Source organism: Ambystoma mexicanum, chromosome 9, assembly GCF_040938575.1.
Source record: "Ambystoma mexicanum isolate Mex_15411 chromosome 9, UKY_AmexF1_1, whole genome shotgun sequence".
NCBI classification, from domain to species: domain Eukaryota; kingdom Metazoa; phylum Chordata; class Amphibia; order Caudata; family Ambystomatidae; genus Ambystoma; species Ambystoma mexicanum.
Genome location: NC_090931.1, coordinates 812,060,878 through 812,573,578, shown reverse-complemented (window position 1 = coordinate 812,573,578; position 512,701 = coordinate 812,060,878). Strand labels below are relative to the sequence as shown.

Genomic DNA, 512,701 nt, shown 5'->3' with positions numbered 1-512,701 from the left:
CCGGCATAGTCAGTGGTGAGGGAACATAAAGGACACAGTCCAAAACATCCAAGGAGCTACAGGTTGCAGACCCCTGAATTAAGAGAACACAAGAAGTTTGTAAGTAGCAACGTACAGTCGGAATGTTGACAACGGGGCAGCCAATGTGGTTACTCAGAATACTCCGGAATACAATGTTTTGTCTGCAGCGTTCTCAATCACAGACGACTGCTTGCTGGGGGTCAGACCATGGGGAAGGGGGGAGTGTGACAGGAGCCCCACATTCATATGCTCACAGAATTATTTACCAGGGAGCCATCCAATAACATTAGTCATTCTCTTGCCCTCAGTCTGTGCCAAGGCCTATGACTCAGACCAAGAATGAACATGGCTGCATTATGGACCAATTCTATGTTCAATAAAAAGAGATACACAGGCCACCAAACGAAAAAGACATTCGGAAAGAAAGAGGCAAGAAGGCATTATCATACATGGGCGACATGTTTATTCACATGTATGATACATCCTAGTAACTGCACCTGATCTTCCTGCATGCAAACAGTCTACACCCCACCAGAGCAGCCTCTTTTGAAAACCTCCTGTGTGAACACATCCAATCAACCCCAGTCACTGCACTGGCAGTTGTGGAAGTGAAAGGCATTGTGCTGTGCCCGTGTCACTTGTGGTATGATCCACAACCACCATTTGGCTGAAGTGTGGAGGGGGCGTGGGACAATGTCATCCCTACACATTTTACGGGGGCTTGCACAATTGCCAATGATTCTAAAGTGGCTGGCCTGTTTAATACGTTTTGCCTCTTACCCAGCCAAACACAAAGCTGTGAGAACATCCCTTCTCGTCTCTCTCCCTATCTGAGGCCAAAAGTCAGAAGGCATAGTCACCTGGGTCTGCTCGCTTCCTGTGTGTCCATATAAGAGACCACACACAGAGACAACACAGACAATTTTGTGGCTTCTTCCTGAAAGTCATTGGCCTCACTGTAGAGTAACCAAAAACGTGTTGGGTGGAAGGTTTCAAATGAATCTGAACCACGGGCATTGCTCTGGGCAACCTTTCACGCCACTGTTTATTAGCCTGTCTGCGCCATTGCAAAAGGTGTCCAGCCATATGCAAATCAGACAGGTACTACCACCAATGGGAGCAGCCCAGCCCAAACTGTTAGGCCAGGTCCCCTCTGCACAGAAACACAAGCAACCCCAGACATGTTTTGGCCTTGTTTGGCCTTCTCAGTAAGGTGGAGCTTGGATTCATATTGCACAGCCAGCAGGGGACCCACGTCTGGGCATACCCTCTCTCACATAGGGAGACAAACTAAAACGAAAAAACTGATGTGTGGAAGGATTCAAATTAATCTGAACCACTGGCATTGCTCTGGGTAACCATCCACACCACTGTTTTTTAGCCCGTCTGTGCCGTTGCAAAAGGACTCCAGCCATATGCAAATCAGTCAGGTTCTGTCACCAATGGGATCCGCCCCCCACAAACTGCTAGGTCAGGTCCCCGCTGCACGGAAACACAAGCAACCCCACACATTTTTCGGTCTTGTAAGCCATCCACTGAGTGAGCCTAAAATGGCACAGACCTCCTCCCCTTTTCCTAGAGACATCTAATTTCTATGGCGTTCCTTCAGTCTTAAACTTTAGCACATGCTGTAAGCAAGAATGCGGGCCACCTCCCCCGTATCTGGCACCTCCCATGTAGGGATGACCATCTCTGGGGTCTGTGGAGTTTCACTCTCATCATTACAGCTATTTTGTTTTATGAATGTTTTATTATGGGATAAGTTCTGCTGCCTGTCCCGGTAAGTCGCCCCTTTTTTATAATCCTTACTAGAAGCATGTGATTTTGACAAGGCTAGTAGCACCTCAAAATGTTGACCGTCATTACTGAAAATGAATCCATTATTAAATTCTGGTCTTAAGACCAGCATGAACCCCTCCACTCCTTTCCAATGTAGAGATGCCCCGTCCATCAGGAACAGCAAATCCCTGAAAAGTCTAGCTTGAACCACACACACACACACACACACACACAAAAGAGGTACGACACATCAAATTATTGAAAAATAGGAACTCAAACGTGGATCTATCTTGAACACAAAAGGAAAGTGTTGCAATATATTTGAAAATGTTACATCAAATCCTGACCAACACATGCTCTTAAATGAAAAAAGTTTTATTTGCACAAAGTTGATATGCAACATTTATTTACATAATACATTTAATAGAACAAATACAAGGAAGAGAGATAAATACACTAACACACTGTTTTCAAAATAGTATAAGACAAAATCAATGCATCACCGAGGCACAGATACACAAACATAATGTCTAAATAAAATCTGATCACACCACTGTGCCCACCTCCAAACAACACACCACCTTAAAGTGCTCACAAATGTGCAGACAGAACTAAACTAAAACACAACATCCTGCTGTGGTGTCAAGCAAGAGTGTAAAACACATGCTCATTATATACACTTGGACATGCCATTTTTTTTTTAGCTCAACACCATTGACTTTAACTTGTGCCGACTTCACTCTAAAGATAGGTAGGTATGGTCATCAATGTCCATCTATCCCAACAAGGAGTATTCAGTATGGATGACCAATCTGGGTGTTGCCTACTTGAGTTTCGGCTGGAATAGGCCTGTGCACTTTACACGGTGTGATGCCGGAAATGCATCTGAGGGACAGGGCCTCTGAATCCTTGTCCTTTTTCTGTTTTTACCGTGTGTTCTGTCATGTTTTCTGCCCAGGAGTCCATGAGGGACTCCTGGCAGTGCAGCTCTCTTTTGGTTTGGTGAACAGACCCATGGGATACCCTTATGGCACCCATGGGTAGGGGTACAACCCTGTGCCCCTAGTGTATGTTTTTGGGCACCTGTGGGTGGCCCACAGAGCAGGGTATGGGCTGGTGGCAGCTCCATGCTGAATTTGACAGGTGCTCTGGGTGTCCTCCATTTTGGGATACCCAGGCCCTGCCATTGGAATCAGTTGATTCCTGATAGGAAACAAGATGGCCCCTGTGGCCTCTTGCTTTCTATTGCCTGTTATCTTGTTTTTCCCAAAGTCCTGGGAAGCCCTGACTCTGTCCCTTCCCCCTGACTGGCTGTTGGGTGGAAGTTCCATATATGGTGTTGTTGTGAAGGCCCAGCTAGACTGACTGGAGCCTTCCCAGTGACTGTATGTTGTGGGTACCTCCTGTGGGTGGGACCTGGGTGAATGGAGTGTGTGACCAATATACACTCCTTGTTGTGGTTGTCTGGTTTCTGGCATGAGAGACAAAGACTGAGACAGCCCTGCCCGAAACTGGCCTGAATGCAGTGTGTAGTGTTGAATGGCTGGGTACTTGTCCCAATCCACATTCCTTGTTGTGAGTGTCTGAAAGGGAGGAGTGTGGCCTGAATGCACTGTGTGCCTGATTGGCTGACTGACTGCATGAATGCCCTTCTGTGTGATTGGCTGCTGTGTGTGTGCCAGCAGTGTGGATGAGAGACAGAATAGTATATCTGGGGACCTCTCACCACTGGAAATTGTTCAGAAGCATTCAGAAGCTGAGTCTCCACTCAAGAGTAACTGGATTTGCTGACCCTCGACGTCCAGCTGGAAGAAGAAGACTTGCTGTGGCATTTGCTTCGACGGAACTGAAGGTTGTCGAAATCGTCGAGGACTGACCCGAGAGAGGACCTGGTAAGGCGCCCTCTTCCCGTGCTCCGAGGGACCATCGAGCACCGCTGAATCTTCGCCGAAGCGCCCTGGAAGTCAGACCCTCGAAAGGCTGCCGACCCGAGACGGGACCGCCGAGGAGATCGAAGGGAAGCACCCGGACCTCGACGCTGTCGAAGTCCATTGCCGTCGACCAGGGTTCGCAGGTCTGTGTAACCGCTGGAGGCCCGTCGAAGTTGTGTTGCCCAGCCGTGGGAACCACTTGACGCCGTGCCGCCGACGACCGGAGCCGTCCGCTCCATTGCCTAAGAACATTCAATCGAAGGACTCTCTCGACCGCATCGTCGACCGCTTATCCTGCCGGAGAAAGTCGAGGACGACCAACGCGCCGAGGAGAAACCTGCCGGTGGGTTTCCCGCCACCCGACGACCCCAAAGACTCGGACGACTCGACGCCCTTGCTGGGCTCCCGTCTCTACAATCTTTGCGGTCCAGAACTATTGTCATCGAGGTGCCCCGCACACCTCCGCCTTGCAGGACGCCGACGCCCCGACGCCGACGAGCACCGCTCGGACGGAGCTGCCGCCTCTTCGACAACGTTCGGCCTCGTTTGTCGACGGACGTTCGACGCCCCGTGCCTCCCGCCTGAAAAGGAAGGCATTCAAGAAGGGCCGTCGATTCCCCGTCGCCGAACAGCGAGTCCCTCGACGCTTGTCGACGCCTTTTCGAGGAACTCGGCTCCACCAGGTACATTGGGGGGGTAAAAACATTATAGGAGAGAAATAGACTATTGAACAATATCTGGACTGGGCTGGTGTTATATCTCTTTATTTTGCAGGTTGCCCAGGTGGGGGGATCTCCACACAGAACTGTGTCCAGTAGCAAGGGCCAGTATTCTGCCTATTGTTTCAACCCTCTGTTATCTCTCCTCTCTCTATTGCTGGTTTCCTTCTTATTGATCTGTGTGCCATTTCTACAGTATTGTGAATGCACTTTAATGAGGTCTAATATTAGTGGTACCACTTTAGAATTGTAGATATTTACCATTGCTGATTTTCCTGAGCACAAAGTGCGTTATTGTGATAAGTGTACATAACCCTTGAATATTAATTATATAAAGACTGTGTTTTCAGTAATACAGTGTGTGGACATTCCTTTGTGGGGGCTTGGGGATACCCTGTACTTAAGAACCAGCCTGCATCACCTCCTGAGAAGCTAGGCCTTGATTGCTCGCCCATCGCTACCGTATTAGAGAATCTTGGCTGGGGTCCTCTGTGCCTCCCCTCTACCATATAGAGAGCAGAAGTACAGACCCCCCCACCGGTCTTCTTTACAAAGCTGGTGGCAGCGGTGGGATGCTTATGGTTTTAAGACTCAGTGTATAACCGAGCCACTTACAAAATATCCGCACTTTATTAGATTAAGGTTTGGGTGTGTACCAAATAACTGCATTACAGGCAATGGAGCCCATTGCAAATGGTAAATTGACTCGGATGAGCTTAGAGGCTCTCCAGAGTGCTTGTGAAGCCAGGGAGTTGGACTTTGTGGATAAGTCTAGGGCTGAGCTGATAGCTGCCCTGGTGGATTACCAGACTGATGGTGAAACTCTTGATGAAGGGGGGGATGCAACCAGTGAGGACTCTGCCCCTGGGGTTGTCGCTGAATCTGTTTCTGGGAATGCCACCATTCCTGCTGCCTCTGTTCCAAACCCCAGCAATTCCATGGAACTTGAGTTATTAAGGATGAAATTGGCCTTTGAATATCGCAAGTTGGAAATAGAAGCTGAGCTTAAGAAAGAGGAGCTGGCACAGCAAGTGGAACTCAAGAATAGGGATCTTGCGCTCAAAGACAAGGACACTGAATGTCAGAGAATCCAGCTAGAGAGAGCTAGAGTGGAGACTTCAGCTAGACCAATTGAGAGTGGCAGGTCCCCAGCCACCAAGTTTATGAAAGATTTGGTTGGTGTGTTTGTGGAGGGTTCAGATATCCTCCAATGGATTGAAGCGTTTGAAATGGCTTGTGCAATTCATGATGTAGATAAAAGAGATTGGGCTAAGTGTTTGTTAAGCAGAGTGCCTCAAACTGGATATGACTGTATTCTGAAGCTGAGTGTGGAGGAAAGGGGTCAGTATGAGTGTATGAAGTCTGCTTTGATTGCCAAGTTTGGCAAGACACCTACCCAATACCTTAAAAGGTTCAGGGATTTTAAGAAAAGAGAGAATGTGTCTTGGGTTGACTGGGTGAGTACTGCGCACATGAACATGATGGGGTGGATTGATGGATACAAGGTGAAAACTTTTGTTGAGTTGTCCCACCTCTTGTTTTTTGAGCATTTTTCTGAAGCCTGTTCACCAGAGCTGCGTCAGTATGTGGCTGACCAGAACATTTTGGACCCCTTTAAGCTGGCTAGGTTGGCTGACAAGTGGGTCTCCCACCGGGTGTCCCCTAAGGACTCCAGTGGGAAGGACAAGGACAAAGAAAAGGGGGCCTCTCAGAAAGCTGAGGAGTCCCAAAAGCAGTCACAGTCGGGTAAACCAAAACCTTCCTCTCCTAAGACCCAAAAATCTAGTGGGGATAAGTCCTCTGTGGGTGGGAATAAGAGTAGTGGTCCACCTGCTGCAAAGCAGGCTCCCAGTGGTTCCAGTACCGTACCCCGCACTCCTGGCACTTGTTGGGATTGTGGGGCTCTGGATCACAAAAGGGGTGACCCCAAGTGTAAAGGTAAGGCACTTGGAGTACAGGCTGTCAGCCTGACCTACCCTTACCCCGTGTCTGAGGTGGAGGCCACTGTCCTCCCCTCCTCTACAGGAATCACATTTGGTGCTCCAGTAGAGATTTCCTTAGTGTCCCTTGGGGCCTGGGACCAGTACGCAGAAGTACTGGCGACTATCCCACAGAACACCCGTAGATTTTTGAGAAGTGTCCTCTTGAATGGCCAGCCTTCTACTGGTTTGAGAGACACTGGGGCAAGCATGACAGTGGTGGACAGGACCCTGCTCAAGCCAGAGGACTATGTAGGTGCTCCTCTGAGAACCACCAGGTTAGCTGGTGGGCCTCCCAAATTATCGCCTGTAGCCCTAGTCACACTCATGATTGGAGACAAGACAGCAAAGCTTCCTGTCCTGGTTCAGGACAATGTCCCTGCTAACATTCTGTTAGGAAATGATCTAGTAGAGTTGGGGTTGATCTCGGATGGTCTTCCCATGACTGCTGCTGCAGTCACTAGGTCACAGGTGACACCGGGTCTGGCTGTGAGTCGGGTATCCGAGCCAAAGGCGAGGCCTAAGGCAAGAAGAAGGAAGACCAAGAAGGCCACCTCTGTGGAGGGAACACCTTCTCTTCCTGCTGTTCCGACAGCACCCAATGGGATCCATGCTCCGGACGGGCTGGGTCCAGCGGAAAACCCAAACTCAACTCCTGTGGGAGAAGAGACAGAAGACTCTCCTGTGGGAGAGGTTCTCAACCCGGAGGATCATCCCGACCTTCAATGCTTGTTAGCTGAAGGGGGACCCTCCCGGGCAGACTTCTGTAAGGGACAGAGAGAGTGCCACTCTCTCGAGGGCCTGAGGAAACAGGCCCTGTCCCAGGCACAAGGTGAAGTGCCTAGGACATTCAAGATTTATTGGGAGGGTGAGCTCCTTGTTAGTGAGCCCACTAAGCCCGAACCTGGTGGCCGCAAGAGGTTGGTGGTACCCCAGGTTTACAGGCCCTTCCTACTGCAGTTGGCGCATGAGGTGCCCTTGGCTGGTCATCTTGGGACCAAGAAGACTAAGCAGAGGCTCTCTGCCCATTTCTACTGGCCACGGATGGGAGTAGAGGTGGAGTCCCACTGCAGGACCTGCCCAACTTGTCAGTTGTCTGGCAAGACTGGAGGCAGGGTCATTGCCCCACTGCAGCCATTACCAGTGGTTGGCACACCATTTGAGAGGGTGGGCATCGACATCGTCGGTCCCCTTGACCCTCCCACTTCAGGTGGACATCGGTTCATCCTGGTCTTGGTAGATCATGCCACCAGGTACCCTGAGGCAATACCCCTTCGGACTGTTACTGCCAAGGTGGTTGCCAGGGCTCTCCTGGGCATTTTCACCCGTGTTGGATTCCCCAAGGAGGTTGTCTCTGACCGAGGATCCAACTTCATGTCTAGTTACATGAAAACCATGTGGAAAGAGTGCGGGGTAACCTACAAGTTCTCCACCTCTTACCACCCCCAGACCAATGGTCTGGTTGAGAGATTTAACAAAACTCTCAAGGGCATGCTAGGTGCTTTGGAAGAGCCCCTAAGGAGGAAATGGGATCTCCTCCTGCCATGCCTGCTGTTTGCTTACAGAGAGGTACCTCAAGAGGGTGTTGGTTTCAGCCCCTTTGAGTTACTCTTTGGACATCCCGTGAGGGGGCCCCTCGCCTTGATCCGAGAAGGCTTGGAAGCCACCCCTCCAGGTCCCGCCAAGCAAGTGGGGGACTATGTGTTAGGCCTCAGGCGGAGGATGACACAAATGATGGGTCAGGCAACAGCAAATCTCAAGGCCAGCCAGGAATTGAATAAGTACTGGCATGACCTGAAAGCTTCGCAAGTGGATTGGACTCCGGGACAGGAAATCCTTGTGATGGAGCCTACCAAGCCTAGAGCTTTGGCAGACAAGTGGACTGGACCCTTCAGGATCATCTCCAAGATGGGCGAAGTCAATTATCTGGTGGACATGGGAGCCTCTGGGGTAGCCCCCCAGGTATTCCATGTCAACAGGCTCAAGCCTTTCCACAGGCGAGCAGAGGTCTCATGTCTCTTGCTAGCTTCAGGGCAAGAAGAGGATGAGAGTGAGCCCCTTCCTGATTTGCTGCATAGCAACCCTCAGGATGGCTCAGTGGAGGGAGTACAACTCTCTCCCGATTTGACAACAGAGCAGCAGAGGGCCTGCCGGGCTTTGCTCCAGCAGTATGCCCCTCTGTTTTCACTGACACCGGGCCTTACACCGTGGTGTAAGCACGAAATTGACACTGGTGACAGTGTGCCTGTCAAAAGCAGGAGCTATCGTATGTCAGATACCGTCAAAAACCACATCCAGGCTGAGGTCGCCAAGATGTTGGATCTGGGTGTTATTGAACCCTCCACCAGTCCCTGGTCCAGTCCAGTGGTCCTTGTCCCCAAGGCAAGTTCCCCGGCGGGTACCAAGGATTGGAGGTTCTGTGTGGACTACCGAGGAGTCAATGCCGTCACCAAAACTGACGCGCACCCATTGCCCAGGGCTGATGAGCTCGTGGACACTATAGGTGCTGCCAAATTTGTGAGCACCTTTGACCTTACCTCAGGCTATTGGCAAATAGCTCTGACGGACCATGCCAAGGAAAAGACGGCATTCTCCACACCTGAGGGACTCTACCAGTTTAGGGTCATGCCCTTTGGGTTGAAGAATGCCCCTGCCACCTTCCAGAGATTGGTCAACCATGCGCTCAGTGGGCTGGAAGCCTTTTGTGTGGCTTACTTAGACGACATTGCCGTCTACAGTTCCACCTGGGAAGAGCATTTGACACATCTGGATAAGGTGTTGCAGGCCTTGAAAAGGGCTAACCTCACTATCAAGGCCACCAAGTGCCAGATAGCTCAGGGGAAAGTTACCTATCTTGGTCATGAGGTAGGAGGGGGTCAAATCCAACCTCTCTCCAGTAAAGTACAGGACGTACAGAACTGGGAGACTCCCACTACTCAAACCCAGGTGAGAGCCTTTTTGGGCCTCACTGGGTACTATCGCAATTTCATGGCAGACTATGGAACCATAGCTGCACCCCTGACAGCTCTAACTTCACCCAAACAGCCTAGGAAGGTTAATTGGACTGAAGACTGTCAGAGGGCCTTTGATGGCTTGAAAGAAAGTCTGTGTAGGGCACCTGTGTTGAGTGCGCCTGACTACAGCCGACCCTTTATCGTCCAGACGGATGCCTGCGACACCGGAATTGGAGCTGTCTTGTCCCAGTTAGATGACAAAGGGAGAGAACATCCTATCATATTCATCAGTAGACAACTCAAGGGTAGAGAACTTAGGTGGGCTACTGTTGAAAAGGAATGTTTTAGTATAGTTTGGAGCCTTAGGCGTTTTAGGCCCTACCTTACGGGGTCCACCTTCAAGGTCCAAACAGATCATAAGCCCCTGAAGTGGCTTATGCAGATGAAGGGTGAGAATCCGAAATTGCTCAGGTGGTCGATTAGCCTACAAGGGCTAGACTTCACCATAGAGCACAGACCAGGGAAGAGTCACGATAATGCAGATGGCCTTTCCAGAAGGTATGTTGACCGTCTGGATGAGGGTGTCTATCCCGTGGGAGATTAGGCACCCTCCACCTCAGTCTGGGGGGGGCGACTGTGATGCCGGAAATGCATCTGAGGGACAGGGCCTCTGAATCCTTGTCCTTTTTCTGTTTTTACCGTGTGTTCTGTCATGTTTTCTGCCCAGGAGTCCATGAGGGACTCCTGGCAGTGCAGCTCTCTTTTGGTTTGGTGAACAGACCCATGGGATACCCTTATGGCACCCATGGGTAGGGGTACAACCCTGTGCCCCTAGTGTATGTTTTTGGGCACCTGTGGGTGGCCCACAGAGCAGGGTATGGGCTGGTGGCAGCTCCATGCTGAATTTGACAGGTGCTCTGGGTGTCCTCCATTTTGGGATACCCAGGCCCTGCCATTGGAATCAGTTGATTCCTGATAGGAAACAAGATGGCCCCTGTGGCCTCTTGCTTTCTATTGCCTGTTATCTTGTTTTTCCCAAAGTCCTGGGAAGCCCTGACTCTGTCCCTTCCCCCTGACTGGCTGTTGGGTGGAAGTTCCATATATGGTGTTGTTGTGAAGGCCCAGCTAGACTGACTGGAGCCTTCCCAGTGACTGTATGTTGTGGGTACCTCCTGTGGGTGGGACCTGGGTGAATGGAGTGTGTGACCAATATACACTCCTTGTTGTGGTTGTCTGGTTTCTGGCATGAGAGACAAAGACTGAGACAGCCCTGCCCGAAACTGGCCTGAATGCAGTGTGTAGTGTTGAATGGCTGGGTACTTGTCCCAATCCACATTCCTTGTTGTGAGTGTCTGAAAGGGAGGAGTGTGGCCTGAATGCACTGTGTGCCTGATTGGCTGACTGACTGCATGAATGCCCTTCTGTGTGATTGGCTGCTGTGTGTGTGCCAGCAGTGTGGATGAGAGACAGAATAGTATATCTGGGGACCTCTCACCACTGGAAATTGTTCAGAAGCATTCAGAAGCTGAGTCTCCACTCAAGAGTAACTGGATTTGCTGACCCTCGACGTCCAGCTGGAAGAAGAAGACTTGCTGTGGCATTTGCTTCGACGGAACTGAAGGTTGTCGAAATCGTCGAGGACTGACCCGAGAGAGGACCTGGTAAGGCGCCCTCTTCCCGTGCTCCGAGGGACCATCGAGCACCGCTGAATCTTCGCCGAAGCGCCCTGGAAGTCAGACCCTCGAAAGGCTGCCGACCCGAGACGGGACCGCCGAGGAGATCGAAGGGAAGCACCCGGACCTCGACGCTGTCGAAGTCCATTGCCGTCGACCAGGGTTCGCAGGTCTGTGTAACCGCTGGAGGCCCGTCGAAGTTGTGTTGCCCAGCCGTGGGAACCACTTGACGCCGTGCCGCCGACGACCGGAGCCGTCCGCTCCATTGCCTAAGAACATTCAATCGAAGGACTCTCTCGACCGCATCGTCGACCGCTTATCCTGCCGGAGAAAGTCGAGGACGACCAACGCGCCGAGGAGAAACCTGCCGGTGGGTTTCCCGCCACCCGACGACCCCAAAGACTCGGACGACTCGACGCCCTTGCTGGGCTCCCGTCTCTACAATCTTTGCGGTCCAGAACTATTGTCATCGAGGTGCCCCGCACACCTCCGCCTTGCAGGACGCCGACGCCCCGACGCCGACGAGCACCGCTCGGACGGAGCTGCCGCCTCTTCGACAACGTTCGGCCTCGTTTGTCGACGGACGTTCGACGCCCCGTGCCTCCCGCCTGAAAAGGAAGGCATTCAAGAAGGGCCGTCGATTCCCCGTCGCCGAACAGCGAGTCCCTCGACGCTTGTCGACGCCTTTTCGAGGAACTCGGCTCCACCAGGTACATTGGGGGGGTAAAAACATTATAGGAGAGAAATAGACTATTGAACAATATCTGGACTGGGCTGGTGTTATATCTCTTTATTTTGCAGGTTGCCCAGGTGGGGGGATCTCCACACAGAACTGTGTCCAGTAGCAAGGGCCAGTATTCTGCCTATTGTTTCAACCCTCTGTTATCTCTCCTCTCTCTATTGCTGGTTTCCTTCTTATTGATCTGTGTGCCATTTCTACAGTATTGTGAATGCACTTTAATGAGGTCTAATATTAGTGGTACCACTTTAGAATTGTAGATATTTACCATTGCTGATTTTCCTGAGCACAAAGTGCGTTATTGTGATAAGTGTACATAACCCTTGAATATTAATTATATAAAGACTGTGTTTTCAGTAATACAGTGTGTGGACATTCCTTTGTGGGGGCTTGGGGATACCCTGTACTTAAGAACCAGCCTGCATCACCTCCTGAGAAGCTAGGCCTTGATTGCTCGCCCATCGCTACCGTATTAGAGAATCTTGGCTGGGGTCCTCTGTGCCTCCCCTCTACCATATAGAGAGCAGAAGTACAGACCCCCCCACCGGTCTTCTTTACACACGGCTCAGTCTTCTTCAGGCAAGAAAAAAGCTTCATAGGAGATGTCAAAATTGTATAGATGTCATAATGGTATCTGTCAAGACAAGCATAACTAAAATACGGAAAAAGAAACGAAATACAGAATTAGGAAAAAATAAGAAAAATTTGAAAATATTAAGAAAAAATTTGAAAAAGACTGAATTAGAAGACCTACTAAATTGAGCACATGCCAGAGGCAATCTTGCAAAACTTCACTTATTCTGTGTAGTACAGGGAGCTTCCCCCAACCATTCCATATCCCAACAAATTGGTAGGAGTCTGCAAAAAAGAATCGAACAGTTCCCAATCACAATTTTCGATAACACAAATCCGACCTAAGTTCCGCTGTACTATCAATGATGCCCTGAGGAACCAGTTATCACAGGTCCAGCAGGACAAATACAAACAAAACCACTGACTGACTTTACTGCTTTGGGTTGCTCATTGTAGTAAAATTGTCGCTCCAACGCGGAATGCTGTAACCATCTGAAAAGCCAAGATGGAATAGTCATCAGTAATCCATGCTCAACCGTAGTACAAGGAAGGGGGCTCAGAGAAGCACGGCACAGTGTAGTTGCAGAACTACCTTTACCTTTACCTTCAAGAGGGACGCATTTACACTACACCTGGGAGTGGAAGAGAAACCTGTGCGGGGATTGAGTTCAACCCGAACGGACAAGCAGCCATCTTTTACATGAAGATATGGCATGTGACCAGACCGGCAACGTGCTGGACAGTGACATGGGGCCATTTTGGGATGTGAAAGAAACCATCTTGCATTGTCCTGAATAACACGGTAGCCATCTTACAGTGGTACAGAGACCACTAATACAAAATAAGTGCCGTTTGAAAACAAAGAACTCGAAGGTGCGAATTGACCCGTGGAGCACCAGGGTGTATTTATCAAATTCTGACCACTGTAACTCTTTGTTTAAATCGGTTTCATGGGTTTTGAGTCGAAGAAAGAATCCATTGTTGTTCAAGCCGAAACAGCCGATTCGACATGATTTAATGACATCAATGACAATCCATTGCAAGTTGAACTAGCAGGTTTTAAAATAGGGTGTCACTGGCGTCAAAATCCCTAAGGGCAATAACCTGAGTCCCTATCGCTGTGATTCATGGCTATTGGAGACACTGGAGCAAATAATGTTGATATTGTAATGGGCGCCACACACTCAGAAAGGATAACAGTCGACATTAAGCACACCCATACCCTATTGCCAAAATGACTGACAGTCATGCTGCTACATGCTGGTACATTGTTTTTTAGCCCGAATTGTGATATTTGAAACTAGATTGACCCTATTGCCACAATTGCTGCTACATGCTGGTACATTGTATTTTAGCCTGAATTGTGATATTTGAAACTAGATTGACCCTGTTGCCATAATTGCTACTACACGCTGGTACATTGTATTTTATCCCGAATTGTGATATTTGAAACTAGATTGACCCTGTTGCCACAATTGCTATTACATGCTGGTACATTGTATTCTAGCCCGAATTGTGATTTGGCATTCAGGCAAACCTTTTGCTGCTAAATTGCTTACAGATGCTTGCCACGCCATCCCTGCCTGCACTATAGCGTTGTGATTACCGCGCTGCCATTTGTCTGCCTACCCTAATAGAGGCAGAAGTGCCCCCCCTGAGCTGACCTTATATACCTGGGCCCCCCACCACTAGTCAGCCCACCAATACATAAATTATGTATTTGCCAGAAACCTATACAGTCCTACTGAGGACTATCCTACACTTTCTCATCTCAATAGATGTTAACATGCCTCACACGCTGCCCTCCGTGGCGTTTGTGACACCCCCAAACATTCCTAAAAACATAAAGATTGCCAGACATGAAATCTTTCTCAAAGAAACCTCAAACTTCACGCCAGACTCCCTAAAATTTACGAACCCACAGCTAAGTCTTTACACCTCTGCTCTAATAACCTGACTAGAAACCTAAGTGCCCAGCCCAACACCAAAACTTCTTCGCACAACTCTACTTATACTCAGCACCCACTCCAGCTCAACAGCCAACTCTTTTGATACTCTACCACTCTACCTCCTAGGAGTATGTCAGTCAGGTTTTAGACCATAACACTAGACGGAAACCACACTGATTGACCTTAAAGCACAAATAGACACCATAAGAGACAACGGTAACACAGCACTACTCCTGCTGCTCAACCTCTCAGCGGCGTTTGACCTGGTTGATCACAAGTCTCTCTGCCACCACTTAGACTCTGCCACCCACTTCTCACAAAAAGCTATAGGCTGGATTCAGTCCTTCTTAGATAATAGAACTATGTGGGTCTTCGCACCTACAGCGGCCGCAGACCCTATTCCCATCACGTGTGGTGTACCTGAGGGTTCATGTGTTTCGCCCACTCTGTAAAACATATTCACGAAGCCCCTTTTCGATTATCTTGATGGCCTGGATATCACCTACACTAACTATGCAGATGATACACAGATCCTCATCCCGTTGACGGGAGATTATGACAAAGATTTGGCCTTTGTGAACAGAGTATATCTCATCATCCAGGCATGGATGGCCTCTCATGGACTATGCCTGAATGATGACAAAACGGAACTCCTCATCTTGGGCACCACAGCGAACCTCAATAAATTAGGCCACCTCTACTCCAACTTCACTGTAGACAACAACAACATCACAGTAGTCAAGGAAGTGAAAACTCTTGGTTTTTACCTAGACTCCACTCTCACATTCAAAAAACAAGTAAACTCCATGGCCTCGGCCACTGCCTACACTTGTAAGCTAGAGCAGCTAACACATTACTCACTCCCAACAACTGCATTACCTTAGCAAGGGGCTTGGTCTTATCCAAACTGGATTATTGCAATGTCCTTTACATAGGTTGCAACAAATACATTACCAACAAGATCCAGATCCTACAAAACAATGCCTTGAGAGCAGCCCTTAACATTCCCAAGAAAGCCCACATATCTGACTTTAGAAGAGCCAACAACTGGCTCTCCACTAAAGATAAAATTCTCCTCAAATCAGCTTCCTTAACCCATAAATGTTTACATATGGCCGCCCCCGAATACCTCACATCCAAATTACGGAGACAATCCACCAATCGCCCCTCCAGAACAGCCAATACCAATTTACTTCAAGTGCCCAGATTCAAACGTATGAAGACTGGTGGCAGTAGCTTCCCGGTCAAAGCCGCCCAAAACTGGAACTCACTCCCACCATCTCTAAGAGGAGACATGCCCTACCCACGCTTCAGATACAACCTTATCCAATGGATTAAGGAGCATGACACTTGACCCTCTACCTCACTGCCTTACTACTGCCCTCTTCTGCTCATAATTGTTTATATTGTATATAACAGTTGATTGATGTTCTCTGCTCCAACTTGCTCATTTGTATGACATAGACCAGCATTGTTTATTGTTTATTATCTTTCTGTATTGTAACGCACAGCAATGTAACCTAAGATGAACAGTCCTCTTTTCCTTCCTCTGCACCCTAATACCCTTGGGTCTGGTGCGCATTAGAAATAAAACAAACCGTTTTAAGATGGTGTCTTAATACTGTGATCACACTGTCCGTGAGATTGCTACGTTTCAGATACTGGTTTCGCAGAACCCCAGTTAGCTGCAATAAAGCAATGCAGAATGCTCACTACGCGCTATCTGGCCACACCTGGAGCAATGGAACACTTTACAAATGCTAACACATCAAATAAGTGCCCCTGGTGAGTGTGCACGCAATGCCTGCCCGTGCCAGTACTCTGTGAAAAAGGGAAACTTTCAGAGGAAAAGGGAGTCCAATCAGCGACATGTAAACGGCTGGCAGAGCTGGCAGGATGCAGAATATCTCCAGATGCCCATGGGGAGAAGGTGATGTTAAGCAACAAGGTGCACCCCCAGCAAGCGGGGTACTGAGCGCATAGTCACCCCAGCACCGACCGGCACAGGGGAAAGTGCAGTGCAGACCCTGCCTGCCTTGCCGTGCTCTAAACCCAAGTACTCGTGCCCACCCTTGAAATAGGGGCAGACATGTAAACCATGCACTGTAAGTGACTAGACCCGCCCCCTCCATGCCCTCCCCATGCAGGTGGCCAATGCCTATCTGGAGATGGGCATGCACTGGACACTTGCCTGGCCAGCCTGGAGTCCACGGGCTGCAACACGCCTCTTCCCCGTCGCACACTGGGGCTACTACAGTTTGCGAATGGGGGCTTTGTGTAGTGACTTTATCCCTTGCAGTCATTGAATCTTTGCTTAATCTGATACTTTTTTTTTCTGTAGTTTTAACAATCGTGGAACAAGCCCAATGGGGTGTCCTTTTGCTGTACATAGGAAAACAAGAGTATGCACACCACGTGTAAACAAACAAAGAGGTGTCGCGATAACATAGCATACTAGTGGGGGACAGTAGAACGAAAACATTCATTGTATATTTGCTCATGAAGCACATATTGAGTGACATAAAAACCATACAAAAGAATGTCATCATTAAATGAGATAATGACGTTCTTCCTGGTGTGTTCATTCTTGGTCACAGTCCTCTGGTGGATACTGGGCATTGTGGTCCTCTCCCGTTACTCACAGGCTGCACTTCGCTGTCCTGCACAGTGGAAGATGGCATCTATGTACATGCTCCTAAATGCTCTCCTTGTATGTTGGGGCATGTGGAGGCGAAACTCAGGAAGGGTTCTGTCATCCGCTCATGGTGAATGCATGATATAGGCTTGAGGACCAGGCTCTGGACAAGGCAGTAAAAAGGGAAGCGCCATACGAACTGTTGGGGTGTGCATGTCTGTGTGTGTGCATGAATGTATGTCTTTGTGTATGCGCATGGGGGGCAGGCGAGGCACCATCACGGTATGTTTTTTTCAATGACATTCCTGACATATATGAGTCTCTGGCTATAGTGCTATATCTTGTACACAGACGGCATGAAATGTCAGACTTACAGTGGCATTGGGGTATATGTTGGATATAGCCAGCATGAAAAGGGTTTACAGTGGCAACGCTGGCATATAACATACTTTACAGAGGTAGTGGTGGAATCTTTTCTGGGCACAGGGATAGTGAAAATGCATTGAAAGATCCTCTTGTGTACTGTTAGTGATGTTGCATCTACTGGGTTTGTTCATGTATTACCCTACAGAACCGACAGCACATCATATGTCTTTTTACCCTTTTGTTTGCAAATTGTGCATGGTAAAAATCACATTTTCAATGCACTATGTTAAAACTATTGTCAGGGAGAACCCCAAAAATGACCCTAGTTTAGGCTCTCTCACTACACTCAGTCATTGGCGTTACTTCAGGGGAATATGTTCACACCTCCCCAGGGAAATAATTCACCAGCTATCACTGTCCTTGGTATCCAGAGTAAGAAACAATGATGGGAAGATCAGATCCCCAATAGCATCTAGTAGCTCACTCGGAAATGCAAACAGGGTGTAAACTAAACAATTTCAAAAGGAGGAATGGGATCGAGGTAGACCAGATAAGCTAACGGAGATCGGGGACAAAAGGAGAAAAAAGTGGGCAACAGGAAGGGGAAGGAACAACAGGAAGGGATTGGGGTGATAGGAGGACCTGTGACAATGCAGGCATTGAGTTACAGGAAGAAGGGTTGAGGAATGGGAGAGGGAGGTGTGGGAGAAGACATTATCTCAGGAAGCAGGAATGTCTGGGGAAGAGGAGGTGGAGTCACAGGTGAAGGAGTTGGCAGTCTGGCGGAAACTAGCACCAAAATCACAATGTGTTCTTGGTAGGAGTGTGTTCAGCAGAGACAGCACATTGGCTTAGGAAGGAAAGGGGGGACCGAGGAATACCTGTTTCACGAAAAGAAAAGATTTCAGTTCTTCGGGGGTCTAATGAAGGACAGAGTGCAGCGTAATTCTGGAGGAACAGATTTTCGATTCTCCGCCCACTTGCTTCAGTGTTTCCCAACTCTGGAAGATCAGGATTTCCAGGCGTAGTTCTATTCCGCCTTGCCAAGCTCCACCAAGCTCCACGGCCCCTGAAATAGAGAACTTCTGGGGCAGTCAGGGTGAATGGCGCTAAGGATTAGGCCCTCTTAAATATGAATTGGGCTTCAATGAGAGGACAGTTCAGAGACTAGGACCTGGGAAATATGGTCCCAGTGACAGCACATGAGATCTGATATGCTGGTATGGCTTGGACTGCCGTCAGGTTGGTCAATCTGTTTTCTGGGATTTCCACCCGTAGGGAATTTACATAGTCAAGTCTCAATAGAACCAGTTCTTGCACAATAGAACGTATTATCGGGTGCTGAGTTGAGGTATTTTATGTTGCTCCGAGTGCTTAGTTCCTGACATCGCTGATGTAGAGATTGAGATGCAATTTAGGGTATACAACAAATATAACGGACCAGGTGTTGGGAGATCACTGCCGTAGCGGGCCCGACATCCAGATTTTAATGGGGCGGTTGGAGGAGGGTCTGAAGTGATGCAGCAGGTCCATCATGTGGGTTTCAGAGTCAGATAATCTTGATAGATCCAGCTGTGGATTCTGCTAGATACTCAAGATGGACAGGGGCCTCGTCACGCAATGGGTTGGAGGGGGAACCCTGCATCAGAGGTAACTGTGCCCACAGCTGATGCCCTAGGAGTCCATATGAGGAGCAGGCCTGATCCTGGGAGGATGGCACACATCAAGAGTAACGGGGAAAACGTAGAACCAGACATCTTCACCAGTTGGCCACACTCATGTGCACAGGAGAAGCATCCGTGAGGGACTTGGAATTAACTATGTTTCGGGGAGTCGTACAGGCCCCCGACTTGAATGAGGAGTAGAGGTCTACGAGGAGGAACAGACGTTTCTCCAGATAATCTCCACCCGTGGAATAGCACCGTAGCTGCCCGTCCTACCACCATTGTCCTTGACTGCTCACTACTTAAATATAGCTGCACATGTTCTTGCTGTCCCTGCCCGCTAATACCTACTGCACACAGCTGATTCATAAGGTCACGTGTCCCTTACTGTGTATGACCTCATGCTGATTTAGGATTGTGTGCATATGCTCACGGTTTACGCTCTTGGTCACCATTAATGGCTCGCCCCCCTTCGATGCTCCCACTTCCTCCTCATCGTAGGTCTTATGCTTCCCTCCAATCACAATAACCCCTATGGTATGGCTATAGAAGGGCCCCAGACTTTTACACGAGGGGGAGGGAGCAGGAAAGGGTGATTTCATTGGTTTCACCCCACTGATGGTTTTATGGACTGCCACAGATATATAAGGGCAGGCACATCATTTGTTTAGTGATAAAACAAAACACAACCAGTTGATATTTTAGGTTTTCAGAGCATATCACATTTTCTGCATTCCCAGAGAGAGAGGATGAGAAAAAGATAGGGGCAGAGAGTGAAAGTCCAACAGATACATGACAGAGAGAGGGAGAGAGAGAGGGGGGGGAGAAAGAGAGAGAGAGGGGGAGAGAGAGAGAGAGAGAGAGAGAGAGAGAGAGAGAGAGAGAGAGAGAGAGAGAAGTTGTAGCATTAGCATTTTTATTTTCTTGACTCTATAAGTATTGAAATTCGCGCCATGGACTGCTGTGGCAGCCAATCACTAAGCTCAGAGTGTGGGCTTTCTCTGTTATTTCAAGCCCGCTTTCTGGACTGGGGGGAGGGGCGGCTGTGACCCCCTGCTCTCTGCTTCTACCTGTCTCGCCCGCCCTCTGCTCCCAAAACGTAAAACGCACCTGTCATTACGATCCTTCACACGTGCCTCCACCTTCAACTTAACTGCCAGCGTGGAAATAGAAAGGGGACTTGTCTTTTGAAAAAGCTCCCTTTGTTGTTTCCGTGGCAGCCCGCTGAGTCTTTTCTTTTTTATCTTTTTAATGGCGTGTTTGTGCTCCTTGCGAAAAGAAATTACCAAAAATAAAAGCAATCACACTTGAGTGGCGTAGACACCAGGTTATATGGACATGTGGGGTCCAAACCCCAGCAATGATATATGGGCTGGTTCTTGGGGTGCTGAGGAAGCAGGAAAGGTGCACCCTGCACTGCTCAGGTAGGCTCATTTGAGGGATCTATAAGAATTTGCTGTTTTTTTTCTTTCCAAATAGCAACCTCATCGATTTTTTTCGCTGTTACCTCTTTTTTCAATACCCCCCTCTCCATATACCTTACCCATACTTAACATTTGTGGTAAAAAAAAAATAATAATATTAATAAAGGGGTTAAAAAGTCTGTGAACATGCATTCCGTTAAGTTGCCATTCGGTAAAAGTTTGAGCCGGCGGGCCCGAGAATAACCAAGGATGTGGGTCCTGGGAGAACATTATTGCATTGCAATGATTGGACGGGCACTGGAAGGGCACTGCACATGCGCCCCCAGTGCCTTCCACGACATTACTTCCAATATTGACCAGTTCCATGGGGGCCCACAGGTAGCAATGAGGGCCTCCGCTCCACCAATCATTGTCTACACCCAGGCACGTGGCATAGTGGTAATACGTGCCTCAGTGGCCCGTCCAGCCACCAGCTGTGCTGCCCTGGACTGCATCCTCTTACCTCGGCTGCCAGGCCGTTACTGGGTGCAAGGGCCCGCCGAGACATGCACCATTGCCTCAATATCAACAGTATTATTTTGTATAATGAATTGACTTGACGGAGAGAACCTGCATTTAGCTGGACCGAACGGTGATGGCGGGAATGCTAAGCTCTGGCGGCGAGCCAGACTTGCGTGTGGTCTTTCCGCTTCTGAAATAGCTTGGCAGGCTGAAACCCCATGGGCTGGAGGGAGTCACTCTTTTGTTTTGCAGAGAACCTACATTTGTCACAGTATTTTATAATGTTATAATCACTGTGGCGTCAGAACAACGAGTGGCGTTCATTGTCCATCCACAGGTGGGGTGGTGGGGGGCAGGGGTAGGGGTATTTAAAGCATCTCACCCCTGCAGGACCCAAGGAAATCATTGCAGAACGTCAGCAAACAATAGAACACCGGGTTTAGGGCACAAGGGCCATGGCAATGCCCAACTTGTAATATAAAGAAGGGCAGGGAGAAAGCGAGAGGGGAGAAAGAGGAGAAAGAGAAAGAGGGGGAGTGTGAAAGCACGACAATGAAAGAGAGAGAATAAGAAAAGAGAGAAAGTGGAAAGAGAAAAAAAGGTGAGCGTGAGCGGCAAAGAAACTGAAACACAGGAATAGAGACTGCACACGAAACTGATAGAGAGAAAGACAGAACGAGAGAGACAGCCGCGAATGACAGCGTAGAGGGGAGAAAACCAAGAGACGGGAGAAATAAAAGAGTGTGAGGGGAAAACACGGGCAGGGAGACCAGGGGAGAAAAGGGAGACAGTAAGAAAGTGAGAGACAGGGGAAGAGATCACAGAAGAACAGGGCTCTGCACCCTTTGGTAAAACGTCTGGAGTGCCAACGGGTGCAGAGCCCTGTCTCCTGCCAGACTTATCCTTAACCAGCCTAGCCATTGGTGAGGGGTCATGGGAGTCCTGGGCCGTAAAATCTGGCGAGCCACAATGCGAAAGACCCACCCCCAACCCGGCAAAATGCAGATGCACACCCTTTATGATCAGACCCGTTTATGAGAATTACAATGCAAGATTTTGCCACACGATGGAGCCATTTCGATGCAAACACTGAAAGGGCCTGATTTCCTACAGTTTAAAGGAACAACAACAAAAACATACATCCTGTCAGTCATTGCTCAAAAAAGCCACGCTTAGCGGACAGGGAGGCTGCCGGTGGGGGACGCCGCGGGTTCCAGGGAATGCAACGGAAGTGTTGGAGAGTGGCTCCTACTTTGCTCTACTCTCGCATGCTATGCACTCTCTGGTGTCGGGCCGGGTACAAAAGAAGTTCCGCTGTTTTGCGATTGCCTCAGACCGGAGGGCTCCAGCACAAAATACACGTAGGTTTTGGGAAAGAGCAAAGCTGTTCGAAATCCACCCTGCTACCTGTTTCGAAGCAACAACCCTGTGTCCACAAGAGCCTCCGTGATCGACTAGCCAACCTTTCCCTCAGTAGCAGAATCCGCCAAATGTCCTTGCGCACTCTCTGCAAAGCTGATTATAGGAAATGGGAGGCGATCGGCCCCAAAGATCCCATTCCTGCTCTTTAAGGTGTGTGTGTATTCCACAGGACAGGTCCTCCGACCGGCCCCGAATCCCAACTCGACGCCGACTCCGCCCACAGTGCCGCAATCTGGTGGTCGCGCCGCCGCTTCCCGGCGGAGGTAAACAGGCCGAGGGGCCGCCCTGTGCAGCCGGGCGTGGGTTTGCTGCCACTCATTCGCCTGCACGGGGAGGGCAGCTTCCAGGGCGCCGAATTTTGGGGGATTCCTCCGCTTTTTCTGTGTGCATTCCGAGGGAACCAGCGGGCCGCGTGACCAAGTTGGAGGGTTGAGGTCTCCCCTGCTTTCTTCAGCCCGATGAAGCGCCCTTTTTACAAGAAGTTCCTCGAGGCAAGACACCATTTCCGTGGGCGCACGGTCTCGCCACGCTTTTCCCTTAACGCAGCCAAAGCTCCCCCGCGAGCCCCTGTAAAGCGTCGCGGGTTCTGGGCGCTTTAGGACCGGGCAACTCGATTCAACTACTCCTTGAACGATCTATGCCTCTCGCCTTACAACGATAATACCGATAGTATTAATACTAGGTACTGCCATAATACTGCTGAGAAAAATAGCATTAATAACACATACCCGAGCGCGCGCACACACACACACAATTCTAGAAATAGAGCATTAGACATTCGTCAACTGTAATATAAATTACTCTTTCGTTATTAAAAAACACATACACACGCACATATATATTTATACTCTTATTTCCAATTGTAGAAACATATATAAATAATTCAAGAGGCAGGTTTTACAATTGTTAATAGGATACATATATTTGCGAGGCTCACTGGGAGCTGGAAGCGGGTTCAGAGTGGGTCACACTAGTTTCAAGGAAAATCGTACCCAATACAATGGCTTTGGTGGGCAGTAGACTGTAGGCACCATACGCCATGACATTGGGTGAGAGGGGGGGCCGTACAGCGGTGTCTTTTTCCAGAAATGGCATTAAACTGCGGGGCCGTGGCAGCTCGGGTGCTGCTGTGGAGGTCGGGCGGCGCGGATCCGCGGAGTCTTCCGAGCGGAGTCTTCCGAGCGGAAGGTGATGCCGTTCCGGGGGTCTGGAAAAGGGCCACGGCAGTGGGGGCCGGTCTGCCTTTTCTCGGGGACCAGGGGGCGTAGATACATTAGAGGCCAAGAGCACAAATCCTGGAGCGTCCCGGACCAGCAGCACAGAGCCTACAAGGGGAGGCTGTGCAGGCGAAAGAGCGATCAAAACCCCCACAAAATCACGAAAAAGCGGCGCAGGAAAACGCGGCGGCGTGCTCCCGATTCAGACTAAACAACCGGCCAGCGAGCTACGCGCGCTCAATTCTTGCAAGGGTTCGTACTTTTTTTTTTTTTAAATATATTATTGCAGACGAGAACACGCTAAGTTAGTGATCCGGGAAAAATATTACCATCGACCCATCAAAGCACAAAAAGTTGAAATGCTGTACTCCCCTGAGGCGACAGTTTTCAATACACTTGCCCAAAAAGAAAATTAACTTCAACATAAACAAACATATATATATATATATATATATGTTCTTCTTAAGCGAAATTGCACGGCTAGTGTTAACGTTGTGATACAACCCGTTCCTTCCATGCGAGTAATATATAACATTACATTTTTCTATGTAAAGTTCGACATACATGTATATAATATTATTCAATGCAATATTACATATATATATATATTTATATTTATATATATTTATATTTATATTTATATATGTAATATATATATATAATATGCAATTGCATTATATATGTATCGGTACTTGTATAATTTAATGTAAAAGTTCCTCTGGTGAATGTATCCAGATGTGCGGAAGTTCCGCCACGTGTGTTTACTTGCCATCCACGCATATACGCCGCTTTGGGAAGGGTCCAGTGAGAGCGAGCACTGTGAGAGAATACCCTCGCCGAGTGAACGCGGCTCCAGGATTTGTGGGGCTCCCATTGTCCGCCCGCCCGCGTAATTTAAGCCCCGGTCTCCGGTCGGAAAGCCTTATCCTGGGCCGCGCAGGGACGGCCGGAAGAAGGCCTGCGGCCTCGGAGGTTTTGTCACACGCAAACACCGAGCACAAGGAGAATTCAGACGTGTCTCGGGTCGCAAGAGCGAGCCCCAGGGACTCAAAGGAAAACGCTGCACAACCAGCGAAAGAATACTAGTGCCCCGATCGAGGGCCGTCACACGAGGAGCTATGATGCGCTCGCACTTACCTCGCAAAAGCCTGTCTGACACGTGTAAATTGAGAGAGCAAATCGCACACATCTGGGAGCTTCTGCCAAGAGACTTCAATAATTCACGCTCAATAGTTTCTTTAGAAGAGGACATCAAATATTCATGTCCATCAAATATTAAGCGCTGAACACTTCCTTGTTGTTTTGGTGTCCTCCTGGTGTGCTGGCAAAGAGTGCCGTGTTTGTGGGAGTTGCCTTTTACGGGGTTCTGTTGATAAATGACAGAATCACACCGATATGTTCGTATTTGTCTGTCTGTCGTCCTCGGCCCTGTCTCGCCCACTTCTCGCTGTCTCGGGCGGTCGCTCCCAGCAGCAGTCATGTACTCGAGGGGGTGCAGCCCGGACATGGACCCCCCGAGGCGCCGTACCGGCCCACACACACAGGGGGGGAACAGGTTCTGGCAACCGCGACCTGTTGACCTCACCTAACCCGCGCGACGTCGGAATTCGACGCTGTTTTACAGCGCCTCTCGTGTTCTATTCGGCTGCTTGGAAACCGAAGCGCTGAACTGGAGCTTCGATCCGCTCACGCGTGTACTGCTGCCCTGTGCCGCAATCTACACCCCACCTTTTTTTTAGCAAGTTCGCGTGACCTCTGCGACAATGCTTTTCTTTTTTGTTAATAAAAAAGCTGTGAGAGAGATCTTTTCGCATTCGGCACAGGGAAGGGTTTAGCGGGGACTCCGCACTCGGGTTGAGTCCACGCTTGGCGAAGGTCCTGGAAGCCTTGTTGGTGTAAATCCGCGCCCCACTCTGCTGCATGCCCTTCATTCCCGGGTGCCAGGTGCCCGCTCCGCTGGTCCGGCGTGGGCGATGAGGGCGCGCTGTGAAGACCGGCCTCGCAGAGGGGGGCTGGGCCGCCCTACCGTGCACACGCGGGGCTTCTCTCGCCAAACGGGCCGCCCCGCCGCCTGCCCCTCTTCAATGCCACGCAGGGGCGATCCATGTAAGGTTCGGACGCCCCACCACCGCCCTCGGTGTGATGTGCACGCCAGGTCCGCATTAACACCCTCCTGGCACGCACCGGACGGCATAACAGACCAGCCGGGGACATTCCAAAAGCCGGGGGCCCTCCCCCACCCAGCAACATTGCCCGGCCTGCACCTCAAGCACCGCCGACGGGCGATGGAGCACCCCCGCCATCCAGGGGCCACATCTTGGGGCTTCGGTTGTGGCCAGACACTGGCTGAGATGGTGGCTCGCTAAGAGGAGCCTCGTGGGGCCATTGCATTGCTGCTGCTGCTGTTATTATTATTATTATTTTTATTATTATTATTAACATTCTGATTGTTTTCATTGTGTCACTGTTATTATTATAATATTCTGCTGAATAAAAATAATGACAGTGACAAACAATAATACTAGTGACACAATGAAAATAATCAGAATTATTAAAATTGTATTGTTAGGAACAATGACAGGTAACATCATCAAACGATCGCAGGCTTGCAATCCTCCACATTTCGTTGTGTGGTGGCGGCAGGCAGGTCAGTAGAATTTGCACACACTTATCACTGACTTACAGACTCCACGCTCACCTGCGCAGGTAGACGGCTACGGCCAATCCCTCGGGCGGCCTGCTGGGGCTATTCCCCCAACCCCCCAAAGGAGCCGGAGGCAGCTTTATCCTGTAAAAGTATTCCTCTGAAGCCTTTCTCTGCAGCAGCAATATACTGCTAGAAGACCCTACACCGCCCATCCCGTGCACAGGATCCTGTGCCAATGTACCCACTAGAGGAGTTTGGTGGGTCCATCCCCTCCACATGAAGCCTGCTGTGACAATTCCCTGCTCACGGAGGCTGCGCCAGCCCCCGCCTCTACAGGGAGCCTGAGCCTCGGGCCTGATTTATGGAATTGTTTGTGTGCTGAAAAGTGACTGCGCACATTTCAGTCCAAAAAATCCTTTTCCCGGTTCTTGGATCATAGCTTGCTTGTATTTCCGGAACTTTGCGCAGGTCCGTCATGTCTTTGCGCGACACTCCACGCAAAGTATGGGACGGGCCTACGCAAAGAAATGACTAGGGGGCGGAACATGCATATTCCCCATTCTCCCGGCAGAATGAGGAAGAACAAGGAATAACGTGGGCGAGTTGAGACACGGGCCACGCAAAGAAATCACACGCCCAGTGAAGCGCAAACCCAACTGAATTCATGGATCCCAACACGCAACTTCACAACAGGAAAAGTCACACGCAACCCTTGTGAATTCAGTGCCACATGAAAGTAGGTGCAAAACACTAAGCACATAGGATCCAGCACGCAAAAGTAATGTTTACATATCAATTTAGTGGTGACCACAAATAGATGAGGTGCCGTGGAGTTAGGGGTGAACACATGCAGATAAGTGGGGTGCTCCCTTGATTGTGGGGGGTTTATACGCAGATTAACCGGGCACTGCCTTGAGTTATGAGAAAGGGTACACAGATTATTGGGATGCAATTTTGGGCTACGAGGGTTCATACACAGTGTTGCCAGCATACTGCCTTGATTGCAGGGGGATGGCCCGCAGTATTGCCGGGGAGCTTGATGGTGGGGGTAAAGTAGGCTCAAAAGTTGGTATATGTCGCAGGTCTTGGTTTTCACGGGGAGGTGTCATGGTAGCTACTGGCGCTACTCTGATTTCTTTGCGCATAGCGTTACTTTGCGGTTAGAATTCCATCAGCACGCAGATCGTGCGAAACATAACTTTGCATGCAGGTAGGCGCAAAGTTGTTTTAATCGCAAAGTGCTGTGCAGGAACTTTGCACTTTTTCTTTGAATCTTGTAAAAGAATCCTCCTGTGACCATTGCCCTCCAAAAGGAGCCTGCTGCTGCCATTCCCCCAAAAGGAAACTCCCTTGGCAATGACTAGCAAAAAGATCATACTGGGCCCTTCCCTGCAAAAGATCCCGGCACCATGCACATGGAGCGTGCCGCTGCCACTCCTTGCAAAAGGAGACTGGTACAGGTAGTAGTGGAAGTGGGCGGGAACTGCTGGGAGCGGTGTTCCTATACTTTAGAAAAAGTTTTACTGTTCCTATCATTTGATTTTAAAACGAAACTGTCCGGAATGGTTCGATTTTAAAATAAAAGTGCAGGATGAAGAGGAAACTGCGCGTCAGTGCACTGCAAGGAACATTCCCTTAAACAGCAGGTGTGTTTGTTTGGGGGTTCAGATTGCGTGTTGAAGGGGGAGGGGTGATCGGGTTTGTGGGGAGCGGAATGCCTTGCAAAAAGATCCTACTGCATCCATCCCCTACACAGGATCCTGCTGCCAATTGTACGCACTAAAGAACCTTTGTGGGTCCCTTCCCTGCATAGGAAGCCTGTAGTGAGCATTCCCTGCACAAGGAGACTGCTACGGCAATGCTTTGCAAACAGTTCACAGTGCATCCACCGCCTGCACAGGGTCCTGCAGCGGCCTTCGCATGTACGTGGAGCCTGCTGACAATCGTACGTACTGAAGGAGCTTTGACAAGTGCCTGCACAAAGAGAGTGCTGAATCGAGCGCCTGTACAAGGAGTCTGCAGTTGCTATGCCTTGCACAAGAATCCTCCAACAAGCATTCACCCCTAAAGGAGCCCTGGTGCCATACCTTGAACAAAGAGGTTGCTTTGGCCATGCTTAGCACCATGCCACGTTCTACCCTGTGCAATGAGCTTGCTTTGGACAGTCATTGCATAAGGAGGCTGCTGAACTTCCTACCTGTACAAGAAGCCAGCTCTCAATATGCCTTGTGCAAGCATTCCGCTAGACATCCATTCCCTCCAAAGGGATTCTGCTGCTGCCATTTCCCTGCACAAGGCACCTGCTATGGCCATTCCATGCATAAGAAATCTGCGGGGGCCATTACTGCACTAGAAGCATGCTGTGGCCATTCCCTGCATAAGAAATCTGCGGGGGCCATTACTGCACTAGAAGCATGCTGTGGCCATTCCCTGCATTGGAAGTGCTTTAGGCCCTTTGCCTGCATTGGAAATCTGGTGTAGCCATTCCCTGTGCAAGGAACTTGCTTAGGCAATTCCCTGCTGAAGGACAGTGATCGAAGTGAGCGGGAACGGTCGGGACCACTGTTCCACTACTTTTTTTTTTAATGCTTACCATTCCTGTACTTTTTACATCCATATTCACCATTACATACAGAGGATTTGTCAATTCTTGTCCCTGTGCAAAGGTAAAGTTGTAATAGGAGCCTTAGTTGGTAGTCACTTGGACTATTGCAATGCAGCAGCTTGTCACATGCTGCACTATGCCTCCACCTACCCTCTCCCCTGCCGAGACCATAGTTCCACTACTTTTTTTGGTACACTTTGACCACTGCTGAAGGAGCCTACTTTGGCCATTCCCTACACAAGGTACCTGCTATGGACATTCTGTGCATAAGAAGCTTGGTGTAGTCATTCCCTGTGCAAGGAGCTTGCTTAGACCGGTCCCTGCTCAAGGAGTATCTTGCAGCCTTTCCCTACACAAGGCGCCCACTGCAGTAGTCATTCCGTGCATTAGAAGTCTGCTGTCACTATGCTCTGCACAAGAATTTTGCCAAATCCATTCCCTGCTAAAGGATTCTGCTGCTGCCATGTCCATGCGCAAGGCGCCTGCTATGGACATTCCATGCATAAGAAATCTATGCTGGCCATTACTGCACTTGAAGCACAGGTCATTCCCTGTATTAGAAGCCCACTAGGCCCATTCCCTGCATTGGAAGTCTGGTGTAGCCATTCCCTGTGCAAGGAACTTGCTTAGGCCATTCCCTGCTGGAGGAGCCTGCTGCGGCCATTCCCTACCCAAGGCGCCTGCTCTAGACATTCCGTGCATAAGAAGCCTACTGCGGCCACCAGGGGTGTTGCTAGGTCTGGAAAAGATCTGGGACTATGTTAATGTCAGGATTGTCGGGACTCAGGGCAAGTCAGCCTTTTGGTTGTAGCCCCTGAGCTTCTATCCAAGGCTGCAGCTCCCCCAAAGCCCCCCCAGGCGATGCCTCTGGTGGTCACTCCCTGAGGATGGAGTTTGCTGACGCTATTCCCGGCTCAAGGAGCCTGTTACAGCCATTGCCTGCAGAAGGCGCCGTGCCGTGGCCTTCCTGTGAGCAAGTAACCGTAGCGCCTGCCGCTGCCATTCCTGCGCCATCCTGGGAGAAGAGCAGGGGGCACCCCTTCAAGGGCGTGTCTTCTAAGCCACTAAGCTGAAGACCTCAACCTGCACATCCTCCACTCCTTCTGCATTTGTGTGTAACCGTAGCGCCTGCCGCTGCCATTCCTGCGCCATCCTGGGAGAAGAGCAGGGGGTGGCGCATTAAGGGGACACACCACGTCACCCCAGGGCGCGCGCCCCGCTTTCCCCCAGCAGCAGTCCACCCACCACCTGAACTGCCAGCCCCAGGCACGCCCACGGAGCCCCGCCCCCCCCTGGGAACAGCAGATCACGAGCATGAAACATTGAACACGGCAGCTTTCCTTGGACATGTTTAACCGGCGCATGCATTATTGAGAGGCCGCGGCGGCAGCTGCCTGCCAAGGGCCGCTGAACACCGCACGCCGATGCGAGCACCTCCGGACACCGTGCACCTCCTACCCCCACAAGGCAGAGGCGGCGAGCAGGCCCACGCGTCGATAGACAGGTGGCCAGCTGGACAGCCAGGTAGAGCGGCAGATATCGAAGACTACATAAATAAATAAACTAGACACACGTGGATAGAGAGACAGACAGACCTAAATAGAGAGAGGGGTAGGAGTCTAGTAAGCTAGATAGACAGACAGATACATGCAATGCAAGCTTTTCGGTTACCATTTAGGACAGCACCGGCTGGCTCTCAATTAAGCACGCCCCCCTGCCCTCACCGCGACGCCCCCCTCATTTCTGTACGCACACCACCCTGCAGAAGAGGCCGAGTCGTCACTGCGAGCGGCGGTGCCGTTACCTGCCGCGTAGCGCCCTCCGAGCGTCTCCCCGAGGCAGCCGGGCAGCGGGTGCAGGGGGCAGGCAGGCTGGGAGAGCGACCCTCCGCCGTCTTCTCTGGGCGCACACATCCTCTTTGGTGTAAAACCACTTCACACTCGTCCCATTTCGCCCCTCTCCCACCCCCAAGACGAGAACCCCTCCCCACAGACGCGCGCGCCCTCTGCCAGCCTCCAGGCGCGGGCTTTCGTCCTTTGGCCCCCAGCTTGGCGCTCCTGTCGCATGCCCTGGCAGTTTACTGGGCCAAGACGTTTCCTGTATTTTCCTAAAGGAGAAAAAACGCACATATATAAGTATATAAGAGCGACGAGAGGTAGAAAAAAGGGTGAGGGGGAAACGGAAATAAAGGGAAACTAGCGAGAGAAAGTGTGTGTGTGTGAGAGGGACCAAAAAGAGAGCGTGGGATGAACTGCGCGAAAGAGAGAAAAGAGGGAAGGAAAAGAAGAAAGTGGAGAGAGAAAGAGTGTGATGAAGACCAAAAAGAGAAAGCGAAAGAAAGTTTCTGAGGAAGAGAAGAGAGGGAGAGAGAAATACAGAGGAAGCGGAGAGAGAGAGTGTGTTTGCGAGACCACACAAAGGAAAGCGTAAGAGAGAAAGTGTGCGAGGGGGCGAGAGCGAGAGCTCAGCTGCCCGAGCGCTGGCACGAGGTTCCCCCCACCTCGGGCAGCCCCTCCGGATGTTCTGTTCTTCTGGGTATGTGGTGGCTCTATGCTGTTTTATATCCATATTTTCAAAATGTTGTGTTTTGTTTTTGTGTGTCAGCGCCTGGACACGAAATGATACTTAGCCGATACTTGCTTAAAACATACAAAGAATTCATACTAAACCCGCAACGCCTACTCGTTACTAGTGCCACCTCAAGCTACTACAGCTCACCTCTGTGGACGTGGCTCACACTACAGCCCCCTGGGCCCCCCTTAACTACGTACCTCTATGTTCACGTGCCACTCTGCGCCTCTATTGTTCTGCCTGACCCTGCACATCGGTGTCACTCTCCACGACTCTGGCCCTGTGCCACTCTGCACATTCTCGCTCTATCTACAAGCGTAGAGCCCGTGGCACTTTTTCCCTCCCCTTTTCTGGCTGACTCTAAACACCTGTAGCCTTGTGGCACTCTGCACCTCTCTAGCCCTGTGTCACTCTGCACCTCTCCAGTCATGTGTCACTCTGCACCGCTCTAGTCATGTGTTACTCTGCACCTCTCAAGCCCTGTGTCACTCTGCACCCCTTGTGCCTGTGTCACTCTGTGCCACTCCAGCCCTCTGTCACTCTGCACCTCTGCAGTCATGTGTCGCTCTGTACCACTCTAGCCCTGTGTCACTCTGCACCTCTGCAGTCATGTGTCGCTCTGTACCGCTCTAGCCCCTTGTCACTGCACCTCTACAGTCATGTGTCACTCTGTACCGCTCTAGCCCCATGTCACTCTGCACCTTTCTAGCCCTGTCACTCTGCACCTCTTTAGTCTGGGTCACTCTGTACCACTCTAGCCCTGTGTCACTCTGCACCTTTCTAGCCCTGTGTCACTCTGTACCTTTCTAGCTCTATGTCACTCTGCACCTCTACAGTCACGTGTCAAGCTGTACTGCTCTAGCCTCATGTCACTCTGCACCTCTCCAGCCCCGTGTCACTCTGCACCTCTGAAGCCCTGTGTCACTCTGCACCTTTCTAGCTCTATGTCACTCTGTACCTCTCCAGCCCCGTATCACTCTGCACCTCTGAAGCCCTGTGTCACTCTGCACCTCTATAGCCTGGGTCACTTTGTACCACTCTAGCCCCGTTTCACTCTGCACCTTTCAAGCCTTGTGTAACTCTGCACCTTTCTAGCTCTATGTCACTCTGCACCTCTCCAGTCAGGTGTCACTCTGTACCGCTCTAGCCCCTTGTCACTCTGCACCTCTACAGTCACGTGTCAAGCTGTACCGCTCTAGCCCCATGTCACTCTGCACCTCTCCAGCCCCGTGTCATTCTGCACCTCTGAAGCCGTGTCACTCTGCACCTTTCTAGCTCTATGTCACTCTGCACCTCTCCAGCGCTGTGTCACTCTGCACCTCTGAAGCCCTGTGTCACTCTGCACCTCTTTAGCCTGGGTCACTCTGTACCACTGTAGTCATGTGTTACTCTGCATCTGTCTTACCCTGGGTCACCCTGTGGCCCTCTAGCCCTTCACTATGTCACTCTGTCTCTGTGTCCCTCTGACCCTGTGCCACTCTATTTTTAATGTGTTCTTTCCCACATAGCACCACCATCGGCCATCTCATTCCCCCTCTCTGGTCCTGTGTCACTCTGCAGCGATCGTGTTGTATCCCGCGCTGCACATCTCTGCGTCTGTTGCCTTCTTCGTGTCCTTTTTTTGTGTCCCTCGCCGCATGTCTTGGCCTGCCGCACTCTGCACCTCCCGTGTTCTTTCTCCGTCTCACTCTGCATCTTCGTGGTCCTGCGTCACTGCACATCTCGTAATCACTCTGCTAGTCTGAGGTCCTGTGCCACTCGGGGCTCTATGGTCCTCTGCCACTCAGCAGCATTTCCGGCCCCGTGTCACTCTGAGCATCTCCAGTCCTTATTCACTCGGCGACTTTGCGACCCCGTGTCACTTTGGACCTCTCTGGCTCTGTGGCACTCTGTGTTTATCGTGTCCTGAGTCACTCTGCACCACTGCGGTCAGTCGTCACTCCGCGTGTGTCACTCTACACCTCTCTGGTCTTGTGTCACACTGTACCTCTCTGGTAGCGAGTCTCTATTCACCCACCCCGCTGCCTGTCTCATTCTAACACTTCCCTGTATCCCTCTGCACATTTCTAGTCCTGCATCACGCTGGGCCTCTGTGGTCCTGCGTTACGCTGCAGCACCCTGGCCCTGTGTCACTATGTACCCTTTGTCCTTGTGCCACTTTGCCCCTCTCCAGACCTATTTTACTCTACCTCTCTGACCACCTGTCACTCTGCACATTCCTGGTCATGCAGCACGCTGCATCTTTCTGGTCCTTTGTCACTCTACGCCTCTGTGGTCCTTTGTCACCCTGCACATCTCTGGTCCTGTGTCACCCTGCGCCTTTCTGGTAATGTGTCTTTTTGCACCTTTCTGGTCCTGTGTCACTCTGGACCTCTCTGGTCCTTGCTCACTCTGCACATATCTAGCCGTGTGCCACTCTACACCTTTCTGGCCCTGTGCCACTCTACACATGTATGGTCCTGTGTCACGCCACACCTCTCAGGTGCTGTGTCACTCCGCACCTCTATCTACACATGTATGGTCCTGTGTCACTCTGCAAATCTCTAGCCCTGTATCACTCTGCACTTTTCTGGTCACTGGTCGTTCTACACATATCTAGCCGTGTGCCACTCTCCACCTCTCTGTTCCAGTGCCACTCTCCACCTCTCTGTTCAAGTGCCACTCTCCACCTCTCTGTTCCAGTATCACTCTACGCCTCAATGGCCCTGTGTCACTGTATGCCTCCATGGCCCTATCTCACTCTAAACTGCAGGTCTTGTATTGCCTCACTCTGCACTCCCCATGGTGTGACGCCTCTGCACCCATGACTCCCTGTGGTTTGCCGCCTCTGCACCATGACTCCCTGTGGCCTGCCGCCTCTGCACCCATGACCCCCCATGGCCTGCCGTCCTCTGCACCCATGACTCCCTGTGGCCTGCCGCCTCTGCACCATGACTCCCCGTGGCCTGCCGCCTCTGCACCGATGACTCCCCATGGCCTGCCGCCTCTGCACCCATGACCCCCCGTGGCCTGCCGCCTCTGCACCCATGACTTCCTGTGGCCTGCCACCTGTGCACCCATGACTCCCCGTGGCCTGCCGCCTCTGCACCCATGACCCCCTGTGGCCTGCCGCCTGTGCACCCATGACTCCCTGTGGCCTGCTGCCTCTGCACCCATGACTCCCTGTGGCCTGCCGCCTCTGCACCCATGACTCCCCGTGGCCTGCCGCCTCTGCGACCATGACTCCCCGTGGCCTGCTGCCTCTGCACCATGACTCCCCGTGGCCTGCCGCCTTTGCACCCATGAATTCCTGTGGCCTGCTGCCTGTGCACCCATGACTCACCGTGGCCTGCCGCCTCTGCACCCATGACTCCCTGTGGCCTGCTTCCTCTGCACCCATGACTCCCTGTGGCCTGCCGCCTCTGCACCCATGACTCCCCGTGGCCTGCACCTCTGCACCATGACTCTCCGTGGTCTGCCACCTCTGCACCCATGACTCCCTGTGGCCTGCCGCCTGTGCACCCATGACCCCCTGTGCCCTGCCGCCTCTACACCATGACTCCCCGTGGCCTGCCTCCTCTGCACCATAACTCCCTGTGGCCTGCTGCCTCTGCACCATGACTCCCTGTGGCCTACCACCTCTGCACCCATGGCTCCCCGTGGCCTGCCGCCTCTGCACTCATGACTCCCCGTGGCCTGCCGCCTCTGCACCATAACTCCCCGTGGCCTGCCGCCTGTGCACCCATGACTCCCTGTGGCCTCCCGCCTCTGCACCCATGACTCCCCGTGGCTTGCTGCCTCTGCACCCATTACTCCCCGTGGCCTTCCGCCTGTGCACCCATGACTCCCCGTGGCCTGCCGCCTCTGCACCCATGACTCCCTGTGGCCTGGCGCCTCTGCACCGATGACTCCCTGTGGCCTGCCGCCTCTGCACCATGACTCCCCATGGCCTGCCCCTCTGCACCCATGACTCCCTGTGGCCTTCCACCTGTGCACCCATGACTCCTCGTGGCCTGCCGCCTCTGCACCCATGACCCCCTGTGGCCTGCCGCCTCTGCACCATGACTCCCCGTGGCCTTCCGCCTCTGCACCCATGACTCCCCGTGGCCTGGCGCCTCTGCACCCATGACTCCCTGTGGCCTGCCGCCTCTTCACCCATGACTCCCTGTGGCTTGCCGCCTCTGCACCCAAGACTCCCTGTGGCCTTCCACCTGTGCACCCATGACTCCTCGTGGCCTGCCACCTCTGCACCCATGACCCCCTGTGGCCTGCCGCCTCTGCACCCATGGCTCATTCGCTGGACATCCCACTTCCTCTGCCACGGATGTCGTGTCCACTCTACTGCGGTCTCGCCGGATCCGGACTTAGGCACTGTCTCTTTCAGTCTCTCTTGAGCCCAACTCCACCCCCTCGCCCGTGTCACAGCCTCTCGTGCCTCCCTCCCTGTACACGTTGCTATGGTACCTCCCACCTGTCTGCATCCAACCACCTGCCTCGCCTGTCCCTCATCTGTCACCTCCTGTCCCCTCTCAGACTACCCTACGGGGTATGGTCTATATTGCTTCATTTATGGGCCCCTCAGTTTGGGGCTCTGCTGAGACCGTCTCGGCCTTAGTCCTATTGCTGTCCTCCCCGTATCAGTGTGAGGTTACTCGTATGTGGTGCAGTCTCTCACCTGTCAGTCTCTCTGGTGCAGTCTCTCCCGTGCCAGTCTCAGACCCCGCCGCTCTGTTGCAGGTTCCCGCATGGCTGCCTCAGGCTTGTTCCGCGAGCTGCAGTCTCTTCTCGTGTAGTCTCTTATCTGCTTGTCTCAGCCCCCCGTTCGGTAGCATCACCCCGCGCCTGGCCCTGCCCTGTTTCGCTGTCGCAGTTTTGTACCCACCAGCCCACGTGAACGTGTTCTCCTCTGGTCTCTCGCTCTCTGGTACTTCCTGTGCCCCCCTCTCCGCTGTTGCTGTCCCCCCATAGAGGCACTTTCATCCCTCGGCACTCACTTCCATCACGACCTTACGGCCTGATTCTGTCTCTCTTCTCAGTCCGGTTTCCCATCAAGTTCCCCCGCGTTGCACCCGTCCGAGCCCCTCCTCTCCTCTTTCGCTTTCTCTCTGTCCCACAACCTGTCCGCGCTCTCTCGCCCGTCACTTTCCTCGCCAGCCCTCTTCCCATGCCCCGCCCCCCACTCTCCTCTCACTGCCTCTCCCAATCTACTGCCCCCGGTCCCTGTCCAGTCCCCGCCCGTTTCCCCTGGTCCCCTTGCCTGTCTCTCCTCCGCGTCTCTCGCCTCCCTCTCTTCTAGCCTCGCTACCCACCTTGTCTCGTCCTGCTTGCCGTCCCATCTCGCTCCTCTCCGCGCTTCTGCCTTTCGCAGGCTGCCCCCTTCGGCTCGGTCCCTCCCTCTCTCCCCTCCCTCCCTCCTCGCGGCACTCGGCTCTCCTCCTCTTTCCCTTCTCTCTCTCCCTCGCCCTGTCTTCTCCTGCTCGCCCTCCCCTCCCGCCTGCCCCTCTCTCCCCTCCTGCCCGTCTCCCTCACTCACTCGTGTCAGGTCCTCCTGCTGCTGGCACGCACAGGGCGTCATTGTGAGGGACTGGCACGGGCCTAGCGCTCCCTATGCTCCGAGAGGGATCGCGGTACCCCAGGCCCCCTCCTTCCCGGCAGTAGGTGCTGACCTGGATCCCTCCTGACCCCGCCCTCATTTTCTTGCCAGGCTGGGTAGCCGCCGTCCTCGCCCATCATCTTCTTCCTGCCAGGAAGGAAGCACCAGGACCCCGCGGGCACGCCGAGCACCGGGAGCATCCCTGGAGGGCGGCAGCTCCGAAGCCCGGACCGGGAGCAGAGGTGGACGAGCAGAGGGGAAGGAGCCAGCCCCCAGCCCCCGGCGCTGCAAGGGACCCCGCAACGCCTAGCCCTGGATTCGATACTCCTGCCCCCTCATGGGCAGAACATCCCCCCCTCGCACCCAGGCTACCGGCAGCCCGTGAGCAGTAAGTAGGCAGAGTGGCAGCCCAACTTTAGCTCCTCGTGAGCCTACTTCTCTGCGCTGCAGCACGCTCGCCTTTTTGGGACTTGTCAGATTCAGCGCCAACCCATCTCCTTGTGCGTTAAGACACACATCGCGCTATACAAAGACACATCAAATAGTTTCGGTTTAAAATGCTTTAGGACAGGGCATTGTAAGCGTCAACGTTTTGCACAGAAGCCTCGGTTTTGAAGCTTCCGCTGTTTCAAGCCACTCCTAATTCTTGACAACACCTGGGAACGCTGTCACAGTTAGATACGATCACTTGCCCAGGGTCACACACGACGGTCATGTGAGGAAGCCTGGATTAGAAATCAGATCTGTGTGATGACAGCCACGCCGCTAGACTACTTGTACCCCAGTGCAGTGAGGCACGGGTGGCATTCACGAGCATTTGAAGTAAGGGGCGGTTCATGGACTGCACTTCAGACTGAGGCGCGGGGGAGATCATGTATTTAATACTTAATCTGTTTTGTGTGTGCTAGCGCTGCGTGAACGACTGATGCGCTTTATCGCAACATGGCATCAGACTACCCGCATTGCCCATTAGTGCATGCTAAAGTAATACTGCTACCATTGTTACTAGCAATGGCTATGATGATGGTAATACGAATTATGACAGTAATATTGATGATAATAATTATTAATAATATTTCTGCAGAGGTGTCTGTAAAAGCAGGGGTTTGGCATAGTGAATACAGACGTGCCATTCACTTTCTTTTGATAAATAATTCGCCTCAACGCTATAAAGCCGCTTTTCACGCGGGGAGGGTGAGGCAGCGCCATTTATTAGTGCTCTTCTGCCAAAGTGCGGGCAGGTGTGGGTGGGGTGAAAGGTTACTCATTAACAGCGCGGCGCTGCGCCGGGCATGCCTTCTGCATGTGGCGAGAGGCAGGTGACTTCCCGGGGTGCTACCCTCGCTTTTCTGGGGCGCGGGTGGTGGGGGGTGGGTCACCGGCTCCTCAATGAACACCTCAAGCGCTGCCACTGCCGGGCATTGGCCAGGCCCGCGCGCGCAGTGGCAAGAACCCAACACTTGGCTGCCATTAAACTCGGGGAACTTTGGGGGCCCGCGGCGACCCCGTGGGCTGGTGGGTCCATGGGGCAGGCAAAGGTCTCACAACAGAGGCCACTTTTGCCAGGAGCGCATCAGATGCACGTTCAACCCATAATGTAGACCAGTGAGTCAATGCCCCAACTGCAGCGGTCTGTGTGCCACCTGTAGACCACAGGTGCTTTTCTCCAGGGGTAGATATAAGAAGGAGCGATCCGGGCGTATAATCGCAGCGTATTATTTACCGCGTGCAACGCAATCATATCATTACTGTCACCGTATTACTGTTACGTGTCATTATTATTCGCGCTGTTGTGGCCGGTCACATCGCGCGCCCATGGGTGAGTGTGTGGGTGCTGACTTCCCGTCTCTTCCTCCTCCTCCACCGCAGGTCCCTGCTCCTTCTACTGTGACCTGCCGGCGGCGAAGGCGCCTCCCCGGAGAAGCCCCAACATGGAGCGGCGGAGCGACAGCCAGAGCCCGTGCCTGAGGGAGAGCCCGGAGCGGCGGGGCAGCAGCAGCCCGGAGGCCCGGGGGCCGCCCCCGCTGAAGGCGCCCAGGCTGGAGCAGAACGGCAGCCCCACCGGAGCCCGGGGCCGGCCCAACGGCACCCTCAGCAAGCCCCTGGCAGGTAAGCATCTCAAGGGAGGCGCGCAGAGGCCTAGTGCGCCGGCACCGCACCACAACACAACAGACACACCCGCCGTGCAGGGGGAGGGGGACAGGGTTCAGGAGGCCGCGCACTGCAGGAAGAGCCTCCCAGTAATGCTAACCGCCCGCTGCTCGAGCAGTGGTTGGCACTTTGTGGGCACCCTGCCAGTCTCCAGCCGAGGTGTTGGCAGGCTGGTGCCACGGCTAGCTTTTCCTAGAGAGCTTTGCCACGGGTTAACCCCTCGACTTTCTGTGTGTTGACCGACAGGGTTCCAAACGTCCAAGGATTGCACGTTCAATGCACGCTCACATAGTGCCTAAGCTGCCTCGGTGCCACTTCCAAGAACTCTCCAAGGGCACGTGTTTTTTTTTCTTCTGGCAAACGGCCGCTTTGGGTGCAAAGCAGTTTTTCAAAAATAATGTCCGGCCTGACTAAGAGTCATATGCAATATAAACACGCCGAATGCAGGGGTTTCTCTCATTTCCAAGCACTCCACATTTTAGCAGATAAGAGAACGGGGGTGCCCCCACCTCGACATTGTTTATTTCAACACATGCGAGAAGCGCCGGCTCCCCGGATGGAAAGTGCAAGATTTCTTTTCTATAATTGCCAGCAAGCTGGGGCGATCTTGGAAATATCCATATTAGGTCAATGCTGGCCCATTGGGGGGGCGGGGGGGGTCACGATTAGATCTCGGCGCAGCCGCCAGGTCTGGCGCCTGAACCCCAAAGCTCGCCCTCAAGAAGCAGGGGCGCTAGGCAACATGCGTGATACTCGCCTCTCCGCCGCTGCCAAACAGCCGGGCGGAAACGCGGGTCCAGACGCCACGCAGGCGGGCACGGCGGCCTCGCTGTCCTCTTTTCCGGGGCCCTGGGCACTGGCGGGTCAGACTTTGCAGTATAGAGTGTCTTGGAACGACAGCGACTGCGGTTTGAAACGCGAACCAGCCGAACCGACTCAGAACAATTACACCCCTTGCTTTCTGGACCCAGTAATTGGGGGTGCTGCTTTAAATGGGTTTTATTTGTCCCCTTCCGTGCAGGAAAACCTGCCTTTATGCTCGATGTACATTAATCCCGAGGGATGCTGTACACAGAACACTTTTGCAAACTTGCAATTCTGGATCAGTTTCCAGACTTTGCAACCTGGTATTTTTTTTTATAAGCCGAACAATGCTGTTTAAAACGTAATCCTCGCCCAGAGTTTTATATTGTAGGCACACAAAAAACAGCCCTTCTCTATTCTCTGCTGCACAATGATTGTGAGAATGTTGTGTTGTGTTATGTTACGTGGCATTTGCAGAGCTGTCATCTGCCATTGGTATGGTCTTGCACTGCCGCAAATCACTCCGTGCCCTCATTGCACCCGCTGAAAGAACATTTCATGCCAAAAATAGATTTGACCAAAATCCCAGCAATCGGCACTGCACCGTGGTGTGAAAGAGAAGTGATTGGTGTGCTGTGGGTGTCCTCGAAATCATGATATGGGGGGATTGTGCCATTTTCCGCCTTGCGTGACCGTAGAAGGGAACTGTTGAGCTTGATATATCATGGCTATGTTCTCCATCAGGGTCTGCTATATAAGCCAACTGAGCGTGCCGCGGCGCAGAGAGCGACAGCGCTACAACCACCCATGACGCGTGGTAACCAAAGGTCAAGTCCTAAAAAAAAAAAGTGTGGGGACTCATTAACATACTGATTGAATGTGGCATCACCAGAAATTAGCATATCAAGGTGCTCTCTGAAAAAAGCGGGGCTGGGGGCCTCTTGGCTTGAGACCTGCTGGTAACGGTCACTGACGAAGCGATTGTGTTTTGTTATCGACTCTTAATTTGAACAGCGTATGGTGACTCTGAGCCTGTGGGTGGACTTATTCTAAAGTGATCCAGAAGTGGGAATCTGCCATGAATCGGTGTGTAAAAAAGTCATACTGTGATAATATCAGGCCAGTTTGTATTGCATACAGTTCACGGCCCGAGCTATGGCGGGGCTAATTCAGCGTTGCATCATTACGATGGCGATCACATTAGTTCCGTTGATCTGATGAATGTAAACATCTGTTACCTAAAGTCATGAGACCGCGGCAGCAAGAACTATGTTATTATTTATGTATTTGGTTGTTTTGTTGAGCGTTACATGTCGCCTTATGGCCAGTTCCAAGCGCTTGTTCCCATGCGGACAGTGTAAAGGTGGGATTTTGGATATCATGTCAATAAGTCATTGTGATTGTCTGACCGGTCAATGGCTTCTGTTGTCTTGATTTTGAAAGGAGAGTGACCGGTGGAGTGTTTTCAATTAATTGTGGCGGGGCACCTCAGCTGGGGGAGGGGCGCAATTGCACCCGGATCAGCTATATTTTTAGAACGCATTGTGAAGTCATTGGCTAGTCAACAATAGCGAAGCCTATGAATTATAACGCACATACACATGCGCTCACCTAGGCCCGATGATTTGCCGTTATCAAAGGCAGCAACGTTCTTATGCCCAGCGGCCCTGGTTTCTTTCCTCATTTCCACTGCCGAATCCCTGTGCCTTATTACAATTGTCTACATTCCTTTGCAACTTAACATTCCCCAGGGCATGGCTCACAACTCCGCTCGCCTGAATATTTGGTGGGCGTAGATTGAGGGAGGTGGCAAAGAGACAGGGAAAATTTAAGATAGTTGAGACGGGTCACAAGACAGACAGTGGAAGAGAGGTAGAAAGGGCATCAGAGAGGGAGAGCGAGGCAGCAAAATGCACATCACTAAGAATTGAGGTCAGCCCCCACGAGCAGTAATAGCCCCCGTGCATGTTCCATTTAGAACATATATGTTGGAATATTAAAAAACAAATCCTGCAGTTAGCAAAAATGAATACAAATACCCAATTACACTCTACATAAAAAACAAACAAAACAAAGAGCAGAAAGTTACCGAGAGCTTGAGGAATGCCAATGTTTGCAAACAATCTCCCACTAGGCCTGGTATTCAAACAATGGAGGGATATCATATTTGAGGGTTTTTAGCCTTACATTTTTTTGGAATATATGTGTCTCTTGGCTTAGCTGGTGGCCATTTGCTGATAGTCAGCCAACCCCTAGTCATTATTATTTTAACTTCGCTTGAATACTGGAGGTTGTCATTTTTCTAGGAGACCTATTATTTGAGAGGTAAGAGAAGCATGGAACCAGGAGATCAAGTGCTTTTCCCAGGTCCACAGATTTGAGCCAAGCATTGAAAGGGAAAAGTTAATCCTGGCCTGCAGGTTCCGCAGCCGACAGCTTAGCTACTTGACACAATCTCATTTCTATTGACAAGGCTAATTTGTGGCATGCTGTGTCACACGGCCAAGATGAGCCCAGCCCCATTTCCCTAAATTTAACATACGCTGTGTTTAAATCTTTGGGGCCTCTTGCGACTGGCATTAATATACACCTGTGAGATCCTTAAAATCGGTCACCAGCAACCACCTCATGCACCGTACGTAGATCCTGACATCCACTCGCAGTGTCTGACCTTCTCGCTCCATCGTTTTCAGTCCCTAGACCATTCGTACCACCAGCACCCACCTGGAGGCAACCTATACGAAGTTCTGTGCTGCTTAGGGGGCTTTGTGCTTCACTCTAGTGAAATAGACCTTCATGCTGTCAATGTCCGCAGTTAGAAGTCAGCGCCTAGAGGACGTGCTGCATTGAGCTGCGAATAAGTGCCTTCCACCATTGATACACATGTCTGTTGATCATCCAAGCACCCGTCCGTCCGTCCGTCCGTCCATCCATTCACCAATTGTTTTTGCCGCTAGACTGAGCTGCGTTTTTCTGTTGTGGCTGCATTTTTTTTTAACTTTCTTCAATTGCACAAAGTCCCCATGTGAGGGAAGAAGAGAAAGAGGGGGTGGATATTGAAATACCAAAATATTTATTTATTAGAAAAAATATGTTTGTAGCCAACAAAGGCTTTACAATAAACACACCACAAGAAACATAGTATGTGTATCATTCTATAAATAGATACACCATCCTACTTAAATAATATCTAAATAACCTACAACACATCACATCTGACATGTGTGTTTGTAGAGCCCACATAGAGCCAAATCTTATACTCCCAACAGTAACCCCCCAAGCCGGCCAGGCCGCATATTGGACGTTACTTTGCCTGCCTTGCCTCTCTGCCTTTGACTTTACTAGACACATTCCATTTGCCACTTGGAATGCCTCAAGGTGTGGAATGATCTGCCTCTTCTTTAAGACCCCCAGGCCGACACCGCCCCTGTTCTGGGCTCCTGCAAGACCCACTTCTTCAGTGTGGCTTCGTAATGTTTATGCCTGAATGGCACAGTCTCATTTTTCGCTGTTGTTATTTTTTTTTCCAAACATAAAAGGTAAAGTGAGCAGTGGACTGGAGTTTTGGAATAAAATGTCAGCACTGTGTATTAATGCAATAGTCGTTCCTGGTGTAATGGTTTTCTGTCCCCTGCTAAGGCCGCACTCAGTGGGTTAACTTTGTTGAAAATGTTGGGGGGCGGGCATGACTTCTAAAGGAAAAGGGGCCCTACTAAATGAGGGGGACAAAATGGTGTGCCACAACCCTTTAGATGACATTTCGCCAATGGCTGCAGCACAGTTTTTTTTTTTTTATTGAAAGGCAGAAACATCTCTCTGTGTGTCTGGATGCAACCTTTAAAGTCATGTCAGAAAACATTCAAACATTCCCAAAGACTCTAAATCGTTTGCTCGGTGCTCCTCTACTGCCTAAAGAAAGAGCAGTTGGATCTCGCAGAGCGGGGCTCGGTGGGCCATGTGTCTTGGGGGCAGCTGCATTGTTACACCTTCCCCACATCCCATGTGCACCCGACAGAGCCAGGCCTTGCAGGTCTGTCCCCCAGTGCAAGGTGACTTTCTCAGGTGCCCACTGATACATACATAAATAAATCATCAAGATTTTTATTTGGGGGCCACGAACTAGTGGGGTGCATGCTTACCACGTCTGTGGCTTTCCTATAACGACAGCAGGAAGGATCCCACTCGCTTAGCCAAGGTCACCCCTCAGGGGGAAAGTGAGCCACTCAGATAATCAGAAAACACATTGTAAAAGTGAAGTGTTACAAGTTTCACCAACGTGAATACTGTGAATTCATGAGAGACGAGGAGTGCGCGTTTCCGGCCCTGGGTTGCAAATGCACAGAGCAATATTATTAATGTTGTTATCAAATGTATTTAGCGTTGAGTCTTCAGGCAAACATACAGTACACACTAATCAGCAATATAGGAAAGCCAAATATAAAATATAATAATATTATTAAATGACATGATAGTGAAAAAGTACTCACAAAGGTTTGTACCTAATTATCAAATATCAACTAGGAATGTTTAGTGTAAAACCAGAAACTTAACCTGTTAGTTGTGTTATATTGTGTTGAATATTTGTATGGATGAGTTTTGTACGGTGGAATTGGAAGTAAGCAGATAATCCCTGCGCCCCCAGTTGGTAGATGTGCAATACCGCACAGTGGTAAAAAAAAGAAAAATGCTCAAGACCTGGAAAACGAAATGAGAGCACTTTATGAATCACGAGACCACTTACATTTAGTCTAAGGAAAGTCAGGAAAGCAGCGCATGTGATTTCCCACAGAGCAGGAAACCAGATTTCCCCTCGTTCTCGGTTGACGGTGCAAACATGGTCTTCTGGGGTTCTCCAACGGTGGTCTCCGGCCTCTTGCACATATTTTTCTGGCAGATGTCTTTCTTTGTGCCTCTTCTGCTTTGAGCCCCACACTCATCACATCAGTAGTATGTGTGCTAAACGTTACGTTCTGTGAATAGGAATGAGGGTAAGAACCCGCTGACGCGCACAGTGCATAGCGACTGTGCAGTACACTTCATGCATGAACATAGTTGGCCATATCACTGCAGTTTCCGGGAGGGGGGGTAGTTGCTGCTTCATTAAAACAAAGCTCCAACAAAGTAACGACAGATGGGCCTTAACAGACGATGGGAGTTTAACAATACAGCGTCCATCCAATCAAGTCGCCCCATGGTGGCTCAAGCAGGCACTAGGCTATGATAGCAATGGTCCACAGTAGGCCGGAGACGTCGTTACATGGATTTAGCCTTTTTTGGAGAATTATAAACCATATATGTACTTTTTTAAAAACACAAGATCCTTTCACAGTATGTTCTCGGTCCATGAGAAACAGATCTGCTGTTGTTTTACGTGAGCATGTGAAATTCTTCCTCACCGCACGTGACTTGAGTCATTCCTGGTCTCATACAACATTTGTTTCTGGGCACATCAATAAACCAGGCAGCATTTGTTAAAATAAAGCTTATTTGTTGAGCGCCAATCATTCTGACATTGGATCCTGCAGGGCTCGCCCATGTCATTTGTGTGACCTTCGACCCTTCCGTAGGAAACTGTGGTTGAGCGGGAACAACTCTCAAATCACTATCAACTTGTCGCGCAGATTCATGCCTACCCGATACATACAAAAGGCTCGCTCTCCACTGGTGGTTGCCGTTGATCTCCAACCATGCGCGAGTTCTCCGGCATCAAGCATTTGGCTCCGGGCTTCGTCTTCCTGAGTGCGCTCATGGGCCCTTCAAGCAGAAGGATTGTATTTTACGATAAACTAAACAAAGAGTTTATATTTCCCATCGACAGTAGAAATGAAATAAACCTATAAGGTCGCTCACATACCACACACACACTTTCTCAGCAGTCTCTCATGAGGAGTTCTTTCCCGGCATCAAGGCAAACACAGTTTCCTATTGCGTGGAGCGTAGCGCGCCGCGCGTTATTTGCACATACGCTCTATGCACCCTGGAAAAGGACGCTCTATCTTTTTGCTTAAGGAAAAAGATGACATTTCATTAGTCGAGAAAAATAGGTGGTAACTTTATCACATATTTGATTTTAGTTTTAGTTCTTTTACACAGAGATTTCTTTACACCTTTTTTAAAACATATGTAAGGTTTATAGATACCCAAACAAGGCTCAATATTAGTTGTTTCAAAAGTTTATTCTTTCTGCATTAAACTGCGGTACAACCGGAAACATGATTTTTTCTAAGTACAGTTTTAATCTTTTGCCACACATTTGCCATTGACCTATCATGCATTATTAGACAAAGGAACACAATTTATGTGGGTTGAACCCTCGATAGTGTGTACCTCTTCTGTCATTTGCCATTGTACACTTAAACAGCGGCCCTTCTTGCTATTAACACAACCACAGGCAAAACAGGGATGGTGATGTTCAGAGTAGCCTAGGCAGTCAAAGCTGGCAAGTGGGGATGAGTAGGACATACGTGACCCCACACCACAAGTGTATGTACGAAAGAAGGGAACATGAAGTAATACGTACGGTCTGATTTACAACGTGTTTTAGGCCTGGAATGCATTCGAGGATAGAAAAATGCACAATTGCTTTTGGACCAATTTTCATTGTGATCACCATGCATGTGAAATTAATGTCTGGTCCAAAGTGCAAACTGTGTCTACTTTACTTTGCAACAGCAAATGTATATATTTGTGAAGCTGACCCTGTAATTGCAACAGCTTCGATTTCTCTGGGAATCCTGAAAAAGTCTGATCAAGGGGTACATGGTAAAGGGTAGTCAGACTGGGAGAAAGAAATGCAGATCTAGGAAATGAATGGTGCAGGGTAGTCAGCCTGCGAGAAACAAATGCAGATCTGGGGAATGAATGGTGCAGGGTAGTCAGTCTCAGAGAAAGAAACGCAGATCTGGGGAATGAATTGTGCAGGGTAGTCAGCCTGCGAGAAACAAATGCAGATCTGGGGAATGAATGGTGCAGGGTAGTCAGCCTGGGAGAACGAAACGCAGATCTGGGGAATGAATGGTGCAGGGTAGTCAGCCTGAGAGAAACAAACGCAGATCTGGGGAATGAATGGTGCAAGGTCGTCAGCCTGAGAGAAACAAACGCAGATCTGGGGAATGAATGGTGCAGGGTAGTCAGCCTGGGAGAACGAAACGCAGATCTGGGGAATGAATGGTGCAGGGTAGTCAGCCTGGGAGAACGAAACGCAGATCTGGGGAATGAATGGTGCAGGGTAGTCAGCCTGGGAGAAACAAACGCAGATCTGGGGAATGAATGGTGCAAGGTCGTCAGCCTGAGAGAAACAAACGCAGATCTGGGGAATGAATGGTGCAGGGTAGTCAGCCTGGGAGAACGAAACGCAGATCTGGGGAATGAATGGTGCAGGGTAGTCAGCCTGAGAGAAACAAACGCAGATCTGGGGAATGAATGGTGCAGGGTAGTCAGCCTGGGAGAACGAAACGCAGATCTGGGGAATGAATGGTGCAGGGTAGTCAGCCTGGGAGAAACAAACGCAGATCTGGGGAATGAATGGTGCAAGGTCGTCAGCCTGAGAGAAACAAACGCAGATCTGGGGAATGAATGGTGCAGGGTAGTCAGCCTGGGAGAACGAAACGCAGATCTAGGAAATGAATGGTGCAAGGTAGTCAGCCTGAGAGAAACAAACGCAGATCTGGGGAATGAATGGTGCAGGGTAGTCAGCCTGGGAGAACGAAACGCAGATCTGGGGAATGAATGGTGCAGGGTAGTCAGCCTGGGAGAAACAAACGCAGATCTGGGGAATGAATGGTGCGGGGTAGTCAGGTTGGGAGAAAGAAACGCAGATCTGGGGAATGAATGGTGCAAGGTCGTCAGCCTGAGAGAAACAAACGCAGATCTGGGGAATGAATGGTGCAGGGTAGTCAGCCTGAGAGAAACAAACGCAGATCTGGAGAATGAATGGTGCAGGGTAGTCAGCCTGCGAGAAACAAATGCAGATCTGGGGAATGAATGGTGCAGGGTAGTCAGCCTGGGAGAAACAAACGCAGATCTGGGGAATGAATGGTGCGGGGTAGTCAGGTTGGGAGAAAGAAACGCAGATCTGGGGAATGAATGGTGCAAGGTCGTCAGCCTGAGAGAAACAAACGCAGATCTGGGGAATGAATGGTGCAGGGTAGTCAGCCTGAGAGAAACAAACGCAGATCTGGAGAATGAATGGTGCAGGGTAGTCAGCCTGGGAGAACGAAACGCAGATCAGGACAATTAATGGTGGAGGGTAGTAACCCTAGGAGAAAGAAACACAGATCAGAAAAATGGTTGGTGGAGGGTTGTTAGCCTGGGAGAAACAAACACAGATCCGGGAAATAAATGGTGCAGGGTAGTCAGCCCGGGAGAAAGAAATGCAGATCAGGGGGATAAACGGTGGAGGGTAGTCAGTCTCAGAGAAAGAAACGCAGATCAGGGAACTGAATGGTGGAGGGTAGTTAGCCTGGAAGAAAGAAACACAGAGCAGGGAAATGAATGGTGGAGGGTAGTCAGCCTGGAAGAAAGAAACGCAGAGCAGGGAAATGAATGGTGGAGGGTAGTCAGCCTGGGAGAAAGAAACATAGATCCGGGAAATGAATGGTGCGGGGTAGTCAGCCTGGGAGAAAGAAACGCAGATCCGGGAAATGAATGGTGCGGGGTAGTCAGCCTGGGAGAAAGAAACGCAGATCAGGGAAATGATTGGTGATGGGTTGTCAGCCTGGCAGAAAAAACAAAGATCAGGAAAATCGTTGCTAAAGGGTGGTCAGCCTGGGAGAAAGAAACACTGATCAGGGAAATGAATGGTGCGGGGTAGTCAGGTTGGGAGAAAGAAACGCAGATCAGGGAAATTAATGGCGGAGGGTAGTCAGGCTGGGAGAAAGAAACGCAGATCCAGTAAAAATGACTGGTGGATGGTAGTCATGCTGGGAGAGAGAAGTGCAGATTCGGGAAATTAATGGTGCAGGGTAGTAAGCCTGGGAGAAAGAAACGCCTTTGCTTGTAAGGACGCAAACGTAAACACAAAAAGCTTTCGTCTCAATGGACTGTTGGGATTTTGTTTCTAAAAGCTCCAATTCCCCTGCTCCACAATTTAGAAAATAAATTGGAACCATAAATGTGTGTCCGCCCCTTGAAAGGCTGGAGATTCACTGCAATTAGGTTCTTGGGGATGTGGCCTGCATCTAGTCTGAGGACAGAGGCGGCAACAGCTAATCGGGTTCCCCCTTCGTTTCAACAATTCAATGTGTGTGGACGTTTACGATGACTCAATGTTAGCGTTAACTCACTGTTAGGAAAGCAAACTCATGCATTTCTCTGATATAATGTACAATTGGGAAATAGAGTTCCTATGCTGACTATTTCCTTAACTAAAACCAATTGACTGAGCATGATGAGTGATTTCGAAGCTAGTTTACGACAAGTCTCTGCCTAATGTGACCCTTCTGAGCCGAGGACCCGGGCTTTTTGCAGCTTGTTGGCCAGTTCCTAAGAGGATGGCTTTTGTTGTAAGCTTTCGGCCTTGTACGCCGGTGGTGATTGCTTTTTGCTGGTTATCGTCACCGAGAGCTTCTTCCATTGCATGACATATGATCACTGGAGTCAATCCCCGTGTGTGTGATTCTTATGGTAGTCCTACACACCGTAAGAAACAGATGACAGAAGCAAAAGCACGCACCAGCTTAGGTGAAAAGGTATTTTGAATGAATACAAAGAAATCTAAACCTCCTTTTTTTTAAAAATAAGGACCTCAATACCACTCTTTAGCATGTACCCCCGCTCTCCCTGCACTGTAGCTAAAAGAATCGAAAGCACGCGGAGAGAAATGCAGTTGCCTGCAATCACGCAAGTCACACACATTTGAATACCAAAATAAGGACCCGGGTAATTTGGTTTCACGGCCAGTAGAAGAAAGAGAAAACATTTGAAAGTTTTGCTTGGGGAACAATGGGCCTGATTCACAAAGCCTTTTTGAATGTGTAAACCCCATTGTAAAATGCGTTATACATTTATTTATTTTATTTAGTTGTTCATTTCTAACGCGCCTAATACCAGCGAGTATGCCCTATACCTTTTCAGAGCATAAACTATGACACAAAAGGCGCTAATATGCTATTATCTAGCACATGTGTTTATTTGTCTACCTATGGTCAGTTTTCTCTGTTGAAACACTAATACAGGAGAAGATAATGCATACATGCATAATCAGTGTCCATGTGCACGTATGCACGCTGTCTAATCAAGAAGTTTGGTCATCTAAGATAAGTGGGCCTTTGACCAGGGCGGATGGCCTGGTGTGGTATGGGTAGCAGGCGGGCCATTAGAAACATTCCCAAGCATTTCTAATCAGTCTGGAAGCAGACCCAGAATTATTAATCATTTTCTCTTTCCAATGTGAAAAGATCTGCAAATGCTCAATGCTAAAGCTGTTAAGGTGGATTCCGTCAGACCGCGTAATGACATTATTTCAGATTGATTTTCATTTTTGTTATCACCAAAATGAAAGCTTTCTGTGTAATGAGCCCAACGTGATCATTTCCAGGGGAAATTGCTTCACATTTGTGTTTAGATTTCCACGAGAAGCACTTTTGAGCCAAGACCTCTGGCCGCCAAGTGTGCGCCGTGGTTTTCGAGTCGCGTCGCATGAACATTTAGCACGGCGCGCAGTTGGCGAACTCCACGCTAGGTGAAAGGGGTTCCCTGCCAAAGCTACTGTACGTGTTCCGCCCCAATCCATCCAGAAGACTAACGTTCACAGAGGGGCCTAGGATTTGGTGCATGGATGCCAAATGCAGGCTATGTGATTTCCGCCCACAGATCCAATGCCGGTGCATGTCCATAGTGAGACCATGCTAAAAAGGGATCACTACCTTATGTACACCATGTATTCATCCTAGATTCCACCTTAATGACGAACTGGAGTTTACCCATATTCTCCAATGAAAACTCAGTGGGGTTAAGGGGCTGCTACTGAGGTCTGTGCTAGAAGGGCTTCACTCCTAAGGACTCCCCTTTTCCTTTTATTCCTCTGAAGGCCTATTGAGTTGGATTGGTAATAATCACCCTCATTACAGCGCTTCAAAGCTGCAAGCACGTATCATTAAACACTATGTTGCATTTCGGCAGATCTCCCACAGTATTGCCATTTTAGTTTCAATAATAAAATGTGAACGATTTCAAGCAGATTTGCGGTCAGTGCCCGGATCAGCGTTTGCTGGGCAAATGAATGGACTAGAACATGTTCAGAGCTGCTTGGGTATCCATGTGCCACTGGGCACATACTGGCAAAGGAATCAGTCCACAGAGTCAAAAGACAACATAAAAAGCTTTTCACAGTCAGGACATTTAAATTTTTTTGTGTGTAGCAATCCTATTGCAGCATGCAGTTTTTGGAGTGGGCGCAAGTCTCTTCTGGCCTACCTGTCAGTCACGTCACGCTCATAGAATTTTTACTCCCCTTGAAAGACACAGCTTTGGTTTTGATGGAAGCAGTTGGGATCTCACACATTTTTCAGCATAGCGTGCCAGTTCCACGTTCATTTACATCTTCCCAAACTGACTGAGCAGAGGGTCTTCCTTACAAAGTGGGGTATTGTGAGAAGCAGCTTACAAAGTTCTTCTGCTAACATCCTGGTACATCCTCGAGCATTAAATATCAGACCCAGCCCTCAAAACGACCGCTGGCATAAAACAACCTGGATGGCGGGAGAGCTCAGGCAGACCAGAAGTCTGCAGGTCACGGGTTCAAATAGAGCAAAGAACCCGCCATCGGCCGAATGGCAATAGACAGAGGACTATAGAGTTGGGTGAAAATGTAACCCATGGAAGCGTCAGGTGCTATGCAAGGGTGAGGGCGCCGGTGGCTTTTGCGCTTCTGATGCTTCCTTGTCTCTTTCCTCATTGTTGCCTTCACCGAGGCAGTGAAGTCTGATTTCTGAATATATATACGATGAGCAGACTGGAAAAATCAGCGCAGAGTGGGCAACAGACTTCCCAGTGCACAAATGCCCATATGCATCTATTCTGATATCAAGTAGCTAGTGTGATGTGTTATTTATATAGCGCTTTCACCAAAGTGCTTTACATAGAACGTATTTACATACAATTTCACCCAACCAAAATTGCTATTCATTCGGATGGATGAAAAGCCTTGATTCGAACCTGCAGATCACACACACAGACCACAGCAGTAAGTGCTCAACCCACTGAGCTAGCTTACCGGCTGTATGGTGCGGTGAGTGGGGCTGATGGTGCACACAGACCGAGAGTTATAATTGCTCCTCACAATAAAAGTGCGGAGCCCGCCCAAGCGGTTCAATGAATGGCCATTTCAGGGAGATGGAGGGGTTAATGTCAGAGTCAGCCTCCCTGCCAGCAAAATAGGTTACATTGCACGAGGCGGTAGAATTTAGCACGAGCAGGAGAAGAATTTGAGGGGGCTTCAGGGTCTGCAGACAGGATAGTATGGAACAGTCTCCCTTCTCACGCCTGGGGCCTGGTATGTGCCTGTTGCCCTCATTAACTTGAACTAAAGGCTTTGAGGTAAGGGGCACAATCACAGCAAACCCCAAAAAACAACAACTGAAAACATGTACACAAGAAAAGTGCCAACGGGCACTAACGTGGGGTAATATTCCGTGGGGCAACGCTGATAAGTTCGAACGCTTGAGCCGTCTGTGCCGTCCCCCCTGCTCCGTCCCTCCGATCTGGAACCCTGAATTGCGCTTTATAGCCATGTTAATAGCACAGCGCCTAGAAGATGTCTTCCGGGCCATCTGGGCAATACCCGCATCAAAAGGCAAATGTTGGCACACCTGCAGACTGCTAGCTTTGGCCGGGAAAGTTCGCCGAGCAGCAGCAGTGTAATATTCCTCCTCGGTAAGCCGCAGCAGACAGGCCCAGCTCGGGATCTCTCCTGGCTCTGGCCGCGAAGGTGCCACGCTGTTGACAGGTTTATATCCCTGTTGGGTAACACTCGCTCGCCGGCGCTGGCCAAGGCTTCGCTGTAATGCGCGCCGCCGCCGGAAGAAGAAGTCGGGAAGAAACGCGCGCGAAAGGCCAGGTTCAGGGCTAGAGAAAGGCCCGCAGAGCGGCGAGCGGCCACCGCTGCTGGCCGTGAATTTACAGTTGGCCCAGGCCCCGAAAGCAGCCAGTGGCCACGTCATGGGGTCCACCTTGAATCACTCTGCTTCGGGGCGCATTTGTTTTTTACACCATGCAGCAATGCATTTACAAAGTCCCACTCGCCGTTTGGTGCAACAGTGGTGCAAAGTCACTTTGTGCTGCAAAAATGGCCTACTCTGTGAATCAGGGTGTTTGTTGGCAAACATTCCATGAATCCGGATCACAATTAGTCATTTTTAAATGTGCTACACCATTTTCAAAATGCTGCTAAAAAGGAAAACGTGATGCAGTTTTACACATCTTACTATAATTAGTCTGATCAATAATCCATGTCAGTTCCTGATTTCTAGGGCATACTAGTGGCTTCTAGCTCCACTCATCACCTATAGAAATGAAGTCTGGTTCTGAGAGATTCTTTTCAAACTGGAGGCACTATAAGGTCATTATATATGGAATCCTGTCAGTTCAGCGGCCTGTAAAACTATTTTATCGAACCATAAATGTTTGTGCCACAATGTTTCATTTTTCTTGCTGCAAAATTGCAAAACCAATGACACTGATTCAGGGTTTATTTAAAATGTTATTGTGTTTTGTAAAGCACAGAAATACAAACACGTTCTTACATAGCACATTAGAAACTGTATTTTCTGCTCATGGGTGTTGTGCGAAAGTAAATTAATGTGAAAATAGTGAATCGTTGTTGTAGTCTTAATTACGCGAACAGTTTTTGAATGGCGCACCACACATTTTAAAAACAAAATGGCCACCATAATTGAAGCTCGTGGTTTGCTGCCCACTTTTGTAGCCAAAAAAATAAAAAAAACTGCAATTTAATTTTGTATGGCTTTTCTATAACAGACTTAATACCTGAGTTCAGTTTCTAACGCGGATCCAGGATTCAAACCTTTATTGCTCTGTGTGGTCCTGCTTCCAAGCATGGGTGTAATTTTAGGGGGGGGACAGGGGTGCTTGTCCCCCGCAACTTTCATGGCAAATAATTTTTCCCCATTCATTTGGCAAGGGCCACCTTTTCTTCAGATGTCATGCCCCCCCCAATTATTTTCAGCAAAGTTACTCCACTGCTTCCAAAACCAACACGTTGCCCCTGTGCTATCCTCCGTGCACAACACTAAACAAATGGAAAAAGTACCACTTCAGCATTCGTAACAGAAAAACATGGCAATCTCTACTGACCAGTTAGGCCTAAATGTGCCAAAATATGGCTTTGGATTATTTGTGTTCAGAAACATGCAAATGTTCATGGAGCTTCAAATACCGGTTCAATGCACATCACCAGGGACATACCTAGATACTAATGTATCATGTCATGATCAGGTGAAGCCCCCAGACAAGTCCAGTCCTCACGCGCCCCAGGGCTGGTCCCATTAAATAAACATTAGTCACCAACATGAACCATGTATACGTACATAGAAAGTGAAACACAGATTTATCAGGAGAGAGGACCAGGAAAAGGGGATTAGTGAACTGGCCTACCGTGTTTGTCAATGTTGTCAATCAGTCCGAATATTGAAGTGCCAATATGTACATTTTGCGGCATTTATGCTTAGTAAAAAACAGCTATATCTATAAATCCGGCCCTAGCCTGTGTTGTTGGGATGAAGATATTTGGGCAAGTTTGTCCAATGGGTTTTTGGTAATTTTTTGGCTGTTCATTCAGCAGGTTAGAACTCTGGTTCTGCCACCCACACTTGATGCAACGGTGTTATTCTTCCAATTCACTGTACCATCCCATGTCACCGTTCCCTGGTCTGCAAACATCGGTAGTGCTTAGAAACAGGCGTAACAATTGTATCAGGCACTATCTGAAAAGCTTTACATTACACTTGCAGTGCTGAGCAGTTTCAAAGCATGCAGCTGCGAGTAAGAGATCAAGAGATGCACCCCCCTCACAGATCCGGACAAGTTATGCGGGCGCGAGAGCGTTGTGGGTCGAGTGACGTCCTGCCTGTTACACTCTTCCATAAACTTTCCAGAAAATCTCAGGGGATGGGGAGCTGGAAAATAGGAGGATTTATGGGTGCTTTAGAATTCCTGATCTGTGGTTCAAAGATAGCCCGGATTACCAGATCATCACCACCACACCACTGATCAGACCATCACCACCTCACCACTGTTCAGATCATCACCACCACACCACTGATCAGACCATCACCACCACACCACGGTTCAGATCATCACCACCACACCACTGATCAAACCATCACCACCACACCACTGTTCAGATCATCACCACCACATCACTGATCAAACCATCACCACCACACCACTGATCAGACCACCATCACTGCACCACTGTTCAGATCACCACCACACCACTGATCAGACCCTCACCACCACACCACTGATCAGACCATCACCACCACACCACTGTTCAGACCATCACCGTCACACCACTGATCAGACCATCACCACCTCACCACTGATCAAAACATCACCACCACACCACTGTTCAGATCATAACCACCTCACCACTGATCCGACCATCACCACCACACCACTGTTAAGATCACCACCACACCACTGATCACACCCTCACCACCACACCACTGATGAGACCATCACCACCACACCACTGATCAGACCATCACCACCACACCACTGGTCATACCATCACTGCCACACCACTGATCAGACCATCACCACCACACCACTGGTCATACCATCACCACCACACCACTGATCAGACCCTCACCACCACATCACTGATCAGACCCTCACCACCACACCACTGATCAGACCATCACCACCTCACCACTGTTGAGTAGCCTGTTAAACATTTGATGGAATCAATCAATTTCTCTGGATTTGGCTCCAGCACTATTCCGCTTCCTATCGACTGCACTCCCTGGGTGGTAGTCTCTTGAGAGAGATACCAATGCTTGAGTGGAGCCGGATCAGGGAGTCTTAGTGAAACACTGCACTCGTTTTGATGTAATTCCTGGACAGTGTTGAGGTGCGTTCTGAATGTTGAATTAAATGAAGCAAGGGGCGTTCTTGGTGGCCTTTTGATTTGTCAAATATGCTGGACTCAATGGACACGATGCTGTGGCCTCAGAATGGCAGCTGTGAAGTGCCTCATGTGAAGCGATCGCAGCCTCAAGCACTGAGGACTCCTGATTCACGGAGGCATCTTGAGTCCGGGGGGAGGGAATGACTGTGGTCACAAGGGATCCTCAGCCACCCCCCGTGCATACGCATACCTATGGGTCAGGCGTGTATACAACACCCACACATGCATTGACACCCAGCTCCCAGATGGTCCAATAACTCACCGGCCATCTACCTGCAGGAGGCCTCGGCACGCCTCAGCCGTTTCGTCCCTTAAAGGGCCGGTTACTGACAATGCTAGTTTTGCGTTTCTATCTGTGGGTGGTGGTGCAAAGCCACTTTGCACCGCGCTAAAAGTTCCTTGAATCGGGCCTCTCTAAAAAGGCTGCTATGGCTCCTTTTGCTTTCCCACGCACCTGGCCTCCTACAGGGGCGAGCGGGCCTATGGGAAATGAGTGCAGCGGCCCCGGGTTGCACATTGGGATGAGGCAGCATCTCCTGCACCATGCCCTCAAACCCTGTGAGGCGTCCCGCCTGCAGAATTGTGGATTATGGCTCATTTGGAGGTGCATCTGCCCCTCTCACGGGGAACTGGCCGAGCGTGTTTGTCAGCGTTGTCGATCTGTCCCTCTTTAAATTCACCCTTGATATTGTGGCATTGATTTCTAAATTTTGCAGCAAGAAAAAGGAAAGGTTGCTGCCCAAATATGTACATTTTGCGGCATTTACGTTTAATTGAAACAGTTAAAGGAATTAAACTCAACTTTAAGGAATCCATGTCCATTGTCCTTCTTGTGTCCTGGATTGAACACAATCGCTCAGAAATGGAATACCTTCCGGTGAGCGCTGTGTGAGGCTTGGGGCCACTCATGTGAGCACTGGACATCAGAAATTGACGTGGATTTGTCGAACTTACAAATTACAATTAGTAGTAGGTGGGGGGAATACTACATTTGTCGCCTATTTAGCTGTTTCACATATTTTGTGGCCCATTTAAAATGTGCAAATCTTGTGCTTTTTTGTTGGGGGCGCAAAATAGCAATAAGCTTGATGGTCTGCTTAAAGGCACCAAATACGCACACACTTGTAGAGCAGAGCTAACATTTAATAAGCTTGTTTCACAAAAATCTAACCACAAAAGGCATTCTCCACTGCACTAGCGCGATCTCAATGTCACTGGGCCTAGTAAGATCGGTGTCTTGTCCTCTCTTTGTTTCCCCTCCCTTGCCTCGTCGCGCTTGGAAACACTTGTGTATAGGCGCGGTATAAAAGTAATATCATATCATATCATAAGACAAGTGACTAGTACGTACATGTCGAGGGTTCTAAGTACGTAACAGCACCAGGTAGGAAATCCCACCGGATCGACGGTCCCTGTCATCTGTCATTCTTGTTGACATTTCTTGTCATTGCAGGTCTATTGGCATTTTCCCGGGTTCCTGCAAGAACAAAGCCCTATGTCCCTCATGCAAAATGCACAGTATCCATACACACCCTCACACCGTACCTGTAGCGCCTTGTATGCACTCCCTATGTACAGTGCTCCATGGCTTCCAAGCTAGGTTCACACTTTACAAGGCCCTTACATGCCTACAGTCATTTAGACAAAACGGAACAACATTTGACTAAATACCAGTTTAGGAAATAGAGGCAATCTGAACATGACCGTCTAATGCCAGAGCCCTGTCAGCACATGATGCACAGAATGGCATTACCTCTATTGGTAGCGAGCGGTTAAGGGTGCTTTTTTGGCCTGTTAATAGGGTTACATGTGTCCTGTTTTCATGTAAAAAATATTTAAGATTCCAAGCATGCCACTGCCATGTCTCTGACGGTAATACATACAGCTGAACTCTGTTCACCTTGCTGGTGTTCTCTTCTGCAATTCACACCTTCTCCAGGTCATTATTCTTCCTATCTGAAATAGAGTGTATAAAGTCTACTCTGTTAGCAAAATTAAATGTGTTCAGTGGAGCTATTCAGCAAAGTTGTTGTAAAACACAACTGCCCATATGTATGTAAAGGCATCGCCTAGCAGTGTTCAGCCCTGTCGATGGAATGACATTCCGAAATTCATTGGAACACCACTGAACACCGACAAGATTGTTGTTGCCTTTTCACAAAATTAATCTACAATATTATGAAAGTTGTTTTGAAATGCATGACAAAAGTTGCAGTTTATGTATAGAGCACATCGCGAGCACCCAGCCAACTGAGAGGCAGCGCTCAGTTTCTTTTTACATGATAGATGTTACGCCATATGTTTATCATGTACATTAATGAAATTAGTGTAGATTGTTTCTTTCATGGTCCTATCATGATCACGAGACATGAAGACCTTTCACCCAATATGCCTAGGCATAAGGGCATCATCTCTCCCATGACAAAACCAAAAATATCATACAAAATTAGCAACATGTTGTGCTAGACACATCAACTGTTCACTGTTCTGAAATGCTTGAATGTATCTTACATAGAAAATCTTACATGTATATATATATATATATCTTCCAATTAATATAAAAGGCCAGATGTATGTTTGTCTGATGACGTCATGCGCAGTGGAGGCTGCCCGAACGCACAGAATGCTCTGCTAGACGGAGCGATTGCCTTGGGGTATACAGTGGTTCAAGTTGCATAGCTTTGCCTTTTGTCACCGCTAGAGGGAGCTGTAGGGTTAGGATATATAGTGGTCCTAATGTGTTGATGAAAACCTGCACTTTGGCCTGTGTACATGGGCCGTAAACCAGTATGTATATGTTAGCAAGAGAGAGAGAGTGTGTCCTGCCAGCGTATTTTTGCAGTGCAAAGTCGGTGCAAGTGGTCATTTCTGCAGTACAAAATTACTTTGCACTGCAAAAATACACTTTGCACAGTGCCATGAATCAGGGGTTGCGTCGCCAATGCAAATTCACTTTCCAGCAGTGCTAATTCACTGAACCGTGCAAAAAAGTTCATGAATCGGGTTCTGTGTCGTGCTATGTACCGAGAGCATCCAGCAATTCTGCGGTAGGCCTTGGCTCGATGGTGAAAGGCAGAGTGTAAGAGAATTGTTTTCAGTTCTATTTGGGAATTTTCAAGGGGTCCCCTTGAGATCATGGTCATGGGTTATTACGGATTTCATGCCTTTCCTTTGAAAGAGCATGCCTGAGACGTTGGCCGCATTTTCATATAGAGACTGCAGTTGCAATGTTCGGTCTGGGCTTTTACTTGACGGTGTACCGTGGTTAACTATCCTCCTAAAACAACCAAAGTTCAATCTTAAAATCAAAGTAAAAAATATCAACGAACCAAAACATGTATGAACTATTCTGTGTTCCCTAGAGTTGTCAGATCAAATTCTCTTCCAAGTTCTCAACTGCGGACGCCTCCGGAAAAGCTAGAGTTTAGCCACTTCAACAGTTCTATATTTAAACACCGCAAAGGTATGTTGTGAAATTGGTCTCCAGTTTAGAACATTCAACTTTCACCACAAACCACAACAGGAGAGAGACACTGGTAAAACAGATGTATGAAGGTTTGCAGCGGGGAGAAACCCCTCACCACGATTAACCGTGCAGCGTGAGGGTACACAAATAGCCCAATCCATCCACTTTAACAAACGCGCCCCGAGTCTTATGAAATCAAGACATTCCTCCTATGATTTCAAGGCCACGAAGACATGGCTGCCAGCGTACCCCTCAACTGGAAGGTCCAAAATCATGGGGGGCCCAGATTTTAATACAAAATGTACTTTTATTTTCCGTGACACTCTTAAAACTTTAACTTGTCCTACGCATTGCTTTGGAAAATTGAGATTTGATCCACATTTTATTGACATAATATTTACCTCCTCACACCTTTTGAAAACTTGGCATCTATACAAAAAAAGATATTTGAGAAAACTGAAACCGAAATGAGTGAACTGTGATGTGTAACCAAATCCTAAGAAGTTACTAAGAAGCTACTAAGATATAAGAAATAGCTGAAAACTAAGAAACTAGACGTCAGACATGACTAGAATTAAAAAAGCAAATCGCTTACAGGTTACTAAGAACTACCTTAGATGTGAGGCATTACTTCAATCTAAGACGTTACTAGGACGTAAGGAATGTGTAAGACTCATGACGATCAAAGAAATTCTATTGATCAATTGTTCTTGGGAGGTCGATGCACTTTAATAATTTTTTTGATAATATCTTTGCCATTATCTAGAGGCTAATGATTGGATCACACATTTTTATAATAGCTATCTTATCCCAAAAGTAACATATTTAAATAATCGTTCACATGTCCATTTTTGCAGAAAGAAATGAAGAGGAGAATGAAACAGTGACCAGGTGTTTAGATTCCCCGGGTACACATTTTCAACTTAGTATTGGTGAGGCTGCTGTACAAATATATTTTTTATACAGTGCCATCCTTTCGCAGTGTTGCCGGGGTGAAGAGTATAACATGGTACAATACAATATGAAACAAATTATTTTTTTATTCCGACCAGGCTTTAAATCACTCCCTTTTAGTTCCAGATAGGGACCGTAAATATTCGAACAGTTTCAGGTGCACGCGCCCATGCCAAAATTCAAATTAAGTGCACGGATGGTATGCTGTGTTATTCACAGTTTTTACATGGAATGAAAGTATGTACTAAGTTTCTCCGTAAAGGCTTGAAAAGAAATGTGCATTTACATTTTATTTAGTAGTACGTGTAACTACCAACAATGTTTTCACTTAAGAATCCAATCAGCAAATCCTATACCAAACCAGAGGTAAGCCAGGCATAGCTGCTGTAATAAAGAACATGTTATTTTGTGTTTAAATCTTGCTAGACTGGACCCTTTGCAGTGTGCGCAGTGGTAATCCCTCTGATTGCATTGGCCACACTAAGATGAAAGGGTGGCTAGGCCCTGGTGCGATCGGCTGACTGCGTGCAGTATTATGCAGCTGCGGGTCTGCACCCTGAGCTGACAACAGAACCGACTCATGTGGCAAGTAACAACATGACAGGACTTTGTGCTTGTCTTTTTGTCCGTTGTTTTAGGGGTATTCTTGCTGTTCACAGAAATAGCCTCTTCTGTGTAAATCTCACACTGCTGGTGGAAAAAAAGGGTGTTTTGTGGGCTTTTTTTGGTGAAATGCCCAAAAGCAAATGGTGCGGTTAAACTACTCATGCATCTCCCCAAACTAAACATGAGTGCACCCCCATTTTAACAGGGAGACATCAGCAGTACTGACAGTAACACTTGCAGGCCTTTTTACTGCACAGTGCTGCGCATGCGCTAGTGCATTAGAGCAGTAAATGCACAGGAGATATAGCAGTGAGGCTAGCAAGATGTTCCCAGGGTTACTCTGGACAGTGCCACATCGGTCCTCTAGGTGGCACTACATATGAGACCTTTTCAGAAAAGAAATCTCTGAGGAAGAGTCGCCCGGGGCGATGGATGTCACCACAGGGATGGTAGGCTGGGGGTAAATCCCCTACCCAAGTGGGCTCAGTGGGCACCTTTGCAGTAATGGTCTATGAACGGCCGGTCTCTGCACATTATATTTTGTAGTACCCCCCTCCTTTTGGGAGCCAAGAATGTAGAGAGTAAATAGAAACGCTCATGCCAAGCATTCAATTCCAACCCTTTTTGTCAGGAGGAGAAAAGTGCTGGCAATGGTCTAAGACGATGCCTGGCAGCATTGGGCACTCCCCTGTGCTTGCCTTGCAACAGAGAAGACTAGAAGATGGTTGCTGCCTCCCCCCACACCCCCCGCCCCCCACACACCTCGAAGGATAAGGTGGCCATTTAATGGATGCATCCAGGAATTCATAATAAAGCTCCCGGCTGCCATACGAAAGGAAGAACATTCTTTGGAACAGCACACAGTGACGTGGAGTGCTGCCTCGGTGTGATGTTTAGGCCAAAGGCAAGGGACGCTGGGCCTGCGCTGATTGACGCCAAGCGGTCTGTGAATTAGGGATTCGTGCTTATCTGAGCCAGATCCTCTGCCACCAGGCCCACCAGACCACTTACCCACATTCCGCGCGTGCACGGCTTGCACATCTGTGAAAACACACGCGCACGCGCACGTACGCATGCATGCGCGCACACATTCTCTTTTCCCCAATCCGGCCCTTATATTATTTGGTCCATGTTAACACATGTGTACCAGTCATATATCTGTAGCCCTGAAAGTAACCCTTTCCAAATGATCTTAGTCAATTATTGAATTTCCGTTTGCACTCATTAGTGTAATCTCAAAATTGACCAGAAATGCAGAACCCCCCGCCCCCCGTTTTTTAAAAATTTTAGAGCTGTGCATACACAACAACAATCTTCAAAACACACTCCACTGCAGAATATATACTATTTGGGAGGGAAAGTGGGAATTAAATGGCAAATACCACCGTCCTGCTACTACAATTAAAATGGACTCCACCGCCCCTTAGAGACGGATAGTCATGGGGGAAAGTCTGAAATGAGGCCAGAGACGGGATCATTCTGGGGCCAGCTACTGTATGAACTGCATTTCTGCTGCAGCAGCAAAATACCCCTTCACTGTGTAGTCTGTTATTAAGATAAAGACATACTCGGCCGAACAAGTATAAAAATATAAGCCATTGAACATATGCATTAAGCGAAATATAGAGCACCCACCCACGTATTGGCCGAGCCGCGGGAGACTGTGGGGTGTCATTTTGAACTTCTTAAATTCTGTGCGGGGAGAGCCCAATACATATTTAGTGCTTTGAAGGCAGCCCTTACATTTCTTTTTAGTGCTTTAAAGAGAGGGCCTGCTCCGCAGGACAGAGAAAGTGCCCATTTGCGGTCATCCCTATTTCCAGCAGTGCTCCAGATTGGGGGTTCCTCTTTTGCATTCGGAGTCCCGTCTATTTAAAGTCCAAGGTTACGAGGGGGCCATTAATAATTGTGCATACAATAGCGTGCACCTTGGGGGAAACATGGTAGTGTCGCTCAGGCTAGTAGCGTCATTTTAAGTGGCATTGTAGTGCCTCTCAGTTGCCTCATGTGGTGAAATTAAAGTGCTTAGAAACAGGAAAGTCCACATATATAAACATAAAACTGAACATTTACTTTCACGATTCAGGAAATGTAATTGTTAATCTTATTGTGTCTATTGTCCAAATCAAAACATCAATTCGATGTATTAGGCTTGAATCACTGTACAGTATTCTCCACTTGCGGGCATGCAGGGTGCATGCAAGTGGTGACATGCCCACAATCTGCTCACTAAGGGCAAAAGTTGCAAAGAAGTTGCTCAGAATAATTCTGATTTACCCATGGAGAGGGCTATGCTATTCACAGAAGAAGTTATACAAAGTAACTTTAACGTACACGCGACTTAATTTGAGTAACTCACAAGTAACTCAACGTTATTCTCTTGTATTTGGAGGAAGAACGGCCACCTTTGCCAGTGGATGCTGGATTTACAAAGAGAGGACCATGCGAATGTGCCTGTCCCGGAGCATATTCCCATAAGCCTCATCTTCCCTCGTGCAGACTGTTAGGGGAGTTTTCCTAAAGTCCTACTGGTAGTAAGACTTTAGTAAGCTACCCCAGTGGTTTGTAGATCCGAACTCTCAGTATCAGTCTGTACTAGCTCAGGACCTTGGTAGAGTGGCAGAGCAGTCAGGCTTATCTTAAGAGGAAGATGTGAGCTGTAGGTAAGTACACTCAAACTTAGCTAGACAGGCGCAACAAAGAAGCATTTACACTTCTAATTATGTAAAAAGTATATATTTATTATATTTACACCAGAATCACTTTAAATACTTCAGATGTTTACGTCAGAACAAGTAGTATTACTTGATAATACACTTAAACGGGCACTTTCGTGTTTGTTCACAGTTACATTTGTAGCAACGTTAGAAAGGGAAAAGACAATGTTTTCGTATTATCGGTTACTGGGCACTCATGCAGTTTTCAACGGATCATGCGGTAGTACATTTACTCTGCAAACACATATATTTTAGTCACTTAAAGGGAGGAAAATGGTAAGTTAGTGTAGCATGAGTTTAGTTCAATGTTCTAGAGATGGATTCCTCGCCTAGTAAGTCCTTTAAGTCCAAAAATGCAACTCTAGCTAAAGGCAGTTCATAGAGGGCTTGAAGTCTTGACAAGCAGCGAATAAGGAAGAGTTTCTGTGGATTTCTTCCAGTGTCTAGAGTTACTGAAGCAGCAAGTTAACAATTAACAAGGGGGACCTTAAAATTGACTTGAAAAGGGGCCACAAGTAGCGGGTGGGTCAGAGGCAAGAGGGGGTTGCCCTGGGCACCTCTATGTGACCAATGCTCTGGGAAAACCTCTTGGAATCAGGTCAGCAATAACCATTTCCCCACAGTAATTTAGGTCAGACGAAAATGTTCGTGATGGATGCTCTGCGATGTTGCAGCTCTGGACCGACCTCCAGGATAACACGGTCTGGTGACTGAAGGCAGGACAATGGATGGGATCTCTCAGCAGCAGTCTCGAGGGAGGTCCTGTAGCATGACTTTCAGCAAATTCTTGGTTCACTCTGCAGTTTTGGCGTCTTTTCTGCAGCACCAACAAAGGACACAGATCACCCGGTCAATCTTCTTCATTTCCTGCAGTCCCACACTCTGGTGATGGGGTCTGGGTGAGTTAGATTGGATCTCTGGAGTGTCCTTATGGGTTCAGAAAAGATTTGGATGGACTCAGCCTTTCCACGACGATGCACTCGAAATGGGCAGCAGGTCTCCTGCTATTGGGGTTCCTCAGCTCACGCAGCTCCTAGGACATCGGGAGATTACTCATTTCAAAGTTTGTCTTGAGACAGGTTGTTCCCACCAGCCAAAGGGAAGGAGTTGTCCTCTTCGAAGCTCCTCTCTCGCATAGAAAACAGGGTTAGGACAGCAGTGGTCGCTTCATGGTGTTGCAAAGGGTCTGCAGGCATTGCTGGTTGTCTTCTTCTTCGGTTACTTTTGTTTCCAGTGGTCGACTTGCTTTTCCCTCCAGAAGCCTCACCATTTATACAATTCCAACACACACTCTTCTGCAATCTCTCTCAGCATTTTACAGAAAAGGGGTGTTTGGCTCTCCAATCAGGATAGCCAGACCCCCTGTGGGAGCTGGGCCTATTCTGGCACTCCTCCTCTACTTCCTGCCTGCCCAAACACTCTGGATCCTAGGCATTCATACCAAGGGTTCCCGCCAAAGGCAAAACACACACACTGACTTCCCCGTCCGAGAATGGTAGAAGAAGAGTTAACAAATAACAACCACACTAGTATTGGCAAAAAAAGAAGGTAGGCCCAAAGTTGTTACTTGCGTGCCCCTATTGTGCACTCCCGAGGCTTTGGACATAGTCTGCGGTACAAAAAATACACAATAGCTGGTAGAACATGTCCACTGCCACCAGCCATAACTAGGTGATTGTTTATGTGACTAAAAAGTCACAGGGCCAGGGAAAAGGTAGATACAACGTATCCCTTTGGCACTCCACTGAAAGTGGTTTGGGCCAATCTCTCAGACTATAGAGTTTTGGGAGAGATACTCCTTAAGGACTGTAGTTACTTGAAGATACAGAAAACATATCTTAAAAGAGGACCATAAGGGTCCCCAGCAACACTACCCATGAGGAGCTGTGCATTGCAGTAGCAAAACAGATGCCTTTAAGAGCTATGGAGCAGACAGACCCCATAGTACAGGTAGAGTACAAAGAATAGAGTTCCAAAAGACAGAGCCCACAAGAATGAATGAGTGGAAAATGCTCCACTCACTCAGGGTTGAAAGAAAAAGGTCCAGAAGTCCAGCAAGAAGTGCTGGGGCTCTCACTAGGAGAGGGGAGGAAGCATACACACGATACATCTCCCTACCAGAGACGAGGCACAGGGGAATGTGCAGAGCTGCCAGGGATTGCCCTGCACAGGACAGAAATGCTTGCTTTATACACTGGGCTCTATGTCATTTCACTCTTCCTCCTCCTAAAACATGCAGGAACCGTTTAATGGTCATGACTGCACATGCACGGGCCGGACCCCTCATTGGTCCTCATGATGGGTCATTGAATCATTGCATAGTCAAGTGCTGGGCATGTGCCTGACACTTGAATATGGATAGAGGGTCTGACTGCTTGTCTCACGGATGCCCCCTGCATCAACATGCCAATCAACTTTTTGAATTTGGGACTTAGAAAAAGTGTATAATCGATGGGAATGAAAAATAAAATAGTGCCGTGGTAGGCCCCCCGCCCCCTCCACCCACCCCGATCTGATGGTAAGTAATATTAAGTAAGATTAAGTAAGATTAAGAAAGATTAAGAGTAAAAAAAAGATCTATATCAGCCTTAACAAAAACTCCAACAGTCATTTATTTTAACATATTTGTATTGACGTTTGTATGAATACAACCATGCATTTCAATACTCCGCTTTCCATTCGCGTCATGCATTTATATCAGTGCACGTAATAACCACAATTAACAACAAACAAAAAACTTCCTACACGTGTCTTGCATTTTACTTCTATTGTCTGTTGGAGTGACCGCCTCATTGTCTGGGGCTAAGTTTCTATTTCCCACTCAGTGTCTTATGGATGGGCATTATCAGCTAAGTGCGTTAGGGTGATTGTTCGGTTAAGGGGTGCGTGAAAATACTCCAACAGTCATTGGCTGTTAAGTACCCAAGTATTCCTGGATGATTGCAGAACTAACAATGTAAATCATCCCAGGAATTTTGTATTTTGTTGCACTCACCTCAGCATTTGATTTGTGGCCTCTTGCACAAGAGACAGATTTTTGGATGTTATGTTAATATGCTTGGATACTGCGCCAAACCACCATGATAGTAGTTTCAGCGCATCGAGGCGTGTCCGTGGAGTGGCGTACTATACCCCCGTCAGAGGCGTCCGGACCTTAGGAAGGATAAAGAAAAGTAGCAAGGGGGAGGTAAGAGGGTGGGAAAGGGGCAAATGTTTGCTTGAAACCCAAGGAGGGAGCAATGCAGCGGGGGAGGGATGTTTTGTGATAGCATAAGTGTGCTGTTCCTGTTAGGTGGGCCATAGCTCTGTGAAAGTGAGGAGGCAGATACGTCCTAAAGTCATTTGATAGTTCCAAGGCAGACCTGGAGAACTGTAAGTTAGCAGAAAACGGTATGTCAGATGCGTGAGAGGCTCCAGGGTGTGCACGTCTGACAGTAGCCCATGTGGGGATGGGACTGTCTGTTTATTTATGGATGAAATGGTCTTTGTACAAGACCACCCTAGACCAGAAACCACCTTACTAAATAGGCCAATGTTAGCCATCAGACACCCCAAGAAAACAAATTGTTCATGGATACATTGTAACTTAATGCATATGTGTAATATGTTACTGTGACTCTGGGGATGGACACATGTATGCATTTGTTTTTAAAATCTCAACATTTGCAGAAAGTGGCACTGCTGACCTTGAGTAGCTGCACCTGCCAAGACTCTTCCGAAAGTTTATTTCACTTGGATGGATGGCGGATTAACACTGCACCACAGGGACTGAATGAGGCTGAGAAATGAATAAGGGACAATAGAAGAGCCAGCCTAAGCGTGCAGGGAGATGAAAGCCGATGCACTGCCCCAGACACGCCATCTTCATTCCACTCCGCGAGCCTATCGACGGAGCGGAAGACATTTTATTGATAATGGCCCTAATGCTTGAGGTTGTCAATTCAAGGGGCGGGATGGAGAATGAAATCTTCATCTGCAGCAATTATTTTATTGAGTTTAGAAATACAATTATGCATTGACAAGCTTGCATCCATAAAGCCCATTCAGTAATCGTTTGACATCTGAAAAGATTAAAAAATGTACGTAAACTGCGCGTGCCTGTTTCTGGCGCATGTACTACAGGGCTTGCATGCAAAACAGCCCTAGGAGAAGTCTTTTACCACAATTCCTACATATGCCCTTGTGTTCCATTACATGCACCAACTCGGATCGTATATTCCAATAAAATATCGGGGCCTGACTCACCACGCGTTTTTCAATGGGATTTTCCCATTCAAAAATGATTGGTGAATCAGGTCCCTTGAGTTTTAATGAAATTTATCAATCGACATCTATATAAAAAGTAATACCATTCTAATATACCATTTTTGATATAAATTACTTTTGCTTTTTTTTTTAAAGAATATAGAAACAGTATTTGATATAGCACACCATTCCAGATTTCTCTCCCTTCTAAGCACTGTGATAATAAGTGTAGTTATTGCCCAGTTTAATGGCACTCAATTTGTCAACCCTGGAAGGATGTACGGCTGTGTCGGCCTTGCCAGGGATTCAAATTTGCAAAGAAGAGGTTGGCCTCCTGTCAGAGTTGTGTGCCTAACCCATGAGCTGTTCACCCAACCAGGCTGGTGCATAAGGGGGGCCGGCGTGCTCAGAATATAACTGTTTGGGGAAGTGGGGAAGCCGTGGTGAGACTCCAGTTGACTTTTAGCCATTGATGAAAATACTAGGCCGGGCCTTCACCCGACAGCAGACCACCACATTTACATTTTTCTCATCAAATATTAATTTAATTATTGATAAAGTACTACATATATGCAATGTATTACTGCCGCTATACATTGCCACGCCCTCTCTATTTCTTACCCATAGTACCTTGAAATTCCCCGAAGGCTGTGTTAAGCGCTTTACAAGAGACCAACATACATACAGGCTGTTTATTAATTTGACAATGGGCTATTGTCATTATTAAGTCAGTGAATACATTGCACTTTGCCCAAATCGTTAACATTTTAATTTTTTGTATTCCTTCACTGTATCTAACTCTCCACCCATTTCCCTTACTCTTTTCAGCAAACATGTTACTTTTCTTCCCCCTCATCCTTTTGTGTACAGAATGGCTCCTAAACTAGGCAGAAGGCGTTGGAATGCGTGTAGATGTTCATGTTCTTACTTTCTGTGTGGCAGATGCATTATAAGCTCATTACAAGCATCAGAGGTATTTGCAGCTATATCCGCTTTTTTAGTAGGAGGTTAATACTCTGACCAACACTCATGTCATCGTTGAAAATATTGTTTTTCAGCAATATGCATTCATGCTTCAAAATCCTTGGGGTTTGCGGCAGGACTTGGCCAATTAAAAAAACGATAAAAAAAACGAAGGGGCAATTTCAGATCGCTATTGATTGATGCATAAACATGTTTTCACTGATACATTGAAGTGAAATGTTCAAGAAAAATATCAATATAAGACTAATAAAAAAGCATGTTCTTCGGATCTCTATTGATCTACACCAGTGATGTCCAACTCCACGCCTTGCGTGCCGGAAACATGGTGCATTTTCAGGGTACCCCTCATTAATATTCATGATAGACATTTGCATACTCTTAATGTATGCAAATGCTTTCTCATTAATATTAATGAAGATATCCTGAAAACCCGCCAGGATTCCTGCCTTCCACGACTGGAATTGGACAACCCGGATCTTCATCAGGTTATTGGGAATCCATTGATATGAGGGCACCGTGTAAGCACTCCCTGCTTAATTATGGTGAATTAATAATCCACGGATGATGCTATTTCCAAAGAATAGCCTGTGTTGGCCCAGCTCACTCGGGTTGGGAAGTCTGCAAAATGAGTATTAGTGACAAAATGGATTGCAGAAAGGGCTTGTTGTCCATGTACATTAATCTTTTTGTTAATCGACCACAACAAAGTTGTGCCTATACCAATTGCACACTTGTTATCTTTCGCAGAAGAGAAACTTACCACTTACGTGGTTTGCGAATGGAAAGGCATTTATTGCCAACAATGAGTTGGCTCACCAAAAAAGAGCACAACATTTATATGCATTTTGTTGTGTCAAAGCCTTACTTACATACCTGTAAATTGATGGCCATGGAAAATGGTTATCCGAGTAGCCTTACGGTTCTCTAGCCAGACGAACATAGAGGACATTAGCTTCATCATTTACAGTGTTTTGAAAAATGTGTTGGTGTTCTACACACCAACTTCTAGAAGGCTTTGTGTAGTGAGGTTTTTGATGTTCTAGGATTACAAAACAAAGAAGACCCAACGGTTCCATGCAAAAATGTCCCCTGCCTAAAAAGACACTGTTTATTTCAGTGACATTATTACATTGACCATATGAGGGATAACCCTGCAAGCCCCGATTTTTTTTTTTTTTTTTTTAACATGCAAGCAGGGGATATTTCCGCAACCCGTCCCCATGCATAGCATCACCATTTATTATGTTGCCAATGGCTTTTCCCAGCGACATTATGTATGGGGACATTATTACCTGATACCAACGTTTCATGTGCCCAGTCCTTCACACACTGGCAGATGCGGTCTGCTAGGGTGCACTCACCGCCTGGTGTATAGCAGAACTAAGGAGCATGAGGTGGAACACAGGCCCCTGTGGCGGATGCATGAGTCCACTGAGCCCCAGGCCCGGCTTGCACATGTGAAGGGTGACACCAGCAGGCAGCTCGGGTGCTCCGTCAAGAGAAAGAAGGCACTTCCTCAAGGCAGTCATGACGTCTGATTTAGTGAGGATGGATTTCATGTCAGGCTGTGGAGGGCGGCCGCGGTGGTGTAAAAGAGCAACAATGCGAGTAAGCACCGCAAGGATAGGGATTAGGCAGCGTGAGGATGGCTTGGAACCCCAGGGGGCAAGAGGGTGAGACCTGAAGGATGACACGAGCCACAGAGAGGGTGGGGTAGCCATGCATGGCTTTGTGGACAAGGAGGAATTGATGGAGGCAGTGATTGCACATGGACAGCCTTCCCACATGCAAGCGGTGGGAGGATACAGGGAGGTGAGGGGTGAAGAGAGTGCAGGAAGGAATGCATTCTATGAGGCTGGGTACAGGAGCAGAGTGACAGTCCCATACGCGGGGAGGAGCAGAAGCCCAGCCTGCACTTGGTGGTGTGAAGCAAGTGAGAGGAAAATTATAAAAGACAAAGTACCCTGACAGAAAAGCAGGTGGTTTCTAGAAGCCCTGAACATGGTTGCGGAATAAAAGACTCATTTTGTGTGTGTCAGTTAAAAAAGCATAGTAAAAATAAAAATAATTATAATTATAATACATAACAATATCTTGCTTTTGATATAGCTCTTGCTATCCGCGTTTTTGCTGTTTCGCTGCAATGTAAGTAGCAGATGTTGCTATTAGCTACCGCAACACTACTCAATGTCCAGAGCACAGGAGAATGGAATGTTCTGTCATCTTGGCCGGGGTTCCACATGCCACCTGCAGGGGGCAGTGCACCTTGAAAGCAATGGGCTGCTCACTGAGTCAAAAAGTGCAGTGGCTAGCGATGCCGACAGTGCGCGCTGCAAAGAAATACTAGATGACGAAAAGACCCCTCAATATATGTGCACGACGAGTTTGGCTCACAGTGACGTGCCTCTGCTGGAGGAATATTATGGGTCGTGAGTTCAGTCGCTTGGCTCAGGAAGACGTGGGGGCAACGCATTTACTCAGTGTGTTCCACTACCGTCCATTCCTGCATCCTTCTGTCTACTCCAGGCCAGGTTTTGGAAAAGCTGGAACAAACCACTAGTTTTGGAGATTAGGACAAGGACAATTATATATACAATCCATGTCTCCTGCTTTTTGAGGCGATTGCGCTCCTTATCCAACGAAAGCTTGAATTAAACAGGCTTATCCTCTAAATGTGAAGCAACTAGTTAGCTTTAGGGCCCAGCTTGACAAGAAGGTTGCGGAAAGTTTCATTTATCAATGTTTTTTTATTTTAAATATGTATTTAAAATGTTCAGAAAAAACACATAGCAAATGTAAATCAAATGAAATAAATTGTACAAGAGCAATACATCCTTTAGGAAAACAGTGCAAACTATATACATAAACCTAAGTATATACAATTCACAACCCCACCCCCTCCCGCCACCCACCCTATATAAATGTTACAGGAGGGAATGTGCGATATGGTTATTTTATGTAGCGCTTTGTAGTTGATTGATATCTTTGTAGTGAGTGTTGAGGAAACACTTTAACTGATAAAGTCAATATATATATGATTGATCGATGCATGCTTTTAAAGGATTAGGTGACACATGCAATGGGCGGATTCACAGTGACGTGTAGGCATGTCTGACTTATCTTTGACCTAAACATAGAGAGGACTATTTGACCCACAAAGAAGTCACTTTGGGTAGCAATGACTTACTCCTGATGAGTAGGCCAGGAGTAAGTTAAAGTTACTCATAATACCTTCTTTGTCCATCAAATATTCCTTTCCATGTGTAAGTCAAGGAGGAGCTGGAGTAACTTCTGTTGAAAGGCCTACCCTAGGGAAGGGAAAGATGGACACGCATGGTTTCATTGAAGGTTATGTTATCTTACCTTGCATTTGCATAGCACTTCCTGCCATAGGTAATTGAAACACTCGTGTATAGGCGCGTTATAAATGCCATATCATATCATATCATCGGAGCACTTCAAGGCACTTGAAGACGAAAAGATTTAAAATCGATATTCATTTAATAGATCTTCAATGTATTGATGCAACATGTCAAATGTTTGCATGACCCTGAGCTGGAGATGTCCACAACATTTTCAACATTAACCAGAGCAAAACAAAAGGCACGCTAGCAAACAAGTATGCATTAAATCATAATACGTTTGTGGTTCGCCTTCTTTTAAGACATGCACACTTTGTTAGTCACCTTTGGTCGAACTGCACCAATTACATGGACATATTCGCTTCTGTGTATCTGTGTATGTAGGGAAAGGGGGGCGCTGGTGTGGGCTGGGCCATGGCTGGAATCCCAACATTATAAACATAAATAGTCGAATTCCCATCGACAAAAAGTGCACAAAGTGCATTCGATCAAAAGGTGGCTATGGACAAACGTAGAACCCGTTCCGTATCCAGATAGTTTTGTAACTGAATGTTATCAGCAATGCAAAGGTGTGTCCAGGATCTTGGGGTTCAGAAGATACGTCAATGCCTGGAGAGGAGCATATCTGAAAGCAGAGCTTCCTTCTGACTGAGTCTCTTGGGGATTGGTCCCCCCTTTGCTGTCCACTCTTGATCATCAGGGTCTGCGGTCGCGGCTCCGCCCCTTCCCATAGCACGAGCGCTATGTCAGATCCATACAGCGCGGTCGCCATCAGCAGCCGCTCTGCTCGAGGATCTTTTGCCGAATAGCATTTTGCCACATCTCTTTCTTGCCGATTTCTCCACTTTTTTGTTTCTGCAAATAGTGGGGGGAAGAGGGGAGACCGCCTTACTCCACCTTGCACCCCCACTCCATCCCCTTAATATACCATACCCAAACTTACCACACATAGATTTGCGATAAAAAGGGTAGAAACACAATCTGCTAAAAACAATTGTGCAAGAGTGCCATTTGGCACAAGTGAGGAATAGCTTAGAGTAATGGGCACATGTGATGAGCGCCCTCTGTTTGGCAGTGGAATAATTCTGCCAAATATCAAGCAACACGTGCAGGAACTGGCATAATTACACTGTCTCCCCAGAGGCAGATTGAATATGTGGTGCCTAGAAAAAAAACAGCAGCAATCCAGGCACATGTTTAAAAGCCTCCGCGTATGGAGCTGGCGGCATCCTTGGCAGTGCCATTCTTTAAAGTGAATTCAAAAGGCGGATGCACCCACTGATGGGATGCGGGTGTAACCTGCGCGCCACACGTGGAACCTGCACAGCACTCTCTGAACCCCTCCCCCTTCTGGAGTTCATTACAAAAGAAGAGATAAGGTGAACAACTTGGAATATTGCAGAGTCCACTCCCTCGTGTTCTCTCTCTTTGCCTCTCTCGCTCTCTGTCTCTCTCTCTCTGTCTTTATCACTCTCTCACACACTCTTCTTCACCCTCTCTCTCACCTATCTCCACTCACTCGCCTCTTTCGAAATCTCTCTCCCTCCTCTCTCTATCCCTCTATTTCCTTCTCTCTCTATCTCTCTCTCTCCCTCTCCCCCCTCTCTCGATGTCTCTCTCTCCTCTATTTCTCTCTCCCTTCTTCTCTCTCTCCTCTCTCTCTCCCCTGTCTATCTTTCTCTTTCTCCTCCCCTCTCTCTCTCTTTCTCTCTCTTTCCTCTCTCTGTCTCTTGCTCTCGTCTTTCCTTCCTTTCTCTCTCTTTCCTCTCTCTCTCTCTCTCTCTCTCTCTCTCTCTCTCTCTCTCTATTTCTCTCTCTCTCTCCCTCCCCCCTCTCTCTCCTGTATTTCTCTCTCCCTTCTTCTCCCCCCTCTCTCTCCCCTGTCTATCTTTCTCTTTGTCTCTCTCCTCCCCTCTCTCTCTCTTTCTCTTCTCTCTCTTTCCTCTCTCTCTGTCTCTTGCTCTCGTCTTTCCTTCCTTTCTCTCTCTCTCTCTCTCTCTCTCTCTCTCTCTCTCTCTCTCTCTTTCTCTCTCTCCCTCCCTCCCTCCTCTCCCCCTCTCTCTCCTCTATTTCTCTCACTCCTTCTCTCTCTCCTCTCTCTCGCCTGTCTATCTTTCTCTCTCTCCTCCCCCCTCTCTCCCTCCTCTCTCCCTCTTTCTCTCCTCTCTCTCTGTCTCTTGCTCTCGTCTTTCCTTCCTTTCTCTCTCTCTCTCTCTCTCTCTCTCTCTCTCCCTCTCTCTTTCACCTCTCTCTGTCTCTTTCTCTCGTCTCTCCTTCCATCTCTCTCTCCCTCCCTCCTCTCCCCCTCTCTATCATTGCTCTAGTTATGGGTACAGGTCATCTTCCCCCTATATAAAAAAGCTCTGTGTTTGAGTATAAACTAATGTGTTCCATTGCATTTACTTTGTTATCTTGCACAACACGAACATTGAGTTGAAGTACACAACTAGGCGTATGTTAACAAATCATGTTTACATCCGAACATCTCAAAAGCAATGGTAGCAAAGGTTCGCAAATGCCAAACGCTTGCTTTGCGCATCGCAGGCCCAACGCCTGACACACTCTGCAGCTATTACTTCGCTCAGAATTCACTTTTAGTTAAAAAAAAATTCAAAAAAGAACAAAGCTTTATTCTTAGCCATTTCTTTTGGGACCCCCTAAAACTTTCTAAATGCTCATCCAATCTTCATCAGATTTTGAAACTGAAGCAGGTTAGCAGGACTCTCCAGACTGCCAAATTAAGTCCAGACTGGCGGGTCACTGCTATAGGGCTCTGGAATGAAAAAGTGTGCTTATTATCGAATCTCGGCGTCAGCTTTGCAGCTCCATGTGAGTGAAGAATTGGTTTTAAAAAGTGGCTTATTCGTGAGACAATGTAATGCGAAATCAGTCGTTTGATTTCCACTACATCTGTGATATTTTGTCCGTCAGATTCTATGTTTGTGACATTAGTAGAAACAGTGGTTCTCTAAAGAAATCCGTGTACAGAGTACACACACGTGCCCCAAGTGTGTGCCTCCTGCAGCCAGGGCTCGGTGGCATGGAACTTTGTTCAGCTTTGGAGCTGTACACTCGTCAGCTTTGGAGCTGTAAACCCTTCCGCTTTGGAGCTGTACACTCATCAGCTTAGGAGATGTACCCTCGTCAGCTTTGGAGCTGTACACTCATCAGCTTAGGAGCTGTACACACTTCAGCTTTGGAGCTGCACAATCATCAATTTAGGAGCTGTACACGCTTCAGCTTTGGGGCTGTACACTCTTCAGTTTTGGAGCTATACACTCTTCAGCTCCTTGCTGACCACAGGGCAATGTTGGTCGGGCACTGATTCGATGAGCTGTGACAAAGGCTCGAGACAAGGCTCTCCCTAACCTTTCCAGTAGGCGTCTCGCGAGGTTCTAACAGAGGCAGCAGCCTCTGGGCGGATAACCCACAGATTGTGCGGCTCCCTCTGACATGAGGCACGTCATCAGTTCGAATCCCAGCGGGGGCCGAGTGAGCCCCTCATTCTTTTGAGGTTGATCAAGTGGGCACCTTTACTTTAAATCTGGAAATCACAACAGCTATTGTTAAGCGCCTTGGTTGTTTAATCAAATCTCTCTTTCCCCCTATTCTGTTCCTCGATTTCCCTCACTTGTATTCTTCCCCTTTCCTTTATGGGGGCACCCCGTGCTACCCTGAAGTACCCCACCCTATTTATACCTTTCCCCTCTCATCAATATCTCTTTCAGATCCCCAAAGTTGAATTAAGTGTTTAAGTTACGTTGTTTCTCCATAAACCAGATTGTGTCAAGCAGCCTGATCTGGAAGTGGGAGGAATCTAGTATGAAGCACTACATAGGAACTGCTGTTACTCGTCTGCCTTTTCATTGGCTGGCCAAAACAAACTATAACCTGCCCACACTAAAGTTACAGTGCCTCTAAACAACATCTAGTGCCCGAGGACCTGATCTACCACTAAACAACATCTAGTGCCTGAGGGCCTGATCTACCTCTAAACAACATCTAGTGCCCGAGGGCCTGATCTACCACTTAACAACATCTAGTGCCTGAGGGCCTGATCTACCACTAAACAACATCTAGTGCCCAAGGACCTGATCTACCACTAAACAACATCTAGTGCCCGAGGGCCTGATCTACCACTAAACAACATCTAGTGCCTGAGGGCCTGATCTACCTCTAAACAACATCTAGTGCCTGAGGGCCTGATCTACCTCTAAACAACATCTAGTGCCTGAGCGACTGATCTACCACTAAACAACATCTAGTGCCAGAGGGCCTGATCTACCTCTAAACAACATCTAGTGCCCGAGGGCCTGATCTACCACTGAACAACATCTAGTGCCCGAGGGCTTGATCTACCTCTAAACAACATCTAGTGCCCGAGGGCCTGATCTACCACTGAACAACATCTAGTGCCTGAGGGCCTGATCTACCTCTAAACAACATCTAGTGCCCGAGGGCCTGATCTACCTCTAAACAACATCTAGTGCCTGAGGGCCTGATCTACCTCTAAACAACATTTAGTGCCCGAGGGACTGATCTACCTCTAAACAACATCTAGTGCCTGAGGGCCTGATCTACCTCTAAACAACATCTAGTGCCGCAGTGCCTGATCAACAGAAGAGTTTTGAAATGGTGCAAGCCCATTGAAAAATGTTTTACAAATCAGGCCCGAGTCTCATCTCTGACACCTCTGTTTACTGAAACTAAAACATAGCGGTGCAATCTTTTTGGAAGAAAATTGAATGAAAGGGAGAAAAGATAAAACACAAATTCCACGAGGCTAAGTGATATGCTTGGGCTAAGTGGTAAGCTTGGGCTAAGTGATAGACTTGGGCTAAGTGGTACGCTTGGGCTAAGTGGTACGCTTGGGCTAGGTGGTACGCTTGGGCTAAGTGGCAAGCTAGGGCTAAGTGATAGACTTGGGCTAAGTGGTACGCTTGGGCTAAGTGGTACGCTTGGGCTAAGTGATGGACTTGGGCTAAGTGGTACGCTTGCGCTAGGTGGTACGCTTGGGCTAAGTGGTATGCTTGGGCTAGGTGGTACGCTTGGGCTAAGTGATAGGCTTGGGCTAAGTGGTACGCTTGGGCAAAGTTATAGACTTGGGCTAAGTGGTACACTTGGGCTAAGCGGTATGCTTGGGTTAGATGGTACACTTGGGCTAGGTGGTACATTTGGGCTAAGTGGTACACTAGGGCTAGGTGGTACGCTTGGGCTAAGTGGTATGCTTGGGCTGGGTGGTATGCTTGGGCTAAGTAATAGGCTTGGGCTAAGTGGTATGCTTGGACTAAGTGGTAAGCTTGGGTTAGGTGGTACGCTTGAGCTGATTGGTACGCTTGGGCTAGATGATACGCTTGGGCTAAGTGATAGACTTGGGCTAGGTGGTACTCTTGGGCTAAGTGGTACGCTTGGGCTAAGTGATAGACTTGGGCTAGGTGTTACGCTAGGGCTAAGTGGTATGCTTAAAAAAGGCACTGCCTCCCTGTTATCCATGTGGGGCATTCATTGGCTTTATTGACTGATGCCCCCCTTAGCAGGTAACTGGGGCAGGCTTCATGTTTGCCCCGTGTACATTTCATGAATATTTGCATTATAACCGCTTGCTGGTTTACCGTGATTTTATAAGGCGGCTATTTCATATTGTTCTTGGAATATATGTAAGGCTTACTTTGTTTAGCCAATTCATAATAAAATAAAATTAAACAAAAATGATAACCGCTTCACGTAACATTTTGGATTTTTTGTGTGCTACTCTGGTTAATGTCGGGTCAGCACTCCGTACTGTAACCGGGACCTCCGGTAACCAGTCGCCACCCGGCGCACGTCGCTGCGTGGGTATAATCAGGCAGAGACGGAGCTGGTAATCTCCACGTCTTTATTCCATACAGGCATACAAGTAACTGACTCCTCCTGTTCCCCCACGTCACTTCCTGCCCCACACCCTTTTCCCATCCCCGCCCGCCAAGACTACAACTCCAGACATTACAGTTAACATCATAACAAATGAGTGTTTGCTAGTGAAACCTTTTTTTTCTGGCATTGTGATATTTTCATTTAGTAAAGGTTGACAATTCAATAAAGACATTGTTGTAAAGGTAAAGTTAAAACGAGAAATGAGATCACAGGTATGTGTTAGGTGAATCCGGAATGCCACCTTTCTGCACATACGTTGCTGGACACGGCGGAAACACGGAGTGGTCGCTTGTACAGGGGTCTGGCACCATTCTGTAGGGAAAAAATGTCTAATAAAAGCAATAAAAACACTCAGGTGCAAGATGTCCATCACTCTGCTGAAATGGAACCAGCAGCCCTGGTGCACCAACACTATTCCAGAACGTTCAGGGGCACTCCTTGCCCCCCCCCCTCCTCAGTACTCCCCCACCCATTATCAGGTCATAGCTACCAACCTTTTGGGTTCCTAGGGCGGGTGAACGAACCCAATTTTGCAAGAGCCCATTGACAAATATAGGAGTGTAAGGGGCTTGGCGGTGAGGTGAGCTAATAGGTGCAATGGGAGGGGGTGCACAAATTGTCAGAGCACCGCCCGTAGGCCGTCTTTGGCTTCTCACCCATGCCCCTCAGACACACTGCGATGCTAGCATTCCACCACGCGTGGCCGTGGATGCCTCGGTGCGAAGCCTGAGCAGTGGCAAGGGGTAAGACTCCTGTCGGCATGGCAGGGAGCCCACCTGTGGCTATGTGAAGGGGCTGCGGGCTCGTGGTCCAGTAAGATGGCAGATGCCCAGAGGACCCTCAGAGGCAACCACCGGGGACACCGGGGTGCTGTGTTACTCTTGAAAACAGTCACACTCTCGACCAGTGATATTCAAACTTTTTTATGCCAGGCCCCCCTTGAGTAAAAATATTGCTGCTGGCCCCCCTAGATGCCATTCTGCTCATATTTTCTCTTAAAATCAGTCATCATTCTCCCTTTTGGAAGTGCCTTGAGCCCCTCCTGGACACACTTCGGGCCCTCCCCCCAGGGGAGTCATCCCCACAGTTTGGAGACCACTGCCCTAGACCCATGCACAGGTGGGACAAGATGTACAAAGCAAGCCGCAACCGAAAACGGACACTGGCTTTTGCATAGGTTAGGACCGCATGTCTAAATTAGTGTTCACTCTTCCAAACGGCGTGCCAGGCAGGAGCCAGCAGAGAGCAATGCGCTTTTTAGTGACTGTTGTTCACCACGTTGTAACTTTGAAGCATTTGCTAACGCGTGTCCTACGCGTGCCAACGCAGCTCACTGCACCTTACTCGGTTACGCGTCATTTCTGAAAAGCTCACAGATGCAATGCACCAGCAATGCACAAGCAATGCACCAGCATGGGAGATATAGAAAGGTTCTTTGGGACTAGGAGTTCTGTGGAATTATTTCAAAACCACAGCGCGCTTTGTGCAACCCCCGGCCCATCGGTTCTATGCAATGTGAGTTGAATTTAAGCAACTTTTTCTTCATGGGAAAAAGAAATGGAGTAGGCAAAAAAAAAATATATTTCTTTTGTATTCTTTATAACTTTTGAACAGGTTATCACCTTTTCCCCATAATTTGCAGCTTGGTGCTGCCCGTGACAGCCATATGTTTTGGAGAATTCCATGCAACTCCACCCAAAAAGCCAAATGTCAAAGCAAACGGTTTTTATCTTCACTATAGGGTGGTTTCCAACCCATACGTACTTTTTCAGCCTGCCCCACCCCTTACCATTAAAAATATTTCTTCTAGAAAAGACCGATGCTAGAGAATTCCTTTGACATCTCAATAACTAAGGACAACTCGCAGCACAAGGGCCTTTCTATTCTGGCACGGCAATGCTTGGAGTGGCTCTGAAAGTCCCCCTCTCTGCATCTGGCCTGTGAAAGGCCCAGTCATGCGCATTGGTGAACTGGAGGCTTCCAGCCCTTTAAGATGAGTAGCAATACCCTGGAGATGGATGGGGATGCAGATTATACTCATACATCAATAATCAAGATGACACAACTAGTTTGGCAAAGTTTGTCTGTTTTAATGCAAGTCTTAAAACAGGGAGTACAACGAACATCAGCAATCGTTCGATACTCTGACTCTTAACTCCTTCATAAAAAAGTTGGGTTCTTATACCCATAATTGGTCATAGCTGACGTGTTGACCTGCGTCATTACCAACCTCATCCTACATGGCAAACTACTAAACCTTATCGGGAAGCGGGATTGGGTCTAAGTGAATATAGGTACTATATCTGTATGGAGTAACAGAGAAAGGTAATAGGATAGCTAACATCAGGTGAGGCAACTAAGCCCTCCCTCCAAAATAGCCACTATGAACGTCACTAAATGTACAACGCCCCATTGGCTACACAAACTATAGGACCCTTACTGCGTGGTCCCCTACAATTGGTTGGCTTCTAACCCCCATCAGTAATTTCCACCTACGCGAGCAGCACGCAGACTGAACAACCAGGTGCGGATAAGCTCTTCTGTGCATCAGCTTCCCACCAATTAAACTATCATCCTTCGTCACCTCAATGGTCCAGTGTCAACTAGTACTTTGAAGTTGGCCTTGAGTTTGTACTGTTCGCTGAGAATTTTTAAGGAGTATGGGCACTATCCGGATTCCGTGAGTAGGTGTGACCATCTCATCCGTACAACTTTCTTCCATTACGTGACTGGACACCATGAATTGAGCCTTTTTGTGTATTTGTTTTTATTCTTCAAAAGTCCTCTGAAGTCTTTTGTTTTTGCTTGACCTTCTTGAACAGGAGCTTCTGTTCTTTCACGTTAATTGTATCCAATGTCAGCCAACTCCTAGTTTGATGAGACCTTAGCTTTTTTGGCTCAGTAAACTCATTAGCTGAAATGGATTCTGTTTAATTGCTTTTTGTAACTGCGACACGGAAATGAGGCCTTCTCGCGTTGTTCAGTACTGCTTCATACGTAGTGTAAACATTCATTTTTCATTTAATCCAAATGTATCTATGAGGTATATACGTATATATTGACGCTTGCCGCGGTCTAATCCATTTAAGCATGTGTCTAGCTTCATGATTGCTTTGCTGCTTGCTTTTCATTGCATCTGTACACGTTTAAACTAACTAAATATCTTCATCACGTTTGTGGCATATATTTCTTCATCTTGGTCCCAAGATGTCACTTATCCTTGGTACTTCTTTGTTCTTTATACATCGTCTGCCTCTCTGGCCTGGTTTTCTTTCTATCTGGGTGTTGATTCAACTTTGTATGACATCACCATTCATCCTGGTCATTCACTTTCTTTGTTTCATCAGGAATCTCGTTCAAATGGCCATCATATTTTCTTGGATGCAAGTATGGTTTCCTCAATGGGTACTTTACTTCCCATTTCTCTTAGGTATACATATTCTTATGGGTACTGCACAGAGCCCTCTCTCTTCTCTTTGTTGGTTTAACTGCTCAGTATAAGTCACATATTTTGGTTCATACATTTCAGGTAATGTAGGCGGGGCAGTTGGAATGGGGGTACTTGACTCCTCCTCTACATTGGGAAGAGCCACCCACACAAGATATGCATCCCAGAATGCAGTGCTCCGGGATAAGGATGGTCCTCCCGTGTAATGCTGAGAAGTTTGGCAGATGGGCAAAGCTAATGGATAATGGGGTGTAAGCATATAGTTTGGGGTGTGAAGTGGCCCACCTACAGATGGTGGACATTCATAGCTGTGTGTGTGCATGCCCACTTGACACATGCGAACGGATTACATATGTAGATGTATGGGCAGCCCTATTTCAAATTTTTTTGCGTTACCTAGCGTATGCAACAATAGAACCAGAGGATCAATTCTATGTACTTTCGAGTGCCTCTGCCTCCTATGTTCTGAGACTGTCACATGATCCTAACTGCCAACCCATGGGAATCCCGTTGTTGTCTCTCGTCCTTGGGTACGGATACTGAAGTCTCCAAATGTTCCAATGGTCAGTAGGTGACAAGAGTGCCTCCTCGTTTTCATTGGGATCATCTGTTTTGCTTGGTGGGCTGGACCCTAAGGGGCACATAGTGTATCTGGGATAGGGGGGGACAGAGCTCTTTAAAAAGTGATTACAGCGACTGCTTTTAATAGAAAATATAGGCAATTACAGCTTACAGCTAAACGCTGACTAAGCCACCACCTCACCAAATGTGAGACGGTAAGCTTCATATAGATACTAATTGATGTAGGGCCCACACACTATTGTGACCTTTGCTATACTGGCCAATTCCAATATATGCCAACAGAATTTTTCCTTTGGTTGAATCAACCCTATTCTGTCCTGCAGCGTCACAGAGACTCAAATGGCCATATAAAGGGTCTCAATCATGGAGATGCCACCAGTTGTAGGTAATTCAACATGCATATTGAGATGCATACCTTGCACATTCCAGAGCGTTATCGCCATGATTTTCTTTGCTGTCATGTTATTTTTGTTCTCTTCCAAATGCCTTTTTCTAGACTCACAGTCACACTCTGGACCATCAGTGCATTATTTTATCTCCTTAAACCTGAATGATCAAGTTGGAGCCCTGCTATAAAAAACACTTCTCATGAAATTCTGTCACCACAATGTTACTCAGATCAGGATCTACTTGTGTTCCCTAGGTTGCTAGTCTGTTAGGCTCGTGAGGCTGGTAGTGCCCCTCTCTGCATGCTGTCCGGGCGTCTCCACTGCTATTACACATTGATCACCCTAAATATGAGAATTCCCTCTCAAACAACAAGTGACTGTGTTAAAAAAAAGTCCACACACTTAGACATATCTCTTTGCCAAGAAGTGCTGCATGTGAGAACAATTAGCACACCCCTGATACTTAATTATGTTGTGGAACGTGCACGCGTGCTGGCGTTCTCAACGAACTATATGGGAAAACACGTGCCACAGTCCTAATATCAGGATACCGTTCACTAATCTTGTGTGCCCCATCTAGGGCGTTCTGGCTATACTCAAAGGAACCCAATATATTCAAATCACTGAAGAGGGTGAATTCAAACATCATCCGCTGCATATTCGTGAAAACCAGACAAGATCACCCGCCTAAGGCCATATTTACTCCTGTCCTCGACAAATAGACTGGTCACATGGACAATTGCAACTGTCTGTGGGGATGGATTTTTACTGGTGATTCAAAACAAGACTTGTATTTAAATATGCCACTGTGTTTCCGACCGTTACACGCACTCAAAAGATGGCCATTATGTATCCTCGACAGAGCAGGATGCCTAGAGAAACCTTCCGCTATGGCACAGAGTGTCACAATCCAATATTGTTCCTTCTGATTTAGGGCCATCCCCAACTGTCCCTTTCTACAGGATGGACTAATGTTGACAATGATCAGCCATTTCATGCCATGATAAGTGTGAATTAAATAATGCCACAGAGATGGTCCAGAGTGTGAATACGAAACTGGAAAATGGACTTCGGAACCGAATGTGACAGCAAAGAAAGTCATGCCGATAACGCTCTTCGAATGTATGATGTGCGCATTGCAATGCACATGTTAAGGAAGAGTCCAATTGGCAGGTATTGGAAAGAGTAATAATAAGTAAGTTCCACATGGTGTACGAACCCTATATGATTTTGTCTATATGGGAAGATTATCGGCCCATCGTTGGGGAGGTGGTGGCTTCCTCAGGGTTTAGTGTGCATGATCTCCGGTTCCCTTGCTGGTGTTTGACTCTGAGGGTATAAAATATCACACATCTTTGTGGCTCACAAATGCGCATCATGAGGTTCACGAAAGAGTGGATACAGGTGTCTTTTGTCACCGTTGGGTCTTTGGTGGAGGAAAGGTTTATGATTTTGGTGAGTTGGTGTAAAGGATGATTCAGGGCTTGGAGCATTTAAACTGGCCCCCGATGGGGGCAAATTTGATGAGTTACTTCACTATGCGGATAGTAGTTTTGACCAAAATGTTGCTGAATAAATATTCTTTAAATTAAATTGCACAATGTGCATCACATTTTATCAAAACACTCCCCCGGGTACGATTCAGACTGTCCTAAAAGGAATGAATTGCCATTTGCAACTGTGGGCCACTTTTACATTGGTGCCCGAGACAATGTCATGCCCCTGTCCGACCCTGACTGCAACTGTGATGGAGGAACTTGTAGCCCCCTGGCTCCCCTCCCTGCGTGCATCATATTGAGTGTTGAGTTAAGTTGCTTCATGGGGCTTTTGGTCTGCGTCTGTGAGCTGCAGAACATGATTTGGTGTGTCCTCAGGAAGAGTGTCTTAAGCCACTAATCAACCTCTCATTTGGCTAAACCCAGTTTCAAATTCTCCTTAACCCTTTAAGTGCACTTCCAAACTGATATAATTCATGCTGAAGTGTTTAAAGTAGGGCTTGGCGACCTGGTTTGAATCAGATTCAAACCATTCGAAACAATGGGAGGTTGAATTAGCTGGAAGAATTCAAAACATTTGCAGCTGAAACTCGAAATGATTTGAAAGATGTTAACACTGGTTAGAGAAAGCTTGTTGGCTCGACCATCGCAAACATTTGGCAACCTTTCTTTGTTTTTACTTAATATATTTTGATTTTGTTTTGGTTTTATGTTGGTTTGATTTCAATGAGTTTAATTGTATTCATATTTTAAGCCCTGATTCGGAGGCGAATGTATTTCACTTAGTGCCTATGGGCCAAACAATTTTCTACCGATTTAAGCTAAAGACCAGGTAAATTGGGCATTTTTAGGATTTGGGGCCCGATTCATGGAACTTTTAGCATGGTTGCACAGCCAACAAACACACTGATTCATAGAGCGATGCAAAGTGTAATTTTGCAGTGCAATGTGACTTTGCACCAGTGCAGTCAGTTCAACGTCACTTTGCACTGCAAAAGTACACTTTGCACCGCTCTGTGAATCAGGGTGTTTGTTGGCAGTGCAAGGTCACTGTGCTAAAAGTTGCATGCATCAGGTCTTTGGTCTGAACCGCTGCACGTATCAGGGCTGCAGGGTTTTGACATATTCCAACTGATTCAACCCGTTTCTTTCATTGCTTTCCATCTCGATTGGAGTCTAACACTTTAAGACTCACCCATCCCTTAATTAAAGTAGGGCTGGGCTCATCAGATTCCTGGCCAATAACATCCAGCCCTGTTTTCCGGATATGACCAGAATGCATAGCCCTCATTAGTCTCACACACATCATTTAGGACCCAGCTATGTTGACATATCACGTGATCACATGTCCTCCCTTCTCTTCTCCACTTTCAGCCCAATGTTCTCCTTTCACATTCGCCTTTCCCACAGCCTACCCTTGACCCCACGACTCTCAGTAGCCAGCCTGGGCCTTACCATGAAATGTCCGATTTCCAGGGCCTTTACATTGACCAGTAGCGGTATGCCTATGTACATTGTAGCCTTTCTCTTTAGGAATGACCACTTGAGCACAGTTCATTCTTCCTCTGGATAGACATGCAGCCAATGAAACACAGCCAATTTCCCCTCTCTCTACCCAGAATGCATCTTTCCAAAGCTTTTCTCTCTGCTTGGAAACCATTGGCGGGGGACATGGGCCTCCTCTGAGACAACATTGGGTGCTGTGAACCACTGTGTTCTTGATTTTGAACAGTTCAAAAGTAACATAAAATAGCACAGGGTTGTCCAACCATGGGCATGGTGGACCGGAACCATGTCGGATTTTCAGGATATCCCTCAGTAATATTCATGAGATAAATTTGCATACAATGATTCTAAATGTAGGCACATTTTTCCTCATGAACAATAAAGAGGAATAATGTAGTACAGCAGATATTATGTCAACCATTTTGGGTCTGTCTGGAAAGCAGGCTACTTTTTGCTCTAGTTTAGAAGGGTCACGTGGTTGGGGTCTGCACCAGTGAAATACTTTACTGCCAAAACCCAGACAGGATATACCCACAGCAGCAAATGTTTAATTCCTTCTGCATCTTATGCACATAAAACATATGAAAACAAATAAACCCCTAAGGATTGATGCAAATCAATGTAAGAATGATAATGTATAACGATAACTCACGAAATGTGAGACCTTACTCCAAAAATCAACATCTAAAAATAGCAGAGGATGCACTTCTTTAGATGCCCCACTTTAAGAGCTCTGCAGTTCACCTTATTCTCAAAGGTGACCTGCACATCTGCAAGGGGCTGTGCACTAGTGCAAATGACGCGCCAAGGAGCCCCTTTGCAGACATTAGTGTCGGAGTCCCTCAACTATAATGTAAAAAAGGGTCCAAGCACCATTGTGGGGGTTGGGTGATCATTTCACTGTGAAAGGCACTAAAAGTGCCCATCATTGTGTAAACTAACTACAGAGAACTAACCACTGGCAAAGAAAACAGTTGTGGCTTTTGTATAGGTATGGGTTGGAATTTGCCAAGCACTACCATAGGTATACTACCTGGTGATAAGATGGCCACAGCTAGAAATGGTGTGATCAGCTGGGTTTATGATACCAATGCTTGGCAAATACCCATCTAATACCTATGCCTGATCCAACACTGTTGGCTTTCCTGCTTGTTTTTAAGAAATGTTCAGTGCAAGTAAGAAATGCAAGGAGACACATACTGCTTATGAATCAAGAAGCTAAAGGCACACTTGTCAAAACATGTTTTTTATAGCAGCAATACATTTACAGCTACAGTTAAGACATTAAGGGCCTAATTCACAGAAGCGTTTTATAATGGCAAAACCCCATTGGAAAACGTTCTGTTTATTAGGCCCTAACTCTCAGAAGACAGTTTAAAAATAACACTGGCAGGTTCTTTAGGGCAAAATGTTTGATGTGGCTGCCTGAAAGAGCCAGTAGAATGAGATCCCAGGAAAAACTGTTTTGGGTGGGGAGGAGCAGGTAGTGGGTAGGAATGGTCATTGGGATTAGCATGGCTATGGGTTGTAAATGGGTTGGAAAATACCCAAACAGTACGCACAAGCTGTGTAATGCTCTTCATATCCCAACTCCACCCTATCTGTACTCTAACAAACGCTGTGTTATATAGGTAGTGCTTAAACGCCCATAGTATCCAAAAATAAAAACAACATTTCTATCCCACTTTTAGGGATAGAAATGCAAGTGGGACAATAACGATTAACACATTCCTGAAAGCCTCGGATATTACCCTCTCATGCATTGTGCATCCTGCTACACTTATACCAAACATTTGCGGGGAATGTGTGTTGTTGTTTGCCATTGTGAAGCACATCCAGTTTCTGAATTCAGGTTGTGCTTTGAAGTGTGCAAAAAATCACTCGGATTTGCTCAATTGCACAGTAGAAGGAAATGGTATCTGAAAATGCACAAATGTGATGCCGACGTTTAAATCCCTTTGTGAAATGACAACATTTTTTGGCGTGGTAGTGAAGGCGATGAGCTGTGCGCTGGGGCATCCCATTCATTACTTGTTTCAACATCGTTTTGCAAATCGTGCCCTATACTTCATGGACATGAAGTCAAAGCTTTAAGCAACCTGTTTTTACTGAAGTTGATATGGCTTATTGTTAGTCAACGTATTTTAGCAATTATTTTTCATCAATTATTTTTCTTGTGATGTGATCTATCAATAGGATAAAAAGCAATTTCGTTATTTTGTTTTATACACGTGAAGATGCTTAGAAATAAGTATCTGTAATTAAAATATTGAAAAGCTGTATGCAGATAGGAATAGTACAACAAATACGTTAAAAGGAGAGGAAGTGCCAATCATTGAAACAGAAATAAGAACATAAATAAAAAAGGATAACAGTATTTTAAAAAAATGTAATCTAAAATACATTTTATTCAGTTGTTTTGTCTCAATTGTGTATTTAGTTTTTTAGTTGTGAAGGTAGTTTATAAGGTGTAATTTAAAAGATTCCTCGTGTAATTGATTATATTTGCATTTATGTATTGTTTAGGTTATTACAGGGTTGGCATTTTTTCATTTTTCTCTAAATGTGGGTTGTAAGATTTCTACACAATTCCTAGATAATGTGTATGTTTGATGTTTCAGAAAATGTATACTCAACCTATTTATATGTGCATCATTTTTATAGTCGTAAGGGACTGGTGTTGTTGTCATTTTTCAAAAATGAGCTTTTACATGGTTAACTTAAAATACATTTGCCTATGTGAATCTCTTAAAGAGAGATACTGGAACACATCTGTGAGTTAAATGCCTGCCGAAGACATATGTGTCTAACCTGTGGGACAAAGGGTTTGACCCCTGTAGGAGCAATTCTGCACCTGACACCTGGCTATGCATAAAGCGCCAGTCTGTTGTGGAAGCCCCTGTCTCAAATTCACACAATACTTGTGCACAGAATGGGGGCACTGCAGGCAGAGTATATAGTTCTATGTAAATGTATAATTAATAAAATGCATTAAACAAATGGATAGGAGTCATTATTCTGGTTATTCTTCAGTGCACAGTGCCATGACACACTTTATTGGAGATGCAATGTAACATTAGTCTCCTCTTACAAACCTGGCTGTCATATTGAAAATAATTATCTGTGACAGGGGTCTCACTCTATGGCACTCTGGATGTTTTGTACTACAACTCCCATCATCCATAGCCAGCATAGTCAATTGTGAGGGATCACAGGTGCCGTAGTCCAAAACATCCGGGTAGTCACAGGTTGCAGACTCCAGATCTGATACCAAAAAGCACCAGGAGCTGAGTTGATATGATATAGCATGTATAACGCGCCTGTTCACAAGTGTTTGTAGGCGCAACAAGACAAGGAGGGGGAAATAGAGGGAAGACAAAACAATGATCTTGCTAGGCCTTGTGTCATCCAGATCGCGCAAGTGCAGGGAAGGGGAAAAGTGCAAGGGGGAGTGCAGGTAACTCAAAGGTGCAGCCAGCAGGTGGCTCAGTGCAGGTAAATCAGAAAGTGCAGCCAACGGGTGGATCATAAGTGTAGAGAGAAGGAACTGTAGGGTTATAGATACAGACCACAAGTGCTGGGGGAGCCAAGAGGCAGTGCAAGGTGCAACTGGACATGCAGGGACCTGGGCCAAAGTTCAGACGGTGGCCAGGTGACCAGTGCATGAAGCAGTCCGGACGTCAGCAAGGGAGAGCAAGAGAGAAAGCGGAAGCAAAGGGGAAGGTCTTGAGTTGCTCCGGAACCGGAGGTGGTTCTGCTCAAGTTTGAGAGAGGCGGGAGGCTGTTCCAGAGGAAGGCCCTGGACGAAGATAAAGATCTGCCCCAACTCTCTGCTTGGAAAAGTGGCTGACCCTTAGAGAGTTGAAGGTGGATGAGCAGTGAGCTCGAGAAGGGAGATGTTTAGAAAGAGAGATTTGGAGGAAGTGAGATCCCAGGCCCCAGAAAGCATTGTGGACAATGAAGAGGGTCTAGAACTTGATCCCTGTTGCCACTTGGAGTCAATGAAGAGATTTCAGAGCTGGGGAGATACGATCCTTGGGCTTGAGGCCAAGGAAAAGTCTTGCTGTCCTGTTCTGGATAAGTTGTAGAGGATGTACAGTAGAGGCACAAAGATTTAGAAAGAGGCTGTTGCAATAGTCCAGCCTAGAGAGGACAAGAGCTCTGGAGACAGCGAGCTTCTGGGGGAAAGTGAGGAAAGTAAAAATACCTCTGAGGAGGTGCGGCTGATAGTTTGACTTCTTAGAGACGTTGGAGATGTGAGGAGAGAAGGAGAGGATGGAGTCGAAGATGACCCCAAGGTGCTTAGCCTCACAGGTAGGTGCAGGAAGAGGGCCCAGAGTGGGCGGCCAGAGAGAGAGAGGAAAGGAGGGTGCTGGTGTTTTCCGATGAGAAGGATCTCCGTCTTAATGGCATTGAGGCAGAGATCATTGGCGGCACACCATTCCTGAATTGTGGACAGTCTGGAATGAGAGAAGGAGATGAGGCAGCCGAGGGGAGCCTGAAAGAGAGATGGGTGTCATCCGCATAACACTGAAAGTTGGAGCAGAGAGCAGCGATGCAGTGGGCAAGAGGTGCCAGGTATTGGTTTAGCAGCCAGGGAGAAAGGTTAGACACCACAGGTAGAGAGAGAGATAGAAGAGAGGAAGGACACCAGTTGGACCGGAGAGGGTCGATCAGTGAGAAAGGAGGTCAGCCGGGCCAGGGCCTTATCAGTGATACCCAGATAATCACGGAGGTGATTGAGCAGGATGATATGGTTGACGGTATCAAAAGCAGCAAAAAGATTGAGAAGAATGAGGACAGAAGGAAGGTTAGAGTCAAGGTTAGAGAGCAGATCTTCACAAACATTCAAGGGAGCATTGTCCCCGCTTCTGGCAGCTCTGAAGCCAGACTGGTGGTCAAGGAGACACAGAAACAGATTCCGTGTGCAGATTAAGCTGGGAGATGGCAAGCTTTTCCAGGAGTTTGCCCAGAAAAGGAGTGATGGAGATCGGGCAATAGTTACCCAGAGCAGAAGGATCAGCAGAGGGCTTCTTCAAGAGGGGGTGCACAAGGTAGTTCTTAAGGGGAGAGGGGAAGGTTCCAGTGGAAAACTAGTGATTGCCGAAATCAGCAAAGGCTGGAGCAAGGGTGTCAATGTGGTCCTTGATAGTACTGGATGAACAGGGAAGAACCTGTTTTGAAAAGGCTTTCATAGATGTCTGGAAACATCATCTGGGGTGAAAAAGGGAAAGGGAGAGAAGGGAGTAGGAGAGGCGGTCACAGGCAGGCCAGGAGTGGAGTAGGAAGAGGAGGAGGAAGAGGAAGAGAGGGTGGACAGGATGTCCTGAGTTTCAGTGATGAAATGAGAAGCCAAGGCTGTGCATAGGGCCTGGGAGGGAACAGGAGAGGTAGACACTGCAACCAGGTTGGCCAGCTCCTTACAGATTTGGAAGAGTTTTGACAAGCTCTTAGATCCAACTGAGATGCGGGCTTGGATGTGTGCTCTCTTCTTGGTAAGGACAGAGAGGCTGTACTGCCTTTGGAGCAGGTGGCAGGCCAGTTTGTCGGAGGGTGCACCTGTTGACCTCCACTTCCTCTCAGCCACCTTGCACTTGCATTTGAGGGTGACGAGGATGGAGTTGTACCAGGAGCTGCACTTGGATTTGGGCTTCAAGCGCTTCCTCATGACAGGGACAAGTACATCAAGAGTGTCAGAGATAGAAAGATGAAGGCTAGATAGGGCTGTCTCGGGATGAGAGTCAGCCAAAGGTGCAGAAGGAGGAGAGAAAGACATGTGCAAGGCCAATGTCTTTGAGAGGCTCACAAGACTCCCCTGAGCCTTGAATTGGATGCTTATTTTCAACATCCCAGCCTTTCCAGTTCCCGTCTAGAGGCAAGTGCCGGTGATAAAACACATAACTTAAGTGAGAAATCCTAACATTGCAGTCTGTGCATCGCAGACTGTTACGTAAAGGGCAAGGACCCTGGATAGTACGACCCTTCAGTCTTTTTGGGTCACATACACCTTAACGGAGAGACTTTCTACTTTTCGAAACTGTTCAGACACATATTTTTAATCAGGATTTTTTTTATCATCTAGGTACAAGTACTTTTGAAATGTTTTTCGGCTGATTCTGTTGTTTCTGTAAGCAATGCTCTATCCTCAGCAGATAGTGTGTTCCAAATTCTGGGCTTCGTGCCAATCAAAATAGGCAATTCTCCATCCATTGCCCTATTGCGATTGTCCAGGCCCACGCACATTGCAGACCCAGGGACCCAACAAGGCGGTGCTGGGTTTCTCACTTTTGCAAGCAGTGTTTTAATTGAGCTGGGGCTTGCCAGGCATCAGCCCTGGCAGAGTCCAAAAGTGCACCCCAATCTGCTATCCGCATGCTTTCCATGTGGTACTATTTTCCCTTGCTAATATTCAGTCAAAAGAAAAAGAGTGAAAATACTGCTCTTCACCAGTAGATGTCATCATTAGCCATATTTAGAATCACATCATCAGTTTCAGACATTTGGAGTTAGATTGCCTGTTTTGTAATTTTCTGAAGATTAAATATAATATAGAGAATGCATTGTTTGATATCTGCAATTTGTTATATCAACGTTTTGTCATTAGAATGATTTAATAAAACGATGCACATTATTATTCTGGGATTTCCACCAAAGCAACAGATTTCATTTTTATATTTGAATATTTTAATTTGTAATAATGTTTTTGGTTACGCTTTAATAACATAATATTTAACAAACCTTTTTAAAAGATTTTATTCGCTTTCACATCATGTTTGGAAAACTCAAAATTATCTGCTCGGCCACTCTATACTTGCACATGTCACACATTCTGAGGCCACGTCAGACACTTTTGCGGCTCTGCTCCCACCTGCTGTTTATGAGTCATTGGGCCACCCTCACCACCCAGCGTTCCTACCCCACTTAATAAGGGCGCGTGAGTGAGACTTGTAATGAGTTCCTATGCCATTTACTGTGACGAAGGGGCATGCGCAGTGGCGCAGTGGCGCGGCCTGTGGTGTGTGAGAGGCCAGAGAGCCAGCTATTTGGCAGAATGGAACATTCCCCTCCAAAGTGCCTTTAATGGCTGATATTGTTCCCCCTGCAAAGCCCAGGAATGAGAATAATAAACCTGCAACAGGCACCAGGGTCTATGGGGGATTACATCCAGCATGTATGATTAGTAGATGACAGTCAACGTGTGATTATAGTCTTATAATAGTGCTGTTTTGAAGTCTTCTCTGTATAATCAGAGCATATTTATGCCACGGTTCTAAAATACTATGTAATTGTTCGCTTCAAAGACCCCACAGCTCTTTAAGCGCCACGCAAACAGACACAAAAATGCTGCCGGCTTCTCTTCCAGGACTCCAGCCCTCTCAGCTCCCCCTGCCGCTGCCACCGGGGATCCACACCAGGAGCACGGCCTTAAAGAAGACCTGCGCAGTGTGGGCACAGGCAGGGGATTGGACCAGACATCTCACTCCTCAATTCCTATGGGATCCACCTAAGAGATCTAGTTGGGGATTTAGCCAGACTCTTTCACTGCCATGCTTTGTGAGCATTTTCTCACTTCCTTCATTTCTCCCTAATCCTTCCTCTCCATCTTAATGCTTTCCTCTATTATTCTGCTGCCTAAGGTTCTACCGTTCTCCCTCCTTCCCTTCCTTCTTTCCTCCCTCCCTCCCTCCCTTCCTTCCTTCCTTCCTTCCTTCCTTCCTTCCTTCCTTCCTTCCTTCCTTCCTTCCTTCCTTCCTTCCTTCCTTCCTTCCTTCCTTCCTTCCTTCCTTTCTTCCCTTCCTTCCTTCCTTCCTTCCTTCCTTCCTTCCTTCCTTCCTTCCTTCCTTCCTTCCTTCCTTCCTTCCTTCCTTCCTCCCTCCCTCCCTCTGTCCCTTCCTCCCTCCCTCCCTCCCTCCCTCCTTCCTTCCTTCCTTCCTTCCTTCCTTCCTTCCTTCCTTCCTTCCCACTTTCCTTCCCTCCCCTCCTTCCTGTCTCCCCTCTTTCCTTCCCTGCCTTCCTTCCTTCCTGCCTCCCCTCCCTCAACCCCTCCCTGCCTCCCCTCCCTCCCCTCTCCCCTTCCTTCATCACAATATGTTTATTTCAGATTAAAATATCCATAAAACTATACAATACAACCTTTATGAAATATGAAAACACAACTAACTTCCTTCCTTCCTTCCTTCCTTCCTTCCTTCCTTCCTTCCTTCCTTCCTTCCTTCCTTCCTTCCTTCCTTCCTTCCTTCCTTCCTTCCTTCCTTCCTTCCTTCCTTCCTTCCTTCCTTCCTTCCTTCCTTCCTTCCTTCCTTCCTTCCTTCCTTCCTTCCTTCCTTCCTTCCTTCCTTCCTTCCTTCCTTCCTTCCTTCCTTCCTTCCTTCCTTCCTTCCTTCCTTCCTTCCTTCCTTCCTTCCTTCCTTCCTCGGTGTTGTGCTCCAGTACTAAGTGAACTGTTAACCTTTATTTCACTCTTGGGGCAGAGCACATTGCAGCTATGACGGTCAGATTAGCACCAATCTTGCCATTTTTCCACTGGTACGTTTGTGCAGATGTCAGTGCAATAGTGTGATAGGCTAGGCAGAAAGGGATAGGCAGGTCTCTATTAGGCAAGCCCTGGTCCATTATCTCTCTATTGGGCCATGGCTGTTCTTTTCATTTCAAGTGCTCTGAATTTCCTGACTGTTATATTTCATTGGCCTGCATGCCAAGGATGATAAGGAGATGGTAGTGGAAGGTAAGTGTCCTTTATTGGCATGAGTAGGCAGGTTGGGGACAGAGCTACTGGGCATCCACATTGTAGGGAAAGTCAGCTCACTCTCACCAACCAACACTTATGGAACTCTCAGGGAGTAACACTCAGGGAACATGCCAACAGGCCATATAGCAGGCAGGCACCCAAGATTTAATTCTCTTTTGTCTCGGGAGGATAGCTCTGGGGCAACGTGCTCGCATTGGAAGCAAGAGGACACGGAGCAACACAGGTTCGATCCCCGTGTCCGTGCTTAGAAACCCCTTGGGTATTAAGCGTGTTATAAATAACCTATCATATCATATCACACACAAAGAAGGAAGACAGGATATAACACTGACCTTCCCATAAGCACGGTTTCTGCTCGGCCAAGGTTGGTAAGGCCCATTGGTAAGGCTCAGAGTAGGGTAGGGGGCACTGCTATACTCATGACACCAGCCCTAAAGTCCTGGAATACCCACAGTGACTCAGGTAAGCAGATGGGTGTAAGGAGATGGAGCTGGGTAAGGGTTTCCAAGCACTAAAAAGGGGTGCGTGAGTGGTCGTAAGATAGCAGTAAATGACGGAGCCTTGTCTCCACCCATAGCCGGTTATCCAGGCACCCCGATAGAACATCAGGCAGAGATAGTGTAAGTCCCTCAATTGTGCACGGAGGATAGCGCAGGGGCAACACGCTGCGCTTAGAAACCGAACTCAGGTATGCCATTAGGCGCGTTAAAAATTGGCACGCCATCCCCTTCCACAAAAAGCATAATTTCCAAAAATGACATTCGATCTGACGCACTGAACAAAAGTCTCAATTTTCCCAGAACTGTCTCCGAATGTGACCCACTGCCCCAATGATTTAAGAAAAAAAAAAAAAAATACCCATAACATTTCTGGCACCTAGGGCTGTACTCGAACCTCCAGCCTGCCACTTAACAACCAGACATGCTAACTGATCGTGCTACAGAGACTGCTTGAAATAAGACCTCTTAGCTAAGCCTGGTGTAAGCAGCTTTGTTAACATGCTTACAGTAACAGCAACATCTTCAGTGTCTATCATGGGAAATGTGTGCAGTCCCCAGCCACCCAGCTTTTCCGCCATTTCGTCCTACTTTTATGTTGGTGGTCTGTCCTGTTTTTTGTGTGTGATAATCTAGTTACTTTACCCAAGTGAGCCATTTTAGAAACGTGACCGAGTGCCAATGGCCCATTGGGAACGCGAAGCGTTGCCCCCTAGTCTCCCTCACACACATACACATTCCAGTAATCATTCCTGCGGCAACACTAAATGACAACATTGTGCCGCGAGGCCCTTGCCGGAGAGCGTGCCTTCCCATTGGTCCTGGCACATTCAAGCTGTAACAAGTCGCTCATTGCCAGTAAAACAGCTGACTCCGGGAGCACGCAGTTTAATCCCAGATTTCCTGACGGCAGTTCCCAAACTGCAATTACAGGGGACCCAAAAGAAACCGAAAAGCCGTGCTTCCGGGTATATCCTGGAACCGAGCTGCGTCTGAACACATCACGTTCCTTCTATCCAATCCAAGGTGGTGTTGCTCTTTATTAATGTCATGTTCATGGTCTCCATTTATTTTTCTTCTGCTTGGTCTTTCTTTGAAATAATCAGTTTTTAACAAATGGAATCAAGATTTGGCCGAGACCCTGTATATCCACAACAACTTTAATTTACAGAGTTAGAAAAAAATAGCAAACAACAAAACGGTTTACTGTTTGTTATTTTTTTTTCTTGAAAAAGTAAATGTTCGCCTTTTTTTAAAGCCGCCCGCTTATAATAAGCTGAGCCATTGCAAAAATAGATGGAAGAGATCCAGTATTTTTTTCAAAAACCAAGTAACAATTAAAGCTTAAAAGTACATTTTTCCTCACCCCAAAAATGAAAATGCACGTCGCGCATTAACAGGACGTCCAGACGCGCTCCTCGAGCCCTGTTGTACGTTACATATATGCACAAGTGCTTCAAAAAAATCAAAACGTTATTCTTGCACCAGCTCCTCATTGTCGAATGAGGAGGAGCCCCGGAATAATCTGTAGAGTGAAAGAGAAGACACAAAGGAACATATTATTTTTTTGGGATGAACGTTTGAAAGTAAGTTTTGAGAAACTGTGCAAAGCTTCGTAAGAATTATTCAGGTGTAACCGTGTTGTGGCCCCAGCCTAGGCTGTCCTCGATGCCTCCCCCTTCCATGGTGTTTTCAAAAAAGGGTTCCCAGGTGGAGAATGTTATTTGCAGGCAGCCGGCAAGCCGCCCACGGCCCATGTTTGTGAGGATAACGCAGTAAAGCGCTGGCCTCTGATATGAGGGCAGCCTGCACTTTGCAAGTTCGAATCCCACAGCAGGACTGACTTAACCTTTCATCTTTCTACTGGCGCTAAATCAAGCACCATAATATAGGACACAATAGTACCTGTTGTTACAGTGTTTTGAAATGGATGAATCTGGCATGAAGCGCTATATAAGCACACTAAGGGCCTACTTCGCAGAAGTATTTTATTATGATAACACCCCATTGGAAATGCACTGTGAATTAGACACTATATATATTTTTTTGTTTGGTGTACAGTACTCCAGTGTGTTGTACATTTACCCCAAAAATTCTACATTGCTATTGTGTCCAGTTCCAAGAGTTTTGTGGCAACGAAGCTACTGAATGGCTCCCTCGGTCCCTTGTACTTGGGACTTGGAAAACAGATATATCTGGCTTGCAATAAAGGCACAGTTTTTGCTCTGGATTCATTTTTAGACAGTTTCTCCCTGTACTCAAACTAGATATCCACTGTGGATAAGTCAACCGGCAGCAGCACACATTTTGGCAAACGCCCTGTCATTGAATTGCTTTCTCATTGTGAATGGGAGGCACAGCACACATTAACGTTGGGCTCAGCTCAGAATATTTCCCTCCCTTTACTGTTGGATTTGCTATTATGCGTTTGATACAGTGCTTCAAGCCAGACTAATCCAGCTTCTAAGTGCTGTGATAAAAGTGTCACTGTCCTGTTTTTTTAACAGTACTTGATTTATTAAGCTCAGATGGCTGAAAGGATACGCCAGACCAGCTGCGGAACTCGAACTTACGAAGTGCAGGCTGCCCTTTTTTCAGAAACCTGCACTTTACCCGTGTAGCTCTCCACCCATGGCATGTGTGCACCTTTGTATTCTATGATCATTTAGGAATTCGACCATCTGCACAGGCAGTGTGTGCTCGCATGGACTTGACATTTTGTAAGAAATGGAACCTCGGAAAATGGTTGGGGCTTATCCGCACACATTTTCATATGCTTGTCGCACACAAGCACACAGTCATGTGTACTCTGGGGGGACAAAGCCTACAGGCACAGTCCTCCCTGTCAGATTTAGCTGAAATGTGACAGCCAGAAGTACATTAAAGCATCTCAGTAAGGGGGAAGGCAACACCTTCTTCCTGCCATAGGTAGCCTAATTAAATATCCAAGGCTCCATGGATCCACCCTGCCCATTGTAGTTCTTTGGCGTGGCAGCACATACAGATGAGAGTTAATGGTAGCAGGCTTGCAAAGAGGCCTGGTCACAGAACTAAAAAAGGGCAGGAAACCCCAGGTTAGCTCCAAACCCTCTGTATAAAAGACAGTGAATGTTATGTCTGGGACAACTGTTTACAGTAGGCACCCCTTGCAAGGGGACCCCTTTCAGAGAGAAGAAGTATGTGATTTAATGGAGATAGAAAGTCTGTTCTTGCCACAAACTTGAAAGGAGACCTGCACTTTGATCAGGAGCCACAGATAGCTCAATTAACCATAGAGACACTTTGATCCACAACAGACAGGAAGATGGGTGGGACTTAGTACATGTTGTCACTGCTTACCTTTCCTGTTGCAAAGTACTCTGGTTATGACCTCACGCATAACAGAAGATTGTTGGTGGGGACCCAGGATTGGTTCATTAAGGTAGGCTTAGCCTGCACCAATCACTGGGTTCCGTTTGGCTTTAAAAGAAGGGTGAGTCCCTCTTTTGGCTTATCATCCGATGGCTTTGAAAGGAGTAAGAAGAAGGACTCATTAGGACCCTGGCTGAAGGTACAGTCTGCCTTAAATCTTCCGTCAGTGAAGGAAGGCCACGATTTCCAAGAGGGAAGCAGGATCCCTTCCCTAAACATCTCCCAGGGAACAGAGCGGGATACCGACCTCAGGAAACCCGTCCAGCAGCTCCAGAGCCAGTAACCAGACAACATGCAGCGTGCCCTGCTAGGTTCTGCCAGCAAGCTTCCTAGATGGGAAGTGCCAAAGAGTCTATGACCAAAGGACTAGGCTGTTGCCTGAAAATACTCTCCTCAGCGTTGCGCCGTCTGCCTTAAAGGACAATACGATCCCAGCAAAGATGCTAGGAGGAGTGACACCACAAACACCAACAAGTGTCCACATTTAAGGAATTTTTCGAGGCAATCGAGCCCTTAAACCACGAACAGCTGTACCACTGACTATTGTCAGCATTCCAGATCTGACAACCAGCACAGAGACGATTCTTGACCCTGAGCTGCCGTGTAGGCCATCCTGCAGCAATCTGTACAGCCTTGCTTGCCGAACTGCTTGCCGCCTGATACCCACAGCTGTCTCCCATCTTGAACTCTGTAGCAGGAGCTGCAAAGCATCCTGGAACCAACTCGATGCTTTCGAGCATCAAGATCATCACAAGCACCAGGTACATTGTGGTTCTTTCCCCGTGGTCCCCCTGCGAAGGCCCCTAGTGTCATTTATAACCCATTGCTTCCTGAGTGCAATGTACCTTGTGCCTGTAGAAATTCTTGGTGCTCGACAATGTAGAGTTTCAGGGCACATTGTAGCTCCTGCGACAGAGTTGAAGACGGCAGTCAGCCGCAGATATCAAGCTGCATGTAGTTTGGCGAGTGTGGCTGGACAGACAGCTGCAGGCTGGCCTACAAGGTGGCTTGGGGCCAGGAATCATTGTCTCAGTGCTAGTTGGCAGGTCTGAAGCAGTGGCCGAGGTGTCTCGGATGGCATTAGTGACTGCGGTGTAACAACAGTCAGTGGTGCAGTCAGTTGCAGCTCGAGAGGCTCGACTGGCTCGAAAATGTCCTTTAAGGCAGACACTGGTCAATGCTTGTCGATGTACTCCTCCTAGCTTCCCCACTGGGCTTGTATCGTCCTTTAAGGTGGTCGGCCCAAAGCTGAGGAGAGTGTTGCAGTCAAAGGCCTTGCCTTTGGTTTGGTAACCAAATTGGTAACTAAAATACTTCCAATTCCAAATCTTATCTGGAACACTGAGTATGGTTCCCTGGGAGATGTTTAGTACATTTAACTGCTTGCTCCATATTTGCCCAGGTGAAAACAGTTTTAGATCATACAGATGGGGGCTAAACCTGTTTGCTCCATTCCGTATTATCTAAGCAGCAACATTGGGGCTAAATTAATTTGCTCTGCTTTTTTGCACAAGGGCAACGCTTTGATAATCTGGCACCTGATTCATTTTTGCACCAGTGCAAACATTTGTAGATAATATGGTTTGTGACAAAACTCCTTTGCTCTGTTCTGAATTTTCAAAGCATTTAATCAATGTTTAGCACTGGTGCAAATGTTAGATAATCCCGCTCCAGGAAGCTAGCCCAGAAGCAGACCAAAGAACAATAATACGGTGGTACCAAAATAAAAGAATGTCCAACAGCGGTTCTATAACAATAGTGTATGTACTTAACTAAACCAAGAACGCAAACAAACTAATCAAAAACACTGTAACACCGACCTATATATCAAAAGTCAGAAAATGCAGGCTTTGAAATAAAGGGGGCACTCTGGTTTGCACAGGCAATGATTTTGGCAGCAATTGTCAAAGTTATTGAAGATGTCTTTAAAATATTAGTGAGCCAAGTCTCACAAGTCACTACTGCCATTTATGGCAGTCGGGGAACCAGGACCATTTCCAATACCATGGAATGCCAGTCTTTGGGCCTCATCCGAGTCGAGCAAGGCTTTGAGCTGCTTTAAATGGGCAAGAGATTTTGAGTTGGTGATTCCCACTTGGTCACGGGTGGCAAGATGGTTGGGTTGGCATGAGACTGTCTAATGATGTGCTGGAGTTCAGTAATGGTGATCGACCCAAAATCGAATGATTAAACCAGCCATCAATGGTTTAAATTGCCATCTAAAATCGGTCGAATTGGCTCAAAAGCCTCCCACCATGTAATGCAATTCTTCAATGAAGATTGACTTTTACATTCTGGTATGGTGGCAGGCGAAGGATCGAATCAGCATCTTGATGGCTGAACATCAGTAAAAAAAAGCAGCAGTTGTCAAAGGCAGCTTCGGGTGCTTGGAGCGTATCAGAAAGCACCTGGAAGCCGTTCAGGTGCTTTGAACATTTAAAAAATCTAGAAAACAGGTTCCAGAGCTGGTCCGTAACTTCTGGGTCCTGGGAGACCATGCCCAGAGTCACAAAGACAAAGCAAGCTCTTTCAAACCGGAAAGGTATGTAGAGAGCCTTTTCAGGGTTCTGTCACCGAGAGTGAGCAGGTCCTGCAAACCGGTGGTCTCAGCTGCAGTAGGTTTTGTGCAGCCAGCAGTCACCTGACATATTCTGTTGGGATGGTTAGGGGGAAGAGCTTGCTTCTTCCTCAGTGATCTTGGCATTCTACCTCTATGGAAGAGGGTTTCTGAGCAGAAGACACTCTCAGCCAGGCTCCATATGAATCCTCTTCTTCTAGTGTCCAAATATGAACCAACTAAGGGGAGGGCTCCCTCCCACCTTACGTAGGCAAAGTACCCCAGTAGATGTTTCCCTTCCAGCCTTCTGTAAGAGGTGCACCCCTGACTTCTGCTTCAGAGACTTCATGGCAGGTGGTTTCATACCAGAGGGCTTTGTCTGTGGGAAATGTGGAGGGGCACAGGACATCCAGGAGCCCTAGGAAAATCTGACAAGGTGGGACCCCTCTCTAGCTGAAAAGTCCTCTCCTGGGCTACTCTACATGTCCCCGTCCTCTGCATGCCTTCCTCAAAAGACCTCCGTTAATTAGCACCATGGAGTGGTTTTCTTTGGGTTGTTAGGTCCATCCACTTGAAGAACCGGAACTCTCCCAGCCCCGTGATGGCAGTTCATGCATTCCTGGGAGCAGACTACGCTTTTCCTGGGAAGGCAAAAGCTTTTGGGAGAGCCAGGCCTAAATGGTTTGTTTTGGGCAAATCTCAGCCCCGGGCAGTAACACTCAGCAGCCCCTTACCAGGAAGGACACAAGTAATCAAGCAGATATTAAAATTAAATGTTTTGGCCATTAAATATGGGAGTGCCACAGATCACCATGTCATAACTAGACGTGGCTTATATTTATTTTTGTCATCTGCCTCCAGATCCTAAGGATCACAATTATACATTTTACTCTCGTAAAAAGGCAGATCCTGACATGCAGGCCCTTTGGTTTCAACAGTTGCTGGCAGTAATGTCACAGCACTTTGTGTCTAACCCTGTTCTAAAACTCAAGGCAGCTACTGAGACGTTTCAGTAGACAGCTTAGCAAAGTCACATGTGTTAACTATACATTTCTAGTAAAGAGCATTATGAAAGAGGGGTCTGATTACAAGACCTCAATTTCAGAAACAGAGCAACCCGGATGACATCCTTAATAAAAATCAGAAATGCTCTCGGTCCCACTTTGTGAACCTCATTTCATGCTACGTACTCGTTAAGAGAAAGGGTCAGGAATTATGAATACCACATACTGCAATCTGCGGGGGCTGAGGACAATGACCTCACACATGACTCTTTCATGAAGCTGTGTGGGCTTTGTGCAACAAGCCTCAAATAACTTACATATCGTATGTAGTACAACTACCTATAAGGTGGCCTGGTTGCTCCACCCTGTTTGGTGTCATGGGAGGGTGGATCACTACTTCATTAATTCACCCCGAGAAGAAGAAACTAAGGGCCTCATTATGCGTTCACACTATAATGCTGTTGCTGCATATGGTAAGGATGTGCTGATGGGCAGTACCTGCCTGATTTAGAATCATGTAGACTTTTCAGTTATTCCACATTTCGGAATCCCATGGGAACCTGTTGTCAACCTGATGCGCTACTGCATGCAATAACACCACACGGGTACAACTGTATGCAGTAACACCACATGGGTAATACTGCATGCAGTAACACCAAATGGATAATACTCCATGCAATAACACCACATGGGCAATACTGCATGCAGTAACACCACATGAGTAATACTGCATGCAATAACAAGACATGGGTAATACTGCATGCAATAACACCACACGGGTACAATTGCATGCAGTAACACCACATGGGTAATACTGCATGCAGTAACACCAAATGGATAATACTGCATGCAATAACACCACATGGGCAATACTGCATGCAGTAACACCACATGAGTAATACTGCATGCAATAACAAGACATGGGTAATACTGCATGCAGTAACACATTTGACTGTAGCTTATTAACCCCACCCCACGCCCCCTGACAAAAGGCAGCGGCTTGCAAGAGTTTCAGCATCAAACTGTGTAATTTGGCAGAGCAGTACATCACAGGGTATTTCCAATTACTCCCCTTTTTTTTATCCCTACCGGCAAACTTGCATTGAGGCCCTAAGACTCGCAATGAAACACGCGGGTGCATTGCAACACCCCACCCACACAGGGATGTACAGATTGGTAGGGATGCTTGAGTACAGTCGCCTCAGCTGACCTCAGGCCATGGAGTGCTCCCTCAATAAATAGTAGATTCATGAGGTCAAGACCTAGGTCAGACATGTTAAATCTGTTTCCCACTTACAAATCGATTTTTCCAGTTGATTTTAGAGGGGCATGGAAACCCAACCCTTATACACTTCCCTATTGAAGGAGCTATCCTTATGTTACATCATTTTGTTTAATCAAATGCACAATGTTGTGGCATTCGTGAAAAGGGAGAGTGTAAGAAGAATTACAATAGTTAAAAGAAAAAGCAGCACACAAGGGGGCTGAGGGGGCGTTAGAGGAAAAACCTATTGTGAAATTGGAGCAAATGAGAGATTGAAAGGATCTGTCAACCAGTTCAATATTTCACAAGAAACCACACAATGCAGCGCAGAGGGTAGAGCTAGGGGTGGGCGCAGAGGGCAGAGCGAGGGGCGGGCGCAGAGGGCCGAGCGAGGGGCGTGCCCATGGCGAGTGGCAGGACAGGCTGAAAGGGAGCTTTGTGCTTAGTGCTCTGCCGCCCGCCCATGGCGATGTCTGTTCGGTGCAGCAGAGGGGAATTTACAAGCACATACAGATTGGGACGAGGGAGCACACCCGCAGGTCCATGCAGGCTGCGTAGGACACCTGATCCCTGCACACTTCCCACGTCCCCTGTAAGTGGCATCCCCTCTGGCAAAACGTATTTAAAGACATATACAGATCTCCCGGCTTCATCTGCATGAGGCAAAGACACACATTCTGATAGAACATGCTGGGGTGCGCACATTAACATTATGGGCCATTATATGTATACACTCGTATGTGATGTATACATGTGTTTGTTTGGTTTAAACCGCTATCAAGAGGGAGGACTATCCTAAACCCCGAATTTAGGGATTCCGGAGAGAGCCTATTGAACTGTATGGCTCAAACACATTCATTGCCCCCCTCAAATATCTACTTAATACCCTCATTTCTTCTGGTGTCATATAGGCACAGACAATTTTGTTTAGCCCAATTTATTGAAATTGTCCGATACATTTGGCCAATTTCAAGAAATGGGGTACATTTTGTGTAATAAAACATACAATCAGTACATTTATGAAAAATATAGCCAGCAAACATGGCTTTAACAGTTTTATATGTGGGTAACATTACTATAAACAATTCAGGAAAGGCAATGGGTATTTGAATTTGTTTCATCGGAAAACCAGCATCAAAAGTTAATCTGCTGTTTTTGTCTCCAGCAAAGTCAGTTGAAAACCCAGGTGAGTAGTTAGAAACTATTGACTTGCGCTTTCCATTAATTTGCTGGAGATCTCGGGAAATATTTTACCATCTTGCCACCCAGCTCACGAGGCTTCCTGCCACTGCATACTTATATGGCTCTTTGCCTTGTGTTATTTCACTCAGGTACATGTCTGAAGTTCCACCACCAAAAGTCAACCTCCTTATTGGAGACGGCTAAAGTCCCGCCTGCCCAGAAGGCAACATTCTATTGATCTTGTTATTCTTTCGGTAATGCTGGTCTCAGAAAGTCGCCGCCCTGCAGGGACCAACAAAGCAAACAGAAAGAGCCAAATTCATAAGAAGTTACACGGAGTAACATTAGCTTCCACCTTGAGAGGCCTAGAATAGTCACAGAGGAAGTTACGCTGAGCAACTCTGACCTAGACTCAACTTACCTGGAGTAAGACAGGTGTGAGTCAGGGTTACGCCAAGTCCCTTCTTTGTAAATTTGGCCTCCAGTTTGTGTGTGCTTTTATTACCATTTTATAGCTTGCTTCGGCATATGCACTTTGTAACCTATTGTCAGAATTCTAGTGAGTTTTGTAATCATTGTACGAGACTAAACGAACTGGTTACATGTAACCTATGGCAACATAAATAAACCTACCTGGAATTTTGCAGCAGTGTTTTTATGTTATGTTCAAAGGTTTTTTAGTCCTTTTTTAATAAAACCCTACTTATAATAGATAGTCATGGTTTTTATAGTACATTAGAACTGTTTGGGAGAATTAAAGAATACAAAAAGTCCCAAACTTGTATTTGATCCACTTTTTTCACGCTAACATTGTCTTTTCATTATTGAAAAACTGTGGTTGATGGCCTTTCCTATTTGACAAACCTTGACTACTTTTAGACATTTCCTTTCCCTGCAGTGGACATTTGGACCGGAAACCACATCACTCTTTCTTGCAATTGCATATATGGTGATTTTCTTTTAATGCCTAATTTAAAATGTGTTTTACACCTGCTATAGGATTTCATAAGTGATTGATATTGCAGTGTTCAATACTCTCTTAAACATATAGGTCATGCCACCTCAGTGCATTAGAATGTCAAGCACCATATGCTGTTGCTTGCTTCGCTCTTATCTCTCTACCCCCCTACAAATAGCTTTACACTGTTATCGGAATTGACCGGTAGGATTTCTTTATTACAAATATTGTATTTGTTTTTATTTTGTTGGCGTTCAATGTACACCTTTTCCAACTACAACTACAAAAACTACAACCACCCCTCTTTATTGGTTATGAAAGCACTTGTTCTTGTCCTCCTCCAGATATAAAAACAGAAAGAAATAATCTCAGTGTAAGAGGATGATTTCCTTTGGGGCCTCCTCCACAGTTCAGTTGAAAGTTTTTAATAATTTTGACCGGCTGGTCTCCTGTGCGGCCTACCCGACCCGCTAGAGATCAGCCGAGCTGCAGATTCCTGTCTTTTTTGTAGCTGGGCTCTCTATCGTTATATTAGTTTGCACCGTGAATCTTACGAGTTGCCATCTGGTTATTTCACAGATCCAATTACAGAGCACCCAAGAAAGTTTGGCGACTCAATGAGAAATTATAAGCCTTTCAAGGATATAGGGTGGGTTCTGAGAGCATTTGATATGAGGCATTTATCCTTTTCTAAAACAAAAATAAGTAAGGAAGAAAAAAACATTACTGGATTGGAATGGCAAGCAAGGGTTTTGGTGCCTGCATGGGTTGTTTTGTGAGAAATGGGCTTGAAGGCCCAATGCCTGCAGTGCATTGGAAAGTTAACGAACCTCCAAATAAGCCAACATTTTAATTTCGAAGCTAGTGGTTGACAGTGCAACCTGTGTAGGTTTGACCCAAATTGGCCGGTTCTCACAAGCCTGGTTTGTTTGAGGGATTATTCCACCCCCATCAAAGTGCCAATGTGAGGGCCAATATTGCATTCCCTGGTGCTGTTGGATAAAGTTCCTCTAGAAATCCGCCCTGTTCACATATTGTGCATTGAAGAGGTGGAAGACATCTGGTCAATGGGAGAATCTTCAGCATGGACTTTGCATCTAGAAATATCGTTTAATTTTGTAATAGTTTTTAAAATGTTACATTTTTCATTCTTTAATACATATTTTTAATTGAGAAGGTACTATGTACAGATTAGAAGACCTTTGCTCAGATGAAACGGAACACCTGTCGCTTCAGTATCTGACTAGTGCAGTTTTCCACAGCAGTGGCCGTCCAGATATCAAACCATTTATGCTTTCCGGATGCCCACTGCTTATGCACTTGCCGTCCTGAAACCTGGCCTATTGACGGCCCTCGAGGACTGGAGTTTTCTCCCCTGCTCAGGTGTTCCTGTCTGGATGAAGCCTTGCTCAGGTGTGAAGCTATTTTTGGCTCTACAGAACTCTTCGTTGTGCACATGTATAATGGGGGCTTTGCTCACATAAGGGAGAATTAATTCACCCATCGGATCTATACTGTATTCCTGATGGAGCAGCCTTTATTCAGGTGAGGGGGGCCCCTTCTCTATAGGGACCTGTGGCATGTTAAGGTCTGTAGGCGGCTTTCATTTTATCAGAGAGAATGCCTTCCCCATAGGGACCTGTGGTTTGCTAAAGTATGTAGGTGGCTTTGTTTGATTAGAGGTAACGCGTTCCTCATAGGGACCTGTGCTATGTTAACGCCTGTAGGCTGCTTTCTTTTTTTGTCAGAGAACGCCTTCCCAACAGCAGCTTGTGGCCTGTTAATGCCTGTAGGCAGTTTTCTTTGTATCTTAGAGAACGCCTTCCCCGCCAATACAGACCTGTGATATGTTGAGGGCCATAGACAGTTTTCTTTGTGTTTTAGAGAATGTCTTTCCCAAGGGCACATGTGATATGTTAAGACTTGTAGGTGGCTTTCTTTGTGTGTCAAATAAGGCCATCCCCACCCACAAAGACCTGTGTTTGTTAAGACATGCAGGCAGTTTTCTTTTTATCTTAGAGAACACTTTCTCCACCCATGGGTAGCTATGATGGTTCTATAGAAGTACATCGAAAACAATTCGAATGTGATTTTGTTGTATATTTTATTATTTAATTCCATTTGGCCACAAATATTTGTGGGGGGAGACCTCTGCCCCCACCCCTACTTCCCCCTATTTTAATAATCACAATTACCCTCCCCACATACATTTACAGCCAAATTCGATTCAAGAAATTCGTTGAATTTGTATTTGACGAATTCTTCTGCAATGTAACCTCCCAATCCCACCTGTGTGATATGTTAAGTCCTGTAAGTGACTTTCTTTGTTTCTTATAGAATGCATTCCCCATCGATAGGGCCTCTATGCTTAACTGAAGACAGCATTTCGCAGGTGGGTTAGGGTTAAGGATGGGAGTACCGATCCCCCAGAGGATCCTATATTTTGTTCAGACATGTAGAGATATTTTTTCCTTGACTGAGAGTGAAGACTTTCCCCCCCACAAGTATACAGCGTCTTAGTCTCTGAAACAAAATCTCAGTACAGCGTGAGATTTGGTTACCATCTGAGAAGTATGTGTAAGGCCCATTCCGGCTTTGTCTACATCCTCATACGATAGCAGGTCTCCCGCAACGAGTGAGCGCCATCATGCCCCCTTTCCATTCAAACCTTTTGGAATCCCCTCAAAGTCACTCTCCATTAGCTGCACCCTGCTTGGCAGCCCTCCTGCTGCCGGCCTGATGAGAGGTCAGCCAAGTACTTCCCTCGGCCCCTGTGATTGGCTAATGATGACAGACTGCGCAGTCGATAGGCCGAGACCAGACAGCTGTTACTCCCTTCATGGCGATCTGTGAACTGTAAGCACAGGATAAATGTAACATGATTAATCATTCTTATTATTAGTGCCGTACAATTCTCTCAGCAATTGCACAGACAGTCCTCGAGGAAGCCGCTATGGAGATGCTATATTTGTAGTACGGTTTCTTGTACTGAGACGTCACCGAATAAATACTGCGCCGCGTTCACATCAAGCTTTGCAATGGTCTTTGGAAAATGTCCTCTCATTTCTTGCCGTAATCTAGCCCACCACATAAGCCACAATCACAATCTATTTTGCATTTCTTTGTGTAAAATAATTGTCTTTTTTGTCAGCTTGTAAGTGCATGATACAGTGCTTGACAGCATCTGCACGCGGCCTCGTTACAAGTTCGGCGGTGCTGGAAAAAGTGGTGGTAATTCCGCTACAGACACATTTTTTGGTGGTAACGGAATTACCACTGTTTTTCCTAGTCTGCCGAATTATACATTTGGAGGTAAAGTGGAGAATTATGCTCTAGCAACAAGCTCCAAATCCACCACTCTACCACAACATGCGGTAAATACGCCAGCTGCAAATCTGCCAAAAATACCCATGGAGTCCTATGCACCCTTAAAATTGGGAATTACTCGGCCTTGTCACCACTTGCAATCCAGTGGTAAATCAACGGGACCAAGCGGCAGTTATGCTGATTGATTTTGGTGGTAATTTGCAGATTTACCACCAAATTACCACCAAATTTATAACGAGGCCCAATCTTTTCTATGTGTTAGGATGAATATTTGACATGAAATGTGTGTAATTTGCAATTTGCAAGGAATGCAAATTATGAACCAAATATGGTCAACACACTTTTGCGCACAATACGCTAGAAACCCTCAGATATTTAACTGTTGTTTGTAATCTAACACTAAACGTTTCCCGCGCTTGAAAAATGATGGGAGAACCAAAGGTATTTTATACCGCAATGCCTGCCTTTATGCCTCTGCGGTGATACTTTGTGCAATGACCATTTCTTTCTGCAGGAATGTCTCCTGTTTAGAGATGTTAGACTTCTGGGGTTTTATTTGCTGCTGAAACCACAGTATCAACTAAACTGTGAATGAACCCTATAGAGAATCGAATAGTATTCAAGTGTACATTCCATTTATTTTATTTTATGGAGTTTGTATAAGGCGCTAAATTACAAGCTCCACCTCACTGATGATGCACAACAAGGCTGAAACACGTGTATGGGGTTGCTGTTGGTGCTCTTGTTCAGAGAGGAATTGCCAGGCATTTCGGTGCTGGACTGCTCAGGTGGGCGGGACAAAGACTGATATGCAGGGACATTTCTCCTCTGAAAGGGACAGTGAGCTAAAGACTTGGTTGAGACTTTCCCAGTGGCCATCCACCCAAGAACAGGTCAATGGGCTGTGTTTGTGCCGGTAGAGAGACTCCTAGAACTCCTTTGTTTTGCTAAATTACACAATGCATTGTTTCACTGTTCCTGCAAGAGAGAAAACAGGCGCTGCAAGTCAAACAAGCACAGTATGTCACAAGTCAGGACATTCCAAATAGAAAATCATGATTATAGAAAAACACATCAGAATGTGGGCAAGCGCGCACCACCTAGGTTACGTAACACTGGGATGAAATTTAGATCATTCAAAAGAGGATATCTGGTCCAGAAAAGCAAAAAGCACAACGAGCCAAGTAGGTACGTACACAATAAACACAGAACGTGTGCTGCCACACTAGAGGGAGAAAAGCAATGGGTATGAATTCGTTTTGTCATTTACCAAAATGGGATTGCGACTGATTCACAAATGCCACCTATGCATTCTGTGTGCCTGTGCAGTGGCGTGGCACACGATGTTTGGGGTGGTAGCGAAACATACAGGACTTGAGCCAACCTGGCGGCCCCTGTGCAGTGGGCAATGCCCTGTCCCCAGATGGTGCAGGAGCATCCGCTAGGCCCTCGTGCCTGTGCACTATTTGGACTGCACACTTTGAGATGCTGGAGCTGGGCACGCACCCATCCAGATCTTTTGGGCAGCACTGAGTGTGGCTCACCTTTAAAGATAATTTACAGAAAATAAATAGTAAACATATAAACCATTCAAATCTTTATACAAACGTAAACGGAAAAGTGATTGCACAAAATAACATTGAAATAGGTGATAAAATAATCTGGCGCTGCTTGTGATAGTTCCCCTTCTGGTGAATGGCACCAAAGGCTCATGTAATGGCTGCCAGTCTACACTGTGGCCGGTGTCCACCGGGCAGGGCACCCGGCAGGGCAAGGATAGGACAGCCTTTACTTTACTGAGGGACAGAATGCAGACGCCTCCCAGCAGCCCCGCACACACCCTCACACCTCACCTCTCCCTCTGAGTTCCACGGGGCAGAGGAATACTGCAGAGCAGGAGGTTACCTTCGAATCTGAGCAATGCAGGGGCTGCAAACAAGAGTGGGCCCTCAATCCTGAAGCTGCGATCACGTGGGAGTTCCCCAACGTCAATAGGTGAATGGTAAATGGGCAAGGGTGAAACATGTGAGGCAACTGTTCTGCTGCTACCTTGGCCTGTCCAGGTACCCACCCTTCTCCCCTGACTGCTTCAGGGCGTCCATGTGTGCCCTCACCCACCCCACGCACTCCTTCTGGTTCTGGGTCTCCTCCTTATTCTACCCTGGCTTATTTCGCACTCCCTCCTAGCTTTCTTTGGGTGGTTTTAGACAACCCCTTACCCGCACTACACTGGTTGGTTCTTGCTGTCCCCTTCTCGCATTCCCTAAATGGTTATTGGGGTGTCCTGCTCTGGGCCATTCTGAAATGCCACCCCTGCTTTTTAGGCAGGTTCTCCACTCCTCCACCCCAGGCCGATTCTGGATGTCCTCCACCTTCAGGAACATCCAAGCCATTTCCTTGCTAGTTCTGTATTTCTGCAATGCGTTCACCTTTACACCAGATTGTCGTTTCTCGGTTACAGGCATCGCTTCGTCGAAGTGGAAGATACAACCAAGGAACTTACCTCTGTCATTCTCAGTCCTCTGGGGAGGGTTTCTGTCCAAATCACTCATGGCAGCGCTCTCTGATCTATACACACATGCATATGACTGATAACCAAATGAGGCCCATCATATGATGCGCAATTGCAAAGCAGAAAAACTCAAGCATGGAATCAATTGTTGAAGAAGAACTGGATGGCAGTTATTTCTCACAGGATGGTGATACCAGCCATCATGAAACACCCGAGAACACAAACCCGCTTTATCATGATGTGGCACAAGTTAGGGGTAGGCAAGCTTTCATTTTCTTGACTCCAACCATGGTTCAAATCCTTCAAAGGAAGGGTTTGAATCTTTTTTTCATCAGTCACAACATCAAAGAGATGACCCAGTTGGGAATTTGAACTGAGTATTAAAATACCTTATTCGACTCTAGCGGTTCGGATTGGAGGAATCTAGCTCAAACCATGGTCAACTATTAGTTGCTATTAGTACGCATCAGATTCAACCTGATTCAACCTGAACAAGGGCTGTTAACCAAATAACATCATTTATAATGAAATAACACAATAGCAAAACCAAAAGGAATTCAAATGAAATGACGGAAAAACAGAAAACTGTGGATGGGTCGTATTCAGTTTGGAATTATTTTGAGTTTGAAATCCACATGCTGATTCAACCCACCCTTGTTTAGATTGGCTTGAATTAGGTTCAAGCTGGTTGTCCAATTCTTGAAATCAATCACCAGAAATTGTGCTTAAAGTACCAGGTGAACAAAGACTCATAAAGATAGGTTTCTAATCACACTCCGATAGGCACATCGTAGAAACTCCGAAAGTAACCCCCTTGATTTCATGTAGGTTCTAATACATGAATTCTCTGCTAGCTTGAGAGGACACTTCAAGAACACTTGTGAGATCAGTAGAGGAAACTATGGACCCACTAACCCCCAACTAAAGAATGAGATTGATTCTTGTCTCGGCAGGTGTGCAAAACCACAGAGGGATGGAGTAACACGTCAAGGCTAGGCATATAGAGAAAAGATTTACAGTACATCATCTACAAGGAAGAGTGTTACAAGATGCCACCTTGCTATGTCAGGAAGAGTGTTACAGGGCAACAAACATATTGCTATGTCAGGAAGAGTGTTACAGGACAACATATTGCTATGAAAGGAAGTGTATTACAGGGTAACATATTGCTATGCAAGGAATAGTGTTACAGGACAACATATTCTATGTCAGGAAGAGTGTTACAGGACAACATATTGCTATGCAAGGAATAGTGTTATAGGGCAACATATGGTTCACCCCTGCTCCTCCAAAACTATCAAGGACCACATCGACTCGCTGGCTCCTGCCCTGGCTCCTGCCCTGGCTGATTTCTGCAACCACTCCTTCGCCACTGGAGTCTTCCCTTCCCCCCTGAAGCACTCCCTTGTGCACCCTCCTCTAAAGAAACCCTCTGCATACCCCTGCTGCCCGGCTAACTATCGCCCAATCTCCATCATTCCCTTCCTGGGCAAGCTCCTGGAGAAACTGGCCATCTCACAGCTCAATCTCCACACTGAATCTGTTGGTTGTCTTCATGACCATCAGTCTGGCTTCAGAGCTGCCAGAAGCATGGAAACTGCTCTCCTGAACATCCGTGAAGTCCTGCTCACCAACCTTGACTCTAATACCCCATGCGTTCTCATCTTGCTTGACCTCTCTTCTGCCTTTGACACCATCAAACATGCCACCCTGCTCAACCGTCTCTGTGATAACCTGGGTATCACTGGCCAGTCTCTGGCGTGTCTGACTTCTTTCCTCTCCAATCGACCCTCCCAGGTCCAACTGGGGTCCTTCCTCTCTGACATCTTTTTCTCTACCTGTGGTGTCCCCCAGGGCTCTAACCTCTCTATCTGGTTTTTCAACCAATACCTGGCACTCCTTGCCCACCGCATCGCAGCTCTCTGTCCCAACTTTCAGTGCTACGCGGATCATACCCAGCTCATTTTCAGGCTACCCTCAGCCTCCTCCTCTCCTTCCCTCCTCTCTGACTGTCTGTCTGCCATCCAGGAGTGGTGTGCCACCAATGACCTGTGCCATAATGCCAGTAAGACTGAGATTCTACTCATCGGCACACCCATTCCCTCCTTCCCTGCAGCTCTCTGGCTGGCCTCTCTTGGCCCTCTTCCTTCTCCCATCGGTAAGGCTAAAAACCTCAGGGTCATCTTCGACTCTGCTCTCTCCTTCTCCCCTCACATCTCTGACATCTCTAGGAAGTCACACTACCAGCTGCACCTCCTTAGAGGTATTCTTCCTTTCCTCTCCTTCCCCCAGAAGCTCACTGTCTCCAGAGCCCTTGTCCTCTCTAGCCTGGACTATTGTAACAGCCTCTATCCAAATCTGCCTGCCTCTACTCTCCGCCCTCTGCAACCTATCCAGAACAGGACTGCGAGACTTGTCCTTGGCCTCAAGCCTAGGGATCGTATTTCTCCAGGACTGAAATCCCTGCACTGGCTTCCACTGGCTGCGAGGATTAAGTTCAAAACCCTCTGAATTGTACACAAGGCCTTCTGGGGTCTGGGGCAGATATACCTTCAACACTCTTCCTAAATATCTTCCTTCTCGAGCTCTTCGCTCATCCGCCTCCAACTCTCTCAGTGTCAGTCGCTTCTCCAAGCAACGAGTTGGTGGCAGATTACTATCTTCGGCTTGGGCCTCTCTCTGGAACAGCCTTCCTGTCTCCCTGAAACTCGAGGAGAACCATCTCCGGATCCGGAAGCACCTCAAAACCTTCCTCTTTGCCTCTGCTTTCTCTCCCCCTCTCCCCTGCTGATATCCTGACTGAAACGGCCTGGGTTACCTGGCCACCCTTTCTGATCGCTGGCCCAGGCCCCGTCAATTGCCCACGTGTACTGCCTCCCTGGCAACCCCTGCACCTAGGGAACGTTGTTCTGTATCCCTACAGTCCCCCTACCAGCACATTTGTCTGCACTTCCTTGCACTTGCCACCAGCTGGCCGTTTATTTATTTTCTTATTGTTCCACATTTTCCAATGTACTGCACTTTCCCCTCGCCCTTCCCCCGCGCACTTTTCCTTTTCCCCCTTCCCATGCACTTGCATGATCTGAATCTGACACTTGGCCTAGTAGGATCGCTGTCTGTCCTCCCTTTGTTCCCCCCCCTTGCCTCGTCGCACCTTGAAACACTTGTGTATAGGCGTGTTATAGATGCCATATCATATCATATCATATCATATCATATCATATCATAGCTATGTAAGGAAGTGTGCTACAGGACACCATATTGCTATGTAAGGGAGAGTGTTACCGGATGCAATTATACTATGTGAGGGACAGTGTTACAGGGCAATATATTGTATGTCAGAAATAGTGTTACAGGACAACATATTGTATGTCAGGAAGAGTGTTACAGGACAACATATTTCTATGCAAGGAATAGTGTTATAGGACAACATATCGCTATGTCAGGAAGAGTGTTACAGGACACCATATTGCTATGCAAGGTAGAGTATTACAGGACAACATATTACCATGCAAGGAAGAGTATTACAGGACAACATATTGCCATGCAAGGAATAGTGTTACAGGACAACATATTGTATGCAAGGAAGATTGTTACAGGGCAAAATATTGCTATGCAAGGAAGAGTGTTACAGGACAACATATTGCTATGTAAGGAAGTGTGTTACAGGACACCATATTGCTATGTAAGGGAGAGTGTTACCGGATGCAGTTATGCTATGTGAGGGACAGTGTTAGAGGGCAACATATTGCTATGTAGGGAAGAATGTTACACAATACCATCTTGCTATGTAAGAAAGAGCATTAGACGGGGAACAATATTCCTATGTAAGGAAGAATTTTACAGGATGCCATATTGCTATGTCAGGGAGAGTGTTATAGGGCACCATATTGCTATGTAGTGAAGAATGTTACAGGACACCATCTTGCTATGCAAGAAGGAGTGTTACAGTGCACTATACTGCAATGTAAGTAAGAGTATAACAGCATGTCATAGTTCTATGTAAGGAAGGAAGCGTGTTAAAGGGCACCATCTTGCTATGCAAAGACCAGTCTTACAGGGCATCATATTGCTATGCAAGGAAGAGTCTCACAGGACACCATTTTACTATGTAAGGAGACGTTTTCCGGGTACCGTGTTGCTATGTAACAAAGTGGGTTACAGGACACCATCTTACTATGTAAGGAAGAGTCTTAAAGGATGCAATCTTGCGATGTAAGGAATAGTGTTACAGTGCACCATATTGCTGTGTAAGGGAGAAGGTTACAGGGAGCCATATTGTTATGTCCGAATGAGTGTTACAGGACACCATCTTGCTACATAAGTAAGAGAGTCACAGGGCACCATATTGGTATGTAAGGAGAGTGTTACAGGATGCCCTCTTGCTATGTAACGAGCTGTGTTACAGGACTTAATATTGCTATGTAAGGAACAGTGTTACAGGCCATTATATTGCTATGCGTTGAACAGTGCTACAGGATGTAATCTTGCTATGCAAGAATGAGAGTTATATGGCACCATTTTGCTATGCAATGAAGAGTGTTACAGCAAACCATATTGCTATGTAAGGAAGAGTCTTACAGGACACCCTATTGCTATGTAAGGAAGAGTACAACAGGATGACATCTTGCTATGTAAAGAAGGAAAAGCTTTACATGACACCATCTTGCTATGCAAAGAACAGTGTTGCCGTCCGCCATATTTCTATGTAAGGAAGAGTGCTACAGGGCGTCATCCTGCGATATAAGAAAGAGTGAGTGTTACAGGACACCATCTTACTTTGTAAGGAAGAGTGTGACAGGGTGCCATCTTACTATGTAAGGAAGAGTGTGACAGGGTGCCATTTTACTATGTAAGGAAGGGTGTTACAGGGTGCCATTTTACTATGTAAGGAAGGGTGTTACAGAACTCCATCTTGCTCTGGAAGGAAATGTGTTACAGGGCACTATATAACTATATAAAGAAGAGTGGCACAGGAAGCCACTTTACCATATATTTAATAGATATGAGAGAAATTGTAGCAATTGCGTTACATCTACACATCTGATATATATCTTGCACTGGTTCTCCTGGGATGTTTCTTAATTTCGTGTGTTTTTGTAATTCAGTTCTTATTCACTTTTTACATATTTCTCTGACATCTTAATAGGATATCTACAACCTAATACGTAGGTGCCTAATTTATCCTTAAACATACTACACACTATTTCGGCGTCAGGATATTTATTGACATTCAGCCACCTTGCTTTTGCATACAAACCCGACAGTGACAATGTTCTATGCCTTTTAAAACACTCCTCTAAGGGATAGGATTAGGTGGGGGGAGAAGGGAAATGTGGGAATGGGGTGGGGGGACATTCAAGAGAATACCCTAAGAATGGGTCTGGAAGGGACAACAGGCTACATACTTGATAAAGGCAACTAGTGGAATTAATGGCGGGAAACATGTCTCTGCAGGACCCCCCTCCCAGACTATAATGGTCAATAAATCTGAAACGGTCAGAATAGCGACCCCATCTCCTTAAGTCCCTTCTATAGTTCTGTGGGGCTGCCCAAACACCACCCAGTCCTCCCGGCTTCCTTCCAGCTCCTTTGTCACTCCGCTAGTCTGCCCCATGGGGCACACCACCTTATCCTTGTGCTCCCGTAATCAATGTGTTTTCTGAAAAACATGAAATATGCTGTAGTTGCACAATATTGCACTACATGTTTGGTGCCACTGGTCTGATTTGTTGGGCGGTGGCTCGTTCCAGGAGCCCATTTGGGTATTAGGAAGGTACATTTCATATATCCCTTGATGATATGAAGTAGGCCAGGTGCAAATAGCAGGTTGTTTTATCCTTGGATTCTGGGATTTGTAATACCTAATTTCTAATGGGGAAAACACTAATACAAGGACAAGAAGTCAAAGAGGAAACTAGAACTGGGCTAGCCCCGTGCATAATTTCTGATCTATTAGGCACCCTTCAGAATTTCAGCAGAAATTGCTGTTTTTTCTCTTTCTGGGACGGATGTCTCTTGCAATTCTTATATAGAGCTATAGACAATGGAGCTGTACCAAAAGCAACACATACAATAAATACTCAATTCATTCAATCGATAACAATAAAATGCAATTAAAAGGGAACATTAAAAATGCAAATGACCTCCCATATATCAACTCAGAAGGCAAGGGTCTAAGCGTGATTGCTATTCAGTTTAGGACAAGGAGGTTCAGCTGTCCATGTAAAGGCCCGGTGCATACATAATGGCTCAAAGTAATGCTTGGCATGTTTCTAAGCATGGAATAAGAGTACAATATGATGAAGTTATTTGCCCAGGATCACACTATTCGATCAAGGGGGGAAACTGTGATTGGAACTCCAGTCTTTTGGTTTCACAGCTGACAATTTAGCCACTTGTTCCAGCTCATCTTTCTCTGAACCTGTGCACCATTTGAAAAATGGCAGCCTGTGTACCTCAGCTTAAAACTGTAGATATTTACGCCAACATTCAGTGTGATTGTGTGTCTTCTTGCCTGGACACAGTGTCTGATATAGATGACAAGATTGCCAGCATAGCAGGGTTTTTATATTTGTCAAAATAGATGCATCGTTTTCCTTGGGTTGCACCGCGTGCCAGTAGAATGCACTTTCAATTGTCTTTGTGTGAACACTTGCATCAATTCAAAGCTCTCTTTCATTCCAGGAAAACTCTAAACTGGTAAAGTAGCTCAGTGACTCAATGCAACAGTATCAAACATTTATGAATAGTAAAGGTTTCAATTATTGGGATTAGCTCATCTTTCAAAGGCCAAACAAATGAGTGTCATTGAGTTGGATCGTACTACCACCATTTAGATAGCACACAACGAAAACAGAGTCATCCCTTGTTGCCAAGAGATGAGTGCACTTCTAGATGTTGCTACAAAAAGCATCAGCATCTCCCAACTGGGTCTCCATGGTGTTCCATGCATACATTTTCTGGCTTGTGCGCGGCCTCCTTCTGGGCCGCTGTCGCTCGCTTCTCCCTTCTCCCTTTTATTCGCTTCTTTATGGGAATTTTTTGTTTCTCCTGTTTTGATTTGGAACCAGGGTTGATGATCCCAATCTTCTGTGTGGTGGAGCAGATGGACACGTCGCTGGACTACGACGGGCGAGAGGAGCACGCAGAGTTTGTGCTGGTGAGGCGGGACGTCCTCTTCAATCAGCTGGTGGAGACGGCGCTTCTGGCCCTCGGGTACTCGCACAGTTCTGCAGCTCAGGCGCAAGGTAGGCTTGGCCACCCCTTTGACCCCTTTTCCCAAGACCTGTCTAGGTTCTCTTGCAGATTTGGGTTCAGGGATAAACCTGGAAGCCCAGAAGAAGCTGCCAGCTCTGCAGACTTTGCTGTTGGGCGCATCTACCTTCTCCACCCATTCCTTCAGAAATATGTTTTTTTTTCCATCCTGGCACAAGTATTCGTTAGCATTTCGAATGGCAGCTAATGTGGGCACTCTTTCCGCTGCGTTGTAAAATTCCTTTTTATTGCTGTTGTTTCTTCTTTTTCCCCATAAATGTTATCCAACTTTTATCCTGATAGCAACACAAGAAGTTTAGGGTTTCCCCCTCACAGAATGCAATGCCTGCAGTTTTAAGTTGGTCATGCTCTCAAGATTACCCTTGCTCCGCCAGGAAATGGTTTAAAAAGTAATTGCCTTTGACAAGGTAACCTGTGAAAATGCGGATCGTCACAGGGATGCGCTCCTCACTTCTTCTGTGCATCTTCGGGTGGCTCGGATGTATATTTTTGGAATGCTTAAATCTGAACCAGTTGCCTTTTTTTGGGATGGAAACATCTCCAGCGTTAATGCTGTTTATTTGTGTGATATTTCGAAGTTTCAGAAATATAAAATAGTTATTTTTCCTCAGTGGTGTTAGTGAACTTCGAATTTAACAGTGCTTTTCCCAAAACATATTCTGGCAAGATAATATAATAAAAGCGTTGTTCTTTTTTTTTTGTGTTACAACTTTATTTATTTAAAGGTTCACATCATACATCGATAGTATTACCAAGCATGCATTCTGATTTGAATGGAGCAGTGTCCTTGCAAAGCCATTTTATGTAAAGTCTGAAAACAATATAAGAGTTTCTTGGGTACATACAGCCGGAGGGAGCATACAATAGACACTGATCGCCACGACAATCCAATAGACAGACCCCTCCCCTCTTAGCCCCCCCCCTCTAAGATGCACAGTTTAGCAAGGCCACACAAGTCTGGAGTCATACTCCTGGATTCTTCTAAAACGGGTCCCAAATGTTGTGGGGTCATACAAGTGTTCTCTAACAAGTGCATCATTGTATTGTTATGAGGAGAAAAAAAGACGAACACACTGTTTCTTGTAAGGTGAAGTAGAAAACATACCTTCCAGATAATAACCTTCACGCCGCCCGGCCCCATGAGGCCCTTTTTGGCCAAGTGGTTTCGCCTCAGAATTGCAGTTAAAGCTAAATATGTGGACACACACATTGTTGCCGGGGTCCCCCCACCCCACTTTCTTTAGAGCTATAAAGACGCCAATTAAAAGATCCTAACATGATATGGCCTAAAACTCTTTCTGCTTATAGGGCGACAGCGATACACATTTCTTAGCCAGGCCCAATGATCCCAGATGTGAGTTTCCTGAGTAAGGCTCATCACCATAATGCAGGGGTTTCAGTGTAAGACCCTTTGAACTCGTGGAATGGGCAATAATCGATGGAAAGAGGTAATATTCAGGTAGCACCAATGACTCGGTCGATTAAGGGCAGGAACACACTCTTTCCAGGAGTAACAGTGGGAGAAGGTGTGGCTTCACTAAACCTACTTCTTGGAAAATGTGTGATGTGGAAGGTCTACTATGCAGGGTTTCATTGGCTGTAGGTCTGCAGTTTTTTGCATAGAGAAATGCATGATGCGATTGCAGGCTGTGTGTTCAGGTATTTTTGAGGTAGCTGCTGACTTGGGGCAGGGGCTAGGAGCTCATAAATTACATAATCTCCTCGAATGTGGGCGTTGCCATGGCGAGGGTCCTCTGGGTCCGGTTGTCTTAGGAAAAATGGGTGATCATTTATATTAGCAATTAATACTGGGATTTAACCTTTAGCTCAGTGTCCACAAATTGTGCAAATACGACGAATGAAACTCTGGGGGATTTTGCGAGTTTTCCCAAAACTGGGCTAAGTGAGGAAACTAACATTTCAAGTGAGGTCACCATGGCAGCGGGTAAGCAAGCTGACACATCTTCTGCACACGTGGTGCAGAGAGCTGATTTTGTGTTTTCATAATTCAAGCGAGGCCTGTTCACTTGCAGAGCAGTCTAGGTACAAAGCTCAGCCACCGTCTGGGCTCTAGGGCAGCAGGAATGGGTCATGGCCAAGCTTCTGTGCCGGGTTATAGGATTATGGATAACATCAACAGGTACCCCCAGCCCTGGCCCCCTCACAAAATGCTGAAGATCCCTTGAAGACTAGAGAGGCCTCGAATGTAAAGAGCATCAGGATCAAAGATCTGGGCTAGTCCTAGGAATGTCGCCGGGAATACTGTCTCTGGTGGAAGCGGTCTTCCCTATTTAAGGATGTCCAAATTATGGCGAGCATTTCCTGAAGGTGGAGAGCCGGACGCTTTTGAAAGACTCCCAGCTGGCTATGCCAACACCAGCTAGTGTATGTACCAGGCTTCCCGGGACATGGCAGCCAAGAGTAGGAGTCGCGGGGCAGCCGGGCTCTCTAGCTGATTGTGGCCCTCCGGTCAGCGAAATAGACCAATTTGGAGTTCGTCGCACATATCCTTCGTTTTGCTGGCGCATCCCAGCCTTTGGGAATTTAACTGTACTCGTGACGTCGGCTTTCCCAAATCCTATCCATATGGGCCATGCCTGTGCTCCGCTGGACAGCGCCTCCCTATTATTAACCAAAGAGCTTCATTATGAAGTAACATGTTCCTTCCATTCACAGTGTGTCATATGAATATGGTTAGGAGTTTATATTAGCAGTGAGTCACTAGAGCGCGCCGCGAATGGCTCCATTGTATTATTGAATTGCGCAGGAAAATAAATCTAATTGTGTTTACGGTGGCTCTTCCCAGTCCCAGCCGTTTAATCTGGTAATAACACGGCGTCTTCGTGTTGCTGCCTGCCTTGCAAAATGCACTTAGTTAGGTTTCATGGTGGTTTGTCAGACAATGTCTCCGTGCTGCTGGAAGCGGAACATAAAGGAGCTTTGTCTGAATCATTTTGTTTCCAGTTCCGCTAATGATGGCGTTTTGTGGTGGTTACGGCATGGATACCCACTCTGATAAATAAATTGGCTGTGTGAGCCAGCTATTGTTTTGCAAAGGGTGTCGGCCTAGTTCCCGCACCCCCAAACACTGAAACTGGATGAGAGGACGTGTGCACGGGACAAAGTATGTGTGAGGTAGACCGGGCCTCACCAAACTGCATGGAGTAGCCAGTGCATGCCAAACTGCCCGCGAGCATCCGGTCTATACCAAACGGTATGATAGCACCCAGCTTTCAACAAACGGTGTGATTGTATCCAGATTACAACAAGCGGTGTGATAGCACCCAGCTTACAACAAGCGGTGTGATAGTATCCAGCTTACACCAAGTGGTGTGATAGTATCCAGCTTACAACAAGCGGTGTGATAGTAGCCAGCTTGCAACAACTGGTGTGATAGTATCTAGTTTACAACAAGCGGTGTGATAGTGTCCAGCTTTCAACAAGCGGTGTGATAGTATCCAGCTTAAAACAAGCGGTGTGATAGTATCCAGCTTACAACAAGCAGTGTGATAGTATCCAGCTTACACCAAGCGGTATGATGGCACCCAGCTTACAACAAGCCGTGTGATAGTACCCAGCTTAGACCAAGCAGTGAGATAGTATCCAGCTTACAACAAGCTGTGTGATAGTATCCAGCATATAACAAGCGATGTGATAGTATCCAGCTTGCAAGAAGTGATGTGATAGTATCCAGCTTACAAGAAGCGGTGTGATAGTATCCAGCTTCCAACTAGCGGTGTGATAGTATCCAGCTTACAACAAGCGGTGTGATAGTATGCAGCTTGCAAGAAGCGGTGTGATAGTATCCAGCTTGCAAGAAGCGGTGTGATAGCATCCAGCTTACAACAAGCGGTGTGATAGTATCCAGCTTGCAACAAGCGGTGTGATAGTATACAGCTTACAACAAGCGGTGTGATAGAATCCAGCTTACAACAAGTGGTGTGATAGCATGCAGCTTTCAACATGCGGTGTGATAGCATCCAGCTTACAACAAGCGGTGTGATAGCGTCCAGTTCAACCCATATTGCGTGAGAGCTCTCAGCCCAACACTCACTGTGAGATGTCATCCATCCATTGGAACTTTGAAAAATCATCCAAGCCACAAGAAAAAGAACCTAGTAGATATTTCAGGCCTAACTGTGTGAGACTACCAAGCTCGGGGATCTGCAGTTTTTGGCACACCAAATGTTTAGAACTACAACACCCATAAGCCCTTTTCCTCCTAGTCAATGCTGAGGGATACTGCGAGTTGTGGTAGCTTATGCCACGCTGTGCGAGAGTCAAGGCAATTTCCAACTAAGAAAACATTAAGTGCATATCAAAGTGCATGGCAGTGGCCAGTTGCATGGCACATTACTTAAGCATAGCGAGAATATGAAAAGGGTTTCAAAACGAGTGAAAACATGCTTTACATTTAATTTAAAACATTAAATATGCATGGATGGCAGCACTGGAGAATAGCATGAGACCACATGTAAATATGCGAAACAGCCCCCAAATTGAATCCCCAAACTGAACCCTACGAGGGCATTGGGGAGGCCATTTTCAAATGGATCTTTGAAACTCAGCAGCAACTTTTACAAAATAACAAGAATATGTTGAATGCTTGAAGTATGGCATTGTTCCGCCAAGGCTGCTTTTTGTCTGACCTGCATACAGGGCCACATTGTATCTATCACTCCACTAAACACAGTAGAGATGCATAGAAAGGTCAATTTCACTTCTATTTCCCATTCTATGATGAAGTGATCAAATGTAGCCCTGTATTTATTTTTAGTCAGGAATTAACCTCAGTTGAACAATGTCAGGCTTCCAATCTTCAGTGAATTTCTGTCACTCATTAAGCATATCTGCAGAGCGGCAACGATTCATTCTAAAATGTCTGCCCAGTGGAGTACATTTGAGGGTATGTGGGCTCATAATATTCTTCAAAGTACCACCCGTGATTACATCAACAATTTAAAAGAAATATGATATGATATTTATAACACGCTTAATACCCAGAGGTTTCTGAGCGCAGACGCAGGGATCGAACCTGTGTTGCTCTGTGTCGTCTTACTTTCAAGGCGAGCACATTGCTGCTGAGCTATCCTCCCAAGACTATATGATGCATTATGCCACTCCTATAAGCTAGACTTCATAGCAACTTGCCTTTTTGAAAACATTATGAAATCGAGTGTTCCAGCTGTGGAGTTAGTGTAGTGTAGGCAGTGTAGGGCCTTTCTCAATGTATGCTCTATGAGCAAAAGGCGGCAGAAAGGCCTAATTGGATCATACCATGTGGGAGGGATGGGGGGCAGGGGATGGTGAAGTAATATGACAGAACTCCAGAGCAGAAAACCAGGGGACATTCAACAAAGTTTTGTGGCGCCATACTGATCTCTGATTTAAAAAATGTGATGGTTCGTCACTGGCTTCCATCAACTTAATTTCCTCACACATCCTTTTGCCAGTCACGCCCATATTTGTACAAACTAGAGCTAAGGGGATGGGGATATTTGATAAAGTTCTTAATTTTCGGACTGGGCTAACATCCCCGATTCATCACTTAACCAACATGTGTGATCCTGGGTAAATCATTTAAACTCAGTATTTTAGCTGCCAAAAATGTGCAGTATATGGTATTAAAAAGGCCTCACTTACGGTTTACTAGTCTGTAATCTTCTGCCAATAATATATAACAATGCTTATTCTTATATTGCCCACCACAAAGTGGTTTGCCCAGGAATTACGTATGGCAACCTCTTGTAGGTCACGTTATTGTTCACACACTTGGGCGCTTGGAGGTACGGTGGCCCACATGGATATAATAGGACTGTGGGGGTCACTGGTCTTTGAATGAGGGGCATGCGCATTGCTGTAAGAGCAGCTTTGGGCTAGTGTGCAGATGGTTGGAACCTCAATTGTACAGTGATACCAGGGCACTGGAGCTGGGTGGTGGAGCTGTGGATGGGGCATGGGTGAGAAGATGGAAACAGGGATGGGTTGCAGCTGGTTGGTGGAGCCGGGTGTGATTGGCAGAAGGGCTGGAGGAGAGAATCAGAGTTTGTGCCCTTGGACTGGGGCTGGCTGGCAGAGCTGGAACAGACCGCAGGGGAGGTGGAAGACTGTCCAAATCATTACCCCAATGATCGCAAGACACCAGCCCGCTCCACACCACTCCAGCCCAGGTCTCATTGTTGACTCCCTGTCCTGGAAGGGTGGTGGGACAGGAAGTCAGGCGGGAGGCACTCCTGAATGCATGTTTTGGCCACGTCAGATGGCATCCTTTCACTTTTGTTTCTTTTATAACTTTTCACAATTACTTTATGTCACTGTTAAAGGTATTTGTACCACGTACCGTCACCACTGAAGTGGTCCCCAGGTTCCCTTGAGGATCTGAAAAGGAGAGTGTGGAAAAAAGGGGGTTTGGTGGAGGGTTATTAGGGTGTAGTTGGGAATAGGAAAGTTATATTTGTGATGTTGTGTTGGCAGCTTCAGTTCTGTTTGCACCGTTCGCTGAGCTTAATCGTGATTAACAGGTCTGTGTGAACTCCCATGTGCTTTTGGGACGGGTTATGTGTTGTTATTCTGTTGTTGCAATGTGTCGAAATGTGTGTGGATTGCTGTGCAGAGAGTTGGATGTCTGGTTTTCTGTATGAGAGTTGTATGAGGAAAGTTGAGAGTTGGGTTAACAGGTTTTTTATTTGTGTTATATTTCTATTTTATATTTCTGTCTCTCTCCATCTCTTATCTCTTTGTCTTTGCTTTTCTGCACTCCCTCATCCTGGGTCGGTGATGTTTAGGTTAGATGACTCTGGTCCCTCCCTACCCATCCTGTGTGGGGATCTTACCTACCTAGGTTTCTCCTGTGGGTTATCAATATGGGGCAAGGGTGGTCGGGGCGTCCCCTCTGCCTTATGTTTCAGTGAGGAGTTTATTTATGGGTTATGGTTTTCTCCCTGGGAATTTTGTTTCCCCATGGGTCTTTGTTTCCTAGTCGTTTCCTCTTGTTTCCGGAGCAAAGCGCCAGGTCTTGATTTGTTTTCTGTATTCCAGGTGAACCTTTGTGTTGCAAATGTTTTTTGGTACGTGATTCCAGGATTTTGCTGCCAGGTGAGAGAACGATGATCCTCCAAATGTTCTTTTGTTGTATGGTTTTGGTTCTAAGCTAATGTTGATTGATCTGAATGGTCTTGTCGGATGGGAGACGGTTATTTTCTCCTTTAGGAACTCTGCTCCTTGGCTGTGGATTACCCTGTGTGTTATGCACATCGTTTTGAACATTATTCGCTGTTTTATTGGTAGCAGTGTAGCAGTTTCAGCGCTGGGGTAATGTGCTCTCTTTGAAGTAGTTTGAGCAGCATTCTGGCCGCAGCATTTTGGATGCGCTGGAGTTTTTGATGAGTGTGATGATGGTGAGTGTTTTGTGGGTGAAAGAGAGGAATGGTAGGATCCTTTTTACTGCGTGTAGGAGGAAGACACATTTCTTGATTATAGCGTTTACTTGTGGCTCCAGTGTTAGTTCGCTGTCCATTAACACTCTTGTCGTTGAAGGAGTTGGTGCTGTTTATGGGGACAGCCTGGTGGGGCTTGTGAGTTGGCCCATGGTTTGGGCCAAACAAAGGTTGGGCTAGAGCCCCCACTTTGACCAGGAATGTCCAGAACCTCACCAGCTCATCCAGCTATTGTGTGTGTGTGTGTGCGCGCGCGTGCGTGCGTGCGTGCGCGCGCGCATATGTCTGTGTGTTTGGGCCTGCAGATATTTCTGTCTTTTGCGGTATGTTTGTTGTTCTGATTTGGCCCAAAAGGCCTACTGCACATGCGCAGTTGCCCTTCTGCATGTGGGGTGAGGCCGATATTGTATTACATTTCACAGAATCATTTTAATTGTATACTGTGTTCTATAATCCTTTCATCGCTCTGTGCCTGTCCAGCAGCCCAATTATGTTTTGTCTACGGTAGATAATTGTGTGTCTCATGTGGAATATTTTTCATTTCGCAGTACATGTTTCACCCCATTGTGCATAAGTGCATAGGGGTGGGCGTGCACCTGTTGAGGCGTGCAGATGTTTTTGTGCTTAGTGGCGGATATTTGTTATTTCGTGCGGCCCTCCATGCCTACTGCGCAGGTACAGAAATATCATGTTTTTTGCCATTAAAAAAAGGAAAATCTTCTGTTTGACGGATCCCATTTTTTAAACGATTCTGCACGCACTACTCAGTCTGTGCCAAAAATCACAAAAATCGGAGTAGGCCATTTTGAGATATAATTATATGCAAAAGTGTCCCCGAGTTTCCTGCAAACTATCCTGGGTGTACATTAGAGAGAAGGACTTCTGTATATCGTTTCACAGGGATGCTTTTCCTGTTGCTAAGCTCTCCTGCGCATGACAGAAAAGGGAACAGAGGTCATGCCGGCTGCCAAGGAGGACATGATTGGTACCAGGGGTGGGGGAGCTTAGATTGAAACAAGGGTCTCCTACGGTCGGTCAACCAGAAAGACGCCACAAACCATGTCTTCTTCTTGGTATACCTGAACGACTTTGAATTGCAATTACAACTAATAGATGGTGGATAGAAAGTTCAGTGGGTTAGTGACCAACCCTGGCAGATTGACCAGACATTTGTCAGCTGTGAAATGGAGGTCACACAATTGAAATGAGGATTGTGGTGCACCTGCACTTTTGTGAAGGCCAAAGGCACTGTTGTGGTGATTGAGTGCAACCGGTCTCCAAAAGAGCGCCCCATCGGCCTGTAGGACACCTACAGAAGCTTTCCTTTGTGAAGCAGCACAACCCTTTGCCTATACATAAATTGTTGTTGTTTTTGTGATACCAATTTTTCATACACAACGAACAGTCTTGTAGTCTTGTTGAAACTAACACATTCTGTACGGCTTCTTCCTTAAGCACAGCTTGAGGTGTCCATTACTTGCCCGTTAATTTGTTTTATTTTTATTTATTTATTGTGCGTTACAGTACAAATATGCACTTTCCACACACATTGCCCGTTAATGCCCTCCCACCAGCCAGCAAGACTGATGTTGAAGTACAAAATGGAAGCACATGGAAGTACATTGTTTCTCATCGTCCAGTGCGTTCCACGTCTTATGTGGAGGCCTTTGCCAGCTTACTGTCTGTTATTTTGCCAGCCCTATCCATCTCGTTTGACAACGTTGCTCAGTGCGTAGCGTGGTAACATGTGGCACGCAGCCACAGTGAGCGGCCAAAGACCTAGTATTTGGCGCAGTCTGGGACCCCAGGTCATTTCCGGTGCCTCAGAACCCACTTCCCTTACTGTGCAGCAGCACAAGCCAGCCAGGCTTTGTTCCCAAGCACGACGGTGCCTGGGAAGAGTGTCAGCCTGTAGACCTGCCGCATAGCTGGGCAATCCTCCCATAACATACAGGCCAACACCCTACAGGCGGCCCTTCAGCCGCGAGTGACGTCTTCATATTCTGCAAGAGCTCCAGCTGATCCGGAGTGGGAGGAGCGACTAGAGCATTGCCAGTGGTAACCGGCCAATGATATAATACCATAGCACTGTATCTTCGTCCTGTCACTGTAGGCTAATGTCCTGCTTTCCTAAATGTCATGCAGGTTGTGCATTATGTTGTGTTATGTTATGTTATTGTGCTTTTGTACAGGGCCAAATCACCACTGGGATAGTTTCAAAGCATCCCACCCTAGCCCAAGGCATGTTGTACCTGCCCTGGGGAAGAGAGACTGTCGTCTGCTGGGAAGAATAACACGAGCAACTGTAAAGCAAGAGGGAGGAAAGGTGGGAAAGGAAGTTGCAGGCACAGAGCCGAAGCTAGGCTGGGCTAGATGCACGTATGGATGCGTAGTCTTCCATTATATATGGACTTTCGACTAAAGAGAGGCAGCAGCGAACAGCACGTGTTGAGCTAATATTTGCAGTGGGATTCCAAGGCAGTTTTAGAGCATTGTAAAATAGGGATCGGGAAGTGTTGGGTGAATGAGGGGGCATGAGAGTGTGCCTGGGCAAGACTGGTGAATATGTAGGATTAACATACCTGCAGCGTCTATTTATGGTACCACAGGTACATTGCTGTTTACTGAATCTGGGGCTGCCAAGACAGCTCAGCAAACCACCTAATTAAAGAGTAGGGCACGTGAGAGGTGACAGCTGTTGGTAATCAAAGGCAAAAGGATAACATGACATGATTAAGTAACTATGTTATGTCTGGCAATAGATGAGCCGTAGGCGATGTGATCTGTATAGCGCTTCATGCCCCAGTAAAGCCATCTCACACCACTGAGGAGTGGGCAGGATACTCTTCAGACTGCAAGCCAATAATGTAAGCACAAGTGTACCCCAAATAATACGACTGAAAGGCCCCTGACCCCCAAAATGGCCCCACACAGCTATTTGCATAGTACGGAGAAGTGGATTATATTGGATTCACTTTCAGGTTAGGGAGGCTTTCAGTGTGTAGATTCCCTGCTGAGGATACAGCCCTGTCCCTGGATTATAATGAATTATATGTGCTTAATACCAACAAGTGGTTTCTAAGCATCGGGATTCAAACCTGTGTTGCTCTGTTGTCTTGCTTCCAAGACATGTGTGTTACCCCTGAGCTACACCCCCAATACGTTCCATAGTCTGTTTCTGAGTGTTGAAGGGAAATAATAGGTCCAACGAGCATAGTTCCCTTTTATGTATATCTGTGATATGGATGCAGCATATCTTGGATGGATGGATGATATCCAGGTTCATAAGCATATTACTAGGCTCAGGTTTGATCAATTACCATTAGCAGCAAATAGGGCATCTTGGGAGAAACAATTGTGGTTGTAGCTGTTTATGTGAAAATCATTCAAGAGAAAACAATATGTATTTTATTTTGTCTAATTTATCGTGTTCCTCGACTTATGTTTTTAATACCACTGTTAGTATTATTGGGTTTTAATCATGGTTGGTCTGCTTATATCTACTGGAGGCATTACAGTTTGTCGTGGCTTTAAAAGATTTTGATTGGCTGGTATGAGGATTAGGAATATAATGAGGCCTAAATAGTATGTTGCTGGTGTGTAAGCATCATGATTTGTTTTTTAAATGAACAGTTATTACCATGACTGTGTGGTTATGTTTACTATTTATAGACACATTGCTTTTGTATTTTGTAAATATTGTATCCGAATATATAGTTATATTTGGAAAGGAATGGAACTCAAAATTGACATGATATTTCGTGAAATACTATTTTATCTGATTGTTCTATTCCCTCTACCTTAGCATATTTCCTCCCTAGAACAGGGGTCTACAGTGTGCAGCAATCCACATGTTTTGGACTACGAATCTCATGATCCCTCACTGCCTGAGGCTGATGGCAGTTGTAGTCCAAAACATCTGGAAAGCCAAACGTTGCAGGCCTCTGCTTTAGAACATCAGCTTGCTCTGACTGGACCACTCCTCTTCCCAAAAAGGTCAAACATCTTTCCATTCGAAAACCTGTTCCTGTTAGAGCACGCCCTCTCCCTCTCTAATTGGTTATTTATAACACGCTTAATACCCAGAGGTTTCTAAGCACGGACCCGGGGATCGAACCTGTGTTCCTTTGCCATCTTCTTGCTTCTAAGGTGAGCACGTTGCCCATGAGCTATCCTCCCGTGTCCCTACAAGTGTTTTAAGTGTAAGTGTGCAGCAAGTGTGCTCTAATCTCCTCTAGGTAGAGCCCATAAGACACTTCTCTTCTCTATTACACGACACAAAGATCCGGTGATGTCACTTTTCCTTCTGCTATACCACCCATCTGTTAGAACACTCATCTCTTTATGAAGCCGTGATTTATAACTCGATGAAACCTCTTTCCACAAGTTCTTCATACCTCCCTGTTGGACCACACATCTACCTCGAGCATACGTATCACCCACAGCATGATGCCGTCCCGCAACCACCAATGCCTGCTCCTGACTAGATGACAGCTCACACCTCATAGACAACAGCTCATTAACAGCTCATTAACAGTAATAATAATAGTAATAATCATCATCATCATCATCATCATCATCATCATCATCATCATCATCATCATCGTGCTGCAGGCTGGATTCCTCCTGCTTTAGTAGATTAAACAATAGTTAATAGTAATAGCCTACCAAATGGTAATCATTTATTGACCTCAGAAAGGTTTAAGGGTAGAGTTGGCCTGCAAGGTACAAAAACTGCAGGCTTGCACCAAAAGAAGGGTGAGCACATAACACATGAGCTATCCACCCGGATGATGCCACCCAGAATGAAGCAGTAGGAAGCTATTTTTGTGTTACTAAGCAAACCCTAACAACCTAGAGTAACATGGAGAAGCCTTTAACCAATGGCCGCTAATATCGAAGGATAAGCCCATGAACACGTCGATAATGTTCTCTCCACTCTTGATATCGCTTGAATCCTATCGACCATGTCTCCCCACCACAGGTGACATATCCTTTGTAAGACTATTGGACCAAATTCACTGTTTTCCTGGCCTTCCAGCTTAGCTATCTGACTGCTCAGAGAATCTGAATTCACAATGAAATCATCTTTGTGGGATGTTCATCAAGGGTGCTGTTTTCTGGCAGCAGGTGTCTCGTTTAGGCGCCACCTTTTCCTGGATGTACTCATCTTCTAGCTAATGATGCATTTCTCTCTGGACTTCTTGATGATGATTCTAGAAGCTTCTTTTGTCTTTTTTTGATCCACTTCCTTTAGACTATGTTTAGGGATCTTCCTTGTTTTCTTAAACACAAAACTCTTATTTTTGCAGGTGCTGTACTTCTTAGTTTGGGCACACAGGCAGCTTCTTGGTTTGGGCACACAGGCAGCTTCTTGGTTTGGGCACACAGGCAGCTTCTTGGTTTGGGCACACAGGCAGCTTCTTAGTTTGGGCACACAGGCAGCTTCTTAGTTTGGGCACACAGGCAGCTTCTTAGTTTGGGCACACAGGCAGCTTCTTAGTTTTGGCACACAGGCAGCTTCTTGCAGCACCTCTCCAGTAGCCAACACAATATGCTAGAGGCTGCGGAGAGGGAAGGACTGCATTTTCAGATGGCTACCCACTAGCAGTGCTTCGGCCTTGTCCCCTCTCCGCACCCATCCCACCTGATTGTCATGTGAGACAAGAGGTGTCGCTGGCGTCTATTTCCCTGGGTCCTCTGTAATTCTGGGTGCATCATACGACACGCTGCTACTTGAGGCCACAGAACAAAGCCGCAATGCTGTGGTCTCCCTATACAACTTGAGAAGAGCTGGGTCTTAGCTAAGCTGCATCCTAAAGCTACTTTCCCAAGCCTTACACACAGAGATACGATTCACTGTGACGTCCAAAATGGTTTAATCTCCTGCAGGTACAGGGCCCCTTCAGATGATGCTGAATCTGCATCAATTGTGAGCACGTGGGCATCACCAGGAGAAAGACTAATGAGAGGAGGCCAGTGGTTATGTTTCCGCGGTTTGCAGGATGCTTGCTATATTTACTCAGCTGCCATTTATTTCTTCTCATAGAGGATGCTGGGACTGCCACAATCTATCATTGCAGTTCTAACATGGACCAGAATTATAAAGCAATAGGTCTGTGCGACTTCCTTAAAAGAGGGCATTTAAAACTGCAGGTGTTCTGTATACTGTGGGTCAAAGTGTTACACATGGTCAAATGGTGTCAGGAAACAATTTTATGAAAGTATACAATCAAGTTTAAACCCTATCACCATTGTTTTCGAATTGTCTATCTCCGCCACAGGATCTTTTCTGGCCTTCTGCAAAGACATTGGGCCTCATTACATGGTAGGCGGTAAGGGTTTACCGGTACCGGTATTTTACCGGTACCGGTAAATCCTTACCGCCTTACTACGAGGTCCTTTTGCGGGTTGGGGAATTTAACGCCTGCTTTTTGCAGGCGTTAAAAACCAACCCGCAAAGGGACCAGTGGAGCTAATTACGGTACCGCAATTTGCGGTACCGTAATTAGCGCCTTCCCCATTCCCATAGAGCCCTATGGGGCAAAAATTGGGAATGGGGAAGGGCAATGGTGGAAGGGGGAATTACCGCCCGCCAACCTTGGAATGGGGCGGTAATTCCCCTTTCCACCAAGGCGGTGCCGGTATTTTACCAACATGAACCATGGCGCTAATAGCGCCATGGTTCTCCGCCTACCGTGTAATGAGGCCCATTGATTATCTTTTGTCTCTTGTTCTGCCATCTGGTTCCTTGCATCTCACCTGTACTCACTCTTCTTGCTGTTTTCTGTCTATTATTGACACCTTTCACTTGTACTCTTTACCTTCTCCTCCTCCTTCTATCCCTAGCTAGTGGGCTAACCCCACTGCAGCACCCTCTAACACTCTCCCTTCCACTCTTATTTGTTAACTTCACCCCTTCTTTCTTCCTTACTTGATTTCTCTTTTCAACTATCCTTTATCCACTGATGTCTTCCCTTCTTCTTTCAAACAGGCCGCTACGATCTTACTCATTCTTATCAAGTCTTCTTGTGACCCTTCTCTACCTTATTTTGCTGTAGATCTCTTCTTCCCTTTCTGTCCAAATCTCTGGAAAGAGCTGTTTACTCTCTGCTATTTGGATTCTTCTTCAATGTGTCTTCTGTTCTAGTGCTCATTCTATCTGAACTGTTCTTTTACATGTCACTAACTTTCTTAGTTCTCTTCACACACAACAATCTCTCCTCATACTTCTTGATCTATCTGCTGTTTGTGACTCGATGGAGCGCTCTACCCTTAGTTCTTCTCTCGGTATATCTGGCGATTTTTGTCTTGGTTCAATTCTTATTTCTCTAATCAGACATTTTCTGTATCATGGGCCGGGAAGATGCCCTCATCTCTCCCTCTGCAATCTGCAAAGTTTGGTCCTCTCTGCTTTACATCTTTGCTGTATATCATTCCTGTTCATTCTGTTATTTTGTTGTTTCGCTTCTCGTGTTATTTTTGTAGTGATGACTCTCAGATCTTCCTTCTGTTTTCTTCGTTCTCTGATTCTCTGCAGTATTACATTTCTAATTATCTTTCAGCTACTCAGACTTGGATTCTTGTTCACACTGTTCATCTCAACCTTTCTATAACTGAGATTCTCTTTTTCCCTGCTCCTTTGCCTTATGATTGCTCCCCTCCTGCATCCAGTTCCTTCTATCCTGATTCTCTCCCCCTGTCGTCATTTGCTCCCAATCTAGGAGTCGTCCCTGATTCTTCTCTTTCTTACTTTTCCCACAGCTCTATCCCATCAAGTCCTGTCACTATCAGCTTTACAATATTCATGAAGTTTGCCTGTGTCTCAATGTTTTCACTTCTTCCGGCTGCCTACGGTGTTCTCTCATCTTGATTAATGCTCTGCTCTTTTTTTTAGGCTTTCCTTCCACACCCTGGATATCCTCCAGCCTCTTGCTCATTCTCTGCTTCTTCCCTGCCCCTGCATTGCTCCGTCCCTAGCAGCAGTACTTTGGCTCCCTTTACCTGCCTGTCTTGAGTCTGGCTGTTTGTGCATTGTCTTCCAGGCCTTCCAGTGTATCCATGGTCTTGTCCCTCTTTCTCTTCTGCTGCTATTTATGCAGCCACTCACATTATTTGGTCTTCTTAGTCGCAAATCCCGAACGTTCCTTTTCCTCATTATGCTCAGTTTTCCTTCTTTTCTTTTTGGCTCCTAGAGTCAGGAATAATCTTCCGCTTTTTGTTTTGTTACTCTCCTGCGCTCTCTATTTTTCACACTTCCCTCAAGGAATATTTCTTGATATAAATATGACCTCATATTTGATCATTTTGTATTTTCTAATTTTTTTTTACAATTTGTTTTCAATTTGTGCAGTGCGTTGGTGAAAGCATTTGATAAGTCCAAATAAATTAAATAAACAAAATCACTACTTTGCTTCATTTGTGAAAAAACTACAATAATAATGATAACAATTATTATTATCATAATGATGATAATTATAATGAACAAAATAAGGTAGAAATATGATATAATGTATCAAATCTAATGTATCCTGAATGCAAGAAGGTTGCAAGTATATGAAGTTATATGAAGTTACTCTAGTTTTCCCCCAATTTTCTGAACATGGTGTGCGCAAAGTTCAATGGTTTCAAACGTTAGTGACATTATGATCCACTTGCCTTGATCAACGCAACACATTTCCAGCCTACAAATGGGGGGCCTCTTAGCAGAGCAAATTGCTACAAGGCTGCACTGCTGGAGACGTTTGCTATACAAAACCCAAGCAGCTTGCCATAAGTAGACACTGAATCAATGGATTGGCATTCCATCTACGGTAGCCAACCTATGGGCAACATCCATCAAGCAGAAATTCAAAACACTGGTGACCAAGCACCCCTTAGGTATCAGTCACTTGGGGGATTTTATAGATTTTATTTTATTAGGTATTCATAATGTCCCTATACACAGTGTGTTTCAAGGCATTACAAGACAAGAGGCAGGGGCACAGGGATGACAAAACCAAAAATGGTCCTCCTAGGCCTTGTGACATTTGGATTGTGCAACTGCAGTAACAGATGTGCAGGGGAGAGGGGAGGAGGGGTGTGCCAGTCAGGGCAGAGTGGTACTACTAGGCCTTGTGACATTCGGATCGTGCAAGTGCAGTAACAGAAGTGCGGGGGAGAGGGGAGGAGGAAAGTGCTGGTCAGGACAGAGCGGTCCTACTAGGCCTTGTGACATCTCGATCGGGCCCTAGGGATAAGCGAGTGCCAGGGGAGGCCAGGTGGACACAGCCAGGAGAATGCAGACAGTGCAGGTGAAGGAAGGTCCAACTGCTAAGTGTGAGGTACGGGACTAGGCAGCCCAGCCATGCTAGTGCAGGGGGAGGGGACCCAGAAGGGCAAGTGCATGTTGAAGGGGTGGGAGGGATCTGGGGAGACCAAGCGCAGGGGTCGACTGGACGAGGAGAGCCTGGTGCCCTGTAAGAATCTGAAGGAACCAGGCAGCCAGTCAAGAGGCAGACAGGGACATTAGAAAAGGAGGGGGAGAGGGAAGGAGGAAGAGAAAAGGAAGGTCTTGAGAAGCTTCTGCAACATAAGGAGATCCGGCTCAAGTCTGAGAGGGCCAGGGAGGCCATTCCAGAGGGAGGCACCTGTAGAGGAGAGAGATCTACCCCCCAATCTCTGCTTGGAAAAGCATCTGATCTGCAGAGAGTTGAAGCTAGAAGACCGAAGAGCTCTAGCCCTGAGGTATTGGGGAGAGATAGTTGGATGTAGTGGGATCCCAGGCCCTAGAAAGCCTTTTGGGTGATTCAGAGGGTCTTCAACTTGATCCTCGCAGCAACCGGGAGCCAGTGGACAGATTTTAGGGCTGAGAGATGTGGACCCTGGTCTTGAGGCCAAAGTTATGTCTCACAGTTTGCTACTGGAGGAGATGAAGGGGGCGAAGGGAGGAGTTAGGAAGGTTGAGGAAGAGGCTGTTGCTGTAGTGCAGTCTGGAGAAGACCAGAGCTCTGTAGACATTGAGTTTCTGGCGGAAAGTGAGGAAAGGGAGAATGCCTCTGTGGCGGTGCAGCTGAAAGTGGGCCTTCTTGGCAAGGTCCGTGATGTGAGGACAGAGAGGAGTCAAAGATGACACCAAGGTTTTTTGCATCACAAGAGGGTAAGGGGAGGGGGCCCAGAGAGGGCGGCCAGTGTGTGGGAGACAAGGAGGGAGCAGGGGTCCCAATGAGAAGGATCTCTCTCTTACTGGAATTAAGGAAATGATTGTTAGCTGTGCACCATGCTTGAAGAGAAGGCAGGCAGTCTGTAATGAGAGAGGAAGAGGAGGACGCAGAGGAGGGAAGCTTGAAGGAGAGCTGCGTGTCATCGGTTGGGGAAGCTGTTTGAAACTGTTGCACTGTATTTGTGTTGCCAGTATACAGTAACTGGATTTGTGAGTAACGGTTAGGTGCAGGGTTATTTAATGGCATGACGACATGGTGGCATCTGTTGGGAATACTTTAATGCCCAAACCTCTGTGAATGTCAAGGCACCGCACCTCCAGTGCTCACCGATCTGCATTTATTCATATTTTGTGATTCTTGGATATTGCGTAGGCTTGACCAGAAGCCAAATGTGTTCTAAGCCAGGTTTCTGTGAGGTACGTGAAGGGAAGTGAGATGAATTCACCAATTCACGAACTTCCGGAATATGTTGAGCAGCAGAGCCGCCTTCATAAGTGCCCCTTTTAATGAGGGGCTTTGTGAGGATTTCTACCCGTGCATCTGCGCGCCCGCCATTTTACTGCGAGGGACCTCACCAGTAGGTGCAAAGTCATGCAACAGGGAGCCTTTGTTCTGGCGGGTCTAATCCATTAACTACTTTAAATAAGTATTTTGGTTTGAGGCACACTGACTTTTCTGAGAATTTAGCAGGTGCAGTAGAATATCAAAAAGCAAAATACCGATTTAGGTGACGCAGTTCCTGCCAAGTAGGAGACACATTCCGACAAGTGGGAAGCAAGTCGCAGGCCCAACGTTCTATTGGGATGGAGTGGGGGACTCTGGGGAAAGTTATCAGGGCCCACAAACAGATGAGAAGGAAACCCTGCTGCAGCCTATCACAAGAGAGGATCGGTGGAAAGCTGGAATTCGCATGATGACAGGTCCCATGGCTGTTAGATGACACATTGTATGTACATTCAGTTCCTGTAACAAAAACACTATTCTTTCACGACGTTAATTTACCGACAGTCATTGTTTCGATGGGGTTTTCATCTAATTTATTTTTTAAATTCATCGAAAAACATAGGGTGTGTGTGGAAGGGCATATAAAGAGCGGGAGGGGTAGAGAATAGTGTTAAATTAACAGGGACCAGAGTTTTTGGAGGGTGCAAACACCCCCAAAAAGAAAAATCTAAGATTTCCTTCGGGGAAAACAATGACTGTCGATAAATGAACATAGCATCATTCTTTCATTCGATTTAGATTCAAGGCGAGTGATTTGGTGCCTGGCTTTTTATGATAGGTTTGGGGCTCTGATGATAGCTGGTAGTGTTACCATTCATGTCAAATGTGGGATTAGAGTTTCTGTGAGGTCTATGGGTTGGGCCTATGGTAGACTTTGCTCAGGCTTCCATTGGGGTTGAGTTGAGGTTATCCATGAAGTTATGGCCTCGGTTTTGTTAAGAGTTCAGTTCAGAATTATTTCTTGGGTTAGTTTCAAATTTAAAGTAAGAAGGGCAGGGGGTGGGAAAGGGGTGAGGGCTATGCTAAGCTGTAAGTTTAGTGTTTTGTTTAGGGTTGGTGCTTGGGCTAGTGTTATTGGTTAAGGTTAGCCTTACGGTCAGTGTGGCGATTATTGTTAGGGTAAGGTTTAATGTCAAAAGGTTAGGTCTAGAGTTGGTGTTAGGGTTTGTTGTTAGTGTTAGGATTAGTTTTAAGGGTGGGTTTAGGGTTAAGGTTAGTCTGAGTGTTGGGGTGAGATAACATCCCCTTTAAATCAGAAACCTTTTCTCCACTCCGGCACGTGGTGTGTGATTACATTGCAGTTCACTGGTATGCTTGCTATAAAAAATAAGGTCTAAGGGTCCACAAGTTCTGGACAGCGATAGCAGCAAATCGCTCAGTTCACCCTTGTTCATTGTATCCTTTGCCCAGAGCCCTGATGAAAAATGTCCAGCATCGCCATATGCGCTCTATGGATCCGCTGGGCTACTTTGATTCATACAGCAACCATGCCAAAGGCCGTGCTACAGGACTGAATATATACCCCAAAGGAGCATGGTTCGCCCTTCACTTGCTAGACGAGAAAGCCAAAGAGCGCTGACGAGAACCCAAATGGCAGGATAGACAGTAGAAAACCAAAATCTGGTTCAGAAACATCACCCTACCATTGGGCCCTTAACATCTCCTGGCGAAGTTACTGCCGGCAAAACGCGTTCCTCGAGGGTTATGCCAAAGGCGTATCCTCGACTGTGGATGCCAAAGGCATATCCTCAGCTGCTCGCCAGCTTTCCATCCTCACTCAATGTCATAACAAAAGTCCATACACAATATAGCAGCAACTCGTATGCAAACGTATCCCTTCGCAAAATGTACAACATAAAGAAGCCCACCTAAATGACAACCCTGGCTGCCAAAGAAAGATATCTTACTTCTGGGGGGTTAAACCTACCTGAAACATCATAGGCACCAACCCTCTTGAGTGCTATAAGAACTAGCTGATGTGTTCTCTCAGTTATATGCACGTCATTATAAAAGGGGTTTCATCAAATGAATAACGTTAATGGTCAGGCCCCAAACAAGCTATTGCCAAAGCACCGAGAAGGTAAACATGAACCCCCTTATTGATACTCTACCGGTGGTGGTAGAAGACATTAGTTAGGAAAGAACCTCAGTCTGTGCTCATGGCCGCGCCATCTTGGCTATTCACCAACTTGGATGTGTTTCTCGCTGCGGGTCGGACAAGCTCGTCTTTTCATTTGGTGCAACCGATAGGCACAGAACCCTACTTTTCCTGGCGATGAAACACATTAAACATCTGGATGGGAGCCGGGAGCCAGATTGATCCCTCTGAATTCCTGAGCCCTGAACAATGGAGGTCATCTTGTAAGCAACCGAAATGTGGTTGTGTGACCGATATGTGCTCCTACAGTAATTGATCGCTGGATACACACTGCAACATTGCGGTCACTAATCCATTGTGGACAGCCCAAACTAAACAACAGCCCAACTGTGTCCCCTTACCCTCATTTCCAGAGAACAGCACTCAGCGTAACTCCTCACTAAGGAATTTTCATAAGATTCGCGATAAAAACCTTTTGGTGTAAATCATTCCATAGTTACACATTTCGCCAAACGGATTATCCCATTACGGACACCCTTAGGAAAATCGTAGAGGGCACACCTGTCAACTCAAAGCTTGATATGATTCATTCCTGTGTGCGACTCTCACAAGGAACAGATAATCGAAGTCACCCGAAGTGTTGGTGCCTATCCCATTCTCGGATAAATGAAAATGAACTCATGCCCCACAGTGTATGAAGTGTGCAATGACATCAGCACTGCCTGCAAAGATGTGCATGCGGTTCCTAAGCACAGAGGATGGCAAACATGTGCTGCCCATGTGAACAGTGCTCAGAAAGATGCCCCCGAGAAGAAGGCGCTTCTGTCTGATTGGACCCAATTTCTGACTCCATACCGAAGGGGGGTTATGGTCCGCAGTCACATTCCCAGAGATTGAAATCATACACTACACTACATCAGCTAGAACCCAACACCACCATTTTATGGGCATTCGTTTGTTTTCCTTTCAGAACGCCGATGGTATCTCCCTTGCGTGGGCTCAACAGCACTTTTCACAAATTGTTCACTTTATATGATTCGCCATCATTTCAAATATCACCTCCCCCTCCCGCTGACCCTCCCCCCCCCGCATGCTCCTCTCCACCGGCACCTACTATTGGGGGAATCGAAGGTTCAGTGGAAAAAGATGACTCGTTTTGTTTCCTTTGGCAGGCCTGCTTCCTTGGAATCACAGAAAACATCTCCTAACAGCACCATTGTTGCTTAATTGACTGCACGATTTCTTTTAAACAGGAACATAAGTTTATCATAAAACACGGATGCTGCACCTGCCCTCTACCCTCGCGGAGTACATCACTTCTGCATGACCACACCTTCTCCTTGCCAAACTACCTATCAAAATTACAGGGCACAGACACTGTAACTAACCAAAAACCATCCGATTAGAACACACCACAGAACTAGACGTTGACATCTCTCCATTAGACTGTGCCCCATCCCAGAAAATGCCACTTCCTTTCCCATGAGCAATCCCGTGTACCCTCATTAAAAGGACAATTATTTCTACTTGATTGGTCCTCCTCCCAATCATTCTGGACTGTGCCGCTGCTCAACAAGACCGCCCCTATGCAGGGACATCATGTAGGGGTCGCCAGGGGTCGCATTTGTGACCCCTGAGGTCTCCCTTGCTACCCCTAAAAAAACAAAAAAAATGTGTTTTTTTTGTTTTTTGTTTACAAATTAAAGTTCCCGGGCTGTGGCCAGTGCCATGTGGCTCTTTGTTTCTGGAGTGGCTGGCTTTCTTATTCAGGCTTCTTAAAAAAACAGGGGGTTCAACAAGTGTAACAATTTGAGTAGTGACCCTAAATAAGAAAGAATAGGAATAACAAATAATTTGTCTTTCTGGAATTCTATACAATAATTGCTAGACTCATTAAAGGTTTATTTCAAGCACACTTCAGGGGGTGAGTCCCTGATTGAGTCTGTTCTTAAACACCCCAAATTCACAATGCAGACCAAATCCACCAAAAAGCATTTAGAATAGAATAAGCATCCATTTCGGAATATGTATTTTGCTTTTCGCAATTTGCAGTTCTAGCATATATTTTTTCTGCCAATAAATATGGTGATCCATTCTTGTATGAAATGTATATCACGTTACAGTGATATTGTAACCATATTTTTCATAGTGTACTTACAAACAATGCTATGTGATGCCACTTCCTGTTTTGCCAAGGGGTAAAAGGTCTGGTTCCATCGCTTCCCCTGATATTACATCGGGGTGCAGTCAAATGACATCCCTTACTGTGACGTCATCAGAGGTGAAGGGTCATGTGATGTCACTTCCACCACCCCTGGCATTTTGGTGAAATTACGTCCCTGCCCCTGCATCTACTTGGTCGTTACCATCCCAACTAGGGCACATGCACTTCTAATGTTTTAAGCGTCCAGATGCCTTTGGGCCAGGCGCTATATAAAGAAATATAAATACAAATGTATTACATGTCAACATCTCTATGTGGGACCACATTTCATCTTCTTGGCCTCTTTATCACCTAGAATATTTAAGCTGCCTCCTTAAAACATATGACAATTCTTGAGGATTGTTTTTTACATAATATAACTTGACTAATGGTCCCTTTCTGCCAAGAAGACTACAACTTGTTTATATTAAAACCTAGCCCGTCATTATCATATTTCCCACTGTCAACAACCGGGCGCGCTGACTTGAAACATATTCCCATTGTCCTTCCAGCTGTATCCAGGGGAAATGTTGCCCACTAACATGTAGTCACTGAAATAAAAATGGTAAAAATATCTTTCCAGTGGCAAAAGTCGGCAAGCAAAATGTAAAAAAAAAAATGCAGATGAAAAGGAGCCAGAAATGTAGTGCTGTTAGGGTATGTGTTAGGCTTTAGGACGGTGTGGAGGGCCTGTGATTGCCTGGTTTAGGGGTAGAATAAGGCTAGAGGTTGGGGTTGGAGTAAAGCTTTGTTTAGAATTGGGGTAAAGGTCAGGGTCGGGTGGCTTTGAAGGGCTGGTGATGTTGGGATTTGGTTTGGCCAGGGTAGAGTAAGGAGCAGAGTACGTTTTAGGGTACAGATGATGGTAAGGCTATGGTTAACAAAGTAAAGGGTTGGACTGCAGTCAAAGGGGTGCCGAGGTCGGGGAGGGCTAACGGTATGAGTGGGGTAGGGGATAGGCACCAGTGAGGGTTAGTGTAAGGTCTAGAGTGCTGGTCATTGGAAGGCTAGTGCTCGTTCTGGAGCAGCTGCTGCTGTCACGGGAAGGCCTATGGAAGTCTATGTGGCTATGGGTTGTGATCAGGTTCATGTTCTGTTCATTCATTTGGTGTTTGGTAGCACTTCACATGCAAGTAATATACTGTAGAGCGCTGAAGGGTTAATGACATCCTACGGGGCAGGGGTAGAAGAAGCCAGCAGTTAGGGAGAGGGCAACGGATAGGGTGAGGGCGAGGGCTGGTGATTGCCTGTCTTTATAAGGGGGGTTTGGACATTTTTAGGGATACAGGCTTGTACATTTGAGTGTTTAAAAGTAGGCTGTTCTGGTGGCCTTTTCACTGGCAACATGTTCACGCTTTGCATTGCATGACCACATTTTGAAAACAACTTTTTTGCGGACTACTTTTTCGCATGATAATATTTTCCTGGCAACATTTTCACCTGGAGCTCTTTCAGCTGTATTATTCAAGGTACTGTGGCTGAGTGGATTAAGCTCATAATATCTCTCTGGATTTATCAATAAGCAGAGCCCTGTTAATAAGGTTCAAGAAACATAGAAGCTGATGCATCAGCCAAAAAGCCAGAGATGACCTTCCACCAGGGTATTGGCAGAGAGGGAAATGGGGTGCTGTCTGTAAGGCAGTTTCTGGGGGGAAAGAAAGAGTGCATTACGAATTAGGTCTAAGGCAAACAACAGGTATAGACACCTCCTGGCATTCCCAGGTCCTGGCCTTGAACCTGCAAAGTAACACACACATCAAAACCCTCATTAGGCATTGCAAGGCAAAGAACCCCCTTCTTTCTCATTTTAATGTGGGATTGAGGCGGGAAGTACCATTGGTTAATGTGTATCGCCAAGTCAGGTGCAGGGTGCTACCTATAGTGCTGAACCCTTTATTATCTTAAGAATACTTCCTTGAACACATCTAAAGAGGTGAGCTCCATTTTGTCTGTGCTTCATTCATAAAGTGTGTGGCTGCTGTGCAGTGCAATAGCCCTCGGGACTAATGGACTTCTTCATAGGGTGCTTTTAACTGGCAGCCACCTCAGCTGACCCTAATTAGAAAGAGACCCCTTTAACAAGTGCAGCGGCTATGCACAAAGGCCATGGCTAGGGGGGCCCAAAGAAACTATAGCAGAATCATACCCTTGAAATTCAGTTAAGAGAGAGTTAAGGTGATCAGATTCAATGTGAAAAATACATAACCAAAAAAACCTTGGAAATTAATTTTAAAAAACGTTTAGTTTGAAAACAATTAAGATGAACAATACATTGCAACATAACCTTTCAAGTTCAGTGAGTCATGCATGGCCCAGCAGATTAGAAATGAAGTCATGTAAAGTTTACCTGCGTTCTATTAGGGAAGATACACGCTCATCAGAAGGACCATTGGCTAATATATATTGTTAAGGCAGATGCAGGTAGCTGCCCACAGTGCTGAAGACACCATTATTTTAAGAATACTTCCTTGAACAAATGGAACACATGTGCTCTGTTCCCAATGCGCATGAGCTCGCGTGTGCTGCTCCCGGCCCAGTTCTGCCTTGCCTCATATTCCCCATGCAAGCTGTCAATCTAGCACAGCGTGAACATCAGGTGTAGCAAAGGCATGGTCTATGGCCCAGAGCTTCCTGTGCTCTGGGCACATGCACACCGTGAACATCAGGTGTAGCAAAGGCATGGTCTATGGTCCAAGTGAACACATGCACAGCGTGAACATCAGGTGTAGCAAAGGCATGGTCTATGGCCCAGAGGTTCCTGTACTCTGGACACATGCACAACGTGAACCTCGGGTGTAGCAAAGGCATGGTCTATGGCCCAGAGGTTCCTGTACTCTGGACACATGCACAGCGTGAACATCAGGTGTAGCAAAGGCATGGTCTATGGCCCAGAGGTTCCTTTACTATGGAGACATGGACAACGTGAACCTCAGGTGAAGCAAAGGCATGGTCTATGGCCCAGAGTGAACACATGCACAGCGTGAACATCAGGTGTAGCAAAGGCATGGTCTATGGCCCAGAGGTTCCTGTACTCTGGGCACATGCACAGCGTGAACATCAGGTGTAGCAAAGGCATGGTCTATGGCCCAGAGGTTCCTGTACTCTGGACACTTGCACAGCGTGAGCATCAGGTGTAGCAAAGGCATGGTCTATGGCCCAGAGGTTCCTGTACTCTGGACACTTGCACAGCGTGAGCATCAGGTGTAGCAAAGGCATGGTCTATGGCCCAGAGGTTCCCGTACTCTGGGCACATGCACAGCGTGAACATCAGGTGTAGCAAGGGCATGGTCTATGGCCCAGAGCTTCCTGTGCTCTGGACACATGCACAGCGTGAACATCAGGTGTAGCAAAGGCATGGTCTATGGCCCAGAGGTTCCTGTACTCTGGACACATGCACAACGTGAACATCAGGTGTAGCAAAGGCATGGTCTATGGCCCAGAGGTTCCCGTACTCTGGACACATGCACAGCGTGAACATCAGGTGTAGCAAGGGCATGGTCTATGGCCCAGAGCTTCCTGTGCTCTGGACACATGCACAGCGTGAACATCAGGTGTAGCAAAGGCATGGTCTATGGCCCAAGTGAACACATGCACAGCGTGAACATCAGGTGTAGCACAGGCATGGTCTATGGCCCAGAGGTTCCTGTACTCTGGACACATGCACAACGTGAACCTCAGGTGTAGCAAAGGCATGGACTATGGCCCAGAGTGAACACATGCACAGCGTGAACATCAGGTGTAGCAAAGGCATGGTCTATGGCCCAGAGGTTCCTGTACTCTGGGCACATGCACAGCGTGAACATCAGGTGTAGCAAAGGCATGGTCTATGGCCCAGAGGTTCCCGTACTCTGGGCACATGCACAGCGTGAACATCAGGTGTAGCAAAGGCATGGTCTATGGCCCAGAGGTTCCTGTACTCTGGACGCATGCACAGCGTGAACATCAGGTGTGGCAAAGGCATGGTCTATGGCCCAAGTGAACACATGCACAGCATGAACATCAGGTGTAGCAAAGGCATGGTCTATGGCCCAGAGGTTCTTGTACTCTGGACACATGGTGTGTGCCACACTTCTGACACGCTCTCTTGTCATGTGCATGTTTAAATGTACATTGTTCTTTACTTGGCTAGAAAATCCAGCTGCCTCTTGCTGTTGGCTTCAGGCCTAATAGCCTTGGTGACAGGATCCTCCTAACTGGCAACCACCGCAGCTGATCCTAACCAGACAAGGGACCCTTAAGAATTTCGTGAGGAATGAAGTCTTTATTGTGTATTTTCCGGGGACAAAAGAATTCCATTGCAGGCTTTTCCATGGAGGGAGACCTCAGCGTCTCAATGTTTGCAGACAATCAGAGCAAGCCACACAGATCTGAGAGCCAAGGTGTCCTCCTTTCCAGTCAGGCAGTGTAACCACCAGGCACCAACGCCCCCCTCAGTAGTAGGAAACCGTCTTCATTGAACCAGATATATTGGCGAAGGCGCCTGAAATCCTCTTGCTTTGCTGAGCTGCACTTGGTACTGGTGTGACTGCTTCAATTCTCTCAAGATCATCAGACAGACCCCATCTGGTCGCACCTCTTGGATTTCAGACATTTGTCATGGATGGGGAGTTGTTAATGCTTCCAAAACTTTCATGGACAATTTGTGCGAAACCTTAATTTGCCATTTCCCCTAATCCATAGCATGAATATTTTTATAACAGGTTTTTCTTACGCATAGAGCTCAGGGATGTCATTTTGGGGTTGCCAGGAGTTGCAGCTGTGACCCCTCTGGTCTCCCATGCTAACCCTAAAAATAAATAAAAGGGAAGCTCCTGGGCTGTGGCCAGCGCCATGTAGCACTTTGTTTCTAGAGCAGTTTGCTTTCTTGTTCAGGCCTCTTTAAAAAAAACAGAAGGTTCCCCAAGTGTAACACTTTGAGCAGTGACCCTAAATGAGAACGAGTGCCCAGAGTACGGGATACCGTGCAAGGGCACTGCTTTCTCTGCGCTACTCTAAATGATTTAATACACAGTTATGAACCCTCCCAATGGTATGTGTTTTGCCATCCTCTAAAGCCTGAAAAGTAGGTCCATGCAGGCTTGACATGTGGCCAACTTTGCACCGGACCTGCAGATGAACTGTCCTGCTGTTAAATCTCAATTACCATTTTAATGGTATCCAGTACAGTGTGTATTTTGCTTTCTGACTTTGAGAACATTCAGGCATGCTCATTTTACTATAGTAAGATAAGTAAGATAGCTGTAGCTGATAAGATAGCTCAGTGGGTTGAGCGCTTGCTGCTGCGATGTGTGTCAGATCTGCATGTTCCAGTTCGAAACCCAGCAAAACCAACTCAGCCTTTCATCCGTCTGAGGTCGATAAATGAGTACCAACACAGGTTGGGTGATATTGTATGTATATTTATTCTATATAGAGCACTTAAGCGTAAGTGCTATTTAATAACATAACATTATCATTTGGCCTTGGACATCTGCTTGCATTCACAGTAATTTGGTAATATGGGCCTATACACACTTATATTAATGATACATGTGGTGATACATTCTTGTATGAAATGTATATCACATTACAGTGATATCGTAGCCATATTTCTCATAGGGCCTCATTCCGACCCAGGCGGTAAGGGGTTTACGGCAGCGTAAACAGCGCCGACCCTTACCGCCTGATTCCGAGGTCCCTTAGCGCCATGGAGGATTTAACACCTGCTTTTAGCAGGTGTTAAAATCCATGGCGGTAAGGGACCTTGTTGTTAATTACGCCACCGTAATTTACGGTGGCGTAATTAACGCCTTCCCCACTCCCATTATGCCCTATGGGGCAAAAATGGGAATGGGGAAGGGTAAATGGGGATTGGGGACTTACCGCCCCGCCAACCTCGGAATGGGGCGGTAACTCCGCCAACCACCATGGCGTAAACGTAGTTTACGCCATGGTGGTAAAGGTACGACCAAGGCGGTAACTTACCGCCTGGGTCGGAATGAGGCCCATAGTGTACTTAGGAACAATGCTATGTGATGCCACTTCCTGTTTTGTCAAGCAGTGAAAGGTCGTGTGCTATTGCTTCCCATGATGTCACTTCGGGGTGAGGTCAAATGTCATCACTTCCTGTGGTCGTGTGATGCCTCTTCCGCTGCCCCAGGCATTTTGGTGAAATGACGTTCGTGATAGAGCTTGCACTCAGGTGCAGCGTAGTAGCACTGCAATTAACAGATGTAAATATCATTTTATCAACCTCAAAATAAGAGCCTGAATCACCTCTTTTTCTCAAAGACTATTGTTATCCACAGGTTAACCCAAACTGACAGCAGGTGACTGCATGCGACATATCCGAACTCCGTTGGCCCACAGCAATGGGATTGTGCCATGAGATAAAAAATACAAAGTCGCACCATGGGAGACAAGACCACAGACATGTTCTGAGGAAATGGTAGCCTATAGTGCCCCAAGCTTCCCAACTGGCCCTGATATTTGGCAGTAGCCAAAAAATAAATAGTAGTACCCGATCGCAATGATGCCGGTCCACAGATTTCTCAGGTGCAAGCCTTTTTTCATGATGGAATAAAAGTAAACTTTAGAGTACTCACATTTATGAGTTCTCCAGTGACTATGGAGTGCTTGTCAGTAGAGGTGTTTTTCCAGGAGCAGCTTTTAGAAATATTATGTTCCTTAGGGAGGCGATTCCTATGTTTATGGCTCCTTTTAAGGTATAATCGTATTTACGATTTTCGTAATGCTAGTTTGGAAAACTTGACGCACAGTCCAATGGTTGCCAACTGCTTGCAACAGAGTCATTTGCAATGCATGTGATAGAAGTCTACTGCTGAAGTTGAACTATATCTCAGTAGACTGAGTGCCTGCTGCAGAGACTCATGCAAATTAAACTTTGTGATACCTACTTGGCCTTTGGTAGGGAGTTTTGTACAAGTTACTGTGTGTGACAGAACTTGGAAAAGCTCACCTTAGGTGACAGTGTTATACTGCTTAGGCTTTGCCTGAACTACCCAAAGGTTTGGTATCAATGGCTGAGCAGCCAGGCTTAGTCTAGGAGGGAGAAGGGCTGTAGTGAGGCACGCAGTAGTTAGAGTTTACAGTCAGTTCAAGGAAACAGCGACACACTAGCAGTTATATAAAAATAGTCTTTTATTTATTATTTATTATAATATATTTATTTTATATTTTATTTAGGCCCTTATTCACAGAGCATTTTCCAGTTGGGTTTTGCCATTAAAAAACGGTTCTATCAATTAGGCCCTTAGACTTTAGAGATAAGCCATATAAGTACTATTCACACAGTAATATCACAGTAGAAATACATGTTAGCACATTTTAAATCACTATAAAGCCATACAAAGTGAGAGATGCTACTGAAATGACTAATCAAAATTTAAATAAACTTTTGCAACTTCAATTAATCCCTGCTTAACCAATCTTTAAAAGTCCAACCCTATACTACATGAGTCTCACAGAGTCAAGGGGGGCACTGGGGTTCCAGTGACCAGGGGCTAAGGAGGAAAGAGGAAGGTAACCAACAGACAGAGTAGAGTATAGTAAGGTTTTCTTCAGTTTGCAGGTAAGTAACAGTTAGTTTGGCAGTTTGGAGCCCAATGGGTTGTTCACCCCAGTGGGACTCAGGGTGCCCTGGCGGTTAGTGCAAGTAACAGCTTAACTGCAGTCCTCCAAGAACACAAGAACAACACAGCAAGACCAAGGCAAGTACCTAGGCTCGATACAGTTCCTTTTCAATGAAGAATTTGGTGCAGAGGTTGGTCCCCAAGGTGATGCGACAGTTGTCCTGGGTTCAGGTTTCTTGGCCTGGGCAGCTAAAGAAGAAACTGAAGAAGTTCTGGAGGGAACAGATGGATGCACTCAAGCAGTGGGTTGCCAAGCAGTGGATCTTCGTGGCACTGGTGCATTGGAGCCCTTCGCAGGCTTCAGGTCAGCGAAGGCTATTGTTCAGTAGACTTCTCTTTGCTTCTCGGTCCATGACTTAGATGGGTGGACGTCTAGGAGTGGGAAAGTATCACTGTAGGCCCAGAAGGATGCCCACAAGGTTTCAGTCAGAACTGTGCTTCACAAGACGTTGCACCGCAAAATGGCACAGGTCCCAGGGTATTGGGAGTTTGCATCCCGGGAGGATCACAGCTCTAGATGGGATGGCGTAAACTGCAGGCATTCTTGAGAGTGGTTAGGCACACCAGTCCAGGGGAGGAAATAGTCTTCAAGAGATCTTCCCTGTTGCCCGGAATTTGGTGTCAGGTCTTCAGTGGTCACTCAACTACTCTGACGGTCGCTTGGAAGTTGCTGGGAGATCCTTCTATTAATTCCACCTTCGATCTTCAGTCCAATGGTCGACTCTGAGGTTCATCTACAGGACCCTTGCCTTTTATGCAGGAAAATTTGGCTGAGCTCACCGATCACAATTCAAGCCTTTCATGCAAATCTGGGGGGTGGCTGTCCCTACAGCCAACCTCCCAGTTCAAACTGGTTCCAGGCAGGCACACTGCAGGATACATTGCAGGGGAGTTCTGGCTACCTCCCCACTTAGTGTCCTTTCAGGCACTCAGAGAGCCTTGGCGGACTTTCCAAGGGAAGCCTGCCAAGGACAAAAGACCCATCAAGACCTCCCCCACCCAGGAAGGTAGAAAAAGGCTCAAGTACGGACAAATCATCATGCACAATGCTTAGAAAAGTACATCCACCATTTTAGATAAATGGTGGTACCCCTGTGTCCCCTACCGCAGCTGCGAAGACAGCGGCTTTGGGTCAGGAATAGTTGTCTCAGTGTTGGTTGGTGGGTCTGAAGCACTGGTCGAGGCTTCTCAGACAGCGTGACGGACTGCCGCGTGACAACAATCAGCAGTGCAGTTGGGTGCAGCTCGAGGGGCTCCACTGATTTGATAATGTCATTAAAAGTGATGCTTGTTGGTGCACTTTTCCTAGCTTCTTCGCTGGGCCCATTAAGGCGGACGGCTCAAAACTGAGGATAGTGTTATAGGCAACGGGCTTGTCCTTCTTTCAGTTCAGAGACTCTTTGGCACTTCCCACCTAGGAACCTTGCTTGCATAGCCTAGCAGGGCACGCTGTGTTTTGGCTGTGTACCAGTTCTGGAGCCTCTAGAGGGTCCACTGGATTCAGTATCTCCCTCTGTTCCCAGGGAGATGTTTAGGGGAACGATCGTGCTCCCCTCTTAGAAATCCTGGCCTTCCTTCACTGGCAGAACCTTTACGGCAGACTGTACCTTCAGCCAGAGTCCAAATGAGTCCTTCTTGTTACTCCTTACAAAGTCTTCAGATGATCTGCTAAGAGAGGGGCTCAGCCCTCTTTTAAAGCCAAATGGGCACCAGTGATTGGTGCAGGCTAAGCCTACCTTAATTAACCAATCCTGGGTGCCCACCAGCAATCTTCTCTTATGCATGAGGTCATAACCAGAGTGCTCTGCAACAGGAAAGGTAAGGGGGTGAAAACATGTACCATTTAGTGCCACCTATCTTCCTGTTTGTTTTGTATCAAAGTGTCTCTCTGGATAATTGAGCTCTCTGTGGTCCCTGATCAAAGCGCAGGTCTCCTTTGAAGTTATGGCAAGAACAGACTTTCAGTTTCCATCAAATCACATACTTCTTCCCTCTGAAAGGGGGTCCCCCTGCAGGGGTTGCCTACTGTATACAGTTGTCTTAGACATGACATTCACTGCCCTTCTTACTAAGTGGTGGGAGTTGACTTCAAATTGACACAGATGCATATTAAAAAGGTTTTGGGTTTCCTGACCCCTTTGTCAGCTCTGCGACAAGGCCTCTTGCAGGCCTGCTACAATTAACTGTCATCAGTATGCGCTGCCACCAGCAGATTGACAATGGTCAGGGTGAATCTATGGAGCCTTTCATAGTTAATTAGGCTGGCCATGGCCGGAAGAAGGTGTTGCCGACCTCCTCTTCAGATGCTTTCATGTACTCCTGGCTGTCACATTCCAACTAAATGTGACAGGGTGGACTGCGGCTGTAGGCTGTGTCCCCCCAGAGTACAAAGGCCAATGGGTTTGTCGTGCAGTGAGCATAGGAAAATGTGTGCGGATTAGCCCGGCACATTTTCTGAGGTTGATCTTCCATCATTCATTTTCATTACAAAAGCCCAGGTGAACGCACACTCCCCGTGCAGGTGGTCGAATTCCTCAAAATGTCTTCTGTTGTGTTGTCATGTGGTAGCAAAAGTGTGAGTTCAGGAAAAGAGCGGATCCAGCGGAGACCTCAGACAAGATGCACTGTGAGGCTGAATTATTCATTGGCGTTTGATAATGTGGGGATGTGGGTATAAAAGATCAGATGACTCCCAATACACCTTCCTGCATGGAGACAGAAGCCTGTTGAGAAGAAGTAGCACATGGTGAGTCCATTGCGGGGAGATTTAAATAATGAACTTGCTTTGCCCTTGTGTAGAACAGTGTAGCGGAAATGTTCAATATCTCGAATAATTATAAGTTGTTTATGCTTCGTACGTTTGCCTTGGTCAAACATCACTAGAGGAAAAGACAAGCTTAAAATGTTGCGCGGCAATGATGTGGTTGCATTTACAACAAACATTACTAATGGAAATTGGAAAATAAATCTGTTAAGTGAAGCTGTATTTGAAAAAACATGAAATAAACATGCACACATTGAAAATGAAACTGACACTCACATCCCAGTAACTGAGCGCGAGGCATGACATTCACCGTCCAGTACACGATTACTCATATTTTTTGAGGCCCCACTTCATGGGCTGCATACCACAACACCTCCAGATCACACCACATGCAACTCAACAGTTCCAAAAATTCACACAAGTGTATTTCTCATTCCAAGTGTAGCCTAGGACGGCTCTGGACTCCTTGCCACTCTGCTCGACTGAAGTCCCCATTCAGATGGAGAGAAATCGACTCAACTGGCTCTAGCCAAGGCAGAATTAATGGTAGTCCAGAAGGAAAGGCTGCTTGAGTTACCTCATAGAGCGAGTAGGACCTGCCATGAGTTAGTGCATGCTTTTCTTGTGTGCACTGTTGGTTGCCCATCCATTCCGTGTCTTTCATATTTGTCCTCATAAGCAGCACATATAGTTCGGGCACATGTCCTCAGCCTTGGGCAGCCTATGTAGCTAGGCTTTTTAAAACACACAGTCCATCTCCTTGGATGACCCTGTCCAACCTTGTCCACAACATACTTAGGATAGCCCAAGCACATCCCGATCCCCTCACGCGACTAGTCGTTGCATATGTATTTACCTTACAGCAAGTTCCACCTCTCACCCTCTTACACACCTTGTAATGCCCCCCACAGGATTTTACTTAAATCACACCTTTCTCTGTTCAATGCATCCTAAGCAGACTAAGGTTCTGCTGTCCCTGAGGGGGGCTTAATGCACCTTAAGTCCGATAAGGTTTACCCGCTTTGAGGCTGCTACAGTGGTGAGCTGGCACAATAATAATACAGAGTATACCCTCAGTATTGGCATACACGTCGGTGCCGTTTTTGTGGCTAAGTATTTGGATCTCAGGACAATCCTAGGTGAGTGCCTCCACACTAAGCCATAGTGTCTGGACTAATTATCTCTATGCCTTGGTCACTGTGTGTCAAGTATGGAAGCTTGAGCTCGTGCGCAGTGCTACCGGAGCGCCTCGCTCTTGCAGGACATCTCCCGCCTTTTGCCGGATCTTCTCTGGTCACTGATTGGTGCCCTGCATGGCCTTATGCTTTAAAGGAAAAAGAGCCACCGTATCTGCAGCCCTGTGGCTGCATGCCAGAGGTACCAAGAGGGGATGCCACTGGTCCTGCCAACTTTGCTTTTCCCGCTCCGGGAGGTCTTGCTTTCTCCACTGATGCTCCAGGTATTTGGAATGCTCGGTCTCCTTGTTTAAAAAACACACCATTGCCCCTCCTTCGATGCCCACATGCTTTGTTTGCCTTTCCCCTCTGACTGCTCTATGAATCTGTCCTTTTGCTCGCATGCTACCGTTGTGCAGTGTCATGTTATTTTCCTTAGTCGGGGTTTCCTAACACTTTAACATAAGACTGTATAACGTAATAACACTTCAATGAATGCAGTGGAGTTTGGTACTTACGTTTCTCTTTATTCGCTAAGAAGCCATTCTATTCGCGGCGACTAGAGCGCATTATCTGACTAGTCGCCTGGTGCTGTACGCACACACACATCCAGGCGGGAACCTGCACGGTTATGGGCTGTGCACTTTTCCCCGGGCCGCCCTTCTAAAAAGCTTGCATTTACACCTGATAAATAGTTGTAGCAGAGGAGGGTTTGCAATATTTGGTTTGTCGGAATAGTAGATGTTGTATATTGAAATAATCGGCCACGATTATGGCATTGACAGTGGCCACAAGGTGGTGTGCATCGGTGTCATGTGTGCTGGTCCTAGTGTTGGTGTCTGCAGCATAGGATGCTTCCCAGCAGCGTGGTGCTTTGTACTTTGTGTCATGCTTAGGGTTTGCGTGTCCTTGGAGTCTAGGTGTATGGGCCTGGTGCATCGACTGGCTCTTTAGTCCATTCTAAGATGTCCGGCAGTATTTCGAGCTTTGCTTCCTTCCCAGGTACTTATATTGGGAGTTTCCCAAGCCAACATGGCAGCCACATACCTTCTTCCCATCATATTTGTTTTTAGTTGGTATATAAGGATTTGTGGTGTGGGAAAAAGATCTGTCTTCAAAGTTCTTGTTAATTGGCTGTTGCTCATCAAGACCGAGTCTGACGGGTGATGATGAGCTGGTGCGGTGTTGTGCATGGAGCGTATTCCCACAGAGAGGTCGCTTGCCACTGGTCCATGCATCGTACCTCTGGGTTCTACGCAAAGGCTAAGCAGGGGGTCCCCAAGAAAGGACTCTTGCCACTGGTCCATGCATCGTACCTCTGGGTTCTATGCAAAGGCTAAGCAGGGGGTCCCCAAGAAAGGACTCTTGCCACTGGTCCATGCATCGTACCTCTGGGTTCTATGCAAAGACAATCCAGAGGCCCCAGGACAGGGCTATCTTCACGTCAATAATGATGGGGTGGAGGGGTTCACATCATCTGTCATGCCCCATTTATTTAGAACGGCCAGGAGATGTTGTGAAAACTGACAATGGACTCAGTCTAACAATGAGGAAAAAGTAGCTTGTAATGTCCCCACCTTGTGTTTTATAGTTGCTTTCATCCCTACGGATCAGCACACATTCTCTGGATCTTTTTTTGTAATATAATGTGTGTATGCTGAGGGCTTCTTGGTTCTGCAAGCAAAGGTTGTATAATTTCCCACCAGTCCAATCGTCTGCCTTACCAAGGGCATTAGTCCACAGATTTGTTTACAATCCTATCTCTACTCTGACGTGGTAGTTTTGAGTATGTGCTCAAAATGTAAGTGCATTAGGGGCTCAAATGCCAGACTGTGGCCTCATTACACGGTAGGCGGTGAACCATGGCGCTATTAGCGCCATGGTTCATGCCGGTAATTTACCGGTACCGCCTTGGAGGAAAGGGGAATTACCGCCCTACTCCAAGGTTGGGAAGGCGGTAATTCCTCCTTCCTCCATTGCCCTTCCCCATTCCCATTTTTGCCCCATAGGGCATAATGGGAATGGGGAAGGTGCTAATTACGGTACCGCAAATTGCGGTACCGTAATTAGCACCAAGGTCCCTTTGCGGGTTCGTTTTTTAATGCCTGCTAAAAGCAGGCGTTAATGTACCAACCCACAAAGGGACCTCGTAGTAAGGGGGTAAGGGTTTACCGGTACCGGTAAAATACCGGTACCGATAAACCTTTACCGCCTACCGTGTAATGAGGCCCTATCTGGGTACAGATTCGGAATATAAAACTAAAGTGTCATTAATAAAGCAGCTGAGAATGCTCTAAGAGGCTAAAGGTTTGGGGATATAGGGTGGGCTGTAAGTTCGAACAAGGGAGCCATGGTCAGCCGAGGAAGCGCGCTAAGCTATGCTATTTGCTTGATGTGCAGCCAAGATTAAGCTCACCTCTCAGATTTCTCTATGTGTGGATGTTTTAAGGGGATTTGTCCCAATCTTAGGACCCTGAATACATGTGCTTCTTTTGCCCCCTTTATGTTCGGTGGTGAGATTAGGAAACGGAAGAACAACGTAACCTGTGATACTGGGGAGAATTGAAGTCGTGTACAGGTGGACCATTGAAGACTCCTGTTGACTTCAGAATGTGTTCCGGCCAATTCTACCCTAGGCACTTCCTCTGGGCACGAGCTGCTCCAGCTAGGCTGGGATCTGATGAATGCAGCCGAGATCTCTGCTTCCCCGCTGCTCAGTACCCAGCTGCCCTCATTAACAGGCAGGTCGTTTCTGCATTTATGGAGTGTGTGGTTACGGCTGGAAAACTGATGGTGGCTTTCCAGGCTCCTGAACATTTCCACAAGGCACGATGAGGTCAGATGATGTCAGGGCCCGCACGAGCGGTCTTAAAACATCAAGCGAGGGACCGGAGCCCGGAACGCGTGGGTCACCCAGGTGAGGGCATAAAGCGGCGATTCATGCTGTAGCCATTCGAGGCAGCTATCAAAGTCCCCCTCTGGCTGCAGGAGCTGGCATGCTTGCAAAGCCAGTGGCGGGGGAGGGGAGGCAGACTCACCTACAGGGAGATCCAGAAATGCTGGGAGGTGTGGAATTTACACGGACTATAGGCATGGTTCCGCTTCTCCGGACTCCAGTACTGCCTGCGTCTCGGGAAATGTGGAAAGGACGTCATCGCAGGATGAGCGTGAAGTGGCCAGGACCTGAAAGTGTAGCTAGAGTTCTGTACTGAGGGGATGGGGTGGAGAGAGGACTGCTTTACAAGCCATTGTAGATGCAACCGAAAGAAGCCCTATACCACAAGTAAATGCAGCCTAAAAGCGAAAAGGTGTGAAACCTGGCACTGACAAACCAGAGTCTTACCACTGAGTGGAATAAAAGTAGCACTTGCATTAGTGCTTCCACACTTCTGTATCTTGGCGCTATACAATATATCAAGTAATAATGCCAGCTCACACAACAAATTCCCCCAAACCATGTCTTTGGGGATCCCTAGAGCGAGTGGGGAAAATGCCTGCCCAGTGAGAGCGGAACCTTGCCCTCCTCTCATCCTTTCCTCCTGTCGGGGGATTTGTCGGTCCTCAGCCATCGCTCTTGACCGCCGCACAGCGTTGAAGATGTGTAGGTGGAGGAGTTTATGGATTACCCTGAATTGGGGTGGCGACAGGTCTCCGGGGAGGCTGGCTATTCCAGCCCCGGGAGGCAGTCACAGTCAGGGAAAATACCCGCTGCATTTCCAGCAGCAGCTATATCTGAATTACACAATAAAGGGGAGCATTGATCTGAAGTGACATCTCATCCACTTTCCTTTTTAATTGCAAATTGAAAAATGCACCAACAAGGTGTTTCCTTGAGGATTTTGGGAGTTGGTGCAACATACTATTTGGGAATAACAGCAAGGTTTTATAGCAGGAAAAGATACCACAGAACACAAACATTTACGGAATATTTGAATTCAGGTACCGCCGGGCGGGCTCATATGTCTCCTGCATATTCAGATGCAAATAAACACTTTACAGTTGCTGAGCTGGAGCCTTCTCTGTGCGGCAGTGGAACCGTTTGGAATCCTGGGAAAATGTGTCCAAAAGAAAACACCATCACGGTATTTGATCTTACTTACCGTGTGTATTTTTGGGGGAAGGAGGGGTCAGAGTATTTCTTAATCCCTTGGGGCACTGGAGAGGGGTGCCAGTTGTCCCAGCTAATATTGCCATTCGATATCACACCCTCTATGCAGGCAAGTGGACAAGAGGCCAGGATTGCCCAGGTGCTCGCTGGGAAGGGGGTACTTTCCTGCAACACAATCTTAGCTCTTGGCCATCTCCCCTCCTCCCTCGCCCCACCTACTGAACAGCCCAGTATGTCCAGAAGTTTGGTATCGTTTCTGGTAAATCTCTCCAAAACACGGAATATAAATGAAACAAACTTTATTCTGAGAGGCCAAAAGGCCAATGGTAGAGGAGGTCACTTATGTGGAACGAGCATTAGCGAAAGGTGCAACATCCACCATGTCACATAATTTAGAGAGGCTGATGGGGGTACATATCGATATCTCCAGCAATGGCGCAATCTGCCAATTTCTTGCATTGGCTGAGTTTTGCGTGCCGCCACCTGTTCAGATGTGCAACATCTGCAGAAACCCGACTTATGCTTTTCAATTGTGCACGGCTGTGTAAACATGCCGGACACTTCGGCAGAGTCTTTGCTGTGATTGGTCAGAGGGAGGGGCCTGTTACTGACAGATTTGTGCTATTGTAATTGGGAAGCTGATCCCAGCTGAGGACTCTGTACAATGATACGGGGAGAGGCTGCCACGAAATTCTTTTTCCGCTTTAAAGCCGATTCCTGTTTGGTGAATATAACCTTTTAGATCTCAAATATTTAAACCGGAAAGCTTTAACATGTCTGCAGATACATATGGAGCTGTGGTCCAAGATCCAGAAACATTTCAAACTCCCTGGTTTTCATAAATATTCTTTACTTAATAAGAACACAGATCTCCCATAAATTACCCAGGCTAGGTGAGTACTGAAATGGGGTATTTCATAAATTGACATATTTGGGACAGCCTGTCTGAGGGGAAAATGTGGTATTATTATTTCAATTTACAGAGGATATGCGGGGTCCCTCATTGTGCTTTCAGTGCTCTGAAGATTAAGGATGGTTTAAACAAACGTGTTGATCTTCATCTGTATTCAGTCGCAAGTAAATCTTTTTTTTTTTTTTTTTTAAATCCTTTAATGATAAGGAAACAATCTGATACTATTATAAACATGTATTGGTGAAGAGCTGGATACCAATTTGCACCAACAGAAGGAAATAGTCCAGAATTCAAAAAATGTAGTTGTTACAGATTTATTACAAGGTGATTCAACATTGCTGATTGTATCATACATTTTCAGAAATATCTTCGACACGTGTTTCTCCACTACATCTATAGTGTTTCATCAGGAGGATTACGCAAACCAATCATTGATTTTGTATGTATTCCAAGCTCAAAAGAGCTTGGAATAGGATAGTCACAAAATTTGCGACTATCCTATTCCAAGCTCTTTTGATCCATTCAAATTAGAACTATTGTGGATCTTAACAAGGATTCGAAATACTTTCCAGAAATAGTGTCCAAGAAATTGATCAGGGGAACCTCTCACCATGAACTAACGACAACACATAACAAATCAATGATTGGTTTGCATAATCCTTCTGATGAAACACGATAGATGTAGTGGAGAAACACGTGTCGAGGATATTTCTGAAACTGTATGATACAATCTGCAATTTTGAATCACCTTGTAATAAATCTGTTACAACTAAGGGGCTGATTCATGGAATTATTTGTGCCGAAAAACAGGGATTTGGCCACCATTCTGCCTGCAAATCCCCAGTTGTTAAACAGGGATTTGCAGGCAGAATGGCACACAAAACCGCGTTTTCGGCGCAAATAATTCCATGAATCAGCCTCTAAATCTTTAGAATTCTGGACTATTTCCTTATGCTGGCGCAAATTGGTATCCAGCTCTTCACCAATACAAATGTTCAAGTATTGGGCAGTCTCAATACTAGGATATCTTTGCAGACAACTAGACTACAGCTAACCCAATTACTATCAGGGCTCGCCAGCCATTGTTTTAAGACTGCAATCTTCTTATTTCAACTATTAATGACATGTTAATAAAGATACCCACCTTACTAATACTAAAGTTTCAACATCAACACCTTGGATGGGTAAGTGGTGAACTTACCTTCAGGAGGATGATGTGGTGTGAGTAATCAGCCTATTTGTGTGCATGTCACGGAAATCCTGCATTGCGGTGCACCTCGTAAAAGTGTTTTGCTGGTGACATTGACTCCATATGATGTTGAATAGGTGGAGAAATGCTAGCAGAACACCTTCCCCAATGTATACACTTCTTTCTTTTTTAAATAAAGAAAGAGACCTGGACAAAGCATTAATAAACTGCTTATAGCATCTCAATTCTTTGGTGCTTTTGACAAACAAAATAACATGCCCAGTTTCTAAAGCCTCTTTTTGCATTCTTATTGATCCAGGTCGTGCTTGGTGGTTTATGGTGTTGGTCCGATTAAATAGAGCATTAGCTCTCTCACAGACCTCACACAAAAACATTCTTATGCAGGATCTACAGTCAATTAGATGCACTGTGCAGGAGATTGGTTAACTGTGTTTCTTGAGAAGCAGGAGGGCCTATCACACCCTCACAGCACCTTCCAAAGCCTCCCTAAGGAGCCAACATTTAGGTGCCCATGGGATAGTCTAGAGTTGTAACCCTGGAGTTGCTGCTGGAGTATGGGGGAGTCGGTTGGCAATGGGTTTGTAAGCTGGAAGGTGCAGTTGCCCATGTGTGTTTCTTGAAACCATGGGGTGGGGACCCATGTCACCCAGGGATTGCTCCAATGGTGATATGATGGCATAGTGAGTGTGGTAGCTGTGGCACGTTCAGTCTTTCAGAATACCTCCCCATGCCATGCCAAGTGTAGTTGATGCATAATGGGCAGTGAGTGGCATATGCACCCTGGTATTCCCTAATATAAGAAGGCAAAGAAGAAAGGGATAACAGAAAAAGTACAAATAGCTCAAGCCGTTCCCTTATGCAATTAAACAATCAAATGGTTTGCAACCCGCCCAGTCAAGTTAGAAAAAAAGTCTGCAGTCCATCACTCCTGCTCTAATCTCAGCTGCAGTATTATGTACTAGACCCTTCGGTATGGACTTAATGCAAACCCAGAGCCTCATAAGGTGGTATATGTGTGTAGATATATATATATATATATATATATATATATATATATATATATATATATATATATCTATCTTCTGGGCACTGATGAACATCAGGCAGGGTGAGTAGCACTCTTCACATCCCCAAAATAGCGAATCCCGGACAGCAAAGTTATGGTAAAATAACCTTCTTTATTAATGCCTTGCTAAATTGCACAAAATTTCAAATGCCATCAAACTTTGGCACTCCCAAAGTGCATAATGTAAGTGCGCGTAGGAAACGTTAACGCGTTTCACGGCTTGCCTCGCCGCTTGATCACAACATCGAGTCCCATGAAACCAGTGAGTTTTGAAACATGGTGCAGAGCAAACGACAACCATTTTAGCCGAGATAGAAGATGGGCTCCATTGGTGAACACACTACCTTTGCGGCAAACCCATGGCAGACATCTTTGCCTATTTGCCACAGCAGTGGTAAACATCCAAAACGTGGCAAAACAGTCTGTTCCAACTTTCAGCCCCGTCAACTGTCCATATTGGGGATCTGATATAATTTGTAACGTATGTGTTTATAGCACTGTTTGTCCACCATGCCTTGCCGCGTACAGTCAGCATGTGTCAATGAAGCCCTGCACTGCCGGATACATACTTAAATGCATATACATTTTAAACACCATGGTCTGCTCGAATGACAGTCACAGAAAGCGTACAATGAACATTAGCATAATGCCCAAATCGAAAGAATGAAATTGGTCATTTTGCTTTTTCGGGTGCCAAGTATAATGGCTTCAATGCTTGATAAGACCTTTACGTGATCCTCCTGAACCAGAATTGATCAAATGTTCGATGAAAAGGGTCCTGCACATGCATAACAATTACATACCTGGTCAGATCATCCAGTGCATCATTCGACCTGGAATACATTATATATGCTAACATCGACGTTGAGCTTTGTAGAATTCTTACAATATGAATGTATGTTAACTCAAGACCTATTTTATGCTAAGTAGCAAGGGTGTCCCGAGTTAACTACCTATTAGCAAAGTGCCAATACATAGCTGCACAGCTGAAAACACAAATATTGTGTACCGTCAGGGCATACATTTCCATTATCCTTCCCGAAACCCTACACATAATGTACTTTTGGGGATGGAATCAGACACTTAAGTGCAAGGGTCACTATAAAGTGCGTAGTGCAAAAAAGTATAATGGAATACGTCAACCGCTTTAAGGTGCATCGGTTGCTGTAAAGTGCATAGTGCAGGAGAATTATGGTCAAATACATCGATCACTATAAAGGGCAACATAAGCAGTTCATCAAACTAAAACATTTCTCTCTTAATCATAGTGCCTGCCATATCGTCTCCAAGGCAATCTCCCTCAGCGACTATCTCGAATGCTCTGCATTACATATTCAAAATCGAGCTTTGATTCAAGAACAGAATCAAATATCACACACATATAAACATATTACTAAAAAGACAACCACCTAGTGAGTAAAAATTGTGCAATCAAACAAGTTAAAACTAATATTAAAATTAGGGTTAAAAAAGGGCAAATGATTGCTATCCTCCTCTTAATCGTATTGCATAGTTAAGAAATGAGCATCTTGCAATATTTACGGACTAGACATTAACAGATCAATGGATTCTTCTGTCATGATGTGAATATTATCTGAAAACATTAGAACAAAGAAGAAAGAAGAGAAAAGAGGAAGAAAAGAGAGAAAATAGTCAACTGTCAATCACTGGCCTAAAAATCACTGGCCTAAAAATGTATAGAGTTCCTCGTCTATATTGTGTCCATTTGGAAACTTGCTTTCAAAATCCAATATACAACAAGTCTCTTTCTGCCTCAGGACTTTTTCTATATCACCTCTGGGTCCTGTCTCAATTTTGTGGATACCAAAGAACCCAAAACTTCCCATATTCTTATCGTGACAGTCTGCAAAATGTTGGACCATCGGGTAATTAACATCACTGTTGATGATTGCCCGTACATGTTGTTGGATACGTGTCTTTAATGTACATGTGGTATTTCCTATGTACCACTTGTCACATGCACAAGTCAGCACATAGACAATGTATTCCATTTCACGGGTGATTTTGCCTGATATGGAAACCATTTGGCCAGTGTTGGGATGTTTAAAAGAGCCCCGGGTTTTGGCATATTTGCAGATGTTGCAGCGAGTCCATTTGAAAAAGCACTCTTTCTTGTTGTTAGATAACCAACTCACCTTGTTACCATCCTCTTCTTGGGTCATGTAGCTCTGAACCAAGACATCCCTTATCGATCGATTTCTTCTGAAGGTTATCTGTCGGCTGCTCCAGAGGTTCCTACTGAGATCGTGAACCGCCATAAGAATTCTCCAGTGATTGGTTAAAATACATCTGATCTTTGGTGCCTGAGTATCAAAAGTTAAAATTAGCTGAGTGCTATCTTTCTCTATATTTCTCCTCTCATTGTGCTTAGTTCCTGGTATGAGACTAGAATGTTTCTTGGCTCTGGCTTTGAGATATGCTCTCTCGACGAGTCTCCTGGGATATTGTTGTCTAGAGAACCCTTCAGCTGTAATCCTGCTCTCCGTGTCATAGGATTTCAAGGTGCTGTTATTTCTCCGTAGTCTGATGAATTCTCCGTAGGGGACGCTCCATATCAGATTTTTCAGGTGTCCACTATGTGCGTGGAGTGGTGTGTTCGTCCCTGTCGCTTTTCTGTGCAGTTCACTGGTTAACTTATTGTTTACTCACATTTACGTCAAGAAAAGTAATCAAAGTGCGACTGTGCGTTTCTGTGAACGGGAGATTGTTGTCATTAAGATTGAGCCGATTGACAAACTCCATCCATCCCTGTTCGGTTCCTTTCCACACTATGAAGAGATTGTCAATATATCTCAACCAGAGAATGATATTTTCTGTATACTCATGGTTCATGTCCGTCCAGACCTCCCGTTCTTCCCATGCGCCCATTGTCAGATTAGCATAGAGTGGTGCAAAAGTGGTGCCCATAGCGGTTCCCTGTAACTGTTTAAATACTCATTGTTGAAGAGGAAAATGTTGTTAGTCAGACAAAGGTCTATCATTGGCAGTACCATTTCAGTGTGTTATAGGTAATTGAGGGATCGGGTCTGTAAGAAGTGTTAACACGCCTGCTTCCCATATCCATGGCCTATAGACGTATACAGCGAAACCACATCCATGCTCGCTAGTAGATATTCTTTCTCCCAGGGAATATCTTCAAATCTTGATAAGAAGTCTGTTGTGTCTCTTAAGTAAGATGGTAGTACCGAGACAAATGGAAATAGGACTTCATCGATGTATTTGGACATGTTTTCCAATGCTGAACCTATCAAGCAGACAATAGATCTTCCTGGTTTTTTTCATGTTTTTGTGTACTTTGGGGAGAAAATAAATAGTCGGCATAATGGAGTTAGTGATTGTTAAGAATTTGCGACTCTCTTCGGACAGGAGGCCTTTTGATTCCCATTCTGTAAGTAGTGTACTGATTTTGCTTTCAAGTTCTTTGATCGGGATGTAAGCAATATTTATGTAACATTTGTTGTCATTAAGTTGTTTGTAAGCTTCTCTCACCCAATATCCTTTCTGTTCTGTAGGACTATATTCTGCCCCTTACCAGAGGGTTTAATGATGCAATTTTTAAGTTCATGCAACTATTGTAATGCTTGCCTGTCTGTAAATGATAAATTGTCATTCCAAATTCTTTTCTGTTCCTTTCTTCTTAGTTTTATATCCAAAATCGTTGCCATCCATAAATGCGTTCGACAAGGTTTCAGAATCCCCTGACCTATTCCTCTTTGTCTGTATTTGCACTTCACTTTCTGTCCTGTACCAAAGTACTCCAAAGTCCCTTTTAAGGCACAATGTGGTATTCCTATACTAATATTACAAAGTGAACATTCAAATAGCCTAATTTAGGGAAACCTTAAAGTCAGTACTTCATTTAATAAATATATTCATCCCAAAATGCAATAGAACAATGCTCACTATCAATGATCTGATTTATTTTAAGATTATTTGGAGGCAGTCACTTCCTACTCTGATAAGGAGACTGCCTGCAATGTTGGGACGATGAGGCTTCCTGAGTGATGATGTCTTATGCCTGAGTCTTATGCGTCAGCCCTCTCTCCTAATCTTCCTCGAACCACCCAGAAAAGGAAAGAAGATGAAAAGGGGAAGCGAGCCAAGGGGGAATCCCTGAAGCGGCATGCAATTGAAAGAGCAAATGCAACAGACAGGCATGGAGAGAAGAGTTCAGGTAGGCGTCATAGCAGCAAGAGAGAATCGAACATGAAAGAAAGTCACCTGGTTTTGGGGATCGAAATTAAGATTGGATGAGCAGCATCTAAAAGCAAGTGACTCAGAGCTACCACTGGGGAACCAGGAGCTACTAGCAGCATTCCATAAATCTTACTTCGACATAATATGCACACATATCATTGTGTCCATTAATTATGATCACGTATGCTTTACATGTCATATTTCTGTGTCCTAGTGCTTATTTATAGATCATCCCAAATGCACACAAAGTTGCAAGGTGTGTTTGTTCGACATCTGTTGGCCTGGGGAGCCAAAAGTAGCTCCTGGCAGCTGTTAGTATCAAGCTAACCAGGTCTTCTAGGTTAAAAGCAGGAGCTAAGTAGCGCCTGGCTCCCCTCACTTTCAACCCCTAAGATTCTAACAGAGAAGAGTGGGATTGTCACGGCAGGGAGTGGGATGGGACAGCTGCTAAATGCACAACTCTCCACCATTCAGCAGTGTGGCAAGGGTCCTCTGACCACGAGATGGTGCTCCACTTCAGCTTCCTGTAGACTGGCATCAAGGGTTCCTGGCTCTCAGTGGTCTGCTGATGGTGGACATATGGGCTTTGGGATTTCTGAAGTATTAGCCCACATTATGTAAAATGAGAACGCCAGCTCTATCCTTGAAGTAAGGAAACAACATTTCTGTGAATGAAAATGCCCGATAAAGCTTCATCATGGAAACTGTTGAAGCTGTTGATGCCATAGAGAAACTGGAAGAACTATAATGAACTTATACTTAGCTAAGGGTGACATGTCCTATGCTGTGCCAAGGCCCTCTGCGATGGTAAACAGATCCCAAGTTAAATAGGCAATCACAATGAATTTAAAATGACAAACCACCTTCAGCAGACTTAAAAGATGCCTGCTCCAGTCATGACCCTAAATGCCCAATTGTGGGAGACAACCCTCCCGGGCTTGAAATGAAGCTGGAATGAAAGTGGGGGTCCCACACCATTTCTCAGCCCCTCCCCCGACTGTTGCATCATTCAACTTCCCTTAGGTTTGCAGTCATTCTCATTTTTATACTGGCCACATGCCTATGATCTGTTGGAAATTATTATTTCATTTGTTTGAATGAAGAAAAATAAGGAATATGCTTTAACACTGGTAATGAGAACATGATCTACCTTAAAGTTGTTCTTAGTGTGTAATCTATATATGTTTATACTTCTGACAATTCTATCTATAGGCAATACAACTATTGGTGCTTGAAGTGCTGAGGAGAGTCACTGAAGGGGCAGGTGTATTGCTCGGTGTAGACACAGGGTATAACAGGCTATATGGACCCCCTAAAGCTGTTTCACGTGCAACCAGTAAAGTGGCCTAGCGGCTGCTGTGTAGGAAAAGGGCATTTTAATTGCTGGCACAGGCGTGGGCTTGGAAAGGTAAAGCCTCTCTCTCTTTAGATGTAAGTTCCTTGGTTTTTCTATCAATGTCCTCCTCTCCGTTTCCAAGGTGCGGGTCCATGGCCACTGACATGGACCCCATCCCATGAGAGGGATTTCCATCATGTTCTGCCCCATGGAATGACTGCTGGTCCTCGTGCCCTTAGCGACTCGAAGGGAAACGTGAACTGTGATGGGCCTCACCTATGCACATGGGCGCATGCCAGCGATATGTCATGGGGGGGCCACCACATGCCACCATTACACAGGTGCGGAAGGATCAGGCCGCCTTTTCTGCGGTGTAAAATAGCTTGAGGAAGCCATAGACATCTGAGCCTCCATGGCTGCATCCATATGTGCTGAGGGGCAGGCTTTGTTGGTTTCCCCGCATTTAGATGCGCAAGATGAGCAGAAGGTGCCCAGCTCCATGCCACCCCCTTCCAGGAAAGGCCACACAAAATATCCCAGAGGTGGGGAAACATTTGACGGACGTGATTGAGACACAGAGCGTGTAGATACATGGGGTGCATGGGCAGACAGTATGGGGACCTTGGGGGACATGGCTCACACAATATGGGGAGCTTGTGGTACATGGGCAGACAGTATGGGGACCTTGGGGGACATGGCTCACACAATATGGGGAGCTTGTGGTACATGGGCAGACAGTATGGGGACCTTGGGGGACATGGCTCACACAATATGGGGAGCTTGTGGTTCATGGGCAGACAGTATGGGGACCTTGGGGGACATGGCTCACACAATATGGGGAGCTTGTGGTTCATGGGTGGACAGTATGGGGACCTTGGGGGACATGGCTCACACAATATGGGGAGCTTGTGGTTCATGGGCAGACAGTATGGGGACCTTGGGGGACATGGCTCACACAATATGGGGAGCTTGTGGTTCATGGGTGGACAGTATGGGGACCTTGGGGGACATGGCTCACACAATATGGGGAGCTTGTGGTTCATGGGTGGACAGTATGGGGACCTTGGGGGACATGGCTCACACAATATGGGGAGCTTGTGGTTCATGGGTGGACAGTATGGGGACCTTGGGGGACATGGCTCACACAATATGGGGAGCTTGTGGTTCATGGGTGGACAGTATGGGGACCTTGGGGGACATGGCTCACACAATATGGGGAGCTTGTGGTTCATGGGTGGACAGTATGGGGACCTTGGGGGACATGGCTCACACAATATGGGGAGCTTGTGGTTCATGGGTGGACAGTATGGGGGGCTTGGGGTGCATGGGCAGACAGTATGGGGACCTTGGGGGACATGGCTCACACAATATGGGGAGCTTGTGGTTCATGGGTGGACAGTATGGGGAGCTTGGGGTGCATGGGCAGACAGTATGGGGACCTTGGGGGACATGGCTCACACAATATGGGGAGCTTGTGGTTCATGGGCAGACAGTATGGGGACCTTGGGGGACATGGCTCACACAAAATGGGGAGCTTGTGGTTCATGGGTGGACAGTATGGGGACCTTGGGGGACATGGCTCACACAATATGGGGAGCTTGTGGTTCATGGGTGGACAGTATGGGGACCTTGGGGGACATGGCTCACACAATATGGGGAGCTTGTGGTTCATGGGTGGACAGTATGGGGACCTTGGGGGACATGGCTCACACAATATGGGGAGCTTGTGGTTCATGGGTGGACAGTATGGGGACCTTGGGGGACATGGCTCACACAATATGGGGAGCTTGTGGTTCATGGGTGGACAGTATGGGGACCTTGGGGGACATGGCTCACACAATATGGGGAGCTTGTGGTTCATGGGTGGACAGTATGGGGGGCTTGGGGTGCATGGGCAGACAGTATGGGGACCTTGGGGGACATGGCTCACACAATATGGGGAGCTTGTGGTTCATGGGTGGACAGTATGGGGAGCTTGGGGTGCATGGGCAGACAGTATGGGGACCTTGGGGGACATGGCTCACACAATATGGGGAGCTTGTGGTTCATGGGCAGACAGTATGGGGACCTTGGGGGACATGGCTCACACAAAATGGGGAGCTTGTGGTTCATGGGTGGACAGTATGGGGACCTTGGGGGACATGGCTCACACAAAATGGGGAGCTTGTGGTTCATGGGTGGACAGTATGGGGAGCTTGGGGTGCATGGGCAGACAGTATGGGGACCTTGGGGGACATGGCTCACACAATATGGGGAGCTTGTGGTTCATGGGTGGACAGTATGGGGAGCTTGGGGTGCATGGGCAGACAGTATGGGGACCTTGGGGGACATGGCTCACACAATATGGGGAGCTTGTGGTTCATGGGTGGACAGTATGGGGAGCTTGGGGTGCATGGGCAGACAGTATGGGGACCTTGGGGGACATGGCTCACACAATATGGGGAGCTTGTGGTTCATGGGTGGACAGTATGGGGAGCTTAGGGTGCATGGGCGGTCAGTGTGGGGTTCCACACAGAGTTTAGATACATGGACAGACCGTATTGGGACCTTGGGGTACACGGGCACACAGTATGTGCCTCTTGGGGGGCATGGAGACAAAGTATGAGGAGATTGGGGTACATAAACGGACAGTGTGAGGACCCAAACACAGTGTGTAGAAGTATGGGGAGCTTGTGGTTCATGGGCAGACAATATGGGGAGCTTGGGGTGCATGGGCAGTTAGTGTGGGGTTCCACAAAGAGAGTGTAGATACATGGGGTACATGGGCAGACAGTATTGGGACCTTGGGGGACAAAAGAGCACAGTATGCGATTCTTGGGGGACATGGGGCCACAATATGGGGAAATTGGGGTACATAAGCGGATAGTGTGGGGACCCACTCATAGTGCGTAGAGGTATGGGGAGCTAGGGGTACACTGGCAGACATTGTGGGGAAATTGAGCTATACAGAACGGGTGGGGGAATGGAGCACATTGCCACACCGTGAGAGGACCTGAGGGCACCAAGACCGAGAGTGGGGAGACAGATGGACATGCAATGTGGGAGCTTGGGGTACATGCACAGACAGGCCAGTCACCATGGCACATATGGACAGACAGTGTGGGTGTGTGTGGACAAGGAGCTCCCGGTGTCATGAATCAATATAGCCCTGTGCCTCTTCAGGCCATGACTGTCCACAGCACTGAATCCGAGGGCGCTCACTCTGTTCCATACCGAGAGGAGAATCTGTCATCTGATGCACCTACACCCTGTCAACCATAACAATCCAGTAGCCGGCACAGTTTGCCTCTCAGTCTGAACGCCCCCCACATCACACTACTGGCAGTGTCAGGCCTCTTTGGGTCTCTGGATTCAACTGTTTTGGTCAGTCACTATTTTTAGAATTCTGTGTCTCGGGTGGGTATGTGGTGAGCATTGCTTGTGGTTTCTTTTTCTCGTCATAGTGAGGCATTCTTATTCTGCAAGCTTTGGGGTTTCATGCAACAAATCTGTAGCATTCTAGCTTGTTATGCTGCCCTATCTGCCCCTGCCCTCCACCTCCATGCCAGGAGCGGTGGCACAGAACAAGAGTCTAAGCAGTGTGGGCACTGACTTGCCTTTAGTTGCATGTCATCAATGGCCATTGCATTATTGCCGGTCACATGGAACCCGACCCTGAATTCTCGACCACAGAAAGTCAACCCTTTTTACGAAACCCTGCTCTAAGCCCCCTGTCCATGTTAGGCCTCTCTATTCCTTTCCTCATCATCCCCACGTTGCTGCCTGCCTGAAATCCTACCTAAAAAAGTTGACGTAACATTTGATGGTCAACATTTTGTTGAGATCCGATTTTGAAAATGGGTCACATGTACTGTAATGTACTGAATGTGTACAGCGCACACTATGGCCCAAGGGCATCCAGGCTCTTAAGAGTAACACTTAATGGCCTAGTCCCTCCCCTATGCCACCCCACCTCTACCATCCACTTTGTATCTGTAGAACTCACACTTATTCGTGGCCTGGTTGTTTGGAATTCTGGGAATTTTCCCCCGTAGTCTGTTGGGTTGGGGACTGATTTGGGCTGTTTGCTGCTTTGGAATTCTGATTGATGGGGGTGGAGGCAAGAATCAGGGTGGCATCATCAGGGCCTCTAAGTGGAAGGCCGGGTGCTGCAGGAGAGCTATGGGCTACATGAAAGTGTGGGGGGGGTGGAATCGGGGGGCATCCAGGAGCAAACAGGGGCTGCAGGAGAGAAGAACACAGCGGGGAACAGGAGTCAGGAACCCACAGAGAAGACAGAGACAGCGGGAGATGCAGGACATGTGGAATGAAGGGAGGCAGGCTGCTGAAGGACAGGCAGGAGGAAAGCAGGACACAGTGACTTGAGGCAGGGATATCGCTGCATAGATGGGGGACGTAGGGAGGCGTGGAGGGTGCATAAAGGAGCACAAAGGGTCATCGTGGGGAGGGAGACAAGTATGCCACTGGAGAGGACACATGGCTTTCCTTTGGAGGAAAGTACACTCGGTAGGACCCTGCCAGTGAGACAGTCCCTAGCAGTGTCCATGGTGCTTTATATGCGGGATGATTTGTCAGTTACTGGTAGAGGTGATGGTGCATTGGGAAAATATGGTGATTTACATGCCTCAGGGGCCTCTCGGATACTGGCAAAGATGCTTTACATGCCACTGGGGCTTCTCGAATACGGGTAATGACGCTTTACATGCCGTAGTGGCTTCTTGGATACTGGCAATGATGCCTTGCATGCCATAGGGGCTTCTCGAATACTGGCAATGGCGCTTTACATGCCATAGGGGCTTCTTGGATACTGGCAATGATGCCTTGCATGCCATAGGGGCTTCTCGAATACTGGCAATGGCGCTTTACATGCCATAGGGGCTTCTTGGATACTGGCAATGATGCCTTGCATGCCATAGGGGCTTCTCGAATACTGGCAATGGTGCTTTACATGCCACAGGGGCTTCTCGAATACTGGCAATGATGCTTTACATACTGCAGGGTCTTCTCGGATACTGGCAATTATAATTATGGGCTGGGAGGCTAGCTCATGGGCTGCCTTTTCTTCCTGGCCAGCCTGCCTATTTCGACCTGACCCACCTTCTTTCCTCCACCCCAAAATGTGTGATGAATGCTTGCAGACACACTACATGACCTGAAGCTTGTAGTCCATCTCAGGGGAGGACTTGGGCTGGAACAAGACCAAACTGCACTCTGGCAAAAAGTGTCTTGCCCGATCACCGTTCCATGGAGACCCGATGCTCAAACCCTCCATGTTGAGGAATCTCTCTGTCGATGTCTGCATTTCCTCCTGTGGGCTAGTTTAAAGCTTGAATGTGCAGTCTAGGGGACGTGTGGTATGCCACGATATACAATTGATTTTCAATCTGTATTAAAAAGTTGTAATTTGCTCACAAGTTCAACTGCTACAGTGTTCCAAAGGAGCATTTATGGCTCATAGTTTGCAGACATTTTACTTTTAGGATGAGTATTGTGGCAGATGACATGAGGCCCACACCCAGTGGGCATTACATGCGCTGCAGGATTCCATGCTTGAACTACTACCACAGACATATTTGTCAATTCAGTTCCATGTCATTTCAACAAATAAAATTACTTTGTTGTGATTTACTTTGTGGGTATTATTTCTAAATGTTACTTCAGATTTTGTTTTGGGGGGTCCCCCCATTTACCCCTGTCCCTTCAGTACCACCCTCACCACCAAACCCCTACCCAGCCCCCTTTTAGCTCTTACCCTACAAATATATATAAATATTTGAAGTATTTCGAAGCGGAAACAATAGGTGACCGTCAAATCAGTGGTAATTCCTATGTTCCCACAATGCCCTTTGATTTTATGAAAGCAGCAAGCATCTGACAGTCAGGGTATCCCACATTAATGTATGCGTTCTCAGCCCCGCCCACATAAATCTAGCCAATCTCGCTCCCCGAGGGGAGGCGTGGGACGGGGCAGGTGGGAGGGAGAGTTCCCACAGTACATTTAGCGCATGTTTAGCATTGGCCCCTGTTCAAGAAGAGTGACAGACAGAAATACAGAGGGACAGGAAGTGAAAGACAACCAACCGGATCAACTGATTGGGTGCCTGCATGCAGACAGGCAGGCAGACAGCGCTCTCCTGCTCAGCGACCTTGGGATAATTCTATACCTAGATAATCCCTGAAGAGTTAGGACTGTTTGAGCACCAGTTACACCACTATTTGATCAGGTCAATGGACTACAGGTGCAATTGCTTTTCTACCTATCAAATAGCCTGCAAATCCCTTCTTACCACTGTGTCTCAAGAATTACACGTCCAGTCTTGAAAATAATCTAAGAATTCCAGATTGCCACAGTTTGTTACACTTAGATTTGTTTTGACTAGCTCACATGGGACAGGATTATGTGAACACTTTTAAACACTGCAAAGTGATTAGCAGGCGGTAATTATCAGGTATGTTTTTATGCCCATATTTTGCCGAGGCTAAGTTTTTTGAAGGCATAATCTCGGAGACTTCATAATTTCTAATAAAGAAAGCGGCCGTGCTCTGTAAAAGGTCCCTGCGCAAAACCGAGCCTGAGCAAGTAAGTGCTCAAGAACAGATGTACAGTGCAAATATACGCAAAGCAGACGTTTTGCACTGGGCAAAATCATTAATATATCTGGCTTCGAGCCTCCTTCAAGAAAGACCCATCATTTCTCATGCAAAACAAAAGAGGTGATGCCTGGAAAATGTGGAATTGATCTGAACCTCTGGCATTGCTCTGGGCAACACTCCGGACCATCGTTCTTCGCCTGCCAAGCCATCACAAAAGGAAAAAGACCATATGCAAATCATGATTGGTCCCACCCCAAAAGGGGCGGTCCATCCCAAACTGCTCGATCGCATCCCTTCTGCACGAGACCACAAGCATCCTCAAACATGTTTCGGCCGTGTTGGGCCTCATTTCTCATGGGCAGTCTAAAGCGATAGATCATAGACAGACCCCTCGTGCCATCCAGCGCTGTTCTAAAGTTCCATAAGGGCTCCTTTGCTGGCTTTCGCTCTCCTGCTTTGGTAGCCTCCATGTGGACATTCCGGCCCCTCAGACTGCGCTCTACAGAGAATCGAGTAATGCCCGGGGAGAGCCTGTGGACATTGTTCTTTCTTCTCCAGACATTTAACTACTGTTACCTTTTGGCTCCAATCTGTTACACTGCGGTTAAGAATGCATACTATTGCGTACTTCTGCTCTTCAAATAATTCAAACGTAACATACATGGTATACAACTATATAACATAATACTACATAACAAATGACAAAACAACCCAACCTGATAGTAAAAGCATTAACAATCCATGCAATGTCATTCTGTAACATAATATACTATCACCAGGCACACCCTAAGCTAACATAGCCACGACATAACAATAGTTATATTGAGGCCTATGGGCATATAGCGGCTATACATCATAAACTAATCTAAACTAATGACGCAGATGATACATTACATTGTAACTGTACCTGCATTACTTTCAGCAGTGTCTTCCACTGATAACGTAAGGGGTGTCATAACTTGTGAACTGTGATCTAATTGGCGGCATGTGACACCGGTGTGGACTGCTTCCTGGTGGCAATCCACTGGAGCTCCCCCACAAGAAGTGATAGCAATGCTAAGCTCCCCTCCCTCTGATCACTACCAGGCCATGACTGTGCGTTGTTGTTAATAGTTACCTGACATCCGCCTACCTCTGGGCCCAGGCGTAATGTCTCCAGCCTGATGCATCTTGGCAGGGTTCAAAACAAGGCCGTGCAGCTGACTTCAGATGCAACACTTGAAACCAACTACCTCTAGGACCTATCGGCGCCCTCCCATCACCACGTGGAACTGCGAAATGACTAGAGAGGTGAAGGTTAGTAGAGAGGATTTACTGGAGAGAGCATCTACAGCTGCCCTGCACAAGAGTCAACTGACCACACTTGCCATTACTCGAATGGGCACACTCACGACTCGAGGATGAAGTGGCATCACAGATAACCCCATTGCCCTGGATGTCCAGTGGCCCCTAAGAGCCATCCTGAGTGACATCCACACTGAACTCTTACACGCAAAACACTGCCAGGCAGAACTCTCTCTCCTGGGCATGAAAGGTGAGCATGCAACCGTTTGTTCTCCCATCCAGCAAAATATGAATAGCTGGCACTGCTGAAATCTGAGGTTTTCTGATTGGGTTCTAGATCAGACACGAAATGCGATAGTTTTTCCAGCAGTTGAATTCAACTCTGTGTGCTACAATGACACTTTTCTGGTCAATTCGGGCGGGGTCTGGGGGTGGGCACTCTCAAACAACCACAACGTGTTAGCTACTCTCAAAATAACAAGACAGTAAACAACCAAGGCATCCGAAAAGCCAACATAGAAGTCACTCGCAAATGAAGTCATTTTTCTGTTTATACCTGATGTTTATTGGGGTGCTGCCCCATCACTGCTATGCCCACTAAAATGCCTGCCGGCTTTCTGTAAAACTGCAGCTGCACTGCCCGCACTGTGTGGTTCATGTACTGTTAGGCATGTTCAATTCTAGCCATAAGCGGTGTTCCAGACACTGTTACCCTCTTCACAACGAAAAAGATAGGGATAAAAAATACTCCCAACAAAAAATAGGAAACAAGAGACACATAGAAGCCTGCCTCATGCTTCCGCCCACCCGTTTCCATGGCGATGTTCAGTTGGCCTTTGGGTTATGGTTCTCATTTCTTCACTAGGTGGGTGTGCTGTTTTCAGATTGTGCTCCTACACTAACCATGCACTCTATTATGCATATTGCACTTTATTGATATCTTTCAGTACTTTAAGTACACTTGCACTTTGTATAACGTTTTAAAATGTTGATAAAATGTCTATATTTGTATACTTGTGACAACATTTCTTATGGATAAATCAATTTGTATGTGTATCATTGTTATATTTTTGATAATGTGTTGATGAATAAAATGCTAATATGACCATGGCTATGGGATGGGTGCTATATAATTGAATGTGTGAGGGATTGTGTCCGCGATATAGACACATTAGGCTTTAACTGTGCACCATTCATGTATGTTTGTTAGCCACATGGCTTAGATTGCGTAGGCTCTGTGTTCTTCCAAAAGGTTTCCTGATCTCCCTAATGTTCAGGGTCCCTGGTGTATGCATGTATGTTCAGATCAATAGCACTTCCAAGGAGGTGCCACAGGAAGGTGCTCTGATAACATTTCAATCTTATCTAAGATTACTTTAAAGTGCACGTCCTTAAATGTGTATGATTTACGAGGTGCAAAAGGTGCATGTTTTTAGTTCAATTATATCGTTACTCACCTACAAATTCCCCCACTGGCAATGGGAATGGCTGTCTTACTCCATAGGAATCATTGTACACCCAACTTCAAAAACAGGGAGTCAAATAGTTCCACTTGAAAATCCTATCTGGATCCCTGGCCAGATTGCTGAGGAAGCAGCAGAACCAGCACCCCCTCAGAAGTCCTGCCTTTACTGGCTGGAATAGCCTCCAGAAAAGAGCAGGCTCAAGTTGATGGACAGCCGGTCATCGCGCTGTTCTGCTTTGCATGAAGCGCCTCAGCAGAACTGTCCCAAGGCATGTACTGAACAGATTTCATCTGTAATGGGGACAACCATAAAATCACATGCTCAATTTCCATACCTTGGTTTGAGGAAGGAGACTGCCATGTTAGGGTAGCTCATGGCCTACGCCGCCAAGCCGTCCTATCTTCCAAGATCCACAAGTTGAGCGCCATTAAATTGGGCAATATTAAAAGCTATAATTATAGTGCTTAGAAGAGGGGAAAACGGTATCAAGCATTAAATAAGCACCTGATCTTAATAGTATTGTTATTATAATGCAAAGGAGAGCAAGAAAAAGAGGGAAAGATAGAATGAGAAGGCTAGAGGAAGTAAAAGGTGAAATGGGTAGGATCAGCAACAATTGGTCTGTACCAAAGATGCTTTGCAGACCTTTAATTAAGGTCAGACTAGCTGTAGACACACTGTTGTCACAGTTGAAAGATGGGCGTGAACTTCATTGGAAGTTAAATGTCGCACGGTCACTAACCCCAGCAGCTGTGCTCCTGTCGTGAAGTGGAAAGAATGCAGGACGTTCTATCACGCTGCAGTTGTTTTACAGCTGCCTTTATAACCATCTCACGTGGAGAATTCTATCAACATTTGACACAATTAAGAAGTTTGTATATATGATATTCAGAACTATAATTTTGCAACTTGCTTAGGTGGACTTTCAAATCCTATTGGTATCGTGCATCTGAGGATTTGGGTTATTGACGGATCATGCAGAATACAAACTCATTTAAGAAGAGTGACTATTCTGCTGTTCGTAGAGAAGAGGATGTGCACGCGAGAGGCGGTCAATGGTACCGGGCAATCTCACCGGGCAATCTTCGCAAACTCTTGTAACTGCTGCGCCCTGTTACCTCAGGGTATTCTGGCGCATTACAAATAATAAACAAACAAATAAACAAACAAATCTCACCGGTCGCGCTATTGTACAGTATACATTTACGGGGACAGTGTTACCCATGGTTGGTGTCTCCTGGGCCAGTGGGCAAACAAAGTGAGAAGGCCAGGCCAGAAGGGCGGAAAAGGGGCTCTTCTTGCTTTCCTTCAGCGTGCAAATTAGAACTTAATAACAAGGGAGGGTCACAGAGTTTCCCCCCTAGTTTAGGGGCAACAGCAAACAGTAAAAAGGAAATGAAGACTGAACAGGGAATTCCCTGTCTTAACTGAGCAAGTGGTAGCACCCGCAACACAGCACCTTGCTCTCAATAAACGAATCCCCAACCCAAAACAAAGACAAGACAGAATGTGGCAGAGGATTGAAAGAAACACCTAAAAACCAGCGAAAATAATACCACACACACTAGTGGCCCTTGCACGGTAAGAAGGATGTACCTTTGTGAAATGGATGGCCCTTGTTTTCATTAATTGGGTATTGGAAATAATATAAAAGCCTCTGGGTGCCCAGTTTTGCAATTTCTGCCCCTAGTGGCCTCAGCCAAATGAAAAAGGCCATGCCTGTCTTCCTGAGCGGCTGCAGCCTTTGTCGAGCTCAGAAGAGCGGCGAGTGGTAGGAGATTGCTGACGAGAATGATTTGGAACATAGCATTGTCTAGGACCCCCACTTTCTGTACTGTATCTTATCATGTGTTTGTCAGATTGGTTCTCCAAACCGGAGCAGTGGACTCCTGTCTCATGCACGTGCACGGGTTCTCGAACTGCCCCTAATTATTCCAAATGTAGGTCAGTGGGCACTTCCTCAAGGGCACCTTTATGGTCCCAATCAGTCAAAGGGACTTACGTTCAATGGCGGCGTATCGTAAATTCACAGCGTAAAAGCCTTCGTAAGGCTGTTGCACCTTCCATTGGCGTTACCCCCATTTTCAATGGAGTTCATGGCAGAGAGGAGGGGCGTACCGCAACTTGCCTTTACGCCACCTCGTTCCTCTCAGCCATACTGCCGGCATGAACTCTCATGGATTTTCATTTCAGCGCAAATGCTGGAGATCCCTATGCGTTCGCCGGTTTTATGCACCAGCATAAAGCAAACTGTCCCCATAGGGGTCCATTGAAAAACGGCGCCTGCCGTGGCATGGCAGGCGACATTTACAATTACAAATAAATGCTGTCCGACATGCTTGGATATTTTGAAAATTGTGAACATAGTTTACCATAAGCAGTGTTCACAACTAAAAATGATACGATGTTTAATTGTAATTGTGACCGCCGCTTGCCATGCGAGCATGGCAAACAGGGCTCACAATCAAAAGTAACAGTAAATGCTGCCAGGCAGCGTTTGCTCACGTTACACTGTGGAGTACACATGTGTCGATTATCGTGGCTAGTGCATGTATTTATGACTCTCAAGTTGAAGCACAATTGTGATGCTTCTTTCTCTTACAATCAGGCCATATTTGATCCTTTGATGGCCAAATTGGCAACCGTCGGTGCCACTGTGCTTGGTGGTGCCCAATGCTGTTGCCCCGAATTGCCTTAAAGGGCCACCTTGTCCTACTGGGTAAAGAGGTCTTGTTTGAAACGCTGAAAAGTGCCAACAAACTCTGAAGTCAGTGTTGTGTGCTACCTTAATAAAGCTGTTAGTATAGGGGCGCTACGTGATTTCATAGACATACATTATGCATCGTCATTTACATCGGCAACATTATTTTGTGTAATTTTCCCATGTTTCTGTTTTCCTTTAATGGGGGATCCCCACTACCTCTTTACCCACCCCAGACACCCCTACTCCTCAACATATACTTACCTAGTTTTCTGCGATGTAGTACTTCCGGCGATGTAAATTAACACTCAGTAATTTCATTCTATGAAAAAACAGCACATAATGACTTTGTCCAATACCTTGCAAAACATATTTTCCAAAGTAGCTGTTGCTGTCCAATTACCCCTTCTAAAAAGTTTCTCTACTCAGCTGGAGAGAATTTGGGCATTTTTCGCATCTTGCCGAGCCTCGTAAACAAGCCCCCTAATGATATAAATAACCCATAGGCGGCCATTTTCTTTTCGCATCCATGTTTTCAAACATTTTGAAAGACATAATTAAAGGGTTCTAAAACATTCAGTCAAAAAGTTTTATTAAATTAGCAGAATGATGTCGGTTTTGCGTTCTTGGTTTCAATTGAGCTCTTCGTAATTGAGACTGTTTACTTAATGCCTTTATTAAATAATCTAATTAGTGCTGAAACATAACGTTTCCCAAATGTCTTCCAGCCGCTATTAAATGAAACAGAGTTTCCGCGTCTGTGAATCTCGTGACTGGTGGTCGCCCTCTGAGACACTGATTATTATCTCGTGCCCCCCCTGCCCTTCCCATGGTCTGAAGGGGTTGGCACAGCTCACCACTGCCATTTCCACATTTTCTTGGCAGCATTTTGCTTTTTTAGATTGTTATACCAGGTTGTGCCTGGGTGGTCTACTTTCCGTAGTCATGTAAGCCGAGTTTTAGGGCCTAAACTCCAAGGAAAGCCTGGTCTAGTGTGGTGCGAGTGGCCTATCGCCCGGCTCGTGGCAGATACCAGGGTCGGACGGGGGCATACAATTGTCTCGGGGCACCAACAAAAGAGTGGCCCTCAGTTGCAAATGGCTGTTCATTCCTTTTGTGACACTGTTTGAATAGTACCAAGGGGGAGTTTCTTTGATAAAATGTGATGCAAATTGTGCAATTTAAAGAATAATTGTTCAGCAACACTGGTCAAAACTGCTACCCGCATAGTGAAGTAACTCATCAAACTGGCCCACATTAGCCAAAAAGCTGCCACTTTTACCAAAAAAACTGGCCCACATTAACAGTTTACGTTTTTGGTTCGGGCATTGCCCTATTGGCCAGTCAGTGCCTGGCAGACACTTTGTATGATCTCCGACAAGAGGTTCGCCTGTACCTTTCTCTGTTAACTCTAGGAGGATATTTTAAATTTCTATTGGCCATTGTGTGTCGCTAAAGCCGCGATAGTGCCCGGCATGGTGAGAAGAATTGACTTTGCTGCGTCTTGTTTTTTTTGGGGGGGGTTTTCTGTTAAAGGTTTGAGCCGTCTTTTATTCCAAATCTGATTGTGTTTACTACCTTCACGAAAGGGAAGCCAGAGCCGTGCACTATGCGTACAGGTTATCCTACACATTTCGGTGAAAACAGAAAAACTGCTGGTCCTTTGAAAAGTCAAATTGACATATTAAATCTGTGCTTTGACGATGCAGTAAGACGCGAACATGAAACCAGTCATTAAAAAACAACAGAGAGATACCACAGAATGAAGCCGCAAAGGGAAAAATACGTTTCTAAAAAAAAACGCGTCTATTGCGCAACCAGAACTGAATATTTTGGCGGGAATTATAGCAGCATTTCGTCAGGAAGGCCACCTTCTCGACGAGTGTGCGAGATGGCTCGTAACGAAGTGCAAATTATATATGTAGGGCTCACTTGATCAATTTGTATTTACAAGTTATGTGGTCTAAGATGTAAAACACAGCTGAAAATTAAATTTTAAAGAGGCAAACCAGATTTGGCAACATACCTTAACGCAGAATCTGCCCTTGATGGAACTGGAACGGTGGCCAGAAAGGAATCTCCTAGAACCTCACAGTCCAACCAAATACTCAAGGTCTCCGTTCCATGATAATTGTTGCGCCATCTGAGGGGTCTTCCTTTATAGTCTATGGCATTAATGGTGCAAGGCACCATCCACACCACGGCACACACGTGGTGCTGTGGGGTGTCCAGGATGGTATATTGCTGGAACTTTGAGAATGGGTGGCCCGCCGGATAGAATGGTGGCAGGCTCTGCATATATCAGCTTCGATCATCATCCCAGGGGCGAGAGATGGAGAGGCGTGCTAACATCATCAGTCCCGGAAGGAGGCATCAACATACTTTACTTTGAACATCACTATGGATATTTAATCAAAAGTGGAAGATGCATAAAGGTCACGGCAACCTGGAAAAGGACAAGAGCCTGGGAAAACCACACATAAGAGATACCACCTGCACAGGTTACAGACCTTTTTCAGATGTGTTGTGTTCCTGGTGCCTGGGGGTAGGGAGTTCAAGATCCCAGGCCCTGAACTTCAGAAGTCTGGTTCAAGCAGAGTTGGGTAATGAATCCTAGCCTTAAACTGTGGAAGCGGTCTTGAAATTATTTTTTTTTATTTTTAATTTATTTAAACATCTACATCTTGTTGGCCCTACCCAGAGGATATCCGATTGCTTTGCCAAGTCCGAAGGAAGGAGGTGAAAACGAAGTTCCAAAATCTTTGGGCAAACCCACACCCAACAGGGGAAGCAATCAGGAAAGCAGAGTCAAGACCATGGTTAGCTGAGCTTTACAGATGTTCACAGCCTGACTGAGCAAAGGGTCGTCCTAATCTTGGTTGCACTGATATGCGAATGGCTCCTTGTACTGCTTCCTGTCTTCATGAAGCTGTGCCTATTCATTAAAAGCCCAGTCCATGACTATTTACAGAATTCTTCCCAAGTTGGGTAGACTTTGTATTGACTAACTCCCCGCGTCCGATGGAAAAGCACAGCTCTCGTTACTCTTCGTGGACTACTTTCCTTTGGATTCGAACAGCCCAGCCAATGGCTTTTGCTGAGCTACCTTTGTCTGTGTATGGGGCAGCCCAAAGCCTTGCTCTGATTGGCTACTTCCGTTTACATCTGGTAGAGTGCAGATAGTCATAATACAGGCCAGTTCCTACATACTGAGGAACTACTGCCTGCTGCACATTGGACAGCACAGGCCATTACTAGTAAAACATGCTAGGTTTATATATAATGCTTCATGCAAGATTCCTCCTGCTTCTAAGCACTCGAATGATAGTTTTTCTTATTACTTGCCCATTGAAGTTCAGGCTTTTTAGAGTTAGAGGTCAGTGCCAGTGGTCAAGTCCTAAAAGTGGGGGAACTTATTAACATACCAACTGAACGTGGTGTGACCAGAAATTAGCATATCAAGGTGCCCTCCGAAAAAAAATGGGAGGACTTCTGAATAAAGAGCAGGGACTCCGTCCAAGCGCGTGCACCCTCGGCTTGAACCCTGGGACTCAGTGCTTAGCGTGAGCTCCCCGCCAGAGAGATGGCAACGGTCAGTCTCGACCTGCGCACAGTACAGGTCATCTCATTAATTGTGCGTGGACCACCGCTCTTGGCACATGGTCCAGACTGGCTCATTGGCATTGATGAGCTGGCAGCAGCTGCTCATGGAACTCACTGCCATTGGCGGGCTACACCTACGCGCTTTCCTTTGCGGCTCATTGCTATCCAGGCAGGCAGCCCCTGATTGCACACACGGCGTCTGACTGTCCATCTCACCAGCAGACACCTACAGCTGCTCCGACCCGAAGACCAGGTGGCGCAGGATGTTGAATTCCTTTGCGCTGGGATCGCCGGGTCTACCCCCACCCCCTTTCTCCCAGCACTCGAAAAATTAAATCACTAGCGTTCACAGCCATATATCAGCACAGAACTCATTCCAGAAAGTGCTGTAAAAGTCTCTAATTTAGCTTTATTTACACCATTAATGACCTTTTCCTTCGACCACCCCATCACGCAGATATATAACGCCGACATTTCAAAGTTATCGCTGATAAAAAAACAAACAAGCAACTATGTATTAAATCACGGGAGCTGAGAGAGAAATATGGCAGCTGAAGTCCCGCTTCTCGGAAGAGCTGGCGCGCGGCTGCCTCGCGTGAACTTGCCTCCCCCTGCTGAGGAAAGTAGCCGTTTTTGAAACACGTGATGCAAAGGATATGGCTATCTAAACGTGTGTTGTTTTTAATGCTTATACTAAGTTGAGCTTTGAGCAGGGACTGTTGCTAGGAATCTGAAATGCCTCATGCATGCTTCAAAAAGTAACAACTAATAGCCTGACTGCGCATAGCAATCTACACTACACAGCGCCTCACATCCCTCCTCACAGTACTAACACGTGACACGTCCATCCTCGCTCCCGTAGAAATACTCACTTCTGTTGCGCCTGCATTGGTAGTTTCCAGGAAGTCCAGCTTCCTATCCCTGGGTGTCATGGGTAAGGTGGGCGGAGCCACAAGCAGGAGCAGAGGCGAGGAGGGAGCCAGAAAGAGACTTCATTTAGTGAAATTGTGATGAGGCGGCGAGACGTAGGGTCAGTGCTTTAAGTGGGACGGGGCCTGACGGGGCTGGGCCTCGGCAGTCTCACAAAAGTGGGGTTGAGCTGGGGCCCTGCCAGGGCCCCTGTCCCACCACAACATTGGCGGGATACATTTGCGATGGGAGATGCGCCCGCCATTAGGTCAGGTAAGCTGACAGAGGTGCCCGCCAGCCACAGCGTTGCTGTATCTGGCTGGCACTTCTGTAAGTCACTGTAACTTCCTCTGGTGACCTCTCATGCGAGGGTCACCAGAGGAAGTTACTGTGCCTTTGTTTCCCCAGGTCGCCAAGGTGTCTTTAACCCTCGGCGAACCTGGGGACTCCTCAACATATTTGTAGGTTTATAAAAGATGGCTTTAAAAGTGCACAATTCAAGCCATCTTTTATAAAGCTTGGCCAACGAACAAAGACGTCTCAGGCTTTGTCCGTCGAGAAAGCTTTATAAAAGATGAATTGAATTGTGCACTTTTCAAGTCATCATTTATCAACATAGAAATGTTTAACAAAGATGGCTTGGATAGTACACAAACCATAAGGTATGCCCACACATAAATAAATGCTATATATTTGTGTGCGCACCATACTATGGTTTATGTACTGTCACGTACAGTGATAGAACATTTATTTGTGGCTGTGAGGAGGGATCAGCCTTACTGCTCATCCGACTCCTGGCCTCTCTGTCCGTAGACACCGCCTACTCTTACTGTAGCAATGCAATGTGAAATGACTCCATTTAACCCCTTAAATGCTGAGCTCTATGCAAGTCTATGCAAATAGGACGAGCATACTCGTACTTGGCACTTAAGGGGCAGCGATGCAGGTCTAAGGTTCGGTAGATTCCTAGCTCTTGGCGTTTGGCTGACTGTGCCCGGCTCCCTCCCAGGCAAATCTCCAGCTCTCCCAATAGGTCCCCCTCGCCTCAGACACAAACCTCAGCAACACATGGCCACGCCCCCAGAGAAGGGCTTCCTGCTTCACGCGTCATTTCGATGCAAGCACACCCCACCATGTCATTTCAAAAGGTGCCCTTGATCTTCAGCGTGTTTGTTGCATGCCATAAAATACAGCCTCCGTAAATTAAGAAGCGATGCTGCCAGAGCGGGAGATGCTTTTATTGTCTGGCATGAGGGACATGATAAAGGAGACCCGCTAACCCCCATCCCTCCAATCTAAGGGTACACATAGTGTTCATTTTCCCATTTAGAATCACACAAGAACTGAACACATAATACCCCCTCAGCCCCTTTAAACCCATCTTGCCACTCTCTTAATATGCACGCTTGCATCTGGGTGAGAGAGGGGATACAGTTTGGACAAGTACTTAAATGATATGATATATGATATGATAAGCCATTTATAACGCGCCTGTAGTGTTTCTAGGCACAATGATCAGTCATGTGTCCTAGAAACCCGACTTAGAATCCCGGCTTCCCCTACCTGGCCAAAGCCTGTTCTCTTGAACAAATGCCTTTATCTGCCTCCGCTCTCAATCTCTTATGGCGTTTTTGGGGCAACTTCCGGTCTTTTGCTCTTAAGTGGTTGGTCTTCTCTCTCCTGTATAAGACCTGGCACTCTTTTGAAAATGTGAGCCAGAATTATTCCCAAGTCACTAGCACTAGTGCCTCACACAGGCGTAGTCCCTGTGCCATTGATGCAAGCCTGGGTTATAGTTGAAGGTGCGCTGCCCCCGCCAGCGCGGCAAATAATATGAACACGGTGACTCCTTCAGATCGTATTGGACATCCTTTTTTTTGCGTGGTGGTCACTTGACTCATCAGCCCAGGTTTCCTGAAGCAAAACGATTGTAACTGAGGTAAAAATGCCCGTCTCTAACTACCAGTTTGGTAGCAATGACCTGCCCTGAGTCTTTCAGACCATCGTTGGCCTTCTCCCCATTCCTGACCAAGGTAGCCAGACAGCGAGATAGGAGCCCTCTCGGGCCACCAGCGCAGTAGTGCTCAAAGTCCCTACGCCCACTGCTTGCCACACCCCATATCAGATCTTCCATGCTCCCGGCTCACTTCCGCCTTTTCTACAGGGTGTTCCCCCCCACTGCTCCTTCTCACATCTCCTCCCCTCACTGTATACACCTATGCCCGTCACTCCTTCCGCATTGCAAGGGGAGTGAACGGCAATAATGCCCTGGCCTTCCCACGCCAGCACTATGGCCTACTGAGGCTCAGTGACGTCGCAGCTGCATCATCTCTGATTGGACGATGGGACTTTCAATCTTCAAATGGACAAAGTCTCTTTCTCAAGCATGTCCTAGCAATCCTTCTTCTCCTCTGCGATTGGTTGATGTCCCCACCTACTGCATTGCTCCTTTCAGCCGCAAGCGGCACATTCTACATTCCTAGTCCACGAGCCCACGGGCACAAATCAGACTAGATGAAAGCCCCCAGACCACCCCCTCTCCTCTCTCCCCCCTGCCGAGTCCATGCTTCCCACCTGCAGGCCTGCAATCCAGGGGCCACCATCGTCCACTTGCAACTTCAAAACACAATGAAAATAAACCAATCCATGCATGCAGCAGGACCATTTCCGGTTACAGAAGCCCAGCCTTCCGGTCTAGGGTGTCTGTGGGCATGATGAGCGTTACTTCTCCTCTAGGCATGATGCCACTTATACCACCAATTGGGTCCGGAGCAGACCCAAGCCACTGGGCGTCCATCCTGATCGTGCGCAGGAAAAGCCAATGACTAGCAGAGATGCTGCTGCGGGAAACCCCGCCAGTCTCTGTCTTGTGTGGCACCACTGCAGGGAATAAGAACAATGCAGGAGGTAGCCAGCAGTGAACGAAATAATGTATTTATTTATTTAGTATTTATTATAATACAACCAATATGGCTTTAAAAAAAATTAAAAGATGTTCATATTTCCTATGCATCAACAATTCATTTCAACTATGAAGACTATACAACTCGCATGCGTATATATTACACTAGCACTCATTGTTTTGCTATCTGCACCCAGAGTTTCGTTACAGGATCAATAAACATCATGGCATTCCCCCCTATCAGTATTTCCCGCAGCCTGTCGGGCGTGTCATTAGGTTGCCGTCCATGCCAACAGCCCTCAATGCATAAATGCCCTCCTTCTCAGGTGTTTAGCGGCCTCACAATTAGCAACGCCGCAATATCTGCATCTGCGGACGTCTCTCCATGGGCCCCGCCAGGGCGCAGTCTCTCCAGGGCTCCTAGGCCCCGCTCTCCACAGGACCCGCCAGGCGGACGTCTCTCCACAGGCCCCGCCAGGGCGCAGTCTCTCCAGGGTGCCTAGGCCCCGCTCTCCACATGACCCGCCAGGCGGACGTCTCTCCACAGGCCCCGCCAGGGCGCAGTCTCTCCAGGGCGCCTAGGCCCCGCTCTCCACAGGACCCGCCAGGCGGACGTCTCTCCACAGGCCCCGCCAGGGCGCAGTCTCTCCAGGGCGCCTAGGCCCCGCTCTCCACATGACCCGCCAGGCGGACGTCTCTCCACAGGCCCTGCCAGGGTACACTCTCTCCAGGTCTCCTAGGCGCCGCTCTCCACAGGCCCCGCTCTCCACAGGCCCCACCAGGGCACAGTCTCTCCAGGGCGCCTAGGCCCCGCTCTCCACATGACCCGCCAGGCGGACGTCTCTCCACAGGCCCTGCCAGGGTACACTCTCTCCAGGTCTCCTAGGCGCCGCTCTCCACAGGCCCCGCTCTCCACAGGCCCCACCAGGGCACAGTCTCTCCAGGGCGCCTAGGCCCCGCTCTCCACATGACCCGCCAGGCGGACGTCTCTCCACAGGCCCTGCCAGGGTACACTCTCTCCAGGTCTCCTAGGCGCCGCTCTCCACAGGCCCCGCTCTCCACAGGCCCCACCAGGGCACAGTCTCTCCAGGGCTCCTAGGCCCCGCTCTCCACATGACCCGCCAGGCGGACGTCTCTCCACAGGCCCTGCCAGGGTACACTCTCTCCAGGTCTCCTAGGCGCCGCTCTCCACAGGCCCCGCTCTCCACAGGCCCCACCAGGGCACAGTCTCTCCAGGGCTCCTAGGCCCTGCTCTCCACGGGCCCCGCCAGGGCGCAGTCTCTCCAGGGCACCTGCCAGGTGAAACCTCAGCCTCGGGTATGCCACACAGAAGAATGCACTTGTGAAGGCATGTATCTACCAGCCAGGTGGGCTATAATACTGCCCCCTAATCTCTGCTCTTCTGAAATTAAAGATCATGCTCCAGACTACATGTACCTCTGTACAGTGCTCCGTTGCTTCTCAGAGCTAGGTCCGCACTCAAGAAATACAATAATAAAAATAATAATACATATATTCCAACAATGATGGGTGATTTAGCACCAATGCTGAGCACATTTGCAGCAATGTCGGGCAATGTTGCAACACTACAGGGCACCTCCACAACATCTTTTGGATGGCTGCCTCTCCAGTGCTTTGAAGGGGCACACGTGCTATGCAAGAAACCCCTGGGCATACATCCTCAAGTTAGGACACTTGCACCAGGTGTCCAGTACAAGGATGACACTTTGCATCAGATGGTCTGTGAAAATTGGACTGCAAAATGTCCCGGCACGGGTGCAGATTTCCCAGCTCTGCAGTCATGTATGTACTCTGGTCCCAGTGGGGTCCAGGCAGATCCAAGATGGTGGTATGAGGAGCAAAAGCAGCGTGGGAACCCGCAGCGATGCCAGGGCTTCCTAGCGCAGTAGGCGATTAGTGCCGGAAATGTCACAAAGTTCTTTGGTACCCGGCAACGAGTTGCCAGTTCCATGCTCTCTTGCAGCTGTGAAAAGAACTTCTGCAATAATGAGCCCAGCACTGGTTAAAAACTGCCCAGCAGTGACGCAATTCATGTTCTCGGCTCGTGGTTTAAACCCCAACGAGATTGGTTACTATAATGGCGGGAAATGTGGTTCTGGAGAAGGAAGATACACTATGAGCAATGGCGGCGCTATGGGGAAAGGTGATGTCACAGCAGCCAAAGCAGCTTCCTGGCATTCTTGGAAACATGGGATTTTTGTGCCTGCCGAGGGGCCCTTTCTGGGTACAGGTTTTTCCCAAGGTACTTCCTCTTGCACGGGGTTTTATTTAACTAATATTGGTAGAATCAGAGGTGTGGTGGCAGCACAGCCCAAGGCCAGGTGAAAGGTCAGTGCCTCGAAGCAGTGCTTCTGGTAGCCTAGTTGTCAGTTACAAGTTTCAGTATGACTTTAAGCAGACCTCACCATCACCACTGCCAGCTCTCCCCTTAGGAGGTTCCGCTTGCTCTGTCTCACTGCCCGTCTTCATCTCCCCCTTTCACGTGTCCAGGCCTCCTTTCCATGTCTTTCTCCTCAGCTGTACTTACTCCAGCATTTGCCCCTAGCCTCGGCAAGCCTTCCCTTCTTGCCTCATGACTTTCCCAATATCTCCAGTGTCAGTTTTCCGAAGCCTAACTCATTTAGTGAACAGTGGTCAGACTGCCACGTCACCCACCCTCGTTTCTCCAGGTGCCTCTCTGAGACGTTGGCTGATGGCGCGTCTGCGTCTATAGCGAATCTGAAGTACTGCAAAGTCTAGGAAATGAGAGAAGGGCATAGTATGCATTCTGTGCCCAAGGACTGGCCTGCCCGCTGTGCCAACAGAGCACTGAATTGTTAAGGGCTTTAGGAATTGAAATAGCTGGACACTATTTGGCTTCTGATTGTACCCTAGAAGAGCCTGGTTAGCTTGGCAGTGGCCGCTACCCGGAGATGCAGTTGAACCAAAATGGTACCCTGCCAATATGCCTGTGTGCCATTAACTCTCGGTATTTGGGAATGAAATGATATGGTATTATAGTTTATTTATATAGCGCCTATACACAATGTGTTTCCAAGCGCTTCAAGGCAAGGAGGGAACAAGGGAAAATACAGTGACATTCTTACAGGCCATGAACAGTAAGGATGTGAAATTAACTATCGTACACGGCCTGACAACATTTCAGATAGTGCAAGAGCTAAGACATGGATAAGGAAGGGTGGGGGAGAGTGGGAAGGAAATGGAAACAGACAGGCGACTATCGTACTAGGCTTGACGACATTTCAGATAGTGCAGGAGGGAGGGGGGGCAAGTAAGCGGAGGGGGAGGAGACAGACGAGGTTGCTATCATACTAGGTTCAGGGACAATTCTAATAGTGTAAGTGCATAGAAGAAAGTAAGGGGAGGAGATAGGAAAAGGGAGAAAGGGAGAGGAGGAGAGAACAGAGAGTAAGCAGTCCACAAGACGGTGATGGTGAAACCAGAATGTATCAGGACAGACTCCTGCAGAAATAGGCTGGAGGGGCAGGGAGAGGGAGCAGGGTAGAAGCAAAACAGGCAACACTTGTGTTCAAGAAGAGGGCGGGCACAAGGGAACATCACAGGGGGACCAGAGGGGATGTCCTATGGGGACAGAAGGAGTAACACATGTTGGTTCATGCTTACCTGATGTCTGTGCAGGGGGTCGGGCCCTTGGTGCTCCTGGTCCGAACAGATTCAAACAGGAATTGCCCTTTTCTCCATCTGCCCTTTGCTTTGGATACCCAGGCGAGAGACGCCCTTGATCTAAGAGTTAACAGCAGGAAGGAAGAGGCAGCGCTAAGAAGGTGGGCAGGTCTTAGGCCAGGTGACCTAGACCCATTTGCACCTGCTCCCCAGCTGCAAAGGAAAAGAGGCTGGAGGGCTACTTAAGTGGGAAAAAAGGAGAGGCAACCTGGAAGGCACCAGGTGGGCGGGGCTTAGGCCAGGTGACCTAGACCCACTTGCACCTGCTCCCCATCTGCAAAAAGAAGAAGAGGCTGGAGGGCTCCTTAAGTAGGGAAAAAGAGCGGCAACCAGGAAGTCACCAGGTGGGTGGGGGTTGCTAAGTGGGGAAACTACGAGGGGGGTATACAACTGATCATTAGTACCCGCGGCAAACTGTTACAGTTTGTTTGGGATATGGGGGGTAGACTTGCACCCTGCTATATGCTTGCGCCTCACTCCCCAGCAGTTGCTCCGGCTTTCTGGGTGATGCTTGATGCCCAAGAGCAGCTTTTAAGCTCCTCATCACAGCAATGGGCCTCATTACAACCCTGCTGGTCTGGTAACAACAATACTGGTAAGCTTACTGGCACCGTTATGATATGATATGATATGTCATTTGTAACGCGCCTATACACAAGTGTTTCAAGGCGCGACAAGGCTGGGAGGGGGGGACAAAGGGAGACAGACAACGATCCTACTAGGCCAGGTGTCATTCAGGTTGCGCAAGTGCAAGGTTAAGGGGACGGGAAAAGTGCAAGGGGGAAAGGGAGAGGGGAAAGTGCAGTACACGGTTAGTAACGAACAAGATAAATAATAAGGGCCAGCGGGTGGCAAGTGCAAGATAAGTGCAGACAAGTGCTGGGAAGAGGGGCTGTAGGGATACAGAGACAGTCCCGCAGTGCAGGGGTTGCCGGGAAGGCAGTGCAGGGGAGAGTGGCTGGGCCAAGGACCGAGATTGGTGAGTGGCCCAGTTGCTGATTTAGTACAATTTCAGTGATTTAGCAGTGGGGAGGGGGAGAGAAAGCAGAAGCAAAGAGGAGGGTTTTGAGGCGCTTCCGGAACCGGAGATGGTTCTCCTCAAGTTTTAGGGAGGCAGGAAGGCTGTTCCAGAGGGAGGCCCCTGCAGCGGAGAGAGATCTCCCACCAACTCATTGCTTAGAGAAGCGGCTGACCCTGAGGGAGTTGGAGGCGGATGAGCGAAGTGCTCGAGAAGGAAGATATTTAGGAAGGGAGAGTTGAAGGTATTTTGGCCCCAGACCCCAGAAGGCCTTGTGGACAATGCAGAGGGTTTTGAACTTAATCCTCGCAGCCACAGGGAGCCAGTGTAGCGATTTCAGTCCTGGAGAGATACGGTCCCGGGGCTTGAGGCCAAAGACAAGTCTCGCAGTCCTGTTCTGGATGAGTTGCAGAGGGCGGAGAGTAGAGGCAGGCAGATTTAGGTAGAGGCTGTTACAGTAGTCCAGTTTCGAGAGAACCAGGGCTCTGGAGACAGTGAGCTTCTGGGGGAAGGAGAGGAAAGGAAGGATACCTCTGAGGAGGTGCAGCTGGTAGTGTGACTTCTTAGAAACATCAGAAATGTGAGGCGAGATGGAGAGTGTGGAGTCGAAGATGACCCCAAGGTTTTTAGCCTTGCAGGTGGGAGCAGGAAGAGGGCCAAGAGAGGCCGGCCAGAGAGCTGCAGGGAAGGAGGGAGTGGGTGTGCCGATGAGTAGAATCTCGGTCTTACTGGCATTAAGGCAGAGGTCGTTGGCGGCACACCATTCCTGGATAGCAGAAAGACAGTCAGAGATGAGGGAAGGAGAAGAGTTGTTCCGTTGTTACCGGACCGGCAGAGTACAAGTTTGCGGGTCGGGTGCCTTTCTGCCGCTAGGTCTGAGGCACCTGCTCGTAGACTTTGACGGTAGCACCGGCACCATTATGAATGGTGCAGATGCTACCGTCGTCCCCATTCCCATTGAGTCCTATGGGACTTGAATGGGAATGGGGAGTAACTTTTTCCGACGCCTGGCTTCAGGTGAATCCCCATTGCCAGACACCGGAACAAAAACCCAACTCCGGCGGCCGCCTGCCGTTTTTACCGACACGGCTACCGCCAGGGTTATAATGAGGCCGAATATATAAAATCCTGGGCTGTAAAGAATCCAGGGCCTCGTCTTCCTTTTTTGGCACTTCCTGCAGTGTCCTAGACAAAGCTCCATCTTCCCACAGGGGTTAGTCCACCTCTGCCTCTGTTACAATCCCCACTGTGGCCCTATCAGAGACAGGGACAGCAGAGCAAGCCTTTTTATTATTTTTTTCCCAGGCTATCGTTGATCACATGCCAACTCTCGCTTGTCCTCTCACATAAGCTATTGCATAACAGAAAAAAAACGCATTATACTTAACAGTTGTTGAAAAATACAAGTAAATTGATGGTAGAGGAAGTGCCAACTTCCCCAAAAACCTTGTCTTGTTCTTCAGATCCAGGTCGGTCGCTCAGGCCTGTAACTATGGGCCCCAGGGCATTACCTGAAGTGGTAACGCCCCCTCTGCTCTGGACCTACTGCTTAATTGGAAGGCTGTTCATGTTGAAAAGAAAGCACGTGCAGCCTTCTCGTGCTGCATTTATTACCTGAGCCGTGCTCCGAAAATGGCTGCATCCCCACCCCTACTACGGAGGTGCAACCCCCGTTGCACTGAGCATGTGCGGCTGTGGCCATATTGGATTGGGCTGCTGCTCGCTAGTTGCTGAAGCAGCGGTTTGATTTTTTTTTTGTTGCTGTTGACCTTTTCAGACTGTGGATGCACAACCCTTTGGATGTGAGGCCGCGCCCTCCCAGCGGCTGTGCCACACAGTTTGAATAACGGTGCCATACAGTATGTTGCCAGGTTTAAACGTGTACTACTTTAGATCCGTATTAATACAAAGGATGAAATAAAGTATGATACATTTTATTAAAGAAGATTGCTAAAAAGCCTGAGAGCACATAATGGAAGTGGATTACTTTTAGGAAACTCAGTTTTATCTGATCTTAATTTTCTGTATTTGTAGAATGAGCATTTTAATTATTCAACTATAATCATTTTTAAAAATGGTGGTTGTTTTTGAAGGATGGCCTGTAACAGAATTGTTATCTAGGATCACTATAGGTACGCAAGCCTGGCATTACCTTTGCTTTAAACCCCTTTTAGGATGGGAGCAAAGTTGAGGTGGACTTTATATAATATTCAGGTGTAACCTTTTACCACTTGCCAGGACAGTGGAAAAGTGGTAACCAATATGATCCAAGTATTTGCACTGTCTGTGCGTAAGCTGCAGAGACAAGTATAACTTTTTTATTTGTTTGCCCAATTTATCGCAAATATAGTAAAAAGTTTCTTATACATTTCTATGACAAAGATTTTATTTTGCATTTTTGAAAGCGCTCACACAGCCATTGAGGCGCTGTTACAGGAATTGTTTCTTTTTTAGTTGCGTAATTGTTTTTTTTCCCTTAGTTGCGTATTTATAACGTGCTTTGACCTAGAGATGAAATACCCAGAGCTTTCTAAGCGCTGACTTGGGGATCGAACCTGTGTTGCTTCGTTTTCTTGCATCCAAGGCGAGCACGTTGCCGCTGAGCTATCCTCCAAAGATAACCTCGAGATGCACTTTTCTTTTTTTAAATGTCAATAGATCCAGGGGGGGGGACTATTGCTTTCCGCGGGATACATATGCAGTTGGCCTTGCAAGAGGATATGAACATGAACTTGACCTAGCGCTGTCAATGTATTTTTTATCCGAATATAGCTTTATTTATTATTTAAAAAAAAATAAAAAATAAAAAACATGGTATGTGTTGGCAGTACCCTGGCATATAATAGCGCATCTAGTTGCATGTTCTTTTCCGGTCATTATTTTTTATCATCCACCTATGTCTTGGAAGAGCAGTGAAGACTGTTTTAACTAGCACTCGGGGCACCATATTGAAAGCTGGTGATAGCTCTGCCAGCATGTCACGCCACAACTGCATGTACAGAGCAGGGGGCACCACCGCACTGATACAGGTTGTTAATTTGTTACCCAGGTCAATGGCGCTCACTTTATTGACCACGGAAGGATAAAGGGGTGGGTGAGTGGTCCTGCCAGGATTTGAACCTGTGGCCAGGAAGACTAGTACAGGTCTTTGGAATGGATGCAAGATCCCACTGGGCCACAGACCTGTGTTCGTGTTTGCGTTTTCTTACCAGAGGCCTAGTGGCAGGACTGTGAGAAGCTTTTCTCACCCTGTGCAACGGTGTGGAGTTTCCACTACCCAGCCTGCAGTTGTCATTGAGTCCAACATTCTTTTCAAACATGGATGTACTGATAATTAAATATGCCTAAATCCAGATGTGGATTTTTGTTGGCTAAATTAGATTAGATTAATCAAAATGAGCATTTGTGTGCCACCACCCACCAACCCCCCTGCCCCCCAAAAGTCAAACAGATCACCAAAATCAAAGCACCGCTTTTAGCATAAACAACATGTGAGGCACACACACAGCTGGACAACATTGTGTCCAAAAGGTTATCTGTCACAAGGATTTGCTTTTCAATAGAACTACGCCGCGAGAGAAGCACAGGACAGGAATGTGGCTATGGGGGCTTCTAGGGGGGGGGCGAGGCAGTGCACAGAGGCAGACTGGTCTGAGGGAAACTCAAAGAGTGAGTGTGACTTCCAGAAGCAAGACATCCCCAGTGAGATCTGTGGAGACGCTGAAAGGCTACCTCTGGCCTCCATGTTGGCGCACGCTCTAGAACATTGGAGGGCATCATAAACTCCATTGAAAACGCTCAGATCACAAGGTGTGCCCATGTGGTACTAGAGGCCCGCGTGGGTGAATTTGGTTGGGAACTATGACATTGATGACCCCGGGGGAGGACGAATGAAGTGTTTCATCCTCCCAGCCCTGGGTCAGCCCCATTTGAAGGTGGGCTTGTTGGGGCAGTTTATGTAATATGCAGCTCACCCTACTCGGATCCATCACAGAATCTGCAGATTAGTCTAGTCTAGGCTCAGGACACACCAGTGTGCCTACACCTGATTGCGCCAGAGGCATTTTGAGAGAGCGGATGTCTTTGTTGTTTCTTTCTCAAGGTTTTCCAGTTTGCTCTAACCTCCGTCCTGTAGGAAGGCACGCGTCTCCCTACCCGGTGGAGCGCATACCTCAATCACCTTCACTGTGTGGTTGTCCTTGAACATGTGGTCATCCTACGTGAAGCTCCACTAGATCCCCTTTGCCAATGGCAAGATGCGCCCTCACCTTTCTCGCCACTCTGGTGCCGCGAGCTCCCCTTTGCCACGCGGAGTACCACCCTGACAAGAAGCAGGGCCAGCGCATCCTGTATCACTAAGCGGACATGTACTTGCATCACGATGGAATATCAACACCTGTAGGATGCTGGCAATTTTGTTGCAAATGCAGCATGTGCGCTCCCAGTGTATTTTGCTTGATTTGCCCCCAGATTGCTGACAACCTTTAGTACATTTATGTTTCACTTTTTGTATTTGCTAACTTACTTACTTTCCGTTTCTTTTTTTCTGATCACTTTTTTCATACAATATATTGTGTCCCCCCTTTTGGTATATATTTTTTGCTTTTTAAACATGCTGTACTTTATTGTTTATTTAGTTGTGCACAATGTTGTTATATTAGTATTTCCTTTGTTGTCATTTCATTGGTGTTTCTTTGCTTTGTTGCTTGTTACATGCTATTTTATGTTTAGTTGTTTGTGGTGTCATGTTGTTGGGATTTGCACCACAGAATGCTCCCATATGCAGAGTCTCCAGGCGCTCACGAGGATCTGAAACAGAAAAGACAGAAGGTTAGGGGAGGAAGAGTTGTGCTTGACCGTTGCTGTGTGTAGCACCTCAAGCAGGTGGCATCTCTATGTGTGTGTGTTGTATAGGCGGATCGTGGTTTGGACAACTGAGACATTTTGTTTCCAGGTGGGAGACCTCAAGTGTTTGCCTTATCAGGGTGCTTTGACCAGTGGACGGGTTTGGAAGTTGATTTGAAAGGTGTGGAATTGTGATTTTTTTGTGAGTTGGTGAGCATATATCGAGTGGGGGGGGGGTGGATTGTTAGTGACTCATGCTCTTTATTGGGGCTTGTTTGTCAGGCTACTGTCTTCCTCGCTGGTCTTGGCTATGAAGATTGAAAGATGCATATTTTGGTTGGCATTGTGAAGAATGTTCAATTAATTGTTCCTTGTTTAGTGGTGATGTCTTTTGTTTTTTTTTAGTGTTGTGTTTTGTTTTTAAATATTTATCTGGTTAGTGCATGATATGATATGTTATTTATAACAGGGGATCGAACCTGTGGTGCCTGTGTCATCTTGCTTCCAAGGCGAGCACGTTGCCCCTGAGCTATCCGCCCAAGACCATGCTTAGTAATGTTATGCTTACTATATATCTGTATTCTGTATTTTTTGTATTTACTGTTATTTTTTAGGTTATGTTTAGTTTTGTTAAGATTGTTTACTTATATTAGGTTTAACTTTATGTTTTCATGGCTTTTATTGTGTTTTTGTTAACTTTGGTACAATTAGGTTTGTTTTGATTTGTGTCGAATTTTGCTAAAGTGGGATATTTACCCATGTTTCGTTTTACAATTAACCATAATATATTTAGTTGGTATTCATTTTAGTGCTATATGTGGATATGTTTTGATGTGCTTTTAGGGTGATTTTTTAATGTAATTGATTATGTTTTGTTTACTGATATGTCAAGATTTTTCAAGTTAATAACTACCGGTCTCGTGTTTAGTGTTGTTTGTGCTATGGTACGTTTGTTTGCGCTGAGTTTTACATACTAGGTTGTTAAATAACTGCATACAATTTTTGTTTTCATAAAATGTGTTTAAACATACTTGTTTGCACTTTGCCCTTACTTGGTGTTGAAATTCCATGTTACGTGCCTCACCTCAAAGGCCATTTTGAATCCATCACTGTCATGTTGCAAGAGACTCGCTTCTCATAGGTGGAAATAAGACATCCGGGCTGTGAAGGTCTGTTGTGATTGGGCAGGATAGGCAGAGCATCCTGTGACTGCAGGTCCACTCAGACGACTGCCCAGTCTTTGGGACTGATTGCTGGGAGGGTGGCGAGAAGCCGGAGCCGGGATCAGTTACAATGGCAGGGCAGGGGGTGCCTAACCTCCCTAAGCATGTGCTTAGGGATGTAAAGAGACCGGGCAAAGAAGCGGACCCAAGGAGAAATAAAGGAAGGCATGAGGCAAAAGGCGGAACAATGCTATGATCTATGGAATATAAGAAGGGAGAAGGAATGAAGGATGGAAACAAGAAAGTGGGGGCAGCCTAGGACTCTGGCATGAACTTGATCTGGGCGCCAATAAAAACCTGGCCTACAGACGTAAGTTGCTTTTCATGACGTTTTGTCACAGGAAGGGAGACAGGGGCGGAATGAAGGAGGGGTGGGAGCAAGGAAGTAAGGAAGTAAACCACAAATAAGGGAACGGGAGAAGGAGGGGCGGAATGAGGGAGGGCGGGAGGAAGGAGGGAATGGAGAAGGAGGGCCTGGAGCGGGAATCAAACCACAAAGGACGGAAGAGAGAAAGAGGGTGGAATAAAGAAGACTGGGAGGGGGGAAGAATGTGGGAAGGGGAGGGAGTAGGGAGCAGATTAAAGGAGGTTGGGAGGGAGTAAGGAAGGGGGCAAGGGAGCCAGAGGGGTGGAATAAAAAAGGAAGGGAGGAAGGGAAGGGAAGCATGAGGAAGGAATGACTGGATGGAGTGGAGTAGAATGTAGAACGTGAAGGAGAGGAAAGAGAGAGTGAGGAATGGGGAAAAGGAAGAAGGTGTGAAGCGATTGAGTGAAGAAGAGAGAGGGAGGCTGGAATCCTCCAAAACAAAGCAGCATGGCTGATCTCTTGTCTCTGGTGTCAGCCCCGAGCATTTGCAAACGCCTTTCTCGCCATTGGCTTACAGGGCAGGACAGCGGTAAGCTATTTAGTATGTGTGTTTTAGCTCACACAGCATCGTCGCCGAGCGCTGTGCATATCTGTGCAAAACGTATTAAATGATGTACAAATGTCACAAAGAGACGAGTTTATATGTGATTCTTTATTCCGGAAAGTGGCTGTGACAGCCACGATACAGAACGCCATGTTTCTGCTAAAATATGATACCTGTGGGAGTAGTGAGCACAGGAGGGGGGGGGGGGGGCGATTACAATAAGTAACAGAAAGCGAGAAGTGGACTAGGGACCCAGACGCACCCCCGACCCCACCGTCCACCCGCCATGAGCCGGAAACACGTCAGTGGGGAGAAAACAGGGGGTCTGGGCATCGGCGTGTGTAGGTTTGAAGACGCACACATAAAGGACAGGAAAGAAGGTGTGTGTGGATAAAGTAGTCTGTAAAGTGATAACAAGCCGGGAATCATGGCACGTGACAGGCAGGCAAAAGGGGGGTGAATACGAAAAGCTGAGCATCAGTGGTGTGAGCACGCGGGGGGGGGGGGGGGAGGGCTGACGTCACGCCAGGACTGAGGCGAGATTCAGCAGATGGCTGGTTCTGAAGCTGAGGAGGCAACACATGTTCTGGAGAGTGAACCCCTGACACTGACAGACATGTGAGGCTAGAACCAGGGTGACAGGTTTAAAAGTGTGCATGGATGAATAGCATGCAGTGGCATTGTGTGGGGTTTACATTAGCGAATAGCAGGGGCAGGTGAAGGGATTAAGATGGGGCGAGGATAGAAACCGGGTTTAAAAGTGTGCATAGAGTAATAAAAGCACAGGGGAAATAAGGGGGGGTGTGCACTCGCGGATAGCAGGGGCAGGTGGAGTGATTAAGAGGAGGGCGGTACATCATGTCAGTTTCATGAGGTTGCAAATGGACAGTAGAAGATGTCATCCAGGGGTGAATGAGGGATAGTTTTGCGGAACCAGAGTTGAGAAGTGTCAGGGAAGAGGAGATGACGTTCGCATAGACATGGGGGCAGGGGGAAGCCTGATGAAAGACCTAATAGCTGTTAAGGGCATAATGGCGTAAATTATATGATATGATAATGATATGATAGGTTATTTCTAACGTGCTTAATAACCAGAGGTTTCTAAGCGTGGACCCAGGGATCGAGCCTGTGTTGCCCGTGTCGTATTGCTTCCAAGGCGAGCCAGTTGCCCCTGAACTGTCCTCTCGAGACAAATGACGACCAGTGGGTCCCAGAATGCAAGAGGGGCGGGCAGTTATTACCTGATGAAGAACTATCAGGAACACCAAGAATGAGAAGTGCCAAAGATGGCGGGGCAAAACAGATCGACTCATTAAGGGGTCCACCTTGCCAACAGAGCGACAATGTGCCCATAAAGTGGCATGCTGGCACTGCGCGTATGTAAGTAAATAAAAGGGGCTAGCTGATCACCAAGGATAAGCCCAGTGAACTCTGCGGAGTCCCAGGCAGAGAGGGGATTGCTCGTAACAGTGGGCCGAGCCGTTTCAGTGCATTGAGAAAGAGGAAACCCCAACTAAAAGGGGTAGGGGCTCAAACAATCACCTGAAGACTCTAGCCATTATCTCCAGATCAGGGTATGGAGCACACTCTTCCGGCATCACCACCTGTGAATCTAGAAGCCCACTCCATCTGCTGGAGCGAGATGGTTAGTCGGATCCAGGGCCCATCCGCCACTTATGAGGGCTGTGTGTTCTCCATAGTGGTGGACCAGAGCAGTAGAGCCTCTGGCAGCACACTTCCTAATGCACTTTCACAATGGCAATATGCAGAGTCTGTGCGTCTCCATAGTCCTGGTCTGATCCCAGTAGCCCCGCCCGCTGAAGTGCACGCCTTTGCAGCCCTGATGCTTATGGCGGCTCTTGGCCCAGAAGCTGTGCTGGCTTCCCACCCAGTACGATCCCAATGTGTCCTGCTAACTAAAAGTACACTGTGACACCCATACACTCAGACACACAGACAATCGCACAAATAAATCCCATTGAAAACGCTTTCTAATTCAGGCCCAATGGACTTAGAGGAAGTATTTTGCCCATTTCTGAAAGAATGGGTACACTGCATTAAACGTGGATCCCTTCCTTCCTCCCTGACAGCTCACAGATGGGACTCCCCTGAGAGATCCCCCAATCTTTGCCCCCATAGGGATCTTCGCCATGTCCCTCAGGAACGCCACCTGCCTATGACTTCTGCTTTGGCTCCGGGGGGAACCAAGGCCTTTGCTTTGGGTCCATTGCCAATGGCAGCCGGATCGCCATTAAGTTCCTTGGCAGTAGCTGCTAATTTGCCCATCTGATTGCCCGCCTCACCTGGAATGAAATTCCGAGAGCTGGTGCCACTTTAATCCTGGGAAGGCAGAAGTCAGGTTTACAGCTGTTTAAAAGGGGAAAAGGCGCACACGACAAACTGATTCCTAAATTCCTCAGTCAGGAAGATCCTCACGCTAATAATGGAAGATGTCAGTGTCTTCCTTTATTAAACTTGCTATTTGACGGACACCAAACAACATGGCGTGAAAAACATTCTTTCCCAGCTAAAGAACATTCCACATGCCAGTGGACATTGGGGCACATACTATAGGGGGGTCTGCTGTGAAATGCCAGTTAGGGTGGGTATTCCAATGACAAGTATTAAAAGTTCAATACAAATCTCTCTCAAACACTTCAAAGAGCCCAAAGGCTGGGGTGCAGCTGGCTGCTGCCACTAGGAGAGAGCATGTGTTGGCCACTCAGATTCCTTTACTAGCCCGCAATGTGCAGGAGTCAAATGTTTGGGCCTAATTTCCAAACTAATAGGAGTTCCTGGTTACCTTGCAACAAGAAAGAGTCATTGGATCTCGTGACTGCAAAGATGTACACGCTGAATGCAGTGAGTGGAGATGCGTTTCTGTAATATACATAAAGTAGACGCATGGTCTAAAAAGTGGTCAGCCGACACGTGTTTCTAACCCGTAGGTTCCTTCTCAAGGGAGGTTAAGTAATGTAGATCGGGGGTTAAAGATTAAGGTTTAGTTCAGAAAACGCTGTGTGGCAGAGTGTTGAAGGTTTTTCTCGATAGGTTTCATGGATATTGCCAAACGTTTGTCAGAAATACTGCAAACGAGTGAGAGAACTAAACTTAATCCTTAACCCCCCCACCCCCGATCTACATTACTTAACCTGCCTTGAGAAGGAAACTTTGGGTTCGAAACACATGTCGACTGACCACTTTTTAGACCATGTGTTTACTTTATGTATATTAAAGAAACGCATCTTCACACACTGCATTCAGCGTGTACATTTTTGTAGTCACGAGATCCAATGAAATGTTTTTGCTGCATGGTGACCAGGAACTCCTACTATTTCCTTAGCAGCGGTGTTGGGTTCACCTCTTCCCGCCTGTGACCTTCCACAGAACAATAAAGACCATCAGATCAAATGCCAAGCTCAGCACAGGAGTGTTCTATCCTAGAGCCCACATTTCTCCTAATTTCCAAACTACTTGCCACAGGCAGCCCCACCGACTCTACCTATAGTGATCCAATTTGGCTGCACTCCACCAAAAGAAGATTTAGGTCTAGAGGGAAACCCCTCTCGCCTCTGCAATTTCCCCCTCTTAGAAAAATGGGAGGATCTCTTTTACAGGTAAAGGGCCCTAGTCTCCAGCACAATGTCTGACTTACTAATGGCTCCTGAACCTCATGCCCGGAATTCAGGCTCATTTTCAATTGCGTCACATTGGGTGCTGGCAGTCCTTTATGGATAATCAGTAGGTAGCAGAGTGCCTAGGAAGAGTTCCACTTGCACAGTGTTCTGCCTTGAAAGGAAGGTAGGGAAAATGGAGCGGAGACTGCCGCCATTAATGCATGCCGCCATTGCACGTAATTGACATTGCTCAGCCGCTGACTCCACCCACAGGTGACGTCATCTTTTCATTTCTGCACAGGGATCATCAAGGTCGGCCGGTGGAACCCAATGCCTCTCAGCTACGTGACGGACGCCGCCGATGCCACGGTGGCTGACATGCTGCAGGACGTCTACCACGTGGTAACCTTGAAAATCCAATTACAGAGGTGGGTGTCCTCCAGCGTCCCTCCCACTGCCAGAGAAGGTGTGCTACTCACAACTTCCATGTTATGAGCAAGGAATTGGTATTGCGTGCTCAGCGCAACAGTGATACTGGGCACACGGGAGGTCTACTCCCAGCTTCCCTACCTGACCATATTTAGAGGTACTGGAAAATGTGATTTATCTCGCTGTGCCCCAGTTTCCCTGTGCTCTATAATTGGGACCTTAATTGCCAACATTAAATGATAAACACTGAATATATATTTATTTTTTATGTGTAGTTAGTGTAGTGATAATTTGGATAGAGATTTTCAGTCTATGTGCACTGGGACAGAACTGTATTAAACGCATAGCTTGGGGAATGCACCATCTTTCATTGACTCGATGGGGTCCTATGAAGTAATGAGATATCCACTCCTTCACCAATTATGGTTTGGCCGCTAGAGAAATAGGCGATAACCCACAAAGGTTGCTACACGGTACTTCACATGCCACTCTCACACCCCTCTCGGTTAACCTCTTCTCTCGCTGCCCTTATCTGTATTGCATAAACCGTTTAAGCTCCACCGCCTTTCTCTTTTGAAGCATCCTAGTATGGTGGTAGTCAGAGAGGCCGTAGAGAAGTTGTACGGGAGATAGTTAGATTTACAAAATATCTGCGGCTGTGTTATTCTGTTTTTTTCTTTTTTATAGTTGTTCCAAATTGGAGGACCTGCCAGCGGAGCAGTGGAACCATGCCACGGTCCGCAACGCCTTAAGGGAGCTCCTCAAAGAGATGAACCAGAGCACACTCGCCAAAGAATGCCCACTGTCCCAGGTCAGTATCCACCCCGTGGCGAGAACCTCCGTGCACATAGTACCCATCCAATGATGCATGGGCTCGTTCACTCCCTGATCCAAAGACCTCCAGCTTCTGTGAAGCCTACTCACTGATAGATGCAGGCTTCTTCACGCCACTCTCCAAGGAATGCCCACTGCCCCAGGTCAGTATCCTGCCCCTGGTGAGAACCTCCGTGCAAATACTACCCACCCAATGATGCATGGGCTTCTTCACTCCCCGATCCAAAGACCTCCAGCTTCTGTGAAGCCTACTCACTGATAGATGCAGGCTTCTTCACGCCACTCTCAGAGGAATGCCCATTGTCCCAGGTCAATATCCAACCCCGGGCAAGAACCTCCGTGCACATACTACCCACCCAATGATGCATGGGCTCCTTCACTCCCTGATCCAAAGACCTCCAGCTTCTGTGAAGCCTACTCACTGATAGATGCAGGCTTCTTCACGCCACTCTCAGAGGAATGCCCATTGTCACAGCTCAATATCCAGCCCCGGGCAAGAACCTCCGTGCACATACTACCCACCCAATGATGCATGGGCTCCTTCACTCCCTGATCCAAAGACCTCCAGCTTCTGTGAAGCCTACTCACTGATAGATGCAGGCTTCTTCACGCCACTCTCAGAGGAATGCCCATCATCCCAGGTCAATATCCAGCCCCGGGCAAGAACCTCCGTGCACATACTATCCACCCAATGATGCATGGGCTCCTTCACTCCCTGATCCAAAGACCTCCAGCTTCTGTGAAGCCTACTCACTGATAGATGCAGGCTTATTCACGCCACTCTCAGAGGAATGCCCATTGTCCCAGGTCAATATCCAGCCCGGGGCAAGAACCTCCGTGCACATACTACCCACCCAATGATGCATGGGCTCCTTCACTCCCTGATCCAAAGACCTCCAGCTTCTGTGAAGCCTACTCACTGATAGATGCAGGCTTCTTCACGCCACTCTCAGAGGAATGCCCATTGTCCCAGGTCAATATCCAGCCCCGGGCAAGAACCTCCGTACACATACTACCCACCCAATGATGCATGGGCTCCTTCACTCCCTGATCCAAAGACCTCCAGCTTCTGTGAAGCCTACTCACTGATAGATGCAGGCTTTTTCACGCCACTCTCAGAGGAATGCCCATTGTCCCAGGTCAATATCCAGCCCCGGGCAAGAACCTCCGTGCACATACTACCCACCCAATGATGCATGGGCTCCTTCACTCCCTGATCCAAAGACCTCCAGCTTCTGTGAAGCCTACTCACTGATAGATGCAGGCTTCTTCACGCCACTCTCAGAGGAATGCCCATTGTCCCAGGTCAATATCCAGCCCCGGCAAGAACCTCCGTGCACATACTACCCACCCAATGATGCATGGGCTCCTTCACTCCCTGATCCAAAGACCTCCAGCTTCTGTGAAGCCTACTCACTGATAGATACAAGCTTCTTCATGCCACTCTCCAAGGAATGCCCACTGCCCCAGGTCAGTATCCAGCCCCTGGTGAGAACCTCCGTGCAAATACTACCCACCCAATGATGCATGGGCTTCTTCACTCCCCGATCCAAAGACCTCCAGCTTCTGTGAATCCTACTCACAGATAGATACAAGCTTCTTCACGCCACTCTCAGAGGAATGCCCCCTGTCCCAGGTCAGTATCCACCCAGTGGCGAGAACCTCCGTGAACATACTACCCATCCAATGATGCATGGGCTCCTTCACTCCCTGATCCAAAGACCTCCAGCTTCTGTGAAGCCTACTCACTGATAGATGCAAGCTTCTTCACGCCACTCTCCAAGGAATGCCCACTGCCCCGGGTCAGTATCCAGCCCCTGATGAGAACCTCTGTGCGCATACTACCCAACTAATGATGCATGGGCTCCTTCACTCCCTGATCCAAAGACCTCCAGCTTCTGTGAAGCCTACTCACTGATAGATACACTGGTGGATACTGATCTGTCCCAGGTCAGTATCCACCCCCTGGCGAGAACCTCCGTGCACATACTACCCACCCAATGATGCATGGGATCCTTCACTCCCTGATCCAAAGACCTCCAGCTTCTGTGAATCCTACTCACTGATAGATGCAGGCTTCTTCACGCCACTCTCTGGGGAATGACCAATGGCCCTCGTGTCCAGTTACACACACTCTCTGGAGCATGCTTAGAGAGGAGTGCTTGTTCGCGGTGCGCAGCCTATGAAGGCAACTGGAAACAGGACTCTTTCACGTCCCTGTTCAATCTATTACGATCATGAAAAAACATCTCACTGAATTTTGCTGTGAAGTATTGAAGTGTTAAATGATAAGCACAGAGCAGATCATACATATAACACTCCTCACTGTTACATATACTGTTTGCCAAAATGCTTTATGTATGCATGTAACTAACTTTTATTGACTCCAAAAAGCGTCACTGACGCACACTGTAACTAAGCCTGTCGCATGTAACAGCGTCTCGATGCCCTTGGGCTGTTTGTGCGCTATATAAATCTAAATAAATAAATATATATAGGGAAAGCTACCTGAAACTATACAAAAAACGACAGTGGAGCAACTTTGCTGAAAATGTAGGGGGGGGGCATAACATCTAAAGGAAAGGGGGTCCTGCCAAATGAGGGGGACAATGTGGTGTGCCACGAAAGTTGGAGGGACAAACACTCTTGCCCCCACGCCCCTCTAAAATGACACCCATGCAAAACCACACTACATCCAGCGGCCGAGGAGCGGGGGCATCACAGAATTCTAAGACTCGGGCTGATTTTGAAGGACTAAGGTAAAGTGATGCCGCCAGATAATAATGAGCTATCCCACTCCCCATATACAAAACTATAAGTAATAGTTCTCACATTCAATCTTTCTACGGTTGACATGTTTTTTGTTTTTCTGTGAATGCACATTCATTTTAATGAACCCTGGCCCCCTCCTATTGCAGTTCCCTGGGAAGTAGGCCTACCAAACCTACAATTTAAAAAAAATACAGAAAAAAAACAGTTTAGCGTTGGGATACACCCCGTGATCACAACCATCACCGCAGCTCCAGCGACCAACAGGGGAGTATGGGATGCTTTGAGAAGATCTGCAGGACTGACGCCTCTACACCTTGTCTTCATTCCTTGAGAACCGCTTTGGATACCCAACCACATGGCCTCTCTCTGGAGCTATTCATAGAGTGCTCCGGGCTTTTACTATGACCCCTTGATTGCCAAGGATCGCAAGAGCAACCACGTTGAAGGCAACAGTTACTATATTTTATTTCCAAATCTTAACAACCTATCAACTTATCCACAAATGTTCACCTTGGTGGTGAGCACGATTGGGCGGGCAGATCTCTCTGAATTTACATTTCATCGGAGAATTGGTCTATGACATGGACCTGTGAACAGCGGCTCTCCAGATGTGTTGGACTAGGACTCCCATAATCCCTCACCATTGACTATGATGTGAGGGCTGACTGGGTTGGTAAAACAAAACACCCAGAGAGGCGAAGATGGCAGACCCCCTGCTCTACGATAATTGTAATACTCTGGTGTTATAATGCTGAGACCAATAGAGTTGTGATGTCATGACTGCACTGTTGCCAGATACACTGGTATATCAATACTTCTGGTGTGATATCAATAATAGATAGGTAAAAGCACATCTCAGTGTAATACATAGAGCAATGATTAAATTGACTAAATAATGCAAAGAATGATCCCTGCCACCATGTTCACATCACATAGCTCCTCTGGAGGCCATCATTGAAGGGTTCAAGCCCCAGCCGTCGAACAAAGACACAATCAGAAGCAAATGTGATGCACATATTCACTTAGATGCTTCTGAACAAACTCTCAAAACAATATCATAATCTAAGGCCATTGGGAGGAATTGGACTATCCACATGATGGGCATGGGCTCGCCTAGGATTTTTTGACATTTTTAATTAAATGGATGATGTAACACCTGCCTCAGGAACATGTGTGGGGCTAATCCACAAACATTCTCCTAAGCTTGCACCACAACAAACACAAATACCTGTGTACTCTGGCATGGATACAGCCTCCAGGTACAGTCTGCCCCAGTCATATTTAGTTGGAATGTGACAGAACAGGAGAGCATAAAGCCAACCCAAGGAGGGGGAACAACGTGGATGGACTGATTAACTGACACAGGCTACATGGAACTGCCCTGCTCCTTTGTTAGCCCTGTGGATGGTGGCAGTGATTAACAAAACAATAGATGGTACTTCAACAGTACCCCATGGGGTCTGGCTGTAGAGCAGGGGTACACAACTGATTTTGACAGAGGGCTGAAAGTACCTTACATGATGGCTATAGTGGGCTGAAAAGTAAATGTGGGTGGGGCGGTAGGCGCGGCGGGGCTTGGCATGACAGGAGGCTTTTTCAACCCCCAATTTTTATTAAACACATGGGAAAAGAATTGGTTTTTGAGGTGCAACAATTTTTATTTGTATTTCAAACTTACATTTTGTACTACACATTTTCTATTGTTATAATTTCTTTCTATTTAGTTATTGCATATCGTCTGTTGAATTATATATATTTTATTGACCCTTGATGGGACCTTCCGTTATTTTGGACTGCTTTACTTTGCTGTTTGGGTTGCCCAAAAGGAGTATGGCCTTTGTGGAGTCAGGTTTCCACAAAAAGCAAAGGATGTACATCTCCTAACTGTGCCTGTTTTAGCTTTATTATTGGGTTCTCGCTTGGGGTCTGACACTATGCCCCATGGCCCCACCCACTAACCGAACACTATGCCCCATGGCCCCCACCCCTCAAGCAAACACTATGCCCCATGGCTCCCACTGCCCCATGGCTCCCACCCACCAACCAAACACTATGCCCCATGGCCCCCACCCCTCAAGCAAACACTATGCCTCATGGCTCCCACCCCCAACCAAACACTATGCCCCATGGCCCCCACCCGTCAAGCAAACACTATGCCCCATGGCCCCCACCCCTCAAGCAAACACTATGCCCCATGGCTCCCACTCCCAACCAAAGACTATGCCCCATGGCCCCCACCCCTCAAGCAAACACTATGCCCCATGGCTCCCACCCCCAACCAAACACTATGCCCCATGGCCCTCACCCACCAACCAAACACTATGCCCATGGCCCCCACCCCTCAAGCAAACACTATGCCCCATGGCTCCCACCCTCAACCAAACATTATGCCCCATGGCCCCCACCCACCAACCAAACACTATGCCCCATGGCCCCCACCCCTCAAGCAAACACTATGCCCCATGGCACCCCCCTCAACCAAACACTACCCCCCATAGCCCCCACACACCAACCAAACACTATCCCCCATGGCCCCCACTCACCAACCAACACTATGCCCCATGACCCCAACCCTCAAGCAAACACTATGCCCCATGACCCCCACCCCTCAACCAAACACTATGCCCCATGGCCCCCACAGCCCAAACAAACACTATGCCCCTTGGCCCCCAACCAAACACTATGCCCTATGGCCCCCACTCCCCAACCAAACACTATGCCCCATTCCCCCCAACCAAACACTATGGCCCATGGCCCCCACTCCTCAACCAAACACTATGCCCCATTGCCCCCACCCTCAACCAAACACTTTGCCTCATCGCCCCCACACCCCAACCAAACACTATGCCCCCTGGCCCCCAACCAAACACTATGCCTTATGGCCCCCACTCCACAACCAAACACTATGCCCCATGGCCCCCAACCAAACACTATACTCCATGGCCCCCAACCAAACACTATGCCCCATTGTCCCCACTCCTCAACCATACACTATGCCCCATGGCCCCCACTCACCAACCAAACACTATGCTCCATGACCCCCACCCCTCAAGCAAACACTATGCCCCATGGCTCACACTCCCAACCAAACACTATGCCCCATGGCCCCCACCCCATGCACCCATACAGACCCAAACCCCCAACCCCCAACTCAGCACACAAACTCACAAGCATACACCAATACACTATGCACCCATACCGACCCGAACCCCCATCCCCAAACTCAGCACACAAACTCACAAGCATACACCAATAGACTATGCACCCATACCGACCCAAACCCCCTATCCCCCAACTCAGCACACCAACTCACAAGCATATACCAATACACTATGCACCCATTCCGACCTGAACCCCATCACCCAACTCAGCACACAAACTCACAAGCATACACCAATACACTATGCACCCATACCGACACGAACCCCCATCCCGCAACTCAGCACACAAACTCACAAGCATACACCAATAGACTATGCACCCATACAGACACAAACCCCTCCACCACAGCATCTCAACCTACACTGCACAGACATACAAATACAAAAACCCATACAGACCTGATACACCCCCCACCCCCGCATCTCAACATGCACTGCACAGACATACGAATACAAACACCCATACAGACCCGACACCCCTTCCCCCCGCATGGCAAAAAACAAAACATAAACATATAAAAACAAACATTCATGCACACCCGACACCCCCCACCCCGCATCTCAACATACACAACACAAACATACAGAAACAAACATTCATGCACACCCGACAACCCCCCACCCCTGCATCGCAACAAACACAACACAAACATACAAAAACAAACATTCATGCACACCCGACACCCCTGCATCGCAACAAACATAACACAAACAATCAAAAACAAACATTCATGCACACCCGACACCCCCTCACCCCCGCATCGCAACAAACACAACACAAACATACAAAAACAAACATTCATGCACACCTGACACCCCCCAAACACAGCACAAACATACAGCATAACAGACCCGACACACAAACACAAACAAACAGACCACTTACCGGACGTGCTGGAAGGTAGGCTAGCTGGAACGCTGGCGAGGTAAGTGGAGCGGTACTACGGCTGGCGTGGCAAGCAAGGCTGAAATGCCTTCCAGCATCAAGCCTTACTGGCCATGCCAGCCGTAGTGCTGGCCCTCCGTTGGTGCAGCACACATGCACTACGTGGCTCGTAGGAGCTGCATGGTGCGTGTGTGCTTAGCCAATGAGGGCCAGTGTTTTGTCCGGCCCGGAAGACAACAAAGACTTTCCTAATGGAGGGCGGCCGATGCTGCTTGCGGGCCTCACTCCATTAGGAAAGTCTTTGTGCCTCGCGGGCCGGACAAAATGGCATGGCGGGCCGTATGTTGTGCACCCATGCTGTAGAGGATAGCAAAGGAGAGAGGAAACCTAACAAACCTTTCATATATAACTGTGTAAACCTGAAGCCAGCCCCCGCCCCTGAGTATCAATGACACTGAACTGACATGTCTGAGTCTATTGTTGCAGTAGACAATCCCTGCTAAGGGACCCCATTCTTAAGATGTAAGAATGTGGTTTGCAGAAGCCAGAGAGTCTGGTCATTCAGAATCTTCACGAGAGATCTGCTGCTTTAAAAAGAAACCACACAGGGAGAACCATTAACCAGGAAGACTATTTGATTACAGCAGACAAGAAGATGGGTGGGGCATAATATCACAAGGGAGTGAGCCCCAAACTCTTTCTGTTGAGAGAATGGTTCAGCCATATTGGTTCTGGGACACCCCTTGTTCCTATAGGAACCTCTTACCTTTTTCTGTTGCAAATCACCCTGGCTATGACCTCCCACAAACAGAATATTGTTGGTAGAGACCTCAAGATTAATCCACTAAGGTAGGCTTAGCCTGTCCCAATCACTATGGCCCACTTGGCTTTAAGAGAGGGGAGGAGCTCCTCTTTCAAGCAGATCACCTCCAGGTGTCACTTGAAACACGGAGAAGAACTCATCCTTGGACACTGGCTGAAGGTACAGTCTGCCTTACATCTTCTGCCAATGAAAAAAGGCCAGGGACATCCAACGAGGGAAGCAATATTCCTCTGCTTAACTTCTCTATGGGAACAGAGGGTAGAAGATAACTCAGAGTACACTTCAGCCGCTCCAGAACCGGTACCCAGCAGTCACACAGCATGCCTTTCTAGGCTCTGCAGCAAGTTCCCTGGACAGGGAGTGCCGGAAGGTCTCTGAACCCAAAACCAAGGACAAGGCAGCCGCCTGCAACACACTCCCTAGCTCTGGGTCGTCTGCCTTAAAGGACAACTCAAGCCAATTGAAGATGCAGGCAGAAATGCAACAACAAGAACCTGCTGCCATCAGCTTTAAAGGACATTCTTGAGCCAGTCAAGTTCTTTGGTCCGCAACTGCCCACAGCGTTGACTGCCATGAAGCCTTGAGCGAACGCTGTCAAGCCGCAGTCACTGAATGAACCCGAGACTTTTCGACCAGTGCTTCATAACAATTGATCAGCACTGAGAGAACGATCCCTGACCTGAATCGCCGTGAGAGGCAGCCGTCAGCCGTTCGCCAAGCTTTGTTCGACAAAAACAACTTGTTGCTGGCACGCACCGCTGACTTCCGTCTTGAGCGCTGTTGCAGAAAACTGAAAAGCACCCTGACACCGACTCGACGACGTTGAGCACCAAGAACTATATCAGGCAGTACATTGTGGTTCTGTCCCCCTGGTCTTTCCCAGAAGGCCCCTAGAGACATTTTAAGACCCTTTCTCTCTTTTTGCTGAAGCCTAGAAGCCTTTTCAAACTATGATGGTTATTAGCGATACTGACTACCCTCCTGTCAGTGTCCAGAGTGCCTCCCTTTTCCCTCTTAGAAACTGCCTGGTCTCTGCATTCCTTTACAGGGTGGGTTGTATTTAGAAGTGGTATTAGACTGCCTGTTGTGATCATAATAAAGTAGATATTTGTATACAACCTTAACTGGACACTCCTTATCACTGGGTAATTATTGTATTTTCGCTGTGTTGCAAATGACCTACGATCCAGGACCTTTAGAAGAGATAAGCCTGTCGTTCTGTCCGTGTCACCAAAATTGGACAAGGAGGTTTATCATTTAAACTGTATGCTTGTTTAATCCAATCTGTTCGGATCCATCCTGATGTATTAGAAGTGTGGGGCTGATTGATGGGTTAGAAACCGATATTCACCCCTAGACCACTGGTACCCCGGAATTTGATTTGTCACAGCCATTGTATGCACAATGGTTATCTTTTAAACTGAACTCCAAGCAAGAAAGGGAATGAGTGGGAAAGGAAGGGAAGACGTGTGGGTTCTGTGGGACCCCGATACTGGTATGCAGGTCCAGCCTAACCCAAAGTACTTGATTTTAACCTCAGCTATCTGAAAACTAAAAAGCAGCACAAAATGGGCACTGCAAACAGTGGCAGGGAATCAAGCGTCTGTGCTAGGTAATGCCTGCAGTCAGACTATTCCCCGGGCTGCCTCCTTACAGTCTTGACTTTGACTCTAATACAATTCCTCGCTCGCAAATCCGTTTTAAAAATACCCTGCCATATGTGAAATGTCATTATAACCCTCAAGTGGTTAATATACTATTGACAGACGCAAATTGCAGCACCGTCTCTGAGGACGCAAAGCGCCGGGTAGAGTCGGCCTGTTTATTAATGCGCTGGCAACGCGGCCGGTGCCAGCAGCCCCGTTACCACCTGCACCCCACTACCACCTCCCGTCCCCCTAGGAGTCTCCCTCCAGCACCCCGGTGGCATGCAGGGGCCCGGGCAGAGCGCACGGTGGGGATTCTGATTGCCACTAATGGGACAGGGCAATCAATCCCCCATTAGCTCGGAAATTGTTCTGTTTTCCTGGCACGCGGCTGCGTAAGGTGTGTGCTTCTGCTACGCGTTGCCCCACAGCGGGAAGCATCGAAAATATATATATCCCAGGGGGACCCTCGGGAGAAATAATCACGGCTCTGCTCTTTTTACCTCTGGCTTATGACCAAAGTCCTAGGTGTACTGTACACAAGATGTCAACATTAGTGATTCGAACAAAATATGTTATTTCTTGTAGACTGTTGCCCACAATGTTTCCCACTTGGCCAACGCTGGAAAGAGGTTCAGCTGTGGCTTCTAGATACAGCATGGGTAGCTGGCCATTGAGATCTGGGCCAGGGGGCAGACTTCAGGATTATGGGACATTGCTTCGAATCCCGTGTCCATCATTTGAACGCGCTGTGTGACCTTGGACACAACTCTATAGCACCCAGTGCAACAGGTACAATAAGGAGTGTGTAACTGACTAAGCTCATGCTTTTAGTAAGCCTTGGGGCTGCGGTTTAGAATAAGAAGTCCTCTTGGTCTGGCTTCCCTGATCCCCAATTGTCATTCCTTTGATTTCAGGCAGGTTGCTTTATTCCTACCATGCCATCGTGCAATCAGCTATGGCCGACTATGATAACTTAGTTTAGAGAGAACTCTGTGTCTTCTGGAGATGGTTTATCAGTCCATGCTCATTTTGTATTGAGTCTTTGTAAAACCACGCAGTGTTGACAGACAAGGCAATTGACGTGAAGTGGTTTGGCCAGGGTCACACATTGTCAAGTCGAGCCAAGATTACGACACAGGTCTACTGATTCACTCTGACTGTCTTGACCAGAACTCCACACTTCCTCCCATCTCCTTCACCTCACAACTGCAGCAGGGATGGCCCCCATTTTGATGTGTCGGTTGCTTGAGCTGGTTGAAGGCTTATATGCCACAACAAATTATTCAGCGTCAAGCCCTGCAGTACCCAAGCAACTATGCACCTGTGGAAAGAAATGAACTCTTTCGAGTGAGCAACACAGACTTTTTTTGTGAGCAAACAAGTAGTCAATTGCAAAAAACGTGTTGTTATAAAGTGGCTTGTACCAATGGAGCGTCCACTTTTTTGGTTAAAAGAAAAATTCGTAGGGGTGTTTATATAGCGTTTGACAACTAACCAAAAATGTTCTTAGCGCCATATGTACTGCCTGCGGAATGGAGCAAACAAGGGTTGGCCCTGTCCATAATGCATAAAGATGTTTGCATTCGAGTCAAAGGGTTTTTGCCCCTGTTTCCGCCAGCCTGATGGGGGAAATAGAGCAACTGGTGCTTGCCCCAAATACTCTTAGACACATAACATTTGGAACCAAGGGAAGTAAGTTGAGGACAAAAAGTGATTTTTCTCATTTTTTTTCTCTTGTCTCGGGAAGATAGCTCAGCAGCAACGTGCTCGCCTTGGAAGCAAGACAATGCTGAACAACACAGGTTCGACCTCCGGGTACGTGCTTAGAAACCTCTGGGTATTAAGCGTGTTATAAATAACCCCTTACACTAAAAAACCCATTACATAAGCATTAAGGGCCAGAAAGTATTTTGCTCAGCCTTTGCAATGTGAAAGATGTGTCAAAGCAAACATAGTCCACGCATCAGGCTTCAGTTTTGACCCTGTTTCAGGTTGTGCCTCCCCCGCCCGGTTCCATTTCTCTGTTATGGATCAGGCCAAAACCTTTTAGCTCAAGTGCATCTTAAACAAGCAAAACATTGTCGTGATCAGTGCAGGTGCTCAAGTTTTAGCACCAGTGCAAACATTAGATAATCTGACCCCTGGTTCACAGTTTTTTTTAGCAGGTTTGCACAGTAGGAGGGATCCTTCGTTTGTTTGATGCAAAACATCCTTGGGTCTTCAGAGGTGTGTTGCATCCATTGATATATACGATTGGTTATTTATAACACTCTTAATACCCAGAGGTTTCTAAGCGTGGACCCAGGGCTCGAACATGTGTTGCTCCATGTTGTCTTACTTCCAAGGCGAGCACGTTGCCCCTGCCCATTTTCGTTGAGCAGCGCACACAAACCATTGACTCCAAACCAGGTGCTTCTGTGAACTTATGTCTTGTGGTAGGCGATGGACTGAAAGTGCCGGGCACCACAGGTACCCCAGGCTAGTCCTCGCTTCCCCTCGATGCCCACCAATACACGTTTAAGATTCCTCATGCACGTGAAAAGGTATTGCAGACACAGTGTGCGTTTACCTCACTGCTGAGACTGCTGGCATGGATGCCCGTCTGTGGTCATTTTGATTGGTTTTATTTGTATGAAGTTGGCACCTTCCTACTGGAAACTGCAATGGGACCACACATTTATTTCACAGTGTTTCAAATAATTCAGCAGATCTGCACTAGGGCTGATGTTGCCCATTGTACTGGTGGAATCCATGCTTCACTACTTCACCAGCACCGTGTGATCTTGGGCAATCATGATATCTCCCTATGTCTCAGTAAAATGTTCTGTCCACACATGGAGCACTAAGGCCATGCAGACACCCTAGGCTTTTCTAGTTAATGAGATGAGATCTGATCTGCATTTGGGGGTTGGGAGGAACGCTCTGTAACCCTACGCCAAAAACACTGAGCCGCTGATGTCCTTAGATTCCTGGTGTGCCGGACAGCTGGGGACACAGGAGCCAGAGACTTTTAGCAGAAGGGGGTTGGTAGTGTGCCCAGTTGAATTGCCTTGTTTTGCCTTATTAGCCTAACTAGTGTACTGTGGCGAGCGGCACGCGTGTCCCCGTCAGATTTGGCTGCGTGAGCTGGTTGGGTCTGGACGCCCCTTGGCAGCCTTTAAAAGGCCTTGCTGCCCGGAGGCCAGATGCAGGATTTGCTTTCATCCCTGGAATCTGCTTCAGCATTGCTTAACCTGGTAAATGCCATGGCGGTGGTGTTAATACTCTACATGGTAGTGGAGCTGTTGCTATGTTAACTATTGTTTAATATGTATACATATTAATAGAATCGCGTGCATGTGTGTTTATGCGCTGGAGATTTTCTCTGCCTCTCAGTGGATATTGGTCCAGTCATGGTCATGTGACATGAGGATTTCCCAAGCTATGTCCTTTGAGAGATTAGTTTCATCACCACTATTTAAAATAATTTCAATAAAACAAGCACTTTGTTGGGGTAGGTGTTACAGTATTAACATTGGAACATGTGTTCCTACAGTAGGTCAAATGTCAATGCCTTGTACTGCTTAACTCTATCTTACATAGATATTAAAGGATACTTTATCTTAGGCCAACAAGGAAAGTGATGTCATACTATTCATGCAGACTGCCCTTGATGCACACACCTGACGTCTGTGCATCTCTCGGCAAGGGGCATGGTGACAGTATAGCCTTCAGCATCTCGCAGCCTTAGGCATGACTGCATGCTAATCTTTATGGGTGCAGAGGGTAGTGTTGAAATGCTTGGGAAGTGGCTGCAGATCGTGGGCCAGGGTGCAGTGGTCCCTGGCCAAAGCCTGGTTCCACAGGGCATAGGCTGGTGCTGTGACCTCTGGAGGCTGAGGCACGGAGCATGGACCAGCCTCGCGTCTTGCCATATGCGCCGTTCCAAAAAGGCATGGTCTGTGGCCATACGCTGTGGGGACTTTGATCTGGAGCATGGTGCCTTGAGCCATGGCAACACGGGCCATGCCTTGTGTGTGTAGTACCAACAGTGTATGGCGGGCACTGTGAGCTGAGCATCTATGCTCAGGGAATGGCTGCAGACTAAGACCCATTTGCAGTACCCACAAGGCATGGCAGCCACAGGCTTTGACCCATATTTATAATGGTCAGGGGCACAGCGCATGGCCATGGCTGATAGCAAGGGGAAGGCTGAGCTGAACTTTGAGAGAACGGTGTCCGCACACAGAGGATACTGTTGGCTGAAAGGGATTACTTCATGGCTGTCCTGCTTAAAAAGTCAGTAGTTGTGTCAAACCCTCCATCTCTCCAAGTGTTCCTGCTATTTAAAACGGAACTGCAACATTTGCAGTCTAAGGACCAACCCAATTCTTGTTAAGAATCATTGATGCATTTGTATTTACCGATGCACCATTTTTCTTTATTTGTCTATTGGGATTTCATGGGTGCTCATGCTGGCAAGGTTCACTTCGCAGTGTAAAATAATAAGACAAGATGGATGATCAGTGGCGGGGACAAGAGAGGGGGAAGGGTAAAGCGGAGATTTGAAAGAATTTCAACTCTGAGCAAACGAGCCCTCAGAAGTCTTTGGAAGAGCAGGAGGCGCTATGCAGTTTGAAGATTCATAAATCAGGGTTTCCAGAGCTTTGGCCTTTGGGTCACAAGGCTGCGATGTCCCATCCTAAGATTCTGACTGTGAGTACTTGGAGAAGGAGGAATCTGAATTACCAAGGTTCCTAGTTGGCCTCTATTTCTTAATGCCATCTTGGAAATATAAGGGTCCTTGACCATTGATTGCTTTTTTTGGAGGATGATTGTATTTAAAACATGAGGTGAAGGGGAAGCCAAATGAGCTGATTGGAGCCTTTTTGGATACTTGAGAGCTTGTATGTGAAATTTTGGGGGTGGCAAATATATAGAGAGTTGGCCTGATCGAGATTGATATCCGATTCCTGGCTCTGATTAAGGATGCTTGGTGGTGTTTCAGTAAGTAGGGCATGAGGCTTGAGTTGTCAGATATGGCAAAAAGGTTTCTCCCTGATTTTGTAGGGATTGGTGTGGATCCTGTTATGCTAGGCTGCTGGAAAAAGCAGGGCCGGGGATTCTGGAGCACTGACTTGCCAATTTGAGATTTTTCACCTTTAAAGGTTAGTTTACTGTTTTTCATCATTCCAAGAATAGCTTTGAGGGAGTCCTGGATCATACCTGAAAGTGACGTAGTAGAGTCGTGTTGGGGTGCAGCAGGGGTGTTGCTACGTCTGGGAAAAAAACGTGGCTATCGGGACTGTCGAGACTGTCGGGACTCGGGGCTAGCTGGCCTTTTGGTTGTAGCCCCTGAGCTTCTATCCGGGACTAAAGCCAAAAGACCTGGGGCTTTAGCCCCCGCAAACCCTTCCCAGAGATGCCTCTGGGGTACAGATTAGGAGGCATAAGGGGGCAACCAAGTGCATGTCGACTATTGCATATGTTTGAATCTTCAAGCAGAAACTCCTAATGAGGTCACAGTGCACTCACAAGCTTTGAAGAGTAAAACTAAGAGGGACCCTGCCCTCTAGGAGGCCTGATTCGACACGTTGAAATCTGTTTTCGGAGAAGGGTGTGACATATTCAAGCACAATGCCTGATACCTTGCACCAAGCTTTTTATGCTCAGTGAGGATGTGGTGATCAATAGTGCCAAATGCTGCTGACAAATTTAGCAAGAGCAGGTGGACCATTTGTGATGCATCTGGATTGTCTTGTACGTGCACCCTGATGTCCAGGAGTGAGGACTCATTGCTGTGCGTAGGTCTGATCCCTGATTCATATATATTCAGGAGGGAGTTTAACTCAACGTGAGTTTGGAATTGTTTAATTCACAGTTTTTCCACAACTTTGCCCTGTCAAGGAAGGTTTGAGCTGCATTGCGAATTCTTTATTTGCTCTGATTTCTGTATTAGAGGGATAATGGTGGTAACAGGGTAACGTGATAACACCTGACATTAGACAAGTCCGATCTATGAAAGCGTCGTCCAAACAGGTGCTCCCCTGCTCCTCCAGACCAATCAAGGACCACTGTGAAACACTTGCTCCAGCCTTGGCTGATTTCTGCAATCACTCCTTCGCCACTGGAGCTTTCCCCTCTCTCCTCAAACACTCCCTTGGGCATCCCCTCCTTAAAAAGCCACCTGCAGATCTTACCTGCCCGCCTAACTATCGCCTGATCTCTATTACTCCTTTCCTGGGCAAACTTCCGTAAAAGCTGGCCATCTCCCAGCTTACTCTTCACACTGAAACTGTTGGCTGTCTCTATGACCACCAGCCTGGCTTCAGAGCAGCCAGAGGAACTGAAACTGCTCTCTTGAACACCTGTGAAGACCTGCCCTCCAATCTCAATTCCAGTACCCCTCTGTCCTCGTCCTTCTTGATCTTTCCTCTGCTTTTGGCATGGTCATTCCTACCTCTTGGGAGGATAGCTCAGAGGCAATGTGCTCACCTTGGAAGCAAGACAACACGGAGCCACACAGGTTCGATCCCCGGGTTCGTGCTTAGAAACCTCTGGGTATTAAGCACGTTATAAATAACCTATCATATCATATCCTGATCAATCGACTCCGTGGGAACCTGGGCATCACAGATCAGGCCCTGGAGTAGCTTACCTCTTTACTCCTGGACCGACCGTCCCAGGTCCAATTGGGTCCCTACTCTCCACCACCTCCCTCTCCACATGTGGTGTTCCCCAGGGCTCTAACCTCTCACCTCTCTACTTGGCCCCGTTGGCCCACCTGATCTCCTCTACCTTCTGCTCCAACTTTAAGTGTTATGCGGATGACACACAGCTCTCTTTCAGGCTCCCTACAGCCTTCTCCCCTCTCTTGTTCATTCCTGACTGTCTATCGGTGATTCAGGGTTGGTGCACCTCCAACGATCTCTGCCCAAATGCCAGTAAGACAGAGATCCTTCTCATCAGGATCCCTGCTCCCGCTTTCCCTCTCTCACTATTGCCACCTTACTTGGGCCCTCTTCCTTCGCCTTCCAGTGAGGCAAAAAAACCTTGGTGTAATCTTTGACTCCACTCTCCCCTTCTCTCCTCACATCACTGACCTTTTTAAGAAGGCCCATTACCAGATCCAACCACTCAGTGGTACTCTTCCTTTTGTCACTTTCCACCAGAATCGCATTGTCTCCAAGCCCTGGTTCTCTGTAGGTTGGACTATTGCAACATCTTGTTCTCAATCTGCCTGCATCTGCTCTCTGCCCTCTGCAACTAATCCAGAACAGGACTGCAAGACTTATCCTTGGCCTCAAGCTCAGGGACCGTATCTCTCCAGCCCTGAAATCTCTCCACTGTCTCCCGGTGGCTGCAAGGATCAAGTTCAAGACCCTATGCACCATCCAAAAGGCTTTCTGGAGCCTGGCCCTGCACTACATTCAACACTCTCTTCCTAACTACCTTCCTTCTCGAGCCCTTCGCTCTGCTGCCACTAACTCTCTGAGGGTCAGATGCTTCTCCTTGCAGAGAGTAGGGGGTAGATCACTTTCCTCTGCAGGTGCCTCCCTCTGGAATGGCCTCCCTGCCCCGCTCAAACCTGTGCCGGACCACCTGAAGTTCTAGACACAGCTCAAGACCTTCCTTTTCTCCTCTGCTTTCTCGCATTCCCTCCCCCGCTGACCTACCTATCTGCTGTGCTGACTGGCTGCTTGGTTACACTCTGAGTCTACCTCCTTGCACTTACCCAGAGCCGCGCTGCCCTGGCTGCACTTACTCAGAGCAATGCTGTCCTGACCGCACTTCCCCTTTCCCTCCCCCTTGCACTTCCCGCGTCCCCTCCCCTTGAACTTTGCAGTCCGCACTTGCACGGTCTGAATGACATGAGGCCTAGTAAGATTGTTTGTCTTGTCCTCCCTCTGCACCCTCCCTTGGCTTGTCGCACCTTGAAACACATGTGCACAGGTGGGTTTTAAATGACTTATCACATCATATCATATCATATCCTATCATATTATATATGCTTTGACTCAGAAGGAGAACAGCATAAAGATTGTTTGATAAATAGGGAATCGTTGTGAATGAGGAACTCTGCTAAATTGAATGGGATATGCATGGTGGGCAGAGTTGCTTGGTGATTTAGGATCAAGAGTGTCTTTTAGTGCCCATGAGGATGTCAGTGCGAAAGTGAGGACCAAGAAGGGAGAGTGTAGAAGAAGTATGCAGAGAGGGCGAGGGACACATTGGAAATGGGGTGAGTTTGAAATCTTTTCCTTTGAGGAGATGTAGATGGCTCAGAGTTGTTACACCGTTCTTGCATCGGCTTCTAGGGATTAGTCGTGAAAGAAGATCTTGAACTTGAGTTTTGCATTTAGAGCAGTCCTTTTGTTTTGTTATATGTCTAAATGATCTTTTGAGTGCATATCCCTTGCTTAGCAATTATACTGGCTTTTTGAAATCTTGTTGTATTATGCACAAGCCTTCACTCGCTTGGAGACTCTTTTTTCTCTCCAGTGATATCCCAGGTTAGAGCAGAATCTTTTGATTAAGGCCCTTTATCTGAGCAGGAATGTTTATGTTGATCGTTAGGCGGTTTGGAAAGTTTGGTTTGTGGGGCAGACATGTCATCAAAGTTCACATCGATGTGTGATTTTAATAAGTGGTCAGAGTTAGCCTCGAGATTGATGTTGTTCGTTTGGTTGCTGGGCTCGTTGGCCAATGCCTGTCTGACCTCCGGCACAGAGGGGTCATATATACAATACATGGAAGCCTAAAGAACAAAAATATGTTGATGTTGATGGGGCAGACGACGTGATCAAAGACATCAGGCGTAATTTTGTACCAAGGTCTGTGGGTTGTTGAGATATAGCCAATTTTTGTGAGTGATAGGACGGGAGGTTGAATGACATAAGGAACGGGTCTGACAAGGAGATAGGTGTCCTGTTTATGTGATCATCCTCGATGCTGCATGTCAAAATGAAGTCATGGAGGATGATTTGATTTAAATGTAGTGTGACGAGAACATCTGAAACTTGTCGTTTTTTCAGGATCTTCGGTGCAGATGTTGAAGTCACCTATTCAAGCCTTGCTTCCAAGATTTGAAAGCTCATCCCGGTGAAAGGATGGGCCTGAAAGGAAGGGTGGGTGTGTGGTCTGAAGAGGATATCTAGAATTAGGCATGTATTTTGGGTGGGCATGTTCTTGGATTGCTTTCATGGAACAAGGAGTAATGGCCGTCAGATGCTCGTGGTACTTCTCCATGAAGGAGGTTTCGGTGATGCCCAGTGTCAGGTCAGAAATGAGATCATGGAGCAGGCAGATTTAGTTTCCCATGTCATCATGAGTTAATAAGGCCAAAGATAGTGGGAGGCAATTTTTGGGATTGCCTAGAATACACAGTGCGTGATGGCCCTGGATGGGATGGTCACATATATCAGGAAAGGTTCCTTAATGGTTTGAGTCTGAATAGTAACAGAAGCATCTCCCTAATGGGACACTAGCTGGGGTGTCCACATTGCCAGGGAAAGTCACAAGGAATTTCAATATGGAGGGATTTTAGGTCGTCAGGTGAGGATTAAAGACTAATATCAGAGGCGCCACAAAGGCGAATATGTTTAATGAGTTGGCATTTGGAATAAGGTACACTGTCATTAGATTAAGTGTGGATTATAGTTCAGCATGATTTATCAGACTAGAGCGGATTAGAGGTTATGACAATAGTCCCTGAGAACCATTTAATCAGTGCGGTTCTGCAGGTGTTCAGCTAAACAAGGATGGCATCTTCATGGCATCAGTAAACAAAACTCAGAGTTTACATCCCAGGTTTACAGTTGATGAAAGATGTCAACTTGGGCCCACACCATCGATGCTACGTGCAAAGATGTCAAGCCTGGATCAGCCAGAGAGCATCCTTCTCTATCTGCATGACTGGATGTGTGATATCTAGTTTGTCACCTGAACCATCCCAGTGGGACATCTCTAATCTATGTCCTCTCTTCTCTCACGCAGAGTATGATCTCGTCCATTGTAAACAGCACCTACTACGCCAACGTGTCAGCGACAAAATGCCAGGAGTTTGGAAGATGGTATAAGAAGTACAAGAAGATGAAAGGTAAATGGGTCCTCGATGGCATCAAGTCTGGTTAATAAGGGTGTCATAACAGAAATGCAAGCACTATCACTGCATAAAGAGGTGCGGAGCACATAGCGCTCTCTGCCTGAATGGGCGGAGCTAGTACGGGTGCCTGATCGGGGTGAAGATAACAAGATGGCAGGGCCAGGCAGAAGACCAGCTTTTCAGCTTTGTATTGATGAGTCTTAGGAGCATTGCGGGGGTGCACGTGAAAGAGCCGTAAAGGGAATGTGTATGCGCAAAACTAGCAAGGATTCCACCCACCTGGCGAGAGCCATACCCAGCCCGACCCTCTTACAAGAGCTGTCGCTAAGGTAGACCTGGGGGTTGAGCGCCCACCGTTGAGATCTGCCCGTTGAAGCCTAGCAAGGTCAGCTCAGCCTTTCTTCCTTCCCAGAGTGATGACTTGAGTAGCGTACCCGTGGGGCGATAATGCCATCTGCGCTACTATGCGTAGATACTACAGGAATCTTGTGCAGGGTGCAATACACACAAATGAGGAAATAACTCATAACAGGGATCCAAACCATTCTCTACATGGAGAAAGACCTTTCATCATGTTATGGAGTGGTCACTGGGGATCCTGGATGGGAAGATGCAGGGTGGATGTGATAACAAACAGCATCACTTGTTTTCGGTGTCGCGGCCACCAATGCAATGCGTATTTCCTTGGGTGGTGAAGTGTTTGTATTCAGGTTTTGCACTGTGCTATTTCTAAAGGCATAGAGGATGGGTAGCCATTGGTCAGCACAAATAGGATAAATAAAAAAGTGGCGCATTTTAGTCTAGGGTGATTTACCCCAGTAGTCAGGCATCATTGCTCCCCACCCCCGACCATCATTCTCTGTCCCATTGTTAAATTGCCTCTTCCCCCCAACTCGCACAGGATTCTGGGTCACTTTCGCATCGGATGAGGGGGAATGGCCTCGCTCTGGAACCCAGAATGACGATCGGGAATGGGTGGGAGCAAGACGGAGCCCCAAACAGGACATGCCAGGTACGTTCCTGAAACATTCTTGTTGATGTGACAATGGGCTCGCTCGGCTCGAGAGCGGGTGATATTAGTGGGCACAAAAGTGATTTCTGTTTTTTTATTGTATGTATGTGGCACTGGTAGGCTAGATGGCTGGGTCTGGTATCAGGGGACCTTTACAGAAAGCAAGTAGCGCCACATAAAGGATAGGCACAGATGGTTCCATGGGTCCTGGTCCTCGAGTCTAATATAAATGATTACAGATATAGAGGTAACGTTAGGCCTGTTCCTAGAGGTTAACACAAGTGACGCGCTGATAAAAACGGGGCAATGGCATACCTTCTTAGTCTCTGGGTTTATCTTGGAGACTCTGGGTTTTTACGATCTTCTCCAGGTCCCCGGGGAAGAACGTGGAGTCTCCGGGATTTCCTGCCATTCCAGTAACTCTGCCCACACCTCAATGTGATTGGCTACAAACATACCGAAAGTAGCCAATCACATCGAGGTATGGGTATAGGAGCGTAAATCTCGCTCAGATTGGCATCATTTGAAGTTGATTTCTTTTAATGTAGGCGGCTCAGGTGGGTGGAGTCCCGGGAGAAAGGGGGTGGATCACCATTTGGGTTTTTCTTTAGCAAATGTAGGTAAGTATGGCGCAATGCTGCCTGCACTTACGGTTTTATACGAGTGAGTCATGTGTATAAAGTGTTCAATGCTGCCCGCTTTGACTGGTTGATAGGAGATACAATCTGACGGTTCAAGGACTCCTATGCACAGGACCGGCCTTAGCAGTGCAGCGCCCTGGGCGAATTGCCAGCCCCCCTCTCTGCATGCCACTGGTCAACAGGGGAAAGGTGTGGGGGGGCAGGATGCGCCACTTTTGTTTTCTACCTCCTCACTCCAGCGCCTTAGCAGGGAGGTAATCACTGGAATAGGCCGCGCATGCTAATGCATGAGCGCCCTATTCCAATGCAAACCGTCTCGCTCCCGCGTCGGAGCAGGGAGGTAATCATCTGAATAGGGTGCTGATGCAAAAGATCAGCAACCTACTGTTATCAAATGCGCCCCACCGCTATGGACACATTTAATAACAAAAGGGCACCTGCCCCACCACGCCAGCTCAGGGAGCCCTTGAAAGACTCCCCTGAACTGGCGTGGCAGTGGGCTAATGGCACCCTGGGGGGGCATGGCGCTCTGGGCAATCGTCCAGCCCGCCCTGCCCTAAGGCCGGCCCTGCCTATGCACATAGCAGGCACAATGAGTTTAAAGATGACTGCTGAAGGGGTGTATCTACTGCACGACAAAAGGTACTTATAAGCAATTACGTCAGCCTTGCAGCCTTCTGCCAAACTTTCACACATCCAATAGCAACTGACATGCGAGACCTGGCAGGACTTCACCAGGAGGAAAGGGCCAGTTCAGCTGAACAAAATGTTTACATTCCAAAGGCACTAGACTGCTGGGCCCATGTCTTTATTAAGGTGTCCAGCAGGAAGTGTGCCAAACTGCCGTGTGCAGGGAGCTGTCCATGGTTCTGCTCATGCTTCATAGAGTGCCACTACTCCATCACACATGCTCACATCCAATGTCAATAAATGGGCCGCCTTTGGGGCAAAACACTGGACTATTGACTCCAGTGTAGGCCATAGGATCTTCACATTCTCCATTACTCTCACCTCTGCTCTCTTGCACATTGCAATGTCATGCATTCTATTGCCAGCACTGTCACCCCATTCCTAGACAAGCAGCACTTCTATTGCAAGCTCTCCATCTCTAGAGAGAGTGTTGATATGTCAGGTAGTCATGATCAAAATACTGCTTTCCTCGATGTACGGCTGCACGTATAGGCTCTACGTGGGCCGAACCTAGCTAGAAAGCAACAGAACACCGTGCCAAAACAAGGCGAGAATACAGAGGGGAGGACCGGGTGATAGAGGGGGAGCTCCCTATAGAATGACACATTTTAGTCCTAGTACTCAGGAAGCCGAAGTGGCGATGATGACATGGTGCGTTCGATTCTTCAGGAAGGGTGGAGTCCAAGAAGGTGGTCCATTTAACATCATCGAATGATCTTACAAGTTCCGCTTTGATTACAGCCATTATGATATGTTAGGTTATTTATACGCGCTTAATAGCCAGAGGTTTCTAAGCGTAGACCCGGGGATCGAACCTGTGTTGCTGCGTGTCGTCTTGCTTCCAAGACGAGCACATTGCCCGTGAGCTAGCCTCCTGAGATTATGGATGCAGAACCTGACCGTGGCAGAGTGATCTTTGAACTTCTTTAATGCAATACATGCGTCACAGATGTATGTCTGTATGAATGTATGTTTGTATGTATGCATGTCTGTCTCTATGATTTATCAAGCTCAAGACTAGCTGGAGTGCAATGACACGCTGTACATAAGGGTCACTGGGGGATGCAAGAAAGGGTGCCTGGGTAGCAGAGGAACTGGGATGAATGGGGGGAACCCCAAAGGGAAAGCCCCATTTTTTTTCACAATCCTGTATATACAGTGGTTGTAGTAAAAACACCTCTATCAAATCATGTCACCTCAGGAGTAGGGCACCAAGCAAGACGGATTCCTGCAGCATCTATCCACAGAGTTAAATGTACGAGAGGTGGCAGCTAAGGTTGGTGAGATGGGTTTCCTTAGTAATGCACTTTGCTTCCCTGGAATCCAGTAGACATTTTGCACTTCCTCATCCTGCTTTGGTTCGAATGGAGCCCTTTTAATGCTCATTTCAAGCGTTAAGGACCAGTTCAGTTAGATATGGGTACACATTTGTGATCAGTGTGCGATTGTATAATCATAGAGCGCCTTCTTATAAGAATGGGGCAAGATGAGCTATGGTCGCCTGCTTTCTTATGTTCCTACTGGTCCAAATGCAGCCCTCCTTAAGTCCCCCGATGTCCTGGCAATGCACACACAACCTGTAGCTAAGGTCCTATGAGGGGGTTTGCAAGGTCACATGGCTGACCTTTTGGTTGTAGGACTAGACTGTACTCAGCAGAAGGTGGGTGGGTCGCCAGGCATCATGGCATAGCACATGGTTCAGGCCATTGCAGGTTATCATGACATTGCACTGAAGAGTAATGGATGGATGGAAGCTTTTGAATCAATCATAACTATTGGCATTGTACCAGGCAAACCTCCAACCCAATGTTTATGGCCTGTTGTGCCATTACAGAAAGGGGGAAACCATACGCGGATCAGGACATCCGGATCGGTGCCACCAGAAAATGTGCCGCTAACCCCAAACGGTTTGGTCAAGTCCCTTCTGCAATAGACCACTGTAAAACACAGAAAAATAATCACACAAGTTTACATTATCATAATTATATCTATAGCAAAAGACATCAGAACAGAAGTGCTGTAATGAAAATGGTAAGGGGGCAGGCGGCCCACAAGTCTGTATAGTTCTACGCAGGGCATGAACAGTTCTCAGAGCTGTAGACGGTCATATGAAATATAGTATGTGGCAGCACTCATGCTTTAGGAAAGGCTGTGACACACAAGAGGGTCTTCTGAGCTGCTAGGAGTGGCCCAGTCACAATGTTGCTCCAACGCATCCCCTGCTGGCCAGCGTCCAGGCAACAGGGTCTTTGCACCAACGGAAGAGCTAGCAGAAGTGGAGGGTTCCTGCAAGACTGGGGTTTAGGACACTTGCCACTCTGCAGGACCATCTTCTGCACAGTGGGGAGTTGTGAAGGCTCACCATATTCAGGGCCCACCAATGGACACCACTTCAAGGAGGTGCTACACACCACTTCTTTTCCAAACGTCTCAGGGTCAGGAAGATTGCTACAAACAAGGAAGCAGTCATTGATAGGAGGAATTGGTAAGAACTCCACTGCATACACAGACTGCACAGTCTCCTCAAGCATAGATCACCATAAGCAGAAGCCTATTGCAACTTTCACATTTAAATCCAAATCCTCGGTGGTCCCAACACAGGAAGATTAAAGGGTCCCCTATTCTAAAGAAGCACAGTCACGCAGACCCAAACTACTTCAGAAGTCAACAATGTCGAGGTAAAAGCAGCGCCTATGTGCAATGCAAAGGAGGCACATCCTACATCTAGACATCCTATGTCTTCCTGGTGTCTCAGACAATGAATATTGCATCATACACAGGATTTTCCCACACATCTGTCAATCAGCCAGTCACTGCGGCTTCATTAGGGTGCTGTTGATAAGTGAGAACAGTTCTGTCATAGCTGTGGCCGGGGATTCTCCTCTGGCACGCCCACACACAACTGACGCGCAGCCTTTTGTTTTCATCATTTAGTAGATCAGAATGAAGAGGTTAAGGTAGGAAGCATCCTGCAAAGATGAAGTAGTGATGGCCAGGGAGAAGGGCTCAAGTCGAGGGTACACACGTGTGGACGCAGTCCACCCCCTTTTTCAGAGAGTGGACTCAGTCCCCCCCACCCAGCTAAAACGAGAAACAATGGATGTCCTCTTTTAATGTATAAATTCAAGCCGACTTCGGGGATCGAACCGCAGTTCCGACACTTCACCTCTGCACTATATTACCTGATGAAAAACAATAAACAACTAAGGGTGAAATGTCCCATTTCGGAGCTGTAAGTTCAAGGGAAAACATTTGTGTTGGTTCTTGGAGTTTAAAACATGCACACCTTACAAAGTTTTCAAAAACACTATTAGAAAAAAATATCCTCTCTTGGTTTTGTGTGTGTGTTGATTTTATGAAAGGCAAATGCCATTCGTCCTGTGCAATTTGGGTGGTTATGCAAAGCCAATTTAATGAAATGTGCATATTTCACCTTGATATGCTAATTTCTGGCGATGACACATCCCATTGCCTTTGAAGATGCCCCCCGCCCACTTTATTTTTTAGGACTTCAGGTAAAGACTTCTCACTACAGTGACCCCTAGCCAGTTGCCTTTAGCAGGGGCTGCCAGGGGGCGGGCCCTTCTTTTGTGTATTTAGGTACAATTCAATTATGAAAAACGGATTTTTTGGAGGGCTTTTCTTTTTTCTTTGCGGGAATTACACAATATGGAAGAAGTCCATTTCAAACATCAGCCAAGAAGAATTAATTAGCATTACATGGACCTCTGCGTTTGCTCATAATTCATCTCTTAGAATACAGTGTAATAACGAAAAATAAGATGGCAGACTGCATAGGATGTCTGCAGGCATTTGCGGGTTTATTTTCCGTTGCACGTTGCAGCGGATTGCGTCTTCGTGCCTGTTCCTCTGCACCCCTCCCTTTTTTGTGGGAAATTAGTGCTGGATCCCCTTTTGAACCTCAATACTGAAAAAAAGATTGTCAACAGCTTCAGAGCGGAGAGCCCTAAACAGGACAAAATACACTTGCAAATGTTGGGAAAAATATTGAGAGAGGTGTCCAAAGAGATGCTGCTTCTAGTTATGGCGGTGTTTTCAGCGTCTGCCTAGAATTGCCGGGAACGTTGAATAAGAATAGCTGCGTGGGTGGGGGGTAAACACTCGCGGACTGTCCTGTGGTCACGCGTGTGTTCTGCGCATGCCCAGGGTAATCGCGTCTTGTCTATCTCACATTGCATCGGATGGCTTCCTTTCCATTGTCCTGTGCCCGCCATAACACGGAAGTCGTTTGACCCAAGCCAGCAGCTGAAAACCTTCACCTCTATTTCGAGGCCTTATCAGCAGGCGCATTCTTCTAAATTGGGGTGGGGGTTCAGCGGCCTTCTTTGAAGCGCTCACGCCTCCAAGTGGTGTGATTGTGTGCACGCGCGGCCATTAAGTCTAAGTGCCCTAAAGCCGGTGCCGAGGCCTTGGGTTCAGTGGTGAGGTCCGGCGTGGCCAGACTCTGTGCACACACACACACACAATGCGCCACCAAGGACACGGCGCCCCTCTGGGGCTGTGGCAGGGCAGAGCAGGCCCTGCGCCAGACAACGCAAGCCATCCCATGGTTAAAGTGGTGTTCATTTGGTGGTCAGGTGAGGGGAGGGCATGTCACTATTTTATCAGCCATGTTTGCTGGTATTAAGGTAGGAAACGGGGTCCCTGTGAAGTTTTATCTATTCTGCAGAGCGAATAAATACATCTCGGCCGCTTGGGAGGCAGACTGTGCCATAAAGCCCATTATTCAGGGTAAGGGGGAAAGCAGTGAGGAGCCTGGCTCATGTATTGCTGGAGAAATCACCTGTTTAGTACAGAACGTGATCAGGAGTCAAGTCCTAAAATAAAAAGTGTGTGGGGGTGGACCTCATTAACATACCAATTGAATGTGGCATCACCAGAAATAAGCATATCAAGGTGCCCTGTGAAAAAAGCGGGGACTGCGTCCACCTACGTGTACCCTCGACTTCAGCCCTGATTTACCCGATTGATGTCATGTTAGAGAAGTCACATGTTCAGGAATGATTCTCCACAGGGTAAGCCGGGGCAAATACCCTCCAATGTAGCGCCTTCAGATGCACGCGCTGTGGGTGTTCCACGCTGCGAAAGCTGCATTCGACGCTGGATAATGCAGAATTCCGCGCACTGTTTTAAGAGACAACGGGACTGATTCCCAGAGGGTTTTCCAATGGGATTGCACCTTTATAAACTGCTTCTGTGAATCCGGCCGTGCATGCCTTTAAGTCAGTATGCAGAATTAAAAAATGGCGCTTGCTATGCACAGGGCACTTTGTTTTAACAGACTTTGGGCCTCATTATGAGTGTTGCGGTAAGGCAACAATGGACTGGTAGCGCTACCGGCGCCGTTATTACCTCGCCGCAACATTCCTAGTTCTGCTCACGGGCCGCTCTGCATGCCTGGTCAGACCAGACGTGCAGAGCGGCACCCGCTAGCAGAACAGGATGGTAGCAAAGGTCCCATTATTAACAGGACCGTTGTTACCATCCTCCCCATTCCCGTTGAGCCCTATGGGGGCTCAATGGGAATGGGGACGTACCGGGTCCGGGTCCCGCGAATGGGAATTACCGGGCCCGCAAAGGTTGGAATGGCCCGATAATTCCCATTTTGCGGGACTCGGACCCGAGTTTGGGGGTAGCCATGCCGGTAAAAACGGCATGGCTACCTCCAAACTCATAATGAGGCCCATTGACCGGGACCATTTACCTCGTGAAGTTTCTAAATAGGTGTGCAAAGTACTTTAATTAATGGAAGCCTGCAGAAAATATTTCATTAAGTTGAAAAATTATCAAAAACTATCAAGCATTCTTTGACAGGGTCAGAGGCGTAGACAGCGTAGGGCCTGAGCGGGCAAGGCCCACCCAAACTCTGTGGAAGCCCGCTCAGCAGTGCTGTGTGGGTATTTACAGATGTTAATGTCACTGAGGTGGGCCCAAGTACCTCTGCTTCAGGCCCCACTTGTTAGACAATCCTGGCTAGGCCTCTGAACAGGGTGATGGCAAATCTGTAGGCAAGTAGGCCCAATTCTTCTAAAAATGGCGTGCTAAACTGTTTTTAAAAATGCAGAGATCTGTAAGGTGAGCACAATTCTCACAAGATACAAGCTGTCCATATGTACATCATTCCGGAGGCTTCTTTAAGCATCCTGACACATTCCCTGGTAGGTGAATTATTATATGACATTACTGCGTTTTTTTAACTTAATGTGGGTTTTGAGTTCTTAGGGAAGGAGGAGTAATTCCATAGGAGTGTCTTGAGGTTGCTGACAGGCACATGCAGGCGGTCCGGGGGGTGTGAGGCGGTGGTGTGGGAGGACATGTACACTGCATGAAAGCTCCTAGGGCTGCAATGGTCCCTACTGCTGGTTAAAGGCCAATATAAGGGGTCGTCCAATCCAAGCTTTTAGATATTAAGTATAATTATTTTACTTCAGTGCAGTTAGCACAAAAACAACACCTTCATCGCAATGAGCCTCATTACGAGGCTGGCGGTAATACAGCCACGGCTGCCGCCGGTATTCATTTTTTTCCGGTACCCAGAAATGGGCAATTACCGGGTCAATACGGCCTTGCCAGACCTGGTATTCGCCCCTTGCTGGGCGCTGGAAAACATTCTTCCCCATTCCCATGTGAGCCCCATAGGTATCAAATGGGAATGGGGAGGTTGGATACAACAGCACCGTTTATAACGGTGCCGGTGCATCCGACATGCTGTGCTCGTGGGTGCCTTTCATTCCGCCAGGTCAAACCTGGTGGAATGAAAGGCACCCACAAGCACAACTCAGAGTTTGCCGGTCCCGATACACTGGTACCAGGAATCTTAGTAGTAACGTTGTATCCGGACCGGCAAGCTCATAATGAGGCCCAACGTGTCTATCAAAAGAAGCCCACCTTGCCACCCAGCGTGGTGCTCATGAAAAGGTGCTTTGGGGGCAGGGATTGAAACAACCAGCCAGGCCCCCGAGGGAGGATGGAGGGACACCACTGGGAACCCAAAGCCAACTGCAACTGCGGTGGGCTAACAGTGGCAGGCGCACAGGACCACTGGCAGGGTGCAGCATCACTCAGCAGTGGGCAGGAACAGTGACTGCAGAGGTGGGGGCAAAGTGGCGGGAAGCGGTCTCCCTGCTTGCATATCATATGAAGGCAAACGTCCTCAAAGCGCTTGGTCTGGCAAGAGTGCATTCTGCATTCTTTGAGTGAAAATTAACGAGGCCTATTACTCTAAGCACTGACGAGTAGCTCAGAATCACTTGGGACGTGTTGAGCCTCTTTCCCCAAAAAGAAACGGTTACTTTCAGCACAGTTGCCATCATGTATTAATGTGCAGTGCACTTGGTGTGAGAGAGAACCCCTTTGATGTCCCTGCAAAAAAACACCCACCCTTTGCATCATGAATGCTTTAAATATGACCATTTTCCTGTGTAGTTTCTAGCCCAGTTGCTTTATGCTGCAGTTATTCATGCATTGCTGCCACGGGTAAGTGAAGTAATAGTAACAAAGTCTGTATATGTCTCGGGAGGATAGCTCAGGGGCAATGCGCTCGCCTTGGAAGCAAGACGACGCAGAGCAACACAAGTTTAATCCCCGAGTCCGCGCTAAGAAACCTCTGGGTATTAAGCGCGTAATAAATGATCAATCATATAGCTCTTTAGACCACCTTCATTAAGCTTCTAAGCACTGTCAATATTCCCCAAGTCAACAGCACTCGATTTAGTGACCGTAGAAGTGTAAAGTCGGTTCTGCCCTGACGTGAACGTTTGTTTGTGTAGCTCACCGGACGAGTTCTCGCTTTGCTCAGCTATGTGACCAGTTGTTGAGAAACACCACGAATTTCCAAAAACGACACAATTTGGAAAATTGAGGAATACGGCCTTAGAAGCCGCCTTGTTGGACAATCTTAACCATTTTACATCCAGTTTGCATTTCCGTAACAAATATGACGTCACATAAGTTAGCCCTATGTGTTCCAAAAGCTCAGGGGAGGTTCATCTGACGTGCGACTGACTCTGCCTCCGCTCTACCGGCCTTTCAGTATCTTCAGTGTGTCAAGAAATCCGGCAAATCATAGGCTGCTCTCCTCTGTTGGAGTCGCAATCCGCACTCAGGCTCGGAGTGCTTAATATGGTCTCCATTTTCTGCTAATGTCTCCTTTGATAAACCAGCGAGAACTAAATGCCTGAATCTTAATCAAAAGCAGGGTTTCGCAAACATAAGCGATGGGCTAGGGTTTCAGGTTGCCGCAAATAGAGATCGTCCCCGGTCAAGCCTTTCCCCCCTTTCTCGTGGAAATAAATAAACAGTAAAATAATTATACACTCCACGCGATCAAAGCAAACGCGCCCTAACCATCACAAATAAGAACCACTTCAAGACAAAAAGGGACCAGAAGGCATCGCGTTGCAGAGCGTGGGGGTTAATGTTTAAATAAATAGGGGAAAGTGAATAATCAATAATTTGATATCATTAGGAGCAGATGTCCAAACTGTATACAAAGGGGGCTGACTGGAAATTGGGACTAAACATTCGGCGAACTTCCCCCTGCCAATCCCCCTGGAAGCATGGGAACAGAGCCACACTGGCAGCACTAGAACTTTGTATGATATTTTTGGTTTTCCCACATCCACCCTAACTGGACCACCCTAATCGGAAACACACTAATTCATCCCATTTATTTCCTAGTCATTGAGTATTCAAACTTGTCCCTGCTGTTCTCAGTTTGATATATGCGTTAGATATTGACATCAGTTAAGTGCAAACTGGTCTGCTCATCTCTCGGTCTGCCATATATGTGTTTTGGACTACGACTCCCATAATAACTCATCATTGACTAAGTAGGCGAGGGCTGATGGGAGTTTTAGTTTAAACATTTGGAGAGCCAAAGGTTGCAGATCATAACAAGCTCTATGCAGACCACAGCTCTCTCTATGCTTCAACAAAATGATGACTTCTCTGCTCCCGGTCTTCTTGAATTTTTTTACCGATTTCTTCCAGCACTCTTGCCAAAAGGTGGTACCATGCATTTACCAGCTTTCCTCTGAATGTTCCTTCCCCTCACAGTTAGTTCACCCCCAATCACAGCACATTTCTTCCCTCAAAGCTCTTGGATCTTTCTTCCAGACACACACCATCCTGAAATATTCCCATCTCCTCTATGTAAGGCCCTGAGACATGTAATTACCCTTCTCAAAGTCTATTGTAGTAATGCATGCAGGAGAATGGCAAAGCACTGGCTGGAAACCTGTTGTTCCCCATAAGCCCAGTATTGTAAATCTGTTCCAGATCAAAGGTCACTGCTGCCTTTACTTGCTCCAATCTACTGGCACTAAGACCTGTCAGATCGGACTTTAAACCCTGCCTCCCTCTTCCCCCTACTTTACCAGATTATAAAGACTTGATACGCATGGACAGATCCACAGGAAGTTACTATGAGTGACTCTGGCTTACTCCTGACTTAAACCTGGAGCAGACTTTTAGATTCATAAACACGCTACTGTGAGTAATTCCAACTTGCGCATGACTTACGTGAGGTCGGTCAGGTGTAAGTTAGAGTGCGACCTGGAGTAAGTTACAGTTACTCAGAGTAACTTCTTTCTGATGTGAATAGCCCTCCCCAGGTTTAAGATATGATACATCATAGTAACCTCTCGGCGATTCGGCCCCATGATTTCAGGACCAGTCCTTAGACCGTCTTGGTAGAGTACCTGTCATCAACATGTGTGATCTTGGGTGAGAAGCCATGCACCCCTTGCCACAACACCATCGGCTGAATAATGCTTGCTCCACACTCACTTTCCTGTTTGTCTTCTACCCTGCTCTGCCTAAAACAGAAGTAAAAACAACTTGCCTAGCAGTGGTGCCATTTTAGGATGGGGATTCCAGCCACTGTTTTGTACAGCATATGCTTAAGTGATCACCATATCCATTAATTAATTACGCGACAATATGATGTGCATATGCTGATGCTATATGCCTCCGTAGCTGATTTTATTTAATGTTTATGTGTGAACGTATTTACGTTTAAATGACGTCTGATTGTTTAGCTTTGTTTGAAAAAGCAGCACCCTCTTTCAGTATGTACAGTGTGCTATGGTACTTATGTTGCTAATGAGCATGTGAATGTGCGCTGACCTTATTCACAAATGGTCTCTCTTCGTTTATGAATGACCGCAGGACAGCAGGCGTGGGATTCAGAAATGTAGGGAGCAGGGGTGTTGCAAGGTCTGGAAAAGATCCGGGGCTACGCTAATGTCGGGACTGTCGGGATTAGGGGCTAGCTAGCCTTTTGGTTGTAGCTGTTAAGCTGCTATCTGGGTCTCGGGAGGATAGCTCAGGGTTAACGCGCTCGTCTTGGAAACAAGACGACGTTGCGCAACACCGGTTCGAACCCTGGGTCCGTGTTTACAAACTCTGGGTATTAAGTGCGTTATAAATAACCAATTACAATACAACCAAAAGACCTGGGGATATAGCTCCCCTAGCAAGCCGATGTTAGAGTGCCGTTGTTTTGTTTTCTAATTGTTCTGTGCTTGCTATTTGGATGGCTGCCATCTTGATGAGGGGAAATACACACCTGCAGTGCTTTGCTTGGTCAAGGAAGCCATTTTTGAAAGGGATTTACTCTCCTATAATTGCTCACTGACAAGAGTATTTCCAGTGAGAAAAAAGAACAATATGCTCTAATGCTGCTCTGAAGTACTTGTGGCCTCCAGAACTGGCTGCATTGTTCGAGTAGAAGCATCACTAATGATTTCTGGTAGCAGTGCTTCCATTTTCCTTTGGTTTATACTTCTCTCAGTGCATTCCACAGTTCACGTGATGCGCCACATTGCATTGTCACAACCGATGGAACCTTCCAAGGTTTCTCCCTTAGGTTAGGGCCTCCGACTCCCCTAGCTTGCAAGGGGCCTATTTTCTTTTCACATAAGCCCAACTTTGTACTACACAAATGCAGCAATTGGCATCAAAGTGCTTAGTGACAGAATCCGGGCTTCACAGCACTTGCAAAACCCAGAAGTAGACGCCAAGAAGTCCATGATCTAGCTGGGTAGAATGTCAGACTGAAGAATAGTTTGCCCTTGTTATCCCCTGTTATATATTCAACACTTGTGCACCTATCACTGTCAAGAGTGACTGCATAATTCCTTGACCCCAAATTGAAGTCTGCAGGCCAGGGGTTGCAGGTCATGGAACTGTGAGGCGACTTTAGGGAATTGCTTGGATTCCCCATTGGACTTACTTGGACACCCAGGATTCTTGGAATTGACTACAGCTCTCATCAAGAATGTTTATTTTATTGTAGTGATCTCAGGATTCCTGTTCAAGGTGTTCATTTCATAAGGTTGATTGTTATAGAAGCTAAGGATCCCCCTGAATGGTTTGCACTCACCTGAAAGGGGTCTAGGAGCAAAAAAGAATGAACATATGCTGCATCAGTGCAGCAGACAGAGCTCATCTGAGGAAATTGAGGACCCAGAACAAGTTCTGCAATGCTTTCCTGTGGGCTCTTCCACAGGTCCTGCCACTGTGGGGGTCTCCTTCCTGGTGCTAATTCTAATAATAATAACATCAGCTTTTATATAGCTCCTCGTGCCAGATTCCTCCTGCTTCTAAGCTATGTATTAGTGTCTGTTAATATTACCCTATGTCATAGTTCCCAATTTATCAACCTCAGAAGTATGAAAGGCTGAGTCACGCCTGCCAGGGATTTGAACTTGCTAAGTGTGTCTGGGCCCATGTTAGAAGTAAGCACTTAGCCCGCAAGCTATCCCTCCAGCTTGGCGAACAAGAAGTAGGGCTGGAAGTGACCTGAGAGACAGACCTCATCTCATCACATACTGCATGGCATGTTTATGGGATCCCCCAACTCTCTTGACATGGCATGAAACGGCTATAGTGACCCTGAGCCTAGTGCAGATCAGTCTCAGGGGTCACATGGCATCAACAATTAACATAATGTTATGTGGAAAAGCATGCACAATCCGACATATCAACATAGCCAGTAGCACAAGAGCAAAACAAGCTCTTTGTGTGAGTGAAAAGCCACATCACAGACCCGATCATGTTTATTTGTTGTTTTGCCAAAGTAAATTACTAGTGGTAATTTACTTAGACAAAATTACTTCGATTTCTTTAACAGGAGGGTCTCTCCATAGCAACCACTACCACCGACACCCTCCCCATCCCACCTATACAACCTAACCCTTAATAATCATAAATAACCCTCACCCCCTGAAAGTAAGTTTGCCAAAGTAAATTACCATGTAGTAATTGACTTGGGCAAAACAACGGTCAACACCAAGAATGACTTGACCAGACCATTGTGATTTGACTCTTAGTTGGTCATGTGGCAAAGGCACTTTGAGGGATGTGTTGGGAGGAGGGTCAGCATCCTTTAAGGCACATACCGCCCAGTGCCACGATACCCATTGCCACATACCACATAAAGGCAGCATGTGTCCTCCATGAGGCTGATGGGCAGAATAGGGTTAGCGGACACATAGTCTCCACATGGGAATTGTCTGTGCAGACCCACTCGTGTGCACATAGAACCGTGTGCCCTGTCTGTCACAACTATTGGAGCGGCAGGATGTTTCTGTACATGGCCACCAAAACAGCATAGCCAATATTGGTGTTTTTAAGTTGGTTGCACCATGACATGTATGTGCATGAGGGGAGGTGTGGCGGTTACAGCTGCAGTTGATATATTTGGGGATGGCACATACCAAACTGAAAGCTTGGCCGTAGCATTGCATACATCATAGGACATGAAACACGGTAAGGCTTGTATCTGATGCTATGCTACTCCGTACACCCATTGACTCTGTTGTCACACTTAGGTGCTGGCTGATGTTCCGTCTTGCTTTGCATGATAATGCGGCTTTCATGCCCGCTGTGGGGGGTGGAGATGGCCTTGAACAGCCTCCCAGCCCGAGTCATGGCTGTTGGCCATTAAAGGCCATGTCTGCCCCCCACAGCTGGAATGAACGCCATTCGGAACCTGAGGTTCATCCAGGTGAGAATGGCTTTGTTCTTTTCCCCCGGAGATTCGCGCTGCTTGCGCACACCATCAAGATGGCCACCGACATATGGAAAAGGGACTAAGGGCCTCATCACGAGTTTGGACTGAGCCCTTAAATGCGGTGGTAACGGCATTACCACCGCATTTAAGGTCTGGCCAAATCACGAGTTGGGCGGAAGATGGCAGGTTTTTGCTGGAGGGGAAAATGACAATTTTCGGGCTGTGTTTGGCCATTTTTGGCTCTATTACCGGCGGTGGTTATTGCGCCGGCGGTAATAGCACCAAAACACTCAAAAATGGGGTGCTGGGGAATGGGGGATACCGCCCCCCGCCACATCTCGTGATCCTGTGCAAATTGTGCTGGATCAAGTTGCAGTAGCGCTAATAGCTTTGGGCGATTCCACTGATGAGGCCCTAAGTCCCTTTTCCCTTTACATGGCGGCGGCTACACGGGTGGAGCCTGGGAGGGGAGCACAAAAATCCAGTCCCCAACAGGTAAGTGGGGAGAGAGGGACAGGGTGGGGAATGTGTTGGATTGTTTTGAGGGGGGGAGAGGTGGGGACGTTAAAAAAAACTGCACCACCCGGCGAAGGGCCTCGGTGTAGAGGCGTAGCCATGATTGTTTAAAAAGTAGAGCCAGAAGCTAATGTAGTTGGGCCCAGCACAGTGACATTAACACCTGTAAATACTCACACATCGCTGCTGAATGGGCATTTACAGATTTTGGATGGGCCTTGGCTGCTCAGGCCCTAACTTGTCTACACCTCTGCTCCGGTGGCTGGAACCAGATTCTGTATTCTCTTTGCTGTTCCAGACTCCTGATTGGCTGATGGTGCTTTCACCAGTGCAAACGACATGGTTTCTTGAAAACGTTAGGAATATTACTTCTTGCTTCAAGGATGGATGAAATTTGTCTTAACCGTTCTGTCATTCATGACAGCGTTGTCGGTAGCGGTTGGCATCGACTCTTTGCTGACAACACACCACACGGCTTTAGATCAAGTCACTGCTTCTTACGGTTCCCTGCGGTCCGAGGTTCACATCATCTGTGTTGTTCTGCTAGATGTTGTTTGTCATTGGAGTCATTGAGGTTATCATCAATGGCACTTCAAGTGCGCCGCTCCTGCCAATGTGGAGACGTGGCCAGTGCTTAATGAAATCGGCACGGGCTCCGAGTCAAGCATTCAAAGACAATATGACCAGGGTCGCTCTGCCAAGTCGCCACTGGCCCGCACCTGTGTTCACAGGTTACTCTAGAGTGGCTCTCCTTGTAGACTGTGAAATACTGCATCAGACATCACCAAGCGAGCCCCGTGGCCAGGGGTGTTGCTAGGTCTGGAAAAGATCCGGGGCTACGCTCATTTTGGGACTGCTGGGACTGGGGGCTAGCTAGCCTTTTTGGTTATAAGCCTTGTGCGCATTCAATAGCAAATAATGGCAGTTTGTGTTAGCTATTTAATGTGGCATAGCTCAATTACGAAGACAACACACGAGCACTGGCACATGGAAGGAAGAGCCATGGGCCCAACTCGTGCCCAAAGCATGGAGTCAAAGGTGCTGTAAAAGAGCAAAGGTCCACAGAAGTCAAAGGGGCTAAGGGTCAGTTCAGAGGGTCCAGCGAGATCAGTCCCCAGTTAAAAGTACAGTGGGGGAGGAAGGGATTGCACAGCTGGGGTGGTTACGGAGAGCATTATAGCAGGAGCCAGCAGGAATCAGCAGGTGAACTGCATTGGCGAAGGAGGCACCCCGTAAACAGGTGCAGAGCTGCTAACTGTAATGTAGCTCATTTTTAGTTTGAGCTGTTAGGTGGTGCCAGCTATGAGCTGAAACTATTGCATGTAGTGCAGATAGGATTTAAATGGGTTGTGAGGACGGACACAAAGCTGGGGGGTGTTGTCCCATCATTTACCTAGCTATTGACAGCCCATCAGCATGCTAAACCCTGTGGCCATTCCCATCCACTCCTTACACCTCCCTGCACCAAACACACCCTCTTGGGATCTCTTTGAGCTAGCTCTATCAAGCAGTAGCATAACTGTCTTGTATATGTCCTGCCAGTGTTTTGAACCATCTTGAGAGAGCTAATGGCTTAATTGATGCTTTAAATAAAGCGTATTAAACATGTCTTAACCAAGTGTGCCTTCAACCACTTGATTTATGAGGCATACGTTTGCTCTCAAATCCGTTCCTTGCACTGATGTCCTGTTAAAAACAAGCACTGGTAAATCCAATTGGTTTGGCTTGTGTTTTCATATAAGACAGTAATTTCGCAGGCAGCCATCATGTGCACGGGTACTCACACAATTTCCCATATGTTGCCTTTTTTTATGGCCAGGTAGTACCTGTATGGCAGTGTCAGGCAAATGCCTTTCCAATTCCGTCACAAAAGCCTGAACGGTTGACTCTGCCAATGCTTGTTTAAGTGTTTGACGGCCACAGATGGGCCTTAGAGCGGTGCATTGCTTACTGGATCATGCACATTGAGTGAGGGAGGGTGCAGATACAGAATGGCGTTCTATGTGTTGTTCCTATATTTACTGTCTGCCTTTTCAGAGGATTGAGGGGAAACCCTCCACTGGTGTCAGACATGTCCGCCACAACCTTTCGTGTGGTAGGTCTGTTCTTGATGGTGAGTCCCTCTAGCATGCTCTGATATTATTGGGCCTTGCAGTTTTGGGGGATTTGGTTGTATCTTTCTACAAGGTTGTAGACCTGGCCGCAGTTTGGTATGGATCCATTTGTCCTGATAGCCGCACACCAGCACTGTGACATACATTCAGGTGCAATTTTCTCATGGTGTGCAATGTACAACTGGGTGAGGTCTTGTGTCACTCTGCAGATCTCTGACATCGGTGGGTATTCTATGCCAGCAGGCTCTGGCTCTTTGTGTGCTGTGGTTTGTAGTTCTGTCTTACTAGGCTGCACTGTGGCATGTGTAAATTGGCTCTAGTGAATTATTTTACTTTCACATTCCAGCTGGAAGTTTTTTTTTCCAAGCCTTTTTAAACCCACGATCACTGCTGATCTCTATTTTTAGTGCCCACAGGACCCCTATTGGCTGATCTCTGTGCTCTAGGAACTGGTATAGGCAACAGTCGTTGTCTTGCCCCAGAGATGTGCCTCCATGCCAGTCTGCCTTATTCCACTGCCTTTGCTTGCCATGCAATTCTGCCATGTGCTCTAGCACCTTGAAGCCTCTCATGTGCTAAATGTTATTACCAATAATGATCTCAAATACAAATAACCAGACTCAAACAGTAGGGCAAAGTACTACTTTATTATCAGCATAAAATAAAGTAGGGCAATCTGGTGAATAACAGGCAGTAATTTACACACACAACCCCAAATGCGATTATGCAAAGGTTTTATACCTCGAAGTGCATCATTAATGATGTTATCCTATTTGGCAAACTGAAGCCCATTGAAGGGAGGGATTGGTTAGGGGAACATATGTACCTATAGTATACATGACTGTTAATAACTTAATTGGCTGCCCCTTATCTGGTGGGCATGCCTCAAACTACCTCTAAATACGTATAATATTGATTATAGTGGAAAAAAAATGGCAGCGGGTTATGATATGATTGGTTATTTATAATGCGCTTAATACCCAGAAGTTTCTAAGCGCGGACCCAGGGATCGAACCTGTGTTGCTTCATGTCGTCTTGCTTCAAAGGCGAGCACGTTGCCCCTGATCTGAGGGTTGATCTCTTCAACATTGTATAGCATGTTGCTACATAGAACCTCTGATTGGTTGGCATGCTTTCCCAACCTTGGACTTTCGGTTCGTTTCAGCACATAAGCAAAACAAAACTTAGGTGCCGGAAGCAATGTCAGACTACTCCCCACTTTCCCAATTAGTCCATTGTCTCTCATCTGTCAGGCCCTAAGGTAAGGCTTCTCCTTTGTAGTTTACCTGGAAGCCTGCTCTCTGTTCTGGGACATTCAAGGGTGCGTGGGCACAATACTATCTTCGTTTGGGCTTAATGAATAGCCATTGTTTTCAACTTCTGAATCACATGTGAGGGGACCACAAATTTGACCATCTTGAACTTCTATTTACTGCTATTTCATTCAATTGTGCTGGGTGTCATTACACTTCTCGGCCTCTGGACACTTGCTCACTCCATCTTACATAGGTTTTCTGCATCTTTAATTGTCTAATACTTTGCTCTCGCAGATGTTTTCTCCTACGCTTAATGCAAGAGAAATATGTCTTACGCACATGGCTTATCATTTTGACACCCCTTGTGCCTTGCAATTATTCCTTGGAATAGCATCCTTGATCCCAAGCCAATAGACTCCTCTTTATTCCTCACACAAAGCTGTTTTTCCAGCGTCTCCTGACTCTGTAGCCCTGGTCGGCCTCTCAGGTAGCTTGAAAGGTTTGAATACGAGTTAGATGTTCATCTTCCCATCATGGCCGCTCTAACCATGTTATGCTTTCGTTGAAAGACCTTTCCACACTTCATAAAACGCACCACACTGGGTATTGGTGAAAGGTAGGTTGGTTTATTATATTGAATTGGAAATGCCCTTTACGGATGACACGTGTCTCGACACACCAGTGTCTTTATCAAATCAGGGCTGGTAACAATGCTAAATCTCAAATCAAAAGGTTTCAATTAGGTGAAACACACAGTCATGGGTTGAATCCCCCTCCTGGTCCGCTGAAGTCTCGGCGAGAGGGGGAGAGGGAGAAAGACGGAAGGGTAGAGAGGGAGGGGGAGAGAGGGAGGGAGAGAGAGGGGTGAGGGAGGGGGAGATGGTGAAAGGGAGAGGGAGGGGGTAGAGGGAGAGGAAGGAGGAAGTGGAGGGGAGAGGGATGAGGAGAAAGGGGTGAGGTAAGAGGGAGAGGAAAGAGGGGGAGAGGAACAGGAAGGGGGAAAAGGAGGGGAAGGGGAGAGGGAGAGGGAGGAAGAGGGGAGAGGGCAAGGGAGAGGGAAGGGGAGAGAGGGAACAGGTTAGAGGGGCGAGGGAGGGGGAGATGGAGAGAGGGAGAGGGAGGGGGTAGAGGGAGAGGAAGGAGGAAGTGGAGAGCGAGAAAGAGAGGGAGGGGGAGAGGGATGAGGAGAAAGGGGAGAGGGAAGAGGGAGAGGGGAAGAGGGAGAGGGGGAGAGGAAAAGGAAGGGGGAAAGGGAGCGGGAGGGTGAGGGAAAGGGAGGTGGGAGGGAGAGGGGGAGGGTAGGGAGAGGGTGAGGGAGAGGGAAGGGGAGATGGAGAGAGGGAGAGAGAAATGAAGAGGGGGAGAGAGAGACTCGCATGGCGCGGCTTGACCTGCTTCTAGGCATACCTCCATGACCTTTGTGGTGCTGGGCACAGGCTGCTGTCCAGTCTGTTGTTTGGCACAGGGAGTTGTTCAGTCTGTTACTGGGCAAAATGTTGCTCAGTCTGGTTCTGGCAGAAGGTGTTGTTATACCAAGTAATGGCACAGGGTGTTTCCAGCATGGAGTTGGCCACAGTGAGTTGGCCAATCTCCTGTTGGGCCCAGGGCGTGGCTCAGTTTGGAACTAGGTCAGGGTGACGGCCAATCTAATTCTGCAAACATTTGGGCCTTTACCAAAGCTCCCAAGTGCAAAGGTAAGGTGTAAAAGCCAGGTGTGTTTACTTTCACCCTCCTGGGCATTTTACAGCCATTTGGAGGCCGAGAAAGAGCATGAAACGGAATTAACATTTGTGCTGAGCATTCCCCGTCCACCCTTCAAGGGCACATGCTGAGCAGGGTGGTTTATATTACTCGTGGATGAGAGAGATATAAGTGTAATACTCATCTATGAATAATATCAAAGTTATGTCACTTTAATAGAATGTCCTTTGCTTGTGGAGTTCTGGAAAGTCTTGCCTGCTGCTGGCCAGCTGCCTCTCTATGTAGCGTCTTCATACGAGTTCATTGCAATCTTTTGCACACCTGCGAAGTGGTGGGGGCCTGGCAGGGTATGATTAAGATGAAAAGAATATGTATATCAGGTCTATGAAGTAAGTCCTTTGAAATGTTAAGGCACCTATGCATAGAGTCTGTTTAAGATATTAAATGAGTCCTAGGAAATTAAATGTATTTGTGTTTGTATTATCTTTCATGTATTGTAGATATGGATTTAAATGTAATGTGTTCTTTTAATTTATTTTTCAAATGGGTGCAAGCCTGTGGTGCTTGTCAGTCCTGTTAGGTGGGCCATGGTTAGGGGGTGGGTGGGAATGTTTTCTGATAGCATGGGTGCAGGCCCGGGGTGCATTCCAGTCCTTTTAGGTGGGCCATGGTTAGGGGGTGGGCGGGAATGTTTTCTGATAGCATGGGTGCAAGCCCGGGGTGCATGCCAGTCCTGTGAGGTGGGCCATGGTTAGGGGGTGGGCGGGAATGTTTTCTGATAGCATGGGTGCAAGCCCGGGGTGCATGCCAGTCCTGTTAGGTGGGCCATGGTTAGGGGGTGGGCGGGAATGTTTTCTGATAGCATGGGTGCAAGCCCGGGGTGCATGCCAGTCCTGTGAGGTGGGCCATGGTTAGGGGGTGGGCAGGAATGTTTTCTGATAGCATGGGTGCAAGCCGGGGGTGCATGCCAGTCCTGTGAGGTGGCCCATGGTTAGCCATGGTAAGGGGGTGGGCGGGAATGTTTGGCGATAGCATGGGTGCAAGCCCGAGGTGGAGTAGGGGCAGTGATGGCTTACCGGAATGCAATTTGAAGGCTTAAATCTCCTTCTTACTTGACTTTAGTATATGCAGTACATGCTAGCCAATGTTTGCACTGTTCTGCTCTGCGCGCGTCCCCACCCCCGCGCGCCATTGCATCAAGTTGGCGACTACATGCAAATTTGCGGTCATATAACTGTCAGTGATGTCACTTCCTGCATTTGGGCCCCCCGCCCCGGGAAATTCATAAGTCGGCTCCCCTGGTTCAAGTGTTACTGTTCAAAGAAACACATATTATAATTATATTATCATTAATTTATCACAAACTAAGACTCTCTTAGGTTGTAAAATGAAGCTTTTCCTCTGTCTGAGATTGTGCATTCCTGCCTGCCAGCCACAAAAAACCAGGACCACTGCAGTTTCCAATGGGAACATACTCTTGAGAAAGGGGGATAGAGCACCAAATACTGTGACAGTCCCAGCAAAACCGGGATGTCTGGTCACCCTAACTCTTAATAGCCGTGGATGCTCGGCCCTGCAGTCACACCCTCTTGCACAAGAGGGCACCAGACGTCACTGGTGTATTCTAGTATCAGTTTAATAAGATGACAGGCCCACGCTAGCCTTCGTTTTATGGGGCTGCCATTTCTTGGAGGACCTTTTCTTTAAAAACACAAGCAGCCCACGTGCCTAATAGCGCAGACGTCTCCGTGGTATATTGTGTGTACATTGCATGTATCGGGTCTAACATCCATGCCAACGTTATCCATTCGGGAGACACTAGTTCAGTCCTGGTTTTATCTTTGTTTTCTGGGACTTGTAGTCCTGGATTCCCCATTATAAACCGAGGACTACAAGTCCCAGCATGCAAAGTTAAAACCATGACTGGGCTAGTGTTTCTGGATTTGAATGGAAAATGTTAGCATGTATGGGGGAGTTTCCTATTATTGTCAAGTGGTGTTTCTTGGTTGCGCCTTCTGAAACTCATCTAGAACTAGTATTGCTTAGTCCAGTCTCTTGTTTTCTATGTGGAGAAACATTACTTTAGTGTTTGTGTTTATTTTTAGGCAACATGAATACAATACGGTTTTCAGTTTGTTTAGAATTGGCAACACCCGCCTTCTTTTGGGATCACGTGGACCAGAGTTGGTGTTACAGAATGCTTTCTATAGACATAAAACTATGCACACATCACATCACGCATGCGCCCCGCTGCGCCAGTCATTCTGCATGGCTGCTGTTAATGTGCTTGCTCACAGCTTGCCAGACACTTATAAAACTTCAAGTGCTTCCAAAACATAGAGTTGTGGTTTTGGAAAAGACCCGTAACAAATTTGCAGAGTTCTACAAGAATCGTTACCTGTCAAATGTCCTAAGGTTATTTCCCACTTACCTGTTTTTTCTTTGTGAAAAACCGTTCTTCCACGCAGTCTCTTTCCGACTTCTGATAGAAATAGTCACGAAGAGAGGACAGGCACGGGTACAAGGATCGCCAGTAGTGATCCTCTGGTTGGTAGAGAGGTGCTGAATGGCATTTGTATGTGGGAGTTCCATATGCAGATGAGGCCATCTCCCGTTACCCTAACACAGGGACTGCCACCAATGGCCCTCCAGATGTTTTGGACTACAACTCCCATCATCCCTAACCACCACAGTTAATAGCCAGATATCATGGGAATTGTCGTCCGAAACATCTGGAGAGCCAAAGGTTGCAGACCCCTACCCCTAGCACTTATCCCATTCCCATTCCCGTTCCTCATGCAACACAATCCTGAGATGGTATTTGACACAAAGTTACCATTTCACAAGCCAGGGGCCTAACATATAACTGGTTGTGTATCCCATCTTTCGGCCTTCTAGAGGCACAAGCCTGATATGTTGATGATTGTGCTACCGCTGACCTTGCAACGGGACTGGCCTGACATGCCAAGGCTCAGCTGGACTGCACCTACTATGACCGACACTAACCCATTTGCCTCCAGCCTTCCTGAGAGCACTAAAAGGGTGGGCTGTTTCTTTCCCTGCTCTTCTGTTCCACTGACCCCTGCCACACTTAACACAGTGGACGATCTAGACCTTGAAGATTGCAATGGGGTGGGAGTTCCACATCTAATACATGCTTCTCTGAGCAAAACTAGAAATCAGGTACCCAGACAGGCAGAGGGGCTATGTAAGCTGTAATGCTGTCATGTTTTTCTAAGGATTCATTCCATCACTCCCTGAGGAAGTGGACGAATTCCATGAAAGCTCGCAAATATGCAAAATAAATGACTTTGTTGGCCTTATTAAGGTATCAACTTGTTTCCTTTTGGATCAACATTCTATTCAACCCTGGACTGACAAAGTACAAGCAAACAGAACCTATATATACTGCACTGATGATCTCTAATGAGGGTGAACCCTGGTATGTGGTTGTCCTGGCAGCCTTGCACATGTCTGTCTTGCGTTGATTATGCTATGTTTAAAGTAGCACTGCCCTCTTAGACAAAGTCAATTTCCTGGAGAAAAGGTTGGCATTTGAGCTAATTTGCATACCCACAATGCCTTGCTGTTGTGGCTCAGAACTGGAGGTGAACTTCCAGCGATGGCTACTAGGTGGCGTTGTGGAATGTCTGACTTGACTCAAATGGACTATACCGCTAACGTTCTCTATCACTCACATTTCCTCATCCCTATCTTGCTGTCTTTTTTTGGCTTCTTGTCCTTTATATCTCTCTTTTGCAATCATGTATATATTTCTCTAGGTGTGCTTCTTTCTTTTGAGCTTTCTCTTGGTTTTAAATGTACTTTTCTTTTTTGCCCGCATCTCTTTTTCACCCCTATTCTCCTTATTTGCCATTCATAGCTCATGTTTAACCTTAGCTAATAAATAAAAGAAATGATGACACTTTTCCAACCAGATTTTGTTTGGGTAACTGGTGGCAGGGGGTGCAAAGATAATGGACGGGGTGTGTCAGACATGCTTGCGGTGCCTGACCTCTTGTACCAATGAGTTTACTTTCAAATCAAGATGTACTTGTCTTATCCAGTAAGTCCTTCACGGTGAAGCTCCCCTGCTAGGCCAGACTCAAAGGAAGCCCACATAGTGGTTCAGTGAACAGCAGGATGAACCCTTGGATGGAGAGTAGATGTTCCCAACCTGCGCTGCGCAGCGAAGTGGTCGCATGAGTCATGCTTGAAATGAATGTGTCTTCTTATGATTGCGCACCTGCTGTGAAGCTGCCACGCTTAGAGATTGGACGATTCCTTGTCACTCGGCCCCCATTTCCTAATTTACTCTGCTGGTGGCAGCCTTTCAGCATCAGCACCCCCACCAAGCGCCCGGTTGCCTAGCAGCACAGCGTCCTATGCCAGTCGTGAGATTGTGCCTGAGCTTCTGAGTCCTTCCGAGGAGACTGCCGAGTAGCCAAGTTCTGCAATGCAAGTTTAACCAGAGTTCTGGAAGCTACAGACCATCATGCCAGTGACAGTAAAAAAAAAGTCACGCCACTCATCTGTCTGATGATAATGTGTTGACATTCCAAAAGTAAACAGACTATTCTCTTGAGTGTGTAGAATACTGTTGTACTTTTTATTAGTGAATATGCATTCAATTATTCATAGGGAGCATGTAGTGGCGAGTGTCATCGAATAGGGTGTGGAACCTGTTAAGTTACTTATACTGAGCACCTGAGTTGGTCCAGGGAAACTCAGGTGCTCTTATTTTCCTAGACATAAACAGTAAATGCGTTCCAGTAAGTCATGGACACATGCAGGGAGCAGCATTGCCTGGGAAGCCACGGCGAAGCTGTGGGACATGTCTTGTCTGAGTTTATGGGTTGGCATGTACACAGGGAGATTGCATGGGTCTGCTGAGCGTTCCCTGCCATGGCAAGCCGTCTCCTTGCTTGTCCTGATCCTTCATCCAGTTCATTGTTCTAACAGAAGTGTCTCTCCTCCCCAACAGTTGAAAGGGAAAGCATTGCGGACTACTGCGTCCTTGGTCAGCGGCCTGCACACTTGCCAAATATGACTCAATTGGGCAACCTGAAGACAAGCGAGCAGTCTCCCCACAGCCCGCTGCACCACAGCGCCCCCATCAGGAGCCAAGTACCAACATTGCAGCCCCTCATGAGCCCGGGGCTGCTGTCCCCCCAGCTGAACCCGCAGCTCGTCCGGCAGCAGATCGCCATGGCTCACCTCATCAACCAGCAGATTGCCGTGAGTCGTCTCCTGGCTCACCAGCACCCGCAGTCTCTGAACCAGCAGTTTCTGAACCACCCGCCCATTCCCCGACCAGTTAAACCAGTAGAACCAACAAACTCATCTGTGGAGGTTTCGCCGGATATCTACCAGCAAGTGCGGGATGAGCTTAAACGAGCCAGTGTGTCGCAGGCTGTCTTTGCACGCGTGGCCTTCAACCGGACGCAGGTAAATTACCTCTGGCTTCTGATTTTTTCACAGCTTCTCATGATCCCTTTTTAGACAATACACAGGTAAAATACTGGTCGTCTATGTACTCGCTCTAACTGTACAGGGGTGTTGGGGAGCAACCAGCCAGATGTAAACCTCTTTACCCCTTCACCGCTCTCCAAACACTAGCAAATGCGACAGACCATCTAGTCGCTGAATAGTTGACAGCTTTTCCTCCCAATAGTTATGCTAGTTATAAAGTGCAACACATAACCCTGATCTGGAGTTAGGTGCTGAAAAGCGAGAACCCGGCACTACATCTGTCTGGTTGCTCCCCGACACCACTGGAAAGTCCATTGGTAAAATGCCATTTTTCAGACCTTTTCTGAATTTGGCTGCAAGATGAAACTGGAAGGGAATGGCAGAATTGAAGACTGTTTTGATGCCTCGAATGAGACCCTCTGGCCTCCACACCACACATGGCTGGATCTGAGCAATGTGCAGGGGGTGGATGAACACAGCAAGGGAGCAGGACCAGCTTAAGGAACACATTTCCTTAAATGCTGGCCCAGAGAGATAGCAGCAGCTTCTGCACCTTGTCCATGTTGCCCTGTAAACTCTTCCCCTTTGGCCCTAGTAGCCAATGGAGTTTGGGGCAGCTGGATGATGTGCAAAGATGGCGCCGTCAATAGCCCGCCCCTGGCACTCAGGAGACTGAAGGCTCTCGGTTGTGTTGGCAGGCCAAGTAGTCAGATTTTAAAGAATCGATTCCGGTTTGGAGCAAAGAGAGCAAGAAGAACGTGGTTGAGACGTTCTGGTGGTCAGGGAGACAAGGGAAGCGTGTCTTATGATCTTCAAGGTGGAACATGACAGATTTCAAAAGGTATCCAATTTTAAGAGTACAAACCAAATCAATATTCCAGACGTTCAGGCAGTAGCACTGAAAGAGTATTCACATTGTTACGGATTGGTTTTCCCTGGGGGTGCATGGGTACTGGAGCCACATACCTGGCGCCCCTGGTAAATTCATCCCTTTGCTTGTTGCGCTAAGAAATGAGAAGGAATCTTGAATCGACATTAACGTTCCGCCACTTTTCAAATGTTCTGGAGTGCAATGATGGTCAAGTCCATCTTCTGGCCACCTATCAAAACTAATGCACAATCAGGGGCTGAAATGCTCTGGTCTCTGGGTCCCCTCACTTACCGCGTGCAAGGTAGTCTGCCTGCGTGTCCTCCATCTTTTACTGAGACTGATTTAATCCTCTGCAGCGCCCCACACGTGTCCCATTGGCTATTTCTTTTGTCCTTCATATACATCAGTAACCTGCCAGCCAAGAGCTCCCCTCAGATCTCAGAGATCTGCCTTTCCAGGCTGAACCCCGCTCTATGTAGATCAAAGCGTGAGCACACATTGCCTTTATAATTGGACATGTACCCCTCATGCCCCCATGTTCCGTTCTATGTCTCTGTAATCCTTTGCCTATACATCGATTCCTCTAAAACCAAACAACCCTGGCCCAGCAGGATATCTCAGGGTCCACAGGTTCAAATCCTGCTCCCACGCCTAGACTAGAGATTGTTTGCCGGCTTAAGTGTGTTATAAAAGATTAATTACATTTAGGAGCTCAATGCATTATCATCTTCTCACTATATGCAGCCTGGCTTCTGGCTACAGATCTAATGGCCATTTCCCTATAGTCTTAACATCTTTAGGTTCTCCTGTGTCTATCCCAATCTTGCAAAGTCTAGATGTAGAGTCCTCATGTATGTGTTCCTTCTGTAATTGCTTTATTTGGGTTATTGTCATACACATCAGGGTCAATGTGAATCCAACTATAATAAACACCTGTGCTCTCCTACACGGGATCTTAGTTATTTTTTGATGTAATAATTCTGTACAGAGATTGCCATGTAACCTTCTTCTTCCTTGGTTAACTATGTCTCTAACCCACCTCATTTTCAGGATATATTTTACTGTTGTGTTTAATCCAGAAGCAAATGCGTGGGAGGGTGGAGGGTGGGGGAACGAGTTACCCCTAAGTAGTGTATAGAGTCACTGAAGTGCCCATTTCCAGCTAGGTCCATGATAACCCTAATGAAACCCTTAGTGTTTTCATTGGGCAGGCCAGTGTCCCCCAATTGCAATTCTAATTAAGTGATTGGTGCATCAGGGGAAATGATCGCCTCATGCAGCGTACGCAGCTGCGCTCCATCTGAGGGATCCTCATTGTATCCAAGGATCTGGGCCCGGCTGCTTTACAATAATCCATCACATTTGGAAGATCCAGCCCCATCCCCTTCCTGTAATTTTGTTAGAATCTTATAGGAGCTTTGTCATCCCAGATGAAATTATTAGTTAACGACTGTAGCTTTAAAAAATATGGGGAGACAAAGCAGAAAAGAGTAGAGCAACTACAGATTTTGAGGAAGGATGACATTTTTGCTAATCTGCTTATTCCCAACAGTGACAGACCAGTTTCAGCCAATTATTATAATTTTTCTGTATCTTATCCATCCTTGAGAGACACTTTTTTCTTTTTTTATAATATACCCCTAGTCCCCAATCCTTTCAAAAAATTATGTCCAACTATATGATACTAAGAGCTTCTATTGGCAAATATAATCGTTTGTTCCAATGTATATACAGACTTTTACCCAGATTAAGGGAGTTGTCCGAAGCTCCCCAAAAGGCTGCACTAATCGGGTGTAAATGATGAGGGTCATCCTCATATGTCCGCAATAGCAAAACCAAATCATCCGCATGAAGAATACATTTGGCTCAAAATTCCCATCGATATCGAAACCCAGTTGTAATTGGTTATTCATAACGTGCTTAATACCCAGAGGTTTCGAAGCATGGATACGGGTATCAAACCTGTGTTGCTCCGCGTCCTTTTTCTTCCAAGGTGAGCACGTTGCCCCTGAGCTATCCTCCCAAGAGTCATTTTTCCCAGTCACTGTCATTTCCACCAATGGGTCTATGCAGCCCTACAATGTCCTTCCTCTGATCCCATAGTGTGTCTGGACTTTCTAATTAACAACCATTCTCGCGGATTGTTGGTTATATATTCTCTTCCGTGTGCCAAACATGCAGTGCCTACCCCATTCTGACCATAGCAGTCCATAAGAGATGACCCTGCTTTTTTTATATTCTATCGAGGAAAACCATGGGGTTTCAAGGAGACAGGGTCTACCTGTACAATTTCCAAAGGAACCAGACCAAAGAGCAGAAGTTCCTCCCCTCTTGGCGCAGTCCTCCCATTTCTCCTACTCATTAAAGGGGGGGGAGGGGAGGTGCGCCTAACTATTCCCGCAGTTCCTGTGCCAATGGTTGGAAATTGATGTGAGTGATGTTTGTGTGCTGAAATATGAATCCCTATTTGTGGGTTTGTGTGGGATCACTGGGGAAGCTTGTCTCTCAGACATGCGGTTGCAGTTCTGGTTGCGAAGGAAGCTTGCACAGCTGCTTCCTTTCTTGCACATATACTAATGGATGCTTTCTCGGATACTGTTCAGGGGTGCTGCTAGGTCTGGAAAAGATGCGGGGCTACGTTAATGTCGGGACTGTCAGTGACTCAGGGCTAGCTAGCCTTTGGGTTGTAGCCCCTGAGCTTCTATCCAGTTTTACAACCAAAATACCTGGGGCTATAGCCCCCCACCTCCAGTTCCTGTTAGCAAGGCCTCTGATGCTGTCCCTGCTGTACCTGTCCTGTTAGAGTGGGGATATGTGCAGGGCTCTTGCCCACGCAGATCTACTGAGTGCGAGAGAGGCACGGAAAAACAAAGCTTCCTGGTTTTTTGGTGGAGGCACTTGCAGCGCTGCTGCCAATTATGTCGCTGCTTTTTGTGGGTCAAACAAACTAAAGTGTGAGGGAAAAATGACCCAGCTATCACTAGCCCTGCCGACGCCATGTCATTTCTGTTATTAAAAGGAGCTTGACCTGCTTTTGCTCATGCTGTGACTGATAGGTTTCTGTAAGGGAAATGTGCCCTGACGATGCTGACCTTTTCTTTGTAAGGGAAATGGAGAAACCTTGCATTGCCTCCCCTTTGTCCCAACCATTCCTTTTGGGTAGCCTGTCCCGTGAGAAGGAAGATTGCACTGCTGCGGCTCATGCTGTGCATATTATGCCTGTGTTACAGAAGCCTGTGCTGTCCCTGTAGGGTAGCCTGTCCTGTGGGAAGGAAGCTTGCACTGCTGCTGCTCATGCTGTGCATATTATGCCTGTGTTACAGAAGCCTGTGCTGTCCCTGCAGGGTAACCTGTGCCGTGGGAAGGAAGCTTGCACTGCTGTTGCTCATGCTTTGCACATTATGCCCCTGTTACAGAAGCCTTCCCTGCAGGGTAGCCTGTCCCGTGGGAAGGAAGCTTGCACTGCTGCTGCTCATGCTGTGCATATTAAGCACATGTTACAGAAACCTGTGCTGTCCGTGCAGGGTAGCCTTTCCTGTGGGAAGGAAGCTTGCACTGCTGCTGCTCATTCGGTGCATATTATGCCAGTGTTACAGAAGCCTGTGCTGTCCTTGCAGGGTAGCATGTCCCGTGAGAAGGAAGCTTGCACTGGTTCTGCTCATTCTGTGCATATTATGCCTGTCTTACAGAAGACTGTGCTGTCCCTGCAGGGTAGCCTGTTCCGTGGGAAGGAAGCTTGCACTGCTGTTGCTCATGCTGTGCACATTATGCCTGCGTTACAGAAGCCTTCCCTGCAGGGTAGCCTGTCCCGTGGGAAGGAAGCTTGCACTGGTTCTGCTCATTCTGTGCATATTATGCCTGTGTTACAGAAGCCTGTGCTGTCCCTGCAGGGTAGCCTGTCCCGTGGGAAGGAAGCTTGTACTGCTGCTGCTCATTCGGTGCATATTATGCCTGTTACAGATGAATGTGCTGTCCATGCAGGGTAGCCTGTCCCGTGGGAAGGAAGCTTGTACTGCTGCTGCTCATTCGGTGCATATTATGCCCCTGTTATAGAAGCCTTCCCTGCAGGGTAGCCTGTCCCGTGGGAAGGAAGCTTGCACTGCTGCTGCTCATTCGGTGCATATTATGCCTGTTACAGATGAATGTGCTGTCCATGCAGGGTAGCCTGTCCCGTGGGATGGAAGCTTGTACTGCTGCTGCTCATTCGGTGCATATTATGCCTGTTACAGATGAATGTGCTGTCCATGCAGGGTAGCCTGTCCTGTGGGAAGGAAGCTTGCACATTTGAATGTGCCCTGCAGGTGTGGGAATAATGCTCTGCTGATCACCGTCCTGTGCTTGTCCTGGGCGTGAAGGAGATTGCACGCTTGCTGTACAGGCAGACGCGGCCTTGCAGTGTTGCAGACCGCGTTCAGTTTCTTTCCTGCGTTACCGGGAAGTGAAGTGTGCACTGCTCCTTACCAAGCTGCCCCGTGTGAGGGAAACCTGGAGAGAGCCAGTGCTTGAAGTGGAAAAAAGAATGGGCAGATATTCACCAGTTTAGATTAAACTGGGCGGCGGCTCAGTATCGGCAGGATCCAAAGCTGCTGCCTGCTGCCCGGTTACCCACCCCATTTCTATTAATCTCACTATTTGCCCTCTCCAGGTGTGTAGCTCTCCATCTGACTCACTTTCTATGTGCGCCTCAGACTTTTTGTCTCGCTCTTCATGATCCTCACTATGTCCCACCCAACCCTACGCTCTCGGCCTCTCTTTTACTCTCTGTGGAACTCTTATTTTTTTCCAAGTCTGGGCCTTGGGAGCATGGCACGCGGAAACATCTCAGTCAGGTCCATGAAGCAATTAGCAGATGGGCGTGGAACACAACCAGTTGCTCCACAGATTCTCAACCTGAGAACATCTCCTAAACACGGGAATTTGCAAGCAGTGCTGGCTGACGGCGAAGAGACCATCATATCAAAATTCCTACACTCAAGATCAACAAACAACAGAAGTAACAAGGGATGCCAGGAATATCTAAGTACTATGATCTGGCCTGGATAGAACCCAAATATTTATATTGACATCAAAGGTCATAGTACTGGTGTTTTTATGTGGTAAATTCAGGCGTAGTCTACTCATCTACATAGTCACAATATCATTGCGACTCAAAAACACTTGTAAGGAATCGTGTCTTTCAATAACCATGTAATGAGATGAAAAGCATTCAATTCAACCCAATAGAAACTCTCTCATAATTCAACATTTTTATTAACATGTAGAAAAAACATTATAAAAGACTGGTCTTGTTATTATAAAAAACAATCACAAATGTCAGTATCAATACATTCATCAGCCAATCCATCAAATTAATAATTCGACTGGTAAAATACATCATTCCCATCTAAAACCACAACAATCCACACCCCAACCACACTTCATTCATACTCAAACAATTCACCAATACTCTCAATTATAACATCTAATTCATCAATATAAAACAATCATACTAAAATACAATAATACAACTTCAAGTCCATTACAAATATGAACAATAAGTTTGTTACAGCTGAGCCACCGTTAATTATGCGGTCTATTCTCGTACAGAAAGCTCAAACTCGTATTTATCAAAGCTGTTTACAAATAACAATACACTCCCCGACCCGACATGTTTCTTTCTGTGCAAATCTTGTTCAACAGAAATTCTTCAAGGGCACAAAGGTCCAGCGTTGTCAAGTGGAAAGTCGATGGAAATAGGAATTTGTAGACTACACCAAAAGCTCACAGTATCTCTCTTGTAAAGGTCTTTGCTGGTTGTACTAGTTTTCACCAACCAAGATGGTACACAATTACCACTTGAAAAGTGGTGCACGGTACTCATGGGGGCAGGCACAACTGTATAGAACCCGTATGTTCATCAGGGCGAATCCTCTAACACCTTAATCAAAAAGGTCTGTCCCATCCGCGTAAATGCATCTAGGGAGAATGCCTCAAATAGAGTCTCTTCTCAGGAGGAGAAAAAACGTCATCCGAATCAGTGCTGTCCAATTCAAGTCTGAACAATTCACGATTCTTTGTTCCGAGGAACATCCTGCGTTCTTCGCCGCAATGGTTCTGTGAGCCGAAACTCAAGATGAAACATGGCCAGGCCCATCCCAAACCACCCTCACCCCTGTGTGTGATCCCTCGCTCGCTGACCTTACATTTACTCCTACTCAATGTCCTTGATTTAAGGTTCAACAACCAGAAGACAGCTTCGTTTCAGACTGCGGAGTTCTTTTGTATAATCCTTGTGCTTTCCCTGCTCATTCTGAGGATTCCTCTAGGGTATTCTGCCTGACGTTCATGCCGCTGTGCTCGTGCGTAAGTTCTGACGATCCAGTACCCCAGCGGAAAATGCCTTGGTACAGAAAACGGACACATGCTGAAAATGTCACCCATGTTCAAATCAAGCTCCATACTAAAACGGGGCTCAAGTTGAGAATATAGTCTATGCTGAATGTATCCAAATGCTGAACATGCTTCCTCTTTGAAAAGGCCCCTGCTTTGCACAACCCCTAAGATGAAAAGCTCCATGCCTGGAATGCAACCTCTAAGATGAAATACTCCATGCCTGGAATGCAACCCCTAAGATGAAATGCTCCATGCCTGGAATGCAACCCTTGGGATGAAATACTCCATGCCTGGAATGCAACCTCTAAGATGAAATACTCCATGCCTGGAATGCAACCCCAAAGATAAAATGTTCCATGCCTGGAATGCAACCCCTAAAATGAAATACTCCATGCCAAGAATGCAACCCCTGGGATGAAATGCTCCATGCTGGAATGCAACCCCTAAAATGATATACTCCATGCCAGGAGTACAACCCCTAAAATGAAATGCTCCATGCCAGGAGTGCAGCCCCTAAAATGAAATACTCCATGCCAGGAGTACAACCCCTAAAATGAAATACTCCATGCCTGGAATGCAACCCCTAAAATGAAATACTCCATGCCAGGAGTGCAACCCCTAAGATGAAATACTCCATGCCAGGACGCAACCCCTGAGATGAAATACACCATGCCAAGAATGCAACCCCTGGGATGAAATGCTCCATGCCTGGAATGCAACCCCTAAAATGATATACTCCATGCCAGGAGTACAATCCCTAAAATGAAATGCTCCATGCCAGGAGTGCAGCCCCTAAAATGAAATACTCCATGCCAGGAGTACAAACCCTAAAATGAAATACTCCATGCCTGGAATGCAACCCCTACAATGAAATACTCCATGCCAGGAGTGCAACCCCTAAAATGAAATGCTCCATGTCAGGAGTACAACCCCTAAGATGAAATACTCCATGCCAGGAATGCAACCCCTGGGATGAAATGCTCCATGCCTGGAATGCAACCCCTAAAATGATATACTCCATGCCAGGAGTACAACCCCTAAGATGAAATGCTCCATGCCAGGAGTGCAGCCCCTAAAATGAAATACTCCATGCCAGGAGTACAACCCCTAAAATGAAATACTCCATGCCTGGAATGCAACCCCTAAAATGAAATACTCCATGCCAGGAGTGCCACCCCTAAGAAGAAATACTCCATGCCAGGAATGCAACCCCTGAGATGAAATACTCCATGCAAAGAATGCAACCTCTGGGATGAATACTCCATGCCAGGAATGCAACCCCTGAGATGAAATACTCAATGCCAAGAATGCAACCCCTGGGATGAAATACTCCATGCCTGGAATGCAACCCCTAAAATGAAATGCTCCATGCCTGGAATGCAACCCTTGGGATGAAATACTCCATGCCTGGAATGCAAGCCCTAAGATGAAATGCTCCATGCCTGGAATGCAACCCTTGGGATGAAATGCTCCATGCCTGGAATGCAACCCCTAAAATGAAATACTCCATGCAGGAGTGCAACCCCTAAAATGAAATACTCCATGCCAGGAGTGCAAGCCCTAAGATGAAATGCTCCATGCCTGGAATGCAACCCTTGGGATGAAATACTCCATGCCTGGAATGCAACCCCAAAGATGAAATGCTCCATGCCCGGAATGGCCCTTTTTGCTCTATTTGAAATCCTCTTCTCCATGTTTGACATCTTCCCAAGATTTAGTTTGCTCTGACCTAGTCCATCCTTTCCCTTCACTTTCCTGACTTCTTGCCTGAACTTCCCCTGGTTATTTGGTTGACCCTTGTTGGACCTTTTGGACTGTGCCATCAAGCCGAACGAACACCCTCAAAATCCCAATAAAGTATTGTGATGAACAAGCTGACTCTTATGTCATCTTCTCGTGCCTTGCATAAAGAATGTTAATGTCCTGACCTCTCAGCAATGAGCTGGTCAAACTCCCTGTTAATGTGATTGTAACATGAATGTGTCAAATTGCTGTAAATGCCTTGGGCCCTGGTAAAATACTTGCCCTCTGATACTAAAGACTATGTGCCAAAGTGTCTGCAGATGGTATAAATCGGCTTATGACTGGGGCCTGAATGTTTCAAACGGGAGTATACATATTTTGGGGTGCATGCACTGGCACAAAGCATTGGCAGGCTTCACCCTGCACCAAGCAGGCACAATCCATGTGCAAAGTCACACACAACTGCCTCTCCCACATTGCCCCCCCTACCTATCAGAGAAGATCTTTCCTATCACATCGGCTAGACCCATTCGCTCACACCATGCCAACATGATGCACGTCCCCACCTTCAAAAGTACCAAATTTGGAGGCTCCAGCATCCAACATCTAGTGCCCACACACTGGAATGCCCTGCCCACAGCACTCAGAAACAAAGCATCATACACGGTCTTCTGCAAAGCCCTTAAAAGCAAACTAACTAAACTGTAGTTGTTCAATAGCCGTCACATTGTTCCACTGTGACCAAGGAACACACTCCCAACCCAATCTGTTAACATGTATCTCGAATGTATGCCTGTATTCATGAATGTCTATTACTTTCGTCACTGTCATTTTTCTGTACCACTCTCGCAACTAAGTAAGCCTACTGCAACAGCTCTGCGATGCCTAAGGGCCGTTTGTGCGCTTTACACATGAAAATAAATAAATAAATAAAGTGAAGGAAGGCACAATGTACTGCTTTCGCTACATATGTTGAGTCACCAGAGACCAGGGGTCTGTAGGCCTCCTGGGTACTGTTGACTGCTCTTCTGATCCGTGCATCACACTGTGAAATTGTTCCGCCATTGTGACCCCGGTCCATTTAGGGATGCAGGATCATAACAGCTGGTGCTGTCCAATAAAAACACAGAGAATGAAGAATGAACCAATGGTGGACCGCCTGCACAGTCTTATATGCTTGGCTCGCAAAGTCACAACATAACATATATTGATTAGGCAGATATCTGGACAGCACAGCTATGCACGCCTGGCAGTGGGCAAAAAACATTGCAAATTACAGATCAAAGACAGCAGTCTGTCATGACTGGTAACATGGATGAAGTCATTGGTGATCTGGGGAGAAATGATGCAGTGAAGGTGGGCAGAGCTACCACTGGACAGCACAGGATGCAGCAGGCTGGACACGGCAGGAGACACACAGGATGCAATGCAGCCTGACACAACACCACTCAGGGGTGACAGGTAGCTTGTCTTAGTAGAGCTGATGCGGCCCAGCGTGGCACGGCTGACAGGTGACCGTGTATCCCATGGCAAATTCTGCCTTGAATTCACTTCTTTACAGAATCATTTTATGTGTTAGATACTGACAGTTACAAACAAAAAAGACAAAAAACAGAAAAGACGTTAATCTCAATTTTAGACTACAACAATTGCTTGAAATGTCCATCGCTTTTACTTGTGAGCAAACAAAGCACGTGCACTTCAAAGCTCACAATCATTGCCCTCTATGTTTCAGTGGAAGGCATGGTTTTACTTACAAACACACAGCATTATGTGGCTTTTTCACCACCTGAACTGCGAATTAGGTTGCTTGACCAGTAAGAACCCCCCCCCATACCCCGCACATGCACACAGACCAAAACGGGACCTTCCCTGGGTCAACCATGCGTGATGGTAAACAGCCTCGCAACTTCTGTTCAGGGCGTCATGTGCTCCTGTTTAAGGGCACGAGCAAGACCGTCCTGTCCTGTAAATGCTGGTGCTGCCTCAGTTTTAACTTGGGCAGGCGGCCTGTTAAGAACACTGACAGGGCTTTCGCCTCGGCAGGCAGGCATGATGGAATGGGACGCAGAGGGCGGGTGAGAAGGGAGGCGCGAGTGACCACAGCTTCACAGCAAGGACTATGGGAGCTATCGCGGTTATAGTATGTGAAATGCTTTGTTTTTCACTCGTGTATTTGAGTACCAGCACTGTCCTTCAGCTTGGAAAATTCCTGGTACTCAATATGGGAAAAAAGTAGAAGTGCCGTCCCCGGCTATGACTGACCCATTTACAAAACTGGAGATAACATTCCGAGGCTGCTCTTATCTCTGTCACAACTCTTCTGTTTGTGAGGGTAGATCGATCTGCTGCTGTCTATGGTGGATCTGTCTTTTGTGTGAGTGAGGTTGCCTCCCTTCTGCTTGCTCTGTACCCTTTCTGTACGGAAGGGAAGGTTGCACACCTGATGTCTGCACTCCATCTCCTGAAAGAGTGAGGGTATTTGTGCTGCTGTCTAGGCTCTGTCTATTGCATGAACAAGAGATGAATGCTCAGCTGCTGCTTAGATTATGGTTGTACTATTCATGTTTGTTTTCTGAGGGAAGCTTTTATTGCCGCTGCATGTACTGTACCTTTCCGGTGTATGCATGACGCTTGATCTCCTGCTGTATCTTGTATGCATGAACCTTGCTGTGACAAATCTAATTCTCTGGTATCTCTGGTCTAGGAGTGAATATCGGTTTCTAAGCCTTCAATCAGCCCCACAAATCGAATACACCATAATGGATCCGAACAGATTGAATTAAACAAGCATACAATTACAATTATAAACCTCCTTGTCCAATTTTGGTAACGTGGACGGAACTACAGGCTTATCTCCTCTTAAGGTCGTGGACCATTGGTTATTTGCAACACAGCAAAAATACAATTATTACCCAATTATAAAAGGAGTGTCCACTCAAGGTTGTATACACATATCTACTTTTTTTATTATCACAACAGACAATCTAACAATATTACGAAATAGAACCCACCCTCTAAAGGAATTCAGAGGACAGACAGTTTGAAAGAAGGAAAGGGGATGCACCGTGGATACTGATAGCAGTGTAGTCGGTATGGTTAATACCCACAACAATTTGTTAAGGTTACTTGGCTTCACCACAAAGGGTCTTAAAATGTCTCTGGGGCCTTCTGGGAAGGACAAGGGAGACAGAACGACAATGTACCTTTTGCTGTCGGTGTTCTTGGTGCTCGACAGGGTCAAGTCAGCTTCAGGGAACCTTGTATGCTTCTGTGACAGAGCTCGAGGCGGGAATCAGCTGGGGGTATCATGCAGCAAGACTGTTCGGCGATCGAAGCTTCACGAACGGCTGCAGGCTGGCCTACACGGTGCTCGGTGTCAGGAATCATTGTCTCAGTGCTTATCAGTGGTTCTGAAACACTGGTGGAGACATTTTGGATGTCTTTAAGCAACCGCATGTTGACAACGGTCAGGGTTACAGTCAGTTGTGTATCGAGGTACTCGACTGGTTCAAAAATGTCCTTTAAGGCGGACGGCGTAGATTAGTTTTCATTGCACTTCTCCCTGCTTCTTCAATTGGCTTGTGTCATCCTTTAAGTCGGACAGCCATCAGCGGTGGAGTGTGTTACGGGTAACTGCCTAGTCCTTTGTTTCAGGTTCAGCAACCTCCTTCCTGGCACTTGCTATGCAGGAATTGTGCTGCAGAGCCTCACAGGGCACGCTGTGTTCAGGCTCGGTACCGGTCCTGGAGCGGCTGGAGGGTGCTCTGAGTTCTTTTATCCCTCTCTTCCTTGGAAGAAGTTTAAGGGAGGGATCTTGCTTCCCTCTTTGGATGTTCCTGGCCTTCCTTCACTGGTGGAAGATGTAAGACAGACTTTACCTTCAGTTAAGGTCCAAGGTTATGATATGATATGATATGATAGTTTATTTATATAGCACCTATACACAATGTGTTTCAAAGCGCTTCAAGGCAAGGGAGGGAACAAGGGAAAATACAACCACATTCTTACAGGCCATGAACAGTAAGGATGTGAAATTAACTATCGTACTCGGCCTGACGACATTTCAGATAGTGCAAGAGCCAAGACATAGATAAGGAAGGGAGGGGGAGAGTGGGAAGGAAATGGAAACAGACAGGCGACCACCGTACTAGGCCTAACAACATTTCTGGTAGAGCCGGAGAAAAACAAAAGGTGAGGGAGAGGGGTGCAGACAGGGAGGGGAGGAACAAAACAAGCGATTATCATACTAGGCCTGACGACATTTCAGATAGCGCTGGAGGGATGGCGGGGAGGAAAAAAACAGTAATGGGAGGGTGGAGGAAACAGACGAGGTTGCTATCATATTAGGTCCAGGGACAATTCCGATAGAGTAAGTGCATAGAAGAAAGTAAGGGGAGGAGATAGGAAAAGGGAGAAGGGAAAGGGGGAGAGAACAGAGAGTAAGCAGTCAAAAAGAATGGAGAAGCAAGAGTGGAGAGCGAATACAATTTCAGAAGTCAGTAGTAACACATAATGTTGCAAGCCAGGATACAAGATCAAGATGGGAACAGCATGATTCAGGGCCACCATGAGTACAAGATGCAAAGGAAGTCCAGCATGAGAGTTGAGAAAGAGTGACGCACCGTGAATGAATGAAGTCCATAAAAGTCAAATCCAGCACTGGCCACAAGACGGTGATGGTGAAGGAAGGCACCAGGTGGCCGGGGCTTGCTAAGTGGTGAAAAAGAGCAGCAGGCAGGAAGGCATCAGGTGGGTGGGGCTTAGTTCTTCTTTCTTAATTCTTGTGAAACCTTCCGATGATCTGCTTAAAGAGGGGCTCCAGCCCTCTTTCAGAGACAAGTGGGCCACAGTGATTGGTAGAGGCTGAGCCTACCTCAGTGAACCAATCCTGGGGCCCCTACCAACAATCTTCTGTATGCGGGAGGTCATTACCTTAGTTCTTTGCAACAGGAAAGGTAAATGGGTGAAAACAGGAACAAGGTGTGCCCCGAACTAAAATGGCAGAATCTTTCTTTCAACAGAAGGAGCTCTGGGCTCACTCCCTTGTGACACTAAGTCCCACCCATCTTCTTGTCTGTTGTTTACAAAGAGTGTCTCTGGTTAATGGTTCTCACTGTGTGGTCCCTGTTAAAGCAGCAGGCCTCCCATGAGACTCTCTGGCTCCCCGGAGATACTCTGGCTCCTGCAATCCACATTCTTGTACCTTATGAATGGGGTCCCCTAGCAGGGTGGCCTTCTGTAAACAATAGACCCAGACATGACAGTTCACTGCCCTTGATACTGAGAGGCGAGGGCTGGCTTCAGGTTGACACAGTTGCATATGAACGGCGGCTGGCTTTCTGGTTTACTTTGTTATCTTCTGCAGCCAGGCCCCCAGGGGCCTGTTTCAAGTACTTTCTGTTGATATGTTAATTGCTGCCACCAGCTGCAGGACTTAACAAAAGAGCAAGAGAGCTCATGGAGCCATCGTCAGTTAATCAGTCTGACCATGGCAGGGGGAAGGTTAGTCCTCCCCCTTCCTGGTGATGACATGGTGCACTCCTCGACTGTCATATTCCAACTTAATATGACAGGGGCGGACGGTGCCTGTAGGTATTGTCCAGCCCAGAGTACACAGGTCTACGCTTTGTCGTGATGTGAGCATATGAAATGTCTGTGGATTAACCCCCCATATTTTCCCCAGGTTGGCCTACCATCATTCCATTTAATAAAAAATGTCAAAAGCCCTGGAAAGCGAACACCCACGATGCTGATGGTCGAATTCCGCACAGCATCACCTTGATTTTCAGGGTTTTTGCATTAAACATAGCAGTCTCTTTCAATCAGGTTTTATACATTTGGTTATGATAATGATGTGTTATTTATCTAGCTCTTTTGACAAATGCTTTACATAGAACATTTATATTAAAAAAATCATTTATTGACCTTGCAAGGATGAAAGACTGACTTGAATTTGCTGGGATTTGAACCTGCGACCTGCAGTTCCAGCTGATTATGCATGACAGGATAGATGTAGGTTACCAGAGGATCAAGAACAACTTGGAAAAGCTGTTGGATACCAAACTTGCCTGTCCGTTTCTCTGTCTTCCTTCACACGCCTGGCTTGGTCCGAAGGGGAGGAGGCGTCTGCGGCCTGAGACAGACACATCTTGTTCCCGGAGCTGACAGATCCCTCATTTAAAAATATTCTCAGAATAAGAAGGTGGAACAAGATGCACTTTGTGGACACACTGTGCTGATTACTGTAAGCAAGCGCAGCGCCCGAGAGCCAAGTGCAGCTGAACTGCAATCTAATATGTACCGTCCCTGCAATCTTCTCCCCTCTCGGAAACTCAATCATAACACATCTGCTTAAACAAATACTGAATAATTTGATCAAGTCCAGTGTGGTGCTGATTATTGGCCAATATCTGCCTTCACAGATTGGCACTTAAGCCCCACGCCCATTCTTTGAAGACCTTTAGCTGAATGACTGGTGGGACATGGAGGACGCGGATATTGGGGCAGCGCTATGGGTGTATCATTCAGAGTCAGACATCAGTTTCAAAATTCTGAAAGTGTGTCTTTGGAAAAATGTAGGAGTCTGAATTCGGAAGGCCGAGTGCAGCACTGTGCAACGTGCATTGCATTGCATCGCATATGCAGCGCTACAGAAAGACAGCAAGCATCGACAGCAAGCCAGTGGGTTTAGGAAATTCATACATACCTTTGGATTGCCGAATAATTGATTGAAATCCTGAGAGCCCACTGAATTTTGAGCTATTCTGCCGGTTGATCCTCATCCAGGGTTCTGATTGGCCAATCAGGAACTCCAAATTAGATTGTGCACTGTCACAGTGCGTATGAACTGCCTACCATTATTCCAGTTTGATGACTCATTCCAAGAGCACATTTCCACCCTTGCACTTGTGGTAGCCAGGGTAAAGCATCCTTTCTAGAGCTTTATAAATAGGCCATACAACAGAGCAAGCCTTACTTTCCTTCACTGGATCAAATATATTCCGTTAGTGATTGTTAGGGCCTCATTTTTTTGCCTACCTCAATTTCTAACTCACAGGCAGACCCTTTTCCCCTCGCACTACCAACCCCTGTCTTGTCTTCTCCCCTCAACTGAGAATCTCAGGGCTTGCTCCTCAAATCTACATCTGGCCATGATTACGTGTTATGTAGCACTTCGTGATAGCAGGTAGCCTGCTTCCACGTACTCCAGGTTTTAAGCTATCGAATATGCTGGTCTGGAATTAATGTGCCGGTAATTTCCGTTTACCCGCATGTTTCTAGACCGACTTACTCTAAATTTGTCGGTGGGAAGCCTGATTTACCTCCAGCCAAAGGCTGGAGGTAAGTCTGGCACCCCACCAGCAAAAAACAGCCGATATTACCTGTGCCGGTAATACCGGCAATTCACCCCATGTAGTCCTATGGGACTCCTTGGAATCGGGAAAATCCACCCTTCCTGCCACTAGTAATCTGCCGATAATTCCGGAAGACCAAGTGGTGGGAACGGTATTACCGTTTGATGGTATCCCACCGGTACATTCGGTGGGATACCATCAAACCTAAAATAAGGTCCTGAGCTGACAGGGCTGGGGTCCATTTTTTTCAAAGAACTCTATGTTTGTGTGTTTGTGTGTGTGTATGTTACTTTGCATGTTTGTGTGTGTGTGTATGTCCCTGAGTGTATTTCTGTTCGTGAGTGTGTGTGTTTGTGTAAGTACGTGTCTGTGGGTTCCTAAGTATATGTGTCTTGCAGAGAGTGCCTGAGTGTGTTTGTGTGCTAGCAATGCATGTGTTTGCATTTCTTTGTGTGTGTGTTTTTGATGCTGACTGTGTGTGTGTATGTGTGTAAGCAAATATTTGTGTGCATGTTTTCAATGCTGTGTGTGTGGTTGTAAATGAGTTACCACTCTGCATGGGGACGTCCTGAGGTTTTCACTTCGCTGTTGTTGGTGTTTGTGTCTTTATGAATGTGTTATCCCTATCGTGTTGTACTGCAGAAATGTCTGGGTGGAGCTTATGGTTGTGGTTGGTCATGTGTGATATTTGTCCACAGGGAGGTCCGAAGGTATCCATTTGGCGTTGTGTGTTTGTGTGTGCCTTTGTCTGTGATTCTGCATGCCTTATCCATATCAGTGGGCATTTCTACCATTAGTGGTGCGGGGTGCTCCATACAAATGGGAATGACCGTAATAATCAAATTGTAGTTCTATGTATTTGTCTGTTTGCACGAGTGTCATCCACACCTTCAGCCATGTCTGGAACTATCTTGATGGTCATTGCAGTCTGTATCGATGGAAAAGTCTGTGGACATTGCGTTAACCGTATTCACAGTCATATCGGGAACACAAATGCTTAGGCCATGTCCCGCATTTCTTATTCATGGACATTGGGGGTCATTATGACCCTGGCGGTAGCCCTGCCAGTAAATACCAGTCATGAATTCACTGAGACCCGACAATGGGGACTTACCCGGGCATTCCAGCCCCGGTGGACCCGGTAAATCCCTATTGCTGGGTGCCAGTAATTAGGTCAGACCTGGCGGGCGACAAGGCACCCACGAGCAGAACTCGTAGTTTACCGGTCCGGTAACAACAGTGCTGGTAGTTTATCGGCACTGTTGTTACCGGACCGGCAAACTTGTAATTAGGCCCATTGTCTTGTAACAAACGAATATTGAAAAATAGGTGATTTTTGGATTGGATTTTCCATGAACCTCAAAACACTCACCATTTCAGGAAGCATTGCGAGAAAATATATCCTTCAAATTTTGAACTTTTCAGCCATTTCCTAGTCATTACCTAGAACTGGGCTATGGCTCAAAAATCTTAAAAACCTGATATGCCAAACTCGAGATATTCACTTTGTAAAATCAAAAATCAACTATCATTTGGACCTATTAATGAAAGGCATGAATCCAGACTGCTGGGATACTGGTGCATAGCATCACATTTTGCTAATTACTTTGAAAGTCCTGCCATCCCATGTTTGATCACTTTCCATTTATTTAAAAATCAGGTTTTTTAGTAATTGCTTTAAAGTCCAAAAATGACCAGCACTGGTGTGTTTTCTTTGTTCAGATTACGCAATATTATTTACTTAAGATGCACAGCATACAGTGAGGCTTGCCTCAGAGCAGTGCACAAAAGAATGGTGGGTGTGGGGGAACAGGCCAGTGGTTGCAAGCAGTGGGCAAATAAGAACACACATCAGTGGATAATGTGTCCTGGCAAGAGCAGGCTCAGCCTAGGCAGTGTGAGGATCAGTGATGGAGACAGGGATGATCAATGCTATTATGCATTCCCTGGCTAAAGACAGCTCTGTTTAAAGTTCATGTGTTAAGTGTTTTTCTAAATTTCAGAAAGTTATCACTAGACTCATTGTTCGGCGGATGGACCATCTTGTGTTATTAAGGATGCTAATTCATGCGTTCTTGAGGCATGGTCACAATGTTAACCCTTACAAAATGTGAGCAAATTACCATTCTTGATTAACTTCCGCTAATGGAACTATTTGCAGTACAGTGGCATGTTGAGGGCCGATCCCTGGGGGACGCCACATTTGAATTGAGTGATCTTCGAGACACTGCATTTCACTTACTTGAATGCTCCCCTTAAATATGGAATGTATCTTTCCCTTTGAATCCCATTCTCCTCCCCAGCCTTTTGAGTATCTGTACTAGTGTTGTCAAAGATGTCCAGAAGGACTAAGGATGGCTAGCCTGCTTTGTTGATAGACCATCATGGGTCATCTCTGATAGCCACTAGAGCTTACATCGTGCAGCGGCTTAGCCTAAAACCTGATGTATTTGTTTCGTCCAGCCCATACTGTTCAACAAGCACATGCAGCTGAGGACAAAGCTTGCATTACATTGATGGACAATACAACATGAGAGCTGGGCCAGTAGGTAGCTGGACGAGTGAATAAGTGGGGTCACTGCCTTTTTAGAACTGTTAAAACATTTTGTTTGGGCAGTTCGTCTGGGCCCAATTCTCCTACTCCAATAGGTAATTTCTAACCTCGGGCTAATCATCACAGTCCACGGTTTAGAAATGCTTGACTGCTTGACATTCCCAGTAGGAAATCAGGAAGGGACAGGCAAGGAGTATTTTCGGCTTCAGCTCCCAATATCTGGAACTAAATTGCAAATCCATTGAGTGCATCTCCCTCACTCTAAGAGTTTTGGAAAGAATTGAAGACCCGTCTGTTAGGGACAGACTCCCCAGTTGTTACGACAAGGTTGTTGCCTGCCTGTACCGATTGAGGAAGGTTGGTCGATTTTATTCCCTTTTGAGATATAAGTTAAGTGTGAGTTTGGGTATTTCTTTTTGGTTTTTTATCAGGATTGTGGTTTTCAGACTTTTGCCAAATATATTTTCTACAGAGCGTTGAGACCTGTATGGGTTAAGCATGATTTTTATTTTAAAAAGTAAATGAATCACAATTGCATGCTTAAATGGTTCGGGCATCTCCTCTTCCTTAGAATTTGACCTATTCGTCAGGGTATCAGATGTTGCCACCAATAAGGATTGGCATACAGGGAAGTAATCCAGTGAAGAGAGCGAGTGCCCATCTTCCTCAATGTCTTATCAGGTAAATAGGTTTACATATCAGTCACACATTGAGGAGTTTACACACCAGGATATGCAAACTCCTCAATTTGTGTGACTTTCCTTCATTGTGTATATATTTGCGTAGGTGTCTTGGTGCCGGTGCCAGCCGCCAGCACTGTATTTGAGACATAAATATGAATTTGGCAACTTTAGCAGGGCTCATGGCAACCTGGCATGACTCCAGCAACCAGATCCAAGGCTGACCGGCAGTCTGTATTAACCATGTGAGCGCTGGTCATTGGGCCACATTTTCCCGATCTGGCAAAACATATCTCCCTAGATCTCGGATACAGAGAATCCATTTGCTTCTTCGAGGGTTTTAGTGTTTTCAATTTGCTTTTGTTATTGAAACCGGGATTCAAACAAGGTCCGGAGACCTAACCACTTGACCGTCTGGTATGGATCTAAGTGAATAGGCTTGCTAGGATTGTACTCCGCAGAACATGTTTAAGCAAGGTGCGTAGGTTTAAAAAGTTTGCACCTTTTATACTTTGTTTGCAACATTACAGGAAGCACTCTCCGCTCTTGGGTTATTGTCCAGGAGTCAATAATTAATTAATCTCATGAAATGGAAATGTCTATTTATGGGGCGTCTTAGAAAAATCTCCCACGTTCGCTAAACCACCCCCCCCCCACCCCCCTTTCCCCCATGGCTGCTGGGGATCCGACAGTTAATCATTTCCATTTCCAGCACTGAACCACGTATAAAGAACACGCCACACATCGAGTTATCACTTGGTCCGTAAATACTACCATTTTCTTTAGCTAACTCACTGGGCAAAAGATTAGAAGTGGAGTTGGTGGTAATGGGATTGAAACTTGAAAACTACATATTACGCACATATATTGCAGTGGTCGCCCAACACACTGAGTAACGTTACACGCGTAAGGGTCCGATTCATGGAATCTTTTACACTGCTGAAAGTGACACAAACCCTGATTCATGGAACTGTGCATAGTGTATTTTTGCAGTGCAATCAGTGCAAAGTCATTTTGTACTGCAAACATGACCTTGTAATGACTTTGCACTGCAAAAATACACTTTGCACAGTTCCATGAATCGAGGTCTGTGTTGGCAGTGCAAAGTCACTTTTCAGAAGTGTCAAGTCACTTTGAACAGAGCTAAATATCCCAGGAATTGGGCCCTTAATGTTTTAAAGTGCCTAGTACTCTTCTCACAAAAACATGTCCTGGGAGGAGAGCTCAGCGGCAACGTGCTCACCTTGGAAACAAGACAACACGAAGCAACACAGATTCGAACCCCGGGTCCCTGCTTCGAAACGTCTGGGTATTAAGCACGTTATAAATACACAACTAAGACATATTCCAGTAACAGCGCCTCATGCCTCCCGGCTGTGTGAGCACTTTAAAAATGCAAATAAATAAATGTACCTTGAAAACAAGAGCGGATTCTTCAAATGACAGTAAGCACAGACACATGTATGTTATTTGATATTTGTGTAGTGCCTACTGCCATTGTTATGACTTTGAAGCGCTGTGAGGTGGAAGGCCCTTCGGAAGACAGTAGTCTGTGCAAACATGAAACTAAAAAGGGCATTACATTGCAAGCAAATAGTAATTAGAATTAAGTGACTATTCAATTACCAGCAGAGCGGACTAGTTTAAAACATTACAAAAATCGCGCAGCGCCTTGTGTTCAGGCGCAAAGAGGACTGCTCTGTCACTGACTATGTGACATCTGGACCGAATCTTTAGCTTGCACCAAACACGGGTCAAGCGAACCACTTGCGTTACTTCGTGCTTTTCAGCTGTTTTTATCTGAACACGTAGCTCAGTTCTTCCATTAGCGGCATGCCGTGGCGTTATGCGAGGCAGAAATCCTGCAGGTGGTTTGGGGGCCTGCGTGCTCACCACACACCTGGCGCTCGGCGTATCGCTTTAAAAAACGACCGTATGCCTCATTAAATCACAATTAAGTGGCTTCCTGATCATTTGTCTTCCTGGTAGGAAGATGCTTTTGGGGGTTGGAGGCCTAATTTGCTCCAGGTGACAGGGCCGAATGGCGTCAGCTGCATCGCTTCACTTGGCTGCTGTGGAGGAGGTTGGAGTGGGAGGACTGCCTGATAATATGTGGCCTTTTTCCAGAAGGTTCCCAATACTGCTTCCTGCTGCCGCCGCATTCCGAGGTGCGTGGCAGGCATATGGCGCATCATCTCTAGTGTGTTCCTGGTAGATGGGGTGAGTGGGGGTTAGTGGGTAATGGAATATGAACGTGCCTAGAAACCCTGATAAAGAAGGACCTTCGGAGTGGGTTTACTCCTTCACCTGTCACTAAGAAAGTGCAGCATACTTGCCAACATGACCCATTCCAAGCTGTAGGTGCTTATCCAGTCCTGTTTTTTTCCCCGTGCATTCTGGGATTTGTAGTTCCACTTTTCCAATTACAAAACTCGCACTGCAAGTCCCAGAAGGCAAAGAAAAAACCCAGAGTGCATAAGCAACTACAGATTGGAATGGATCATGTTGGCAAGTATGAGTGCAGTCATTGGCAGAGACCGAAGTAAGAAAGCATTTATAGTTGGTGAGTGGCCAGCACATGCCTCTGTTCAGCATAGAAGTAGCGATACACATCCTTGTTTTTAAGAAAAAAGTATTTCCTACCCAGTCCCTCACACATTTATTCCCACTCCTCCGACTCTCATCATCACTGCCACTCATTCCCACACTCGCCCTCGCTCCATTTAGCTACTCTCTCAGCTAAATCCAACTCACACGACTCCTCCCACTCCTTCATATTGCTGCCACTCATCCGGTCCTCACACATCTATCACTCAGCACCCCCACTCTCGTCATCACACCCGTATATCTAGAATCCAGGCATCATTCCCACCCAGTCAGACACTCACCATAGCTCCCGCTACTCCACATGCACACCATAGACCGTCCCTCTTTTGCCAGCGCTGCAACAATCCCCATACATACTATAAATCTTGGTCATGCTCACTCAAAATATCACTCACACTCAGCCGCATGGTCAATCCATTCTCACTCATGACCCATCACTTCCACTCAGTAATATATTCACCATCACTCGTTCCCTGTCTTACCGGTATTACCCAAATTGACCGAGCACAATTGACCGAATTACCTAATTGGTCAAAAATTAAAGGTCCTAATTGACCTTTTACAAAATTGGCCTTTTATTTTTTTCACATATATATTGGGTTGGTTTTGTATTATAAATAATGCAAGGGGTTTGGGTGGAGGGTTTAGGGGAGTTTTTGATTGGGTGGAGGTTGCGGGGGGATTCCCCCCGCATATATGTACTAATTGACCTTTAAAATTTGGTCAATTGTGCAGAAGGTCATTTGTGATTTGGTCAATTCGTATTCAACCGTCTTAACATCACTCTGGCAATGACCAGGCTCGGACTGGCCTATAGGGCATCAGACCCATGGCCAAACCAAAATCACAAAATGCTGGTGTGGTCCAGTTTTTTTGGTCAAAGCGGTCTACTTTTTTGGCCCATTTGGGACCGTTTGATGAGTTAATTCACTCTGGCTAGCAGTTTTGGACAGTGTTGCTGAATAAATATTCTTTGAAAAGCACAATTTGCATCACACTTTATCAAAAAACTCCCCCTTAGGTACTTTTCAAACAGTGTCACTAAAGGGATTAATTGCCATTTGCAACTGTGGGTCATTTTTTCATTGGTGCCCGAGACAATTTTATGGCCAAGTCCGACCCTGGCAATGACCAGTCCCATCATCGCTGGGGCTCATCTTCACTCATACTATCATTCCAGCATACCTCCACTCTCGTTGCCGACCCCAACAAGTCTCACCATATCTCTCACTCATCCTTCTGGAATGGTTCCCTTTAAGCTTCATGTAGCGATATTCCCGCCAGTAATCGCTCTTGTTGCAGCTTGTAGAATATTGTCCCGCATGGTGAGGTACAGACGCTCAGTGGAACGTGAACCTGATGTTTTTCCATTTATGCCACCTCTACTGCTGGTGGCAGTGCCCACGATTGGTCCTTAATAAGCAAATTTCAGAGTCAACTAGTGCAGGTTGCCAACCTAGCAAACGCATAGAAAGTTTTAGGATGCGAAAACAAGCGTTTCAAATAGTAGTTTTCTTCCAATTTACACCATTGATTCATATTTCGCTTTGCTTGTTTAAGAATCACATCTCTTATCAATAGAGTTTAAATAAATGTGGCACATAATTTTTGATGAATTCCAAACATATAGTAACATTCTGCAGCTTATTGTAATTCTTCACATGTGCTCCGGTAGAAAATGTCACTGGTGTCTGTGTACATTGACACATACAGCGTGTGAAGACATTCCAGCTTAATATTTCTGTGGGGTTTCAGCATTTAGCTTTCAGTGTCCACAGGTCACCCAAGGAATACATTATGGGAGAAGTCTGCATTCTGGCGTGCAGAATATAAAATCTGGGCCCCGCGTACTCATGGAATTCACAGCACAAAGTATATTTGCAAGTCACTCCAGTAACGCCCCCGACATGCCCCCATGCAAAGCAAAAGCAGCCAGAGCAGCTACCTTTGCGTGCTCCCCCGCGTGTGATTACACGCACCCTTCAAACAGAGCCGGGGTCCAGCGCAAGCAGGCCTGCTTCTCAGGGACCCTGCACAGTTGCCTAACTGTTGCCGACACCCCGACAACATGCATATAAAAAATTGTAACTTGCTAAATACTCGGAAAATCTGTCTGCAACCCCTGTAAATCGTTCCTGCACCCAGCTACACCTCGTACGCACACCCCTACATTAGATCGCAACCCCAATACGCACCCCTATATCGAACATGCAAACCAACCTCTGCGCTGCGATTACTACGTGTAAGTGTACATACGCCTGCCTTCGGGTGACATAGAGATCGAGTGATTTGCGTGTCCATTACTATGCCAAGGGACTGCGTGGGTGGTTCCGTGAATACGTGATGTTTGGCAAAATTGTGTGTTTGCGAGGGACTCCCTGTGGGCCGTCCCTCGGAACACCCACTTTTTCGCATGTTCTTCCCCATTTTCTGTGTTACGTTCCCTTCCCAGTCCTCTGCGCAAGCCACGCCCATGCTCTGTTGTGTGGTGTATCGCGCAAGACGCTGGACAGTCGATTTTTTTTCTCTCTCTCTCTCTCTCTCTCTCTCTCTCTCTCTCTCTCTCTCTATCTCTCTCTCTCTTTCCCTCTCTCCCTTTCTCCCTCCCCCTTTCTCCCTATCTCAATCTGAAAACCTTGGTTAATCGAAATTTATCTGAAATGTAACCATTTGTCTCCATAGTCAAGATCAACGGGCACACTTTGCCACTGTGCGAAGGGATTTAGTACTAATAAAAAAGCATGCCCTATGCAACGTTTTCCATTGCACTTTGGAAGCTAAGGAATCGATTCCCAGGCTGCCACTACTTATGCTTCCATTCCAACTATCCAGTAAAATAGCTCAGCAAGTTGAGCACTGCAATCTTCAGGTCGCAGGTTTGAAAACCGGTAAGGCCAACTCACCCTTTCATCCTTCCAAGGTTGATAAATGAGTACCTTGATGAATCGAGGGAATTCGTTCTTTATCACCAATGTGGAGCTCCTTCCTGTGAGGGTAGGGAGGTGGGCCCGTTCCGCAATAACCTCCCTGGGGTAGAGGCAAGCGGGACCACAATGGGAGAGAACCTCCTCGAGAAAGCCACATTATCACCCACATGAGGTGCTCCACAACCCCAAAAACTCCTAACAAAATGGACGAAGAAACACTAAATTGATGCCAGAATCTTAAAGACAAGGGACATGTCCCTTTAAATCCTAAAATCCCATAGACTGGGACTAGTAGGTTAAATAATGGACTCCTGACATACAGAAACGAGAGAGGCAGAGTCAGCACAAACCAACAAGCCTATGAGCTTGAAACTGGCTTAAAGTGGGAATGTGAGAAACCAGAAAGGGAAACCAAAGATAGAGGTGCTGGGATGCCAGACCCAGTGTTCCAGCTGAGCAAGATAAATCCAGAGAGGGGAACCGGAGATAGAGTGATGCTGGGATGCCCGTCCCAGGGTGATAGCCGAGCAAAGGAAACCCAGAGAGGGGAAACGAAGAGGGAGACACTCGGACGCCAAAGCCAAGGTGCCAACTGAGCGTGGGAAATCCGTGGGGCAGGAGCCCGAACGTAGGTGGTGGAGAGACGATTGGAACCCTGTGGTAGACAGTCAGTTCCTCTAACGTCATAGATACTGCAGAGCATCGGTGGGCACGAAGTGGCAAATGCCTTGTCAATGGACAAGTGAATCACACAGAGTAGAGGGAATCTAAGGAGAAGCAGGGCGCTGAACTGCAGGCACTGACGGCCAAAGACCGGAGAAGAGGGTCCAAAGCAACAACGCCCCCAGAGCCGTTTCCCCACATAATAGAAGGTAATGGGCTGCCAAGAAGCAAATAGGATGTTAGCAAATAACTAGTCTCATTAGAAGTCACTTTGCGGAAATGACTTTAAACTATGGGGAGAAAAGAGGAAATAATATAAGAGAAAAGAATAATACGCAGAAAATCCAATTGTGGATAATAATACTCTGGTAAACGGGGAGAGCCATGAACCAAGATATACAGGAATAAGGAATATAAACAGTAAACATTACAGTGAACCTACATTGCGAGAACACAGACAAGTGAAGCTAAACAAGAGGTCAATATGCCAAACTAAAGTAAACTTCAATTGGCCAAGAGAAAACGCTGTTCTGATATAAGAAACCCAAAAGGGAGCTCTGAAGATAAGGGAAAACTACAAATTCCACCCTGAAGAGTTATGATATGTTATGATTTGGTATTTATAGCTCACCTGTACACAAATGTTTCTAGGCGCCTCAAGACAAGGAAAGTGGAGGCAAAGGGTCGACAGGACGAACAATCCTACTAAGCCTTGTGTTGTTCGGATTGTGCAAGTATGACAGCAAATGTGCAAGGGGAAATGAAGAGGGGGAAATGCAGGAGAAAGGGGAGGGGGAAGTGCAGTCAGGGCGCCATGGCTCTGAGTAAGTGCAGCCAGGGCAGCACAGCTCTTGGTAGGTGCAAAGTGGGCCTGGAGGCAGTGCAGGAAGACTGGTCATGGAGGGGCCTGGTACCCTATGAGACTCTGAGGTTACCCAGTTTGAGGAATTCAACCAGCCACATGGCGGGTGTGCGCTTACCTGGGCTTTTTTGAAAGTTAATATGAAATTGAATGATGGAAGATCAACCTCTGGAAAATGTGTGGGGCTATTCCGCACACATTTTCCTTTGCTCACTGCACGACATACACTTAGACCAGTGTACTCTGGGTGGACACAGCCTACAGGCGCAGTCCTCCTTGTCAGATTTAGTTGGGATCTGAGAGAGGAAGCACATGATACATCTCAGAAGGGGGAGGGCAAAAATCTTCCTCCTGCCATGGCCAGCCTAATTAACTGTCAAAGGCTCCATGGATCTGCCCTGTCCGTTAGCTTACCCTCTGCAGATGATGGCAGCAATTGACATAATTAACATAGTAATAGAGTATACATCAAACGGGCCCACAGAAGGCCTGGCTGCTGAGGTTTAACAAAGGAGACAGGAAACCCCAACAACCTTTGATATGCACTGTGTCACTCTAAAGCCAGCTCCCGCCTCCCAGTGTCAAGGGCAATGACCTATCATGTTTGGGACTGTAGTCAAACCCCGCAGGAGGACCAAATTCAGATGGTACGAGAATGTGGTTTTCAGGAGACAGAAAGTATGTTCTCGCTGCAGCTTCAAGGGAGCCCTGCCACTTTAACCAGAAACCACAGCGAGATCAATTAACCAGAGAGACCCTTTGATCCACAACCGACAGGAAGATGGGTGTGATTTAGTATTACATGTGTTCACCCCTTTACCTTTTCTGTTATGACTTCAGGCATACAGAAGAATGTTGGTGGGGATAAAGATTGGTTCATTAAGGTAGGCTTAGCCTAGACCAATCACTTTGGGCAATTTGGCTTTAAAAGAGGGCTGATCATCTGAAGACTTTGCAAGGAGTAACAAGAAGAATTCATTTGGATCCTGGCTGAAGGTACAATATGCCTTACAGCTTCCGCCACTGAAGGAAGGCCTGGATTTCCAAAGAGGGAAGCAAGTTCCCTCCCCTTAACATCTCCCAGGGAAAAGAGGGAGATACTGGATCCAGAGGACCCTCCAGCAGCTCCAGAACCGGTACCCAGCCAGCACACAGCATGCCCTGCTAGCCTCTGGAGCAAGCTTCCTAGGTGGGAAGTGCCAGAGAGTCTCTGAACCAAACCAAGGACAAGGCAGTTGCCTGCAACACTCTCCTCAGCTTTGGCCCACCTGCCTTAAAGGATGACAAGAGTCCAGTGAAGAAGCTAGGAGGAGTGCATTGACAAGCATCTACCAGCAACCACCTTAAAGGCCATTTTCGAGCCAGTCGATCCCCACGAGCAGCTACCGACTACACAGCTGACTGTTAGTATGCCGCAGTCGCTAAACGCCATTGGGGATGCCTTGGCCAGTGCTTCAGACCCGCTAACCAGCTCTGAGACAACAATTCCGGACCCTGAGCCACCGTACAGGCCAGCCTGCAGCTTCCCATCTTACCTCGCTCGCCGAACTGCCTGCTGCCTGATAAGCACAGCTGTTTCCCGTCTTGAACTCTGTCGTAGGAGCTGCAAAGCACCCTGAAACTGACTCGAGCCTGTGGAGCACCAAGAACTTCTACAGCAAGCACCGGATACATTGTGGTCTGGCCCCCTGGTCCTTCTCCGAAAGCACCTAGTGAAATTTTACAACCCATTGCTCCCTTTGTGCTGGAACCAAGTATCCTTGAACTATTGTGAGGAATTACTTTACCAACTACCCTCCTGTCAGTATCCAGAGTGCGTCCCTTTTCCTTCTTGAAACTCTCTGTCCTCTGCATTCCTTTTGATGTGCTAGAACTGTCTGCTGAATAATAATAAAGTAGAGATTTTTATACAACCTTGACTGGACCGTCCCTTTTATCTTTGGGTATTAATTGTATTTTTGCTATGTTCCACGTAGCCAACGGTCCACAACCTTGCAGAGATAAGCCTGCCATTCTGTCCATGTTACCAAAATTGGACAAGGAGGTTTATAAATTGCTTTTGTTGCCAATCTGCTTGGATCCCTTCTGCTGTACTAGAGGTGTGGGGCTGATTGATGGTTTAGAAACCGATATTCATTCATGGACCACTGGTGCCCTGGAAGTTGATTCGTCACACCCGGCAACCAGTCAGGACAGGCAGACAGGAAGGTTAGCAAGGAAGAGGGAGAGAGAAGACAGAGGAGAAAATGAAGGTCTTGAGCTGCTTCTGGAACCTCAGGTTGTCCAGCTCAAATTTGAGAGGAGCAGGGAGGCCGTTCCAGAAGGAGACACATGCAGAGGAAAAAGATCTACCCCTCACTCTCAGCTTGGAGAAGCATCTGATCCTCAGAGAGTTAGAGGTAGATGAGCAATGGGCTCTAGAAGGAAGGTATTTAGGCAGAGAGAGTTGGATATTGTGCCGGCCCAGCCCCAGAAAGCCTTGTGAATGATGCAAAGGGTCTTGAACTTGATACTTGCGGCCACCGGGAGCCAGTGCAGAGATTTCATGGCTGGAGAGATGCGGTCTCTGGGCTTGAGGCCAAGGATAAGTCTTGCAGTCCTGTTCTGGGTTAGTTGAAGGGGGCGAAGAATAGAGTTAGGAAGATTGAGAAAGAGGCTGTTGCAGTAGTCCAGCCTGGAGAGAATCAGAGCTCTGGAGAAAGTGAGCTTCTGGGGGAAGGTGAGAATAGGTAGAATACCTCAGAAGAGGTGCAGCTGGAAGTGCGCCTTCTTGCAAGGTCCGTGATGTGAGGAGAGAATCGGAGAGTGGAGTCGAGGATGACCCCAAGGTTTTTAGCCTCTGAGGAGGGAGTGGGTAGAGGTCCCAAGGTTGGTTGCCAGAGTGCGAGAGGGAAACGGAAGCAGGGCTCCTATGAGAAGAATCTCAGTCTTACTGGTGTCGAGGCAAGGATCATTGGATTTGCAGCATTCCTGAATCATGGCTAGAAAGTCAGGAATGAGCAAGGGAGGAGAGGAGGCTGAGGGAAGCCTGAAAGAGAGCACTGTGTCATCCGCATAACACTGTAAGTTAGAATAAAAGGTGGAAATCAGGTGGAAAAAAGGGGCAAAGTAGACATTGAGGAGCCAGGGTGAGTGCCTAGAGCCTTGGGGGACACCGCAAGTGGAGAGAGAGCTGGTGGAGAGAAAGGACCCAAGTTGGACCTGGTAGGGTCGATCCAAGCGGAAGGAGGTCAGCTACGCCAGAGCCTGATCTCTGATGCCCAGGTTCTCACAGAGCCGATTAATAAGGATGGCATGATTGACCGTGTCAAAGGCAGAGGAAAGTTCAAGGAGGATGAGGACCACGGGTGAACTGGAGTCTAGGTTAGAGAGCAGATCTTCACGGCTGTTCAGAAGAGCAGTTTCCATGCCTCACAATGCTCTGAAGCCAGACTGATGGTCATGGAGACAACCAACAGATTCAGTGTGGAGGATAAACTGGGAAATAGTCAGCTTTTCCAGGCGTTTGCCCAGGAAAGGAGTGATGCTGATCGGGCGATAGTTTGCCGGGCAGGAAGGATCGGCAGAAGTTTTTTTTTAGAAGAGGGTGCACAAGGGAGTGCTTGAGGAGAGAGGGGAAAGATCCAGTGGCAAAAGAGTGATTACAGAAATTGACCAAAGTTGGAGCAAGGGAAGCAATGTGGTACTTGATATTCTGTAAGAGCTGGGGAGCACCTATTTGGAAAGAACTTTCATAGATCAGACTTGTCTAGAAACATAATCAGGTTTTATCGGAGAGAGGGAGGAAAGAAGGAGAGGAGGAGGGGAGGTGGCCAAAGGGGGGCCGAGAGGTAGAGGGAGAGAGAGGGGAAGAGGAAAGCAAGGACAGGATGTCATGGGTGTTAGTGGTGAAATGAGAGGGCAGAGCCGAGTAGTGAACCTGGGAGTGAACAGGAGAAATGGAGACTGCAGTAGGATTGACCAGCTCCTTTGAGATTTTAAAGAGCTCTGTTCTTTTTGTTAGAGGCCGCAGAGACGCAGGCTTGAACATGAATCTTCTTATTGAAGAAGGCAGAGAGTCTGTATTGCTTTTGGAGCAGGTGGTAGGCCAGTTTGTCAGAGGAGGCGCCCGATGCCCTCCACTTCTGCTCAGCTACCCTGCACTCACATTTCAGGGCGGCTAAGTCAGAGTCATATCAATAGTTGCACTTGGCAGTAGGCTTCAGAGGGATCCTCATGAAGGGGGCAAGGATGTCCAGAGGGTTGGAGATGGAAAGATGCAGGTTGAAGAGGGCTGTGTAAGAGTTGGAGTCAGTCACAGGAGGAGGAGGAGCAGAGAAAGTGGAGGCAAAGGTGGCCATTGACACTCACGTCATGGGCCGAATGAATGAGAAGGAAGGTGGCAGTGCTGGGGTGGGCTTTGCATGGGGGACAGGAAGCTTCAAGTGGGAGCAGAGCAGAAAGTGGTCAATACAAGAGAGAGGAGTAGTGAGCAGTTTAGAGAGGGGGATGTCTGTGGAGATGAGAACATCCAAGGTGTGTTCGGCAGAATGTGTCGAACCAGAGGGTAATATGGACAGGAGAGGGTGTCGCAAAGGTTGCGGAAGAGCCCAGAGGTGGGGTCAGAGGCATCCTGGTGGATGTTGAGATCGGCAAGGAAGAGGAGTTGAGAGAAAGAGACAAGAAGAGAAGAGAAGATGCGAGGTCCGCCCATTCAGAGAGGAAGAGTGCGATCTGGCCAGGTGTCCTGTAGATGGTGGCCACAGTTAGAGAGAGGCCAGGAGAGATAGATAGCCTGCAGACCAGGCATTCAAAGGAGAAATAGGCCTGGTGGGAATGACAGATTCAGAAACACATTCAGGAAAGATCAGGGCCACTCCACCCCCCCAGGCCGATTGGTTCTGGGCTCGGATTGGATCTTGTAGCCCTCCAGGAGGAGAGTGTCAAAACTTGTGACAGAGCTTGCCATGAACCATCTTGGTGAGAGCAAGGACATCAAGGTCAAGGTCTTCGAGGAGGTGGCAGATCAGAGGAGTATTTGACAGCAGAGCAAGAGTTGAGAGTAGCTGCGTGGAGCAGGCAGCCACTTTTGAAAGACTTCCATGGTGGGGAGCAAGAGTGAGGTACACCCAGTGGAAGTGGCAGAGGGGGCTGAGAGTGGGCAGACACTGTAGACAAAGGTGGCATAATGGCCAGAGAGGAGGAGGAGGGGGTGCCAGAGAGGAGGCAGGGGAGGAGGAACAACATGGCAAAGGAGCAAGAGAGGAGGAAGAAGGAGTAGCAGGAGAAGGGTGGAAGTTGATAAGACATGGGAGATGCCTATCAAGAGGGAGGAGATTGGGCTGAGAGCCCTGGACCATGACGGTACCATTTTTATAGAGATTAATGATGGCTAAGGTGGTGTGGAAGAAGGACAGGAGGACCTTGCATCGGGTGCCACCATTAATGGGAGAGGAGGCGAAAGGAGAGAGAACAGAGCCCATATGAGGGGTCAATAGGCCTGGAGAGGGAAAGGCAAAGAGGATGTTGGTGAGAGACTGTCTGGAGGAAGCGCTGAAGAAGGTATCAGTTATGGGCAGGCCTGGGTTGGAGACCAGGATATCCTTCTTGAACTTTTTCCTTCCAGACTTAGTGAGAGTGATAGGATGGGAGATAGAGTAGCAGTTTGAGAAGATGCGAGAAATTGAGAGCACAATAGAGGGTGCAAGGAGGAAAGAGGAGAGTGACAAGAGATAGGAAAATAAGAACAACCCAAAGCAGTACAGTGCAGGATGCACTGGAGGGGAGGGTTCACATAGTGGAAAGCACACTAGAAGCACAAGCAAGTAACAAACCACAAGAGGAACACAGGGAACAGTGTGGTCAGAAGACAGTGGGGGAGGGGGACAACAGAGATCGCCACAAATAACATTAGAGAGGCACAAAATACAAAGTACGGAGACTGTGGGAGGGGAAAGACTAATGGATGCGCAGAGACAGAGCAAGTTAAGGCAGGTGTTAAATTGAATAATGCGCAATGCAAACACCCAGATTTGATTTTCCTAGAATGACAGAAAAAGGGCCTAGTTTTTAAACACAACAGCAAAGCGAAACACCCAGATTCAACTTTCCTAGAAAGAGCGAAAAAGGCCTAATTTTTTAAACACAACAGCAATGCAAAACACCCAGGTTAGACTTTCCTAGAAAGAGGGGAAGGCCCCACATTTAATTACGATAGTTAACCTAGTGCAAGATATGGATAACAACAACTGTGATGTATACCAGACTGCAAGAAATTACCTAGAAGTAATAAGAGAGGAGGAACAGTAAGATGGGGAGCAGTAATGGCTGTTCCCCCTGCCCACCTTTGTTACCATGACAGTTGCTGCTGGCTGATAGCTGCGCTGCATGCTCCCCCGGCAAACACCGGCAAATACCCTCTGGAGCTGAAACAGTGGGAGCTGCCCTTTGCCTCGGGCCCTTAGCAGAGTGGGCTGCCATGGCAGGGGCTGTCTAACAAGGTTGTCTAATAAGGGCCTGCTGTCCAATGGGAGGGCAGTGGGCAGCAAGGAGGGAGGAGGTGAAACAAACCAGGAAGTGGGTAGAAGGGGAGTGGGGAGTGGGTGCAAGGCACTGTGGTGTTGAACATTATTTTTTTTAAATGAAATGTCAAAGTGCCTCAGAGAGACGAGGGCAACTCACCCCAGCCTCGGATGGCAAGAATGGTGAACAGCGCCAGGCAGGGTGTAGACCATCACTGAAGACAGGCCTGCTGACCAATGGGAGCATGTGGGTGGGAAGGAGGGAGCAGGGGAAAGGAACCAGGAAGCAGGGACAAGCGGAAGGGGGAGCAGATGCAAGGCACTGCAGCAGCAAAAATCAACCTTTTAAGATGAAATGTCCAAGTTACAGAGACTGATGCAAAGCATCCAAAGAGACAATTTTTAGAATTCCTACTAGTGAAGAATCCGATAGACTGGTACTAGAAGTACCCTCAGGAGAAAGGAATACTTTTCCACCTATAAGTTAGTTTGCATAGTGGTAGGGTCAGTTAGGGTAGTTTTTGGACATCAGACTTTTTCCTTTTGGACCTTTGTGACTGACAGACAAGCACCTTAGTTACAAAGTAGGCAGGCACCAGCCAGAGTCATAGGGAAAGTTAGCCCTTTTATCTTTATTTTAATAAATAAGTGTAGATCATGTTCTCTAACTGTGTCCTTCTTCTGGCTCAACACAGTACCAACTTTGTTTGGCTGATAAGTGTAAGTAAATATGTTCTCTGTACTTGCACTTTGGCAAACATGCTATATAAATGACACAGCATTATCAAATAATGCAATATTACTTCCTAAATTGGGCTTAAAGATGAATATTAGTCAAAAGCTAGTATTTCTGCTACATTCCTACATTCTGAATGCTTTTGTGATTGCCGTCAATAAAACCTTTGACCCAACTGCAGGTTCACAGTTTTCAGGCAGATTAGATTGTAACACAGGACTAACGCGTCTGTTTACTGTCAATAAAAAAAGAAGGGAAATCTAAATCTTTTTACATTTTGTTATAGTTGGAAAATTGCAATTATGACCCGATAGGAATTTCTAGTAGGACGCTTTAGATTCAAAAGGCATTTTACTGCCTGAATAGAAATTTTAATCAGAGCACATAGAAAGGATACACATCTAAAAAGCAAATTTCTCAGATGTAAATTCTTGATTTCAAAATATTCTTGGATAAAAACACTGATACTGCTTGTTCAAAAGTTAGTAAAGTTAATTAATGGTAAAAGAAAACAACTTTATTAGGTGAAAAGTTGCAAATGTTTGTTAGGATTTTTTAATAATTGCATTTTATATTATAAAATTATAAAAGTAACTCAGGTGTTTTAAAATAAGTTTAGTAAAACATTATAAAAGTTTGTAAAATACTTTGATAATTATAAAACCTAACACAAAATGTGGGGTTAGTTAAAACATTTGGGATTGCGAACAAAGTGATAAACGTATGTTTGAATTGAATGAATCGTATCATTGAATTCCAATCTAAGAGAAATCATGCAAACGGATTGCCTATTTAAAGAAAAATTACTGAAAACCTTTAATTGAATTCAGATATACAAATACGCATGATATTTGTCCTCCTTCTCAGCTGTAATATTAGTAGAACCAAATACAAGTTTGAGAGTTCCTTCAAGATTACAAACTCAAAGTTCCTGCCCTCCCTTGCTCAACTCTACTTGTTGAAAACTGGGTTATTGTAGTGAGACTTGGTCATATCAAGATTAACTCTGCTTCAATTCAATTCAGGGTGTATTCAGTCTCGTTAATTACATTGGAGAATATTGATGACAGCCTCAGTAGACTTTTCTTGAAGCTGACCCAAACATGCTAATTTAAATGCATGTTGTCATCTTCGGTCTAACTTAAGTCAAAATTATTGAAAGTCATTTTCCGGTGTAATCATTTTTGGGGAACTTGACAATTATATCCCCACTAAGTATTTCCCTCAATATCTGTTCCATGGTTATTCACTTTTTCACTAATTTCATGATCAGATGAAAATCTTTATTTTCATAAAAGACGCTTGGCACCAGACACTTTCATTTGTTGCCGCTGTTATTTTGTTTTACAGTTTGGGCAAACAGTATGCTGACAAACTGTGCCAGAGGTGAGCTAAAGTGTATATTGAATAGAATCTAAAAAAAGTTATATTTTTTCTCAAAAGAATGTTGCAGTAAGTTTAAAAAGAGAGAATCTTTGCACATCTGCAAGCTCATGGACTGAAGCTAAGAGTCATCACACGTGTTCACTTACCACAGAAACACACAAGCAATGATCTCCCAAAAGGTTTTTTTTTCTGATCAGTTCACATTTAATAGTTCCTGTTGGATTGGCTCCGAGACATCATCTGATTAAATGCATTCCTGGTCTTAAAATCTTTGATTGACTGTCCACGACTCTCCTGGGTGGACTGCGAATCTCTAAATCATTACCCTCCACCTGCCCAAGTTCCAGCTGCTACCAGCCTTCCCAAATAAATCAGGGTTGCACCGTTTGCCTTATACACTATGATAAGTTATGTTGTTCTTCCGTAAAGTAAAATCAGAACCTTAAAAAATTAAAGTTTCCACTGTTGCTTGATCGAAAATAAGAACACAAAATGTAAAGACATCGTAGCTAAATGCATTGTGCCTTACAGAATTGACGGGTGAGTTGGAAACGGCCGACCTTCTAATTTCTAATGAATGTTAAAATTAATAATTCTCTTTCTGCATGTTTCTTTTCTGTGGGGATTTACAATTTCTTCTATTTCGCTCTCTCTAAAGAAATAAAAGAAACTTGAGGAACGTCCACCCACTGCAATGTCCAATCAAAAGGGTATGGTTTCCATTATAATCTGCCCATCAAACTGCCGCGTGCACTCTGTTATCAAGAATTGCCTACTCAAATTGAAAATCTTGACTCAAGGGCGAGGGGCTTCAGTCGGCTGTGTTTGATGTGGAGGATCATGGGTAATGTGTCTTTTCTACAGCACATTATGGCAGATCTTTGTTCCCCATGTTTTCCTTCACCATGTCATTGACATTGCTGGATATTTAGGACAAAGCATCGCAATGACTATATTCCATTCCTCCCCTCCTTCTTTTCCTGCAGATTGTGCTAAACTCACTCCTATTCCGCTTTGAAGCACAAATGTTCTATACCCGCTACACATTCTCTCGCTCCCCCCCACACACAGGGCCAAACTAGAAAAATCGCAGCTTAGATACTTCCAGCACCCCAACAAATTAAAAAAAAAAAAAAAAAAACTTGACTTGGCTTTTTTTTTTTTTTTAATTTTCGAACCAGGGGCTGCTGTCGGAAATTCTGCGTAAGGAAGAAGACCCGCGCACTGCCTCCCAGTCCCTCCTGGTAAACCTAAGGGCCATGCAGAATTTCCTGAATCTGCCCGAGGCAGAGAGGGACCGTATTTACCAAGACGAGCGAGAGCGGAGCATGAACCCCAATGTCAGCTTGGGGTCCTCGGCCTCCAACAGCCCTTGTTCCTCCAGAGCCCCCCAGGTAGGTGGTAAGACCCCTTTCTTTTATTTTCCTGCATTATTTGGATTTTTGTGTTTGATTGCCATCCATGCCCCTCGTCATTTCAAGTTCTTCTTAACTTAATTGCTCAAGCACCCGCTTTACATAGTAAAAAGGTCTCCCTTAGGTTCTTAGTTGACGTGTGTCAAATGTGACACATTTAGCCAATCTCGGCTTTTAAGCCAACATATACACAAAACTATAGTGTCGCATGGGGATGACGGCACAATAAATGTGAAAAAACAAAAGTAAAATGGTCCAGAATGCAAAGCAGCATTGGCTAAAAAGCTGGAGTCGAATTAGTATGTTTTAAATGAGGTGTGGTTCCATCCTATTACTCTGCAAATGTCATTCATGGCAGAATATTGATTGCAACACCAAAGGGGCCGATTCTCAAAGACGTTTCTATGAATAACACTAGCGTACTCCTAACTTACAAGTCATAAGTAAGGACTGCTAGTAGTAAGGTTTCATTTGACTAGCAAGTCATGAGTAAGTGTGACTTATAGAAATGTCCTTGTGAATCAATTAGTACTCTTTAGGATTAAGGCAAGAGTTAGTCAGAGTTACTGACATTAGTTTTGTGGGTATCGGGCTCTATATCTCCAGGGTTACCCAGTATGTACTAACTCATACAGAATACATTGCACGGGGCCTCATGATTCAGCCTGGACACATTTTGTTTCACCACTGAATCACTCAATTTTCATTGTAATCGGAGGATTCAGGTGCGGCTACATTGGAAGGAATTGTGTTGACAGGTTTGGGTTAAGCTTAGGACAATTCATGCTGATGAAATATTTCTGTAAATACTGGGCTAAAGATGGCAGACCTTTTTCTGCTAGCACCTGTTCAAAGCAAACATAGTATAAAATTAATGGAAAGGCCAGAGGTTCAGACTCCTTCCTGCCATGGAATCTCTCAAAGAAAGCAAAGTGACTAATGGCTTGAACATGGCTGTTTCTTTAATATTGAAACTAAAATGAAATCTTTTTTCAGCTTACAAACAAATGTAATCTTTAAAAAACAACACTTAGCCAAAATCACAAATAAAGGAATGCAAATAAAAATAGGCAGGACATGCATTTTTAATTTATTGCATTACTTTGAGAAAGGCACAGGTCATCCTATACATGAAGGAGGCCTGCACATTTCCAGGGGGCTCTGCTGCAACACAAAGGATGCACGGGCCAGCCCCATTGCATGCATTAGTGTCAGGGGCATGTCTGGTGCTCCCCGCACCATAGGGTCTCTTATAGTAGAAATATGTTATGTGTTTCTCCTAGGTATGAAGCTTATAATATTGCAGTCCTACCTGACTAAATGCTAATCCTTTAAATAATGTCAGAATCTACATCATGAACGCTTGACATGTGGCAGACTCTGGCTCAACCCTACTAGACTTTCTGAGGTCATTCGCCTGCAGCCATCAACTCTTGCTATTACTAAATAATTTACCTTGGTAGTTCTTATGGTTGCAAACTCTGCATGATGAGACTTAAGGAGCCCCCAATGCATGACCGACTCTTTCCAAACCAGTAGGCTTTTCAGAGAAGCATGAATGCTATGACGTCCCTATATTATAATATTATATACCTCAATAACACACAATGAGGCGACCTCTAAATGATGAAAAGCAGACCCAGGAATGGCTGTCACGGCTGCCTCTGCTGGTCTGACATGCAATCTTATCATTCCCCACTTCAACTTTACTAATATGAGGAACTTAAGAAGGATGAAAGGTTGTGCCCTGCATCCATCTCCAGGTATATCTTACTGCAGAGCTGAATGTGCTTTCCAGTTTGGATAACTTTCATAGGTACACAGGACTCAATTTCCTCTTGCTTGCTCCATTGCACAGCCTCACCATCCCCTCCGCCCCAACCTTTCTCTCCCTTCTTGAACCCTTTAAAGTTATTTTGTGTTTGTCCTTTTCCCTGAATCAGCCCAAATATGACCAAACTTCTCCCGAACGTCCCATAAGATGTAGGGCTCTTAAACAAGGTTTGGGTCAGATTCGAGATGGATGAACCTTCTTGAGTATCAGGAGTAGGCAGATCATGTTCGCCATTATGTGTTTGTTGGATTTACCCAGGGTAAAGCTAACAAACCCAGTACTGTTACTGCCATTGGCAATGGGATTGCAACCGCAGAACCGGGGGTGTTATTTTCCATTGTGGAGTCCCATGGCACTCCATAGGGGTTAAGCAGTTTTACTGAAAGCAGTAATCGCAGCAGTGGCAAACCCTGAATATTCCAGAGGAAAAGCCTACAGCCATGGACCCCTGATGTGGGAATATTACTTTTTGTGGTGAATAGGGAAGTAAATCCCTTTACACCATTGTTAACACCCCGCCATGCTTGTAATGAGGCCAAATATGTGGTTGTGAGTTAATTGCCTTATTCCATTGGTAGATGGGATGTGACTTGTGCATATCGCTAAAGAATCACTTAAAACATTAATTCGCTATGGTTTACCGCCAGAAAATGTGGGTAAGGAATTGTAAGTTAGTATGGTTTATTTATTATAAATTTCCATTAATTTTGAGCTGATTATTATTAATCCGTTTCCATATTTTTTGTTGATTAATTCTAATTTCAAGTAAGCTTTGAAAGCCTCACGTCTATGAATACAACTGATCAGGCTGCCCTCTGCACTCACACAGCAATATAACCCTGAAAGAAGGCTCCTTTGGTGGGTAGAACCCTAGCCATCTAAGTGTCCCCCGGGATCTCACTTGTGACAGCAGTTGGGCTGCTTGACATACTGAACAATACCATATAGTCTATTTTTCCTGCATCTCGATAATGAATCTAAGAATTGCATATTTGTTTTGTCATTCTGAACACTCAAATGGAGGGTATGCAGTGATTTATCGCTGAAAAAAAGATTGAGGGGCACTCTATATTTTTTTTTAACCCACTATCCAACACGTTCCCCAAATATTCTATACAACACTTTCCCCAAATATTCTTGGACTGGAGTTTGTTTATATAATTTCAAGAGTCCTAAAATAAGTTGGGAAGGGTGTTTAGTGGGTTAAAAAAAATATCGAGTACCCCTCAATGTTTTTTTCCCGGTGATGAAATCGCATATAACTAAATGGATTATATTGTTTGTTGGGTCGACAAGCCCTGCCCTAAATGCCCCAAATGGGCAGTGTACCTCTGCCCTTGGCCCACTCCTACAACCAATGATGCTTCCTATAGAGTGGAGTGTTTATTTATAATTGAGTTTGCATTTATTTGGGTGCTTTGTAGCATTCTTCATGTCGCCTTGTGGCATTATCAAGCACTTGAATGCCAGGTGGACATTGCCCAGGTGGAAGGGCACCCTCACGTTGAATAGCAGTTGTGACTCCTAGGTCGACTAAAGCAGTATTTTGTCTGGAGTCTTAAGGAAAGATAAGGCTGGGGACTATTTTTCTTTGCCCATGCATGCTGCACCTCCACCCACTCGTTTAGCGCCGGAGGAGTGATTGTGCTTGTGATTATGATCCAGACTGTTTTTATCACCACGTGGGGTAAAAGTTGAAAGATGCAACTAGAATCTACCACACCCGCATGCAGAGGAGGACCATGTGATCCACAGAGGCATAACACGGAATGAAGTGCCATCCCTGCAAAATGTGGGGTGGGGATGCCTGCGATTGCCACCACCCAGAGAAATACACAGGTATGGGCCATTCTATGTTCCCCAGTACTGTGGGCGGAACTTGCACTGCAAGGGTGTTTCTTTTTACCCTATGTGATGCTGATTACACTGTCCTCCAAGACCCTACGCAATGTTCCCGAGGGAACCAGAGGGAGCAGATTGTAGATTGTTACTGCCCAGAGCTGGCCCAGGGTACCTACTGGATGGGTGAGTGCTTTTTAGCACCAGCATGGTAACTGCAACTGCCAGCACTGACCCCCAGAAGGCTGCAAGGAGCACATTTACTTCAGTGCTGGGAACTGCATTCCAAAATTACAGTTTCTTTTCCGTGTCCATTATTACCTTTACCAAAATTATCACAACCCAGTCAGTATGCAACTACACCTACTGGTTAGCTGGTTAACTCTCACTTGCCCTGGCTGGACAATTTGGTAAGTGCAATCAATTAATTTATTGATATGCCGGGGGCCGGCTCTAATAGGTGACCCGATGTTGACGGTATGCCTTATGTGACATGCGTTGATCTTGTATCCAAGCTGCTTAAATACCTCACAGTCATGCCCAAAACTGAACTTCAACAGAGCTGTGTTCGTAGTCCATTTGCTCTCTGACACATTGGTGCCCCAGACAGACGCCATGTGATCTTGTTTGACCATGCAATCACTGCAATGGAAAAGAACCAAGCTAGTTCAGGCACCAATGCTTCATGCACCCTGCTTCACACAAGATGGCCACGCGGTTGCAATCCCATGATTTTCTAATGCATGATGGCCACCGCTACTGACCTCGCTAATGTTGGCTCATTCCTCCAGGTACCCTTCAGAAAAAGGTAATCCCTAGAAACAACCCCTGGTCACGTTTTCACAGGTTTCCCAATGATGCCTTGCTCTTCTCATGCCATGCTTTTGTGGGAGTTTCATTAGATTATGACTTATCCAAGCTGTGCTGTGGTGCATCTTTAGGCCTTCATGTTTAGTCCTTGCTTATTTATCATTGTATATGGAAAAATGTCTTATGAAATATACGTTTTGGCCCATCTCACAAATATATATATATTGGGGTAAAACAACTTCCTGGGTTGATCTTGGTCCCCAATCCCGCCCTCTACTGCTTCAATTTATTGATAGATTGATAGATGTGGCACCTCCTTACCAAAAATTGTTGGGGCTGCAAATGCTTTTTTTATTTTTGCATGGCCAAAAAATCACTTGCGCATGTAGACTTGCACTAGAGACGCTGAAAAAGCAGTGCAGATTCATTTGACCAGCGCTGATTCAATTGCACAGATGCCAATGACATTTGTGCATGTACAAAAATCATTTGCACTACAGCAAATTGTTTTGATATGGACACCAATCATCTTTACAGCACAGTCTTTAATAAGTAATTCAGTGACACATATATATACTACTGATTACCCTGGATGTTGTCTCATTGTACACATGTATCACAAATCAACAACGTATCAGGGCCATGAAACGATATCTGTCAACAATAGCCCTTAGTTATAGAGAACATTCTCAAATGATCTTGGATAAGTTACTGTTTTGCCTTAGACACAACTCCTTTGTGTTCGATTTGGAGTTCGACAATCAATTGTGTGGCACAGCAATGGGAACCACAGCAGCCCCCATGTATGCAAATGTATCTATGGGGAAATGAGAGGAAAACCTATTCACTTCAGATGCAATGGCTGTCCATACAAATATGGTGATTTATGGTGAAGATATCAAGATGACCTGTTTTTCTTATGGGACGGCACAGATGTAGGATGGCTGGAATTCTTCAAACTCCTCATCATAAACAACGAGAATCTAAGATTCACAGAACAGCACCATAGAGAGGAGTTTGTATACTTGGATATTAATATCAAGGTACTAGAAGGAGAAATTACTACTGAATTACATTGCAAAGAAACCAGCACCAATTTAGTACTGCATGCTACCGGAGCACACCCAACAAGCCTGAAAAACAGTATACCTTATGGAGAGTTTTTACGCATTAAGCAAAATTGCAGTGAAGGAAAGACTTGTGACAAAAATGCCAAAACCGCAGCCACCAGATTTCATGCAAGGGAGTACTTGAAAGCAGTCATTAGCAAAGCATATGACAAATGTTCAAGGCAGACCAGAAGTGACATACTCTCCATAGGCAGGTCAAAAAGCTTGGAGCCTAAAGAGTTAGTTGACTGTATACGATTCATTACAACTTTCAACAAGAGAGCTAAAGAGATGAGAAAGATTCTAGGGAAACACTGGCATCTCTTGACAAGAGACCCAGATATCCGTCAACATACACAAGCAAATGCAAGAATAACATTCAGAAAAGCTGCAGCTATTCAATCAAAATAGTCAACAAACTTATTTCAATCGGTCGTCCCCCCAGCATCTACAGGATGGCTAACAAATAAACTTACTGGCTTCAACAAATTTGCTAAATGGAAGGCCTGTTGATTTGGGATCAATATTAAGAGCTATAGCCATCCACACACTGAACGAGAAATCAAAATTAAGAAGTTGATCACATGTCTAATTAAATTTGTTGTATATGTAATTTTATGTAACTGCAAATTATGGTACGTTGGTAGCACCAAGTTGGAGGTTAAAGCCAGAATACTCCAAGATCTAAGAGCCATAACAAACAGTGATATGACATATCCTCTGGCTAAGCACTTCAAAGCGGTGCACCAAGGAGACATATCTTCCTTTAAATATTTTGCTATCAACACAATATCCCATCACCCCAGGGGAGGCAACAGACAAAAAAGACTCAGACAGGCCGAATGCAAATACTTATAGACCATGATACCAAGACTCCCAATGGACATAATAAGGACAAAGAATTTAACACATTTGTAGGAGATTAATCAAGGAATTCCTTGTGAATCTCTCAAGTACAGGTCTATGAATTATGCCAGTTTCTATACATTATGTGCAATTTAACAGGTGCATCCTTGATTATTAGGTTGATTTTAATTCTAATTTTAAATGTCATGGAAATGTATAATTTTGTATATGTCTCATGTGCAAACCAATGTTTCGAAGTGTCTGATGTTTCAAGCTATTTAATATTACCCTCTTCAGCAATAATTGACTCCAGCGGAATTAAGACCATAATCTGTTGGATCCAAGTGCACTTGGACTGTTTTCCATTATTAGCATGATGAAGTATGGGATCACAAATTAGAACACTACTATTCCTTTATAGGGGATCTAGAGAATACGTTATGTCAGAGAAACACAGGCTTCAATGAAGTGAAGTGTATTTAGCATGATTCACAATACAATATGATACAATCATCTGCTTGGTTTATTGTCTATGTTATTGAAAGACCCGCCAAAAGAATGCCATGTTTCTCTACCCAGCCGGAGTATGATATATATTTGTCAACGAATAGTTTGATCCCAGAAAATAAGTGGACAATTCAGTATCATTGTCTTGAATGATTCCACACAAGGCACTAAGCACTTTATTATGGAGTATTACAATTATTGCTCGACATCCTGCACCTCCTGCACCCCAATTCAGCACGTGGACAATGCTTAATAGTTGGTTAGCTGCCTGACACCAAATGCTGAGCTGCACACTCTGAGCCACTGAGGCCTGATCCCCAGAGCTATGCGGAAATGTTAAAGTCAATCCTCAAAACCATTTTGCACAAAGTATAAAGCATTATGAAACTCGAATGTCAAATGCTTTCGATTGAATATTCTGAATTAATTTGCAAAAAGCGCTAAGCACTTTATTGAGGAATTTGCATTACTGTCTTGATGTCAAATGCTTTGGGGGTCAATATCTCCAATCATTTTGCACAAAACACCAAGTATTTTATTATGGAATATCCACAATTGCTGCTAGGCAATTTGTGTATTTGAACCTAGTATTCAAGTTCATGCACAATATACAATTAGTAGGCTGACCTCTAATGTTAAGCTGCACATATTGAGCTACTGAAGCTTGATTCCCAAAAAATATAGAAACTTGAAGGCCAATCGCCAAAACCATTTTACATAAAATAAAAATAAAACATTTTACTATGGAACCCCTATAACTGCTTCACTGTCAAATGTCTTGGATGTAATGTTGTGAACTAATGCACTAAACACTTTATTATGGAATTCCTATAACTGTTTCAAAGTTAAATGTTTTGGTAGTTAATATATCTAACTGCGCACAATGCACCAAGCACTTTTAGCATGGAATATCCAAAATTGCTGCTAGGCACAATGCACTTTATATATTTGAACTTAATCCAAAGTATGCAAAAAAAAACATGCTAAAAGCCTGTTAAAAACATACTGTGAACAGTATATACCGTTTTAAATATTTACAGCAGTTATTAAAGTGTGTTCCAAAATGTTGCAAATATACAGAATGTACTGACACATGCACAAGTATCCATAGTAGCAAAGCCCAATACCCAATGTCTTTTCATGTAGTAAGAACATGTTCCAACATGGCGGGCTGCATTGTCAATGGTAAACACCTATGGGCTCTTTTTGGCTATCAAAACCAACGAAGGACTTTGAAGCAGGTCTTTCCTAACACTGGTAGCATAATCTGACGAAGCCCGACAGGGTTAAACGTGTTGTTGTTTACTCTCCATATTGTCCACTTTAAACCTAATAAAGCAAAACTGAAGTCCGAGAGAGTTGGAATCCATTATGGAATTTATTGGGCAGAGTGCTGCCATTTTGCAAACAGAATGTGGTTTCCTCTGCCTGCTTCCTACATATGCATATTCTATTTTTGTTTCGGGGAGAACATTTTAGTTAAGATAAGGTTACGTTGCAACAGTTTAAAGCAACAGAACCCTTGAAATGTAGTGAAACTATTTTTAGTTGAAATTACATCAACGTAATAGTTTTATGCAACAATACCCTTGCAATTCGCCAAATGTAAGAAGCCACACCTTAAGTCTGAGCCTCTCATTGCGCAACCCATGAGCACATTGATGACATCACAGATGTCATTTACAGATAACATCACTTATGACATGGTTTATTGCATCATCAATGCCATTGCTGGGAACTAGAGCACACTGGTGACAACAATGGCCTGTTGCCTTATTGCCCAGGCTATGCGAAGCAGCCCATAGTAGGGACTGGGCCTGGGCTGTCACCAGGCCGAGTGGCAACTTTACCCTCATAGCTGAACCCTTGGTGATTGGCCTTATACGTGATGTCATAAGTAATAGCATTGTTGATTGGATCAGTGATATCAATTTGCTAATGAGCTGCACAAGGGAGCTCAGTAAAGGTAGTGTAGCTTTCAAAACTTGGCAACGTTCAAGGGTTTTGATGCATTAAACCATCACCTTAAAGGCACTTCAACTAATGTTTTTAGACTGAACGTCAAGGATTCTGTTGCTCTGAACTGTCCCAATACTTGCATAATTAAAGTCTTTTCACCGACGTTCACGGGTTTTGTTATGCTATATTTCACACCAAGGGCCTCATTACGACCCTGGCGGTACGGGGTAAACGGCACCGTAAAAGTTGCCGGTGCCGTTTACCCCGTACCGTCTCATTACGAGGTCCCCTCGCGGGACCCAGGAAGCAACGCCTGGTCAAACCAGGCGTGCTTACCGGGTCCCGCAAGGGGAAGAGGGAGCAAACAACGGGCCAACTCGTAATGGCCCATTGTTTGCTCCCTCTCCCATTCCCTTCAGCCCTATGGGGGCTGAAATGGGAATGGGGAAGGACCGGTCGGGGTCCTTGGAGGGAGGAATTACCGGGCCTTCCGAACTCGGAATGGCCCGGTTATTCCTCATTCTGAGGACCCGGACCTGGACGCGATTTCGGCGGCAGCCATGCCGCCAATGGCGGCATGGCTACCGCCAAACTCGTAATGAGGGCCCAACCACATTACTAATGTTTTTTTTTCTTTTCATATCATTAAAGGTGTCACATTCAATGTTATCAATATGTTTCTAAGGTGCGCCCCATGGCACTTCTCCCCTTTGCGCCTCATTGCCTCACTTTGCATGGCCTGTGGCCATTGCCTTTGGCCACATCATAAAAATAAAATGAGGAACCGGGCAAGAATGCAGGCGATATTTCCTATATTTTGGCGTACATTTTGATAAGGGGGGTTTGTTATCCCTCTAGTTCTTCTGAGAAGATCTTGCAGTATTTTACTGCAAGATTCTACTGCGAGAATGTATCTGAATTTGCTTTTGAGAATGCATTCTTTTTCCCCATCAGCCTGAGAAATCACTGTTGGAAACAGGGCATGTCGCTTGCGCGTGATTCTTGCGAATGCATCATTTATATTCACGAGAGCGCAAAAAGGCATTCAAAAAATAGACTCTTATCCCAAGCCCTCCAAAAACTTTAAATGTGACCGAATGTTACTCTTTTTCTCTTCCCCACATCCACCCCGAGGCAAGCATCTCCTACACCATCTAGGATTATGTTAGGCACATTGCAATTTCCTATTCACGCGAGATTGCTTGCGGGAACACCTTACATTTGCGGAAATAAATGGAGACTTTTCATTTCTGAGAAGCTTCGATTGCTGCAATGCACCATGGGAGATACAGAACATATTTTGGTGGTGGGCAGCCCGTTCTCTACCAAGTATTTTTTTTTTATGACTTCATGGATTTGCACTATACCACTAAAAGGCCCATCTGCACTGTTTTGTGCCCAACTTGTTTCAAATGTAAAGCAAACCCGCCTGTGGGTTCATGCTGTGCTCCTGTTTAATGGATGCTCATTTTCTCTATGGGAAATTCAATGCAAAAAGCAAAAACACACCTGTCATCAGTGCTTCATATCTTTTAAACTGCTGCACACACGTTGCAATTGTATGTGGCTCGGGCCATGAAACATGGCCGATGAGTCAAAGGTTATTAGCAATAGAAATGTTGCAAAGCCAATGGGTCTTAGGTTTCACCTCCACCATAGGGCGAAGGGCCTCATTACGAGTTTGGAGGCAGCCATGGCGCTATTAGCGCCATGGCTGCCCATGTCCGGGTAGTCGGAATGGGGACTTACCGGGTCATTCCAACCTTGGAGGACCCGGTAAGTCCCCATTCTGAAAACCATTCCCCATTCCCAATCGAGCCCCCCTAGGGCTCAATGGGAATGGGGAAGGAGCTAAGAACGGGCCCGCAAATAGCGGGCCCGTTATTAGCTCCCTGGTCCCTTAGCGGGTCCCACTAAGGGCGGCTGGTAAAGTGGAACCCGCTAAGGGACCTCGGAATGCGGCGGTATGGGGTTAACGGCACCAGCATCCTTACCAGTGCACCTAACCCCCTACCGCCGTACTCGTAATGAGGCCCGAAGACTGCCGCCCTGTAATAAGCACGTGTGTGCGTGGATGTGTTGCGGTGGCTTGCGTCAGCATTACAGGAAGTATGTGGTCTAGTAATGAGCATCTGATGGATGGGGTACATGGCATCTTGCCGCTCATATCTGCCACCCTTCAAGAGCAGATGGAAATTGGATGCGATCAAGGATAGGAACCTGGAGTGGGTTGGGGAAGAGACCCGAAGGATGCAGGAGCTCTCTGCGTGCACCAGTGTCGTACACGCCACTTCTCCCGGTGCGCCAAGCTCCTCACCGACTTCACTTCCACTCCTCACAGACTTCACCCCCACTCCTCGCCGACTTCACTCCCTGCTCTGTCTCTGAAAAGCCGTCTCGGGAAGCCCCTTACCAACAATGTTTTCAGTCTTCAGAGCGCTGCAGCGCTTGTACTGTCAATGACTCCCTTCTAAGCACCAAGCTCAGCGGCCCCAATTCCCGGCATCCACGCAGCCTGTTGTTATCCGTAGCATCGCTCCTGATGGGAGTAGACATGACATCTGCGCACACATGTGCACGCTAATGATCGGCAGTTAGCATGGCGGCCGCTCCGCCTCCCTGCAGCAGGGGCATGTGGAAGCTTGAGGCGCCTGTAATTGAAAGGATGTGTCAACTGTGAGCATTGAATATCACAAGGCCCACTTTCTGCGCCACGTAATTGCTCTTGAATGGGACCTGTTACCCACATGTGCAGGTACTTCTAGGGCGCCGCTTGCTTGATGCCTCATACGCTATCAAGGCTGCCCCAGGTGCATGGCTGCTTGTGACAAGGTAAGAAAGCTCAGTAGGTTGAGCACCTGCTGCATAGATCTTTGGATAACCAGCAGATCACTAGCAAGGATTCCGGCGGTGGCGATTCAACCCTTTCCTGGATTTGAGGTTGACAGAATCAGTGACACTGAACAGGATATTAATAACACCCATCGCGCCTAGAAACATTTGTCTACAGGCGCGTCGCAAATACCATATCATATCATCCGTCGAGCATGGAAGACTATTGTTTTCCCTGTGTTCCCTATAGAAAAGGTGGGACATTATTCCTAATAGCCTGGTAGGTGTCTGGAAGGGCTTGGAAACTGAAAACAGAGAGTTCTGGCTTCCGGTGGACCTGATCCAGCGGTGAGAGCACCTGGCCTGAGACTTCATTTGTAGTTTTCTGAATATTGGTTGGAGACTTGCTCAAGCCATGCTGCTGATCTGCAATCCCGTTCGGCCTGGGTCTTTAAATGAGGGGTGGCTCTGTTGGATTTCAGGGCTCAATCCCTATCAACGGCGGCGGGAATGAGACCGCGCTGCTCCCTACAGAAACTCTTCACTTCTCAGGGCCATCAGCAAGTGGGTATGGAGGGTTAACACCATGCCCCTGAATAGCGATGCCAAAAGCAAGTGACATCACATGCCCAGTGATATCTCTGGATGCGACATGATGACACCTTTTTGACCCCAGGAACCTCACATGACCGTTGACCCTCAAGACATTGTAAGAAGTGACATCACAGATGTAAAAGTATATAGTTAAGGCAAAATGTTTGAAATAGCAAAATATTGTTGAAACAGGAGGCTGGCTCAGTTTCCGGCCATCTGGTGTCTAGAGCGCTGCATTGGCATGCCACTTGTAGAGCCAGTGGTTGCCTGGGGCCATGCTGCTGGTGTAGGCCGCTTACAGCCTCACATTCCAGCGAAGGCCCCAATGCATTTATAGAAATCACTTGCAAGCTGCAGCTTCACACGGATTGGTTACAACAGGTAATGTTTAAGATCGTTTGTAATTGGGCCTGTTTGATCTCTCCACTTAATTATAATTGGTGACAATTATATTTATTAAAGTATTTGCTTCCTGCTAAGAAGTATTGTTCACTAAACAAATGACATGCACTACTGAGTAGTGCTGGTACTGTTGCATTACAAGCATGGCACACCTGCTGAGAAAGTTCTGGTTAGTTAAAGTTTAGCAGCACCACAGACAAGTGCAGGTTCTGTACAGTGAAAGTTGAGTAACTTTGTTGGAGAAGTGTATTTTCTGTTAATAAAGCCCAACTGCCCCGCTGAGAAGTGCTGGCTGTGGTCAATCAAGTTTAGCAGCCCAGCTCAGAAGTGCACGTTTTGTTTAATAAAAGCATGTCCTACTGTGAAGTACAGGTTCTGTTCAGTGAAAGTTTAGTAACCCTGAGGAGAAGTGTAGGTTCTGGTTAGTGAAAGTTTAGCAGCACTGCTGTGAAGTGCAGTTTCTGCATAGTGAAAGTTTAGCAATCCTGAGAAGTGCAGGTTCTGGTTATTGAAAGGTTTGCAGCCCTGCTGTGAAGTGCAGGTTCTGGATAGTGAAAGTTTAGCAGTCATATCGATGAGTGCAGGTTCTGTTAATAAAGCATAACCGCACTGCTGCGAAGTGCTGTTGTGGTCAGGTATGTGCTCCGAGGTGCAGGTTTTATTCAATAAAAGCATGGCAGCGCTGCTCTGAAATGCTTCCAGAGGCGTTGCTGGTTGGGGGTTGAGGGGGCTATATCCCCGGGTCTTTTGGTTGTAAGCCCGGAGAGAAGAACAGGGGTTACCACCAAAAATGCTAGCTAGCCCCCAGTCCTGACAGTCTCAAAATTAGCGTAGCCCGAGATCTTTTCCAGACCTAGCAACACCTCTGCTGCCTTAAAGAAATACACAATTTGGCCAAGAGCGAGACCAAGCTTTGGAATTTCGGCCGTCCGGTTGAACATCCATTCATTTAACCACTTGCCTCGTGCAATCTCTGCTAAAGTGAGGAGCACACCCTGGGGCACACACTTCCGCGACAGGGTGTTCATGAAGTCCCTTCGTCGAACTTCCGGCTGCATCTCTGCAGCACAGCATTGTCGACACGCCCTCGTTAGGGGTAGTAAGCTGACGTGGCAAAGCAGCATCCATCCCTTTGCCCTTGATTTATCAGCGAGGCAGGCGGGCGGGCGGAAATCATTCAATTAACAGAAGCCGGGCAGAATACTTAAAATAACAATCAGCGCGTAGGAAAATGAAGCCGGCGCACGAGGGGCCTCGCGGAGCCGCCTCTATCGAATGAAGCCGGGTCTTTTCATTTCCGCTCATTTCCTCGGTGGCATGCAGTGGCCGGTGCTTTCGGATAATGGTAATAATTGCGGCGGGCTCGGCTTGCTCGGGTGACACGCGCACCGCTTTAATAGACAAGGAGGACGCCGCGCGGGAGTTCATCAAAGTGAGTAATAATTTATTATTCAGGGGCATCCACCTGTTAACTCGTCTTGGCTCCGTCACAATTGATTATTCTCGCTTCAGCTTTTCATTTTAAGAATGTAAAGATGATTTTAATGATATGAGAAAAAACCATCCGATGCAGTGTGGTGTGTACAAAAAAAAGTTAATATTTCCTCTCTTTCTCTCTCTCTCTCTCTCTCTCTCTCTCTCTCTCTCTCTCTCTCTCTCTCTCTCTCTCTCTCTCTCTCTCTCTCTATATATATATATATATATATATATATATATACATACACAAAAGGAGGTCAGGATGCCCCTCTGCAAGAAAGAACACAGCATGATAACCTGTTCTTTGGGAAGGTACCCACGCAGAGGCCGCACCCTCACATTTTAGCTCACTGTACCTTTCACTAACGAGGAAAATCTCAATTTGCATATCGGTCTTTGTCCCGCCCACTTGAGCAATCCAGCACCGCAATGCTATGGCAATCCTCCTTTGAACAAGAGTGAAATGCTATGGCAATGCTCCTTTGAAGAACAGTACCAAGAGCAACCCCAGACACATGTTTCGGCCTAGCCAGCCCTCATCAGTGAGGTGGAGCTGTGCCTCTCTAAGATATTCCTCCTTTATGAAAGATAAAGTGAGCTAAAACATGTGGCTGCGCACTCCGAGTATGTACATTCCCACAGAACAGGTGCTGGACTGCCCCAGGGCAGGACTAAGACTGTTATGCTGGGATATTTCTCTTCTGAAACAGACAGTGAGCTAAAGACATGGTTGAGACTCTCCGGGAGCTATCCACCAAAGACCAGGTCAATGGGCAGTGTGTATGCCAGTAGAGGGACTCCCAGAAGCCTCCTTGTTTTGTGCATATATATATATATATATATATATATATATATATATATATATATATATATATATATTTGTCACTCCCACCTGAACCTGCTTGCACTTGACTAAGTGGGCCTTTCCAGTTGTTGGGGTGTAAAAAAAGAAATAAGGGCACTCGGTAGGGCTGGATGAAATTACTGCGGGTGACCTGAAATTTGCAAATGTTTCTGCATTTTTTGCTGCACCTGGTTAACAGTACAACATTGATTCTGTACTCCAAAGCTGCACATGTGAAAACTGAAAAATGCATGCAAGGTTTGTGCGCCCGCTATAATATTTCATGATTCTGGTTATTTCACTGGGTTTAGGAGCAGCAATCCACCAGGATGTTTGTTCACAGGGTATGCAGCAGGCCAAACAAGAATTGGCAAAGCCAATAATACAGCCTCGCTGTAGCCATGTCAGAGGCACTGCCATAATGGTACTACCTGGCCATAAGACGGCAACAGCTGGGAAAAGGTGCGAGTACCTGGGCATATGATGTCAGTGCCTGGCAGAGGCATACCTAAAATGGATACATAAGTCAAAACTGTTGGCTTTGCTGATGCTCTTAGGTAGTGGATGGCAATGGCATAAGGATTGGCATGTCCATGGTTGGTAAATCAGTGGGTAAATCATTGAACAACATCCACATGCAGAGTGCCCCTATTCACCTCCCATAGCCTTACTGGCTGCACTTCGATGCAATAGTTTTGGCATCTAGTAGCCAAAATTAAAAATGATGTAGAAAACATATTGCGTGCTAAATTCCGCAATCCACTTCCATGTTTTCATTTGCCACTGTCACCCAGTCCTAGAACTCTGCCTGTGATGAATCAACTTCCGGGGCACCAGTGGTCCAGGGATGAATATTGGTTTCTAAACCATCAATCAGCCCCACACCTCTAGCTCACCAGAAGGGATCTGAACAGATTGAAACACAAGTCAATTATAAACCTCCTTTCCAATTTTGGTAACGTGGATGGAATGGCAGGCTTATCTCCGCAAGGTAGTGGATCGTTGGTTAGTTGCAACACAGCGAAAATACAATTATTACCCAATGATAAAAGGGACTGTCCAGTCAATGTTGTATCAAAACATCTACTTTATTATTACTATAACAGACAGTTCTAGCACACTACAAAATACAACCCACACTCTAAAGGAACATAGAGGACAGTTTCACGAAGGAAGGGGAAGGATTCTGGATACTGACAGGAGTGAAGCTGGTAACACAATCAGTCTTAACTGTTCATGTTTATTGGGTTTCAGCACCAAGGGACAAAAGGTTGTAACTGTCTTTATTGGCCTTTGGAGAAGGACCAGGGGTGCAGAACCATAATGTACCTGGTGCTTAAGAAGTTCTTGATGCTCGACAGTGTCACGGCTGTTCCGGGGCGCTTGGCAGCTACTAAAACAGAGTTCGAGATAGGAGACAGCTGCAGGTATCAGACAGTAGGCAGTTCGGCAAGTGAGGCTGGACGGACAGCTGCAGGCATGCCTACACAGTGGCTCAGGGTCAAGAATTGTTGTCTTTGTGCTGGTTGGTGGATTTGGAATGCTGGTCGAGGTGTCTCTGACAGCTCTGGTGACATGCGGCATGACAACAATCAGGGTACAGCCGGTTGCGGTTCGAGGACTCGACTGTCTCGAAAATGTCCTTAAAAGGTGGACGCTGGTTAATGCTTGTGTTCCACTCCTCTTAGTTTCTTCACAGGGTTCGTGTCACCCTTTCAAGGCGAACGGCCCAAAGCTTAGGAGAGGGTTTGCAGGCAATGGTCTTGTCCTTAGTTCAGCTACTCTGCGGCACTTCCCACCTAGGAAGCCTGCTGGCAGAACCTAGCAGGGCACACTGTGTTCTGGCTGGGTACTGGTTCTGGAGCTGCTTGACGGGTCCTCTAAGTCTGGTATCTCTCTCTGTTCCCTGGGAAATGTTTAGGGGAGGGATCTTGCATCTCTTTTGGAACTCCTGGCCTTCCTTCACTGGTGGAAGATGTAAGGCAGACCGTATCTTGAGCCTGTGTCCAAATGAGTCCTTCTTCTTACTACTTTTGAAGTCATCGGATGATCTACTAAGTGAGGGGTTCAGCCCCCTTTTAAAGCCAAATGGGTCCCATTGCCTACCTTAATGAACCAATCCTGAGTCCCCACCAACAATCTTCTGTTATGCATGAGGTCAGGACCAGAGTGCTCTGCAACAGGACAGGTAAGGGTGACAACATATAGCCAAGTCCCACCCATCTTCCTGTCTGTTGTAGATTAAAGTGTTTCTCTGGTTAACCGAGCCCCTCACAGATCTCCCTTGACGTTTGTGACAAGAGCAAACTTCCTGTGTTCCTCAAATCACATACCGCTACCTCTGAAGGGGGACCAACCTGCAAGGGTACCTACACTAACTGATGGACCCAGACATGTCATTCACTGCCTTTCATACAGGGGGGTGGGAACTAGCTTCATGTTGACATATTGCATACCAAAGGGGCTTGCCTCAATTATCTCTCATCAGTGTGCACGGCCACTAGCCAAACTAAACAATAGGAAAGCAGATCCATGGAGCCTTTGATATTTTAATTAGGCTGCTCATGGTCGGAGGAAGGTGTGCCTTCACCCTTCTTGAGATGCTTTGTTGTAACCGCAGCTGTCACATTCCATCTGAACATGACAAGGGAGGAATGGCCTCACACATTTTCGGAGGTTGATCTCCCATCGTTAACTTCCATTATTAAAAAATCAAAAAAGCCAAGGTGAGTGCACACTCCCCGGGCGGATGCTCGAATGCCTCACACTGCCCTAGACTAGGAGTGGCAGGGGAAGGCTACAAAAGGTTTAATTGCCCTTTTGTTGACAGTCTTCATTGGTTCACATGGGTTGGCAGACATTTTTCAAAGTTACTTAACAAAAAGCAGACATGTTCCCCCTTGAGTAGAGCTTGTTGCTAGGGAAGTGAACAGATTTTCCCCATAGTAATGCCCCAATTAAAGATACCAGACCTATTAAATCCATAGCCATCAATGTTTTTTTTTCTCTGAGCAGTGGGGATGTTTGTTTTTTTTAATCTAACACCATTGGAGACCACAGTATACTATTAGGAGGGCAGGAAACTTTTCAGAGCATACTCCTTCAGTGTTGCCTGCAGCCAGAAGGCTAGAATGCACTGTTTAACCCTGGATAAAGAGAGGGTGTCGAAGCAGGCCTGCCAGCAGTCGGATCTACGCAATGGCAGAAGCTTAAAGCATACTGGGGGGAGAGGCGTCTGGGAAGGAACAAGTGATACTTTTTTGGAAAACATGGCAAGTAATGGTACACTGTCACAACATCTTATATCCTACTTCCATTTCTGGGCCTTAATTAACAATCTTCCGTGCCAAAATGCGTGCGTGAGCACAAAATGTGTCATTACCATTGTTCACAATAATCATCAGTATGCACTGCCACCAGCCGAACTAAACAATAGGAAAGCAGATCCAAGGAGCCTTTGATATTTTAATTAGGCTGCCGATGGCCGAAGGAAGGTGTGCCTTTCCCCTTCTTGAGATGCTTTGATGTATCTGTGGCTGTCACGTTCCTTCTGAACATGACAGGGGAGGACGGAACCTGTAGGCTGTATCCTCCCGCAGTACACATGACTATGCGTTTCATGCGGTGAGCAGAGAAAATGTGTGCGGAATGGCCTCACACATTTTCGGAGGTTGATCTCCCATCATTAATTGCCATTATCAAAAAATCAAAAAAGCCCAGGTGAGTGCACACTCCCTGGGCAGATGGTCGAATTCCTCACACTGCCCTAGGATAGGAGTGGCAGGGCAAGGCTATGAAAGGTTTAATTGCCCTTTTGTTGACAGTCTTCATTGGTTCACATGAGTTGGCAGACATTTTTGAAAGTTACTTCACACAAGCAGAAGTCTTCCCCCTTGGTTAGAGCTTGTTACTAGGGAAGTGAACAGCTTTTCCCCGTAGTAATGCCCCAATCAAAGATACCAGACCTCTTAAAGCCATAGCCATCAATGTATTATTTTTTTTTCTGAGCAGTGGGTGTGTTTGCTTTTTTAATCTGCCAACATTGGGGTCCAGTGGATACTATTAGGAGGAAAGAATACTTTTCAGATCATACTATTTCAGTGTTGCCTGCAGCCAGAAGGCTAGAATGCGTTATTTAACCCTAGAGAAAGAGAAGGTGTCGAAGCAGGCCTGCCAGCAGTCGGATCTACAGAATGGCAGACGCTTAAAAGACACTGATGGGAGATGCGTCCGGGAAGGCTGGAAGGAAGTGATATGCTTTTTGGAAAGCATGGCCAGTAATGGTACACTGTCACAACATCTTATGTCGTGCTCCCATCTCTGGGCTTTTAATAACAAGTTTCCATACCAAAATGTGTGAGGGGACAGAAAATGTGGCACTGCCATTGTTCACAGAGGAATGGATATTTTTAGTTTCAATTTCTCAAAGCCTAGAAACTGTCACAAAGTTGACAGAGATAACAAGGGGGGTCCTGGGAGACTCTCTGCCAGACATGAGTCCTGGTTACAAGAGCCTTACCCAGAGTCTTTAGCTCACTATCTTTCACAGAGAAGAAATATCCCACACATATCAGTCTTTGTCCTGCCCTGGGGCAGTCCAGCACCGAAATGATAGGCAATTCTCCTCTGAACAAAAGTACCAACAGCAACCCCAGACACGTGTTTTGGTCTGGAGGAACCTCATCAGTAGGGTGTCGCTGTGCCTCTCTAAAAATAGTGAGCAAGGGGTCAACGTCTGGATTTCCCTAGTAACTTAGGGTGAGACCCAGTTACTTGAAATATGCAGATAACAAGGGGGTCCTAATGTCTGGCAGAGGGACTCCCAGGACCCCCCTTGTGAATTTGCAAAGTTGTCGGAGACAGACCTTATGAAAAAACTTGTTGATCAAGGTAGCTCTCGATGAAGGGCTATTTCGTGTTCAGTGTGGAACAGCTATTGATGTCTAGTTGCAGAGTGTTGTAAAAGGCTCACGCCATGAAAGAGGATAATTGCCTCTGCACCAATAGACTGTGGCACATTCCCACAGAAACGAGGGCTCCCTCTGTTCCTGAGAGAAGACCTCTGTTCATGGTACAGAAGAGCTTGGACTACAACGTGTTAGTTTAGATGTAGGTTAGGTGCACCTTAAAAGTAGGTCACACAAGGGTCTTGAATGGGACACGATATGTAACTGGAAAGCAGTAAATGGTAGACAGTTGTTGTCAGGTGGCATCACTCTTGATTCCGAGCGAACAATGAAGCAGCATGCTGTCCAGGTTCGGAGCCCTTGCGGGCTTGTTAATAAACTGCTTGGTCATATTTGACCTTTTATGTCTCATGAGAATGCTGCCATCCTTGCCACTGTCCTTATAAACTCTCGCCTGGATTACTGTAAAAGCCTTCTGAGTGGCTGCTCTCAGTCCATGCTATCTTCTCTACATGTTGCCCAGGGTAGCGCAGTTCGTGCCATCACTGGCCTGTCTAAACATGCCCAAGTCACAACCACAAGAGGGGACTTACATTGGCTTCCTGTCAAGCACAGAGTGACTCATAAGCTCCTCACTCTGACCCATAAGCGCATTCTTGACACAGCCCCCAAATATCTCTCTCCTTGTTCGCCTCCAGCACTAGACTGCATCGCAGACCCTAAGATCCAAGAATCAGTTTAGGCTTGTACAGCCTCGGTTCAGACTGACTAAAGCAGGTGGCCTCAGCTTTGACGTGCTAGGCCCTACTGCTTAGAATTCACTTCCGTTAACTCTCAGAACTACTAACACGACCATTGATTTAAAAAAAGGGCTGAAGATCCTACCTTTTAACCATCCGCCTAATTAGGTGCTTGGCTGACTTCTTCTGTAGATTGCCTCTCACTCATATAATCCTGACCCTGACTTCCGTCCTACCTAACTATGTTTGTTCTGTTTTTGTTTTGTGTGCACCCTGAGGCCTGCGGGCATGTGGCGCGATGTACAAAAAAATCAAACAAATAAATAAATAATTAAATAGAGTGACGAGAGTAGCATGTTCCTATATTGCAGGGAGGACACCCAATGCCAGCAAGAGATAAAATATTACGAGAGGTGGCCACTGATTCCTAAGCTAAGTTGGCCGGGGCAAGATTAAGAGGAGGGCCACTGCACAAGCTTATATCCAGTACGTTTGAAATTGTTTAAAGACAGATGCCGTAATGAAGTTATGGAGTGATAAGCCACAGTTTACCTGTCGATACCCGGAGTGGTTGCCGGGGGTGTTTGAACGATCCTGCTGCTGAATACTTCTTTCGACTGCAGAATCTGAAGACAACACAGGACAGTACATCCCAGCACGTTAGGCGTCCATGTGGCACCCATGGCACTCTTAGTAGGCACATTGTCTAATACTTGCAATAGGCAGTAGACCAGGCTTCACCACATCTACACGCACTTACATGTTCTATTGCAGGAGTTTGCAACCCTTCGACTTGCCAGATGTTTTGGACTGTGACTCCCATGATCCTTTAGCATTGACTATGCTCGCTAGAGCAGATGGGAACTGTGGTCCAAACCATCTGGAGAGCCAAAGCTTGACAACCCCTATTTATTGCAATGTGGGAGCAACATTCCATGAAAAAGAAAGCTGTATGAGATAATGGCTAGACATGGCCCCTGTGTGGCGCATACGGTTTGGCATGCATTTTGGGGAAACCCTCTGTTAATGTCTGCACAGGTGGCTAAACTGAACTGCAGAGCTTCCGTTAAGTTTTTTATGTTTGTATCTGTAGCCCAAAACGTCAACGCCGACGGCCGAGCTGCCTATTAAAGCGGAGGGCGGTAACCTGAACATCACAGCTGCCATTTACGATGAAATCCAGCAAGAGATGAAGAGGGCCAAAGTGTCACAAGCGCTGTTTGCCAAAGTGGCTGCCAACAAAAGCCAGGTGAGTGCAGTTCCTTTGCTTGGATGGAACCCTTCTGCAGGGGAGCTCTGGCCCAGGCGCCTGGTGCCGGGCTCTGCCTGGCAGTGGGGGCGGGGCACAGAAGGCATGGCTCTCTTATTGCAGGCAAGACCAAGGGGGGGATTTTTTTGTTTAGGAAATCGTAGTGGCCCAGTATTTGTATAGAAGAAATAATCCCTCCCAGAGAACTTCCATTTATTATTACCGGATTGCGCTCAAGTGCATATTTTATTTTCATTTTTTTTTTAAAGCAATGTCTCCTTGTCCACGCAAACAAAACTTTATTTGTTTTTATATATATTTGTTTAAATATTTAAATTCCGGTACCGGCTGAGTGTTGCTGGACAGTGGTGGTCTAGTCTGACCATACGATCATACATTGAATGTCCTTCCAGCAGGTGTAAAACACAAGTCTTTCTTTCATGTTTAGTCTGAAGAGCCATCTTAAGATATTGAGCACCTAGAGAGTAGAAAGAGTGAAAATGATTAAGCCACTTACTAATGTTAACATGTAGGAATGCCATGGATGTAAATTGACAGTAACTGTCGATGTAAACCCCACACAGGCTTTGTTCTTGAATACATACTCTGTTCTAGTTGCAGCAGTAGGTGTTTTAAATGTTGCATCTCTCTTACTTTCATGAGAGATTGGCTGGAGTGTTTTTGCCATTAATAATGTCATAAATTGTGTCATATGTGATGCCATCGGTGATGTGATCTGTGATGTTATCATGGTGCTTAGGGGCTGTGAAATGGGGGCTCAACTTTTTTAAATGAATATATGAATATATACATATCTATATATATTACATGGCCAGCGGTAGCGGCCGTGTAGTTATGGTTAAGTTGCTCCTCTCATGGGAAGAGCAACACTATAGCACTTTGAAGAAGAAGGAATCCAGGGTGAAGAGCTATATAACAACATGATCATTGTATTATTACTTGGCAGGTTCAGACAACAGGAGATCACAGGAATGCATTATTAATAAATACATTGGTCATGGCTTGTTCTTATTAAAAAATAACATTGTATTCATAGACAAATAGCACACATTTATACTTGAAAACACCTATAGATAGCGAAAGATACATGCGTAAAATAATGACATCAATAGATTCAGAAATAAAAGTTCAGGAGTATCTCTGCTCTGCATTCCTCTCGAACAATGCTGGCTGAGAATGTCAATCCCTGATTCCTGTTGGCAATGACAAGTCTCCGTACCAGCTGGACGCTAGCGGTCCTCGCGGCAGGTCAGCTTCAGTGGTGAGAACCCGCACGGTTCCACAGCGATCCAGCTTTGCATTGCATCAGCACGGCTGGGCCTATGATACAGAGGATGGCGCTCTACACGAAAGCTTCAATGGAAAACCAGGGTTAACATTCCTGTGGACAGCATGCTTTAGTGAGAATGCGTGGCCATACTACAATACCATTATCAATGGGCTCCAAGTGATACACCCAAAAGGGTGTGGGGGCAGCACATTGCTCATACGGCATCCGTTCTCAAGGATGCAGAACCTAATGGGTCAAGTTAAATGTGTCACAGCTCTACACTCGCATGAAATGCTCTGATGTAGAGGAGGTGCTTTTCAGGTCATCTGGAATGGCACCAAATCTTAGGTAGCAGGAAATCATCATTTGCGGGATAGCGTCTGGGCCGGATGGCTTTCTTTGCTATGCATAAAGTGTTAAATGTGGTGACAATCAGGGAGATCGACACTCTCCCAAAAAAGGTCTAGCACATGCGGTGCCAAACAATGTGTTAGGGTGGGTGCATAACTCCTACTTGGCAACCTCTAATGAGGAAGGTCTGGCACAGAGGGGTGCACCTAATCACACAGGCCTTAAAGTGGCTCCCATATGACTACACTTCAAACGGGAGTCACAAGATAGTGTTTTTTCTGTAGTCGATGATATCCCAAGAGTGTGCAGCCACAAAACATCTATTTAATATACTTCTTGTTTTTCTCAACTAACCTGATGAAGACCTCAATCAGGTGTTGTTCGAAACTTGTGTCGACCTTCTGCGAGCTCCCTCCCCTTTCTTCTCCTTCTCTTTTCGCTGTCTCCTCCACATGCTTTTCCACTCTTGGAAAGAATGGTATGACTCATGTTTTTTTTAACAATATTATGACATGTAGATCTATAATTTTGTCATGATTGTTTGCATGAACCTTTGAATTTAATCGTGTTTGTTGTGCATTCGTCATTTCATGATTTTGTATAAACAGGGAGAAAGCGATCTGACAGGTCTTACATAAGTAGCACCCACATCTATTAGAGAATAGCTGAGCTGGATGTGAGTGCAAACTTAGGACACGTTTTCCTTCATTATTCTCAAAGCGTCAGTGGTTGCAGTTTCGAAAAAAAGGTGCGGAGCTATGGTTTTTGATAAGAAACGACAGAAAAACTTTGCGGTGGCACGATTAGAGCAAGTCCTAGAAAGACAAATACAATCCGAGTTGATATTCTTGGCTTCATTCATCGATGGAAACCTTTTCTTGGAAGGCAACTGCCCACCAGGGACAGTGGCAACTGTCCACCCTTGAGCACCATGTGATCTAGGTCAGGATTAGCCACTCAAATCAGGCAAGGCAATAGAAAGATGGGATATTCGTCAAGGTCATTTCTCCTCATCTGCCCATAGGTACGTGACCCCCACCTCTCGGCTGTGTTTTTCAAATGTATTGTTAAAATATCTGCCTCAATGTGTAATGGAATATCTTTGCCAAGTTAATCCCTGCACCTTTGCTTGTTCCAGTCAGCTCAATGGATACCCTTGAAATTCTTGCTCAGAGGAAATGTGCCTCATATTTCAAGCTAGGGCCTCCTTAACGGGGAGGTCAGAGTGGTATGTAAATGGAAATTATCCTCTGATATGGCACAGACAGCCAACGCCTGTTTGAGGTCCTCTGGAAAAATCTTTTTGAACATGTGTTCGGCCTCAGCAGAAGATGTAATTGTTGGACAATCGGGAGGGTTCCTGTTCATGGCCACAGATGAGTGTGGATGGTAAGGATAACCTCTAATGTGGAATGTATGGTAAGGATAACCTCTAATGTGGAGTGTATGGTATGGATAACCTCTAATGTGGAGTGTATGGTATGGATAACCTCTAATGTGGAGTGTATGGTATGGATAACCTCTAATGTGGAGTGTATGGTAAGGATAACCTCTAATGTGGAGGTTATGGTATGGATAACCTCTAATGTGGAGTGTAAGCACACATTTTAGAATCTGCTTAGATCATGTTATGGGTCTGTTTTTGCTAAATGCTATAACCTATTAACCACTAATAAGCAAATCGCACTTGTGTGTGGCTATGTGGGTGTGTGTGTTGCCTTTCACAGTGTATATTAATGACATGTGATATTTACTTGGGACCCCGATCATTCAGTTGAAGCAGTGTGCCACAGGTATGATAGCATACTTCTGAGACTGACTTTGAGTCTTGCCGTTGAGTGCTGTACAAGCTGAAGTGCATGGCGGTCAGTCGGCATATGTCAATGTGGAGTGAATTAAAGTGGTTGGTACGTGCACCTACAGTGGCTGGCATGTGTCTACCTAAGTTAAAGCAATCAGATGTCATGCTTTGCCAGGACAGTTCTGTTTCCTTTGTCCACCTTACCTGTCTTTTAAACTCATCATATCTAGAAGTCAGTGCAGTGCAAGAAACCTGGTCATCACCAGGCTGAAAAGCAGGAAATGCAAGATAGAAAAGAACAAGGGAAAAAAACCTTCTCATGTCATGCACCCACCATCTTGAATACCATCTTGACACCAATCAGGAGCAGAGATACAGGACTTCACTCTTCAAAGACGACCCAGTGGTCTTGCATATTAATGGGGGAAATGTCCTCCTGATGGGGCTTCCAATTGCTCACTTCGCTCCCCTAAAAGCAGTCAACCACGCTCCAGCACGTCTAATTACAGGTTGTGGAAATTTGACCCAATCACCCAATCCTACGCAAACTATATTGGCTTCCTCTCCAGTAAAGGATACTGTTCAAGACTGCATGTATCATCTACAAAGCAATCACGAGAAGCACATCAGCGTATCTGGTGGCACACACTCCTCGCACAGCAAATCAACCAACCGGCTTGAATCCCAACTCGCCCGCAGAGAGAGGTCCCACAAACAATCCTTATCTTGACAAGCACCCACCCAGTGGATCTCGAACCCGGTATCGGCTCGGAATGCCCCCACAATTCTCCAATTTTGTAAAACTCTCAAAACCTGACTTTTTCCACAACACCTGACCAAGGACTAATCCCAATAGATGTACAGACCGGCGCACAGACCGTACCTCACAGTACTGCACTACTGTTAAAACTACCAGCCCGTAAACTGGCTAACTACACTCTGTACAGCGTTTTGCTGATCACAAGCTAGGTTTGCGCTTTAAACAATACTATTAAATAAAAACATGTCATCAGCTACTGATTGGGTGCCCCAGCAGGGCCGATGCATGTTCCTCCTGCATTTCCTTCCTCTACGGATTATTGTATCCCCTGCCCCCTCCGGTGTACAGCACACTGTTGTTCGCCTACTAGACTTGGACTAGAAAAATCCCCCTGCACACATACATCTAACTTGACATCTCCACACGTTTCTGCACATTATAAACTTGTCGAGGATGTCCCAGAGATGGTTTGGGGGAGTTTAGCACCAGCGGTAAAACACTGTAGACTCTCGCATTTCAACTGACGGCCCTCTTCCTTGTGATTTACCTGACCATCGAAGGGATGATAAGGGCCTATTTACTGGGTCTATGTAAGTTTGCCGACATTCGTTTTTTTTAAAGACTTTAAAAAAAATATATACTTTTTTAAAAAATGAATCCCATTTTTTGTATGTTTGGGCCCCCCCGCCCAAAAACGCCCTTCCCCATAATATAAACCCTACCCCAACCACCTTCCCACCCATTCTAACTTCTTACGCCATCCGCACAAATATTTCAAGTTTTTTCGATTCAATAAAAAAAATGATTGCATCGAAAAAACACCTGGTGGCAAATCAACATGTCGCGATACCTTATTTACTAGCGGCTTTCTAGAGTTCTTTGGCACCAGGCAGGGCCCAGGCTCGCAGATATTGAATAGGCACAGCATGAGGGCACACATTCGGAGGATGTTTGCCCTGCTATAACATGCGCTCTGGTGGGGGGGGGCAGCTTCTGTCAGAATACTTATGTGGGGGATCCCTGGCCATGCTCCATTGTCAGCAGATCTATGATGTTGTCCCAGGTCATGCATCCAGGCTTGTTTCTATGCGTTGCCCTAAGATTCTTACAGTGTTGTGTTCTCCATTATAAAAGCATCCCTGAAAGTCCCAGAATTCAATGTTAAAACAAGGACTCCATGAGCTTATCACACATGCCAAGTGACAATTTAAGAGCTCCATGACTGTCATGGGAAGGAAAAACGAAGCATTGGGGGTCCTTCAAACTCCAGCCTAGAGTCGCCAGGAGCTGTGGCTCTCGTTTTACTCTGTTTCTATGTCTATGATTGTAGTACTACTTCCATGTTGGCAGCCGCCTGACCTCCAGGTTTTGAGCAGCTACAGTAATCTAGAACACACGCCAGTGAGTCGCATGTGCTGTAAAGTTATATTCAGAGTCAATCCCATGTACCAGAAGGGTAGGGGAAAGCACAGAGGATACCCACTCAGAATCCCATGTGGCATAGAGCGCAACCCAGTGAGAGGCGAAGCTGGCAAACAAATCAATCCTTTAACTGCATACACAGGACTTGGCAACGTGGCACACTGAAAGACTTTCTACTTTGTAATTCATGGCATATGTGGAACATGGACTATAAATCTTAAAAGGGAAAATGCAACAATGGTTTTCACGACAGTGCCCTTTCATGTCCTCGTTACACTATTTAAACTCCTCAGCGTGCTTAATGAAAGTTTAAACCCGAGGGGGCCTACCCACACCCCGAGAATAAAAGGGGTTTCCTCACTGGCAAGCATGCGACGAATGATGACAGTGAAGCAAATGTGTTCTCCTGAGCTCGAGGCGTTTCCAGGTGGTTTCCAAACGTTGGATAAGAACGAAGCAATGCCGAGGAAACAGGGGGCTTGCAGCGGCATTACACCCGCTGATTAAGGCTTATTTTATTTATATTGGAACACGTGTTGGAATGATCGGATCCTCTTCCCTCACTGTGTGTCCTCAGTCAATGTTTGCTTGACCTCATTGGTTGTGTCCTCAGTCAATGTTTGCTTGACCTCATTGGTTGTGTCCTCAGTCAATGTTTGCTTGACCTCATTGGTGTGTTACGCGAATGTAGTACATCTCGGACTTCCACAGCAGTCCATTTTACGGCTTCAGAGGATACAACTACTAGGCCACACCTCTCAACTCAATCGCATTTGGCGAGCGTCACCTGCCCTGGACGGCAATTCCTGATCCTCCGTTGATTTCAATGGGCTTTCACTGGCCAAGCACAGAAACAACGGGTTTCGCCTGCGGTGGACACCCACTTTCACGACTTGGCCCGCTGGCGTAGATTTCCCTCCAGCGTTTCCATGACTACCGTTCAAGAGATGGGTGGATGATCAAGCCCGGCATGTAGTCTGCACAGGCTACTTTAGGCAAGGATCCCCTTTTAGGTGGATTTCTCTCATGGAGGTCATGTAGAAGCTTGCCGTTGGCTGGCCAGAGTCTTCTGCAGGCACCTATTTTTCGCAAGGCACGGGTCCTCTCCTGCCATTGGTGCAAATATGTGGTGTGTCCTCCTTAACTACGTACACATTTGAACATCACTCCATAGCCCGGACATACCATTAAACCCTTGCATTCACCGTGTAGCCGCCACTATGGTTTTCTGGCTCTCCAGTATGTCCTCTGTTCTTAAGTGCAGCTTTGTCACAAAGATACCCCTTCCGGGATCGACATTTGCACTTTAAACATAACAACCCAGTGGCATGACACAGAATTGGTTCACGTCCCTCACTCCCTTTTCACTCAATGGAGATCCTGACGTGCTGTCTAACCAAGGGGTCGTCCGTGTCCCCCCTATTTTTACAACATAGACTTACATTCGTTGGCATCATTGATACATTGAGGTGCCATTCTATATGTATACTGACGACAGAACCTGGGTGAACTTCTTCAGGTGAACTCTGAATCGCTCAAGTGTTTACTGATTCAGCCAGACCAAACTTCTTGAACCTCCTTCGAGGTTCGGTAGGAGTGGTATTTGGTGGCATCACCAGAGGCTATATAAGAGGCCCACGTGGTTGGAGTTCATGATCAGGCTTGTAGGTAGAAGGCGGTGGCTGGACGCTTGGCTAGTGTAGGTAGTTAGCAACAGGGTTTTACTTTGCAGTGCATTAGGGTAGTTGAGGAAGAGGCAGAACTAAGAGAGGTTGTGCATATTTTTGAATGCACACACAGATACACAAACACACACTTGCCTTCTTGTATCAAGGCAAGAGATTACATTGAGGGGCCGTATCGGATTGTGCAACAGAGGTCATCCTGTTATGACTCTTCAGGAGAGAGCTCAGATGTATTTGGATGAGTTTGGAAGTTGCCTCAGTAGGATAGCTCAGGGTCAACGCAGAGCAGCACAGGTTCGATCCCCGGGTCCGCACTTAGAAACCTCATTTATCCCTGGTGGAACCTCTGTTTTTTTAGCATTCTATATTTTTGTTCATAGGTGCTTGAAGCTCCAATTTGACATACCACTTATGGAAATGTGGCCCCCAGAAATGTATGCAATCTTGGAGACTGGGCCTTTCTAGGAATATATACAGCACTGACTCAATTTTCCAATGGCTTGTATGCAGTCACCTAGTCCTAAAAAAGGGCAAGTTACGGGGCAAGAATTTAGTGTGCATACATGGCTCCTTGAGATTAATTCACTTGATTGGCTGTACTGCTTGCTCTCTCTTCTATCACACGGTGGTAACCAGTGGTAACCTGCATGAACAACACTGCTCTGGAGGAAATGCTGAACTCCAAAAGCCTAGTAATTGCGACAAACTATTGCCCATTTATCTCACCTAACATTACTACTTGATCATTTAAACATATTTTTGAAAACATATGAAACTGCAGAGAACTGAAGTGATGTTGTGCATAGTTTAGATGTTAGCGCATGGCGTCTGGTGTTTCTGTAACGCGTTAGTGATATTTTCCTCTTATAAATGTAGGACTACAAGTGGTGTGATGTGAAATGGTAGGACTAGCAACTTGAGATTGCTGAACTCTGCTACTTCTCTATAGACTTAAATATACATTCCAAAAGTACCTGTGATATAGTTGCCTGCTTTTAGTCATTTTTTGACACATGCTTGCAGTTTGTTTTCGCGCCTGGTGACTGTAATCGACAGTCCAACAGAAAAAGACATTTCAACGTGGCAAACAAGCAAGCATCATAGACAGAAGGCGATAGCTCTGTCAAGCTTCTTTTTTAAATTCAGTTTTTTTTTAAATTGTATTTTCTTGAATGCATGTAGCTATCAGTCATCCAACTGAGAACGGTGGACATTTGCTATAATTAATGTATGCTAACCAGCCATTACCACTTCCCAGGAGATCTAAAACATGTCAGAAAAGAGGGTACCTCAAAAAATATCTGTCCAAACCATTGCTCTGTATGCCCAAAGAGCAGAAGGACTAATTTAACATGACCAGATAGCAAATATGCCACAAACCAGCGACTGGAGACTCAGACGTGACGGCAGTGCTTTCAAAACCTTCCTCTTTGCCTCTGCATTCTCTCCCCCTCCCTGCTAAACTCTTGGCAGAATGGTACCGGTTACCTGGCCACCCTTTCTGATTCTCGGGCCCAGGCCTGCCAGTTGCCCACCTGCACTGCCTCCCTTGCTACCTCGGCACCTGGGGACTGTTTTTCTGTATCACTACAGTCCCCCTACCAGCACTTATGTCTGCACTTACCTTGCACTTGCCACCAGTGGCCTTCTTTCTTTTTTATTTATCTTATTTATTCTACTATCCCTTGTACTGCACTTTTCTCCTCTCCCTTCCCCACGCACTTTTCCCTCTCCCCCTCACCATGCACTTGCACAATCTGAATGATACCTGGCCTAGTAGGATCGTTTTCTGTCTTCCCTTTGTTTCCCCTCCCTTGCCTTGTTGCGCCTTGAAACACCTCTGTATAGGCGCGTTATAAATGCCATATCATATCATATCATATCATGGACCCTGTTGGGTATGGTCAGCTCATATGATCCAAACTTGAGTGGGTCATCATCTACTCTTCTGTTAGTGTGTCTAATAGCGGATTAAGTGTCCTCTCTAAAAATAGTAAAGGGACTCTCTACTTGTGCACGTCTTATAACTCTTGTTGAGGGGCACCATCATTCCTCCTGATCTTCCTTCGGCCTTGTCCGATTGTTTCAAAATGTGAGGATCGTCTAGTATAATAAACCCAGGACCTTCCAGCTGTTTGCTGACCTGCTCAATGACACCTCTCCTCTTCTGCTTTTCAGGATCCTTGTACCCTATGCACTTGCCTTGGCACCCGTCTCAATTACATCTAAGCTATCTTCCGAATACTCCAGAAAAACTCATGGAACTTTCCAAACCATGCCTCGTTGAGTCTCCTTCCTCAGGACTGTTGTTTTTCAGACTTCGATATTGGTAAAATATCCTCCGACTAGCATCTCTATAAGGGAATCTAGGAACGTGTTAATAAAAAATAAATACAATATCATGACATTCGTTAACTGTATAATGGAGAGCAGTAACACTGTTCACCCCTACCCTGCTCCACAAAAAATGCTTCCAAGAGCAACCGGGATACCTTTCTTAAGCGACTCTTCCACAGACCTACCATCTGTGGTCAAGTGGCACAGCGAGTAGAGCGCCCGCTTTGACACCCGTTAACGCAGGTTCGAATCCCGGCGGGGCCAAACTCAGCCTTTCATCCTTCCGAGGTCGATAAATGAGCACCACACACCGTGGGTAATAATAAGCAGCGCTCAGATACCTGAGGGTTTGTAGCGCTATATAAAAGCCTAATTATTATTATTATTATTATTATCTGTTCAGTGGTGTTAGGAAAGATTTCGTAATTGTAGGGAATTTTCCTTCCATGTGGCAACCCCTAAACTTTTTGCTATTGTTTTTAACCTTGTTCTTGACTTTGCCAGAGAAGTACAGCCTTCTGCCGCACTTCTCTGGGCTTTCGCTCCTTTCTTACGGGGAAACTGACATGCCCTTAAAACAGTCAGTACCGGGGAACGCTGTTTCCCGTAGTTTCCTTTATCATGTTGCGGCTTTAGTGCAACATGATACAAGAGGGCACTGTAAGCTAAGTTACAGCTCTCTTGGGTCTCTAGCCTTCTACAGACCCTAGATACTCTTTTAGGATGGTATTTGATCGGTGCAAGTCATTCAGGGACTCGAATGGTGGCAGCGATCGTTTTGTTTATTTTGAGCTCCTTTTGGCGATCTGAGCACGTTTTTCGCACTGAAACCAAAATGGTGGCCTGGCTCCCAAAATGGCCAGACCACGAGGCTCCTTTGTCTTGTCCACTGACCGTCTTGCTCCCGTCACCTTCCCCAGGTCGAGCGACCCGGGGCCTTCCTTATTTGGGCATGTACTTTCCCGCAAAACGTGGTTGCTTTCGCGGGCTTCTACATGTCGTTTGTGTGCCTCCAGGGTGTGGGCTGGGATGTCTGGTCCCAATACACATCCTGGGTGCCAGAGAGTCTAGGGTGGTGTGAATGCCTGGGACCACCGTGGTCCGTGATTGGTCCACGTATGGTATGTGTGCTGATGAGCGGATCTCCCATTGGCTCCCCTCCGTTTTGGCGCGAAGGGAACCGTGGATAAGAGGGGGCTGGAAACACCACTACCATGTCGATCTCCTGAGTTCTCACGAACGAAGGAATACAGGAGCCAAGTATCCTGCAACCAAGAGGCTGGACCGAGGAATCGCTGGTGACCCGCTGAAGGAATCCTCCTTTGCACTGCTGTCGTCCTGTGAAACCCTTTCCTCCTTTGATCGAACCAGAAGGCCTGTACTGGTGCTTCGACCTTTGGAATAGCAGGAACAGCTATTCCCGGCGACTTCATCAACTCCTGCCAAGTAAGCCTTCGGAAGTGTCTCTGGGCCATCCAGTTGACTGACCAGCTTAAAAGGGAGTCCTGCTCTGTAACTGCCGCCAGGTTGTGTTGTATTTCGAGTCCTTGTCACTCTCCCACGCTTCGTACACTTGGCGTTCCCAAGTCTGAAGGGAGGAGTGTACATTTGGCTTGAATACACACAGCCGCTCCGTTGTCCTGCTGCGGCAACAAACTGTGCTGGTTTCGTCGATTGGGACGTCTTTTTGCTCTACATGACTACGAGGCGTTCCCTGCTCTTCTGAACCTGCCAGCTGCTGAAACTAATGTGGAGAAGCCTGGGTCTGCTTGCTTCGGGGACCGGTGAGTAGTTTAGCTAGGATCTGGTCGCCCTCCTGCAGTATCCCATTGCTTTTCCCTGCTGTGTAAAAACAGCACCCTTTTGGCCGTACTCGCGCTCTGCTTCTGCCCGCTGTGGAGGCTGCGCTTGAGTTGCGGAACCTGTTCTCCTTCTGCTGTGCACTAACCCGAACTGCCTGACTTCCTCCGAAGAGCTTCCCCTTTTGCCCGTTGGCACCGGCGTGGCAGGTACTTTGAGCACAAGGCTCCACTCTTCGCAGGGCTCGGACTTCCATCTAGTTAGGTGCCTCTGAAGGCGAACTGAGTCTAAAGCGTTATCGCACTGCCTGTTTTCCTTTCCTTTCAGGTGGACTACATATTTCGTGCTTTAAACGCTTGCGACTGTGTATTTGTATATATATTGGCCCTCATTACGACCCTGGCGGAAAGTGACTCACCGGACCGCCACAGCGTAAATAGCGTTTCCGCCATTGCAAGAAGGAGCAAAGTGCGGCCCATTCCGACCCATCGGGCACGAGCACCACGGCATGGCGGAAGTGCAAAGTCCGCGATGGCGGAAATGACCCCAAAACGGCCCACACCGCCGCCGTACGGCGCCCTAGGTGCAATACCGCCACCCATCACAGCAGACACCGCAGTGTGCGCCTACCGTAAAGTACGGTGACCGGAAATATACGGAAACGGAAGTTAAAACACGGGCCCGGAACGGGAAACAACCCGCCGTACACCTATAAAACCACTAAAACCACACAACCACTAAAATCACCACCCTGAGACACAACCCAACCCGTCATCCACCCTAGCGAAACCAAGAAAAATGGGAAAAGTAGCGAAGAAAGCGTGCGACCGCAAGCGGCAGGTCCACTTCTCCCGTGAGGAACTCACCGTGCTAACAGAGACCCTCCAGGAGAATGCTGCCGTCGTCTTCTCCACGCAAATGACCAGGACGGCACTCGCAAACAAGAAGGCCATATGGGCTCTGGTGGCACAGCGGGTAAGTGCGGTGGGGACCGCACCCCGCACCCCACAGCAATGCCGCAAGCGATGGGACGACCTGCGGATACGCGTCCGCAGCATACTCTCTGCCAACCGCAACATTGCCACAGCCACCGGGGGAGGGTCGGAATCACCAATCAAGCTGACCCCCTGGGAAGAAATCTGTGCCTCCACCATCGGAATGGAGAGCATAGAGGGAGTCGGAGGGATGGAGAAAGGAGTGCAGACATCCGAAGATTCAGGTAGGTGGGCCTAATGAAACAATGCTAAATCCACAAAGTCCATCCATTCGAAGCACCATGTGTCCCCATAGTGCAACAGAAACACATGTCCAGGAGAACGTCCACACACATTGGCCTGATAGCGCACGTTAAAACCCACAATAAATACATAAATAATTAAAAACCCCTAAAACACGCACTACACGTGCAGCAGGCACACCCTAACTGCAGGCTGCCAAACAACTGCACCCTCACTCCACACACAAATGGAAGCACCTCCAAGGCCCCGACCCAAATCACCCTCAGGTACCACCCCAATGCATGTGATACATTGCCATTCCAATTCCCACAGACCCACCAATAACCCTCGCCCTCCTTTACTCCACCACAGGGTCCGATCCAAACGACGAGCTGCAGGACACCCCTACCAGCACACCTGCAAAGAGGGCCAAGACCGACGGCCAAAGACCCTCCACCTCAGCTGCACGCATCAAGACACGGCAGCAGCACAAATCAGGTGGCAGCACACAGGAGGGAACATCAACAGGCACCCCAGCAGCCAGCATGGCCACAACACCACCACCACAGGTCCCCCCAACGGATGCCACAGAAGGCACTGCCTCCGGTGGCAGCAGCACCATAGGTGACACCCCATTGATGGCAGCATGCTCCGACACAGAAGACGGGGATGTCGAAGTCAGATCCATCCATGACCTGTCCCAATCCCCCTGTCTGTTCCATCCCGTACTACATGAGGATACCACGCAGGGGCACCCACAAGACGACGACTGGCCATCCCCCACAAGCCCTGTGGCAGGGCAACATGAGGACAACAGCCCCTCTGTGACACCCCCGCAAATGGCCATGGCCCAGCAGAGGCAACAGTCCCTCGATCAGTTAATCGTGCAACAGCAGCAACTGGCCACGCTCCTCAAGGACCATGCCGATGAATGTGGGGGCACTAAGGCAGACATAGAAACATCAACTGAGACACTTAGGGCACAAATGGAGAGAGGCACAGAGACACTAAGGGCACAAATGGAGAGTAGCACCGAGAGCCTGAGAGTCCAAATGGAGAGAAGCACCGAGAGCCTGAGGGGGGAACTGCATGCGACGTCCAAAGACGTATGTGGTGAACTTGCCGCAGTGCGCCGTGTGCTCACTGAGCTCTCGCAAACCCTTAGGGACATGCATGGACGTGAGCAGGCAGAGACATCATCCGTTGCAAGTTCCGTCCAGGGCAGCCCCCAACGTAGATCTGGGAGGAACCTGCGCTCCACAGGCAGGGGTGCCCCTGATACCCGCAGAGGGGGCTTGCAATAGCGACTGCCCACGGACGATGAGCATCTTTGGACACTGGTGTTCGGGGGGGAGGTGGGAGGGTGGAGGGGGTGTGTTGGGCTCACTTGGGTGGCGGGTCGATAGGGTGTACAACATGATATCACATATGCCATAAAAAGTGCACGATCAACCAATGAGATGTGTGGACATTGATCTTTGTGTACTAGGCCATTATAGGCGTACAGTCCATATTGTGCATGTACCAGACACACACAGTGCCACGCATCCCGTGTCCATGTATCAGCCACCAGGCGTGAGTGCTAGAAGCATGCATCAATGAGATGCTGACAAATGTCACAGGCCTCCGGTGCCTCGCAGACTCCTTGAGGTGCTGCCACATCCCCACCCTCATCATGACCATCATCAGGTGCTTGCAGTTCTGCGTCAGGGGGCATGGGCACATTTCTACGTACGCACATGTTGTGGAGCATGACACATGCCATCACCATCTTTGCAACCTTCTCATGGCGGTACAGGAGTGCCCCGCCAGACCTGCTGAGGCACCGGAAACGGGTCTTCAGTAGGCCGAATGCCTGTTCAATGACTACACGGGTACGTGAGTGGGCATGGTTGTAGTCCTCCTCATGCTGGTCCCGTGGGTTCCGGACTGGTGTGAGGAGCCATCTCTTCAGTGGATATCCAGCATCACCTGTATGTGGACGAGAAACGTATGATGTGGAATGCCATTGCTACGTACGCACACCCCCCCCCCCCCCCTTCCTGCCAGGTCATTGCCGAATCACATACCCCACATTATCATGCATGTAATGAGACTCACCGAGTAGCCAGGATCTGTTCCCTGCGTGTCGCTCCATGTAGCGTGGTATTGTAGAGTTCCTCAAGACCATAGAATCATGGGTTGATCCAGGGAATCGGGCACAACAATGTGTAATGATCCTGTTGGAGTCACACACCATTTGTACATTCTGGGAATGAAATTGTTTTCGGTTGCGGTACTGGGCCTCCATGGCATGTGGGACGACCAATTCCACATGGGTGCAGTCGATGGCACCAATGCAACCCGGTATGCCGCCAAGTGCATGGAATCCCACTTTTGTGTTGGTAATTTCCTGCTCCGAGCGTGGTAGAGAGATGTAGTCGTCTGCGTGCTGCAGGAGGGCATCGAGCACTTGCAATAGTGTCCGTGAGAACAGTGGCTGAGAAATGCCATGCAACTGTCCGACTGTGTGCTGGTAGGTGCCTGTGGCCAGGAAGTGGAGTACAGACACCACCTTCAGTAGGGGTGGGATGGCGGTTGGGCTATCTATCATGCTGACAAGGTCAGCCTGTGTCATGTCCACAATGGCGGTTATGGTGTCCCGGTCCAGACGGTAGAGGGTGTGAGGGAGGTTGAACGGATGTGCTCGGAGGCGTGGGATTGCGGGCTGCCTGCGTGGTGGTAGTGGCTGTGCTGGCGGCCCTTGCTGGCCCTGCCTTGGCCTCCTCCTCCTCCTGCGTCTCCTCCGTGCGGCCGGTTGTAGTTGGTGTTCGTCTTCTTCTTGGAGTTGGAGTACTTGCAGTGCTATCAGGTCCCCCAGGGCCAACATCGCGAGTCCTGCCGGTAGCATTTCGGAGTGGGTGTGGGAGGAGACTGGCTGTGCAATTTATGTGTTTCCAGGCTGAATGGCCTCCACCTGTGGTGATTCATTCCACCTGTGCAAACTGCTCTCCCCTTTGGCCGAGCACGTCCCGCGCACAACGCTGCAATTCGTGGAATGGCATCTTGCTATTGCAATCTTGTATTTGTACCCGATGGCCGTGTAACATTGGTTGATATGTTCATTCTGTTGTGGTCCCATTGTTTCACATACTATCTGTGCAGTCGCGAACAGAGTCGTGAAGGGTCAGTGGAACGTAGTACTCGAGTAACGGTGGGCCCTCATTCATCACTGTACCGAGTTGCAACGACGGGCGGGGCGTCCCATTCGTGGGTGAAGGCAGTTGCCATTTTCACACACAGCCGCACTCGATGGATTAATTAGTGTTTTCAAACGGCCACAGATGCCTCTTCGACGTGATGTTGCAAATGAGGAATTCGAAGGGCGGCGCTTTCGGTTTTCAGCTAGCGGCGAGGAGATGCCCACAGGTCTGACTGCAAATATAACGTTCTATTGTTCAATGTCCTTGGGACAGGGGCCATGGCGAGAATGCTATGATTGATATGAATAGTATGGGATGCGCAATTGCGTAGTGGACGATAAGGCAGGACGTTCCCAAATACATGTTACTTCACTAGACTGGAATTACGTGCTGGGGCACTGTGGATTTTGCAGGCTGCATAACGCACAGACTCAATGGATATTTCTAATGTTATGTGAGTAAATATTCAGGCGTTTTCATTACGGGATGAGGGAATGATGAATGGATGCATGGGCAGGTGATTTGATACAGTGTTTGCCATGTACAGGGCTTCTTGGGATCTGTCCGCCCCCCCTGCGCTATGTGATGCAGGGCTGCCATAGTGGGACCATCGTCTATCTGGCCTTGTTGAGCCCTCCCTGTCTCGACGCGCCTTCAGACACTTGTGTCCATGCACGTTACCAATCCCATCTGAAGGATTCTGTTTTCACAGGCGCATGCACAGGTACACTCGTTTGTGATGGTGTTTTCACCTCGATATAGGTAGTTATGATTCGCAAGTGGTTTTGGGGTGGTGATGATCCTTTGGAGTGGGCTTGCATGCATATGGCTGTGGATCTAGTGTGATCATTGAAGTGAGTTGTTCGAATGTAGTTCTGATGGCCATTCTATTCTGTTTCTTTTCTTTTGGTTGACAGGTATCTCCTCCCCTTTTGCCACTGCCATCTGTATGCCACTCCTGCAGATGGATTTTACTCCCGACACCTGCTGCTTCGTGTAAATCAGTGGAGCAGCATTACGATCTTATGGGACGATCGCCAATGGGCCACATGCCCTTACGCAGTACTGGTGGCTCGGAGCAACATTTCGGCCTTTCAGCTGGACTAGTGCCTCCCCATTGGGCCGGCCCTGCGGTTCTGTGCGCTTCCATGTTGCCTTTTCGTACGTGTATGTGGCTCTGTGTACCATGAGGGAACAGGGCGTCACACGAGTAGTGGCTGGTCATTTCTTGCGGATGCAGCCCACAATGGTGAAATGTGTTTTGGAGTTCATGGCCTGATGGCTGTATGGGCTTGGTGATATTGATGTGCATTAAAATTCTATTCTGATATGGGCCGTGTAGCGTTCTTCTTTGCAAGTGATGTGGCATATTCCTATTTGGGGAGCGATGTATTGTGAGGGGATCTGCATTGGGTTCCAGCTTCGGAGTTTTGTTGCGTGGTCCTGTACTGGGCGCGTTTGCCTACGAAGCCCGTGAGGTCAGGGATGGGGGCTGCCAATATGACAGTTTGAATGTTGTCATGCTCAGGGGCGGGGGATTGGGTTTTGTGTGACAGATGCCGGTCAGCCAGGTGGACTGGTGGAATGTTGTGATTTTCTGAATATTGCTGGTCACAGGTGCCTGTGTTTGCGTGCGTTTCTTGGTGGGGGACTGTGGTCATGTCCATTGGGATGGCTTCTGTATTCGTGCCATCTGTGCCCTGCAGCTCCCATTGGCCCCTCTTGAGGTCCATTTGTTCGTTGGCATGCATGGGTGACTTGTGCATTTCACTGGTTGCATTGTGGCTTCGTTGCACCTACGGGGAGTTGTACTTTGTGGGCAGGGAGCGGTGTACGGGCAGTCAGTGGGGCCGTTTACGGTTGATTCGCGATGCCGTACTTCTCACCATGGCGGAATGGTGCATTCCGCCATGCTTGATGGCGTTAGGTACATGTCCGCTGGGGTCGGAATTGGCGTACCGTTGCGCCATGGTGGTGTTTACGGTTTGGCATGGCGCGCGCGCGCGTGCTTGGTGCAGTTAGCGTTGGCGTTCACTACGGTGTCGCTAATGGCATGGTATTTTGCGGTGACGGGTCATAGTCGCACCGAGCGCTATTCGATGGCGGTATTGCATTTCCGCCATCGTTTTCCGAATTCCGCCAGGGTCGTAATGAGGGCCATTGTGTTGATATGGTATGTGTTGGTTTAATATTGTGATATTGTGATTTTCTCGCTACGGTCATTGTTTTAAAGGCCTTAAAATAAATGTGTATCTATTTTTGATATAACAACTGTTTGGAGTAGTTTGTCAGCGCTCTTGCTTTGTGTGCTCACTGCGGGCTTTCAGTCACCCTCACCCCTCTTGAGACCTAGTCTTGACCGCCGCGATCGCTACCTTGATTGGTCTGGCTTGTCCAGAGGTTACCCTGTTCCAAGTAATTAGGTTGGCCTTCTGAACTTCTGCGCCACCAGGACAGAGTTCAGAAATCCGTCTTAACAAATTGGTGTACAGCGGTGGGATACGACTGAAGGTATCCAGTGTTGCGCTCGAACTAAGGCATTTCAGGTTATTCCAACCAGTACACGTAGTGAATTGTTGTAGTATAACTTTAAAAAGGCCATAGTCCTATCAAACAGTATGGAAACAAATACCTTGTTAACTTTAAATGCTTCCAAATCAGAAACATTGAAGAAGATGTGTGCGGAGAGAGGTGTTTCCTCTCAAGGCACGAAATTGGAAATGATCCAAAGAATCGTGGCGTGGCAAGAAGCGCAGCTTGACGCTATAACTTCTGAGGACAGTGCAGAAGGTGGTGGGGCTGCTCTCACTGGTAGAACCGACGGTTCTGCCGCTGCACTGATCCATCGCGACCACGAGGACAGGGAGGATGTGATGTCTAATGTTTCCTCTGCCAGTGTTGATGGGGAGGCTATGCTTGAATTCAAGAAGCAAGAGCTGCGGTTTAGGCAGCAGGAGCTTGAATTCAGCATAGCCAAACTGAAAATCGAACAGGCAGAAAAACAGAAAGACAGGGATCACCAGTTGGAACTGGCCAAGCTTCAGGTTGCAAATGGGTCCAAGGGTCCTGGACATGGGTCTGGGGCTTCCTCTCATCCACGGTTTCCGAAAGATCTGCTCAGTGTGTATGAAGAAAGGAATGACATTATGGACTGGCTGAATGCGTTTGAGTATGCATGCGAGGTTCAAGAAGTTGACAATGCTGATAAGATTGCGTGGTTGCTCAGTAGACTGCCCCATTCTGGCTGTAGTGCCATTATGGAAATGTCGAAGGCTGAGCGAGCTGATTTCGCAATGTTAAAGCAAACTCTCATTTTAAAGTTTGGGAAGACTCCGGCCCAATATTTAAAGCGTTTTCGAGAGTATAAGGAAAAGGAAGGTGGTACTTGGGTATCTTATGTCGCTGAATCTTTGAAAAACTTAACTGGCTGGGTTGAAGGTTATAAGGTTTCTACCTTCGAAGGCATGATAAATCTTGTCATGCTGGAACACATTTTTGCTTCTTCTTCCCCGGAGCTTAAGCAGCATTTGGCCGATTCGAAGGAGATAGATCCTAAGAAGCTGGCCATTGCAGCAGACTTATGGGTGTCACATCGAGTGTCCCATAAGGACAAAACTCATCCTGGTAAGCAGGAGGAAGGGAAAAAGTCCAAAGATATGGAGGGTGGGGAATCTGCTAAATCTTCTTCCCCTAAGGGCCACAAAAAGAAAAACAAGGATAAGACACAAGAGAACTCACAGGGTAGTGGAGGTTCGCCTCCGAAACAGAACTCTGGTTACAATAAGCCTCCCTACGTAAACAGACCCACTGGGGCTTGTTTTTCCTGTGGAGCAACTGACCATGTGAAGGGGGATCCCCCTTGTAAGGTTAGACCTTTGGGGGTCCACTCCGCTAATCTGGCCTTCTCCTCCTACGAGGAAGAAGAGATTACAGGAGCATCCTTCTCCTCAGACTCATTTCCCAGCGGAATAGAGGCTGAGGTAGTTTTAGTGTCCCTGGGTTCCTGGGAGCCTAAAGTCGCAGAGGCTTATGCTAGGATTCCGGATAATACCAAGCACTACTTTAAAGACAGTGTGCTGATCAATGGAGTGGATTCTCCCGCTCTTAGGGATAGTGGGTGCAGTCGCACTGTAGTGGATTCTACCTTGGTAGACTCAGAGGAAGTTGCCAGAGCTACTCTGATGCCCACTAAGTTGGCTGATGGCCCCCTCCGTATGTTTCCAGTAATACCTGTAAATCTTACTTTAAATGGTACAGCAGTCAGGATTCCAGTGAGCATTCAGAGAAACGTCCCGGGAAAGGTCTTGTTGGGTAATGATCTCAGAGCTTTAGGGCTCGTAGGAGACACTGCCGAAAGACCCTACACACGGTCTCAAGCACGGGCAGCATTGGCCAAGTCCAATACGCCGCCCCAGCCAAAGGGGAAACCCAAGGCGAAAGGAGTCTACAAGTCAAAACGAGGGAAAGAGAATATTCCCCCGAGCTCGCCTACCACTGCGGTGGAGGAAGTTGGTCAATCGCCCGGGCCTGACGAGGAGGTGGCGATGCCTGAAGTATTCGACCCCAACGATCATCCTGAACTAAAAGACTTGTTAGTTGAAGGAGGTCCTGAAAGGGACGAATTCAGTAAAGGCCAACGTGAGTGCCCATCTCTGGAAGGCCTAAGGAGACAGGCCTGCTCCCAGCTTGAGGGTGAACCTCCTGGGATGCATAGGATTTACCAGGAAGGTGGACTCCTGTATAGTGAGCCCACAGAGTCTACAGGAGGAGACCATAGGAGGTTGGTGGTTCCCCTTGCTGTTAGGCCCTTCCTCCTGCAGTTGGCGCATGTCGTTCCCCTTGCTGGTCACCTTGGTATGAGGAGGACCAAGCAAAGGTTATCCATGCACTTCTACTGGCCCAAGATGGGGGAGCAAGTAGAAAGTCACTGCAGGAGTTGTGCCGCCTGCCAGTTGTCTGGTAAGGTTGGCGCGACAATCCAAGCTCCGTTGGTACCGCTCCCAGTTGTGGGGGTACCATTTGAAAGGGTAGGGATCGACATGGTTGGTCCCCTTGACCCGCAAACATCCTCAGGCAATAGGTTTATCCTGGTGCTGGTCGACCATGCAACCAGGTATCCTGAGGCCATCCCATTGAAAACTGTAACTGCCAAGTCAGTTGCAGAAGCTTTACTCGGCAGATTTACTAGGGTTGGCTTCCCTAAAGAAGTTGTGTCGGATCATGGCAGCAACTTTATGTCGAAGTATAGGCAGGCTATGTGGAAAGAATGTGGGGTCACCTACAGGTTCTCATCTGCATACCGCCCCCAGACCGATGGTCTGGGGGGGCGTTTCAACAGGACGTTAACGAGCATGATTGGGGCTCTGGAGGAGCCTCAGAGAAGAGAATGGGATCTTCTTGTTTCATGCTTACTGTTTGCCTACCGAGAGGTACCACAGGAGGGTGTTGGCTTCAGCCCCTTCGAACTTCTGTTCGGTCATCCCGTACGGGGACCCTTAGCCATCGTCAAAGAGGGATGGGAGATGCCCACTCCCCCTGTTACTACCAATGTAGTTGATTATGTGCTAGGGCTCAGAAAACGGATGGTACTTCTGGTGGGCTTGGCTAGTGATAAATTGAAGGCAGGGCAAGCGCTGGTGAAACATCGGTACGACCAGAAAGCTTCCCTCATCAACTTTACACTTGGTCAGCAAGTCCTGATCATGAATCTCATAAGGCCTCGAGCTTTACAGGACAAATGGTCAGGCCCTTGCCCAGTGGTGGAGCCCCTGGGTGAGGTTAACTATTCAGTGGACCTTGGAAGGCCTGGACAGGCTCCAAAAGTGTTTCACGTGAATAGGCTGAAGGCTTTCGTCCCAAGCGGCGAAATCGCAGCACTGCTATTGGCTTCAGACGTTGAGGAAGAGGAGTCTGAACCTCTCCCCGACCTGTTCCCAAGCAGTCCTTCAGATAGCTCTTTTGAGGGTGTCCGAGTGGCCCCTCACCAAAATGGACAAGGCTCAGTGGTTTACCTTGGACATGAAGTAGGTGGAGGGAGGATACAGCCTCTACCCAGTAAAGTACAAGCAGTACAAGACTGGCCTACCCCCACTACGCAAACCCAAGTGAGAGCCTTCTTAGGACTCACGGGGTATTATCGCAATTTTATGGCAGACTATGGCACCATAGCTGCTCCTCTGACTGCCCTCACAACTCCGAAGAAACCCAAGAAGGTAACTTGGACCGACGAGTGTGAGAAGGCCTTCAATGGCTTAAAAGACTCCTTGTGCCAGGCCCCTGTCCTTAGGGCCCCGGATTATCAAAGACCTTTTATCGTGCAGACGGATGCCTCTGACACTGGGATAGGAGCTGTACTATCACAAGTAGATGAGAAGGGTAAGGAACACCCTATCGGTTTTATTAGTCGCCAGCTTAAGGACAGAGAGCTCAGATGGTCCACGGTAGAGAAAGAATGTTTCTCTGTTGTGTGGGCCCTAAGGAAGCTGAGGCCCTACCTCTATGGGACCCACTTCACTGTGCAGACTGACCATAAGCCGTTAAAGTGGCTAATGAACATGAAGGGGGAGAATCCAAAGTTGCTTAGGTGGTCCATAAGTCTACAAGGCTTCGACTTCACTATTGAGCATAGGCCAGGTGTCCAACATAGCAATGCTGATGGGTTGTCCAGAATGTTTTACCGACCTGAACAAGAGACTCATCCAGGGGTGGATTAGTTCCCCCTGTCCATAGTCTGGGAGGGGCGAGTGTTAGGAAAGATTTTGTAATTGTAGGGAATTTTCCTTCCATGTGGCAACCCCTAAACTTTTTGCTATTGTTTTTAACCTTGTTCTTGACTTTGCCAGAGAAGTACAGCCTTCTGCCGCACTTCTCTGGGCTTTCGCTCCTTTCTTACGGGGAAACTGACATGCCCTTAAGACAGTCAGTACCGGGGAACGCTGTTTCCCGTAGTTTCCTTTATCATGTTGCGGCTTTAGTGCAACATGACACAAGAGGGCACTGTAAGCTAAGTTACAGCTCTCTTGGGTCTCTAGCCTTCTACAGACCCTAGATACTCTTTTAGGATGGTATTTGATCGGTGCAAGTCATTCAGGGACTCGAATGGTGGCAGCGATCGTTTTGTTTATTTTGAGCTCCTTTTGGCGTTCTGAGCACGTTTTTCGCACTGAACCCAAAATGGTGACCTGGCTCCCAAAATGGCCAGACCACGAGGCTCCTTTGTCTTGTCCACTGACCGTCTTGCTCCCGTCACCTTCCCCAGGTCGAGCGACCCGGGGCCTTCCTTATTTGGGCATGTACTTTCCCGCGAAACGTGGTTGCTTTCGCGGGCTTCTACATGTCGTTTGTGTGCCTCCAGGGTGTGGGCTGGGATGTCTGGTCCCAATACACATCCTGGGTGCCAGAGAGTCTAGGGTGGTGTGAATGCCTGGGACCACCGTGGTCCGTGATTGGTCCACGTATGGTATGTGTGTTGATGAGCGGATCTCCCATTGGCTCCCCTCCGTTTTGGCGCGAAGGGAACCGTGGATAAGAGGGGGCTGGAAACACCACTACCATGTCGATCTCCTGAGTTCTCACGAACGAAGGAATACAGGAGCCAAGTATCCTGCAACCAAGAGGCTGGACCGAGGAATCGCTGGTGACCCGCTGAAGGAATCCTCCTTTGCACTGCTGTCGTCCTGTGAAACCCTTTCCTCCTTTGATCGAACCAGAAGGCCTGTACTGGTGCTTCGACCTTTGGAATAGCAGGAACAGCTATTCCCGGCGACTTCATCAACTCCTGCCAAGTAAGCCTTCGGAAGTGTCTCTGGGCCATCCAGTTGACTGACCAGCTTAAAAGGGAGTCCTGCTCTGTAACTGCCGCCAGGTTGTGTTGTATTTCGAGTCCTTGTCACTCTCCCACGCTTCGTACACTTGGCGTTCCCAAGTCTGAAGGGAGGAGTGTACATTTGGCTTGAATACACACAGCCGCTCCGTTGTCCTGCTGCGGCAACAAACTGTGCTGGTTTCGTCGATTGGTACGTCTTTTTGCTCTACACGACTACGAGGCGTTCCCTGCTCTTCTGAACCTGCCAGCTGCTGAAACTAATGTGGAGAAGCCTGGGTCTGCTTGCTTCGGGGACCGGTGAGTAGTTTAGCTAGGATCTGGTCGCCCTCCTGCAGTATCCCATTGCTTTTCCCTGCTGTGTAAAAACAGCACCCTTTTGGCCGTACTCGCGCTCTGCTTCTGCCCGCTGTGGAGGCTGCGCTTGAGTTGCGGAACCTGTTCTCCTTCTGCTGTGCACTAACCCAAACTGCCTGACTTCCTCCGAAGAGCTTCCCCTTTTGCCCGTTGGCACCGGCGTGGCAGGTACTTTGAGCACAAGGCTCCACTCTTCGCAGGGCTCGGACTCCCATCTAGTTAGGTGCCTCTGAAGGCGAACTGAGTCTAAAGCGTTATCGCACTGCCTGTTTTCCTTTCCTTTCAGGTGGACTACATATTTCGTGCTTTAAACGCTTGCGACTGTGTATTTGTATATATATTGTGTTGATATGGTATGTGTTGGTTTAATATTGTGATATTGTGATTTTCTCGCTACGGTCATTGTTTTAAAGGCCTTAAAATAAATGTGTATCTATTTTTGATATAACAACTGTTTGGAGTAGTTTGTCAGCGCTCTTGCTTTGTGTGCTCACTGCAGGCTTTCAGTCACCCTCACCCCTCTTGAGACCTAGTCTTGACCGCCGCGATCGCTACCTTGATTGGTCTGGCTTGTCCAGAGGTTACCCTGTTCCAAGTAATTAGGTTGGCCTTCTGAACTTCTGCGCCACCAGGACAGAGTTCAGAAATCCGTCTTAACAGTGGTATCGACCAGTTAGCGGAAGTTCTGAATGAGTAACTGCCCAGACCGCATTAGACCCAGAATTTCCGAAACCCTGTCCAAGAGCCAAAGAATTATAACTCTGTGTTGCACTTTGTAAATATCACATGCATGAAAACTGGCTCCCTTCCTGTTGTTATTAACAGAAAAAGAAAGGCTGGCACACTGATGAATAATTCATGTCCTCCAGTGGAACGATCAGAAAGGAACCAGAGCTCTCTAGGAAACACTTCTATCCTCTCACGCGCAAGCTTTTTCTTTCATTCACCTCCTTTTTCGCTGAGCATTGGAAAGGTTTAGCGTAACACATTCCGGTGATGAATACCAGTGAACCCCGGAGGGTTCTAGAGGAATTGCTATTTTGTAATAATGACCAATGAGGAGGGAGTCATTTAGTTGGTGGCTAATGTCTAGGCTGAAGGCAGGTCACCATTGACTGCCAGGGCAGCCCTTTTATAAAAGATGGAGTTGAAGACCCTGCATAGGAGGACTTTGTGCCGCAATGGGAAATGCATTACAGCCGATTCAGGAGCCCTGCCAATCGGTGGATATTGGGGGAGGATAATGGGATTCAGCTCATAAAGATTGGAATTTCAAAACTGACAGAAAATCCTTTTTGATATTGTTAGGACATCCTGGTGCTCATCAGATAGAGCGGCCTCCTTAAACTAAAACTGTGTGGCAGTTTATTGAGCTTCCTCATTTGTTCCACCGCAAGTCAACTGACACCGTGTAGGGATGGCACAGGCTGACCGCATCCCTGTGTTGGAAAGTCATGCTCTTCCTTGCTGCATTTCTTTGGGAACTAACAAGCTACTTGGTAGGACGTGTTTTTGAGGGCATGGTACTGGGCATACCATCGTTCAACAGGCATGAGATCTAGGCTGTTCACGGCAGTCTAAACATTTAGAAAGTGATCGGTCTGTCTCAGCATTCTTATCTGCATGGTGTGGCTGATGATCACCATGATTACCTGTTTGGTTCAGTACAGGAAGCTATCTAGATATATCTTGATAATTTTCCGTAAGTCTTTTGTATGGTGGAGGTTGTCACGGATATAAATGGATTCAGCTTTGAATCTCGTTATGTTAGATATCGCCATTATTTCTGCATAATTCAGTTTTATTCTTTGCTACGTCAAACAATTTCCATTCCTAGTGGCATACCGATTCAGAGTTATAGAACAGCTTGGTGGTCTGTAAAGACTTGCAGTTAGATGTGCCTGGTGTCCACATACTTCTGGAATCAGCGTCCCCTTGTACAGAGAGTTTTGTGAGTGGTCCTACAAGTTTGCTGAAGGCATTGGGGAGATGTTTAAGCATTAGGGAATGTGAAGGTCACTGTGGGTAGGGGCTCACCATGCCCTCCTCTGAAGGTTTTGCTGTTGTTCTTGATGGAATGCATGGTGGTGGAAATCTCCTGAACCCGGCCATGCTCTTCGGTCTAGCATGTAGAATCCTCCGATCCTCAAATATTCGTAGGATGCTTGAATCCTCAGATCCAGGCAACCCGACGCTGATGAGTTGTTGAACTTGCCCCTTAATCAGGCTGAGAAAATCGCAGGCATTATTTGTGCTTAGCAGGCACAGGGAATGCAAGCAAATAGTTTTCCCGTGAAAGATCTTTATAGGGTAGTCATTTGATCATTCCACCTGTGGTAGCAAAGACAGATGCACCCATAAGAACAGCAAGGTCTACAACTGATGGTCAATGGATTAGATGGATTAGGCAAGGGCCATAGTCCAAAGGCCGACGTATTTGAATCCACAGGTGGGCCTCTATCTCAAAGAGAACCGCTCAGACTGGTTGGACCTTTTCAGGCAGTCATCTCTAGAGGCCAATGCCTACAGGGTTTCATTGGGTTTGATGATAACGTGCATGGCATTGTGCATATGTAGAACATGAATCATGGGGAATGTGTGGAAGGATAGGCTCTGTTTAGACCCCACACAGGCACAAACTACAGAAATCTCTGATTTTAGAAGTATTGCAAAGGAAAGGTCACATGACCCTTAATAGGAGGTCATCTACTTTCAGATGTCATCTTGAAGTCTGGGGATTCCATCAGAAGCACAAGGCAGAGAGGCACAAAGAGACGCAAAAGGTTGCCATAATAATAATAATAATAATAATAATAATTTAGCATTTATATAGCGCTATGAACCCTCAGGCATCTGAGCGCTGCTTATTATTAACCACAGTGTGGTGTGTGGTGCTTATTTATCGACCTTGGAAGGATGAAAGGCTGAGTTTGGCCCCCCCTTGGGACTCGAACCTGCGCCGGCAGGCTCTGCACAGATGTCAAAGCGAGCGCTCTACTCGGCAGAGGCATAGACATGGTAGGGCCTGGGCAGGCAAGGCCCACCAAAGTCTGTATATGCCCACCGAACAACGCTGTGTGGGCATTTACAGATGCCCACACAGCGTTGTTGAGTGGGCATCTATAAATACACACCATACAGATGCATCGAATTTTAATCAACGAAAATCATTTCCATCAAATGCCTTTTCTTTGAATAAAATTCAATGGATTTCGATGGATTTTAGGATCAGGGCAAGGGTTAGATTTAGGGTTAGGGCAAGGGTTAGAATTAGGGTTGGGGTTAGGGCAAGGGTTAGAATTAGGGTTGGGGTAAGGGCGAGGGTTAGAATTAGGGTTCGGGTTAGGGCAAGGGTTAGAATTACGGTTAGGGCAAGGGTTAGGGTTGGGTAGGGTTGAGGGGGTGAGCGTGGGGGTTGAGGGGCAACCCCCAATATGTAAAAAAACGTAAAAATGTTACCAGGAGCCGGCCAGTCCAGAAATGTCAGCACTGGACAGCTCCATGTAACGTTTTAAGGTAGAAAGTGAAAGCATTGAAATATCTTCTACATTTAAAAGTACATATCCATTTGATGGAAAATCTTCGATGGATATGTACTTTTAATGTTAAACATAGAATTTTGATGCATTTATTTTCGATGCATCTTTTTCGATGGATTGGCCATAAACCTCTTTTCTGTAACATCAGGCAAGCCAAAGCTGCATTGCTACTAGAGGAGGAAAGTCAGAGGCGGCTCAGGTTTGGTAAGAGCCAAATGCTTGGCTCTGGCTCGACTCAAGTGCCTTTGTGAAAGAAGAGTCCAACTGGAGCTCAGCCAAGTGTCACCTCACTCTCTCTTACATTTGCAAGGTACATTAAAGTGATACTGACACCCAGTGACTGTTAAAAGAACTGCATGCAATCATCTACTTGCACAGAGCACTTTATCTCGTGCTTGTTGGTGCAAATCTAAAGATGCAATTGGAGCATGTGCCGTCTGAAACCTGCAAAATGGCAAATTAGTAATCCAGAAAACCTGGCTTCCACACTTCACCAATGTATCCAATTCTGGGCAAGTGTCTCTAATGAAATTGGTTACATTTCCTTTGGTTATCACAATTGGGATCATTTAGAACGGATTTTGTTAAAGGTTCACCACACAAAAAGCCATACCTACATATAGGGCCTCATTACGAGGCTTGCGCTCCCGTAATGAAGGGTGCCGGTACGGGACCGGCACCCTTCATTACGGGATGCGCAATTACGAGGTTCCCTTTGCGGGACCCTGTGAGGACGCCTGGTAAAACCAGGTGTCCTTTCCGGGTCCCGCGAGGGGTAGAGGGAGGTAATAACGGGCCATTCGTAATGTGTCCGTTATTACCTCCCTCCCCATTCCCATTGAGCCCTATGGGGGCTCAAATGGGAATGGGGATGGGTTCCTGCAAGGAGGAATTACCGGGTCCTCCTATGTCGGAATGACCCGGTAAGTGCTCATTGCAGGAACCCAGTAATGGAGCCTGGTTTGGAGGCCGCCATGGCACTAATAGCACCATGTCTACCTCCATACTGGTAATGAGGCCCATAGTCTATTAAAGTGCAGTGTTTGCTTTAAACATTAGAAAATGTTGATCATTTATAATGTGCGCACCATTGGCTGAAGTATCCCTTAACTTGTTCATTGATTTTTCACTTACACGCCATATTTCTTTCCTAATGGAAAAGTGAAATAGATGACTGCACTGTTTGGTGGGCAAGGCGGTTTGCCTAGGGTATTTTCTTTTACTGTATGAGGAGCGTGCCAGGACATATTCTTTTACGCTCCTCAGGACTATTGGCAGTGCCCATGTGGTCTCCACAAACTACCTAGTTTGTGATTAGAGAGGTAGGTTGTCACACTGTTCTTGGATAAGGGATTTGTTTTCCCAGACATTGGGCATTCCATATGCCACACAGCCCTTTCATTTGTATCTTCAATCTCCCACTATCTAGGAAATGAGGGTGCTGTCTGTTGCTCCCTCTTGTGCCTGCTGGAAAAAGCAGGATAGTTTCTCTAGGGTTTAATTAAGCCTGCTAGAAAGTGTGCACATTAACCAGCGCCAAGTCTGTGTGAAAAATGACTGTAAGTAGCTGATCCTTTCACATGGATTTCTTGTTGTGTGTCTCAGTCTTGAAAGTACCATTGGAAAACACAGAGGATTATTTTCTGCAGTAGCACCTGGAGCGCTACATGTGCCAGATGGAATTTCCAATAGACAATCTCAGACCCAAATAGCCAGACAGACTCAATGAATTTGACAAAATACTACTTTATTGTTATCTCAATAAAATAGGGAAACCTGGTGAACAAACAGATTGCATCTCACTCACTCTAATACATTTCGATTACACAAAGCTTTATACCTCGATGTACATCAGCTATGACATCATCCTACGTGGCAAACAGTAAAAGCCTATCGAAAAGAGGGATTGGTTAAGGGAACATATATACCCCTACTACATTTAGGTGTTAGTAACACAATTGGCTGCCCCTTATCTGGTAGGCACGCCTGGAGCTATCTCTAACTACCTATAATACAGATTAATAGTAAGCAGTGCATTGGCTTCTGCAACAATGTATAGTCCATCACTACAAAAGCCCTCATGATTGGTTGGCATTCTCTCCCAACCTTGGACATTCGGCTCGTTAGCAGCATGTAAGCAAAACGAAACCCAGGTGTGGCGAACAACTTCAGACCACTGCCCACTTGGCCAATTAGTCTACCATCTCTCATCAGTTAGGCACTAAACCAAGGTTTCTTCTTTGTAGTTGACCTTGCTGACTGTTCTCTTCCTCTGGACTTTTAAGGGAGTGAAGGTACATTGCTATCTTCGTCTGGAACTTAATGAATCGGCCTTGTTTTCCAGTCTTGCACCGCGTGTGAGGAGACCACGATTTTGTCCTTCTGACCTTTTATTTAGTGCTATTTGATTCAATTATACTGGGTACTATTGCCCCCTTTGTCCTCTGGAGACTTGGTTGCACTGTCTTGTATATGCTTTCTAAATCGTTGATTGTTCAATACTTGGCACTTGCAAATGTTTACTCCTTTAATTAATCTAAGAGAAATATGTCCTACGTACATGGCTTATCCTCTTCAACTCCTTCTGTACTTTACAATTGCTTCTTGCTGCGGCATACTTGATCCTGAGCCAAAACAAATATTCTTTGTTCTTACATGAATCTGTATTCCTGTGCCTGTCAGCTCTGCAGCCTTGGTGTCTCTCCTTGGGCTTCTTAGCTTGCTATTATACGAGACCAAAGTCCATCTTTTCATCAAGGCTGCTTTACCCTTGTTATATTTTCTTCTCCGGCCAGCTTCTATAGATCTCATCTACCTGGCATTTTGCGTATGTACATCTATTGCATCTCTTCTCACTTATCTTCTCAGGATGTATGATTTCTTCGTATCTGCATAAATGTTTCCTTTGTTACATTGTTCACATCTTTAGTCTTTAAGTATTCGCATATCGTTTCAGTGTGTCCTTGTATCTTCTCTTCCCAACATCAGATTTCACCAATAGCTCTTCTATGTTCAATGGTGTACACAGACATCCTTCTACCACGTCAGTACGAGGGTACATTTTATACTGTTGTCTGAGCACATAATGTCTCTCATATTTTCAATGCAGTATTGGGATGATACCTAGTGTCATACACAGTGGTTTCTTGTTGTACTTCAAGAAATATGACGGCAGTGGGGGGCGGACACTATAGATGACGTGTTCATCTGCCTCTCTAAAATTTGACCAGCATTACTTTGCATTCTGGTACATGTAGAGTTCCATTGAGAATGGTGAAAAAAAGCTATATAGTTACTATTTTAGTATAAAATATGATTCTATATATTTGTTAGGTGGTTTTTATTGGCATGTGTGTACTTTTAAGTCATCTCTTATGGAACAGAGCATAAGAAAACTGTACATTAAAACAGATATATATCAGTTAGAGTAAGATGACATGTGGTCAAGTGTCTAAAGTGCAGACCTGCATCCACTCCTATCTTACAGAACTAATGTAATCCTGGACAAATCATTTCATTTCAGTCTGCTGGATCTTCAGAATTGGGATTTTAGATATAGGTTTCCTGTTATGGGTCAGGGCATCAGGTACGGGTTTGTTTTATGGAGACAGGTCGGCAGATGGCAGGTATTGGGTTTTTGTGGTTGGGGTGGAAGAGAAATGATAACAGGTATTGGGTTTTTGTATTTGGGGGTGGGGAGGCAAATGGCAAGTTATGCCTCTTTTGCTGGCTTGGTTCGCATTTGGCTCTTAGAGCCAAGCCAGGCCACGCGGCTCGACTCTGGCTCAACACTACCCATGAATTGTTTGGGTCCCCCTCCTCTAATTGCAACTGAAGTGTTGGTGGCAGCTACAAATGCACCTTACCATAAAAGCAAAGATTATTATAACTATTATTATAACTGCATACAGACAGACAGTGCATATTGGGTGTCAGCTCTATGTGCATAGAACTGGAGTTTGCCGCTACTGGATAAACTGGACTGTACAACCTGAGCGGGGTGAAATATTAGCAAAATAAGATAAGACATATTATTGTGTTCAAATTGCTGTGGCATTGAAAGAAAAGTAAAGTTAAAAACACCAGTACCGTTATTTTATAGGATTTACATCAATGTAGCACAGAACAATTAAAACACAGTTACGTTTTGTACAGCCTGATGAATAAATGTGTGGTGAATTATTAGACAATGAGACGGGTTTGCAGAATTCAGATTCTTATGTGTATGGTTTTCTTGAGCGTTAACGGTGTCCATTTGTCTTATACACAGTGGTGGCTCGCCCACATAAGGTGTTCAGGCGCTGCCCCTCCTTTTTTGGGACTCTCTGAATCCAGAAACGTACCTTGCCAGACAAAATAAAATGGCATTTGCATTGTATAGTGATCACCTTTCACGCTCTCCATAATGCAAATGTAGACTTTGCATGTGTAAAGAATGCAAAAATATTTAGATTATTTTCAGATACAAAGATAAATGCTTTAATATGTCTCTGCATGGGCCAAAGTAGAAGAATGTCAGTGCCCAGGATGAAAATCATACACAGTCCTACAAAAGGCATTAGGGAGATCTGTCTGCCATCACAGGCTTCATTCTCCTCCATGGGTACTTGAAAAGCTGTCTATGAAGGGCAGGGGAGGCCTCTTCGCCCTTACCCCTGCCTCTCAGACTGGTGGCGTGGTCACAATACCAAAACTCAAAATATAAGCCATACCCCAAATAGTACATTGGTGGAGGGTTTATTAAAATCCATATCTGATTTAAATCATATACAGACAGCTGTGGAAACGTGTTGAGAATTCTAGTCAGACAGCCTGTCCCTTCTAACCAGTAGTACAAAAGACTGAAATACTAAGTGTCTCTCTTGATTCTTTGTGAGGTCAGTTAACATCCAACATCAGCAAGTCAGCCCATCAGCAGGAGCTGTCCTGGGAAAACAGAAATCACAAGTCACACCTTATACAAAAGTACTGTCCTCACACCAAGGTGCTGCACAGGTATGAGACGGGAGTGGGGTTAGTCTAGCCAAAGGGAGCTCAGCACAGTTAGGCAACATATCCACCAACTTTTTCTCTGTACCTCTCATGTCCTTCCTGTTGCCGCCACTTAAACCACTTTGGGTATGATGCAAGAAGGCAAATACCACTTGGCACAGGAACTGGGATTGGACCCCTAAATCAGGATTGCTTTTGTTCAATCACTTGTTGACTTTTGCCTATATAAGAAGTGTCTCCCACTCCTCCTTTGATTTACTTGTAGGCCGCACAGGTCCTCTGGAAGTGGAGAACCTCTCTTGGGGGAGTGGATCTTTACAAAGTCCTCCATCAGTGAGATGATGACTCATTTCCCAAAACAGAGGTAAGCCCTGCCCTCTTACCATTTGCAGGGCACAGACCTGCCTCTCTGCCAGCTGCATAGGTACCCAGGACCTCACCGGAGGTGAAGGACCCATGCAGGTGTTTGCCAGTGTCACCCATGTTGGGATAACACAAGCAAGGATGTATCTTGTCCCTGAGCCTCGTATTGGGACTCAAAGCATCCTCAGAGCCCTTCTTTTTGCGATGAAACCGCTACGAGCCATCCTCGAACCATGTTCAACAGCCATCAAACCAATGGGGACTGCTCATGCTGCTTTTAGCACTCCCTCGACTTTGAACCGCTGCACCTCAGAAACAGCTTGATACCACATCATACCAAGATGAGCCTGTCAATTGTTTGATCTGAACCAACCTCTCATTTCTGAATCTCGTCTCAAACTAGTGATTACCAACAACTCGATCTGGCTTAACATCAAATTGCCGCCTTGTGGAACTGAACATCGGACCATCAAGATCACAGCTATGAACCATCATTGGCCCTTGTCTCAAACGGCTGGAAGCATCACCCGCTGACCGTAGACAACAGTTACCACGTCTTGAACCAGACCAATTTTCAAACGGACCCTTGTGAGCCCTTTAAACCGCATCACTCAAATGCCACACTTAAACTGTTCTGAGCCACAGCTTTGAGTCGACCCAACACCCGCTCACGGCTTGGATCTATATGACTTGCCACACCCCGTGCTGTTTCGACCTGCTTGTACAAGATGAAGAAACCTGGTTCGACTCTGTCAAACTGCCATGCACTGAAAAAGAACTGTTTGGTAGGCCCCAGCCCCCTTGTCCCTATAGAATGGCTAGGCCCATTGTTGCACCTTTTTCAACCAAGAAGAATATCCTTTTTTACTTTCTGGTACTTTATTGACTTTGTCCTCCCGGCTAAATATCCAGAGTGGTCGCATCTATCCCATTCTGCATTGCTCTTTCTTTACAGCAATGTGTTTTGATAGTGTGTTTGATAGTTGTATGTTGGTGCGTTTATTTAAAGTAAAGATAGTTTTATATAACCTTAATTGAATAGTTTTTTTATTTTTATTTTGTACCGTTATACTTTGCTGTTTCGGTCGCTCCACATTGACACCCCACTTGAGAGTAAAGCCTTCCCTCGGTCAAAGTTATGACCAAAGGGGAATGAGGTAGATCTCAAACTGAGCCTGTTTCTGATTGGGATTACTCTTGTTTTGTGAAAGGGTGAGGACTGAGTAGGCGTTTGAGCTCCTACTCATCTTTGAACTCCTGTGAGGCAGAAGTAATTTCTTCACAATGACTCTCCGTGATATGCTGCTTTCATGTACCTGACAGATCTGTGCACTTGACATGCGATAGTAAGAGTGGAGCAGACAGTCAATATTTGCGCAAATGGCGCTTTATCAAATTAGTAACCCAGGATCCATTCAGGTTCCTGGCTTTACACACAGCTACAACTCACATTAAGGATTCAAAAACCCTAACAGTTTTTTAAGTCTTAGAACCCATATTCAAAGCATTAGAAGTTGAAAAAAAACACATTATTTTACTATGCCTTATACTAAGGACAGTAAATACTCAGAGAAAGCCAAAGCAATGGTTGCAGGTGCAGCGTGGTGTCAAGCCATCCATGATGTTGTGTTGCAGTCTGGGTTTTCCGAAGCCTGTGTTCTCGGGCCTGCCTTTCGCACTGCACCGAGACATTGTTCACAGACCCACTCCCCCACCGGCCCCTGCTCTTATGCGGGGGACACCCAACAACTCCTCGTCTCTCCTGCACCCACATCCCCCATCTTGCTGGTCTTTTGTAGGGGACACTCACGCAACTCCCCCCCCTCCCTCCCCGAGTCCTGCTGGATCCCTCCACCGACATCCCTCAACCCACCGCCTGCATCCTGACTGAGACCCCTCACCCTGCCCCTCCATGCATCTCGCTTCACCCGGCCGGTACTCCCAGTTTCCTATATGTATGCGTAAATGACGCATTTGGTGCTTCCCTACAAGCCGCGGTTAGAAAAAAGCACCCTGTCAGGAAGTATCTTTCTTTTTTTTTTTTTAACATCTTTGAAATATTTATTTAAAAAAGATCACATCATAACAACATATGAACAAAAACACAAACAAAATACAAACATCATGCAATCACAGCAAATCAACATTAACTATATACATCAGAAACACCCCCCTCTCCCCCTGGAGTCACAATACAAGCAATACAACAAATCTAATACAGTAACAGAAATTTGCCCCAGATCTTATTAAATAATGCATCTTTCTTTTCTCTCCGATACAGCACTCTCTCCATATCTGCTAAAGAATCCATCTCAGCAATCCATTCCTCAATAGTAACAGGGGTAGACGTTTTCCAATGTCTCAAAATTAGCTTCTTCCCCACCATTGCCCCACGAAAGATCCATTTCTTCTGAGAAGTAGTCAGGTCGTCCAACAAATCCCCACTACCCAGCACCATGGTCTTAAAATCCATATGAACCTTCATCTTTCATTCTAAATGGCCATTCCGCTCCCAAAGCAGAATGCAGATAACTGCTTTACTGGAGTAGGCAGACCTGGATTCCTGCTGGTTAGGACTTGCAGTCGTTTTTTGATTAATTCCTGCAAGAATATTTTGGAGTCGTTGGATACGTTTGGCTTGGACCAGGGAAGCATGTGATATTTCCACAGTGCCCAGAAGCTGCGGGCGTGGGGCAGTTCTAAGCACTATAGCAATAGGACATGCTTACTATTATCAGTTGCAGTCACTGCCCTGAAGTAAAAGCTACCAGCGAGCACAGGTGCGGGAGAGAGAGAGAATTCTCGGTTTTATACATATTTTAAAAATCCTGCCGTAAACACATCTCTCCATCTCAATTAGCGTGCAAATTCCAGCTAATATTAGGCTCATGAAAATGTTTCTGCTCCGTGGGTTGGCTTTTATTTGGGAAAATCACAGGACCAGCTGATACATTCATAAGCTAATTATTACGGCAGCTGGGTGCACATGGAACAGTGCGGCTGGGGCCCCGGAGGAGCATGCATTCGTGCAGGCCTGCTGCGGTGCTGGGGGAGGGAGGGGGCGCGCTGCTGAAATAGAGACCCCATAATCATATCAGGCGGTGGAAGTTTTGCGAGGTGGCAAGGATTACTGGCGCTCGGGCAGCCGAAGGAAGATGCCTGGGGTGGAGGCCGTGGTGGGGGGTAAAGGCACAGGCTTGTTGTGTACAGTTACGAGTTCCTCTTTGTTCCGCACGGATGCACTTGTGTAATCTTGGGCGAATCGCTTTATCTATGCGCGCCTTCATTTCACCGCAGCACATTGGGACTGGGTTCAAACCCGCGTTACCGACTAATGTATTTGCCTGCCATCTGTCTGTCCTGCTGGCAATGTGCCAGATAGTCTGCCAGCACTAGACATATAGAACTATGGTGCCCAAGTTCCTACCTGTACATCTACTTCTAATTCTAAAATCCACCTACTATTTGTGACTGTCTTTAAATGTAGCACCCACCTGTGTTACCTTCTGCCCATTTGCTGATCAATTTTTATAAAGTAGGTGTATTTCTCTGTTTCAAGCAACGTATGTGTCTCTGTCTCTTTCTATGTGTTCATCTGTCTATCTGATGGCCTATCTGCCTCTTAACCTGCCCCCCTTTGCCTGTCTATGTGCATTTGTTAGGCGCTTATACAACAAGTGAATTGTGTTTCAAAGCGCCCATGGGGCAACAGGGAGGGAACATGGGATTCTAAACAATGTATACACTGGTGGATAAAGACTGACCTACTAGGCCTTGTGAGCAATCAGAGCGTGCAAGTGCAAAGAGAAGAGGGAAGGAGGGAGTGGGGGTAAGTGCTGGAGTGCCTGTGCTCGTGGATGAGCAGCAGATGTAAGTGCTCAGTGTAGTAAATGCTAGGGAGCGTTGAGCTGCAATTAGCAGGTAAGTGCAGGCCTACAGTGACGTAGGCCAGTGGGTGCCAAGGCAAGTGCTGTGTGTGGGCAGAGGCTGAGGCAATCGGGTGTGGGAGGCCAGGGCCCCAATGGACACATCAGGGCCCTGGTCACCAATGACAGCGACTGTGAAGTTAGCAGGGGAGGGAAGAAGGGAGGGAGGAGGTGAGAAGGAAAGTCTTGAGGGGCTTTCGGAAATTGAGGAAGTCCTGCTCAAGATGAAGAGGGAGGGAAGGCTGTTCCATAAGAGGGAGCCTGCTGAGGAAAGAGATCGGCCTCCGGCCCTCTGTTTAGCAAAACACTTTCCCACTAGACCTCTTAGTGCCTCTTGTACCAACTCTCTGTGTGTAGAGTATTTAGTAAGAGCAGGTTGCAGATAGCGTGGTCGCTGTCCCCAGACAGCCTTATGGATGATGCAGAGGGATTTGGATTTAACCCGTGCAGCAACCGGGAGCCAGTGAAGAGTTTTTAGGGCAGGAGAGATGCGGTCTGTAGGCTTGAGGCCAAGGATACGTCTTGCTGCTATATTCTGGATTAACTGGAGGGGTCGTAGAGAGGAAGAGGGTAGATTCAAGGGAACGCTACTGCAATAGTCAAGCCTAGAGAGAACCAGGTCTCGGATAACATTGAGTTTCAGAGGGAAAGTGAGAAAAGGGAGAATTCCTTTGAGAATGAATAGTTGAAAGTTGGACTTCTTGGCAATGTCCTGAGTATGAGGGAGGAAGGAGAGGGAGGAGTCGAAGATGCCTTCAAGGATTCTGGCTTCAGATGAAGGAGAAGGGGGGGGAGCCCATAGAGGATGGCCAGAGTGAGGGAATGATCTCAGTCTTGCTGGCATTGAGGAAGAGATCACTGGAAGTGCACCAGGACTGGATGGCAGATAGGCAGTCCTGGATGATGGAGCAAGTAAGAGGGTCAGCGGGGAGTTTGAAGAAATGTTGTGTGTAATCTGCGTAGCACTGGAAGTTAGCAGAGAAGGTGGAAATGAGGGGTGCCCGTTATCTGATTGATAACTGTTGTCAACAGGAAGGAAAAGTAAAGGGGAGAACATTGAAACAAAAGTTAAAGGTGGAAGTGAGCGTATGGCCCTTAAGTAACGTGCATGCAATGGATGGGATTACAGAGTAATTCTGAGTCCAAATAACCGAACCAACTCAGGAAGATGGTAAAGATATTGTTTTATTAACAATTATCTAAAACAGGGAGTTTACAACAATCATCCACTGACGTTCGCTCAGGCTCTCAATGATTTCTGCACAAACATAGATTTATACTAAAAATATGTCAGAGGTGACGTGATACTACATGGCAAATAATGAAAAACATATGAGTGATTGTAATTGGTTCAAGGGGAACATCTAAATACACTTTCTATTAGAGCTAGGATTGTAATTGGCTGCCAGGTGGACAATGTATGCCTACCTCTAAAACATGTCATCATAAAAATCATTAAGTACACAGTTTTCAATTGGTCATCAAACTAAATGGACCTTTGTTATGTGGCCCTTTATAATTGATTGGCATGCTTGTGCCATGTCTGGAACATTCGGTTCACTTAGCAGCACGTAAGCCCAGACCCAGGTGCAAGGACCTGGACTTGACTCAACCTCCCCGCCCAATTAGCCCATCATCTCTCATCACCCATGCCTTCTGCCATGAAGATTGTCTTTGAACTTGGCCTTGCAAAGTATCATTGTCTCTGGGCATATATGGGAGTGCAGGCACTCACTATCGTTGTTCTAGGACTCCAAGTTCAACTCTATTTTCATCCTTCGCTCACGTGATAAGAGACCACGATTTGGTCCATTTTGCAGGTTTTTAAATGTCTTAAATGAATAAAACTTGGCACTCTCTGTGTTCTTTCTTTGCACCTTAACAAGAGATGATTCTTCCCTTGCATGTTCACTCCTTTCAAAAATAGATAACGGACCTTGGCAGCTTCAGTTTTGATACCAGGCCAGTCAGCCTCACCATGCAACTCCACCATTTTCAGATTATTCTTGATGCGACACAATTCTCGCCTTTTCTCTTCATGGGTCCTGGCTTACTAAAATTAATGACACTGATGTCAAGCTCCTATACATTGGAGGCTTCGCCTGCATTCTATTCACTATGTATAGCCAGCTTCTATGATAACTTAATCTACCTTGCATTTCAGCATCTGTACAAATATTGAACAGTTGATTCTCTGCAACACTTTGTGCGCCTGCAATCTTCTTTTCGCATTTGAAAGTTTACTCGGTTCTTAACTTCGTCATTAGCTTCTGTAGGATCCATGCATTCTCTTTAGCCAACATCTCGGGACGTCGCACATTTCTCTTGCGACGTCACTAGCTCCTCTCTTTGCAATTTTTTTCATATTCCTTCTGCGAGTTCCTCCCTCAGATTGTCATCTCTTTGGGGATACACCCAATAGGGCTGTCTCAATGGATATATTCTTTAGAGTATATGCTGCGCTATTGGCACAACTGCTGGTGTCAAACATGCCACAACCTCTGCTTTCCAACATATAGGAGGTAGGTGGGCGGGACTTCCTGCAAATGCATGCAGCTGCTCCTTTACAGAGGATTTGTTTTTGTAAAATATACTGGATGGATAAGTTGTTATAAATAAACACAAATTGAAAAAAAAAGATCAGCCATAGGACAGAAAATTAGAAAAGTAAAAAGGAGTTAGGGAGAATGATTCTTGTGTTACATTCTCATACAATACTTGTCATCAACAATCGTAATATAATCTGTCAGGCTTTGATTCACCAATACATACAGGAACTGATGTGAGCTGGCACTGACCTCCTCAGCTCCCCAACACTCACCGAGACATGATAAGGTGTGTCAGAATGATCAACAGGCTGGGACTGACTTGGCTGGCCAGGACAGGAGTGAGTGTCTCACTTCAACCGCAAGGCTTACAGACAGGAAGGGCTGGGACGGAAGCTGCGCTGTGGAACACCAATGAGGCTGAGGAGAGATAAGCAACCATTAGTACATGGGCCTTCCTATTATCCTTCAGGGTGCACCCCGCTACACCAAGGAACGCAGGCCCCTGACAGACCCCAGATTTACCAAGGTGGACAGTCCAGCAAAATAACTGCACTTGTTATGGAACACTGAGTGTGCAGTCAAGGACTGGCATTAGATCAGATGGACGTGGCTGAAGGCAGAAGCAGAAACAGGAAACAGACAAAACAGGAGTGGCTGGAGTATTTCACTCGAATCATGGCTGGCCAACAAACTACCTTGATGAATGGTGTTGCGCGACAAAGGGCGTGGGCAAGCTGCTGCCTAGGGAGTTGAGATACCCCTTCTTATTGATACCCGGCATTGATAGTTGGGCTCACGGGCTCACGCAAAAGAGCACCGAGACGCGTGGAGCCAGCGTTCTGCAAAAAGACCCGTCCTTATTCCGGTTATCATCTGACTTGCAATACTACTCCCTTTGACACAATATCAACCCTTTTGTCCCTGGCAAATGACCTCTGTGGAGTTCCTTTTTCCTTCCCCTATTGCCGATAGATCTAAAGAGATGCAAACTGCACCTGTGCACATATCCCACTATCTGGTGTTAGGCACAAACTGTCCTGCCTATGCGCAAGGGTTTTGTGACCTGCCTGGCTTGGTTCAAGCTTCTGTATGCTTTTAGTGGCTTCATAATCGCAGCATTGGAAGTTAATTTGTATGCATGATTGCCTGAAAAAAGTAGCTCGAATTGGGGCTCGGTTCGAATCTCACCTGCTCCAAAGAATCTCCTTGAATTGTCTTTTTTTTTAAAATGTCATCTTATGTTGTTGGTTTTGTTCTCTCATCCAACAGTAAGTAATTGGAAATAACAAAGACAGGCTATGTGGCGTCTAACCGTACGTTACGGTAGCAATTAGCCTGGTAACTTGGTGGCCACAGTGAGCTTCTGAATGATTGGGATCTGCACTGGCAGAGGCACAGTGTAGACTGGAACTCCTTCATGACCAATGCTGTGCTTTCCCTTCCCACCAACAGAGTCACTTTTTTAATGTACTGCTACACTTTAAAAAGTGCAATTCTTTATTGACATGTGTGCAATGTTTCTGCGCTCCTTTGAATTCTGGGTTGCTGTGCGGGGAGAGTGAACTTGGGGTGTGTTTTCATGTTCTATATAGTGTGTTTCCCTCTACAACCTATGAACTGCCAATGTACAAGGTTGATAAGTGCCTTTTGACTCAGCGCCACTCATTATGGCATTGGTAGTGAAGTAGGATGCCTCATTAATTGGCATTCATCGGGCTTTAAAATGTCTTTCATATGAATATTCTAGAATTAAACCATCCACGTTATGTTATGCGTTTGATAAAGCGCCCTGAAACAACTGAAGTGCCCTCCCGTCATGGAACCACCCGAGAGAGAGCCTGAAAACCAGAATTCAAAGATGGTGCACTAAAGTGTGAACATAGTTTCCATTGCTATCCTAATCTGAAAAACCATCTTCAGACCATCTCGGAATTAGTTCCAAAGATGAGCAGCATTCCTTACAGTATTGTGGTCTCTTTTTCTCTTGTATCGTTACTCTCTGAAGGAGTTCCACTGGAGTTTGAGGAGTCCAGACGAGACATCACCAAAGCTGGAGTGATCTGAACTGTTTTGGGAAAATTAAGTTAAGGAGATATTTTCCCTAAGCATGCAGCATCAAAAAGTTCCTTTTTAACTGTGGCACAGTTTTGGGGTTCCATTGTTTGGACCTGCGTCCAAAAGAACTCTGAGGTTTTTCACCGCGGGGGTCATCCAAGGGTTTGAGCAAAGTTGGGTGGTCTACATGTTTAATGGCAATAAGTCAACGGGGGGTCCCACCAACATGATTTCTGTCTTTGTGGGGTTCCTCTTTAGATGGGTTGTCAGCACCTGATCCTGAATTCCAAAAGGGAGTCAGAGAAGAAATGAGCACCCTCTTATTAGCTAACAATATGAAGATTAAGTGAGTGTTGTCTGCATAGACAAACCCGTGAATTTAATGAGCTTTAAGAGGGGGCTGATATAGTTAAGAAAAAGTAAGAGGGACAATGCAGATTCTTGTAAAACTCCTTAATCTACTAGCATTGAGCATGATGAAAAAGTTGGAGGAGACCATATGTCTATTAGGGGACATGGACGATTTAATCTAGGCCCAAACCACTCCTACACAGCCTATTTCTTTAAGGTGATTTATCAAGATCTCATGTGCCATGGGATCAAAGGCGGCTGAGAGGTTGAGCAGCACAAGAGCACCTGTGCCCCCAGCCTAGTCACAGTCCCAAGTCGTTCATGATTAAGGTAATCCCATAAGGAATTAAGCTGAAATATCAGGGCAGGGCCATCATGGAACCGCCAACATTACATAACCACTTAGATCTAGCAATTTGGCGTATGCTTAACCTTTTTCAGCCTCCCTCCTGATAGGCACCATGCCATGCGTGGTGAGTCAGTATGTGCATGTCTGTTGTCTAAGAGCATGGGGTCTTTCTTGCATTCAATTGCGGGTGCCCAGCTGTTAAGGAGTCACGTGTTAACCTTCTGCAAAGTACCGGGTACTTGAGGTCTAGTGCCCTCTTGCCTTTTGCATCTTTGCAATGGGCCACTCTGCCTACTGGGTATGTCAGGCCAGTTGAGTCCGATTGTCATGCTAACATGCCAATGGCTGGTTTTTTTTGCATTGACTGGAGGAAGCTCTCCCACACTCACGATAACCTCACCCATGATGTGGACCCTCGACCCAAGGTCCATTTACATCAGATTTATTGTGCTCTCGGCCAGGTGTACATTTAATAAATAGACCCCGAGGAGGGGGGCATTACCGGTAGGGTAATGCTCCTGGGGCGAGCATTATAAAGCCGAGTGAAGCGAGGACTTTAACGTAGCCCTGGGGCCAATACCCGACCGGTATGCTGTACAGTAAAGGGTACACAGTGGTATGGTGCAATCTTTTTGACTTTTCACTGTTCTTTGAAGCTAGATGGCATGCCTCCCTGGCCATCTTGCCAACCAATACAGTATGAAACCGTTTTGAGCTACAGTACATTATGATAGAAGATAGAGCATCACTAATACAGATGTTGCCTCTTTGTGCTTTAGATATGCATTGCCATACTGTCTATATTGTAGAATTGCAATGACTATTGACAGCAGTGTGATGTTTTAGTTTTGCAGCTGACTATGGGAAACACACTATCCCTGCCGACTGTAGGTGTGCATGCACAACTCATTCGGATCATTAATGACCTTACTCTGCAATTGTGGTCAGAGAGTACATTTTGTAGACTGAATAGTAGATGTGTAGCCTTTCTCTTTACTGTATAGTGGTTTCATGGATGAGGGGCATTGGGCCGGTGGACAGGGCTCTGACTGCTCCCTTCTCTGCTTTCAGCTTTGGGAGCTATTTAAATAGCCTTTGGCATGACACATATTTTTCTTACCACAACTTGCATCAGCCCTAACCCGAAGTGTCAATGCGAATGGACCATGGAAGTTGTCATCAAAAATTTGGAAAAGCATCAGGTAGCAGACCTCTGCACCAATTACTCCTGTTAGTGAGGGCATGTCCTGCCCCCAGGAAATCATTTTGACCACAGACTGCCCACTGGACCTCTGATGTTTATTCATGTCACATAATGTGACCGTACTTGATTTGCAATCTGCTTGCAAGCAGCACTCCTACTGATGAGTGTGTAGAGGAGGTCCAAATCATGATCTGCACTCCAACCGTCCATTTTGAAGTACCAGAAACGTTCACGCCGAAGTATGTGACGTATGATGAACAAATAAACCAGAAAAGAGCCGCAGTGGGGCTCTGTCCAGTACCTATCCGAAGAACAGCACCTATTAAAGTACCGACACCAAAGAAAACATGGATAATAAGGTATCCATTGAGAAAACCTTATCAACAAATGAAACGAAATGAAGATCGTCTGAGTACAGTCCCTGAAGAAACCAAAAAGGTCTTAATGGAAGATGAATGATGATGTGACAAGAACCCGGACTGACTCACATATAGACGATATGATGACCTGAGAATGACGTAAAGAGACGAAACGCCATGGACATGGGACATTGTGAACCTAAAGTGAAAGGACGATGTCAAATGTAAGAAGCATATGCAACTAGCATGATGAAGATATTCGACCAGTTTACGCATGTACATATGCTTGGAACCACAAGAAAGTTTTGTGTGGCTTGCTATGCTTAGTAGCAAGATAGTTTGTGGCAAGCGCAACCTATACATATCTACCTCAAAAGGAGCATGTTATATAAGTATACTTCCACTATGCACAAGAAACAAAATCAACCAAAGGTTATTAAAGGCCACACGATGACAGCTTCATATTTAACAAATCAAGAATAAAAGCCAGACACGAAACTCAGCAGACACAAATCGTGCCAAAAAGCCAAACTCGTATCAGCTAAAACAGATGAACAGTAGCTACAATTAATGAAGCAAGAAACAGAATATCCTGCTCAGAAAGGTCAAGATAAGAAACCGAAGACAGGTGGTAGGCAAAATGAAAATCAAATACACGAATTACATGGAGAAAAAGCTGATCTCACGGTGTCTGAATCATGTGACCAGCCAAGCGAGAAGAAGTGATACTTTCACACCTACGCATGGCGGAGTGCCATGCAAAGATATCAGAACTTTTCCAGACAGAGATGCAGTCTCGAGGCCAACCACACTGAAATAATTGACAGATGACCAATAAAGTGATGATTGATTGTAACAATAATTGGAGGAAGGCCGGTGTAGCTGCTGGACAACCTGCACCTGGCCGACCATTCTGCATGCTGCTAGGCAAAGTGGAAAAGTATGAGTGGAGTTGGTGCCAGCCCAATTCTAATGGACCAAGTAATCTAGGGTCCTATAGTTAGTAAAACCAATGGTACGTCGTACTTTTAGTGACGTCTACAGTAGCCATTTTTGAAGGAAGGGCTTAGATGCCCCACCTGACAGTGTTTACCCAATCCCCTTACTCCGTTACCATATACAGATATAGTACCTATATTAAAATTACCTTCCGAGAACCAATAGAATTGCATGCCAACCTTTAAGCGTTACACATCAGTGACGACAAATTTTTAGTATAAATGATGTGTTTCTTATGAAGTTCGTTGGAGTTGTGAAGCGAGAAGGAAGATCACGCATCCGCTGATATTCATGAAACTCTCCGTTTTTTGTACTTGTCATTAAATGGATTCTCTTTGTCAAACCGTTGAGTTGTCATTATTGATTTGATGCTTGAGTATTTATCTGCATCCCCATCCATCTCACGTGTGCTGCTATTCCATCTTAAAGGGCCATTGGGCCCAGTCCTATGGGCCGGCTAGGGTCCTGGTGCACAAGTGATACCCTTATTCTGCAACAATATGTGTTGTAGACAGAAAAACAGGTATGTGGACTTTCTCTTTAATGTATAGTGGTTTCAGTGGCAAGGGAGCATATGGTACAGGGAGCAGAACTTTGGCCTTTCTTTACCATGTTTTAAGTTGGGGTAGGAGTTTGTGTAACATGTGTGTTGCCAAATGTGTTTAACTATAATTCCCATCATCCCTAACCAGCATAGGCAACGGAGAGAGATTATGGGAGTTGCAGTTCAAACCACCCAGAGAGCCTCATGTATCTAGTTAATTTGGCATGACCTGTTTTGATTGTTTGTATGTTTGGCTGCCATTACTAATGATCAGAGACAGCGATGTACAGAAAATGTTTTTCTTTATTTCCAAATATTTTTCCAAAAAGAATACATACATACACATAGAATGAATAAATGAGCCTGCACATAACAGGGTAATGTTGAAACGTTAGTTGTGTGATGTTTTGAGCAAAGGCAAGTTTTGGCTTAAGGTGGATGAGAGAAGCGCTTCCCAGACTAAGCGGGGGCTATATGAGAGTAGAGATGCTGACACAGGTGACTGTGGGTGTTCACATGTCCATTCATAGCATCAGAACATCTGCAAGAATTTTTTATCTTGTCCTTGATGTGCTGGGCATGATCCCTGTGAACCTTGATTGGACAAAGGACAGAATATTATGGTCCTCGCATTAAGAGGCAGGAATGACTTGTCTGACCCATCGACATGGGCTTTTTCATACTATTCTCGACACTGCTCAAATGTGACCAATGTTTGAGCCGAAAGCAGATCATCTTGTTGGGTGAATCTTTGTATATGCTAACAATGACCTGCTCATCCTCAACACTAATGGCCCATCATATCAGCCAAACATTTTAAGTTTGATTCTGTTGCTTGATTCACAAGGGAACATATCTCCATATAGGTTAGTAATGCACAACATAATTCATGGTTATTAACTCCAAGTGATAAAATCAAGATAAAGACAAATCTCTTATCAAAAGTAATCTGTCAACATATATATTACTGTCAGCATAATGATATAAAGTGCTAAAAGTTCTTAATATATACTCAATATTTAAGTTGTGTAAAGATAATTTTCTATAGATTATATGCAGAATGTGCCAGTACAATTGAACCTCTATATATCAAATAAGACCAGAACTGATCAGCCCTAATAGAACTCAAAGCATGTGCAAATGTCCTGCATTACAATTCATAATCTTGGATGAGAATAGGGCAAGACTTAAGCAAATCGTGTACTGTTTCCTCAGATTTGGATACCCTGTGCAGGCTCCAGTTCTCACTAGAGAAGGCAGACACTTAACTCTTAATTGCAATTCTTTGCTCTGTATGACCTTTACATAATTCATTGTCTAGTGCTTAAATGCTTGCTTAACATATTCTGATTTTTTAATTTAGCTAGATGGGTGATGTTGTGTGACAAATGCCATTTGTACGCCGCTCTGCATAGTACCTTCTTGTTTATCCGATAGTTATTTCCCAAGTTGGGCGACCAATTTATTTCCCCCTGAAATTCATTACAGGAATTAACCAAATCATTTAGCACTTTGGAAGTCTTAATGGTTTCATTATTCAATATTAAACCAATGTCCCCCAATATTATATTTCTATCTGCAGTCATCAGCTTTACTAAACAAAGGCTACGTTTTACTTTATAATTGATTCGCAGTGAAGGCAGCCCCAATTCCAATCTTATGGCCTCAACATGGATGCCCAATATTCTAGGCATAGGTTCCACTCCAATGCATTCAACCAACTTATTTCTTTTTCATTGTATGATTCTAGGGCATAGGTTATACTAGAAACTACACAAGTTGTGCAGAGTTTTAACAAACCCCCTGGTGAGTTTCAACCAGCTGTGTAAAACTATTAAGTAAAATTATATTCATGGATATCAATGTATTACAAAGCTTCGCCCTGGTGTATTCTCTCAGAGGTTTAGTGCAACTACGTGAACACAACAGAATCCCTAGAGAAATAAAGCTGTATACTTGATGTAGAGTATGACCTTGAATACATTTTCCATATCAAATGGCTGACTTTTGATTTATTTTGTCTCCAACACAGATGATTTGAATCTTGGTCAAGTTAAGAATAAGACTGTTATTATAATAAGAGCTTTTGGAGGATTTGTCATACACCCAGAAATGCTGTTTTTTCAGAGCTTCATTGTCTGCCAAAACAATAATACTGAGAGAATGGAAGAGTGTTAATTTCCCTTTAGCTTCTGTATGGATTGAAGATCTCCATAAAATGTCATTAATAGAGAGAGTTATTTTTTGCAAGTTAAAGGAAAATGATCTTCGGGAAGACATCTGGGGGAGGTTTCTGGACTTGGTGTAACTGGCTTTTGATGATTAATTCCTGGCCTTTTTGTGTTATATTGTGAAGTGTTAGGGTAGCTGGGTGATTTCAAATTTTTAATTGTTCTGTTGATTTCTTATTTATTCAATAAACATGTGAATACATTAGTAATGATAATAATAATAATGGTTTTGGAATAATTGATCAAGACATCCAAAGTTATTTGCAGGCCTATGCGGGTCTTGCCCAGTACCACAATATCATCAGACCAACCCAGCTATTTCAGATGCTTATGGTTAACTGCTGGTAGATAATTATTAACATCTTTGACCTGGCTATCCAAGTCAGAAATATATAGGTGGAAAAACAGGGGCGTCAGCACGCACACCTGTGTCAAGACATTGGTGGTTCTGATAGCTTCAGATATTTATTTTCCTTATTCAAGCAAATCTTGGCATGCGTGCCACCATATAATTGTCAAACAAAACATAGTAAATGGTTTGGCATGCCCCATAACTGAAGCTTCGTCCATAGACAACCTCTGTTTACTGTATCGAAGGCTGCTTAATAGTCCACAAACGCCACATACAGCCTGTTTCCAGTCTTCCTCTTTACATTGCCCATTAAAAATGTTAACATCAAGATACTGTGAAGAGTTTCATACCCAGCACTAAAGCCTGTTTGTTGTGGAGTATGTGCTACTCTTCCACCCACACAAGAATCTCACGTAATATGAGATTACTATAAATGTTCCTAATAACATCTTGCAAGGAGCCACCTTGTAGCAGAAGCATTGACAGTGTACCAGAAGGCTGTATCCTGCATGTATCGGTTATAAATTGGGGCCAAAAATGTGGCAAAAAGGATTAGTGTGTTGTCCATTGAGTATGGTAAAAAAGTGTGTCGCTCTCAAGCACAGTATGTAGAGAGGACAAACACAGAAAATAAGCATTGAAAACGTGGCAGGAAATCAAAGTCACTATAGCAAAATGAGCATTAAAGAGCTTGCCAGGTTTGGTTTGGTAGAGTGAGTGTTTGATGGAGAGAGCCAGGATTGGATTGGTAGATCCTGGAGAAGATTGAAAGAGCAGGGATGGGATTAGTAGAGACCAGTTTGGAAGGTGAGAGTAAGATTTATTTTGAAAGGACAAGGCTAAGACAGGATTGGATTGGAGGGGGGTCAGGTCTTAATGTGTAGTGCTTGGTTTGGATGGGCAGGGTCAGGTTTTGATTTGTGGAGACAGAACCTTGGTATTGATGGGTAGCACCAGGGCTGCAAGGGTCGACTCAGGGTTTGATGACTAGAGATAGATACGTTTGGGTCTATAGGTTGAGGTTTGGATGCTTAGAGCAGGGCTTGGATGTTCAGAGCTGTGGTGTCAGGTTTCGGTGCATAATGAAAGGTTGGGATTGGCAAATCCAGATAGAGGCACGTGGCCATTGGTTAATCAAGATCAAAATGGGTACAGGCACATTTGGATTAGAAGTATTGGCTATAGAATAAAAAGATTATAATATATCATCAGAGATATCAAGAGCGGATGTATTTTGGAAGCATTATTGGGTGGTGAATACTCATCGGTACCTCATTGGTGATCGATGGAGAGGTGGATTTCTAATGACATTTATTTAGGCACAGTCTTATCCCTGTACTGATGCGCATCATTGTAACCCCAATGTGTAAGCATTTCCACAGATTCCATGATTTGATTGAATTACATGGCAGTCAGGTCTCAAGGAGAGGGAACGATTTGGACGTGCCCATTTTGACCAAACTGTTTAATCGCCCTGCCTGTGATATACCAGTAATCTTCTCTTTTCACATCCATCCATGCAACCATCCATCCATCTAGCCATGGCTCGGTCCATCTGTTGCGCTATCCAATGATCAGAACTCAAGAGCACACAACCCACACAACAGTGATGAATTCTCCACTGGCTCTCGGTTGCTGCAAGGATCAAATTCAAATCCCTCTGCATCATCCATAAGGTTGTGTGGGTCCGATGACCAGGCTATCTACAACAGGCTCTCACTAAATAGACTCCCTCCAGATCTTTATGTTCTTCTGGCACCAACTCTGCGTGTCAAATGATTCCCTAAACAGCAAGCTGGTGGCCGATCTCTTTCCTCGGCTGGCTCCCTCCTATGGAACAGCCTCCCCCCTCCACTTCGTCTTGAACCAGATCCCCTCAAATTCCGGAAGCTCCTCAAGACTTTCCTTTTCACCTCCTCCTTCCCCTCTCCCTTCTTTGCTAAACCCCAAAGTCGGTTAGATTGGTGACCAGGCCCCTTAAGTGTCCACCTGGGCCCTTGCCTGCGACCCTCAAACGCCTTCAGCCCGCCCACTCCCAGCACTTGCCTTGGGCGCCCACTAGCCTGTCCTATCGCAGCTTGCACTTATTTATTGGCAGTGACCACTCTTACCAAGTGATCTCTGCCAGGCACTTAACAGTTGCTTGCAACTTACTCCCTAGCACTTCCCTCTGTGTTGCTCCTAGCATTAACCGCCTCATCCCTCTCTCTCTCTCTGCACTTGCACATTCTGAATTCTCACAAGGCCTAGTAGGACCGCCTTTCTCTTTCATTGTTATATTTGTCTTTCATGCCCATGTTCCCTCCCTGTTGCCCTGTGGGCGCTTTGAAACACAATTTACTTGATGTGCAAGCGCTTTACAAATGCACAATAAATAAATAAATAAATTGATAAGTGCGGAAATGCACTACCTTTATTGTTCTTCATGCAGAAATGTTCCTGCTTCTAGATACATTGCGCCTCTCACGCAATAACATCCCGAACCATAAAACGAGCCACCTAGTTGTAGCTCTACTCTTATTGCATCATCATATTGCCACACCTTAAGTTGAGGACTACTCCATAGTGTATCCTCCACTCAAGCAGAACATCTGAAATGCACTCAAGATTATCCAAAAATGGGAGCATTTACTCTAATCCAGGCTGGTAAAATTGTTCATTGTGGCAATAAGACTCGAGGCGGCGGGCCAATACCGCCCCAAGTAATGCCCCTAGGGCCGGAGTTACAGGCTCGAGCATAGCAAGGGCCTTAACGAAGCCCCGGGGGCATTACCGTGGGCGGTATTGGCCCACCGCCGAGGGTTTTATAGCCATTAGTACCCTGGCCCGTTAGACCGGGGTACTAATGGCATTTTTTTCTGTTTTGAAACGCTGCTGGGTTTCGAAACAGAAAAAATAAAAACAAATGAAAAGTGACAAAAATGCCCACAGGGAAAGGGAAAACGTAGTTCCTTTTCCCTTTCCATGGCGGCCATCTGGAGCGGACGTGCTGGAAACAGAAGTGTTTCCGGTGCGTTTGCTACCAAGAATAGAAGAAAAAAGAAGGTAAGTGGGGTTGGGAGGGCGAGGAGGGGATAGTTTGCGGGGGAGGGGGGCTGAGGAAAAAAAACATACCCAAGTCCCCGGCGGGGGACAAAGGCAGCCTCCAGCCATGAGAAGGTTCGGAGCAGGATTGCCCCGTTTCAAACCTCCTCATTGGCTAAGGGGCTGCCACGCCCCTCGTCAGGAACAGAGTACCCGGCATGCGCGGGACGCAGTGGCGTACACGGCAATACTGTGTGGTATGGCTCCGAAAAGAGCCAATTCACACGTTGTATTCCCGGTGCGCATCGCGTGCCGGGTACTAATGTGTGTTAATGCACATGCTGTGGCGATGTCTTTGCATCCTGGGTACCAGCTTCTTTCTCAGTCTTTTTTTCCTTTCAACAAAGATAAAATGAATACAAAATCTGCCAAGTGATAGTAATTATGTGACACACTGTTACCATGTGTTCAGAGATAACACTGATTTATGGAAAGTCACTTGGCACTGAAAAAGTACTCTTTCGCCGTGAATTAGGCCCATTTAGCGTGGTACAAAGAGTAGTTTTTCAGTGCTGCAAAAATACACTTTGCACTGTTCTGTAAATCAGAGAGTTTGTTGGCAGTGCAAAGTCACTTTGCACTAGTGCAAAGCCACTTTGCATCGCATTACAAATTCCATAAATCAGGCCCTCTGTGTGTGCTGTGTATTATACACACAGACACACCTGCTTGTATGTGTTGTATACACAGGTTTTGTTTATTTTACATGTATAGTGTACTCGACTGCTACCACAGGGATTACTTAGACTTCAAATATTAACAGAATATGTCATTGTGTCCTGGCCTGGAAGAGCACGAACCAATAGCTTTTTTAACAGATAGTGCAGTCTGTCTTTTGTTTTTATTTTCCATCAGACCACACGTGTCATTTTTGGGCTCCCGGGGAAGGAGGAAATGTTAAACCTTCCTGCTTTGAACATTGGACCTTATTGAAATGGCTGAAAAGGGGGAGTCGGGCTGGGGTATTAGACATCCGAGCCCGTTTCTGCCCGGAGATGGTTTACTTTTCATTTCAAGAAATTATTTCCTTTGTGGAAAGGGAACCCCTTGAGAATGTATGTTCAAGCCAGGAGGGTCCATGGAAACCGAAACACGAACATTATGAAGGTGGAAGAGGATAGCACTGTGGACGAGGATGATAGTCGCCCGTGGCACGAGCTATGGCGTCGTCGAAGTAGTCATTTGTAATTCCAAGTAAACAATTAGGTTATCCTCATTTACATTTTTTTCTCCACCCGCTGCAGCACAAGAAAGGAGCAGGTCTTTGCAACTGTGGCCCCTCACTTGTAAAAACAAGGCAGTGTTGTGTTACAAATTAGTTTATAAATCCCCCGGCGGCCTCACAGTTCAGTGCCCGCAGCTGCTGCAGCTGGGCCTAGGCGGTTGCGCGCGCCTCCCCTCTGCTGCAGCCGGCAGTCTGAAGGAGAGCGCGCAATGATCGGGTTATTAGCAGCGTAGGCCGCGAGCCGCACAATGCCAACAGCTGTTGTTGCCTTCTTGGCTGCTGCAGCGGAGATAATCAAATCAGGCCTCGTTTAAAAAGAAAATATACGTTTATTTATCATTTATTTCTTTTCGCGAGGCAAAGTAGTGCTGATATTGACCGTTTGCATAGCACACGGAATGCACAGCCTTTTGGTATGTACTATTGTCAGTGATATATTTTGTATCACCTTTGCAGAATTATAGGATTAAAAGATCAGTGAGCCTTGCAGTGCGATTGCGGATTATTTGGCAGCAGGCGCTGAACCTGCTGAGCTATCTTACACACTGGATACATGCAATTAAAGCTAGGATGTGCAAGGGCATTTTTGCATTGGGACTGATTGTTAGTCATACCTGTGAGGTCATTGTGGGCCTGTTTCAGGTTGGAGTCCTACAGGAAGCCCAACTTGGGGAACCACTTTTGAGGGACGAATAAAGAGGTGCACTAGAGTCTTTGCAATGTGTCTTATGAAGGATGTTAATTGGGGGTGACAACAAGGAACCCAAAACATGTTTTCCCCAGGCTGTTGTTATGTGCCAGTTGGATGATGTTTTGTGTCTTAGTAAGGCCAGCGCCACAAGGACGCTTTAGTAGCATGTGGGCACTTTACATTTATCATACACTAAACTATGCCAATTGGTTCCCCATAGATCTCTCACTTTCCCTGAACAAGGGGGAAGAGGTGCAATAATGGGAAATAAGTGCCTGGGTGGGTCAAGGAATTACAGGTGGAATAATGCACTCATTCCTTAGTCTAAGCGTGAAAGCCTACTGTTGGTGGCTGCCCTGCGCTCTAGACCTGACATTAATCTCACGCCACTTGCTAAGGACTAGCCTGAGGTCAGTTCTCTCCGATCAGCTTCCGTCCCATCTACCAGGCTGCATGAAGCACATTTGCATTCTGAACCCGCTTCATAGAGTCCATACTTTCCATGGCACAATGGCGTGTGCTTGTGTATTTACACTTGCCTCCGTGTGTGTTTTAACAGACAAGGCTAGGTTCTAGAGCAGGCAGGAAATCGACTGACTGGATGGTCCTGGCAAGCCATGTCTCCCCTCCCATCGCATTCGCTGTGTCTATTAATACAAAGGGTAAAGCTGGAGACCATCAGGGATTGGTGTAGAGCTGACCATGCCGCCCTCCCATCAGGTGCCATGCGAAAGCGGTACACCACATTGTATTGGTGTGGTAAGAACAGATAGGAAATAAGCAGCCCTAATGGTCCTGGCTGTCCATATCTTCCCATCAAACGTCATACTGTATTGCACACATGAAAGCTTGTATTAATAGTACCTGTGTTTGGGGTTAAAGTTGCAGGTTCAGCATCTCCCTCCCGGTGCTTCCTTGCGCTCACGAAGCCAGAGACAGATCCTGCAGCAAAATTAGCAGATTTCTCAATCATGAAACGTTCATGGACCCCCCTAAGAATTGTAAATGTGACCACAGCCCAGTGTTCAATGGATTCCTTACGGTGTGGTCACCCAAACAGCTTAAAATCAGGCCTGGGCACCTGGAGATAATCCTGGTCATCTTAGTCTAGAAGAATGCTGCACACTGACCCTTACACCCGATGGGAGGGTGAACTTCCTTTAACCCTGAGCACCTGGAGTTAAGCCTGGTCACCTTAGTCTAGAAGGTTGCGACACACTGGTCCCAGCCTCTAACGGAGGGTGACCTTCCTTAAATCCTGGGGACCTGGAGTTTAGTCTGGTCACCTTAGTCTAGAAGAGTGTTGCACACTGACCCTCAGACCGAAGGGAGGGTGCCATCCTTTAACCCTAGGCACCTGGAGTAAAGTCTGATCACCTTAGTCTAGAAGAGTGCTGCACACTGACCCTCAGACCCGAAGGGAGGGTGCCATCCTGGACACTTGGAGTTAAGCCTGGTCACCTTAGGTCAGAGTAATGCCACATACTGACCCCTAAGACAAAAGGGATGGGTGCCCTTCTTTGAATCCTAATGTCGCGTTCTTCCCAGAAGCCTCATTGACCTTGAGAAAGTTAGGCGGGCGCACCTTCTCACTCACTGCAACTCTGGGCTCCCGGGGAAGTGCATCCATTGGTCGATCAGGAATAGAGGCAGGGAACCGAGAAGGCCTGCCTCCAAACACGGGAGAACCTGCATTGTTGCATCCCCTCCGGCCTGCACTCCCATCCCAAGCCCCAAGTCACAGGCAATCTCTATTTCTTTTCACTGTCCCACCATTATTCCCTCCCTTTCCGTCTTCTGCCTTCCCCTTGCCTTTAGTGTATCCCCTCCCCCGGCAGCGCTTTAAATATCAGCATTCAGAGCTATGCAAGAAGCCTACATGCATGCATGGACATTTCACTGAAGAGAGCGAAGGCACGCTAGCACTACCTCTCATTATTGCACCCTGAGATCGAACACCACGGTGTGGCCTGCACTGGAAAAGAAGAAAGCCCTGGTCTTCTGAGCACTTCCTTGGCGACAGCTCATGCTGGGTGGGACAATAAACATATTGAACAAGCATTCGAGAACCTATGCAAGTGTTCAAGTGTTGGGGCGGGAGGGAACATTCAATGGTATTTCTTCCATGTGGATTTGACTCCTATCACAGAAACTAACACGTGCCTCTGGGTGTTTTTGTCACTGTGACTTTGTCTATTGATCTGTCCATCCCTGAGCTAACTTCCCTCCCAATAGAAACATGCAATTTGTCTCAATTAGCGTCCATTTTTGCTGCTCAGTTTTCAATTATAGAATCACTCATTGGAGATTTGCAGAGGCAGAAATGCAACTGATTGGTGGATGATGCAACGTTTAAATGTGCCTTTGCGGCAATGCTTTCTCCTTCCAGGTCAGCGGCACTTGAGAACTTGCAGAATGTTAACAATTTCACCCCATGTCTTGCAGGGCTGGCTGTGCGAGTTACTACGCTGGAAGGAGAACCCTAGCCCAGAGAACCGCACCCTATGGGAAAACCTGTGCACCATTCGGCGCTTCTTGGGCCTGCCTCAGCACAAGCGGGATGTCATCTATGAGGAAGAGTCGCGGCACCACCACAGCGAACGCATGCAGCATGTCATCCAGCTGACGCCAGAGCCGGTACAGGTATGTGAGCCCGAAGCAATGTGGACCTTGCCGCAAGCCAGGGGCGTTGCTAGGGGGGGGGCTAAGGGGGCTATAGCCCCTGATCTTTTGGTTGTAGCCCCGGATAGAATCTCAGGAGCTACAGCCAAAAGACTAGCTAGCCCCCAGTCCCAACAGTTCCGACATCAGCTTAGCCCCGGGTCTTTTCCAGACCTAGCAACTCCCCTGCCGCAAGCTCAAAAGAAGGGAGTTGCCCTCTGACACGTGACGTTCCTTACGGCACCGGCTCGCCATCCAATCCCTGTGGGCCAGAACGGGACATCATTGCTCTTTTCTCCCTCCTCTCCACAATGCCCCCTTGGGCTGGGCCGAGCGTGCAACGTCATTGAGCTGACCGGGCTGAAGCCCCCTCTGCTGCCCCCCCTATCAAACTCGCCCACCACTGGAAATGTTAGCTGAGGGGCTGGGCTTCCCTGCCCTGTAACAGTTCAAAGGATCAGGAACATGCTTCTGGGTGCACCCCCCTTGAGACACACAGGCTGCTTGCCTGTCCCTGCAGCCAGTGCCCTAATGAACTCGACAACACGTTTCTTTTGTCATCAGCAGCATAGCCTTTTTTATGCATGATGGTGAATTTCCAACCGAAAGACCACCAGTCACCTTGCAAATCTGTGGCTGTTCAAGCGAGCAACACAATAAAGCACCCTTTGAAAATGTTAGTAAAATAGGTACAGGTAGGATCCTAGTTTGTGCGCTTGGGTCAATCCAATTACTGATGGAAGCCAGCTGCAGATTCACAGTCACTGGGTGTACCCGTAAACTCCTTAGTAGAACTGGGTATGCACAAACGAAAGAGTGCATAGGTTGAACAACCTATGCATTAAAACATTTGCTAAATCATCTTGGCTTTTGAACTTTGAACTTTTGAAACTTAATTCTGTTTCAGCCAAGCGCATAATCCAGTCACTCTCTCGTTTGTGCATACCCTTTGAAAATGTGTTAATTCCCATAACGTCTAATAGCTTCATATGCTAAAAAGTAACGTTTTCTTTGATGCCCTTAGTTGAATTTTCTTAAAATCATACATAACAACATGCTGGAGGTTTGAGACGAATCTCCAAACCTAAGTGAGTTCATCACACAGCTTATTTTATTGTGTGTCATGTAAAGTGCTGAAAATAAAGTAGGTAAATATATATTTTGAATTTGCATCTTATAATTTTCCATTCAGGATGTGGAATATAAAGGAACACTGATATTATTGTGGCTCAACATGCTGCTATAAGGATTTACATGTTGTAATTGTGCTTTACTATGTAATTTGTGTATTTTGTAAGTAAACTCTATAGGACAGTATCATTGTAGATCTTGACACCCAAAACTTAAATATGTGTTCCAAGTAAATACAGGAAGAAGGTGGCAGTGCCCAAATTTCTGAGTGGGTTAAAATACCAACTTCGCTGTTTAGTGTAAGTGTGTGACCCCCCAGTAAATAATGTAAGCTCACTGTGACTTCAACTGCAAAAATGTGGGTGCTTATAAGTGATTACGTTTACACCCTTACAAAAGGACAGTTCTAATAAGTGTAGGGACAAATTGATGTAGCCTGGTGATCCTCTGCTAGTGGCTCCAATACTGTCATAAAGAATTGCATTATTGCTGCACTGGCCCTCCCCCAGTCTCACATCACTTGATTTGACAGGCAGACATAGTCTCACCAGCGAGTCAGTGCACCAGAGATTCTAGTGTGAAAACAAACTGAAAATATCGAGGCTGAGTACCCCAAAACGAAATACATCGAACACGGGTTACAACGGAACATACAAAGATCTTTTATTTTATACTGAACAATTTCAAAGGACAAAAGTAACGGATAGCTATCGGCCCTCAGTACAACACAACGAACTCCAGCGTGGTTCGGTGTGCTCAGTGAGTGGGACTGTACATTAGAATAGTCGCACTTTTATACATTTGCGAACATGATGTCCAACCCTACTGCGGGTTAATATTCCTCTAATACATTACTGATCTAGGGTTCATGCCGAGTTCACACATCTATATGCGTAGGGTTTGCCTTTAATACATTTGCCAACAAGTCTACACAGGAACAGTGTATTTTAGGATTTCTCATAAAGGTCTTCTCAAACATTAATACAATGTAGTTAAACAAGTGTTCTCAGTTCAGTATTTGGATACATTGTTCTTAACATATGCTTGCGGATTAGTTTCATTGGCACGAGTAATCCTTTACACACGGGTCAGCGAAGGACAAGGTCTCAGTTCACGACCCTAACAAGTGACCTGCAGGCAAGTTACATATTAATTGCACACAGAGGTCAAGACGGCCATGTTGTATTTCGGAATGACATCGTCCACCATTTTAACTCACAGGGTGACTTTACAGAGAGAACCTAAAATGGCGGATTACATTGATTCTAAGGTCAGGACCTTGTAACACAGATTTCTTCGCAAGTGGCTTATAAGCAGCTTGGAGTAGGCCAATATACATATATTCATTACAATAGGAGGCACGATATAATTTCCCATTTGACAAACCCTCCTTTTGGCCTATGCCAAGTGCTAAACTACTTCAGATCTCCTTGCAAACAACTCCATGCATCATCGTCCATGCACCCTGAATCGCTGTCAGAAATATCTATTGCCATCAGATTATTCGCTAAAATTTCTTTTAACACATATTCCTTGGAGTTTTTGTCTGGGGTATACACTTTATGTCCTATTATACCTATCGCTTGGGCGCAACATCCCCCTAGCATCGAACATATACTAGGTAGACACTGGATACAACACTAAAGGAACAACAAAATTCCCAAAATAATCAGTAAGACTGAAAGTAACTTCCAACCGCAAGATCGCAAGAAGTCCCAGAACCAAGCGCTAAAATCCCAGTTTCCCTCGGGAACATGCACTTCTGAACTAAGGACGTGCAGATTCTGTATTGCCTTGAAGATAGTTGGGGAGGAATCTGGCATGAAAACACAGCAACTCAACCCCACTAATTTACATACTCCACCACGTTCGGCCAGAATGACATCTAATGCCATCTGGTTCTGGAGCGCTACTAGTCTTATCGCTTTCTGTTCTAATGTCATATTATAGAGTATGTCTGTGGTCCGGTTGATGGTTCCCTCCAGTACTCTCGCGAGGCTTCTGATATCCTCGGAATTCGCTATCTCCCCCCAAAATGGCACAAATTATTTTGCTACATCTCCCAAGACCTGTGCTGGAGTGTCACCATTCTCGTCCTGCCGTGGACGAGCCTTTGAAACCTCTACAGTACTAGCTATGAACAAATAACAGGTTCCCTGCCAATCCCTGGATAACCATGGAAATGCTACATTACCGCAAACAAAGTAGACAGGTTCGCCTACATACAAAGGTCTGTCTTCCCCAGTCAATTTGGCAACGTTGGCACAACCTTTAAAATCTCCCATTGACTGAGTAGCATTCCTCTGTATGCAGAAAGAAACTGAATCGGGGCTATGGTTAACAGTGTAAGAAGGAGGCATGGCATCCTTATTGCCTATCGGAGCCATCTTGAAGGAAATCAAAGATTGAAAGGGACGAGACAGTCTATCAGAAGTCTTAATAGAAGCAACGTTGAGCTTACTCCTATTTGCGAAAAGCGAGCATCCCCGGGGAGTCAGAACACGTTTCTCAAAATTATTCAAATTAGTGCCATCAAAGTTCCCCCGAGATGCTATCGTTCCATCGGCCAAAGAACAGTGCTCTAAGAGAAGCATAACAAGCAGTTGTCAAAGGTAAAGGATGAATATACCAACCTAACCCCTTATCCCCATGTTGCAGTAAATGTGAACAGACCCAACAGTTGGACCTATTAAAAATGGCATGCGTAGCATTCATGATAAGTAACAGAGTATTGTTATGGTACCTTTGTCTATGCTGGGAGTTCCTAGGGGACAGAGTATGCAAATGTACGAAGGGAGTAGGAACAGTGGGTACATTTTCAGTCGGTAACAAGGACTCTAAAGGATGAGTTTCCTCGATGTACCATAAGCCTAAGACAGTGACTATTATAAAACCAAATATTATAAAAACACAGCAATAGGTTTTCGGGGCCCAAGTGCTTTGTCCATTATCCCGCCTGGTCACATGATCATTTACAAGTCCCATACGAGTGGTAGCAGTGGCAGGCATTGTAGTCTTCAAACGACAAACCCCAATCTTATTAGCTGGCGACCTCCCAGCCGCGCAAAAACAAGCCCCCGATGATCCTTTCCTTCTCCGAATGCACAGCCGAACCGTGCCGTAAATCTGTCTTCTTGGATGCAGATTGTACCTTGCTTTTCCCGGTACTGATTGATCTGGAAACAATGTGTCGTCACTTCCCGTTGGAAGCAACATATCAAGAGCAAGTGAAGATGCAGAATTCGAAACAACAGTTTCCGGAAGCAAAACTTTTGGAGAGTGTGGAGGCAGAATGACAGGTTTCCCAAGCCTCACGGGCTCAGAAAGATTCTCTGATGCACTCTCAGCGCTATTTACTGCTTTGGGACCGTTGGTTGCAGCGTTAGCGAGGGGTTCTGTTTCTTCTGTATCGTGTGGCACTGGGTGAGGAAGTCTCATGATATGCGTCACGTGGATCCAATTCTTTCTGCCTGAGACACGCACCGCTGTTTGTGTGACCAACAGGACCTGGAATGGGCCCAGCCAACAAGGTAACGAGGTGCAAGGCAGGAAGAACGCTCAAATGCCTTGATGAGCACCCAGTCCCCAGGCCGTATGCTGTGGCCCGGGCCCTCGTATCGCACAGGTAAAGCCTCTCGCACCTGGTGATAAATCAAATACAAGTTTTTAGTCAACTGGCTGAAATAATATGAAAGAAGTACATTTTCAACATTTTTCAAGAATCTACATTTAGGAAGATTCCAGATATTGGCAGGTCTCCCCATTAACACCTCAAATGGAGAGAGCCCAGTCTTAGTTTGCGGGGTTGTACGCATGGCTAATAACACGATCGGTAAGGCCTCCGGCCATTTTAATTTAGTGCCGGCACACGTTTTAGCGAGCTTGTTCTTGATGATACCATTGTGTCTTTCTACTAGTCCGGCGCTCTGAGCATGTCTGGCCGAATGGAACCGTTTGTCGATCTGTAATGCCGCACATATCTGCAGAATTACAGCAGCGACAAAATGTGGGCCATTGTCCGACCAGATGACTCTTGGTAGCCCGAACTGAGGAAAATACTCCTTTAACATGGTTTTCACAGAAGTCATGGCTGTGGCATCTTTGACAGGGAAAGCCTCGACCCATTTACTAAAAGCACAGATGACAACTAATACATACTTCATATTGTTGCACCGTTCCATTTCAATAAAATCAAAGCGAATGACTTCGACGGGGACAGAAGGTGGCCCAACACTTCCCCTTGGAGTTGATGTCCCCTTTCCCACATTGTGTTGTAGGTCCTGAACATAGCGCTGGGCAATTTTCGAAATTATGTCATTTGCCCAAACTTTCTCTAACATTTTCGTAACTTTCTGGGCACATATATGCGTAGGACCATGTGCCATGACGACCATCATCATAAGCATCAGGAAGTAGCCATTTCCCTTCAACTATGTCCACCCAACACCCATCATCATCGAGTTTCCCCAAGCCTTCAGCCCACCTCTTGGATTCTTCTAATGTGGCATCAGCTTGAATATCCCATACAGACCCAACACCCTCATCCATTGCATGGGCATTTACAGACTCCCTTGAAACATACATCTCCATAAAGAGATCGGTGGCAGTTTGTCTAGCTATCTGATCAGCGAAAGCATTTGCTTTTCCTATATCATCTATAATCTTTCAATGTGCTGCACATTTCACGACAGCTAACTGAGTAGGGAGCGCAAGCACTGAGAGCAGTTGTACTATTAGGGAGCCATGTTGGATTTGTGTGCCATGCGAAGTTAAGAACGCTCTCTCTGACCAAAGTCTCCCAAAGTTGTGAACCACCCCAAAGTCATACTGACTATCAGTAGATATGTTACTGTAAGCCCTTTGGAAGGTTCACAAGCTCGGGTCAATGCTATAGTCTCTGTGGCCTGCGCAGAGTTATGCATGATTCTCTTGGTTTCCATGACCATGCTCAATGTGGTGATTGCATAAGCAGCTGTGGATGTACCATCTGGAAGTTTGAAGCAGGAGCCATCACAAAACAGCTCTCCTTGAGGATTGTTCAAAGGGGTGTCTTTTAGATCAATTCTACCCTTTGTCTCTTGTTCGGTAGTATACAGACAGTCATGTGACTCTTCGTCGCCTCAAGCAGTACCTTGCGGGAAAGGTAGGAGTTCAGCCGGATTAAGAACACAATACCTCTTAATTTGGATGTGAGGAGCAAACAAGATCAATTCATATCTCGTCAACTGTGCGGACGTGATGTGTTGCGTTTGGGTTCTGTTCAGTAGAACATCTACAGAGTGAGGCACCATCAGGGTTAGATCATGGCCTAGGACCATTCCCTCACTCTGTTTTACAGACGCAGCAGCAGCAGCGACAGCTCGCAAACATCTTGGCAAAGCGCATGCTACAGGATCAAGGGCGGAAGAAAAGTAACCGCACGGCCTATTCCTCCCTCCATGCTCCTGCGTTAATACAGCCAAAGCACATCCATCACATTCATGCACAAACAACACAAAGGCCTTTTCATAGTTTGGTGTGCCCAAAACTGGTGCCGAGCATAAGGCAGTCTTGAGCAAATCAAATGATTGCTGGTGCTCTGTGTTCCACGGCAATGGCAAAGAAATGCCCTTCTTTGTCAAAGCCAACATCGGTTTAATCACTAGTGAGAAGTTTGGGATCCACAACCTACAGTAAGAAGCCATACCTATCAAGGCTCTAAATTCCTTTTGTGTATTTGGGACAGACATGCCAGAAATGTGTTTTATTCTTTCAGGTGTCAATCTTCTTCCCTCCTTTGACAGGAGATAGCCTAAATAGGCGACCTCCTGGCAACAATATTGAAACTTTTTAAGCAAAGCTTTGTGACCATGTTTAGCTAGATGAATAAGCAACAACACAGTGCCCTCCTTACAGGCACTTTGGAGTCTGCAGCTAAAAGCAAGTCATCAACATACTGAAGCAATGTACAAGTAAAGGGCAATTCAAGAGTATCAAGCTGTTCTTTCAAAGCCCTACTGTAGATGCTAGGACTCTCTGTGCAACCTTGAGGTGCATGAGTAAATGTGAACGAGCGTCCCCCTAAGGTGAACGCGAACAAGTATCTACTGTCCTTGTGTATGGGAATGCTAAAAGCAAGTCATCAACATACTGAAGCAATGTACAAGTAAAGGGCAATTCAAGAGTATCAAGCTGTTCTTTCAAAGCCCTACTGTAGATGCTAGGACTCTATGTGCAACCTTGAGGTGCACGAGTAAATGTGAACGAGCGTCCCCCTAAGGTGAACGCGAACAAGTATCTACTGTCCTTGTGTATAAGAATACTAAAGAAAGCATTCTTCAGATCCACAACACTAAAGTAAGTAGCTGTAGCTGGAATCATAGTTAATATTGTTGTCACATCAGGCACAATTGGAAATTGCGGAGCGACGACTTTATGTAAATCAATTATGAAACAGAATGGAATTGCATTATTGCCTTTTTTGTACACAGGTAAAATCAGACTATTGCACTACCTGAAATTTCCTCAATCACCCCGCGATGCACAAAATCGGAAACAATGCATTTCAAAGCTTGCTCGCCCTCAACTGAAATCTTATACTGTGGAATGCGTGGCAGCTCAATTCCATGTTTCAAGACTATCTTAACAGGCTCAATCTGTGGAACACCAACATCATTGTCGTCATTTGCCCATAAGCACTCTGGTACATCAATGAATTCTGGCGGCAAGGGTCTAGTTAAGAATTGAGAGAAAAGTTGCTGTGGTGAAATCGTCAAACGCACTCCATCAGAAGAACAATGAATTACCACATTTAATTCTTTCAATAGATTCAACCCCAGCAAATTCTCTCCACAATTCTAAGTCAACAGAAAAGCACAGTGGTCCGTAAGGGGACCCAAAGAAATAGTTACTTTGAGAAGAAACTGGACAAACAACTGGTGTGCCAGAAAACCCTACAGAAACATTGGTTTGCCCTAACAGTGGAATGTTTGGAACCCGAGAATGATCAATGGAACACTTCTGTGCTCCAGTATCTATCAAAAACAGAGGTTTACTATTTCCCACTAGCATTTCAACGTAGGGACCTTTCTGACTAACGGGAACAGGTGTAGGTTCCAAACCCTGCTTCAGGCAATCCTAATGAAACAGAATGTCATCAAAAGGAAGCTCTTCAGATAGATATGCAGCAGAAGGATGATCAAACATGTTTCTAGCATCCACACTCGGAGTCTGATTATCCTGTGAAAAAGGTTGCTGAGGATCCTGTGTAAACTGACCTCTACCAGGGCCCCCTACACCCGGGCGACCTCTGGATCGTCTACCCATATTTCCAAATGTGTTATTCGACCTCTGTCGAAGGACGGGGCATTGTGCACGCCAATGACCCTCTTGACGACAATAGGCACACTTGTTAATGTTCACAGGACCCAAGGGCACATTCCCTTGTGGAACATACTGACCTCTAATCTGCGAACTACCCCCTCTGGGGCCTCTAACAATTTGCTGTAATAATACTTTAGTCTTTAAATCACCTTTTCGCTTCTCAAATCTATCTTTTTCATTGTTGACATGATTCTCATAGTACTGAGCCATGTGCAGTACTTCTGATTGGGACTTTGCCTGCCACGCACTCTCAGAAGACATAATTTGTGACTGGATGTCAGGCAGCAATCCACGCACAAATATGTCCACAAATAATCTTTTCCCAGACTCTGTGTCTAAGTCTTGTCCACTGAAATCCGAGACTACCTGTTCGAACCGATTAAAGAACTCGGTAGCACCCTCAGACTTCCCTTGGACACAGGCCGTAACCTTGTCCCAGATAATCCTCTTTTCGGGAATTATAGTCTTCAATTTTGCAATGATTCTATCAGGCAAAGTTAGTATCACCTGGGGCGTTCTCTCACAAGCTGGCCTTTCTCCATCGAGCCTAGTTATGTTAGCCCATGTATCTCCCAACCCTGGTACATCGTCTATAGTCCTAACTTGTTTCCACAAATCTACGGGCAGGAGTACAGGAAATAACAAATCAATATCACCTAAGGTGAATACTGAGGACTGCAAGACAGACTATAGAATCCTGTCTGATTTTTCCTAATATCAGGAATAGATTGTCTAATAGTATTCACTTCCTGTCTTGAGAACGGGACGTGAACAAACTGTGATACATAATGTGCAGGAATGTTTACAGCAACGACACCCTCCGCAGCATCGGCCACAATCTCAACCTTCGGGACAAATGTCGGAGGAACCTCTCTCATAGGCAACTGAGAAGTAGGCAACTCCGAACGCTTACTAAGCAACAGAGCCAAATCGAGCACTAAAGCAGTCAAAGAAGTGTCAAGTGAAAAAGCTCTCTTATAAATACTCAATAACTCTGTGGGACAACTAATCTTTCTCTTCACACAATCATCCTGTAGGTACTCTACCATTACCTGTATCACTTTCCTCTGCATTTCCGGCGTATACTGACTGTATGTGTCATATACCTCAACTGGAGTTATCGACATATCTGAGATCCATCTAAGCGCGTCTTTCGTACAACTCCTTTCTATACCCAAATATCCTCTCAACATGCTCATTTACTTTCTCCTCAGTGTCTCTTGAAAATGCTACAGTGTTTAAATCCCTTAACCCTTGCGGGAAATCTGTATTATTTAATTTGCCCCACATTACACATAAATGAATCCCTAAACCTTCAATAAAAACATTTTTCTCAGGAAAATTACCCAAATTAGAAAGTGTGGCAAAAACGTTAGTTTGATCATCTCTCTCTATACAATGCTTAGCCCATGAAATCAATTCATGTTTCTTTTCTGGAGATACAGTATTACGAGTGACAACCCTTGACCCCGCACCCTGATCGACCGCAAGTGGTACAAGACCACTTGGAAGAGGGGGAGCAGGCAAATTCAATGCAGGTACTGTTACTGGTGCAATAGGAAGAGGTGGAGGAACAGGTAGAAGAACAACAACTGGAGGAAGAGGAACATTTGGAGGCGCAGGAACAACAGGCAGAGCAGGAATACCAGGAATAACAGCAGGAAGAGGCACAAGAGCAGGAAGAGCAACATACAGAGGTGGCGCAGAGGCACCAGGCCTTCGTTCATTTAACAATTTGTCAATGAATTCATCAGAAACATGGAAATCTTTAGAAGGATAGATTTTCTGAATGCCAAGTGAGAAAGCCCTATCCATATTCCTAGCTGACTCAGACTGTTTATCTTGGTCATACGACAATGCTTTTTCAGCGTTCGTCTTATGACTGCGTGCATACTTTTCCCTACCCTTAAGTTGCTGTAACGCTTCTTTTTTCCAATTCTGCAAAACATTGGCTGCAGGTGTAGCCTTTTTCTTTAATAGAATCGACTCTAAATACTCAATACGAGGGATTTCAAAACTACCATTGATTGGCCACTAAAGTTCGGAGGCATGTGTGGTTTGTCTGTGCCAAATATCATTAAACTCTATACTTCCAATGCCATGCTTACAGTACATAGTATACGCCGGTGACCCCTCCTGTGGTGCTGGACGGCTAAATTCTAAACATTGTCTATCGCTGCGGAATAACGCCCTGAAGCAGGTAGACAATTTCCCAGGCATATCAAAATATTGGTATTACCTGGTCAATAATTGTGTCTGCAGATACAATACGCCAAAATCAAATTATCAGGATATTTAAGAATCGGGTCACGACTCACCTGATCAATCCTAAGGAGGTCCGATCGGATTACAAAGAATCTTACCTAACTAATCTTACCTCGTGTTTGGTGATTTCGGCAAATCTGCCCCCCTCGATATGTGGACCCTCGTCAAGATGCCGTCTCGGACCACACGCTATTCGTTCAGGGATCGGGTCGTGCTGCGCTGCTGAGGTGTTGCGTCTCGTTCAGAAGGGGCCCCCTTCACCGTCCGATCCCGGTCCAATAGCGCATGTCAACCTTCGACAATCCGGCATCAATCTTGAGGCTCCCTATTCGGGCACCAACTGTGAAAACAAACTGAAAATATCGAGGCTGAGTACCCCAAAACGAAATACACCAAACACGGGTTACAAAGCAACATACAAAGAACTTTTATTTTATACTGAGCAGTTTCAAAGGACAAAAGTAACGGATAGCTATGGGCCCTCAGTACAACACAATGAACTCCAGCGTGGTTCGGTGTGCTCAGTGAGTGGGACTGTACATTAGAATAGTCGCACTTTTATACATTTGCGAACATGATGTCCAACCCTACTGCGGGTTAATATTCCTCTAATAGATCTAGGGTTCATGCCGAGTTCACACATCTATATGCATAGGGTTTGCCTTCAATACATTTGCCAACAAGTCTACACGGTAACAATGTATTTTAGGATTTCTCATAAAGGTCGTCGCAAACATTAATACAATGTAGTTAAACAAGTGTTCTCAGTTCAGTTTTTGGATACATTGTTCTTAACATATGCTTGTGGATTAGTTTCATTGTCACGAGTAATCCTTTACACACAGGTCAGCGAAGGACAAGGTCTCAGTTCACGACCCCAACTAGTGACCTGCAGGCAAGTTACATATTAATTGCACACAGAGGTCAAGATGGCCATGTTGTATTTCGGAATGACATCGTCCACCATTTTAACTCACAGGGTGACTTTACCGAGAGAACCTAAAATGGCGGATTGACCTAAAATGGCGGCTTACATTGATTCTAAGGTCAGGACCTTGTAACACGGATTTCTTCGCAAGCGGCTTATAAGCAGCTTGGCGTAGGCCAATAAACATATATTCATTACAATAGGAGGCACAATATAATTTCCCTTTTGGCACTAGTATGGCAGACTAACTGTGGTAGAACCAACATTACATTTTCTCCCCTGTTGCTCCCAGCCACTGAAGTTGCTTGGGCCATCCAGAGTACTGCCGCACACTCTGCAATGTCCTGTTATGCTATGATATTGAGTCTTTCATTGCACACCACCTGCCATTTTCACACTTTCTAGGACCTTCAGGATCTGCAAGAAGTGGGTGTAACATTGAAGCTGCACTACAATAGTCTCACTACAATGAGTAAAGAAGTTAGATGCCCCTATGCAAGTAGGTTTGCCACTCCTCCATTGTCTCTGAAGTTAACGCCTCTCCCAACATTTGATGTGTTTGGCCCACCTACATTTTAGCCTAGGTGCACCTTTGGATGTGCGCACTTGCATTTTGTTAAGCAGATAGGCGAGGGAAGCCTTTCCCTGAAACTTGTGTGTTAAAGGTTTACTGTGTTTGTTCAGAAAAATGTACTTGAAGAAATGCAGTAAAATTTTAAAGCTGCTACTTTCAAGAAAGACTTCCATCGCCTCTCCGCATATTGCGCTTTAAAATATACTATTTGATAGTATATTTTTTCAGAGATAACGGGGTAATTTGTCTTTGTCCAGTACCCTGGACCTGGTCTCCTCAAGAAGAAGCATTTACCCAAATGATTTGCCCAGTAAGATGGCTCTGCGTGTTAAACACTTGTTGCTGTGATCTGTGTTTGATCTGCAGGTCGCAGATTTGCATCCCGGTAAGGCCAACTTAGCCCTTCATACGTCAGAGGTCGATAATTGAGTACCAATTTCAATTGGGTAATAATAGTAATGTATATAAATATGTCCTTTGTGAAGTGCTTTAGATTAAAGTACTATGTAAAAAAACAAATTATGTAAATATGTTGAAATAAAAGAGGGACATCCATTTTTATGAAGTATGTCATTTCTTTATTTTTCTCATTTAACTCACAATAATGATATAAGTGGCTTATCAACATTTGCACGATGTGACAAATCAACTTCCGGGCACCATTGGTCCAGGAATGAATATCGGTTTCTAAACCATCAATCAGCCCCACACTTCTAGAACACCAGAAGAGATCCAAACAGTTTAGAAACACATGCAAATTATAAACCTTCTTTTCCAATTTTGGTAACGTGGATGGAATGGCAGGCTTATCTCTGCAATGTCGTGGATCGTGGGTTAGTTGCAACACAGCAAAAATACAATTATTACCCAATGATAAAAGGGACTGTCCAGTCAAGGTTGTATACAAATATCTACTTTATTATTATCACAACAGACAGTTCTAGCACACTACAAAATACAACTCACCCTGTAAAGGAATGCACAGGACAGACAGTTTCTAAGAAGGAAAGGGGATGCACTCTGGATACTGACAGGAAGTGTGAGAAACTTGAAAGTGTCTCACCTGCTAGTTGCCGGGGATCTGTCGTCCAGGTGGCCAGGACACAGCCATGCTTTGGATCCTGTTGCTGGGGGTGGACCAGTGGGGGAGGATCACTTGGATGAGGGGCCTTCAGAGAGTGGAAGTGGGACACCGGAGGGTGAAACACTGTATCCCCTTACCAATAACACTTTTGCCCCATGCTACCAGGTAGGATACCTAGGAACTCAATCCCCTGCCCCCTTTCCAACATAAACTCTTTCTCGCTGACAGTTCACCGTGAGCAACAATGGACTAACACCAGAGCCTTATACCTGACATGTCCCAACATCATGAACAGGCAAGGTCAGGCAATTACGGATTATTACACCCACCTGACTTCCATCACACTTCCCCACATGGATAAAAGGCAGAGCACAAAAGCACATTCTGAACAAGGCAAAAAACAGGATGAGACAGCAGTTCCAAGATGGCAGTTTAATACAAGTGAAAGGACGGCGAGACCAGAGAGAGTCGCAAGGACGGAAGTACCTGTGACCTCTAAAGACCATCGCTTTCGTGAGCTTTGGAAAGTAAGAAAGCGAAGACCAAGAATTAAGGCTGATCAAACCTGCACAGTGTGGCTGAGGTACCCAGGGCTCTCCTGCATCGATAACCAAGGCGGGGAGGAGCATTTCTGCTGTGGTACTGACCTTGGCTCCTAAAACAAAGCAGCATCAGAAAAGACAGCACAGCCGGTGAGTCTGAGAAACTGATACCAAACCAGCTTGTGTTTTTAACCAAGGTTGCAAGCGGCAACATTGTACAAAGAGAAGAGTGTGTGAGGCATTTGCAAAAAGCAACCGCGATATGGGTGAAAACCAAAAGGAGTAATTGAATATTATGATTGAATTTTGGAGACCAGGAACAGATACCATACAGAGTGGTCCGGCGTCACGTGGGTGCTCATTCGAAAGTCTCTGTTAGGTATCCAATTGATGCTGAATCTGAGAAAAGGAATATGGAGATCGAAGTGGTCATGCAATGGGTCAAGCAAAACCTGTGCACATTGGAAAGTCTATGATAGTTTAAAGTACATCACAATTGGTCCGATCCTGGCTGAGGGAGACTAATCGAGTGAAAGAGAGGTATCTGAGCCCAGCTGAGGGGGATACTGGGTGAACCGTGAGTCACCCAAGAAAGAATTATCTGAACATACTTTGAAAGGGATCTGAGCCCAACTGAGGGGGATCAAACGTTGAACTTTTGTTTTGGAAAGGGATCTGAGCCAGGCTGAGTGGGATCCAGGGTGAACACCCAAATTGATACTGGAAAAGGAAAATAACGTTTCATTGTTGACTCAAGAGACTTTCAAGAAGTAAAGAGACTTGAACACAGAAGGTCTTGAGCTGTAAAAATCGAAATGTAGCCTCGTGCCGCATAAGCCAGAGTGTGCGCTTTGCTCGAGTGAACCACCTTGTGCTGTGCTGAAAACATGGGGATGGGAGGCCAACGGTCCAATGGTCCTAACATCCTGACTTATTTTGTGAACACTTTTTTTTCATGAACATCACCCCACATTATTTGTAAATTAGTAGTAAGGATTGGCAATTGTTTTTTTTAGTATATGCCCTTTTATGTTGACAAGACTCCACTAGGACTGCATTATAATGATTTGATGGTTGTAGCTAGCTCCCATTGGTAGATTTAGATAGGTGTTTATCTCACTCATGTGAAGGTGCAATAAACACCCTTGAACTGTGGTCACTTGTGTCTGTCTTACAGTTGATACCATGCCTTCCTTACAGAGGGTAGTCAGTAAAGTCATTAATCACAATAGTTCAAGGATACTTGGTTTCAACACAAGGGGAGCAATGGGTCATAAAATGTCACTAGGGGCCTTCGGAGAAGGACCAGGGGGACAGAACCACAATGTACCTTGTGCTTGATATGATATGCCATTTATAACGCGCCTGTACACAAGTGTTTCTAGGTGTGACAAGACAAGGGGAGGAAAGAGAGAGGGAGGACTAGACAAACAATCTTAGTAGGCCTTGTGTCATTCAGATCGTGAAAGTGAGACAGCGCAAAAGTGCAGGGGGAAGGGATGGGGGGAGTGCCAGGGAGAGTGAAGAAGTGGAAGTGCAATCAGGGCGGCATTGCTCCGAGTGAGTGCAGCCAGGCCAGCACGCTCTGGGTAAGTGCAAGGACACATGGAGCTGTAGAGGTTACAGTTACATCTCCTAAGTGCGTGGTAGGCCCCGAGGCAGAGAAGGGAAGACAGATCATGGAAGAGCCTGGTAGCTAGTGAGACTCTGGGGCTAGCCAAGCAACCAGTCGACACAGCAGATAGGTGGGTCAGCAGGCGAGAGAGAGAGAGAGAGTGGGAGAGCGAAAAGAGAAGAAAGGGAAGATCTTGAGCAGCTTTCGGAACTTCAGGTGGTTCGGCTCAAGTTTGAGAGGGGCAAGGAGGCCATTTAAGAGGGAGACACCTGCAGAGGAGAGAGATCTACCACCCACTCTCTGCCTGGAGAAGACCTGACTCTCAAAGAGTTGGAGGTAGCTGAGCGAAGGGCACGAGAAGGAAGATATTTTGGAAGAGAGAGTTGAATGTAATGTGGGCCACAGCCCCAGAAAGTCTTGTGAATGATGCAGAGGGTCTTGAACTCGATCCTTGCAGCCACCGTGAGTGAGTGGAGAGATTTTAGGGCTGGAGAGATATGGTCCCTGGGCTTGACGCCAAGGATAAGTCTAGCTGTCCTGGATTAGTTGCAGAAAGCGGAGAGTAGCAGAAGGCAGAGTGAAAAAGAGGTTGTTGCAGTAGTCCAGCCTAGAAAGAACCAGGGCTCTGGAGGCAGTGGGCTCCTGGAGGAAAATGGGAAAAGGAAGAAAATCTCTGAAGAGGTGCAGCTGTTGGTGGGCCTTCTTGGCAAGATCTGTGATGTGAGGAGAGAAGGAGAGAGTGGAATCGATGATAACACCAAGGTTTTTTGCCTCACAGGAAGGAGAAGGAATAGGGTCAAAGGAGGGTGGCCAGAGTGAAAGAGGGAAAGAGGGACCAGGTTCCCAATGAGAAGGAGCTCTGTCTTGCTGGCATTAAGGTAGAGATTGTTGGAGGCACACCAATCCTGAATTGCGGATAGCCAGTCTGTAATGAGTGAGAGAGGAAAAGAGGTTTAAGGGAGCCTGAAAGAGAACTGTGTGTCATCCGCACAACATTGAAAGTTAGAGGAGAAGGTAGAGATCAGTTGGGCCAGAGGGGCCAGGTAGACATTGAAGAGCTAGGTGAGAGGATAGAGCGATGGGGAGCACCCAATGTGGAGAGGGAGGTGGTGGAGTGAACAGACCCAATTTGGACCTGGGAGGGTCGGTCCAGGAGAAAAGAGGTCAAACACCCCAGGGCCTGATCTGTGATGCCCAGGTTCTCAGAGTCGATCAATCAGAATGGCGTGATACACCATGTAAAAATCAGAGGAAAGGTCAAAAAGGATGAAGACAGAAGGAAGGATAGAATCAAGATTAGAGAGCAGATCTTCATGGGTGTTCAGGAGAGCAGTTTCTGGGCCTCTGGTAAACTGAAGCCAAACTGGTGGTCATGGAGACACCCAACAGATTCAGTTTGGAGAGAGGTAAAAGGAGAGGAAGAGGAGAGCGAGGACAGGATGTCCTGGGTTTTAGTGGTGAAGTGAGAAGCCAGAACCGTACAGGGGGACTTGGAGGGAACAGGAGAGGTAGAGACTATTGGCCAGCTCAGTGCACAATTTAAAGAGTTTGGCCGTGTTGTTAGAGGCCACAGAGATGCAGGCTTGGATGTGGACTCTCTTCTTGGACAGAACAGAGAGTCTTTATTGCCTTTGGAGCAGGCGGCAGGCCAGTATGTCAGAGGACGCACCCAAAGCCCTGCACTTCCTCTCAGCACCCCTGCACTTGCATTTCAGGGCGGGGAGGTCAGAGTCATACCAAAAGGTCTGCTTGGAGGTAGGCTTCAGATGGATTCTCATGACAGGGGCAAGGATGTCCAGAGCATTGGAGATAGAAAGATTCAGGTTAGGTTGGGCTGTGTCAGAGTGTGAGTCAGCCGCAGGGTAGGAGGAGCAGAGAAAGTAGAGGCAAAGGAATCCACTGACACTCGCTTCATGGGCTGAATGACCGAGATGGTAGTGGCACTGCTGGGGTGGGTTTTGCCTGAGGGACAGAGAGTTTCAGGTCAGAGGAAAGCTGAAAGTGGCCAGTCAGAGAGAGGAGTGGTGAGGGGGTTAGAAAGGGGCATGTCTGAGGAGAGGAGAACATCCAAGGTATGTCCAGCTGAGTGCGTCAGATCAGCGGGTAGAATGGAAAGAGAGAGAGTGTTGCATGTGTTGCAGAAGAGCCCAGAAGAGGGATTATAAGCATTCAGGTGGATGTTGAGGTCTCCGGGGAGAAGTTGAAAGGTAGAGGCAAGGAGAGGAGGAGGAGAGGTCAGCCAACTCTGAGAGGAAGAGGCGTGTAGATGGTGGCCACAGTCAGAGAGATACCAGGAGACATATAGAGGCTGCAGACCAGGCATTCAAAGGAGGAGTAAACCTGCATAGGAATGACAAAAGCAGGGACCCACTCCAGAAAGATCAGAACTACTCTGCCTCCCGGTTCGTTGGTTCTGGGGTCAGAGAGAATCTTGTAGCCGTCAGGGAGGAGTGTGTCAAAACTCATGACAGAGCTGGCCGTGAGCCATGTCTCGGGGAGACTGAGGACATACAGGTCAAGTTCTTCAAGGAGTTGGCAGATGTCAGAGAAGTGTTTGACAGCAAAGCGAGAGTTGAGAGTAGCGACATAGAACAGGTTGCCACATTTGAACGTTTTCCAGGGTGGATTGGGGTATAGGCTTGAGGTACACCCAGCTGAGGTATGATAGTAGCCAGAGTGGTACTAGTAGGAGTAGTAGGAGAAGGAAGGAAGTTGATAAGATGCAGGAGATGCCTATCAAAAAGGAGGAGATTGGGCTGAGGGATCTGGACCAAGACAGTGCCATTCAGATAGACATTAATGATGTTCTTGGAGGAGTGGAAGGAGGCCACGAGGACCTCCCACTGAGTGCCACCATTAACGGCAGAGGAGGAGATAGGAGAGAGAATTGAGACCATATGAGGGGTCCATAGGTCTGGTGAGGGAAAGACAGATAGGATGTCAGTGAATGTCTGTCTGGAGGAAGCACTGATGCCCCTCTTGAACTTCTTCCTTCTGGACTTAGTGAGAGGGATAGGATAGAAGATAGAGTAGTGGTTAGAGAAGATGGGCAACATGGAAAGCACCATAGAGGGTGTGAGGAGGAAAGTAGGAGGAGGAGGGAGCGAAAGAGAGACAGAGAGACACAGCCCAGCACTGCACAATGCAGGAAGCGCAGAGGAGGGCAGAGGTCACACAGTAGGAGGGAAAAAGGCCTAGCTATAAACAGCAGCAATGCACAAACCACCCAGATCAGACTTTATAAACACAGCACCAATGTAAATGTGACTTTTCTAGGGAAATGTAGGGGTGGTTTTTAGAAGTTCTTGGTGCTCGACAGTGTAGAGTTTGTTTCACGGTGCTTCGCAGCTACTGCGACAGAGTTCAAGACCGGAGACAGATGCGGGTATCAGGCGGCAGGCAGTTCGGCGAGCGAGGCAGGACCGACAGCTGCAGGCTGGCCTACATGGCGGCTCGGGGTCAAAAATCATTGTCTCAGTGCTGATTGGCAGGTCTGAAGTCCTGGTGAAGGCGTCTTGGATGGTGTTAGCGACTGCAGCGTAACAAAAGTCAGTGGTGCAGTCGGTTGCAGCTCAAGGAGCTCGACTCGCTCGAAAATTTCCTTTTAGTTGGACGTGGGTAGATGCTTGTAGAGGCACTTCTCCCCACCCTTTCAATGGGCTTGTGTCATCCTTTAAGGCGGGCGGCCCAATGCTGAGGAGGGTGTTGCAGGCAGCTTCCTTATTCTTTGTTGTAGGTTCAGAGACTTTCTTGCACTTCCTTCCTAGGAATCCTGCTGCAGAACGTAGCAGGGCACGCCGTGTGTTGGCTGGGTACCACTTCTGGAGTGGCAGCAGGGTCCTCTGAGGTCTTTATCACCCTATGTTCTCTGGGAGATGTTTAGGGGAGGGGTCCTGATTCCCTCTTTGGAGGTCCTGGCCTTCCTTCACTGTCGGAAAATGTAAGGCAGACTGTAACTTCAACCAGTGTCCAATGATGAGTCCATCTACTCCTTGCAAAGTCTTCAGATGATATGCCAAAAGAGGGGTCCAGCCCTCTTCTGAAGCCAAGTGGGCCTCAGTCAATGGTGTAGGCTAAGCCTACCTTAATGAACCAATCCTGGGGTCCGTACCAAAAATCTCCTGTATGCATGAGGTCAAAACCAGAGTGCTTTGCAACAGGAAAGGTAAAGGGGTGAAACCATGTGCTACTAAGCCCCACCAATCTTCCTGTCTGTGTTTGATCAAAGTGTCTCTCTGGTGATGTGTGATAAATTAAATAAAATAATAATAACAATAATAATGATAATTAATGGATCTCTATGTGGTTCCTGTTTAAGCCAGCAGGTCTCCCTTGAATCTGCAGTGAGACCAGGCTCTCTGGCTCCTGCAAACCACATTCTCGTACCTTATGAATGGGTTCCTCCTAGCGGGGTGGCCTAGTGTATACAACAATTCAGACATGACAGTTCACTGCCATTGATACTGAGAGGCGGGAGCTGGCTTCAGGTTGACATAATTTCATATGAAAGGTTTTTGGATTTCCTGCCTCCTTTGTTATCTTCCAATATGCTAATAAGGACCAAGGTTTTTTTTAGGACAAGAGTCAGGATAGGGCCCATTTAATCGTAATAATCTATACAAGAAAAATCCTGTCGCCTCTTAGCTATTCCATAAACCTCCATTATAAGACCAACACCCAACATTTATTGCATAGCAGAATTCAGGTCTTATCACGCGAGTATACTCATTGAAACCTCACAACTCAAATACAAAAATAATACACCTTTTTATTATACAACGATTATTCATAAAAACAAACCACAAATATTATACAGGTCATTTTCTAAAATTGCAAAGATGACTTTTAGAACAATAAAAAAAAGACAGAAATTGAATAAACGACTGAAAAACACCACAAACATTGTTTTAAACAAAATCACCTAACTGTAAACAAATCAGAAATATAATGTATAACCTAAAAAACATGTTTTTGGTTTAATTCAACAAAAAAAGAAAAAAAGGCACAATAAATGAAACTAACATTTTGCACAATCAAAACATACTCATGTCTAGTATTTCAACCCACAATTTAATTATGGGGTTCTTCAGTACACTATGATTTACTTAGCTTTACTGCTAAATTAAATCTGTGATAATGATTTCACAGAATTCCTAGCCCGACATGTTTCATTCCTAAAAGATTTTCATTACTTCAAGGGAAATTCATCAGGGGACCACATTTCTACAACATTCCCTACGTAAACATCATCAATTTCCTGAGATCTGTAGCTCCAACGTTGAGGTCAAATTCTTTTTAGGGCAATCCTCATGGAGTATCATACTGCTGTAAAATAGGCAGTTACCTAGCGGAATAGTAAACCAATCTGTAAGTCGCACTGCTATCTGATACATTCCAGCAGTCTTCACACCAAAGTTACATGATTACAAATGGTGGGGTTTACTGCATTTCAGGCCCAAATCACTGATTAATGTGGGTAGTGGAACTTCTTGCCATTAGAAGCCGAATCTCTAAAAGTAAAAAAAGAAAACATACGTCCTTAATGTTCAGCTCAAAGCGTGTACAGTCGTCCTATACTACCTATTTAGGAGAACTATTGTAACCTAATTAACAATTATCCTCTTTCTCTGTTCTTATTAGAATAAAGAAAGTTTTTTTGAAAAACATGTCCGCAAACTTAGTCTGGGAATATGTCTGCTCATTTCATCTGCAGCAGATCTGCACTATTCGCTTTTGACAAGAGCAGTAAAACCAATTCAACCACGCTCGTGGGAAATGGTACTCACGGATGCAAACTCATAGAATTATAACCCAAAACAACAATTGCTTGCTGAACAAATTCCACTTGCACTCACCGTTCTCAGGCAATGTTATAAGATTTGCGTGTTCCAACAGACTCTTCCTTGTGTGTTGATATAGATAACCACTCTCCAATATACGTGTTTTCTACCAACGTGCGGTTATACCATTGAAATGCTGCATAATCAAAGCAAAAGGGGAGTAAGGTTTGAGGGTTTATGACTGTAACACAAATTTCAGAGTTTTAAACAAGGATTCGTCTATTTCCGAGTGCAATGCAGGGACTGGCCGTTAACATTCAGGGACTGGCCATTAACATTCAAGATGAGTACTGCCTCAACGTAAAATAACAACGTTCCAAATTTGAATGTCGGAAACTGTGCGAAAAAGAAGAACAAAAGGGGAAATGTTTCTTTTTACCTTGCCTCGTTAACGCCCAATACAGAGCTTGCATCGTAGACCGTTCGAGTGTTCATTACTTTACTCTCAACCGCGCATGCGTCAAGATCTTCGCAAGTTGTATAAGCAGTACCAGAAATAGACCGGCTACCGCCAAACAACTAGACCATTACTACCCCAAGGTTTTTCAAGTTGGTTTGCTGCCTACAAAAGCCATTTAGAACCAATAAATCGTATTATTATTCACATTAAGCCTACAGACGTGGAAAACCGTAAGTTGTACTTTTTTAGATTTACTATATATGTATATACATATATAAATATACACATATTTTTATATAGATTTCCTCATCCTTTCTGTGAACCACATAAGGGGCTCTGTAAACGGCTAAAAATAGAAACCGTATTGCTGTTATTAGTTCCCAATTTAATACCAGTCCCACTTATAATTTCCACACAGTAACTTTTTTCTAGATTGCACTTGTCGCACTCCTCAAATTCAGATCTAACAAATATAAAACCAGAAATGCTTAAACCAATAAATGTACTCTATATTTATAAAGTAGACCAATCAATAAGGTGATTTAGCCCATTCTCTACAGTATTGCAAAGGAAAAGTAATCTTTGCTCTTTCTTGTATAGTCGCTTTTTATTGGTTGCAGTATCTTCTGATTGGTTTACTTGTGTTAACACCGTCCATGTAAAGGAATCTGGGGTATGTCCCATTGCTAGGAAGTGACCTACCAAGGGTGCGTTTATAACTGCATTCCTAATGCAACTCTTATGCTCAATAATTCATTGTTTCACCTTTCTGTCATCCCTATATATATTCTTTGACATGGGCACCAGATGGCATAGATAACCATTTTGGAATTGCAATTTAATTTGTGAACTGCAATTTTTTCCACAGTTTTTTGAGACCGAGATACACTTATTTTGTCCTTTTTGTATTAAAGCAACAGCTACATTGACCACACGGAGCGTGACCTACAGGTCTACCAAGCCCCCATGTTTCCGTCAATGTTTTTTGAGATTTTTTCCGTGTGACGCTGTTCTGCATTACTAAATCTTTGATGTTGGCCCCTCTTTTAAAAGCAGAAGTTTTTTCATTGGGCAATCCCCACCATCTAAGATATACAAATTTCTTTTCACAATGGCATTAACTTTATTTGACAAAGTGTTAAATGTACTAACAAACATAATTTGATCTTTAATCTGAGTTCCGCTTCTGTATTACAATAAGGCTTCTCTATTGTTGTTTTTTGCTCGTTTCAGTGCCTTTTTTATGATTTGTTTTGGATAGCTATGTGCACTCAGTTTAGAACTCAAAATGAGTGCTTCTTGTTCAAAGGTCTTTTTGTCTGTGCTATTGCGTTTAAGTCTCAAAAACTGCCCAATGGGCAGATTTTCCCGTGTGTGTCTTGGGTGGCAGCTATCAAATTTCAACAATGAGTTCCAGTCTGTTAGTTTGTGATAAGGTTTGACCTTCAATACTTTTTCAGACCGATCGGCCCAAATCGTAATATCCAGGACATTTATTTCCACCTCACTACTCACAGCGGTGAACTTTAGGAATTGATTTTGTGTATTTATCCATTCAGTAAATTCACTGAATTTTTAAACATCTCCGTCCCAAACTATCAAAACGTCATCGATAAACCTTCTCCATATGTTAAGATTGGGTAAAAATGGGTTAGATGTGTTGTAGATGATTTCCTTTTCAAAAGACTCTACAAATAAATTTGCCTCTGAAGGGGCCAACAAGGACCTCATTGCGGTGCCATGTATTTGATGAAATAGTTGACCGTTGAAACAGAAGTAGTTTTCTTCTGCAGATATGCCTGATATGGGCCTTTTTGAAGTACCCCCTGTTGGTATGATAATCGCTGCCACTAGCTGCAGGGCCTAGCAAAAGAGAGAGCTGATGCATGGAGCAGTTGTCAGGCGTACCATGGCAAGGGGAAGGTTTGGCCTCCCTGTTTCTCGGATGGCATTGCGCCCTCCTCAGCTGTCAGTTTCCAACTAAATGTGACAGGGACGGACAGTGCCTGTAGGCGGTGTCCAGCCCATAGTACATGGGTCTTCACTTTTGTTGTGGTGTGAGCATAGAAAAATGTATGTCGATTAGCCCAACACATTTTCCTGAGGTCGGTCTGACATCAATCTATTTAATTAAATATGTCAAAAAAGCCCAGGCGAGCGCACACCTACCATGCGGATGGTTGAATTCCTCACACACTCTGATTCCAACATCACTATGAGACTCAAGGAGCTCTCGGTCAGTTATCCCACTTAGATTTTAGACATCAGTATGAGAATCAACCTAAGGATCTCTTGGTCGGTTATGCCCCTCAGGTTTCAGACAGCACTATTAGACTGAACCCAAGGAGCTCCCGGTTGGTTATCCCACTCAGGTTCCATACATAATTATGAGACTCAACCCATGCAGCTATTGGTCAGTTATCCCGCTCTGTTTGCAGACGTCACTATGAGACTCAACCCCCACAGCACTCTGTCAGTTAAGTCAGTCTGGTTGCATATATCATTGTGAGACTGCACTCATGCAAGCTCTGGGTCAGCTATCCTACTCAGGTTCCTGTTTCTGCCAGCAGAACTCCCTTGAAGCTGCAGCGAGACCAGGCTCTCTGGCTCCTGCAACCAGCATTCTCTTACCTGATGAATGGGGTCCACCTACCGGGGAGGCTTAATGTAAACACACAGTCCCAGAAATGACAGTTCAATGCCAGTGACAATGAAGGCGGGAGCTGTTTTCAAGTTAACAGTGTTACATATGAAAGGTTGTTGGGGTTTCCCATCTCCTTTGTTACCCTCTGCAGCCAAGCCCCATGTGGGCCTGTTTGAAGTGCACTCTATTAGTATGGTAAACGCTGCCACCAGCTGCAGGGCTGAACAAAAGAGCAAGGTGGATCACTGGAGCCTTTGTTAGTTAATCAGACTGGCCATGGCAGGGGGAAGCTTGGTCTTCCCCCTTCCTGGAATGGACATAGTGTACTCCTAGCTGTCACATTCCAACTAAATATGACAGGGCCGACTGTGCCTGTAGGCTTTGTCCACCCAGAGTACACAGGGCTATGTGTTTGTCATGTTATGAGCATAGGAAAATGTGTGTGGATTAGCCCCACACATTTTCCTGAGGTTGGTCTATCATTAACATTTTTAAAAAGCCCAGGCGAGCACACACCCACTGTGTGGATGGTCGAATTCCTCACAGAGTGTATGGCAATATAGTGTTGAACAGCCTGTTTCTCTTGAGTGGTGGACTTTGCGTTCTTGTGAGTGTTGGCAGACAAAGACTGATACGCAAATGGATATTTCCCATCTGTGAAAGGTACAGTGAGCAAAAAGCAGATGGCTGCGAACTCTCAATGTGGTTAACAACCACTGAACAGGTTATCATGCCCTGTTCTTCCGGGAGGGGCCCCTGCTACCTTTGTTGAATTCTTTGAAGGAACTTGGGGTTGGTCACCCTACGTTACCTGGGGGCAACCAGACATGGACTCCCTGCTCACTGTGCTTAGATAGGCTCAGCTTCACCTCACTGATGATGCCCAACAAGGCTGAAACACGTGTATGGGGTTGCTGTTGGTACTCTTGTTCAGAGAGGAATTGCCATAGCATTTTGTTGCTGGACTGCCCATGTGGGCGGGACAAAGACTGATACGCAACTGGATATTTCCCATCTGTGAAAGGTACAGTGAGCAAAAAGCAGATGGCTGCGAACTCTCAATGTGGTTAACAACCACTGAACAGGTTATCATGCCTTGTTCTTCCGAGAGAGGGGCGCCTTCTACCTTTGTTGAATTGGCAGCATGAATAGGTTGATGTTACACTGTATCTTTCTGTGACTGTTTGATAGTGCACGACTGTGAATGTTGGTCTGTATGTGCCGTTCTGTGAATTTCGAACAGTAGATTCAAGTACATGTTAGACAGTATGTCTCTCGACATGCTGTGTAGTATATTTGTGTGAGTGTTGGGCACTATAGTTGAATGAGTCAGGTGCTGTATGGTTCTCTAAGTGCTTGAAGTATGTTTGTATACGTTTTAGACTGTGTCTCTCTGAGTATTAGCATGTTTCCCTTGAGTGCTTGCAGTGTGTTTTCTGGGTGTTTGACAGTATGTTTCTCTACTTTCCGGTTGGTTTGTTTTCTTGAGTATTGGACAGTATGGGTATGTGAAAGGCGAACTCTTTGCTCCTGTGAGATTTAGAGCGTATCTTTGTGTAAGTATTAGATAGCGTGGTTCCTTGAGTGCTAAACTTGAGTGATGGGCTATACATTTCTGGGAATGCTTGACAGCACGGTTGCATCTGTGCACTGGCATGCAGCTACACCACGTCACCCAGGCGGCCAGTCCCGTCCTGGCCCCACCTCTGTTTGTTACATCATGTAAAAAAAACGCCACTGCTTCAAAGCTACAGTGCACTTAAACATACCTCACATATATGCCTTGTTTACATGGACCACTCCGTGTTGAACGGTGTGTTTCTCTACATTGCTGGGCAGCATTGTTCTGAGATTGCTGGACAATAGTTTATATTTTTTAATTTTGATAATGTTGTGATTAAATATTGTGTAAGGTTTGCTTTTTAAGCCAGATCACAAATAAAAAATAAAGACAATATTGCTTTACAATATGATTACATGCTGTAAAATATGATGAATCATTGAGAATTGGAGACCACTTTTCCGTTGAGTGCTGTGCAGTATGTTTCTGTGAGTGCTGGAGAACATGCTTACATGGTGTAAAATAGACAGCATGGTTCTCTGCCCTGCTGGGCAGTATGTTTCTGGGAGTGCTGGGCAGAAGGTGTGGTGCATGGGCCCTCTGAGCAGCTCCCTGCTTCTTAACCACTTGTACATGTGGTGTCTAGTCAAATGGTCGACAGACAAATGGTCGACACAATTTGGTCGACAGGACAAATGATCGAATTTTTTTTCATTTATGTATATATTTTTTAGGTTTTCGTTTAGGGAAAAAAACGGGTTTTTAGCAAAAAAAGGGGGTTGGAGGGACCCCCCCAAAAAAACAAAAAAAAAGTGAAAAAACAAAAAAAAATTCGATCATTTGACCTGTCGACTTTTTGGTGTCAACCATTTGTCCTGTCGACCATTTAGATTCGACCAATTGACCTACAACCGTACGTGTTGCTCTCCATTCACCATATTAGCCGGCTGGTGTTGGAAAACCTCGAAGAGCTCGGCTCACCACCACAGAAAAAGTACGCCTTTCACCCTGGGCAAGGGCCAACAGTCATTCCTTCGATGACAGAGCTACTTTGTTAGCCGTGGAAAGTCATTGCGATTTTACTACTGTAACCGACCCTACAGACGGCGGCTTCTCAGCTGTTTCTCTTTAGTGTGGAAATCCAATTTAGCCGGAAACCACATCTGATTTGTATTATGCTTAAGCCTGGGATGTCCCTTTACGGTCAGAGCAAAACTCACTAGCAAACTGCATGACTTTGGAACATGATACCATTAGTTGCTAGGTTCGCCCCCAAAATGTGTGTCCCTTTGAGCGGCCATTTGGTTGCAAAAAAGGGATCCCCGTCCTTTTGCCTCAGCTGAAACACTCTGTGCCGTTTTCATTGTAGTGGCCTCTTTTTCTGTTCCAGGCTTATCCACGAGAAAGCCTGCAGCCTTCGCCATTCTCTCGAGGCCTGGCAGCGTGCACAGGTGCAGTGAATGGATTTGCACGCCGCATTTTCACAGGGCAAGAGCGTGCAAGGTAAATTGGAGACGGGGATGCAGCCAGTTTGATCAGCTTTCTGCCTCATGCGAGGTGCATGAAACCTTTCCATCATGGCCGAGCGGGTCAAAAATCCATTCTTTCCGCTCCGCGTTGGGCAGACTTTAGGAAAAATGTGCCCCAAGGTCCTTGGCCATCAGTCTACGAAATTAGGAAAAGAGATTTGAGGCAGTGATTGGATGACGACAGCCCCTACCCTCCTCCGATCCTCGTAACACCTATCCTTATCTGGGGAGGTGGGCCATCTTTTTGTCTTTAAAAAAGCTTTCTGAAAAGTTACTATCTTCAATTTTCGAGACAGAATATTTACAATCAAATGCTTTCTGGTGTAAAAAGGGGCTAAAACTAGCAATGTCATGTTTCCTCAGCTGCCGTTGAATATCTAACACAGCATTGGGAACTTCTAAGTCCTGACTGTATGTTCTGTACAAAGTACACTGTGATTGTGTACTCTCTGTAAACTAGGCAAAGTATAATTCAAACTTTCCGTCTGTTTTCAGGAAACCTAGTGGCTTTTTTTACAATTTGGGGTAACCCTGTTGTTGCACCAGAAATCTAATTTTTATTGTTCTCTCACACACAACGACAGGCAAACTTCGGATAACTCAAAATTCGCAGTTAGACCATCATCTGAAGTCGAGCCTGTGACTATAATATTGTGTTCCTACTTTAGTAGAATAAATTGTGGTTTTAAGGAAACTGTCATTCTCTATTGAATTAAGATTGTAAAGTAAATTGATACTCATGAGTAAATTGATTGTTTTGGAGAAAGAAATGGATCTGCAGTAAACTATTATTGAAAAGTAAATAACGAATCTGGAATAAATCTTGATTTTAGAAAGGATTGGGCAGCTGGCAAAAAAAAAATCTGAACCTGAATTCAAAAATAGAATTGCATCACATTTAGAACTTGAATAATTATGTTTGTGCTATTAATACAAGTTTTAGGTACATTTTGAAGCATATAAATGAACTGTGGTACATTATGATACTGGAGTAAATTGTTCATTTAAGCAAAATTATGTTTGTGGAATGATATAAGATAAGGAGTATACATCAAGAGTAAATTCTAAATGAAGAGTAAATTGTGATTCTAGAGAAAATTACATATATCTAATTCGTTACTCCCAGTCGCACTTAATAGTGGGTAAGCTGTTAAAGGAAGCTTATTCTATCTTGACTTCACTGTATGTTACTATTGGTATGACAAATCAAAGTCCGGGGTACCAGTGGTCCAGGGATGATTATCGGTTTCTAAAGCATCAATCAGCCCCACATCTCTAATACAACAGAAGGGATCTGAACAAATCAGAATAAAAAGCAAATTATAAACCTCCTTTTACAATTTTGGTAACGTGGACTGAACCACAGGCTTATCTCTGTAAAGTCATGGATCATTTGTTAATTGCAATACAGTGAAAACATAAGTATTTCCCAATGATATAACAGACTGTCAAGTCAAGGTTCCATAAACCTATCTACTTTATTATTATAACAACAGACAGTTCTAGTAAGACTATGAAATATAACCCACCCTCTAAATAAATTCAGATGACAGACAGTTTCAAAGAAGAAAAAGGGATGCACTCTGGATACTGACAGGATGGTAGTCAGTATGGTAATTAATCGCTACAGTTCAAGCTATGTGCTGGCTGGGTACTGGTTCTGGAGCTGCTGGAGGGTCCTCTGGATCCATTATCTTCCTCTGTTCCATAGAAAATGTTTAGCAGAGGGATCTTGCTTCCCACTATGGAGGTGCTGGCCTTCCTTCTACTTTCAGCTAGGGTCCCATGATGAGTTTTTCTTGCTACTCCCAACAAGGTCTTAGGATGATCTTCCGAAAGAGGGGCTGAGCCCTCTTTTGGTGCCAAATGGGCCACAGCGATTGGTGTAGGCTAAGCCTACCTTAATGAACCAATCATGGGATCCCCATTAAATATTTCCTGCATGCATGAGGTCATAACCAGAGTGCTTTGCATCAGAAAAAGTAAAGGGGTGAAACCCTGTGATACTAAGTCCCAGCCATCTTCCTGTCTGTTGTGGATCAAAGGGTCCCTCTGGTTAATGGAGCTCTCTGTGGTTCCTGAGCAGCAGGTCTCTCTTGAAACTGCGGTGAGACCAGACTCTCTGGTTCCTGCAAAGCACATTCTCGTACCTTATGAATGTGGTCCCTCTGTGGGGTGGACTAATGTAAACACGTAGTCCTGAGCTGGCTTCAGGTTGACACAGTTGCATATGAAAGGTTTCTGGGGTTTCCTGTCTGCTTTGTTAACCTCTGCAGCCAGGCCTCATGTGGGCCTGTTTGAAGTACCCTTTAAATTGTATGTGAATAGCTGCCACCGGCTGCACAGCCCAGCAAAAGAGCCAGGCAGATCAGTGGAACCTTTGTTAGTTAATCAGGCTGGCCATGGCATGGGGAAGATCCCCCCCCCCTTCTGGAGATGCATCGTGTACCTCTGGGTGTCATATACCAACTAAATATGACAGGGGGACTGTGCCTGTAGGCTTTGTTCACCCAGAGTACAAGGGTCTAAGCATTTGTCGTGCTGTGTGCATAGGAAAATGTGTGTGAATTAGCCCTATACATGTTCCTGAGGTTGGTCTATTGTCATTATTATTAATGAATTTTTATTAAGCGCCTACTCGGCCATAGGCCTCCAAGCGCTACAACAAATACAACAAAACAAAACACATAAAACATTCATAAAAAAGCAGCCCAGAAAATGAAGTGGAAAAAGAGTGCTAAGTTCGTACAAGCTGTCAACTTTTCCAGTTTGTAGTAACAACTCAGAAAAGATGGAAGATTAATAAGGCCGCAGGCGATGACAATACAATCTAAATAATTTGTCAAAGACCATTCCTTGATTTGGACCCTCTGCAAAAGTCATGGGTCCTGATACAGCTATCTCCAACTTTAGATCGCAGCAAGGCCAAGACTTTGTGCTGAAGAGCATCTCTCGGCTCATGTCTTTCAGGTTTATTAACCTTCACTATTACCATATTTCTTTGATCCGCAACCAGTCCTATTAAGTATGGGTTCGTAATCTCTGTGGCATTAAGGTCTTTCTGATACGTCAATCTCTCTTCTCAGGGGAACCAATAGGATTAGTCAAGGAACGTCTAGGTATCATCAGTTTAGGTCGATGTGTGATCATATTACATTCTGGGGCAGTGAACCCATCCGGCATGGCTGAGTTAAGGACTAAAGTCTGCGACCAGATTATACCTTTAAAGGGTACATCATTTGTACCCGTGGAACTAACAGCTGAATTGAAATATGTTTGACAACTAACCTCTACCTTACTGACCGATGCCTACGTTATGGGGTAATCTGAACAATAATCAGTTTGACAATCTTGATCCACCCTGCCTAATTTAGGAATAATTTAGTCCAAAGAGAAGTTCTCATATTTGGTCAAATAATAGAAAATTCTCTGCTTAACAATTTGCCAACTCCTAGTAACGCTTGGGGTCATTTCCCGCAAGGTGGGATTGGAGAAGGCTTCCATAATGACATTGTCCGTGCTTTTTGTAGGGGACGGCATTGCAATACTCAATGATTGAATTAGGCAGTCAGTTTTCCCTGTTTGGGGCTCAAAGATATCCTCATCAGGCTGACTTGAGTGAGTCAATCCAGAGGATTCGAGGGGTTCTGTAGTGTTGCTCTGCTGTCTCTCGACAGGTATACTTTTACTTGTCCGATCCTGACTCACAATCAAAAAGTCTGTAAATTGGCCGGATTCCTCATTCATTTGTTCCCTCTTCTCATTTAGTAGGCGTAGTCTCCCTAAAGTATTTCTTGCCAAAACACACTTTATACGATAGGCTTCTGGCGTCATAGGAGCATCCTCCAGTTCCAGTGAAGGCAATGATGGTGAGCATCCTATTTTGTCATCATAATTATGAATGATCAGAACTCTTGGAGATATGGAGTTACATGGAGGGGAACATACATCAGTTGATCTTGATGTAGTTTTCTGCTAACCAGCCCTAGTCATAGGCATTCTGGGGGGGGTGAAAAGAAGTAATCACAAGACAGAGAGAAACCTCTATGTGCTAACAGTTACACTAATTGGTAAGCAATTGCAATGAAATTTCGCCCAAACAGATGATACACAAAATAGGCGAGGAGTAGACATTAACTTAATCATGCCCCTCAAACACGAGACTCACAGGGTGAACTCAAAGTCCACCGCTGCCTCGTATGTGTCCACCATAAGCTACAGGGCAGCCCTGTTGTATTTCTCTCTCCCGGGCATGTCACTCAGAACCTGTACTCAGACTCACCGGGGAATACGAGAGTCTGCCTCTCCACTCGGTAGCGCGTGTCCAATCCACACCGAGAGCAACAAACGAGCCTACATCCACAGATTGCCCCTGTCTCACAGCTCAGCACTCCACCAAAGCCTCTCAAACGCCTCAAATCCACCAGGAGCTCCAACAGTGAACGCGCTAAGTTGCAAAAGAGAATCAAAGCCAGGAAGTCAGAGGAAAGCACCCACAGCTGTCAAGACGCACTGCCTAGCAGCCTTTTCTGACAGTCACAGTCGCAGGCACCCATCATTCCATTTAATAAAAAATTTCAAAAAGCCCAGAAGAGAGCACACCCACTGTGCGGATGGTCGAATCCCTCACAATTGGCAAGATTAGAGTAGGAGTCATGATTTTGAAAAGCGTACTCCATATGCAGGCTTACTGTTATTGTTGACTTTTTGCAATCGGGTCACTGCTACATTACATTTGTTTTACTCTCCTGTGCTTTTATGTCAAGTGTGAAAGAAAGACCGTGTTGATATATACACATTGCCAATAAATCCATATGCCCTGAAAGATATCCGCTAACACAATCCAATATGTGCGGATAGCAGCTAATTGTTTTCAATTATTTGCACTTGACAAGACCAATCAAGGGGTACAAGGGTTCACCGTTCACCCATAACTGAAGAAAATTGAAGTAAAAATCATGCTTCATGCTGGGATCCAGCCTCTAAGGGTAGGGCTAGGTGTCGAACCTGTTCTGTCCCGTTTTGTCTTGTTTCCAAGAAAAGATGCTTTGCCTCTGAGCTCTCCTCCCTGGGCTCCGATTAGCTCATGGAATGGTTTTTGCCAATTCTACTCATCCATAGAATGGACTCCTGTACCCCAGCCACATAGAAAGAAGGGACAAAGAACAGTATTTAATGCCACACACCTTTTTTTAAAAAGGGGTCCCAAAATGGGGCTTGAGATAAAGAGGTAGAGGTAGCTTTTAGACGGTTCTAAGTGGTCTAATCCAAATAAAAGACAACGTGGTAATTTACTTCATTGTAGGTTTCTTTGTTGCTTTCTTTACATGGGGGTCCCCCTCATCACCTGTGCTACCCACCCGGCTAACTCCAACTCTACCCTTTCCCACCCCTCATTACACCCTTCACCTCTTTACATGGGGGTCCCCCTCATCACCTGTGCCATCCACCCGGCTAACTCCAACTCTACCCTTTCCCACCCCTCGTTACACCCTTCACCTCTACATATACCTATTTTCAATATTTTTCCACACAAAGTGAACGACCGCGTGCGTACTAAATGACCCCAAAGTGGTTTATTTCCCTGAAACCAGGTTAGACATTGTTTACACGGTTTCCGCTTAGGAGGGGAGTTATTTGGCAGAGGCGGCGATGTTAAACCAGGAGGCGCCCCTTTTGAGGCAGTCTCCTACCCCTTTTGCTGGATGGCATTGTGTTTGTTGGAATCTAACCCTAGTTCTTGTGCGGAAGCCTAGACAGTACAAGTATTACATGGTGTGGGGGATGCTTCCTTCCAGTGCCAGTAGTACAAGTAGATGATCTAATAACAGGGCCTGCTTGCACCACAAGGGTTGCCGGAACTAACTCTGCTTTCTTGGCCAACTAGAAGATTGCCCAGAAAGGAACAAGCAGGCTTGCGTCATCGGTGAATGCCAGTGCCTTCTCTATCACCACCAGCCAAGTGAGCTTGATGGCAAATGATTTCTTTTGGCAAAAGCTTTGACAAGCAAACCACAGTACAAAACATTAATACAATTGTGCAGATGGTTCTATGTTCCTTCTTCAACCGTTTTTTTTTTCGCGGCATGTTTTTCCGAAAAATGTTTGCCGAAAAAAAGCATCACATTTTCATTTTTACTTGGGGGGGTCCCCCCAATCCTCCCGACCCTATTATTTATCCCTACAAACCACCCACCTTTCCACTTATATACCCACCCCCCTATATTTTTTTATGTTTTTTCAGCCAAAATATTTCGGCTAAAAGTAACGCGAAAAGAAATACAGGGGATGAATAAACGTCATACCGTGCAGATATAGTCACCACCATGCCAGACAGCAGCGTTAGCTATTACATCTTATCGGGGGTTCAGGAAAGTCATGTTCAGGGGCTTCATCAATGTTAGGCAATCCCATATTATCTCACTAAAATACATAGGACCATTCCATGAAGTGTAGTGAATTAGTGGCCTGATAAAAAAGAAATCCTAACCATTTTCAATTTCCATTTTAGCATTACAACGGCCAATTCCATTATATGCAGAGTTGATAAAAAGGCATAACGTTTGTTTTATGTCTCACCAGTGTCTTGTTGACACATATAACCAGGAGAATAATAATGTGAATAAAAATACTACTAATAATGTTATCAGCAATAACCATAATAATACAAAACTATATGCTGTGACCCCCATCCATCCAGATCATATAAAGTGAGAAGAAAATGAAAAGCCCTTCAAAATAAAAGTGTCAAATTGTCCTATCAGCATTAAAATAATCCAACAGGTTAAATAATTGAAAACGAGCAAGTAACAACTTTAACAAAAGCGGATGCATTACAAATACCAGGAGCAATGATCGAAGTGAGCGGGAACGGTTATGAGCGGTGTTCCACAACTTTTATTTTTTTCTATTTACCATTCCTCTACTTGTTACAAACATATTCACCATTATAAATAGAGAATTTGTCCATTCATGTTGCTGTGAAAGTGTAAGGTTGTAATAGGAGCCTTAGTTACTAGTCTGTTTGTTTGTTTTAATATTTGTAATGCGCGCCAGACCCGAAGGTATCAGGGCGTAATAGGCATCAAGAAGGTTGTTCAGCTTAGGTTACATTGCTGTGCAGGTACATACATTTTATGCAATAAGTTGCGGATAAGGCAATGTGTACACAATAAGAGTAAAAAGGCAAGCAGATTGCACAATTCGACAAAATACACAGTAAACAATATATGCAGTCTTTACAGATAGAACAGGAATTACATGATATGTGTAAGGGGAGGTCAGAGGTCACTTTCCTTGATCCAGTGGATGAGGTTGGACCTAAAGTGAAGGTAGGATAGATCTTCCCTCAGGGGCGGAGGGAGGGAATTCCAATATTGGGCAGCTTTGACCAGGAAGCTGCTTCCACCAGTTTTAGTGTGTTTAAATCTAGGCAACGTTAGGAGGTTAATTAGACTATTGCAATGCCCCATAGACAACACCTTGTTACATGTTGCACTATGCTTCCACCTACCCTCTACCTTGCCAAGACCATAGTTCCACTACTTTTTTTGGCACAATTCTACCACTGACCAGGAGTTCCTCAAGGTTTACTATCATGATAAAAGCGGTCTGTATGTCTGCTGCTGGCTGTCACTCAGCCAACCACTCCTTGCATCACCATCCATCTCTAACTGTACAGAGGCTCACCATGCCTGTAGCCTACATCCAATCAGAAACACTGCACCACGCATCAAGTACTGTGACCCCACGTGCGGCGCCTTGGGGCATACATAGTTGTTATGACTTCACAACTGGAGGTGAAGGACCCCTGCAGGTGTTTGCTAACCTATCCTGTGTTCGGAGAAAAGAGAACCTGTTTTTCACCATCAAACCGCTTTGAGCCGCCATCGAGCCACCTCGGATTTAAGATGGGAGTGAAATACACGAAGAGGAGGTGATGATCGACTAGACGGGGGAGAGAATGAAGAGAATTGTGAGAATATGTTTTCGTGCTGGGGCCCATTTTGCCCTAGTGGTAATTGTACTTGAATCGGTGCTAAGTGTATGTAATACCGCCCTAGGAGATCACCTATGCAACTTTATGGGGAATTCAGTGAGAGACATTTTTTTAAATGGCTTCCTGCCATTGTAGAATGCAACTTTTTTAATGAGGTCAGCCGGGTTTTCAGCTAGAACTAGCCCGGAGCTTCCCAAAACGCCACCGTCCGCTGATTGCCTGGACTCATGCGTCGCCGTCCAATGAGTCTAATGGAGAGCAGCACTCCAATCACATGCTGTCAGGGACGGCGGTATTGATAGCCCGGCTCGGTGGGATTTCAAGCCAGCCAAGTTTATTTAGGAAATAGAAACTGGACCTTCTACTATTTATGTGTCCCGAGCTGCAGCCGGCCCGAATGATCAGCTTGCCAAGGAAAAGCCCTTACGGTATTAGACGGGGCTTATATTCACTGTGGATTTATTAACGTTTCTAAAGTCAATGAGGAAAAGCAAGCATTGCACTTGCAGAATGAAACGGGCTCCATCGGCCGGCTGCAGAGGCATGGCTGTTAACTCAAGACTGACATCTGTCTCAGATCAGGCGCCATTTTGGATTGGTCCTTTCCAAGGCGCATGGCATGTTGTCACCTATGTCCATAGCACCAAGTGGAGCTTCAGGCTTTATTTTCCTGTATGCATTCAAGACTCATTACAGCGTTTTACCTGTTTCCGAACACACCTAATTTTAAAAGACAAGAGAATCTAGCCTAAAGATTTCTGTTTTAGGATACAGCACATGTTCAAGCTTTGACCATAATAGGGAGAGCCAAGATACATATACTAGCTTTACCAAGTGTATGCATCGATTTAGCACCCACTTCCCCTCGCCATCTCTCCGTCAACACTCTCTTTTTCACTCCCTCACTCTATTTTATTCTATGTCTCCGTTTCTTTCTGTGTGGGTAAGAGACCCATTATCATTTGTAATCACTTCCAGTATATATCTTAGTCTAAATAATAAAGTTACGCTCGTCTTACTGAGCAAAGCACATTATCAAAACCTAGAGTAACCATATACATTATTTTCTGATAGAAGGTTGTATTTCCATGATGGAAAGTATGGGAAAATCCTGTTACACTCTTTCTAAATATTCCTGTAAGAAATAGGAACAAGACAAATAACGCACAGTGAATTTCCAGCCTGCTTTGCATACAATCAAAGAGCATCTTGGGAAAATAAGAATGACTGCAAAGCTCGACTAATATGTGACAAAATATGACTATGATAAAAGGGCTCAATGCTTGAATCACTAATGACATGATATGCACAGAGCGGGTTTGGTGCTCATTTCCTTTTTCACAATACACACCGTAACATTAAAATGTTGGAGCATTAAACCATATATACCCATTCATACAGCTTCAAGCTTTGGATGTGAAGGAAGAATTGTGGTTACGTCAATTGTTCCATTGGCAGACGTCAGCCATCCCTGTGCAGACTTCCAGGCGGGTTTTAGAGAAAGGATGGCTGTGTACATGCTTGGTTCCCAATTGTCTGACATCATAAGAGAAACGTTTCTATAGGATATGTATACATCTGTACCAAACAAGTTGAGTTCCATCTCATATGACCATAGGTTAAGCTTTTTGCCTAACTATGCTCTTAAGGAGGGGCATGAGATCCCATTCGTCCACATGCAGTGCTGCCATGCCTTTTCTAATTGCAAATGCACAGGTGAAGAACTGCTGGCATACCCTACCAAAGTAGGGTATCCTCCCTGCTTACAATAGCCATTCATGCACTGCCTTAAAGGGGCCATATGAATGGCCCACAGCCTTGCCACGATGCCTCACCACCCTTATGCCCCTTTAGTTTGCCTAGGGTTTAGTCAATTTCACTAAAGCTGCCTAGGCTGACCCTAGCAGCTGATACTAAGGATGCCATGGTGCCCCCGTAATTAGGAGCATCAGGGGCCTGGCTGCATGCTTGCCATATCACCAATACCTCTTAGCTCTTGAGAATTGGAAGACCACTTGAGAAAGCCTACTGATTTAGAGTGAAAAGAATATAACTGCTAAGTGGGCTTTTGGTGCAGCCCACAGATTACCCTCACTCTTGTATGAAAGAAAATATCTGCCACTGTTCCACAGTAGAGCGAGGAGCCAGTCACTCCCAGCTGAAATTGGCAGACACCGGGGACGAGTAAGCTGATAGGATGTCTTGATTCTGGCAGCCTGTGTAGTTGTAATCAGTTGGGACCAGGCCAGGCGTCAAGCATATAGACTTCCAGAAGGAAAGGCTTCATCTCCCTGGAAGCAGAGAAATTCTGGGTTCCCGGCACCAGATGTTTGGAAAAAAGGTTCAGCATCCACCACAGTAGCTTCAGGGAAGGATTATACAATCACTGCACCCCGTTTGTCAACTTTCTTTTTGTTCGACCCCCTTTTCATCCCATATAAATGTTGGGGGGTGGGTACAGTATATAACGGATGAAGTGTGTTGAAATAAAAAAAAGTCGACATTTTCGGGGGTCGTAGTAAACAAGCACTTAGTAAACAAAGTAAAATCCGGCACTTCAGATCCACGATACACATACGTGGACCTCGCTGCCTTTTACAGCACACTCCCAGTCATCGGATTTCCACCCTGGGCTACTCTAGCATGCACACTAAGCATGGGTCACCCGTTTGCCCACACTGGATCTTCCCATCCATGGTGTATCCTCGGATGCACACAAGGGTGATGTAAATTACTTTTTTAATAACATCTGGCAGCGGATCCCCACTCTGGGCTGCTGGCCTTTCTAGCATCAGCGCACCAAGCACAGGCACGCTGTCCCTGTTCCAGTCATCCGTTTGCCTACCTGGGATCTCCCAATCCATAATGGATCCAAGTATGCACATCATGAATTTAAATGAATTAATTCACATTGGGACTACGTAGAGGTAGCAAATGGGTATCCACAGTAACTACTCCAGCAGGGATCTTGGCACCTAAACAGTGGAAGGGTCCACTCTTATCCAAGTTTCTTTCGGATTACAGGGAGCAGGAACCTGGAAATCATTGGCTTAGTCTCAGGCCGTTTCCCAATTGGGTAAGTGCGGCTTAATCAATTCCAAAATATTTAAAATATATGAATTGTGTTTTTTGTGGACAGTTCTTGATAGTATTACACACTATTGCCCTACAGAAACAACAGAACCACCACACTCAAGCGGTCTCTGTGACTCGTGTAGTACCAATCATCATCCGCAGGTAACTCAACTATCTCCTCCATGGCATTATAATTCCATTGATCTGCACTGACCACTAAAACCGTCTTATGTGTGTTACAGATATCACACACACACCACCTGAATTCTCCCCTGATGTGCATGATTTCACAATGCACAGTAGGTTCCCCTTGCGGGGGCTTTTAAGAAATGAACAAGCTTTAATACTATTTCAAATATAGCTGGATATAGACCCCATCAACTCAATTATTCATATATGTCCTTCTTTTTAGACTCAGATGACAGGATATCCCATTGAATGAAACACAATTTAAATCACAATTCCTGATGAAGGCCAATGTTATGACAGCCCCCTCCAACTGCTATACAGGCTGAAACATAATTATGTCGACAACCTAATAACAACACAGTGTTTAACCCCAACACTGCAGAACTAGCTGATGAATAGAGCATGCACATTTGTATACGGGCCCCAAGATAATGCAAAGGGACCGCTCTACATTGATATAAGTTACCTTTTGTAGCTCACATTGATAAGTACTGTTGTTTGTTTATATACATGTAATGTATGTCTTATGTTTTCCTGTGCCACATTTTGGATGTATTGTATTGCCTTTGACTCCTGTATTATCACATTTACTGTTACTAATATGGTAAATGGAATAAAAGAGTGGGTCACACTATATCTGGCCTCCCCTGATCCTTCTCATATATACACACACATCTGTGAACTGGATAATTGTAGCCTGGTCCTTTTGGGAAGCATGATTACTCCCAGTGGAGTGCAGAAGTATTGCATTGTGACTTACCTCGCACAAAAATTACCGGTAGCAAGTATTCTTAGTGCAAACCCTAGATACAAATGCAGACAGAATGGGTGATTTATAACAACACATTTACTACATTTTACAAACTACGGTGGCGCTTAGTTAAACAAAATAAAAAGCGTCCCTCTCAATAAAAACACTTTGTGAATCCTACAATATTTAAATTGCAATCTTGAAAAAGAGCAGGCCTACCACATGAGGCACCACTAGTTGTCTCCACTGACCACTACACAGCCACTCCAAAAGCCGTATATCGTACAGAAACAAACGACAGCCCACCCCCGGCCGGATGGTCTTGTCCAAAGTTCCGAAACTCTCTATATTCTCTAAGAAAGACGTCAGATGCTGCATTCAGTGTACATATATGCCAGAGAGCGCGTAGGCCACGTTCATACCAAACCCACAGTTAATTTCTCATGCCAATGGGGTATCGAAAGCATCTGGCAAATTTCAATGGATAAATATTACAGACAGTTTGCTTTTTGGGGGATTTTCTGTAAATACTTTACAATTGTAGTGTATGTTCTATGAAAACATAAATGTGAACAGTCTGTACAAATAAACCCATGTGATTGTATGCACTTCTATCTACTGGTAATGTAATGATTCCTTGTGCATTTTAAGCACATGTATGGGCAATTCATTCCTTTACCACTTCTGCATATGATGCAATTGGTTTGTGGTTTTTCCATGATAGGATTCCGGCACGCTCTGCATTCATTGGGATAGGGTCAGGGTATCCAGGACCCTCCAGTATAGTGCTAGGGGCTCTTTGCGCTTTGGGAAGCGGAGTCAAGTCGCCTTCAGAAGCCCTGCTCTACATAAGCGCCAGGAAACCAAGTTATGGCACAAGGCTTCTCTCCATCCCTATGCATCTTTCTAGCACTCTGTGCGTGTCCTTCCTGTGCATTCTGTACAGGTGCACCTCTTCTAATGCTGGGTCAGGTATCCTGACCTTTGCATCTATCGCTCTGGTAATACTGTTCCTTTCTCTGTTAAGCGATCTGATACTTTATTTTTAAGACACATTAAGCGTTAATCTATATATTTCCACAGCTTCTTCAAAGATAACCTGTGTTTTCAGTGCATTTGTTTATAATCCTGTGAATGTTCTATGAACAGTATGAGTCTGCCTTTTTTGCAGGGTGATTAAAGGATGATGCATACATTCCAAAAATAATTCCAGGAGTCTGCACTTTTCTGGAAAAATAATAGAGAGTGTATATTTTCTAGGACTGCGGTGTAGTTTCACTGGTTGATTCAAGGACAGAGTTTTCTTTCTGTTCATTTGCTTATGATCACTGACTGGGTGTGTTTATTTTACACGGATCATTAATATACGTTGTATAGTTTCTGTTAATGCTTGAAGGCCTGCGCATGTTTAAGCAATATCTCAGGAAATTCAAGCATGAGGGCAATTTCCCATGGTTAATTCAAAATCACATGACTTTTCTCCCAATACTTTCATTATTGTGTGTGTTTTGTATGGATGCATTTTAGAGATTTCATTTTCTTCCGGTACGTCAAGGATTATTTGCAGGACCAATATATTCTCATGGTTTTACGTGCTTCTCCTTACCTCAAATCAGTCCTGAATACCGCTGCGTGCCTCCTCACAGACTCCTGCAAACATATGCCCACATCACCCCCTCTCTTGAATTTCTCTCTTCTACGCCGACTACATCATATAAAAGGTCCCCACCTCCCAGGATCCCTCTTGCCCAGCCAGCCCGCTCTAAGCATTCCCAAGTGCCCATCAGACGGAGAAAAAACAGGGGAGCAGAATGGAAGACCCATAGACAGGGTTCTCTTCCTAAATTGTGCATGGGATCTGTAATGTCCTCCCAGTCATCAGACTCACACTAACTGTAATCATCTTCTGAAAATAACTCAGCACATGAATCTGCTAGCCACAGGGGGTCTCCTTCCATCTCACTCTGCTAGGATCCTGGATCCAAACTGCTGTCCTGACCTTCTGCATACCCACTCGCTGGTGCCCTGAAGTATCCTGTACTGTGATGTAAGCACTTCAAAAATACCCATGAATAAAGCAATACATACATGTGATGACTGTTGCTTGTAGCCTCTGTTTGGGTACTAAGGTATTCAACGTATTACACCACACGTAACTAACCACAAGGGCAACGCTATGCTTCACATTTCTCACAAGCATTGGCAAAGTCTGTCGGACTACCCAAGTCTTGGAAAAGCTATTTACAATTTAATAAAGTTCTAAAGACTTCTTTGTTTCCAGCAGAACGTGCCTGATGTATTCTCATCATTTAACGCAGGGTTGTCCAACTCTGGGCCTCGATGGCCAGAATCCTGATGGGTTTTCAACATATCCCTCATTAATATTCATGAGAAAAAGTTGCATACACTTAGAAACATTGTATGCACATTTATCTCATGAATATTAATGATTGGTATCCTGAAAACCTGGCATGGATCTGTCCCTCGAGGCCTGAAGTTCAACAACCCTGCAGTCCAACCCATACCCTGCTGCGACCTCCCTTCTGCAAATGCAGAGATGCTAGACTCCTTTAAGCAGCGTATTGACTCCTTCCAAATCTATCCTCCAAATATCACCATTCACCCACTGGTTGCAAGTGTGTGCTCTTGTGAAGGCCTTCGATTTGGAAAGCTGACCGGCGTATCAAGACAGTTGCTTGACATTGTCTTGGCCTTGACATCAGAAATGCAACCTCTGGGTATTGCTGTGAGTGCAACCACCTCTATGTATCCCATCTCTCCTTTTTTCTTAGGGTGCTTTGAAGGAGGTCATCTCTGTGCAAACGGTATTACCCAAATTGTTTGTTTACAATTGTTCGAATGAACAATTGACCGAATTTAAAGGGTCACAATTGACCTTTTCATAATTGACTGAATATATATATATATATAATCGGTTTGGTTATATATATATATATATATATATATATATATATATATATATATTACCAAACCGATATATATATATATATATATGGGTTTTGGGGGGTTTGGCGTTGGGTGGGGGGTTGTGGGGGGTTTCCCCCCACATATATGGTACAATTGACCTTCACAATTCGGTCAATTGTGAAAAGGTCAATTGTCATTCGAACAGTTGTAAAACGAACAATTCGTATACAACCGTGCAAACATCAACATTTCAACCAAGGAAATAACATGAAGTCAATCGCTTGGGCTTTAGGATCGGACCTGCATAAGCATGTGTCAGGCATGACTTTCATATGGACAGGTGCTCACACGTTGTGCCGGCTATTGGCATCTTATTCCCAAAAATGTGCACTATTGCCAGGGTTTGCCATCAGACGTCTAGGTGCACACACTGTTGCTGTAGACTAGTGTCGAATGGCTATTAAACAGATTAAAAGTGTTGCCTATCTTTGTGTGTGCCTCTGGACAAGGCAGTGCTTTCCAAACCTTTTATGCTGAACCACTCTGCTGACTCCCTCCTCCCCCGACATTGAGCATAAATACTGCTGTCACCCCCCCCCCTCCCCCCAAAAGCCAGAGCTGCTTATAACTTCTATAAAACCCTGGGACAGTCTTCCCATTTGAAAGACTTTCAATGGAACACAAAAACTAGGTGTCCCTCTCTTAACCAGGCCATCGCCAAAAGGTAATCTTCAAAGCTGAGGAATTTGGGGTGCGGACGATGACCAAGTCAAGATCTGCAGACAATAAAATCCACATATTTTCCAGCATAAATCCATTTTAAAACAAAGAGATTTGGCAGGGATGGCAAGGATGGAGAGGAGGAGGAGGCTGTACACGTGATAGTCCCTTGTCTAATATGTCCTAAACTAGCCTAGGGTGACATGATAAAAAATTTAAAAAACGGAGACAGGCCATAGACATAGAAGTAGGACTAAAGTAAACAAATAAAACGGTAGTGCTACTTCTATGTCGGTGGCCTGTTGCAGGGTGTGGGGGGTTGTGCTCACAGGCACACTCCTCTCATTGGTGGAGGGCCATGGAGGGGGAGGAAATGGAATGCTTTTCATGCCCCCATGCACGCGCAGGAAGAGTCACGCTGTGGGCAATTTTGGGATTTCGAAATCGGGTCCCGGAAAAAAACGGCACCGTAGCCACCCAACCTTCCAATCCCAGGACAGGATTTATAAATTTAAAAAACTTCCAGAACCCCGGGATGGAGGGCAGATATCCTGCGACTGTCCCTGGAAAACCGGGACGTCTGGTCACCCTAAACTAGCCATGCTAATAGAAATTAAAGTTGGGCTTAAATAGGGCAGGTGCCTCACTGTCAAGTGGAGACAAAGGGAGCCAATGCTGGCAGAAGCCGGGCCCTCCACCTGCAGACATCAGAAGCATCCTCATCAGAACAGAAACAAAGGGGCTCTGCAAGTTGCAGGGGTCCACCGCGGCATCTTTTGACTGGGATGGGCCAGGTGGGGCACTGATTTATGCAGAGGTGGCATGAAGTAAGAGCGCACACACACATAATGATCATAGTATAGGATAATGGGGTGGCACCTGGGGTGGCCAATCAGATTCCAGTGACAGCACGTGCCACCTCAGGCCACTCCCTGGACACACCCATGCTCAGCATCCCTCGAGAATGGCCGCGACTGCCGGTGTCATGCAACTGCCTGCTTTCATTGCCACGTGCAAAGTGCACATCGTTTCAGTTTCAACGAATAACAATCGTTTAGATACCCATTGTCACCGGTGACAACCTTGAGCTGACAGGGTTTGTTGTCATGTGCAACACAGACCGACTTCCGTGCCTCGCACCAGCGCAGCCGTGCTCCAGCACTCCTTTAACTCTAGTATGGAGTCCTTTCTTTTTTATTGGTTGCTGGACTCACGTATATGTGCGTCTCAGAATAGCAGGACTGAGCGGGAAGGGGCGCCGGGAGTATTAGTGCTAATCGAGTATTGACAGTTTAACGTCTTGGCACCCCGTCAGCCCATGGAGTATAATAAACAGGAAACGGCCTGACGTGAGAACAGTCAATAGCATTTTCAATAAGCGCTTTCAGTTAATTGCCGCCCGCTCGCCGCAGAGGCGCTGACGGGCGGCGCCCACCTTTGCAGTGAAAGACCTACCTGGGTCTCGGAGCAGGAATAAGGTCGTTACCGCTCAGCGCTGCTCGAAGAAATCATGGCGCGTGGCCTCTTCGGGACCTGCTTGGAAGCACGTGCAATCTCGCGGGAAGCTGCCAGGTTAGAAGCACTGGACGTCTACTCGCTACAGCCGGGTGCAGGAACTTGCGTTCTTTGATGGGGCTGCCTCCAGGACGCGCTGTGCACGTTCGGCGTCACCCACATCCATATATATAGGGAAATGGATCATACATGATATACACTGATCGGAGTATGCCACTGAACAAGAACTCCGCTTGCGCGTTATACACATTCATTAAATAAATAATTACATACATAAAGGACGTACTTCATTGCACCCACATCTTTGGTGACTGTGCCTATCAGACCCTCATGGACACCCTGGGCATGCGACAATCAGAACGTGAACTTGGCATAGGCTGAAAGACTTGCATGTATGCACAATTCTTCCAATTCGGTGAGAGCAGGCTCTTTTTAAATAACAGTTTAAACGCATTGTGCACGACCGGGCAATGCCTTTACATTGGATACTGGTGTGCCATACACAAAGCAACTGCAGCTGGAGACTGGTGTCACGTGTGCTCACTTAGGAAGGTTTATGTATTTTATAAGATGCTACAGGTCGCCTTTCCACCACTTCAAAGCACTTGTCCATCTTGTGCATGGTGTCAAGGAAGAAGTCCAGCTTTCAGTTTGATCAACTGTCATTATATGCGCGGTCAATGGGTTATTTCATGCGTTGTTTGAAGGGAATTGAGAAGTTAGGAGGGATATGAAGAGGGGCACAAAGCTGATAGGTATTGTTTTATTTGCCCACCAATTGACTGCCCTGGGCCATGCGAACCTTCATGGCATTTCGCACCCATTTCCTTCCTCTATCTGTCCAAAATACAGCCTTAAGGGATCGCCTTGAGCTTGCTTTATCAAACAGTAACATCAAACATTGCACTTCAAAGGCCTGTCAGTGTTATTTCAATGCAGTTTTCGGAGATTTAGAGGCTTAATTGGAGCAGTAAACGCACTGCTGGTGTATTAAAAGTATATAGATGAACTATACCAGAGCTCCTGGAGACCATGCAAATGGCAGCAGTGCACAGTACAAGACACAATAACATAACATAACATGCGGTAGCATGATGGCTATCGCACTAGAACTTGGCATAGTTACGGTTAAGTAGAATTGTCTATGCAGTTTTGGAAAATAAAATTCCTTAATAACTTTTGAAATCTTCCATGGAAACATCTGAAAAAAATCCACATTACAACTTAGAAGCATCCACCCAACATAGCACATTTTAGAATATTTCATGAAAGGATTCATATTTTTTTAAAATTGCATTTGGGGCGTTAACTAAGAAATATTTTGGCCAAAATATCTCCAAATTGGCCACTTGGATTGTCAAGATCTTTGGCATGCACCCAGATCTTATCAAGAATTGATTCAATAAAAAACTTCAACATTTAAACTGGCCAATTCTGAAATAATCCGCTTTTGAGATTTAGCTCTATATCACGCAAGCACAGAATTAATGTGCATTTGTTTTATAGAAGTTGTACATGTACATGGAGATGTACATTTCATACAAGGACGCCATTATTACATGTATGAATACTAACATCAATGTCAAGACGGACTTTGATGTCAGTTTTCATATGCATATGAGAAGTATAGGAATTGGAAAGTGCATAGGTGTACAATATGTATAATTGCTATACACCTCTTTCATGCATGAACATCTCACATCAAAGTTAGACCTCACTTTGTTGTGAACTTTCATTCATATAGGAGCCGTGTAAGACATGGGGAAAAAGAATGCACTTCTTCTATACAAATTGTACATGTATGTGTAGGAGATTTACATTTCATAGATTTATACTAATACACATATGAAACCTCACATCAAAGTCAAGACAGACTATCATGCCAGTTTTCATATGTATATGTTATGTTGTTATTTGGCATTTGTATAGCACCTTTTACCATTGTCATGATTCCAAAGCGCTGTGCAGTTCAACGCCCTCGTTAACCGCAGTCCAGGTCAGTAAAGAGAGTAGTGTAGTACAACGTACTTGGGTGCACTTGGTATGTGTGCAGCCAGTGTGCAATAGGTGGGGTATAGATGCATACTAGTCCTAGGTGTGGTGCAGTGGTTGTGTAAGATCAGTAGTGTGAGGAATTTGACCATCATCACAGTGGATGTGCACTCGCCTTGGCTTTTTTAAATTTAAAATTAAATCGAATGATGGTAGATCAAGCTCCAGAAAATGTGTGGGGCCAATCAGCATATATTTTCCTAGGCTTACTGCACAACATACACAGAGACCTGTGCCCTCTCGGTGGGCAGAGCCTACAGGTGCTGTTCCCCCTGTCATATTTAGTTGGAATCTGACAGACAAGAGTACATCAAGGCATCTCAGAAGGGGGAAGGTAAAACCTTACCTTTGCCACGGCCAGCCGAATTAACTAACAAATGCTCCAAGGATCCACTCTTTCCTTTGTTGGCTGCTGGTAGCAGCTTTGCATATTAATAAGAGTTAATTCAAGCAGACCCACGGGAGGCCTAGTCGCAGGACTAAAAAAAGAAAGGAAGACCCCAACAACCTTTGATATGCACTGTGTCAACCTGAAGCCAGCTGCCACCTCTCAGTATTAAGAGCAGCAATCTGTCATGTCTGGGACTATGTGTTTAAAGTAGGGAACCCCTGCAGGGGAACACCATTCAGAAGGTACAAGTATGTGGATTGATGAAGACAGAAAGTCGGTTCTCGCTGCAGCTTAAAAAGAGACCGCTTGCTTTAATCGGGAGCTCAATTAACTAGAGAGACCCTTTTATCCACAACAGACAGGAAGATGGGTGGGATTTAGCATTACATGTTTTCACCCCTTTACGTTTCCTGTTGCAAAGCGCTCTGATTATGACTTCATGCATACAGGAGATTGTTGGTGGGGACTCAGGATTGGTTCATTAAAGTAGGCTTAACCTACACTAGTCACTGTGGTCCATTTGGCGTTAAAAGAGGGCTGAGCCCCTCTTTTGGGGAGACCATCTGAAGACTTTGCAAGGAGTCACAAGAAGAACTCTGCATTGGACCCTGGCTGAAGGTACAGTCTGCCTTTCATCTTCCGCCAGTGAAGGAAGGCCAGGAACTCCAAGAGGGAAGCAGGATCCCTCCCCTAAACATCTACCAAGGAACAGAGGGAGATACTGAATCCAGAGGACCACCCAGCAAGCTCCAGAACCGGTACCCAGCCAGCACACAGTGTGTCCTGCTAGGCTCTGCACCAAGCTTCCTAGGTGGCAAGTGCCAGAGAGTCTCTGAACCAAACCAAGGACAGCACTGATGTCTGCAACACTCTCTTCGTCTGTAGGCTGTTCGCCTTAAAGGGCGACACAAGCCAAGTGAAGAAGCTAGGAGGAGTGCACCGACAAGCATCAACCAGAATCTGTCTTAAAGGACATTTTCAAGCCAGTTGAGTCCTTCAAGCTGCATCTGACTGCACCGCTGACTTTTGTCATGCCGCAGTCGCTAAAGCCGTCTGAAATGCCTCGACCAGTGCTTCAGACCCGCTGACTAGCACTGATAGAACAATTCCTGACCCGAGCCTGCAGCCGTTCATCCAGCCTCGCTCGCCAAACTGCCTTCCACCTAATACCCACAGCTATCTCCTGTCTTGAACTCTGTTTCAGAAGCTGCAAAGCACCCTGAAAATGACACTCCACTGTCGAGCACCAAGAACTTCTACAAGCACAAGATACATTGGGCCTGATTATAAGCATGGTGAACTGGGAACTACGGTACCGGTAAGCATGCCGGTACTGTAGTTCCTGGACCACCATACTACAAGCTGTGCTTGCGGGTGCCTGTCAGCCCGCCAGGTCTGGCCTGGCGGGCAAAGCGGCACCCGCGAGTGCAGCATGTCGGATGCACCGGCACCATAATTGACGGTGCCGCTGCATCCCATGTCCCCATTCCCATTGAGCCCTATGGGGCTCAAATGTGAATGGGCACTGACAGGCACTGGCACCCGGCAATGCAGGAATTACCGGGTCCAGCAACGTCGTAATTACCCGGTAATTCCTCATTGATGGGTGCCGGAGAAAATGCAACTCTGGCGGCAGCCGTGCCTGTTTTACAAGCATAGCGGCCGCCAGGGTTATAATGAGGCCCATTGTGATTCTGTCACCCTGGTCATTCTCTGAAGGCCCCTAGTGACATTTTAAGAACCATTGCTCCCTTTGTGTTGAAATCAAGTATCCTTGAACTATTGCAATGAATTACTACACTGACTACTCTCCTGTCAGTATCCTGAGTTCATCCCTTTTCCTTCTTTGAAACTGTCTGCCTTCTGCATTCCTTTACAGGGTGGGTTGTATTTCATATTGTGCTAGAACTGTCTCTTGTGATAATAATAAAGTAGATGTTTTTATACAACCTTGACTGTACAGTCCCTTTTACCATTGGGTAAGAATTGTATTTTCGCTGTGTTGCACCTAGCCAACGATCCACAACCTTTCGGAGATAAGCCTGCTGTTCCGTCCACGTTACCAAAATTAGACAAGGAGGTTTATAATTGACTTGTGTTTCCAATCTGTTCGGATCCCTTCTGGTGTTCTAGAGGTGTGGGGCTGATTGATGGTTTAGAAACCGATATTCATCCCTGGAGCACTGGGGCCCCGGAAGTTGATTCGTCACAGCAACTATTACAGGCACATCACCTATTATTACAGGATCGCCATCGCCGCCAGGCGGCTTGGGTAAATGTGCAGCTCAGTAGTATCTTGAGCAGAAGCAGTGATTACAGACTCTGTCAGTGCCTTACGTGGAGGCACTGATTACAGTCCCAGTGTATTGGGCAAATGTTATGACGGCTGGCAATATATCTCAATTTGGGCACGCTCACTGTTGGAAAACCACTGTAGTGGCATGATTGCTTAAAAGCACTTACAATGCATTGGGCAAAACACACTTTCAGCAAAAGTTATGAAACATAGTTAGGGCACATTGTGGCAAATTATTTTTGAACGATCCACTGAGTGGTTGCTAGGCGGTTCTGGCTTGAGGTCACTTGACACAGGATTAGCAGCACTGCACCACCATGCTGTCCCCCCATGTGAGAGACTTGGTATGAACAAATTCACAGAATGTGTTGAGAACTCTTTTTTTTCCCCAGGTGAGACTCAAAGCACTCCCTTCGCAGATCTAACTGTGCATAAAGTGTTTTAGGTTTTTCAATGGACTCTTTCCATGTTGCTTTCCTGAAGCTGTCCAGCTGTTTTCAAGTTATCCAAACTCAGAAAGTGCTCCCGTGGCTTCCTGCCTGCTGCCTCTGGAGCGCAACGAGATTTTATCGCGACAGATTGCAGCAAAATTATGAGAAACGGCACGCTGAAATTAAAGAATTAGAGCCGCTAAATGCGAGGCAAGCCACGGCTGGGTCTGGCGAAGAGAGTAGACACAAGGATTCCCAGTGTGATGTCTGCGAACAGAGTGGGATAAACCACCGAGTGCTCCAGGGGTGGAGTCTCATCGTGATGTCTGGAACCTGAGTAGGATACCTCACCCAGTGCTGGCATGAGTGGAGTCTCACAATGATGTCTGCAACCTAACTGACTCAGTGCTTGGATGAGTGGAGTCTCACAATGATGTCTGCAACGAGACTGGCTTAACCGACCGAGTGCTTTGTGGGTTCAGTCTCATTGTGATGCCTGCAACATAGTGGCATAACTGACCAACAGCTCCACGAGTGGAATCTCATAGTGATGCTTGGAACATGAGTGGGTTAAGCGACGAAGAGCTCATTGGGTTGAGTCTCATAGTGATGTTTGGGACCAGATTGGCTTAATTTACATAGTGCTTCAGGGGTTGAGTCTTATAGTGATGTCTGAAAACAGAGCAGGATAACTGACTGACAGGTCCAGAGGCGGAGTTTCATAGTGAGGTGTGGAACCTGAGTAGGATAACTGACAAGAGCTTCTTAGGTTGAGTCTCATAGTAATGATGGAACGAGACCTGCTTAACTTACTGAGTGCTACAGGAGTTGAGTCGCATAGTGATGTCTGGAACCTGAGTGGGATACCGGACCCAGTGCTTGCATGAGTGGAGTCTCACAATGATGTCTGCAATCAGACTGGCTTAACTGACCGAATGCTCTGTTGGTTGAGTCTGATAGTGATGTCTGCAAACAGAGTAGGATGACTGACCGACAGCTCCATGGGTTGAGTCTCATAGTGATGTCTGGAACCAGACTTGCTTAACTTACTGAGTGCTGTGGGGGTTGAGTGTCATGGTGATGTCTGAACCTGAGTAGGAGAGCTGACCCAGTGCTTGTATGAGTGAGGTTTCACAATGATATATGCAACCAGACTGACTTAACTGACCGAGAGCTCCTTGGGTTCAGTCTTATAGTGCCGTCTGGAACCTGAGTGGGATAACCGACCGAGTGCTCCTTGGGTTCAGTCTTATAGTGCCGTCTGGAACCTGAGTGGGATAACCGACCGAGAGCTCCTTGGGTTCAGTCTCATAGTGATGTCTGAAATCTAAGTTGGATAACTGACCGAGAGCTCCTTGAGTCTCATAGTGATTTTTGGAATCAGAGAGTGTGAGGAATTTAACCATCCGCATGGTAGGTGTGAGCTCGCCTGGGCTTTTTTAAACATTTTTAATTAAATAGAATGATGGCAGACCAATCTCAGGAAAATGTGTGGGGCTAATCGACATACATTTTTCTATGCTCACACCACAACAAAAGTGTATACCGATGTACTCTGGGCTGGACACTGCCTACAGGCACTGCCCGCCCCTGTCATAATTAGTTGGAATGTGACACCCGAGGAGGGCATGATGCCATCCGAGAAAGGGGGAGGCCAAACCTTCCCCCTGGCATGGTCAGCCTTATTAACTGACAACAGCTCCATGGATTAGCCGTGCTCTTTTGCTAGGCCCTGCAGCTAGTGGCAGTGATTATCATACCAACAGGGGGTACTTCAAACAGGCCCACACCAGGCATAGCTGCAAAAGATAACAAAGGAGGCAGGAAACCCAACAACCTTTCATATGCAACTGTGTCAACCTGAAGCCAGCTCCCGCCTCTCAGTATCGATGGCAGTGAACTGTCATGTCTGGTTTGTTGTTTACACTAGGCCACCCCGCTAGGGGAACCCCATTCATAAGGTATGAGAATGTGGTTTGCACAAGCCAAAGAGCCTGGTCTCACTGCAGCTTCAAGGGAGACCTGCTGCTTTAAAAGAAGCCACACAGGGAGGGCCATTAACCAGAGAGACTCTTTGAACACACAAGACAGAAAAGTGGGAGGGGCAAAGGAGTGAGACCAGAGCTCTTTCTGTTGAGAGAAGGGTTCAGCCATTTTAGTTCTGCTGCACACCTTATTCCTGTTTTCACCTGTTTACCTTTCCTGTTGCAAAACACTCTGGTTATGACCTCACACATACAGTAAATTGTTGGCTTTAAAAGAGGGTTGGAACCCATCTTTAAGCAGATCATCTGAAGACTTCACAAGATGTAAGCAAGAAGAACTCCACCTTGGACCCTGGCTGAAGGTACAGTCTGCCTTACATCTTTTACCAGTGAGGGAAGCCCCGGATATCCAAAGAGGGAAGCAAGATCCCTCCCCTTAATTTCTCCCAGGGAACAGAGGGGAAAAAAGAACTCCAGCCGCTCCAGAACCGGCACCCAGTCAGCACACAGCATGCCCTGCTAGGCTCTGCAGCAAGCTTCTGGGATAGGCAGTGCCAGAAGGTCTCTGGACCCTAATTAAAGGACAAGGCAGCTGCCTGCAACACACTCCCAAGCTTTGGGCCATCCGCCTTAAAGGACGGCACAAGTCCAATGAAGAAGCTGAGAGAAGTGCATCGACAAGCATCTACCACCGTCCAATTTAAAGGACATTCCCAAGTCAGTCTAGTTCTTCGATCTGCAACCGACTGCAATGCTGAACGCTGTCAAGCTACAGCCAATTAAAAAAAACGAGAAGTCCCGACCAACGCTTCAGAACCACCGAACAAAGCTGAGACACTGATTCCTGAACCCAAACCACTATGTAGGCCAGCCTGCAGCCGTTCATCCAGCTTTGCTCGCCGGACCATCTTGCCACCCGATATCTGCAGCTGACTCCCATCTCAAACACTGTCACAGAAGCCTGCAAAGTGCCCTCGACCATGTGGAGCACCAAGAAGACCTACAGCAAATGGTAGATTGTGGTTCTGTCCCTCTGTCCCCTTCCAGAAGGCCCATAGAGACATTTTAAGACCCATTGCTCCCTTGCGCTAAAGCCCAGAACCTGTTGTGGTTAATAACCATACCGACTACCCTCCTGTCACCATACAGAGTACATCCCTTTTACTTCTTTGAAACTGTCTGTCGTTTGCATTCCGTTACAGGGTGGGTTGGATTTTGTAGTGTTGTTAAACTATTTGTTGTAATAATAATAAAGTAGATATTTGTATACAACCTTGACTGGACACTCCTTTTATCATTGGGTAATAATTGTATTTTCGCTGTGTTGCAACTAACCAATGATCCACGACCTTTAGAGGAGATAAGCCTGCTGTTCCGTCCACGTTACTAAAATTGGACTAATAGGTTTATAATTTTAATTGCATGTTTGTTTAATCAAATCTGTTCCGATCTATTCTGGTGTAATAGAGGAGGTTTATAGATGGTTTAGAAACCGATATCCACCCGTGGACCACTGATACACCAGAATTTGATTCATCACAGAGTGGCATAACTGAGTGAGTCTCATAGTGATTTCTGGAACCAGTGTTGTAAAAGTGACCAAGTGCTCCATGTGTTGAGCGTGCAACCAATGCAGAGAGGCCAAAGTAGGTGAGATGTGGTGTCTGTGCCTAAATCAAAGAAAGAGACGAGCTACCATATACTGAATGTGTTGGAGACTGCAAAAGCCATACTTGACAAATGCAAGTACAATATGTAGCTGATACAAATGTTAGCAGTACACACATGGAAAGGTGAAATGGCAAAAGACCATGCTTAGAATATTCAGATTAAAAAAGCAAGATTCTTTACCCAAGAAACACTAGGGGTCAAAGTTACAGTCTAGACTACCTTGTGGTAACTAGTCCACTCTTCCTTATATGGGCTTCACTATTATAGTGTACATGTTTTAGGCTTTATTTCAATGTATTCAGAAAACTTTAGTGCAGAAGATTTAAAAGTAAATGGGCTGGATAACTGCTTCCTATAGGCTGGTTTACTTTACCTCTTCTTTTAGAGACTGGTGTGTAATAGTTCATAACGTCTGATCTAGTCCTGCTTGTATGGACGGGCCAAAACTACAATATATGGGCTGCGCTGTTGCACTTTGTGTGGATCAGCCTATGCTACATCGTAACGACTACCCTAGACCTCCTTCAACGGAATAGTCAAGTCTCCACATATGGGCTGCTTTAGTCTATTTTTTATGAGTTAGTCTAGGCTACATTATAATGACCGATCTAGGCCTCCTTATTCGGAATGGCCAACTCTAGCATGTATGGGTTGCTCCAGCCTATTTTGTGTGTGTTGGTCTAGGCTGCATTACAGTGACTGGTCTAGACCTCTTTGTTCGAGAAGGCCAAGACTCCCAGGTATGGGTTGTTCTAGCCTAATTTGTATGCGTTGGTCTATGCTGATCTAGACCTCCTTTTTTGGGGATGTCAAAGTCTACCATGTAAGGGTTGCTCTAGCCTATTTTGTTTGTGTGTTTTTTTTACTGCATTATAGGGACTGATCTAGGTGTCTTTGTTCGAGATGGCCAAGACTACCATGTATGGGTTGTTCTAGCATAATTTGTATGCATAGGATTAGGCTGATCTAGACCTCCTTTTTTCAGATGGCCAAGTCTACCATGTATGGGCTGCTAGAGCCTACTTTGTATGGGTTGGCCTAGACTACATTTCTAAGCCTGTTCTTTTCCTTCTTTATAAGATGGCCTCGTATACCACGCATGGGCTGAGCTGCTTTGTATGGGCTGGTGTAGGCAATATTGCAATGCCTGACATAGTTCTCCTGTATAGGATGGCGTAGTGTACCATGCATGTGCTGCTTTAGCCTTGTTTTGTATGGGTTGGTCTAAGCTACATTGCAATGCCCGGACGGCCTAGTCTACCATGTATGGGCTGTTCTAGCCTACTTGGCATGGGTTGCTGTAGGCTACATTGCAATGCCTAGCCTACTCCTCCTATATAGGATGGCCTAGTCTACAATGCATCAGCTGTTCTTGCCTACTTGGTATGGGTTTGTCTAGGCTACATACTAATGCCTGGACTAGTTGTCCTGTATAGGACCGCCTAGTCTGTCATGTATGGGCTGTTATTGGCTACTTGGTATGTGTTGGTCTAGTCTACATTGTAATGCCTGGTCTAGTCTGACGTCTAGTCTATCATGTATGGGCTATTCTAGCCTGCTTTGTATGGGTTGGTCTAGGCTACACTGTAATTCCTGGTCTAGTCCTCCTCTTTAGGACAGACTAGTCTACCAGGGATGGGCTGCTTAGGCTGACTTTGTATGGGTTGTCTAGGCTACATTGTAATGCATGGATGGCCTAGTCTACCATGTATGGGCTTTTCTAGCCTACTTGGCATGGGTTGCGGTAGGCTACATTGCAATGCCTAGCCTACTCCTCCTATATAGTATGGCCTAGTCTACAATTCTTGGGCTGTTCTTACCTACTTGGTATGGGTTGGTCTAGGCTACACTGTAATTCCTGGTCTAGTCCTCCTCTTTGGGACAGACTAGTCTACCAGGCATGGGCTGCTTTGGCCAACTTTGTGTGGGTTGTCTAGGCTACATTACAATGGGCCTCATTACACGGAAGGCGGTAAACCATGGTGCTATTAGCACCATGGTTGCCGACGGTACCAAACCGGTACCACCATGGAGAAAAGGGGAATTACCACCCCATTCCAAGGTTGGCGGGGCAGTAATTCCCCCTTTCTCCATGGCCCTTCCCCATTCCCATTTTTGCCCCATAGTGCATAATGGGAATGGGGAAGGAGCTAATTACGGTACCGCAAATTGCAGTACCGCAATTAGCACCAAGATCCCTTTGCGGGACCCAACTTTAATGGCTGGTCTACACCAGGCGTTAAGATCGGGTCCCGCAAAGGGACCTCGTAGTAAGGCGGTAAGGGTTAACGGTCACTGGTACCCTTACCGGTGACCGTTAACCCTTACTGCCTTCCGTGTAATGAGGCCCAATGTCTGGTATCGTCCTCCGGTATAGGATGCCTAATCCACCATGTATGGGCTGTTCTAGCCCACTTGGCATGGGTTGCTGTAGGCTACATTGCAATGCCTAGCCTACTCCTCCTATATAGTATGGCCTAGTCTACAATTCATGGGCTGTTCTTACCTACTTGGTATGGGTCGGTCTAGGCTACATGCTAATGCCTGGACTAGTCGTCCTGTATAGGACTACCTAATCTGCCATTTATGGGCTGTTCTTGCCTACTTGGTATGGGTTGGTCTAGACTACACTGTAATTCCTGGTCTAGTCCTCCTCTTTAGGACAGACTAGTCTACCAGGCAGGCATGGGCTGCTTTGGCCGACTTTGTATGGGTTGTCTAGGCTACATTACAATGTCTGGTATCGTCTTCCGGTATAGGTTGCCTAATCCACCATGTATGGGCTGTTCTTGCCTACTTGGTGAGGGTTGGTCTAGGCCACATTGTAATGCCTGGTCTAGTCCTTGTGTATGCAATGCTTAGTCTGCCGTGCATGGGCTGTTCTTGTCTACTTTGCATGGGTTGGTCTATTCTACGTTGTAATGCCTGGTCTAGTTCCCCTGTATAGAATATCCTAGTCTATTATGCATGGCTACTTTAGCCTATTTTGCATGGGTTGGTCTAGGCTACATTTCCATGCCTGGTCTCGTCCTTCTGTATAGGACGCCTAGGCTACCATGTATGGCCTGCTCTAGTGTACTCAGTATGAGTTGGTCTAGGTTGCATTGCAATACCTGCTCCAGTCCTCCTGTATAGGATGGCTAGTCTACCATGTATGGCTGTTCTTGCCTACTTGGTATGGATGCAGTGGGCAAAGTGTACAAAAAGAAGTAGTGGAACTATGTTCCCTTCTGACCTGCCCCCGCTCTCCACAAACCCCATCGCCACACCCCCAACCACGCACAATACAAACCCCCAAACACATGTGCCTGCTGTTAAGGGAGTGTTCAGTGCAGTGCACTGAAATTGCAAGTTTCAACTTCTTCCAACACTTTTATTTTAAAATAAAACCATTCCGGACGGTTTCTATTTTAAATAAAAAGTATACAAACACTACACCTTAATTAAAAAAAAAGTAGAGGAGCACCGCTCACAACCGCTCCCGCCCACATCGACTTCTGTATGGATGTATCTTATCTACATTGCCATGCCTGGTCTCGTCCTTCTGTATAGGGCGCCTAGGCTACCATGTATGGCCTGCTCTAGTGTACTCAGTATGAGTTGGTCTAGGCTGCTTTGCAATAACTGCTCTAGTCCTCCTGTATAGGATGGCTAGTGTAGCATGTCTGGGCTGCTCCGGCCTACTTTGCATGGGTTGGTCTAGGCTGCATTGCAATGCCTGCTCTAGTCCTCCTGGATAGGATGGCTAGTGTAGCATGTCTGGGCTGCCCCGGCCTACTTTGCATGGGTTGGTCTAGGCTGCATTGCAATGCCTGCTCTAGTCCTCCTGGATAGGATGGCTAGTGTAGCATGTCTGGGCTGCTCCGGCCTACTTTGCATGGGTTGGTCTAGGCTGCATTGCAATGCCTGCTCTAGTCCTCCTGGATAGGACGCCTGGGCTGCCATGTCTGGGCTGCCCCATCCTACTTTGCATGGGTTGGTCTAGGCTGCATTGCAATGCCTGCTCTAGTCCTCCTGGATAGGATGGCTAGTGTAGCATGTCTGGGCTGCTCCGGCCTACTTTGCATGGGTTGGTCTAGGCTGCATTGCAATGCCTGCTCTAGTCCTCCTGGATAGGATGGCTAGTGTAGCATGTCTGGGCTGCTCCGGCCTACTTTGCATGGGTTGGTCTAGGCTGCATTGCAATGCCTGCTCTAGTCCTCCTGGATAGGATACCTAGTGTAGCATGTCTGGGCTGCTCCATCCTACTTTGCATGGGTTGGTCTAGGCTGCATTGCAATGCCTGCTCTAGTCCTCCTGGATAGGACGCCTGGGCTGCCATGTCTGGGCTGCCCCAGCCTACTTTGCATGGGTTGGCCTAGGCTGCATTGCAATGCCTGCTCTAGTCCTCCTGGATAGGATGGCTAGTGTAGCATGTCTGGGCTGCTCCAGCCTACTTTGCATGGGTTGGTCTAGGCTGCATTGCAATGCCTGCTCTAGTCCTCCTGGATAGGATACCTAGTGTAGCATGTCTGGGTGCTCCATCCTACTTTGCATGGGTTGGTCTAGGCTGCATTGCAATGCCTGCTCTAGTCCTCCTGGATAGGACGCCTGGGCTGCCATGTCTGGGCTGCCCCAGCCTACTTTGCATGTGTTGGTCTAGGCTGCATTGTAATGCCTGCTCCAGCCTACCATGCATGGGGTGGTCTAGACTGCATGTATGGACTGCTTTAGCCTACTTGTTTTAGGGTGCTGCAGTGTACCTTGTTACTGCTGACGGAGACCTCCCTGTATGCTGTCGCACAGCTTGCTTTGAATAATTCACGTACTCTCGGACACTGGCGCTCAAGCTGCAGCCCTCCAGATGTTGTGTCGTACATCTCCCATGATTCCTCGCCTTTGGCTATGCTGACAACTAATGGTGAGAGCTGTGGGACAAAACACTTGAAGTGGAGGGCTGCAGGCTGCTCACCACCACTCTAATGTATTCATTGTATCGCCGTGCCTGACCTTTGCTCTTTACCGTCACCTGGACATCATTATGTGTACACGCCACAGTTCCTCATCTCCTTAAAGGCATTAGTGGTTGTGTTTAAAAAAAAAAAAAACATTAATTTCCTTCTTTTTTTAAAGTTAAAGTGTTGTATTGTCAAATAAAAACCTTTTAACACTACAATTCAAAATATTTTACAAATTATAATTATAAGTTCCATACACGTCATTATTACTCCTCACACAAAAATTTTAATAAAAACTAGTCTGCACTAAAATAATGTATAAGGTGCTCAAACATTCATGAGTCCAAACCCATTCCGGCAAACGAGTATCTCTTTGTGCCATGGTTGTGTTCGGTATTTCTGATTTTCGGGCTGGGGCCTGCACCACAGAGCGTATTCCCAGGACTGAGTGCACGTACGAGGTCGTATTTCTGTTCGGAGCATATTCCCAGGACTGGTGGTTAATCCTGACACAGCGCCCCCACCGGTTCCGCTTGACTCCCCACACCTGCCCTGGAGGGCGGCATGCTGGGGCTGTGGGCTGGGTTTATTTGCGCATGCCACGCTATGCCGCCACCACCCTGTGCGGTGCTGCCGCTGCTGATACGCGGCATTCGACCTATTTTAGCACAGCAGCCCAGTCTTACACGCCACATCAAAGGCGCCTTTATTCTAAATAAAATGGCTATTTATACTTGCCCGCGTTTGGTTCCTACTGTGCAGACTGCCGCAGTCCTGTTATTATACACGCCAGCGGTTAGGCCCAGAATACTCGAGCCGCTGAGTAGGCGATACAAGCGTGGCTTTATTATTAGGCAAGCCCGTGGAGGCGGGCTACCCCTGCCGCGGCCTTCATTCGGGGTGGCCGCCGCCCGCAATTGCTACCCCTACGTCGCTTCGTGCAGCCACTGTCACGTGACTAATCAGACTACTGGTCTATTTACAGTCTATTTGCTTTTAGCTGTTGCTATTTTTGGTGGCTGGATTTGGTGGCTGTTATCAAACCATTCTGATTAAATTGTTCCATCCTCACGCTTTGAAACAGGTTTTAAAAAAATAATAATGCAATGACCAGTCATCAAGGGTTAAACATAAAGTGGTGTGGTGTACTATACGATGTTGCATTAGTTCAAAGTTCATGGGATGCCATTATTGCCATGACAACAACAAGCGACTCGGTTTAGCAGGTACACGTGTCCAAAACGTTCCCCTTATTAATCCAGAACTCTCGTGCTTTCCGTGGCCCTGCACGAGAAGGCCGCCCAGTCCTGTGTTTCCCTTTGAATTCTGGAACTTGTAGTTTTCCCTTTCCCATTTAAAAAACGACACGTCCCAGAATTCCAAGAAAAATACAGCACTGGATGGTCTTCTCGTGAATGGCCACTGGACATTTGAGAGCTCTGTTGATTTGACATTCACCCCAAGCTTCCTATTATTTCACCTTTCAGATTTCAAAACCCTCAGCTGCACACGTGTGTCTGTAAAATATAATGACTGTATTTACAGTCTGTTGTGTCGCCGTGTAATGTTTCCGGCTGTTTCCACACCGTCACCTGCCTCCTAGCCCTGTGCAGCCTCCAGCAGTGCATTGCTTCTCCTCCCCTCGGTCATGACTCTGCAAAGCAGCCATCCATGGCGCTGCCTAGTACCTCAATGTGCCGCCCTTTGGGCAGTCCTTGTTGGCGCATAGAAAGTACACAGGCACCGAGAGACCGTCTTTCCATAGTGAATGCGCGTGACTGATATACTGCTATCTTTCTGTGGTTGACAATAATAAAAATGACAATACTAATAATATAGTTTTATATAGTGCTTCACGGCAGACTCCCCCACTTCTAAGCACTCTAAGAATACACTCATTGGCTGAATCGTCTTGTAATAATCAAAGCTCCTTAGTCATCATGGGTTGGTTTATTCCAGTTACATTAAGACGGTGAACATGAACCCCTGGGTCCCATCACCCAGGCGGGGCCTTTCCATCGGACATACTCCGGAACCTTCACAACAGGCATTCCTGCACTCACAACCAAACATGCTCTCATGCATTCCCTAGCACCTGCGTTCACGCCAACACACAATACAACACCTCTGCTTATGAATTGTTTCTTGTGTAAAGCCCTCAGACGGGTGGCTTGCGTAAGTGATTGCGTCCGGCTTCGACCTAAAGTGCAGCATGTGTTTCTCGTTTGCACACTTGCTGTTACATTGGCATTCTTTGGCACCTGTGCATCCTTCAGCTTTGTTGCCCGCAAAGCCTTTCAGCATCGTACTAGAGCCCAGTGCAAGGAGGATGGAGCATGTCTGTGATTGTTGCATGTAATTGAGCATTGTCGTAATTTAACTGAAAGGAGATGCATTTGAATAAGGGCTTAAGGTTATGCCCTTGTTGCTTAATGTGGTCTTGTGTGCCATTTTAGGGCAAGTTCTTGTTCCAACACATGGCACGGGAGGCACCACCAAAGGCAAAGAAAGGTTGTTTTTTTCTGTAAAAATGTCCACATGCACACACATCTGTCTGTGCCTCGATACAGGGCGGAGAACTCCTGATGAAGAGTAAAGTGGGATGAGGGGAAGGATGGAGCAGGATGAATGCTGGCTTCCCAGGTCGCTTCACTATGGATGTTTCATTTTCCATCTCCCGCCTCCTTCAGCAACCTGATCCCACCGGTCCGATCCAGGGTGGCGGGACCCTCCCCCTCCCTTACTCCCATAGGATACACTGACCGGTTGTTACCCAAGAAAATCCACCCAGGGCCCTTATCCAAACACATTGAGTATAGGCGCATTATAAATACCCAATAAACAAATAAAAAATAAAAAAAATATAGCACTGCAAATCAAGACCTTAACATTTGAGGTACCAGATGATGCCTAGACGGCAAATGATATTGTAACCAACTGAAGCCCTCCACCATTCACACAGGAAGAGGACTTTAAGGGGCCAGCGGTGATACTTACCAGATTACCAGATTGGGGAATCCCCCTCGCCTTCAGGTGGGCTCTCACTCGCCTCATTTATCACTTCCCTTGTTGGTTTCTCCTTTTTCTGCTTGGTTCTCGCTAGCGCTCTGAAGTGCCTATTTGGTGGCGTGTTTTAATGGTACCATTCATTCAGTATAAGACACCAAATCCATTGCATTGAGGGTCTCTAAAGATGGGCGGATGTTCCTCAGAGGTGCAGTAGGTGCTTGCCTGGACTACTACAGTCAGTACACAAGGCTTCCAATAACTCTACTAAGCCAACTATGAGTGCCGCAAAATGCTACTGTTGGGCTTTCAGGAGGTCTTCAAAGTTTTGCTGGGCTTGCCACATATATACCCAATTATAGAATCAAATACAGGGATATATTCATCGTGGGGTTCAGAGTGACATCTGATAGACAACGAGAGTGAAGCTCGAAATCGCCGAGATGTTGCTCAGAACTCCGAGGGGAAATGCACCCCGTAGCTGAAAGCTCCCCATCTATAATTGTATGTTGCGCAGGTCCCCCTGCTCGCCGTAAGTTGAAAGTTATTCATCTATAGTGCTTTGCTGTGTCTGGCCCCGTTTCCACCTCCTAAATTGTCCCTATGAACCAGCATCGTAGCGGGTGTAGAATAGGGACGTGAGGAATGGTACACGATATCATAATTAGGAGTTAGGGAGTGCAGGAACAAATGTCAGTAAAGTGGCGATGGAGCCACCACCTACACTTTACCAGCAAGTTCCGGCACCACCAAGTTAAGAGCTTGGGAATTGACTACAGGAAATACCTCCAGCATATGCTGGAGGTATTTCCTGCACTTTACCTCAAAAAATGTACTGTGACCAAAAATCACTGTCTGCGGTAATCATAACAATTCCGCCATGGAGTCCTATGGACTGTTGGAATGGGGAGCAACCCCGCCATTCTGCACCTCGTAAACAGGTGACTACCGTGATTTTGAGTTGCAGAAACTGTATTTTTGGCAGTATTTTCACCAAAAATACAGAGACACTTGTAATGAGGTCTCAAGTTCCCTCTCCCTTCCTTCGACTGCTCCTAAATAGGAGAACAAAAATTCCTGGCCAATTAAATGCTGCGCCTCGTCTGGAGTGATGTCATAGCAGCTGATTATGACTCCCACAATCCTCTGCTATGACGTCACAGCAGAAGAAAACAGCATTTGGCTTTTGAAGTAGTCGCCAATTGCTTCTTATGAAGGCTCTACACAACAAGCTCGTCTTGTGTGCCCACCTACAATTTGGTCTTTCAGTGGTTCCCGCTAGCCCTCACCAGGCCTACCGCAGCATGGCGGAGCGCGCTCTCTTTCTCACCCCCACAATAAAAGGATGTGGAAGAAGAGCTACACACCCGCCCATCACCCTTATTCCCTGGACTGTGCTGGGTGTCAGGCCAGACCGATATTAAACTGTATTAATGCAATACAGATGTGCCACGAGCAATACAGATCCGATATTAAAGGCAGCGAGGATCTGGCATGAAAGTGATTGAACACACACTTTCTTGTTAGATTTGCTTCCCATTTTGTGCGCGTCTATTGATTTTTTTTTCTTTTTACCTGGTCCTTTTTTGGGTTTATTGAACACTGCGTATTTCCTCTTTGCCAACCCAGAGCAAGGTACCGGCAGGCAAAATTGTGAAATGGCAAAACAGACTATATTAAAGAGCCCGGAGATAAAAAACGATTGGAACATGGGTATCCTGCTATTTGTCTTGCCTTCCTACATGGGTTATTTTATTTTCTTTAATAATGCTTGGATGTTTCCAGGTTTTTAACCTTCAGGGCTTTGTATTATCCAAAAAGCACTCTGGCAAGTGCAGCCTATTGCGCAGGCGCGCTTGATGCCTGCCACGATCCCATCTTGGGTTCACAAAGGTAGGAGGTGAAAGAATGCGGGAAAGCCATGGGTATGTTTGTGATGATGCTTCTCTGAGAGTCAAAGCATTCTTGGGGTGATGTTGTGGTCCTCCTGCATTGGGTTGTGTGTTCTCCCTTCAGTGTGCAGCGGTGTGATGGCTCTCCTTCATGCATACTACATGGCGTGATGTACTTCCTGTATAGGGAAGCCTGATGGCTCTTGTGCATGGAGTGCCTTGACAGGTGCTCAGTAGAGAGGATATGACGAATCCTCTACAGGAAGTGATGTGATGGTCCTTTGTTTGAAGGACACTTGATGGATCTTCTGTTGTGGAAGATGTGAGGGCTCTTCTCTATGGAAATATGCAATTGTCTCGGGAGGATAGCACAGGGGCAATGTGCTCGCCTTGGAAGCAAGACAACACGGAGCAACACAGGTTTGATCCCCGGGTCCGCGGTTAGAAGCCTCTGGGTATTAAGCGTGTTATAAAAAACCTATCATATCATATCACAGGGGGTGATGGTCCCACCAATTAGAGTGGTGTGAGGGGTCAATTGCAGAGAGCAATCTCAAGTATTTTCTCCGTAAACTATAGGACGGGTGAGCGTCGTGATTTTATTTTCAGGAAGTATTGGGATGTTTCATGGACAGTGAGCGATGTGATGGGTCATGCATACGGAAATAGGTGCCGTTTTTTTTGCATGGGATGGTGTGACTGCTCGTCTAGATGGACTGACCCTATCCCTCCTGGAGTGAAGTGACTGCTTCTCTACAGAGAGTGCTGTTAGTCTTCATGTATAGAGAGCGCTGCAGTGATTCTGCAGCAGGAATTCATATGACGGTTGAGATGGAGGCATTTTCAGTCTTTCTTCCATATCTCTGAATAGCCATTTCCTGTCTTAGTGCTGTTAGTAAGTAGCTGCATAGATGGAATCCTGATGCTGCTGGAGGACTGCCTGCCGGTCTCATTCTCTTGGTTCTGTTGCATGTCTGCTGGGCCTTAGTGTCCCTGGTGCTTGTGAAAGTTGTAATCTATTAATCAGGTGCCCTGGACTTTTGCCCCAATGTACTGTGTGAATAGTACACTATTCCCTGAAGACAGCACTATAACCGTCCACTAGCTAATCAAGGGCTGCCAGAATTATTCATGTGTCACTTCTTTTGCGGTTAGCAAGCACGTACTGCAGGATAACCCTACTAGGTTGATATCGATATTGATATTTTATTTGTATCGCGCACGAACACAAGTGTTTCAGAGCGCGACGACGAGGCAAGGGAGGGGAACCAGGGAGAACAAAAACATTGATCTTACTAGGCCCAGTGACAGTGAGAACGGGACGTGTGCATCTCCCGCGTTCTGAATTTTCCACAATCATATTTCTGTTTTTGTCTGGGAGAACTTTAAATACATCACATTACAGCTGCAACCTCTAGGGATGTTTAATTGGATGTTCTGAGTTCTCGCCTAAATGGGCAGGGCTATACTTCCAAACTTTGTTTTACTGACCGGGACTAAGGAAAGCCAAGCATCTCTGGGTGTAAGGTTCCCAGGTGAGTGCATGTGACCTGGGATCTACTACTCCCATCCTGGGTTTGCTCTTACTTAAGTTGTATTTCAGTCAATGTTATTCACTGGAATTGAGGACACGGGGCACACCCCAGCATGCCATTAGCTGATAAATCAAACCTCAGGCCTAGGGCCTGGAGTCACTACTGGCAGCGAGTGACCTGGTCACCTTACCTGGGTGACACCCAGCAGCGTTGGAAAGCACTGAAAGAGAAGGTGTTTTAGTTGGGAGGCAAACCTACATTTCTATAGCAATCTGACTCAGTGCCCATGTGGACGGCCAGCGATGGCTGGGATGCAGAATGGAAAGCAAGGCACCAGCTAAAGAGCGGGCCACGTGCTTCTAATAGACAGGTGCCTTCACTCAATCACACTCTCACATGGTCACACCTGTGGGTTTTCAGAGGCAAACTACCCTGTAGGCATCGGGCAGAGTCCGTTTTTTGTTAGGCAGGTCTGACAAGCGACTGGCTCTGCCCCCACCCTGCCTGTGGGTTAGATAACAGTGGCTATTTCTTTTCTGAACTCAGGGCCGCAATGCACAGATGTGCTGTAGCGCCTCGGCCCTCCTCCAGGCGCCGTGCAAAGGATGCAGAACGGCGGCGTGTCCTCGTCAGTGCAGAGGGCCTTTCCTGGATGGTGAAGAGGGGGGCAGCGATCTCACACGGGCTGCTGACTGCACGGGCGAGGAAGGGGTTGGAGGGGAGGGGGCGGTACCGAGCGTTCGGTGGTCCGCACATATGAGGCCTGGCGTCAAGCTGCACTGTCACCCCCAAGGCTCCTTGTAAAACAAAAGAACCGATTTCTTCCACATTGGAAAACAGCACTTGTGGTTGGTTAGTGGTGACATGAAGCGCCCCCCAGAGCCACGGGCCCTGTTTCCAATCAGCAGCAGCCAGGACCGCAGCAGGCACAGCCTGCTTGCTGGATCATTACACGCGGGATGAATTGGGCACGGCCTACATGGTGGGCTTGCCCTCGTGCCATGACAGTCTCTTACCAGCCAGAAAGACGGAAATCCATTAAATGGCATAGAACCCAGAAGCCAGGACATCTTTACCTGCCTTGCAGTGTGCTGCGTGTCTAGGAAGCAACTACACATGCGCAAAGCCTACCAAGCATAGCTAATAGTGTACCCTGTATCTCTGAAGTGAGGATACCCGTGTCTATATAACAATTCACATTTATATAGCGCTACGAACCATCAGGCTTCAGAGCGCTGCTTATTATTGCCCACTGTGTGTAGCGCTTTTATCCAAAGCACGTTAAATACATCTGTATATACAATCACAACTGCCCAATCGAAATTGGTATTCGTTTTATCTATCTCTGGAGGGTGAAAGGCGGAGCCGACCTTGCAGGGTTTGAACATGCGACCGGCAGATACCAGCTGCTTCTTGTGATGCAGTGTTCTGTGGTACAGCACCTTTGTCCTGGGGAACAGCATATGCTGCACCGTGGAAGCAAGAACACCTATGGCCTGCACCCCTTGCACTTTCCTGTTCCAATAAGCATTTAGCTCCTAGCTGTTGTACCTCCCGTCCCCCGTCCTTCATGTTTAGTGTTGAGGTTCTATGTGCGCCCTGATGCCTGTGGGCATTTGGCCTGTTATAAATAAATCGATAAGTAACGTTTGAAGATATATGTTTTGACCTCCTTTCCATGGTGTGTGTTCCCATATTAGCCCTTCCTCACCGGGACGTCGTAATTCAGACCAACTCTGCTTGCTGTGGGACTATCCAAGCGAGGGTCCGCTTCCACCCTGTGTTACTGTTTACTCTGTGCATACTTTCTGGTCAAAAAGACGCCCTGATTATTCAGGAAAATACCAATAGTGCCCTGTGAGTTAGAACGTCCTACGATTCTAGCAGGGCGGGGTTCTAGTTGCCTGGGGTCAAATGGTTGGCTCCAGCTTGAATTAAGTTTCAAGTCACAGGCTATACAGGCTATGAGCCGGGCCTGCTGGCGCCAAAGTGAAAAGAGCTGAAACACCCTTGCCTCGCTGAGGTTGAGCAACGTTTGCCTGCCCACCAAACCTCAATGCCTCGGGAGGCTCCTTTCTGGTGAGGAATCGTGATTCTTCAGTAGAAAGGAGCCTCCCGAGGCAAACAGCAACCAACCTCAGGTTTTTCAGATTCGTTTCACTTCAATCCATGGTATTGAGTGTCTCTAAAGGTGGGCGGATGTTCCTCGGGGGTGCAGTAAGTGATAATGATGCGGTTATTTAAATAGCGCCTTAATCCAACAGAGCACATATTTACATACAATATCACCCAACTGAAATTGGTACTCATGAATTGACCTCGGAAGGATGACTTCCTGGTATTCGAACTTGCGACCTGCAGATCACGCTCAGATCGCAGCAGCAATCACTCAGCCCGCTGAGCTATCTTACCAGCTTGCCTACATTGGTGCTGCTCAATCAAGAGATGATAACCCAAATAGATGATAACCCGTTTGGGTTATCATCTATTCATTGAGCACCCCCATTGCATTGGACTGTCTTTAGGTTTGGGCACCTGGAAATGGATGCAAAGGGTGAACGTTAGGTTATACGACCTGGGAGGGCACCTAGCACCTCAATCTCCCACACAGCCAGGCTGTGCCTTTTTCCAAGACAAGGAAGCGAGGCACTCCCTAAACTCCCATTCCTACACTATCTAGATTAGTTGCACAAGTTCTGCTGGTTTCACATGCACATCATGTGTTTGATTTGTGTGGAGCGTCACGCCTTCTTCCCATCATGCATAGGCTGCAAGGCCACGTACACATGAACTAAAAGCAGGTGACTTTGTCATACAGTGTTGCTTTTTGTTGTTTGTCTTAGAGTCTTGAAACTGTAATATCAGTGGAGATATTTCAGGCTGCCGTTACTTTGGATTCTGGTATTTGTAGTTTTCCATATACAATGTGAAAAATACAGCAAATATGTTACTATTTGTGCTTAACATAAGGATTTATATATTTAGTTATGCCAAAGAACTGAACAGATTTACAAAAAGGCGGTAACAAGAACTATATGAGAAATAGGAGGCAAGCAACATGAGGCTTCCTTATTAAGGATGAAGGTTGGGTAGAAGATGACCTTTGAAAGTAGAGCAGATAAAAGCAAGTGGCAGGATATAGAGAGCAAATAAAAGTATCTCTGAGTTTAGGCGAGAGAAAGAGTAGAAATGGGACTGTGATAAAGGGGTGGGGAAACGGCTGATGGACAGAGGATGATGACCAAAGGGGAAAATAGAAAACAGAAGGAAAACACGAGAAACGAGATAAGTAGGTGCCATTTCACAAACGCATTTAAAGACAATACAAAGTTAGCGAAACTGAAGAAGGACACAGAAAGAAAGCCATGGAAGAGCAGCAAGAGTGAGACATACATGAGCATGGGGATTGAGAAAACGAGAGAAGAGGAAAAGCAACATCAAAGATGGGGCAGAGGGAAGAAAAGGAATAGGAGTAGCGGCCACAAAGAAGTAAAGAACAATCGTTAGGATGGGGGGAAAAAAAAAGGTTAAGAACAAGTCTTAATAGCAGAAAAGGTTAAAAAAAGTGGGGATTGCATTGCTGTTGTAAAGTTGAAACAGATAAATGTGATTGGTCAAAGAAAGCAAATAATACAAAATTACGAGGGGGTGAGAGGTAGGGGTGGTAAATAGACGAGGTGAGAACCTGGAGGGTAGGGGAATGCACAGCATTTCTGGGTTAGAGTAAGGTGTACATTAAGAGCAGAGAGAGATAGAGATCAGTATTGTTATTACAGTGTTTATTGAGGGTGGACCTAGATTTGGGAAGCAACCGAACTCTTAACAAGTCATTGGGGAAGGACACAGTGAGGGAAGTATTGATACAAGGGAGCGTGGAGCGAACAACAGGGCAGGGAGAGGGCAGTTTGGCAAGTGAACACCAGTTGAGGGAGAGGGCAGTTTGGCAACAAGGAATCTACAGACACACAGGGGAGCTAACGGGGAAGCAGATCACCCAGTCTCAGGCTTGGTGGGGAGAGAGGCTGTGTCAACCTAGGTGTTAGGCGAGAGCCATTCCTTAACGGTCTTGAACTCCTTCCTTAAATTTAGAAGCAAGGTTCCAGAGTGTGGGGCTGAAGAATGAGAAGGTCTGTCTTCTGTTTCTTTCTTTCTTGCACTGGTGGAATAGAAGTATGCCATTACTTCTAGTGAAGACAGAGGGATGAGATGATCAGTGAAAGAAGGGAAGGAAAGAACAATTTGGAAAGTATCAGAGCAAAAGAGTCAGCATACAATTGGCAGCCGAAAGCTAAAGCTGGAATAACAGAAGAAAAAGGAATAGAATTAAAGGAACATAGTAAAGGACCAAGAACTGACACATGAGGGACTCTGAATCATAGTGGAAGAGTGCAGGAGGACACGCCAGACCAGAGAACAGAACTGGAGTGATCGGAAACATAGGACGACAACTAAAGGAGAGCTGAGCCAGAAATACCAAGCGAGGTGAGAGAGGAGCAGCAAAGAGGAACAGAGGATAGGGCGATCCTCCGTGAGAGGAACAAGGAATGGAGCTATCCCCCATCAGAGGAGCAGGGTATAGAGAGATCCACGTGAGAGTAACAGAGAGTAGATTGATCCACCCTGAGAGAAGCAGGGAATAGAGTGACCCACCATGAGAGGAGCAGAGAATAGAGCGAGCCACCATGAGAGGAACAGAGAGTCGAGCGATCCACCCGGAGAGGAGCAGGGAATAGAACGATCCACCCTGTGAGGAACAGAGAGTAGAGCAATTCACCCTGAGAGGTGCAGGGAATAGAGCGATCCACCGTGAAAGGAACACAGAGTAGAGCAATCCACCACAAGAGGAGCAGGAAATGGAGCTATCCCCCATCAGAGGAGCAGGGAATAGAGCGATCCACGTGAGAAGAACAGAGATTGGATCGATCCACCCTGAAGGGGCAGAGAATAGAGCGAGCCACCATGAGAGGAACAGAGAGTAGAGCCATCCCCCATCAAAGGAGCAGGGAATAGAGAGATCCACCATGAAAGGAACAGAGAGTGGAGCGATCCACCACGAGAGGAGATGGGAATAGACCATTCCACCATGAGGGGAACAGGGAATGGAGCAATCTGCTGCATCAAAAGCCACAAATAGGCCTAAGGGAAAATTAAACTACGTCAGTGTAGTTCCCCACTGGGCTGCATTTGTAAGACGAATTCACCTACTCGTATGACTACTCGAATATTCACTTTTTTGCTATGAATTACGGTAAAAAAATGTGCCGTTCCACAAAGAATGTAAACCCTTTGCGTTGCCAGTAGTATTGCATCGTTTTCGGCAGCTTTGTAAACCTTTAAAAACGTTATGCTTGTTTTATATTCCTTGACAGCAGACAGAAATTGATCAATCCCCTGAGGGCCTTGTGGAATACGGTGTCCAGCCTTTTCATGGAAAATGTTTTTATTGAAAAGATGTTTCATCAAAAATGTTTCAGTGAAAATAATTATGTTCATCGAAAAAATGTTTCAGTGAAAACATTTCTTATCTAAAAAATATGTATATATATACATATATATATATATGGGAATGTTTGGGGTGTTTTAAAGGGCAGAGAACAGTGGTTTGGGGGGGCCTCCAATTAAAAAAAAAGAATAACAATTCGGTAAATTCGATGTACAAATGTTCAATGAAAAATGTCATTAATCTACATTAGATGTAAAATGTTTCAATACTTTTTTTTTCGATGAAACATCTTTCACTGAAACATTTTTCAATGAAAAGACATCGAACCGTGGAATACGCTTTAAAAGACAGATATGCCAAACCGTTTAAAGACCCGAACATGTGTGCTTTACTCGAAGAGGCATTACTTTTCAGATACAAATGTCACTTTACGTGTTGTTTGCTGGGTAGCCCCTAACTAAAAACAGACAGGGTGAACAAGTAATTGTGAGCACAACAAGATAGATGCAACCCCCTCATGACAGCTCTGCACCTGACAGACACTGCTGGGCTTCACTGAACTCTCTTCACCCAACTCCAGGGGCAGTGATGGGCAGAGAGATGGTGTACACATCAACACTTGGCCATTAAATATACGCCCAGTTCATTGGGAGAAGCATGGCGGCCATCTTAGAACTGGTCAGAGCACTAAGACAGGATGTGAAATGCAACAACCATCTTGGACACGAGGTAGCAGACACACACATACATTTTGGAAATGATAATAGGCACAGAGCCTGCCATCTGCCATCACAGGCCATTATTATTAAGACTTGCCTTCCCACCCTGTTAGAAGCCATGTGCAAGTTCGTGAACCTATCTTTTGCGGAGGGCTCGATACCTAACAACTTTAAAAAATCATGGATATCCACAATCCTAAAAAAAACAGGATTATCAGTAGAGACCCCGACTAATTACAGGCTCATCACCAATACCACCTCCTGTTACAAATTCTCGATTGGGTGGCGTACTTGCAAATTGCAGAGCATTTGAACACATTTCCAATTCTCAACGACCACCAATCAGGATTCAGGCAGGGGTTTGGAACAGAGACGGCGCTGATTGAATTGAAGGCATCCATGCTGATGCGGTTGGATTTGTCGGTGGCCTTTGACCTGGTGGATCACTCCATCTTGGTCACCAGGTGGAGGGATGTTGCAAATTTCACACAGGAAGAAGCTCAGTGGATAGCATCATTTCTTTGTAACCAGGATAGCAAAGTATACTTCAGTGAGGCCGCGGTGATGCCTATAACCTTAAAATTTGGTGTGCCGCAGGGTTCATGTATATCGCCATGTTTGTACAATATTTTTACAGCACCTTTCTTTGCTCGTCTGGTACAAGAGGGGGTGGTGTTCACAAACTATGCTGATGACACGCAGTGTGTCATCCCTATGTCAGGGATTCACGATATTGATGAAGCACTGTTCAATAAGATTTACACTCTAACAGGGAATTGGATGGTCCAAAATAGCTTAGCTTTGAATAGAGATAAAACAGAGCTTTTGATTGTTGGTTCTCCCTAGTAGATACAAAAACCTGGGCCGGACTATGAGAGCTTTATCATTGGGGACTCTAAAATAGTCCCTTTAAAGAAGGTTAAAACTTTAGGTGCTATATTATGATAGATTATTTATAACACACTTAATACCCAGAGGTTTCTAAGCAAGGACCAGAGGATCGAACTTGCGTTGCTCCGCGTCATCTTGTTTCCAAGGCGAGCACGTTGCCCCTGAGCTATCCTCCCAAGACAACACCTTAGCATGAATGCTCATGTGGGGAGTTTGGTGTCGGCTTCAGCATATTATATTAAACCTTTGGCCCACCTTCGCCCTCTTATTACCCAAGCAAATGCAGAGACCATTGCCAGAGCAATTGTGGGGGCCAAGATTGACTATTGCTGTAGCCTGCTGGTGGGTATTGATCTATTAACAGAAAAAATGCACAGGAGGTCGCTTATATCTAGTAATCAGGAGCTTTTGATGCTTACCAGATGTAGGACCCTGAAGGCTTCAAAGGGTGCCTTTCACAATGCAGCCCCCAAGGCATGGAATGACTTGCCCTTGGAATTAAGGTGTATAAAGTCGACAGACTTGTTTAGGAAGAAACTAAAAACACTTCTGTTTGCCTAATGTGCCTATGCATGTTATAACCGGGTCTGATATTCTCCTGCTTATGTTTGTTACCTGTTTTTATGTTTGTCACGTCCTTAAGCCCACGGGTCCATAGCCTGTGCAATATAAATTCCTTAAAGTAAAGTAGGGATGTCATTTAGGGGTCACAAGGGATCACAACTGCGACCCCTGAGGTCTCCGTTGCCACCCCTGTGGTCTCCCTTGCTACCCCTAAATTCTTTTTATTAAAAACGTTTTTCTTTTCTTTTTTTAAGCTCCTGGGCTGTGGCCAGCGGCATGTGGGTCTTTGCTTCTGGAGTGGCTGGCTTTCTTGTTAAGGCCTCTTAAAAAGAATAAATAAAATAAAAAATAACAGGGATTCCACAAGTCTAACACTTTCAGCAGTGACCGTAAATAAGAAAGAATAGCAATACCCAAAAATGTGTCTTTCTGGAATTCTATACAGTAATTGCTAGACTCATTAAAGGTTTATTTCAGGTGCACTTCAGGGGGTGAGTCACTGATTTAGTCTGTTCTTAAACACCTGCAAAGAAGTGGGCCTTCCGAGGGACAGCCCGTAGGCAGTCCCTCACACGCTCACAATTGCGCCAAAAGATACGTATTCATGTAACCACCCACGCAGCCTCTTGGCATATAAATGGCCACGCACATCCCTCGATCTCTATGCCACCTGAAGGCAGGTGTAAAGACACTTGCCCATAGGATGCATGTACGCAACGTAGCAGGGTGCAGGAACAGTTTAGGGGAGTTTGCCAGCAGATTTTCTGAGTTTAACCCAAATTATGAATTTTCATACGCATGTTGTCGGGGTGCCGGCAACAGTTATGGGAAACCCTACACAGGGTTCCCGAGATGCAGGGCTGCTTGTGGGGGACCACATACATTGTTTGCAGGGTGTGTGTATTTGCGCCAGGGGCAGCAGGCAAAGGTAGTTGTTCTGGCTGTTTATGCTTTGCATGGGGGCGTGTCGGGGTGTTCCGGGTGCGACTTGCGAATGCGGTTACTTTGTTCAGTACATCCATGAATATGCCGGGCGCGCATTTTTTATTCAGCGCACAGGCTCACATTGTGTCTTTCTCGGTGCGTAGCAACTGTGGGAGAAATGCGCTCTTTAGCATGAATCGGACCAAACCATTACTGACTGAAGGCATTATCTGTGTCATGGGGGCACTTGGTAGTTATGTGTGTGATGTCGGGTAGATGTGTGTCCTGGGTATTCAGCCCATTTCCACCACATGCTGACTTCAATGACATGTACAAATGTTTTTGGCCCACCCTACTATGAATCGTCATCACTTCCATTGACTCCCCTACTTAACCCGTCCCCTTTTAGCACCCATTTTCATCAACGAAGTGTCTTGAGCTTTCAGTGGGAGAATTGCACTTTTTAGGAGGGATTCAGTTAGGCCGCTGCAAAAAGAGTGATGGTGCTGGCACAGTAGTGCTACTGTAGATTGGTAATTAAATGACCTTTGGCTGCTTTCTCTTTTTTTGGTGAATTGCTGTGTCCCCTGACCCCCCACCCCCCATTAACATACCACTACCCTCACATACCATGCACTTGGCTCATGCCTGCAAAGTCCATTTTACATGTAGCTCCTAGCAGGAAACAGCACCTGCAGGGAACAGTCTTGTCGGCAGTGCAAAGTCACTTTGAACCGTGCAAAAGATTCCATCAATCGGGCTCTTAATGTCCGAGCCCTTCCAGAAGTACACCGGTGCAGGCCGCAGCGCCTTTACTCATTGCGAGTAATCCGGATCCCCTCAGCAATGATACACCACATTCTGCACTTTCCCAGACCTAATCACACAATATCTGGCTTCCTCCCCCGCGGGCGTTGCTGTGATATTTTGCATATGGCGCCCAGCTGCTTCCTATTGTGGCCTGCAGAGCACGGTTCTCAGATTTAGGGCGCAACACGTCCTATCTGCTGCAGTGAACTTTCCTCATGTGTTTTAAATGTTCTATTATCAGTAGTTGGAGGTAGGGTGACCAGATTTAAAAAGTAAAAAACCGGGACAGGGCATCTAACATAAAAGTAAGACTAACTCTTGAAAGTGGCTGTCAAGGCAGTACATTTCAGTAGCGGTTGAAGGAGAACGGGGTTTAAGTTTTACTGTTCAAATAAACACATGTTATAATTCATTTATCACAAACGAACACTATCTTAAGTTGTAAAATGCAGACTGTGCATTCATGCCTGTCAGCTATAAAGACCGACTACCAAAAACCGGGACCACTGTAGTTTCCAATGGGAACAAAATCTTGAGAAAGGGGGACAAAGTACCAAACTCCAGGACAGTCCTGGCAAAAGATGGACGTCTGGTCACCCTAATTGGAGGGGTAGTGCTCCCCCCTGCTCTAGACGGTAGAGATTGGTGGCAAAAGGTTTGCGGAAGAGCAGAGGGGTGCACGAGGCGGAGGTGGCAAGAATGGCAGGTGCAGGCGATCCTTTGCGTCTTCTGCCACCAAGCCCCACCCTCTGATGAGGCCTAGTTCATTCATCAAACTTGTCCAGAATGTTCATTTAACATGCTCTGAATGGCACACACAAAACAGTTATCTTGGTCATAGTCGAAAACAGCAATTGTATAACAAAACACATCTCTGATTCTACGAGAGGCGATGTTATCTGTGGAAGAAACGAGAGGCCCCTTCTTCCAGATCACTGACATCAAGGGCACTTTTTAAATTTATTTTCATTTTTATGTTTCTAGCTCAACCCTAGCTCTAGAGCAGCCAAGCACTTTACAAAGTGTGGTTGCAAGTGTTGGCATGTTTTTTTTGGGCAATAGCGCATTACTGTTGGCGGAAGGGTGGAAACATGTGGATTTAGTTGTGCGGCAGTTATGCTTTAACAGATCTGTTGAATGCTGGCTAATATATTAAATCAAAACATAAAGAGCATTAATATGATATGATATGATATTTTATTTATATCGCGCCCATACACAAGTCTTTCAGCGCGCAACATTGTTTGGAATGTTCCAGAGGTCTTGCCCTCCAAACACAAACCCTCTGCCAATGGAGAAATATGGGAATTTCCCCATCTGGCCAGTGCCTCTGATAGGTTGCAAGGGGCAGTGAGTCTGGCACTTGCTATTCTGGACAGATTCTGCACCAGAGGCATAGATCTGTGGTGAAGTCTCACTATTTAGGCTCGGGTTCGGAGGCACGGTTCACTCTACATTCAATAACAAACCAACCCTGTATTCTCTGGGTACACCCATCAGTGAATATGCTGTTGTTTCCTATTTCGCCGATTCTGTATATGTATCACACTCCTTACCATGATTCAACTGACCTATAGGGCAATAGGGCAATTCTCAAAGTGCAGGACCAAATTTGGGTCAAAGTTGGTTAGTATCTTTACGAAAGTGGGCTAGACTGATCAGTTATTTCACTGCGTGGCTGGCTGTTTTAACCAATGTTATTGAACAAATATTCTTGAAAATGCAGTGTTTGGAACACAACTCCTCCTCTGTAAGTGGTTTCAACCCAACACTCCACCTAAATCAATGCCTGGCGTAAGATGCGCAGCTGGAACCCTTAATTATATATTTTTATGTCTAAAGTTCTTTTATTTCTGAATGATGTACCCTTATATCACGCCCCTCTCTTTGAATCCCCCCCAGGTCTCACTGCACCAAGAAGTAGGTTGTTTTGCAAAGTTACAATATTTATTTGATGAATTGAACAATATATATATATCACACTTTTATGAATATGAACAATATCTAAATATCACACTATTAATATTTATACAATGATCAGCATTGGGTTATTTTACAATCAACAATCTCTTTAATCAAAAGGAGTATGGGTGAGAAGAATAATGTAGCATAAAATAAAACTTGGATAGGAAATTAATGCAGCACAGAAATAATACTTTGGTATGAATTCAATCAAATGCAGTTTAATCACTCTTTCCCCCTGACACTACTCAATCCCCCCTAATATGCAATATAGAGATGGAAGAAGAGAAAACAGGTTTCAGGAATAAGCACTCTTAAATGCAGTTTCAATCCCAATTCCCCCAGCAAGCAGAGAGAAACAGGACTGATTTTAAAACAGGTCAGATGCTTTTGAATGTGATTATAAATGCATGGGAAAAATGCTAAAAATGACTTTAATTCTCTAAAATGGATTCAGAACTAGTGGGAGCCACTTTGGATAGGTTCAGGTAGACACTGGCAATGATAATTGGATAACCAGCAGCTAGGAAACCGAATTCAGAGATTGAATGCAAAGAAATAGCTATTTTACATGTGGTGCAATTGAGCCAAATGCAGAATCACAGCAAACCTTTCCATGCGTGTTAGGCGTGATTGTGGTAAAACTGGGTTCGTTTGAAAGCTGAGGATGTTAGCTTCAATTTGGCACTTAGATTTCGTTCCTAGCATGTACGGTTCAAATGTTACAGAGGTTTTAGTAAAGGTCGATTTTTCTCAAAAAGAGTCAAGATTTCAAATGAAAGATACGCTTTTGAAGATTACAAACAAGGATTGGCTTTACACTAAGGTGCTATGAAGATGCGAGATACCAACGGTACAGCCACCAGTCCAAAGGCGCTTCTGTCTGATCTTTGCCCGCTGCGACACTTGCCTTTCTTCAGTAACTATATATTAGCATAAAGATGATTATCATTACAATTATCACAGGACTATATGGATGAGAGAATGATTCAGGACAGACAAAAGAGTTTCTACAATGCAGTCTGGATATGATAGAATGGGTTGGATAGGATTACTTAAGGATAAGAGATTGGCTATGGACAATTCTATGCTAAATACTCACAACTATGGTTTTGGAATAGGCCCGTCAAAGATCTGGTCAAAGGGTTTTGGACTGGAATTCTGCTAGCCACCGGACTGGATTCAGGTGCTTAGTTATGCACTCAGCAAGGCACTTTGGTCTCTGCACGGCTTCTTGGACTGGATCTGATGGGTTGGTTCTGGGTTACAGCTCTGCTCTCCTGGTTTGGGTTCTTGGGAAGAAGCAGAAAAACAGCACAGCCAGGCTGTTGAATTAGTTGTGCCCCTTGGAAGTTTGGGGTTAAAATTAGATTAGCAAGATTTTAAAGGCCAGCTGAGAAGGGTTCAGCTTTGGATTGGGCCTTCTGCTTTCAGAGTTCTGGAGTCTTGATCTGGGTTCTGGAGTCTTGATCTGTGTTCTTCCTGCAGAGCGCTTCGCCAGTAAATCAGTTGATGGGTGAATGTGTGTGTTGTGAAAGCAAAAACAAGATATCGAGGCTGAGTACCCCAAAAGGAAATACACCAAACGCGGGTTACAAAGAAAAGATACAGAGATCTTTATTCTATACTGAACAGTTTCAAAGAACAAAGCAACAGATAGCTATCAGGCCCCCCAGTACGACATAGAGAGAACCAGCCTGATCGGTGTGCGTAGTGAGTAGGACTGTACATCAGAATAATCGCACCTTTTATACAGTCCAAAACATGATGTCCAGCCCACCTACAAGTTACTACATCAAAGATCTAGGGTTCGTGCTGAGTTTGCATCTTAATTTATGAATCTATTCATTTAGGGGTTATCCTTAACATACTCGAAAACAAGTTACAATAGCAACAGTGTGTCTTTGGATTTCACATTGATCTTTCACATATATCTTAAACAATATAGTCAAACAAGTGTTCACATTGGATGCTCGAACATTATTGTGCATAATATATGTTCATGGATTAGCTTTGTTGGTACAGGTAATCCTTTATACACAGGTCAATGAAGGACAAGGTCTCAGTACATGACCCTAACTTTTGGGCTGCAGGCAGTTTATATATTAACTTGTACACAGGGGTCAAGACGGCCATGTTACATGCGGAATGACACTGTCCACCATCTTAGAACACAGGGTGACTTTGGAGAGAGAATCTAAGATGGCGGATGAACCTAAAATGGCAGCTTACACATATCTAAGGTCAGGACCTTGCAACGCGGATTTCCTCACAAAGCGACTTGGCCTAGGCCAATATATATATACACAATCTAGAGGGTATAATATGATTTCCCGTTCAACAGTCTGTCCCTCTAGGTCCTCAACAGTCCCTATTTATGTATTTCCCAAGGGGGTGGGTAGGCTGGTTATACTATGCCCAGACCTCTAAGAAGCCTATTGGTTAAAGTCTTCCCTCTCTCCTGATTTGAGAAGGAAACAGTGTCATAATGTGCCATATTGATGCTGCAATTTACAATACAGGGAAAAACCTCCCCTTTGTTCCTACACAGAAAATCTGTTTTTCATATAAAACATATTTCCAATATCACCAACTTGCTAATAATACATATTTACATTACAGATTAAATAAGGCACGTATCTGTCCAAGTCTCATCTTTCTAAGAGTTTCGGTTCATAAATGACAGATTTTCGCTCTTTTGTTTGGTTACCCAGTGTCAGATCTGTACACATTTTCCCATATACATGCACATAACATCTGGGCATACTCCTGTGAAGTTTCATATTTTTAGCATTATCACAACTGCTACAAAGTCAACATTTTCGTGGTTCAGTCTCTGAATATCGCACAGATTCCAGAGTAGTTTTAAAACGTGACCAACCTTTTCATTTTAACAACACTATATTTACAGATTTTTACCAATTTTGTTCAGTTTTCTATGAGTCTTTTTCCAAAAGATATTTTCTGTGCTCTCCGAATAAACAAAACTGTCTGTCTCCGCCCCCAAGGCTGGGCCAGAGCAGTCCCAGGCTTCTTCCTGCCAGCAGTTGTTTTCTGTCACACCCGAATTTGCATTTCCTTTCATTCAAGGGAGTCTTTTGTTTCTTGTCAGAGCAACAGGCCAAAGTCTCCTCCCACTTCCTTTCACACCTCTCTGCCAGTTCTTCAGCAGAGGGCAGGGGGGAAGATTCCTTTGTTTGGTAGAAACTGTGGAATGTCTTTGAAGCTCAGTGTGGCTGGCTTTAACTTACTTTTAAAACAATGTTTAAAATAGTCTTTCTCTAAAATACAATTTACATTTTTACAAATATAGCCACAAATCTCATAATTCCAGCCTTTTTAAAACATAGAGATTGAATTGTCACCCTATATTGCTTTTGATGGGAAGCGTCTTCTTCTCCATACTTTGATTTTAAGGCACACGGTTAAATGCCGGTTTCTGACACTGGCGAGCGGCGGTACTGCACCCATTTTTACATATTTTTGCAAGCAAGCATCTTTGAATGTGGATTTTCTTCTGATAAAATATGCTTATGCTGACATTGGGCTTAGGTGAATTCTTTATATAAAGTGATGTTTAACACCCAACAAGGATGTTGGATCTTTTGTGATGTTTGGGAACCATGATTTTTGCACTTTCCACAGCCAAGGAAAAACGGATTTTTAAAGCAGTTCTGGGTTTTCCTTTGCAATGCATCACTGCTTTTTCAAGTAGTTTCATTTTCCTCTGGTGGCAGCCAAATTATAGGCTTTGGCAGTGGTCTCCTGTGTTACCACTGACATAGACAAATGGATTGGCGCAAAGATCATTTTGGCGTCCACTCTGTTGTTTCTGATGGAAGCAGCGCACAGTGATGTTGCAGGGCATAGACTAGTGGGTTAAAACATCCCACACACACTAAAACAGCCTCTCATGAAAGGAAGAAATTACCATTTGAAACTGTGAGATGATTTTTCATTGCTGTCCAAGAGAATGTTATGCCCTAGTCTGATACTGATTCTTATTTGTATTTGATGTGCACGTATGGTCAAAAGAAAGCTGATTAGTTATTACTGATTCTTTGATGCATTCCCAGTTTATGTGCGTGCTGCTCTCTACTCTTGATTTAGTTTCAATGCTCATGAGCAATGAACTGCTCCTAAATAATAGGAAAGTCCCTCATTCCCATTCATCCTCCCTGGGAAAAAACAAGAAATACTTGTTTACAGTGAAACAGCTTGACATTTTAGTGAACGATTGAAAGAAGCTGTATGGGTATGTGACTACTTGTTTGAATGTGTGTATGGATATGTGTGTGCCTGTGTGAGTGAGTGTTGCCACCAGAATCATTTTGTTTGAGAGGAGCTGTATGGGAGTGTGACTGCTTGTGTAAATGTGTATATGGATGTGTGTACCTGTGTAAGTGTTCTGGTGGGTGTGTATGAACGATTGAGGGACGCTTTATGGATGCGTGACTGCTTATGTGAATGTGTATATAAATGGGTGTATCTGTGTGAGCGAAGTGTTATGGTGGGTGCTGTGTGAATGATTGAGAAGCTGTAGGAGCACATTACTGCTTGTGACAATGTGCATATGAATTGGTGTGTTACTGTGGGAAGGCTGGGGCGTAAAGGGGCATTGGTGCAGGGCAATACCAAGGTAAGAAAGCATATTCTTACTGGCTGCATGCAAGAACATGTTTTCTTACTATTGCAATTCATTTTTTTCTGGACATCTATGTCAAAGTTAGATTGATGAGTGTTACTATGTGGCTAGACTGCCATATTTGGCTGCTGTCAGTCTAGCTATAATGTTTACTGCTGCATGGCAGTTTTATCTCTGCAGCTATGATAAAGCATACATGATAAGGGCTATTACGTGGCTAGACTGTCATATTTTGGAGCAGCCACTCTAGCTATTACCTCCTACTATGGCATAGCATTTTTTCTAGGCTTCAATGAGAAAGCAAGCATGGTAAGAGTTTTTGTGTTCCTAAACTGGCCTGCATTGTTGAACCCAGTTTGGACTTTTAATTTTTATTTTGGCATGGCTTTTTTAATGACAAAGTCAACAGGAGTATGTTGTTATGAGGGGTTACTGGCATTATGCGAAATGTAAACATAATTATGTTGTTATATGGGAATAGTGTAATATATTGGTGCAGCCTGCATGGAAATGTAACAGCACAGCCAGCGTGAACACGTTTTTCATACTGGCCTACATTGTGGGGGGAAAGAATCATGAAAATGCATTGGGAAATGGTCACATGCACTCTTGGTGATTTTCATCTATTGGATTTTCCATGCATTTCCCAACAAAACTGATTGAAAGCAGTCTGGCTTTTTATCCAATGTAAAGTGCACCATTTTAACCCATTATTCAAAACATTTTCTCAGGGAGAGAGTCCCTCTCTCCCCACCCCAAAGCCCCATCGTAGTTTCGGGTTCCCTGCTAAGTTTAGTCGCTGTCGCAGATTTGTGGGGAAGATTTACACCCCTACAATTACAAAATTCGCCAGCCGCCACTGGAGTAAAGAGAGCTGGATGTGACCTAAATTAGTGGCAGGTGGCGCAGGCAGAGGTAACCTGCCCCAAACAATACATCTTTTGACCCTGGAAACATGTATTTTGGGTTAGTCAACTTTGTCATGCATCCTGTCTCCATACTAGAAATAAAGCTCACTCTTGCTGAGTTTATAAATAAATCACTGTCTGTAAGTAAATCGTTTTCTCACTAACTATATAAAGAATTCAATCAGTGAAGTAAATCACCCTCTTTCTGTAAATGAATAACACAGGCCTGATATTAATTCCAGTTCAAAAGACTTTATTAAGGGCTTATTTAGGGTTTCAACTCACTGCTGGCTGCCTTGCTTTGTTCAGCTGTGCAGAGGCCAAATACACCCACCACTTGCACCTGCCTCCATGGTTGCAGCTAGGATTTTGCCACAGTATGAAGCCCCAAGATGAGGCTTAAGATAGCCGCATATTGTCCAAAGAGGCACCAGACTTCACAAATTAAATGCTGTGCCACCTTAAATATACATTTTGTGGTCAAAGATAGACCTCTTAAAACGTGTTAACTGATGTGTTTTGTCCTACTGTCAGGTCTTTGGTGTGGGTGAGGGAATAGTATTGAAAGTTTAAGGAGGGTCTCATGTTATACACCCTCAATGATAAACCCAAGCACATTACCCATGCGAGTTTGCCCTTGAAAACCTCTAATTATAATCTATTCACCACACCGCTGCCTCAGAGGGCAAAGGAGGTAGAGCACCAAACTTCATTTTGAAATGGGCCCACACGCCCCTCAGCCAGCCCTGAAATAACGGATGAGAAAGAGAAGGGGAACAAGCAGCACCAATGAAGTGTACTTGCTGCTTTGCTTAAAATCAATGGACATTTTGGAAACATAGGAATGACCCCAAATGCTCATATTTGACAAACATGTCTTTGACAGCGATTCAGGCCTGCAACCCTTTTGAGCACACATTGCACACTGGCCGTGTTGCTCATTTCATCTGTGACTACACACTAATATGAACATGTTTGCAAACTATGAGCCATGTGCCCTCATTTGGACAGCCTTGACCCCGGGGTGGGAGGCATTGGCTGTCCCGCCTGAGTGGAAAGCAGCTTCTGGTTTGCCGGCACATGTTCCTTTCACAGCATGTTCTATTATACAATAGTGTGCATCCCCTGTGTGCACTTGCAGACTCTTGATTCCTGCTCAGGCCTAATGCATGCTCATGTTAAACCCACTCTGGTTTTGCTATTACAATACTTAATTTATGCAAACAACCTTGTTATGTAAACACTACACAATAGAACCACATTCAATGTAGTAACTGAGCTTTTCTAATAATTTTACTCAATATTAAAACAACATTTTTTCTTCACCACCAAAGCTCCAAAACATGTATTGCTACTGCAGCAATGTGATAATAACCCTGTAGACCTCAGAAGGAGGGGTTATTATTGCTGGGGATGATGGCCCTTCCACAATGTATGATATGATATGATATTTTATTTATATCGCGCTCTTACGCAAGTGTTTCAGAGCGCGACCAAGCAAAGGGAGGGGAACGAGGGAGAACAAAAACAAACGATCTTACTAGGCCCAGTGACATTAAGAATGCGCAAGTGCATGGACAAGGGAAAAGGGGGAAAGCGCGAGGAGGGGGGAGAAGTGGAAAATGCAGAACAGAGGAGAGAGCAGAATAAATAATAAGTGCACTAAATAAATAAATAAAGGCCGTGAAATGTGGTAGTGCATCCAGCCAGTGGCAAGTGCGTGATTTGCGTGATTAGTCAGATAGGGTATATCTGATAAGTGCAGAGGAAAAAAAGGGGGAGTGTCTGGGTACAGATACAGAGCCCAGTGCCCAAGGGCCGAGGTGAAGCCCATCACACCATAACGACCCCTCACTCAGTCTATAATATGGAAAACAAAAGCATCTCATTATGAACAAACAAGGAAGAAGAGGTGTGAAGGCACTTTGCTGCCCCCTCACAGGCCACAGTACAACCTCTAGAGTATACAGGCTTTGCCAACCTTGCGGGTCTCTTAGACGTAATGGGTGGAGGGGGGAGCCAGTGTGAGGGGTCAGGGGAGATACGAAGGAGACTCAATAACAAAGGCACAACTGAACGGGCCCATGTCAGGTGTGAGATTCGCAGCCGTTGGCAGCGTTAAAGCTCTCGTCATGTTTCACTGTGTAATTGGTAGTTCTGGTTTTGCCATCAGGTGGATCAAATGCAAAACCAAGGTGACGTTTCAAGTAAAAATGTGCTCAGCATCTATCACATGACACAGGATAACTTTCAGTGGAAGCTGGTGATCTCCCCAACAGGTTGGGTGTAAATACCTGATTCAGAATAACACAGAGGGAGCAAAGCAAGAGGGGGCGACCCCCTCACCTTCACCACAAAACCTCCATCCCGAGATGGAGGGGGTGACTCCCTCACCTTCACTGCAAGCCCTCCATCCATACATAGAGGGGGTGACGCTCTCACCTTCAACACTAACCCTCGATCCCGAGATGCAGGGGGGTGACTCCCTCGCCTTCACTGGAAAACATCCAACCCAAGATGGAGGGGGTGACTCCCTCGCCTTCACTGCAGACCCTTCATCCCGAGAAGGAAGGCTTGACGCCCTCACCTTCACCACACACCCTTCCATCCATAGAGGGTTTTTGGAGGATTAAGCCCACTGAAAACATTGAGCATTTTCCATCACTCTTTTTCAAAGAAGATGAATATGAAGAGTTGTGACTGGCAGGCTTCTGGCTGACGGGGAGCGCAAGCTGTCTCTACTCTAATGCTGATTGGTTAAGCCTGTTCTCTGCACTCTGCACCTTCACAATGGGTGATGGGGCCTCACCCCCAGATCCTATTGTGGAAGATGCACCACTGATACTAGAGCCATCTGTGGGGGTCGGACCCCAACATGGACGTTTCTTTAAACCATCAATACTGCAGAGGGTGGCTTACACTAACAAGGGCTCCAAAAGGGAAAGCGATCGAGGCTTACAAGGCCACGTGATCAGGGCCACGTTTGCGTGGGCCTCTGCCTCGGAGCATGTGAGATAGCACCAGGATTGGGCGAAAGGCAGACCAATCAGATCCTGTTCAGCTGCCAAGTGTCCCAGAATCGTCTGACACCTTTAGCTAGCTCTTACACAGTTTTATGTGTGATCCGACAAATCCAGGTTTGTAAAGTGTTATTCGCAACAACAAAAAAAGGCCAAGACTGGTGGAACGTGTCACGAATGCCAATAGGCAAATAAGCAGTTAAGCTTAATTTCATGTAGCCTGGGAGCTCCATTAAACACAATAAAACATAATCCCGAAGCGTCACGAGAGAAGTAATGTTCACAGTGTAGTCTTTCATCTATGTCTGTCCCACTGATGAAGATCATTCGCAGAAAGAGGGTTGCTGGAGGCCGTTCCTGACTACAAGTTGCTTTGATTTCTGAAGTCCTCTTTCGCCACTTTTTTGAGTATCTGCAGCCACAAATCAGGATGCATGGCATCATGGCGATTGACAGTATGCAAAATATATTTTTAAAAAATCCGATCTGCAGAATAATAGGAACAACTGAGAGTATTCAAGGAACTGATCCTGAATGACTTCTGCAATCAGTATGCAGGTCTATGGTCACTTTTGAGGGATTTCATTTTGACCGGCCAAACAGAGTACTGGTGTCTTTCAGAGGATGTATGGAACCTCCAGCCCTGCTTTTCCTTCTGATTAGCAAATCCCATTGTGCCTTTTGGACTGGATTTCCAAATTCCAGAGTAAACTCTCAGAAACACCCAGCTAGATTAAACCGGTATCAGGTAATAATATCACCTATATTTGTCGCCGTAAATAATATCGCCGGGAAAATGTTGTGGCGATATTATTTGGGTGACCATATATATGGGGACAGGGGCAAAAAAAAAAAAACATTTTTTTAAAAAAAAGAAAAAAAAAAAAGTTTGGGGATTGCAGGGGTGTCCCCCGCATGTTCCATGCAATAATGTTGCCACAAAAAACGGCCATTTTTTGGCAATATTTTTGCATGGCGAGATTTTTGTGGCAACATTATTACATGGAACCATTAAAACGAGGAGCCCAAGCTCCTAGTGTACCTGTGCCTACCGCCGGGGCTTAGCACCCGGCTAGATTAAACCGAGGAGCCCGAGCTCCGAGTGTACCTGTGCCTACCGCCAGGGTTTAGCACCCAGCTAGATTAAACCGAGGAGTCCGAGCTCTTAGTGTACCTGTGCCTACCTCTGCAACTTAGCTGGGGAACATTAAAGCAGTGATTGTCGACTTCCCCTTCCTTGTGGGCAGATGTTAGGAAAAGGATAGTCATGTTAGGAGCACATAGCCTGGCCAAGGATGGAGATAGTGCAGGTCCTCCAATCCCTTCACTCTCGACACCCACCCCCCTTCATGTCCCCAGCGTCACTCTTGCTTTCTCGGGGCTGCTGGTCCCCTTGGCCTGGCTCTATTCGCTCCACCCTTTCTGCCATTATTATACCTAACCACCTTGCACTGCCCACACGGTAATCCACATCCCTTCTACTTTGACCTCTTATTCAGGAGTGCAGGACAATTAACAATACGTGTTACTTCATATACTGCCTTCATTCCCTTAAGTATGTGTCACAGCCCCTCCAGGAACACTCCGTTCCCCAACTGTACAGCTCTTCACATTCTTGACTGTTTCCTCTTTGGACTTGTGGTGTACAAGTCCAAAGAGGAAACAGTCAAGAATGTGAAGAGCACTTCGGCTGCCTGTCTCTGGGCCGTCTCTCATCTATATGTATCTATACGGAGCTTTGGCCTCCATAGCTTGGCACTGTACCCCACATGAGGCCTTCCGAACTGAACTGTGCCATATATGAGGCCGCGTTGGTGATGTGCTTTGCGTTAACACATCTTCATTGCTCCTATAGTAAGATCTCAACCTGTTTCTTCCAACAGCCTTCGCCCTGTCAACTTCACGACCAAGGATCAGACATAAACCGATTCCTACACGCGATTGCAACGCACGGCAGCACGGCCATATAGAGGGAAATCATTGGCCTGTGTGCCCCATAGCACAGGTACTAGGCTTGTATTGGACAAAGTAGTACCAATAACCCTTCAAGGTCTTGCAGGGCTCCAAACCGGCTAGGGGAATATCGGTCAGGGTTTAGACCTTCACCAGGTACTGGGGCAGCCCTCCTAAAAGTGAGAGAAGAGCCGTGATGGCACCTCGACGCAAACAAGAACCCCCCCCTCCAGATGACGCTCGCCCTGTCCGCGGCTAAGATCCCCCCAGCCCACAGAATCCTACTGCAAAGGTTGGGCTCCATGGCGAGGGTATTGAATTTGGCGCTGCTTCGATTCCTTCTTGCCCTGTTGCCGATACTATTTGAGTTTAAATGGTATTCCTACCGCGTTCCCGGAAATGGGACATGGCGTGCCACGGGGCACTTCATTATGCCCATAGCTGTTCAATCTTCATGCCAAGCCTCTTCATGGCCTGCTTGCCAGTTTGGATATTGGGTAGCTTTCCTATGCAGATGGTACCCATTAGCCTTCAAACCTTCTGGCATTTTCTATCAAGACAACAGAATTCTCTCACACAACCTTCTTCTAATTAAAACTTGGTTTCAGAAAAATAGGCTCTGCATAAGCACCCCACAAACTGAGCGCGTTGCCGTTCACCCTCATAGGTCATCCCTCCCCCACCCGCCGTCATCTTTTCAATTGAGCTCACGCGCGTTTCCCATTTTAGCTAAAATGCACAGGCAGGGTCGGACTGGAGTATACAACTGTCTCGGGCACCAATGAAAAGTAGCCCCCAGTTGGGTATGGCAATTTGTTCCTTTTGTGGCAGACTGAGTACTACCCCAGGGGGAGGTTTTTGATGCACATTTTGAATTGTAAAGAACATGTATTCAGAAACACTGGTCAAAACGACGTGCCGCATGGTGATGTAACATCAAGCTGGTCCACATGAAGAAGTGGCCCACTTTGACCCAAAAATCTGGCCCACACTACCATGTTGTGTTTTTGGTTCGGGCACAGCCCTGCAGGCCGATGCGAGCCTGTGCACAGGTCTATTTGGATTCCCATCTCACCTTCTCTGCCCATATAAACTGGATTGTCAGCAGCACCTCACACCATCTTCGTCTGTTTAGGCAAATCTGCCTCTTCTTAAATGCTGATCACGTGAACACCGTTGCGAGAGGTATAATTAGTGTATTATTGGACTACTTGTCCTACACTGCCCTACATTTCTCTCGCAAGACTTCCTCCACCACTGTGACATAATACTGCCTGGAGGATCTTGAAGGCGCCTTTTAGAGCTCATAGAAGTCCTATTTAGGATCATCTTTGCCTGCTCCTGGTTTCTGCAAGGATACAGTTTAAAGGGTCCACTCAGTGCATACATCCATCCATGGCAAGCCCCCTCAGTACCTTGCAAATACACGCAGTACCCATGCTCCTTAACTGGTTTTAGGCTCAGCAAATTCCCAGCAACGAGGACGTCTGGGATTTAGTCGCTGCCTTCACAATGGGTAGCAGTGGTTTCTTTCCAGGTGGCACCGGTTATAGGAAACTTTCAAAATGGAAGGTTGTGCAATAATACTCCATGCAAAAAGCCAGAGGATATCCTTATTAACAGCAGAGTCTTCTTTTTTTACATTGATTTTGCCAGCCGTTCCATAAGCCTGATGTACACTCTCACATTTCTTTATGTGAAGGAGAGCCTGATGTGCACGTTCACATTTCCTTACGTGAAGGTAAGCCTGATGTGCTCTTTCACATTTCTCTATGTGAAGGTAAGCCTGATGTGCACTCTCACATTTCTTTATGTGAAGGTAAGCCTGATGTGCACTCTCACATTTCTTTATGTGAAGGTAAGCCTGATGTGCACTCTCACATTTCATTATGTGAAGGTAAGCCTGATGTGCACTCTCATATTTCTTTATCTGAAGGTAAGCCTGATGTGCACGTTCACATTTCTTTATGGGAAGGAAAGCCTGGTGTGCACTCTCACATTTCATTATGTTAAGGTAAGCCTGATGTGCACGTTCACATTTCTTTATGTGAAGGTAAGCCTGACGTGCACTCTCACATTTCTTTATGTGAAGGTAAGCCTGATGTGCACTCTCATATTTCTTTATCTGAAGGTAAGCCTGATGTGCACGTTCACATTTCTTTATATGAAGGTAAGCCTAATGTGCACTCTCACATTACTTTATGTGAAGGCAAGCCTGATGTGCACTTACACATTTCTTTATGTGAAAGTAATCCTGATGTGCACCGTCACATTGCTTTATAATAATAATATTAATGCGCATTCATATAGCAGCTTCCCGGTCAAAGCTGCCCAATACTGGAACTCTCTCCCCCCGCCCTTGAGGGAAGACTTACCCTACCCACGCTTTAGGTGCAACTTCATCCAGTGGATCAAGGAAAATGACATCTGGCCCCTCACTACATATAGAATGTATTTATATATATAGATTTGTCCCGCTTGTACCCTCTGTATATACTGTCCACGGTGCTTTTTGCCATAGTGTGTAACCTGCCGGTCTTATGCCTGTATTCTGTACATATTGCCTGTCTACAATTCATTGTATAATATGTATGATCTTGGACAGCAATGTAACCGAAGCTGAACAACCCTCTTGATGCCTATTGCGCCCTGATACCCTTGGGTCTGCTGCGCATTACAAATATTAAAATAAACAAACAAATATAGCGCTACGAGCCCTCAGACATCTAAGTGCTTCTTATTATTACCCACGGTGTGTGGTGCTCATTTATTGACCTGAGGAGGATGAAAGTCTCAGTTTGGCCGTGCCGGGATCTGAACCTGCGTCAGCGGGCTCTGAACAGATGTCAAAGCAAGCGCTGAAGGGGCCCCTGAGGGACCCTCGAATGTTGAAACAAGGCACAGTCACCACACACAAACTGATACTCCAGACACAAGGTTGTATTCCCAAAAGCTAGGGTTTATTGCAAAGTAAATATTCTCAGTTGGCCAACTGGTCTCACGCCCCGCGACGTGTGTCGGGAGATGCAAGAGAGCGAGACACAAAAATCAGTTACATATATACAAAACTAACATTTTACAATCAGTAGTGGCACATCAAAAACCGCCCCTTGCACATCTCCTTTGAACTGAGCACGATGATTGACAATCGTGACGAGTATGTCACCTCAAACATTTGTTTTAGCAACAGTTTGCAATTTTGTAAGGCTGCAGACATAAGTCTTTGTTGAAAAGAACAGAATGCTTCTGTTCTCGCTAGCAAGCTGCATGTTGGGGGAGAGCCACATTCCAGGCCTTCCTATCTCCTAGTTTCTATTTGGGTCCTGGGCGTCAACTCGCTCTCCAGGACTCTACAGGGCTTGAGAAGTGGGGGCTGCAAAGAAGAACATAATTCAAGCAATTTAATGTTTGTTCCGAGTATTTTCACTGTGTTTTCGAGACACACTGGCACCTGCGGGCTGATTAGGATGCCTCGCTGCCCTCTTTCAAGGATAGCGCGCTGGAGGAGACTGGGTATTTCTATCAGGGTTGCTACGTTATGTTTCAGCATATTTCCCTTGGCCTTGCATTGCACACTGTTAAAGCAGAATATCATGTCAGCGAAGCATTTAGAACAGAAAGCAATAAGCAAACGTCAGAGAAAACAAGATGACGATTTCTGTCACCTTAAAATGGCCGCACTTCGGTCAAGCTTATGATTATGTATTACTAACACTAAGAGCATGAGACGGTTGGTCTTCGGCCAACATAGTACATTTCCCCATGATCGAGGGGTGTCTATTTTTCTGGATCGACAGCGCTGTACTCGCTGTGCTATCTGACCGGCTAATTAGGTGAAGGTGAGCCTGATGTGCACTCTCACATTTCGTTATCTGAAGATAAGCCTGATGTGCACTCTCACATTGCTTTATAATAATAATGTGCATTTATATGAGTGCTGCTTATAATTACCCACGGTGTGTGGTTCTCATTTATCAACCTCAGAAGGATGATAGGCTGAGTTTGGCCCTGCCGGGATTCAAACCTGCGTTGGCAGGCTCTGCACGGATGTCAAAGCAAGCGCTCTACTCGTTATGCTATCTCACCAGCTAATTCTGGGAAGGTAAACCTGATGTGCAGTCTCACATTTCTTTGGGTGATTGGAGCCATTATTCTCGGTGACTGAAGGAGCGATAGTGGCATACAGTTAGCAAATCCCTGAGGCTGATTTTCCAGGTCTTAGCCAAAGACAATGGTGCCAGCATGAGCTAAGTAAAATGGAGGGGTTCCTCCCACTTGCCAATATAGGGATTGGAGAGCCACCAAACTAAACACAAAGTGACTCAGCTTTCCACTCTGATGGCAGCTTTCTTTTTGTTGTGAACCCTCCGACCACAATTGAGTTCAATTACAATCCTCGTGTGCTCAACATTTACAGTGTTTTCTAATTGTACTGTTCTCTTGCCAGCAAATGTATCAGTGAATGCTTCTCTCCTGGCATAAGTGTTAGTTTTCAAAGACCTCTCTGACACCCACCCAGGCAACCCAAAGATAAGATGTCAAGATCAAACAGAAATCACACTGGAGGAGAGGCCCACCAACGGACTCCTGGATGCTGCGAGGCTGGAAGACAAGTTACAAGGCACACCAAATATCACTTTTGCATGCCATGAACTAATCACCATCCGTGGCACCGAGTGGCCATGTCACCAGCGATGGTCCTGGAATTTAGCAAGGTCGCCCGCTCAATGCTATGGCCTCTGAAAAGTAAATGCCCCTGACATGAGCTTCCTGCGAGCCCGTCCTGACCGCCGGTGCATGCTAGCTGCCCTGTGAATACGTTCCAGGTATAGGGCTGCATTGCAATTTGGAGGGAATTGCAAAGGCAGGTGGTATTGGTCTGACCTTCTGTCTCCCCCACTCATGCTTATACGGGGGCCAAACCTCAAGTCGAAGCATGGAGGTATTACCTCAAAAAATATCGAGTTCTTATCATCAGTGGAATACCTGTGGTAACACCTCCATTACCCCAATGAAGTCCAATGGGCCTTCAGAATGGAGAATAACAACAACTGACAGGAATTTCACAGTTACCACCAGTGGTAACTCTAATTTTGTTTGGCGGTATTGCCATTACTAATACCTCCTGTCTCCTAATGAGGCGTGCTATGTCACAGTGTGGCCTGTCACATTTGAAACTTTGCACCAGTGCAAGTGCAATTAGCACCAAGTCAAAGAGTGCCCTGGGGCAAAAAACTGGGACACCCGGGTGCGAAAAGCATTGGATGAATATGTTTTGTTTAGCTCCAGGGCAACTTTTTCGCTAGCTCTAATTACATTTGCACTAGTGCATAGCAGGGGCATAGCCAGGATTGTCTAGTGGGGCCTGAAGATAATGTAGTTGGTCGCACCACAGTGACATTAACATCTGTAAATGTGCATACAGTGCTGCTGATTGGGCATTAACAGATTGTGGGTGGGCCTTGCCCGCAGAGGTCCTACCCTGTCTACGCCTCTGGGCATAGTTTCTGTAATAGCGCCTGATTAGGATACATTCCCGATATGAGCACCCTCTAGGCTGTCAGAAATGAATGAGCTAACACCAGAGGCTCCTTTCACCTGGACTTGCTTTCCACGTCTACTGCATACACGCGTGTGCGTCTATGCTCAGGCCCTTAACAATGGCAATTATCCAATGACTGATTGGTATCAGAGAAAATGAAGCATAGCTTTTCCACAAAATCCAATGCACCAGGCACTGTCAGCGGCGGGTCTCAGCCCCTAATCGGAAAACACTTTAGCGGGTACTTTCCTTCGAACACCAGATACAATAACCCACTGGATGGGCATACAGTAAGGTCAGCTTCTCAAAATGAAGGCTGAGCTGCCACCTCCACACCGCCAACACAAGGTGGGCCTGTACTGCGAAGTGGCATAAATCCTGCTAAGTGAGCACACGTGTCACCTGTCTTCAGCTGCAGCTGCTTCTTGCATGGCACTCCCCTAAAAATCCAATTTAAAAGGTGTTGCTCGGTCACAAACAGCGTGTTCTGTACCGAATGTGAAGAATTTTACATGCATTTAAGTCTTTGGCCCTCTGTTTAGTTCAGAGTCTCACAGGAGTAGGTCCACTGTGTCCATGCGGGTGTGCTGGGCACGGTCACCAAAGATGTGGGTGTGGTATAGTACATTCTCATTCAGTGCTTATTGGGATACTTCAATCAGTGTGTTTTATTACTGCTGCATACATCTTGCCACTGTATTTTGTAGCCACACTAATGCCAACGTATGGCGTATGGTCGTGATTCCCCGATTGTCATGCCCGTCCATCGCTGCAAATTCCCAGCAGAGCTCACTTGAAGATCCCTGGTTTCCTGCACAAAAGAGTCCCCCTCAAACTCCCTAGTAACCTGATTAGTCATTTCACTGTTTATGCACCTGTCAGAACCCTTACTTGATCACTACCCCTCTTCCCTTTAACTATACGAGCAAAGGAGGCGGTCTCTTCTACATTTGGAGGACCCAACTTTGGAACCCTGTCTGTCTCTTTGATCAGAGAGTAGATTGCTAGGGCTCAAGAATGGCCAACCCGAGAGGCAAGTAAGCACCCCTCACTAAGGTTGCAAAGGCCTAGCTAGAAGGACTAGCTATGTAGCATATTTTCAGCAACTCCTACTACCCCAGGCCTGGAGAAGATGTAGAAGAGCCATGCTGGTCCGCGGAGAACTCATGCGTGCTGACCAGCCCGATCCACTGAAAAATGAATATGAACTTGAGGGAAAAAAACACACAAAGGTCACTTAATAACCCACGATGGGTACAACTACCCAAAATACAAATGCTTGCCTGGCCTGCAATATACATTCACCCCTGTTTGAAACAATAATGAAATTGCCAAAAAATAAACATCACGCTGGAATGCAATAGCCCTTAACAAAGTTGTCATGCCTCTTGTAACTAAGATTTTCACGTGGAACAACGACACGGGGGCTGTTTGAGCGCTCTATGCATTTAAATAAACAAATAAATAAACAAATAAATAGCCAGACTGTTGAATTTTGACATTTCAAAAAATCATTTTAGTGTGACAGGGTCTTTCACTTTTTTGTTACATTAAAACAGCCTCTTGAAACTTCCATCCTTCCGCTGCATTCTTTTTCTCTCCTCCTAGTATGCATTTCTTCCGTTATTGCATAAAGTGCTGTATATAAGAACAAAAAAGTGCATGCATACATTCGATCAATTTATTTTTTTTAAAACGAACCAGCAAACTCTTCCATGAAATCCTGCAAACAGTAGCCAAATCCCGGTGTGTCCAGTGCCTTGTGACTTGCGCGTCGAGGTGGCTTCCAGGTTATCATGTGATTTCATGGCCCGGCCACACTGCAATCGACCGCCCTGCGCCCCTGCCTGGCCCAGAAACCACCTGGGCCACACAGAGAGCAAGTTCTTTGCCAAGAGCTTTAAGAGCCGTCCGCGCTGTTAACCCTTAACGCCTGATTCACATTTTAATGCCTGCTTTTTGCAGGCGTTAAAATGCAAGGCGCTAAGCCACCTTAGTGCTAATTACAGCACCGTAATTTACGGTGCCGTAATTAGCGCCTTCCCCACTCCCATTATGCCCTATGGGGCAAAAATGGGAATGGGGAAGGGGCCATTGGTGAATGGGGAATTACCGCCCCACTCACCTTGTAATGGGGCGGTAATTCCGCCGTCCACCATGGCGGAATCGTAACCTTAGCGGCATGGACCATGGTGCTATTAGCCAAGGTTGTAATGAGGGCCATAGTGTCTTTCCTCAGCTTAACGAAATCCACTTTTGCTATCAGGGATATAATTTCACTTAAATGTCAGGACCAGCAGAGGTGACATCACTCAGTCAATGACATCACAGGAAATGGCATCACGTGAACGTTGACCTCAATTGCTCATACGAAAAACAATCACATTGCCTTTGACTTCAAAGACATCACAGAAAGTAATGCAACTGATGTAAAAAAACCTACAATAAGCGTACATTAATAAAATAACAGTTTCTAAAGTAAGCAAAATAGTATGCATGTATTACCCAAAGTGCTGGCGTGATAAGGCCTGGGTGCAGTTATGACATGGCTAGGGCTGGGCGACATTGTGGAATTCCATTCCTCCAGCCACGGTAGTGAAATCTGAAAGAATTCGATCCACTTTGCTGAAACCTGCTATTGCGCCACACCTGCATTTCGAAAAGAGTGTCGAGAAGTTTCTCATGCCCTCTCAAGACCCATAACAAAGTGTGCAAAGTTTCCCATGCCGCTGTGCAAAAACCCTGCAAACGTGCAGCTGTATGAGCCTACCACAAATTGAAACAAAAAAGCTATGCAAAGTTTTTCATGACACTGCAAGAAACTACCACAGACCAAAAAAGATCCACCCGAAGTTTCTCTTGCTGCGGCACAAAACTAGTACAGATCGAAAAAGACCCGCAGGTAGTTTCTCGTGTCACGAACCTAGCACAGATCGATAAAAGACTTGCATGAAATTTCTTGTGTCACTGTGCGAGCCGATCACAAATCGAACAAAACGGCTTAAGTTTCTTGTGCCGCTGCACGAAACTAGCACGGATCGAGAAAAAAAAGAGCCGCAGGAAGTTTCTCCTCACATGACACATGGAAACAAAACACCACTCACCTCGCAAACCCACACGAAACTGGGTGAAAATTCAGAGGCTGCGGAAAAGTAATGCTGATTTTGTGGAACAGGCGGAAGCAGAATCCAGTGCGATTCCGCACTATTCCCATTGAGGGCCAAAATGTTGCTCATCCCCAGGATATGTCAACAAAATGCACATCAGAACCATCATAGCTGAGCGGCACTGCCTCCATATGCAAATGCAGCCTGATATTGACGCGTACTGTCATCTTATGCCAGTTATAGCCTCACATCTCATGCGGGTTAAGACCTTAGATGATATTTATTTAATCATATTATATCACGCCATGAAGAGAGACTCAGGCCCAGGTTTTGCCATCACATGCCAAATGCAGCTTGCCCTGCACTTCAAACCCCTTATCTTCTGATGCTGTGCCCTAAATCCAGAAGGTGTTTGAGGCTTGTGTGTGCCGAGAATGTTAACCAATCATGGTGGACATAGTTAACATATGTCACAAGTCTATCAAACAAAACATAATGCTGCTTTTTATATAGTGCTGCATAAGGGAATACTATTAGGTCTAATTGTTGTAATCACTGGTGTCATTGGTACCCAAATTCAATGTTGTTCATGGGCTGATGCGCGCATATTTCTCTGAGTCGCGCGCTTTACTCGCATAACTCTCTTTTATTGGTACGGGAAGCTGGACTCTCGTCTACTGACTTTTTTAAACGTAGCATAGATCATTAAGTTATCTTTGTTATTGTACCGTCTGAAAAAATATCTTTATTTTCTGGTGGATACGCACCTACTAAATCAAAGTTCAATAGGAAAAAAGACTACATTTCTCACGTTTTTCCCTGCCAGAGGTACATAGTTCATCCCGTCCTTGTGTGCTACTTTTCATTCATGCATATCATAAATGTACGAATACAAGTACTAGAATAAAACGAATAAAATAAGTAAGGGGCGAAAGAGATGCCTTCACCAATACCATTAAATGCATTTTCATAACTCCCACAACTGTATAGTGAAGTCCTTCAATTGTTGTATTGCTTTAACCTAATCTATGCAAATACAGATTGCCGGGCCACCACAATAAAACTGAAACAATGCTCTCCGTTAAATGTGGAGTCCTGGAGATTGTGGCCCCGATTCATGGAATATTTGGCCGGTTCATTGTGAATTTGCACTGCTGAAAAGTGACTTTGCACTGCCGACACAAACCCTGATTCATGGAACTGTGCAAAGTATATTTTTGCCATGAAAAGTCCGGGCCAACTCATTTTGTACTGCAAAAATGACCTTGCCTGGACTTTACACTACAAAAATACCCTTTGCACGGTTCCCTGAATCATGGTTTGTGCCGGCAGTGCAAAGTCACTTTTCAGCAGTGCAAATTCACTTTGAACCGGGCAAATATTCCATTAATCGGGCCCTTAGTCTCCGCCATATTCAAGAAGTTTAAGGATATGAGTTTCCTTTAAAATCATGCAGATTTTCCACAAGGTGGCGTGTTACAGCATTGAGCAGTTCAGGCAATGCAAGTGTTGCTTTCTTAAAAAACCTTATTCATGTTTTCTTTCTACATTAAACTGGACGCCACCGAGAGCCGCACAGTCTAGCTCCCTGAGAGTGCCCGCATGCCGAAGGCTAGCAGAGACACCTTCAGAGGTAGCCAGGTGGGTGCCAGGGGTAGCAGCTACCAAATCTCGCTACCCATAAAGGATGTCCATGGTCCCAATTTACAAAGTGTTTTTCAATGGGATTGCACCATTATAGACTCCTTTTGTAAATCAGGTCACGCGTCTTCTGTCAAATTGCCGTGATATCCTGGTTAAGATCCTTAGTATTTGTAAATAGGTAAACAATGAATTTAAAGTACAATTGAGTGTCGTTGATGCACCTGCAATTACCAAGTTGAGAGGAGACAGCATATTGTGCAGGTGCACCACAACAACGCCATCAACAAGGGGTCAGATGGATGACCTTGCTGTGACTCCATATGAGGTGGGAATCTGCGCAGTTGAGGAATATACTTTTGCCATGTGCATTAGGCACAACTGAGAGGAAATTCCACTTGACCCCCAATTCACAGAGCGTTTTCCAATAGGGTTTGCCATTATAAAATGCTTCTGTGAATTTGGACCCAAATGTAAATAGATATTGGGCCAGATTCACAAAAATGAGCGCAAATGAAAGAACAAAAAAAACACAGAGGAGGCTCTTTTTTTATTTGGGCTCACTGTAGAAATGCGCAGGTCACCTTATTTTATTCTCAAAGCTAACCTTTGCATTTCTGCTCCATATGTGCATAGAGAGTACATCATTGTGAAAGCTCTGTTATATTGTCAGACATTTTGTAAAATCAAGAGCAGCTGTGTAAGTTGGGGGAGGCAATCATTGATTGCTGTGATTAAAAGTTAATTTTGTTTGCATGCTGCTTGATGCACTAATGTTTTTCAACTTTTGTGCTGCGTTACAGTGTGGTTGAACAATGTAGTAATGGGGTTCCCAATTCATAACAACCCGCTATTTTGTGAAGCAGAATGCCCTCCACTGAGCCATTGCATCTTCACTAAAACATTATTTTCACAAGCGCCATCTTAGAATGGTAAGCCAGCCGGGCAATGGTAATATTACTGTGATAATGGTTCTTGGTGTGACAACAGCAGCAGCATGGTATGATACATTATAGGAAATCATTCTATGCATTCTATTATTGTGCCATTTTCATTTTCAGATATTTTGACAGATAGTGTAATGCACTGCACACCGCATATGGCCAATGGGCAGATGGGACACTTTAGATCATTAGTTATGTCCTTCCAAGTCACTGTTATTTTAGAGTTTAATTGGCTTATGTCAGCTTGTTTCATCTCTAAACTATAGAATGCACACGTATTGGCACACCTTAATGATGTGTGTTTTTCTTTTCATGAATATAAGAAGAGCTATATCACCAAACCAAAAGATATTTAAAAATGTTTCGAAAGTAGGCAATACTTTAAATGCACGATGATACGCAAAAATAGTGCATAAATGATGATAGCCACTTACCTACATATGTAAATAATTCTAAATGGATATTATTTCTGAGGTTATAGTTCACTAAATTACTGTAGTGAAAAGTCTTGGAATCAAGATTATGATGTCAGGTTCCAGAGAGGTGCAGATCTGTGCGGTCTGCCGAAGCGGCTTTGTAAAACTTAGGGTATTGAAGAAGGTGCTCCCATTTCTTCCCATCAAGGCAAGGAGCAAAATTGTTACCGCTGTCATTATGGGTGCCATTGATTACTGCAGTGGCATCCATTTGGGCCAGCCAGAGGTTCTGCTCCATCGACTTCAGATCCTCCAGAATGCGGCAGCTAGGCTGGCTCTCTGCGCCCCTAGATTAGCCCATTCTCAGGACCTTCCCTGGCATTTTCACTGGCTCCCTGTGAGGTCTCGGGTGAAGTTCAAGATCCTCTGTGTGGTCCATCGGGACGTCCATTCTATTGGCGCTACGTTCCTTCAATCGAAGTTGCCTCTTTATCATCCTAAGAGAAACCTTTGTTCGACCAACCAGCTTCTGCTAACTGTTCCCTGATTTAGTTGCTCCGATGTTGTGGAATGTTCTCCCTCTGCATGTCAGGAACATTCAGGCACTATCTACCTTCCGTAAGCAGCTAAAAACATGTATGTTCTGAGGCTGGCCGCTCATTTCTCCCTCTATGGCGGTTCACTGCCTCCAGCGCCTTGATGCCTTCCGGTCTTGGTCACGCTCTATAAATCTGCATACAATACAATACAATGGTTATAGCTATTAAACTTCTTAACACAAGGTTGCAATGAAAGATGGTATTGGTTATGTTAAACTGCCACATCATTGCATTGTGATTCATTAAACCTTGCAAGAACAAGGACAACCAGTTATACTAAGTGATGAATTAGACAAGAGAACAGTACACAGATTTCACACTGGAATTTTAAAGGAAAAAGTTTCCTTTGACCTTGCATTGTGTGGTTCTCCACGGTAGCAAGCAGCACCTTTTTGATATTGTAGAACTGACATATTGAACGCGTTTCTATTCATGGGGTTCAAAGAGTAGCGACCGGCACTTGGAGATGGAGGCATTCACTGCTGTGCAGCTGTGGGATCTCTGACAAACACCATAGACATGTGTGTATAGGCGCGCTATAAATGCCATATCATATCATTCTTCACTTTGGAAGATAAGGGCAATAGAGACACCTGTCACAGTGCATCCTTGTGATTTCTGGTACATCGTATATATTGGGTTTGTGTGTTCCATGCGCATGACAAGGAAGCAATCATTACATGGAGGTGAAGGTATTCAATTCAGCGCAGCGGTGTAGTCTCTGGCAAACAGTGTATTCAGAGTTCTTGTGGCCCAGCACTGGAGAAGAAAGCAATCAGCACAGCACTTAGTACTGGGGTTAGAGGGTGTGTGGAGAACAGCACACTCAGAGTACTTGTATGGTATGCCCTGCCATAGTATAGTATAGTTTAGTATAGTATAGTATAGTATAGTATAGTATAGTATAGTATAGTATAGTATAGTATGGTATGGTACAGAATTTTGAAAGTGTAACTTTCAGCCCAAGAGGCAGCGTCATGGCTCGGGAGCAACTAATCCTGGACTGATAAAAGGAACCAAAAGAATGTGCTCATAGGGAGGACGCAACGACTTAAGCTGGGACGGAATAATGCATGATTAGGAATGATCCTGAGTTGGAGACTCAGTGTAGTCCAAAGATGGGTCGCCTATACAGAGAATGATGTCACATCAATGTGCCAGTTATCATTGGGGGACTAAACACCTGGCCCTGAGAGACCAATCAATATGCCCTGGTTGGCACATAAGGGGTGAATTTTTTCATGAGGAATGTAATCTACGTAACACCGTAGAGGGGCGGCCTGCATAGACAGCATTACAGTGGTCCAGGCAGTTGAACACAAACACCATGACAAACAGGACCGTTTGTGGATGGGCAACATGGACCACACGTCTATGCAATGACCAGGGGTTGAAGGGCAGACTGTGTAGTTTGATCTCCTATCCTCCTGTATAATACATGATGCAGACGCCTTTTCTCCTGTGTGGGGGTTTCTTCCTCGACCACAGCCACCATTCCCAATAACCCATCCTGTAAAAATGTCCCGTCATGTCTTCCATTGCCTGGGCCCTGTCAGAGGTATTGCCTGGAGCAGTCATGCCTTCCGTTGCCTGGGCCCCGTCAGGGGTATTGCATGGAGCAGTCATGTCTTCCAATGCCTGGGCCCCGTCAGAGGTATTGCCTGGAGCAGTCATGTCTTCCATTGCCTGGGCCCTCTCAGAGGTATTGCCTGGAGCAGTCATGTCTTCCATTGCCTGGGCCCCGTCAGGGGTATTGCCTGGAGCAGTCATGTCTTCCAATGCCTGGGCCCTGTCAGAGGTATTGCCTGGAGCAGTCATGCCTTCCATTGCCTGGGCACTGTCAGAGGTATTGCCTGGAGCAGTCATGTCTTCCATTGCCTGGGCCCTCTCAGAGGTATTGCCTGGAGCAGTCATGTCTTCCATTGCCTGGGCCCTCTCAGAGGTATTGAATTGGAGCAGTCATGCCTTCCATTGCCTGGGCCCTGTCAGAGGTATTGCCTGGATCAGTCATGCCTTCCATTGCCTGGGCCCTGTCAGAGGTATTTCCTGGAGCAGTCATGTCTTCCATTGCCTGGGCCCTGTCCGAGGTATTGCCTGGAGCAGTCATGCCTTCCATTGCCTGGGTCCTGTCAGAGGTATTGCCTGGAGCAGTCATGCCTTCCATTGCCTGGTCATGTCAGAGGTATTGCCTGGAGCAGTCATGCCTTCCATTGCCTGGGCCCTGTCAGAGGTATTGCCTGGAGCAGTCATGCCTTCCATTGCCTGGGCCCTGTCAGAGGTATTGCCTGGAGCAGTTATGCCTTCCATTGCCTGGGCCCTGTCAGAGGTATTGCCTGGAGCAGTCATGAGAGAGAGAGAGAGAGAGAGAGAGAGAGCGAGAGCGAGAGAGATAGAGAGAATGAGAGAGAGAGAGAGAGAGAGAGAGAGAGAGAGAGAGTGAGTGTGTCTCACAGTCTGTCTCCTGATAGGAAAAAAACAAGTTATGTTGACCAGGTTTACTCTCACATTGTTGTCCTTCCACTCAACCCCTTGGAACCCATCCTCTGAAAATATGCAGTGATGTACAGAAAGAAAGCAGCAGTGGCCCCGCCAAAGAGCGGGTATTCACAGGTATGCACATGCGACCTGGCTGATTTCTGGCTCAGGCTTGGTAGGTGCCGGCCAAGAAAATGAAAACACAAATAAGGCTGCAGAGCACAGAGGGGCTTGGCAATCTGGCAGCCATTATGCAGTGGAATCCATTGGGATTCCTTCAGGGGACATCTACTGCAGTCACCATGGGCATATTTAATAACTCTGGCTTTACAAAAGCAGAGCGTAAACATTTTAGCCCTATGGGGGCTTATAAAAAAAAATCATACCCTCTACATTTAGAAAGCCAGGCTTATTGGCCTTGGCAGCTCTTTTCTTGTAATGTTTCCACAGAGCGAAAACTACCCATTCAAAAGACAGTGTCCATATACATCTTGGCGCAGGAAAGCAGAAAACCAACTGGAGGAATGAAGGCTGTTTGAATAATGGGCCTTGGCCCACAAATGACAACATTATCCATTTCATTTGGGGGACTCCAGTACAGTCCTGGGTAAAACTTTCCATTCTGGATTTCCCCATTGTAACTCCTGGACTACAAGTCCCAGAATACAAACTTAAAATCAGTACTGTACTAGTGTCCCCGAATGGAACAGATGCTTGCATGTATGCTGACCTGCCTTTATCTTCGCCCATCATCTGTCACAAAGTCTACCTTCCACCACCCACATCATCTACACTGAATCACCACATTGTTGACAATGCTTCACGAAATTGCCTTGCTTATTGCGTTTGTCGTCTATATTAATGCATAGTTTGCAATGTTTGCATACCACCTACAAACTCCAGACAGCACCCAACAATGCGGCTCGCCTCGTTCTCGACTTATGCGGATCGATCGTTCCACGTCCCCTCAGCAGTGAAGTCTGTGCACTGGCTTTGGATCAGAAAGCAATCCCTCTTCAAGCCTGTGCTTTGCCCAGGACATGGAAGGGCATCAGCATCACTCTCCCCACTATGTTGCCATTGCCAAGCAGCCAGGTGCCCATGGTTGACTTCCCTGAATCTGTTAGCCCTTTCTCTGGCCATGCACATATGGCTCGGGGAACAAACTCTCCACTCACAAGGCCCCACCCGGAGCTTCGTTGCCAGAGTGAACCGGAGACACACCTATTGGCCTACGGTCTTCTTCATTAATGCCGTTACAGTCACACTGTCCCTCCCAGGGAATCCACAGACTCTGCAGATACTGAACAATGCTGATACCATTGTATACAGCTAGTCTACACTCTCTCTCTCTTCTTTTAATCTTCTGCAATGGACTGTTTTATTATTGATGTACCCCATTATCACTACGCTGAAGTGTTCTGAAAGCACTACCGCAAGGTTGTCCAACTCCAGGCCGCGAGGGCCGTAAACATGTCCGATTTTCAGGATACCCTCATTAATATTCATGAGATACATTTGCATTCAATGATTCTAAATGTATGCACATTTTTTCTCATGAATATTAATGAGGGATATCCTGAAAACCCACCAAGATTCTGGCCCTCGAGGCCTGGAGTTGGACAACCCTGCACCGCCTTCCCTTATAACGGCACGGCACACCGCAGAGACAGGCAGGGTCATTCCAAGCTTGGAGGTTAGGTGAAAACGATGCCAGTAAAGGATTACCGGCATCGCTTACCGCTACGGGCCATTCCGACCTGTCAGGCCGCTATTTACGGCACCGTAAACTACGATGCTGTAAATACCGGTCTTGGGTCGCGCACGCGCCCCACCATGCCGTAATTAGCGACATGGCGTAAACCGGAGCTGATCACAAGTATGGAGCACAAGTAAATAACGGCCGTAAAGTATCTTACCGGCATGGAGTACACACAGGCATCTCAGAGAAGGAGTAAAGAACCCTGAGCAGTGGTCCACAGAGCCACAGGTGCACACAATCAGCACAGGTGGAGGCAATGGAGTGTGCCACAGCAGAAAAGGATCACACCCACAAACCACACCCCCTCCCACGCCAAGAAAATAGTGGTAGCACCACATGAGGCAGGAGGCTCAACCAGCAAGGTCAAAACCACTAGAACTACACCAGGAGACACAGGGGGAGATGGAGGGGGAGACAGGCCCAGCATGCAGCCCCAGTGCAGCCTCCGCCACCACCCCAGCAGCCCCAGTTCCCATGCAGCAGGTCCAGTCCCTCATGGAAACCCCTGAGCAGACACCCCCCTCCACTCGCTAGAATGTGACAGCCTCACCACCATAATTTGGTGGCGAAATTACCAGATAAGTGAGCATCATACAAATGCACACCGCTCTCCCGGCACAATTGAAGGTGGTGCCTGTGCCCCACACCCCACACCCATGCCATAAGCACCTATCAGCACACAGTTGGGCCATTGCATGGCATGTCACAACCGTCCAGTACACGGACGCAGAACGAAGTGCTGGAGCACCTCCTTAGGCACACAAGGGGCTACAAATCCCTAACAAGAACAACCCAGGAGATATACGACACAAAGGTTGGGCCCCATGCATTGGCAGGCATGCCAAATGATATGGGTGCCCCTGACAGCACCCACGTGGATTAGGTTGACCTGCATGGCCTGCATGTGGCGGATCACAACCGCAAGCAATACCATTCCCCCAACGTGCAGACGAAAAGCAAGGCAAGATATAACATCACACAAGGGTGGTCCCGACATCCCGGAACAACTCATGACTCAATTGGCCAGCTGACCTCCACGCTACCGTGCTGCATGGGCCGACATGCAGGATGACGTTCAAGGCTGCTAGGTGAGTTGTCTGACTGTGCCATGCAAGTGCATTTGTGGCATGAGGTGGGTGCCTGCATGAACAAACTTGGTTGAAACGATGAAGCCACTGCAAAAAGTGCACCCCACCAAACACTGTGCCACAGAACTAGTGTAACGGCACATTAGTACAGATACCCAGATCGATGGTGTAAGCCACACCACAATCACAACATTAACAAAATCTGACAAGGCCAAATCCCACAGCACATGCACCACTCATTTGCGGAACCCACTACCATAAGGCCATATAAGAAGATGCACTGCATATGCAGAATATGCCTGCCTGCAGCATTTCACCACACCGGAGAGTCATCCCTGGGAGTGGATTGAACTGAGGGCAGCAGGGATACCACATCACATCACCGTTTCGGCACACCCATAGGAGTGGTGGAAATCACCATAGTATAGATCAGAGCAGTATGAAGAATATGAGCCACTGACTAGAGCCACCACACCCAACAACGGATTCACACAGTACACAGCACTTCATGTATCTACCATCTAGACTGCTGCATGCATCTATGAAGTGCCTACCACGAGATGTGCGTAACAATGTTCATGGACCATGTAGTAGACGCTGCCCCCTGCAGCATTCCATTGCACTGGACACATATCGGGGCCATGAATGGGCTAAATGCATCCATCAACATGTGCGTATGGGCATCAATGACCTGCTGCCATGTCATAGTAGTGCAGTTCTCCTACATGACAGTCCAGAGACTTACCTTAATTGGCTGCACATGCAGGTGTTAGCGGCTGTCCCTTGACACCATGATACCGGACCCCTCTCAGAAACCCACAGACCAGGCCCAGGGAGCCCTATAAGAATGGCCATACCCGTGCATGCGTGGAGATGAAGCAGCCACCTGGCTTGTATAAGGCACATATGAGTTGCCGAAGCTGGACTGGTGGGGGACCCATCTACTGCGATGTGGTGTCCAAGACCCCCATGTCATGTGTACAGGTGAACAAATTGTGCATCCCTTGGAATGTGGCTCTGTCCCCTGACATGGGACTGCTAGCACCAGATGAAGATTGAGTGAAGGAGGAGGAGGAAGGGGCAAGACAGCATCATGGAGTCAGTGCATGGGAGGGACATGTTGTGTGGCTAACACCGTTTGGACATAACATCCAAAACACAAAACAGCAGACGCCGGCATCATATGGGCACATAGGGCCCTGGGTGTGTGCATACTTGTAGACCATGCACTGTCAGACGTCATGATACAAATGCTGAATGATGAATGTCCACACAGGTTAAACTTTGCAACTCCAAGGGTGTATTTGATTTTTAAATGGATGAGTGTAAACATTCCCTCCACCCGCCCACCCCCTCCCCCTCCCCCCAACTCCACAACAAACCCTCACCCCCTTCCCCCCTCCCCCCAACTCAACAACAAACCTTCCCCCCCTCCCCCCAACTCCACAACAAACCCTCCCCCCAACTCCACAACAGTACTCCAATGAAGTACATTAAGGCCACATGTGGCAGCAATGATGATTATTCCATGCTCCCAGGGGCCGGGGGAGGCATGTCCCGGCGCCGCATAGAACGCAGACTGCATCGCGGAGGACTTGCCGGTGTGTCACGACTGGATGTGGCCGTGTCCTCCTGCTGATGCTGCGGATTTGAATGTGCAGCCTCAAGGGCATCAGCTATGTGTCCTAGGACGTCACACAACCTGGTAGTGCTCTCAGTGACTGTCTGACGCATTTCACGGAGTTCATTTAGCCATTCCACCCTGGCCTGGCGGTTGTCCTCCATGAACTCAGTGATGAGGTCAGTGAGCTGAGTTGCACGATGTGTGCCAAATGATGGGAATTCATCACTGAGGTAACTTGGCCCTACGTGCTCTGGCATGGACTCAACTGGTGAACTTGGCCCACGATCATCTTATCCCTGTGTGTCTGTTGGAGCACTACGGCCAGGTGTTGCAGGATCCCCAGAGTCACTGCATGATGTCAGGGGGACATTGCGGGGCTCCGGGGTGCACACTGTGGGATGGAACTCCTCCTCGGATGCCCCACAGATGGATGAAGGGCTGTCCACAATCTCCTCGGGGCCCGTAGCTGCCACCTCCCCAGCAATGCTGGACTCTGCCGACGTTGGGGTGGCCATTGTGGCAGGCGCCGATGCAGGGAGGGATTGGGGTGATGCAGCCTCCACTGACCTTTCTGGAGCCGGCGTGGGTGTTTTTTTCGGTGCTGGAATGCGCCGGATCCTGCCACTGTCCATGGAGGTGTTTGGACGGCTCGTCTGGGGCTCACCGCTGTCATGATCAGTGCCTGTGGGGGTAGAAGAGAGGGCCAACATGAGTGATTGTATGATGCTTAAACCCAAAACGAAATGTATCATCATTGGTGACTTGAATCTCGGTTTTAATGACAACCAAGATACCAAAGCCACCGCCCTTCTCCTGTCACTAAATGACATGAATTTCTGTCAACACATCAATGTCCCCACTCACACCAAGGGCAGAACCCTTGATTGGATCCTCTCCCTCAACACCAACATCACTCTAGGCCCGATTACCCCACTTAGTTGGACAGACCACTACTGCATAGAATTTACTATCACTAGTGACGACCCCTGCACACCCAAGAATATAACTATGGACACCATTGAAAGTAGAAACCCGAAAAAGCTCACAGCTGAGAACTTCGACCTCACCTTGAACAAATTGCTAGATACACACTCAATCCTCAGCAATGACTAGGGTGACCAGATTTTCAAAACAAAAAACCGGGACGCCAACAACATAAAAGAGGGACTACCCCATCGCAGCCCACCTATTACCGCCCCTCCCCCAACACGCCCCCACAACCACCCCCCAAACATATTTCCAGCACTTCTCCTTTCTATAAACTGTTTATAATCTCATTTTTGCAGTTTTGTCTGTGAATTGTGGCATGTTAATTCAAGACGAGCGTTTGCTCTAATTGATATTACATTGCCTGCTGGAAAACAATTTGCAAGCCAGTCTCCGGCACAGTCAGTAAGTGTTCTGACTTGTACCTGAGAGGTTGGGGGTTCGAGCCAAACCTCCAACTTCAAAATGCTGAAAGTGTTGTGAAAAATAATTACGGTTTTTATTACTGTAGCCCCCCAAACATGCAAACCCCGGACGGGGTTTAAAAAATGAAAAAACTCCCGGGACCCCGGGACGGAGGGTGATTTCCCCGGACTGTCCCGGGAAAACCCGGACGTCTGGTCACCCTAGCAATGACCCAACTACCATCGCTGAGTACTACCACAAATGCCTCTCCACAGCGATTGACACCATAGCACCTGTCACCTCCAAACTAAGACGCCTCAATAAAAAATCCAACTTCTGGTTCAACGAGGAACTAATCGTCCTTAGAAGGAAAAAACGCTCTCTCGAGCACGTCCATAATAAACATCCCTCCCCGGACTCAGCCAAAGCATTCAAAGACGCAAATACCCTCTACAAATCAGCTATCATCACCCACAAAGCAAACGCCTACAATGCTCGCATTAGCAATGCAGCATCAGACTCCAAAGAGCTCTTCTCTATCCTTAGAGAACTTGAAAATCCACTCCCAACCGACACACCCACAAACACAAGTAAAGAATGGTGTACCACCATACAAGATGCTCTTGCCTCCAAAATCACTATGCTGCAAAATAAAATCAAATCCAAAAAACTACTCCTAGCAACCAAAAACTCCCCCTCCCCTATTCCCTGCACCCTTTCCAGTGACAACTCAAACCCCCCCTTCCAATTCACACCAGTCACCCACGACCTCGTACTCGACACAATCTCCAAACTAAAAGAATGCAAATGCAAAGGAGACACTGTCCCGGCCAAATTAGTCAAAGCCTGTGCACACACCCTGACCCCTCTCATCACCAAATTTGTCAATGCCTCATTCAACTCCAATACAGTTCCGACCTGCATTAAAGAAGCCTGGGTTACCCCGCTTCTAAAAAAAAACAAATCTAGACCCCACCATTCCAACTAATTATCGCCCCATAACCACGGTCCCATTTTTACTCAAAATCATCGACAAACTAGCCTACAACCAAATTCAAACCCATTTAGAATCCAATCAGCTCCTCGGCACCAGACAATCAGGTTTCAGGCCTAACCACAGCACTGAAACAGCTCTCTTGGACCTCAAAATCCAGATGGATGCCATCAGAGATTCAGGGAAACTTTGCATTCTTCTGCTGTTGGACCTCTCAGCCGCGTTCGACCTGGTGGACCACGACAAACTCTGCAACTCACTTACCCGCGAGTTTAACTTCTCCAGGGCAGCCACTGCTTGGGTGAAATCCTTCTTAACCGACCGCACCTCCAGAGTGTCCATAGGCAAAGAAGCAGCCAACACCATCCCAGTCCCCATAGGAGTACCCCAAGGCTCTTGCCTTTCTCCCACGCTGTACAATGCATATACCAAGCTCCTGTTCTCAGCACTTGATGAAATGGATGTCATATACACAAACTTTGCGGACGACACCCAGATCCTTATACCACTGACAGGCAACTATGACCAGGACACACTAACAATCAATAAAATCTATGTCATCATACAAAACTGGATGGCATTAAACAGCCTATGTCTTAACGATGAGAAGACAGAAGTCCTCATCGTAGGATCTCCAGCCAAAATAGCAACCCTTCAGCCAGAATATTCAATCATCAATATCGACGGTACCAATATTCCAGTGTTAAAGCAAGTAAAAACACTGGGCGTGTACATCGATGCCAGCCTGACCATGACTAAACAGATCAATGTACTTTCCTCCTCCACGGGCTACACCTCTAAATTAATTGCGCTCAGCAGACAATTTCTGACCCCAGCAAATTGCCTCACCCTAGCCAGAGCACTGGTCCTATCGAAATTGGATTACTGTAATGTATTACTACTGGGCACATCTAACACCAACCTAGCCAAAATGCAACTTTTGCAAAATAAAGTCCCGAGGGCCGCTCTAGGCATAAAAAAATCAGACCACATATCCAAGATTAGGAAAAATGCCCACTGGCTCCCCATCAAAGCCCGAATTATCTTCAAAACATTATGCATCACCCACAAATGCCTTACCAAAAAAGGACCTATCTACCTCAACAACACTCTGCATCCCAAATCCGACATGAGACTACTTAGATCCAATGACAAACTCCTCCTGGACCCCCCCGATTCAAAAACACAAGAGCAGGGGGCAGCAGCTTCACCACTTTAGCCCCTAAACACTGGAACACCCTACCCATCCACATTAAAAAAGCATCTTCCTTCACGATCTTTAAGAAACAGTTAAAAACCTGGTTATTCAACCAATATTAGCACCCAAAGATAGGACCCCGTCCATCTTATACTGCTGTGAATACTTAAGCTATTGTATAATGTTGTGAATATTCTGTAATTTATATCATGTAATGGAACGAATGTAATGTTTTGAATTTTACTAATTGCTAAGCTGTCTTTTAACCACGCCGTGACACCTGAGGGTTTGGGCGTGTGACAAATAAAAAAAAAAAAATAAATAAATAAATAAAATGCCCTAATAGCATACATGGCTGCATTCACATTTCAGTCATTTGGGGTTTGTGGCCTTTTGGGTGTAAGCAGTGGTACATGTGCATGAGTATGATATGTACGTAGGTTTCAGAGTGCCTCATCCTGCCCTGGTAATGTGCAGTCTGGCTCACACACTGCCGAACCTGCAGCACAGTTTGCATGATGGTATGTGCAAATCAGAGCACTACGATTGATGTGCGTTATGTACTTGCACTTGGCCCTTGAATGCGTGGCAGTTGGCTCAGCATTATTTGGATTGGGGGAGGCAGCAGGAGAGGGTGCCTTAGACGGGCCTTAAGGGACTATACATCATGTAAATGCCTTTGGCAGTGTTGACTTTGGACACTCACCTCCATCGGCAGACAACGTAGCCCCGCACTCCATATTGCCGACGCCCTCGATTGATTCCGTCCCGATCAGTGAAGCACATGTCTCCTCCCATGGCTCCAGTCTCAATGGGGAACTTGGGCCCCCTCCAGTCTGCATTGCCTTACTCCGGTTGGTGGAGAGGAGGCTCCGCACCCGCAGATCATCCCACCGCTTGCGGCAGTCCCTGAGGGTGCGGGGGGTGGTGCCTACTGCACTCACCCTTTGGGCGGTTTGTGCCCAGATGTTTTTTTTACGTATTATTGACTCTCGCCGCATGTTTGTGCTGAAAACAACATCAGCGTGCTCCGCAAGGTGGTCTACCATTGCCTGCAGCTCTTCCGGGCTGAATCTCCTCTTGCGGAGCCGGTCCTCAGACTTCTTTGGGGCTTTTGGCATTGGTCCGGGGTGTGTGGTCCTTTCAGGTACTTTGGATTGCTCCCATGGGTGCTGCCTGAAGAGGATGGCAATGGATTGGGATTTTAAAGATGGCCGCCGCGCTCCTTCCCGTTCCTGTGCGATGACGAAATTTCCAGTTCTGTTGTTTTGTGGTGACCGTAATTTACGGGATCCGTGAAATACATTCACCGTTATTTACAGACGCTGCTGCTTCCAAGGCGGTGTTGTTATGTATGTGTCGCAGCATGCCGGTAGGGGGTTTTGCGGGTCATTTAGCGGCATGCCGCTAGGTACTTTTCCGGCATGGGAAAAGCGCGTGTCCGCGAGGTCGGAATGGGCCGCAAGTAGCGGCATGACACCAGGCCGGTGTCGTACTTTCCGCCATGCCGGAAAGTACCTGTACTTACCTCCTAGCAGAGAATGAGGGCCAGCGAGTTTGTGCGCTCCCAAACATCTCAGTATTCGAGTCTTCTCCCAACCCTTTATGCAGGACCCGCTTGGTTCTCCCCGCCTCTGTACATCCGGCTGCACGTGCTTTAAAGGTCCAAGCAATGGTTTTTAGATACAGAATGGGGGAATCAGGGTGTGAAAAGGTGGCACTGAGGTAATGGGCTGCCCCAAGAGGGGACAGAGAAAGACAAAGAGGAGGCAGAGAAAAACAAAGTGCCTAAGTGGTAGTAAATCTACTGGAATATCACTCAATGGAATTACTGTTACCACCACTTGGTCCTGTGGGTTTACCACATGATTACAAGTGGTGTTTAAGGTGGTGTAATCCACATTTATTGGGGATTTTTGGCAGAATCACAACCAGTGTAATTACTGAGTGGTAATTCTGATGATTTCAAAAGCAAACGTGCAGGATTTACAGGTACATCCTCCACTTTTCCTTCAAAAATCTGCAGAATTACCGCTCAGTGATTCCACTGGTGGTGATTCTTCCACAAATCTCCAATGGACTTCATAAATGGAGACTAACACCACCTTACCACCACTTGTGATTTACATGAAATCCCCCACTTTTCCACCAGAAATCGGCAGAATTATCACTCAGTAATTCCACAGGTGGTACTTCCACCAAATGCATCATTTGTCAGTACGGGGAAAGCGGTGGTAATGCAATTACCATTACTTTTTTTCCCATACTGCCAACCTGGTAATGAGGCCCAAAGTGTGGTGGCACACCACTCATTCAATAATGTAGAGCAAATTTACAGAGGGCAGGATTTAGTTTGACCTATATATCACAGACGGTTATTCTTAAAACTAAATCTGCAGGAAATTAGGAATCACGATGATATTAACCAATGGGTTAATTAAACTGTTAGTCCAGAGGGTCTACCCTTAAGTTGTGGGACAAGAGGTTGGCCACAAATATGATTGCTCCAAATGGGTGTGGATCTAGTAGCATGACCCAACCTCTAAAAAGCCTCTCAGCCGTGCAGTGAGACTTCAGTAGCTTGTGCATTGGAATTTCTATAGGTGGAGTTTCTGCACAGTCTTGCTGAGCATTGGGTGGGGTGGGCTACTGCTCTGCACCTCCAGGTGATCCACTTGGACCTTAGAGACCTTAGAAGATTGTGATAGCACACATGCTGTTTGGGTCATTATTGAAATGCCTGACAATGAATTGAAAGGGGATCCCTGGCACAATGAGGTATTTAAAGGTTTGCATTGCCTTCTAATGCTGTGGAGCGATTGTGCAAATCAACAACAGGCCCTCCAATCCAACCCAGAAAATGTTCCTTGGAGCAGTGGAAAAGTAGATCTCACTGATTAGAGTCAGGCCTACGGGCATAGGGATATTTTCAGAACCTTTCAGTAACAAGATTCTCCCAGCTTATTCTCCCAGCCAGAATTTAAGAGATTCGCCCATCCCATGTTTTACAATCAGAAGGATTCTCCTCTAGATTCTACCCTTGCTTTTCATTCACCACATTCCAACAGTAATCTTAATGCTCATAGTTTATAACTGTAATCAAACACTGCATGAAATTACTAATCATGTAGCTCCCGTGGACAATTCCAATTGCTGTTTTAAATCATTACGCCAACCACGGTACATCCTGATGCACAGGGAGCGACTTTAGGAGCTTAGCAAACTTTTGCAAAAATCGAGTTAAGATCACTCTCAATGCAATCGTGCATCCTTAGAATAGTTAACATAACGCAGAGATTATTGCAGCAAAGGAAACTTTATGTCCACAATTGAATTGTTTAAAGACTCACATAAAACAATCTTTCAAACTCTTCAACTTTTCGAAAATAAGGCAGCCTCCGGATCATATATGCTCAAACCAACCAATGGACTCCAGAAAATACAGACTTCCACAGAAACCGACATGTTTTGCTAGTCCATTGTGGGCTAGAATGTGGGATCTCCATAGTAAATACCAAAGCAACCTCCAGTCTCACTCCATAGAGTTTTAACAAAACAATTCTCCAATCAACAGCACCAGATAGTCATCTTCTTTACACCCACTGCCTGCCTGGGTAATCCCTGCCCACACAGATTCTACAGGACTGTATCGATGATATTCTACCCTTTCTTTTAAATTTGATAAATGGCTTGCACTCAACTGATACTATTTTATTGCCCTTAAAACTTTCATGGATCACACCTTGGATCCTCACTTGCCATTTAACTACAGGCTCATTTGCAACAAGCCCTTTTGTTTATGAAAATCCTTGCAAAAGGTTGTAACGATTCAACTTCAAGACTTGGTAGACTCTTGTAACCTCAGGGATCTTCAAACAGGGTTCAGACCATCACAGGGTACTGAGACAGCCTTACTGAATGTGACAGCAGAACTTCTGTGGTGCCTAGAAAAACAGGAATCCTCACTCTTGATGATGCTTGATCTATTACCAGATTGTTACACATTGATCATGGTATCTTACTATAAAGACTTGGTTCCATGGACAGAGTGTCAATTTCTGCCCTATGTTGGTTTGAATCGTTCCTTACTTATCATCTTTAGTGTTTACGTCTAAATGGCATTCGCACACAGTGCCCAGAAACAAAATATGGTGTACCCCAAGGAACAATCTCCTGTATTGATAAAGTTTATTTTTAGCCCCTACATGGCCCGCTTTATGACCTGGATATTGATTAACAATTCTACGCAGATGATATCCAATTACTCTTCAAACTTACTGGATCTAACAGAGATGTTTCTTAAACTAAAATCTTGGATGTAGGAATATTGTCTCAGCTTAAACACCTTAAAAACAGAGTTATCTATAGTAACCAAGTGCTCTCACACTCATTCTACATCTTCTTTTCAACTGAACTTTCACTCACTTCCTACTCTCCCCAAGGACAAAATATTGGTGTCTACTCTGATTCCCATCTTGACACCTCCTCTCAAAGGAACTGGTTTGGCAGTAGCACCTCATATCATCTTTGTCTATATTAGACCACCATGGTCCTATATCACAAGAGCTATAATAGGAGTCAACAATCCTGACTACATAAACTTCAACTGCTGCAAACCAACCCTGCGAGAAAAATTGGGATTGCTCCCTTTAGAAATCATATATCACCAATGCTACATCTATACAATGGGTCCCGGTTTTAGCTGGTACTAGCAAAAGTACCCGTTCTCCGAACAGGTTCTGTAGACAGATATCAAAACACTCTCACCGATAGTTGAAAATCATTGATCGCTGTTCCGATTAACGTATTGCTTGATGTGTTTTTCACCCTGAAGTAAACTGCATTGAGAATGGGCACGTGTGGCTGGCTGACATATCCCGAAGCAGACGTTGGGGGAGGCAAGAATTGGTGTGCTACTGCTTACTGGGACCTTCTGTGCTCTCTCCCCACCTGTCTCCTCACCCTGGTGTGGTGCAGTTCATTGTGGTGCATTGTGGTGTAAATATTTTGGAAACTGTGCATCCTTGGGCTTTGAAACTTGGTTCTCAAGGTCCCATAGGGGCTGCAAGTTGTGTTCCTCATGTTGGGTCTGGTCCTTGTATGACCACATTGATCATTTCACCAATTTCAGGCAATGGTCTCATGTGTGAAGGTGCTGAAATCCGTGAAAAAGGGGTGGCGTGTCCAAATGTTATGTAGTCAGTCATGTCCAGAGGGTCTTAACAGTTAACTATGCAAAATTGGGTGAAGATTGGTGAAACGGTGTGGAATTGTATAAGGAACAATGCTTTGCCAAGCCACAAACCCACAAACAGATTTTGGGCCTCATCACGAGTTGGGCGGTAACGCAGGTGCTAATAGCGCTGGCGTTATTACCCTACCGCCAAACCCACCAGCGCTATTAGCGCTGGATCACGTGTTTGGCGGAACGGGTATTGCCCATTCCCCATTGAGTCCATTCGGGAATTCCCCATTCCCCATTGGGCTCAATGGGGAAATTTTGCGCTTTTACCGCCAGCGGATTTCCCGGCGGCGGCAAATGCGTCGAAAATCGGCACATTTTCGGCAGATTTCCCCTCATCTCAGAGCTGGGGGAAATCAGCCGAAGCCATGATTTGGCGGACCCTTAAATGCAGCGGTAACAGCGCTACCACTGCATTTAAGGGCTACCACCAAACTCGTGATGAGGCCCTTTGTCTTGTGCTGAAATCCAGGGGAAGGGGTGGGGTGTCCAAATGTCATGTAGCCAGTATTGTCCGGCGCGTCCTTACAGGTAACTATGCACAATTTGGTGCAGAATAGTGAAACAGTGTGGACCAACTCTTTGCCACAAACCAGCCACACACAAATGTTCACTTTTATAACTATACATAAGGTTTTAACTGGCTGATCTAGCCCAAAAATGTATATATGGCAAGGACCCCCAACATGTAGGCAACACACTAAAAATATATCTCCACACAAAATCTATGCTCTGCAAATTCACTCCGTTTTGCACGCCCTGAGATTCAATGTCTTCTGGCTGAGGAAGGCGCTTCCCTGAGCAGGGCACAAGGATTTGGAACCAACTCTCTGATTTCCTCCGATTGCAATCCACCTTGGGTCCCTTTTAGAAAATGCCTTAAAACTCACTCATTTCACATACATTTCTATCCCCAACCTCAGTAACTGAGCCTCTCCATTGTTCCTCTTTGGTGACATACTAGTACTCAGAAACCCTTGAGTTTTAAGCACTATAAAAAGGATATCACATAACCTAGTTTACCCCCATCTTCCAGCAACTCTGGATGGAACATGCAGGAGCCCATAGAGAGGGGAAAGATTTGGTCATTTTGTACTGGGTGAAAATGCTGGTGGGAAATGTTGGCCTCTAGTTTCGATGGCGAATTCACTCAAACAGGGGACAAGTCCTAAAATAAAAAGTGGGGGGGGGCTCATTAACATACCATTGGAATGTGACTGCACCAGACATTAGCATATCAAGGTGAAAAATGCAAATTTCATTCAATTAATTTTGTATAACCATACAAACTGCACAGGACCAATGGCATTTGCCTTTCATAAAATCAACACACACAAAAAAATCAAGGGAGGATGTTTTCGTCTAATGGTGTTTTGAAAATGTTAAAAGGTGTGCATGTTTTAAACTCCAAAAACCAATACTATTGTTTTCCGTGGAAAATGCAGTCCCGAAATGTGACATCATTTCCCCTATAGTTGTGTGCTGTGCATCATCAGGTTATATGGTGCACTGGTGGAGTGCCTGGCCTGTGAACCTGGTAACTGGGGTTCCAGTCCCGTTGTTCGAGTCCTTAGGTCTGTGTAAAAAAAGACTGTCAATGTTTCTTGTTTTAGACACACCTCTAAAATACCTGAAAAAAGTGGGGGGACTCCGTCCACCCGTGTGTACCCTCGACTTGATACCTGCACTCAAGAATGAATGCACCGCCATCAGACAACCACCGACTCAAGCGGGTGAGACCAGTTAAATCTAGCTGTCAACAACATGGACCCAGTCAGCAGCCTAGCCACAGGTAGACACCGCCATGGGGGCAAACAAAGAGAGCTGGGAGTGGTGAAGAATGGGAGGGTCAGGGGATCCCTCTAAAAATAACTATAAGGATGGCGAAAATGCCGGTACATGTACAGTGTGTAATTGAAACGCAGGCCTTGGCGTGAAGAAGGAGGCTGCATCAATCTAACCAGTGTCACTGTTTTTTTTGCTGCCAGCATTAAGTATATACCACCATATACCAATACCCCTCAGTAGACTTCCCCAAATTATCCTGATCCTGGCAAGGGGTGCAACCGCCTCCCCCTATGACGCGTTGTCTAAATTGCTCATGCTGGAAAACACTGTTCAAGACATTGGGCCTCATCACGAGTTTGGCAAAGCTGGGGGCAAATCCACCGCAATTTTGCTGATCGGCGCTATTACAGTCGGTGGGAAAACTGCCGGCAGTAATATTGCGAAAATTCCCCAATGGGGAATGGGGAATTCCCGAATGGGCCCAATGAAGAATGGGAACTTACTGTTCTGCCAAACCCGTGATCCAGCACTAATAGCACTGGGGGGTTTGGGGGTAGGGCTAATAGCCCCGGCGGTAATACCGCCGGGGTTAGCGCCCAACTCGTGATGAGGCCCATTGTGCTGGCATCCTCGCGAGTCTATGCGGGTGAAACTGACAACCTTCAACTGCAGTGCATGTCTGCGGGGGAAAAGTGCCTTTGAGTATCTCTTCCTAGGAACCCAAAACTGCAGTTGGACCATTTGGCCAACGGTGACCTTAAGGCAGTGGGGAATTGATCCACAAGCAAACCAACGCGGCCTCTTAACCTGACCCAAGACTTGAGATGTGCCTCCTACTGTGACGCATCAGCCGGCAAGGCCATAGCAGCGGAGCTGAAGTGATGTTGTCTGGGGCAACCAATGGACAAGACATGAACAGCCCCTTCCTGGCAACTAAAAAGCCCTTGGTGGTCTGTACAGCAGGACAAGCCTGTAAGAACAGGGCTTGTTTGGTTTTAGGGTGTGATGCTCATAGTCCGCCGCCCCCTCGTCGATGCAGATCTGCACCCCTTCATTCTTCCAGCAGAAGCCTTTTTTATCAGCCTTCATAAATATTGTATTCAGCCAGAGCGGCGAAGAGCGGTGCCCGCTATCATTATATTCCGAGCGCCAGAAAGACTGACTACCTGTCTGATCGTGTGACAATTTTCCTTGGCAGCTGCGGATCCTCGAACGCTTCAGAAGTGACAACTCCGGACGGTGACAAGCCCTCAATTTTGAAATCAAAAGGCCGCCTACTAAGTATCTTCAAACTGTTTTGTATTTCTTCCGATAGCGCTGACACCTTTTTTGATTTGTTAATAATTCATGCGTGTTTCTCAGATAAATAACGGTGCCGCGGATACAGCAGAGAAGTATGCTGGGAATTGGCACTTCTGCGGCTATTGGGTTAGTAACGAAGAGACAGTACTACCCAATGTCTTTACAAAATAATGGCATATCACTTGCTTGAATTTAGTTATCTCTCTGTAGGTCTTGTTCTGGCTCAGAATTGTTGTTTAATTCAAATTCTGCTCTATGTTCTATATCCACACATTGACGTCGATATAACGAGAGTACCTTTTTATGTAGGCCTGCCTCCTCCCATCTCAGGATACATTTTAGTCTTTAGGATGTATTCCCCATCAAAATGTACTAGGCTGGCTTAAAGGAAGTTCTTCCCATATGAAGGATGACAAGCAGAAGAATAAATCTTACCCTCACACTAGTATCCTTGTATTCATCTTCGCATGCTCCTGTCCTCAATAGCCCTCCACCACCTTAAATTAACTTGAAGGAAATTGATGGCAGAAAGGATCACTAGCTTACATTAATGCAGGTGGGATGCAAACATTGGTTACCTTTTATCGCATGGTACTTGATGGGCTCAAAAATGGTGCCAGGGGCTGCGGTTTTCATCCAGGGTGAATTACATTCCATGCTCCTGGCAGATGTTCAAGAAGGAACGTAGGCAAGGAAGTGCCGTACCAGCTCCATGTCCTCTCTAGACCCGCATAAGTGCAGTTAGGTTGGTGAATTGCTTCATGAATCTGGTTATTAGCTGGGGATCCCCCTCCCTGATAGAACTTGTCTTCAGCTAGATCCTCTTTTTTATTGAAGATGTGGATAGTTGGATCCCCCTTAATGGTTTCGTATTCACATGTAGACTTACTTTAATTGAATGAGCTCTTAGTTTGAGGCTCCCTCATCATTTGCTGGAGCCTCCAGTCATTGGAAGTGGCCTCTAGTTGGAGGCCCTTTGAGTAAAACCAGTTTTATGGCCGGAGTCTATCACTAAGGAAATTCATCGTCAGACGAGGCAATTCTGCAGTAGAATAAGTCCTTACCTTTACCTTCCCTCAAATGAAAGTGGTTTCTAGCTGCAGCTTCCCTCTAACAAAAGAGTTTATTGCTCTTGTGACTGTGCTTTCTAGCTGTAGCTTCACGCTAATGAAAGAGGGTTTCAGCTGCAGCTCCCCTCTAATGAAAACGGTTTCTAGCTGCAGCTCCCCTCTAATGAAAACGGTTTCTAGCTGCAGGTTCCCTCTAATGAAAATGGTTTCTCTCTAAAGAAGACTGTCTTTATATTGTCTCATTTATGGAACATATGTTGAGCTTTCTTGATCCTTAAATGAATCTTGTGCTGTATCTATCATGAAAGTGGGCTTTTGTTGGGGTGACCTTTTGCATAACTGTATTTTGCAAAATGCATTGCTTGCTGTTCACAGATGGGCTGTTGGTTGACTCAAACTCTTTCCTCTCTCGCCTCAAGGTTCACCACCCTCAACAGTCCCAGCCGGCTAAGGAGAACTCTCCACAAAGGGAAGAGCCCCCACCTCCACCTGTGCCTGCGGATGACAGCCTCGCCAAAAAGCCCCGCTCACGGACCAAGATCTCGCTGGAGGCTCTGGCCATTCTCCAGAGCTTCATACATGACGTGGGCCTCTACCCTGACCAAGAGGCCATCCACACGCTCTCTGCCCAGCTGGACCTTCCCAAACACACCATCATCAAATTCTTCCAGAACCAGCGCTACCACGTCAAGCACCACGGCAAGCTGAAGGAACACCAGGGCGCTGCCGTGGACGTGGCCGAGTACAAGGACGACGAACTACTGATGGAGTCCGAGGAGAACGAGAGCGAAGAGGGCTCTGAGGAAATGTACTCGGTGGCCCCTGCCGAGGAGCACGCCACCAAATCACAGGCCCCACCCTCTGAAATTGACCAGAGATAACACAAAAGCAATACCCGGGCGGCCTACCAACATTTTTATTGTTATTATTTTTCTCTGGGTTGCATTTTGTAAACAAAGAGGTCGCTTTGGAGTCACAGGAGTTGAAAGGTTGTTTCCTGGCACACAAAAGGTCAGCAAACCCAAGTTGCTCGACTCAGCGACTCTGGAAAAAAATGCCCCAGCAAACACACCAACGTGTTACTCTTTCAATGGGGAAGACATACTCCCCCCTGAACATGCCGCTCTTTACTCTTCATCTTGCACTTACGGAGCGGCCATTGAGCAAAGGTCAGAGGCCGCAGAGACTCGTGGGAATCAATGAAGGACACTAGCTATATATATATATATATATATATATATATGTATATATATATATATATATATAGTAAAATATGTATATATAAACTCGTATATGGTACATATACTATATATAAATATGTAATTACACTTGCATGGAGCAGAGACCTTTTGCCATCTCAGAGTACAGACTGTGAAATGAGTTCATTAAAAACAAACGAAATACGGACTCGTGCAAATGTATTAAAAAACCACTTCAGGGTGAGATGCTCTCTTGGCGTTTTCCTGCCCCGCTGGGCGGTCTGCACTCTCAGGGTGTGGTGACTTATTTTTGAATTCCTATTTATTTTCCATGTTTAGCCACAGTTTTTATCCTTTTTTTTGTATTATATGGCTTCCTGTCTGGCGGCTTGATGAGTATATATATATTTTTGAGGTATGTATTTAAAAGCAAAATCAACACTGCCAAAAAAGAAATAAAGTAAACACCAAACTCACTAGAGAAAAAAAAAAATCAAGAAGCTGGTGAAATGTGGGAGACCTTCAACCTTGCCATCCTTGTCTTGTGGAATTGAGGCGCACATTGTGTGCATTTAGTAACATTTTCCACGCACAATTCAAAAGTATGGTGCAAAATCATGAAAGAAATATTGTACAATTGTACCTGTTTTGGAATTGCGCAATTATTATCAAGAAAAGAATTCAAGGCTCCTAGCGTTTTCAAAAGAAAGTGTTGTGATTGCACATGTAATTGTATGGAAACAGCTTTAGCTTCCTACACAGGGAACAACAATTTTGACGCAAACCGACAATGCGTCAAAAATGCTACATAGAGCGGCGTCGCAGAATGCCAAACACATTGGGCCTGATTCATAGAACTTTTAGTGCGGTGCAAAGTACCACCCTGATTCACAGAGCGGTGCAAAGCGTATTTTTGCAGTGCAAAGTGACTTATGCTTTACACCGCTCTGTGGATCGGGGTGTCACCGCTCTGTGGATCGGGGTGTTTGTTGGCAGTGCAAAGTCGCTTTGCACCGCGCGGAAGGGTCCACGAATAAGGCCCATTGTGTGACAGAGCTGGATATTTTAGGCTGCCCATTCACTTCTGAACTCTAGGGGTGCCCTTCTTGGGCCACAGACTGACGTCCAACCACTCTAATTCTTTGAAGCTGAAGGTTGGGGGTTCCCCAGTCAAAATGTGCATACCCACTTCTTCGGCCAGCCCTTTGTTGGGAGTTCCTAAGTGTTGAGAGGAAAGGGGTGCCTTCTACTGCACACCCATGTGGAGGTTGTTTTCATTGTTTGTACGCCTCGCAACACTACCATTATTTCATATTTACCTCAGCGGGGAAGGCCTGTTTCCCCTCATCCACCTCTTGTCTGCGGATTTGAGCTTGCCCTACTCTTTTATTTTGCTATCTTTGTAAGTAAGGCTTTTCTTTTTTTACTGTGTACCACTTTGAATACAAATATGAACGGTCTACAATGTCATGCTTGAAGTCGCCTAGTACAGAGCTTTGGCCACAGTTCTTATAAGACGTGCCCATAACATTTGTGGGACACCTAGATTTGCACTAAGCATTAATGTATGTTACAGACCGCTTTTGGGCAACACACACTAGCCGTGATTTCCAAAAGGGTTCTTTAATCGGAAAATACCAATGAAAAACGCTTTGTAAATCGGGCCCTTTCTCTTTTATTTTTAACATACAAATATCCTTGGGTGAAAATGCTCTTCATTTTATAACCATTAACAGGACAAAATAGTGAGTCGATTTAAATATCCTCCTCTTCTGCCGACACAAAAAAATAAGTGGCAAGTGCATGAAAGAAATGCAGCCTTTCTAAACCAATAAATAACCTATTCAAGAGGTCTGCAACCTGCTACTCTCCAGGTGCTAGGGACTATGGCCCCCATGATCCCTCACTATTGACCATGCTAGCTAGGGCTGATGGGATTTATAGTGCAAGGCATCTGGGGAGCCAAAGGTTGCAATGCCTCCTTTGATCCCTCACTATTGACCATGCTGGCTAGGGCTGATGGGATTTGTAGTGCAAGGCATCTGCAGAGTCAACGGTTGCATAAACCCGTGGCTCAGTGGGAGTGGTGGTCCGCGATTTCAATCATAGTGAGTGAGTTAATTCCACATTTACTTCTTGAGAGGATGCTAATATCTGTAATTATGAGATGTGGAATAGGCGTGCCTGGATTTACAGCACCATGACACTTCAAGACTGTAGCAGCACGTGGTGTACCAAGACTTCACTTCTACCTTTGCAACTTGAGCATTTGACCACTGAATTGAACCCAGAGATGCAAACCATGAATGTGCTTAAATGCGTGTTTACTTTTTTCATCTTGTTCTGCAGTTGTTTTCTTTTTGTTGGTTTTGTGTATCTTTAGGTACCATGAGCTTGTTGTATTTTTAAAACACGTGGGCCTAGTTTTCAGAAGCATGTTATAATGGCACAATCCCATTGAAACAAGCTCTGTGAATCAGGCCTTTAGTCTAGAATGCAGAACAGACCTCATGTACTCCAGCAGACTCCAGCAGACAGCAGCAGACTCCACAGATGCACCACTGAAAAGTTCCACCCGTGGGTCTGCTGAAACCCCAGGGCAACCAAAGTGAGACATGGTAGTGGCATTGGCTGCTAGCCAAAATGCTGGGTTCTGACCACGGTTATGTAGCCCTTAGCTGATCCTCGTGACATGCTGTGTTATCTTGGGTTGCACCATGGAAACCCTTTTTGCCCTAGTTTCAATAACGAAATCGACAGTTTTCCTAACTTTCTCTACCAATACTTGCTACAGACTCCTTTTGACATGTTTTAATATGTTGTATGTGCAGTCCAGCAGCATTCTGGGAATTTGAAAGAAAAGAACACACCCCCAATTGATCACCCCCCACCGGAAACAGCTGCAACATTTAAAGCTGGACATAAATCTTTTTTGTTTCTGATGTAAAATGTATTATCTAGAAAGCTCCTGGCTTATACACATTCACAAAGCACCGCTGTCGATGCTGTGGACATGGTTGACCATTTTTTGACATGTAACATAATTCTCCCCATAAAATATATGGAAGTAGAGGACCGGTCCAAAATGGACAGTGTTACACCATTTCCTTCCTGGAGGAACATTACAATAAAGACAAGTGGCCAGATGTCATGTCTGACATTTTCTGCCTGTCCAACCTGTTTACCAACCTGAGCTTTCACACGCTAAGCTAAAAATCCAGGTGGTAAAATAGTGCCACCCATGGCGAGTGGGGAGGGGGGCACTTGGCAGTCACCCTGTCACATTATGCCCTCAGACATGAACAGGCTGAACATAGAAACTGACTATACACCCTAAGGCAAACTGCAATGATTTCCACCAACAGCAACCTTCTGTTTTATGATGTGGTTACTGCTCTCTAGATTTAGATTGTATTTACACTTTCGACTCATGAGTCTTTCATGACAAGATACTACAGACAGTAGAAAAAACACGATTTAAAAACAGTTCAAATAGTACAATTCATTTAGTAAAAAGTTTAAAATATAACATAATAAATATTTCAAAAGTTTAAGCGCGAATGCTTTTGTTGGGCCAGGACTCAAAGAGCCTTGTCAACATCATTGGGGAGAGCTGGTAAAAGTCTATTAAAGTTCATGTCCATGCTGGCAGCCCCGGACCTCATCTAAGCACCTTTACTGCTGGCCTTCTTCGCCCTGTGCCACCAAGCTCCCTAAATAAAATGTTATGTAGCTTTAGTGATGTTGATATCTAGGTCCCCCAAAAGAAAAATCAAAACATTGTCTAGATTGTCCAAAAGGCATTCGCTTCTTAAGTGGGGTGAGATGCTTTGGGCCCTGAAAGAGCAGTATGCAGGGCATTCTAGTAAACAATGAAGGAGAGCCGCTCTCTCCACAGTACACATCAAACATTTTGGGTTTCACTCGCCCTTACATTTGTTAGTAATGGCAGCTAAAGGTAAGGTATTTGCTTGGGCAAGGGCCAAGAGAGGTCTCATCTGTGGGTTGGCAGTGTCTACAGGTACGGTTGGTGGCCTCCCCCTGGCCTTAAAATATCAGCCCAAGGTATGTGTGCCAGGGGAAATAACTTGTTCTCCAATCGCCTTCCTTGTCTTTGCCTTGAGCTTCTTTACGTTTGTGTATTAATGGCCGGTAGCTGTCGTTTGCATTGAAAGCTTTCTCCAATGAATGCCTGAAGCCCAGTTCAATGAGGTGCTTCGACTGTTTCTTCCTGTACGGGGAGACAGAGGGTTGTGAAAAGTGTTTGTGCCATGCCAGGTCCACCAATTCTGTTGCATCGGAGGCCGCCCTTTTGAGCGCATATCTGGCTGGACGGTCCATTACCCTTTTCTCTTGCTTCTGGAAATCAACATCTGCATAGAGGGCCGCCAATGGAAAATGTTTCGGTAGATACAGGAGAGTCCTCAAGAAGAGCCGTTCACACGTAACTATTTGGGAAGTCAAATTGTTCCTCCAAACTTTGCACAGTGAAGCTTCTCAATTTCAGCAGCAAAGTCATCCCTATGTTTGGGAATGGCTCTGCCTGCGGAGGTGGCTTTTCTAGAAGCCAGCTCTATGTGATCTTTCCTGCAGCGATTCCAGGTAAATACAACCCCAGATAGGAACTACTACTTCTATTGCTTCTCCCTCTAACGTGAAGCTAGGTTTGGACCTGCCTCTGTTCGCATTTCTGAAAATCAATACTTGTGACTTAGAATTGGGTGGTTATGGGAACAATAGGAAAAAAAACTGCCTGTTGTTGAGCCCTGAAAGCATTGGGTGTCCTGGCAACAAGGATAGAGATGAACCGACTCGTCTCACTCCTGAGTGAGGCCTTTGAAGGTAGCACAGCTGTAACTTGCATGCAAACTGCTGTCCCGTGAATATGGCTCAGCCTGATGATACCATTTCCTGATCGATTCGTCTCTGCCTGATGATGTCACAGGCAGACAAAGACAAGCTGAAATTGACAGAACGGTGTCAGAGGGAATTGCTTGACAGGAAGAGGAGAGCGTTTTCTGAGTGCATCTTTGCGTGTATGTATGCATTAAGCAAGTGCTTAGAAATATACATAACATGTAATGTGCTCTGTGATGCATTTGCAACCGCAATGTGTGTTTACAACAGGGCCTGCAATCTTGTGGACTACAGCTCAAATCATCTCTAGCCAGCATAGCGTATGGTGAAGTATCGGGGGAGTCATAGACCAAAACATACAGAGAGCCTGTCGCAGACTTCTGGTCTAGAACAAAGTGTGTGTGGGCAAAGTTGCTGTTTTTTCCAACTTAAAACACTGCAAATTGGTCCTGAACACTTGAATGGCAGGTAAAGGGAGGAATGGGCCTTTCGAGTGTGGCAATTTCCAAAGAATAGTTTAAAAGAAAAAAAGAACATCCCCAGAGTTCTCACATAATTTGCATCAAACAGCGCTGTTCAAAATGGTTGTGTTTTCCTTTTGAGCTGCACCTGTTGCTTTGCTGTTATCCATGCCCTTGGCTTTTTTTCTGAAAACTGGTCATTTACGAAAAGGCTATGATGGGGTGAAAAAACAGAGAAAATCCCAAAACTTGGACCAACATGGGAAGGGTGGAAATGGGCACATTTGTTTTTGAAATAGAAAATATCTCAGCTTTAGGACATGATTTGATTGGCGGCGTGGCGTCATGTTTGGCAGCCAGTCCTACCTCTGTGTTGGCAGTCACATCGTTACTGAAGAACACCTATTTTGCAGTCATCGCCCTTCCAGCCTATTACTGAATATCGCTTTTTCCTAAGAGATCCAGTTTTAGCAGACAAGACAACTGAGGCCTGGTACTAAGACCAAAAGGAGGTTATGCAGCTCACACATTCGGTCAAGTGCAGAATCGAAGGTCAGAACTCGGGTGTCCTGATTCCTTTGTCACCAATTTAGCCATGCGACCACACCTGAACATGCTGCCTGGTGATCTTTTAATCACTAAAGAAATTCTGGAATGGTCCTAGTTTGTGCTCAGCAAACACCACAAATGAATTAACCCCATTGTATCAGAGCCAGGTTCCATGAACGTACGGAACATTTGGTCACTTAAACTTGAGCAGCGAGAGACATCGGCCATCTTGCATTTTGAGAAAATATTTCAACATCAAAGATGACTTCATACAGCTATTTATATAGCATTTTCATTAATGTTTATTTTTACCAACACAAATCATATTTTGGAAAAATGTTATCTGAAAACGTGTGCCTGCGGTAGGCCGCAAAACAGCCTCTCCTCAGAAAAGATGCGACTGTCAACAGAGAGGGAGAGCTGGCAGCCAACCAGACAGCTAGCTGCCCCGCCAGGCCCTGTCCTAAAGCTCAGGTATCTGCAAAGATGTTTAAAAAAAACACATTTCATGGAAAGCTGCTGTCAATAGAAACATGAATAGATTTTTCTTAAGGGAAAGTTGTCACTCCGTCAATAATGACAAGCGTGTCCAGCTCACGTCCAACCCTGACAATGTAAAGAATGTGGAACACTCTTAAGGCGTACGTCATTGGTGTGCTCCGAAGGCGTACGTCCCTATTGCTGGGCCTACTTTGTCGTTTGAGAAAAAACCGTGTAGAAACGTGTTGCAAACAAGCCCCTGACATATTTAGGAAGTATGCCAGAAAAAAACCACAATTAAAGTACCATGACATCGTAACGCACTTAAATAATTGCACTTGTGTGAAATGCACTTAACGACTAGCGTAGAGAAAGCCTCTGTCATTTAAAAAGGTATGGGTTTCAAAATGCACAGACTTTAACTTCCACAACAAGGACATCAAAAAACGACAGGTCATCGAGGGTGTTGTTGCAGTTCCCACCAAAAGGTATTGTTTTAAGGTCAAGAAACGTGTGCTCACTTTTCAAGACTTGTTGCCGTGTGCCTGTTTCATACACGCGCTAGCCTCTGTGCTCCGAGACACGCAATACATTACCAAGACCACAGGCAGCACTGGGGCACCTACCAAACATCCCGGCCGGATGTTCCTCTACCCGCAATGAAATCGCGTGAACCAAATGCACAAGCACGGATGTTCACCACAGATTATGTGCACGTTGGTGGTCGCTCGTAAAACTCACTTAAAACCAAAAACGTTACTGTTGGTCGGCTAGCCAGCCTCTGTCCCCAGACCAATGATCCACAGCGCCACCTGGAGGTCCTGTATATTATTGCCGATACGTACAGCAGCTCCAATCCTCGATCTTTAATGCCGGCATCTGTGAATCTTTACTCTTCCTGGACGGAGAGAGAGTGTCCATGCGTGGCCTACTCACAGGCGGGGGAAGGACTCAGCCCAAGATGTGGGTGGTGAAGATGAGGTGAAAAGGGGCGCCAAATAAAGAGCTTCTCTGTAGCCTTAAAAACAGTGTGACGCACAGCGTGAAATCTCACTGCGCAACAGCCGTATGCAGAGAAAGTCACTCCAAGGTACGCGCTGATAGATGGGGGCAGTGTTAGGAAGTCCGATGCGTGGGGGGACTATGGCAGAACACGCCATAAATGCCACACTCTGGGTTTTCCGCACCCTCTGTCGCAGGAAGGGTCTCCGGGGAGGGTCTTCTCGCCAATCAATGTGGCATTCGGTGCATATACAAAGAAGCCTGTCCTCACAATTCAAGGTGTTCACTGAAGAATATTACCACACGTCCCAATTGCGGCAGTCTCTCGGCCCACGCACTCCGCGGTGTGAGGCAAGGTCCCGTCACCATCACGCGCATTTGCTTTGAATATTAATGTGCTTTTGTGTTAAGTCACACAATTATTTCAGTATGTTTTTCTGGCGCGTGGCACCCGGCACGCGCCGTGAAAGCCCGCGCCCGCCAAAAGTGCTCCGGCTTGTGCTTGTTTCAGCCGTTTAGCGACACAGTCGCCTTGTGTCTGTTTTAAATGGTGGCCTGCCACACACACGGTGTAATTACTATTTATGTGTTAAAGGTGTATTCAAGGAAACCACGTTTGCAAAACCGCGTGAATCTGTACTCGCAAGAATGTACCACATGCAGGGAAAGCAAGAAATGTCGCAGTGCAAAGTGGTGCGTTATCTAGCGCTCTAAGTTTCTTTTCTTTTTAGAAAAAGGGAAACGTTCACCTTGGATTTCGACCGCCATCCTCGCCTGTGATGTTTGCTGCGTGAACCTGGCGCCTTCGAGTTCCCTTTAGATTTAGGGTGAATGCGCTCCACATTTCAACCTCTAGTCTAGGAGGACTAGATTCTAAAGTAGGCTTCCGAGCGGGCTCAACCACGAAGCGTTCTTTCTGATTACACCAGGTGCGCACTGAATATGTGCACATGTGCAAGTGTTGCACAGTTACACACACCTGTGCAACGGCTTCTCGCAGAACGTTAGAACTTTATTTTTTTAAACCAAAAACTGCACAGTTCGGCATCGGACATAGGGTGTCGTGTTCGGACTACAACACTGGCGTTTTTGTTTTTTTACCTTTGGAAAAATGGTTTTGCACATTTTGTGCTGAAAATTCACGGTTGCTTTGCATACTAGTATGCACACAGCCTCAGCCAGTCCCGACATTTCATCTAAATGCTTCGCTTTACGGCTTATAATTACAAAAGTGGAACTCTAATGTCAGATTGCAAAGTGATGTTTGCTAACAAGCCTGGATTGTCTCAAACTGGCACACAGGCTATGGGGTGGGTGTGTGGGCGCCCTGGCTGGCAGGATTGCCCCTCGTTTTCCTGCAGAGGGTGATCGCTGGGTTCATCAGATCACTCCATGTCACTGGAGAGCCAGGGTTGCCAGTCCTGCGCTTTTCTTTCACCTCATGATAACATCTGGGCATCGTAGGCGTGGTTCACCTCTGCGAAGTAGTCTGGGCACCCTAGCGTTAGATCTGTGCGGAAAATAATGCTTTAATGAATATGCCTTCTGCAGCTGGGATCTAGTGCCATTGCACTGTATGTGGCCAGCCTGTGTTTATCTGATCACGATTGTCAGCAGAGAGCTGGCGGTGTTCGTTCAGGGCCGCTACAATGGCCAGGTATGGGGACGCTGACCCTGCAAGGTCACATTCCCGCGGGGCTCAGTATCCAAACGATTAAATGCTGTCTTTTAGCAATAAATAGTAGGTGTGGCCAAATACCTAAAACTCAAGCCCGATTGCTCCTCTCGATCCTTATTCCAAATCTCGGCGCCCTAAATGGCACTTAACTTTCTATTAAGCTGAAATGAAGTCACTGCTGACATCCTGCTCCAGCCAGCTCGAGCCTTGGGTTCTACATGTCCCCTCCCCATCACCGCCCACCCCCATGGTCAAACATCTGTGAGAACCCGGGACCTCCCTTTATGACACTCAAGATCTCCCGTTGTCGGTGGTGTTGGCAAATGCCGGGACTGGCCCACAGTATGACACAGGTCCAATTGGCAGCTATGCTTTGTGGGCAATGATTGACGATTTGCACACTGGACTTGTGATCCATCCCGCCTCCTTGTGTGGCTTTCTATGCTAGGATGAACAGATCTTAAAAATAAAAAACCAGGACAGCCACTGACATAGAAGTAGGACTACAGTTACGGGGCCAACAAAAACAAAAGAAGGACTAACACACAAAGGGGCCAGTAATTAAACTGTAGTCCTGCTTCTATGTCGTGGCCTGTCCCAGCGAATGTTGGAAGCACAGAGCACTGTTTGGAGGCGAGAAGACCTAGAGGAAGGTGGGAAGGTAGAGGGGAGCGGGTTCAAAGTGAGTGGGGATGTCAGGATTTTTTCAGTTTGGCAGAAAAACAAGATGGTATCTGCCCAACCCCCTGATTCCCGGACAGGGTTTTTAAACTTTAAAAAGTGTTGAGACACTGGGATGGAGAGGTAAATACCGGGACGGTCATGGTAAAACCGGGATGTCAGGCAACCCTACTCCATGCTCACCTTCTAGACCCCTCGCTTCAGATATCTGCCACTTCTTAACACTTTTCAACATCGTCACAGAGGAGCATAGATTGGTTTTGGGTGTTAGAGTACGGGAATTTGGGAACTAGCAAACGGGCATGGCAAAGAGGCAATTTCAAATGAGACCGCTTCATGCCACCTCCTTTTATGTAGATCAGTACTCTTCCTGATGACTCTCCCAGCCTTGTTCAGCACTAATCTTGATTAGTTAATAAACATCATTTATAGCTCCTATTAGGAATTCTTAGTTCATTTGACCTGTGGGAGATGGGCAGGAACTGTGCATTGTTTTTATGGAAGTACAGACATTTCATGTTCTTTGTAGGGTTCATGGGTGTGGGTTACATGGGTGTCAGAAAACAAAGTAAACTCTTGCATCTGGTTCAAACGCCAACGACCCATATTGGCCAGTACTTGCAGGGTGAGACTGGGCATAACATTGGGTCGGTCGCCAATCAAAAAGTGGCCCACAGTCACAAAGGGTAAATCATTCCTTTCATGGCAGACTGTTTGAGTACAGCCCCAGGGTGAGTTTTTTTGCTAAAATGTGTTGCAATAAGTGCAATTTAAAGAATATTTGTTCAGTAACACTGGCCTAAACTATCAGCTGCAGAGGGAAGAAACTCATCAAACCAGCCCGTATGTGCTGAAAAACTGGATCACTATGACCCAAAACCCTTTCCCACGACAGCATGTTGGACCTGCACATTGGCATTGCCCTACTGCCCAACAGGCCAGTCTGAGCCGTCCCGTGGGTTGAAGTTTGAGGAGCCCTGGAAGGGCCTGTTTGATTATAGAAGAGAACTAAATGGTCAAGGAAGACTTGGCTGGCCCGTGTAGGCTGCCCCATGGAAAGCCAAAGCTCTGAAGAAGGAAGCCAACATCTTTGCCCACCAAGCTCTCACTTCAGTAACTAGAGTCACCCAACTTGGTGCCATATAGTGATGACCTTCACCTAATTCAGACTGCTGGAGGATCACCAGCCAACAGCATCTGTGCAGTGGGGTAAATCAATATTGAATGAAACCTCGCTATCACCTTTCCCCCAACGATACAAATTCGGTCTAGCTGCACACGTAATGATTCTCCTGCCCTCGCATACTCTCCAGACCACCTCTCTACACACATCCACATGCCTGGTGAACATGAGTGACTAGCAGGGACTTAGTCACCCCTACCTACCTTGGTATCAGCTAAAATGCACTCATGCATTCTATAATTCTATGACAAATTTCCCATACCTGGACTTCTGTTCCCCATGGACGTTCAACCTACAGAGCGATGGGACCATACCAATGGTGAAAGGTGCTATACAAATGACAATCACATTACATTACTTCTATTACTTAAATAACAAATATAGACATTGTCTTGAGCAGTATTTATATGGATACTCATGACATTCATTTACTTGCTGATTTTATACTGGATATTACAATTGGGTCATAAGTTCATTCTTGTCTCCAACTCCCTGGATATTGGTAATTGCTGGTCTCCAGCCCCCTGGAGAATTATAATTGCTGGTTTCAACACCCTGGAGAAAGGTTATTGCTGTTCCCCTTCCCCCTAGAGAATGATAATTGCTGGTCTCTAACACCCTCGAGAATTATAATTCTTCTTACTAGTCCAAGGTTTCCCTTCGGGTGATCTTTGATTTTTTCATTTATCAATATTTGCTAGCTGGAGGCCGTTCAAGGTCTATTGGACAACTCAGTGCCTTGTGGCAATTTTGTAACTATACCTGCATTGATGTGATGTGTGAGTCGCAAACTCTTTGCTGCAGAGGCAAGCACGTATATGTCGTCTGAACTGCTACGAGGTTCTCAGGGAAATGAGGCAATTGATGATAACAGATGCAGCCCATTTGGGGTGTAAGACGGAGGCACTGCCACTAACCTGTAGCACCATTACGTATTCATCCAGATGAGAGATCATCGTCGCCATATTTGAAACTGAAGAGAGGTCGCTCTGAGCAGGTGACCCCATCAGTGAACGACTGACGATCAAGCAATTGCCATCATCGTCTTCAGGCCTGAGGCGTCGTAGTGGAGAATGGGGAAATGCATGGATCCCCACAAGGGTTTTGCATTTAAGGGAGTCCAGACCCTTAGCTGAGCAGGCTGCTCAGTGGATGCAACTTCCGCAGAGATCTCTGCGTAACCACTCACCTCAGGCTTAACCACTTAAGAGCAGGAGTGGGCGGCGCCTATAATGATTCCCTATGGGAATTTAGGACGCACATACTTGCTCTTAAAAACTGAGTCTGTTGTTAAAGTTTTTCTGGAAACTTTGAAAAATCACTTGAAACTCTGACTTGTGCACTGAGGACTATCTGGATTCAAATCTTATTAAATCAGATTTATGATAGGAGAGCCACGTTGTGTTGAATATACATAACTTCACAGGGAACATGGGGTTGCCGCAGAGACATAGGGCCTGATTTTGCAATGGCACAAGCTCATTGAAAAACGCATTGGAGCTCAGGCCCATAATCTCCAGGTACATTAAAGGATAAGCTGGGCAGCCCTTGCGGGCACATAAATCTTGCAAACTGTTTCGATTCCCACCAAGGTTATTTACAGCCTGGCTCCCTCCTACGAGTCAACATTCTAGCGGAGGCCAGATTCAACATGTCCGCCAAACCAAAAGTAGTTAGCAGGTTTATTTTCTAAAAAGAGTGTTCAACCAAGGTTTTTACTCCGAGCTGTGAGTCCCCGCAAAAATGTGTTTTGTTTAATGAGAGAAACACTTCCCGTGTGTTCCCCAAAGATAAAATGGCCGAGTGTAATGTTTTAAATGACTTTGACTGTATATCACAATTGACCTTGCTGCTGATGGTTGGGGCTATTTTTAAATTTATTTGACAACAATGATAAAAACACAAAATTCAATCACAAAAATGTATCACAACTTTGTTCTACTGTCTTGAAAGTGATTCACCTAAAACAGTGTTCTGCAACCTTTTGCTCTCCAGGTGTTTTGGACTACAGTTCCCATTAGCCCCTCCCGGCATAGTTAATGGTGAGAGGTCATGGGAGTCATAGTCCAAAATGACTTGGGAGCCACAGATTTCAGGCCTCTCATGGCATAAAACGATTAGATCTTCGAAAGACAAAAACAAGGGATCCAGCCTCATAACAGATTCCACCAGGGAAGGAAGCAAGCACTTTCTTGTGTTAAAGTGGCTGATTTTCTGCAAATCAGCAGATCAGAGGTCTGATTCCTGGAAGGCATGGAGGCTTGTCTCAGCATTGAATTGGGCTTAAGACAATCAAATGACTGAATCACAGTAACGTTGTGAAAACAGCTAGTTCAAACGACCTTAGTTCTATATTACGTTAACTGTGCATTGGTGTTGCGCAACATTTGCGCAAAGTGCAAGGAATGCATTGAAACAGTGCGTATTTGCTGCACCATTTAGCAGTGGAAACAATATTACATTCAGAGCGAAATTCTCAAAGAACAGCCCTGTGTGGTAAGAACCCATTTATCAGACCACAGAGCTACCACACATCTCATATCACTCCAAACCTTGGCACCTGCCAGGCAGAGGTCAAGAGGATCAGGCGGGGAGTGCAACCCTTAGGAGAAAGGACACTGCATTTGATATGTGTAAATTGTTAATTGGGAGCATAAACCAACTAACAAACAGGAGGAAACATGGAAAACGCCAACAGAAACAATGATTAGACGTGTATTTAGCTTCAGGAAGCCCCATAGATATGTGTGTGAAACATGGCTGCAGGAGGCATATTATTGTGAAGAAGTGCCCTGTTTACGTTTTGAGTATTAATATCGATCAAAGGTAGAAGAAAAATAACTTCCAGAATAGTTCAGCCTTAAAATGCTTTCAGAACCTGGATGAAAACAATATCATTTTGACACTTCTAGAAAATGTCCACATGGATTGGCGCCTGTTTTCTCAATTATTTGTAGGTCTAAGGGTCAGCCAAGATCAATTTACAGTTTATAATGTTTTGTTGCCCATACTTAGCAAATTTCCTTCAATGAGCATTTCATTGTTTGTTTTAGTTTTTGAGGAGAAGCTGCGATTTTTCTATTCACTCACATAAAATAAGTGATGTCTAGCACATGCAGGCATCCTTAACTGAGCCACCTTCACAACCTGGATTTAATAATTTGAGGCTAGCCTGACTGTGACATCACATGTGGAGATTACAATCTATCAACATAGTTACATAAAACATGGTTCCATGCCAGTAGTTATCCAGACTTAAACTCACTGTGGGAGTTGAATTTGATCTCACCTTTGCAGTTAGACTTTGTGCTGCGTCACCTTCTGTACTGAATCCCCAGTGCTGTCCAGACTGCACCTTCCCCCTCCTGAAAGCTAAAATAGCTCACCCCAAACTCATGTCACAGTCGGGGCTGTCATACCTTTATTAAAGAAGGTGAATATCTGCAACTTGGAATTTCATCTTCTTAGATGAAAGCTCAGATGTTCTCCATACTGTGACTATGGGGTCTGACCTAGGTCTGTGTATTAAGATATTAAAGTGTAGACTGAATGGGGGATGCTCTCCAAACTGTGTGATACAGGATCTGAAATGTGTCCAACCAGAAAGATGTCAAAATCTCACATGATGACTACAGGATTTGACCTTTGTCCATCTTGAGAGATGTCAAGGCATGGACTGAATGGACAGATGTTTTCCATACTGTGACTAAAGGATTTGACATTGGTCTCTCCATAGAGATGTCAAGGCATGGACTGAATGGACAGATGTTCTCCAAACTGTGGCCATGGGATCTGAACTTTGTCCATTATGAGAGAAGTCAAAGTCTGGACTACATGGTCAGAGGTTCTTCAGACTGTGACTGTGGGATGTGAAGGTTGTCCACCCCGAGGGTTGACAAAGTAGAATGAAAGGATTGATGTTCCTAAGACTATGACAATGAGGTCTAATCTTGTCCTGTCCATAGACGTGTCAAAGTCTGTACTGATTGACCATATTATGACATCGCTATGAGAGCTGAGGTTGTTCTCCAGATAGCAAAGTAGCAGCCAAAAAGCCTTGATGGGACTCAACTGTAGATATGTTGGTCCCCAGCTAACTTCCCCATTTTCTTTATTCTATTTTCTCCTTTTTTGAACAAAGCTAAAATCCATAGGCTGAGAGATCCCTGTGACTGCACATGTGTGTTTCAAACTGACCAGCTGTACATTTAACAAAAGCAATACAATATATTTTCAAAAATCATAATCAAAGGAGAGACGGGATCCTTAGAGATTAGTCAGAGTGTGACATCAACACGAATCATGACCCTTGTCTCCTCATCGAGTTATCTCAGTCTGGACTGAATGCTCGGATGTTGTCCAGTGCATTTCCTCACCATGGGCCATTGATTGAGGCATCCCACCAGACCTGGAACAGTCAGGACCGAATGTTCACATGTCACCCTAACATTCAAATCTCTGCAGTGTGAAGACATTGGCATCCCCATTTATTTTAATGTCATTTTGAGTGAAATATTTTCTCTACAAAAAAGCAGTCACTTTTCAACAAATGAAAAATAAAATAAACAAGAACCAGAGAAAAGTATACAATTAGGGAATGGGAATAATATGAACAGAGATCTAAGACCTTTGAAGAAAATACTGGTAGCCACTATTTGGCCAATATTTATTGATGCCTCTTTAACGTGCAACTTTGTAACCATGTGTATCGAACAGATAGCAATATTTATCATTAGTAAAGCCCCCGGTGGCATGTGCTATGGAGATCGGCCAATGTGCGAGCTATGCAAAGCAGTATAGCGCGCAGACTACGCCAAGCGTCCCAGCAAAACCCACCGTTGAGCCGCAGTCAGATCTCTCAGAGCGGCACCACTGCCCACAACGCTCACCTCCTCGTTCCCTTCCTCGCCAGGGATGCACCTGACAGAGGAGCTGGACCTTACTGAAGCAGACCCAAAGAGACCCCATTCCCCCTATCAGTAGTCTCTACTTCTTGTTCGTATTAGTTGCAAAACCTCCCCCCTGCCTGTGTAGCTGCTTACTGTCTTCTTTCTTAGGTGGAAACAATGATAACTGTTTCCTGTTTCTTTACATTTCTTTTAAACACTCAGTTGCGACTAACATGGCTTCTGTGTTCAGCTGCTGAATGAAACAAACAATCATTATTATTATTATAATAAATAGCTCTAAAACTGAAACCAAAAGTGCTTGCCTCTTTTCCTTTGCAGGCCCCACTGCCTGCTTAGCAGTGGGTTTGAAGCAGCTCTGGCACTTTAGCCTGTGGCCTTGCCAGACTATTGCCACCAGCAATGTGTCTATGTGTATTTATTCATTATTCACCATGAACTCCTTTGGGGACATGAAAAAGGAATCTTATCTTTCAGTGCCTCTTCATAAAGCACAATTTAATTTCCCGCCCTTTTTTGTTTTTGGTTTCTTTGTGGTGAAATTAAATCAAAATGTGTTTTATTGCAGTATCAGCAATGTGAATAAGGATTGCCATTTTGTAAAATGTTCATGTGTTTTCCCCATTGTAAATCGACATTACATTCGTTATCACCAAGTGATAAGTTATTTTTTTATTTATGTACATTGTGTTAGGCTGAGGATAGGACGCTTTCTTTTGCGTTTTGTTTGTTGAAATAAACCACATTTGATGAACAATGCTGAGGTTTCTTTGTATTTTCTGGACATGTGGCTATGCAGTGAGCTAAGGATCCGACCGCACTCCATCATGAAAGGCCATCGGGTCATGCCATGGGAATGCACCAAAGTGGTTGAGTCATGCGCTGCACCCCCATCGGCAGTGGTTGAGTCATGCGCTGCACCCCCATCGGCTAGTTGAATGCTGTCTGTACATCCTCTGCAGGGATCGAAATTGAGATTTGATGAGCAGGAGCTAGAACAGCTCCTGGGTATCAGGCATCACCCAGTAGGAAGGTGCTTTCTCTGGGGTACTAGGAGCTAGTACATAGCGCACCGCAAATCTAAGTGTCACATGAGATGCAAACGTAAACGTTTCGGCCTTTATGAATGATCTATTGTGAAGTAAATGTGCTCTAGACGTGTCTAATGCTTCTTTAAAAAAAACCTTCCCACATGCACAACGTTAATGTGACATAGCTATGTTTGTATGACACTAGTTGACCTAGGAAGCTAAAAGTAGCTCCTGGTAGTTGTTGGTATCGAGGTTACCACACTCTCCCAGGCTAAAAGCAGGCGCTAAATAGCTCCCAGCTACCCTCTTTTTCCAACCCTGTTCTAATTGCCCTGCCAAGTCACTTGAAAACAAGGGGAGGCCATGTACCAAAGGTCTGAAGGCATCACTGTGCTGGAGTGATTTCTGCAGCCGACATTACCCTTGCATTGTGGTTTGGTTATTGCTATCCACCAACAGATCCTGAATGCTACAGGTGCACAGATCCATTGCACAGCTGTTCATGTTTAAGGGGAAACCACAGCATCCTCCCTATCACGCAGCGCACTTTGCTCTGATTCCTAGCTAGAGCGGGAAATGGTCAGTCGACAAGCCGAGTCACATGATGGCACATAGTCCCGAATAAAAGGTGACACAGCGGTGTAATGCATGCACCAAAGTTGTGAAGCCCCTTGACGTCAGAGGTCGAAGTGGGCGGCAGAGTTGGGAGTGCTGCTCCTCTACTATTTTATTAAAGTTTTACTGTTCCTATACTTTTATTTGAACAAATAATTGTTCCAGAATGGTTTTGTTTTAAAATAAAAGCATAGGAAGAACTTGAAACTTGCACTTGAGTGCACTTCACTGAACATTCTCTTAAACAGCAGGCGTGATTTTTTGCGGGTTTGGATTGCGTGTGGGAGGGGCGTTGTCATGGGGTTTGTGGGAAGCGGGGGCAGGCCAACAAGGAACATAGTTCCACTGCTTATTTTCGTGCACATCGACCACTGATTGCCGTACTTACGATCAATCTGGGGCCAGGGAGCTAAGCGTGCAAGCTGCTGCTCAGACTGTGGAGTTGCGTTCATCTCCAAACAGCAACCCCAACCATGTCAGTGCATTTCCATCAGTCCTGTAACTGCTGGAACAATCTTTGACAACTAAGACAATGTAAGTACAAGACAAACTCTAAGAGGCTAGACTTGCACACCCCACAACTGCAATGTAACACACCCCACTGCATCACTGCTTGCAAGGCTGTGATTGACTGCTTTCTGAGACTAGCCTGCAGCACTGGCTAATTTACATGACACATAGCCGGTGCACCTGCTCCAAAGCACACTTACTTTGGTATGAGATTCTAGACCACATTAAACCCATCCTGAGCACACTGTTGGCCCTAGAGCCTTCGGTGGATTTTGACAACAGGGACCTATTTATACTGGGCTCACTTCTTGATAGGGCTTTTCTTTCCATTGGCACAGTGTCTAAATCTATGTAGACAATGTTTTCTTTTACCACACTGCCCACCTTTTACCCATTATACTCCCCTATATACATATTTAGGAAATAGACAAAGTCCAGAAAAATGACATTTTCGGGAATGATAGATTGATAAACGCCCATAGCTGAATAACCCAGCTCCTTGGTCAACTCCATTTGTGGCAGACCAAGGCTTGGACCTTGTTTATAAATGCTGGGTCAGAATTTTAATGTTTTGTGGGCATCTTGCACTTGCGCCCCATAATGAGCAGGACTCTGATTCAAGAAGGAAAATTGTGATGTGAAGGAAAGTTAGATGGGTAAAAGGGAATTGCAGCAATACAAAAGATGGGTACCCCCTACATCGCTGGCAAGAGGGGAAACAACCAGAAACAAGGCACAGAAATCAAGCCAGCGGATATAAACAAGTCCACTATAAACAACACAATCCCACCAGTATTAGGGGCGGTCCCTCAATCAACCCCTCAGATCACTACACATAATGCATAAGCAAGTTTTTTGGAAAAATGTATTTATTTTTCTTTATTTAATTAGAAACATTAAAATGATTATTAAATAGATCAGAGCTCATATAAGAGTAAGTATAAATACAGGACATACAGTTATACAACATGAATAAAGTGCAAAATGTGAAGAAAAATGCTAATATCACGATAGAGCTGCTGGGAACTTGCTGCCCAATTACAAACTGGGTAATAATCACCATCGTCCAAAATAAGTCCAAGTCAATGTCGAAGGATAAAGTCCACTCGAGAGAAGGGAATCCCTCGGGTGGAAAAAATCCTAGTCAACCGAATATAGTCAGGATGGTTTCGAAATGAATTCGAAGATGGATTAAATCCTGATAGTGGCAGCAAAAAAAGTCGTTAGTTCCGAATCTAGCAGTTTAAACATTGCAATAAACAAGAAACTGAAAGGTCTTCACAAAAATGATATTCATAAACCCATACTCTAAAAAGTCTAACATGGGATGCAGCCTGCCTCTCCCTGCATGTTCAAGTGTTGGGCATGAGCCCTATACTTGAACATTTGCAGCACATTGGAGCAAAAGCTTCATGGGTGGGGGACTGTGATCACTGTATTTGCAGTAATGAATATTAAAAGCGCCGTCACTGCAAATTGTTTGGAAGATGGAAACGTAAATAAAAACAGAAACGTTCATGTTACATATGAGTGGCGAGTGCTTCTATTTTGGGTAGATCAATGCTGCCAATAGTGTTAAAAGACCAGGGCAGGGCAGGGCAGACCAGGCGCAGGGGAAAGAACAGCAGATCTCTGGCTTTGACAAAATGACTTCTGCTCTGCACGAGTACAGGGATGAGTAGTGGCTAAAGCGCCCACTCAGCCCCACACTTCTACCAAACCAGCAGTGATCCCAATCATAAAGGTCAAATAGACACAGCTCAATGGGTATACATCCTTCATCTTTGTGGTAAGATGGGCCGAGTACAGACTATACCCTCTGGAGGGGGGTAGAAAGATAACAGTAGAAACCCAAACAATAGTTCATCAGTGCAGAGTAAAAGAACGGCTAGCCACGGTAAATAAATATATGTGTGTACTTAAATGTAACATTCAAAAATGCAAACAATCAACTAGAAGATACAAGCAAAACCCACCCCTGTAGGAGAACACAGAAAATGCAGAACGGGTATAGAAAAGCACTCTAGGTACTTGAGCAATGGTGATCAGGCAAGTAAAGTCATTGCAGAAATCGCACTGTTGGATGGATATGTCTTTCAAGAAAGGGATTATAAATTATCATGACCCCAAAAGAAGACCAGGGACACTGTGTGTCTTGACAGGACCATATTTTTGGTCTTAGGTGATTCGACCATGTAAAACTGGACTTCTCCATGATTTCCATGCAGTCTAACTGGGTTTGAGATGTATCAGGTCACATTGATCAGGTGGTGAGCTGACATCGAGTTGGTTTTGAGATAGAGCTCTCCCAGGATCGAGTCAGCATTCAATATGATTTGATTCAAAGGGTCCAACAGGTTGGGATTGGCAGACAAGTCAGTTCGAGATGATATTAACACTGGGTTGAGTCAGTGTGTGACACGGCTTCCAGAAGCTCAAGTCAGTGTTTGAGTCAGGTTGAGGTGAAGTAATATTGGTTTGATGCCTTGCTCTGCCTGAAGATATAGTGAGGTGAAGGTTTTCACAACAGTCGGCCTGTGTTTGAGTTGAGGTGGCGATAAGTGCTACTGGTACGAAGCGGCATCAAGCCGGTTTGAAGGTGCAGATTTTGCCAAAAGTAGCACCATGGGCGGTTTAACTGTTGAAGCTGTGCAAACAGGATTCCAGCTGCACTTGGGCTTTCTGGTTGCTGGAAGTCACACTCATTGGGCTCCAGGGCAAGGCAAGTTCTTCTTGCTCTCCCAGTTAGGCTGGAACCTGCAGGCTCTCCTTCACCTGCAATAAGGAGCCTGGTTTCAGTGTATCTTGCAGAGTGGCAGGCCTTGGTCTTTTTTTTTTTTTCCTCAATCACCCAAAATAAGTAGGCATCCGGGCAGCACAAAAACATGCAGGGCAGTGGAAACAACAGGACATCACAGAGACCTGAGGGGGTCTAAGGAGACTAAGTGAAGAGATGGGTTTTCAAAAGGCTTTTAAAACGTGACAGATGAACTTCTAGGTCTGCTGCGGCTTGCCCTGCTGTTCCCAGGGGATGGGTCGGTGACAGAGCTCTCCTCTGCCTTCAATGCCTTCTATCTTTACCTTACAGTTGAAGGACTTTGAAATGGAATGCACTCCCAATAGAGGTCCAAATTATTCGCCTTGTCTTCTTGAAAGACGCAAAAAATCAAGCAAGAAGCGGGTGTCCTTACATATGCAATTTGTCACTAAGGATTCGACAAAAGCCATCCTGCTGTAGTGGTGTTTATTCCCTGTTCCTGTAACACATTATCTTTGCCCTATTGCATCATACCTAGAGTGCCTTGTCCTGAAAGAAATGGAGTAGACAGGAAGGATGAGAGCCCTAATAGAAAAGCACACTGTTGAAAGCCCTTCTCAGGTCCACCTTTTCCCCCTGTCTTGCTACTCTAACACTACCTCTTTCCCATGGTTGCTGACTTCAAATGCCCTCCATCGCGCAGCACCCTGGTGTGAGGGTGGCCTTTGTTATATGAGTGCCCATATTAAGCACATTTCCCAGGAGATCTTTTGGTGAGAACCTCTGTGGCCTGGAGGGAGGTGTTACCCTTCTTCCCGGGGAATCAATGCATCCTACGATCATCCTGCAGCCTTATTCTGCAAACTCCCAGATTCAAAAACAAACACGCAGGAGACTCTAGCTTTTGTGTCACTGCATTCTCCCTCTGGAACTCACTACCCCCTAACATCAAAAATGAAACGTTGTACTGCATGTTTAGAAAATTTATAAAAACCTGGTTGTTTCACAAACACAAATCATTTTTCGCTTGCTATCTTCACGTATACTTTCATTTAATCCTTCTTACCTACTCTGGTTCAAGCGATGTGATACCCACGGGTCTGGGCGCTACACAAATGTAATAAATAAATAAAAAAATACAAGTAATTCCTTCCTATTGTCTCATTTGTAGCATTGGATACAGCCATAATAGCTTTGAATATAAATCACCTCAAAGCTCACAGGATTTACAGTTGTATGATATCAAATTGGTGTGGCTTTAATAGTTGTGTTCTCTAATCAGTCACAATTCCATGACCTTGTATGTATTCTTAGAGATTACCCTGCTACCAGACTGATAAGGTAGACATTATTTTACTTCAGAGATGCAGAAGTTTAATTGCTACCTCTGACTGCAATGACTTTGGCCCTCAGTATAAGTTTGCCGGTCCAGAAGAATGTGCCGGTATCAACAGTTACTGGCAACTTTTCCAGAGTGGTAAACTTCAGGTTTGCCGGCAGAGGCAGTGAACTACCAGCAGGCCTGACCTGCCTATAGTTCAAGACCCTACCTGCAGATTGTTCACTAAAGGGATCCTGGACTTCCAGGGAGAGACCAAGAGGCAGAGCTAAACAGCAATTTGTTGCTTAACAAAGACAAAGGACACATTTTAAAAGACTGATAACTTACTATGTAAAATTGCGCAAAATATAGAAATAACAGCATTGTTAATGTAAATTTTGGATGCACATTTGAAAAGGCGCCAAAACTCTGTGACATGTTCTGGAAGGAAACGGTAGAAGATGTAATTTTACACCAAATGTATTTTTTTTATTTTTTTTATTTATTTTTATTATTTTAAACAAACAATACAGCTTTTCGGGACGTACACATTCAATATCAAACCGTCACATTATACAGTGTTATTCACCGTCCTCTCCCCACCCACCCCATAAACTTGAGCCGGCTCATCCATGTCATCTTTGGGAGCGTTTTCGGGAATCACAGTGCTTGAAGACTCGTCTGAGTCTTCTATTTCATGGTTAACCTGGTGGGGGTTTACCATGGAAGTCACCAAATGTCACCAGGCTATCAGGGGGCCCACTTCCTCCTCACCCCCCCTGGTAACGGCTTCAAACCATACTACTGATTCCGCCCATCTCAGGAGGTCTGCCCACCATGTCTCCACCCTGGGTCTCTGGGCCGCCTTCCAGCCAATTGCGATCCTACGCTTGGCCAGGATGTAAGCCAGGTCCTTCATCTTGCTTATGTGCTTTAGATTGTGTGGCCTGGGAAAAATCCCGAGCATGCATGCCCAAGCCGACACCACATCCAGCACCACTCCCCCACCGGCCGTCTTAGTCTTTATTTCGTCCCAGAATCTGTGCACCTCAGGACAGGCCCAGAACATGTGTAGCAATCCCGCCTCCCCCTCCCCACACCTGGGGCATTTCTGTGTGGCCGAGCCTCCAAACCTGGCTATTTTCCCGGGGGTCAGATAAGCCCTATGGGTGACATACAACTTGATCTGTTGGAATCTCGCATTTCGGGACACCTTTTTATGGTACCTTTGAGCTCTCTCCCATTGCCCTCCTGTCATGGGTCCTCCTACCTCCTCCTCCCAGTCCTGCCTCAGTTGAAGCAGTTCCTTCCCAGCCTTAGCTCTCAGGAGCTCATATACCCTGGATATTTCGTCCCCGCCCTCTGAAACATCGTACATAGTTTCCAGGGCGGCATCAGGTTCTTCCGCCAACACCGTCTCTGGCCACCTCTCCCTCACCCATTTCTTGAGTCTGGTGTAAGTTATATATTGGCCTCTATGCACCCTTGTCTCCTCCTGCAAACTCTGGAATTCCAATACCTCCCCTTCCTGCCATATATCCCTGAGGGTGGCCAAGCCCATCGGCTCCCAGTATCTACGGACAACCTCAAGCAATTGGGAGTTGTTTCCACACAGCGCCACCAGCGGAACCTGCTGGGAGAGCGGATCCGGATCACCCACCATTCTCCACATCCTGCGCCAGACCTCCCAACCCAGCTCCAATAGTCTCTCTCTTCCCACCAGTTTACTCTTTTGTAGCCACACCGTCTCTCTCAGAAAGTATGGAGCCAAGTCGCTCTGCAAAAGTCTAGCTTCTGCCGAGTCCTCTGACGACAACCACCTGGCCACAAACAACAGCTGCGCCGCCAGATAATAAAGCTCAAAGTTCGGCAAGTTTATACACCAAATGTATTTATGCTACAAGTATGAAACTTTATACACTTATGTCCATGTTATATGCGCACACTTGTAGAAATGTGCTGATAAATTGAACATTGTGTTCCTGATGAAAAGTGCAAAATTCTATGAAAAGTAGACACAAGATCTCACAGCTACAGGGTTTTGAGGAGTAGCTGCTTCCCAAAATATGTAATCTGTACATGTGGTTGTTATAGAGGTTGCAAATGTGCAAATATGGATTGTGCGAAAAGTAGATTTTGTGTTCAAGAGGCAAGGGGTGGGTTCTAAGCCTCATAAACCCACACCATAAAGGTGACACCCTGTTTATCTCCTCCTATCAAGGCAAAGAGGAGACTCTGACCAATGGCCTGTCAAAGTGTAAGCTTAGGCTAAGCCAACACACACACACCCTTCACCATAGCATAAATAGAGACAGCTCAGCACTCAGAAAGACACACAGATTCACCCACTATCCTGATCCTGGCGGAGCACCCTGCTGCAGAACTCTCCATCTTCCTTGCTCCAGAGTCCAGAAACTTACAAAGCAGAAAGGCCCATTGCATAGCTGAGCCATTTTCAGCTACGCCTTAAATTCCAGAACCAGAATCCCACAACCTAAGGGAATGAAATACAGACGGGCTACACTGTACTGCATGCCTGCTGACACAATTATCTTCAGAACCAAAAAGGGCAGACCCAATCCAGTTCTGTGCCGTGCTTTGACCAGAGCCATAACAGATCCAGTCCAGTCATGTGCCATGCTGTGACCAGAGTGCCTTGCAGATCCAGTCCGAGGTGCCCACCTGTCTGTCCCAGAACCAGATTCCAATTCCCTGACCAGAGTTGACGGTTCCGTTTAAAACATACCTAGTGAGTATCTATAGATAGAACTGTGTCACTAGCCTATGTACCTTGCTTAGGTATTCTCTATCTAAACCCATTCTATCCTTTCTTCAGAACCTGATATTCTTAAGAGTATTTTTGAATTGTCAGAACCCTCTATCCTATCCCTCCTATCCTTCTCCTGTGCTAGTATTGTTAAAACTATCTCTGCGCTGATCCTTCTCATCTGAAGAAGGCGGACCACAACAGGCAGTCGCCATGATCAAGTGGCTGTGTTCCTGTGTGGTATCGTTTATTCATAGTCATCCTCTAGTATACAAAATCTTTTTGTCATTTTAAAAGTGCATTCCTGCTTTCCATTCTTGCGCCTATCTCGAAAAAACGACCTCCACTAAAACGTCCATAACTCCCTCAGTTTTTATGCTAGAAACAACTTGTAGCTTACATCCACAGCTTTAATTCGCATCTAAAACCGCATTCCAAATCCATATAGTTCTCCTGTTATCACGATTATCGCACACTGAAAAGTTTGCCGCAAATTTCGTTTTAGGGAAATCCTGACACGTGTAAAACAGCTTTTGATTGCTCCCGACCTTAATTTTAAGATTGCAAATGTTTTCTTGGTATTGAATCATTGCTAGTGTTTGTGTGCAACTAGACAAAGCGGCTCCCATAAGAATTATAACAATTCCAGCAATTTAAACCATATTTAGTGTTTTTGCCCAGTCATTTCTGAGATAACTTTAAAACCAAATCTGACAGCTTGACAGTCAATTCCGTTTTCTCTTGTGTTTAAAGGGGTGGAAGTGGGATTGATATTTTGTTTGAATTTGCCATTCCTGAAACCTGCTCTCTCTCCTCCTATCTCTTTACATTGTCTATTGCGGGGTTGAGGAGTGTGCAGGGGGAACCTTTAACCACAGTGCTATCCTATTTGATCTGAACACACACAAGTGTTATTTCCGTGCTGAATTGTTTTACTATTACTCCTTGTGTATTAAAGAGATTATTCTGTGTTACATCACCCCATTGGTGATTATTGTGTACCCATTAAAACATAAATTGTGAATGCATAAATAAATATTTTAACTTTGCAAACCAGCCTGATTCCTGGTTCAGTTTGACTGGGGGCCAGGGGGTACAGGAGAGGGGGGGCATGATATGAGTGGTATATCGTTCAGAATAAAAGAACTTTTAGACACATAAATTAATAAGGATTTCAGTTGCGCATTACACAAGGGTGCGTGCCGGATTAAAATCACTTACAGCACCTACCTGGCAGAGACTACCCGTCCGAGTGTGCATTGCATTAAAAGAACACAACTTAGTACACTCTCTCCCTGTGCCCTGAACCAGAGAAGGCCCACTCATCCATATTGTACTCTACATTAAGAGGAAGCCTCCCCTAGCTGTTTTTCATTCCCACAGCAATGGACAGCATAAATGGTAGATTACTCCTGTGTTTAGCTTCATTTCGTGCTCCTGCAATAAGATTGCCTTGAGCTGCCAAACTGTCCTCTCGTTATCTTGTTGAAAGAGGTGATCTGTAAGGGTGCATGAATGCCTTAGGGAAGGAGAGAAAAGAACTGCAGCTCTCCCCATTTTACCACAATACCTACTCCCCCAAATGCTCGACAAAACACTTTTCTGGGTAAGCTTTTCCACAATTAGTAGTAGATTGTGGACGTCATTATAGAAATCCCAAGAGATAGTAGCCATTGATGGATCTGCTGAATGGTGCACCCAGTGCCCTAAAGAAGCTTTTGCTTTTTGTTCATTGCTGGGGTGATGGCCCTAGCCATTGCCATGAAAGCAATAAGGGCAGGAAAGGACATAATTATACAGGAATACAAATGTAATTCACAATGAATAAGTATACAATTGTTTCAACAAAGTGGCCTTTAAAGGGATTTACATGCTACAAAGGAAGGGCAACCTGGTCAATGAGAGGGAATGAATCAGCTGGATCATTGCTTTATTTATTTATATATATATGTATATATACATGAGGAACAATGATCTGTTGATCACAAAAGAACGTACAATAGCTAAGAAATCATTTGTGATGGGAAGCAGCAAGCTTCTTACAGTGCAGTGAGTTTGAGAAACATTCTGACCAGGTTGTGAAAGGGAGTAAATGGAACAGTCAACAGTGACAATACATAAGTAGACATACATAGATTAAGGGAAATGAACATTGGACAGGTATAAGTGCAGGTAGGTGGTACAGCAAGCTGTGCGTGGGATGTGACCATGATGGGTGAAGTGCTAGAGTGGAGGCAAAGGAAGTGAGCGACAGAGGCAGGTTAGAGGTGAGGTGAAAAATGTTAGCTGTAAGGAAGATGAGAAGTAGGTTAAGAGGTTAACTCTGAGGCGAGGAGGTAGGTTTTAGTTTGGTTTTTAATAAATCTGTGTGAAATGTTTCTCCAATGTCCAGGGAAGAGAGTTCCATGCAAGTGGAGCAAGAAGAGAGAAGGAGGGGAAGCAAGAGGAAGCACGGGAAGGGTGAGGAGCCACAATGCTAGTCGAGAAGGCAGGGCAGACATTACGAGAAAGGTTGTAGAGTTGGATAGAGGAGGATAGATACCGTGTTGACTTGCCATGGATACATTTGTTTACAAGGGAAAGACATTTCAATCTGGCCCTGTTTTGCAATATCAGCCATCCAGCTTGGTGACGGTACGATGAATTAGGTGTGAAGTGAGGGAGTTCAAAGATACTTTAATTATCTTGTTGAGAGTACAGAAAGCGTAGTTGGGGAGACCAAAGAGCACAGTAGTCCAGTTTAGAGAAGACAAGAGTGTTTAAGAGATGCTTTCCAATGTTGAAAGGAAGAAAGTACCTGATTTTCCTAATATTTAGGAGGTTGAGGTTAGGTGCTGTTCCAGTTTTGGAGATGAAAGTAGAGAAGGTGTGAGAAGGCTCATAGAGGATGCTGAGGTTTCTAGCTGAAGAAGAACAGAGGAGAGTGTCAGGTGCGCACTGGATAGGCAGAGGAAGAGATGAGTAAGAGCTTTTGGCAGAGAAGAAGAGCACCACTGTTTTGGTAGAGTTTAACAGCATAGAGTGAAAAGCCATCCAAAATTTAATGGCAGACAGACAGTTGGAAATTTTGATAGAGGAAAGGAGAGGAGTGCTCAGGAAAAGAGAAGAAGATTTGTGTGTGGCCCGCGAAGAGTTGGTACGAGAACCCAAAGGAGGAGATTAGTGCTCCAAGACCAGAGGTGTAGAGTGTAAAGAGGAGTGTACCCAATGCGGAAACAATGATTGAGATTTGTATATGGGCAAGCTATATGCGTGTGGCACCGCCATTAACTGCTGCATTTACATGTAATCCTTTCTCCCTGAGTTTGAGACAGCCTCACTTATTTTTTTTATCACTTGTTCATACTACACTGAATATGTCCAGGGACTGTCTCTGGAGATGTCCCTGGTGGTGTACAGCTTATGATGTCCATGACAAGGCCTGTCCAGGGCAAAAAACACTGCAGGGTAAAGTTCTATAAATAACAAAACTCCACTTCTAAGGCTCCCAAGAACACAAGGGGAAGGTAATATTTTCATTTTATGGGGACGATAACTGTTGAATTTTACATTTCCTACTTCATCCTAAAGAAGTGGCAATAAATGATGAGTTTGTGTCATCAAGATGTGTAGTATTGGCTGCTATTCAATGCACCCTTCACCCCTAAGGATGCCTCTTGTACTGTAGCATAGTGTTTGGACAGTGATTGCTAAAATGAAAATGAAACAAGGTATAAACTGTATTCTGTACTGTAGACTGAATGCAGAGAAAGAACTGGGACCAGTACCCTTTAGTGGAAACAAAATGCATAGCACATCTCTGTGGCTTCAGGCACTACATTGTGGAGATAGTGGAGAGGTGCACACACTTTTGCCAAAAGCCTATGGGCAACAGAAAAAAAGAAAGAAGTCGCTTTGAGGCCATTTGCCGATTCAAGGCGTCGCCTTCAGGATCAAAGTGGCTATGAAATATCTACCGAAAAGACACATCTCGATGACATCAACAGTAGAAGTGCATGCATGTGTTTTGGTGGAAGGCAAGATTCTTGTTGAAGTAAGGCATATTCTTGTCCACAGGCAGCCGGCCTGCATGCACAGTGCTGCAGCAGATCCAAGCAGCACTAGTGGATGATGGCACTGTCCGCTGCATTGTCATCATCTGAATCAGAAGCAGCTGCAACATGTTCAAGTCTCCCAGATGTGCTTGCTCTCAAACCTCATGTGCCAGAACTGTGTATGTCCAGAGGATGATGTGCTGCTTCATCTTCAGCAACATCTGCTGACAAACCTGTCTTTCTGTCTGCAATGATAGCCCTTGAAGTATTAAAAACAAGTTCAGAGATTACACTGGCTGCAGGGCACACAAGATATATGATTGCCAGCCTGCTTAGTCTTTGCCCCTGCTATATTCTACAGAGCCAATCAAGCAGAAGTGTGTATTGTTAACAGCTCATTACCTCCAAGATATCACTCAAGCATTTGTCCTTCTTGATCTGGATAAATGTTCTTGAAGCTATGTCTTGAATCCAAAGGTTATTGAGCCTTTCCGATTAGGGTTCTCTTCTCTGCTTTGGGCTGAGCTTGGGAAGCTACTGTACAAGAAGAAGACACACTTGAATGTCTGCTGTGGACTTACTGGTAACATATGGAGAAGACATGGCAAAGGCTGGTGATTTTTACTGTTCTAGGAGTGTGATGTAAGTGGTGGTGGGGTGTTGATCCCACTGTAATTGAACTGTTTGGAGGTTGACAAATAGGGACATTTCTGCAGTCTTTTTCCTGGGAAGGTGCAAGGGAGTAATCTCCATCCATGTACAGTAGTTTGGTCCAGGATCAATTTCTTCTTGAAAAAAACAGCAGACAATCAAATCTGTAGAATGTGTTTCCAATTTTTCCAAATATGGTCTTATTAGGGCCAAGCAGCACTTCTATGTTGATCCTTCCATTCATATTTAACTGCTGGTGTATGCCGGTGGCCATACCCAGAGATTAAAAATCCTCTTCTTCCCCAATTTCCTGCTCTGTGGTCTCAATCTAGTCTTTGTTTAAGACTACTAGATTGTGGAAGTGAGCTGCCAGCATTGCCATCAGGGACATTGGGCTCACTAAATGTTGGGAATGAATTGACTGGGGAGACAATGCTGTGTACCTGGTGGAAAACACAGGAGGCATTGGGCTTGAGGTTATGCTTCTTTCATGAGGTGTTTTAACAGCTCCTTCACCATCATAATATGTGTCCCTGGCCATAATCACTGTTGCTTCAGAAGACATTGCAACAGCAAATTCACTTTTGCTCTTTTTCTGATCAGCACGCAGTTCCCCATGATGATTTTTCCAATTATATAATACGATATGATATGATATAATATAATATGTAATTTATAACACACTTGTTCACAAGTGTTTCTAAGCGCGACAAGACAAGGGAGGGAAGACAGAGGGAGGACAAAACAAACAATGCTTCTAGGTCTTGTGTCATTCCGATCATGAAAGTGCAACACTGCAAAGTGCAGGGGGAAGGGAGAGGGAGAAGTGCCAGGGAATGGAAAGTGGGAAGTGCAATCAGGGCAGCAAGGCTCTCAGTAAGTCCAGTCAGGGCAGCGCAGCACTAGGTAAGTGCAAGGAGGCAGAGGACTGTAGCGGTTAAAGTTACATCCCCTAAGTGCGCAGTAGGCCCGGAGACAGTGCAGGGGAGACTGACCATGAGGAAGCCTGGTACCCAGAGAGACTCTGAGGGTAGCCAAGCAACCAGTCAGCACAGCAGACACATAGGTCAACAGGGGAGGGAGAGAGAGAAAGCAGAGGTGAAAAGGAAGGTCTTTAGCTGCTTCTGGAACTTCAGGTGGACCAGCTCAAGTTTGGAGGGGCAGAGAGGCCATATCAGAAGGAGGCACCTGCAGAGAAGAGAAATCTACCCCCACTCTCTACCTGGTGAAGCGTCTGACCCTCTGAGAGCTGGAGGTATCTGAGCAAAGGGTCCGAGAAGGAAGGTATTTTGGAAGAGAGAGTTGGATGTAGTGCGGGCCCTGGCCCCAGACAGCCTTATGGACAATGCAGAGGGCCTTGAACTTGATCCTTGCAGCCACCGGGAGCCAGTAGAGAGATTTCAGGGCTGGAGAGATACGGTCCCTGGATTTGAGGCCAAGGATAAATCTTGCAGTCCTGTTCTGGATTAGAGTCAGAGAGAAGTGAGTAGAGGAAGGCAAATTGAGAAAGAGACTGTTGCAGTAGTGCAGCCTAGAGAGAACCAGGCCTCTGGAGAATTTGAGCTTCTGGGGGAAAGTGAGAAAAGAAAGAATACCTCTGAGGAGGTGCAGCTGGTAATGGGCCTTCTTGGCAAGGTCCCTGATGTGAGAAGAAAAGGGGAGAATGGAGTCAAAGATGATTCCAGGGTTTTTTGCCTCACAGGAAGGTGAAGGCAGAGGGCCCAAAGAGGGTTGGCCAGAGTGAGAGAGGGAAAGCAGGAGCAGGGCTACCAATGGGAAGGATCTCTGTCTCACTGGCATTAAGGCAGAGATCATTGGAGGCATACGAAACCTGATTCACGGATAGTCAGG

At 46.3% G+C, this 512,701-nt stretch overlaps 1 protein-coding gene across 3 annotated transcripts; it reads left to right on the top strand.

Moving 5' to 3' along the window:
- Positions 1–37,063: 37,063 nt before the first annotated feature.
- Positions 37,064–481,891, top strand: SATB2 (SATB homeobox 2). 3 transcript variants are annotated; one of them, XM_069615806.1, is made up of 12 exons: positions 37,064–37,329; positions 38,811–39,050; positions 118,249–118,425; positions 200,397–200,523; positions 201,212–201,335; positions 220,625–220,727; positions 221,635–221,745; positions 246,687–247,150; positions 283,615–283,827; positions 305,641–305,796; positions 361,080–361,277; positions 480,586–481,891. In XM_069615806.1, the coding sequence occupies exons 2-12, from the start codon at positions 38,873–38,875 to the stop codon at positions 481,045–481,047; spliced, it is 2,313 nt and encodes a 770-aa protein (XP_069471907.1). In that variant the 5' UTR covers positions 37,064–37,329; positions 38,811–38,872; the 3' UTR covers positions 481,048–481,891. The 3 variants fall into 3 exon arrangements, with proteins under 3 accessions (XP_069471907.1, XP_069471908.1, XP_069471906.1); XM_069615807.1 differs by lacking the exon at positions 221,635–221,745; XM_069615805.1 differs by lacking the exon at positions 283,615–283,827 and having other exon boundaries at positions 37,200–37,329.
- The last annotated feature ends 30,810 nt before the right edge of the window (positions 481,892–512,701 follow it).

Excerpts from the sequence above, each read along its gene's own strand:
- SATB2 (XM_069615806.1), top strand. The coding sequence starts at position 38,873 with ATGGAGCGGCGGAGCGACAGCCAGAGCCCGTGCCTGAGGGAGAGCCCG. Across the intron at positions 200,524-201,211 it reads TTGAAAATCCAATTACAGAG|TTGTTCCAAATTGGAGGACC; the intron begins GTGGGTGTCCTC and ends TCTTTTTTATAG. Across the intron at positions 201,336-220,624 it reads AAGAATGCCCACTGTCCCAG|AGTATGATCTCGTCCATTGT; the intron begins GTCAGTATCCAC and ends TCTCTCACGCAG.